General features: G+C 38.1%; 6 protein-coding genes and 1 long non-coding RNA gene across 11 annotated transcripts; 3 read left to right on the top strand and 4 right to left on the bottom strand.

Moving 5' to 3' along the window:
• The first annotated feature begins 157,200 nt into the window (after nucleotides 1–157,200).
• On the top strand, nucleotides 157,201–182,513 carry ANXA10 (annexin A10). Its single transcript, XM_032187158.1, has 12 exons — nucleotides 157,201–157,218; nucleotides 167,165–167,246; nucleotides 169,094–169,188; nucleotides 171,361–171,474; nucleotides 172,484–172,574; nucleotides 173,185–173,264; nucleotides 175,560–175,613; nucleotides 175,762–175,855; nucleotides 177,289–177,384; nucleotides 178,004–178,062; nucleotides 180,225–180,347; nucleotides 182,445–182,513. The coding sequence occupies exons 1-12, from the start codon at nucleotides 157,201–157,203 to the stop codon at nucleotides 182,511–182,513; spliced, it is 975 nt and encodes a 324-aa protein (XP_032043049.1).
• A 2,405-nt stretch (nucleotides 182,514–184,918) lies between these two features.
• LOC116488907 (serine-rich adhesin for platelets-like) lies at nucleotides 184,919–194,101 on the top strand. Of its 2 annotated transcripts, XM_032186905.1 has the most exons (9): nucleotides 184,919–185,090; nucleotides 186,639–186,725; nucleotides 186,953–187,186; nucleotides 188,841–188,863; nucleotides 189,753–189,898; nucleotides 190,756–190,841; nucleotides 190,956–191,057; nucleotides 191,842–192,926; nucleotides 193,044–194,101. In XM_032186905.1, the coding sequence occupies exons 1-9, from the start codon at nucleotides 184,992–184,994 to the stop codon at nucleotides 193,627–193,629; spliced, it is 2,448 nt and encodes an 815-aa protein (XP_032042796.1). In that variant the 5' UTR covers nucleotides 184,919–184,991; the 3' UTR covers nucleotides 193,630–194,101. The 2 variants fall into 2 exon arrangements, with proteins under 2 accessions (XP_032042796.1, XP_032042794.1); XM_032186903.1 differs by having other exon boundaries at nucleotides 191,842–194,101.
• Nucleotides 194,102–195,782: 1,681 nt separating this feature from the next.
• Nucleotides 195,783–237,142, bottom strand: DDX60 (DExD/H-box helicase 60). Its single transcript, XM_032186986.1, has 37 exons — nucleotides 236,770–237,142; nucleotides 236,574–236,643; nucleotides 235,842–236,019; nucleotides 234,626–234,967; nucleotides 233,870–233,977; nucleotides 232,498–232,659; nucleotides 231,603–231,761; nucleotides 230,949–231,090; nucleotides 229,636–229,797; nucleotides 228,571–228,673; nucleotides 227,683–227,798; nucleotides 226,008–226,168; nucleotides 224,672–224,924; nucleotides 223,655–223,818; nucleotides 221,397–221,552; nucleotides 220,224–220,373; nucleotides 219,110–219,229; nucleotides 216,568–216,663; nucleotides 215,804–215,919; nucleotides 215,135–215,280; nucleotides 214,852–214,961; nucleotides 214,647–214,751; nucleotides 214,434–214,562; nucleotides 213,489–213,616; nucleotides 210,702–210,860; nucleotides 209,493–209,637; nucleotides 207,753–207,905; nucleotides 207,051–207,155; nucleotides 205,588–205,788; nucleotides 204,357–204,461; nucleotides 202,876–203,014; nucleotides 202,222–202,343; nucleotides 200,947–201,094; nucleotides 198,559–198,701; nucleotides 197,396–197,547; nucleotides 195,978–196,040; nucleotides 195,783–195,882 (listed from the first exon to the last, which is right to left on the bottom strand). Exons 1-37 carry the CDS (start codon nucleotides 237,140–237,142, stop codon nucleotides 195,783–195,785), a joined length of 5,484 nt encoding a protein of 1,827 aa, XP_032042877.1.
• Nucleotides 237,143–302,830: 65,688 nt separating this feature from the next.
• PALLD (palladin, cytoskeletal associated protein) lies at nucleotides 302,831–452,329 on the top strand. 3 transcript variants are annotated; one of them, XM_032186774.1, is made up of 21 exons: nucleotides 302,831–302,943; nucleotides 322,142–322,320; nucleotides 324,660–324,726; nucleotides 325,352–325,457; nucleotides 326,334–326,408; nucleotides 328,433–328,574; nucleotides 328,963–328,986; nucleotides 336,756–336,875; nucleotides 338,365–338,707; nucleotides 415,645–416,340; nucleotides 428,255–428,390; nucleotides 430,695–430,796; nucleotides 431,369–431,419; nucleotides 432,927–433,148; nucleotides 438,628–438,777; nucleotides 442,172–442,266; nucleotides 446,148–446,280; nucleotides 447,237–447,444; nucleotides 448,160–448,325; nucleotides 449,802–449,935; nucleotides 450,949–452,329. In XM_032186774.1, exons 3-21 carry the CDS (start codon nucleotides 324,719–324,721, stop codon nucleotides 451,119–451,121), a joined length of 3,084 nt encoding a protein of 1,027 aa, XP_032042665.1. In that variant the 5' UTR covers nucleotides 302,831–302,943; nucleotides 322,142–322,320; nucleotides 324,660–324,718; the 3' UTR covers nucleotides 451,122–452,329. The 3 variants fall into 3 exon arrangements, with proteins under 3 accessions (XP_032042665.1, XP_032042666.1, XP_032042667.1); XM_032186775.1 differs by lacking the exon at nucleotides 431,369–431,419; XM_032186776.1 differs by lacking the exons at nucleotides 302,831–302,943; nucleotides 322,142–322,320; nucleotides 324,660–324,726; ... (4 more) ...; nucleotides 336,756–336,875; nucleotides 338,365–338,707 and adding an exon at nucleotides 385,052–385,071.
• Nucleotides 447,347–451,045, bottom strand: LOC116488836. The gene is made up of 3 exons (XR_004253221.1): nucleotides 450,819–451,045; nucleotides 449,448–449,554; nucleotides 447,347–447,465 (listed from the first exon to the last, which is right to left on the bottom strand). It is a non-coding gene; the product is annotated as an uncharacterized LOC116488836 (long non-coding RNA).
• Nucleotides 452,330–463,634: 11,305 nt separating the features above from the next.
• On the bottom strand, nucleotides 463,635–483,045 carry CBR4 (carbonyl reductase 4). Of its 2 annotated transcripts, none has more exons than XM_032186587.1 (6): nucleotides 482,994–483,045; nucleotides 467,921–468,062; nucleotides 467,260–467,380; nucleotides 466,851–466,987; nucleotides 466,115–466,249; nucleotides 463,635–464,806 (listed from the first exon to the last, which is right to left on the bottom strand). In XM_032186587.1, the coding sequence occupies exons 2-6, from the start codon at nucleotides 468,060–468,062 to the stop codon at nucleotides 464,628–464,630; spliced, it is 714 nt and encodes a 237-aa protein (XP_032042478.1). In that variant the 5' UTR covers nucleotides 482,994–483,045; the 3' UTR covers nucleotides 463,635–464,627. The 2 variants fall into 2 exon arrangements, with proteins under 2 accessions (XP_032042478.1, XP_032042477.1); XM_032186586.1 differs by lacking the exon at nucleotides 482,994–483,045 and adding an exon at nucleotides 470,613–470,657.
• A 3,639-nt stretch (nucleotides 483,046–486,684) lies between these two features.
• On the bottom strand, nucleotides 486,685–571,917 carry SH3RF1 (SH3 domain containing ring finger 1). The gene is made up of 12 exons (XM_032187079.1): nucleotides 571,823–571,917; nucleotides 570,717–571,206; nucleotides 524,383–524,658; nucleotides 522,948–523,043; nucleotides 512,143–512,445; nucleotides 511,164–511,274; nucleotides 503,434–503,588; nucleotides 500,887–501,057; nucleotides 500,482–500,741; nucleotides 496,153–496,511; nucleotides 493,648–493,982; nucleotides 486,685–487,856 (listed from the first exon to the last, which is right to left on the bottom strand). Exons 2-12 carry the CDS (start codon nucleotides 571,101–571,103, stop codon nucleotides 487,688–487,690), a joined length of 2,622 nt encoding a protein of 873 aa, XP_032042970.1. The 5' UTR covers nucleotides 571,104–571,206; nucleotides 571,823–571,917; the 3' UTR covers nucleotides 486,685–487,687.
• Between the last annotated feature and the right edge of the window lie 4,799 nt (nucleotides 571,918–576,716).

The following is a 576,716-nucleotide window of genomic DNA, read 5'->3' as shown; positions in this document are numbered from 1 at the left end:
CTACAGATGCAACTTTTTTCAGCATAAACATCATTCCTTCTTAACTTTCTTTCCCTTTTTGTCACATGCAGCCAAGCAACAGTCATGGTGAGCAACGGATGTAAGACTAGTTTGTTAAGACTTCAAAATGTCTTCTGTTGGAACTATGCAAATGACCAAAGAAGACAGCATTGTATTCTTTTGCTTAGGGGTGCCTAGAAAATAATCCTCTGTTTCTTCATCCATATTTTTTTACGGCAAGACCTTGTACAGAGGTCAACATCTTCAGCATCAAATCATCAGAATTACAGTTTATAGGTGATTTGGGTATTAAAATTATGTTAATTGGCATCTTCACTAGTAATACTACTGAGAATGCCTGAAGTAAGTTTTGATAACTACTTCTCACTTCCAGCACTGACACAGATGACTGAAGACATGAGCAAACCACACCACCCTTGGTTAAGTTCCAAACTCTTGATGGTGTGAAGCCTGTAGGTACCTTTCTGTTTATGTGACATAACAGAGAACACTGATCTCTGGAAAACAGACTTATGTTTGGGATGGTTTCAAAAAATCCTCAGGACAGTTCTGTTTTTATCTTTCACTCACTTGATAAAGTGAAAAAATAGTTGAGCATATTAAAACAGAAGGTACAAAAATATTTTCTGACTAGATTATGCTAGTCTACAAAGAAAGGAAAGAACGAGAAAGACAAGTAGAGAAAAAAGCAAACAAATCTACAAAAAAAAAAAAAAAAAAAAAAAAAAAAAAAAAAAAAAACGATAATGCCATAAATATTTAAGAAATCTCTCTCTTTGTTATTTTTTTCATTACTTTTTTCTGCACAAAGAATCTCTCTGACATTCTGGACTCTCTCTCAAGCAAGAAGCACCACAGCACGTCTCAGTATTTAAACTGATGATGCAGCTTTGCTGTGTGTACTAAGCTGTATCTTCCCTCATGGACCCATCAGACTGGTAAAGGAGTATGTAAGGATCATAGGCTAGCTATTATTCCAGGTGAACTAACATATTACATGATTCATAAAGTGCTTCTGAAGCAAGAATGAAAAGAATTGTAAATGTGTTTTCTATATCATAATATACATCTCAATTTATTTGTGTGCAGAAGTTTTCTGCTCTGAGAGTTTGGTCCTACAATGTTCATGATACTGTAGTCATAAACTACAAACTGTTTTTTGCTGAAAACTCCAGTAGGATTTAACACCAGTTCACCTCTATCAAAGTGCAGGGCTATGCTTGTTAACAGAGCCCTGGTCAGTCAAGACCCTTGGTCTAAGGAAGAAACAGAGAGAAATAAAGATAACATAGTGGTGTAAACTGTCACTTTAGTCTCATTCTCATCTGCTCCATGACACGATCCAGACCTTAGTGAAGCCAGCAGGGATGTTGTTTCTCGACAGACCAGAACCAGACACTTGGCTATGCCTACGTGGTTGCAGGAGCCATGGACGAGGTGCTGGGTGTGCACCCCATGCTAGCACAGGCCGTGGGTGTGCCTGTGTGTCTGGCTGCTTGGGCAGAGTCCATGCAACTGTGTTCACAGAGCCTCTCCTTCATGCTGGCGTTCTCTCTGAAAAGCCGCTGGGTCACCGTGCAGACAGTTGTTGCTTTTCTATGGGGTTGGCAGACTGCAGGATTGGTCCAGACTACAACCCTAACTGAAATATTTCCATACTTAAGATTAAATACATATATATGAATGCCTTTTTCAATGGGGTTATAAAACACTATACATCGTAGGACTAAACCCCACTCCCAGGATATTGGTTTTCAAACACACTTTGTGCATTCTGAACAATCCAATAATAATATGCTGTTAGTGACACCAGATATATATAATTCATTATTTCTGTTTCAACCTTATTTCATAAAAACATTTTTATGAAGCTCATCCTTCTAACCCCACAACTCCAAGTCACATTTAATGTTTTTGCTGATGTGAAATAGAAGAAAACTGTCTTATGGTCTGAAGAAATATCTGTTTTATAACAGCTACACAGGGATATTTCTTAACAAATTTGCTTCTAAATGCCCACTGAAATGAAACAGACCTATACAAGTACCCAGATTCTTGTCAATGGTGTCAGTTAGAGCATTTACAGCTATTCCGTAAAGAAGGAGATAGAGTAGCTCCTCAACTTCAGTCTACAAAAGATACATTTTTATCCACACGTTTTACTCTAAAAAGGAGCCATCATTTAATTGGCAGTACTGATAGGATGACTTCACTGTGTGATTATTCAATAGGCAAGTAAAGCATTCTTAAAAGGCTTTTCTTGTTTAAAAAGTACATCCCTTCAGACAAATGCATATAAAGTTTTGAAAAATAAAAGGTAAGAGTAAACTTAGCTTTTAGGTTCTAATTCCAGTGAAACTAGAATCCCAAAGCTACATGACAGCTAGTCTCCTATATGATAGCTATAAAACAGATAACAGAATTCTTAATCTTTTTTTTTTTTTTTTTTTTTTCAGTATACATCACACATACTGTGAGTAAATGAGCTTGTATTTTCTCTAAGCCCATTGAGAAACATGGGCTAATTCATCAGTTACGTAAATTAATAAGCATATTGTCTCAAATGGTTGTGAAAATGAGGAATATATACCATTCACAGACCATTTTTTTAAATCTGATAAATCAGCTGAGGAATGAAAGTCAAGAAAGTTAACAGTTTCAGTTAATTATTACATAAATTAGGATCAGCTCAAAAACAGCACAAGAGGGACAATTTTTCACGAATATAAAATTATCTGGTTGTTCCATGTGTAATAACTAATGATCATACATAGAGATGGCCATATATTATATGTAAGAAAGTCTGAGAAAAATAAGAAAATTTTACTCATATGGTAAATAATGTCCTATAAGACAAATGTACGTAGCAAAAATGCATAATGCTTCTTAGCAAGAGGATCATTCATATTTTTTAAAGGGGAAATATTTCCACCTTATCTGTTCAGAAAAGCTAACAAATTGTTTGGCATGTTTGCAAAATAGTTTTTGAGGTTTTCATCCTAATTTGTTATAACAAAGACCACCATAGTTTGCTTTGTAAATAGCATAACATGAGATGCAAAAAAAAAAAAAAAAAAAAAAAAAAACCCTAAAAGTATAAAATAACAGAATAGCCTTTTGTGATGTTTTTTTTTTTTTTTTTTTTCTTAAAGAGCATGTTTTCAAGTTAAATGGTACATTCATAAGCAAGTGAGCATTTAGCCATCTTAATCCATTTGCATTCTGTTGAGATAAGTTATCAGTAGTACAGTAATTGAATTTCTTTCTAATTCATATGAAGTCTGCCTGCAGGGGACACATTAACTGCTAGGCCCAAAATTACATAAACTTTATAACGTTCCACTAGAAATCAAATAACAGAAAGCCAAAACAAACACATACACCAGAGCTCTGAGACAACCAAATTTTAAAGCTTTTTTAGGGCGGGGGAGGGGGATGAGCTGAAAGTTTATTCCTGAGATTAAACTTACCCAGCTTACTCAACTGTGCTAAAAACTGTTTAAAATCTATCGGTATGAAATGACGCTGCCAGTACTCTAAATCAGGGGTAATTACAAAGCAGACCAGCATAACATGGGGACTTTAATGGGGCTGTGGGTCTGGAACAGCACCCTTCCAGTCATACATTGCTTGGCTACGTACCAGACATCAAGCATCTTGCATGCTGTATGGATGTAAAACTGCACCAGTCAATGCTATTTGTGGATCCTGACTTCTGAGGAAACCATCAGTGGAAGTGTAAAAGAAATATCAGTCCAACCCCTTTTCTCTTCCTCTCTACACCCACACTGAGCACCCTCCCAGCAGCACGCCGCACCAAGGAGAAGCTGTCACGTTAACATCTATATCCAAAAGCTGTGACTTCCGGCTTAATTGTGTGATCATCAGATATCCTCACACTACAAGAGATTCAACTGACTTTATTCCTCCAGTGATGGCAATTCAACTTGTTTGACCTTGGGCACAAGATGTTGCTGATGATGATTTTGCTCCCATGTTAATGCATGTGAAAGCTTGTTGCTAAATACCTCTATGAAGATGGTCCCACTAGGATGGTACTCAGCAGTTATCAAAGCTGATTTGGATCCATACTGTAACTAGAAAGGTAACTCCCAATGCCTTATTGCTGGTATTTATTGTTGTTTTTAAGATTTAGTGAGCTAAAGCCCTGAATTTATGTTCACCAACCTAAAACTAGGAACAACTAGAGGAAAATGTAGAAGGAAGATTAATTAAAGTGTTCTACAAACTGAAGAGGCAGAAGAGAAAGCAGAGAGGTTACTGTCCCCCTTTCACAGCTCCTTCAAGCCCACCAAGTGCAAAGCAAGAAGGGGTGGAGAGCTCGTGACCTTAACGCATCTTGTAGATGAAATTTGACTGGACCTGATCAGTACTTTCCCAGCAATAAGCTTTACTGCTTCCAGCAGAACAAGGCAGCTATACTTAAATACATGGTACTGTCAGAATTTAAATGTTACAGGTGACACGTCACCCTGGGTTCATACCAAGACGACCTGTCAACTTCAGTTTTCCTCATCACCAGTTGTCTGATGAGAAATACCCACTCCTACTGTTCTCTGAAAATCACTGGCTGTGGTGCCTGGGAGTCATTCTCAGCTGTGTTTCTGATGAACAGCGATGGGATGCAGGCAGTGTATGTATACATCCAGGCACCTGCTGCAAAAGGGCTTAGGGACTTAGAGACACAGATCTCCTAATAATAAAGCTTCTTTCTCCATGCTTTCTCTGCCATACCAAACAGTTTTGTTATATATAACAAAACCAGGTTTATTTCTTGTAACAAAAGCATCGTGAAGTTTTGCCTTTGCAAAAGCTCTAGTGTATCACACCTGTTTTTCCTTTTATTATCCCAGGAAATATTTGCAAGTGAGGAATGCCAGCGATCTGGTTCCTTAACTTTCTTCAAAGAAAAACAGGTCATAAGCACAGATTCTTTAGATGTCAAATGCTGGCTTTTATGAAAAGGTTGTTATTGCTTATCCTTGTAATGTCCCCAGCAAATACTATTGAATGGACAAGCCTCTGAATCAGTAAGCTAAGCTAAAAAGGAAGGCAAAGGGGATATGAAAAGCTGCAACAGTAATGAACATAATGCACTAAAGAAGAATGCTTTTGAATCTTGAAGTGTGTGGTGCCTGTGAACATCTTCCCTAGAATATAAATCTCATTTTCTCACTTCTGTTGAAAACCAGAGCTGGAACCCACAGAGTCTCAAGTTTCTAAGACAACAGTGCTATCTGTCCCTGAACCTAAATTGAAAACAAATGCTTCTCTATAAATGTTTTTTCCATCTACAGTGTAAATAGGCTGGTCGTTTGACCCTTCTGCAATATTTTAACTAAGTACTTGATGTTTACGGTTTAATTTCTCCAGCTCACTGTAACACAAACTAAACAGTACATGAAGAAAAGAAAGGTGAAAGGTACCCTTAAGAGTAGCAAAGGTTGTAGAAGAGCCCCAGTATTAATCATTGTAGCAGCAGCAATGTGAGATGTGAGTTGCCGTACAGGAAAGAGAAGCCTACTGAGATACGACAAATAAGCAAACCAAATTAAAGCTGTTAAGTAGATATTGATGAGCTGGTTTATCAGTTATTGCTGCAGTACTAGGGGTAAAGAATCACTGAATAAGTTGCTATATTTGAGAGTGAGAAAATAAAGCTTTTTCTTTTCTTTTTTTTTTTTTTTTATTGCCACTGATACAAATTTAGTTGTTTACAATTGATAAATTACTCTGATTTGTTCTTTATATTTTCCATAGTGACAAAGTCCATACATAACTCAGACTAATTCATTTAAATGAATGGATTCTGCATGACTACAAAGGACATTAATTTATTTTTTTTTTAAGACTGATGGCCTGAACATTACTCATTATACTTGTTTGTTCAGTGCAGCTTTGTTTTTCACTTCACTTGAATTACCATTCACTTAAATTGCTGCTAGAGTTAATCTACTGCATATAGCAGGTTGTAGATCTATTTGAAACAATTACTCATCTATTTCTAGCCTTGCTATTTTCATATGAATTCCTTTAAAAAGAAGAGATTGAGATAGTGACAGAGAAAGAGAGATCATAATTTCAGTTCTCTTTTTTAGGCCAAATAAAGTCAGAGACTAAGTGATTTGGATCACTGTGACAGTGACTGGAATACTAGTACTGAATTTCTTCTCATTTACATTGACAATGCCAGAAAGACTGCAAAACTGGCAAGAGAAAAGGTTAAATTCTTAATTTTATAGAGGACTTGGGATCATTTCTAGGAAAGTAAAGAGATGGGGATTGACATAAGAAGCAATCTGCCAATAAGAACAAGGCATAATATCACCCAGAAAAATGTGTAACTGGTAAAGATTCTCAAATTGTGCTGGGTGGTACAACAAAAACAACAGTATGAAATATGGCTGTGCATTAGCTGTACAGTCTTTGTGGTTGGAAGCTTAGCTAAGCCAGGAGTTCTCAGTGGTGTGATGGAATCCAAAACAGGAGTATATGCACAGCACAGCTTTGCAAGAAGCTATGTATAAACATCTCTCCAAATTAAAATATCTACACAATTCTATTGCAGACATTAAGCAGAAAAATTATGCAATTATCAGTCTTTGGCTTGGAAGGTATTAATGAGTGAGTGGCAAAGGATACAGAGAAAAACCAAAATACGGATCTCATCAGTAAATAAGATCACTGGGAGGAAAAAGAACACAAAATAAAAGATTAATTTCATGCAAAATTTGAAAATGGACTTTTCCAAATTTAAATTCTCAAAACTATATCATGGAAGTTTTCCATATGGACTTAAGTCATGGCAGAGTAAAGGAATAGGTATGGAAATGAACAGTGAATGCTTTCACAGTGTAACCAACAACAGGAAATTTAGATTAATTAATTTAATCATATATGAAGGCACTGTGAAGAACACAACATAAACATGCATAATTGGACACTTACATGCAAGTTCACCAATCAGCTTAACCATACCCTAATTAGTTCAAGGCACATGAGAAATGTCCAAAATTATCCTGTCAGAATCTAAAAAGACATAATCCTAGCTGCAATTAATCTCCTACAAGAGCAACAACATGTGTATGTGTTTCTGTAAGACCTGTTACATGACAGAGCTGAGTGAAATAGGTGAACCACAGATAGAAAACAAAACAAAAAAAAAAAAGGCCAAAAAAAAGCCAAAAAAGACTGCCCTTCACTGTTTTGGGAGAATGTTAATACCAAGTGGGGAGGATCAGAGACTCAAAGGTGAGATAATCTGACTAACTCTGACTATAAACAGCTAGACATTTCTTGATTGTAGGGAAGCAATTAAGAAACAACATGCAGAAGGACAGCATGCCTTCTGTGCCAAGTCTTTTGATGGAGAACAAAATTGTGAAGAAATCCAAAAACTAATCTCAACCCTTAGGATCTCAAAAGCAGGTATTGACAAGTTTTTCAGGTAATTATTCAGAAAGATGGGGATAAGCAGAGTGAAAATCTTTTTACAAACTACCATTAATTTAGAGCTTCAGATGAACTCCCAGTCATGATAGAAGGACATCCTACATCTGCTTTCAAGAAAAAGGGAGCAAAACAAAATGTAACTGTGATGAAGTATCTCATTTCCCCACGTTCTTCCCAGTTTCAAACTTTCATTTTTAAGGATTTATTCCTTCCTCAGCTATCTTGGGAGAGCATCAGTTTGATTCCAGGCAAAAAGCCTACCTGGGATCAAATATTTTCAGTTCCACAGTTACCTGGTAGAATATGTTAAGCGGCTTGAATATTAAAAAGTCTTGGTATCTGGTAACTACTTAAAAAGAGAGAAAACAACTAATGGATATAAATCAATTTTTTACTTCCTTTGTAAGTAAAAGTTATTTTCTCTGAAGATTAGTTTTTTATCTACAACTGCTGAGAAAATCTAACTTCAGATATAAAACATCATTTTGTTTTACGATGGCATAAGAATGGGGAAGTTATTAAAAAGGAAAAAAGTACCTGAAATGTTTATGAAAATGAAATATTAAGAAGAAATTTATAGTAAAAGATAGTTATGTCTGGACAAGAAAGACATACCATAAATACACGTGGAAGAATTTCAGTAGGAGAGGTATGCACATAGGAAAATAAATACATAAGGGAAAGACACTTTTAGACAAAATGGAACCTAATAGCTCAGAATGTGAGCTGGTGTAAACAACAGTGAAAACTGTATTAAGGTAAATTAAGGCAAGCTAGCCACAACATTTTCTGTTAAGATTTTATCAACACGCACCTATTATAAAATTGCAGTCAGTATCCTAGCTAGCCAGGTTACATGTTGATTAAGATATCCCTCTATTAATTAAAACAAAATAATCGCAATGAAAACTACTCAGTTATCTAAAAACAAAACCAAAAAAAAAAAAAAAAACACCCTCAAAAGTCAAAAACATATTGTAACCAAGGAAGCAAAAGCAAAATGATACCACTAGCATTACCACTATTAGACATATAGTAACAACACATAGTCAAGGTATTAATGCACACATATACATGCACACACCTAAGAGATTATTTCTCTGCAGAGTGAACTGAGAGTGATTGCAGTATGCTGGCAGAAGCCTTGAACGTGCAAGCTCTAGTTGACACCAGAGGGGCTGGGACTATAAACAGAGATGGCTGCTTACTGATCAATCTGAATGCAGCCCGGGAAGGAAGTGTTTTAGAGCACAAGGGAAGCAATACACATGGCTCAGCTGTGCTGACGAAGCCATTAGAAGGCTCTCAGAAAGGTGTATCTCTTGAAAGGTGGTGAAAGAAAACAGGAATCCCTGGATAAAGGAAATTATCTATTTTGAAGGATGGTGAGGGAAAGCAGGAACTTTCTGTTAAATCCTCTGTCAACAACCATGCAGGGATCACTTAATGACATACAGAAAATCCTATCAGTCTATGAGATCTGCCCAGAAAAGATTGTTTGTGTGAGCCTGCAATAAAAACCACTGCTTGTTCTGGCTTCATACTTCAGAAACAGGTATCCAGAGCAGATCACTCCAACAATCTGCAACATGCTGCTACATATGTAAGTGTTGTCTTACTATCATTACAGGGAATTACATTTTAGAGTTTGTTCTAAGGTCTTGCTGATTGTGTTTGACTTGTCTGGTTCCCTGCCTTAGAGGATTAGCTGTTGAATGTGGATGCACCAGACAGGCTGTAATTTCTTTTTCTATTTTTCAGGTGCTCCAATATATACTGAAAGTATTGCAAGATTGAAAAATCCAACCTGCGATTTCACAGGAAATAAGAAATTACTGCATAACATTGTTTGGTAAAAATTGTATTAAGACAATACAAGAATAGTTTCCAACACTAATGTTGAAGTGTGTATTGTATTATAAGCTCAACTGTACCTTCTTCTTAAAAGTCTCATTAAAAAGGTTATTTCTGCTTCAGATATTGCATGCTTGAACTGTGACAGCAAAATTTACTTTTCCCCACATTTGAAGTGATTTGGAAAAGCTATTTTTGACACAGAGTCCTCAAAAAAAGGTGTTGCTCATCTTGTTCCAAATTTGCTCTAAAACTTTCTTAAACTGGTCTATCTCAAAAGCAGCTTATCTTAAAAACTGAAAAGGGAGGGTATTTGAAAAATTGTGTTGAGGTTTAGCATAAAGGGACATTCTTCAGAGGAAGGAAAGTTTGTGTAAGGAGTTATTTACTAGTAAACCAGAAATGTCAGAATAAACTATCAGACACCAACACAACATATCAATATTTGAACTTCCAAATTCAAAGCAAAAAGGCAATGTGTGCAGAGCAATGCCTCGGTTCTCACTGTGAGCCATGTCTAATCCCTCTGGCATTTTAGAAAGCTGATTTATTTGATTACCTACATTATATACACATTTTGCACTACGAAGTGCTGGTTCATTATGAACCCATTAAGAAAGGTACTCAAGACCCTACAGTAAGTTTCCCTTAAAATGACATTTATTAGAGCGAAGAGTATAAAGAAAAATCAGATATTACCCTACATCCCTCCAGACAGTGGAATTCCTGAGCTACGCAGCACTGAGCAAGCCTCCAACCAGGGGGGTATGCTATACCCCATCCATGGAAAGGCTACCTCATTCATGAAAGGCAGGTCCTGCTTCACGAACTTGATCTCCTTCTATGACAAAGAGACGCGCTTGGTGGATGAGGGAAAGGCTGTGGATGTGGTCTACCTTGACTTCAGCAAGGCCTTTGACACTGTTTCCCACAGCATTCTCCTCAAGAAACTGTCTGCTCGTGGCTTGGACTGGCATTCGTTGGGTTAAAAACTGGCTGGATAGCCGGGCCCAAAGAGTCGTGGTGAATGGAGACAAATCCAGGTGGAGGCCGGTCACTACTGGCATTCCTCAGGGCTCAGTACTGCAGCCGGTCCTCTTTTATATCTTTATCGATGATCTGGATGAGGGGATCGAGTGCACCCTCAGTAAGTTTGCAGATGACACCAAGTTAGGTGCGTGTGTTGATCTGCTCAAGGGTAGGAAGGCTCTGCAGGAGGATCTGGATAGGCTGGAATGATGGGCTGAGGTCAACTGCATGAAGTTCAGAAAGGTGCAATAACCCCAAGCAGAGCTACGGACTGTGAGATGAATGGTTGGAAAGCTGCCAGGTAGAGGAGGACCTGGGAGTATTGGTGGATAGTTGGCTGAATATGAGCCAGCAGTGTGCTCAGGTGGCCAAGAAGGCCAACAGCATCCTGGCTTGCATAAGAAGCAGTGTGGCCAGCAGGCCTAGGGAAGTGATTGTCCCCCTGTACTCGGCTCTGGTGAGGCTGCACCTCGAGTACTGTGTTCAGTTTTGGGCCCCTCACTACAAGAAGGACATCGAGTGCTTGAGAGAGTCCAGAGAAGGGCAACAAAGCTGGTGAGGGGCCTGGAGAACAAGTCCTACGAGGAGCGGCTGAGGGAGCTGGGCTTGTTCAGCCTGGAGAAGAGGAGGCTCAGGGGCAACCTTATCGCTCTTTATAAGTACATTAAAGGAAGCTGTAGAGAGGTGGGGGTTGGTCTATTCTCCCACATGCCTGGTGACAGGACGAGGGGGAACGGGCTAAAGTTGTTCCAGGGGTGTTTTAGGTTGGATCTTAGGAAGAACTTCTTTACTGAGAGGGTTGTGAGGCATTGGAATGGGCTGCCCAGGGAAATGGTGGAGTCACCATCCCTGGAGGTCTTTAAAAGACATTTAGATGTTGAACTTAGCGATATGGTTTAGTGGAGGACTTGTTAGTGTTGGGTCAGAGGTTGGATTCGATGATCTTGAGGTCTCTTCCAACCTAGACAATTCTGCAATTCTGTGAAATCTATGGCTAGAACCCCAGTTCCCATTTCACAGAACAGAGCAGCACTAGAAATTTTTGCACTTACTTAAGCAACAGAGTGACATTTAACTTGAGGGAAATTATATTTTCAGAGGTGCGTAATAAACTAAAAAACAACTTTGTCCTAAAAAGAAAGCTCCGGAGTGCTTAGCTTATCTTCTTTAAAATCTTTTTACCTTACTCAAGTTGATTCACATTTAGTTATCAGAACTTAAATAGGAACACAATACAGCATGGGCAGTTACCAGCAGAAAATTCCCCTTTCCATTTATTTCAGTACTATCTGATAATTCAAAAGAACAGAAAAAGACTCACGAAAGCAGTTTTTCTACAACTTTATACGTAGTTTCCATGAAAATTTATCTTCAGGTATTTTGATGAAATGTCATATACTTGGGCAGGTGGATGTTATGAGGTTCTGGTTTGGTTACGTTGGTTCATTAAGTCATGTGATACTGAATAATCCTCTCTATCCTAAGATGGTCCAAATCATTGATTTTAGAGACAGACACACTCTTCAGCTATGCAACATTGACATTAAAAGTGTCTCGATGATTTTCTTGCTAAGACATATTTGTGGTAGAGACTTTCTACAGCTCTGCAGTTTATGAATTACTGCACTGTTTCCATGGATACTTCTCCTCTCAATACAGACACAAGTAGTATCATTAAAGTTAAAGTTGAAATTTCCCAACAGTATCACAACTAAACATTTCCATACTTCAACACCCCTATGATTAAATTCAAATAAGCTCCCTGAAATGGAAAGGAAGTTTCCAGAACGTTAAATTAAAGCAGATAAAAAAAGCTACCCTTCTTCCCACCTCCAAAAAAATAATTTGCTTTAGCTTATGGCCTATAGCAATCTTTAAACCATGGTCCTACTAGGAATGGTGATTCACTAAAGTGTAGCACTGTGTTATTGTGCCTTTCTCTTTTTTTCATTGTCTACCCAGTAACTTTGCATTATTTGGCATTAGCTACATAATAGCAAGCACACAGAACAGCAAAGCTGAACATTTCCCCAGTTTAGAGAAATTCTTTGCTGCTGTGAAATCCCCCTCTGCAGCCCTCGGTGCCAGGAAGGCGTGCAGCCAGAAGACCTTTTAAAAGCCCAATGCAATCTGCTGATCTCCCACGTTGCAGAGCCATTCTGACCGGCGCCATTCAGGGTGGCCTTTCAAAGCTGTCGAGGGTATAAATATCTTGGACTCTTGTTCTCCTGCCTCCCAACAGAAGCTATTCATGCATGAGAAGGACGTAGTACATCTAGAGGTGTGTGTGGGGAGGGGGCAGGCCAGTCCTGCACTCCCACCCCACACCTAGAAAATCAGCCCGTTTTTACCTCTTCCAATGCCTACAATGTGCAGCCCATGTTTTGCAGACACATGTATACAAATCCTATATTGTCATGATACATGAATATTTCTATTGTCAGCTGCAAGTTTTCATGGAGGAAAGACACTGGAGCACAATAAAGAATTGTGAGTGCACATTAACACAACACTGAGCTGGCCTGAAAATTATGAGGCATAACTGTTGCGACTCAAGTGATGGGTACTTAAGAGGCTGATAGATAAAGCATTGCATAATAGACTAATGAGCAACGTGTGTATTATCCGGCAGTGAATTAGCAAAAATCCACATAAAGATGCCAGTTGTATTGTGCAATGAGAATGTGCATGATGGAAAACATCTATTTATATGGCATTTGAAGACGTTTCACAAGGAACTTAATGCCAGAGTGCTGCTACAACTGAAAGCCTGAGTATCTCTTTGACTTTTGGCTAAATCAATTTATAAATCAATAAAAGCATAAAAGTTGCATAGCAGAAGATAACCTTTAGGAAATAAATGGTACAACATACAAAGACCTGTTAAACGTAACTGATTAAAGATGCATAGGTGCAAGGAACCCATGGGTTCATCCCTTTGAGCTTGGAGTGCTGCAAAGCTGGACCTTCGTGGTGGTTTTGTGCTGCTAGGCAGCTGAACTCCACCACAACCACTCTCTCACTCCCCCTCCTCAAAGGAGAAGGGGGACAAAATACAGTGGAAAGGTCTCAAAGGTTGAGATACAGACAGGGAGATCACTCAACAATTATTGTCAAGGGCAAAACAGACTCAGCATAGGAAGATTAATGAAATTTATTGCCTATTGCTAACACACTAGAGCAGGGAGAAACTAAAAGAACAATAGAAACACCTTCCCCCCCCCAAAGCAGCACAGGGGAACAGGCAATGGGGGCTGCAGTCAGTCCCTGACGCTTTCTCTCTGCTGCTCCTTCACGGTCACTCTCTGCCCCTGCTCCACATGGGGTCCCTTCCACAGGATGCCGTCCTTCCCAAACTGAGCCTGCGGGGGCAGTCCACAGGCAGCAGCTCCTCAAGAACTGCTCCCACACGGCTCCGTACCACAGGTCCCCCACGGCTGGGCGGCAGCTCCCCCCAGCCCCCCTGCTCCTGCGGGGGCTCCTCTCCACAGGCTGCAGCTCCGGCCCGGGACCTGCTCCTGCGGGGGCTCTCCATGGGCTGTAGCCTCCTCCAGGCCACATCCACCTGCTCCACCGGGGGCTCCTCCACAGGCTGCAGCGTGGAGATCTGCTCCGTGTGGGACCCATGGGCTGCAGGGGGACAGCCTGCTCCACCAGGGGCCTCTCCACAGGCTGCAGGGGAATTTCTGCTGTTGCGTGCCTGGAGCACCTCCTGCCCTCCTGCTGCTCTGCCCTTGGGGCCTGCAGGGCTGCTTCTCACCCCCCTCTCCCAGCTGCTGTGGTGCAGCAGGGGTTTTTTGTTTGTTTGTTTTTTCTCCCAGAGGTCCAACCAGCATCATTCCCTGGCTCAGCTCTGGCCAGCAGTGGGTCCCTTTTGGAGCTGGCTGGAGTCTGGTGCTGGCTCTGATCTGACATGGGGCAGCTGCTGGGCTCTGCTCACAGAGGCCACCCCTGCAGCCTCCCTGCTACCAAAACCTTGCCACATAAACCCAGAACAACCTTACCAAATGTTCTTTTGTCCCGGTATGCAGTGTTTTGCATTGCTTACCATTATGGCCTGAATAAAAAAGGATGCATAAAAAATTCAATCTTGAGTTGTAGTCCCTACAATACCCAGACAGAATAATAAATTCAGGATACACAAGATCTGTTTAGAGTAATGCAGTATATTCTAGAGGAAATTATAGAATACTTCCCAAATGAAAGCTGTACTGGAAAAGGGCTTTGTTTGGCTTGGTTTTGGGGGAGAGGGTTTTGTTTTGTTTTGTTTTTGTTTGTTTAGTTGGGATTTCATCTTTGATTTTACTTCTTTTTGTTCTCTTCCATATCAACCAAGTTTGAAAATTACTCCAGAATCTCAGGCTGGACTGTCAACGATTCAAATATGTATCTTCACTGCTGTCTTGATCCATCAGCCTCTCCTTTTTTTGTTTGTTTGTTTGTTTGTTTGTTTTTGTTTGTTTGTTTGTTTTGGTTTGTTTGTTTGTGTGTGTGTGTTTGTTTGTTTGTTTGTTTTTTGTTGTTTTTTTCCAAGTCTCCTTAAACTGAAAGCAGACTGACTCCCTTTCTCTAGCATGAGGTAATGTGTCAGAGCAGTCTTCAGGCACTTACCCCTGCACATGCTAGTTCATGCTAGCTCAGATATTCATAAAACTGCCTAGTTATATTGACTTCCATAGCACCATACTGACCTGCTTTAACACTGTCTCACTGTCTCACTGGAGATAAGTATGTAAGCTTCATTCTCCATGGGGTCAGTTGAAGGTGAAATAGTAAAACATTTGTTTGATTTGAGCTGTTCTAGCAAGCACACGACTGATATTCTGCCTGACACTGCTGTGACCATAATCTTTAATTCTTAGTGGTACATCACCTCCCTAAAACTAACAGGACTGGCTAACTTGACACGACAAGGCACTCTCAAAGAGTGACTCTTGCATCACAGAATAAATAAGATCTAGCTGACTCATACACAGTATTTGAGAGAGGTGATTGTCTTTTCCTTGAGAAAGTTATCAGTAAAAAGAATCTAAGGGGAAAAAAAGAATAAACAATACTCTGCTGCCTAACACTCTTCTTGCCCTTTCTATTAACAGATTAAAATCTTAATTATCTTTTCTGATGTATTCCCAGTTCTACCTCTACAGTATTTCCTGTAACCTCTAATGCAATTTTAAATCTCTTCCAAGTTTTCTTCCTTGCATTGTTTCTTTGTCACTTTTTCAGATCCTTTGTGTCCTGAGCAGCAGGCTGGCCGGGCACCTATTGAACATCTCCTCCCTCCCACAAAGCAGAGAGCCACAGCTGTTCTGTTCCCAGGTGTTTTCAATACTCCATAATTTATCAGTTACAAATTCAAACAAAAGCTATTCTAAACTAAATTGGTCCCCCAAAAAGGACTGGGTACACAGCTGGAAGCTCTGAGAATGTCCTTTTCTGTCTCATTCAGATTTCTGTCATTTTCTGAGAGACAGGCAAAAATTTGAAAAATCAAATTCAAAAAGAAACAGTACAAGAAACAATTATAGATGAATTTTGTATCAGATGTCACTGGCATGTACTTGCTTTGTTAATGTGTTATGTCACTGGTCAGGGACTTGGCATCACAAGTTGAAAACAATTTCACCTGAGGATCCAGACTGAGAGCCATGGATTCTTACTCAGAGATGCTGTTTCTAGATATTCCATGTCTTTTTGTGCATCTGTACATAAGAGCTGCTGAAGGCTTTGTTTGTTGAGGTTTACAAATAGGGAAAACTAGATCTTCTGCACCACTGGTTCTTTTGCTTCTGGCTTTAATATAAAGACTGTCAGTCACATAGACCTTAGAGTTGCAGGAGTTTAATAAGCTCAGCTTACCTATTCCTACTTTCAACAAAATGCAAATAGTACATAATATAAAATAAAGTCAGATCTCTCAGTGAATGAAACATCAAGAGACCGTATTACCTCCTGAAATGGTACTCCTGTTGCATTCAGGACAGCCTCGTCTGAAGAATCCTCATTTCAACAGAAACAGTCTGTATTTCAAAGCACCAAAATCATAGAATAACAGAATGGTTCAGGTTGGAAGGGACCTTAAAGATCATCCAGTTCCAACCCCACCTCTTACTAGACCAGGCTGCCCAAAGCCCCATCCAACCTGACCTTGAACACCTCCAAGGATGGGACATCCACAGCTTCTCTGGGCAACCTGTGCCAGTGCCTCACCACCATCAGAGTTAACAATTTCTTCCTAACATCTAATCTAAATCTTCCTTCTTCTAGTTTAAAACGGATCCCCCCTTGTCCTATCATTATGTGCCCATGTAAAAAGTCACTCTCCAAAATACTGAATGAGGACTGTGATTTTCAGAGGATCATGTGTAGACCTGCAGTACAACATTGATTCAAGTGTCTTTTTGCAGTTTAAGAAAATCCCATCCTAAATATTCTAGGAAGCCTTCTGACAGCTCCACTTCACCAGGGCCCCACTTTTCCCATCAAGGTTCATACAAAACCAAGCAAGTGCCAGTGTTCTCTCTCAGAAATTTAAAGGAACTATAATTAATAGTAATAATGCTTCTGCAATTTTAATAGTTCAAGAAGGTTGATCAGAACTGAATTTACAATGTTTACTTCATCTTTGTTATAACCATAACATCTGTAAATAATAATTAAGCACTGAGTTTAAACCTGAGTATTGCATTATATTTCTTTGTGACTTAACTGTGTAATTATATTCTAATGTATGTATTATATTCTAATTGTCCTCTTATTTAGGGTATACATGTATTTCTACAGTTGATAAAGTGATGATACATTAATACAATCTTCTCCATTAAGCCACCCCTCTTAAAATGGAGAGGCTTGAAAGCATCAGGCCTCAACTACAGACATTCACAAACCAGATTTCTCTCCTCTTTTCAAGCCTCATCTCAGAGGTCAGGCTTCTGCTTCAGCTAAATTGAATGTTTTTCCACTGCTATCAGCAGCATCATTTTTCCAGACACTATCAATGGGTGCAAGAAAATGTTCCATATATTCTTATGCCTTTAAAATATGATGTTTCCAAGGTAACTGTACCCAGGAGATCTACTAATAGCAAAAAGTGGAAAATAATGTAACTTCTATTTTAAAATTACTTTTCTGAAGGGAAGAGGAATTGCATTCCCACAAACTTTTTCCTTCATAACTCTGTCACTCTCTTTAACAAAATCAAAGAATTCAAAATTCAACACTGAGGCTTTATATATAATCGTGTTGGCAACAGATAGAGAGGATGTATTGGGATGTATTGTCTTATACTGTCGAGCGTTAGCTCAAAGGAAGGAAATTGGATAAAACTTAGCTCTGTTTTATGTATGGTCAAACTGTTTCAGATAAAATAGGATCCAGCAGAAACTTCTGCCCAACTGTCAAACCAAACCTGCACACACATTTATTTAAGTTTAATTTTTTTGAGAGATGGTTTTAAAAGTCCTGGAGAATATTTCAGTGAAACGCTGAAAACCAAGCGATCATGATTTAAAACTCTATCACGGTACCTTGCAAGGGTTTGTATTAAGACTGCCTCATGAGAGCTCAAGACCATCACGTAGGCCAAGATTTCCTGCAGGGTTAACTCTTCTTTGGTACCTAAAGGCACATACAAACTGAGCAAATGCAAATGCAATTACTTATGCAAACATTTACTCAATTGCTTTAGGGAAATATGACTTTCTATGCATACAAACACAGTGCTCATCACATACCACAAGTCTTTAAACACAGCCTGCTGCTAATTCTTATGTTCTGGTAAAATGATATTTTACCATTTTAGTTTTGGCCTATACTAGTATCCAGCTTAACTTAATGATACATAAAATGATCACACTATTTACTGAAATACTAACAGAGAATTAAAATAGGCATTACATGTGAGTAAAATAAGGCATGGACCGCAAAATCAATGCTTTTTAAAAGTTATTTTGCCAATAACTGACAGAAAATAAATAAATAAATAAATAGATAAATAAAAAGATAGGTTAAAAGTTACAATTGTGTGCAAAATGAAGGTAGTAGAAATCTAGCAGCTGAACCATTAGATGTAGAATTAACTAAACTTTTTGCACATGCTAGAATCAGGACCACAGAGACATTGGCAGAAGGAGGAAAATTATCTACTGGACATTTGTGTTTACCTGCGATGTCTGATTCTCTTGAGATGTCTGATTTTAAATAGTTATATTAAAAATGTAATATTTTAGTTGCTAGATATTCATCCAGTTGCTGTTTGAAATATCAGTCTGAAGCTGGTAATAGCTAGTAAAAAATTGGATTCAGCTTTCAATTTCAAGCAGAAACATGAAAACAGCCTTAGAGCTATAGGAGCCTGTAAATACCTACGGTGTAATAAGAAGACACATTGTGCCATTAAAGGAAATATTTAACAGCTAAGAAGATGCTATGTTTTAGTTTTCCTCATTTCCACTTCAGTCTGGTTCAGTGCTATTTACTATGTTTGCCTAAAAAACAACTTTCCTACAGAGATCTTTATGACAGGCAAAGATGAGCTAAGAACCAGCCAGTGTCAGGCGGTCTGATGGCCCACCGCAGTTCACACTTCACTGTAACACAGAGGAGGAAAACAAGCCACACTTTGGTGTCTGCCCCTGTCATCCAGCTCTACCGTGACAGGAGGGTATGCTGACTCACTCAGCACTGTTAAATTAAATGTGGTGCAGTAGGTCTGTCATTTAAATACAGGAACAAACTGCTGTGTCTAAGCCACTGTGCAAGCAGAATTAAATTTTTCAACTGAGATATTACACTTAACAGCCTAAACAGCAACTATGGAGAAAAAATGATGCTTTATAAAGCATGTTCTACAAAAGGAGTTGAAATACACGCTGTTTTTGGCTTGGAAAGATCATTTTTGCTAGACTTCATTTTATTACTCATCTTGACATCCTGGAGTCTGATCCAGGCCTTTCCAAGAGTATGCGATAAAAGCAGTACAACAAAAGTTGAAAAAAATAGGTAGTAGTAATTTTTGAACCATGGAGTCTTTCAAAGCATAAAAACCCTAAGAAAACAACACATTCAGACAGACATGATACACAGGGGAGGAAACTACAATTGTACATAAAATGGCTGTATCCCAGATACCGAGGAATTGCAAATACAACATACAAGAGCACCCTGAGGCGATCAGACCAGTGGTGAGTAGGAGGGCTGTCATGGTCTACAGAGACAACCATGTGATTTACATTAGCATCATAGGCTAGCGGGAGAATGAAACCCTTTTCTAAATATCAAAAAGGCATAAATAACAAAAGGCAGTAGCAGAGGCATGAATTTACTGATAAATTGTATTTATAGGCATAAGACAAAAATAAATTTAAACAGAAGACAGGTGAGAAAAAGGAAGAAGGAGAGGAAGGAGAGCAAGGAGAGCAAGGAGAGCAAGGAGAGGAAAACCAACTGGCAAGGTTTGAGCTGCAACTTTAAATATCCATCCACCAAAGAGAAATGTTTGGGCACAGGGAGTGAAGTGATGCATACCAAATACAGACTACAGACTACTAGCTAGAAGATCCTCAGAGCGTACCTCATCCAGAACTCCAAGTCTCCTTGATGAGGATGCTCCATAATCAGGATGTCACTACTGCAGCTGCCAATCAACTCCACAGGTAACTAATGCATCATAAAAATTCATTTGCTAATTTCAAGTGTGCAGCCATTCTCCTTGTTCCTAGGCTAGGGAAAACTAGAGCTTGTGCTGTAAACCATACATTACTTTATTCACTCTGTCATGTTCTCTCCTCCCTTCAAAGCCTGACTCCAAAACAGAACAGCGTCTCAACAACTCACTTCTGGATTTTGTTGCCAAACTATGATGTCCTTGTGTGCATACATAATTTCACTGGAAGTCCATGATGTTTGAGATGAATGTACCAGTGAATCACATAATGAGGCAGTAACATCATTTTATTGTATTATTTAAACATCATGATATTTAGTTTCCCTTCTCATTGTAAATCAAAGGTATAAAAGTTTACAGTCCTTTATCTGTACTGATTCTTACCATTTTCTTCCTGAGTTGCTGCATTTAATCTTGAGCCCAGCAGAGTTTCTAAGTAATTCCTATCACTTTTTACAATGCACTTCACCATAAAAATCCATCTACTTCTTGTTCATTTCTCTACTTCCACCCTCCCTGAAATCCTTCATGATCTTCCCTAATCCTAACAATTAGTAGCTATTACCAATTCTGTCACCACTCAGTTAATGTACTTTCCAGATAATTAGTAATGAAAACGTGTAGGTGCTTTGAACCTACCTGATTTTTGTTAGTCAAAATCTTGTCAAAGGGGAAATGGAGCACACTCCTAACCCCCTAAATCCCAATAATCTCTAACAATAGGGCTATACGCAAATAGCTGAATTTACCGTAGCCATCAGACTCATCAGCTTCATACGCAAGAAATGGGATCAGCAGGAAAATCATAACTGTTCGAAGATTTTTCTGTATTATCCTTTGAGCTTAAAATCCAAGTAAAACAATACAGTGTTATAAAAAAAAAAAAAAAAAAAAAAAAAAAACACTGAAAGAAACACAACAAGCTATTTAAAATTTCTTTGTACCTGCTTTCCACACTTCTTTCAGCTCTTTCACCCAACACCCTACTTGAAAGTGCCCTACTGCTGGTAGTGCTCAGACCCTCCACCAAATCAGCAAGGGTGGCAGCAGCAGCACTGGCATAGAGTAAGGCATGGCCATGAGTCTCCTTCCTTAGAGAAGCGCTCAGAATAAAAAGTCCTTTGGCATAGCCCTTCCTACCATCCTGTGAACACTTCAGATGATGGGAAAAAAAAAAACAAACGCCCGTTGCTGAAATCCAGTGTTGTTACTCTATATGCAGTGTATATATATATATATACACACACACACACTATATATATAGTATTTGAAGAGTGTTTTCACCAGTAGTTACCGGTCTTTATCAGGGAGTTGACATAAAGTTTTTCCCTATGCCCATAAAAGATGGGGTTGTAGTGACATTACATTATAAAGTAGATACATATTGATATACAGTTTCCCTATTGTCAAGTAACTAAAGCATCCTTATAGATATCAGGGCTGACACTCATTTTGTTGTTGCTCATAAGAGTATGGATAGATGTTTGGCTTTAATCAAACTGAGGTTTTTTAACTACTTGATATCAAGTATCAATAAAATCTCTAAGAGATCCTTAGCTTCTAGATAAGAGTTTGGGCAAGTCTCCAGAGACATTATCCTTAGACCAAAACCAGAAATTCAGCTGACCTAACACAAGAGGGAACATTTATTTATTTAAATTGCAGATTTTTTGAGTTATTTCCCCTGCTACATGGCATCAGCAACCTGACAGCTAGCCTATCTATGCTTCAGTAAGCAAATGGACAACAACAACAAAAAGATTTGGCATTGAGAAAGTTAAGCATCATTTGAAACCACCTATTTTGTAAAGCAGAAGCACTATAACATACAAATAATGTATAAAATTACTGATTTACTTTGTAACTGCTGGAATAAAGCATGATTCAATAGTTCTTCAGCAGGTCATCGTAATAAATAGTAACTGTTTCACTCTTCAACCATTTTAAAACAAAGCTTTTCCACACTATCATGTTAATGGGAGATCCCTGGAAACATCACTTACTCATTGATGAAGACAATAGCATTTTGCAAACTGGTCCTTAATCCAAAAAGCAACCTCCAGAATTTTGAAAGAGTAACCCTGAAAGCATATGGATGAACATATGCACGTGCTATTAAAAGAAAAACATATAATTCTACTGGTACTCTAAAACTGCAAATAGCAAAGATCTCCTGCAGAGATGCTTGTCCAGAACTATGACAAATAGAGCTAACAGGGACCTCAGGAGGCTATCTAGTCCATTCTGTTGCTCTCTGTCTTTTGCATGCTCAAAACACTCCTCTTGTGTTTCCTTTTTTTTTTTTTTTTTTTTTTTTTTACCCCCCCTTGGTTAAATCACTCCATCTCTTTCACTCTGTGCACATGCTGATTATTGTTTATTCTCTCTTTGGTGGGCTGCTTCATACTGTGGAGGCTCTACTCTTAATGACGTCTCACCAAACTGAATATATAAACAAACAAACAAACAAACCTCTTCTTTCATGTTACAGGCGTCCCTTTGGCTACATTTGTTGCTTATTGCAATGGCACGATGCTTCTGGCTTATAGTCAGACTATGGTAGTTGTAAACTCCATGTCCTGTCCCACAAACTTTTTACTGGTTCTCCAAAAAGAACTTTTGCAGTTGATTACCACTGCTTAAATGCAAGATTGAATTTATCTGTATTACATTAAGCCAGTATCATCAAATCTTTGTTTTACAATTTTCCAAGAATATTTCAAATTCAAGTCCTGTCCTCTAATATGTTTATACCCCTAGCAGGCACATTGCATTTTCCACTATTTATGTCTTTCTTATGGTCCTAAACACGAGCCTCATAGAATGCACTGAAGATATATATATATGTATGTATGTATGTATGTACGTATGTATGTTTCGGCAGTGAACTGCTGATCCCTTTGAGTACAGTTAATCAATGAGTTTTGCATTTACCTTCTAATAGTTTCATCTAGACTACATCCCGTCAGGCAGGACAGCTGAGGGTTTGGATTTTTTACTGTACAATGAAAAAATTTTACTGCAGTAGTTTTTGCACTTCCACGTGAAAGGCTGGAGTAAAAAGGAGGTCAATAGCCCTCTGGAGTGCAGAGAAAGGCAGAGCTGTCCAGGCACAGAATAGTTAAACCTAATATGCTGAGACATAATCCTGAGGTTGACAGGGACCTTATAGTGCTTTCCACCATCCTGAGTGAGACCAGCCCATCCACCCTCCACCTCCATGAACTTCACCACCACCACCTCCCAATTCTTTGTTCTCCATAGTTATGAGTGGAGGAAGCAAGTCATATCATGACCGGAGGCTTGGTAAAGTAGAACCATTGGTCATACCTTGGAAACTCTTGCACCAGAGCCTAAAGTCAGATACTTGGCCCTTGGAGTTAAAGTTATATGGCCTGACACATCAGCAACATTTAGAAAGTTTTATTTAAAGAAAAAAATGCCAAGCCTAGAAAATCCACAGTGACAAAGCTATTACCACATTATAATATTAGAAATTCTGTTTAAAGCATTTAGTATATACATGGAAAATTTAAAAGCAATGTCAGAATTGAGGTTCAGTTTCCAAGGAATATTGGATTTGACATGGTGTTCAGAGTAATCACTGAGGCCTGCCTGTATGGAAAAGATTATGCAAATACTACAACACCAATTTTTCTTTGAATCATTTACGGTAACTTTGAATGCATACACTATTAGTATTCACTATTAGTTTACTTACAGAGTTAGTTATAATCTCTGTTTACTATTTGTTCTTGATATTTGATGTTTGTGGATCATGGTGTATGAGTGGCCCTTTAAGACCTATTGATTTTCGTCCCTGAGTGGATGACTGAAACTCATAAACAGAATCTTTTAACTTTAAAAAACAACAACAACAAAACACAATCTTTTACAATTAAATAAATAAATAAATAAATAACCAGACAGGTCACACTACTTTAGATTGTTCTTGTCTTTTCACTGTTGCTGCAATTCAAAAATAAAATATAGCACAACTGCATTAACATGAAGAAGTAGAAATTAGAGATGTTTACTAGTTTAAATAAATAAATAAATAAATAATAATAATAATAATAATAATAATAATAATAATAATAAAGTCACTTACAGTTACCTGGCTGCTTCTAGTGGCACTCTCACACTCCTGAGACACGTAGTAAATGAAGGAATATACATCTTGGCATTACATGTGTACAGACTTTATGAATGTATTTGGGGATCTCAGAGAGCTAATTTCATAAGCAGAGGGATAAAAAAAATCAGAAAAAAAAAAAAAAAGTATTTCTTGCACATCAGATTGTATCTTGATTTCTACTAAGACTGAGTATCAAATCAAAAACTTAACACCACCAGCAAGACATTGTGTATTTCATTATTGTCCAGAACTTTATAGGAGTATGGGTAGTGCCTTTTAACTTTCACACACTTATCTAAAACTGTATATAAAATGACTTATCTACAAACTTATTTTCAAAAGAGCTTTCTAATAAAACCAGAAGAGAAAAACCTATTGAGTTTTCTACATTACTGTTACATCTACCTTCCCTTTATATCTTCTTTAGATACCATATAAATTAAGAGGCCTGTAATTCCAACATTTCCATCTGTAGATAGTGGAAAGTAATTTCAACATTTACACACATTCTGTTTCAGAACTTAAGCACCAGTGAAGTTAGAATGATTTGTTCCTGCTAAGATTCTTGTTTAATATATTATATGTATAACACAAAATCAAACCCACATAATATGATTGCTGGAGGGACTGGATTGAAGGCAGCGTCCTGTCATGAGTTATAAAAAGGGCTGAGTGTGACAATAAAGTAGGAGAGGAAAAAAAGACAGAAAATAGAAAGCGAACATTATTATTACTGCAAGATCTGGAGAGTACTGGAAGATTTGGAAGGTACTTTCTAGGACCTGTTAAATCACTCCATATAAAAAAGAAAAGGAGAAGGGCATACTTGTTAACCTGTTAGCTAAGCATATTATTGTGGTGAAGGAACAATAAATGAAACTTGTCTGAATTATTCTTTCAGATCCCACTGAGGAACAAACAGCCCCAAAGGTAATACAGAGTATGGTAAAGATGGTTTCCAGCAGTATATTGCAGTTACAGATCATACCACTGTCATTTAGAATGAAAGCCTTAAAAGTCTATACTTTAAAATGCTACACTGCCTGTAAAATACATAACTTGCCTCTTCTACAAACAGCACAGATACTTTTCATTCTTTCATAATACATAGCACTGGCTTCACACAGGTTAATTACAGCTATTGAGGATAGATAGAAAACAGTTTATTTAAAATATTACAGTAATCTTCTCTACTTGCCACGTAGCTTACCCATCAGCTGCAAAGCTGCTTTATTTTCTAAGGAATTCATTCAAGCCATATTGAAGTCAAAAGTCAGACTGGCAATGGGAACTAGCTTGGGCTCTTAATAACTTTTTGACTCTTGGCAGCACCCCAGTTGATGATGGCTCTCAAGACCCTAGACATCTTAACATTGATTTCATTTTCCCCTCCTTTGAAAGAAGTGGGCTGGTAAAAGGTATTTTTTCATGTTTGCAGAAAATACGAGGACTACAGCTGACAGCCCCATTCCTGAAGTACAAGGGCACACCTTAACCATAGGAATAAAGCCTGCCTGCATGTGACTTATCTTCTGCCAGCCTGAGGACAAGAAATTAACTTCTACGAGACCCAAGAACTGCCTCTAATTTTGCCAGCCTCCATCTTTCAAAAGAAAGACATTCTTCTAGAGACTTTCCTCTGGGAACATGTGCAGAAATGCATACATTAAAAACCCAGGCCCCGTGAAAACAAAGAATTATCCCCAAAACAAAGCTGGCCCAGTCTAAAGATGCCACCTGGGTGAAGATGGATAGAATGAGCCATTAGTAGAAAACGTCAGATTAATCACTAACTGCAGCAGAGGGGTGAGCTCAGAAATGTATGCAATGGAAGTAGACTGAAAGGCCACAAAGCATAACAAAACACCTCCCCAAGAATTAAACCACAAGCTTTGGAAAATGGGGCATCCCCGTAAAGTATGAAATGTTGACATAATACAAAACTAGACTTCCAGGCTGCTTGCAGGTGAGCGTCTGTGGGGTAAAGATTTGGAGGTCATCAACCCTATCCTAAATTTGTGTTTGTCTTTCAGTTCCTGAATCAATCTGGAAGCAAATGGATCAGATGTTGTTCACCAACACAGGCACTGCCGATTTATCTCACAATATGCTTCTGCATCTTTGACATTTTTCTCTACTATAATTTTTTCTACAATAATTAGTCAATGAAATGCCAAGCCAAATAGTCACGTATACATTTAGGAAGTTTCAAACTTGCCCAACTCTGATTTAACTCATCTCAACAGAATTGCACTGTACACCCACTTTCATCTTCGCCTCAGCCATTGGTCTGATTTGGCTGTCTCTTGGTTGTCTCTCAGAGTCAGGGTGGAAATTTTCAGACAGGACCTTGCTGCTTGTGGAGCATTATGGTGGATTTATTTATTTATTTTTGGTAGGAACCTGCTGATGGTGAGTCTGTACTGCACATGCATTGATTTGTATTAGGATGGCTTATCTTCAGGATGCAGTACAGAAACCAGGGAAACATGACACTCGTGTAGTGCAAATAAAAAGCTGATGCAATCTCCATAAATTCAAGAGACGGTGACCACACTGATAGAAAAATCTGGTCTTGAACTATAACATCTATTATACAGGGAGTTTTTCTCTAGCCAGAGCAGATGGAGCACAAGCGCCACTTTGTTTACTTCCCAAATTAATCACAAGATTTATTTCACTAGATGGTTGAATTATCAAACAAAATCATTTAATTCTTAGCAATTATATTAAGTTCAGGAGAAATCTAGACTTTGTCTAGGCTAAATGAGGTGAAATGCAACACACTTGAAAAAGTTACAGTGAAAATGAAGTAAAAACTATATTTTCATGACCTCTGACAGTATGCTTTCTCTTTTGCTTTGACTGAACAAGAAGAAACCAAATAATGAGGCTCTATTATGCCTAAATTACATTTTCTTCCTTGAAGAGGGGGAGGTTTGGAAGTGGGAAGGAGAAGCAGAATATTCAGTTGAGGAACAGAGAAAATGAGGGGCAGAAGAGACGTGTCCTGTTTGGGAGAAATGGGGTGAGTAGGTGTGGAGGGCAGGAGGAAAGAAGTGCAGAGCTGAGGAAGACTGGGATGATTGGTGCTGTAGCATTACAGAAATCTTCGGGTGAGGAGTGCAGTTTTGGAACAGGGTGGCTGCAAGAATGTTAAAAGGCAAATAATGTATTCAGAATGCTAGAGAAAAGTGACACACAATCTGTTACAAGGATTTAGCGAATTGGCTACAGAAAAACTTACATTATGCATCCAACTTAGACAATTACTAAACTGTCTATAACAATATGCAAATTAATAAAATAAGTAAAAAGAGCTGAAAAGAACAAGAAAGCTAAAATTGGCTTCAAGTAATAGCTTCCATAATGCAAAATCCTTCAATATCCCAAACTCCATTAACTGTTCAGCTAAGTGATATCATAACAAAATGCTATGTCAGTATTCAAGTAGTTATTCATACCTTAGTGAACGGGCTAGACAGTTTAACACAATGCCTAAAACGTGTTAAGAAGTTTGCCATTCCTTTTTAGATGAAACCACAGGAGAGGAAAGGGACAAATGCCTAGAACCTCATAAGAGGTAATGAAGTGACTATTAGATTGTGAAATTAAATATAAGAATATTTTTACAAATCTTTTATTTAAGAGTGCCATACCAAATAACAAGTATCAGTGAAATAGACATCAGACCTGAAATTACAACTTATGAAGAGTGAGAAAGCAAAGTTGAAAATCCCTCTTAATATAAAAGTCAACAAAGCAACTGAAAAGTCCTTTCCTCTTTGCCATTAATAGGCTGTAATCAGGGCAAATGCATGCTGTGTAGAGGAAGTACAAAATGTCTTATGGCACAATGTTTGAAAGACGTTTGGTTTTCATTCAGCAGGATACCCATTCACAAAAAGGCCATTTCCACTAAAAGGAGAGAGAGAATTTTGTTTCACAAACTGAGGCACAATTCTTCAAACACGGAAATGACTTTAACATCATTTACCTATTTTCTTCCTTCAAAATATAGGCTGAGTAACTGTTGTATAAACTAAATATGTAAATATGAAACAGTTCAAATGCTAATTCATACCGAGTCATATCAGCCTGAAATAAAACAATTCTCCTACTGCTTCTTTCAGCAAGCAGAGAGAAAAAATAAAAACCATTCTTTTTTCTCTCCATTAAAGGGTCCCTAGGGGTAATAAAAATACTCAGGGGTGGAAGAATTGTTTGTTTGTTTGTTTTTAATAGTACTAAATACAGTAAACCAGCTTTACTCACAGATACAAAAAAAAATCCTTAATAAAATGTTAGCACTTCCAGCTAGCTCTGAAGTGTCATTTCCATAATCAGCCAAAATATTCCATGCAATCCAGTAGGAACTATTCATGCAATCGGAGAAATCTCCTCCAATTGCAAGATGGATGAGCCTAATAGTGAGATTTGTAAGATAAATTTAATAAGGGAATAATTTGGAAGTTTGTCCAAAGACTATCAAAACTTACTGAAAAAGATACTGGACTTCTATTGAGTGCAAGGAGATACCACAAGCATATAAATTCAGACATGAAAACAGAAGATGCGCAGACTGTATACCAACAGCAACACAATTGAAGACTGTATGTCAGTAACTATAGGTAGGTTCTTGCCTCTCAAAATGTCAAGTATATATGTATTACATTCTCTATCATGGCCAGGTGAAGAGTGTGGGTTTTTTAAATGGCTTCAGCTGTATAGAATATAAAAGCACTGTAAAATGTACTACTTCTAATCACGATTCCAGATTTTACATATAAATAATTCCTATGTGGCATTAACCACAGAACCCCCAAACCAAACTTCAAATGGTGAAAAGGACATTGTGTTTAAATGCCCATAAAGGATTGTGAACAAACACAGTTTATAAACATTGATCTGGTGAACTTTGTGACACCTTGATCAAATATATACAAAATTCAGGCTTGTACAATTCAAGTATTTCTCTCTAGTCTACCTCTAAAAGAAGTAAGACTAAGTACAAACTGGTTTGGGAAAAATATGAGCCTACAGGATTCTCCACCTGTTCTCAGAGCTGAGCTTCAGTGGAATCACTTTTGAAGATAAGAAGTGTGGTTCTTACTGCTCATTTCCAGCTGAGCCAAGACAATACCTGCAGCAACATCAGGAGACAGTTGTTTTCAAAATATTTCCAGGTCATATTTGAAAGAAAAAAAAAGCAAAAATTCTCCTAGCTCTTCTTTTGTAGACAACTATCAGTATTCCTGATTTCTAAATAAGAAATAGAATAGTAATAAGCCTGGTCCAAAACCTGCCAAAATCAGTGAAGCTATTGAGACTAAGGTAGTCTGATTTGCCCTGCAACAGAGATGTAGGATACTGACAATTGTGTCTGTGGCTCCAGACATAGAAAAAAAAAATCTCTCTCTATCATGGAACCAGCTTCTTATCCCTACAACAGAAAAACATTGCATATTTTACTTCTGACAAAATAGCATCTACTCAACAGACTGTGACTAGGCCCTGAGGCATCACTTCTGTTAATAACAGGTACATGAAGACATAACAGACTTGGATTACTTTTGAGTATATAGGTTTGAAATTAAAACAAATTCTTTATGTGATTGTTTTCCCATCTAATCCTAGCTACAGAAGGTTTAAGCAGAAAAATTATGAAAGCAGCAATTCAGGCTACTTGATATATTAATAGCTGATCTATTAAATCCTAGTCAATGCACTTTCATCATTAAACCACAAAGGTTTATCCCTGAAATTGCTTCAGAGAAATCATTCAGAGAGCTATCTGATGTAATACAGTGAGTTAAAATTATATTCTTAAGCACCGATATGATTTGGGAAGCTTACCAGAGACCTATATAAGTAATCTGAAATGCAGGACATGACAAGGAAAAACTACTGAGTGCAGTCACAGAATAAAAACTCGATCATCAGTATCAGTGAGTCCCTGTCAGTCATGCTTGTCTCCGATTCCGGCAGGAGAGAGAATATTTACTCAGATTCTCGTATTTATGTGCCAGTCGTGCTTGTTTTGATACCCACCTGACAATCTGCACAGAATGACTGGCACAGGCAAGTGCTGAGGAGTGTCAGGGCTGAGATGAGATGACGACTGACTGTATTACCATTTTAAATGGTCTGTCTGCTGAGTGCTGTGATTTCCTTCCTCCCTTACCTGTCACGCTTCATTACCCAGCTCCCACCGCAGCCCCATGCTGCTGAAAGCGGTGCTCAGCCCGTCGCTTTGCATGACAGCTGCACCTCCCTCCTCTTACAGCAGCAGGCTCCTTCCTTCCTTCCCTCTGCATGCCCTAAACTGAGGGCACACATGCCTGAGTGCGTGCAAAGGTGTGTACAGGTACTGCCATACATCGCACCACCAAACGTGCCTGGGCTGTGGGAGGCTGCTTGCTGTTTTCAACCTGTTAAACCAGACAGCACCCAGCGCTTGGAGAACAGCTCCTGGGCAAGCGCACTGGAGAGAAGCACGCTGTTTCTCGCTGTGCCTTCAAAGATGTCTCTGAGGAAAGAGAGCCAGGTCACACCACATCCAGCCCAGCAGTCGCATCGGGGTTTAGACAGCAAGTGTGCCATATCCAAACACTGCCTGCAGCAAGAGCAAAGACGTTCTCTCTCATTGCATTTATAATTTATATAATGACAGAAAAATTAAACAGCACTGTAAAACAGGTAATAGAAAACCTGATAGCCCAGCTACGTGGGGAATTGATTTGTTTGTTTGTTTTCAGTTTAACATTCAGTAGTGGGAATAGCTTCTCCAAAGGACAAGCAATTCTCTGAGACACGTAAAGCCAAGGCCTGGTTGTGGAGGGTGCCATTCAGACAAGCAGCAATGTTTCATTTCTAGATGAACATTTACAAATTCTTCACCTAATGCCTTGCCTAAAATAAGAGCAAATATTTAGTTTTCCAGGTCTTGTGTACCATAATCTTATTCTTTTATTAATACTTGGTGAGTTCAAGCCAGCTGGCCATTTGGGAAAGGGTGGGCAGGCCAAGTGAGGCACTGATTTCTGAGTCACCCTCTCTCCCCTAATGCAATGCCAAAAATTAGGAATAAACTCAGAAGAGCATGTAACTTCATGACTGAAATAACAGCACATTTTGGAGAGAATATTAATAATTGTCTGAAATTATATAGGTTGTTTTACCCAACAGCAGGGAATAGATGTTTTCTTACATTCCTTTTTTTTTTAAAAAAAAAAAAAAAAAAATCCCCCCAGACAGCATGTAAACACCACAAGTGTCAATTAGTAGCAGTTGGAAGAGGTAACTGCAGTCCTGTAGCAGGAACTGTTTCCACCTCTATGAAAATCCTTATGTGACAATTTTTTAAAGGGTACCTAAATATATTTTAGCCGCTGTCGGTAACACCTTCTTCCAAGCTTCAAATGTTTGAATTTGTTCTAATTTGGTTAATAAACCCTTACCCCAGTGCAGTGACACCACTGAGCATCAAGAAATACATCTGAGGAAAATGAGGATATAGAAATTTTAGAATGTTTTAAAACATCTGGTAAAAATTAACAGTTAATCTACAACTGTGCACTCCCTTCCCTGGACTTGGTTTATGGAAGTTTTACAGTGTTACGAGGTTGATTCAATAAAGGAGCTACCTTAAAGAGCCTATATTCCCTTCTCCATTTGCCTGCCTTTGACTCAGTTCCCCGGGTACCCACATGAGAATAAGACTTTTAAGAAAATGACAATATACAAATGTCATTTGTTTATATTTATTAATTCAGCTCTTCTGACTGATAAACAGCATCGCAAAAAGTGGGGATTCCTAAACCTATGAGAAATCTGTACTTTCTCTGTTTTGTCAGCTTTGTAACTGCTTCACACTAATAATCAGTAGAAAAAATGTGAAGCATCCTTTTGAATAAGGACTAAACATTAACCTATACTTTCTTAAAAATGAGTTTAAAAGTACCTGGAACATTGCTTATATATCAAACGTATGGACAGAGGATGGTACACAATGCACTATGAAAAATCATAGAAAAAACAACACGTACGCTTTCTGATTACTCAACCTGGCCCTACACAGACTCCTTTCCATGATTATGGTCTTCATTAATTCCTTTGCTGCAGCTGTACATATTTATGCACCAACACAGTTTTCCAGAGGGAGCTGATTTAAATAGGAGGAAAAGTGGAACATAATGGAAAGATACAGGTACTTCATTCAGGCTCATAGAGTTAATATGAAATTCAGAGATGCTGCTTGATACAGTGCCACAAATATCTGCTATAATGGCTCTGCATAATGATGGTCCCTTCGATAAATATGAGATGCACTGTAACATTTACACCATAAAGAATGTTTTAGCCTTTGCCTTTCTATAGTTTATGAGTACCATCCTTTAAGATCAAATAAGTTACTGACGCTGAGTGGATTAAGGCTTAAGCTTTTTTCAATATGAATGATAAAAGCCTCATTTTTTTCTTCTACAGTGAAATGTTAAAATTCTGGTAAAAGCATAAATTATATTAAAATAGAACATTCTGTGAATAACTTAACAGCATCACAAAAAGGCAAGAAAATAATGCATTCATTCTCTCATTCACTTATAAAATCTATAAACTATAGACCTCTTCAGGGAGCGCTAGATATCATTTACAGTATGAAAAGGAACGGCTTTCAGATAAGAAAGTTAATCAGCAGGTGTTTTGTGATCTGTTAACTACTGATAATAATTATTGAATGTTCTTTACGTCCAGAAATCAATAACCCGCATCCACTCTCCCTCTGTGACCTCACCAGACATTGTAGGACATAGCAGGGCTCTCTTAAATTAGAATTCGTGTCTTTGTAAAAAGTGACACTACAAAGATCTGTTCAATAAGAAAGGTTCAAATTTAAATTTTACTACCAAATTTGAACCAAATGTGATTTATGTGATATATTTTTGAAACCCTACAGCAAAACAAAACCACCTCCTCAAACTTCCAGCCCCTGCATCTGTTGAGACAAATGAATATTCTTAGCCCTAAGAGCAGAACGTGAGTCTTACTGCTCAGCTTTCAGGCACTAACACACCTGCCTCCGCATGCATCTGTGCTGGGGCTGGGGATCCCACAGACAGCAGGATCTTGTGGTGGGGTGACCACAAAGACCCTCAAGTCCTCGGCACCAGGTTTCACAAAACACACAGCTGCCTCTCACCTGGGCACCCCACAGTTTCAAGGTCTCCAGCTCTGGAAGATACTGCTGACAGGCCAGACGGTGAAAGCAGGACACCAGAGTTTCTACAGTCTCCTCTCCAGAGTCACATCCAAACAGTTTCAAAGCTTTCAATCACATTTTCTAGCATCTCTGCCATAGGACATGCATGAAGGAAGCCCTTGCACTCTACCACCTGGATATTGAATCAGTAACTCAGGCTATGGACTCGTGCACCTCATTCTGAGTGATCTCACTCATTTTTATTCCCCAAATGACTCACTTTTCACACAAATGTACTGCCCTGTCACTTCAGTCACTTGAAATTATTGATTATCTCTACAACTGGAATTATAAAATACAGTCATTCACCCTAAAGGACTAAAATTCATTGCATTTTAAGCAAGAATGAGATCCATTCTCCTCATTTTGAGTCTCTTTCACACATTATGTTCGACATTGGGCCTTGGCAGGATGAGATATGTCTGTTCTGCTGGAGATGCTGTCTTTCAGATAATAAGACATAAGGCCAAAACTGTCACTTACGTCATTCAAATACCTCATAGCATTTCTTTAGATGCTATTCCAGGACATAACAAGATCTAATAAAGAATGATGCCATGCAGAGAGAAAGAAAACAAACAAACAGTGTTTAAAATGTAAAATTATTCGTACTAGCCTGCAATAGTGGAAAACAACAAAGATCATATAAACACTAACTTGAATATCTCCAAGAAAAGACAAGGCTCTGAAACAAAAAGTGAAGAAAGGAGTTTTGATTTTCAGAGGCTTTCACAGTAAAAACACTGGATGGATTTTTGGGCAAATTTTTATCAGACATAAATTCATTTCTCAAAGGCAAAGCCATCTCTCATGGGTTAGCCAAATGCATCCCTAAGTAGGGTCTGATTTAAAAGTAACCAGAGACCCAGAATGAGTACTTGTGATACACTGACAAAGCTGTTAAGGTAACTTCTCAAGATTCCCCAGCAGATAAAGTATTAATCTATAAGATTAACAGATCACAGAAGTAACAGATCACAAATCAGAGAAATGCCAACCAAAAGGCACAGCCACTAAGACAAAGATAACCGCACAGCATTTTTGTCCCTAACAGATCTGGCATCTAATTTAGGAGCTTTATTGATATGGGGCAGCTTTGCCTACAGCAGCCAGAAGGTTGTCAGCAGCCAACAGAACTCAAATTAGGTGTTCCAGCTGCACAATCTTTCTCAATGCTCCCATCAGTTTTCCCAGTGTGACTGCTCTTGGGTACAGGAGCTATCTAGAAGGAAAAGGTCTCTCTTCTCCACTTAAAAAGGACCTATGGCAGTATGACTCTGGACTGTCATTCCAAAGAGCAGCAATGGCAGTGGAATACAAAAATAAATATTAAAAACAACACGATTACCACAAAAGGATAGTTAGCTGTATGCTATCCGAAAAGACATTTAGAAAATCTTACTGCCTTTGCTTTAAAAACCACTCATGCTCCAGCTCTCTGTAGTTTTTTTATGTTTGTTAATAACTGCAGGTTATGGTGATGCATTAATCTTGTCTGTACTATTTGCTCACATTGCCTCCTAATAGAAGCAATCCTCTCCTTGAGTCAAAAAAGTATACTAAGCACTTCATTCTGTGACAGTACAAAGTCTTAACAACAGTTAATCACACAAACAAGTCAAGCATTGCATGCCTGAATTAATACAGGATGATGAACATGAATATTTCTAAATATTCTTTCAGATGCACCGACAGTCTGGCAGGTTTCTCTGAATAACATGTGATGCTACTAGAAATGCCTTCTTGACAAGACAATAAAAACGACACAATCGTGTAACTACACATTGCAGTGACTACCACATAAAATCACCAGTTGCTGTAAACCAGCAAGATTTCACAGAGTTCCTACAGGGTTACATCACCATAGAGCAGCTGAAGTACCCGACCAACAATTTTCTTTGTTACATTTATGATAGCAAACACCAATAGAAATTTTCCCTGTGATAAACTGTTCAAGCTAAGAGAAGCAAGTATGAAGTCCTTAACTGCAAGATCTGAACCTCTGCTGATTTAACACAGAAAACACACGTTGTAGCATTCTCTCCATTTTCTAGAATGTCCACATTGGGAAATTGGAATTCACACAATGCTTGCTGTGCTCCTACAACAGGCATGGAGCTAACAGAAAACAGATGAGCTTCTTTAGAAAGAAACCTAGATGAAAATTCTAAAATATACTTGAGATAGCCTAGAACATTTTCCCTGAGTGGAAAAATATTATTATTCCTAACAGGTAGCATTACTCTGTGAAACCTCGCTGTCCCTTCCTGCATCTGAACATTCAGTGCAGTTCTCGCAGCTGGGAGAACTGCACCGTCACTAGGAATAGCAGTAATACCCTATAAAATCCTTCTCTGACAGAAGGCCCCAACTGAAGAAATGGGTTTCCTGTCAGCTTGTCTGGCTAGCATAAGCTCAAAGCAACTAGGTAGTAAAGTCAAGCGTGCTATTGACAACCCTACCTACATGGAAAGTACAGACAGACATGCACAATCTAAAGTCTTCAGCAAGGCTTTTGAAAACATGTACTCCCAAAACAATTGCAGAAAGTCTGTGGACTTCATATATTTTCTTTATATTTCATATATTATATTTGCTTTCTATTTCATATATTTGCTTTAGATTTCCAGATATTTCTCAGAGCATTAACAGAGGCTCCAGCCAGCAAGGTTTGTTTTCCAATCAACAGAGAATTTATTTTCTTATTCCACACCAAGACAGTTCCTTAGTTACCTCAAATTCTTATAACACATTTAAAGTCAGGCATACATGACAATCTGGATATGTGGAGTGCACCACAGATCTGTCATAACCACAACAGATCCAAAACATCTTTGAATTTGCTCTATTATTTTTACCTAGATGTCCTACGTGGCAGCCAAATAGCCAACTGGTTTAGTAGGCTATTTCTTATTTTGTAATTCACACAGCTAAGCAATCAATATCTGAGAGTGTGCCCTTTTAATCTGCCTATTAATTCTAGACATTTTTCCAGCAAGGAATCCTTGACCACCAAAAAGGCCAAGGCACTTGAGAGGCTGGCTGATAGGAGTGCTGGAGACACCCGCAGATACTGCTGGGGAAATGAATCTTTCCACAGCCTTCCCTGAAGATGTGCTGTGGCTGGTGTACGTGGAACTGCAGATTAACCTGTGGCACTGATGCTTGCCGAGAGGCTTAGCTATTCCAGCTCTGAGATACAAACACTCTGATGATCTGGGAAATGAGATGATGACTGAGCATAAAATTAGCATCACAGTGACAATAGAATGCTTCAAAAATGTTTCAGAAGTCACTGAAGTTGCTAATTTGTGCTAACATATCTCCATTTGTTATTCAACCAGAAAAAAAAATAATAAAGATTAGCATTTGAAAATTCATATTTGTTTCGGAAAGGAGAGGTATGAGCTCTAATCTTAGTATTTGTGTTGTAGCTGATAGATCCCAGTAAAACTGTGCAATTGACAATGTTGTAATTTCGTTGTTTCTCATGAAAGCATACAGCACGCCACTATCTTTGCAGACAGTTCTTTATTTCTTGCCTTCTTACTCACTCTTTATCATCACTGCTACATATTTCTGAAAATTGGTACAACAGTGTCCAATTAACATGCATGGTTTTCTAGTAAAGAGGACCAACTGTACCGAGTTTAATAGAAAACAGAAAGTTCAACACAAAGCTGTTCTACACTGTTAGTTAATAACAAGGTTCAGGCACAACTTCTTTGTGCATCAGTCTTCATCCTTTAGCAGTCCCAACAAAGTCACTAGGGCTACATATGAAAGTGAGACGCTATCAATCCAAGGAAAGATGTGAGAAAAGGAACACATTTCCAAAGCTTATTCCATCACCAATCTCAATGGAAATAACTGTCAAATTTGACTATACTGGGGGAGCCATTTTTAACGTGGGAGCAGGCGGCACATGACAGATGGCAAGGTGTAAGAGCATCTTTCAGTGAGAGACAGTGTCTGAGTAAGGACAGATTCTGCGACTGAATGTGCTGTGAGGAACAGCCGGCTTGAGCAGTCAGCGTGAGGGAAGGGCTCTGTGTTTTGCCTGCTAAGAGTCTAATTGCCTTTTCTTTTCTTCCACCTTTATTTTTTAATATATCTCAGCCAAATAAAGATCCAAAGTACATAGAGGGTGAGAAAGAACATTCTGACTACCTGATCCACCATGGAGGATTCTGGATATGTAAATTATTTAACTGCTACTGAAAAACAATTATGCTTCCTAGGGTAAACAGGCCAGTTCTTTATGTGACATAAAGTACTTAACAGCATCAATGAAGCTGTATTGATTTAACATAAATGCACATATGGATTTTTTCTACTTGGGACTCGATGACTTATTTTTGATTTTTTATCAGTTAAAAGCATGAAGCCCCAGATGACAGGGCAACATTACAACTGCAATATTCGCAACCAATTAATTAATCCTTTAAATTTCAATGTGTAAAAGGGTCCATTTTTTGTTTATAATTTGTTAGCTATATGAATAGCAACTGACCTCCAGTAGTGACCTCTAGGAAACACATTCCTATTCAGAGAATGACCAGAAAGGTTACAGCCTCTGCATTATATTGAGGTTTTGTTTTATTAGATGGCCATCATCTTCCAAAGTTGGCAGCTTTTGCCTATTACACTTGTATCTATCTACCCTGAAACAATTTTCTCCCCACACTACACAGACACCAAACCTTCATAAATGCAATTTGTGATGGATTTACAGAAATATATAATCATTGTCCTCACAACCCACATCAAGGTATGCCAGAACTTGCTACCTGTGAATAAATCAGGACTCAGCTGAAACCCCCAGCACCACGAAATTTATTTCCAGTGGAAAGATGGATGTTAAGCATAACTCATGATGTATAAATCTGTGCATCATTACAACCTTTATTTAACTTGTTCCTTCAAAGCATCATCCGTGAGAGTGCTCAACAGCAAGGTGAAGGACCATCTGCAGACTTAAATCCTTTGAAAAACCACACATGTATGGTTAGAACTGAAACTATTCATGAGAGTGACAACAGTTTTGTCTTGTTCCGTTTTCCACATCCTCTGTGATTTGTATCTAAAACAGGCCTACTTTTAAATAAAATCTGAGCACTCAATTTAACTACGCATAGTCTTCCTATCTTTGGTTTGTGTTCTGTGACTAAATGTTGCTGCCACTCTAGCAAATAATGTCTCTTCTAATGACAGGATTTCTCCCCCCAGTCCTGATTTGTCAGAATTCCCAGTAATTTCAGGGGAATTTTGACTGAACAAAGACTACAGGCCATGTTGAAATTTGTAGAAATTTGGCCACTTTCCATTTCTTGCAGTATTTACAAAGCATTTTGTTAAACAGTATGTTTTCTGATTCTTAATTAAATGATTTGATATGTTGTTTGGTTTTAAACACTCAGCCTGAATGAATACATATAAATATTTTGTGTATGTGACATGCAAGTATTCCTTATGTGAAATTCAGACAACAAATTACAGATCTCTTGAAAAATACACTTTTCATGTACTTCTTCCTCTCAAAATGTTATGCATTGAAAAAGAACAGATTATATCACACTGTGTGGATTGCTAGTAAGAGAAAATACAACAAAGAAACATAATTGATTATTCCTATTTTGTTTTATACTATTTATAACAGTTGTCCATACACACATACTCAGAATTGCCAATGCTATTTCACAAGAACTTGGTCAAACACCAGTGTCAGAATAGTCCAGTTGGTGCATATCACTACAGGCCTACATTTTTTCATATCACTACATTTTTCTCTGCTCTTACTCTTATTTTGTTGACAAGAATCTAAATAATATTCATGTAGGATGTCAGAGCAGCTCCAAGTTTTCACAATTCCTCTCTTTTTGCATCATTCAAATGGATTTTCTTCCATGCTTCTCCCTGTTAACTGCTCGTTAGCTATGTCATTAACAGTACATCAGACTGCTTTAATTTGCTACTACTATCTTTCATAAGATGCCTATGGGGTCCTGTAAGCTATGTCTTCCAGAGAGTGTCTCTGGCCAACACAGCAGCCTGAGGATCTGATAGCTGCAATACAGCATTACATTAGGTGATCTACAAAAAGTATTAGGATATAGATTGACACCTGATGTTACAGAAATGTTGGGGTTAACTTGAAGGTATAATGCAGAGGTTAGAAGTCTCTGTTTAAAACACATAAAAAATCACATTATATAGGTTTTCACTGTTAAGAGAGCAAAGGTTTTTATTCTTAGAACTGCTCAACAGAACTTACAGTTGGAGTTTACCCTTAAAGTATGAACAATTTTAGAGAGATAAGGAATCAAAACTGTGTTGCTATCAGATATGGCACAGAAGAGAAATGAACAGAAGATATCATCAATCAAAGGTAAAACACTTGTCATATAAATGCATAGATTCTCAATTAATGAGTCAGTTAGTGGCATCCAAGAAAAAAAGCCTGAAAGTTACTCTTCCTCATCAGCAATTAAACTATTCTGGCAATCTCATTTGACATAAGGACTAAATACGATCTGTTCATTTTACTTAATCAAAAGAAAAAAAAGTCTTCTTTGATTTTGTCCTGATAAACATTATTTCCTGATCATAGTCCTCAAATCTGCAGTGACTCCAGCTACAGCTGAGCACTTAATAGGGTTTTAAAAAGCAAGACTCCTATCATTAAACCTATCTAGCAGTTCTCTGCACTGTACAGCTCCCATATCAGTACGTTCCCCACATCTGTTCCTTCCCATTTTCTCCATTATAGCTACTTTACCTTCTTAATCTCAGTTGTCACTGGACTCTTCATCTCTTCTCTCCTTCCAAGGCTAGGTAGGGAGAAGTTGTCATGGGTTTGTCACCCACCTACCCTCTTTTCAGTCCTCCTTGGAAAAGGAAAGGAACTGAGCAGAGGAGGTGCTCTTCACCTCAAATGGAGAGACAGGCAGAGGGACTGGAGGAAAATAGAAGGAAAAAGAGTTACCTCAGTTGGTCCACTCCTTGCTTCCTAAGTACAGGACATAGAGAAATAAAAATTTTGCCTCCTACAGCAGCAGTTATGAGCTACTCAAAGGGTGTGTCAGATGGGACAATCAGCCTTTCAGGAAGGGTTTTCATCCTGGAAGCACGCATTACTTTGCCCACCTACATGCTTTTAATATGTATTATTTTTCATCCTGAAACCCGGCATGTACCTGAGCACTGGTAATGCCTTTCAGAGTCATTTTTTTCCCCCCCCTGCAAAGGAGAAGATAAAGAAGGGGGAAAAATAAAAAATGAAAAGCAAAGACACCTGCTGCAGCTTAGCAAACTGCTGGTTATTTAAGTCATTAGGCGTGAATAGAAAAAAAATATCTCAAGTCAATACTCATTAGTACCAGTAAATATGTTATTCGGTATTATTTTCCAAGTAAACTGAAGTGAAATCTGCATAATAAAAGGCTAATTGACAGAGGTGTAGATGTACAAAGTAAGCAAGCTCAGAGAAGAGCTTGCTGAAGAGGCTAAATGCCATTGATGTGGCTGTTCAGAGCAGGCATCTGCTACCGAGTGTTTCACGTTTGCTCCAAGGACCTGCTTTTGTTCTGTCATGCTCCCAAAGCTCAATCTGAAGTCAGGAGGCACTGAGGGCAGGCCAAACGCACAGAAGCTATCACAGGCAGCATACTCGCTGCCAGCTGTCTCCTGAGGAAAGTCACACAGGGCCCGCAGAGGAGACCAGGCAGCCACACAGGACAAGGTGCCATGCCCTGCGCTGAGCTGGCCTCTCTGCCATGATGTGGGGGGGGTGCTGTGCTGAAGGGCATCCAAAGGCAATAGCAGGCACAGGTGGCTCAGCTGAACCACCTTTCTGCGCCCTGCCTAGGTGTTTTCATATTCCTCAAACTGGAGGAGTCCTGTCCAGTGTCCTGGCGTGTCGAAGGGACACAGGTGTGTGGTGTGTGGAGGGGCTTCTTAAAAAAATAAAAATAAAAAATACTAATACAAGTAAAAATACAAATAAAACAAATCTGAGGCATATGATGACCTCCAGAGGTCCCTTCCAACCTTAACCATTCTGTGATATACACAGGTTGAGTCTATGCATTAAAGGTACAGGGAATTTGTGTTTTCTGGAAGATAAGAGACAGTTCTCTCTTGCTCAAGGGACAGGCCCCACTGGCCCTTCCCTTAAGGCAGAGTTGTCTTGCAGAAGTGGAGAGCTTTCATGGTGAAAGACAAGCTTAGAGGGCATGCAAAGGATCCTCCTGAAACCAGGGTGCTAAATCCTACTTAAAGTGCAGACAGCAAGAGCAGAGAGAGAGTGCTGAAGATGATCTGAGTCCCCAGATTAGAGAAGTGAAGAGTCAACTGTGCTTTCACCTGCCCTACAGGAGTGCCACAGGAGCCATGGTTTTGGTCCCAGTTCCTTGGACTCTGGGGTCTCAAACAGTCTGAAGATGCTGAATGGATCTGTCAGGAGCTGCCATCTGGTAGCCCTATGCTAAGTTACAGAAAAATATCTACTAAATCATAGACTATTTCTTTATCAAAAGACAGCAAAATTCTTCTGAATATCAAAAGAATTCATTATAACATGTCACTTACTATATATATATTTTTTGTTTGTTTGTTTGTTTTACCATAAAGGACATGAAAATAGAAACAAAAATGCTAATTTCATGTACTTCACAATGCTTTATAATTCAAAAAGGAATTGCAAATGTGATGTAATTTAACATAATTGTCACAAATTGCACTGTAAATGCTTTAAAATTAAATAATCACTGCTAAATGTCATATGATTACATACATTTCTCATATACCCAATTTATACCATATTTCTTAAGCATCTATCCTATTATACTAACTTAGGAATATATATTTAAACTCAAATATCTAACTATTCACTTTGATTTACCTTCTGGTTTAAAATTAAGTCAAGTAAAAATAAATATTAGGCATTGGAATAACAATTGCAAAGGGCACAAGTGACTCTGAAGCCAATGTGATATTTTCAGAGCTTAAATCCAGAACGCCAAACACACAAACTGAAATATCTTTGTAAAATGGTCATGAAGATAAGGTAAAAAATATTCCCTTTGCAAACTTGTTGGAAATCTACATTAGAATGGGAGAGTACCAATACATTTAATAAAATTCAAATTTTGCTGAGTACAAAGCAGATGTAATCACAAAACAGACCTTGCAAACTCAGAAGGAATGTAGACAATCACAGCAAGAGGGATCATGGCCATTACACGCACTGCTATATAAACCATGGCACAATCCATCCTGCCTATATCAGGTGAGCTGTTGAAAATACAGACTCTTATTTTATAAGTACTGTATTGCATTTTACTAACTGTACCGTGTAGTTCATTTTGTACATTATATGCAATTGAATGAAAATTAATCTGTTTTTCTGTGTTTATGAATCAGATTGACATTTCTGTCAACACCCACTAAAAGTCATGCAAAACATCTCACAAATTTTTGTCTTTCATTCAAAACTCATCTTCACTGGAAGATATGTGTAAAAATAAAAGGAGAAAAACGGAAGAAAAAAGATAATCCTGATACAGTGATATAGTGCCTTGCTACAAACATGCACATCATTCAAAATGGACTTTTCTGCCCGATTCTATGCAGTGCTGTGATATAAAAAGACAAGCTGTAAATGCAATGTCTGTACACAGCACGTATGTCTATTCATCCTGCCAGCAGGCAGTGTGTCAGGAGGGACTAGGGCAGTGAGGCCCTCTTTTGCTCATGTAGAACCTGTCTCATGAAGGAGCAAACTTTAAATATGCGTTCAACAGGAAATACATGTACATGTATGTTTAAGAACATACTGAATCATGATTATCTCCATAGTTTAGCAGCATCTATAATTCAAACTACTAGAAGTTTAGCATATACAAGTGGCTCATTTGAAAAGTTTGGCTTTAAATTTGGAGTTTTTCTTGGTTTGGTTGGATACTCCACGCAGATAAGAGAAGCCATATACACCAGTACAATACTTAAGCAAATGCATAACTTTAAAAATTTGAATAGTACTGTTGGGACGCCTCACTGATTGAACTTAGCAGACTGATACATCTTCATTTTGGATCCTGATCTTTCACCAGCCTTAGGCTGATGTCAAGAATGCTGAAGTAAATTCAGCACTTTTATGTTTCAGAAGAATCTTTTATTTCACATTCCTTGTAAAAAGATAGATGGTGCAGAGAATACTGTTTAGAGCATCTAACTTATAGATAGATTTACTAAGGCAGCAAAAATAAGTTTAATAATGTTCTGGTTTTACAACTTTCATCAGAACATTATTAAATAACAAAATATAATGCTGAAGAGTCTGGCAGAATCAAAAAGAAACATCAAGAACAGGTGAATTAATTACCTCCCCATGTACGTATATGCATGTAAATACACGCATATTCTTTACACTATTCACAAGATTAATAAGAAATATAAGAAATACAGTGCACATGAATGTGTATGTAATAACAGCACTGTCAAAGGGAAAGAACTGATTACATTTGTAGAAACTGAAATCCAAGGACAATTTTTTTTGTAATATCACAAAGATATGAGCATCCTGAGGTCTTCTCTGGCTTGCATATAAAATATCAAATATCAAAAATAAAACTCTTACTGTACTAAATATAGCACTTAAGATCCAGAAAAGTTGGAGCAATTTAAATACATATGCTATTAAAGTTAATCCTTCAAAAAAAGAAGACATTAATAACTCTTTAAATGATCATATAGGTTATATGCTAACCATAATCATTACACAGGTCTAATCCAGTTTTTAGACCAGTTTTCCAAGTTATCCTGACACCCTTCCTTCCACCACGTACCTCCCTACTTTGCCATGTCATTGATTATTGATTGCTGGCTGTGCTAGCTCACCCTGCTACCCCTCTTCCAAGGAGTAGTGGCATTTAGCCCTTCTGACCTAATCACTCCCTGTTATATCACTAAATTACATGTTTATTTTGTTACAAATCTACCTTCTAATTTTCGTTTTGATTCCACAGCAAAAGTTCAAGGACAAGTCTCCTTACAGCTTACTAGAAATGCCATAGCACAATCTAGGGACAAAGGAACAGACATTACCAAACAGATGCCACGTTGCTGCAAGCAATGACATCTCTGCATCAGACCCTGTCCTGAGTGTCGGTGACTCACTGTCCATGGTCGGGAAGAGGCCAGGAGAGAAAGGCAGAGCACAACAGGACTCTGCTCCTTCTGCTTTGTTTCCCAGCCTGGGCTGGAGGGAGAGAAGAGTCTGGGCCTGCCTGGCTCCTGTCCTGAAGGATATCCCCAGACCAGTAAGCCTGCTCATGCTGTAGCTACTGCCTGCTCTCAGCACTGCTTTCGCTGATGCCCCACATGAAGAAGCTTTTCTTGTTCATAGCCATGTGCCAGCAGTTTTGTTGACCAGTCTCACTCCGCAACCTAGCTGTGCCTGTGACTTTTCTGAGCCGTTTATGTTGGGTGATCCACCAGATACACTTTTTCATCCAAGTCCTACCAGCAAGCCCAACTAAAGAAAAAAAAATGCCCACAGAGCCTTGTTAGAACTCTGATAATACCCATCTCTTCACCTTTACCAACAATATCTAGCTTCTGCTGCATGTATCTTGAGTTTCAACTTACTCACTGAATGGCTTTATGAAAGGAATGTAAAAACACAAGTATGAAGCAGGAGAAATTTCATAAGGAGGGTTTCAAATGTAATCCTTTCTCCTTAACAAGGACTTTCAGAAAAATCTAACAGTTGTTCATCATATAACCAATTATTTTATAAAGAACTAATACAGCAAACAGAGCAAGCTTATCATGGTCACAACGGTTCTGGCTCAAGCTGAGACACTACTGCATTTTGCATGAACCATAATGCACAATAAAACTTCTCCAGTAAGCCCTACCAGGAACTGCACAATCTGTCTTCATAGTCAAAAGGAAATATACTGCTGTTTGCAAGGTCATGACTGGATAAATAAAGACAGACAGTGCAAAACATAGAACTGGAAGAAATTATTTTCATTCACAGCCCACCTGATGAAGACTACAGAAAATTAAGGTAAGTTTATTAGCTTTCTTCACAGTATCTCTATGTGCTATCAGCCTTGAAAAGAACCTTTAACCAAGCAATGTACCGCAGTGCATCATGAGATGAAGACTAGGCAGCTCTGAAAAACAGAACTATAAATACAGTTCAAAAAGGGGAAGGTTTAGGGAAAGTTAGCAACCCCACATATACCACAGTAACTGTTTTCATTCATAAGCTTAATGGCAATACTCTGCATAGTAATTGAAAGCCTGGGTTTCCAAAGCAGGCATGTGTCCGGACCAAGGCAGATTTCTTGGACAGAAGTTCTCAAATGCATAGGCTACATTTTGAGTTTTCATAAAATTTCTAATGATTACCTCCTTTAAATTTCTAATGATTACCTCCTTTACATTAAATGCTTTAATGTAGCATTTAGAGTCATAGTCTACAAATGAAATGAAAATACTACCCTTGCTCCAAACATGACAGTCAACAGACATTTCTTGAAATGCCTGAGCTAGTTGCAGAAGGGTTGCTGTTTCCTGCACCACACATATATGGCATTTTGTTATTTCAATTGCTCCTTCAGTATAAAAGATTTCTTGCCAAATTTCTCTAAAAAGGCAGCACTTTCTAACAGATAATTTTGAGGTCAAGTGTTGGTTCTCGGAGTAGAAGTATGACTATCACCACATCTCAAGAGTTATTTGACACCTCCTGAGTGAAATTTTTAATAGGACATTAATACTAGCCTCATATTGCAGAGTAGACTTGTGTAGAGTTGTATAAAAAACAGAAAGTCCAGAGTTGGGCCAACCTTGTGGAACACCAGCTGGTACCCAGACTTGCACAGCTCTGAAATAAACAATACCTCAACCTAGTTTGTGCATTTGGCTTGTCACTCACCAGTTAACAAATCCAAATGTTTTATTGGACAACAGAAGCACAACATACTTAACTCAAGCTCCTTTCTAATTGATTAAGCTCACCCCAAATTGTGCAAGAATGAGAGCCTGTTCATTCTGGCCTGCAAAGATGAAGTGCAAAACCAGAACTGCAAGTTCTCAGCTTAATCTGCTGACATCTGATGGGCTCTCCCTCTATGAGAATCAGGCTTTGCAGATGAGAAAAGCTGGGAGGAGGGAAATCCACATATGCCTCCTCCTCCCTTGAATTCTCTGAATGCAGGAGCAGTGCTGGATCAGCTGCAAGCAGATGCAGGCAAAGATAAGAAAGTCTACCTGCAGCATATTCTGTCTGCAGCATAAAACCTGCCTTTGGGGGGGGGGGATTTTGAGAGGCTGTAGAAGCCTTGAACGAGTTTAGATTTTTGTTCAGGAAAGCACTTGAGCATATACTAACTGTCACTGAATTCAGCACAATATTTTGCCGAGCCTTTCAAAGATTTGGGTGGGGTCCAGAATGTGCTCAAAATTAAGTATGCAGCTTAAGTACATCAATGCAACAAGGCCTTAATTTTTGTGAAAAGCTACCTACACTCCAAAAATACCAACAATCCCTAAAACGTTTACTCTGAATATTAAAAGGTTTCATAGTACCAGATTAAAAAATAAATCCGCATTAATTATTTGTTTCTGATTTTAAAGTATTCATAAACTACTGTAGCCGCCCACCTAAGCAATAAGAATTCTCTATGTAAATAATTTAATTTTTAGAAATTGTTATAAGATGTGTGATGACTTGTTTGTGTGAAATCTGATGAGGGATCATTGTTAAGAGGGCATAACTGACAGCCATTACCTACACAGGGAAAACAGCTATTTGACCAGTTTCACATACTCACAATCTGGAAGAAGTTCAGATGTTACGTCCCCATACTCAGGTGTCATTTATCCCCATCTGCATACATATAAAAGCACACATATATATCTACAAATAAACACATAACTCTGTATAACTGTGCAGGCAGGCCAGTTTGCCTATTAGCACATTTTGACATGATGGATACTCTGAATCACTGGTAATATTGTCCTCCTTGATACAAGATTCACTTGGATATTGAATCTCTTGCCTGTTATTTTCTTTAATTTCCAAAACATATCTGTTGTGAATCCCTTCAGGATATACTTTTGAACTTCCTCTGTAAATGTGGAAAGAACTTCAAAGTTCTGTTAGTAATTTATGTATAGCATGATGGACTGGGGTCAGTTCACAACTGAATTCCCAAGGCAAGAAGATTAGATGATGGAAAAGACAATTTAATATAAAATGCCTCCTTGCTCAAAAGTTCACACAGAGGCATGTCCTGCATGCCTTGTTCACGCAGGCAGTCCTCTTTGAAATCAGAGCCCTTATTGCCTTGTGGTTTTTATAGTCATTCACACCAAAGTGGATAAATGTTAAAGATGCCAGACCTCTAACCTAGCAGCAATTTATCACAGTGCACTCGCTGAACCTCTGATCAGACATGGTTCAACGGAGACAGTTTCCAGTTATAATGAGACAGTAGTTAGTGTAAGAGCAGCCCCAAAGCTAAGTTTGCCAGATGCCTGTGCAGTGTAACTACTGAAACATACTCTGTCTCTAGATCTGGGGTGATGTAGCAGCTGATGCACCACAGGGAGCGCCTCCCACACCAGGCTCTATTTATCCATGGCACGGATTTACCCCCTGCAAATCTGGCCTGTCCATTCAATCTCTTGCAGCCAAATTGCATGACAGACCACTGAGAAAACAAGACAGAAAGGTTTCCGTAGCAAAAGGTCCTGTTGTTGTCTGAGGCAAGTGCAGAGCAGACCTGCTGGCATGGTGAATTCAGGCTGTCCATAAAGAGAATGCAGTTTGGGCTCTGTAATGCTCTGGTCTGCTGGTCACCCCGGAACCAATCATCTCAGGCAAGGGTAAGTTTTGCCCGTGAATAGGTAGTGGCATCTTTAGATTTTGCACTTTAAGACCTAAAAACAGTCATTTGGTAAGGCATATTTGTGGATTAAACTTGATACAGCATGTCATAGCTGATTTACCTGGCTCCAACTGCTATCCTGATGAAAATGTACTGTATGACATACACAGGTGTGCTGTCCTCTGCAACCACCTTCAGCTTCATCAGAAATATTTTTGGAGCTATACTAAAATTTTGATGAAATTTTTAATTACATTCCTAAAAGTATATTAAGATATCTAAATTGACTTGACAGAACTGAAAACCAGGCCAACTATTTAAAGTGTTAAATAAATTATTCAGAGAGAACACCTTCAAAATTGTAACCTGTTTCTTGTTTCCTACCTTCTGTTTTCAAGTATCCCTCCCACCAATATTTTTTGACTCCTTTTCTACCTTTATGTTTGTAAAACACCTAGCCAGTATTAACAGAAAAGGAGTCTACTCTGGAGCAGTACAAAAATTTTAATATCAGTCATATGTAAGATGCTTGCCCTGGGATAAGAACTATGTACAAATTTTAACACTGGCCCACACAAGCCGTTGAATTGGCTGAGTACAATGCAAGATACTACAGATGTAGGCAAAGAGGCATATATATATACTTGCCTATACACAGTGGCTGTAATATGTTTGAAAATTTGGTATAAAGAGTCTGATTTTGTCTAGAAGAACATCCTGTTACTAGTCATTTTCTTGAATTATCAAGATGATCATCAATGATGATTTTCTAACAATAATCACAGAATCATAGAATCATTAGGGTTGGAAAAGACCACGGTAAAAACATAGTGATTTAGTTATATAAAACTCGGATTTAATGCTGTAAATACTTCTTTCTCTGTGTCATAATAGGCAGATAGGTAAGAGCATGTTAGTCTCTCATGCCATAATACAAGCCATGGAAATACTAACAGGCAAAATAACTTTAAAGAGAGAATTATTAAAACTCATCCATAAATTTCATGTCTTCTATGGGCTTAAGACCTATCCTCTTAGATTTACTTAGCTTTCTCTGATCTGCACTGTTTCTAACTGGAAGTGTCTCCAGCTTATTATTCAAAAAGATATTTGTGTGGAGTATAGAATGGGAAGAACAATTAGAAAACAGCTGCTGTTTAGCATTTGCTATAAAACTTCAAGATTCCTGGTAGGTGTTCTTTAGAAAAAGTCAATTAGTAATTTAGAGCAGAACAGAGCTCATCACAATTTCTGTCCTCAGTAGCACCAGGGGAGTTCTCCTTTGATTAGAATACTTGCAGTGGGGGCTTCCTTTGTATCTTTCATAATGGAGTTTACGTTAGAAAGGCACTTATTTAAAACACTACAAAACTCAGAGTGCCAATAGACAGCACTGTGTCTCTCATCTTTATCTCAAATGACACAGATAAAGTCTGTTGTTAAATTAGTCAGTGAGGAGGGAAGATAATCCCTAGCAGAGTGCCTGTTAGGCAGATCAAGGATGAAAGGATGTCTAAACACAGAGCTCACCTATGTAATTAATTATGCTCATGCAGAAGCGAGAAACCACCAGTGCAGTCCCTCCAGCCCAGAGTATTGATCTGTAGGAAACAAACTATATCCCATCTGGCAATCATCCAGAGATGATTCTTAGTGTCTTAGCTGGGCATCCAGGGGACCTGAAAAGTACAGTGAATATATACTGAATATATCCACAGACACTGCAGAGAGCAGTCCCCACTGGTGCCACCAGCACTGAATTTGTTTGGATTGCAAGCCCTAGGACAGGCTCAATGGGCTGCCACTTGCTTTCAGATGAGATACGTTTGAAGGCACTTGCCATCCCCTATGTATTCCTCATACTTTATCAGGAAAAATCTAAGAATAAAACTCTGATTACACACTGTTGCTTGAGCAGCAGAGCAGAGTAATGCAACAACATGAAGGCTGACCTATATGGGCACTTTTTTAAGCGAACAATCAAGATTTGTAGGCAAAAGATACTAGGCACACTGTGCTCCGAATTAGAGGCTGATAGAAAACAATACTAATTACAATCAATATTATTATATTAATCACTTAAAAGGGCTGCTTCCATACATGTTAAAGACTACAGATTGTTTCATTTGTACTGATGTAAGTACAGCCAGAGATGCTCTTCTAATTTCTTTTTGCTTTAAACAAAAATTGTGTTTAAATATGTGCAAAGGTATGATATATTACAGCTCCTCCATGATTTAACACAGCGACAGTATGCACTCATGTTCAGAATATCTGTATTATCATACATCACAAGCTATTTCTGATTTTAAGATACTCAAATTCATCACAGTTGATCTCACCAAACTATTCCTGACTACAAGCTGTGATTTAAATCTTCCCACAGTTTCCTGTTGCAGCTTTATCAAGCTGATAAAACAGCAACACAGAATAGGACTGAGAGGCCTAGTGCAAAGCTGAGAGATTGCCCTGAAATTAAGGACACATGTTGTAGAGAAGACTCACCACCACACTGGTTGCCTGTCCCAGGTGCCAGACACAGCAAGGATGTCTCTGCTGGTGCCCTCAGAAGAGATGGCTGTGCTCAGCACTATGGGTAATGACCAGGCTCTTCCACAAATGCCTTACATCACCTCAGTGGTCTTTTGCACTGTTAGTTGTAAAGCCATGATATCACAAATGGCTCCTAGATGGGATCCAATGAGTCATCTTAAGCTAGTGCCTTTTATTCATCTTAGGAAAGACAACAGAGGCTTACCTTCTTTGGTAACAGGTACTTATCTTCTTTGAGGTGCTTAATGTCCCACTGAAGCTATTTCAATCTTTTTCACTTTCCTGTTCAACACATCATGTGAAGCTGTAAGAGAAAATCATGAACTGACTTGGTATGCAATTAAATAACAGCTTTAATAAAATAGAGAGTGTTTAATTCCCAGTAGTTGTTACAGTGAATGTGGCATGAATTTTATTTGAGTTGTTGAATTTTTATTATTATAGATATGATATTGAAACAATAATTTGCTGTTGAATTTTGAGAGAGTGCTGGTATAACTATTATACTTGCAAATAAATTTATTTCTTACCACATTTAAAAGATACATTGAATAAGGTGTAGCCTATGGACTTTTAATTTGTTAGCTGTGCATACGTAAGTAGGAATATAACTGAAATGAAACATCTAAATAGCAAAGTTGTTCTTTTAGTTATTTAAAAGGCACTACTTATTTGTGCCTCGGATTTCATTTGCAAAGATATAATGGGGCAAATATAAATACTGACTGCCAGCTCTTCAGAAGATTGTTTGATATGAATGTATAATGTAAGGATTTGGCAATATCTGTCCATAGGATCTTTAAGGCACAATGAACCTTGGATGTTTTCTTTTGTTTGTAGCCTGAAGCTCCAACATTTTAAATGCTTAATTAGCAGCAATCAGGCATCAGTACAGCTTCAATCTAATTGAGGGGATGGGACAGCTCTCCAGTTTGGTAGCCACTGCCAAAAGCAGGAGAATGTGCTTCTCTAATACTCAGCAATTCATCTTTTTCTTCTATCAGAATTTTCATTGAAAATTGGACAAGTATTATCAGCTGAATAAAGTAACAGTTTGATACTTTGAGAAACTGGGAATTAACTAGTAGTCTTTATAAAATTACGTCATAGAAAACACTTAATATATCGTTCCTAACCTTGTAACGCTTTGGAAATGTTTCCATGCCACAGCACAAAATTGTTTTGCATGACTTAACTCCTGAAGATTAAAAAGAACCATGTTAACCATACTTCAGAAACGAATGAATATAGACTTCAGGAAAACAAGCTTGCCATGTTTTTTGATCTTCTCAGATTTAGGTTGCTTTCTAGTATCTCAACAATATTTTCCCCAGACAACATATAATTTTGCTTGTGAAGGAAATAAAAAGTCAAATTAGAAGTATGAATGGAAGGGATTATGTTTTCAGCTGCGTATCTTCTGATGTTTTTATATGCATTGCATTATTTCCATAGTTGGAGAAAGAGAATGCAGTAGCAGGAAACATAGATTTAATGAGAAGTGTCTGCATTGTGAAGAAAACTCACCAGTACTTCATCTTGATGAGGTGTAATTTCTTCATTTGTCATAGCTACTGGACACAAAGGCTAATACTGGTAGAAAAAGCTGAAAAAATGCATGCATCTTCAGGTAGAAATAGTCACCACTGAAGCAAACCGGTGAGTTCTACAACCATAAAAAAACAGCATGAGTCTGAATTCCCTTGGACTGTAAAGTGCTATAAATTTATCTCCAGTAACATAGCATGTTCAAAAAATGCTAGCCACGTTATTCCAAAAATGTGTTTTCTTCCTCTGCTAAAATAAATGTTTTTTGTTTTTTGTTTTTTGTTTTTTTGGTTGTTGTTGTTGTTATTTCTTTTTTTTTTCTTTCATTGTTCTTCCATTCAGAAACCCCATAATAATTTACCTGTTGGAAAATATTTTAGTAAACTACTGTTGGGGGCTAAGGTAATTGCAGATTTCTTTCAAAACAAAATGTAAAACAGGAGATTTAAAGGGAATTACAAAGCAGGCTTTTAGTAATTTACAAACTTTACATGGCTCTGCCCAGAAAATAAAACTGTCGTTTAGATTTTTGTACCAGTCATCAGTTCTAAACATACAAGAAGTGCTTCAAGAGAGTGTCTTCATTTAACTGACCATTATAAAAATTTATGGCAGCAGTGTCACATGTGAGATTTCCACTGATTAAGAAAATTTTATAGCAGCATAACCAGAGAAAAATGGAACTGTATAAGCTGTATTCATAAATGTTGTCAGGACTGACGATCTTTTCAAGACTACTGGTTAAGTAAAATACCATTTTTCGTACAGACTACTATTCTATCCCAAAGCCTTATGACTCTCACTCAACACCCAACACATACAGTTGTCAACTTATGGTATTATTGCTCTGGCTAAAATTCTTCTTTCCTTTCTCTGTTCTGATTTTTTTTTTTTTCCACCACAGGAGGTGGTGGTGGATAGATTTGCTTTGAATGATGGAAGAATCTTAGTAAATTTCCCCCATTGGAAAATGAAAAGAAAATAAAAAAAATCTGAAAAACATTGACTATTCCATCCTGTAATTCTTCCAAGTGCAGTTATGACAGGACTTTGTCTCCCTTTTTGTTTAAAACCAACCACACAAAGTAAAATCTGCCATGCAACAATCCAGAAGTACCTAATGGTGGTCTCAGGTTTAGAAAATATGTTATGTTATATAGTTTTATTTATACCATGAAGTGTTTGGGTTGTGAACAATCAATGCAGAGAAGGTATTTCTGGTAAATATCTCTAGCAAATTGTATAATTCTACTATAAAATATTATTTGTTTCACATCATTTTTTGCCGTGTTTATGATGCATCTCACAGCTGCTTGTACTTCATTATGTCATTTTCAGATTTTGCTGCTGTATATTGATGTGTGATTTGATACTAAGTACTGTAAAATAGGAGGCTGTAAAGTAAATTACATGAATATCAAATAAGAAGTAAGACATTAAAAAACACATTTATTGCCTCATCATGTGCTACGATATCCCAAAGAAGTACACCCAACCTTGATGCTTGTCCTGCTTACTTTTCAGCATGCCTCTAAGCAAATTTCTATTAACACAAGTTTTTTCAGTAACCAAATGTTAATTACTTCTCAGCCACCTGTGAAACTGTCTTTTTTTCTTAAATGCATCACATTAAAATTACATTAAGGCAGATGTACTAGCTCTTAAAGTTACAATGGCCATGTTGAAGTATGGGCAGGACATAAAGCCCATCATTTAAAAAAAAAAAAAAAAGCTTTCAGAAATAAGATCACAATTCACTTTACCCAAGCACAAAATGTAGAAAGATGCTTAACCCAGTTTTTGAGCCTCTCTTTGTCCAACATAAACTAATCCTCTGAAATGAGAAAGCCTTGTAGTAGTACTGCCATTCAGCTTGCTGCATAAACTCAGTAGTCCAAACATGTCACCAATTGCCCCAGCACATTGCTCCAAAGGAATCCCACCTACAAACATGCTCAATTAAGGAGCTTAGATGAGTGAACCAGCACCTATTCCATATTTATGTGGGGTTACACTATCACCTCTTGTCATACAAGGAATGGAACTGGTAGGGCATACTGGCTTCTGCAACTTTTTGCCTCAAGCATGATACACTCAGGAGAACACAAGGAGCAATGTAGCCTGCTTTATGGCTATCACAACCTGGATAACTTTTCAAATCAACTTGCAAGTTGATTAAAAAAAATAAGTTGTGTACAATAATCAGTTCTTTGAAGGGTTTGAATTCATATGAAAAATATATGAAGAACAAACTGAGAGTGAACATAAGCAAAGAAACTGCTTGCTGAGTGAAAACATTATCTTTGAATTAGCTCAAGATGGCTATGACTTTAATTTCATCTGTGACCTCTTTGTTTAATTTCCATTGCTCTGAAAGTGAGACAATGTAATTTTCTCATAATTTGGTTATTTAGGACCACTTCAGTGTCCACACAAGAAGGTAAGTAGTAATAAAAACTTGCTTTTAGTACATCTTAGATACAGAAATTATTGGGAGAGTGTTGCAAAGATGAACAATTTTGGAAGAATGATGACTCCACCAGCAAGATGGCCAGAAAGATTCCCTGTTCGTACTGGAATGTAGTTAGTCATGATTGCCTTCAACTCACATGGAAATAAGGAGAGCTATGGCTTTCTGCAACAAAACTCCCTCCCACAAAAATTCATACAGTCACCTAGGATTTGGCTTAAGCTTTTAGAAATTTATGAAGATGACAACATGCTGTAACAGACTTAGAGGTAAAGAGAGGAATAAAAATAAGCATTTTTATAAAGGTCAATTCTTCACGAAAGATATATATATAATTGTATTTTTATATTAGAATGCTGCATCTAACTTTCTCAGCAAAGTTTTGTAAGATCCCTCAGACTCCTCCTTTCTGTCATGCCCATACTTCAGAATGAAAGATTATTTTTTTTTTTGGAAGCTAAGTGAAAGAAGAGAGAGAAATTGTTTACAGACTAGGTGAAGGAAGAGCAGTGTAAGAAATACCTACCAAGTATACCCCAAGCTGTGGGCTATTTGTGCTTGAAGGCAACTTAACTATTTTTGTCCTTTCTGGGAGGCTCCATCTCACAAATGCATTCAGAGCATACGACCAAGTAGCCAAAAGGCTAAAATGTGTTTGTCTTTTTCTATATAGAAGCAACAAACACAGCAAGAGCCAACTTTAGAAGCCAAGTACTTATCTAAAACAATGAACAATGTGGTAAACAAAGCAGTCCTTGAAGAGGTGGAAGAGAATTGTGTCCAAATGTTCCAAAGCACACACAAACGTAACACTGGATTTTTCTCTCCAAGAGCTGTCTCCAATGTTTTGCTGGAGTTTATACAAAGAATAAATAAATACAAATTTTGTTACACTTGAGCAAGTAAAGTTGTACAAGATGGGAAATTAAGCAAATGAAAGAAATTTTATTCAAAAGCTGAAATTTCTGTTCAGCTTGCCTTTCTTGCATCTTTTGTTTCCTTCTTATTCCCCAGCTCAGATGGGCAGGCAAGAATTGCTTAGACACACAGCACAGATTGAAATGGCAAACTGCCACATTCTTCAGCACAGAGGCCGAGTACTATAATCCTACCAGGCCTAAATTGAATATTAGGCCAGTTTAGAGGATAACAAGAGAGGGGCGAAACCAAAATCTTTTTGTCCACTAAGCTTACGTGTTGCACCAAGAGCTAGTAGCTATCTTGCAAAGGACCGAAGGTCTTTGTCCTTTACACAAAGTTCACCCATCTGGAGCCCTCTTGAGAGACACCTCCTGATTCAGTGGTGACTCACAGGCTTGCTCTCCTTGAATTCACCTCTGCTGCATCTCCATACCAGCTCTCACCTCCTCAACCCTTCTTCAAGTAAGCCACAACAGTATAATTTTTATCCTGATGCTATTAAAAGAGCCAACATAGCTAGCCCTGGCCAATCTAGCTGATGTTGTTACCACAGAAGACTATTTTTCTCCAAATCCCTATCTTCAAGGCTAACTTACATGAGGACTAGTAAATGAATCCCAAATGAAAGTCTAAGTCAACGGCTTCATTTCTCCTTTCCAACAGGAGGGGGGCAGCAATGAGTTTCAATAAATCACTGGCTCTGAGGTCAGAATTCATTAGTTTTAGTGATAACTCAAACAGCACTATAACTTAAAGCTCCATTCCTTACCCAGGGCTGCAATAAAAGAGAGAAATTGTCATATTATGAAGGTCTGCAACACCTTTTTCAAATATTTCTCTGCCAAGAATAAAAGACTACTAGAAAAGGTGTAAAAGTGATATGTACATGGGGCTGCAATGTCTGATACAGTGCAGATTGCTGAAACTGATGTTGTTTTCTAGAAGACAGCTTTAAAAAAGCTACAGAAACACTGTGATTGTCTTTGAGTGAGGTGAGTGAACTGAAAGAAATGGTAAGTATTGGTAGACAAGTCTATGTTGGAGATTGTTAGTGCCTACTTAGGCATTATCAAGGATGGCAAATTAAGTTTCTACATTCATTTTCTACAGTAAATGTCATCTCCTAATAGAAAAAAAAAGCATCTGATTCTTTATAGAAAACTTTTCAGTGGAATAATTCTGTCCAGTATCTTTTTAAAATTTTCTCCCTGTTTATACTACAAGTGACATTCATATGGAAATAGAATTGGTGTCGTGACAATTACTATGCTTCATCTGTTTGTTCCCCACTTGAAGATGCAGTTATTTCTATACATATCAAATACATTGTCACCCAGGAACTGGTCCAAAGGTCAGTAATATGCTTTCCATTCATTCTGTGGGCATGAGGTGATAAACACTCTAAGGCTGCAAAGAAAACAAATGTCTCACAAATAGATTTTTTTTAAATGTATTTTACCTAGTAACAATTTTATGAATGATGAAGAAAGAAAAATATTTCTTAAATTATAAGTATGATGAATTATTTTTAAATATTTTGTTAAGAAACCTGACCTGTTCTCGCAAATTAATAAAGTTTCAAATAAAGTATTGTGTTTCAAACCCTAGAATTCTTAGGGCTAGTTAAGGGTCTCCTTGTAAAAATAAGACAGAGAGAAAATAAATATTTTTATAAAATTTATAAATTATTATTTTATAATTAATATATATATATATATAAAAGCTTATACAAATAAAAGAGGCAGAGAAAAAAGTGAAAAAGAAAGAGGGGAATAAAAGATATGAAAGTTGGAAAATAAGATTTAAGCTCACCTTACTGAAAACTTGCTTTAAGACAAATTTGAAAGATGATGCGATGATGTGTTGTAACAACTCAAAAATCAAAATGAATTCTGGCAAGTGGGGCACAAGGCAACTAAGAACAGGTTCACTGGATATAATCTACTGCTAGACAAATCCAGCTGGGAAATACATGCAGTTTTCTCTTAGGGAGAATGATCAAAATAGTCCTTTGCTAAACAGAGACTCATGATTGCTGATCATCTTCAAGATGAAATCGTCTTACTAAAATATATTCCTGATCCAGCTTTTGGTGTAAATTCTTTGCCCTATGGTGGGTGAAAGAAGGGCTGGGAAGGATCTGCAGTGATTCTTTCAGTCTCAGAATTCATAAATTGAGGTCCTTCCATTCCTCTTCCTTCATAGATCTATATAAGAAAATAATTGCTTGGATGGGCATTAGTACAGTCATAATGTTTGCAGCTTTGAATAAAAACAATGATTAAACTCTGATTCGAGGCCTCAGGTCTTCTGCTAGTCACTCTTTTCACTTAAAAGTTGATTTTCCCCCTCATTGCCTCCTTGAGTACTCCTACTCTACTCTAATATATCAGCAATACACCATGGCTAGAGTCTGCAGGCTGAGAAATAGATCATTCTCTACAAAAATCCTGCCCAGTAGTCACTGCTCAGATACGCAGTGTCAGACTGTGAGAGTTTTGGTCAGGAAGAACAGATCCTCCAATGAAACTAAGGGAGATATGGGGAATATTCTTTGTATGCAGATGGAGGAACTATTGGATATATATTGCCTGGAAGAACCTCTTACATTGTAGACATCTCAGGCAATAACAAATTTATGTCTATATTAATGGCATATATTTTAAAACTAGTTTGAATGCTGGCCTAAAATCTTCAGTCTGAGTGTGACGCAGCCTGTAACACCCCTGTACTCAGCTCTGGTGAGGCCGCACCTCGAGTACTGTGTTCAGTTTTGGGCCCCTCACTACAAGAAGGACATCAAGGTGCTTGAGCGAGTCCAGAGAAGGGCAACAAAGCTGGTGAGGGGCCTGGAAAACAAGTCCTACAAGGAGCAGCTGAGGGAGCTGGGCTTGTTCAGCCTGGAGAAGAGGAGGCTCAGGGGCGACCTTATTGCTCTCTATAGGTACATTAAAGGAGGCTGTAGAGAGGTGGGGGTTGGCCTGTTCTCCCACATGCCTGGTGACAGGACGAGGGGGTATGGGCTAAAGTTGCGCCAGGGGAGTTTTAGGTTAGATGTTAGGAAGAACTTCTTTACTGAAAGGGTTGTTAGACACTGAAACAGGCTGCCCAGGGAAGTGGTGGAGTCACCATCCCTGGAAGTCTTTAAAAGACGTTTAGATGTAGAGCTTAGGGATATGGTTTAGTGGGGACTGTTAGTGTTAGGTCAGAGGTTGGACTCGATGATTTTGAGGTGTCTTCCAACCTAGAAATTCTGTGATTCTGTGACTGAAAAGTTGGGTTAAAGGATCACATGCACCTTCATGGTCATGATTTCTGTGAAACACTTGTCTTCACTTGATCTGCTATCTCCTTTTCTCCGATATTTTGCTCCTTCTTTATTTAAGCATCTAAAAATTTCAACCTATCTGCAAACCCTAGTGCTGAATAGAACTCTGCTAGGGAGTCTTTAAATCCACAGAAGCTAAAAGGAAATAAGCACACATTTCATTCCACATTCTTGTAGGCTATTACTTTTCAGAGACAACTAACCCACACTGTAGCTTAGAAACTGCTACTTTTAACAAACCTGAGCCCAGGATTGTCACCCTTCTTTACAGCGAGTAGCAAAACCATGAGTTAACACAGTTCACAGTCCATAAATTACAGAAATGAACTATGAGATTTCACTGATAATGAGCACAGCATTCCTTGTAACGGGTTCTCAAATTGTAACTGCTTTGTAACCATCTTGTGTCCCTCCAACATAAATCACATTATAATACAATTGCCCATGCAGCAGTATTGACCCTCTTCTCAATCTTGAAGGGATAAAAAGAAGAAAAAATAATAATTCTATTCTTTTACAGAACTTTTTAAACCAAAGCAGACTTAGTTGCAGCATTTTTGGCAACACTTGCATTATATGAGCTGAAAATAATCCTGCAGTTATTGATTTCCCTACGAAGAGATAGCACTACAATACCAACACAGTTCTGCTGAGTATTGGAGCCTGCTTGTTCTGTATACTGTTTATGGATAGCTGCCATTTATTTACTGAATAATTAGCCAAATAAATGAAGCTGTTCTAGGTCCTCCAGCCTTTCAGATCAAAAGCGGTGGTTCTGTTCTTGTGGATCTTCTCTCTGTATAGTCTTGGACTGCAACAATACAAACCCTTTCTATGTGATATTACGTAGTGATAATTATTATTTTCTTTACACAGGAATGAGAGTATATCCATACCATGCCTGTACATGCTCATTAAGTCAAAGAAGTCCTCAAAAAGGCAAATGCTGCATCTGTTGTCAACTGCATGATTCTCTTAACTTGTCTCTTTTCATTACTTTGCTGAGAATGAAAAATAACTCCGAATGGCAAGATGGATGAGGTGATACAGTGCTTGTGGATGCTTATGTTCCAGAAATTGAAGCTGACATTTTATTCTCCACTATGCTAACCATAAAACATTATTGTTTATCCTAACTGCAGTCCAATGTCAGGCAGCAACACCTTTGGCTGCTGGGTAACAACCTTGAACATTTATGCAGAGGTAGGAAAAAAAAAAAAAAAAGTGATGGTGTTTGGGAACTAATTTGACAGCCTAAAATCAAGCAGCATTCTGGGAAAGGAGCAGGTAGTCAAAGTGACACCTTTGATGTGGTCAGCTCGTGCACATCAGTGTCTCAGTCTAAAGTCAGTCATTTCGGTTCTATCTGAATCTGTTCTGATAAATAAATAATAAATCAATAGTCAATGTATGACTCAATAATTAACTAGTACCCGAACACCTCATTAGTTCCTCCTCTCTTGCATTATGAGAAACAGTGAGATATTTTTTTCCCCTTTTCCATAAACGCCGTAATTTTGTATACTCAAATACCCTTCTTTATTTATTTTTTTTTTCCCAGGCTGATAAGCCTTGTGCAATTTATCTTCTGCATATAGAGAATCTACCTCGAACACTGATAATCCTCTGCTTGGTGATACCATTAAGTTTGGGAAATCTCGATTTGAGTCTTTTCTTTTATAAGAGAAAGCCAGTAGTGGAATGGCATAACTTTTGTTTCTTAAATGAATATATCAATAATTTGTTTCTGAATTAAATGATAGATATGTGCATGTTCTTTACAAATTCATTCCAAACCAAACCAGGTCTCACCCACATTTAAGTGTTAGGCACGAGCTGTGGCATACAGCATTTCAACACCTTCAGATTTGGGTTATGGAGCAGACAGGCAGCAGGGAGCTGGTGTTAGACAGCAGAAGACTGGGCAACTGGAGATTTCAATACAGGCTAAATCTGTCTTTTCTAATGATGTGTGCTGTCCTTGGCTAATGGGTTACTCTTTGACTAAACAGATAGGGTCCCAGCAGTTCTATCTCCAGAAAAAAAAAAAAAAAAAAAAAAAAAAAAAAAAAAAAAAAAAGCATGTCTAAAGGTGGAAAAATGACACTCTATTCAGCACATACTCTACTTGCAAACTCACATCCAGGCAAATTAAGTGAGACACTACTTTGAATTATCCATATTGTACAACTGCAGGCAGACAAGTAGCGGCTGAAAGAGATTATCATTAACTTATTTGTACTTATTAATTCCTCAAAATTCAAAACTCACTCAGATTTTGTCCATACAAAGGAAAACAAAAGAAAAGTGGTACACATTGTTTACATATTCCTGCAGAGAACTTGAATAGTAGCAGATATGGGCACTGCAAAGATGTGCTTCTCTCTAAGCTCCAGCATCACAGCAAACATACAAACGCCGACATCGTGAATGTTTGTGGGGTCAGCTCAGCTTTAAAACTCCACTTCTGCTGCACCAAAGAGAATCATAGAAAACCTGATGCTGGAGCTCTGGAGGGCATCTAGTCTAACCTCTGAACACAAAATGAGGAACTCAACAGATAATCAGTTTGCCCAGGATCTTACCAGGCCACATTTTAAAAATCCTTTAAGAAAGAGATTCCAGTTTCTTGGGCAAGCTGTTTCAGTGCTTCACTCTCTCATACCTCCCAGCACTTCTGTGAAATGATGTTCATACCTACAATTTACGTGAAAAATAGTTGGGCATTTCATTTGTGCCTACAAGTATTTTGATCTCAGCCACAACATGGCCACAACATTATAAATCATACATAAATCAGTTACAATAATGCAGTAAGAATAGGAAGCCAGTTATGAAAAAACATTTTTGTCACATACTTTAATTCTGCATCATATCTTAAGGATCAGATTTCTTACAGAAGAGGATGCTTACTCTCTGCCATTCCTTTTTGATCTGTTGCCTAAAGCCCTGCATACACAGTAGTAGAATAATCCTATAGGCTCCACATAAATAACTGCTTTCCTAATATGTTTCTGAAATACACTAATAAAATCTGTTTAGAGAAGCTGGAATTTGCTATAAAGGCTTTTGAGTCTCTGCTTGACAATTAACATTCTGAACACTATCACCATTATGAATAGAATAAAATGCATGCTTATTCCTACATGCAAGGGTTAGTACCTAAACTGTCCTTTTTGCATGGCATCTCCTAATTGCAGAAAGCAGGACACCAAATTCCTAAATATCGCAAGTCAGGCAGGCGGGGCAGGAGGCCGGCGTGGCTGACCAGGAACGTTCTAATGGAGATTAGGCGGAAACAGAGTGTTTCGCTACTGGAAGGAGGGCCAGGTGTCATGGAAAGAATACAGGGATGCTGTTCGTGTTTGTAAGGAGAAAGTTCGAGTGGCCAAAGCACAGCTAGAGTTGAAGTTGGCTGTGTCTGTGAGAGAAAATAAAAAGGGTTTTTTTAGATATGTGAATGGAAAAAGGAGAACTAAAGAATACATAGGGCCGCTCCTTGATAGGGAAGGTCTCCTCACAGACGATGACGTAGGCAAAGCAGAGACGCTTAACGCCTTCTTTGCCTCTGACTTCAATGCCGATGATGGGCTTCAGGACCCAGGGTGCCCTGAGCTGGAGGACCAGGACAGTGGGGATGACAAACTCCCAACTGACCCTGAACGTGTGCGGGATTTGCTACTCCACCTCGATCCCTACAAGTCCATGGGTCCGGATGGGATTCATCCCCGGGTGCTGAAAGAGCTGGCAGACGTCATCGCGGAACCTCTTTCAATTATTTTTCAACGATCCTGGGAATTTGGAGAGGTCCCGGTAGACTGGAAGCTGGCAAATGTTGTGCCGATTTTCAAGAAGGGTCAGAAAGAAGACCCTAGCAATTACAGGCCTGTCAGTCTCACGTCAGTGCCTGGTAAAATCATGGAGAAGTTGGTTCTCGGTCTTATTGAGGCACACCTGGGGGACAAAGCAGTCATTGGTCCCAGCCAGCATGGGTTTGTGAAGGGTAGGTCCTGCCTAACTAACCTGATTTCCTTTTATGATAAGATCACCCGTATGGTGGACCAAGGGAAACCAGCTGATGTGATTTTTTTGGACTTCAGCAAGGCTTTTGACACGGTTTCCCATAGGATCCTACTGGACAAAATGTCCACCATACAGCTAAATAAAAACATTATACGATGGGTGAGCAATTGGCTAACGGGCAGGGCCCAAAGGGTTATGGTAAATGGGGCTGCGTCAGGCTGGCGGGCGGTCACCAGTGGGGTCCCTCAAGGCTCCATTTTAGGGCCGGTACTTTTCAATATTTTTATAAACGATCTGGATGTTAGATCCAGATCTGTTAACATTAAATCAAAAACTAAAATTTAAGACCAAATTTAGCAGAGTTTGCTTTTTAAAAGCTCAATTCAATACCCATTACCATTCCAAAACATTATTTTTTTTCCTCTTCATATTTACTGACATGGTATTTTTTTTTTTACCCTATCTTACCATTGCAGACCTGTAATTATTGTCTCATAATTACCATATATTTCTTGAGCCCTAATCTTGAACTACAATCCCATCATGTCAGACTTTCTAGTAATATTCAACAGATGGTCATGAAGGTACTCATTGCTGACTAATTTTGGTCCACAGAGTTGATGTAGCACCAATTTAATTCTGATGACAAGACTTCACAGGACTGAACAAGAAGTCCATCCCATGTTGCCAAACCCATTATTTTCAAAGCTCTTTATAATGCCCTTAGACGCTGTAATGAGGATGTGGATCTGTTAGATCTGGATCTGTTCTGATCTATCTATCTATCTGGATCTATCCAGATCTGATAGAAGGTATTTTGAGCAAGTTTGCTGATGACACCAAACTTGGAGGAGTTGTGGACTCGAATGAGGGCGTAAAGGCCTTGCAGAGGGATCTGGACAGGTTGGAGAGCTGGGCGATCACCAACCGCATGAAGTTCAATAAGAGCAAGTGCCGGGTCCTGCACCTGGGACGGGGAAACCCTGGCTGCATGTACAGCCTGGGCGATGAGACGCTGGAGAGCAGCCTAGAAGAGAGGGATCTGGGGGTCGTGGTAGACAGCAAGTTGAATATGAGCCAGCAGTGTGCCCTGGCAGCCAGGAGGGCCAATCGTGTCCTGGGGTGCATCAAGCACAGCATCGCTAGTAGGTCAAGGGAGGTGATTGTCCCGCTCTACTCTGCGCTGGTGCGGCCTCACCTCGAGTACTGTGTGCAGTTCTGGGCACCACAGTATAAAAAGGACATGAAACTGTTGGAGAGTGTCCAGAGGAGGGCTACGAAGATGGTGAAAGGCCTGGAGGGGAAGACGTACGAAGAACGGCTGAGGTCACTGGGCCTGTTCAGCCTGGAGAAGAGGAGGCTGAGGGGAGACCTCATCACAGTCTACAACTTCCTCATAAGGGGGTGTCGAGAGGCAGGAGACCTTTTCTCCATTAACACTAGTGACAGGACCCGCGGGAACGGGGTTAAGCTGAGGCAGGGGAAATTTAGGCTGGACGTCAGGAGGGGGTTCTTCACAGAGAGGGTGGTTGCACACTGGAACAGGCTCCCCAGGGAAGTGGTCACTGCACCGAGCCTGTCTGAATTTAAGAAGAGATTGGACTGTGCACTTAGGCACATGGTCTGAACTTTTGGGTAGACCTGTGCGGTGTCAAGAGTTGGACTTGATGATCCTTAAGGGTCCCTTCCAACTCAGGATATTCTATGATTCTATGATTCTAAATTGACTGGCATTATTTAAACACTGTGCTGTTCTCTGAGATGAAGATACTAGGATTGGTCCTTATGCCTTTGTTTTGTTTTACTCTTTTTCCAAAATTGATTATAAAACTCCTTCTAGCATTTCAGTTTTCATTAACTTGTTTTTGAACATTTGCACGTTGTCTGGTCCAGTATAACAGCAAATTGTTATAATGGCAGGGTTACAAATACTGGAGAATAAAAATAACCCTTGCTATCAGGACCAAATATTTGTGTATTATTTATAACATAACAATGCTGAACAGCCTTACTACAGGTTTGCAAATACATCACGTACCCCATATTCAGAAAAATCACTTGCTCCAAAGACCTTATTTTTTAAGTCTAGAACATTAAATCAAAAACTAAAATTTAAGACCAAATTTAGCAGAGTTTGCTTTTTAAAAGCTCAATTCAATACCCATTACCATTCCAAAACATTATTTTTTTTCCTCTTCATATTTACTGACATGGTATTTTTTTTTTTACCCTATCTTACCATTGCAGACCTGTAATTATTGTCTCATAATTACCATATATTTCTTGAGCCCTAATCTTGAACTACAATCCCATCATGTCAGACTTTCTAGTAATATTCAACAGATGGTCATGAAGGTACTCATTGCTGACTAATTTTGGTCCACAGAGTTGATGTAGCACCAATTTAATTCTGATGACAAGACTTCACAGGACTGAACAAGAAGTCCATCCCATGTTGCCAAACCCATTATTTTCAAAGCTCTTTATAATGCCCTTAGACGCTGTAATGAGGATGTGGATCTGGACTGGGGAGTCTGAGTTTCTCATAAATCCAGAGACTTTTTCCTGATGTTAACCAATAGCAAGTTACAAAAACCCTTTACCCTCCATATCTATTTTCACATGATGGCTCAGCCCCACAGTTGTCCTTACTCCCGTCTGTTTTGAGATACGAGGACAGATCATTACATAATGTTCAAATCACCTTTCTCCTCTGAATCTTAGTATGAAGAAGTATCCAGCTTGGAGACCAGATCAAAGTTGGGGGCTCACTTGTTATGTACTTATTCATATTTATAATGAAAATAAATGTGCTCACAGGCATTTCCCACATTTCAATGAATGCCCATCATGATTTCCCAAAGTGACCTTCACTTCATGACACAAACTCTTTTGGCTGGAGGGCTCCCTCTTTCTGTCAGTATCTCTCACTTTCAGCCTTGCTTGGAGCACTGACACTGATAAGCTCATACTATCACATATTAAACAAATTTATGATTGAATGGAATTAGTGTTTAGGAGCAAAGAAAGTAAAAGCAATAAAACAAAATAAAATTTAAAAACGATACAATGCAATACTCTGGATTGAGTATCTTTGGCATGTAAGTATTATTTGTACAGTTAACCTTTTACAATGTAACAGAATTGAGAACAGATGAAGTCTGTGGGTTTTCCAAGCATGCTTTTGGAGATTCACATTGTTGCTTCAGAGACATAACTTTGTCCATCTCCTTGGAAGTTCGCGCAATATCCCATGATCATTAGAGGTTATGATTTACTTTTGTGGTGGAGAAAAGCTAATGAGTTTACATTGCACTATGGTACAGAGAACCTTCAGGAACTGGTGTAATAACCAAGATAAGGGGTTTGTTATTTCTGTTATTTACATTTCTATTAATACTTACATCAGTGCTTAAATGGGTATTTATTTGATACTGAATTCCCATCTTTCACTGAAAGGAACAGGAAAAAGAGGTGCTTTAGTTGAAAGGAGGATGGACTGATTTGAAAATGTTGGGCCTTTGGTCATTATTGTGGAGGGATATGAACTGCATTCATTAAAACAGGGTGCTGTTAATACATACTATAAATCTGGAAGTGGGTTGGCCCTGAGAGCTGCAGCAGGTCTGAGGAGGGATTTTACATATAAAGAAAAGAACTGACAATAAAAGGAGTGACAATATTACTTTTTACAACATACAGCAGGAGGAGATCTTTCTTTAGAAAACTAAAGACAAAAGCTTTCTTCTTTATAGCATATATGCACCTAGATTTAGAAATACCTGCATTTCAAACATTATCAAAGAAAGCAAGCATCGGTAATCAGATAATGTAGTTTGATTATAGTGAAAATATGGCAAGAGAGAAAAGTACAGAAACAATTGCTAAGAATATGAAAGACAAAAAGGGGTAACTTTCAGAAATAATCCTTATTATATATGAAAACTGAATAATCTGAGCCTATCTTGTATGAAATGAAGGCTAAAATTGAAAGCTTATTGCAGATCCACTTACAAGGTATTCTCTTCTTGATTTAGCATTGTGTGGTGCTATTAGGAGAGTTGCAAAGCAAAACCTCTTTCAAAAGTTCATCCTGAAGGTGAGCATGAAGTTTCAAGTGGACAAACTCACATTTTCATCTAGACTGAAGGGATAACTGAGTGTTACATCAGAAGCCACTGGAGACCTAACTGAGATGAAAAAGGGGACAAGCCTCTGTGCTGGTACGCATCAGGGGGTGTAGAGCTGGTGCTGTAGGTAGAGCTGTAGTTGGATGCAGAGCAGCTTTTGCTGCACAGAATGAAGCTTTAAAACCTTTCTAATGTATGGGGAGGGGAACCACAGGAGTGCACAAAATTAAGAAGAAAGAAAAAGGGAAGAACTGAAAGTATAGCAAAGGAGGTCGTAATTCAAAAGGGATGTGGTATCCAGATGAGCATTTTTGCTGTCATTGGCAGAAAAGGGAGGAAAGCACTGAAGAGAAGGAGGGAGATTCCAATTAGCATGTTGGTTTTGACAAAACAGTCTAGCATCTTAAAGAATATGTTTCTCTCTAATTTTATTATTTTTTTTCACAGCTTCAAAACTGAAAAGAAAGTGTGGAGGAAAATAAAATACCACTTTGGTAAAGACAGGAACAGGAAACAACAGATGAAACAAAACAGCTATTCCATATGCTGCATTCAGGTTTAAATCTTTTAGAAATAATCAATAGTTATTTTAACAGCCTCCATAACTGCTAATCACATACCTTAAAGAATTCCAGTAACGATGCTGATAGTAATTGCAGTAGCACTGCAGATGGACATAATGGAGGGGGTGTCTTTACTGATTCTATTGTAATGCAAAGTAACACCTGCCGTTGCTGTTCAGCAGAATCAATCCCATCGGAGACTCTTTGTTCCTCTTAGCAGAACATTATATAGTCATAATCATTTTACAAACACTAAATATCAAAGCTTATTATTAAAAAAAAAAATACCAGCATTGGCAAAACTATTCCGGATGAAGTCCAGAAAGGACAAAATAGTATCCAACTGCCAGCATATTACAAGATCAAGTCATTCCATCTTGGATCATTTCAATGTTTTGATTATTTAACTACATGGTAATTGTTGATGACAAGAATTATTGTGTTCCTCCAAATTTGGCAGTAATATTACTATGACTTTTTAAATTATCCTAAACAGTTATTTTGCTAGTAGATGCTTTGGAATACATGCAAACCCGAGTTGCATGGTAGTAGGATGACCCAATTGTTGCTCTTCAGAACATGCAAGAAAAACTACACAACCATTACTTTTTCACCTTTTTGTAGCCCTGCTGACAATGTAGCCAGTATAAATATTTCTGCTCAGTTGTTATTCAGTTTTCACCTTCCCTCTAAAACAGTCTGGAAGTGTATTATCTGTTGAAGGCAAAAGAAGAATGAGAATTTCTTGTTGTTAAGGTTATAAGAATCAAGGTGCCCCAAGGGTCACGACCAAGTTTCATGGTCAAATTGGAATCTATGGAGAATAACATGAAAGATGGAGAAAAAGAGTTCTCAAGAGAGGAGCCATTCAAGCAAAATTCATTCAGCTAGATACAAGAAATCACCCAATTAAATTAAGCTTCTCAAGTTCTTTTTTAATTTTGTTTGCAACCTCTTGGTTGTTGTTTTTTGTTGTTGGTGTTGGGCTGTGGTTTTTTTTGGTACAAATATTAGATCTGGCAATATCTGCATGGATCTGCTCCTCTGGCACACTGCTGATCACTGGGTGTTTACCTGTGGCAGGAAGAGGTGATGCAAACATCTTGACAAAAGCACCAAGACTGAAGACCTACGCAGGCTCCGGCACTTCTGTTCAGGAGCTGCGATACACCCCAGGTACAGCAGACCAGCTTCCTGTTCTGCACATACTTTTGCTGTCCCACAAGATGTCTATTATTCAATGCTCCTGCAAACTGCACTTCACAGTTCTACATACAGTCTCAGAGGGAAGCGATATTGACTGTTCACTGCTGTAAACAGACATACAGCAAAGAAAGGAACTTGCAAAGACAATAAAGAGCCAAGTTGTGAGTTCCTTCTTCTGGGAAAAAGACTACATGGAAATCTGCATCTATAAAAAGCGTTCTAGTTTCATGATATATTACTTTCCACAGAAGTAAATACATAAAGGTGCTGAGCAATACTTGCATTAAAACCAGCTAAACACATGGGTTCGTTTGGAAAGTATGTGCAAACATGTAGATTCTTAGGAAAAAAAGAAAGAAAAAATACAGTATCTGGGACTACCCAGAATAAATCTAATCTGCTATCAAAAAAGAACTGACCAAAGTAATCGAATGCCATAGTTTTTCCTAATTTAAGATATTTATAGTGAAAAGTCTATATTCAAACTACAGCAAAAGAAATCATACTTGAAAATGGCAGCCTTTTTTCTAACATTTTTAATGATGAAAGCATAGTTCAGTGAGGAGAACCCAAGCAGACTGCAAGCACAGGTCATTACTTATATACTCAGCCCTGAAATTTTGCATCTCATGAATCCATTCACAGACCATAGTTCTGAAAAATGCTTCAAGTGGGAAACATGGAGAGGGGCCAAGCCAGCAAAATTTGAAGGAAGCACACTTCCAGAAAGCTAGTTTGTGAAATTTGTGGGTTGCCTCATTCAGGTTACACCTCTGTCCACCAATCAGCCTGCTCTCCACGTAATCACAGCAGTCGGTTGTATACTCCCACTCCTTTACTTAGCCAATTATTCTTTCTATTTTCTTAAGACATCTGTTCATGTCTATGTTCCCCTGTTGAAACCTACCTCTCCCTGCACAGAAAGTGGGAAGGCAACCCAAGCAGGCCAAACAGGTGCACAGGAGCATTGCTCTGGCCAGACTTTGGTATTACACATTATATACCTACACCATATTTTGTAACAGTTGATACAGTGAATCATAAAGCCTTTGCAAGGCTGCTCTCACCAGGATTTGGAGTTGTATTGCTGTTCTTTCTCTACAGAAAACTTTGTCATTTTCTCAAAGCTATATTTTTATTTTTAACTTCTACAATTGTATTTCATGTTTGATAAAGAAATATGTAGTTGAAATTTAGCTAATGAAAGAAAAACAGATATAAAATACTGTCAGAGGGTAAAAGGTCCCCACTCTGCCTGACAGCAAAGAGAGGCTGTACTTAGCATCAATTTCAAAATGTTTCTAAAAGAAATCATTTAATTAAAAAGAATGTAAAATACTCACTGCTCTATTTTCATTTGCAGATTTATTTGGGAAAACAACAAAAAAAAAGAAAACTTAAATTTCTCTGTGATTAAAAATATTTGCCATTGTGTCAATATGCACATTTCCCAAGTGCAGCTGAACGCAAAGCATTCCTTCCCCAGCAGTGCTAAGCTTGACACAAAGTACATCCATTAACCCAGTGGCTGAGAATATTTGCAACTTCTTTTGTTCCTGTTGACAGCTTCTTATCAGTTTTTATGTCAGAGATTCTTTGCAAAGTACTGTTTGTTCTGCTCAGTTTTGATTTTGTCTTTAGACTCTAACATTATTGCTTTCCTGACAGCTGATCTCCATTTCCATTTAAGCACAAGGAACCATCTATTTGCTGTCAGGGAACGATCCTCCACAGCTTGTTACGCTTTCCCACTTAGCATCTTCTAATACACACATTGTCATATTAAAATTTTAACTTCTGTGTATTTAATTGTGTGCATTTAATTTATTTCTTAACATATTTTTAACCATTACCCTTTACCTAAGATTTGGACATCTTTCATAGAGCGGTGAGCCATCACGGAGATCTGGCTCACACCCCGATGCAGTGGCCCCATCAGCATTCCCTTTGTACCCACCACATATCCTGGCATAGCAAAGGGAGGAACTCCCACCCTTCTGTGTACTGGGGCACCCGCCAAGTAGCTTGGCAAGTACACATGAAGGTGACTTTTACCCTGCAGACAGGTTAACCGACCTGCAGAGTTGCAGGTGCCACAGGTGAGGCAATCAAAAATGATAAAAAGACAAAAGCAGAACTAGGGATACAAAACAAATTTTTGAAACTCAAGTTCACTTTTCTTGCTCCTCACAAACATTTCTCCTTTGCATTTCCCTATATGGGACTGTTCATGTACTCCTGCACAGAGTCTCTAGAAAGGACTCTGAGACAACAAACATTAGTGCTTTGCTGAGCTGATGGAACCATGGGCACAGACAAAGAAGTTATTCTTTAAGGGGTGGGAGCACAACAACTGTAATTTGTATTCACAGTGAAACAATACAACATTGGAAATGCTCTCTCAGTAGCACACCAGGCCATTTGCTGACTCTGGCCTGCCTGTGAATCTCACTGTGCTTGTTAAAACCACAGCACTGAAGCAAGCGTGCTGCGCTTTTACCATCTGGCTCTGTAGCAGGAAGGCCATGTTAGCACACCCTGCCTTTCCATCCCAGGATTTCAATTGGAGGTAGCCTGCTGATTTCTTCAAAACTCATAATGCCTGTCTTTTGTCAAGCATTTTGTATCCTTGTAATTCTAACTGCATACACACACAAATTGCTATCAAGCCCTTCATAACATTTGCTATCTATCTTTGTCGATAATTTCATCTATGCTATGCTCATGTTGTCCAGTCTTTGCAGCCAAAATAATAAATGACTGATCACAGATCTTTAGTTATTTTTTTTGGCCAGTGTTATATAATGATGGTGATGCTGATGGTTTGTTTAGCAAAATGATACAATTTGCTTATTGCTATTCTTGCTATTTAATAACTTTCTGGTTTTGAAGATATTTCTGCTACCTAGTGTTTCAAACAATTGTTTCATTACACATCTGTTAATGCAAGAATAAGTGTGGAATATTAACATTAACAAATACTTTGAGCTGAAGTTTCCATAGTAACTCTCATCTATTGCCTTGTGTGCTTATGTGCTCTAATTTATGCAATCTTAACATCCTCTGTCTGCTATTTTATCTACTGGCAGCAAGTAAATAAAAAGAGAAAAATTGTTATCATTTCTATAGTCAGGCACTCCAAAATATGGTAGGAAAGCCAAATACCCATATACACATATCTTTAGATAAACAGAATTTCTCATTATGATCATACATACTCAGTATGCAACATTAAAATAAACTATTTTGCTTAAAGCCAGATTAAGACAATGGTTTCTGTCATTGCTGGCACAAAGTCTTATTGCAGCTGTAGGTCCTTAAAAGGGTAGAGAAATTTCCCCTTATCATCATTCAGCAGAACTGCCATGTAACCCTATAGGGGCCATGCCATGCTTTCTCTTCTTTGCTCTGAGGAACAGGAGGGTAGAGAGGCAAAGGATATGCCATATGGCTCATGATTCACAAAGAGGCACGGGCAAGGCTTCCTGGGGTTTTCAGGCTACTTTGGTATCCAAAGGGCCAGCGAGCTTTCATCCCACATGAGTATTTAAGACTGAAGATTTTTTCTGAGGTCCTGGGAAAAAGCAAACTTATGCAAATGGAAAACTGCAATGGGATTAATCTAATGTTAAGGATCCGCATAGGACAGTGAAGGACCAAGACTTCTAGTATAAGAGAGGAAATGATTTTCACTTGTGCTTACACAGTGCCAGTGCAGTGGGACTCCAATCCTGATTTTCTGAATTTCCCCACCATAAAAATTGATATGTTTCTACTAATCAGCTAACACTCAACTGAGTATTAAGTAAGGAATGTCAAAGATCTGCCTGTTTTCTAAAAAAAAAAAAAAAAAAAAAAAAAAAAAAAAAAAAAAAAAAAACACCTGCATATCTTATATCTTCAATCAAATGAACCTGACAGAATAAACAGAAAACAAAAACAAACTACATAAACAAAATTAATAAATCAACATGCTATCTGTATTTCTAAGAGTGCTGAGGTGATTTTATACCGAAACAAGTAATACTATTTTTAGATCTTGGAAATGAAAGTCTTTTCACTGTTGTCACCTAACTTGTATAGAATCACAGAATCATTAAGGTTGGAGAAGACCTCCAAGATTATCTGCTCCAAACATCCTCCATGTACATTTTTATGTACTTTTAAAGCTTTTTAATACAACAATTGCCAGAACAGAGTTGGAGAGACTAAGATTTTTTTCTAGTTACAATTGTGGTAGAAAACCAACAAATGATTAGAAGAGCTATTTAAGAAAAAAAAAAAAAAAAAAGCAAAGGCCACAACTATATCATTATAGATTGATCATAAATAAGGCTGGGCTTGAAAGTAGAATAAGTAACTCTTGAGAGCGAAGTTCTAGAACAAAATTTTAAAAGAGCTTTTTGTAGCTCTATGTGCTAGTTGCACAACAAGCAGTAATTTCCAACTTTTTTTCAAAATAACTTTAAAGAGTAGCAGAAAAAAAAAAAAGGCAATTTGAAGCATGGGGAGTTAATTTCTTAAACCAAAATTGTTCTCTCCAGCAAACATCTAGAAAAACAAAGAAATAGAATTTGAATTTCCAGAATACTGTAATAATGGCTAGCACCACTGATTGACCCTGATTTGATGTTCCACCCATTTCTAGTGACTGTAATGAAAATGAACATATGCCTTTCATATACAGGAATTCCAGGAGAACATTTTATGATTATTTGGTGCAAAAGGTTCCTCATTAAATGCCCCAGTGAACTAAATTTTGTTGACAATCCAATACATAGTGCATTTCTTTAATGATAGTGTTCTGTGATTGCATTTACAGCCTGCAAAAATGGAAAAAAAAGGAAGTTACAGCATGATGTATATGCCTATACTTCTCTTTCTAGCCTTCTTTATTACTATCAATGCACACTTGAACAGCCTGTTCTTTGTTGTAATAAATTGTCTAAATTTTTAAGACTGGATCTACTGAATCTGAATTGTTACACTTATCTTCAGAAAAAAGGGATAAGGGGAACAGCAATAAATTAATTCTGAATGGTATACTCAAGGTCTGCAACAAAGAAGCATGCTCCTTCACACTGTTTTGAATTGCATAGTTGATATACAGCCAAATCTTCTTCAATCAGAAAGATGTTAATTTTGTAGAGGGGCACACAGATGAGCTCATGAGTGAAGAGGTATCAGGCACCATTTTCAATCAAGCACTGATGAGGGCAATCCAGCCCACAAACTTCCTGTTGCAAACTTTCTATTACTTTTTAGACAGTTTTCTGAAAAATGAATATCTCATCATTGAGGATGTGATTCACAGCAGGTGCATTATTAACAGGGAGGTGCATTTCCAATTCAGTGCATTACAGGCATGATGACACACAAAGTTGTATGCCATTGATGAAGGAAGGCAAAAGTAATGACGCCTAGATAGAGAACATACCTTAGGTGAAGCAAAAGTGCAAAATTTAGCATTAATCCTATAAATCATTCCTGTCAGGCAGTTATGTTCAGGACAGAACCCTAAATGGTAGTTACAAATTGCTGTTTTTATACCAGACTAATAAACTCATACAAAATGAATTTGAAAAGACTATAGACTAGGAGAACCTTCAGCTAAGCAGATTATCTCTAAATTTTTGCACATAGAATTGAACACTACAGAAATAACATTAGATTTTCTTCAAAGAAACAGAATTGTCTGTTAATAGTAAGGGTTAAACAATGAATCCTTGTGTCTATGTATTTTTCAAAGTATTTCTTCAGCAAAAGGTTTTGAAAGGGCCTGTTTGGAGAAGCATCTTCTGGCACAAATGACTTCAGCAAAAGAGCTTGTCAAAACAGAAAAGATAGGCATTTCCAAAAAGATGCATAGATTTGGTAAGTAAACTCTGAATGTGCAGAGAAACATTGGTACTAATTTCCACATTGTTCAGTTCCAAAATGTCTTAACTTGCATTACAAGGAAGCAAGGAAAACAATATTATTCTTCTCTTCACAAATCTGTGGTGTAGGGTGGGGGGGAAGCAAACTATTTTCCCTGTTGCTTTCAAAGGCCATATACCTTTTTGCGTAATACCAATCATTATGTCTGAGACTGCTGATCACATGAAAGCATCTTTCCTCCTGCCAAGCATTTTTATCTTTCAGAACTGTCACTTGATTCTGTGCTCAATTTAAAGCACTCAACAAATATTTGCTGAACTTCCCCATAGCTTTCTATCTCCACACTGATCACACAAAAACAGTTTGCTTCCAACAACCCCATGAAAGCAGTCTTATCATGAAGTTCCTAAACAAATATATTGAACAAATTCCAGTATTTTCCCCCCAACAATGCTACAGTTTGCATATCATGTATTCATAGCTAAGTGCTACAGATAAAAAAAAAAAAAGAGCTCTGCTGATGTACATGAGCCAGTTTGTTGCAACAATAAATCCCTTTCAAAAATATTTAATAAAAAACTCTTACTAAGACTTACTGCAAGCAAAGAATAATACTATTTACAGACAAAATGCAAAACATTTAGTTGGAGATCTGTTCCAGAAAGATTACTTGTGAACAACATATTTTCATGATTTTACATAATTAAAAGTGTATGAAAAATTTAAACAGCAATGTAATCATAAATTGGCATATTTTGACCTTGAGTACATGACCTTATACATATGCACTCCTTACACATAACATAAAAAACAACTTGCTTTAACACATTCTAGTGCAAACAGTAGGAAATATCTCATTATATACAAATTTCATTGTTCCAAGGTTAGCTGCCCTGCAGGGTAAGATGATGATGATAACAAGGATGCACGTATGAACAATGGTGCAATCTCAGAAAAGCACGAGACCAGGAGATAGTTTTTCATAGGTGTCATTATCTCTTTGTCCTTGTTGGTATTCAGTGGTCACAATGATGCATAGAATCATTAAAGTTGGAAAAGACCTCCAAAATCATCTGGCCCAACCATTGCTTTACCGCCTCAGACTTGAAGTTAGGTCTATGAGTAAATCTGCTGAATGGCCTTCGTACCGTATATTTGCTTGAATTCACTTGTAATTTTCTTTACTCTATCTCACAGTAGACAGAAAGTGGTCTTAAACTAGAGACTTGTCACGTTTGTTGACAGACTTTTTTGAAGAAGCACTTATAAACAGCTTACAGAAGTTTAATGAAGCATTAATCTTTAAGAGTGCAGATCCTCAAACACTATGGATTGTTGCATAGGCTACCAGGTCAATAGGTTGCTTGCTACAGGAAGTATTTTTGTAACAGGACAGTCAGAATGTCATAACACAGCATGAGATACATTTGATATGCATTAGGTTCTCTGTTAGTATAAAATTAGCCCTGCTTGTTTCTTGTAGTAGTGTAACTCCTCTGTGCTCCTCATATGGTAAACCAACCATGCAGTAATTTAATCTGTAAGGAGATGCCTATACAGCACAAAGTATAATCCTGCAGAAGGAGCCAAATTTCAGAAGATCTGCTCAGCTTGGCCTTCTGCCAGGGTTTATCAGCAATATAAGGAGCCCAGGAGAAATGCTGCTATACAGTTACTAGCACTCAAATTACTCATTCATATTAAATCCCACTAACCCTTTAGGAACTTTATTAACATGTTCCTAATATAAACGAACAGACTAGGTGGCTGTTTAATACCACTGCATTTTGAATGGTGTGAGGAAGGCTAGGAAACTCATATGCTACGCAGTGCCGTTTGCTCACTTGCTTTTTGAGTTCTTCATTTGACATCACAAGCTTCCTTGAAAATATTGAGATACTGATGCTTTCAGGGTATGAAAGGTCATGGGGTCACCAATGCATTATCTCACACAAACACGATACAAGCTATGCAAAATATAGAAACCCTACCTGCAGCTCTGCTAGAGAACAGCCATTAGGGAAAAAAAAAAAAAAAAAAAAAAAAAAAAAAAAAAAAAAAAAAAAAGATACAGACTTTTAATATAACCTTAACATACAGTATATTTTAACTTCAAGTGGTATCTTGTATAGGTTATTTACTGCAGATGTGGGAGTAAGATTCTGCTTTGGTTGGTTAGAGGTGCAGTTCAGCTCAGCCTGAACTATGCAAAGAGCAGTTTTGTGGCATTTCTTGCCCAGAGCACATGATAAATCTGCAAGCTGCAAGGCTGGGACTTCAACAAGAAATGCAGGTCCACAGAAAATTCCCCACTGAATCTTGAGGATAATGCATTGGTGGAAAGCTTTTATCACAGTAGTCAGGGAAGGCAGATGTGTTTTCAGCCAGGAAAAAAAATAAATCTAACCTACACCAAAATACTGCGGATCACTCTTGAACGCTGAGAGCCCTCAGGGAATGTATCACAATGCTTCCAATCTTTCATCCTTTTTCATAGCACAAAAATGTAGAAGAACAAATTATGTTCATAAGCTAGTGAACCAACAAAATCAGAAGAAATGAGGAAAGAGGACTGGAAGATTATTTTGGCAGCAAGCTGACTCCTTCAGAGCTGTTTTTTGTGCTGTACTGAGTCTAAAGAGAAAACTCGCTGATTTGTTGTAAGATGCAGTTCTGTATACACTAGAATTTTATGCAAATTTTAGAAATCCCCAGGGAAAAGCTATCTGCCAATTCAGAAAGCACTTCTAATTAATTAAAAAGCTTTTGTTTCTATGTTCTTAATGCATTTTCTGTAGCATTTTCATGCTAAGGTTTATTCAATTATATTTGAAAACCATTATTCAAAAGAAACTTTGATGAAAATTTTCAATACAAGACTTTCACGTTTCGGCTGTGATGTCTCCATTCAGACAGCCAAACAAGTAGCTTCAATTTGTCAAAAGTGCAGAGCACCAAGTTTCAAATGACCTCATAAGAATACCTTACTAAAGCCAGACTGAAGGTCCGTCTAGCCCTGCAGGCTGCTGTAGCAGATGCTGAATAAAACGTGAGGAAGTTACAGCACAGGCATACATGGATCCTGTCCTGAGTACCCCACCAGCTATCCAGCAGCTGTCGCTCAAGGGCCATCAGGAAACAGGTTCCCCCAAAAGATTGGATCTTGTTTTATTGGGTCTCAAAGTGATAAGAGAAAGTCTAAAGGGATGAGGCCTTGGAAGACCATGTGTCATAAACACTTCCATGCATGCATCTCCTCTATTGTTATATACACATCCTTTTTTTCTCAGCTTTCTTAAAGACTTACTTCCAGTTTATAAGCATTATATGGAACCTCCTCTTTTCACTTGCTAAATGGATTGAAGAACAATAATCCTTTTTTAACCATCCCCATAGCATAGACAATCAAAGTCCCATCCCCAACAATGAAATAATGCCAGTAAAGGGTATATTACGTAAAATAAGCTAGGTATAAGCACATCCTGACTCAAACAACAAGCTCACCTAAGCACTAAATAATTCAAAAAATATATATATATTAAAGAAAACATTGAATGTTTTTAATGCTACAGTCATGTCTAAGATAAAATGGCAACCTGAGATGTGGTGAAGTCCACAATAATATTGCCAAACTACTCCATTATCAAAGAGGAAAGATTACTTTAAGCCAAGAGAATTACAAAACAGGACTGACAGACGGAGTGAGAATTCATACTTCATGTTTCCACTCATAACTTCCCAAATTAATATGCTACGGGAAAAATATAATACAAGAGGGAAGAAGCTAGTTGTTTATCAGTCTAGGGTTTCTGTAGTTACTTATTTATTTCTCCTTCACTCCCTTTCACTGCCTCCTCAGAAACAGTCCTGAATCTTTAGTTGCTTTAGTTGCAAAGATGAGCTAGAATACTAAAACAAAAACAAAACAAAAAACAACCAAACAAACAAAACAACCTTGCACGTTTCTGGAGCTGTTCCCTGGCTACATTCACATTCCTCCACTGTAATGAAAGAAAATGGGTGAAATATAATAGGAATTATTTTATGATAAGTATGTGAAACAATGAGGGTCAAGAGAACAAATCTTTGAGTTCTGCTTCACGATTCAGATCCATTGTAGCTTCAAAAACATTCAGGAATCTCATGGGTATTTTTACAATGCTGTAAAGATTAAAATACTGTTTAGAAGTAAGGATCATGAGTACTGAAACTGTATCAGTGAACCCTAGGGGGTACTATATATCATGTACCACTGTGGCCCACATGTAAAATCTAGTTCAGGAAAAGCCCCCTGGATTAAGCTCAATAAATTCTCTCTTCTGTCATAGCAAACATGTTTTCTAAAAGAACAGACTTTAATTAATTTCTTAGAGGATTTTCAAACACTGAAAACAACTAGTTTCAGAAGTGCAACAGATATTAAGACAATAATAAAATATTCAAAACAAGTAAAACCTGCTTTGTACTCCTCACCCACCAGCATCCATCCTACAGCACTGTGTGTTAGCATCCATCCTGAACTGAAGCTGTGAGCTCTCAAGATAACCTGGGTTATAGTGTGAAAGGGTAACAACCATAAGAACATTATTCTATATTTTAAAACATGTTTGGTCACTAGTCTGAAGATGGCTGTGGTTGTTATTTGATCAGAAGGTCTGGGTAGCTGTTTTCATTGTTTTAATAATATGAATTGTTCTTCCCTATTTAATCATTTGTATACAAAAATGTACTATAACAAAATACAAGAAGAGCTTCTCCATAGTTACTTTGTTCTGCAATCCATTACATTTAAATTGAATGTTTTTCAAACATTCTGGTTTTCAAACAGCTGGTTCAAAACCAAGCAGCTCAGTGGAAGTGACATCACACTGCTTCATTATAGTGACTGTAACATTTCATGCGTCTTGGTCTCACTTCCATGAAACACCCATTAAACGTTCTAACATCCCCTTCTTGAAAGTTGTACGGTATAGGTATGGGAATTTGTGGTTAAGTTTCATACGAGAGGAAATAGGGGAACTTATTTTATTGAATATACCAAGAATATGGAAAACTAAATACTGGATTTAATGAAACACATGGATGTTACATCAAAATAAGGTAGATAACTTGTTAGCTGAAATGTATTATAGAACTTCTGAATTATAGAACTTGTGAATTGCCAACATATACAACACAAGCTTTAAACAGGGACTTTTTTATACAGACAGTAAATTTATTCCACGGAAGTCTTTCAGAAACCAACTACTCCCAATCTACTTAAACCGGAGTTGTATTTGGCAGTAGAGGATATCTTAGCACAGTGATCAAGGATGTAGGTTTGTCAAGCAAGCAATTTCCATTCTAGTTACAACCATTTAAACAGCTTAATCTTTGTAGAACAAAGTGACTAAAACTTCATGTATTCATTTTGACTTAAAATGAAGACATGTCACTGGGAGAGACTTTGCAGAAATTCCTTAGATTTTTATTTTTTCAAAATAAGAGGTAGCTGGAATTCCTTAATAGGAATTTAAAAAAATAAATAAATACAGACATCTCCATTGATTCTGTAGGTAAGTACACACATACAAGATGGATGCCTTTGTGACTTCTGTATTGCTGGATTCATTTAAGCTTAGAAGGAGTCTTGCCCAGTGCTTTCACACATGAATCTGCAGAACCCAAGGCATGCAGGTATCAGTACCTCTATTAAAAATTAAGGAAGCTGAGAGGAGATATCTTAAAAGGATTTCTCAAGGTCACACAGTCAGAAACAGCCTGCTAGCAGACTGCCTACCAAGCCCAGAAAGAAAGGCAACACACAGACATGCATACACATCCATACATGCAAGTTCTCAAAACGACTTCACACATATGTATTTCTTTTAATTCCAGAACAATATGACATTTGCAAGCATGATGCTAAAGATAAAGAACCGGTTTTCATACTAACGATCAAATTGGGGTTGAATGCTGAACTCACAAAGGACTTGGGAAAAGTGCACAACCAACCCGGCAGATGCGTTCGGTCCCCAAAATGCGCAGTCCAGTGTACTGCATAGTGTGCTCCATAGGTACTGACACTGATACAGAAAGAACATTTCACTTCAAACCCCATCCTCCACACAGCTAATAAAAAATGACAGATAGAATCTTGAATTTTCCACCATCTACATGTATTTCCAACAGTCAAACAGCTTAGGAGGAAGCTACTATGGGAAGTCCATAAGTCAAGTATTTTATTTGCCTTTTACAAACAAAAAGCAAGTTAAAAGGATAATTCTTTAAGTATGAAATACACTGCAAGTTAACATTAATTACTAATATAAAAGCATATTCTTAAGACACAGGACATGATTGAGGTCACACATTATAATGATTAATGACTGTTTTCCACAAAGCATCCACTTTGCTTGTAAAATTATGTTCATCTGTGAATTAATTAATCTAAAAGCTTTATGAAAACATAAATGGACAATAATCAGGAAATCAGGTTAGCAGTTTACTCTAATTTGTTCAAAGATAATTTGTATGACTGATTAGTTTGAGAGCAATTACTGAGCTGGCAAAGCCTTCAAACAAGAACCAGCTTAAGAATGGCATATTTGTAATTGGTTTGTATTCATCTTCCCAGCAAATTTATTCGCAAAATATTAGCCAAAATTGCTGTTCAATTTTCTAGTATATGAAGAAAACAATTTATATTATGCACATGCAAAAATATGTGCTCTGAATACTCCCTACTGTCAGACTATGGCTTCAACTACATCACTTAAACCAACTTGCACTCCAGCTTAGTTTGGGGGCAGCCTGAAAAAGGCCCGAGACAACACTGTACATCAACCCACTTTGTCTCAGAAATCATTCTAGGACTTCCAGAGGTAACTTGCAGGAGGATTTTGGTGGTGTTTACTTTTTCTTCCAGGAGTTGCGGCGATAACCAAGATGTTATCAGAACAAATGCTCATTAGAACCTTGAAAACAGCTATGCCTTCTGAGGATGCCAAATTGGTGATTGTGCCCAAAGTATGGCATGCACTACACAGAGGCAAGGACAGTGGACGATACCTCCTTCCCATCAATATATGCTAAAGACTCTTACCCACTTTAAAACCCCTTCTAGAGACTCTTCCGTCTCCCTGCACTTCCCTACCAAGCAAAGTAATCAGTGCCACCAGTGAAATCATACTTGCAAGCTGGCAGTCTGTTGGGAATGCAGGTGGATCTCATTCCCATCCCCTCATACCCATGCCCTCCCCAGGGATCTCTAGCTGCTCAAATCATTTATATCAAGAATGTTTTTATTTGCATTATAAAAGCAGAGATACACCCCACTAAAATACTTGCAATTGAATTCACAACAGTGATGCCTTCTATCTGTGGGAGGCTGGAAAGTAAATTTACCTTAGTGGGCCATGTGTGGCCGGCAGCATCACAGATGGGAATTTACCTAGCAAGGCAAGGATTGGAGTAGCATGAGATTTCAGAGACTTTTGCCATTCTTACCTCTGGTCATGAACACTTAAAATCTCACTTCATACAGCTTGTCACATCTGCACATCACCTTCCCTATCCTACTGAAGGGGGAAAAAAATGCAGGTCTGCTCTGCTAAACAGTCTTGAGACATGATTCAAATGTGGTCTCAGTCATTAACACCACTCAGCAACTACCCATACTCACTCCCCACAGAAGAGAATACCTTCTACCCAGACTTTGTGACATTCTGTCCCTCCATCTCATCAAATGTTTTGCATTTGTGATATTAAATACAGAACGCTATTTCTCTGATGTAAGCACTTACATGCATACAGGCATTCCCGGGTGCTGAAAGAGCTGGCGGATGTCATCGCGGAACCTCTTTCAATTATTTTTCAACGATCCTGGGAATTTGGAGAGGTCCCGGTAGACTGGAAGCTGGCAAATGTTGTGCCGATTTTCAAGAAGGGTCAGAAAGAAGACCCTAGCAATTACAGGCCTGTCAGTCTCACGTCAGTGCCTGGTAAAATCATGGAGAAGTTGGTTCTTGGACTTATTGAGGCGCACCTGGGGGACAAAGCAGTCATTGGTCCCAGCCAGCATGGGTTTGTGAAGGGTAGGTCCTGCCTAACTAACCTGATTTCCTTTTATGATAAGATCACCCGTATGGTGGACCAAGGGAAACCAGCTGATGTGATTTTTTTGGACTTCAGCAAGGCTTTTGACACGGTTTCCCATAGGATCCTACTGGACAAAATGTCCACCATACAGCTAAATAAAAACATCATACGATGGGTGAGCAATTGGCTAACGGGCAGGGCCCAAAGGGTTATGGTAAATGGGGCTGCGTCAGGCTGGCGGGCGGTCACCAGTGGGGTCCCTCAAGGCTCCATTTTAGGGCCGGTACTTTTCAATATTTTTATAAACGATCTGGATGTAGGAATAGAGGGTATTTTGAGCAAGTTTGCTGATGACACCAAACTTGGAGGAGTTGTGGACTCGAATGAGGGCGTAAAGGCCTTGCAGAGGGATCTGGATAGGTTGGAGAGCTGGGCGATCACCAACCGCATGAAGTTCAATAAGAGCAAGTGCCGGGTCCTGCACCTGGGACGGGGAAACCCTGGCTGCATGTACAGCCTGGGCGATGAGACGCTGGAGAGCAGCCTAGAAGAGAGGGATCTGGGGGTCGTGGTAGACAGCAAGTTGAATATGAGCCAGCAGTGTGCCCTGGCAGCCAGGAGGGCCAACCGTGTCCTGGGGTGCATCAAGCACAGCATCGCTAGTAGGTCAAGGGAGGTGATTGTCCCGCTCTACTCTGCGCTGGTGCGGCCTCACCTCGAGTACTGTGTGCAGTTCTGGGCACCACAGTATAAAAAGGACATGAAACTGTTGGAGAGTGTCCAGAGGAGGGCTACGAAGATGGTGAAAGGCCTGGAGGGGAAGACGTACGAAGAACGGCTGAGGTCACTGGGCCTGTTCAGCCTGGAGAAGAGGAGGCTGAGGGGAGACCTCATCACAGTCTACAACTTCCTCGTAAGGGGGTGTCGAGAGGCAGGAGACCTTTTCTCCATTAACACTAGTGACAGGACCCGCGGGAACGGGGTTAAGCTGAGGCAGGGGAAATTTAGGCTGGACGTCAGGAGGGGGTTCTTCACAGAGAGGGTGGTTGCACACTGGAACAGGCTCCCCAGGGAAGTGGTCACTGCACCGAGCCTGTCTGAATTTAAGAAGAGACTGGACTGTGCACTTAGGCACATGGTCTGAACTTTTGGGTAGACCTGTGCGGTGTCAAGAGTTGGACTTGATGATCCTTAAGGGTCCCTTCCAACTCAGGATATTCTATATTCTATGATTCTATATCTCACCTTCTGTATTGCAGAAAGAGCTAGAGATGATCAAAACTGGAGTGAGATTTAATGAAAATGCAAAAACCTCAAAAAATGAGGTAGGAAAATATTTAAATTCAAGATGTTACTTTAAGGTTACTTTTTAAAGTAACTAATTTTACTAATTTAAATTTTACTAATTTAAGGTTACTGTCATAATGGAGCAAAGATATCAGAATATTCAGAACACAAAAAGTACCAAAGGCAGAATTGTTCAGTCATAGTCCATGAATATTAAGTCCTCTAGGTGTATCAGCAAACCTCACAACTCAAACTGACAAAGGACTTGCATATAAGTGATGTGACCTCTGACCAGCAGCACGAGAACATTACTATCTAGGAACTTGAAGAGTCAGGAAGTTCAGGGTCAGTCCTAATCACATTTCAATATCTTTTAGCTGCTGGTGCATGCTTACATTTAAGCTTGAATACACAGCTTTTCTGAATCAGGAGCTGGTATGATTTACCAATATCAAGCAGAGATATAGGTGAAAAGAGAGAAGTTAATTTCTTTGGGGAAATTTCTTTTGGCATGAGACAAAACACAAAATTATCAAATGTGAGGCAATACACAGTAAACAAAATAATATGAACTACTCAATCATGCTGCTTAAGTTGTATTACATCAGGCTCAAAACATGGAAAAACATTTTGGTGCAGACAACTGAGAACATTGTCAAGTGACCAGTGTTAGGGAAGACAGCAAAGAAAGGTAGCATACACAGTTAATGAAAAAGGTCAGTCAATTGGAGGAGGAATTTTACAAGAAGCAAACTCATTCAGAGGAAGACAATACAAGAGACAACATCCAAAACAAATGGATGAATTGGAAAAAGTATCAGTGAAGAAGCCTGGGAAGATGAACATAGTTGTGGTTTTTTTTTAATGGTTAATGGGAAAAGACTACTAACAAGAAATCATCAATATACATAGCCACGGAGGATAGGAACAGAAAAGAGCTGTACTGGTTCTGGCTGGCAGGAAGTTAGCTTCCTTCATAGAAGCCCATTTGGCTCCTGTGTGAGATTAAGTAACAGTGGTAACACCAGTGCTATTGCTGCAAGTACAGCAAGGAGGCTGGGGGTGGCAGGAACCTGGGGGGCACAACCAGGACAGCTGACAAATTGACCAAATGGGAATTTCCCATGGTATAATGACATGCTCAGCAATAAAGTGTTTATTTGGGGTGGAGAGACTGGCAGGGCATCGGTCTGCTTGGGGAGGTGGTGAGTGACTGCCTCTGCATTACTTAACAGCAGGGTGGCTAAAAGTAAGACAATCTGAAAATACAGCCAGGCTAAAGGAGTGAAAGTGTATCTTACACTGGAAACTGCTATAAGGAATCTTTTTATTTATATAGGTAGGTGCTTTTTGTTTTGTTTTGTTTGTTTGTTTTGTTTTGTTTTTACACTGTGATAGCAGCACAAAATATCTATAAACTGGCAATAAACATACATTTACTGAGCAAAACAATGAATCCGTTTTTTTTTTGTTTTGTTTTGTTTTTACCTTTTTTTTTCCTGCCCCATGTGACTAACATTACTTCTTATTTCTGAAGGCCAAAATCCCATTAAGGCACAGGCAGGCACTTTTCCTCCCCCTGTTTGCACAGACTGATACATCACATCATACTACAGAATCCTCAAGGGTCAGATACAAAGACTGGAGGAAAAAATGTGTTTAAAAAGGCTTTGGAACAAACTATGATTTTGATTAGCAATTGGAAATGCAAATTTTAAGATGCACTTCATTTTTCTCTCACATGACTGATAGTTATTTTGGGTCTGGTAAAACTGATTAAGTAATGACCCATGAGAGCCACTAACTGGCCGCCATCTGTAACTTTTCTGACATATTTGAGGATATTTTAAGTAGCATTACCATGAAAACAGGGGCTAAGAGATATATACATATACACATTTAAATATATTTATACACATGCATATATAACAGACACATACACATATTGATGTGTGTATGAATACTGTTGTTTGTGGTTTTGTCATTACCTAGAATAAAATATCATCCAAATGCCAAATGGCCATCAGTGAATCTCCTATCAAGTTCTGGCTTGTCTTCATATATTTTCATTTTTGTTCATCAGAATGAGATGCCTTTTTTTTTTGGACTGTGCTTGTAAGTTTTCTAAACCTGAGTGTTAACCTGAACACTTCGACTTTGGCCTGACCATTCCAGTTATAGCAGTGCTGCAGTGACTCAGTTCAGACTAAATTTGACCCTTATTACTTACAATCACTGCATTACTCTAGTTGAAAACACAACAAAAGCAGCAAACAAAAAACACCACCCAAATGAAACAAGAAATACTCCTGCAAGTAACTCTGTAAATAATATTCTATGTCCAGATGCACCTGGATACTGCCATGAAGAACACAAGTTCAGAATACTCTGATGTCAATAGAGTCATTCTGCAGTTCAGCAGTTGGGGGAGTTGGATTTTTTTTTTTGGCATTTGTTTTGCCCAGTGATGAGAAATTGGATAAGTGTCACCTTTAAGACAACCTTAAGGATCCCAAGCTTTACACAATCGATGCCAATTTTCCTTGAGCTTACAGTCCTAAATTTGAGAGCAATGTTCCCTCTTGTTTACCCTTCATCAGTTTCATAAATAAATCAGTACAAGGCTTGGAAACTTTTGAACCTGTCGAAGCCTAGTTCTATATTACATTTCTCAAACAGTGTTATCACATTTTGACATATATCCTCCTATGTTTTTTATAATTTATAAGTCACATATCCTAAAAAGTCTAAAAGGTGATTTCCAATATCATTTCCTATCATATAGTTCATTCAAAATGGTCTCCAGAACTGTTGGCTGTTCTTCCAAATAAGAAAAAAAAATACACACAAATAATAGCAAAAGACTTTCTCAGGATTTTTCAGATCAGTCTTCTCCACTGACACTACAATTATCCTTTGTTAGAGCCTGTGGAAAAGGGAAAGATTTAGTTTTTAGGAAAAATATCTTTCCTTCCTCTTTTTCAGTTTTCTTGGATACAGGCATTTAGTTCATAGGACTGATACCACATTGTAAGGTGAAGAAACAGATCCAGTTCTGTGCCCATTACTACAGACAAATACATAATGTGTATTTAGAAGTCCTAACTCTACTGGCTTGTTCATTTTGCAAGCAAATCAATGATAAACAAAAAATATACCGCCTCTAAACCACTCTAAAGTATTCCTAGAATTTTAAACATTCCATGGAACTGTCTTCTTAAGAAATGTTTTCTGCATAAGGAAAAACTCACTCAAGAAAATTATTTTATCTATTAAAATTTTAAACTAACAGTGGACAAGATGCTGAGAGGAAGGATGGCCTACCTGCCAAGGGAACTGGTGCCAGGAGACCAACACAGCACAATATTATTTCTGAATACAGGGAAAGAAACCATCAAAAGAAACTTAGGTTGAAATCTCAAGACAAAAGTGAGAAAGGGATCATTTATCCATTATTTTGCAAACACATGACAGACGCATTAAACCAACATGGGCAGTTGCGCTGAACACATTTATACAGAACATATATAACAGAAAAGATAACGCACAGCCCGAAGATGCTGAATAATAGTCTAGATGATTCATTCACTGACATCTCATTTATTATTAATAAAAATGAAATTCTGTAGCAGAGCCAGCCTATGAAACTTTAACTCCTCCACAATTCAATATCCATTGGGGCTGAAGAGACATGAAGAGATCTGGCCAAGTTTTGATTATTGCTGTTGTTCTGGTTCTTGAACTAGTTTTTAGAATTCCTTAATTCAAGGAAAAATGTTATATAAAAGTTTCCCCATTAACTTAGTTATTTTTTGTTCAGAACTTCTGGCAATTCCAAGGTCAGTTCTGTGTAACATACACTGCAGCTCTTCCCACATTGCTGCAGGTCACGGCTGACAGTTTGTGGTAGCATACACAATACATTTATTGTTATTTTATCACCCTGAGTATTTATAATTAAGTCTTTTGGAAAGAAGATGAAGTCACACTTTTTTCACACCTTGTTTACTGCAACAGGATATGTACCTAGCCTAATAATTGCTACAAGTTGTTCCATATTTCACCACAAATTGATTTATTTTTTTTTTTAATTTTAAGAAAATATGGTGGTGGTTTTTGTGTTGCTGTTATTTAACTAGTATATCTTTGGATGTATTTAATCAAATTTAATTTTAGAAGCTGAGAGAATGAGAGAAACTCCTGAAATAAGCAAGCTTGTTACATTTGAGATCAGATGTATGTAATTACATAATTCTGAACAACACATTAAGATCAGGAGACAGAAAGCAAATATCTGTTAAAACACACCAACTATATATAGCTTTCATGTTATATCTTATTCATCACTATCATCTTTCAAAACACATGGTAAATATTCTCAGATCTTTTCCAAGACAGGAGCCCATTATTGTGCAGATAAGAAAGCCAAGTTAGAAATAGCTTACAAACAAGACTCGCATCAGAAGTTTTGTTAGAAAACTTGAAGAACTTAGAACTCCTGAATTGTAGCCACTTAACAGTAAAACTCCTCTTCTGTCTGGTTTTATTCTGAAGAGTCATTCCAAACACTGCATTTGACTATGTGTTTTTGTATGCCAGAAGCTACTAAACAAATTCTATCAGGTTTCTGTAGATGAAAGACACTGAGATAAAACAGCCTCTCACACACAATTTGGTCTCTTTGATTACATTTACAGGCCCTTCAGTCACTCTAAAACCCCACCAGTCTTTTACTACACCTTTCAAGCTGTGACAATTTAGATAAGTGACATGTTAAATAGCTCATTATAAATCCACTTCTGCACCATAGGAATTGATGGCAGTATCACCAGAGACTTCAGTGATGGCTGGATTAAAGTTCAAAACGAATCATGTATACATTCATCAGAAAAAAAATTCACACTTTAAAAACTTCTCCAAATCAGCTCATGCTGAACCAACCTTGCTATAAATCAGGAAGAGGTGGCTGGCCAGTTTTGTATGATATTACAAAAAAGCCATTGAAATGCTTCTTTTTTCATTCTGCCATTTTCATCCAAATCTCTTGTTGTGACTTATGTGACAAGCAATCATAAAAGAGTGAGAAGCCATTTCCAAGAAACATAACAGACTAAAAGGACTGGGGGACAAACAAGCTTCAAAAATGCTTTCTAAGACTGGCAAAATATTTATCTGTTAGAAACTGATCCTACTATGAAGCAGAAACCAGAATGCACACAATTTAATTTTCCTGCTTTGGTAATTTAGTGTACAAGATGATAATCCTGTACAGTTAGAATGCATGCTTCAAGTCAGTATGCATTTCGTTTTCCCTTCTTACATGGGGCCAAAGGCCCAAAGTGTAGCCAACCTTCCAGAGGTTATATTCTGCAGACCATTGATGTTGTCCAGGCAACAAGAATTCTGCAAATAAATCTGTGATAAGAATTAATACTATCTAAAAAAGTATTCAAAATGAGATTACCTTCTATCTTAATTCACTGTCTGTGACAAATACAAACACATTCGTCTACTCGCTTATCGTAGTGTCTATTAGGCAGGGGGTCAAAGCCCAAAGCCTTAACAACCTTCCCACAAGTCTTGCTGACATCACTTTCATGATTCAATATATTTAAAGTTCCATTAAAAAGGTATGAATAAAATATAACAGCAAAATAGGAGCATCTCTCCATTCCTCAGCTTTCCATACAGAACACTGAACATCATGCTCACAATACAAGCAAACAGGTAATTCCACAGAGACTCAGTTCAAGAAGAAACCTCTCTTCCTCGCAAATCCCATTGGTGAACAGAACAGAGAAAGGTACTCAGAAAGTTCTCTGCAGAGAATGACACAAACAAGGCTTAGAGATCTGACTTAACTCTTTTCCTAAAAAAAATGTAGCAGAGAAGACAAGAACATTATAAGCATGTTCATTTTTTCTATAAAGTGAAGTTTGCATTTTAATCTTTCCTCTGTTGCTACAGATCTTTGTTATGCTGATAGTGTGCTGTCATGGTAGAAAAAGCTAACATTTTCTAGACAACTCTTTTATTACTCTCTTCTATTACTGTAACTTAGTCATCTTTAATTCAGAACTACTTCTCCCACACACTAGGAAGTATTTGGAAGGTTGGGAATGAGCATTATGGGACCATATATTTCTTTCTTTTTTGGACTGTGGGTTTTGTTGTTTGTTTGGTGTTTTTTTTGTATCCATTGGCTTTTTCCCTGCTGTGCATGCTATAGCATAGGTTAGCAGCTCTGGTGTAAGTTAAAGAGGGTAGTTTACTACGTTCAGCAGATTGTCTCCATTTAACTCTCCCCGGTGATATGTAGAGCTCAGCTACCTTAGAGATATAACTTCCTCTAGGTGACAAAAAGGAGTTACCACAAAATAACGTGCCTAGAGAGCTGAAAATTGCAGCTATGTCTTAACATCATGGTACAACTGCTTTTAAGAAATTGCACTTCAGCTATCTGAGGTCTTAATACATCCTCTTGCTCCACTTCAGAATATCCTCATTTAGAGGTCATTTGTTCGAACATACATAATGGAAGAGTATTCTTTTAGTGATACATGACAGTGATTAAATAATCAATTTAAATGTTGGCTTTCTTTTAAAATGTATAGCCTTAATGAGTCAAACATCAGCTACTTCTTCACAATTATGCTTTTGCAAGTCCCCTTGTAATACAACACTCCATTCACTATACAGAGCATCATTATACAGAGTAGATCTTATGTGCATCATATAAAGCTATGTATAAAACCCATGTACATTGTTGTATAAGCAGCCATTGAATAAGTACCAACTCTTTGAATAAGCCTCTGAATCTAATATTGCCATTGTACAGGAACAGTGTTGGCTGTCCCCTACACATTCACAAATTACACCTAGGATATTCTCATAGATAGTGGGTACTTGCTCACATCACCTCAACTAGCTGAAAGGAGTTAAGGTTGAACAGTAATGGCTATAACTTCAGGCCTTTTCTTTCTAATTTCTATATAATTTGATTATTTTTTTTTCTTTTTTCAAATGTGTATTAGCCTAACAAAGGCAGTACATTTTAAAAATAAAAGTACATTGCATACCTAAAATTCTGATCAGTAGTTTGCAAAAGTGTTCTATTTCTTGAAAGAAATACAGCCAAGAAACTCAGGTTACTCCTCCACTGCACATGACTATGACCATGACTTGTGGTTTCCAGCCACTGTTGGAATCCTACTCAAAACCTTTAGTTGTGGTGTTGATAAGAACCATTCCTATGACATTCTAGGTACTCATAACCATCCTCCTCCACCAAACTGCTATCACTTGATTCTTTTTTTTAAAAAAAAAAAATACTCAAGGTATCATTTTATATTAAGTTTGTTCATGAAAGCTTTGAGTATAACAATATTTTCGGTGGTTAGAGCCTGGAAATGAAGGGGAATTAAACCTACATTCACAGCTGTCTGTACTTATGAGAGAAAGTATTTACTTTATACAAACAAGTATAATTTGTTTTATACTCACATTTGGCCACCAATATGATCTGTTTCATAGAATTATTAAGTACACATTGGGATTTTTATCTGAGATCTAATCAGCTACTGTTCTCACTGACAGAAAGGCTATTTTTCCTCCAGCCAAAAAGCAGTTCCCAAAACAAAAGTAACTATTTTTCCTCATTCAGAATACAGCCTTACAACAGCAAAACATGCAGTGTTTCTTTTAAATATTAATTCAAATGATCTTCAGAATGTATTACTTCATTTAGAAACAGTTCGTACAAAATCCATGTGTAGGTGTGAAATTCTGACATTTGTTTTTCAGCTCTTGCTGCATATGGGGCTACAAAAGCAAAGGTTACAGGTCAGGCAACATTTGATCAGACCAAGGGTGCTTACCGTATGAAGTCAGTGGATGAAACAGCGGTAGGAGAGGAATAACAATTCTGACTCCTGTCAATTTAATTTTGGAAGTGATGCTAAGACATCGCTTCAAGAGTTAGAATTAACTCTTGAAAAGATACAAACAAACAACAAAAAACAAAGCTATAGCTGGCTATTTGCATCAAAATATACAGGGAAAGCTGATTTTAAGCATTCAGTGGAAGATATTGCCATTCTCAGCAGTACAATGATGTCAGATATAATTTGTCTTTCACTCTCAATTTAAAATTGAAATCTAAAACCTCAAATCCAACATTTCCTAGTATAAATACATAGTCCCGCTTTGAGTCCCTGTGAAGTTTCAGAATGTAAGGGCATCAAGATGCTCAGAACTTGGTGTAATTTGTATTCACCCTATGATGTTGTAGCCCTCTAGTGGCTAGCCCTCTACTTGTTGTTGCCCTCTAGTTACACGTACTTCAAGATTTCAGGGTTTCACGCCACAGTAGGGTCAAGGTACATATCTAGACTTACAGACAGTGTAAAATGATCGGTTAAATATGCAACATATCTAGTGTTACTACTTTCAAGTTACTACATAAAAGTTGCATGTTTGCAGTGCACAAAAAGGCTTTGGAAGTACAAACCCAATAGACAAGCAATCTGTGCTAGCAAACAGGAGAGTCGTAAGACATCTGACCTCTCTACTTATAGGTCCTCTTAAAAAAGAGCAGAGGAATCAATCATACTGTGAGACAACTCATGGGGGTTAGCCCATCTGCAGAATTCACTCCAGAATCTTACTAATATTAAAGTCAGTGTTCCTCTTCACCTCACGGCACACAGGTTAAGTAATATGAACAGTTGACTTGTAAAATACGGAATAAACCTGGGAATAACCTAATTTCCACAACAATATTTAAACTAAAGATGCTATCATTGAACTCTACAATTTGGACTGTTATGCAAGTTAAAAAGAAAAGTACATGGGAAAGTCCTCAGCTAATTCAAGGCAGAGTAAGAGAGTCTGAGATAACCTACATAACAGATGGCTATAAACTTTGTCTTCCAGAGACTTGTAATCTTCTCTAGTATTTCCCAGGAGAGAAGATGGAGATGTAATAACAGCCATGCAATTACTGCTACTTTGATGTTCACCATCTCACCTTAATCAGCGTAAAATAGGACCACAATAAACAGATCCTAGGAAAACAAAACACTTCCAAAGAAACCTCCTGTACCACTGGTGTATGTGCAACAGCTCACCTACCTGCCTAGAAGGTCCTGTCTAAGGCCTTAATTTCAGATACCTCTCACTATACCTTACATCCCACATATGTGAGAAAACTGTTTGCTAATGTTTGTGAGGATTAATAGTGTCATTGCCAACATGAAATGAAGGCCACTGTCAAATTCACAAAAAATATGAAAAGCTTGTGAAAAAAAGAAATATGACCACTTATGCAGTTAAGGCAACTGACAAGAATTCCTTTAGTATTCTAGGAAACAGCAGCTCTGTACAAGTTTTTCCCCTAATCTGCTAACTCTTATAAGAGCATTTATATTAAGTGAGCTGGAATCGGTTCTATAAAAGAATTTTGCAGCTGAGACAAGAGCACTTGGAAAGCAAGCCATGGAAGAAGCACAGTTTCAAGAGAAAACATTAGACAAATACACTTTCCTTCACTTGGCCTGAAACTGTAAGGATACAGCCAGTATCAGAATCTCTCTTGAGACACTACTACAGTGCTTTTGCTGTTTAAATAAAATTTAATATTACAGTTTGCTTTTAACATTCTTTGACATATCTGCTATATATTCTAAGGCCAAAGATGGATTTTTTGTAATATTCATAGGTAAGGCTCAGACATTATTTTGAAGGCTGTCAAACATCTTGTTTGCTCGTGCAAAAAGAAAAATGCACTATTTTTAAACCTTGAGCTTTACTGGTTATGTCTGAGCTTCAGCACTGATGTGCATATGCTGACCACAGCCCAGCTGCATGTCAGGATAAGGTATGAACATGTACTTCAGTTGTCTACAGCAGAAAACCCAGACATATGGCAAAGCAGCTGTGCATGTGTTTTCTGTGCTTCTTCCTCTTCAGGTTAGGTGGGGAACAAGGGCTGAGAGCTACTGTGCTGACTGCACCTGTCCTGAAGTATAGACACAGCCACTTCTACACATTGCCTGAAGCCAAGTCAGAGAAAACAAAACTCTTATGAGCTGCTTTTAGGGCACTTCAAAACTGAATCTGTACCTGATGCAACAAGATGCTGATTCACAAGATGTACACTCTCATGGCAGGGGAGTTGGAACTGGATGACCTTTAAGGTCCCTTCCAACTCAAATATAGCACTGGTTTTAGCTTCTGCTCAAGTTATAAGCAAGAATTCCAGAAATTGTTACAGTAGATAACATGCATTTTGAAAAACCTCAGAAGCCTTCTGGTCTTGAAATGTTGAATATATTTTGTTTATATAATTTCTGGTTTAAAGTCTTGCAATTAATTTAGTTTAACCAACATTTTCAGTAAAGAAAGTGACACAGCATCTTATTTCTTATAGATGTACAGGCAGTTCACTTCAGTGGAAGGACAAAGGTGTATTATGAAGTATACCTTCAAAAACAAAATCCTTTTGGGCAGTAAAAATGCCAATTCATAATGGACAAAAATAAATGAAGCTTTTATGTATACACGTGCATATATGTGTAGAGATTTATAAAAAAAAAAAAGACTAAAGTTGAGGCAAGCATTAAGGTATTTTGTTATATCCAGATACCAGTTTACCATTTTCAAGGCTAGCGACCATTCATGTATCATGTTTCATGAAATCTCTAAGGACTTGAGAATTCTGCACAGCCCAAGTTGTATTTTAAGCATTTCATATATTAAAGCCATAGTTAACTTTATGGAATCTGCCAGTGCAAGAAGTATGAACCTTGAACCGAATGTTCTGCAGTTTGGATGATTTCAGAATTTTCACAACAGCAAAACTCTGAGGTCAAATAAGCTGTTACAGCCATTTTATGATGATGCGAGTTCACTAATTTCCTCTGTCAATGGAAGCTGATTCAGGCACCTCATGCTTGAAAAGATAAGACATTCCCATAGATACAAGAATGCTGTATGGCTGTTCCAGGATTGTCCCATTGTGACAAGCCTGTGAAGTGAAAACAATTAATAAAAAGTTTTTGATTTTTCTGCCAAACACAACAATTAATCTTCTTTGACTACGTCTAATAGAGCATGTGCCATTTGGCATATTGTTGTAAATGGCAATGAACCATGCCTGTAGAAATTCATTCTTTCCAAAGTCCCCAAAATAGATTTGAAGCTTGACAGATATGATTCCATGATGATAAACAATTTATCAAATTGAAATGCAGTCACCTCTAGGGTGAACAGCAATATTAATATTTTCTCCTGTGAATGCATTGCTGTACTCCGTACAGATTAGCATTATCTGATTGGAGCTCTGCTATAAAATCACTTCAAGATCTTTTTCAACAACTAGAAAAAACTTTTCTGATTTATGATGGCTAAAAATGAAGGTATTAATGTTGCTTTCAATCTGAAGAGATAATACTGCATGGGAGATAATGCAGATTTTCAGCGTAACAGTATAGCAATAAGAAGGTAACTGCGTCTGGAAGACAAGGTCACGTCAATTAATTACAAATTTAATATCGAGAAAGCTGTCCAATCAATATCAGTAGATCTTACATGAACTTTTAATCTTTAAATCTGGTTAGATGAACCTTTAAATTACTTTGTCTCATCTTCAAGAAAATTTGAGGATCTCTTGGCTGTAGAAGCTGTAGACAGGTTTTCCTTTGCATGTCTATTAAATTTTATTTTCCCTGTCCATTGCATGCAGTACTTTTTGTACTTACAGTCTTGTGAGGTTTAAAGAAGTTCTGTAGGAAACTGGGAAAAGAATTCCCACTGCTCAATTTCTTACTATTAGAAAAAGTTTAAAAAACACCTTCATTTCTTCTAGGAGCACTTCATAGCATAAAACATGACTTTCAGCATATCACTTCAAAAAGAGAGATGTACCTCACCCCATGGGACCTGATAAGTAAAGGGCAGACTTCACATGATAAGTAAAAAAAGGTAAAAATAAATCTCAATAATAAATATTTTTCTTAGAAAAAATAGCTTTTTGAAGCACTGATATTAGAGGGGATATTTTGGTTTTTAAGGTACTTAAAGAGTTTGGGATGTTGATTACTTCATCTTTTAGATAAAGAAATGCACACTTGTAAGAGCAATAAACTGTTCATCAATTCATGGAGATTCAAACTTTCTTTTTGCTGTTTCTTCCTGAGAATATTTCAGCCGGATGAAGTTGTTTTTTTTTATTGTACTTGCACTCCTTTTGTTTAGGAACAGGAACTATATTTAAGTCTAGATGATGCTCTAAGACCTAAAAACAGTAAAACAAAGCTAGCAACTTTACACTAAAACATTTGTGCACATTGCTCATTTTAACTCATGACTGCTCATCCCTGTGCTGACACACGACTATGGGAGAATGGATGACATGGAGAACATCACAGCTTCCTCCCAGTAGACATCTCTTGCCATTTCCCTTTTGGCCCAGGAGCCTCTTTAACATAATCCAAGTTTTAAAATAATTCAAATACAAAATTAACTGAGAATTAGACAGACCCTTCGATTGCCTTGCTACCATCAGCCGCAGCCTATTGAAAAAATCTAAATTACTAGTATTAATGCAATGACACTATTTAATAGCCATGCCTTCAAGGCACGATCAGGGTGCGGTGGTTTTACCACGTTAGGCAGCTAAACACCACAACCACTCTCTCACTCCCCCTCTTTAGATGAGGAGGGGAAGAAGTGCAGTGAACAACTCATGGGTTGAGATAAGGATAATTTAACTAAAGGGAAAAAATTATTAAGGAAAGATTATTATTAACTAAATAACTCAAAGAAAAAAAAAAATAAAGGCTATGTGAAAGTGCAGAGGGAAGAAATTACCCTCTACTTCCCACAAATGAGCGATGCTTGACCACGTCCTTGAAGCAGGGCCTCAACACACATAGCTGGTGTTTGGGAGGAGGACCAATGTTTCCACAATGAGAACCCACCCCTCCCCTCGTCTTCCCTTTTCCACTTTTTGTTGCTGAGTGTGACACCACATGGTATGGAATATCCCTTTGGTTGGTTTAGGTCAGCTGCCCTGGTGATGTTTCTCTTCTCACTATTTTGCCCACCCCCTAGGAGGGTTAGAGAGAGTCCCGATGCTGTGCCAGCACTGCTCAGCAGTAGACACAACACTGGTGTGATACCACTGCTGTTCCAGCTACAAGTGCAGAGCACAGCACTGTATGGGCTGCTGCAGGGAAAGTTAACATCCCAGCCAGACCCAGCACACAGGGTTAGTGCTAGATGCTGTAGAGAATGAATGGTAGAATGACATGCTTTTTCCTGTAAAGAGCAGTTTGTTTTCTCTCTCACCATTAACATTTCACCAGAAGTTGCTAATAACCTTATGCAGTTAATTATGTTCTTGCTATGCACAAATAACTGATATTTTGCATATTTTATTGCTTTCTACATAATTAGTATGCAAAAATTTGTGATATCAATATAAGCATAATACACAAACCAACGTCCCCACATATTCAGTAAGAACCAAAATAAGAATCACAACTCATTTCCCTCCTGAGATGTGGCACTCATTGCTCAAAACTAGGTAATTACAAAGTTCAGGTATAGATTTTTTTCTGCCTCAAATTCATAAATTCATTTGACCTAAAATAAAGCCTTATTTTTTGAAAGCACTCCAACTACTGCAGACATTCCCTCAAGCCCATAAAATTAGAGTAATATCAGCATCAGAGATATTAAAATATGAACACAAAAGTGGAACACTGAAAGGATTCAGGTTGTTTAGGTTCACGTTATAAACTCCACAAGTGTAATTTCAACTGCTTACTTTATAGCAGCATTACTGCACTGGATATCCCTCCTTAGAAACAGAGTCAATTTTCATTCAGCTTTGCTGTGAACATTAATGCTGTAATTTCTTACCCCTTTGCAGCTTTGAAGGATGACAAATGAAATACAGAGGCAATTATTTCAGTTTTTATTGGAATACCACTTTTGTGGATTTTTTTTTTAATGTTCATCTTCAAAATTCTGGTGTGATATAACCAGGAAGAGTTTCTTCTCCACTCTTTATAGTGTCAATGCTAACCACACACTTTTCAGTGATAGCTTTTTGTGTGCACACAACAAATGTGTTCTAAGTACTATGCTGAAGGAACTACCTACTAAAGGCTTAGGTTGTGTCTCCTCCATATATTCCTCTAATTTTCCCCCCTGCTTCAATCCTACCATGTCTGGTCAAAAGTGATTTGGTGACACAAAACCCACTGCCAGTATAAAGACAATTTAAGGGTCTTCTCTTTCAATATCTGTTATACCTGAAAAGATTCATTTTATTATTCACTTTCCGCACATTTTTGGGGAAATAATCAAGCAGTGAACATCTGCTCAGTCTCCAGAGATTTGTATAAATCATTCTGACAGAAATACATGCCTCTCTTCCTGAGGGTACCATACTGAACCAAACAACTACACACATGACAAACACACAGCTCATTTGTGCCTCCTCATATACTTCTGGAGGTGCATGAAAAGCTTTTGGTGCAAACTTTACAACAAATTGAACCAGTGGCACACAAGGTCTAGAGGTTGTCTTCCTGAAGAAGGACTCTCACCAATGCTTTTAGTGTCAAAGCTGATCAAAGCAAAAAGCCAAGTAGGAATAAGGCAGTGTAAGCCTCCTGCCCTGAACAGAGGTGAACACAGATGCTGACATCCACTTTCCTTTAATAAGATGGAAGAGGTGGAACAGTCACTGCCTTCCTCACTGCACCACTCTCCAGTTGAGAGTGTCCAATTTGAAGAGCTGAGAAGAGTTCTTCTCTGTGCACTAAAACACATCCAATACTGTGTCATTTATTTACATGGTATCACTGTGTTGCCTAGCAAGGGTTAAGAAATTGGTGGGGAAAAAAGTAAACAAGTGTTTTGTTTTCGTCCTTCTTCATGGAGTGATAGAATTTCCTTTAGCAATTGAAAGATAATGTTAATGTGACCCCATTATCTTTGTAACCTCTTGGTTCAGCTGCTGTGAGATAGCCCTCCTTGTTTGACAGGAGTAGTGGGCAAGGGTGGCAGCTCCTCTGTGAATTTTGTATAGGACTGTTTAACATGCAGAAAGGTTCGGCTCTACGAATTTCTGTGTATTCCTATCTGATAACTGTTTTTATTTTCATCCTGCCTTCTCTTTTCTTATTCCCCTTGCTCAGTGTCACACAGAATTGCCATCAGTGCAGTTTCTGCAATTTTGTTCTGTTTTGTCTCCCTCCCCCCCTTCTCTTCCTGCTGAATAGACTTGTACTGTTATCTTAGTTCTGGCTTTTTAATTCACTTACTCATTGCCTTTTACCCTCCACTGCCTTTCTCCATTTTATTTCAAGGCTATTAAGATTAGATTTAATTTCTGATGATTTCCTTCTTTTGTTTGATCTGTGAAGTTTATCAGGTCCAAACCTTTTTCCTCAGTACTTCTGCAACTACATTTTACAGATTGCCACCAATTTGTCCATCTCCTACCTAAATTTCTAACAATGCTATCATTACTTTAAAAAATAAGAAAACTTGTTATCTGCCTGTCTTGTTCCCTCAAAATGCCAACCAACAGTTTCTTCTTCATTTCCATTCTTTCTTTATAAGCCAACTGAACATTTGCAGAAAGGTGAGTATTTCAGGCAATTCTTCAGCAGTTCCAGATTTTATCTAAGTGTACTCATTACATGAAAAGTACCTTGCATGCTCTGGTTCTGACTTTTCCTTTTTTTGAATTCGGACAAGTTTGTAATTCAGGTTTCACTTATCAAATTTGTTCCAAACTAAATCCATGCTGGCTGCATTATACTATACCTTTTATTCTGGCACAGGTGAAAATCCAATTATCTCCTGATGGTCCTTCTCTATAGATCTACTATTTCTGTGACAGCATTTAAAAGTGAATAAATAGCATAACTTTATTAATCATTTTATTGTTGTTCAGAGTTCTTCAGGCTTCTACATACACCCCAAGTACGTGTCTACTCTTTTCTCCTCATCTTTTCTTTCACTTCTAAAAAGACAGATAAATTCTTCACTTTGTTTACTCCAAGTCTTGGCTCCATGAATCAAAGAAAATGCTTTGTACAAAGACACACAGCAACATTGTCCTTTGTTCCATTCACCAATACTACCAAGGCTGTATCACCTACCAAGCTGACACATCACAGCATCATCTGTAGTGAGCAGCTTTGAGAAAGAGCATTACCATAAAACAACCAAAAGTAGCAACTATATTCCTTTTCCTTGACTGCTAGATGAACTATGCATTTTGATTCAAGTTGCATTAAAGAAACGTTAACTGTTGTGAAGCTTTAGCCACTAAGCTTTATGCTGTAGAAATAGTCCCCATTTCCTGAATGACAGCCAAAACAATCTAACATTCAGCTGTCAGTTTGGAACAGTCTCTTTAAGCCAAGTGGGAAACAACCACAACCCACATCTCTTAAGCGTGGAACCTTCAAAAAAAACTGCCAATATATAGTTGGGAACAGGTGGAGTAGGACCAAAGCATGATCTACAGATATTTTCTGAATATATAAAAAAAGCAAACAAAAGTTCCAGTAGATAAGACATGCTCCTGAAAATTTCTGCCCTATGCTTTCATCTCCTCTTATGCCTAGTTCAATGTTCAAGCATAGCCCTTTCATCTTTGAAAGATCAGGCTACAGCTTTTATACCCAGGCAGGTTTAATAAAAAAGACTCAATATAAGTTCTGTGTAGCCAGCACCATCACAACATTAACGATTGCCCTAACAGTGAACAAAAGTTAGGTTAGATGATCAGTCTGTCCTTGGGAAAACTGGATTCACAGTTCTTTTTCTTCCATGCTCCTTCAAGATGCTATTCAGACCACAGTTTCACAATAGTGAAAAATGCTCTACTCCTGTCAATAAACGTGTTTCAAAGTGACGTACATTTCCATTTTAAACACCCTTGTGTTGTCTAAGCACAGACTCCTACATGTATAAGGGTGATACTCTGAACCATGTTCCAAATAATCACCCCCTTCAGGAAAAAAAAAAAAAATGGTTCTTGAAACCTCTTTCAAGGCGTACTACAGGGAAGCTATCCACACACTCTATTCCAAATTACTTCCAGAGAAACTTGAGAAATAGAGGCTTTCAAGTAGAGCAAGCACAATGGAAATGGTACAAATAAGCAACTTGATGGCAAGTATTTAAAATCCCATACTACTTAAGGCTGGCTTTAAGTGAGGATCTATTAAATATGCATATCAAGAGCTCCTGGCATACTCTTAATGAAAAGGTCACCAGCATTTCAGGTTGACCTTGTTTGTGTAGATCTCTATAGCAGCCAAGGTAAGTGACTGGAAGAACCTGACCAGATACCCTGTTTCAGGACCTAAATCTATCACCTACTCACCAAACTTACCTAAAGAACTGCTGGGAGTCTAGCAATGCCCACAAGAAGTTAAAACTAGAAAGTACCTGAACTGCTCTGATAGCCAGTTGACCTGAAAACACCTGAGCTCACTGTTGAGATCCCTTCTCAGCCAACTATTAATTATTCTCTGGTACTGGGCCAATTTACATTTATAACTTCTATTTAGAACCACTGACAATTGCATATTTCTTTGAGTTCACGCTCACTTGGTATGAATAGCTCATCATGCTACCAGCCCATCTTCCATGTCTGTGCCTAGAGGTCACAGAAGAACCACACAAGTGTGTCCCGTCCCCCCCACCCCCGCCAAGGTCTCTTTCCAAAAGTTCCCACTCAACTGACTGCTGGGCTCTTTCACTCTGCCCATGAGACTACCCTGCCCCAGGTGTTTGTACATGAATGCTGTGCAGTTCTAGATGCTGGTCACCTTACCCATGTTTGATTTCATCTCCTTGCACAACACCTTGGAATTTAATTAAGATCAACAGTAAATGATATCGCATGTTGCAGAAGGTAGGCTGAAAGATCTTGAGGAAAAAAAAAAAAAACTATAGAAATTAAAAAGCAAGCATCATGTTTCTTGTTTCGGTTGTCTTGTTTTGACAGTACCTCCAGCATTTGCAGGTTTAATTTCTCTTTCAAGCTAGAGGCATAAAGCAAAGTGACAAAGAAAACGATTTTGTCCAGTCTCAGCTAGTCATTTTGAGGTAATTACAGCACTGAATGTTCAGTCTGAAGTTTTCCAGATAATTAGAGGTTTAGGTTAGCTGCCTTTCTCTAGTACATATTTCAATTCCAACTTATCTCCATTAAAATAACCCCCAAACCACACAGAATGACACTCTCTAGATTATGGCAACAGATTTTGTCATATAGGCTAGTACTTCCACAGCTTTCCTAGAAATCTAGGTAAATAAACAAGGTATTCTAGGTTATCTCCTGGTCTCCATCCACATTTTTATTTTCTGTGACTTAGATATAGCAAGTTAGATGTATGGCTATAAGGAACTATCCCCATAAGTAATGAAAGCAAAGCAACAGGACGAACACATACAGGCTGGGGCAGGACTGAGAAAAGTTTAGTTGTTTCCAACAAAATTGTTCATTCAGCATAATCCTCTTGCTCAACCAAAATACTCTTAGGTTTTGAGTTCTTACAAATACTTTAAATAGTACTGAACATTGAAATAAAGACTAGATGACAAATCTTTCATTTTACAAAAACTATATTCATGGCTGAATATTTGATAGTGATACAGGTGAACAGGCAAACTCCCAGACTGCTTCAGATTACTCTTATTTAGGTCTAGGTGAAAATTTCTTGTAGACCTCTCAAAGGAGAAGTTCATTTGAGTAATGTCAAAACGCACATGGCTCCCATACAATAAGTATACACACCCCTGAGTTAATGGAATCAAACCCATAATTTTAGAAATTCAATATCCTTTGTGAATAAATACAAAAAGCCTGTCACTAGAAGTCACTAATATTTACTATATATCTTGAACACTGAGAAGACCAAAAAAAAATTAACCACCAGCAATTGTCAAATCTAGATATTAGCCATGGATTAATTCTGGAGTGCTCTGTGGCTTAAAGGATTAATTTTTGCACTTTGTTGAAATATGCAACTCACTTCCAAATTATCACCATTGTAACCAGTAGCAGAGAGTAACAAAAGCTGTAGTACAGCAGCAAACTTGTTCTAAGAATCTTTTTTTATCAAATTAAGAGCCCAGTGCTGCACCACTGATTTAATGAATACTTTTGTCTCTTAAGTTAATGGCATCATTTCAACTCTCTGAAGAAACAATAATATATTATGGATTCACAATCAAGAAATGCATTGTGACTGCAAATTCTATTTCTTATATCCCTCTGTATATAATTAAGATTTAAATTCCTTGCACTGTACTCGAGCCATAAGCAATCCTCTGAGAGTTTTTAAATGAGCTTTAATGATCACTCCACAGGAGGATTTTGAATACTAACATTATCAATAAAAACAGCTCTATAAATATGCTAGCTCCACAGATCTGTTTTTCATCACGGAATGTTATTGGTGCCATTGTGGGTAGCTACATCATCCTATGGACTTTAGGAGGTCAGATAGCATCCACTATAAAAAGCAAACATATTAAGAAGAAAATTGCAAGGCTCATCTGTATTTCTTGCTGATATACCTCTACAGCTAGAGTCTAGCAGCCGTTCCTTACTTGCTTTGTCTTCAGAACATTGACCTAAGTGATGGATATCAACTACCACTGAATATCCAAAGATCATTTGCAAAGTATTCTAGTCTGATTGTGGTCAAGGACATCTCTTCCCTTTCCATCATCCACGTACATCAGCTCCTTACGGTTTCATGATCAGCTTCTGTAACATGCTTCTTCTTTCTTTCTCCCACAAGAGTAAAGGGCAGAACTTAGTAATACTTATTTTTTCCACTAGCTTGAAACTCTGGGTTTTATCACAAAGACCACAACCAATACAGGGAACCTGTTTGATATAAAATGATATCCAAAAACATGCTGTTTTATAAAAGCTATTTTTATAAATCTTGAAGAAAACAACAGAAGCACATTGCTTTGAATAAAGCATACTGTCGTACGTTTAAATTATTACAGGACTTGCCTAATAACACACAGAAAGAAGTTGTTTTTAAACCAAAACTACGCTAAGTGCCCATTTAAATATGTAGCCATATATTATAAAGAAATCTTTGCTTCAGTAGGAAGGAGATTGTTGCCTGAAAGCACACAGGATGAAAAGATGTAATCACATCAATTTAAATCGCGTTCCTTATAGGTTTTGTACCTCTCCTAGATCATTTCACTTTGTCACATTTCCCTCATTACACTTCATATGCTAGCCATCAAACACATTAAAAATGGGAAAAAATATGGGAAGTCTTGGATAAATTTAAATTGATGAAGGCCTTCAAAGTCAACACAAATTAACACTCCAAGGAAGAGCCAACCCCTCCTCTTCAATTTTGCATGCAAAATTCTTAACCATCACTGACCAAAAGTAAATTTAGTATATCCTGCACACTGAGCTGGCTGGACAGCACATTTTGAAGAACCACCACTGCTGTCATGATGCACTGCACACCAGAGAGGCAGTGCACGGACACAGTACAGCATGGTGAGAGCCATTTTTTGAAACTTGGTTATACTGAAAACCCTGAAACACATCAGTATCTGAAACTTTCTCCACAATAACACACTATCACTGATTTTATAGCTCTCTATACCATGTATTCTTCTTCAGAAAATAGATTTTCTTCTGAGGACACTTGCTTCCAAACCGGAGTCTATTTTTCACATAATCCATATTGAAGTGTAGTAAATGCAACACTCCCATAAAAATCAATATTCAGCGTAGCTTTACACTGGGTTGAATGTACACTTGGTCAGCTCTTATCACATCTCGCAAGTTCACAGGAATATAAGTCTGCCTGAACAGACTTAATGAACTTCAGCACACTTAAAAGCAGCATTGTTTTGACTAAACAAGTACTTTTAAAGTATTTTAGACAGTACTAGAAAGTATTCTTTATTTAGAAGGTGACATTATTAAACACATTTGTCTTCACACGTTGCATTATACTAAAAAATTAATGTCGACATCTTTGAACTTTTTCCTGCTTAATAAATGCAACATTTCTCTTTTGCTTATTCCAGAAAAAAAGTTCTTCACAAAAGACATTTAATTTCCCCAGTAAGTTATTTTACAGCATCTCAGATACAGAATCCAACCTGCAGGATCCAGTCCAGAAGGCAATGTCGGAAGCTATAATGCTTATTCTTTTTTTTCCATATAATGACAATCTTCAGTTTGCTACACTGAAACACAGATAAATTCCAGACTGTTCCTGTTTGCTCAGTAGGGTGCAAAGTCTCCAGCAGCAAGGAAAATGGAAGCAGCAGCTTAAGTAGCATTCAAAGTGGTGACAACAAGACTTTCTGGGCAATTAAACTGATGCCAGCCTCCTCTGTACTCAGAATTAGCAGTGTTCTCTGTGGGGTGGGGGGTGGGTGCGACTTCACTGAGAAATTAATGGGATTTACAAAACTCTGTATGACATAGTACATGGTTTTCTGCAAAGGAGTAGGTAGAAAGATGCTACAGATTTATGAAGGCTTCTGTCTAAAAGTCAGTTAAGACTTCTTCCTCCCACTCTAGTCAAAGTTTATTGAATAATCTTTTCTCTGATACCTAGAATCTCTCTCTTAATTTGCAGCCTAAATGAGCCCATGGTCTGCCCATACAAATTTGTCCTGACTGTCCACTTCCCTCTTCTCCTCCTTTTGTTAATACACAGCAAGGTTAAGTAAAGAGCAATTGCATGCCTGCACCTGCTCAGTTTTGCAAGGTTTGGCAAAAGTCAAAGCCTCTGGGTCTTCTTCAGATAGCTTCAACGATGGAGGATGAAAAAGAGCTTTGACTTCTATGACAAAGTGATGCCCTGGTTGGACGAGGGAAAGGCTGTGGATGTGGTCTACCTTGACTTCAGCAAGGCTTTTGACACTGTCTCCCACAGCATTCTCCTCAAGAAACTGGCTGCTCGTGGCTTGGACTGGCGCACGCTTCGTTGGGTTAGAAACTGGCTGGATAGCCGCGCCCAAAGAGTCGTGGTGAATGGAGTCAAGTCCAGTTGGAGGCCAGTCACTAGTGGCGTCCCCCAGGGCTCGGTGCTGGGGCCGGTCCTCTTTAATATCTTCATCAATGATCTGGACGAGGGCATTAAGCGCACCCTCAGTAAGTTCGCAGATGACACCAAGTTAGGTGCGTGTGTCGATCTGCTTGAGGGTAGGAAAGCTCTGCAGGAGGATCTGGATAGGCTGCACCGATGGGCTGAGGTCAACTGCATGAAGTTCAACAAGGCCAAGTGCCAGGTCCTGCACCTGGGGTGCAATAACCCCAAGCAGAGCTACAGGCTGGGAGAGGAATGGTTGGAGAGCTGCCATGCAGAGAAGGACCTGGGAGTGATGGTGGATAGTCGGCTGAATATGAGCCAGCAGTGTGTTCAGGTGGCCAAGAAGGCCAACGGCATCCTGGCTTGTATCAGAAACAGTGTGGCCAGCAGGGCGAGGGAGGTGATCATCCCCCTGTACTCAGCTCTGGTGAGGCCGCACCTCGAGTACTGTGTTCAGTTTTGGGCCCCTCGCTACAAGAAGGACATCGAGGTGCTTGAGCGAGTCCAGAGAAGGGTGACGAAGCTGGTGTGGGGCCTGGAGAACAAGTCCTACAAGGAGCAGCTGAGGGAGCTGGGCTTGTTCAGCCTGGAGAAGAGGAGGCTCAGGGGCGACCTTATTGTTGTCTACAGATACCTCAAATGAGGCTGTAGCGAGGTGGGGGTTGGTCTGTTCTCCCACATGCCTGGTGACAGGACGAGGGGGAATGAGCTTAAGTTGAGCCAGGGGAGTTTTAGGTTGGATCTTAGGAAGAACTTCTTTACCAAAAGAGTTGTGAGGCATTGGAACAGGCTGCCCAGGGAAGTGGTGGAGTCACCATCCCTGGAAGTCTTCAAAAGATGTTTAGATGTAGAGCTTAGGGATATGGTTTAGTGGGGACTGTTAGCATTAGGTCAGAGGTTGGACTCGATGGTCTTGAGGTCTCTTCCAACCTAGAAGTTCTGTGACTGTGACTTTGCTATTTCAACAGTATACATGTTATTGCAAAAACTTCACCTTTTGTGCTAGCATTAGTATTTCAACCTATCCTGCCAAGCTTCTGCAAAGTCTCCGATGTTAGGGATAAATACTTTTCCTATGATTTACCAATGAAACAAGATGAAAAACCATGTTTCACAGCAAAAAAGCTTCCTTATTATTCCTAGGAGAATTACTTTACACTCTGTACTATTAGATTTCACCTGGCTCTACTAACATTGTGCTTTTTCTAAATTCTAGTGTTCTGTGAAACCAAGAGCTTGTCTTGAGACCAACAGCTTTGTATTAGCAGTAAATGCCATGATACCACCACATTTTTGGGCCACATATTAAAAACAGGCGAGGCAAAAAAAAAAAAAAAAAAATAGCAATAGTGGCAGAACAGAGTCAATTTTCAGGCCTCCCTGGACTTGCTTTGCATCTTTCCATGCTGGCTTTCAGATTATCCAGAAGACTTGTCATATTTGTCAAGAATTAGACTGAAGCATTAAATGTTTCCCAACATTACTGATTTTTAATAAGCAATCCAAGAATGATTTTTTGTGGTTCTTCTAAAACCCCAGGGCGAAGTCTATTATCTCAAATGGATTTTTCACAGTAACACTAAATTGAGCATCCCAAATCTGTAGTACACTAATTTAGCTCAATTTGATAAGCATTTTTGATCAGCAAGCCTTAAAGTATTTGAACAGGAGAAACATGAGTGTATTCAACATAAGTTTAATTGCATAGGCTTCAAATTTGGAGAAAAATATATGAATGGGTATTCTCCTGTAAATGTTATGCAAGAACAGACATCACTAATAGTGGCGAAGGGAAGGTGAAAGCTTATCCAGACCAAACCACAAATACCCCTGCTCTGGAGTACTGGGGACAAGCTGGTTGTCAGCACAAAGCCCAAAAGTTAATATTTCACACCCCGACTTCTCGTTTGTCATCTGAGAGCACTGGAAGTTGAAACCAAATATGAAATTTAGGTATTCTTAAGTCTAATAAGAATACTGACTATTTAATTATCTAAACAAAAAAATATAAATAATATATATATATATATATATGAAGAACAAAGTATATTTTATCCAAAATGTTTGTGACCAGACTCAAAGTGCTACATGCATTTTTCCCTACACAGAAAAACAGGGGAGCTGACCAGGGTTTAAACTAGTCATCCCCATGGGCCCCTCCCAACCTAAAACAAGTATGAGTTATCATCAAGGGTTAAGTAACATTCTATTAGCAGCTTACTTAAAAAAAGGCAGATTCAAAAGCACTTGGAGCCCTGATTTCAGCTGGAGCCTTTTGCACCAATTGCTCTTTAAAAGAATAAATACAAAAATACTACAAGTCCTTTCTGTGCAGATCACTACCCCCTGGTTACTTGGGAAGTCTGTGCATTCAGTCTGAGTTTCTCACAAGCAGTTGCTCTAGCTCCAAAACATTACTACTCTCTACTGCTTTTTGAGGTGACCCGATGTTCCAGAAGGGTATTTTGAATGCAGAAAGGTGCTATCTGTGTGAACTCCTTAGAGGTCACACCCGCCAGTGCTGCTTTCAGAATCAGATTCACCTGTTGAGAGCCATATTTTACTATGCACCTGCTGTGTTAACCAAACAAGGAGTATGAAATTAAATCACAGAATTTGAAGCAAAGTCTTTCTAAAATCTGTAGTCTGAACCAACTGATATCAGTCTTGAAGAACCTTTCAGTCTCTACGCTAGAAATAATAAATGCACAAGATGTTATGGCCAGCTTGAACAAGGGAAGAATTGTGCTGCCAGCCATTATGACTGGATTCCCTAAGTAAATCAGATGTCTCCATGAGGTCCTTCTTCACAGCGACCTTCAGCATTAGAGTACAACTAGAGTATCTCTAGTTGAACAGGGGATTTGGGGCAATGTGTTTTAAATACACACAAGCCTGCAGTCCCGTATCTCATACATAGGTATCCACAGACTTACTATGTGTACTATTCTAAATAACCATTGGCATTTTTCCTCTACATTTTTCTGTAATTACTTTTCTCCATACCTTCATCTTTGTGGAATGATGAATTCTTCCCTGATGTTGCCTATGAATAGGATAAGAGCAAGCATTTACTACTTAACTGTGAATCAGATAAATCCAAAACATCACAATTCATGTGTTAGCTAACATGGCTATTTCCTTTTCAAACACTAAGAAAACAATCCTACTTGCAGTCAGTATAAAAACTGTTGTAATAAACAGTTCTGCTGTGCCAGAGGGTCACACAACCCCACTGGTTCCTTTCACTAGCATTAGACATTATGCTCAGTAAAATAAGCTTATTCTACAATTATTTGGCAGTGGTAGCATTCTGGACTTATATCCACTTTCCTCCCTAGAAATGTATGCACAGAATAGTATATAATAAAGATCAGCATTTGTTTACAGCACAATGAAGCACAGGAGGGGTTTTGTTGTTCGCACAGTGACACTTCTGAAAGTAGCAAGAAAGTACTTTTCCAAGCCTTTGACTTGCTTTCATTGTCAAAAAGGCTACTGAGCCCAAGAGCAGGGGGTTACTCAAAACAGCCAAGAGCTTTGGGATGTGCAGCTATTAAAGCCCATGAATCCTAAGGACAGCTGCATCAGCCAACATGCAACCCAGGCTTGTCAGTATTCATTATGCTGTTCCCACAGTAGAAAAGAGCTTAAATGCTCATTAAATCTGGAACTCTTCCAGACATTAAAGCAGTATGCTGGCTTTCTTAGCCTTTCAGATATGCCAGCATCATACCACCCCCTGTTTTTTATGATCATATCACCACCTACACCAAGAATGCCCACTTCTAGGCCACTTCTTTAATTCTTCAAAAGTAATGAAATCTATGCTGTTGCTAGTTATGGCTAGTCACACAAATATATGGGACATATTATGAAAATTAAGCAATCGTTATGATAGCACTGCTTGATCATTTAAACACAGATGTTCTCAGATGACGGTTCTTCATACTGACTGATCTTATGATACTAGCTCACAATAATTTCCAGCAGCTAAATTGCAGGGGAAGACAGCTTAAATTTGTTCAGTACTTTCCTAATATTCCTTAACCACATAAGCAATTGCTGTTTTACCCTTGCCACCCAGTGTGACAGTAAACGAAAGGAGACTGCCATCAGATTCTCCAATCTGCTCCTGCCACACCACACCAATGCACTGCAGCTTACCCCGGCACGCTGCCGAGGCAGAGTTTTTCTCACTGGCAGTGCTGCTCCTCACTTTAGAGGTTACTTTTTCCTCCTTGAATTGCTGCATTCAATAAAATAAAATAATAATACAAAAAAAAAAAAAACAGCAAATAACCCTGCACTTCATCTCATTCAGAGCTTATTTCTCAAAAATGGCACAACAAAACCCACTGACTGTAATTTGTCTTCCCATGTTTTGTGTTACCTTCTGATGGACATTATTTACAAATAACAGGCAGACTACTAAAGCCAAAGAGCATACACAGGAGAAGATTTCCTAAATCAATATTTGATTGCTGAATCAGAGTATCTTGCAAAACTTATAGGACTCACAGGAGCAGCTCTCAGCAACTTAGTCTGAGTTATTAGCCTATATACATGGAATGGAACTACACAGCCCCAAGTGAAGCTTACAGCAAGAGAAAAACGCATAACGGAGAGAAATATCCCTCCAAAATAAAATTAAAATCACTACCTACCTAGGGCCTTTGAATCACCATACACAAAAAAAAAAAAAAATCAAAAAGAAAACCTCACAGCACCACCCATATCTTTTTTCCCCCACATCCTTTTATAAATTTTAGCAAACAAGCACCTGGCAGTCAGCTGAGATAATTAGTCCTACTGCCACCCCATTAAGCATTGCAATAGCTTCTTCTGTCCTTTTTAACCTTTCCTGCAACACCTGGTTTGTCTTGAGCCTGTCCTGGAGATTAACCCTCGGCTCTCCAAGCTTTTGATTTGTATCACACATGATTTTGAATTAACAGAATTACATTCTGAAAATGTAACAAAAAATACAGTTTTGTAAGGGATGATTCCAAGTTCAGATGGCTTATCTTGGAGAAAATATAGCATGACCATGCACTAAAACACAGAAATAATATTGAGAAGCCCTTGGTTTGCATCTTTTGTTAGTTTCATTGCATTTACAATCAATAATAAAGTTTAAAAAGTATGCAGGAAAATGTCACAAAACAGTACATTGAATGCAAAGAATAATAATGATCAGTGAGGCATGGCAAGCTCTGGTCATGTTTTCAGCCTAGAGTGGCTCTGTCAGTCAGGTGACTGGGCCAGAAACAACAGCTTCAGTAACAGTCAGATGAACTTATTATAGAAAATTGAAGATCCCTCACACACATACAAATTGAGCTTGAAGTCACAGAAATACCCATACATATGTGCCAACATGCACTCAAAGTCATAATCGTAACTCTTAAACAATACTTGCCTATTTTTTAAAAAAAGGCTGAGGAGAATATCTACAGAAGATTAAAGACTCAAAATTGAAAAACACGGAGTTGCTAAATAAACCATGTTTCTTCTGTTATAAAACACTGAAAACAACAACAACAACAAAATGAATACATATTATATGGTCCTTCTACATTTTAGAGAACAAGTCCTACAAGGAGTGACTGAGGGAACTGGGGTTGTTTAGCCTAGAGAAAAAGAGTCTCAGGGGAGACCTTATCATTCTCCTACCTTGAAGAAGGTTTTAGTGAGGTGGGGGTCAGTTTCTTTTCCTAATCAAAAAGCAATACAAAAAGAGGAAATGGCCTCAAGTTGCACCAGGGGAGGTTTCTGTTGTATATTAGGAAAAAATTTCACTGAAAAGGTTGTGAAGCATTGAAACAAGGCTGCCCAGGGAAGTGGTTGAGTCACTATCCCTGGAGGTCCTCAAAAATGTGCAGCTGCAGAGCTTAGTGACATGGTTTAGTGATGGACTTGGAAGTGCTAGGTTAAAGATTGGATTTGATGATCTCAGAGGTCATTCCCAACCAAAATTATTCTATGATTACAGAAACTATGAATATGTAATAGCAGCTATCAGAATTGGTAGTCAATCGAAAGAGAAATAAATTGCCAGTATTTCCACATTACGTCCTAGAGTAGCCTGTCAGAACTTTGCAACTGGTGTTTGTTGTTTTCTTCCTTTGCTTAGTAATTTCTTTACTTTTTCTATCTCTACTATAAATAAAATAAATAAATAAAATCCCTTGTGTTGGTTGTTCTCTTTTTAAAAGTCATATTGTGCAAACAAACCACAAATTAAACAGACATCACTCAATGTCTATTCATGTGGGTTAGCAAAATGAAAGCCTATGCACTTGCACTGTATGTTACACACCTTTATAGGACAGTTTCCCCACCATGGCTTGGTAGACAAAGGAACCAGCGTAAAATGAGAGCCACAGCTATGGGGCTCCATTTCCCTGCATGAAGTGGAAATGGGTCAGTCCTCAACCGCTCTGTGGCAGACTGTAAATTTGCCGCTAACCTTTACAGAGACATGATACCAGCATGTTTGAAAGGGAACATCATGAAATTTTCCTGAGCTACAGACACTTAGGAAGCATATAAAGCCCAGCAATTGAGTATCAGACAGTTCTTTTCCCAGTATATTCCCCAAACAGTTTAGAAGGTAGAAGAATAGAAGGTTTTTATTTTCCATTATTGTTCATTTCTAATGAGACATGGTATTAGCATCAAAAAACTCACATTAGACATTCATGTCAGACATATTGAATGCTGTTATTTGTCAAATTCTACAGAACTAAATCATTTTCTCTTGGGTCTATTATCAATATCACAAAGTTCTCGAGTTCCTGGCCAGCTGTAGCTTCCCAAACTTTTGTGTTTGTGTTGTACCTATGAAGTATGTGGACTATCAGAACAACATTTTACCCTGTGTCAGTGATTTGGGCTAATGTGCATCTTTTCATGAGTGAATTATATCAAAATAATAATAATTAAATAAATTTAGAAAAAAGAAAAAAAAAAAAAAAAAAAAAGAGCAAAACCAGTGAACTCTTGCATAGAAAGGCAATCTCCACCCTCAATTTTTTGAGTTTCTCTGTGTAGAAACACCCTCAATTTTTTGAGTTTCTTTGTGTGGATGGAGTCTCCTAGATGCCCAAGAGTCAGAGAAAAGGCAAAAAAAAAAAAAAAAAAAAAAAAAAAAACAGCTTTCTCAGCAACATGCTTTCTCTTTATAAAGCAAGAGATTTTCTAGTTGTGAAATAACCTCCTACAACCATGCCTGACCATTCACATACAATCCCTTCCATTAGAATACTTCATGCAGAGTGAATTTTAAGGAAAAGGAAAATTGTAAACAACTCCTATGGTGTTTGGGAATTATCCCTCAGATATAATAGGTCACCAGATATATCTAAGGACAGTAATGAGATTAACGTATCTCTGTAGCAACTACATTTATTAAAAAAAAAAAAAAAAAAAAAAAAAAAAAAAAAAAAAAAAAAAAAAAGTAAGAAAGACTTTTTTGCATCAAAATCAGTAGTGATGTCTTTCTCGGGAAATTTAGAAGTCTTTTTTCTTGGCTGCTGCACGTACATAGGTGCCGTTTCTTTAAAGCCAGTGTTTGTATGCTCTGAGTACTAAGAAAAACTGTGTCTACAGAGGCACATGAAGATTTTGTGCTGGTCTGCAGTCATTAGTGATGTTTCTGCAAGATGCAAGAGGAGTGTCATTTAAATGTCATTTAGAAAACAGGTCTTCATAGGTGAAAAACAGGCATCTGCACAAATATAGCAGCACCCGTGTAAATCAGACTGATTCTTGTGCTTTCCTAGCTGACTGTGAATAGTGGAAGATTTCTTATCTGAAGCTTTATTTTTTACAACCAAACCTTCACTTTAATAGTGCTGTGTGTTTTCCTGTTTCACACTGACCTAAATTTGGGCACACCTTCTTGGAGGTAACTGGCCCAAAACTGTATCTATGCTAACAAAAATAATATGTAGATCTTGTAGTGATGAAGCCAGGATGTTTCCAGAACTTCACCACACTTAAAATGAGTTTTATATTCTACCACTGTCCACTGTGTAGACATATCCTAAACTGGAAAGACCAGGGATAAAGCAGCAACATAAATGTCAAATTACAGCTCTGCAGAAAAGTATTTGGGGTATAGAATGTCTTCCAGTTCTTCTGTGGAGATGTTTCTGTCACTGTGAAAACCCTAAAACTTGGCATACTTAACAGATTCACCATGAAAAATTAGAAGCAGTTTTGAAAAAATGATTGAACTTTTGTTGCCACTGGGAAGAGGGAGAAGGGATGAAAGGCAGGCACAGTGAGAGAACAGCCTGAAATGAGAACAGAATCAGACTGCCTGGACAGGCAGTGGCAGTAGAAATGGCAATGTGGAAAGATACCAAACCTGAACTGAGCTGAGGGCTGAATTGCCTGGGAAGTGCTGCACCAGCGCGAGATAGGAACAACACACAAATCTCAACTGAGCAACACTCAGGGCAGATCAATATACGATAGGACCTGCAGATCAAAAACTGTTTTCCCTCCATGTCAGCCACTAGCAGAAATCTTTGAACAGAAACAGAGAAGGAAACTAGAAGTGCTAATAAAGTTGTGAGAGAGAAACAAAAGATTTCAGTCATGAGATTTAGTGTCGGATGCTCAGACTAGGATGTATACATCAGTACAGGGGTGGTTCACAGAAGAAAAAGGGCACATTTTAAAGAAAAGCTTATTTTTTAAGAAGCCTGGATCATACAGCCGTGTCTACCACAGAGACTGCTGAGGAGGCTCAGCTCTCCTGCATGGGCTTGACAACCTGAAACTGAGCTGGCTGAAGCAAGAGATTACCACCAGTGGCAGTGAGGGGCATGATGTGCTTTGATTCATTCATGTTATGATTTGGAGAGAAAAGTACTTTCAAAACTATCCCTGATGGGGCAATTCTCACACACCCATGTCCCAACCCCTATCTCTCTCCCCACCCCCTTTCTTTTTTTTTTTTACATTCACATAACAGTTTTGAAAGGTATCCATCTCAATGATTTTTTGTCGGCAATCATAGTTGTCCCCAACTATCATGCCATTTGCCACTTCACTGCAACAAACAAGGAGAAATTTGATCCAGGACAGAAGATAATCTATTTCAAACAGTATTCATTAGCAACACCCTTTAATGAATTTTAGAATTAGAACAAAAGATATTTCCAAGCATTTACAGCATATATAACTACTTTGACCTAATTAATTGAAAATAACTTTGCCTTAGCATATTGCAATACAGGAATATACAGTACTTTAAGAACAGATTTCAAATAGAAATACCCAGAGTATTAAACTAGTGCAGGTGCAGCTTGCAAAGTATCTGCATTAGCTGAGCCCATCACAGCCTCATAACTCAAATATTTATTCAACTTCTGTAAGTTTTGAAGTCCATACCAAACTCTTTTGTGATAACATTCCTGTGAAATTAGCTAGGTTAAAATAGGTCTGCATGAGCCTAGCTAGAAGTGTCTTTTGTCTCTAACAGCCACTCTGACTCATAAAGACCCATAAAAAGCACAAGTAGATTTGTTGTGGTTCACTTGTATTGCTCTACAAAATTTCAGGGATAGAGAGGCATTTAAATGAACTACTGTGTAATGAACCTAGATGACTGTTCGATTCATTGATCAAAGTGTTTGTAACTCACATTTTGAATCAAGCAAAGTAGAAATAGCTATTGAACAAATAAATTTCACCTGTCAGAGTCTGAGAAATCACTTAAGTTCTTGAAAAAATGTATTTTTAAGTGAAAAAAAAAAAAAATAAAGCTTTGGTCACCTGTCAATATAACTAAACAGCAGCTTATTTTTGTATGTTTTCAGATCTGCAAGAAATATGGAAGGAATACAAGCAGCATATTTACAGACTAAACAGAATGAGATAAAAAGAAACTGTAGATTGATTATTTGCATTTAGTCAAGTATTTTTATCTTGTCAATAAAATTAATAGCCTCAAATAGCCTTGTCTGAAGAACAAACATTCTTACTTATTGCTTTCATCTCCCCTACTTTTTGGAGTTCAGGCATCCCTCAAGAGGTTTTTTTCTTTGGCATGAGGTCTCTTTTTTTTACTTAAAAATATTTTCATAATGTGTTTCATCGTAGAATAAAACATTTCTCTCTAGCAACACCGATGGTTTGCGAGGGGTACCCTATAGTTAACTTAGTCCTAAACTGCACCAAATGCTCTTTTCAGACTTCAGACTGATGCTTCCAATAATTAGCAATAAAATTCTTTTTTAGCATCATTCTTTCTGTGGCCCTGAAAGCAATAAAGAGCATAAAGCTGCAAAAGACAAAAATTAACAGCACCAAAAACTAATTTAAAAAATTAAATTAAAAACAAAAAATTAAATATTGGAAAAGGTAAGACAATGAACACTGATATCAACCAAGATTTCTGGTTATTTCTAAGGAACACGGTAATAGAAGAACAGGAAATAGCTGATTAGGCTGCTAAAGGCACTCCAATTTTCTTCTATTTATTCCCAAAAAGCGGGGTTTTGTGGAAGGAAGTTAGTTCCAGCACTTACTCCCTTTCACAGCTGGTACTCCTATTCCACCCATTTTCTTCAAATTGTTTCATTCAAAGACTTCACTCATTAAAAAAAAAAAATAAATAAATAAATAAAAAATCACACAGCAACAGAAGCCCACTTCCCAAGCAGAAGAATTATGAGCAGGAAACCTAATTCATCTTTCCATTGTATAATGATTTATACACACATCTAGTTATTTTAGTCAAAGCCACTAGGAATCATGGTTGCAGGATACTTATTTGGAGGAAAAAGCTGTATTTGCTAAAAGAAACCTATTCACAATTCTTTAAGAAAATTCTTTATATTTATTTGTTGAACCTACAGCATGTACTACCCCATCAATGAGTTGTATGTCTAATTACCATCTCAGTCAGATTCATTTACATACATTCTGTAGTTTGTTTAGTTTTCCTATACCTTGCAGCTCAAGATCAAGAGTGAATATTAAGATTAAGTACAGCAAAAGAAAAAAAAAAAATGCAGTTTGGTCTCTCATCAGCTATTAAGCTTACAACAGCTATCAGAAAGGGCGTACAGATAAGATCACCAGTATGTTTTTCCAAGCAACTGAATTAGCAGAAAAACAACTAAAACAAACTCATTACACAAATTTAGCCAGTGTCTTTGCCTTATGTTGTTGAGCTTTCTCTCTCTGAAAAAGCAAGCAAAAAAAATAAATATATATTTTCCTCATTTAAATACTGGTGGTTTCCTAAGAAGCACAACATTGACCCTACTTGAGGCACATGCAGTCTGTTTGGCCACACCTAACCCCAAGGTATTCCTAGTACTCATGGGGACCACATTCCTTTGGAGTGCCTCTGTTCAGGAGCTCTTCAGCTCCTGCTTCTGCTTCTCCAGGGTACACTGCCACATACACAGCTCTACCTACTTACCTACTGCATGCTCATCAGAGCATCTGGCCCTTTGCTCCATCACCTAGAAAAACATTTAATCACGCGCCATAGCGTCTCCTCTGTTCACCTGAGCTCCATGGGTTTATGTTACTGACTGGAGGCCCCTATTGATTTAGCAATTACTAAACAAAAGAGCATTGAAACACTCCCCTCTTTAGCCTGGAGGGAAAGACAACTGCTCCAAGGAGTCTACACCAAAACTAGAGCTGTAGTCAGCTTAAAAGGGAATCAACTTCATGAGTTTAGAAATCAAGATGATGGGAAGAAGCAAAATGTGGGGCTAATCTTGGATGTCAGTACTTTTTTTGACATGTTACTCAGTGATTGTAAGAGAAAGGCAGAAGGCAGGATGCTTAGATTGCAGAAAACTCAAGAAAGTAGTTATATGCTGGTAATGGAACCAAATTATGGTCTAGAAAAAATATTTTGATTGTTGCAACTTTTCTACAGAATAATTTTCTTCTAGCAAATATTCATGTATGCCTGCATCAGTGTACAGAGTTACTTAGAGGGCAGAAGAGCACAGTTATTGGCAGCATAGATACTTGTCACAGAGATAGGTATGTGGCAAAAATAATAGCACCAAGCAGGGAGAAGACTGCAGCAAAACTACATAAATAGCAACATGAGTGACAGAAGTAGAGAGTTTTGCTCATCTTTCACTGTAAAAGTAGGCATTAGCCTCTTGGTGGGCAATTTAATCCCAATTTCTTCAGATTTTCACCTTTTAGTGCACCTTGTCAGATAACTGAGGGGGGTGAGAGAGAACTACATCAATAATCTATTTTCAGCTACTTATCAGTGAGTAGCCTATTACATCTCTCTGCTGTGACTGACTACTGTCTGCCAATATCATAAACCCTACATCCACAAAAAGACTGGGTAAAATTGCATACATATAATAATATATAAATGTGTAATTTAATTAATGCAATTTCTTTTTTGCATCAGTCACAACACCCATTTTATATTTCCCACCAGTGATAAATAATACAATTAACTTACTTGCAAGACTGTTCCAGCACTCCACTGTCTTTCCCTTCCTCCTACACTTGCACATGTTTGAAGTGAACTGAAAACATGTTATATAGAAGACTGTTTTTGAAATTGAAATGTGACTGCATATGCACAACAGGTATGCACACTAGCAAAATGTTCAGAGACAGAAGGATCATATTCATCTCTCTAACAGGAACTAAAATACACTATCTGATTTATGTAGCTCATCTGAGCTCATTCAGTTTAAAATATTCATACTAACTCTCCATAGACAGTTAAAATCTGGAAACATTTACAGAAATATTTTGTTAACTCCTAATTCTAAAAATATAGAAAGATGAAGAGGAAAGAACCAAAAAAGAATACATTGCTTACCAGCAATTCCATCACATGTAATTACAACTACACAACAATGGCTATGCAAGATATGATCATTCTTTTTATCCCTTAATCCCCTCTGTTTTATTAGTCCTTCCTCCTTCAGAGTTTTAGTGCTCCTGAAAGCAATACTTGACCTCCGCAAGGAGGACCTTAATGCTGTTTCTACAGAGCTGGATTTTTGTACAAACTGTTTGGCTAATCCTACCTTTCTCCCATTTAGGAAAGAGCAAACAGTAAAACAGAAATACTTAGTATTACCGATCCTACTTTCTGCCAACTCTTTTCAAATACTGAGCTCTTTTTAATGATTTATTTTAATAATAACCATATGCAACACAGATGCACATAGGTAGATACAGCAGACATATAAATTGTGAACCTATTTTTGAGTAAATAAGGTTTTAATCAAGTCATATTTATTTTATTACTTGCAAGAATATTTTAGTTCAAATCAGTGCAGAAAATACCATACAAAATTTTACAGGATAGAAGAAAATCCCAGTAAGAAAGTACTATTGCCATCCAGAATAGCTGTAATCATTTCCTAGTATATATAAGTTGCATATAAAACTGTGCTTCAGGCTTGCTACTCAAATGAGGTCAAGAATTAGTATTCTAAGCTCATAATAATATTACATATAGTGCCAGTATTAAAAGTCTTTATACTACATACATGTTTTCTATGATAAATTATGTAAATATTTGTTTTACATAGCTATATATTATAAAATAGTAGACAGCACAATTATATGAGGTAATTTTCTTATTTTTAAGAACTTTCAGCTTCGTAAAATTTCTGGTAACATTTTCCTTTTCAACAGGCCATTTGGAAAAAAAAAAAAAAAAATAACGTGGCTCTTTCTTGGTCCTTTTTTTTTTATTTATTTATTCTTGTTTAATGCTAAGATCCTTCCAAAAAAACTAAACTTTAAGAAAACAGTGACAACTCCGAGGCAATTGGCTCCGGGGCAGATGCATTCTGCAGAGGAGTGGGGGATCGGGCAGGCAGAGCTGATTTTTCCAGCACCGAGCCCACTCAAGGGAGCTGCCAGGACCCGGCAGCCCTCGCGAGGGAGGTGAACGAGGCAAGAACGAGGCATAGGCAGAGCCAGTAGAGCTTCCTCCCCAGCCGTTCATAAGCTGCCCCTAGGGAGCGCTAGTGACCAGGACGGGCAAACAGGGCGTGGCGCGGCAGTTAGGGTGTGGTGCAGCAGTTAGGGCATGGCATGTCAGAAGGGAGTGGCGCGGCAGTTAGCACGGCAGTTGGCAGTTCACGCAGGAAGGGCAGAGCGTTCAAGCCCCCGCCAACACAAACACCTCCTCTAACGGCGGTCTACCTCTAGCTCAGCTGCAATGGTGTACACCAGGCACAGTGTGCTCTCCAGGACGTCTGTACACACCCAGACCGACTGCCCGCTCAAAACTGCGGCAGTTCAGGTCTCCGGGTGCAGGGAGTGCCTGAGCCTGTTGCTACCACCTGCGGGGGGCAAAGAGACTGTGTGCGTGAGGTGCAAGTAGGTGGATGACCTGGTCCGCCTCGTGGCAGAACTCAAGGAGGAGGACTGCCTCCACCAGGACAGAAAGAAGGGTGATTGTTGTGGGTGACTCCCTTCTCAGGGGAACAGAGGGCCCTATTTGTCGGCCTGACCCTACCCGTAGGGAAGTCTGCTGCCTCCCTGGGGCCAGGGTCAGGGACATTGCCAGAAAGCTTCCCAACCTGGTTCGCCCCTCTGACTATTACCCTCTTTTAATAGTCCAGGCTGGCAGTGATGACACTGAAGAGAGAAGCCTGAAGACCATCAAATAGGACTTTAGGGGACTGGGATGGTTAGTGGATGGAGCGGGAGTACAGGTGGTGTTTTCGTCCATCCCTACAGTGGCAGGGAGGGGTACAGAGAGGACACGGAAAGCCCACCTGATTAACACGTGGCTCACAGGCTGGTGCCAACACAGAAATTTTGGATTTTCTGACCATGGGGCGCTTTACTCAGCACCTGGCCTGATGGCCACAGACGAGTCCCTATCTCTAAGGGGAAAACGGATCCTGGGCCAGGAGCTGGCAGGGCTCATTGAGAGGGCTTTAAACTAGGTGTGAAGAGGGACGGGGCTGAAACAGGGCTTGTTAGAGCTGTGCTAGGGGGAACAATGGCAAGGCTGGGAGAGAAGGCAATGGCCCAACTGAAGTGCATCTACACTAATGCACACAGCATGGGTAACAAACAGGAGGAGCTGGAAGCCATCATGCGGCAGGCAGGCTACGACTTGGTTGCCATCACGGAGATGTGGTGGGACCACTCTCATGACTGGAGTGCTGCAGTGTCTGGCTATAGGCTCTTCAGAAGGGACAGGCAGCATGGAAGGGGTGGTGGTGTGGCTCTCTATATCAGAGAGAGTTTTGATGTTGCGGAACTTGAGGCTGGGAATGATAAGGTTGAGTCCCTATGGGTTAGGATCGGCGGGAAGGCCAACAAGGGAAGCATCCTGGTGGGGGTCTGTAATAGACCGCCAAACCAGGATGAGGAGACTGATGAGGAGTTCTACAGGCAGCTGACAAAAGTTGCAAAATCATCAGCGCTTGTTCTCGTGGGGGACTTCAACTTCCTAGATATATCCTGGAAGCACAGCCCAGAGAAAGCAGTCTAGGAGGTTTCTGGAGAGCGTGGAAGATAGCTTCCTGACGCAGCTGGTTAGCGAGCCTACCAGGGGAGGTGCCCCGCTAGACCTTCTCTTCACAAGAAGAGAAGGACTGGTGGGAGATGTGGTGGTTGGAAACTGTCTTGGGCAGAGTGACCATGAAATGGTAGAGTTCTCCATTCTTGGAGAAGCCGGGAAGGGGACCAGTAAAACCACCGTCTTGGATTTATGGAGGGCTGACTTTGAACTGTCCAGGACACTGGTTGGTAGAGTCCCTTGGGAGGCGGTTCTGAAAGGCAGAGGAGTCCAGAAAGGCTGGGCATTGTTCAAGAAGGAAATCTTAATGGCACAGGAGCAGTCTGTCCCCACATGCCCAAAGACGAGCCGGCGTGGAAGAAGACCAGCCTGGCTCAATGGAGAGTTGCAGCTTGAGCTTAGCAGGAAAAATAGGGTTTACAATCTTTGGAAAAGAGGGTGAGCCACTTGGGAGGACTATAAGGATGTTGCGAGGCAATGCAGGGACAAAATTAGAAAGGCCAAAGCTCATCTGGAGCTCAATCTGGCTAATGCCGTTGAAGACAACAAAAAATGTTTTTACAAATACATTAATGCAAAACGGAGGACTAAGGAGAATCATCCAGCCCTGGATGTGGGGGGAACTTAGTTATGAAAGATGAGGAAAAGGTGGAGGTGCTTAATGCCTTCTTTGCCTCAGTCTTTAGCGGCAAAACTAGTTTTTCTCTGGATACCCAGTACACTGAACTGGTGGAAGGGGATGGAGAGCAGAATGTGGCCCTCACTATCCATGAAGAAATGGTTGGTGACCTGCTATGGCACTTGCATGTACGCAAGTCGATGGGGCCAGATGGGATCCACCCAAGGATACTGAGAGAACTGGCAGAGGAGCTGGCCAAGCCGCTTTCCATCATTTATCAACAGTCCTGGCTATTGGGGGAGGTCCCAGTTGACTGGCAGCTAGCAAATGTGACGCCCTTCTACAAGAAGGGTTGGAGGGCAGACCCAGGAAACTATAGGCCTATCAGTTTGACCTCAGTGCCAGGGAAACTCATGGAGCAGATTGAGTGTCATAACACGGCAGTTACAGGGCAACCAGGTGATGAGGCCCAGTCAGTATGGGTTTAGGAAAGGCAGGTCCTGCTTGACAAACCTGATCTCCTTCTATGACAAAGTGACACGCTTGGTGGATGAGGGCAAGGCTGTGGATGTGGTCTACCTTGACTTCAGCAAGGCTTTTGACACTGTTTCCCACAGCATTCTCCTCAAGAAACTGGCTGCTCGTGGCTTGGACTGGCGCACGCTTCGTTGGGTTAGAAACTGGCTGGATAGCCGCGCCCAAAGAGTCGTGGTGAATGGAGTCAAGTCCAGTTGGAGGCCAGTCACTAGTGGCGTCCTCCAGGGCTTGGTGCTGGGGCCGGTCCTCTTTAATATCTTCATTGATGATCTGGACGAGGGTATCGAGTGCACCCTCAGTAAGTTCGCAGATGACACCAAGTTAGGTGCGTGTGTCGATCTGCTCGAGGGTAGGAAGGCTCTGCAGGAGGATCTGGATAGGCTGCACCGATGGGCTGAGGTCAACTGCATGAAGTTCAACAAGGCCAAGTGCCGGGTCCTGCACCTGGGGTGCAATAACCCCAAGCAGAGCTACAGGCTGGGAGAGGAATGGTTGGAGAGCTGCCAGGCAGAGAAGGACCTGGGAGTATTGGTGGATAGTCGGCTGAATATGAGCCAGCAGTGTGTTCAGGTGGCCAAGAAGGCCAACGGCATCCTGGCTTGCATAAGAAGCAGTGTGGCCAGCAGGGCGAGGGAGGTGATTGTCCCCCTGTACTCGGCTCTGGTGAGGCCACACCTCAAGTACTGTGTTCAGTTTTGGGCCCCTCGCTACAAGAAGAACATCGAGGTACTTGAGCGGGTCCAGAGAAGGGCGATGAAGCTGGTGAGGGGCCTGGAGAACAAGTCCTACGAGGAGCGGCTGAGGGAGCTGGGCTTGTTCAGCCTGGAGAAGAGGAGGCTCAGGGGCGACCTTATCGCTCTTTATAAGTACATTAAACGAGGCTGTACTGAGTTGGGGGTTGGTCTGTTCTCCCACGTGCCTGGTGACAGAAGGAGGGGGAATGGGCTAAAGTTGCGCCAGGGGTGTTTTAGGTTGGATCTTAGGAATAACTTCTTTACTGAAAGGGTTGTGAGGCATTGGAATGGTCTGCCCGGGGAAGTGGTGGAGTCACCATCCCTGGAGGTCTTTAAAAGACAATTAGATGTTACATATGGTTTAGATGTAGCGATATGGTTTAGTGGAGGACTAGTTAGTGTTCGTCAGAGGTTGGACTCGATGATCTTGAGGTCTCTTCCAACCTAGACAATTCTGTGATTCTGTGAGCTCATTTTATACTCTACTCCTTATCTGTTGAGTAAATTCATTAATATTTCATCCAAAGTTGCCTTTTCTGTATAGCAACAACATCTTCCAAAAGTTACCTTACAATATTTCCACTGCCAGAAATTTAAGACAGATGATTTATTTCATATCTTTTTTTTTTCTTTTCTTTTTTTTAAGAAGAAAAAACTGTCTGCACTTTCTCTCTCTCTCTCTCTCTCTCTCTCTCTCTCTCTTTTTTTTTTTTTTTTTTACTGGAGGATGTTTGCCTACTATTCACAAATTCAATTACCCTTCCTTGATATGGAACAGCCTTTTACATTACTTTATTTTGCAGTTCCAAGTTTTCTTCCTGCTGTTTTTTGCTTTGCTTGCTAATTTAAGTCTACCTGCCATCTTTTGATGATGTGTCAGCAGGTCCTATCATGGGAGAAACAAACAACAACCAAGAAGTAAAAAGCAGTTTCAGTTCACACTTTGAATCAAGTTAAGGTGCAGATTTGTTCTCCTGCCAAGATTAAACCTGTGTAGTAGCAGATGAAGCAGAAGTGACTTGTCCCTCACTTTACATGCCACCTCTAGCTGATTTTAGATCTTCCCCCAACCTGTTCAGCTGATCTGGGAGAAAATAAGCCACAAAGACGAGATATATTTCCTCTATAATTTTAAAAAATATGCTTTTCTGAAGCCACATGAGTGAATTTTTGCATCATTAACCATACATGCATCCTGTATTTTGGCCTGGCTGGTGCTTGGCACCTACAGGTTTCACTGCTTTGAGCAAGAACCATCAGCACTTCATGTTCCTCCCAGCAGCACAGCTGCCTCTCACTTGGCAGCTACTCACCAGAAGTTTAATTGCAGGCCCTTTGGGCAGCACAATTTCCGGAAACATTTCTCCCAAGTTCAAACTCTCATAGCCACAGCTGTTCACGCCTCAGTTTTATCTGCCCCCCTCCAACCCTTCAGCAGCACTAGCAGTTATGCGTATTTACACATCTACAATAACCTGATCAAGAAACTGAACACGGCATAAGCCACAAGTTACTGTTATCCTGCTTGTCATTGTATGGAAATGACCAGTGTGGACAATCAGCCATTTGTAACATGGATGCTTTTCAGACTGTCTAAAAATAACACAGCACTGACTCCATGTATGCAGCAGGCCTATGCATTTCAGCTCCCAAGCAATTCACACAGTTTGCAGCAATATTTAGACCTGCCCTCCAAAATCCCAGGTGTTCTCTTGCCCTCCATCACCACCTATGATCTCAAGCTCTCCTCTTTCTCCCAGTCAAAGACTATACTGACAGAAGACATCCACTGGATTACAAATCCTTCTTGACAGTTGTCATTTCTGCTGCACACATTTTTGTCACAGCACAAGGTGCGTTTCTTTTCTGTTTCTTATTTCCCAGACTGCCCTTCTTCTACTCTCGGTTCTCATTTTGCTTGGTAACAAAGCCAGGAATATGGATTAGGCAAAGTCTCCTGTGTGAGGCTTCATCTGACCTGGAAGCACTGACTTTCACCAGATGTTGTCCTCAATGATCTGTTGCACAGTGATGTCTATCCCTTCTTCTGAAGATATTGTATAAACACTCCTAAGTAGTGTTTATACAAATTCATCTGAGACCCCCCATGCTGCCAATTCTTTGCCATGCCAATGGAAATATGGAGATGCACTTTTTGTAAGTGACAAACAGAAAGAGGCACTGTCATTCAGTCAGTACCTTGCTAACAGAAAACTCAACTTTCACAGATGCCATTGTCCACTAAGCATATGCCTCCCTCTGCTATAGTGTTGGGAGAGTTTAACAAAGGGTGAATTTCTTCTCTCCAAATGTTGATGGGGAAAAAAAAGAAAAAGACCAAAAAAAATATTAAAAAATGATCAAGAAACAAAACAAAGGATATATGTCTATTGTAGATGTATTGTCTAGGACATATTGTCTATTTCGATAGTAAATACACATCTACATCATTATGTAAATACTTTATGTATTAGTAGATACATAATGTATTAGTAAATACATAATGTATGTATGTATTACATTAGATAGTAAATACACATCTACATCAATACACATCTACAAATTATCATCCAATAACATAATTGAAGCTACAGAAAATAGTGAAATTTATGTGCTGCTACCCAAGTGGGTGCGGTACAGCAACTAAATCAGTTCCTGTGACTTTTAATGGAAAATTTATAAGGGTGATTATGAGTCATTTCTCCAGAAGAGTCTTTCCATTCATGATATGTGGCTCTAGCTCCCCCCCATCTCCCTCTTTTTTTTATTAACGTATATATACACAAGTGGGACAAGGGCTGCATAGCAATGACTTGGAGCAGAGTACAGAGACTCCTCACACAGAAAAAGTAACTGTTGTAAAGCAAACTTTACAGTCCAAAGAAATTCCCTACCACAGGGTTAACACTTCCCTTCCTTGGGGTTTGGCACAGAATAGAGGAGATTTTTAACCAAGTATTTTATAACAGGCTTCTGCAAGTTGTTCAGTGGAGGCAGAAATATCATTCTGTGAATTCAGTACTTGACATACCCAATTCAAATACCTTGGTGAGTAAGAAGGTAATAGTATGAGGATCTGTGATTGTCCAAGTTTACTAATCTGACCACCAGCATTCTGATGAGGGTTTTCCTGTATTTCTGAGAGAATTAGCCTTTCTGCACACAACTCACAGGCCACAACTGTTTCAGTGTATGTCTGTATCATTATTTGGGTTACTGTATCTCTGTCATACATTTTTAGCCAATGCTTACAAAGCATATTTCGAAGAAGTAGCAAGGTACTAGAAGATGAAAAAGGATTATGAAGCACTGAGAGGTTTCCAAAGAGATTCTACTGTCTTTCTAATTTCAGGCTTCACCTTCTATTTGATTACTCCTTGCGTAAAGCCAAATTAACAAAGAAAAATAATGGTATGCATTCAGAGTCAGTTAATATATTCTGAGATATAGAAGATGTCACTATCATTTAGAGGAGCAGTACAATTTAGGTCTAAGTGGACTTACTAATGGGTGACTAAGTACCTCCTAGCTTATCGTATTATAGACATAGTTCCATTTTTCTGATGGTTGTTAAAGGTGACAAGTAAAATGACTTTTGGCAGTTGCACTCAATTCCCTGAAAAATGAGAGTCAAATTCAGAATACATGCCATAACAGAATGTTGCATAAAAGTACTGCTGAGTTTGACAGGTTCAAACAGTCTCACTGAGATAGCAAGGACAGACTGAAGCAAATCAGGTCCCATAAAGGTTCCGAAGTGTTTGAGGATTATATTATTCAAGAGGCAGATGTGATGGAGAATTAACATACTGCTTCCTTATAGTGAAACTAGTTCCGTCAATTTGATTTTAGCCATCATGCATCTTTTCTTGTTGGTTTGGTTTGGTTGTATTGTTTCACAGCTAGTAACAACTTGGATAAAGACCTTGCTGTAACATGAAGTCCTATATGCAGGGTAAAGAGGGCGTAACTGTGTCACCCTGTAATAACAGGCTTTGTACTGAATTTGCAAGGCCTCAGGACAAAGGCTCAGCTGGCTTGGTCTGCCTGGCCTCTTCTTAACCTTCCTGCAACTTCCCTTCACTTTGTTTATCTCTTACAGCATTTTTTTGCCTAATTGACCAGTTTCTATGGCTAATTTGTTTTATTCAATTCCTATAGTATGATCATGGTTTATACAGCTAGCAGTAACAAGCCATTATTCTATGCAGAATGAGATATTTGTGGCTAACATAACAGCACACAATAGCATCATACAGGTCTGATATAAAAGCAGAGACCTTGAGAAGTGGAGAAAAGGATGCAGCATGGAGGAGTACAGGCATAGAAAGATAAGGTGAGATGGGGCACTGGCCTGGTACTGCATACCCTGCTGCTGTAAACAACTCACTAATGGTCACTAAAGGAAATGTGGGATGACAGCAGTTTTATGTGTGAGAAAGAACAAAGCAATAGCATCCAACACATGTGAAAGCACCAGATTTAGATGTAGCTGCAGACCAATAAAGAATGAAAAACAATGTAAAAAGAGCAAAGGCATAGAAGTGGGGTAGCACGCATAATTAATGGCCCCACACAGATCCCTGAGTGATGGAGATGAAGCTATCAACATGAACAGAGTGTTCTTCCTGGCAGAGGAGTCCATACACTGACAAACCACCGCAACACCTGCACCACCACCAGGAAGGCACTTTATGTCCCAGAGAATAAGCCTACCAGTTTCTGACCCTTTCCCTGATAGCAAGTATGTGAGTAATGATTTTAACTATGTTCTCATTGCTATTCAACTTTTTTGGCATAGATTTATTCTTTCACTTTCTGTAGTAATTACAGTTGGACTATTAATGGTTCTTGGATTAACCTATTAAGTTTTCAATTACAGTAGCAATAAATTCTTGGCCTTTTTCAGTTTTGTCCATAAACAAGATTTTGGGTATAGCAATGGCTGGCAGTTCTGACTACACAGAATTTCATAAGATGAAACTTTGGATTTACTAAGGAAAGGTGATCTTCTGCAGAGTAGTTTTATTCCTGTATACAACTTAATTATTCAACAATAATTAATAAAAAAGAATAAAAGGTTATTCAAAAATTTTGCTTACTATCCCAAATACTTCTGCAATGGTGTTGTCTACAACTGAGACTATCTGTAATTTTGCAAACATAGACTTCCATTCTCCTTCATTTTGTTTTCATACAAATTAATAAGAACATAAGATTAGAAAGTTCCTCAGAGGCCAAAATGTCCATTGCTAGTATGTCATTCCAGAAAAAAAAAAAAAAAAAAAAAATCCTAAAAATATTTATGTACCATTTTTTCTTATTTGATCTTTTTTATTTGCCAACACTATTTGCTACCTAAAAATGACGTGTGCTGTTCATGATGTTTATCATCCTAAATATTCACTGACCATTATCATACTCCTCAGTCTTTATTTTGCCAGTCTGTTTTTTTTTTTTATTTATTGTCCCATTGAGACAAACTCTTATTTTCCTTTAACACTGTTAAGCCCTCTTTTCACTCATTTCTGTTAAATTCCATTTCTCCTGAATATGAACAAATGAATATGATAGTCTTACTAATGCTTACTATTAATCCTTAAGTGCTTGCCTTGTCCTTTGTACTATTAGATTTACTGTTAAATTACTTGGCACTTAGTTACTTTTGTTCTCTGGTATGCAGTTCCTTTTGTTCTTGTTCTCCATGTTTTCTGGATGTTCTGTCAGCACTTTGCAAATGTACATTAAACGGTGCATTTAAAAAGTACACTTTCTGTGCCTCAGTCACTTATGAAATTGTTAAACATGATCAGTCCCAAGCCCAAGCTCAGAGAAGCACCACTTTAAATCTCCTTTTAGTTTAGTAATTCCCCTCTAAGTGTTACTCACTTTTTGCTTAGCCTTTTCCATGCATAACTCCCACATTTTATCTCAGTCCCCATCTTAATTTGCCTACAGCTTTCCCATGTGGCTTCATTTTCAGTTTCTTTTTACTGGCTAGTCATCCCTCCAGTCAAAGAAAAATAGCAGGTCAGATGTCACTATGGAAAAAAAAAAATCACAGTTGGACTGTTATCTTAGCCTGTTTTCCAGCTTCTTCTACTAATTCAAACGAATTAGCTTCCTGCAGCTGAAGATCATGCATCCCACTGACCACAAAGCAAACAATTTCAAAGGACAATATTTGACTTGTCTTCCTATATTGTTACATGCTGAACAGAAAATGATCACAGTTTATATGTCAGCATCTGTAATTGAAGATCTACAGGATTCTCTACCAAATCTCTAACCTGTTTGATTCTATAAATAGCTTTTCAACATTGGGGGTTTTAAGGAACACGTGAAAGACAAGAACAGATAAGATAAACAGTTATTTAATGGCTATTCCCATTAACAACCTCTGCACTAGAGGAGGGTCTGTCTGTAGATCTAGTTGCCATTTCAGCATTACAGCACCCTTCTCATCTCACCTTTTATCAGGGTAACTTACAGCACTACTAAATACTTTGAAAACTTCAGGTGAAGTATTTTCTCAAACACTTGGATGATTTTCCAAACACTCAAGTGTTTCATGTATAACTGCTTTGTTTTCTTGGTCTCTATGCAACTATGCTGTCCGTGACCCAGGAAACCTGAGAAGCACTGAATGCCTGTCTATAACTATAAAATAAAAACAGCCCAAACCATTCCTGTTTATCTTCTAAACTGTTAAACGGCTACAGCATTAAATAGCAATCTTCAAAATGATTCCTGGCCTGGGAACAGTTCAGGTGTGAGCACTGGGCAAGGACCATTACAAAATGTGCAGTTTTCTAGCAGTTGGTAGCTTCCTGTTTTGAAGGGTAAAAGGTTTAAAAGTACCAGCGCAGGCTATCCCCTGCTATTTAGTTGACTTCAGCGCTTGCAAACATTCCTGAGCATTTTTAACTTACTAGGGTTAGTACAGCAGCCTACACTTACATCTGCTGAAGAAATCTTGAAGTGCACATTAAAAACAGATATAAACAATTCCTATAACCCTTAATATACACAGAATAAAAAATCAGTTTGTAACTATGTCTTCCTTTTCCAAACCCAGTGATTGAAAAGACTGAACAAGGAGGAATTATTCTGTGTCATACCAAATTCTAGCTAGAAAACATAATCCCATATGCTTTCCTCATCTACAGATGTGATCCAGCAAACTTTTCCACAGAATGATGACCTGGCATTTTCTAAACAGCACATTTCTTTTCGGTTTTAATTAAGAGGCAGCTTGATTAAGAATCAAACAGCCCAGTCACTAAGAGGCTACAAAGGCCTTGACCAGTATTTTTCTGGTGCCTGTTTGCCTTCCACAGACCCAGGAGCCCCACTCCGGCTCAGCTGAGGTGGTCAGTCCCTGCCCAAGCCACACCTGAGCAGCACCAGGCTGCAGCTCAGCCACAGCCCGGCCCTGCCTGCATGTGCACCCCACAGATGGTGTGGTGTGTGGTTTGGTCTACACAGACCCTGGCCTTGTGGACTGACTTCCCAGCTTGACTTTGGGCCTGCACCATCACCACCAACTTGCTGGGCAGCCTCCACTGCTGCTTGAACATGACTGAGATCTCGAGGCACAGCACACTGCAGTCAGGGCAAGGTGCTGACCCTGCTGGGCCCTCAGCATGGTCAGCTTCCCACCCCTCAGGAAGCAGCCAGCCCCAGCTGAAAGCGTGTGTCAGCAGTGTAGCCCTCGATAAAGGAGAGATTTCACTCTTTTTGCAGTATTTCTTTTGAAGCTCTATGATGTACATACTAGCCCTATTCTGTGGGCAAGGTCGAGGTGGTTAAATACAGACACATCAATCAGGTGTGCTGAAGTGCAGATTGGCAGCCTAGAAGAGCGTTGCCAATGGAGCTCCTGATGGATTGGCTTAGGGAACGATCTTATTTAATATTTCCTCTAATGGTCTTGGCTCAAAGATAGAAATGTACTGAAGTTTGCTAATGACAAGCAGTTGACAGGAATGCAAATGAAAGCAAGAGTATGCTGGGGAAAAATAATAAAGATGACCTGGAAAACGGAACTAATTCAAACTGAATGTGATGTAACGCTATCAAGTGCAAGTACAGGAACGTAGCAACTTCTGACAGGAACTTCCACTTAAAGCATAAATATCATCAGTTTAAAATGACAAAGGAGAGACCTCAGTGGACTCATTCAATGTCTAGTGACTGCACACCAACTCTGTGAAGTGACTTTTTAGAAGAAAAATGTGAACCGAGGCAGGAAAGATGAAATATTACCAGTAAAGATGAGAACTAACTGCAGTCCTATTGCACAAGGAGTTTGTGGGGCCTCATCCAATATACTGAGCTATTCTTGTTCTTCCACAATGAAGAACATAATGGAAGAAAGAGAAGGGGCCAGAGGAAAGCAAAGCCTGTTTTATCAATAATGGCTGAGGCTGACTACTGTTTTATCACAACCACAGAAGGGACATATAAACACCAGAAAATGAGGATTTTTTAACACAACTTTGGTCCAAAACAGGTGTGTATAAAGAGAAAAGTTTCCAAAGAAAAATTTCTGGAAATGCATTGCATTGCAATCGCAGGAGGAAAACTAATCTGTTCCAGACAGAACTCCACCAGCTGATGATAGGGATCTCTGATGCAATTGTGTGTGCTGGTGGGGAAATAGATTCAGCGACTCAGAAGATGCCTGGGTGATGTACTAATGCATCCGGCTCAGGGCTCCTGGCCCTGTTCCTTCCCTCTTCCTGCAACAGGGAAGAGGGAATTAATTTTGGTCTTCCTGCTACAAGCAAGACCAAAATTAACTCATGAGAAAGGACCACAGTTGCGTAGCTTTTCTCAGGATGGAAAAAGCATACAGGTATGTCATGGCTGGAAGTATGCAACTTTACAGGGGCACACCTGTACGGTGCACAGCTTAGGGCACCTATTGGCCCCTACTCAAGGCTCACCAGTTAGTATCAACAAAGCAGGTTTAACTTTCCCTCTGAACTGAACTGGACACACACACAGGTCAGCCACTGACACCATGTATTGTGTGAACATCCATATTACTACAGGGAAACACAAGCCAGGTCTGCACTAGCCAGCAGAGTAGCCCAACAGGAGCAAATCTATCCAGCAAAATAGTTGGTGCTGAGAAGCTGACATCCACACTGAAAATATTTCAGGGAGTTTTCCCTTTGTGCTAACTCTATTTCAATTCTGTTGTGACCAGGGTGCATTAGATGCATTCCTGGAACACATTTCCAGTTAAGCTTTGTCTGAAATCAGTCCAGTTCATGATCTGGGAAACTGCTCCATTATTAAAAAAAAAAAAAAAAAAAAAAAGCAGTAAGAGGAGACGATCAAGAAACTTGCTTCGAAAGCTCCTTCTGGATCTGAGATCTGAGCTAGAACACTACTACAATACTTTCTTACCCACTGGCATTCTGAAACTAGTAAGAGACTGCTGTTATTACAGCACTGTAATGACACGGCCCCTTATTACAGCCCTTAAGCTGCATGCAGTTTGAGATGGACACTGGCTACCTTCCCTGAAGTTGCTCTACAAAAATTTCAGCAGACATGCCCAGCCCTCTTTTTGCTGTGAGGAAAACACTTGGCCCATTCCCTCTCACTGATTTCAAGAGAGCACTACCCAGCCTAGTCAAAACCACAGTTGAAGCACATCCTCTACTACCAGGCATCATTGTGTCTTATTTGAGAAACGCAAAGCTAAACTCTTTTCTGTCCTGTCCTATGCTCATTAAATACAGGTTTAAAAAACAAAGTTTCAAGGCTACACTGAATTCATTTGTGTTTTCTGGTCTAGGTTTTTCCTTTTTTTTTTTTTTTTTTTTCTCCTTTCCTTTAGACCATCAATAAAACATTAGCTATGAATGGCTGATTTGTTCCTGTTCCAGCAGGTACACTCCAGGCTTACTGCAAGGCTTTTCATTTTGAAACCGTTTTTGACATAACATTGCTATGTTACCATCTGCCTGAGTGACAAATCCCAGATAAACAGCTTTATTGGGACACCCTCTGTCCCTTAACACACAATCTATACTAAACTTCCAGGGGCAGTTTTAAATATCTTAAGTCTAAAAACAAACACTGCAACTTGCAGTGTATGAAATACATTGAAAGGTTGTACCAGAATATACAGTGTGAGAGGCCCATACAAAGGCAAGTGAAAAATATGTACTGTATTTATTATTTATTAAGAATGAAAAAAAAAAAAAACCTGCAATCCAAGCCATGTTGTTTTTCCATCTCATGATGTATGTCATAATGAGCTGCAAGGAAGGAACGGGAATGGTAGAAGGGAGTTCTGTCCTCCAGAGTTGGAGTAGGAGTCTGAGAGCTTTCTGTACTTCATATCATATGCTGAAAGAGCAAAGGTCCTTTACTGCCATCACCTGGAATAAATGAAACCAACAAAAGAAACCTCCTCTTCAAGCAATACAGGCAAAACTCATTAAGTTGCATGCTGTTATGCAGATACAATGACAACATAGGCTTAGTTCCTCATGAGGGTAGTCAGAGAAGCAGTGAAATTAGAAAATGGTATCTCTCAGGAGATATGGATATATCTTCATCCAACATCTGCAAAGTGAAACCAAGCATGCTCTCTGCAAAACACAGATACTGAACTCCATTCTACATCTAGCATGGACAGGACTTTCACACCTCAGTGCTTAAAGAAGGACCTGCAGAGTCAAGCCAGCGTAAGAAAGTAAAACAAGACTCCAAAACTTTTAAGAGAAACTACAACAGTATAAAATAGAATAATCAGGTGTATGAGAAAGGTAGTAGGGCTCTCAAATCTCAACTTGTTGACTATGATAAAATTTAACTAACGATTATCAACACTAAAATACAAAAACACTAAAAATAAAGATTATTAACACTAAAATACATGCAGATGATGTTTGGAGAGAAACATGTTTGCTTTTCAGTAGATTCGACATGGAAAAATACCATGCAGCTTGATGTGACAGACATTGCAATGGCTGAAACCAACAAAGGAGCACATGAGACAGAGATCACTGAATGGTCCTCATTCTCCATGCATAATCATTCAGAGGTAGACTGATCCAGTAAATACTGCATTAGCCTTACACTGAGAAACTAATAAGAGCTTCCCTACTTAGGGTCAAAACCAAAGATGAATACAGCAGCTTTGAATCACTTCTCAGAGATTTTTCATCCACATTTTCAATTCACTGCAATAATTTAGCTCTAAAATGTACTCAAATGGTATGTGGAGTGGCTTTATGTTGTCTGCTGTTCACATATATCATTAAATTTTAGGACTCTCAAAATAATACAGGAAGAAGCATCTATAATTCTTTCAATGAAGTCTGTGCTGTCACAGGAAAAAGCCTTCCATAAGCTTCATATTCAATAAATTGTCTTTTCTTCAATAAGGTAAAGAAAAGTGACATTAAAAATGCTGATGCTGCATTTCAAAGTCTGAAAATATGAGATTTCAGAACTCCTGAAAATTCAAAAAGTAGAAAACTCAAAACACTGCATAAAACACTTCTCCATTTCCCTAAGTATGCATTGACTTAATAAGGGGGAAAAGACTCCCAGTAACTGGAACTTTGATGGTTCTCCATACCTTGTAAAAACTGTCAGATTTAGGTTTGATTTGGGTAAGCACCAAACAGGTTAGAGATCTGCATTCACCTACATTTTATGGATGCAATGCTGTAGCTAAAAATAAGGCTTAAAATCTCTCAGCTACTATAGATACTTACGGCTTTTACAGATGCGAGATATTTTCTTAATGTTTCATTATGTCCTTTTTCAAATCAGTTAAGAAATAAAACTGTAGTGAAGAGGAAAATGAAAATCGAATTAAAATGTATGTATGTTCAAGTTTTAATTAAGTCCTTGTGTCCACCTACTTTTTCACAAATGGTGCTTAGCTGGAGCCACCTATCCCAGTTCACAAGCAAGGAGCATCATAGACAGAAAACCTAGCTTATCGAATATATTTTATATATAGAAATGAGAAAGGATATCTTAAGAATCGAAAAGTTCTGTGGGACAGAAGTGTGAAGGGTGTGTGTTCCACAGGAAGAGGCCAGCTTTTGGCTGTGGACCTGAAAGAGCAGTCTTGTAAGGAGATGTGCTACACTACAAACTCTCTGCTGGCACACAGGAGTATTTTGAACTGCTCTTCACTTGACAAAGGCTTTTTATATTTGTTTCTGTGATGAACTATGAAGTACAGCAATTTGTCCCAAAAGAGAACCCACAGTGAAAACACATTTCTAACATAAAGTAAAATGCCAACACTGACTATGAAAACCAGCAAAAACAAAACCATAACCATTAATTCAAGTTTGGCACACATTTCTTTAGCTTTAATAAACAGAAAGCACTTTAAGGCAGGATTTCAAAAACTGTTAAAGATTTTAGAAGCCAGTATCCCACTGGTCACAGATGTAAAGGAGGTTATTATGATCATAATACATTATATATTGGTCAAGGCCCTGTAGGACCAGCAGGAAAAAAAAGAAAAAAAAAGAAAAAAAAAAAAAAAAAGAGATTTAAAGATCAATTTTGGAATATTGTGGAATATTCAAAACTATAAGAGAAACTTGAATCACCTGCTTTACAAAGTTCTACCATACCTTACCATTTTTTAAAAAAGATAATAAAAGGTTCTTGAAAGGAAATGACCACTGCCTTGCTTTTGCACAGCACACTGTTAGGGCCAAAAAGCTTGTAAAAGGGATGGAGGACATGTACTGTTCCATTTCCCCTACTGTTACATTTCCCTTTCCTTTTTCCTTTTCCTTTCCTTCCCATAAACCAATCCAGACTTCATAGGTAATTGTTTCTCCCAGAGAGTGATCCTCCCTCGATTCAGGTACAGCTGCTGAGTGCCAAACAACAACTTTGTTCTAAAACATTTCCTCAGAAATTTTCTTTGTATAAAGTTAATGGCCCTAAGTCTTGCCTCGGGCCATCAACTCTCTCAATCAGTCATTAATCCCCAGAAATTGCCCAGGGCCTCACTTGTTATTACTTAAACACACTAAATTAGGTTTTGAACAAACAGAACAAATGAAGGTCAATATCAGGAAACAGATCTCAGTGAAAACTGAAGAATATTCTTTGAAGTACATAATAGGTCTGAACCAGTTCAAGGGGTACAGGGACTTGATCACAAGGTCTTCTGAGTTCACTGGGGACACGACCAGATATGCAGGGAGTTTGCCTCTGACTTAGTGGGCTTTAGGGCAAATGCTTAATGCTCTAAACTCTCACCTCTGGTTCAGGGTCAGGTCAGAAGAGGTGCCCATAATGTCAAAACACCAAAAATAAATTATAGTTACACAGTATTTTTAGTTATCCTCAGGGAGGCATTTCAATTATCATCTGTCACAAGACTCTACAGATAACTGAAAACACTTCTTTCTAGACTTTCCAAGGAGAAAAAGCACTCGGGACCTACCTTTATGATAGTTTGTTTGGTTCTCCCCTCCCCATCCTGCTATAAGAGCATACTGATCTTTAATGTTACAAACTATATGCACATTTCCTTGTAAAATTTGCAGTCTCCTTTCACCTCTTCATTCCCCTAGCCACATTAAATTAGTCATTCGTGTTGCTAGTAAGCACTTCTAATCAAGACTCCTAATCAAGACACCAGAACTTTATTTGCCAGCTTCCTTGAACTGAGCTTCTTTTCCAGCTGGCTATAACTGGCCTGTAGAGCACTTCTCCTGCAAAAGAATCCTGTGAATCCTTCTACAACAGCAGCTGAGGTTGTACCACTAACACCATCTTCCCCCTCAGCTCTTGGGGAACTCATATGTGACTGTACACAGGACCAGCATAAGGGCTCACAAGGTTTAGTGGAGCAGAATCAGACCATCAGCTGTGCTAGCATCTAACAACAAGGAAGAAAAAGCTGTGCAAAACATTCATAAGCTTAAACCCAACAACTCTTTCCTAGTTACAGGTTTTATTATACACCCATGGAGCTCTTACAGACAGTAGTGGAGTAGAAGTGCAGCAATTCAGTAGCTGTTAGCATTGATAAAAAAATTATATTGTAGTACAAAACGCATCATGCAATATCTACAGAAAATGTCAATGTCGTTATTTTATAGTCCATAAAGTAACCAATGAAACATGCAAGTTAGTTAGCACCAAACAACTAAGTAAGCAGAACTTAACGGTGACTTAGGTTTGTCACTTCGGTCCATAGAGGGTAACTAACTGGACAAAGAGGATGGATGCTAACAGACGTTCAGTATTTTCCAAGTATTTTGGAGATGCTGTACAAATAAGCCTTCTCCATCTTGTTCTCGCACAGTCGCTCCTAGAGCTCCTACACGTTACAGCATGCAAGATCCTCTGACCACTCCCAGCTCCCTTTCCATACCGAGCATTCCCTTTCACCAGCAATCTCCAGCAGTCCCCCATGACCCACTGCCCAGTTCGCACATCACTTCTGAGCTGCACCGATCCCCTTGTGTTCTTCCTACAGTCCTTGTGGGAACACCTATAAACCTCTTTAAAGTCCTCCCAAAACTTCCCCTGACCCCCAGCTCCATATTTACCTTTCTGGGAACCCTCTCTGCTCCTGCCAGACCTAACCTCACCAAAGCCTCCCAATACATCTACTGAAATATTGCATGCTTCCACAGAGAACTGGATGCACAAGCTACCTAAATACAGAAACACATATGTGTTTTTTTTCATTCTTTTTTTTTTTTTTTTTTTTTTTCCCCAGGCCATAATGGTTGATGTCAAAAAACAGTACAGGAGAAAGAAAAAAAAAAAAAAAAAAAAAAAAAAAAGGAAAGAAAGAAATCCATCAAGAATCTGTCAAGAACAAGCTTGCTGTATCCTTGCCATATTGTTACAATCTTTTCTAAGCAGCTACTATTGGCCTCTTTCAGAGTCTCTGAAACTGTCTTAGCCATACAATTGGTCTGACAATGCTCCTAATGTCATGGTCAAAACCAGGTTGTTGTTTATGAAAATCTTTATAGCCACTCATCTTTCATTTAAAAAGTAATAATAATAATAAAAGCTTTCTATCTGTCCTTGTTTTGCCTGACACTGTAAGAACTACTAGTCCTGTACATTTGACTTTCAAGGTAGTTGTCATGGAAATTAAAGTGATCTTGCAAACTGTAAACATGATTTCCCTCTAAGAGCATATAGGGAGAGAAACAAGGGGCCTTGCTTGAAAGTGAAACAATAAATCCTGTTTTCAGCTAGACTCTCACATTTTACTCAATGATACACAGTAAGAGTTAGACCACCAGCCAGCAGAAGTCATTACAGCTCTACGTTTACTTAGGCTAAGACTACATCCTCCCTCCTCTCTCCTTCCCTGAATATGTTGCAGTAATCTTAAAATCAGTTTGGAATTGCATCAGCAACTATTCATAGGCATTGATTTCTGCTTATTTCAAAAGTGTCGCTGTAGTAAATAAAAATGAGTCTAAACTCACCTGCCACACATTCCAAAACTGCAGTAAGCAATGAGAAATTTCAGTTTTAATCAAGTTAGAAGTACACAAGTGACAAACCAAATAAAAATGATTTATAATTCCAATGCAGACAGCTTCTGGCAGAAAACTTCTTTTAAAATAATGTTGCCTTCAGTAACGTACTTGATTAAAATAGAAGGAAGTACTTTGAGCAGTTTTCACTCACTTATTCCTAAGTGGCATCCCTTTCTTCAATATTTGTATAGAGCTGGGTTTTATGAAGTTAGAATGTGATTACTTTGCTGTCTGGTCTAAATCATAACACTTAAATTACAAACGTATTTTTGAAAAGAGACTGCTCTCTGGCCTGTTCACTGGAAGTTTCAAAGAGAAAAATGTGCCTTTAACTTGTGTTCTCTTGGCCAAGACAAAGACAGGGTCTTTCAGCATCCCCTCTTTAGAGGAACATTTTCTCCTCTGCATTCATACTGACACCAGACACAGAAGACACAGAATTGGTGCAGCTGAATAGCTGATCTGTGTTGGGGACTGACAGTATTTTTGTATTGAACCCAAGATGAATTTGATGATAAGACCAAAGAAAGCAGTATTCAACCTAAGATATGGGGCAGAGACTGTATAATGTAAATATGAGAAATTCATGTAAGGTACTTATTTGGGAACTGTAGATGTATATGCTATAGATGAAAACCAAAAATAAAACAATTACGTGAAACTGAGTACCTAAATTAATTCCCGAAGAAGCGGTATGTACAGTTCTGTAAGTGCTTACTTGAAATAATTGGCATCAAGCTTTGTCTTTTGTTTAGACCCAGATAAAAAAGAGAAGCTGTTGATTAAATAAACCCATGACAGAGGATCTCAATTCTCTTGATGGCCTTCTCTTGAAAAACTTTCTACCAGTTTGAAAGCTCCCATTATTTTACAGTTCTTCCACTCTACATGCAGAAAATACTTCAAACTGACAACTTCCAAATTAAAACACTGCAAGGGCAGCCACTATTTATACCTCATCACTCAATAGAGTTTTAAAGCAGTTTGTGAATAGCTGCAGTATCCCCCCATACCCACTTGGTTCTGCATTTATTGACTTCTCTTTCTTCTAACTCCTGATTAACTAGAGGCATCAGAAGATTGTGTCACCTCACTGCTGCTCAGATGAGAGACTAATCAGAATTCTACCTACTACATCTATAGCAACCCTGCTTAACGTTTTAGCTGCTTAAGATTATTTATTGTTAGATTCTCAGCTCAATGGCATCTCATCATACTTGCAAGACATTTCTATCTTACAAAAGTTCAACTCAAACTCTACTTGTGATAGAAAACAAAAGCCTGTGCTTTCAGAATGACTGCTTGCATTTTTTTTCCTTTGTTTATCCATATTTTTGCTTTGCTTTGTATTTTAAGCTTCAAAACCTGTTAGCTACAGTGTCAAAACTGCTCTTATGTGCAGCTTTAAGGGCTTTTGTATGCTTTATTTTTAAACAAGTAATTAATTACTGGTAGCGAAGTTTCAAAAAGAGTGGTTCATCTTTATTTGTGTCACTAGCAATGCCAGGATTTGAGGGCAGATGCTAGAAGCAGAGCAACCTTCAAAATCAGGATACATAATAGCATGAAATCAGGATGTGATTGAGAACCACATTTTGAGCATTTCAGTTCTGAAATTTCAGAAACATGATCCAGTAATATATCATCAAATTTACTCAACACCAAAGTTCTGCTCTTGTGATAAAGTGGTTTTTATGAGATTTCCAGAATTATTTGCTTAGTGTCCGTAAATAACAATGGAGAAAAAAAAAAAAAAAAAAAAAAAACAGGATTTTAAATTTATGATTAGATCCACTGTTTGAACTACTCTGACTTCAAAATTTTAGGTCATTCATGCCTAGAACTCTGGCTTAGTTTATCCAGCAAGGTTTCAAGGTGCATACCTCAATATGGAAAGTGAGCATATGAGCCGTGGATGCTGAAATCTATTGTTGTTTCTTTATCTACACACCACTGAAAATGTTTATGTATATGCAATGTCTGTTGGCCCCAAGTATTTTCCTTTTCAGCCTAACCAGAAAGTGCAGAGACATGAAATTTCCCTTTCACTTCCTTCCCTTCCAATTACATGTATATAATTAATTGTTGAAAGTACCCCAAATGTGGAGAGAAAAAAGAAGGAAAACAAAACCAACAAAGATTATCTGCTAGCCCCTGTTTCTGGAATTTTTCTTTGTTCCTTTCCCTTTCCGTCTTTTCAGTACTGGAAATCCACAGAGCATATAGCTGTAGGCAAGGACGAAGTCATGGGAGTTTAAGCCTGTAGTGTCATTTCCCCTCAAGATAGTTAAACATTTGGTTCAGTTGCCTACACTTTTCTCTTCCTGTACTAAAAAGAAGTGGGATGTTAACAGAATAGTGAAGTACTTTTATCCTCCTTTTAAATACACAGTGTTCATAATTACATAGCTGTGGGAGGACTGAGACAATACTTGTCACATGTACTCTGTCCTTCAACAACTCAGTAGCTTCCCTTTACCCTTTTTGAATTCATAAGCATTGCCAGAAAAAAAAACCCAATGCACTACTGCACATTAGCTAGTAAAATGTGTGTAATTATCTAATAATTAGGCTGATGGATCGTTTTTCTTTAAAGCACTGCCCAGATCATCACAAAGTGCAAATGATTATAAAAGCAGTTTAACTTCATAGACAGTATATGTCACTTTAAAAATTTAGGCAGATTTTCACAGCAGTATTAACAGAGATTAACAGCATTAACAGCAAATCCAAACCCTGCATTTTTAGCAAGCAGTTGAACTGCACCCAATACAGCATGTGTTTCTACACAGCTGCATAACCACACTGGTTTGGAAGCTGCTACTCCGCAAGTACATGCTATTTAGGTGTATATTTTTCTCCAATTGGTTCTGCTCCAAAGCCAGCAAAGTGATGGCCTTCCTGAGGTTAAACAAATTTAAGCTAATCCATATTCATCAAAATCAGGTTGGCAAGAGTTGAAAATAATTCTTCAGAACAATTAAAAAAAATAGAAGTTAAACTGTAGAAAAGCTGTGTTAAACATGCTACTTTCTTAATTTCTGAATTTAGTAAAACCTAAACAAAGCAGTATGTCATGAAAAATATTTAGGTATATTATAGTGCTATATTTTCCTAAGATCTGACAACATATCCAAGTCCCCTGAATTGTAACACGTTAATTTTTGTTTTTAAATGGTTAAGGTGGCAGTACCCTCACAGCTAAGATCAAATCAGTATTTCTCCCAGGTCTTCTCTCCCAAACTGTAAGAATCCTTCCATCACAGAAGCCAAGGATCTATAAGTAATTATGAAATTTAGAGGAAAGTTCATGGATTTCTTCAATTCTGCTATTCTAAATGCTGCTCAGCTTCTTCAAGATAAGCCTAGTCAGAACAGCCAATATGATGCTCGGTTGTAATGTTATTTATCACAAACATGTAGATATGGTTTCACAACTGTTGCAGCTTGGGTTCAATTTCCAAGTCACTGTGCACTAGTTCTCATAAGGAGCATTCATGGTAAGTCTGTCAGCAGCGCATGCCAGGGCACTAACAACAGCATCAGTAGGTAAGGGAAGTGAGAAGTCCTTTGGGAAAGAAATAAAATTTCATTCTGTGCCATGCTATTTCTACACTAATGAAACAGTGCTGGCTGCTTATACTGGGTGGGTTTGTACTGCACTCCTGGGACAACTGGTAGCAGCTGAAAAATTTTAGGATGAGAGGGGAGATCCATAGGAAGCTCACGGTGCAGCAGCTGAGCTATCCCATCCCAGAAAGCATGAGCTATCAACACTGCCGACTGCTAGCAGCCAGCAGCTAAGTAGTGTGTTGTGGATGGTGGCTGTCCCCAACCAGAAAAGGCACTGAGCAACTGGCTGTAACTGTAACTGGTCTAATCTTGCTTACACATTCCTTTAAAATAACACCATAGCTCTCAGATCTTGATCTGTCCCCTGAGAGTAAGATCCTGGCTGCAAGTGATCTAACAAGGCAAAAAACATTGCTAGGTTTCTGATAATGAGCATCTGTTACCATGACAGGGGCCTCGGAAAGGACCTGAGTAAAGTTAATTGTACGTGGATGTAAACACCGTCTTTCCCTGTTCAATCATCTGTGGTAGCATGTTTGTCTTTTTAAGAAGCTTACAGAAGAATAAATGAGTCTAATAAGATGATTATGAAGTTTTACCATTGTATCTTCAGAGAGTCATGACAGAAGAAGCCAGGCAAGCTGAAATATGAGTGCTAATTGAGACAAAGCAGAAGAGTTAATTAAGAAGATTTCAGGGGGAGAGGAGGAACTAATGACTGAACGGTAAACTTCTGTTATCCTGTCATTTCCCATTTCCTAATCATTGGAGGAGTGGGGGAATCCTTTAAAGGACTGGAAAGGAAGATCTTGTTTTCCAGACTGACCAAAAAAATAACAAAATTCACAAAGCCTTGTTTTCTTGGCATTTCTCACACCCTGACAGCTAAAGGGAGCAGAGGATCAGCAGAAGTGCTTTGGCAATAGAAGCAGGGAGGATAAGGAGAACTGCACAGGCAGTGTCAGCCTTGGGGTACAATAGCATATTTAAATTGCTGGCCTCCTGAAAACACTGAAGCAACTAAAGAACACCTTGTATGAAAAATATATTATAAAATATGTTTGTGTGTGCTCTCCTTCCATACCCATTTCCATCACAGAAATGTTTGAATTTTTATATGAATAAACTGAGGGCTTACAAGGGTCTGTGCTGTAACCTCTCCTCTGCAATCCCTGCTGTAAGCTCCCTACCACCTCTCAACCTGGTGTGTAGCTGCCTGTCTGCCAAATTCAACACCTAGCACTTACAAAATGCAGCTGCATGACCTCGACTCAGGCTGCTTTATACACTTTTAAGCTGCATATATCCCTCTCACTGAGTTTTTTTCATCAGCTGGAGACACTCAAACACAACACTCCAAAAGGGGAGCCCTAGCAGTGCAAAGTTCTGGCTGAAGGCAAACAACTCTTGCTGCAAGTTTTTGAAAAAATCCTCTCCTAGCAAGAGAGAGGGAGGGAAGGAGGGAGGAAGAGCCCACATGAACCCAAGTCAATGCTACATCAGTCTCCAGAGAACTTACTACACCAAAAAGCAGAAGCATTAACAAATACAGGTATTTCTGCAAACAAGGTAACTTAGGAGCTGTGCCAGGCAGCCCCAGGTCACTTCAACAGCGCCAAGCAAGCTTAGCACCAATTGGTCTGCTATTGACTACCTTCTGTGATGTTTGTATAAACAATTTTTTCTTCTGAAGATCTGATGTGATAAAGATGCCCATCAACATACCTTCTTGAAAACTCTGTGCATCATTACTGAAAGAGGAATGATTCCTCAGATGTTACCTTTTTACCCTAATAACCTGCCTTCAGGTTGGTGACGAGACTGTCATCTCTAACTCCTGCCCATAGCCTTGCATAAAAGGAAGCAGAAGTGATTCTCTGTTAAGCAGTTTTGAAACCTGAGCTTGCTGAGAGGAAATATGTATTCAGAACCAAGAGAACAGATGTTAGACTGAATCAGAAATCAGCAGAAGAATCAGCAGTTTTTAGATCTGACTTAGAGGAAAGGTAATGGATTCTCTATGACAGAAGAACGTCAACAAAACTGATTTTCAACCAGAGCTTGTTTTATAGAATTCCTAATATCTTTAGTTAATTTTATTATACCTGTCACCTTATTAACTGAGGAGTCATAAGGAGCCATAGTGCCTATTACAAGCATTCAGAAGATCAAATCCACTACACTGGTAGGTAAGCATCAAATGTAAATCCTTAATATTAAGATCATCATTTTTCTATTAGTTTGCTCATAGGATTTTTAATGTTTGTGATGGCAGTATCTAAAAATATTCAGAAATATCATTACATAAAATGATGACTGATGTGCTGGCTTAGCAGGACAAAAATTAATGCATTTTTACATGCAGTGCATTGATTTTTGGATCTAATACCCAGGTCTATTTCAGTTACTATGTAAGTGTGAATTGAAATGTAATTGCCCACACTGCATTTTCTCTTCACAGTGTCTTCTTCCCAAATTACTTTCTCTGCCTTTCTACCTGTTCTGCTGTGTTTCTGCTGCCATCTTAGGCTAAGGCACACACCCCAATAGCAATATTACTCATTCAAATTTTTACTATAGTTCCAAATCTCATTCTTCTCATATGTTACAGGAACAGCCAAACTCAAGATGAGCATTAGATTGTTTTTTGTTGGTGGTGATTTTGATTTTAATCTAACAATATTTATACCAGGTGTATGTTTCTGGATGCTCCTGTTTGGCAGTACTGTAGCAGATTCATTCAGCCAGCAGCACTCCCTTGTCCAAACTCCTTGCTTACACCTCCAGCCATAGATTTAGCCACTTGCACAATGGTGTCTTTTTACAAGTTTGTTCCATCATCACCAGAAAGACCAATCCCACTGTATCGTGAAAAGTAAGAGTATTCTCAGAGGATACATACCCACTTCTTTGTGTCCTGCCTGGCTTTATTACTTCAACAAAGTTAATGCGTGACTCTTACATATGTTGGGGCCAGAGAACCATGCAGATATCTGCAATCAAAGTTTTGGGTAGTTAAGGTTCAAAGATAAACAGCTACCAATGAGTGTATACACAAGGCTGTATTCAAATTATAGCCTTTTCTGTGAAAGTTTCAGTCAATCAGTCAGTGATGAGGAAAATATCAGGGCATGGATATGGAACGAAGAAATAGATTAGAGTAAGTATTATTCAAGGCAAATGGCAAAAAATAGCCTGCAATGTTTACATGAGTCATCAGCACAACATTTTGAAGCATGTAAGCAACAGAAAGGAGAAAAAAAGTAGATTGGGGAAAAAGATTCACTGACTGTGGTTTTCATGACAAAGATTTTACAGAACTTGGACCAAATGCTACTGAGTTTTCTGATGGGAACATTAATTAGAGATTTTGCAGAAGACCAACAAAAGGCACAGACGGTGCTACTGGGTAAGTTTCTGTCTATAGGCAAACAAAAGGATTCACGTATTTAACGAAAAATCCTTTAAAAGGGGACAAAAGAGAGTGATTGTAAAGGAATAATGATAAAATACAGATGGCGTAGAAAAGACTGACAAATGGGTTTGCCAGCATCATGCAGTAATGGCTACACTGTGTGGAGAAATATTCATTTGAATTCCTAAATAGTTCAGGAACATATAGGCCATTTTGGTAAAAGTAATGGGCTCAAAAAGAATGAAAAGGAAGTGCAAAGTTGCACAAGTTTCTACATGATGAAAAATCTGTAATGGGTGTATACATCCTCAGGCTCAAAAATAAGATTCTGCATACAGAGGACAATAAAAATTGTGCTTGGGTGTACATACATTTTGCAGACTGGAGGTTACCTCACCTTTGAACATGAGTGGAAATTAATGGTGATCCTTTAATATGAAGATAAGATCTATCATAAATGGAGTTTTCATTTGCCTCTCAACCATAAAAGAAACACAACTCCTACTCTTCTTGCAATGGAGATATGGGAAATAGATCTCACACTGTTTGTTTTCAGCCTAACATAGTCTTTCGTTCCTCTTTCTCAGCAAGTTATTTATATTCACAGGATAATACACTGCATACCAGATAAAGCCATATGCCTGTATGAGTTCTTACATAATGCTTTTCATGAACAGCATCTAAGTACCTTTATAAAAAGGTATCATTATCCCCACTTCTCCAGGGAAGATGGAAGCACAGAGAGGTATGTTAACTTTCCCATGGGGCCTTAGCCCATTAAGTGCATGTCTGGGAGCACAACTCAGGCATCCTCAAGTCCACTTTGTGGTTTTATCCACTCTTTCTCACAGTGCCGAAAATCATGACTAAAATATAGAAATCCTAAACTCAAATTACCACAGAAAAGAGCTCTGTTTTCAACACCACGGGGTTTTAAGATGACTCTGACTTTTTCATGCTAACTTTGGAAAGTTACACTTACGTTATTGGCTATATCTCTGTGCTTTCTTCCTTCAGCATAGTATATATAAATAATATTATTTTTTTCAGACAAAAGTGCATATGCTAGTGCTAACCTTATTCCAGTTACTAGGGCAACAAAGAGAATACACAAACACACAAAACCCACAAGCCAGATAAAATCAACTCCTGTTTATGCATGAGTTGTGACTATCAGCATTGGCAAAGATTTTCAAAACCAGACGACTGGAGCTAGGTTATTAAAAAGGCAGCATGAATTTTACTCTTTCTTCTGCTGCATTCACCAATTTTCATCATATTTCACTTATGCCCTTTTGAGATCACTCCCAAGCAGAAAATTGTTCTACCTTAAGTATGGAAGTTATTATCATTCCTTCCTTAGATTCAGGCATCCAAATAAATGAAATTTCAACAGTGCTTAGCATCAAGCAGCTTCCAGGCTTTAAGGCCCGTGGAACTGCAGAGGATTAGAAGTGGTAAGAACAGGCTTAACTGCCTGGAATAATGTTGGCAAAATGTAATGTCACTTTTATGTGAAGTAATTTGACAGTGAAACAATAATATTGAGCCTAACATGGTACCTAATCAACGCTAAGTTATAGCATCATATCAAGCCTTTATTAAACTCATCTTCGGAAAACAATTCTCACAGAAGTTGATTCACTCTATCAATAACACTTTAGTCACAGCAGTAGCAGCTCTGCAGTAAACAACTTGCTAATTGTCTTTCTCAGTCTTTATGGTGGGAGATACGCTAACGGATTCAAGCAAGTCATTACAACAGAAAAGTTCCTCACAAACAAGCTCTGGTCTCCAGAAAAATCCTAGTTGTCCCTCATATACAGCCGCAGCCACTTCTTTCTGAGAGCTTGCACGTGAGATGAGCAACATCCATTACCAACACGAGCACGCGGCAGAGGATTGTTCCATCCTCAGCAAGATCAAGTGCCTGCATAATGGAAACGGCCCTGTCAGTTGGCAGCTTTGCATCCAAGAAATCAAACCTTCATTACATTTTCTATAGGAGTCTGTGTAAATCAGTGATCTATAACCACCAATTCTTTGTGTATGCTGGTTTTGGTATAACTCACAACATGTGACAAGCTTTGTGTATTTAAACCAGGTGTCGATGTAGGAAGTTACAGCTACATCTTCCAAACACAGTTGGGTTTAACAAATTGTTTAAATTCACGGTATTTCATACTTTATTTATACACATTTCATTAAAAAAGTAACATGCTGTCTATGGGAGTGTAGTGGCCATTTCATTATACAAATAAAGCAATCCTTAAATGTTCTTCATTAAATGTATCACAATCTTGAGGTGCTTGAAGAAAATTGTATGTGCATAATATATAATTTATAAATTATATATTATATTATATAAATTATAAATTATAATTTCCCCTGATAGCCTCACTGAGATATACTTCAGTCAACCCCTCACCATGTAAGCTTGTTTTCACCAGGCACAGTATGCCTCACCACGTCTGGAAATGAGACAGTTTGCTGATGAGTTTTCTGTCCCTGGGGTTATTCTGCTAGAAGCCAATCATTCCAAATTGAGTGGTTTGGCAAAAAGTGGTGTCAAAAAAGGACCTGTAACAACATCTGAAGTCATCGGATTCCAGTACCTGTTCAGGACACACAAATTACCGAACTGCAGCACTGAAGAAACACACGCTGACACTAAAGAGAGTCCTGAAGTGGCCCAAATCACAAATGTTCTTTCCATAGTCACAGTTATTCACAGAGCACTGTAATTCTCCAGAACAACTTGGGCAGAGAGTCTGGCAAGGAGGGAACTGAGGAAAAGCTGACTTCATATCACAGAATGTACATAATACCTGAACCCAAGTCAGTGATAACTGACCAGACTGAGACTGAATCCACATGCAAGTGAGAACGACAAGCCAGCACTGCCCATCTGTGACAGGTGTGAAAAAGGCAGAGCACCTTGAAGCTTCTGAAGAATAACTGATGGCAGAAAAAAGATGGAGAAGAAAATACCAGAAAAGGAGGACCTGACAAAATTATCCAGTAACAGCATTCAGACCAAGAACCACAAGACACCTCCCACCAGACCAGGTTGCCCAAAGCCCCATCCAACCTGGCCTTAAACACCTCCAGGGATGGGGCATCCACAGCTTCTCTGGGCAACCTGTGCCAGCACCTCACCACCCTCACAGTAAATAACTTCTTCCTAACATCTAATCTTTTTTAGTTTAAAATGTCCCCTTGTCTAGTAAATGTTACTAGTAAAACTGTCAGGCACTGAGCCATCAAAGCAGATTTTGAAAATTCCACTCCTGAACTTCTTATGATTCTTAAAAATCATAAAAATCTCCTCTGAGGAATCTTCTGTATATCTGAGTCTAAGAAGTGAGTTTTGAAGTCTTGAAAACATATTCATCATTCTGTACTTGCTATGGATTGCAGAATCAAACAATAAAAAACTGATAACACAAACTATCAGTATTTGCAAATGTAGGGAAGAAAAAAAAAAACAAAACAAAACAAAACAAAAACAAAAAAAAAACACATAATTGAGAAGTTCTTCCTCTGTAACATAGCAATTTGAGAGTTGTTATGAGATTTGAACTAAGTTCAACTGTTTTATAAGTGGGTTTACCAAATTCACTTACTGGTCAAAAAACTAAAGCTATATTACATTTCACTTATAAGTACATAGCCAAGAAGAAAAGAAAGTCAAACTTCATGGTCCAGTGAAACACCATTTCTGAGAGTCTTCTTGTAAATGGGAAGTGTTCTGTGAATAATCGTGGCTTGTAAAGAACGTTTGTGACGTTAAAAATAATCACAGAGCATAAAGTGCTATAGGCATGAACTGGTAGTATGCATTTTTCTGAAGCAAGACATTGATAGGAAAGGGAAAGTATGAAGTTTTTATACAAGCAAAAGCTCATTTAAGCTTCATATTCAACACAGCCTGAAGTTGGTAAAAACTTTCCCAAATTTCAGGGTAATTTACTAAGCAGTGCTAAATATGCAGAATAGAGCTCAGCATAAGATAGAAGCTGTAAATAACTACGGTTGTGAAAAGACCTTGCCTTTAGTTTGCTCGTTTGAATGCCTGTCCTTTTAACTCATTAATCTTTTGCTCAGTTTTACTATAATCTTGGGAAATACAATAGTTCAGAGATAAACAAGGGAGATGGGATTAGACATAAAATACCAAATTCAAAAAAAAAAAAAAAAAAAAAAAAAGCCAATTCCAAAATAAATGAGTAATAAATCAGACAAAGCAGAATGGTTTTATCGTATACTCAACCTTTGAGGAAATAATAAGTGCTATTCTTTTGTTTGACAAATGTGTATTCTATTTAAAGTCATAAAAACAATTACAATGACATTTCCCTCCATCTGTATTGCACAGCTTACTGTGCTATTCATGATTAAACATTTTAAACTAACTTCCATAAACAAAACATCTTCTGTGAACAAGGACAAAAATCAGTTCAGTTTGTAAGTGAAATAATTCTTAATACCAATTATCAGTTGCCATGGCAATAACAGATTCAAGAAGTATGTATTTTGCTTGTTTGGCATAGACAATCTGCTTCCCAGATAGAAGCACTGCAGAGAAAGTTAAATGTCTGTAGCAAGACAATACCAAGGTCAGATATTCATCCCACTGACATTTGCACATTACCATTAAAGTTACAAGTTAACACTATTAATTATGCTTCACTGCCTCCTTTTTTTTTTTTAAAGCAAATAATTGGGAAGTATTATTGTAGTGAAAATTCCTTCCATGGTAGTTACAGAGAAATATTTTGAAAGAATGTGATTTTCCTTGCAGTATTAGGTTAGTCACTGTCATTGTTAAACTATTTTTATTCATCCCAATAATATAGTTAAATTGTGAAACTTAAATAAATAAATAAATGCATCCATGGTGATTCAAATACAAATGTTCCAAAAGTGTCAGAAGTTCTGCTGAAATACTTTTGTACAGATTTAATAGGTTCTTAATGAAAAGTATTTCTTGGCTGGAAATACAAGGTTATGTTCCATTTCACTACCAAGCTTTGAGTATGTAAATTGCAGAGTCCTTCATTAACACAGGTGTTAGAAATATCCCATGCACACAGATGTTTCTGTAGTGAAGGCTTCTTGAACCCTTTTAAGGTTCAAGAAAAAAATACAGGAAATTTAGAAATACTGACAAACGTGTCAGCAGAAATGAGGTCCAGAGAGCAAAAAAAACTTCCTTTAAATGGATTCATATCAACTGCTTGCATTCCCAAATACCAGTTTATAGAAACAGTTTTCATGCCCTCGAAGCATGCCAGTTACCCATAAACACTACAACTGTACCACGAAAAAATAACCTTATACAAAAACACAGCATCAAATTAGATAAGCATATCTAAATAATGAATGAAATAAAACAGTTATATATTCTTCCGTGGGAAGAAGCCAAGACTTTTTGGTGAGAAGAGCATGCTCCAACCAGTTCCCCAAAACAAGTGATCAGAACCCTAGGAAACCCAGTGGCAAATATCTGTCATTATTTTAAACATAACCTAACCAGGTTAAACATGAAACAGCTATAAAAAGGCTGTAAAAGTATGCAATTACAGAGGCAGAGTCTATAGTGTAAGATAAAAATCACAAAGGAAATTTCCATATTCATCCATCAACAACAAAATCACTACCCAGAAACAGTTTAAGTTGCAAATACAATGACCATTGTATATATCCATGTTCACTCTCCCTTGCCTAACAGCAGATTAAATGAAGCCTGCACATTTGAGAGGAGTAGATAGAAAGAAAACACTCAAGGGAACAACTGTGGGATTTTTTTGTGACGCAGCAGAGCTGAAGGAGAATCTCATATTATCCATCAGAATTGCAGTCTACTATGCACAGACTGCCAGAAGCCACCAATCCATTCAACACAATCAACAAGTTTTTGACCTCTTTAATTGCTTCTCATAGACAGAAGGGTTTTTGTGTGTGAAATCTCTTTACGTTACTATTCTTCATTAATTTTACTACCTTGTCTTAAATCAGAGATCTGTGCTTTTGATGTGCTGGAAAATTGTTCTTTCAGACAAACTATACTTGTCCCAGTCACCTAGATCTTCTCTGGTTTTACAGATCATAAAAATCTGGAATCTCTTTTCAGTTCCTTAACTTCCCTTCAGTTCCTTTCCCAAGGAATGGTGGAAAGAGGACAGAGACAGGCTGTATTCAGTGGTGCCCAGTGCCAACCCAGGAGGCTGTGGGCACAAACAAGAACACGAGGGGTTCTGTCTGAACATCAGGGAGCACTTCTGTACTGTGTAGGAGACCTGGCACAGACCGCTCAGAAAGGTTATGGAGTCTCCTCCTTGGAGATCTTCAGAAGCCACCTGGACATGGTCCTGGGCAGCCTGCTTTGGATGGCCCTGCTTGAGCAGGGGTTCGACCCAATGGATTCAGAAGGGTCCTGCCATCCTCAGCCATCCTGTGATACTGTGAAGCAAGTTTAGTGGGCAGGAAATTCAGGCCTATGAGTAGAAATGTAGAAGCAGGGACATGTCTTTCTAAACACATGCCTGGCAAGGATGTGTGACCAGAGATGCTAGAGAGCACATCTGCCCCAGAGAATAAATACTGCCTCAGCTGCTGATGGTGCAATCTGTAACTCCTTCCAAATGAAGCATCCCCTTAGCATGTCGCCTGAGGTTCAAGAAGAGCTGAACACACTCACTGGCCTTTTGTCTGTATTGGCACAGCAAATTGGGAAGACAGAAGAGGGAAGATCCACTGGGCCTCTGCTTTCAAGGGCTCTCTCTAGGTGCTGACACCACAAATGGTAGTTGCAACAGGACTGGCTTAACCTGCCCATTTGGGAGACTTGGAGCTGCCTTATGGCTTGTGGAGGCATGAAAGAAAGGCACAAGATGCGCACTGTAGGACTCTATGCTTTGTATTGTGGAGAAACCATCACTCTGGTTGTTCCTAGTCTGCCACAACAGGTTTTTGTTTTCCTTTCTTTTTTGTTCTTTATTTTATTGTGCAGATTGAAATCAAAACAGTGCTAAAAAGGCTGTCCATGCTATGCAAGACACTTTTTTGTGATACTGGCTGCAAGATAGTAAGCCATCACTCCATGACTGATTGCAAGCAAAGGCAAGCCTCTGCAAATGGCAGCTGCTGTTGCCCTTCTCAGGCAGTTTGCCAGCCCCAAAGTCATCACAGTACTCAGTATTGCCTCCAGTGTACACATACTGTGCTCAGAGCTCTGCTCAGAAAGAAGGCAGAGCTTGGCCCTGGCAGTCCTAAAAGGAATTAACAGGTAGATAAGTGCCCAAGGTTTCTTTTGTAATATAAATACAGACTTGGGAGTTGCAAAAGTTGAGTTTGACTTAACAGATCCTACAATGATTGATTGTGTGAAAACATTTACCAGCATATACTTCATTTAATCATCATGAGTCAGATTCTACACATGCATATAAGCTCCCACAGTGAGTTTAACTGGAATTGCACACACTGCCACATTTTCCAAATGCCCTAGACTGCTATTATTACACTAGAAATAAAGATTACTTTTCCACCATTTCGTTTTGACCTCTGTCATGTGCTCATGTATTCTCCACTCTGGTGATGGGCTACCAACTCCACTGGCTCAGATTATATTCTGATTTTCTTCCCACCACACAAGCTCAGTAGCACAGAGTTAGAAGTCCCATGTTTATAGCACATTACAGCTTGCTTGCTCAGCAGCAAATATTGGACAAAAACAGCAGTACAAATGCATTTATTAGCCTCCACATCTCAATTATATGAACAGACTCCAGAGCAATACCTGAAGCTTATTACAGCAATAATGTGATTTTTGTTTTTAATTAATATAGAACTTTAATTAATACAGAACCTCATTTTCAGGAAAAATGAATAGAGTAATTTCATATTAAATCATCTCTATTTCTAATTTTAATTGAATCATTCTTTTTTTTTTTCTTTTTTTTTAAAGAAGTATATGGATCTGAATTGGAAATTAATTACATCTCTTTGTTTTTATTCACAATTTCCATTTGAACAGCATTTTCCATGCTATCAGTGGCAATGTCTAAGCTTAAACACATCAGTGAGCAGGCCAAGGGAAATTTGAGGAAGAACCTTTAGCACAGGCAAGAAATTTCTCTGGTTGGAAGGACATGAAGAAGAGGAACAGACCCCTCCTCACCTCTACAGAAAATAAGTATTTCCAAAAAGGAAGAACAGGTAATAAAGGGAGAGAGGAGGAAATTAAGAAGGAACAGAAACAGAAAACTTTTTAGCAAGAAACAGCAAGAAATAGAGGAAGGAAAGCAACCAGGTGCCCAAAAGAGCAACAAAATTCTCACCATATAATTGGTAAAGTATAGTGGGAAAAAGAGAAAAAGAGAATGCAGAGCCTTTTACCTGTCCAGTCCACATGATGACATTATTTTTTTTCACTTGCCCTTGCAACAGCTTTTTTTTTTTTTTCAACTTTCAACTTCTCCTTCATTTTTCCTTTCTACGGTCTAAACAAACCCAGTGTTTTCTGTCTTTCTGCGTAAGTCATTATTTCTGCTCTCTTCTGCAGTGTCTCCAAGTAGCCAAAGTATTTTTTAAAAGTGAAATGACTAAACTGCTTGCAACACAACTTCTTGGTTTTTCCCTAGAAGACAGGATTAGTTCCTCCCCTAGAAATGATTCACATCTCTGACCTACTGGCTCTTGAAGCAAATGTAAAGGTGAAATTAGGTTCAGTACGTTCACTCCAGTACACAAACACTGGATCACTTTTGCTGAGCATTATGTGGACAAATGCATTTTGCATTTCTTTGTTGTAAGCTTGTAAGCCCTGCCTCTTGCCTTAGAGGAAGGGTTGTGGAAAGAAAGGACAACCAAAGGGCATTCATGGGGAAAAGGAGGCTGAAATCTCCTCTTCTGTTGAACACTTTATCTCAAGACCCTGTCATGGCTTCTCTCAGAATCATTCATTAAAGCCAAAATCCAGTTCTGTAAGTGGCTAAATGGTTTCCTCATATTATATGCTAAGTGTTAGTATTTCACAGAACAACTTTTTATCTACTTGTTTAAGCCCTATGGTTCCTAACCAGTGCAGGTTTTGACACACAGACAAAAACATTGTAATCCTGTAAACTTAATCCATTCTGCATTGTACTGAAGATTAATAGTATTACATTTTAATCACAGCAAGGAAATGCATGTAAAATTAGAGTTTGAAAAAGAGAAGCTTAAAATGTTCTCATATTCTTATCACCATTTAAAACTATGTATCATCAGGAGACTAGATCTCACTCCAGGTATCACCTTCAGTACCTTGCATGTGCAGTCTTCCAGGCAGCTAGATCAGACTCTTCACAGATCATTTAGCCTAGCTGCACAGTGGGACTGTACTCCCCAGCCATCCTTGTACAGCGCTTGAAATACAGAAATTAAAGCAAGTTGTATGATTAGACTAAAGAAAAAGATCTACCACAGCCTTAATGAAAAAGCAGATGTGCCATTCTGAAGACCATGTTTCACATGCATACACTTCTCTATGAAACTCTTCAACCTATACATAAGGACTGACATTTAATCCTTACAGCACACACTGACACGCAGAAGCTTGTATTCAAATCAATACTGCAGAATACACAGAAGCTGAGATAAAGTTCTGAATGATTAGAAGGGTTGTTAAGATACTGAGGCTAAGAAATAATTGATTTTTTTCATTCTTTCCAAAAGAAATTTCTAAATTATAAGAAAAAAAAAAAAAAAAGGAAAAAAAATAAAAAAAAAAGAAAAAAAAAAAAAACAGCTTTTAATGAGTGCTACAAAGCATTTCATGGATAGTAACAACACCAAGAAAATTGGAATTCATTTAATTCAGATTTTGAGCTACAATTTCTGTCCAATTATTGCAGAAGAATTAACTCTCTATACTGATAAGAAATCAGGTTAATGGTAGCTTATGCCTTTTGTGCTAGAGGACATACAGACTGTTTCTGTACCTCTATTTTATATTCCTGGTTTTTTGTGTTTTTTTTTTTTTTTCTGAGGAAACTGTATTTTCTCAATGCCTTATCACAGTAATAATTGTCATTACCAGGGGAAAACAAAAGTAGCAGGTATAAAAAATGTATTTTTGCTGTCATTTGGGTGGTTTGGATTCAGTGTAACTCTTCAAACACAGCAATGTTATAGAATTTTTGATCATCTCTTGCAGGATTTTACAAATTGTAACTTGTATGAAAACATCAAGGGAGATCTTCATCTACATGGTTCTACTGAGGCTCAAGGATCTATGCTCATTACTCCGGAAAACGCATAATGGCTATAAAGCATCCTCTTATGTGCGCCAGGTAGAAATATTTATTAGAATAAGTAATGAGCTCAGTGATTTCAGCACAAGAAAAAAAAGGAGCTAAACCAGATCCAATCTGAAAAGTAAATCATTAACACAAGGCCTTTCTGCAAGTGAACATTTCATTCTGTGACTAGCTGAATTCTGATTCTTAAAATCAACACAGCAGAACAGAGGGTGTTGTGCTAATGACTCTGTTTACTTACCTTACAATCATATTTACTCACATATGATTAATGACTAAGTATACAGTGAATCTATAAAACCTGAGGACATACAGTACCAAGCGGTGTTCCTGCTCCATTGTACTTGGTGTCAGTGTGATTGGATGGTTTCTCTCAATTCTCTAAAACAGAATGAGATAACTATTCCAACTTTGTTCACTAAACGGTTAGCTTTATTTTAGGGAAGTTACTGTTTTGATCTCAACAGAACTTGAAGACTTGCATCAAAATGTATTGTGGAGATTATGTGAGTATAATGATCTGTTCTCTGAAATCTCTAAATTCTTCATTGCTTCTGAATTGTTAACATGTGCTGAGACCCATTTCCCTCCACTGGTAGAAATTAATATCATGTGAAGTTCATTTATTTGAGATTTATGTCTAATTCTGGGGTTACCGACAGTATATATGAAGTGTCTAAAATGAAGTGTAGAGAATACAGAATTATCAGTTCCTGCTACTTGTTTGTGAGTTTGTGGGTTTTCTTTACTTGCACTAAGCTGTTGAATGAGACACAAAGTTGCATACAACCACCAAATCACATTAAACATTAAAATATGAGTTGTTCAGATGATACCACTAAAAAAAATAAAACCACCAGTATTTTGGTGGGTTTCTATTTTCAAAGCCTGCATAACTGCATAAAGTAACTATACACTTTTATCACTCACAAGCATTTGTTTTTGTTCACATTGTGAAAAAATATTTTAAACTAAAAAGTGGTACCTGTAAAAGCACTATAACACAGGAAAAGCTATTGATTATTGTTCCTAACTAATAAATTGTAGAAATATACTAGATGCTTCCATATGATCTCTTCAAGAAAATGAAAGTTCATACTGCAATTTTAATTCCCCATTCTGAAAACTACTGTTAGTTATTATTTTTTGACAGCAAAATATGAAATCGCTTTCTGCACCTGGCAAACTGATAATTATGTTCACTAAGGATTTTCATGTACTTTAATTAATTACTAATAGGAATAATGAGTCATTCCTCTTAAAGGTGTTTTGCATGTGCATTCCCAATAAATTTATGGATCAATGTAGAATTCTTTAAAGAGTAGACAAGTTTTTTGTTACTTACTTACTTTGTCTAAAACCATAATTGCACTAATTGTTTGAATCTCTTCAGTAAAATATTTCTTCCTATAGCATTATATATATATATATATATTTTTTTTTTTTTTTTTTTTCCTAGAGAACTAGATCTTGAATGGCTTTTACCAATGTGTCTGGTTTTCTACAGTTTGGGATCTTACATTCTTTACTAGACCAGTTAGTAACTGAAAAGGGATTTTCTTCATTTCCTATTTTCTCTTTTAATTAATAACAACTAACCTCTTCCTGATAACTAAAGCAAGAGAAGAACTACTCCACCTAATAAACCTAGTAGATGCATTTCAGCTGAAGAACTCAAAAAGTTCAGTTTATTTTCATCTACTGATTTACCAAGACCAATTGTATTTAAATCATTGACACTGCGTCTTCAAGTGATATGTTGCCTGGTATAAAGGGTAGTAAATTATAAGAAATTAAAGGATAAATTATTTCACTTTTAAGTCATTAAAATTAGTAAATTATATTTGTAAGATAACAATATTGCAGTAGGTTGGTAGCATTATCAGAAAAACCTGATAGATTATATACTGATTCTTCACTGAGGGAGATGATTATGCCAGCTATTTTAGGCTTCATTTAATGTAATCATTCTGCATTAATCAGCCCCTAAGACTGACTTAAGCAAAGGGGACTTTAGATCCTAACTTGATCCTCTCAATTGCACCAAAATACTGCAAATTAAATGTTGGTGTGAATATCGTCTCTCCATTCCCCCTCCTTTAAAACATGTAAAGAGACTCTGATTAGCCCTTTGTTTTTCTCAATTATAGAAGTAAAAGAGCAGAAAAATGAATGTAGACAATGTAGACTCTGCCTCATGAAGGACATCAAGATCTGATTACAGACTTTCTCTGAAAAAGTATCTTTGTGGATTCTCGGGCTGGGTAAATTTTTACTCTTTAATTCCATTTCCTCCATGTGATGTGGGCTGGTAAGGGAGAGAAATTAAAGGAGGTTTGTATCAACTAGCTCAGTGGCTCCTAACCCGTGGAAAGGACTTCCCAGCTGAGGAGAAAGAACGGGCGAGTATAATGTAGAGCACATGCAAACATCCTCTCCTGGATGTCTGCTGGTTCCTCAACATAGAGTCCATTATGGAGCAATGGCATTTTTCTCACATGGGACTTGGCAACAAAACAGCAGAAAATCACTCTTCTAAGAGCACTAGCAAATCACAAGCAAGAAAGCAGGACTCATGTAGGATGGAGTTGTGAGTCACATTAATTTATTGCCTACTCTCATTAAACACAACCTTAGATTGAGGACAAATCTTAAGAGCATGCTTTAGATCTAAATGCCATTTTGAAGAAATCTCAATAGACTAATATACTATTGATCTAGAACTTTAAGAAACAGGAAAAAGGAATTAGAAATAGTGTTTTTCGTGTTTTGTTTTGTTTTTCTCTAAATTTAGTTGATTCTTTAAGGTTATCTTCTTTATGTTTTAAATATTAGTATTTGCATATGTTATATAAAAACTGAATAGGATGGAGCCAACCAAGATTAAGAGTGAGATGTAGGAAGTATTCACAGCAGTAGTTCTGACAGATTCAGCAACACTGTGCAACTTCATTAGCAGAGATTACATACAGGAAATGGCTTCCCACAGTACGTACAGAGGTAAAACTACTAGCAACCAAATAAGAAGACATCTGTACCCTCTCTGAAATACACATATAGGGAAAGATGGAAGATTTTGGACAAAGACTGAATTTTCTATGTTTAAATGTTTCTCTCCCATTACTGTCTCATATATTATCCAAATGAAGTATAAAACATACAATAAACTCTCACAGTGAACTAAAATTACTCGTGAACATATATTGTTTTTTAATAATAAAGTTGCACACAGAGGATATCTTTGCAAAAGTACAGCTATCACATAGCATGTAGTTAGCTGTTAAAGCAAGCATTTTATTTTAGTAGATATTCCTTATGGGAAACATTCAGACTAAGGAATCTGACTTTGATGGTTTGTTATCAGCAGAATGACTTACTGAACAAATATTATTAGAAGGTTGTTCATACTTGAGATTGCTGTTTCCATCACAAGACTGAATTGCTTGAACTTTGTGTATCGTGAATTGATAAAAGCAGCCTCAGCTTTTACAGATACTTTTGTTGAACTGCTTATGACTTTGGTCAGGAAAAGGTATAACTTCCTTGCACTTGTACAGAAGGCAGGTAGGGTGCAAGTATAGTTCTTCAGACTTACCAAAATTGTATAGTCTCTTTCTAGTCTCTATCTTCATTTTTATTCATTCCATCGTCTCCACAGAAAGCTGCTCTGTTAGCATTGCCATTTTGGAATCAGTTCTTTTCAAGAGTTAAACTCACATGTGCAAGCAAACGCAGATATGTATAAACTGGAGGTCCCAACAGCACCACTTCTATGGAAATAAATCTGTTTTTATAAATACTTGTATGGGTGAGTCCAGAGCATTGTATTTTGAGAAATGAAATTCAGTGAAAGTAGCTCTAACTTCTCCTCATCACGAAAACTGCAATACAACTTTCACCACTGCAGATTGAACTTTGCCATGAAATACAATTTTTGTTCCCAGGAAATAACAACATAATACTAATTTTAAGTGTGAAATTCAGGATCACAAAGTTGGTGTAGCATGAATTTTAGATCTTTTTTTTTTTTTTTTTTTTTTTTAATGTCCCATGTTTTGCCCTCTTCCTGACTTTAGCAGTTTTGTATTTCAGCACCTATGTTGATTAGTTCTTTTGTACTCCAGTGAACCTCTGAGTCACTTCTATTTGAAGACAGCAGCCACATAGCATACTTGGTTTTAGTCTGGAGACATAATACTTCCTTGAACTTTAGTGTAAGTATACAGTAGCTGATTACAAATACATAATTAAACTGGGATTTTCCTACAGAGAGAAACTCAGATATATTAAACCCAGAGTTGGAGAAAGCACTAAGAGCCTGGTCTGCATTCCTTCGAGATAATGGAAATAGCCCTAGATGCTTTAATATCTGGTTTGAATCTTGAAATGACTTAATGATTAAGGACATACAAGAGCATTTGTGTATGTTACCAGATTTTCCTCTTCTAAAATTTCACTGATAAAGCCAATTTCAGCAAATTAAAGCTGAACTAACATTACAGTAATGACCAGAAAAATTAAACTTGGGAAGAGCCTACTTTTAACAAAACAAATTTATTCAGCCTGTAGCTGAAAAGCTAGAATCTAGTTTTTAGCATTATAAATTATAACCTAGAAGTGCTGAACTAGAAACTATAACACCTTTGTCAAACTATTTCTTAAGAAAAGGAAAGGTGTTATCAGCATAAGCATAGCCTTTTGTGTGTGTGTGTGTCTTAATCCACCGTTCAGCCGATCCTGTTCGCCTCTGAATTCATCTTTATAACAACCCAGTGCTCAAGATCCACAACATGCTTTCTAGTCATTTTTGCTGAGGGTTAATACTGCTGTTCCTGGGCGCATCAGTAATTTTTTACCTTGCTTCTATCTAGGAGGGCTTCTGATAAAAGCACAGATTGTTTATTTGTTTTGGTTTGTCTTTTTTTTTAGGTGATCAGCCACAGTAATTCTTGATGCTCTGTCTCACAGTAGTTGCCACCTCATGTTTTTTATTTTGCAGAGGGAGCTGTAGTGACATTCATTTGATTTATGATGTGCTCTCTGCTCCTGTAAAATATTTTCAACTAATCTGCAGAAGGAGTTATTGTAATGTGATTGTTGCCTCAAAGCTGCTGGAATCTGATGATGGTACCAGTGCTCTGTCCCTCGTAATAATTCATCCTGATCAATGGGGAGCTGTTCCTTGAATTACTCTGAACCTGCTGGACGTTTCATTCACTGGAAGGCATTTAAGGTTTATTTTTTCTGTACGTAGGTAGACTTCTCTCTTTCAAATAAGTTTCACTAGATGTTTAGGATCTTCTCATAGACTTTTGGAAGAATTAAGCGCATTTTAAAAAACAAGCATTAAGTGAGAAAAACTCAAGAGGGGAATAACTCAACATACCTGTAGTAACCATCTTAAGGTATACACAAGAAAAATAATGAGATCATATTATTAATTTCCCCATGCTTTTCAGAAGTTACAGAAAAAAAAGAGACATGCAAACATAACAGAAATGGCCATAGACTCAAAACTTCCTGTCAGAGTCCAACAGCTTCCAACCATCTTTCTTCAGATATTCCACACATGGAGAGTACAACATTTAGTATCAACCTACCTATTCAATGATAATTGATGTTACACAGGAGTTTTAATTTAGAACTATACAAAACATACTGAAAACAATACAAATGGAAGCAACATTTAGCAAAACACAGCAATTGCACTACACGGTTCAATACCCACATGATTCCTATTACCAGTCCCTAACACTCCCTGCTACAAACACTAAGCTTCATAAGCACATCACTCATACCTAGCTCTACTGAGCCTTCTTCCATTACAGGGGTTTATTGGTCAGTCACATCTGACTTCAATAAAAATGACTGAAGTGAAACAGCAGCACATGCAACTACACTCAGGTGTTTAATCAACCCTAAAAATGGCCTACTGCAAAACAGGACAGTAGAAATTCTCTAACCAAAGGTAATGGAAATGGACAATTTGCTGCCCCGTGGTTGTCTGCTCTCTGAACAACATTCAATCTGTACTAATTTAATCCAGAAACCAAATGCCTCTATTGATCTGCCCTGTCAGTTTGTGCAGTGATGAACACCGCAGTTATACATGCGTTTCCTAGGCACACTTAGACATGCAAACCTTGGGCCCGAGACTATGGAACCTGGGCCCTAGATTATGGGAACAGAGCCCCAGCTTTGCCAAGGTGATCACTGTTTTGGTGTATTTTTTCATTTTATTCAGGAATGTTGAGCAAAAGAATGTTGTAACTACATGCACTTCTAAACAACTACAAGATTGTAGCAAACCTTTACAAAACACAGTGCCTGCCTCAACCTCCTATCTTCTCTCTCAGTACAGAAGATTACTGTGATCATTCAGTCTTGCTCAACAACTTGAAATTATACCATCTCTTCCATGCTTACACTTTCCCCATAACACTGCACCAGAGGACATTAGAAGAGCCAGTTTCTCAGAAAAGCAACCTCTTGGATTTCTGTGTTACTTTTGAAGCAAGTTGTTTTTTACCTTCTCACCTGCCATGTAGCATCTTGTCCCCACATGATAGTACTGCCACTATTGCCTCTGCACTACTTGGCTATGCCCTGTCCTCTCTGACAAGGGTACAGATGGTCTGTGCAGGATTTACTTCAGACAGGTCTGTATGGTTGAAGAAGCAATCCCTGTCTCTACTGAACTGTCTACTAGTAAATTTCCTAGGCTCTGCCCTCCATGGTAAATATCACACAGATCCCTGGAATTCTTTGCTACAGCACAGAAAACAAATGGTTGCAGCACACAGTATGTGGTAGGCTTTCACTGCCAAATCATACTGAACTCAGACCCCAAATCAACAAAGTTTGCTGTAAAGGTTTGGCTCTGACCTGCTGGTGACCTTACATCAAAAATTCAACGAAAACAGGTGGAATCAAGTTTATGAAGTGATATACTCCTGAAGGTTGTGCAACTAAATGCATAAAATGAACCAGGAACAACTCCACAGGCTTGTCAAAGACTGAAATTATGAAAGTGGTTGCAGGATAGAACTGACATAGGTTGTGATGGAATAAATCTTCCTAAAGGTTAGATTGGGTATACACCACAAAATACCAGGGTACTTTCATAAAGGTACATTGCAGCAGTAATTCTGTGAGCTGCACCTACAAGAAGATATCAATTAGTAATGCAGAAATTCCTCCCAAGGATCCTGTGCATATGATGTAAAACCTAGAGCTCACTTCAGAGAACTGTTACATATTGACAGAGTGCTGAGCCTGCTGAGAAACCACTCAGAAAATCCAAATCCAAGGGACACTGGAAATCCTCATCAAAAATAACACTGGCACAAATGTCTTGTGGGGTATGAATGACAAAGCCAATTACAATGTGTACACTACAGGAAAATTTTAATTCAATTTTAATTTGTTTAAAAGTAAATAAAAGGATGAAGGTTCTTCCCCTCAAAGGGAACCTTCATATTTAATTTGATTCTACTTAAAAGCATTATGTCATTAATTAGATCCTTGCTAGATCTAATATAAGGAGTTTACTAGATTGTGTTGTATCTGCTGATGGTGAATGAGGTGGTGAATACTTTCTAAAAGAAGTGTTCAGCAGCCCCACTGAGCCATGAGGGAACTGAGCCCATTCAAGTATCCATTATTTTGCCTGAAAGATAAATTGCAAGAGCTGTGTTTATTTCTTTGGTCAAAAACTTCCAAGTCTGCAAATCTGTGTATTCAAAACTGGTTTTGCTTTTGCTATGATGAATCCCTTCATTATATTCTTGCAAATACTCATTCATGCAAGGCCTTTTTGTTGTTTTTGACTGCTTCATGAATAAAGATACATATTCAAAATGTTAGTTCCAAGGACTATGCAGGAATCCACAGTTAAAGCATCCATATAGTAGATTATTTGTGATTCTAGTGCAAATATTGTAAGTGCTGTAAAGACTAAAAGTGACTTAGTTGTTCACTTTGTGAAACCACAAACCTGAAATTGTGAAAGGAAATACTTTGAGATAACTAATCATTCTGGGAATGGAACCTGTTCATAGCTGTTGCAGAGATGAAGAGCCAGCATTGCTACTTTAAATTCAATTTGATTAAATATGTACATCCCCAAGATTTTCTCTCCCCACCATCCTTCTGACTAGCAAGGGCCGTGACAGGTTCATAGAGCACTAAACTGAATGCCAGATACTCTTACACTTTCTATCTTTGGTTTAAAGTCTATCCTAAAAGTCTTTGAGTCTTGTATGTATAACTCGAGATCCATTTACATCCTATCGTTCTCTATTATTATTCCCATCAAAACATTTTCTGTTTTGGCAACTCTAACATAATATTTTATAACAGTTTGGTTTTGGACTTATTTTGTTTTCCCTCTCAAGATTGATGAGCTATTTTAGTAGCTCAGACATTTTGAAAGGCATGAATTACAGAGGCAGAAAGCTAAATTTCATTTTCCTATCTCAGAGCATACATCAATATACATTTTTGATCCTGCATTCTAACAGTATCTTCCAGCACTTCTTTCCATAGCGATTTTGTTTATCAGTAAGCTTCAGGGTGGCTTGTCCAGCTACCTGACTATCAGCCACAGAGTTCATGCATTTCTGTCTCCTGGAACAGCGATCTTTGATGCTCTGCACTATTTGGCATGCTAGCAAGGAAAGGGGAGAAATAATCACAACTAGCACCTCGTACCATCTGGCCAAACAGAACTTAAATTACACACTGCTGCCAGTGGCACGTGCCTCAGAGACTTCTGGTGAACAACATCTGAAGAGCAAGCATGTGTACTATAAGAAAATAGGAAGTCGTGAGGACATAAATACTCAATTGCTGAGGCTAATCACAACCAACGGATATGTTACATGACCAGTGAGGCTCAGGACACACAGACAATTCCCACATTGAAAGGGGAAGATGGGGTGGAAGATAGCTTGTGGATGAGTCTGCAATTCAATTTAGGTGATACATTATGTATCACCTAATAAAAATTGGCATGGTCTCATTGTCATCTCTGTGGTCAGTGTTTCTCTCCCTATCTGCAAAGAATCTTCTCTCATATTTTCCTGATAGTTTTTAATGAGTAAAATGGTAGTATGTATTTTATGTTCAGTTATAAAAGTAGAGCCTTGTACCTAAAATGATAACCAAACTGCAGAAAGGTATTTTTGTCAGCAAATACTTTCTTTTTTTGTGTGTAAAGTAACTCCTTTAAAAATCTTAAATTTCTGACCATACATTCTTTTTCTCACTTAGTCACTGACAATTTGCTTGCCCCTACTTTTGCTTGGTAGGTCTGAAGTAATCATCAAACAGATCAAAACATGTTATCTTCCTTCTCTTCAAACATACCTACTTCTTGCTTGTTTCTTTTAAATTCCTTTCCTAAAATTGCAAGCCAGAAAAGCACATCATTAGTGGCCATACACAAAACCAGTATGTGTATGTCATTACTACTGAAGGCACCATATACAAAAGGCTTTCAAGTGTATGTAGAGCAAACAAAACAAAACAAAACAAAAAAATAATTAACGTAATTAGTGTTCCTCCCAATTCCAGGTATTTGTATAAAAATACCATTTGCATTTGTAAATTATATCCCATTCTCCACTTAAATGGAAATTTCTAGTTAAAAGGGTTATTTTAATCAGGTGTACTGACTGAGAACTGGAATCATCATAAAAGATAACCTTCATACCAGATAAATCTGAAAAGGCAGGTAGTGTCCTCAGATGAACTAAAGAGGTTAACAGAGGGACAGAGCTAAGCAGCTTTCAACCTCAGTTATTTTCATCTGTATACTCCTAGATCTGTGATTCTATCAAAATGAGTACATCAGTTCCATTTACTATTCATGAATTTCATAAAAAGAATAAGAATGTATGAAACAAAGTATCACTGAGAATGAACTGAAGATAATTTAATCAGTTAAAAAGCAACTAGAAAAATGGTGTTGCCTTCTATGTGGCAAACCAGAAAGATCTCACACTTAGCAGTAACATAATTTCTTTTAAAAATTACTACCTTTTTAAGCAACCTAACATCTCACAACATCTCATTCATTATTTTCCCATTAGTCCTTTCAAATTAGAAATATCAAGAGAAATAGATATTAAAGACTGTCAGGGATATAACAAATTAACTTTGAAAGATAAAAGAATATTTTCAGAAAAAGGTTAGGAAATAGAGAAACACAACATTGCTGTTACATCTTAATGAGAAAAATACATTATATTAAAACCTTATTTTTTCATGCCTAACTTACACAGCCTTCCTAGGGTTTACTGCAAATTCCGTTTCATAAATTTAAACCTTAGCATACTCTTCCACATAAAGCAAAGATTGCTTAACCTTATGATTGTTGGTTTTTACCAGAATTATATTCAGTTAAAGATGTAAAACACCTCAACTAAAGGCTTCTTTCTCCTTTAGCAGACACAAGGAACAATTTTTCCTGCTCCAAATTTTAACCCTATTATGGATGCTCAGGTGCTAGGAGGAGCCCTACAGGGAATTAGTAAGTATCTTCACTGATTCTAACATGTTTGTTATTTCAGAATAAGGCAAATAGATAGATAGATAGATAGATAGATAGATAGATAGATAGATAGATAGATACTTGTAATATTAAAAGTATCACCACGTATGTATTGATTCTTAAAGGTATCACAGTAAGACTCACTGGTGATGTCCAAGTAACTTATGTATTTGCAGGAACTCAGATATGATTAAGATTAAACTAAAACATATACCAACACTTATAGTAGTGAATGCTTTCCTTGAGAAAAATAGAAGTTTATGTTATGTCACTACAGTGAAGGACTAAACCAGAAATTTTTAATTGTAACTTCAACAATTAACTATTAACAGAAACTGTTGTGCCTTTTAAATAGTAGTAACCAAGAAATAAAAAGAAACGGAGAAGACATTTTTAAAGTATTGACTACCTTTTCCTCTGGAGGAATTTTTGCTTTCAGTCTATGGATGAAAAAGAAGTGTTGTTCACTGCTATTCCTCTACATTTTCCTTTGTTCCTTTCTTCTGATTTTTTCTGGTTTCCTGTTGAACAAAGTTGGTATTGCTGAGGATCTGAAAGATGATTTTTTTTCACTATCATGTAAAACATATTCCTCAAATGAAGATTTTGCATGTGTCACAGTTTTTATATCTCTCGGGATTTTCACAAGGTAGTACAGCACCAAATCTTGCATTCTGTTTGCAATTTGTTTAAAGGAAAACTGAGGGATTCAGTCTTAACGTCTAATGAAACACTGTAATGGATATTACTAAGAACAACAAGAAGTAGCTTTTTTTGCTTAAGTTCACTACAGGTGAAGTTTTACTTAAACATTTTGCTAGACTTTAAATAGCACTTTTAATGCAATGTTGCTAACATGACAGTATAAAGATGATACTCGTCATTTCCTATTGTAAATACATATGCATTAACCCTACCTTAATTTACCTAGCAAAGTACATAGAACAAAGTTCTAGTTTCAAAGAGAACTGACAAAATATGAAGTTCAGCTTACAACAGTTTAAGTGTCCATAGTCTTTACAAGCACTGACACCTTTGGCCCCAGGTTTTGCACACAACATTCATTCTTGTAAAGAGGATTAGTCACATGTTATTCCACTGATGCCAGTGGTGTTAGAAAAATGAGTAAAGTTATTTAGGCATTTAAATATCCATAACAAAATGACAAAATAATTTTCAGAATATGTTAATCATTATCTTCTTTTTCCTAAGTAGCTGATACTGATGAGTTATGGAAGTTTAGCTCTAAACTATCGTGACCAAGCAAAAAAAGCATAGGTAACCTTCAACAAAATGCACTCCGAAATTGATTTTTAAAATAAATTATTCCTTAAAACTTCATCATTTATCTTTTATAGTTCCTCTGAACATAAGTATCTTCCAGTTTTTCAACAAATGGCCTTAATTTGTCATTCCCATTAAAGAGGTCCCTAATCCTAAAATGACAATTTAATCAATATCAAGAGGGCATAAAAGCATGACTTCCAGGTTCAGCCACAAATTCTTCTCATACGCCTAGTTCTGAACAGATGAAAGCTGCTATCTGTTTTATTGATGCTTTCAAATCCATTTCGCTTGAGAGAGATGGCGATACATCTCATAATAACATACACTTCACTATTTGCTGGTATTATGCCAGCAAGTGAAAGGTACATAAGCAAAGCAAATATCATTGATTTGGTAAATACCAGTGGGATATTAATCTGTTGGTCTGTTTTTTTTCAAGAAATTAGGTTAACGTTCTTGAACAAAACATGAACAATCACAAGCCTAAGTAAATAACAACATTTTGTTAATTTAGAGTCTGTGTCATGTTTCTCTTTCAGGTTGTGAAAAAGATGTGTTGATTGACATCCTGACGCAGCGCTGCAATTCACAGCGGCTTATGATTGCTGAGGCATACAGAGACATGTATGGCAGGGTATGACAGGTCCACTCTGTACTTTCCTTACTTCTGTCTCCAGTGCAGTCGGTCAGTCCTTCTCTCAGGTCAGTCATTGGAGTCAAAAACCTGGTGGACAACTGGCTGGCACCAACAGACTGGCACACAGTTCCCCTCCCCTTACTCTCACTACCTCTGAAGTTTTCAAAATGTCATTTATACAGCAGAATTTCTGCCACACTATTAGAAAAAAAAAAAAAAAAAAAAAAAAAAAAGGATATGCAAAGTTCCTTCTATAGCTCATCCTGTTCCTTTGATGACAAAGCAAGATTTTTTGGAAAGACTTAATTCTTCCTCTAGTGTGGGGGAAACATAACATGTTGTGGGAGAACATCTTTTCTGCAATACTTTTTCCAAGTCTTTAGAAATATAATAAAAGAGTATTCTATTTGGGTTGAAACACCAAAAAACCACCATACCATCAATTACAAGGAGCTGAATTCTTACTCAGTCACTGATTAATGTTCTCAACTCAAGCATGGACATTCTCAGACCTTACGCCATGCAACCCTACCCAGACAGTAAGCATAGTACTTGTCTGAGCCACTTAATGTTAAACCTATGATTCTTTGAAAGGTGTTTCAAAATTTTTAATGTATTTTATCTAAATTTATCATATCTAAAACAAGGTCTTTTTTAATGTTTGGACTACTGAACAGTTAAAGGTTTGTGTTATTAAAACATAAAAAAAGCCCATCAGAAGAACAATGCAAGTTCTCAAATGTATAAAAAGAGATAGATACCTTGATCCCATTTCCAGATCTATTATCGGTAACTAAATGATTATCACTGACTACAGAAGATACCTTGTAAAAAACACAGAACCAGTTCCATGACTCAGACATACACAGCCTTTAAAATTTAGTGAAGACAATTAGGAAATATTGATAATGACAACTTAGAGTTGTCTTTTCTTATTTTTTATACTTAACTTTCCTTAGTTCTGATTGCAGGGGTACTTTTTAATTAGTACCCATTTGTATTATTAACCCATTTTCCCACAGGCATGTTGTCATAAGTGAAATATCTTAATGAATTAATTTCTATTCCATGTGTGATTTAGTGGTTGTCAAATGCATCTAATGTGCATTCAGTGAAGACTGTGTGTTTCTTCATCATAAAACTATTTTTTAATGTGTAAGCATCCTCCTTCACTGCTACTCTAGCTACTAATTTCATAACATGCAGATATATATCAAAAACAATGTACACACCTGAAAAAGGTACCTCTCCTGTACAATAACAGTTTATATCATAGAAACCATTTCTGATACTCCTTTAATTTCAGACTTAGGTCAGAGCCTATCTGAGAGCTGCCCAGTGGGGGGAAAAAAATAAAAATAAAATAAGAAAGAGAAAAAACTCTGCATGAGGTTAATCAGAAGCAGCAATTGTATAATAATCAGGCTTTTGTCATTCTCAGTGTTTTGAAGGAGGCTACTGGGAAAGGGGACAGTGGGAAGGAAACTCTCATCATTAGTCAACTTACTGGCAAGTGAGTACTGAGACACAGCTGGGGGAAGAGGAGAGTTTCCTTTTTATTAATCCAGCATCTGCCAGAAGTTGTGAATTCCTTTTGAATAAAATATATACATAAATTGAAGCACAGAACCTTTCAGTAAGTAATCCAAAGCAGAAGTTTTTATGCACTGGGAGCAATAATTTCTTAAATTAATTGCATAGTGAATAACCCTGAAAAAAAAAAAAAAAAAAAAAAAAAGTAAAAGAAACTGCCTGCGTGTTATGGGATTTGACTTCCATGGGCTTAGCTCCCACAGATTCACACAGGGACTATGCCACGGGAAGCTGCAGATGCTCTGCTGCAGTACTCAGGTTTCCAAGCCATTAAATAGTAGTTGCACTTTAACCCCTGAATTTTCTTCTGTATTCTAATAAAGCAAAAATCAACAAGCCTACGTGGTCTCCCTGCTTGTGTATCTATTGCCATCTCACATGTACTAAAAGGAGTAGGAACTATTTTTAAAAATATCTTTGTTACATAATTTTCTCTAGAACTCATCTCGGACAGTTCACCTTCATTCATCTTGGACAATTCATTCATTTACAAAGAAAAGTGCTAATATTTTTAAGCTGTCTTTGTGAAGCGTCACTGTTGAAATAATCCTGTCTATGCATTTTTGTCTTTTCAAGGATTTGATAACAGACCTAAAAGAGAATCTCTCTCATCACTTCAAAGAAGTCATGGTTGGCCTGATGTATCCACCTGCCTCCTATGACGCCCACGAGCTCTGGCATGCCTTGAAGGTACATCTCTAATTAAGAATTACTCAGGAACATGGTCACCAATTATATTACTGAACATATGTTTAATTGATGTTTTATATATTTAAATGGTTGATAAACATCTGGAAAGGTACTTCACAGTACACTAGGATATGAGAGCTAGGGGAAGTTTATTTATTTATTGGTATGCTGAAAACTGCAAAAATTATATCCTAGTCATGCAACAAATACACCTGTGGTAAACTGGGTAACTAAAGATATAGTTTTACAGGGAAATGTAAGGCCCTGATCTTGCAAGCATTCTTGTATGTTACGTACAGAATTAATTTGAACAGCTGCATTAAATACTGGTTATGAACTTTTTCCACATAGAGGTTCCTGTCTTTTATTTGAGTGGGTATTCTGGGAAAGGACAAGGTAGCAGCAACCACCAGTTTTATCCCACGTCCTGGTCCCAGTGCCATAAACTAAGGCTTTACCTCTGCAGAGATCAATACTTCCTTGGCATAGCGTGTACATAAATAAACACTTAAAACTACCCTGTGACAAGTCAATGACCACTCCACTCAAACTGAACCAATTGCACATTTTCAAGAAAAATAAAATAAATAAATAAATAAAAATAATCCTTTTCTTCCCAGTGTTCCTGGCTTAGAAGCAGCCAGAAGCACCACACAGTACTGGTGTTCATATTCACTTCAGCTTGCCTGAATGCTTGCTGGGCATGTATGCTCAGTCTTTGCGTCTCATTTTTTTTTCAGCAAATCCTGAATTCTTAGTCAAGCTCTAAAATTCTTCCCATTATGTTTCTGTCAACAATTCAGAGTAAGTAGGAGTATATTTGCAGTACAAGGTTCTACTATTAATTTAAAGTCAATTTCTATTTAAACAGGTAGAGTATGCAAAGGTGCACCATACACTGCTCCAGCAGGGACTGCTATTCTTTTATTACATCTAATATATGCCTTGCTGTCTTCTGAAAGCTGTGGTTTCTAATGAGATCTTTTCATATTTACTTCTTTCTACATAGGGAGTAGACACAGAAGAAAACTGTCTGATTGACATATTAGCCTCAAGATCAAATATGGAGATATTCCAGATGAAAGAAGCCTACTTAATGCGTAACGTATTTCACAAGTGTAGAGTAGCAGCTGTAATATGTGTATTAGCCTGGATATATTAGCATGAGGGAAGGAACTGAACTACAAGAACTTTTCAATGCTAACTGGTTTCCTTCTTCCCCCCCCCTCCTCATAACTATATTTTAAAAGGTAAAGCAAAATGTTTAAAATTTAAAATATGACACAGCATTTTTGAGATTTATTGCTGCCTATTGCATTTGAAATACCTGGCAGCCACATTTGGAGATGTTCAGAAACTTTGGGCACACTTTTTCAAAAGAAAAACATGAACAGTTTTTCTCAGAAAGTGCTTTCTCAGGCTGAACTCTCAATTCACCTTCTCTAGAGGGTTCTTTCCAAGTACCCTGCCATCAGACAGCAGCAGCAGTGGCAGGGCTGCCAGGTTAGTGGCTGAGGCCCCCAGGCAGGGCAGAGCCCCTCTGTGGTTAGGTCCATGCGGAATCCACAAGGGTTCTTGTTCAATTATCACCTTAGAAAATGGGCATGTATTTGCAGCCCAGTTATTTGTCCTGTGTTTGCTAATCTTCATTAGTAATATTCAGAGCATGTTCATTTTTGATTTAGATTACATGCTTTTGTTTTAACCTAGAATATAATAACGATCTTCAACAAGATATCGATTCTGAGACTTCAGGTCACTTCAGAGACACGCTTATGAACCTTGCTCAGGTACTGTAAAAACAAACAGTATGGCGTATTTATTAAAAATCAGAGCAACTGTTGATACTATTTGAGAATACTTAAATACTAAAGTGACTGCAGCTCAGGTTAGCTCAACAGGGATACACTTCTGAAAAAGAGAGGGGAAAGAGCAGATGAGGAAGAGAGCTGGCATTACTTCATTTACTTCAACTTTGACTTTGGTTTTCAGATGGAGACAAAAGTCAACAGCGTATTTTATTAGTAAGTCCCTGGATATTCAGCTGCTGACCCTCCGGTCAATCTGTCTCATCTCAGAAGGAGTCTACTTTCATATACAAAAGAGATTTTCATTTTTAAAGCTGTGTTTTCTCTGTTGTCGGACTATAAGGCTCATCATCCAGCCTAGGCATTTTGCAAAACTGGAGATATATCCACACTGGACTGTGAAAGAATGCATTATGCAGTTCCCTGTTTTAACCATTACGTTCTTTGTACTACTGCACATGCTAAATCACAGTACGTGTGCATGCCGGCACAAGAATTCCCACTATCACACACCGACTTTTGCGGTATTACCAGTTTGCAGTTTTATGCTGCAAAGTTGTTGATCCTTGTGAGATTGTGATCTGTTCTCATTGAAGTCACCATGCTCAGTATCTTTAAAATGTATTGTAAACCAGAATAACAAATAATGGCAAAACGAATGTCAGCAGATAATAGCATACATAAGGTATATCTGTATTTCTCTGTGTGTTTGTTTGGGGAGAATATTTCTTACTACGACTTGAAATGACAGTAAGCTTCACTGAGGTACAGAGATAAAAAGCTGATGTTTCAAAGGTGGAAGCTAAAAACAGGCAATATTGGAGTACTAACATTGTTAGTACTCCAATATTGGAGTACTAACATTGGAGTACTTTTCCCTCTAATAATGAAAACTCTTCCATGCTTAAGAAATGAAGAGCTACAGATTAGGCAACCTCACTTCTCACCTTTACTAAAACCATGGGAAATTTTTACTTGTCAAGAGAATAAATTTAAAATAAATTATCTCAGTCTAAATTATTAGTCTTTGTTAAACCACGGATAGTCATGAAGAGGCCTGATATCAGCAACTTTGTAGATAAGATCTAACGGTTATTTGTTTCAAGATAAAGAACAGTTGCAGGAAATTAGAGCTTTACTAATCTATACTGTGTATGTTATCTTTATTAATTGAATCATCCATGTCTGGATATGGTTTTATATTAAAAGTCAGTGATATTTCACTGGAGAATATCCTTTTTCATTCTAGTTCTATCCAGCTCAGAGAAGATTATTCTATAGCAACTTTTCCAATGCATTGTTTTCTTTCCAAAGCCCTTTGCTTTGATTTCTGTTAAATCCTGAGACTGATGACACACACATCTAATTGCAAACAGAAGTCAATATGCTTCACACATCGAGAGCAAACTACTCAACTGCTATAGTGTAGTAATTACAGTTTTGATATCCACACTGAGGCACATCAGAATTTACAGAAATCAGCCATCAGTCAGTGTATTGCAGCAAAATCCTCCGGAAGGAAATGGTTCTGGAATAGTCAGTTCTTCCTAAACAAATTGTATGTAACTTTATGCAGTCATTCCGGCATGATCTCCTTCAAGTAATTTATCCCGTTACTAGGAATTCCACTCTTTGCTGTGTGAAATTGTTACAATTTCATTAAAATACAAATTATTTTTTTTAACAGGAAAGAACAACAAATCAGTCATTCTACAAGTTTCCAAACAATTTTCTAATCTTACTTTTAGACAATTATTATAAGCAGGCAAAAATTGCCATTGTTTGATGTGTTTGCTCCTACAGTTTGTGCAGGAAGAAAAAAAAATGAGAAAGGATTCTTCTGGCAATATGCCTATTGATAAGAAATAAGCAGTGAATGGCAATTTTTATACTTGTTTTCCCCTCGCAGTTACATATTATTGTAAGCAATGTAACATTCATAGCATTGGCATGGTGGCAGTAAGGTAAAGTCTTACTTAAAATCAAACTAAAAATGGGATATTTATGGGGCCAGTTTATCCACTTCCATGTTTTTTTCCTCTCATAAGACTGTCATTCCAGAGTTCCTCTGCTTACAAGAAATTAATACATAAAATGACAACTTGAAGATATTTTCTATGGTTGCGAATTTAACTCTTTAATGCACTGACCCAGTGTAAAACTCTGTGTGTGGTATCTCAAGAATCACAACACAGCATCATATAGAGAAAATGTCATCTTCCTACATTTAGGATTAAACTTTTGAATAAAGTTATTTTATATATTTTTTTTCCCAAGGGAACAAGGATGGAAGGATATGCAGATCCTTCTTCAGCTGCTCAGGATGCAATGGTAAATAAAGTCACATGTGGGCTTCTCAGACATTAAAAAAAAAAAAAAAAAAAAAAAAAAAAAGCAAATGCAAATGTTGAAAAGTGATTAAAGTGATTTAGGACTGACTTAAAATCTTCTGTGTTTTTTTCTTTTTCTGGCATAATAGATTCTATGGGAAGCATGTCAGCGGAAAACAGGCGAACACAAAGACATGCTGCAAATGATTCTCTGCAACAAGAGTTACCAGCAGTTGTGGATGGGTAATCCAGCGGTTCAGCTGCTTGAACATACAGTGGAAAGGAAAAATCTCACTTGCTAATAAAAGCATGGTTTACATACCAGGAAGCTCAGTGTGCAGCAGAGTATTAGCCTGAAACCTAAGTTTGAACTTTTGGAGCTCTCAGAATCCCGCTGATGTTAATGGGATTTTGGAAGTAATGCAAAGTTGAACTTTCCTGATGCCTACAGACAGCTGTAGATACAACAGCTAGATGTCAGAAGGCCTAATAAAAGAGTAAAGAATGCATGGCCAAAGAAAGATAATAGGGTAGGGCTGCACTCAGTGTGTACACAACACAACATGACAAGGCAGATTTTTCCTAATCTATTTTTCTTGTTTTTCCTAAGTAGCTCTTAGCTATGAGTGAAAACACTTTGGGAGAGCCACCTTGAGAGAGGCAGTCAGAGTATTCCCAAAAAATGTTTGTATGTCAAAACACATTGCGGTGTTGAAGCATCTCCACAGAAGTTTCGAAGAAGTTTTTGATGGGTGAATTTGCAAGGTCCACATCTGCTCTCCTAATGAATATACACAAACACAGGAACATATTGGAAAATTTTATTTAAAACTACATAGTCAGACGTAATTACAGATTGAAAAAAAAAAAAACTTCCGTTATAGAAAAGAGACATCTGTTTGGTGACAAGAGACATCTTTTGTTCTGCAGTGGAAAAAAGTCCACTTGGTGACAAGTTTGTTGTTGTGCACCTAGCCCTATTTCTTATGCCAGCTTACTACAGCAGCTTAGAACTACTTTGCTGTCATGCAGCAAACAAAGAATTCCTCTATCATGACTTCTGTAAGGCTGGTGATGGTGGGATTAACGCAACATAACATTCCTGGTTATGCTCTGTGTCCAAAAGATTTGAGGATGTAGTTCTCCTTAAGTTCTGTAGTGGGCAGTGAGCTGAAAATTCTCCTGCTCTCCTAAAGCTCATGTAGGCATGCCCTGTATATTTGTCTCTGAAAGTCCACATGCTTGCATTATCCAAAGAGTGTACATGTCTGGATACTGACATGTTCTATGTATCACATGCTTCTCATAATCTTCGAACCTTTGGCCAGTTTTAGCCAAGCTGAGTGTGGAAGATATCTTACTGACACAAAATTCTTACAGGTTTCGTAAGCACAGGTTGGTAGAGAATTTATTAAAGCTCCCTGTTGAAAAATAGGGTTTGGTGAGCATCCATTTTAAATCCTATCTGGAGAATCTAAGGAGAGAGTGTCCTGGAAGCCAGGTTTCAGGCTACTCATTTAGATTGCCTTACTTGGGGTATATAAACTTAATGAAGCATTGAAAAGAAATGGAGAGGAAAAATAAAGTCAAGAGTTATAATACTGGGGTGAAGGAGGAAAAAAAGGAAGTTGATCATTGATAATGAACAATAATAAAGGAAGATTCTTTTCCCCAAGTTTTTCAGGAGTTCCAAAATATCTCCGGGCAAGACTTGGTAGATGCCATTAATGAATGTTACGATGGATATTTTCAAGAATTGCTGGTTGCAATAGGTAACATAAAAATATTATTTTATAATAGCAGTGATCTCTTAATAAATATCTAATATGATATATCAGATAGAACAATACTTTTTCCGATTTTTTTCTCCACTTTATTCTCCTATGCTGTGTAATTAGAAGTTTTGGAGATAACTAGAAAAGGGTTTTTGAACAGAATTACTGTTCCACGTTTGTGTAAAACTAAAAATGCAGCATGAGATTCTGACTGAGCAGAACTAATAGCTGTTCTTGATTTGATAATAAATTTTGTGTGATCAATGATAGATGCACATACATTAAATCAGTGGTGAAATTTGTCAGGAGTTTCACTGGTATACAAACAAGCATTAAGCTTTATGTGCCTTTGTTTTCCATTTATAGAATAAGGTTCATAATATTTCTATGCCAATATCATAAGAGAGTATCCACTGGTATTTAATAGGCCTTCCTATGCAAAAGTAATGAGTACCCATGCAAAATAGGTACCAGACTTTGATTTAACCGATAAATGTGATCATGTTTTTGAAAACTCGTAGCATAAATTCAAGCTGAGTCATGGGTAGCACTACCCAGGCCAACAGAAATGATTTTATAATAATCTTATGTTTACCTGTTGTAACTTCTCTCATAGTTCTCTGTGTTCGTGACAAGCCTTCCTACTTTGCTTACAGGCTTTACAATGCAATTCACGTAAGTAGTCCTCCATGTATCATAAAAAGCAGCTTCCCTATTTTTTGTTCACTTGTTTACTCTTAAACAAGTACTTACAAGTCAATCTGTTCAATCTTTATGGTGTGATGGTGTGTTTTGAAACTTTTGATACCTAAATAAATTTCGTAGCAGTACTGCCTACACAACAGTTAGGATTTACCAGTAACAGTAGTAGGTTAAATATTTAGATGTTTTTACAGATATGTCTGGTAAATGCCTTTTTCTTTTCCTCTTTTCTTTTTTTTTTTTTTTTTTTTTTTAAACTGAAAGCTTTTATTTTCTCTGGACTGTATCTCCACCTGCTGTGCAGAACTGGATATGCACTTTTCATACTATGATATTTTTGGCTCTAGAGATTTAATAAGTATCACAAGTAATTAAATTACAAATTACTGTTACAAGAAAACAAATTGCCATATTTTCTTGTGGGCCTCTATGTATACATGCAGGTTCCTCTACCTTTGTGCGTAAGTACTAACACACTAAGCCAAATGAGTGCCATGGTGAAACGTAGGCCAGTGCAAAGAAAAACCTATAAACAATTCCTACAAGAGGTCACTGAAAATATTTCCATTTGGTTTTCATTCATTAGTGAAAATAATGAGGCAGTAATTAGTGGAAATAATTAGAAATTATGTTATATAAAAAATAAAATATAACCTTTTAAGCATAATCTTTTAAACATGATCTTCAGAGGATGGTGATAAAAGCAGGCCATGGATAAAATGTTACGAATCGTTTTAGAATGTGGATGGCAAAGATGGGATTCAAGCCAGTACCATTGAGCAAAACTATTCAGCAACACTTCAACAGGGCCCCAAGTACCCTCTTCCAGATGCTGCTGCTACTGCTGTAAGCTCTTTTAATCAGACCTGTGGCAGCAAAGAACCAAGGAAAATCCTGCAGGCAGAGAGGAAGAGGCTGTATTTTGAGTGATCAAAAGAGGGTTCTGGCACATGCCAAGAAGCGTTGCCAAAAGTACCAGGAAATACCAGCTAACAGAAAAAGTAATGTTTCTCAAAGGTCCTGTATCAAGAATACTTTTCAGATTAAAATCTCATTTTAAAATTTAAAAAATATCATGCAGATAGTTTTCTTCAGTATTATATTCAGATAATGTGTGTAATGCATTCAGATAACTTCAAAAAGTTTTGAAGGACTAAGAATAAACATCTGCATCTTGTTTTAATTAGTATCTTTTCTCTGTTTTCACAAACTGTTTTAATGAACACGGATAATTCTTGGAAGAAATGCAAGAATTTCAAATTGTGTCTGGTTTTGTAATCAAGCTATGCCCAGATTACACCAAAAGCTTTTTACACACCCATTACAATACAACATAAAAAAAAAAAAAAAAAAAAAAAAAAAAAAAAAAAAAAAAAAAACCACAGGATTCTAATGCTTGAAATCACAGTCCATAGTGGTTTATAGGAAAGATTTTAATCTAGCCAGCAAGCGTGTATCAAATTCTCCATATGCAGCTATTTTAACATCACTTATTACTTGCCTTTTGGGGAACAAGATTTCAATACAAATAGCTAGACAATAAAAGTACCCATTTGGCTCTATACAATCTAAATTGGTAATCAGGACCCACAAATCTATTTTGATTACTTTTATTGCCACTAGATGTCTCCATTCTCCATATGATCACAATGTGAAAATTTGTTTAGAAACAATTAAAATAAAACACTGCTGAATACAAGCTATCTAAGTTCTAAATCAGTGGTTAAAAATCTCACTGAATTCACACTGGGGAGCAGCTGTTGTGAAACAGATTATTGGCTTTAATACAGGTTGACTGGACTCCATAATGAAGTCACAACAGCTAACTACAAAACCCATTACCTATGACAACTGGCTAAAGTTCATGTTTTTTCTCTTTAAAAGGCTCAGTGCATGTTAAGACACACTTTTATGTGGGGAATCTCAGTTATTCACTAATATGAATTCTATTATTCAAGCATGTGAACTCTGCAGAACAAATCCTTTCAAAGCCTAAACTCCTTTAAAATCTAGAATATTTTTATGGGTGCTCTAAGTCATCAGCTTATGCATTAAAAAGTTATATTATCACGTACAGACAGGCAAACACATACTGTCCAATTGCCAAGTTTCCTCACGTCTTCTTTTCTTTTCAGGAGTTTGGATTCCACAATAAAACAGTCATAAGGATTCTCATTGCCAGGAGTGAAATTGACTTGATGAATATACGCCAACGATACAAAGAGAGATATGGCAAATCACTCTTTCATGATATTAAAGTAAGTTTTTACACACTTTGCATATATTCAGCACAGGCAGCATGTGCAGAGCCCTGCTGGAAAAGTACTGAGGGCTAATCTCTATTCACTCCAATAGATTAAAAAATAAATAAATAATAATTAAAAAAAAAAAAAAAAGGTAATGTTTAATATCCATAACATATCTTTTCAGTGCCTCAGGCTGACCTTGGTAAATAAGCAGTGGATTCTCAACTCACCCTCATCCTGTGTGATTTTGTCCCTCCCCAGCAGTAGCAAGAGGGGGAATAAAAAAAGGGCAGAATATTCTGAGGAATATGTTGCATGAAAAGTTTCTTACACTAATTATACCATCTTCTTTTGCACTGTCCTGCAAGGTTTAGCACTTGCAGGGCAAGCAGGCGATCAGGCCCAGTCAGCATGGGTTTATGAAAGGCAGATCCTGCTTGACGAACCTGATCTCCTTCTATGACAAAGTGAAGCGCTGGGTGGATGAGGGAAAGGCTGTGGATGTGGTCTACCTTGACTTCAGCAAGGCTTTGGACACCGTCTCCCACAGCATTCTCCTCAAGAAACTGTCTGCTCGTGGCTTGGACTGGCGCACGCTTCGTTGGGTTAGAAACTGGCTGGATAGCCGGGCCCAAAGAGTCGTGGTGAATGGAGTCAAGTCCAGTTGGAGGCCAGTCACTAGTGGCGTCCCCCAGGGCTCGGTGCTGGGGCCGGTCCTCTTTAATATCTTCATTGATGATCTGGACGAGGGCATCGAGTGCACCCTCAGTAAGTTTGCAGATGACACCAAGTTAGGTGCGTGTGTCAATCTGCTTGAGGGTAGGAAAGCTCTGCAGGAGGATCTGGATAGGCTGCACCGATGGGCTGAGGTCAACTGCATGAAGTTCAACAAGGCCAAGTGCCGGGTCCTGCACCTGGGGCGCAATAACCCCAAGCAGAGCTACAGGCTGGGAGAGGAATGGTTGGAGAGCTGCCAGGCAGAGAAGGACCTGGGAGTGATGGTTTATAGTCGGCTGAATATGAGCCAGCAGTGTGCTCAGGTGGCCAAGAAGGCCAACGGCATCCTGGCTTGTATCAGGAACAGTGTGACCAGCAGGGCTAGGGAGGTGATCGTCCCCCTGTACTCAGCTCTGGTGAGGCCGCACCTCGAGTACTGTGTTCAGTTTCGGGCCCCTCGCTACAAGAAGGACATCGAGGTGCTTGAGCGGGTGCAGAGAAGGGCGACGAAGCTGGTGAGGGGCCTGGAGAACAAGTCCTAAGAGGAGAGGCTGAGGGAGCTGGGCTTGTTCAGCCTGGAGAAGAGGAGGCTCAGGGGCGACCTTATCGCTCTCTACAGGTACCTCAAGGGAGGCTGTAGCGAGGTGGGGGTTGGCCTGTTCTCCCACATGCCTGGTGACAGGACGAGGGGGAATGGGCTTAAGTTGAGCCAGGGGAGTTTTAGGTTAGATGTTAGGAAGAACTTCTTTACTGAAAGGGTTGTGAGGCATTGGAACAGGCTGCCCAGGGAAGTGGTGGAGTCACCATCCCTGGAAGTCTTCAAAAGACGTTTAGATGTAGAGCTTAGGGATATGGTTTAGTGGGGACTGCTAGCGTTAGGTCAGAGGTTGGACTCGATGATCTTGAGGTCTCTTCCAACCTAGAAATTCTGTTATACTAATACCAGACTGCTGTTACCCTTGTCTGGTCTTATCCTGGAAGTTCAGGTGTCAACCTTCATAAAAACTTTCCCTCTTGTACTCTTGCTCCATATGTTAAATCATACCTTTAGGACTGCTGAATTGTACAAAAATGACTCTTTCTAAGACCCTTTGCATTTTGCTTGTTGCTAAACTCCAACTGTAAGATATGCAGCAGCTGTAAGAAGTTGCTCGTGATTTTTTGGTATTGAACTCAAGAAGCATTACACTGAATTAATTGGACTTTTCAAAGGTGGATTGCTTGTAGGTCCCCAAGTAACCAAAACCTGAGTTATGTGAAATTAAAAAATCTTGGCCCAGAATCCTTATAAAAACACTAATATTTTAGAAAACATGATAACTTCACTCTAGTCTTTGTCACACACAAACAGAAGAAAAAATAAGTACAGTCACAGAATTTTTTCTCTTGCAGCATTTTGCTTCAGGTCACTATGAGAGAGCTTTACTTGCTATCTGTGCCGGCGATGCTGAAGATTATTAATGAAGAATATGATGGATTTTGAAGCCTGTATAAATCTATTTTAAATGGAAATTGAACCTGTACACAACACACTGTAAGAGATACCTAATCTACATAATATAATTGAAAAATCAGTGCTATACATTTCTTAATTTTAAATCTTTCTTGAGATGGAAAAAATATGTAAACAAACATTGTCAGAAACAGAGCTTTCTCTCTATTTCTGCCTAATATTTCTGTTAGTATAATTAAAAGTAAATTAATGGAAGAACTAGTAAAACAACTTTATGTAAGCATATATTTATCATTTAGACTTGCAATGTCCCAAACCTTAGACAATAGATGCAGAAGAACCTATTCACTTCTATTTAGGAGAGAAAAAACATTTTATTTATTTTTAGCAGACAGATTTCCTCCTTTAAATGTTTTTTCCCCTCTTCTTAAAGTTCAGATTTTATGCTCTGAAACAGTAGCTTTATTACGTTCAAGTTAAGCATCTGTCCCAGTCTATTACCAGTCACTCACTGAAGAATACTCTTGTATTCTTTTTCATTTAGCACACCTACTTAATACATTTCCCTTTTTCTGTTTGAAACTAAAGAAAAACAGAACTAAGTACTGATTTAGTGCCATGCGCTGAAAATCACAGGACGAGGAAACATGGCATGGCCTTCTGCAAACTGACCCAGCCTGCCCAACAGTTCCATTTTGAAATTCCACTGTCATTTCAATCATTAACTGAATATGGATATTCTGGGTGCTGAGGTATTCCTAGGGTGTCTCTTATGGTGTAATTTGTGAGCTGGCTAATAATGGGTAACACTTCACCACCAAATGAGGTTCAAAGAGACAGTGCTCCTGAAGCCCAGCACACGTAGTTTGAGAACATTTTGTGACAACTCATACTGAAGCGAATAAAGGTGGCAGAACCCTGCCTCAGGTCATCATCCCGAAGGAAAACGTAACACTTCCTAAAACATTTTGAGCCTATTCAGTCTATCAACTGTACCCTCTAGCCTATTTGTATCTCCTGTCAGCCCCTTATGTAAGGGATTTAAAAGCAAGCATAAATGAGGTAATATTACACTAAAGTCATTGTTCTGTTTTATTTTTTTGCCTGCGTTTCAAAGTTTCCAGCTTGACATAAACCTTTGATTGAAAATAGGTAGTGACTTTCTGCCAGTCTGGCTCAGTATGACTGAATAAAGCACTGCTGTTAAAGTATATAAATATGTTTGTTTTCATGCTGTTTGCACCTACGTCTTCCCCATCTGAAAACAATGTATTTTTAGTGTACCTTGCTTTTCACAAATACTGACCTTAGGCTACAAAACTGCCGATCTGCAATAAATTTGAAATTTCACTTGGGTCCCTCTTGTGCTGATAGACCTCAGAATGTTTGAAGTAGAAAATTATTGATCGAGAGCTCTAGGTGGAAAGGACCTAGGAGGAAAGTTCACGAAGCCCTAGCACAAGGCAGAGCTGTACACTATGCCTGCATGTTATCGCTCCAAGCTCAGACTATGGTGCTGCCCTAAACTTCAGTTACACTTCGGTTTTGGACCTGTAGCTGCAGGTAACGGCCGTATTTCACGGCTAGGGAGCTGTAACAGGGCTTTAGCCCCGCACGCTGCAGGGAGGAGCAGCAGCACCTCAGAGGTGCCCGCCCCACGCGGCTCGCCCCGCACCGCCCCCTCCCCTCAGCGCCCACAGGCGGGGCTCCGCTCAGGACAGCGCCCACAAAATGGCGGCGGCGGCGCTAGGGCCCGCCAGGCGCCCCGGCTCTCTCCGCCCCGCCCACGGCCAACCCCTAGCAGCCGTTCCCCGTTCTGATTGGAAGACAGTCTTGTCAATCTCTCTCGCCCATCAACCGTGACCGCGTCTCTCAGTGCCCCGCCCCCCCGCCGCTGCCGGGTTCCATTTTCTGGCCGGTTGGAGGCAGCGGCTGGTGCGGGGCAGGGGGGAGCGGGGCGGGCTCGTGGCGGCGGAGCCCCGGAGCCCTGTCCTCCTGCCGCCCCGATGGAGGCCAGCCTGACGTGCGCCGTGTGCCTGTCCCTCTTCGAGGAGCCGGTGACGCTGCCGCTCTGCTCGCACAACTTCTGCCGGGGCTGCGTGCTCGAGTGCCTGGCCTCGGCGCAGCACCAGCAGCGGGGGCCGGGGCCGGGCCAGGGCCAGGGCCAGGCGCGGCTCTCCCGGGGCGGGCCGGGGCCGGGGCCGGGTCTGGGTCCGGGTCCGGGTCCGGGCCCGGGCGGGGGCCGGGTGCCGTGCCCGCTGTGCAGGAAGCTCAGCCCCCTGCCCCGCGGCGGCGCGGCCGCGCTGCCCGTCAACACCACGCTGGCGGAGGTGGTGAAGCTCTACCGCTCCGGCGCGGCCGGGGAGCCCGGGGAGCAGGGCCAGGGCTCGGGGCCGGGGCCGGGGCTGGGGCCGGGGCAGGGCCCGCTGGCGCTGAGGGACACCTGCCAGAAGCACCCGGGCCGCCTGGTGCAGCTCTACTGCCGCATGTGCCGCCGCGCCGGCTGCGGGCAGTGCGTGTCCGAGGAGCACCAGGGCATCTTCCACTCCGTCAACCTGCTGGACACGGTGTTCCAGGAGGAGAAAGTAAGCGCTCGGCTCCGCGCGGGGCACCGCCGGCTCCCTCGCTTTGGTGCTTGGGACTCTTGTGTGCGTGCTGACAGGCTGTGCCGGAAAAAAACACGCTCATGCCGAGAGCTTGTGGCATGCCTGGGTCCGGTTTTACAGGCTTCTGCGAGATGCTAGCTCTGTTCAAAGAAAACAAAACTCACGCCCACAGATACTTCCTTCACAGGCTCTCTGAGCTGACCTGCCTATTTGGGGTAATAGGTAATAATGACACACACAGAAATAGATGGTTTAGGTAACCAATAATAAAAGTAAAAACCAAAATGCGCTTCTGTTTACGTGAAAACAACTGCCTGGCCTGTTCGTTTGTAGTGGCAGCAATAGTTGTGATTTTTGCCAAGGTACCCAGCATTATGGTAGGGTGAGCCATCGTTGCTGTATGCGGGTTGGGTAACTGAGACAGAACCTCAGGACGGTGGTGAAGAGGGCTGTCGTGGCTTGGAAAATATACCCCACGTTATATGAGTTAATTTGAAGCCACTGCTGTTTGTTTTTGTTTTTTGTTTTTTTTTTTGTCTTCAACTTAATTCTTTACTGGCCAGGGCTAGAACTGGAAAAGAATAGCTTACGTTTTCAAGAAAGGTAGGAAGTTAATGTGCCTTGTTGAGGCATTGCTTCATATAGAGGTAATGAACTAATTGGAAACAATGGTGTGGAAGATGGTGTAGAACATGTAGGACTTACTGTCCACTAACTAGAGACTTCAAGGTAGTAGTGCAGTAGATTTTTCTGTTTGCTGTTAATAATTACTTTCCCAGAAACACTTCTCAGTTTTAGGAAGCTTATGTTTTCAGGGAGACCATATCAGTGGAAAGGGATGGTTTGGTTGTTAGAAGCTGAAGAACAGCACTGACTGTCCATTAAGCTATGAGTTGTTTTTGGCACTGAGTTCCTTCCTGTTCCTCTTTCCAATCACTAATTGCCTGTCATTCAGGAAACAAGGGAAAAAGAGTCTTTGCACAATAGTTTTTGTGTAAAATTTAGTGATAATGTGGTGCGGTAAGGAAGGAAAAAACAGTGGTAATACTGGTTAAAACAAGAATAACTTTGTTATGGTTAGCTTTCTATTTGTTTATTAAAAACACTTTTTTTTTTTTTTTTGAGACATTTAAAAAGTGTATCATACACATGCTTATCAAGCAGGAACAAATGCAGCATTCAAACAAATTGTGATAGATATGTGTGTTGTGTTTTTTTTTTTTTTTTTTTTAAAAAAAAAAAAAAAGGAAAAAAATCTGAGGAAAACTGTGTTTTAGCTATAAAGTAACCCTATAGCCGTTGTAGTATTTGTATTGTGGATGAGCCTAAAGCCATTACTTTGAGAGAGATATATCAAAAGCAAGTTTGTCTGCTGTTCCAGGGAAGCGTTGAATGTTATCAAATGTTTTGAATGACTGCTTTTGTTGATATGTTGTACCCCATGATGTGGTTCTAGACAACCACTGAAATGTATTAACTTTATGGAGTTATTCTAAGCATTTCAATTGTATTTCAATTGTCTTACAGTTAACCTTCTTCAGTAGTCTGAAAAAAATGAGAATAATAAACGAGAAGCTGATGAATGAAGTCTCAAGTCATCCAAATGACACTGATGTGAGTTACACATGCTGACTTTTTAAAATCTATCTATATAGAGAGTTATAAAAAGCTTGATAACACCAACTTGGTTCTCTTCTCATAATAGGTTAATTACAACAATAGAGTACGCTGGTACTTTGTATGGTGCAGACGTGTCCTGAACTTGGTTTAAAAAAATAAAAAAGTCTATGTAGACACTGCTGCTTGCATTGTCATCTGTTTTTGTATTCTCATGCTTCTAGATGGTGGTGAATAGTGAAGCAGACATAATTGCACTGGAATTTGGAGAAATTTTCAGAACTCTGGAAATGAAAAAGCAGCAATTGATAGAAGATCTTGAAAATCAAAGAAGTAAAAAAGAAAAGGAGTTTCAGATTTGGAAGAAGATGAAGGAAACTCACAAGAAAACCATTGAGAATTTTTTGAAGGACTGTGAAAAGCTTGTACATGAATGTGACCCTCAGCGTTTCCTAGAGGTAATGGCCCTTCTGTTACTGTTTGAGTTGTACAGTGAAGCTCTGATGTCATACAGAGCCTGATACTTCATTCAGTGTGATAATGAATGGATTGTGAAAAACAAATTCAACAAATGGAAAAATAAGACCTAAAATTACTTGTCACTTTACCCTCTTTTAAAACAGGGCTTTTCATTTTAGAGAAGCCTGACAATCTTTCTTTACGGCTTAGATATTTAATGAATTCAGTAGACACTGTTTTGTTCACATGATTAAAGCTGCTGAAATTAATATTGGCTGTTTAGCTGTTGATGTAACACTTACTGTTTTATGCTAATAGCTATGAAAGTCAGCTGCCTTGATGCTGGATAGAGAGTTATTTGTTAGTACTGCCACCAACCTTCTCTCATGTTTATATGTTTTTTTCATGTTTATTTTGAAGCGCTCTGTATATTAAGCACTTTAATTGCATCTGTAAATTTGAAGATAACAAAAAAAGCTTTTTGGTTAGAGGTTAGAGCCAGATCTGGTAAGCTATCTGAGCTGCATGGTTGGGATACCTGAGGTAAAAGATGACTGTAGATTCTAAAACCTGCTGTAATCTTTGCACGGAGCTGTGCAGCCTATTGCAAGATACCTCAAGTACTTCTGATACAGTCCTGATATACACTATATATTGGCCAGTATATATGTTTCTATAAAAGATGCTGTAAGTCTTCCTCATAGTGTTTAAGGGAACTGGAGAGGAAAAATTGAGAGCAATGATAGAGGAGCACAAGATACAAGCTTACATCCTCACTTTTACCTAAGGTAGCAGAGACCTTTTCATCTAGTTTTAAACTAGCTGGTTGATTTACGTCCAGTGCTGTGCTGCAACTGAATGGAATTTTTAAGAAGTACTTTGTTTAATTAAGTTTCTGCTAACTACTAGTTAAGGAAAACCTAACTTTTGGATAGAAGCCACCCCTGCTTATGGAAGAAATATTCTGACTCCAGCAATTAGTAGGCTTTAAGCATAACACCTTTCTTACTGTCCTCTATAGCAGTACACAGCTGATTTCAGTAAGGTTGTTTTTGTTGTTGTTTTCAACAACATTACTCTAATGTCACCAAATGTTTATATGGAAGCAGCTAGTTTATAATCCAGTCAGTTTTTTCATTACACGTTCTCTGGGAACTGTCACTTGAGTCCAACTCGGTGGATTTCATATTGCTATGATATGACTGCTTTAAAACAAAAACATAAATTTCTTTAATCTTAGTGGGATAATATCTTAATAGCAGAGGTTCATCTCACCAGGCAGAAAATATTCTCTTACCTGAGTATTCACAAGTATCTGAAATGGATTAGATAATCACATAGGTCATGATTTGTTTTATTGGAATACTTCAATTTGGCTCAAATAATTTTTTCTTCGTTAACACACAGTTTAGAATAAATCTTGGGCCCAGACTTACCTTTGTCATGTATTTTGTTTGGCTGCTCTTTTTTTTGTTATGGTTTTTGATTTTTCATAGGCCTATCTCCTGTGGTTCGGTGAAACTAAGACAGGGAGTTTGATCTCTGAAGTATTTTGGTAAAGTGGTGATCTTTTTTTTGAGAGAGTTGGAGGAAAGGTCTACAAATGTACTTCCAAATACATACATATCTTACGAATTCTTGTTTTATTTATAGGTGGCCTGTGGCTTGAATGCAAGGTATGTGTATTTCTTTTCATGCTTTAATAGTTCTCGTGTGTAATTTTAAGATTTAAAAACTAAGAAAATAGTTACTTTGTATATGGTCAATTATATCAACTTAAAGTAGTGTTTAGTAATAAGCTAAAATCCTTTCAGATTTTTGGATGCTCTGTGTTCCAGATTTTAGGAAGTGTGTCTATTTCAGTGAAGGATTAGCTGTGATTAGAGATAAACCAGTCTTTTGAATTGGCTCTCTGACAAAAACTGAGTATAGGAATTCAACATGTGGTAATTGTGTATTTTTTCAGTATCTTATTTAAACTCAGAGCACTGAAGCATATCTGGAACTTTCACAGTTTTCCTGTATAGCTCTTTAAGAGTGTCTGTGGAGATGCTGCAGTGTCTTCATTTTGTGTTTGCAGTGCACATACCCTGAATATTTCTCTAAAGATTCTCAATTACGCTTACTGTTTATGTGATGACTTTTTAAGCAGAAGTTAAGCAGGAGTGTTGAACTGGAGTTCTTGAAAATATTTTGTGTCTCACACTAACATTAGCAATGTTCTCTGAAAAGTGAGTATAACTTAGGTTCAGGTGTAATATATTAATATGTTTGTAATCTTTTTGCTGAACAACTTTTTCCAGCTTTTTTTTTTCTTTTCAGAAAAAGCAGCACTCCTTTTTCAGTTTTCATTGTGCATGAAACCTAATTCAAATTATTTGTCAAGTAGTAAGTTTTAAGAAAAGTCTAGGAAACTCAGCATTTTACTGAAGACTTAACTTTTTCTAATTTCTGTTTTACTATTTTTTTGTTTGCTTTTGCGTTAAGCAGCTGTAATTTTGTTGTTGGCTTGTAAGCCTTAAGAGAAAGGTGTTGAGGCGTTCATTGTTTCTTTTCTTTTTCAAGGATGAAGACTCAGCTTGACCTGATGAGTATAGCATCCAGCTATGAAAAACCGCCAGAGTATACTCAGAAGAAAATGGATATTAAACCTGTGGTTAATGAAATCTTGGCTTTGAAGCTAGTGCCAGTTAACGTAGACATAGCTAAAGGTAGGGAAAAAGGACTTAAGGGACAAGATTCAGGATGTTTGTCATTCTAGTAACCTGCAACTTGTGGTACTGATTGCTCATAAGCACTCAGTATAGCAAGAGTATCCAAAAGTTCAGAAAGCTTATGAGTAAACTAATGCAAGATAAATTCATCAAGGACTACATTTTGCAAATGTGCTTTTTCCAGAAAGTCCCTTGTCTATGGTTTTGGAAGCTGAGGGAAGTATTATTTTCCTTTTTGCAACCAGTATGGCCAATGTTAGAAACACAAATTTCTAGGTTGTTGAACTAGAAGATTGAATGCTGTGATTAAATGCTTTTACACACACACACGCTTTTACCCCATGTATGTTTTAAATGAGGGCAGGTGTCTTCAGGCATTTAGAAAAGCTTGTAAGCAGGCCTCTTGCTTTATATCACGTAAGTTTAGCCAAATACTGTGTCCTACTTAGGACAATATTCTTTTGTTCTTAATTGGAGTCTATATTTAGATTCAAAGGAAATTTTCAGGAAGTAAACACAGGAATAAAATAATCATATGGATCATCGTAGCACAGGTTTCATGGCTTTTTGGTGGGATTTTTTTTTTTTTTTTATTGTAATATAAGTCCACTAATAAGTGCCTGTAGTACCCTTCAGGAATGTGCCTGCAGCCTACATTTCATTTTCTGTTATTCCTTAAGTTTTGAGAATATTTATTTTAACAGCATAATGTTCATATTAAAGCAGTATTTTGTTGATTTAGAAAAACTGATTTTTTTTTTAAGTTGTAACCATTTTATCTTGAAAATGATTACGTTATTTCCCATACATAATACGCTCTCCAACGGTTTTCTTTTTTCTTGTCTTTCCAATAGACCTACCTTCTGGAGGAAATCAGAACTCAACAAAAAATACTATAAAGCAATGGCAGGACCAGAAGAATATGCCCAAAATGTTTATTGTAAGTTGTTGACTGTGTAGCTACAACTCTGCATTTTTTGTTGTTGCTGTTTTGTCCTATCAAAAAAAAAAAAAAAAAAAAGGAATAAAATGTCTGCTGCAAAACATTTTTCAGCCAGTAGCAGGACAAGAGGAAGCACTGACAGACGGTGGCAGGATCTGTACTCGCTTAATGTCAATATCAGAAATGTCAGCGTTTCAGAATATGAGTCATGAGGTATGATTGAGTATCTGTTTTAAGTATGACTTAAGTTACTATTTGTTATGACACAACTTTCTACATATGCTTTTATACTGTCTTATTTAGGTGTTTTGGTATGTTTTGTTTTTTTTCTAGTAGACAGGTACCTATTTCTGGAATGCAAATCTGACTATGCTAGTAAAGTTGCCATTTTTCTCACTTAAAAGCAGTTACGTGTGGTGGGTGGCTGAGTGAATATTGTTCTTTGCAGGAAGAATCTTGTTATGGTTAGTGAAGCATGGCTGGCAGTGAATCACATAATGTATGTTGTGAGAATGCTGATGGCAGATGGTTAAGTAGTTTAGGTCCTTGGAATATAGAAGTATTTCTGTTATTTTGGAGAATGTTACCTAGTGCCATTGCAAACACAACTTACAAGGTTAAGTATAACCAGTGAAATACTAAATTAGTTTTGAAAGGTTCTTTTTTGTAACAATTTGAGAATTTTTCAATGTCAAGGCTAGTGTATTTAGCTATTCCTTGTTTTGTCAGTCACTGTAAATACAGCTTTTCCCATTTGCTAGTACTGCAATGCATGCTTTGTCATCAGGACTCTATATGTGTCTCATTCAATTGTTTTTAAAGAATTTATTCTATAACTTGCTCTTTTGCCTTTTATCTAGCAGCAAAAGAAAAATACAACATAAATGCATATTATAGAATATACAATAAATTTGCTTTAATTGTAAGAGTTTTATAACCTCTGAATTCACAAATGCTCTATCTGGCTTAATAACTAGATTCTTTCCTATAATTGTAGGAGCTACGTTATAAATACTACATGGAACGTCAGAAACTTGCTGATGAGTTCAAGACAGAAACTTTACCTGCAAATAAGAAACATAAATTTGTGGCTGCTGAGGCTTTGAAGGATAAGTCCTCAGGAATTCCTTCTGTATCTTTACCTACCACAGCAAATAACACAAATAGAGTGAATATGGGAATCCTGCAAAAAGAAGGTGGTTTTGATGAGTTAAACTTTTTTGGAACCGGTAATCATAGGATCCCATACACCGCTACTAACTTTTCTGAAAAAAATGGTAACTTAAGCTTAGTTCATGAGAGAGGTTCTGAGGAAACAACCACTCCAGCCTTATCAGAAAACACTAAAGATTTATTAATGAGAGAAAAAATGCCAGTGCAGTCATCAGCAGTTACTGTTTCAAATGGAGTGGACACAAATTCTAGCATTTTGGGAGGCGTAAAACCAGCAGCCTCAGTAGCTGTTACTGTTTCAAATTCAGAATTTTTAGATGTTTCTGCAGAAAGACCTTCTTCACCGTTTGCTTTTGGTGCATGTAGCAACTCACTACCCAAAGTTACTAAAGATGCAGCTACATTTTCTTTTAAAAAGGAAGCCAGTAAATATGTTTTCCCTAAATTTTATCTAGGGAAATGTGATCGTGAAGCTAAAGCAGTTAACCAGGGTGGAAACAAATTCGGAAAACATAGTTCTGTAACTAAAACCACAGTTTCTGATGCTTCAAACAGTTGTAATGTAGAATTAGCAGAAAGTGAGAAAACTTGTTTTTCATTTCCCTTTGGCAATTCAGAAAGAGATTGTTCTGCAGTATCAGGAGTCAGCAATTCATCCAAGATTTTACCATTATCCTCATTTTCTAACCAATCAGAGAAGCCAGCTGACCAAAATACATTATCTCACATGGTAGAAAATGCATTTTCTCCAAAGAAAACTGTAGAAAATGATACGCTGAAACCACCTGTCTCAGTGGAGCAAAAAGCTAATGCATCAGAATCCATCACAACAGCACCTTGCAGTACTTCAGAAACTGGCATTGCAGCTGGGGTGGATGATGTCTCAGAGTCTTCCCTTCTCCCCAGCACGTGTGTATTTTCCTTCAAAAATAACTGTTTTCAGTTGCCATCACCAGTGTTTTCATTTGGAAGTATTGTTAAAAATACAACTGATTCACTGACTTCCTCCTCCATTTTTTTGTCTAGCAATGGTACTGAAAAAAGTGAACAAGAGAAGATGAAACCTCTTGACAAAACACCTCTAAATCTAGTAAAGTCTGCATCTCCAGAGTGTGCAGAGACTGCATCTAGACACAGTCACCCAAAAGATGAAGGTTCTTTTCCAATGGGCTCATCTAAGAAAATAGAAAGTGCAGGAATACTTGCTGATAGTAATTCTTCTTGTAGTCCACTTTTATGTTCAGCTGTCCTTCCTGCTAAAGATGAGAATGCATCATCCGATCACCTGACCATTACTTCAACACAACGGGAAGTAAAGGTAAAAGATCAAGGAAGTATTGCTGAAAACAACTGCTCTGTTCCTGGGAGGGAAGATGAACTTAAGTCCAGAATGCTTCAGAATGCAGTTTGTTCTGCTCCAGGCATGTGCAATGATTCAATTTCAAGAGCTTCTGTACTTACAGTAAACGAGTCCGGAGGAATGCTGAGTGACAGTGATTCTGACACTGAAGCGCTAAGTCAAACGTCTGTGTCTAGTGATACCAGCAGTGTATCAGAATATTTTTCTGTTGCAGAAGACAAGATACCTACTAGAAGAAAATCAGAGGCATGAAGAGAGTGTGAAATGGAACACAGCTATGTTTAAGACAGAATTAAATAAACACTACAGCGCAGATACTTGTGATTTTACAACTTTGTCCTGTGTGAATCTTGCGATTTAAGGTATCCGATAAAAACGTACTGGATTATCAGCAAGTACCATATACTAAAGTATTTTTTGTAGCACAATCCAAACTGAAAATGAAGTCTTTAACAAGACATTTTCAGTTAAATATGACCACACATCTTACATTATTAAGAATGAAGACCTTCCAGGAAGTGCTACTGGTGTATGTGTGGGTAGTATGGGTTTAAGGTGTCCCAGAAGGCAGGCACAGTGAAGCCTCAGCAACACGAAGCAGAATGTTGCTGCTTTAGTACAACAGCACTTGCACTAGGGTTGTGTTAGTAAGGGAGTATCAACAAAATTGTTCTGGTAAGCATGGAAGATGAGCCATGGTGAAAATAAAGGACATTACTGAAAATCTTCTTTGAGCTCCCTTTGACTGTATTCTTTTTCTCTGCTGTATTTAATGGATATTTAAGTTACAACTCCTAGTTTAGTTTCTTTTACACACTGGAAATTGAAAATGACAGCAATGTTCTTGGTATACAGGGTGTAAGGGTATCGGCTACACTTGTGAAATGCTATATTTACAAAAAGTAACTCAGTTATAAAAGGAATGAGGTGCTTCTTACATACACAATTAAAAGTGAAATGAATGTCATTGAATATCACACAATGAATTGTGTGGTAACTAGAAAGACTACTCCACCGGGAAGCATGAACATGGTAAGGTCTAAGTAAGGTTACTTCTATACTAGTTGTGCAAGATGGGTGTCTATAGACTTAACATCTATATAGGCATGATTTGCCAGATAGTAAAGAACAAACGGAGTAAATTTTATTCTCCACACAGAGTTAAAACAGTATCTTCTACCACTATGTTCTATTTTAATCCTAACTTTATTTCACACATTTAAAAAAAGTTCAATCTGTTGATGTTAGCTTGGCAGCCCTACCTAACTACACGTGCTTTTTTTTTTTTTTTTTTTCACTGCATCTCTCAGCAACACATTGTACTTAGTAGTTTAATGCTGTTTACAGAGATCACAAGTCAAAAAAATTCATCTGTGATCAGCTGATGAGCACCAGAGCTAATTCAAAGCAAGGGAATTCTGCATTGACTTTAATGCATGTTTTACTTACTATCAATAGAAAATAACTTTTCCCCACTTTCTTGATTGTCATAAAGTTGTGTTTGGCAATGAGGGATGCTGTCAAAGCCCAATTTTCCTGGGTTGTCTAAGCATTATGTTTGTGTATATTTAGACTAAAAGTAGACAAATGTGTGGTTAGACTGAAGAATTGTCAATGTATGAAAATACTACTATTTTACTTTTTCAGAAGAAAAAACAAGGAAATAGAAAACATTCTAGTCGGTGTTGCAAGGAATTTTGACAAGTACTACACTAAGGTGTAGCCTTTGGTCTTCCTAATTCAAGGCTACAACAGGTGAAAAATGAGGCAATTCTATGTATGGTTGCAAAATTTTATTAAGCAAACTTCATTTTTATACAAACCTCCTTTACACGTCAAGTTTTGTAGGCTAAAACTGCAGAATGAGTTAAGAGCTTTCATAAAAGTTCATGAAGGTGCTACATTATAAAACAGCAACCTTTCAAAAATATTTAGAACAATTAACTTTAATTGCTGAAGTAAGGCGTTGAAAGTTTCCAATGTTGTCCTATATGCAATTAGTCCCTGAGATTATCTTTGAATATATTTACTAAGTATATTTGAGAACTGTCTTAACAGAAATCACTTCTTGGAAAAAAAAAAAAAATCTAAAATAGAAAAATATACAATTATCTACTTTCACAGTCTATTAAAAACAATAAGTTTATCTTACAACAGCTAAAATATCAACATATCAAGATTTTGTATAGTAAACTTTGTATTACTAAAACTGGATATTACTGAGGTTTTATTTTGAAACATATTTGAGAACTCAGTCACTTCCTAATGTAAAAGGCAGTTAATCATAGGTGTGGTAAGAGTATTATGTACTGCTGGCTTTCAGGTCTGTGGGCTTGATTGTTTTTGGTGGTGGTGTCTTGTTTTTCAGTTAACATACTCTTGATTATCCAGATTACCCAGAAGAACTAGACCGCAGCCAGTTTTTTATCGTAGTTTTCTCCTAGTTTTTGAAATGCCAGTAGAACGTTATCATTTGGATCATCACATAGTTCACTCAGTGATACTCTGTTAAAAAAAAAATAATAATAATTAAAAAAAAGCATTATTTCATTATATTTCTTAAATATATTGAATATTTAAAAAGCAGATGTTGATCATACCCTATAGACTTAATGACGAGTAAAAAATCCTTGAGCAGGTAGTAAGCTTCTCCTTCATTTAACCTAAAAAATAATAAATAAATAAAAAATGTTATGGTACTGTTTAACTGTTAAAGCTTGCCATGTAGGCTATGTAAGGATTCAAAGAGCATATTCTATGGCCTCAAACTCTGATACAACTAGGGATTACTGTAGAATAACTAAAAGCTTAGAATGCAATTAATAATACTATGGAGATACATGTTTCTGTAATTATGTTAAACTTACATGACTCATGATTTGTATTTGGAAAAGAAATGTGTTAATACTGCTAACATGTTTCAGCTCTTTGAATAACTAAGCTAAACGGTAAGGCTGTGCTTCAGATGAAATTGCTGGCTAAATGGAGTAGGAGACATAGGAGGGTAGTTTTCTACAGCTAGCTAAGATCCTGTACTTTGCAAAGACAATGGGTAATTAGTGGGCTGCAGCTTAATAAATCTCAATTCCAAATCATTAAGAATACCACTAATTTTTAAGACATAAAATTGTAGTCAGTATTGTATTACAAATAAGGAGCATATTTCCTTGTGTCTTGACAATGCAGCATTCATGCCAAACTTTGCTATTTCACTAAGAACTACTACCTGCTCTAGAAAACCTGCTTTGGCAGGGGAGTTGGACACGATGATCTCTTGAGGTCCCTTCTAACCCTTACAGTTCTGTGATTCTGTGAACAGTTCATGGAATGTATGTTCTAACTGTTTATACCAGATTCTTCTTTGAAGAGCTTACAAAAAAGCAGATATAAAATTGTCCCATCTACCTCGGGGAGCAGAAAGAGATGGTATTTTGTTATTCACATATAAAAGTGCTGAGGATGAAGGTAAAACAAAGATACTTGATAGAGTAGTGGGGAGAGTGAGCTTGTGACTGATCTTTTGGTAGCTGAGGTTGGGAATAAAACTCTTGTGAATGACTTGATTAAGGCCAAGCTAAAAGTTTTATAAAGAGAAGAGACAAAATTAATGGACAAGATAATGCAAAGAGATGCACCTGCCAAGTGAGATGTGTTGTCATTGTTACTTTTTTTTTTTCCTGAGTTTATATTTTTGAAGCAGTAAGCAACAAGAAGTAGTTTGGTCAAACTTTGGCACAATCTCAAAATAATCTGTGACTAAAGTCAAGACTTCACATTTACAGTACTGTTTTGAAAATCCAGCTAATGCTTTATAGCCATTGCCACAGGACGTTAATGCAGTATATGTTTTGTACTCATTATGACATTCCATTTTAATCATATTTAACATATGGTTAATTCAGTCCCTACATTCTGGAGGGAGAAAGCTTTAAAGACAAAAAGATGTGCTGATGTACCATCATGTACCATATGGAAAACAACACTACTATTTAGCTTTACTGAAGCTGGTAGTCCGTACCAGTTATCAGTTGTCAAGGCAGTCAAGGAACCATGCTTATAAAAGTCCAGGGCATATGCATTGAGTGGCAGGCGTCGTCCTTGATTATCATACTTCTTCAAGTAAAGCAGAGGGCAGTTTTTGACATTAATTCCAAGGGAACGTAACACTGCCTAAACAGAAAAAGGAGAAAAAAAGTGCTAAGTAACTGTTGTGTTTTTGTTGCTACATCTGTTGTGTTAAAACTTGCAGCTTCAGCCACACAGCTGACAAGTTCCATACTTCTAATACTGGGCCACTCAAAAACTCTGCACAAGTAGAGGTAGGCTGTAGACACGAGATAATTTGCTGAAGTGGCTTTTGCTGCTCTAGGATGCTCCTAATTACAATAAATAATAAAAATATAAAAATATAAAAAATAAAATAAATATAATTTAACTAGGCCACTTGTTTACTCATGAGTATTAGACAAAGACTTTGCCGTATGTACAGGTCATGTATTCACACCCTCCTGCTGATACTTTGAATGTATCAAGCTTATGCATAGCACATTTTAAGAGTGAAGCTGAATTTCAAATTCCCAGTTTCGATAACTTGATTTTTCTAATTTTGATCCTAATTATTCGTTATGTGGTAATGCCCTAATGCTACAAAACCCATGTAGAAGGTAACAGCAAAATGCAAGCTAATAGTAAACATACCAATTTGTATTACAGCTTACCTAATTCATGTTAGATAACAATCACTGAACTCCTAGTAAAGGTGGAAATTATCAATGCAATAATGCATACCTTTAGTAGGATCCCTGAGACTACTGTGTGATTGACTTAAACAAAAAAAAAAAAAAAAAAAAGTGAAGAAAAGCAATCTGTGAAGCTAAGTAGCTTCAAATTAATAATTCAAATAATTTTAGAGCAATTTACCTGAGAGCCAAAAGGAACCAGGCTCTTGCAAGAAAGCAAACTATTTGTGGATTTTTTTTCTACAGCTACCTATTCCATGTTTTGCACTGTGATAATTTGGTGCTAATCACTGTTCACTCTTTTTTGAGACTTTTCAATTTGTTTCTCCTAAAGAGAAACACTTGAGTATACTGCCTACATGTCAGACAGAGGCAAGAAGATTGTAGTAACTATTTTTATTAGACTGTAATAAATTTCTACCCCTCATTAAAAGTAACTTACTTTATTAACATTCTCTGCATGAAATAGATCATCGTCAACCATTCCAGATAAACACGCAAAGGGTGAGATAGCAGATATGCGTTTGGTGTTGTCCATCAAATAAGATGCTAGTTCAGAGCCATGCCATTTTTTATTTGTAAAATCTAGATGGGAAGATTGAAATACAACATAAGCTATAATACAGACACATCCTGCCTTCCCGCAATGAATTTTAGAAGAGATTTTCAGTGTGGTTAGACTATCGTCTAACCACACTGAAAATTAGCTGTGAAATACAGCTAATCTAAACTTAAATCCTTCATGACAGATTTCTTTCTTCTGTTAAGAGCTTCTAAGTGACTGATCATAATATGCAGGAAAAAGCTTACTAGTGGTGAGTGTAATGAAATCTAAACATCTTTGTGACTTAAACTGTTCTCCTCAACTCATCCATAGGCAAAATAGCTAACACCATACAGCTGTGCCAAAAACAATGGAATGTTAGTATCAGAAGACTTATTTTATATCCTGCATTGAAGAACAGTTTTTTCAACTTGTATTCACAGGTCTTAATAGAGACCCATAATAGATTTAACTGCTATCTTCTGGATTACCAGCCAATATTTTCCATGAAGCATGGTGATCTAAAGAATATGTACTCAACTGAGGCCACATTCGGGCTTAACAAGAACTCTGCTTTATGCAACTCCGTACAAATTTGTGTTTACAACAGCATGGCATTTCAGATGACTTGTGGTCTGCCTATAATAGCAATTGATAGCAGAAGATCTGGCTGGGTTTTTTGTTGTTTTGTTTTGATTTTTTTTGTGTTGTTTTGTTTTTGTTTGTTTTTAATGTAGTTCTAGGTGGTTTTGTTTGTTTGTTTTCCTAAGTAAAAACTTTTTCTTTCTTTCAAAGTTGTTAGCAATACTTTTAATCCTTACACTTCAACAATTTCTGTTTTGTGTAATGGTAAGTATGCTGTAGCTACACTCTGTGATTCATAGAAAACCACAGCAATTTTACATGTTTTTTCACAGCCTCACCCCAAAGTTGGTGCAAGTCCAAATGTCTTTACCACCATTTCTTTGATCTTGCATTACTTTTTCTGTGAATCTAATGCAATGTATTTGTTTCTTTCAAAACAGTTTTAAAAAATGAGGAGAATACAACCCAGCCTGAATGTTATGTCTTTCATATTAATAAGAAACTTTACCATTAAATTAGAGGAGGAAATTCAGTTTCTATGGTTCACATCCTGGATAAAATTAGCACTTGTAATACGAACATATATAAAGGAATTTGTCTCCTGAAAATGCAAGGCAGTCCATGTACTTATGCTTTCCTCTTGATTTGGAACACCATCATTCTGTGATTTACAGTTTTTAATTTCCTTTTTGTTCAGATAATGTATCAAGGTGTGGGGTCTCTCTATTGTTAAAAAAAGCAATCTTAAATCAAAAATGAAAAAGCAAGGTTTTGCTATAGTGTTGCTTACATGATACCATCATGCAGCACTTACTAGTGCTGTCTATTGGAGTACAAAGCACAAAAATGGAAAACTGTTATTTACCACCCAAGCTACATAGTACTCAATCTTCTATATAGTACTCTGTCTTGTTTTGGATTTACCTTGTTTATGTGGTAGCTTGTAAGATAACTGCTTTTTTTTTTATTATTTTTTGCGCACTAAATAAATAACTGTACCAAGGTAGGAAAAAATGAGGAATAAATAGAGTTATCTGATATATTTTAAATGCTTCCTTACTGAAAAAATATGTTTGAAGTTGTGTTGTTTTTAGAGGATGTAGGCAATAGTGGTACATTGCATTGCTTTTACATCTTCTGTCCAGGAAGTAACTATACATAATAGTTACATATTTTTCTCCCAGTTAAAATTCATGTCACTTGGTAATTTTATACTAATGTCTTCTCATACTGCTCTGGTCGCTGGACAGCATCTATTGGCATAAGTAATTTAATTTATTTAACACATGGTACAATGTTCTTTAACTGTTAATTCAATCTTAGGGCTGTTCAGATACTGAAAATCTAACGTTTTTAAGACTGAAAGCAATTCACATATCACAGGCATCTACAAATGTCTTCATAATTATATTTAAAAAGGCTTTTAATAAAAAAAAAATTTAAAACTTCAAATTCTTTAAATATAATTCCCCTTATTTCCACTATAAATTCATAAAAAATACCAACTAAAGTGATCCTTTTCCTGTACGCAACTTCTATATTATATACAACATTTGTAAAACAAAAGTAAAATAGAAACTGTATCTCTTTATTAACATATCTGAATTCACTTTTTCTCCTTTACCAAAAAAACACCTTTCCTAATATACTCAATGTCATAAATGACAACTATGCTACCCCTCCCCCCCCCGAACTTCCTACCTGTCTTTGACAGTGGAAGTCTGTATTCTTGTTCCATATCTGCCAGTTTGGCAGTTGTCAGAAGAAAATGAGCAAAATTTTCCTCAACTTTGGTGTTGTACTCATTTACAGCATCTGCAAAGTCTTCTGGCAGATCTTCTAGGAAGACCTGAAATAACATGCTGTTTATTGTTTAATTTGGGTAATTTCTCCAGAAGTGTAAGTTCTACAGGGGTGCATACATAAGGTACACAGACAGGGCAGTAGTTGACAGAGGACTACAGCTCCAAATTTAACCCAATTTGTCAGACTGTTTGACTGAATTCTGATTCATGGATCTTAAAGACATACAAACATCAATTTCATGCAGAAAAGACATGGAGAAAGTATAAAATTCCTAGAGTTGCAGAGTACTCAGCTTTATTATTTAATGATTAGTTAACTAAAAGGGAACTTTTGGAGTGTTGCCTTTCCCAGCTCTCATTTTGCATATCTCAGTGTTGAAAAGGTTCCCTGCCAACATGACAGACCCTGGTATTTTGCTGCCATTAGCCACAGCAGTCCAGTAATCCCTCTTATGTGACTGGCCACTTTTCAGAAATTAGTGATATTTTTTCTTCAAATGCTTCCTGGAAACTGGACAAAAAAAGCATCTTCAGATGGAAAAAAGAAATTCCTTTGTTCTTCACAGCTGTGTCTAACAAAGCTTTAAGTGTTTGCATGAAAGAGACAATAGGAATATGTTACAAGCGGTTCACTTTCAGCTCATACCCATGGTGGGTTAACTTAGTGCATAGCTAATATTAATGCTCATCTTAGCAATACTATCCTGCTGTTGGAATATGATAGCCCTAAGCCTACGGTGCCATGCACTGCAGAGCATGTTGGTGTCCTTACGAATCTTTGGTACCTGGCAGAAAAAGCTACAGCTCCTTAGAAAAAGACAAAATTATATTAGAGTGAGGAGAATAAAGTAAATTCCCATATGGCAAAAAATATAGTTGGGTTGTATTGTATAAAGAGACAGTGTGTTGTCCATAACTTTAGATTTTGAAATATGACAGTAACACAACATCTTTAAATAATTCTTGAATAATTCAGTACTTTTCATTTAACATGACACACAATTGCTACTTCTATGGTTGTATCAAGGCACCTTTGCCCTAATCCAGAAAGTATGGCTAGCTGCTCACCCACCAGACATCCACAGTGAAAACACACTAGCCAACAAATTGAAACATGTTCATTGAGGCAGTACACAACATAAGCTACAATAAAGACCAATCATTTATCTACCTTGGATTGGTAAAATTTGTGTCTCAATGTCATTGAGCGGGCCGGAAGATACTTCTGCCCAAACAGATTTGCTAGAATAAGCACTAGCTTTTCCAGGACATCATCTGAAAAGTCATTTGAGCCTGTCAAAACAGTAGGCACATGGGTTAAATATGAAAATTTACCAAAAGCATTTTGCTTAAAATAACTTCCAGCTGCTATTGTCAGGAGAGATTATAACAACACTATCCAACATAGTTTTGCATTTGTTTATGTACTTCAGTTTATCTGCACAAAATGGATTTTACTCATGTAATATGACAGTAGTAGTAGTACTTTTGTTAACTTGTTGATATTCAGAGTAGTCATCCATCTTATTTACTACATGGCATTCAAGTCTTGCTCTGGAGTCATAATTATTAGTTTTTCCAGATCAAATGGACTTTTCTATTTACAGCATTCTTTTTATCTCATAACTTTTCATAAACAGTACATTTAGGTTCATGGTATTAGTATTGCCATGTGCGTGTTGGTTTTCTCAGACAAAACACAAGCACTTGAAGAGTGTGTATAGGCACAGACCAACGAGATGGGGATGAAGGCTAGCAGAGAATTTTAGAACCATTGGGGTTACAGAGGCTGCCACAGACTTAGGATGCATGGCATATTATTTACCTTTAATTGGCTGGCACAATTTGTGGAATAAACCTTTCACAAGAAAACTCACTAAGACAAAATTTGAAGGTTCATGATAGTGTAAGTGAGTCACAAGTCCAGCAAATCCTATGGGGTTACCTTCTTGATCCAAGTAGCCCTATTTAATTGAAAAGCAAAATAAGCTTAGTTGTGAAAGATGAACTTGCATTTGACAAAAATATAAAATAGTGGCAACTCAAAGGAATAGTCCTTCAACCCAATGCATAGGTACCTACTCAGTTCCCCATGAAAGCCAAAACTTTGTCAATACTGAAAAAAGAAGTCACCAACTATTTGAGAATTTCCATGGGAAATCTTCATCTCCTGGTGCAAAGCATAATTACTGACTTCATAGTTTTAGTGCCCATTTAGACTATGTTGCAAATCACAATGCATACAGTTACCAAAGAAAGATTTGATACAACTTTCATTCAAAAACAGAAAATCCAAATGTTCAATGGGATAAAAGCACACAAACTCAGCGAATAAAACCCTATCAAAGGCTATAAATTCCATGACATCCATGACACCTGTCCTGGCAGAGAACACTCTGCATCACACCCTGGAAGAAAGTAGGGAGTACCAAGATAACCATCACTCTCTATAGTTGCTTTTTTTAATGCTCTTCCTTAAGAAAGATATTAGAGACAGCACATAAGGTACATCAGCCTGTTTTGACCAGTTCTTAAACTAACTGTAACTTTTTGGAATTATCACTAATCTCACCCTTAAACTGTCTTGAAGATGGGATTTCTCTTCAATGGGATTGTTCAGGTTTCACACATAGGAGACACTCATCAGAGGCAGGGCAGAACCACTGGGCTCCTAACTGGAAGCAATGCTGGGAAAACTAGACTCAGATGATTCACAAATGTAATCACATTATTTATGCCTCTTCCTGTCTGTAGGCCTGGCCTATAAACTAAAAAGGATGTTACGCACCAAAAAAAAAAAAAAAAAAAAAATCCAAAATGGTATCCGTTAAATTGGAATTATTACAATGGAGAGATACACAATAAATTTTCAATTTTCCCTAGGAGCTATTTCCTAAATTTTTGTTAGAGGTATAATTTCCTCCCAGCATTTTGGAAATTATGTTATTCGTAGTATATTTTAAACCTCTAACATTTCACATCCATGTATATTTCAAATATCTGTATAAGCAATATAAATGCACAACTCTTATTCTCCTGATCAATGTGCGATCATATAAACCATACCATGAGACTTTCCCAATTTATCGCATAAGCAGCTCAGAATTAACCCTGGACTTAAAGCACCTTAATTTAATCTGTTTTGTTGTTTCCAGCAGAAATAGCCTATTTCTATGTAATACAAAATACATGGTTCTTAAGTGAAAGAGCACTAACACAAACAGGAGTTCTTAACATGTTTTCAGAATCTGCGCATAAGCAAACCTGTATTTACAGACAAACATTCCGAATGAGTTAAAAACATACCTCTTTGATTAGAAACTGCAAGGAAAACATAAAATAAATTTTTAATATTTCAGCATGTCTTTCATTTTTGAAAGTCATCAGTGAGTGCTTCAACACTGACAATGCCTGACGAAACAAACAAACAAATAAAAAAAAAGATTAGAAATGCAAGGGAACGTCTGTATTGGAACAAGCAAACAAATTCAAAATTCAGCTTCTATGCTTTATTTGATCAATCACTTTTCAGGCTAAAAATGTCAGGTTGGAGGTACTGTTGGATTTGTGTTATTTATTTATTTAAATTGAATGCCTAATTCTTGGAAGTGCTTGTGAAAATGGACATTCTCTGTCTGTCAAGTATATGTTAATTTTCTAAACTTATGCTGAGGTTTGTAAAGATGATTACATGAAATTCATATACAGATCTATAGGAAAAGGATTTAAATATAAGTTTGCATCATTAAATTAAAACCATTAAATTTGCATAATTAAACTAACCATTAAATGATTCCTTACACTTTAATACCATTTTAAATATTTAACACAGTTTACCAATTTACTTTATTATCTTAAAAAGTTGACCGCATTTATGTCTGAATTCCTTGAGTCCTTAAAAATGTCTATATGCTGGAATGGATCTAGAGAAACAGATCAGCTGGATGTAAGTTTCTGAACAATTACAAGAGGAGATCCCTGAGAAGTTTGTAATCATAATCATGGACTGTTTACTTAAGTCACTATATTAAGTGGCAAGAATAACAATTTTTGATTCCAGAGATGATGGATTTCATGCTGATGGATTGTGTGCTGATTTCAACAAGCGAGTAATATGTGGCATTTTCACTTTGTTTCAGTTGAGATAGGAATTCATAGCTCCCTCTTCCCTACAGAAAGATATGTTCACATCTTTTTCTCAAATAAAGCTGAAATTTTAAATAAATTTAAGTTTTAAGATTTTGTGATTCTCCAAGTTAATGCAAAAATTGTATACAAGAGTCAGAGTAAAAATACCTTCCTGATAGTAGCATTCTGTTGGATAATAATATTTATTGCAAAGAATAAATGCATGAAAATGGACAGGGCAATACATTAGAGAAGATGTTACAGGTACTAGATACTGTATAGGAGCATATGAGATTTCATTTGGAGACAGATTGCTTAGTATTGAAATGCATAACTCATGTTAAGGAGATATTGTTCAATTAAACCAAGTAAGAATTAATTAAATTATACTACAAAAAAAATATTAAACCTTTGCACTGGCATCTGCTTTGTCATCAGCCTTCGCAGCCAACAGCATGAGTCTCAATATTAAGGTAATAGTCAGAGGGAACTGGCCTTTCAGTTGAGGTACGTTTGATTTGATAAGTCTTTCAATTTTGGGCAGTGGTATATCATAGAAGAACACATTTCCAATCATATCATGTCCCCGTCTTCCAGCACGTCCTGACATCTAAGAATAAAATCTTCGTGTTATTATTTAAATAACAACATTATTAAAATTTTTGATAAAATACACTTAAGTTGTATATACTGCTACCATCTACACAATCTTAATAAGGTATTTATACAACATTATTCAAGTAATGTGCGCAAAAACGTGCTGTATTTAGCTGATATAGCTGGTTTGAAGTTTTTTGTTTGTTTGTTTTCCTTTTACCTTATTTTCATGAACTTGTGTATTTGTTACAGGACCTAAACATTGGAAAGGATACTTACGGTCTCACACATCTGTTTAACATTTGTATTTCTTCAAGGTAATTTATACCTTATTTAAAACCTATATATCAGCTTCATTTTCAAGTTACATTTAGCTTTGAATTATTTCTAGGGCAGAGGGAGCTTCAGCATGAATGCAGAGGAGAGAATATGAGTAAGAGCACAGGGAAGTTACCTAAAGGTACATGTCCTCGCTTGGATCATCCCTTCTTCATCAGGTCCATTGTGCCAGACCTGTACTGGTACTTTCCCCTTGTACCAGACAATGTGACAAAGCTGCAATCATATCATTTATGTACAGTAGAAGGGAGATGCACATAGGTCTGTTTGCTGCACAAATCCACTTGCTCTCTGACTTTGAGAGCTACCTGCCAGGTGATGCTATTAGCAACATCTGGCTGACACGGTCCTGAGCCAGAGGCAAACTTGCAGTACTTTATTAAAATACAGGTTTGAAAAGAAGCAGAAAAGCAGGAAACAGGCTAATGAAGAGTAACGTTTCTCAGCCTACCCAGTAAATTGTCACATGACTTGAGGCGTTCTGTGTTACTATGTTTGCACACAGTACTGCGTGGCATTCCACAACAGAATTAACTCAAAGGTCCTAATTAATCTAGTCAGCAATCTTTCTTCTCTTTGCTACATCCCCACTGAATTTTCTTACAGCATATTTTTCACATGTGCAAAAAATATCTAGAAGAACTTCTCTCTAATGACTCTCATAACTGAAAACCAAGTCTATGCCACTAACTCAGTGAGCAATTGCAATACTTTCAATGCTGAAACAGGTCTTTTGGCTATGCACATTGTTCATGTGTTGTCAGTTCTGAAACATTAGTAAAATCACACTAGCTAAAATTATTATTGTCACCAGAGTAAACAGATAAAACTCTGAACATATCCAGAAGTATATGTAAAAGACATTTTTTTCTGAATTTTTGTGATACCAGCTACTTTCTACTTGTAATAGAAACTGCAACTGTTCTATTTCCATACCTGTCTGTAGCTCAGTGCATCCAAAAAGACAGAATCATCAGCAAAGACAACAGATTTACACGGCATGTTGATTCCTAGAGCAAGTGTTGAAGTAGCTGTGACGACCTATAAAGTATCGAACATGGATATTTGTATGAGAAATGGTAATACCAGATTTAAAAAAAAACAAATCCATCTTATATCAACAGAAATTTTACTATTATTTTTCATATAACTAAAGTTTAATCTGATTAATTTAACAGAGCTATGAAAATACATTAATTTCACTGTTTAAATGTAGATTAAGTGTAAATTATATACACATATAAACAGTTATAAGCTTTAATATCTTGGAAGTTTATACCTCATTTTATGAAGAACAAATAGAAATAACATTCCACCAAAAGAGTACAAAGTATCATGGTTCTATATAGTTTAATTCACTAAAACACTTCTAGTTGTTTTAGGTCAACATCTTTTAACTGTTCAGATGCTAATCTGAAGGACAGTAACTCTTAGTTAAAAATTAAGTTCTACAGCTATCAATTCACTTAGTTCATTTTATTAATTTGGAAACTGTTATGTCAACATTTCAAGAATGAACTTGATAAAGTTAATCCAATATATTCTACCACTGATGAAAGGTACACTAGACATTTTTAATTACATGTATAGAGAAAATAAAAGAAAAAAAAAAAGAAGAACCGATCCTGATTTATCAACCTTGATATATCCCAGTCTGAAAAGCATCTCCACTGCTTGTCTCTGCTTTACGGACATAGATCCATGATGATATCCAATGCCCCTCCGTGCCAGCATTTGCTGAAGATAACCCTTTCTTTCAAACCTAAGTCGATAAAAAATCTTCCTCAAAGTCTACAAATAAAAAGAATAAGTACAAATACAAATAAAATACAAATAAGTACAAATACAAATAAAAGTATTAACCACAACCAGGTATTGCCAATGAAAACAGAATAAAAGTTCCAAGTGCTACAAAGAAACATACCTGTTTAAGATCTTCAGTAAACTTGAAGCTCAAAGTATATAACTAGGTGTAAACCATCAGTAGCTTCATTATGTCCAGAAATTCAGGCACTTCGGTATATTTTTATACACTATCACTTTTTTTCACTATTGCAACAAATGCCATTACACAGTCCCAATCTTCAAACCATGCAGCTAGTTGCAACCAGACACGGCAAATCTTCATGTCCTTAATTTTTCAACTCAACATATGGCTTTATGACCACATACACCATGCCACTACCTCTGAACAAATTCCAAAGTAACTATGCAAAGATTATATTGTTTTGCTCTTGTTTATAATCCCCCCTTGGTACCATTTCACATAGTTATGAGCTTCCCTTTCCCAAATTCAGAAATAGCACTAAATTAAGCTTCTTCAGTGTTTTCTGAACTTCACCCTTTACCTAAATGCCATCTGTTCCAAAAATCCAAATATTTCTTCACTGTTTTTACCCATGTGCACCTGTGGGAAAGCAATACTCTTTTGATGCTGGCTGACAGAAGTCTAAAAATGCCATTGGGATCCCAGGTTCCCATGATAGGAATCATGAGAATTTTCGCATTTGCTCCCAATATGCAACATTTACCTCTCCTTCTAGAGATGTAACAATAAGCACAAAGCATTACCAAGACACTTCAAAAAAAATTCTCTTAATTAAAAAGTATGTATCACAATTAGATTTTTATTTTTTTTTAATTTAAACAAAAGTCATGGAGAGACAGCTTTGTGAACCAGAGTCATTTCTCAGGAACTTTAGATCAAGGCCCATTCACCCACTATTGATGGAAACTACATCATATAAATCTCCTTCATAAATTATTCCTTAATTATTTTGTATACAAATATTGGTGACATTATATTTTTGTATATACTTAATATTGGTTGTATACATTAATATTGGTGATAGACACCTGCAGACTTTCAGTGCTTTTCTGAGCTTTTCCTTCCTTAGCGTGCGTAAACATGCTTAAGAACATGGACGATTTTGCTTTGTGGAGACTAGAACTTTTAGGGCCTAAAATAATTTATTTGTTATTTTCATATGATATAAACAGTTCAGAAAGGTCTAGATAGACCTTTCACACAGAGAGGTGATATATAGCCTATGTTAATGATTCAGAAAATATGAGTCTGAAACCTGAATCGACAAGTAACAGAAGTGCACTGCTACTATTTCATGGAAATTAATTAGTTGTCATGTATATCCCACAAGAACAAGTCTGTATCTTTTTATTTGTCAGAATGAAAGTTCTCTGTACATCTTAAAAACAAGGTTATTTAAGACTGAGATCTGGAATCGAATTCAGAATGCTTCACTAAGTCAGTGAATACAAACGCATTGCATATTGATGTCTTATGAAATTTTGCACAAATTCAAGCATTTTAGACATACAAAACCAAAAACATGTTGGAAGTACTACTGAGTTACTTACATCTTCATCTACTGCTTTAGGATCAGCATAAGTACACGCAGAAGGTATCACACTAAGCTTTTTAAGTCTTTTCTCTAGCTCTTTTTTCATAGTGCAAAGCTGTATTATGCTTTCCGCTTTACTGGTTTTCAACTTTTTGGTATCACTGTATAAAATATACAATAAAAAATATTAGTTCTGTAATTAGCATATATTTCTCTATTTCAATATATTCTTTGGGTTCTAAAAGTTGCAGATGCATTCCCTTTTAAATTGTAGGCTCAAACGTGTAGATAGATCTGTTGATGTGTAGATAGATCTGTTGAAACAGATTTACTCATAATGCTAACAGCTTAATTTTATCTTGGCTTGCATGCAAAATAAATAATTCTGGATGAAGTACAATTGAGTAATTGTGGTGACAAGGAAAACTGAAGGAAGATGAGGGCAGCAACCATTAATACCACTGTTCAGCAAATTAGTAAGCTAACAGTATTGCACAGCAGAAAAAAATCAACACAAAAGAGAAATGTGATCCACTTACTACCAATAATGACATTGACTTTAAGGATTTAGTGAAGGATTTGAAGAAAAGGAAGAGAAAATATTTAGAAGCAGATTTTCATGCTATTTCAATGTACACATGTGTGTACAAATTGTTACTGGATTTTCAAATTCTCACTTAGTACCATTAAAGTCAGCCAAGTTCATTCCTTCACGATATTATGCTTGAGGAATACAATGCAATTTGCCACAATTAGGAGGGCAAAACAATGGTGCTTTGTGTTCCTGACAAACCTAGGAACTATATCCATATTTAATTCCTAAATGCCTTTAAAAATCTACACCCTATGATCACAAAAATCAAGAAAGTTCAAGGCTAAGGGGGAAACAAATACCTCAATATCACCTCATTACTGGATTATTCCAAGCTGACCAATCTCACATACTCAAATTTCTCTCTGATCCTCATTCTGTAGTGCTAGCACTTTACACAGTGTCAGCCATGCTGGTATCTCTCTGCTGCCTAACTATGCACTAGGTATTGCTGATTGCTACCCACCATGCAGCTGCTCCTACTCTGTGGGTTGCTGGAGCATGCAGAACAACCCGGACTACTGTATTACAACTGGATGCTGCTGTAAGGTACATGCCCAAGAAATAACTTACCACAAGACCGCTCTGTCATAATATATAAGCTTTTTCACAATACACAGTTACAATACTTACTTTGGCTTGCATTTCATTAGTGATTTATCCACTTTTCTTAGTTTGTCCTTTATGTCCTCTATTTCCCTCTTGGCTTTAGGGTCTTGTTCATTTTTTTGTTTTTCCGTCAAATGAAAGAATACATTAGTAGCTGCACGCTCCACTGAATCTAAGCCAAATCTTGAAGTAAATAATATGTGATATAGATCAGTTAGGTGAATGCTAATATAAATTATTATTTATACGTGTATGTAATGCTTCTACAATAATGCTCAGCCTTATTACTTGACTGCAGTAAATTATAATAATTAGAAGTGCATCATTGCTATTTCATCCCAAAGTCATAGGCTGTGTTCACTTTCAAGCTACAATTATTTCAAAACTGAGTGGTAACATGTAAAATGGTTCTGCCAGTTAATTATCTACAGAAAACAGTCCTATCTTTCCCTAAGTGGGCACATGAATATACATATAAAATAGATTGTACCTTAAATCATTTAATCCTTCTCAACTAGCCTGTTGAAAAGGAATGACTGTTTCTCTTGTTATTCTACACAGCTGTTCTTTCTCATAACTTTTTCAATACTGGAATGTTAGCTTAGCTTGGACTCTTCCAGCTTCTCAGTCAGAAAAAAAAAAAAAAAAATTCTTATTGTAGTGGGAAGAGACTGTTAGCTGTCACCATACAAGGGTTGGCAACACCTGGCATGAAGTTGCATCCTAGTCCATCAGAATGCTTACAAGTCATTTAGATCTGGCAGTCATCAAGAACAGGAGCAAATGGAAGGACTTTATTCTCGTGAAGGCCAAACACGGGTCTTAAGACTCAAAGGTAACTTCTTAATTCAAGCTTTTCACTTCTTCACAGGTAACAGAGCTCAATTGCAATCATTTTCCATTTACTTCTCATCTCTTTGAAGCCCACACTGGGTGATTTAAACTTCTCTATCACAGAGTTTATTCAGCCATTTAAGTACAAATATGGTGCCAGTGTACTTCTTTCCCTGGTGGCTTTAAGAAAAGAAAAGGTACTGTTTTCCCTACCACCAATAGCTGCAATAGCAACTTGGTTTCTACAGCTCTGATACCTGCTCTCTCAGGAGTCTTTACTAACTCCACGTTGACAAAATACCACAATGGGTGACAGCTTTCCAACCTCATGCATCAATAAAGACTTAAGGAAAAAAAGCTTGCCAGCACCAATCTGTTACTCCTTGTCAGTATTTACTTCTTGTGAGGGCTCCTCATCCCCTTCATCTCCATCACAAATTCTCAGGATTTGGACATGTAACTAGAATTTTTTATTTTTATTTTTTTGAAATTCCTTCTGATGCTTGTTCCTTGTCTGACTACAACACCACTGGGGAGCTCTATGAAGTGCAATCACAGTACACCTATGCCTTAAAACATAAGATAACAGATTTCTCAGGCTCACACCCTAACTTCATATCTACATTATGCATCCATGTTCACCGGTCTATGATGTGTTCTTTTCCCAGCATGATCATTTATCAGTTGTCTATTACAAAGAGAACGCATACTCTACACACAGCCCCTTGTAAGAGCCATTTGTCACCAGAAACTTATAATGACTCATCATTCCAGTGTAGATGAGAGTAACTTAGTGATCTGTCTCTCCTGAGGAGAAGCGCCTTTAACATCGTATTAAGTGCCTCAAAAGGACAATGCAGTTAATACTGCAGCTCTAAAATCACTCATGTGAAGGAATTAAAAATATTTAAGACTGCTTTTGAAATCTCTTGGCTTCAGCTGGAAATAAGCCATAGCATTGATTTAGAACCAGACTGCTGGAAATCAGCCATAGAATTTATTTGCAACTAGACTGCCACTCGAAATATAAAAAGAGAGAACTTATTAGCAATTAGAGTCATTTGAGATGCACCATTGACCTGTATATTCACTTTTTTGCTTCTTTCTTTCTAGAGTTCTTTCAGAAATGCCTTTTTTTAAAAAAAAAAAAAAAAAAAAAAAAGCACAAACACATAAGAACTGAAATGCTAAATAACATCATTCTCCCCCTAATTATTCAAAGCATTCAAAGGAAAGGAAAGGCTTCATACTGAGATGAGAAAACTGATATTTATGTAACACATGTATGTGATTGTTCCTACATGTTATTACAATAAGAATATGCACTGGACAACTGTTTAATGGTAAGTATTTTCTTTTCATTATTAGGACAAGCATCGAGGTAATATGCCCACTTTACTAATATTAGCAATATCGTTGACAATAACGGTATTATCAGTAGGTTATGCATATTTCATGTTTTGTGAAAATACATCTCAGATACATGCAGAAGTTTCACTCATGCATTTTACTGGATATAAAATAATGTTGTGAGAGGCTTTGTACTAAAACCATGTTAAATGACATATTCATAGAACCTCATTCTGCCCTTTTCCCTAGCAAATCTGCCCCCAACATACACTGTTTGCACTTCTAATTAAACAGCATAATTTTTACTTATTACACTGGGGCAAAGCAACAGAGATTCCAACTCTTATTTTAATGTGATTCAGATTATAATTTTCCTCAGGTATCATGCATGGATTCTAACCATTCCACACAATAATCAATCACTCCTAGTTTTACTTCAGCTAAACCTTCAGTCCCATAAAGATACACAGATTGATAGAGCTTGTAAGCCTTTACTTCACAAACTTTAGAATAAAGATAAGAAAAGGACATAAATGGAATTTGCTAAGCCATATCAATATTTATCTCTAATACCATTTTTCTGAATCTAGTCAACACACACATAACACATGGAATATAAATACTTACATAAAAATTATGGCAGGCAATTTATCCATCTCATGCAATTTTTCAACAAAGCATGCAAATTGTATCCATTTTTCCTGATCTGAGCAATCCACAGGTTGGGGCTTAAAGTGATCCAGAAGCTCACATACCTGACCAAAATATTATTGAGGAGATTTTAATGGCAGCAACTTCCAGCTGAAGGCAAAGTTTCCTTTAACAGCTTCTATCAGCTCAGATTTCTTAAGTCATGCAGAACTACAATGGCTTCGTACAGTTTACAGACTTAAAAGGTCTGCAGAACACAATGACTTCAGTAAGAATTCAAAATGCAAATCACTGTAGCATTCATGTCTACCTTCACAGTGGAAATAATAAAGCACTACTAACATACCAATTATGATATATTTTCACATTCAAGCGTCACATTTCAAGAACCTTGTGTTTTTTTTCCCCAAATATTCTATATTGTATCCTTGTTTTTTATTCACCACCTCCTCATACACCTATTTATGATATAGGAATATATGGCCTCTAATCAAAGACTTGATCTTCCAATTTAAAGTCCATTACTTAAATTTCTGTCTTTTACATAGGAACATACCTTCTGTCCTTGGTTACACAGAAGGTTTCAAATGATCAGTAAAAGAAAAAGAAGTAGGCTAAAGAAGCAGAATTGTGGTACAGTATTGTCACTACTTGTAGGAGGTACACTACAAGAATCAGAAATCAGAATCTCGCAGCAGTACTAGAAGTCTGATTCCCAGAGAAGCTTGTGAAAACAACCTTGAAAATGCTTACTGAAATGCCACAAATATTAGTGCTTATCTTTCAGCACAGCAGCAGCTAATACTTATAGATAATAATTAGGGAGGAGAAGCTCCCATAATTGTCTAGTTATATTACTGTATAATCATTACGTTACAGCTGTACAGAGTCTTAAAAACACACCCCTCTAACAACTGTTACCTTCTGTCTTTGGCCAAGTTCAATCCATTTGCTTAGCTCTTTCTTCAGTTCCTGTTCATATTTCCTCACATCCATCTTTTTTATTACTACTTTATTCTTGAAAGAGACAAACTCCTCAGGATCTAGCTCCTTGAAAGCAACAATATAAAACACTGAATTACTTCATTATCTATTTACTTTTTATATGTTCTGTGCACAGACCTGTATACCCACCTGTGCCCTTGGCCACTCCTTCCAGACTTCTACCATTGTGTCATACAGCTGAACACTCTCTTTTGGAGACAGAGAAAGATCTGCAGGAATACCATAGTTCTCAATCTGGAAGGAGTTTAAAAAAAAGAAAATAATTATTTTGATGGAATCCATATTACTTAATGTAACCGTTGATAAATACTTTTTACACCAGTGCTATGCTTACATGATTGACTGTTAATGCAGCACATGGGTGATAATGTTCAAAGAGAAAATCACCACCCGTTGAAGAACACACATACTTTTCCAAATCATTGTATCTTTCTCCATACAGGACTGCAAAGAGACAAAAATGTCATGATACATTGTTGGTTTTAAAAAGCAAGTATTTTGATTTGACTTTATTTAAAAACCATACACATGCTTAAGTTCACACAGAGCGATTAAAGTGTTTACAAGAAGGACACTACAATTTACTTATTATTATTATAAAACATTCTGATACACACCTAGTCTAACACGATATGGTTTTTTTTGTTCTTTTACTTTAGATTTCACTTTAAGTTTTCTTGTAGAATTCTTTTCAGAGTTGGTAGAGTTTTCTTCTATCGTGTTCTCAGCACATTGCCAATACCTTTTCACACTTTGTAACCACCTACAGTTCAAGAATAAAATAAAGCCAAGCCATAAAAAAAATTCTTTTTGAAAACTGATACAACTATAATAGATGAAGTACTACATTCTGCTCTGTTTCTCCTATAAAATTTCCGTCCCCCCTCTCACCATTTTCAGTGCAATTTTCTCCAGCTTATCCCAGGGTGCAATTCGTAAATGTGAAATCACATCATCATTATACATACAGAGACAGGTGTCTTCCTTGACTGATGATGGGTAAGTATGCTTATCAGGTTTTGGCAAATCAAATAGATGCAAAAAAAAAAAAAAAAAACCTCTGCCCAGCTCTCTCAGAGGGTCTGAAAGAATAGGAATGAATGCCTGTTCTCACTACAGAGAGCTAAAAGTTACAGAATTGTTTGGTGTCAATTATACGTATATAATACATAAAACAGTATGAATCTGTTGCCTCTCAATCGTAATTGTTCATACCCATTGGTTCGTATCAATAGTTCATATCCAATTTAAATATGCTCTTTTGAATGAGAAAATTCTAAGCGTACTCAGTTAGGTGTTCTGGGTTACTGATAGTAGCAGAGAGAGCCAAAAACGGACACCGAATTGTTACCAGAAGATGCTCCCAAACCTCTGCTCCAATTTCGCTACCAAGACAATGGACCTATATGTTTGGGAAAGAGGATAAAAAAAAAGTAAGAAACCTACCTTATCAAAGTACACACAAAACAGGAGCTGTTTTATGTTTTGCTAAATTCAAAAAGGTTACAAGATCATTACTGAATAATTCTTACATTGCAAATTCACTGGATAGTGAATTAGACTATACTAACTTCAATACTACATTCATTGTACCTTAGATATTCACTGACATCCATTAAGTTGATATACAAGAAAGAATCCAGTGCAAATATTAAATTTAGCAATATTAAACACTGGTTTTGCCCTCAAAAGACTGACAAATATCTACATATATGTCTACAACTCAAACCCGGAATACCTCCGGGCTTCATTTTTAACCACTAAGACTACAGTGGTGGCCTTTAGTTTTCCAGTTGACTGGCTTGAAAGAAATAAGAGAAATTCCTGGTAGCTCGACTGAACTGTACGTCTTCTCCAGGACTATCAGAGTTTTAAGTTCTTGCACTGGAACATATTAAGACTATTAGCTAACATGAAAAAGCAAGCAAGTCTGAAGTAATAGTTCTCAAAGCAATAATGCATGTAGTGAAAAAAATAATTATTGATAGTTTTCCTCTGCCGTTTTTCCCCCATAAACTTATTAAATTGATTATTACTGAAAGATGCATACCTCATCAAATATAACATATTGTATCCGTTTGACCCATTTCTGGCAACGAGGAGACAGCATCAAGATTTCTAAACATTGAGGCACAGTCACTAATATCTAAGAAAAAAGGTTTGTAAAGCATTATTTTCAAATAAATTGGCTGATCAGACGTAACAGAATAGATTCTATATTGAAAAAGCATTTAAAATATGTATTTGATTTCAAGATGAGCAAAAATTAATTTCTCACTTCCACCTTCAAGAAGGGTAAGAAGAAGGACACAGCCTGAGCTAACAGACTGGTAATCTTTGCTTTGATCCCTGGGACAGTGATGGAGCAACTAATCCTGGAAACCATTTCCAGGTACATGAAGGACGAGGAAGTCATCAGGAGTTTTTAGCATGGATTGACCAAGAGGAAGTCATGCTTAACCACCCTGATAAACTTCTGTGATGAAATGACCGGCTGGTAGATGAGGAGGGAGCAGTGAATATTGTCTGCCTAGCGTTCAATAAGGTTTGTGACGCTGTCTCCCATAAGATGCTCATAGACAAGCTGTTGAAGTGTAGGCCAGATGAGCAGATTGGCTAAATAACCAGTCCCAGAGAAATCAGTAGTACCAAGTGTAGTTGGAAGCCAGTAGCTACCAGTGTACCCCAGGGAACAGCATTGGGTCCAGTCCTGTTTAACATCTTAGTTAATGATCCAGATGATGGATGGAGTACACCCTCAGCAAGTTTGCAGATGACTCAAAACTGTGAGGAGTGGCTGATAAACCAGAGGGTGATGCTGCCATCCAGAAGAATCTCAACAGGCTAGAGGAATGCGCTGGCAGAAATCCCATGAAGTTAAACAAGGGGAGGTGCAAAGCCCTGCACCCGGGAAGGAACAACCCCAGGCACCAGCACTTGCTGATGGCCACCCAAATGGAAAGCAGCTTTGTAGGAAGTGACTTAGGAGTCCTGGTGGATGCCAAGTTGAACACGAGTCAGCCTCATGCCCTTCCAGCAAAGCAGGCAAACAGTATGGGCTGCATTAAGCAAAGTATTACCAGCAGGGCACAGGAGGTGATCCTTTGCATCTGAGGCCACACTTGGACTGATGGGCCTAGTTCTGGGCTCCCCAGTACAGGAAAATCATGCATATACTCAAGGGAGTCCGACAAAGAGACACTAAGATGATTAACAGACTGGAGCATCTCCTGTGAGGAAAGGCTGAGAGAGCTGGGACTGTCTAGCCTAAAGAGAAGGCTCAGGGAAGATCTCAATGTATATAAATATGAAGAGAGGGTATAAAAAATACAGATCTCTTTTCAGTGGTGTCTAGTGACAAGACAAGAGGCAATGGACAAAAATTAAAACACTGGAGGCTCTGTCTGAACATAAGGACACTTTTTTCGCTGTGAGGGTGACTGAGCACTGGAACAGGTTGCCCAGAGAGCTGGTGGAGTCTTCATCCTTGCCAATATTCAAAAACCACCTGGACATGATCCTGGAGAACTAGCTTTAGGCAGTCCTGCTTGAGAAGGAGGGTTGGACACAATGATCTCCAGAGGTCACTACTTCCAACCTTAATCATTTTATGATTCTATGAATAACCTAGGTTGATTCACCTTGCAACAGAAGTTACAGTCACAATGAACAAGAGTGGCTGCTAGGAGCCAAACTCTACCCACCTGTATGAGTTCATGATTTTCAGTAGAGGTATTAACAGGCAAGATTGTCTAGAATATTCTTAAAATCAGTAAGCAAGTTGTACTTATTTTATTAACTTTTAAGTGATACTACTTAAGAATGAAAGAATGCTGACCAGAGAAGCAACGCATGAAAGGAAACAGCATGGACAACAATGCTGAGGGATTAACAAAGGTTCATTTGCAGTTTATCTTTTACCAACAAAGCTTATAAAAGGTTAATGGCTTACAGAAGTGTCATACCGTACCTATTATATATATATATAATATATATATTTAGCTTACTTCTATCTATATCAGGATTTTACACTATCATCTGATTGTCTGAAATCACACTATTTTCCAACTCTGAGATGGTCAACCTAATTTATTTCCAAGATTTACCTACATTTCAGTTTGAAGTCTAGGACATAACTAAGACACATCAAGAGCTCAAGTGATTTTGAACCCTGGTGGTTAGTGAAAACAGATCTTTAAAGATCAACAAGAAAATCCATCAGACAGTACTACTTTACAATCAGTCGATGTCATCAACGTTTATATATAATAGTAAATGTCAGACACTCAAGAAAAGAACGGGGAAAAAAAAAAAGGAGCACCTCTTTCATTTATCTGCATTTACATCTGCTGTATGTTTATGACCAAAGGAATTAAATGTTTCTTCTTCTAACCAGAGCAAGTAATCAAAAGATGAATATTTAAGGTTGTACGCCACAGACTGAAAATTTTTCTGGTAAGCAGTACATAGATTTTAACTCAACTTTCTATTTAGTAATGGCACAATTGTTATAATCAAAATTAACATTTTCAGAGGCCAGATGAAGTACAGAAGTCATAACTTTTAAGTGTTAAAACATTCAAAAAATATACCTGAGAATTCATGACATCATTACGATAATCTCGTGTGAAGACTCCGCACACCACCAATCCATCTGGAAGTGTCTTGGTGAACCGACTATATATAGTTCCCACCACTTGGTTTACAAGGGCCTTAAGTAAAGCAGATCATTACCAAAACTATGCAGTGGATGTCTAAACGCATACAATGTTCTGAGGCATACAAATGTATTCATTTTTGGCACTGATTTTAATGTACTAGACTGCAATATACTATTGCCGCACTTTTATTAAATCTGGATCATCAATGTTAACTTTGAACAGAAATGGTACCTGATGTTCAATTATACTCAAATGTTTTCAAAGAAATCTAGTGTCCTGTGAAGTGGGTTATATAGTATTAACTCTGTATTTTAATTATTTCATAGTATTCTGCTATATCTACAAACACTTTAATGACATCAGATTCCTGAGGCCTGCAGGTATAAAATATATTTGTGCACCCAGACTCTGATATTCAAATGAAAGTATGAATTTGATGCCCATTTTGTTATGCCATATCAAAAAAACAAACAAACAAACAAACAAACAAAAAACTTATAGAAAAGAATCCAAAGAAATTACTCAATAATAGCACATGTAATTCCATATTCAAATTTCGTATTACTTAAAACAAGTTTTGGAAGAAATCAAAACATTGGTTTAGCTCTTAAGTCCATTTCTAACTAAAAAGAAGGATAAAACACTCATTAAAAAATATCCCAAAGATACTTAGAGTTTCACAAGTTCTCTTGAAGCATCTAATGGTGAACTCAATTGGAAAATATGTTTCTTGTTCTGTTTTTAACATTACTTTCACCAAGTCTGTAGGCTTTTGGCACTGTCACCATTTACCTAACACTACTTCTAGCACTTTTCTATGTATTAATGTTTCTGACCTTAAAATAGCTATATAAACAGTCAAAAAACTGTACATGAACTTAAGTATTTTGCAGATCTTTTGTAAGCATGCTTAAATACGTGTTTCTAATAAAAAAAGACATATATCAACTAAATCTGTACAATAAGTTACCCCAAATGTTTTCACAATCATGTTGAAAAATATCTTAGACAGACAGACAGAATATGTAGTAGGATGTAGCCTTACCTTTGTAGGAGCAACATACACAACTACTCCGTCATCACTCGTTTTCAGAACTTTCTCCATGCAATAATATGATGCATATGTTTTTCCCGATGAAGTAGGAGCAACTATCACTGCAGACTCATTGTTATCAACAGCATCAAGAAGTTCTCGCTAAGGGAAGAGCAAAACCTCTTGTTAAGAAGTTCTCATAAAGTGAACTGGCTCTTCCTGTGAAAATGTCTCTATTTTTGCTCTTAATTTTTGCTGATTTTAGACTATGGGAAGTCATTGTTAACCTAGAATTTTAAGACCGTATTCTTTTCTCAAACTGTTAGTGGGAAAAAATGGAACTACAATTTTACACTTGTTTCAATTATTTGGCCTGAGATTTTGATACCAGAATACTTACGGTCTGAAACTGGACATTTTCAAAATAAAAACCAGTTAACTCAGCAGTGTACAATTTAGATACAAGAACTTCATTGTTTTATACATTACAGTAATTTTTCTTGAATTGTTATAGCAATACTGTCCAAATTTCTCTTCTGCTCTTAGCATACACTAATAAATTTGTTTTCTTCCTATTACTGTCTTCCTCCATGCTTCCTCTCACTTTAAATAGGTCTGTAGAAGGAGCGGAGGGGGAATGGTAGAAGAAGTGAGAAATAAATAGCATGAACACTATATTTCTATATTAGCATATATGCTGAGTTCAAACGTGCTTCTCAAGCAAGTATCTGTTTTGCAGATGTGGTCACACAAAATAGAAAATTCAGCTGGTCTCCCCAGTCCAATAACAGACAGACCTGAGTTAGACCTACTGTGCTTTAAACAGAAAATTTATTATCAATTCATAGTATGCTTCACTCTTTAGGCAGCAATAAGTAGAAGATGATTAGAGGTTAGGTAATCAGAGATTACCTAAATGGGAGGCTATCACCATCAAATATTATGATGAACAGTGAAATCCCATGGATTTGACATTTCTTATGTTGAATTCCTTGGGCCAAGCTCTCAGTAGAAAAACTGTCATGTTAGAAAGAACATGGAATACCATCCACAATGATCTTCTGAATTTGTTCACTTTAGTGAAACACTATTTTTAGCAAGAAGTAGAATCACATGTATTTTAAAACAAAGAAAAAAAAAGTCATTTCCAGTATCTTTACATACAAATGGTTTGTGTCTCATTACCTGCCACGTGTCTGGTATGAAATTTTCCACTCGGGGATCTGGATCATTTCTCTCTTCTCGGAGCAAGTAATAGTCCATGTATTGTAGCTGGAAGCGAACCGGTCCCACCTCAATAGCATATCTACTTGTATTCTCACCATCACTTTTTTCTCTAACCTATAAGGTCACAATACATTTCAAGTTGGTTTGCAAACTAGCAAGAGATTCAGAAAATGGCACCTCTTCTGCTCTGGAACTCTGAAAGCTTTAAAAAATATATGAAAGTGCAGGTGATTTTTAAATACATTTTCTCTTATATAGCTTTGTATAAGCTTTTATCTGTTCAAAGGAGACTACTATAGCCTATAAACAATATGTCTCCAGTAACCCTCATTGTTGATGGTTTTGTTGTCAGAAGAGCTTACGAAACTGACTAGAAGGTAGAACTTGGCTTCTCTGAGCTATCACCTGCTAGAGTCTTCTCATCCTATATTTTTGTTTTCTTGGGCCTGCCCTGACACTTTATGCAATGAATCAAAGGTGTGAAAAGAAACTCAATATGAAGATTGTGATCCCAATTTTTGCAAAGTATTATATTTTTACGCAGCACCTGTATACCCTAAGACATAACAAACTTCAATGTTTGTGTACATGTTTGGTTACACCATCTGATCTTGAAAGTTGTGTAGCAAAGCCTTCCATGTTACAACATATACTAGAATGTCAGAAAATCACATTATAATTTAAGTTGGGAGGGATATCTGAATGTCAGTTAATCCAACTCCCTGCTAAAAGTAGGTGCAAACAGATCAGGTCACTCAGGGCTGCGTTCAGCCTGGGCTTCTGGGGGATCTCATTAACATGTAGAAATACCTGGAGGAAGCATGCAAAGAGGATGGAGCCAGGCTCTTTTTAGTGGTGCCCATTGCCTCTTGTCCTGACCCTGGACACAAACTGGAACACAAGAGGTCCTGTCTAAACAACAGGAAGCAGACACTTCTGTACTGTGCAGCTGTAGTGGGTCTCGCTGGAATGGAGTTAGCTTTCCTGTAACAGCACATACAGTGCTAGAAGTGCTAGAACTGTAGCTAGAACAGCTCTGATACCACACCAAGGTTTTGGCTATTGCTGAGGGGGGCTGGCACAGCACCAAGACTGCCTCCAAAACACCCAAAGCCAGCAGGCTGGGCAAGAGGTGGGGAGGGGTTATCCCCAGGGCAGCTGACCCAAACTGACCAAAGGGATGTCCCATACCATGTGGTGTCCCATGCAGCAACAAAAGGTGGAAAAGGAGAGGAGGGGCTCTTGTTATGAAGATGTCCATCCTCCCTCATCTCTTAGTCCCAAACCTCAAAGAAGGACAATAAAAGATTTCCAGAATTGAGCTTCCAAAAAATTCCTAACACTGTTGCACATGAAAAAATGAGATACAGAAATCATACTGGTTTTATGATTCATTGTAATCCTTTCATTTTGCTACTGACTTCATATTCTGCAGACTGTTAGTTATATCCCCCCTTCTTCCACCTGACAACCACTTTAGCATCCCCTCTCCCTGGTAACATCACATCTACAGAACTGCTTTTAAATCAGCCAGGGGAAAGGTTGCAAGCAGAAAAGCACAAGTCCGGTCTTTAGAAAAATGACTTCAGAGCCAAATTCAGAGTAGCTATCTGGCGGTCTCAGCTGTGTTAGTGAAGACAAGCAATTCAGTGTCAGTTTCCCTCAGAGGTGATCATCATAGCTCAGTAACAGGGCAGAGTAATACCATAAAAACAAACAGAATATGATTTTCATCTCAAAGATTTCCTCTATACAGTAGCATGTTTAGGCCTGTTAATGAACATTTTGAATTGATTGTTTTTCATAAAATAATAAAAAATAATAAAAAATATAAATATTTTCATAAAATAAGCATGAATGCTTATTTTTGACATGCAGAGTTCAGCTGATGTGATGAGTGGAACAACAGGTACCTCTTAGAGATGTAGACATCTCTTAACATTTTTCACAGGTTGTCTTTCACAGCCATATATAGTTCCACTTAATAAAGGGGAATTGGCCTATTGTGTCAACTCTCTTTCACATCAAGCAAAGAAATATATCCATGGAACTAAGGAAGATTACTCATTAATTTCTGAAGCATGAATAGACAGTTAAACTTAAGGCACAATATAATTACAGTAAGCTCAATATAGATTTTCTACACACTTACATGCTTATGTTTATATCAATTAGAGATCCAGTTACAATAGAATCATCACAGTCTATAAAGTTACCTGGCCAGACAGTGAACATGCCAAATTCTCAAATCCAAGAAGCCGTAGACATTGGGTCAGTTTTTGTAGATGTGATTTCTCCAAGAGATCTTGATATTTTTCAAGGAGGATATGAATTCTCCTCATGAGTTGGACAGCTTTGCTTAAATCTTTAGATTTAGTATCTTTCAAAAAAAAAAAAAAAAAAAAAAAAAAGCCAATTCTATCACTGGAAGCATTTTTAAATTAGGTATGTTTTAAATAGACCTTACTCATCCAACAACATTTATGGAAATTTAAAAGTGCATTTTAATCAAAGACGACCAGAATACAACCCACACTTCTGTGAGCTCTACAAGGTGCAACAATGAAGACCAGGCACCAAAACAATTCTATCTGCCTCTGCAAGCTCAACAATAAAAGAAAGTCATACTTCTCACATCTATACAATAACTGAGCTCCCCCATTTCATTTTCCTGACTCACATATTTGTTACTCAATCTTATTAGCTACATACTTCACACTAACATGTACAGGTCTCCCCAGCATGTTTCCAACAGAGTTGTTTGGATCCTTCTGACCAAAAGCATAGATTGAATAAGTTAATTCTGGTGAAACTGGAGACCTCTAACCATGGTGGTATAAATTTCTGTGCAAGTCAGCATTATTCTGACTGTGAGTCAACTCGGCTAATCAAACAATTCACCTCTGTATAGGTATATTTTACTGTTAATGATGCATGATCATTAAATATGTATAAAATAAAACAAATTACCTATGCATACAATGTTTACAATGTTTACAAGGTGAAACAGGAAAATATTTATGATCTAATTTTAGCAGATTCTTTGTCTCACTCAGAGAATACTGAAATTGCAAATGAGGACCAGTCTGTTAACACTTAAAAGTACCATTAGTACTCCCAAAACAGAAGCGTTTTAACATGTCTTTACTCCTGTAGAGAACGTCTAAAGTAAATCACTTTCTTGGTTAAAGGAAGTGCAAGTCAAATACTGAACATGCATTTGGTTATCATACCTTGTTTTTTGCAGTGTTCCTTCCATACTTCTAAACAGGCAGACAGTCCTGACAATTCTATGCTGAACTTCACAGATTTACTTTTAAGATTCTTGAGAAACTTCTCCAATTTGTTTATTCCAACAGTCAGATTTGCTTTTATTTCCTTTTCAGTTGATATCTGCAAGGTTTTCCATTGCTCCTGTTCTTTCATTTCTTCTTTAATTTTTAGTCGCTTGTTGTTTTCCTCTGCAATTATTTCTGCTTTACTTTTCTACATAAAATGAATATATTCAGAAACAACCATCATTTTTTGCCAAGCATCATCTGAAAAAAACTAATCCATAAACTCAAGATACATTATAGTTTTCAATTCTGTGTGGTACATAGTATCTTAAGTAGGATTTTTTAAAATAGCACTTCACTCTGAAGGAGACAATCTATGAATCCCAGTATTTACTTCTCAAAAGCTTATCTAATCTGTATTTTAAAAGTCAAAAGCTTCTTCACAAGTGGTATAAAAATGCACAGATGTGGAAAAAATTGAACAGCAGTTGAAGTTAAATTTAAAGCTTTTATTTCATCCATAGGTAACAATAATTCAAATACCATTGAGGTGTTATTATATAAATTAAATAAAATAAAGGGTTCAATCTTACTTAAGTTAAGAAGATTCCATATTTTAGGAATATATTATGGAATATATTATATTATATTCCATATTTAGGACTTCTATAGGCTATTCAACAGGCCATAATCTATAAAGCATACCAGTATAAAGATAGTATAGTTTATTATGAAATGTTACTCAAATTATTATTGCTGAGTACTGTTCATTAGTACACAAGTATATGTTACATATCATGTGATGTCTGAAAATGTTCATATAGAATTAATAGCACTATTTCCAAGATCTTCCATGGAGAATATTTCCAAATAATGCAGGGAAATAAATAACCAAATAGTGGATTTTACCTTATTTGTCAGTAGTTTCTTAAACGTAAAATTAAATTGAACTACAGTTTCCTTCACCTCACACACTATTACGGGCCATGAACCAAATCTCAGCAGCCTTTACAGATCTGATATTATTGTTTATCTTTTTTTAAAAAATTTCCTTGTCAGTTAAAACATTCATCATATTAAAATATTCATCAATATTTCCAAATAGAAAAACCTTTGTTTTTCTTTCCCAAATAGTAAATTAAATTTGAACTACAAAGATAATGCTTTTTTCTTCAACTAAAGCTACTAGCGCATTCAAACTATAATATTTAATACGTGTGATTCATATAGTAGAAATGTTTTTCTGGATAGTAAAAAGTAGACTTGGAAAGATCAACTTGCATATACTCACTTGCATTTTTTTCTTTTTGACGGGATTATTAGCACTCCCTGGTGCATTCTTCTGGCATACAACAAACTTTGAAGTGCCCTCTTGCAATGTGCTTCCATAAAAACGATAAAAAGTCTGTAACTTTTGAATTTGTTTTCTTTCATTTGGATCTTTGGATTTTGCTGCAAATAAACACAATTGATTCAAAAACACACTGACAGAATCCCCTCACCCCCACCCCCCAAAAAAAGATACCCGGATAAAGGATAAATTTAACTTAAAGGCTAAAATCACATTTCAAAAGATACTTTCTACTGAGACTCATTGAAATTCAACAGTCCTTTGAACTATCTGAGAGATATGTCAGACTCAAATTCAGAATTTAGGCACACAAGAATATTATTGGATAACTTAACAGACAGGACACCTGGAAAGAAATTAGAACTGCTTGAGAAAAACGCCTAGGCTTCTCACACAATCAACGAAAATAAGAAAGTGTCTTCAGAAGTCAATTCAGATCATCAGAAAGAGACCTCTTCCCCATGAATACAAGACTCTGTCATCACAACTTAAGTAATATGGAAGAACACTTATGTGACCAAATGGAAGGTATCGCGCACGTGGATATTTCTGCACTTAAACTTAGCTATTTCTCTCTGTTTTACACAAAAAAGACTGAGATAATACAGGCCAGTGTTAAGAGAACTTGTGCAAGACATGGAATAGAGAGGGCTCTCTCTTCAGTAGGAGTGGACATAAACTCCAACATTATGGAGGATGCTCTAGCTACTACTCTTGTGCAGGTATGCTCAGACTGACTGCTCTCCACATTTCCTGTTGAAATCACAGTGCAAAAAAGAATGCAAAAAATTGTCCAGTCAGAAAGATAAGCAGATGGAACACTTTTCATAGGTCAAGTTATGCAAATGCCCATTCAGAAAACAATTTTTCTATTCACTGAATGAAAACCCTAAATGAAAGGAAGCACCAATAGTAATGCATGACTTCCCACCTCCTGAGAGAGAGTTTAATCCACTGTGTGATGCAACAATAATGGAAACATCTTTGAGAAAAAGAGCTATGTATACATGCTGGTACACACAGTATCATATACTTCATTTCATGTAAATATGCAAGTTCAAGATCAAAATTAAGTCCATGTTTTGTTTTTGTTAGTACCTCAAAGTTGAGAGACAAACACAAAACTATGATGTGTAACATTAATACAAACACCTTTTGTTTACTTTTTTACTTATTTTAATTTTTGTTCTCAAAAGATTTGACTGGCTATGCATGTGCTGGACAAACATCTGAGTAGATTTTGCACATATACGAATTTGCTTAGTAAGCATTACTCAAAGTATAGATTTAAACATGAAATTGCACATGTACTTTATATATAGAGAGAGATTTGTGAGGCATTTTGCAAGCACAACAGAAAGCATCATGAACAGCTGACAAGAAATGCTCCCTTATACTTGTTAGAACTATTAAGTTAACGCATAACACACAATACGTAGCTGATGAATTTCTGCAGCATGTGCAAGTATAATTTAGCTATTGCAATAGCTCTTTTTTGGCAATGTTTACGCAGTTGCAAATAGTTTCTGAACTGAGAAGTCCTTCTCTAAAACGTTAACCTTTACAGTATTTTTCTAGCCAACAAAGACAAGTGGGTTTTGTTAGCTCTTCTTACCATCAGCATTGCAGTGTACACGTTCATACTCCTCAGTCAATGGTCTGCCAGAATGCCAGTGACGAAGCTCATCAAATTCCTTGTATTTAGTAAGTGAAGAAACTGCAGGATCATTGCTGAAAGATACAAACATTAAACAGAGCAACAATTAAAAAGGTTATCTGTTGTCTCTAATAAAACATTTAAAACATATAAGAAAACCTGAATATTTATCAAAACACTTTACGTTGGCAGACAACCAATGTAGGGATTAATTTTACTCCAAATATAGTTTGTCAAGATAGCCTCAGCTTTTCAGAAAAAAAAAATAATAAATTAAAAATGCGTTTTCCCACTTTCATATAGTTCAATCATAGAACGCAATGTGACTACATAACTCACAGAAATATCCTTTAAAAGATGAGTCTTTGTTTTCCCAAAATGGCTAAAAGTAATCATTGTCCAGCACACAACCCACCTTCACAAGCAGGGCAAATGTAAAAAAAAAAAATAATAATCTATTCTCAACTTTTATTCAGTACTGTTACTCAGTATTTTCCTTTTCCTGAAATCAACCTGAGCTTTGTAATTTAAGATGAGGCCTTTCAATTACAAATTGTGCATTCAGAATAATTGTTTCAGAACATAGAATAAGAATCACCGAAGACTAATACAAACAAATAATTGAATGAGAAAATAAGATACTGACTCTTACGCATTCCTCTTCAGAATTTTCTGATAATATTTACAGAGTATTTTATCAGTACACATAAATGTGAAACCTTCCCTAGTCACAGCAAAAGCATTTCTAAACTCACACAAATTGAGCATAATATGGTTGTAAACAACAGGGCAGTAGTAAACAAACCCATAGTCTTATAACATCTTAATAAAACTCTAAGTACATACTCATCTAAAACAGGTAGGTCTTTCAAAATATCTCCAGCATACTCTTTAACAAGATCAGATTTCACTGGGAATAGTCCTACAGCAGGAATTTTGTCTTCATACACTGTACAGCATTAAAAAAAAAAAAAAAAAGAAAAGAAAAAAACAGGGTTGATTAAAAATATGTATGATTTCATCGTATACTTAAAATTCTGTCAAGTTATTTACTGGAAATTCATTTTTAATGTAAAATATGCAAAAAAAGAAGCAGCAGTTCACCAGTTCCTCTGTTCCTTTTTCTTCTCAAGCACAGGAAGAAGAGGAACAAAGCAGATAATTTTTCTTCTGAGTAGGTAATCTTACAATCTATTTTAGACACCTACATTACTTCTATGAATGCTACAACCTACTCCATCTCACAGGCACATATTTCCTGCACTACTTACAGAAGTAAGCAGTAGCAGTACTGTGCTAGAAGGTGCCTTAATAGCCTATATAGTAACAAAGAAGTCCACTAGAGCCCACTTTGCCCGCTTGACATCTGTTGATACTAGCTGAAAAACACCATATAATTAAGTAGAATTTTGCTCCCATTCTTAACTAATTTCTTGCAAACTGCCCCTTCTTAATAAAGTTTAGAATGTTTTAAGCAAAACACATGTAACAAAATAGGTTCTCAAGAAATGTCAGACACTAGTGGGTTGAAAGGAAGGAGAGTATAAATCACAGAATCACACAGAATCACAGAATTTCTCGGTTGGAAGAGACATCAAAATCATCCAGTCCAACCTCTGACCTAACGCTAACAGTCCCCACTAAACCATATCCCTAAGCTCTACATCTAAACGTCTTTTGAAGACTTCCAGGGATGGTGACTCCACCACTTCCCTGGGCAGCCTGTTCCAATGCCTCACAACCCTTTCGGTAAAGAAGTTCTTCCTAAGATCCAACCTAAAACTCCCCTGGCGCAACTGAAGCATGGATTAGATTTGTGACCAGGATAAAAATCAGATCACTACTCTCAAAACATTTTGTGACAGTAATGAAGACCATGCTTCTAACTCTAATTCTTGGGGTTGTCAATACCTCTAGATGATGTCTGTTCCTGATCAAGGAACACTTGGGAAGTAGTTCGTATTGGGAAAGCATCTCCAAAACCATATTTCACAGTCAATTTGGTTACAGCATCCCATAAACTTAGATATTCATCCTCCATTTCTTTCCCCAGTTCCTTTTGGAATTCTAATCCTGCACAAAAGAAAAAAAAAAAAGGGGGGGGGGGGAGGGGGAATTAGGAGCTTTATGATTACAGCTTCCTTGAACAGAACCTACCTATTCACCTATGCAGCATCAGACACAAAGAGCTCAATCCTACACAAGGTCTCTGGACATTGGAATAAATTAGGATATGCTGCCATACATTCAGTGTTTAGTAGTCCAGGGTATAAATTACTAATTATGCTGACAAAATTTATTTTGTAAAGAATACCAGACTTATACTGTCTGTGGAAGTTCAAATTCCACAGCTACAGAAGGGTTTCTCTCACCTTCACCTTCTTCAGGGTAAGATCTTTAATTCAGTATTTTATTTTGGTGCCTAATAAACAATAAGAATCATTAAAAAAAAATCTGTCTCCTATTTCTAATTTATATTTTGTTTAAAAAAAATCTCGACACTTCTCTACAGGACATCTTGTGACTTGATTTATACAGAAAAAGTTGTATTTTACTATCAGACAGACCAGCTGCCAGTGCTCACCACAGGATGTCAGGTGAACAGAATTACTCTGAAATAAATTTTGGTATAAATCATTTTCCATACTCTCTTGCTCTGTCAGCTTTTGTAGCTTTCCTTTGAATCTTAACATATACAATGATGTTCTTGAAGTTCCAGCTCTCAACTTCATGTGTTTACAAGATAATATCAGATTTTGTCTGAACCAATTTTATCTCAATCTAAAATAAAAATATGTCAAAAAAAAAAAAAAAAAACACATAGATCTCTGATGTCAGTGATATTAGGGATAGAATCTAGTCTCCATTCTGACTATGCTGAACTAAGACAAAATGAATTGGATAGAAAATGGGCTAAAAACCAAACAGTTGAGAATACCCAATAACAGTGACCCAGAGCTCGTACTACCTATGCTTCCTCTGCATAAGTATATCAAAGATATGACATGGTAAAGTATTGTGAATGACTACTGGTGAGAGACAGTTGAGTGTGTGATTTTCTAGACTTGCATGTGAAAAAAAATCCCTATTGTTCGACAAAATTATTATACAAGTAATAAATCAATACAAGTTGATTTATGCTTGTACACAAATTCTCATTTTTACTCTGCAGCTTAATAAAACTAGAAATATAAGAAAGCAAAGTGTTCAACAAAGACAAATACCTTCAGTGTATTCAATCTGATAGTAATGTGCAAGATTTTTGAGCAGTGACTCATCATTTAGGTCAGGTAGATATGTTAAATCCAGTTTCCAATCATTTTTATCACTTAGCTCTTTCAGAACAAAATGCGCACACAACTGTTGCTGTTAAAACAGAGCAAACAATTAATTCTCATGCAGCACCTTTTCATGTGGAGGGACCAAAGCATCTCCAGAATAAGGTTAACTACCTCAGTTTTTATAGGCATGAAAATCAGCATGCTGTTATTTCTCTGTGATCACGAAACAGTTAAGTAGCACACTTCTAGATCTTCTTCACTGCAATAATTGACTTCAAATAATACGAAGGTCTGGCATCAGACTTCCCATACTGGATAAGACCACAAGGTCCATCTAAGCCCAGAATCCTAATACTGACATTGGCCTAAAATTAGGTAAAAGCCTAAAAATAGGTCAACTATACAGAGATATTACCCCAAACATTCTCTTAGTCCCACTGATTTTTGGCTCACATGATTCCAGAACCAGATGAAGTTTCTTTCCACCAAGTACACTTGATTCTTTGATCTGAGACTACTAAAGCAATTCACCAAGAAAAACTAAAACTGAAATGATAATTGTACCAGATGACAGAAGTAAGACAGTGTTATACACACCATTTTCATTATTGGTAAAACTTGCTTAGTCCAGCAGGATTTCATAACCCTAATCTGAGCTCTCTGAGAAAGAGGCATATGAAGAAGAAAAACCACTGTAAGACATTGCATTCTACAGAGGTCAGCTGCTGCTTCTGGAGATAGTGGTTTACTTCTTCCCTGTTGAGAGATGACAGAAGAAAAGTTGATCACATCCTTCAGTAAAATATTGTGTTCACCTCTACATAATTCTGTGATTTTCACTTTGTTAAAGCAGCTAATAATTATGATTTATTTAAATAATTTGTGCATTGTAATTACTTCTGTGCACACATTTCAAAATGAACTCTCTTGTAGTGCTGGTAGCTGCAGATCACTTATACTGTAAAAAATCTCTTTTCTGAAAAGAATATGACTTAAAAATCAAGAAATCTTAAAAATAGTTTCCTGTGCCTTTCTACAAAAGTTACTGATATACTGATTCTGTGTTAACTTGAGGTAAATAAAAGACTTGTAGAACAGTCACAAAAATTATATCATGACTCTCTTCATCTAGAAGGAACCCCGTCTTGCTAATTTGAGGAAAAGTGTATTCTACTGTAAAGCCATAGGATAAGGAAAAGAAAAATAAAGAGCATAACAATCTTCTAAGGTAAAACTTCCCATGGAACTAGTCACTTGTAAGAAGAAACTTTCCCCAGGAACAGCGACTGCTGCAGGGATGATAGTGCCACTCAGACACACCACACTACTTTGGAGAATCTGTGGCCCCACAAATTATCTGAACCAGTCCCTTTACAGGTGAAATCAAATGAAGCATCTGACCCTCTCTTCAGCTTGGGATCTGGAAGAAGCATCTCTTCTGTTAGCAAAATGTTTAAAGTCACTGTGCTGAAAAGATATATAGCATTCTTACTTTTTCTGATTTCTCTGTCTTTGTTCCCATGGAAGCATGTGCATTTGTCAGCATATCACTGTATATTTTTAACCCCACTGCACAAGCAAGAACACAGACTACACGCCGAATGTCAGATCCTTCAGGCCACAGCTGTTTCAACAGAGGGATAGTCCGGCAAACCTGCAATCACAACATTATTAATAGCACAAATTACTGCTATAATAACAGTTACCAAATGAAGGACATGTTTTATTCCTTAAAGAGTAACATCACAGAATGGGAAAAAAAAAAAAAAAAAAAAAAAAAAGATTTGGAAACTCAAAAGTAAAAGTGTGTATAGTCATTAGTAAATATAGCCTCCCTAGGGCCGGGTTCATGAGGGGCACCAACAGCCAGCCCTGACTGCCTCTGGGCCTCCCCGTACCCTGCTCAGAACCCAGGTCCCCATGGGCTGTCAGTCCCTATCCCAGCAACAGCACAGCAGGGTGGCAGGGCCTGTCTCCAGGTCCCCAAAGCCTCAAAGACCCACATCCTGGCCCAGCCTCAGCCTGTCCCTTTCCCCAGAGGGAAGCCCGATGCCTGGGCCTGGAGCTACCCGGCTCCTGGCTTGGGCACTGGGATGGGCCCTGGCTGTGGGGCACTGACCCACCACCCCTGAGGGAACCTCCATGACCACCCAACTGCAGGGAGCAGCTGCCTGCCCTCACTGTGCAGTGAAGGGTTCCTGCTCCCAGTGTATCTCATTACTGAGCTGGCCTCTGGAAAGATAATTATAATAAAACGAAATAGCAGCAGCAGCTGCCAGGCAGCTGTGTTTCTACTGACTTTAAAATGCTTTACGAGCAGCAGCATTTTTATCTGGACCGAAAATTCAGCTTGCTGGACCAGCACCAATCCCTTTAAAGTCCAAGGAAGCCAACAGCTCCTATCATTCTCAGCGGAAGCAGACATGGAGTCACAACATGCTCAGGAAACTGGTACGGGTATATTATTGCATGTTATGCACTAAAGGTGATAATGATTCCATGTGAACACTTATTTTTTTTCAGGTTACAGTTTTGTAGAACAAGATTAAAGAATAAGCTAGTTCCCATCTTCTACAAGACAAAAGCAGTCACTAAGGTGAAAATATCTGACACAATAGATCCCACCAGCCTCCAGGTGGAGCATCCTACCTTAATGAACTTACATAAATGAACCTCAAAGGAAGAGCAAGCTTCAAGCTGCTGTGAAGAGTGGGCACAGAGGGAACCTCCCTGTTCTCAGGGTGTCACTTCAGGATAAGTGAAAGAGCCCCCAGTTCTGGCTAGGACAGAGTTTCAGTTAAAGGAATAGAGAGAGACAGTTGATCTGAGAAGAAAACAGAAAAGGATGCAAGGGGTAAAATTACCTCTTCTTGTACACTTTTCAGGCTTAGCTTGAGATGTCCATACAGACACAGGGATGGTGCTTTGTACCTGACTATGGCTTCACAGACACATCGCAGATCTTTTTCATACTAAGAAGTGCAGAAGGCAAATCATATGCAAAAGTCAACAAATAAAATGCCTCAGGGACTACTAGCCACAGACACTGACAGAAACCATTCTCATATATATATGTATATATCTACACACACACACATATACACAGACCCACCAAAAAAACACCTCAGCATCCAATAAACATTCATTCTAAATTAAACTCCTTTAAACGCCAGTCTACTGCACTAAATTAAAAGTCAATTAAGGCTTAAAAATGTGTACCAATCACAGTATTTTCCTGTTAAAACTTTCAAGATCATTGGATGAATCATAGAATCATTCAGGTCGGAAAAGACCTCTAAGACCATCTAGTCCAACCTCTAACCTAGTACTGACCATCCACCACTAAACCACACTACTAAGTTCTACATCTACATGTTTCTTAGACCATCAGATATGTTTCCTGGAGCATCATCAGATGAGCCATGTATCAGTGTCTTATGATTTTAATATATATAATATATATATATTACATATGTATGTTTTATATATATACATATATATATTATGTATAACATATATATATATATAATATTCACACAGATATTTTAATTAAATCCACTAAGTAGAACTAACACCAAAAAGAAGTTGTTTGAAAACCAAAAAGAAGTTGTGAAATTTACCTTTTGAAAAAATAACCTGTGTTTCCCCATACTCTGAAGATGATACCCATAAACTCTAAGAGTATCACATTCCTGTCCTGAAGCAAGTACAATAGTGATTTTCTTTGACAATGAATGAGCAATAAAAATAGTCAAATAGTTGGTTTGGAGAGAGGTCAATCCTATGTCAGATACAATGATGAAATAAGGATAGCTTTTCTTCAGGAAAATCTCCCATGCTGGTGATAAACAATTGGAAAATTCTGTATGAACAGTAGTGCGTGTGTTGTGCTTCAGGTGTTCTATTAATGCAGTACGTAAGAAAAGAAAATGAGGATAGGGAAAGTACATCTGCTCTGCATCCTGTAGCAAATGAGAACAATGAAAGTATTCAGTTACATTCCAGCAAGTCGTATTCAAATTCAGACTGCATAAATACTATGCAAGTATAGTATTTATATATTTGAATTCTATTTACAGAGTTTCTGAACATCATGTTATTTTATATCACATCATTGCAATTCCTTTGTACATTGTTAGCAATTTTGCTCTAGTCAAGTCAAGCAAATTCAACCAAAAATTATTTTCAGGTATATAAATGCAATTGATATAGCTGGCTATATATAGGCATACAATATATATAGGTATGTAAATAAATGTAAAACTATGTCAAAAAAAAAAAAAAAAAAAAAAAAACACTGAGGTAGTATGATCAGACCTCAAACGCTGAGAAATTAACAATTAAGATGTCTTGTTAAAATCTAATTTGACTATTTGTTAAAAGTATACCACATTTGCAAAGTATGATTACTACCCAGTTTTATTTTTCCCTGTATGCTTCATCGCAGATCTACTTTTTTTGGTTTCTAGAGAGCTTTCCCTCTTTCCAAAGGTTTTTTCATGTCAGGAAAAAAAAATGCAAAGCCATTAAAATAATTATAAATAACTTCGTAGGATTCCAGCTTTGAATGAATCAAGAAAATCATGGTTAAAATCTCCTACAGGTCAATATAGGTACCTGCCATTTTTTGTACATTTAATGGCAAGTTGTGCAGCAAAAAATTGTATGAGTTATAATGCTACTGAATTTCTAAAACTTTTCCAGAGAAGGTGAATGTCACAAATCTCCTTATTTGTTGACATACTGAAGTTTCCTGAATCTGATTAGAATCAAGCATTTGCTTTTAAAGGTGTAACAGTGTAAACAAAAAAACAAATAATGTTAGTTGTTCATTACCTTGAAGAAAACAACAATATATTTTGCTCCTCTTTGAGTGAAGTCTTGCAAGAAGCATTCAATTAGGTAGAATAAGTTTAGATACTGTACTTCCTCATTTAACAACATAAGAATTAAGGAATCCCCATCTATCACAAAGAATTCAGACTCAACGAAGTCTTTTAACAAACTGACATACCTGAAAAAAAAAGTAGTGTGTACATAATGTTACTCCAAGACAGTTGGGAACATGAGACAGAGAAGCTTGTTTTGTTTTCTGATAGTTTATAAAATAACTTGCTTAATAAATGTTTTTATTAATTAAATCAACTATACATTAAATATATGAATTAAATCAATAGAAAGCCATCTTTCTCAGATCTAAGTTCAGAGCCAAATAGCTTGTAATCCTTTCAGTTACTGGATGTATAAGCAATAGTCTCCTTTACAATTCTCAATACTTTTTTAGCATCTGAGGTTTCTATCGCATGACACCCTTCATTCATTTCTGCACTTACGTAGAAGCTGGGGTTTGTTCTATGAGAAATACTGCCCAAGAGAGAACTGCAAACTTCACGTTCTTGGGGAAATACTAAATCCTAAATATGCTTATGTCTCCAGGTATTCCACAAGCCTAGGTGACAAGAATATAGCTGCACTAAAAAATAATACCCTTTGATGTGCATTTGGTTCATAGAAACTGTTTTTGCTACCTTTTATTCTATTTCTTTCAGTGAACCCTGCTGTACTTACCGAGCTCTTGATAGGGACGGCCAAACGTGTAGCTTCAAAATCTTCAGAAATTCAAGATGCTTTCTTATTTCTAAAAGAACCACACATACACTTATTGATAAAACCATAACCCACTGGTTAATTATAAAAGAATCAAAAGGTCAGACTCTGCAATAAAATACTTGGACAAAAAAATAAGATGACAGCAGCTCCTCACCAGGGCTTTTGGAATCCCACTCATTCTGAAGAACTCTGAAATCTTCGCCTTCAGTTTGTGATTCCTTCTGTGCCACTTCTTCAGTGGTCAGGATATTATAAACTTTACCATAATCTGGGTCTTCAACTTCTTTTTCTCTGTCTTCCTTTTCTTTAAGCATCTGCACAACAGCTGCTTCTGCCTTGTCACTGGTCTCATCCCCCTCATCATGGTCACTTGTACTCCCACCCTCTTTGTTTTTCTTTGTTGAAATGAAGCCTATTTCCTCACTGTCGATAACGTCACTATCCATATCATCACTATCATCCTTACTCGTACTTCCATTTGTGGTGTCACGAACAACCTTCTTGAAATGATCTTCTGCAGAATCCATCACAGATCTTGATTCTGTATCCAAAAAAGAAAACTAAGTAATCAAGAGACAAATTTCAGGAAATATGGCATGCTCTGTGGCTTGAACCACTAAATTATCTACTACATATTCAGACTGGAATAAAACTTGAGGAAAAATCAGAAAGCATTTTGTGAGCATTCCCATGGTACATTTTTGCTTTTAAATAAATATTTTTTTTTTTTTTATAAATTATAAGGAAAACATCAGCTTTTGTCATTGCTAAAATTTACCAAAGACTATCAAGACCATTACATATTTGGTTTATGCTTTGCATGATAGCAGGGATTATGATTAACCCCCCAAATATGCCACCCAAGGTGTCTGGGGCCATGGTGCAGGCAGGAGCAACTGGCTGGCTCAGACACCCTCCCCTTGCTCTTTTGCCTCGTCCCTGATGTTCCTCATATGCTGTCAAACCATCTCGTCTAGTCCAACGCACAACTCCAACTGTAACCCTAATGCAAACACCAGCAACAGCTCCAGCACCTTGCCTAAACTCAGTCCCTGCTCCAGAACTAAACCAAACCCTAGTCCTAGCCCCAGTCCCATTCTCAGCCCCAAAACTAACTGTGAGCCCAGACCCAGCCTTACCTCCTGCCCCAGCTGTGACCCTACACGCAGCCTCTAAGACAGCCGACAGCCCTGCTGGGCTGGGATATGCAGCAGAGCCCTGCTCACCACTGCACCTACTGGCACACCTCTTTTAAGGCACTGCCACCGCCCATCCCATCTGCTTTCAGTTTCTGTTCTCTAAGTGTCCCCACTGCTAGTTTCTCCTTTCGTTTCTGAGGTGCCGGAAATTTGTGTCCTTGAACACAGCACTGCGAAGCAGTATTCATATCTCACTACTTCAGCTTGCAGCAAAATTAGGCTTCTCAGATCCTAGCAGCTTTGGATAAGGGTGCAAGAGCTGTTACCGTGTTACTTATGAAAATTGTTTATAAGCTTTGCAAAGTACAGTGCAGAACATACTAATTCCTGTTTCTCACCCCTTAGTCACCACAATCTACTCTTCTACCAGTAGGAAATTCCACATAAAGAACTCTTTTAGCAGGAGCAGCACTAGATCCCTAATCCAACGCTTAAAATAGTGAAGCCTCAATTCATGAGAGAACTTGGGTACCTAGGCACTGCTGAAGAAAACATTTCAGAAATTGGAATCTGTGCATCAGATTGTCTGGGCACGAGGCAGGAAGCCCAGGCTGCCTTTAGGTCAGATGCTCGCCCAGAATACAGCACAGAAAACCCTTTCAGTTACACATGCATAAGTAGTCTCCTTCTCGATTCAGGCAATTTTGGGACAGCCTCCCTGGAAGACAGCTGACACGTAACACTTGCCATAAAAATGGGTTAAAGGTCTTTTCTACACCTCACATTTCCTTTGAGACCCGTCCACACACAAAAAAAAAAACAGGAACACAGGAGAAAATTTTCATTTTCAGTACACTGGAGCACTGGAGACGTGCTACTGTAATGTCATAATTACGCTGTTTAGCTTGGCAAGATAAGCCCCGGCTCCTTCTCCTGAGCGTACTTTTTTTCTTTTGTAGGTAAGAAATGTAGGTACATAATTGGTAATATTTCCTTGCCCAAATTATATGGGAAATCATTTATCAACAGGTTTGAAACCATTTGGATGATGCATTTTGGTTGAGAAAAGTGTATTTTAGATCTTCTGCTTCTCACCCTACAGAAAGGCAGAACAGGCATTAATTTCCTAGGAAGTCGGTGCCACCTCTCTGAAAATATGCTTAAGAAAGGGCAAAAACTCCACACAGAGTGAGGAATAAAAACAAAACAAAAAACAAAACAAAACAAAACAAAACAAAAAAGCAAGCACTAGTACAAACACCAAGACTAGCTCTACCCACAGACAACCCTATGCTAGAGCAGGTGGATATGCCCTGAAAGAACTGTGGCTTATAGAGAGCCCATGCTGGAGCAACTTTTATCCTGAAAAACTGCAGCCTATGGAGAGGGTTCACACTGAAGAATGTGTAGAGTGTGAAGAGGGAGGAGTGGCAGAGAAAGTGTCATTTTCTTTGCTATATCCTGGCTTTAACCACTACCGTGCCCTATACACCACTCAGGGGCTCAGGAGGGGTAGAGGAGTCAGGAGTAAAAGAGTAAAGTTGGAAAAAAAAAAAAAAAAAAAAAAGGAAGGGTGGAGTGGAAGGTGAGGGGTGTTGTTTTCCACTAGCCAAATCTTAAATTGATGATAAATTACATTACTTTTTCTCAGGTTGAGTCTGTTTTGTCTGTAATGGTAACTGGTAAGCAGACACTCTGTCTGTCTTGACCTTTGCTTTTCCATCCAATTTTCACTCCTCTCCTGTTGATAAGGGGGAGTGAGAGCAGCTGAGTGAACAACTCACAGCTGGTCAAGATTAACTCGCCAGTGTCTTCTAGATTTTTGTACATAATGCATGAGGCAGAAAGAAGGAGCAGAGAGAGGTGCTTGAGAAGAGGAACTGGGACAGCTATTCATTCAGGTCTGAATCAGAGTGCCTAAAGTCCTCAAGTAGTTTGGCAGTAACCATCTAGTATACAAAAACAGCTGCTTAAAAAACAAAACAAAACAAAAAATCTTGATACACCTTATAAAAGGGAAAATTCAAACTGTAACTGCTCAGCAATGGCAATTCACAACAGAGCAATGACATGACCTGGCAGCAGGTAGGCCTAACTCCAGACTAAGGTTAAACAACAGATGCAGAACACCAGAGGTACAACCTTATGTGAGGGAGCATAGATTTCCATGCTGATTAGAAATGCCACAGTATTGCCTTCTACCAATCCAATTGCTACTGGCACAAGTGTATATAAAGAATCTGCTTACGCCGCATCTTTGTAGACTCCCTGTAGAACCACTTACGGCACCAAGACTCTGTCCAATGCGTTGCCTATTAAATCTCCTTATACTTAACCACAAACATTGTTAATTTGCCTCAAGGGGTACAATAAAAATTCCTTAACACTTCCTTGAAGCCGTCAGGAACCACCTATGTAAACTTAAGCTCAGTTCTCTCCTTAAAATAAATGCATAAGCCCAAATACTGTGTAAGTCGTGCGTCAGCTGCCTTGGAACCTAGCCGTAGATTCACTACATGCAGTAGAAAGACTAGTGCATATCTGAATAGAAATAATTCTTGTCCTGAAGGCTGTAATGAAAATACATTACAAGTATAAGTTAAGCTTAACAAAAATATAGCAACTGCAATACACATTTCAGTTACAATACCAGTCTCAATAATACACTCACTGACATGACATGAGGTATCCTCTGTTGGGTTGAAACCAGCTCAAGCCCATTTTTTCTTTCTGAAATTCTTTCTCTAGTTTAGTGTTTAATACTCTACTGAGCCATGGATTCCCTCCCTTCCTCCAAAACTGATGTGGCTAACTCCGGGCCACATTCACTCTCTTCTCATGAACCAGAGGAGAAATATTTAAAGCACTCAACTGTTGATAGCTGTTTATCTGCAACAAAAGCTACCCTCACAAAGGTCCCCTATGTGTTGAGGGAAGTCAGATTCTTAGCAGCAGCTGTGGCCTGTCACACCTGCATTAGCCTGTGAGCTTTGTGGGCATGTTTTGCCCATCTTCACTGAGCCTTCTTCCATTGAAGGGGTTTAGGTTTAATTCAGTGAGTCACAATCCACACTTCAGGGTTTAGTCAGTCACAATTTAATGAAATCACCACAGTCCTGATCCATGTAAATGAATTTAAGCTTAAAATTACTTTAATGGAGTAATACAAGTATTTGACTAATACTAAACACTTAAGTGATTCATTTTTTTTTTTAAGTCCAAAGTATATTTTACTATGCCCAAAGCCATCTATCCAGTAACTGCCAAACTATCTTAATCCACACAGAACATGATTCAGATAAAAATAATTAAAAGGCATGACTGATTTTTAAGATTTCTGTGATTTCTTGTGGTACTTGAGTTACTTCAAAATTCTCTGAAAATAATGTATTTGCTTTCATGCTATAAATACATGCTTTAAAATCCAGTGAGAAGTAGAAGTGACAGTTCTGGTATGTTGCAAATCATTCTGGATTCTTTTTATATTTAGCATTAGACCTTTTTCAGCTTTTCTGAGAAATTCTGCCATGGTTGATTAAATGCCTACACAACACAGTCCTCTTCGGCCTCAGACTTCGCTTAGAGAAACACTGGAAAATGAAAGGAAAAATTAAGTATACAAATGCTTTTACATAGGAGAAAAATTATTTGTTTAGTTAGTGTTGAGACACTATGACTATGAACAAACTACAGTTTTAAAGTAGAAACTACTCAGAGTTACCCAATGATTTTATTAGTATGTTTTCTGTGTTTTCTCACTCAACTTCATCAACAGTGAAACTGGTCATGCTTTTACTGAAACTAATTATCCTAGATGTCTTTTCAATATCCAATATTTCAGCCCCATTTTTTAGGATCAACTACATTTTGATATATTTCTATTTTGTTTATAGGAATAACAAATTGTTCTCTCCCAGTCTCTAGCAACTTTGATCTGCTCATAATGATTTACCAATTCAAATGGGATTTTGGAAGTTGGTTTGTAGCACATTCTGCCAGGACAAATTACTCTGCTTTCTAGCAGAATATGTGAGGCACTAGAAGAGGATCTCAGTGGTTTTGTGGAAGAGGGAGAGACCGAAGTGGTGGGAAGCAGAACATTTCAGTCTTGATTATCAAGTCTCTGAGCGAAGTATAAGAATATTTGTAGTTTTAACATCAGCTGTGTGGTGCATGGCCTGAGGAAACAGCTTACCATATTCTGAAACTCTTGTATTCTGACTGTTGCACTTAATTATTACCTGATTGTTACAAGCTCATGTAAAGCATTTTTAAGTTTCAAATGATTGAATAATATTGTTATATCACATTACTCAAAAAATTATACTTACCAAAAGGTTGTAACATAGATTGTAAACAGTTTTGTAATGTTACATCTCCACATGTAACACAAAGTATTCTGCACTAGTGGGTAGTCCACCAAAAACATGAACTTGATGCTACACATGGACATTTTTTATTCAAAGGAATTTAAGGTCCAAAATACCATTGTCAATAATAATCTATTTTGGTTGTGTTCTATGCTGTAGTACATAAAGGTGAGTTAGGAATAAAGTAACAAAAGATTTAAAGTTAGAAATTATATACCAGGCAAAGAGTTTCATCATCTGTAATTTACAAAAGCCTTGTCTTTTCTCCATTTTTTCGCCCATCACAGCAAATGGGTCCTCAGTAACCCCTTCCAAATAGGGGTTAGTTTATCCCATGCTTCATAGAAGGCACCAATTCCATGTTGACAGGAACTCCTCTTACATTAGCACAATCACATAGTTCTGAAGATTGGTTTAAACAATACTAGTTGGTGGACAATGCTCTCTTCTCCCAAGGGTATCACTGTGCTCCAGCGTCTTTGTCTCTGCTTTACCTGGTGAGCTCCTTTACAACAGCTGCAGGAACATAATACCTCTCCACATTATCAAAACTTGGCCAAAATTGCCTAATACACTCAAATTCACTGTAGCAAGATAGCAGCAGAGACACACAAAAAAGCCACATACTTCTCATTTTCCTTAAAAAGTCAAACATCTGGTCAATAAGCAGCCTTAAGTAATTATTTTTATTCTATAATGAATAATTTTAGCTATTCTCTATATATACTTTGTGTATCCCAATATGCATCAAATGTACAGACTAAGTGCACTGAGTCTGCTTTACTTTTCTTTCAATCTCATTATCATCACAGAAAAAAAAATCTGTCAAAGGGTTGCAAACACAGGAATAACAGCAAATATTCATTAGTGCACTGGGCAGGGACACAATAAGTAAACAGGTTTTGATTACAGAAAGAATAACCACGATAAGAGAATGAGGGCACATCAAGCCTGATATAACACCGAATTTCATTTTTCCCCACACAAGCACACAAAAGGTCCTCCAAATCTTCCCGTAATTCATATGGCAGTTTCCTGGAGCTACACAGACTGTTTCCTTATAAAATTATTTACTTACCAACTTATGAAGGGGTAAAGTGAATATTCTTCTTTCATATCAGCCATTCCAGAACCAATCAATATGAACTGGCCAAAGTTCCCCTCTACCTTACTGTTGCACTCATTTAATGGTACAGCAAAGTCTTCTGGAACATCATCAAGAATTACCCACAGAAAAACATAATTTACAGTTATGTTTCAGGAGTTTCTGAGCAGCTAGAAAAAAATGTGAAATACCCTAATCAAATCAAGTACAATAATTGAAATTCACTGGAATACAGACACAGCAATCAGTCTGAGGAGTAAGAACAGCAGCATAGGTGGCCAGGGCAGCAGCGCCAGGCAGGCTGACGTGACACATTGCAACATGCCACAGGCCAGGCAGTAACCTCACCAGTGTAATATCAATACAAAACAGCCAAGCAATAGCTTAGAAGCTAAGATCAGCTAAGGATCTGACTAAGGACTAAGATCAGCTAGGTGCAAGACACTGAAGCTTAAATGGAACCTCCTGCTTGTGGGAGGTGTGCAGGGAGTAGTGGTAGAGGAAAGGTCTAGACACTGGGTGAGGCTGGTCAGGACAATTAAAGCCTATCAGTGTACTCAGGTCCCTCACAGTATCTGAGGTTAGGCTGAACCGCCCTTCAAACAAATTTCAGTAACTCCTTATTAACTTCAAAACTTACTATCTGGTATGCAGAATTCCTAACCTCCAAAGGAAATATAACATTAACCTTATCCTTATTTCACAAATATGTAAACTAAAGCATGTAAAATATAAAAAGAAAGCATTAATCATTACACATTTAATCTCTTTTCACCATTCAGCATTTTTTATGTACGTGCACAGTGAAGTACATAGCAAATTCAGGGCCTGAACAGCAGAGCTGGAAAGCTTAGGGACAGTAAAAGCAGTAACAACCAGTACAGCTAGTTACTAAGTGCTAAACCTAAATGGCATAATATATTTGAAAACCCATTGACCCTGAAAGTAATTTTGCATAGATATATATTTGTGCCCCAATATGATGTTGTGGCCACAAGAGTTTAAATACAGAAATAATCTATTTGGTTACAGAAAAAAATTCAACAGATCTACCTCTGATAAAAAATTGCCCAGAAAATAAAAAGTAGAGTTTTAACATCTCTAAGGCTTTTAGCTGTTTGAAGGACATAAATGAATGCTTCACTGCTGACAAAACCTTTGAGAGAAAAATACCTTAGATAAACAATCTCTAAAAATTCTAACCGGATCATTTGCTAGTAAATAGCTAGTAGCTGTACAGTAATGATTTAGAGGTGTCTGGGGAAAAGTGAAGTAAAAGATTAGGAAAGAGTGTCTTTTTCCCCCCATCTTCTCTTCCCTTTTGGGACAAACATTTTCTTGCAAATATAAAGAGAAATGAGAAATGAAAAAGAGATAAAGGTGCAGCTATAAAAAGTCATATACTTTTGTTCTTCTGCAGTATAAAGTATTTTATTCTTAGCACTACATCTTTCTTTCTTTCATCTTTCTGAACAAGTACTGGAAGTTATTTCTCCTGATTAGAGAACCCTATGAGCACTCTAAGTAACTCATAGAAAGAAAACAGACATATTACACTGTCTAGTAGTTCTAGACAGTCAACACCACATAACACTGGCTCTTACAATCCTGAGAGGATGAGAAGTGGAAAAATCAGTTGGAGCATTATTTACACAGGCTGCAGAGCTTAATGTTTTTATACAGCCTACCTGAGCCAAACAGGGAACATCCAGAAACCTCCCTTTACGTTTTCTGGATGTTTACATGCTGGACTAGGATTTCTTGCGGGTGACCAGGCAATTATACATAAGAAAACATGTTGATTTATAATTGTGTGCAGTATACACATGTACATATATATGAATTTCAAATGTTCAGTATAAATGTTGATTATGTACATGTATTTCCATACCTGTCCCTAGTTTGGTGCGTCCAAGTAAATAGAGTTCTCTAAAAAGAGAATGGATTTACATGGTAGGTTGATTCCTAAAGCCAGCATCCTAGTTGTTCTAACCACCTTCTAAAAGAAGAAAAAAAAAAAAAGTGAAAATTCATGTTTTTAATCATAAATTTCTATTTGGAAAACCAAAACTGCTGAATCACAAAATTTTCAAAATCAAACATCTCTTTTCCTGAATTATTTAAGGTACAGGTGAAACACACAACAAATGCTTTACCACTAAAACAAAAGACTTGTAGTAGAGATCAGATATTCCACAATCAAAGTGTTTGTTCTGTTTAAATGTTGAACTTCACAGGCAAATTGCTAAAAATCTACCTGTCTTTTAATTACACTTTGGTGTGACAGTTACATTGTGGGTTTCGGGTTTCATATTTCTGGGCAATTGAACAAAGGATTCTACAGGTACTCTTGGAGATTTAGCCTGCTCAGTACCTATGCTTCATTGTTCTATGATGTAAGTAAAGCTGAAAATACTATCACTGAAAAAAAAAAAAAAAAAAAAAAAAAAAAAAGCTTAAAAAACATAACGGTTAGTGCTGCAAACATAGGAAGAACAGTAGCCCAAGGGTTTTACTACTCTTTCTCAAATAGAAGTTCTTATTCATTGTGAAGAGTAATTCAGGAAAAAAGTCACAGGACAATCAAGTACGAAAATTAATTTTACATGCAAATGGCTATCAGGTGGAAAAGGGTTATGGAACGGAGTAGAGATGAAAATATAGCAGAATATTTAGCCATTCTGAAATGTTATTGATTTGTCAAATTGTGCAGATATACCATTAACATATGAATTTATATCAGCATACTTCTGTATTAACACATTTAATGTATTTAATATTATTTTTAGAAGGAACTGTGCACATGCCTATACTTATCTAAGGGGAATAGGCAAATAGGCATTTCACAACAGTCAGGTGAGTTGTAAGGTCAAAGGCTATTCGGAAGCAAGCCAGCAGTTCTGAGATAACAGCAGAGAGAGCATGCGAGTTGACTGAGAGACTAATGTAATACTGGCAAAAACAAGCTGAAGCACCATACAAATAAGTATTCTAATCTTCATCTGTTATTTGTACTGCTTTTCCAATAGCGCAGTCAGCTTTATCAGCTATTTTGGCAGAATAAACATTTGTACGTACTTTATTTGAGGACAACAAAACAATCATTCTAGCTTTGAGTGTCATTTTCATTTTTCCAGCATTAGTAGATTTATTTAAAAACAACAAAAAAAAAAAAAAAAAAAAAAAAGAGAGAGAGACATATTTGTTCCATGTTAGTAAAGGTTACCAGGATACCTTCCCCCTCAATAATAATCTCTTTTTGGCAGCTAATAAACCCTGCCAATCAGCAGTTAGGAAAAAGAGGATGTAAGACAGTAAGAAGTTGTTTCTGTTTGCGCAAAATCTTTGAAAAGTAAGACCGGTACAAATCCTTTTCTGAACAGCATCTCCACTAACTGTCTTCCTTTGTGATCCATATGAACATGCTGATGCCCAGTTCCTTTCCACACAACTGTTGTGAGTTTTTTTGTTACACTGACTTTGTTTGATCATTCAACTTCTACAAAGTCTAAGATAAATAATAATAAAAACAAATTATTTATTGTAATATTCTCCATTATGGCAATGTCAAATAAAATGCCTGGGTTTTGAAAGAATCCAGGCTCCCAGTCACACATTTCAATCCCAGAATTCTCAGATTAAACATTTTAGTGGAGCTCTATATCATGGAATTTAGCCATAAGTATTCCAGTTAATTTTAGAATTTACTCCACTGGAGCAAGAGCACGATAATTTTCACAGTGAGCATTACCGTAAGAGCTTTCTGGTAAGAGCTTTTTAAGAAAACAAAAATTAAAAATGATGAAGAAATATGGTCTGTCATCCTTATTCACATTATGTGGTTCCTTTGCTCCAGCAAATCTAATCATCATGAATATCAGCTTGATTTTAGGAATTACTTAATCTGTAGAAGGAGAACATATAAATCCTTGGATGAAGGTCAGGTTCTACAGAACCTGATAAAGGATTTGGTTGTGGTATAAGAAATGTATATGCATTAATTTGTACTTATTTTGTTTTATTTTTGAAAATGCTGTGACTATGAGCCAAAAATGAAAACAGATCAAGAGATGTTATTAGGTATTACACACATCTTCTTTTATGTTAATTATAATACGTAACTCCTTTAAATAAAGATAAATAGATCATCTTTGGTAGAGACCTCATCTGTAGGTGATACCCAGTGGGTCCCCAGATCGCCAATAACGTAAATTAGCAATGCACAAAATAGTCAATGTTACAGAAAGCATAGAATGTGTCACAGCAGGGGCTACATCATGCTTTCTCTGCTTCCTCTTCCTTGTTCCAACTTCCCACAGAATGTTAAGTCAAATGCAAGATCTTTCTCTTCTTCCACATGACATTTCCAAATTCACTAATAAAATATTAAAATTATCTTTTAATAGCCTTAAGTAAGGCAGACAGTCTTCTGACAATTTTTAAAATCATTTTCATATTTTCTTGCATACACTTTTTGATTAATGGATTATTTTTAAAACAGCTAAATTCCTCACGATTTAGTTCTTTAAAAATGAATGGAAAATGTGAACATGAAAATTTCATTACAAAACATTTGCTTCAGCAAACAGTAGAAATAAGACCAATGTGTACCTACATGGGCTCTTGGCCAGTTTGGACACATTTTTGCCATAGTGTCATATAATAAAATTTATTTCTTTTTTGAGGTGATGAAGCAAGCTCTGAAAGGAAACCATATTTTCCAATTATTCCAAGGGAAACAACAATAACAAAAAAAAAAGAAATCACAGAATGGCCAAGGCTGGAAAGAACCTCTGAAGATCATCTGGTCCAACCTCCCTGCCGAGCAGGATCACCTAGAGCATGTTGTGCAGGATGGCATCCAAGCAGGTTTAGAATATCTCCAGAGAAGGAGAGTCCACAGCCTCTCTGGGCAACCTGTCCCAGTGCTCTGTCACCCTCACAGTAAAGAACTTTTCAATTTCAATGACCCCTCATATTCAACCAGAACCTCGTGTGCTTCAGTTTGTGCCCACTGCCTCTCATCCTGTCACTGAACACAACTGAAAAGAGACCAGCTTCATCCTCTTGACACTCTCCCCTCAGATTAATGAGGTCTCCCCTCAGTCTTCTCTTTTCCAGGCTAAACAGGCCCAACTCTCTCAGCTGGTCCTCATACAACAGGTGCTCCAGTCTTCTAATCACCTTAGTAGCCCTCCTCTGAACTTGCTCTAGTAGTTCTATGAAATGGTTTACTGCTGTGATTTTTTCCTTCTTATGCCAGTCATAAGAATTTTTTTCTACTGATATTGATTCTTTTGGTTTTGATGCCTGTATTTCAGCATGCATTTTAGGATAGTAAAGACTGAAAAATTCTATTTTATAGTATCCACTAAAATATTCCAAATTTCAACTGTGCTCCAAAGTGATACAGGAATACTCATCATCAAGAATTTTAATTATTGCTTACATAACAGTCCTGCATCTGATGATCTAAACAGCTCCTAAACAATAAACATATTTTCTAATCTTATTTTTAGTTTTACTATTGAATTTACATGGTTCACAGTTAATGCAGCACATGGATGGATGGATGACAAAATCACCAAGGAGCATACATACATGTATCTTTCTAAATCATTGTATCTCTCTTCATAGAGTACTGTAAACACATTTAGGGTTTTTAATCAGATTATTATAAAAAAGCCATGATCTGAATATAGGTATGCTGAAAGCTATTATCACCTTCTCAGTAATGCCTTGAAAGTACATCTTGAGTTCTGTTCTGACCTGGATCACGGAGCCAATGCAAGGTTAAATATAGGCAGTCCAAAGAAGAGAATTATCTTCAACATGGGTAATGTCTGTGATCCCCACATTGTATGCTACAGCCCTACAGTCTTGTGCTGATACAAATATGGTACAAGTCTAGTCATACTGGCAGCTGCTGAGGAAAAACTGAGCAGGAGAAGGAGGGAAAGTTTCAAGTTATCTTCTCCACTGTACACAATGTATTTTGCAGTGAAGCATGAGTTAGTGTGACAGGTGAGCTGACAGTTCTTTGCAGTTGCTGGGAATACTTCCTTCTCATAATGGCAATCCATCAGCTCCTCCCTTTCACTCCTTTGCCACCCATCACTCACTCTCAACCACACAGCCTCGTCACTTCCCTGGTTTTGTTTCTGTCACCCATTTTACCCTTCAGTGAGCTGATTGTGCTCACTAAATTGACGGAAAACAATTTGATGCTTTCTTTGAGACATGGTAGGGTTATGTATCTAGGACAGGAGAGAGACAAGAGAGTGAACAAGGGAAGGAGTAAAACTAGGGTTGCCTTTTTTTTTTTTTTTTTTTGCCTCAGCAAACTTTCGCATTGTGTTAGCTCTGTGGCACTGTTGATAAATCTCCATATTTGGAAATGTTCCCATTTATGTCAGTGGTAGTTGTAGGTACTAAGGATGCAGACCCACCACCCAATTCTAAATACATTATTGAGTGGCTAAACTGAGATTACTATGTTTTAAAACTTTTAACTGTATTTTAAAAGAGAGAGACTAATCTTTGAATTAAAATTATTTTAATTTCCCCTGCTTACCCAGCTTAACACTGTTTTATTTACTGTCTTGGTGGTGTTCTGTTTTCTTCTTCCTTTCTTGGAAGTTGTCAACAAACTGGAGCTTTCTTGTTTGCTTTCAGCATGTTGCCAGTATTTCTTTATATCTTGTAACCATCTAAACAAAAAATAATGCAATACAGTGTATTACTTTTCTAGCAAAAGCAATACAGCTATGCAAACATGGCAAACTTCTCAAAACAGCAATAGTAAGCTTCTCAGAATTACAGCAGAATCCACAGGTAAAAAGGTTCAATTTTGTTCCTAAGGGACACATTTATTTATTTATTTATTTTTATCAATTTGTCTAACAGCCATCAGGTGGCAGACCATGAACAGGATGTAAATGACCTGCTGAGGGCCTAAGAGGTTTCTTCATTTGTGCCATTCACGCCTGCGACCAGCAGGAGATAAAACAAACAGGTCCATCAACCCCTTGATACAACAGTATCTGAGCAGTGTTTTTACATAGAGACCATAGATACAATCCCTCATCTTTTTTAATACAATCACAATGCGAACTTGTTTTATTTTACACGTTTTCTCCCTGGGATTTTACATGATAGGCACATTCTGACAGTTGTTTTTTTTTTTCTGGAATAAGTAGGTGAAAATGGTAAGGCCTTAAAAATACACTCACATAATACAGTGAGCTCAAACAAATTAAGGTAACAAAAACTCATGACAATGGAACTACCAATTTCTAAGGAAAGACTTACTGAGCACTTGGTAAGGGCCACACTTGGTGTGTTATCAAGAGAGCTGATAAAACTGGCTAGCAGTCAGAACTCAGTATCTTTAAGCTACTGCCTGCCAGAACCTTCAAATTTTATGCCTTTATCTTTCATTTCTGGCCTGCCCCAGCAAAAACATACAAGGGCTGTTTCAGAAAAATCATGGGGAAAAAATATTCAGAGAAACGTACATGCAGGAAAATGTATCAGGTGGAAGAAGTGGGGCTTTTTAAAAGAAGTTAAACTCATTTTTACCTTTGATGTTAATTTGAAGACACTTTAAAGTTCCAGCACCAGTCAAGGAAAAATTAAAATTTTACCTCATCACATACAAAAAATAATAATTTTTTTGGTTTGTATCTAGCGGTGAGGTGAAATCATCAAGATTTCAAAGTACTGAGGCACTGTCAGTAGCATCTAAAATACTTTGTCAGATCATTAATGTGAAATGACATACTTAAATTTTAAAATATTATTTTATTTCATTTTTTGTAATGAGCATTTTAAGATCATTAATATTTCTAAAATAAGGCAAAAAACAAGTAGTGGTCTGCATCTCAAAAATTTCAAGATCTTAATATAGCACAGATAGTTATTGAAAAGTTTCAAATATGCCAACAAAAAATAAACCAAACTGCCAAAATTCTAATTCATTTATTCTCAGTTCTCATCTTCTTTAAGATTTATTTCCCCTATGGTGTCAGACTCAACAACAAAAGGTGGGAAAAGGGAAGGAGAGGGGGGCTCTCATTATGAAGACATCTGTCCTCCCAGAAACTGTTACATGTATATTGAGACCCTGCTTTGACATGGCCAAACATCACTCATTGATGGGAAGCAGAGAATACTTGTTTCCCCCGCCCCCTTTGCTGTCACGCAGCCTCTGCTTATTTTTTTCTTTCTTCCTCCTGCCCTTTCTCTTTTATCTTTAATAAAATTATCCTTATCTCAATCCATGAGACTCTTTCTTTCCATCATGCTTTCTCCAGAATTTTTCCTGAAATAAGCAATACATTGATTGTTTTGGAGAACACATGAATGATAAATATACCATTTATTATGACAATTATGCCCTCTCTTACAATAAGGAAATACTTTGAATAAAACCTCTGTGATAGACTTCCAAAAACAAAAAATTATGGATTAAAGTAACTTCCTCAAGCCATAGGTGTGATAAATACAAAAACTTCTCACCCCTGCAATCTTTTTTGTCAAACTCATTGACTCTTGATATTTGTTGTATTTGCTCTCTCCAAGAAAATATATTTGGAAAAAAAAAAAAAAAAAAAAAAAAACACGTTTCTTTCAAAACTACATTCTCACTCCTTTGTTGGTACAAATGCCCAGAAAACTGAAGAGCATCAAAGCTGGCTATAAAAGAAACCCTCTGGGCTTCACTGTTTGCTGGAATATTACAATAGCATTCCTTCAGCTTGCAGAAAAAGGACAAGAGTTCCTGGTCAAATATGTTTAGATGCCTGCAAAAGAGAATGTTGTTGGGTTTTTTTTCCCCCTCCAGGAATTATCACTGTTTAGAAAAAGGAAAAGGCTTATTGCTTAAATGCTTAAATGGAGAAAATGTTGAACAGTTTTACTTAAAAATCTTGGACCTCCCTTTTCCCAGTCTATCACTGGGACAGTAGCAAGACCGTACCCAACAATGTTTAGTCATTGGCTCTGATCTGTAATGCCTGAAGAGAGGTGCACTTACTATACATACAACATCAACATCCTGCCAAAATTCTAACTCTTGCTCTTGATTAAAAAAAAAAAAAAAAGAGAGTGAATCCAATCAGGGGCCCCACACTCACAAAACTGACTGCAAAATGGGGGAACACAAGGATGTATAGAACCACCACACAAGTTTTCATTGCCACTGAGAAGGTCCTGCTTTTCCCCAAGATTTGAGGCCTCCTTTATGTCATTCTAAGAGTATCTGTTTTCAAAAATAACTTGTTCACTATATGATTTATCTCTAGAAGTTAATGTTTAATTTAAAACAATAAGTTCCTATGTGAATGACTTGGGCACTTTAAGCATAGAACTGATGTATTTGTAAATCAGAAGTATGCAGAACACTTCATCCTAGAAGAAATAATACATAGTTTTTGTTTTAAGGCATTAAATAATTGCTATGGAACACTATATCACTCCCAGATTGTAAACACAGGTTATTGCGTTTTCTACTACTGCCATCACTTTGTGTTTACTTGGTCTGAACTTTTTTGTTTCACATCACAAAGAGAGAAAGGAGAAATTCTGATATATTTGTACATAATACAGCCTATCATAAAACAAAAAGTAAGCTGACATTGCTTGTCTATGTGTCGTTCACCATGTCTGGAATATTTCTGCCACCACCTTTTTCAGCACCTGTCTGTTGGCCAATCAGAAAAAAGTAAAGGGCCTGAAGTCCCTCCAACTCCATGGAAACTCTTTCCAAAAATACTCCCAAGCTAAGTGTCTCCCTAATAGAAGCTACTGATTGACAAATCCCTCAGCAGTTCCTTCTAAATAGCCAGCTGTATTGTATTATTATATATATATATATATATATATATATATATATATATATATAAATTTAGTCCTACTGAGGTTAACAGCGGAAGTAATCAGCTGTTCCCTGTTCCTCCTTCAGCATTCATTCCTCTTTCCAGAAGTATGGATGTCACATTCTTGCACATTTGTCTTTGTTTAGCACTATGACTTCTGACAGCAATACACAGCTGTCTACCCTTATCTTGCATCAGACATGATTTTAGGTGGCAGGCTCAGCCTTCCTACGAACACATTTAGCATAATCAAAAAACAGTTTGCAATAGCTGCTAAAAAGGTAAGGTAATGTGAAGCTGTATTATGATAAGAGGAAAAAAAAAAGTAAATATTTATTTTCCTAGAGATCAGCATTTCACAGTTTGTTGAAAGAGGCACATTCCTGTTTCAGAGTTAATCCCCTTGTAAAGAAAGGGGCTTTAATCTGCTATTGAACTTCAGCAGTGTCTGTGGCTGCTCAGATCAAACACATTTCACATGCTAAGAAGGAATTTGAGCACATGACTGTCTGTAAATATACACATGTAAAATACGCACTACAGGCTGGCAGCTAAAATTAATTTAATGGGGATCATTTTCCTAATGAAGAGGAAAGCCTAACTGAACTGCACTGACAGAGGCTTAGTACATATAACAGAAAAAGACGCCTTATGATGCAATAAAGCACTCATTTTGCTCACTATGCAGCCATGAGAATTTTATAACATGCATAACTTCAAAAAAAAGACTTTATTAAGTAAATCAGATTTGTTTGAAATATTTTTCACAGGGGTATATACATGTAGGTAAAAGCTAATGGGAGTGGCACTGAAGCACATGAAGTTAAACTGGAGTTCAACACTACACAGGGCATAGAGGGTTGGAAAACTTTTCAGGTAATTGTACAGAGTATGATAAAAAGTGTAATTAATTTACTAACTAAAAGAAATGGAAAAGCCAGATGAATGTGACCAATATTCACAGAACACTGGATAATAACCAACTTAGAGAAGAATAATAGTTGAACTTTTTAAATTAAGTTACACAGAGCTTAAACATTAAGAAAAAAGCATTCTTTATCATATAATCTGAAATCTTTACATATGAGACTATCCAATCTCAATTACACTATCATGTGCTACACTGCCAGATTTTATCCTTGGCTTCTCTACTCTTGTAAGAGTTCATCAGTCTTGTCCCCTAATACTTTCACTCCTTTCACACATGTTTCTTAATTCACCAATTTTAATTTTACTCAATTGAATATTTATATCTATATTCAATTTAATTTTTATTTTTTTATTTATTGAATTATATAAATTGAATTTATTTTATTTATTTATTTTTGGTTTAACACCAGCTGTATTAGGGGCTTGCTTGAATTCTTATTTCCAATTGCTAAAACATGGAATGGCCTTTCTACTTGACCATTGGAAACTGTTGTAACTTAGTACAGTAAATGAGCCAAACCTATTAACATGTTTGGCACCTTTTTCTAAACCAGGTTTACTAAATTACCTTGTTTGTTGCCACCTCATTTCTTCTCCATCACTATGCTGTAAAATGCCTTAAATATTTTAATGGAATTAGGCAGTGAAAAGCCGTTATAAGTGAAGAGGCCTTCTGTATAGATGTGAGCCTAGTCTATATGGATTTTTAAGGACTATTAAAAAATATCCGTACCTGTAAATCAGATCATCTGTGCAAGTTCTCAGAGCCAGGGAAGCATCTCCATGAAAAATTGTGCAGGTGGGCCCTGGACAACCAGCCCACACACAGCTCCCGACTGCTGACACCACCACAGCTGAGCTTGGCCTGAGTGGGGAGGGAAGGAGGAAAGGATTTCCAGAAACCAGCAAAATCCTGGGCATCAAAAGGACAAGATCATTCCCTTTAAAATGTGTATTTGGACATTACAATTTCAGTATCAAATGCCATCTTCAGTAACTGCTAGAAGTAAAATTGAACATCCGCCATTTTGTCTCCTTTTACCTCACGTCCCCTCATGAGTTGAGGGATGCACAAATGTGTGGTGATTTCTTAATAGTACTTCAGTGATTTTAAGTGAGTTGAATTTAAAAAGTTCTATCAAAATCAGGAGGGGGTTCTTCACAGACAGGGTGGTTGCACACTGGAACAGGCTCCCCAGGGAAGTGGTCACTGCACTGAGCCTGTCTGAATTTAAGAAGAGATTGGACTGTGCACTTAGTCACATGGTCTGAACTTTTGGGTAGACCTGTGCGGTGTCAAGAGTTGGACTTGATGATCCTTAAGGGTCCCCTCCAACTCAGGATATTCTATGATTCTATGAAAATACATAGTGGTATTCCACCTGGATAAAAGCAATAATACAACAGTGAGGATCTGCTAAGTACTCACTTCACCTGCTTTTACAGAAAGCCAGCTGCGGAAGCTCCCACACAGGAAGCCTACACAGTGCTTCAGGTGCCCCTTGGCCGTTCCCGAGCTGTGCTGGAGGACACAGACAGGCAGTACTGAGGTGAGAAAGCCAAAGGTGAGCACAGAAAGCTCAGGGCTGCCTGGGCCACAATGCCCACCCTGCTGCCACAACTAGAGCACCTGTGGTGCCTTCCCCCTCACCCTGGGGGCTCACCACAACATGCCTCCATAGGGCTCCCAAGGCAGCCCCTATCACAGGGGACTCCTGCACCACCAGCCGTGGGCACCCTCCTCACTTCTCCCAGCACCAACAGCCATGAGGTGAACAACCTTCACCCACAGCCCTAAGCGCCCTTCTCCTTTATGGACATCTCCCTTGAGGCCTTGGGGCTGGGCGGGCATTGCCTGAGGCACAGCTGCCGCCTGTAGGGTGTACCTGGGCAGTGGTGGGCAGCACCTGCAGGCCCAGGCCTGTGTCCATAACCTAGTCAAGGACATCTCCGCCCCCCAGGCACAGGATCTTCATAGGGGCTGCTAGTAAGGACAGACAGAGTAGTTTTGCTCTACCTTTCTACACTGAAGCATTAAATCCTCTGAGGTTGTGGTGTGTTAGTAGCCCTAGATGCAAAAGCATATTAATCACAATTTCTTACAAAATCCTTTGAGGTTTCAGGGGATGATGATGCTCTTCAATAGTGTGATAATTTGTTCATGAGTTTCATTTTTACTTGTTTGGCTAGTGGTATACTGAAAGATAATGCGTCTTGAGAGAGAATAATACTACAAGTTTTCTAGTAGTACAGACATACAGAAAGCTGAAGGACACATTTCTTTCTGGGGTATGTTGCCTTACTAAAACCTTTGTTATGGTAGAACTTGGATTGAAAAACCCTTATCTTTTCCCTAGTTTAAAAAACAGTATTAGTTCTTTGTGAGTTGCTTGCTAGCTTACCTTTCTGATGTATGATTTCCCTTCCTACTCATAACTGTGGTAATTCTGCCAAATTGATGTTTTTAAGCCTACTGAACTGTTGTTACTGTAAACTGTTAATCACGTATTTTGTTGATAAATTATCCTGTAAAAGAAGGATGTGAGTTATTATTACTGTTCTTTTTAACAGTTTAGTTTTAACAACTATTGTATTTGTTGTAGATCAACTTCCTCTACTACTGCAAAACTGCATGAAGCTTTCAATTACACTACTATATTTTTGTCATAGGAAACTCCTCAGAGAAACTCTTCTAGAAACATGGAAAAATGGTATTTGAGTACCCTCAAACTATTTCTGTTTGACACCTTCATATGCCTACAACGGGTAGGTATTCCTGGTGTGCTCTATAAAAAACACAGGTTAGTTCTAGATATGTGATAGGTTTATTCACAAATATATTTACAAGGAAAACTGAATATGTTTGCATTACTATGCATACTGAGGGAAAAATAAACACGTATGGCATCAAACTACAGTAAGGCAGTGACCCAGTATGCTTAAGTGCAGGCAATCCAATATATACATATTTTTAGGTTTCAGAGGTGGTGTGATTCAAATAGAATTAAAGAAGAAAAGTCTGTTAGAGACTGAAAATCACTAGATGATTCTGTGGCAACTAGTGAACGACTTCCTATCTTCAAAGACCTTGGAGAGAAGATTGCCTATTTACTTGTATTTTATCCTGTCACTATTTCGAGTAAGATACAATGGTTATGGTTCTTGAGATTTTTTTTGCTTTCCCAAATAAATGCACGAATACTAGTCTAAAGAGCTGTGCTTGTTATTATATTTTCTTTTTAGCCCAATTAAAAATATTTTGCAGTGTAATAATTTCATCAGGTTGAATGGAAAGCTTGTATGCCCAGAGTAGCTTTACAGTTTGTGACATGAGGCTTTGACTAGTATGACTAGTATTAGAAAATATTAATAAAGCTTCAGGAAACTGGTCTAGATCTGCTCCACCAAACCAATAGTGAAAAACGTTGTCTTTTTGGAGCTCAATTCATCAGCTGAATATGCCACAATACTGCAACAGGAATGGAGTGAGCATATAATGGGTAATATCCTTCATTCTGATTGTATGTTATTATTAATTTTTACATTTTACATGAAAATATTAAACTATATCGTTGAAACTTATTACACATGTTTATCTTTCAAAATGTGTAATTTTTCCAAAGTTTTAATCCCACTGACATTTGCTAATAGTATTTTACCACTGTCTATTATTTTTGTAAAGGAGCACACATTGTACTTGCAATAAAAGTGGAAGGTCTTGATCAAAAATTAAGTAAGTTTCTAAAATATTCAGCATAGGTCAAAGGATATTAGCATTCCTAAATCTTAGTAGAATGGCATTGGGAAAACGTGTTCTTGGCTTAATACAATTGTATGAAACCTTACCCTAACTAGTTTGCAAGTTATAACCACTATTTCATTAACACTTGAAGGCATTAGAAATAAAATGATCACAGATCTTTCACTTTCTGGGCAAGTGTTAATATCATTATGCTGTACAGAAAATAATAGGCAAACCTCATTTATACAAATCACCAGTGCAATTGTATTTATAAAAGCTCAATTCCTTTAGAAATTATTTCTGCAAGTGTCTCCAGGCAGATAAATTTTCTTCCCAGAAGTGAAAATTTGAACACACAGTTCCAAGAACCGAGATTTTATCGGGTCCCTCCCTGTAAAAAATACTGAAGATAGCCCAAGGCAGTTTGTTGCTGTTTATATGCTGGCTATTTTTGACTCCCATTCCAAGGTGCCTAACTGTTATTCATTTAGGGGAGAAGCTAAGTGCCAGGACCTGGATTCCACTCTGCAGGGTGGGTGCTTAAAAATTAGGCATACAATAGTGAACTGCTAGATGACCAGCTCCTTTTTTTTGTGTAGAGTTTTTAGCCTGAAATTTTTAGAATGTAGATTCTGCTCTTACTTCACACAACAAAATTACTGTAAAATGACCTGTAATAAAGTCCTTTTTATTAATTTCATGTTAACGTGGCAAAGATCCCATGACATACGAATGGGGTCCATATACATTGTGAAGTAAGTATTCCTAATCCAACAGTGAATCTGCTAAAGTTCTGGTTAGAGGACAGGAACTACCTATATATATATATTACAAAAGATAGTATAGTAACCACTGGAATAGAATATGTGATAACTTTTTACACTTAAAGATGGTCTGGGACCAATGGGGAGCTATGGGTCTCTTGGGCATTTCCATCACAACAGTGGATCCACTGCAGGACAATACTGAGCTAAAGAGAGTGGACTTTGGCAGAAGGGACAGAGACCTATACCATATGTTTGGTGCTTTTGGCTCTATTTGACTTCTGATAGACTGCGATCTGGTGGAAACAATCCTACTCACCTATTGCTTTTATTTTTGGAAATTATGTGATAAAGTCTGCAGAGTTCTTTGTTTGACTGAGTATTAAAGGAAATGATGTGCCTAAAAAGGCACAAGTGTACTTTTGGACAGAACATTTTTCCTCCCTGAAGCACAGCTTACAGGAGTCCTTAATGAGGTGATGGTACTTCTTTGGCAAGGATCATAAGGGAGAGTTGACTGTGACTACTCATTACATGCTAAAAGGCTAGAAAGGCTAGAAAGCAGAAATGCATTTTGATTGTTTCCGTGGGGTCTTTTTAAGGTGTATGTGTTTTACAGGGACTTTTTGTGTCACTTCTGAGGGAGGTGATTATTTTCTGATGATAGGATTAGCTCATCTAAAAAGTTAAAATTTAGTGGGTAAAATTTATAATGTAATATAACAATTAAAGCTTATAATGTAATGTAATAATTAAAATTTAAAATTTATGATTACAGATTAATAATTATCTATTATTACAAAAAGGTTTACCAATTCTGCTAATAAATCAATTTATTTTTCTTTTATAGAAGTTTTAAAGGTATACCAGGAAATACTAGTTTTAAACTATTTTTAGTAGAAAAAGGCACTTATTTTATTAATAGTCATAAAAAATAATTTTCTTTAAAATAATCTGTTAAAACAATGTAGAAAATTTATTTTTTCCACAATTAGTTTTTCCACACTGTGTTTTCTATTCTCTGTGGAAGTAGCACTTTAATAATGAGAAAAATCACATCCTAACACTTCAGAGTAATATTTTAAAACGGTCTAAATGGCTATGTTAAATGCAACAGAACTTGTTCATTTAAATGATTAAGTTCTCTGAATCTCTGAGTAGTAAGTGCACAGAACTTTGTGTCTCTTCCAGGCACAATGTTGCTTCTACTGGAATTCCAGATAGTGGCAGTCTGCTGAAACATGAGTTCAGTTACCAAATATAGATGAGTGGGGTAAGAATTACATAGTCACAGAGGACAGATGTAACGCACAGGCCACAGTCTTCTTGATGTTTACTGAGGACCAAGCAATCTTTAGTGAAAAGCTGGAGCAACTTTAAGCGTACCTAGATAAAGAAGGAAAAAAGCAACTTTACCTGCTTCTAATTATACTTGAGACTCCTCAGATTAGCCTGTTCATTGTAAGGTCTGTTTCATATTTTCAACTAAATTTAATTTATTGTACTTTGGAGACTAATTGTGCAGGATTTAAAAAGCTAGAGGAAAAATACGTTTTTTCTCATTTAAAATTCTTTCTAGATGCATTTCTTCCTTGGCGTTGCTCTATTGAACATATTGGTTTGGGATTGTATTTTATTATTTTTTGTTTAGGTAATTATTTTTCTTTGCAGAGCATCCCCTAATTCAGGATGTTTACACTTATGTTGAAATGAGCCCTTTGATTTTCTGTGGTTTCCTGTATTTCATTATTTATCTCTTGGATACGTTGATTTGATGAAATATTTAAATGTTTTCTGAGATGACTGTAATCTAGTACATTTTGAGTTGACTGTTTACCATATTATACCTTACAGCATCTACATTATTTTGTGAAGAAATATTTAAATAGCATGATATTAAAATATGTGTTTACTTGTGAGCAGTTTTTTAGTATATAGCAGATAGGACCACATAAATACTTCATATGTAATAATGCTGGAGCTATAGCTAAACTCCTTGATCTGCTTACAACATTGTTTTTTGTTTGTGTCTTTAAATGATACAGTATATGGCTTCAGACATTACTTAATGAGTTGTGATGATGAAAAGTGTTATAAATATGTTGTAGGCTGACTTGGGGAAGCTAGAAATAGCATTAGGTATTTCTAATTATGATCTTAAATGCTACTTGATAGGATTTGCAGTATCACCTCCAGTTTGCTGCAGTTACAAGTTGCTATAAAAGACTAGTGGGGTTCTGTTAGCATTTGACTGACAAGAAGTCTTTATACTCAAAGCTTTAGGCAGCTGAATGTGCATGCGTATATATACACATATAAATCCATTTTGGGGCACCAGAACTTTGTCACCAAGGACACTAATCAGCACTGTTAATTGCTAATAATGAGCACATGTTTCAATTAATCAACTTTATCTAAATAGCCAGCTACAGATTGATTTACCTAATTTTCAAAGCTCAATGTCTAAATTTATTACCTATGTATCTAGTAAGTTTTTCTAATGAATGAAAATACAGCATAAAACTGAGGAGGAGATACAGTAGTTCCTAACAGATTCATTTCAGTCATCGTGTCCTGGTGGCTAGCAACAGGTGAAGCTTTCCATTGACCCGTAACACATTGAAACAACAGAGCAGCTCAGGGCTGGAAGTCAGAGAAGTTTATCTGAATGTGTAACATAACACTTCAAGCTGGGAGCAAGCTAGGAAGTAGTACGAATCAGATTTAAATAAAGAGATCATTTAAGCACAGATATTTACAACAAGTTACCTAAAGAGAAAACTAGTGTCATTGTTCATGTGAATACAAAGTTTTAAAAACTAAGGTTGGGGAGACAGGCACTCTCCAGTTTTAACCCTTGGTTCCCTGGCATTCATTAAGCTTATGTCTTAACAGCTGAGCTTCTAGACCAACTGTTTGCTTGGCTTCTCAGATTCATTCTTCAAAGCTGCTGTGTGGTAGTCAGTTATACTGTATATACCTTTTTAGATTTTGTTAACAGCAGATTGGAATGGTTGCTAAATTTGTTGAGCTGTAAATACAGATAAAAAGAAAGAAAGATGTAATCCCATCAAAGAGTAAGCCTATCAGCATATTCTATAAAAATACGTTTCAAATCCCAAAATAGTTTGGTTTCCTTGTACTTCTCTTTTATGTGTCAAGTTGTAATCTGTTGGCAAGACAAGCAGAGATATCAAGAGATGCATTTGCCAGGCCAAGAATTCCAATAATCTATCAGTCAGTTAATGACTACATGCCGGGTAAGCCCCAGGGAAGTGACTAAAGGTAATTGGAGCTTACACAAGCTGATGTAAAATGCATCTGGGTGAATCTCATGACTGTCAAGCCACCTATATTTCACTGCAGAAATACTTTGGAGCATTAAGAGGAAAAAAAAAAAAAAAAAAGTCTTTAAAAAATCTTGTGTAGAATTTATTTCATAGAAATCATCAGAAGAGAATAATTGTCAAGGGTAATTAAAAACATTGATGTTCAATTTAATTCAATACTTTGCAAAAGCATCAATTACTTTTAAGATCAGGTCATCCACAGTCTAGTCACCGGCAGGACAAATAAATTTCAGTAAATGGAGTTTCAGGCAGATCCTTGTCTTGGGGTTTGAGAGATTTCTTTGATGTCTCATCTTGCTGGCTTTACAGAGTTAGGGAATATTCATCCTCACTGTAAAATTTTGGAAAAACTGAAGATGCATAGATGCTTCTGTACTTTATCAAACTGTTGCAGAGTACATATTATATACTCCTATGTTGCAGGATGACCAAGGCTGTGAAATGTGTTTTCTTAGTGTTGTACTCTTAGCATGTGGTAGTTTTGATATTCCACTTCAGTGGCTAGAGAACTGCTACTAAGTTGTATTAAAAGCTACCAAATTTAGAAACATTAACACAAGAAGTACAACAGTATTAAACATATCATCAGTGTTGATAAGAAAGGATAACTTGGAAATTCTGATCCAAACATCCTTGGCACTTGTAAATGTGTAAATTTTTATAATGGTTTCACATTGTTTTCTCTCAGAATGTGATGATTTAGTGTCTAATTATCTGGAAGGCAATCCCGTGTGAAAAAGAAAAGTAAATATATTCCCCGAATCATCACGACTGTAAATAGTGGTCAAGTGTAATGGTATTGCTGTGAAATGATAAATTGCTCGGATTGGTCCAGCAGAATTAAGCTAGTGCTAGGCAATAGAAAGGAAGGAAGTCTTTCAAGTAACAACAGAAGATGAATTAGAAAAATGACTTCTGAGAGCTCTAATTTCCGTCTAGCCAATTTTTAGTTCTGGTTTGTTTGAAGTTTTGAAATACAAACTAAGGTATGCACCACACGGCTTTGCTCTTCTCCCAGTTTGATGTCCAATTTACAGGAACCAGGATATAGCAGTGTTTTGTTTTTGCTTTAGTTCTTAATTTTGTTGTTGTTAAGGAGTTGCATTTGTGTCTTCCAGCATGCAAGACAGAAACTGTGGCCAATCATTGCCTCTTTCTTTAATGCTGAAGGAGGCTTACAGTGCAGAGAGAGGCACCAATAAGGGATATCCTGGGAACATGTCAGATGCTTCATCTTGCCATGACTTTTTCTGTGATTCCCTATCAGACATGCAGAATGGAGAATTTGCAAGTGAACTTTCTGCCTTCCTTACCCAGGAGGAGATATGTAAGAGCCTTGATATAGCTCGGGAAGCAATTGCCAGTTCTGTGAAGGAGAATCAGAATGCAGCAGCAGAGTTCACTCATTTCAACACCTCTCTTTCTAGTGCTTCAGAGCACACTTCTTTCTGGGATACCAAATTGCATGAGCAAGATACTTTACAGAGGCCTCAAACAAGCAGTCTGACTTCTGCTGCAAGTCACATTCCCTCGACGAGTCCAAAAGAGCAGTTCGCCTCACCTCAAACAACGAGTTGTTTTGCCACAGTCTCCAGGAAGCAAGCAGGCACCTCACCTTTGCTAGCTGCTAGTCCCAGCTTTATTAGAAGCCTGAAACATTCAGAGCAGCATGGTCCAGGTGTACCCAAGACATGCCCAAATTCTGAATTAGCATCCCAGGGAGAAGTTCCTTTCAGGAATAAGCTGTGTGACAAAGCTGCCACATTCATTGAGGAGCTGTCATCTATATTTAGAGAGGCAGCAAAGACAAGAGGCCGAAGTCCTGATGGGGACTCTTCTTCTCCAGACAGTGGATACCTCTCTCCTAAGAAGAAACAATCAACTCTAAGTACCTCAAGGAACCAGGACTTTGATAAGCTACATCAAGAAACTGAGCCCGGGGCAAAATTATCTGGGGTTCATCTCAATGGAGAGCACTTTTCTGAAAAGGAGAGCATCACTCAGAGTGAAACGGTCCTTTGCCACCCGTTCATCAATCAGGCTTCACCACCTCAGTTCACTCAGAAGCTCCGGAGCCAGGAAGTTGCTGAAGGAAACAAAGTGTTGCTGGAGTGCAGAGTTGCTGGCAACCCGATCCCTGATGTCAGGTAAGTGCATGTGCTTTAGCAAAGTCACTAGATATCATCATCTCCTGATTGGGAAGACAACTGAGGAAAGGTATCAGTGGACCTGCTTAGAAGTAATAAGTCACATAAGAACTGTGTGTCATAAGCACATGGTTCATAAGCACATGGAATAAGAGATTCAGATCTCTTTAGCACTCTGGTCTTCCATGGCTTGGGAAATGAGGTTCTCCTTGATTCAAGAATCACATGGCTAAGTTAGAAACAGAAATGGCATTCTGTGTATCTTACCTCATTAATATAAGTGAAAGAATTCTCATTTACCCCTGAAGGGAATGTATGAAGCTTACAGGTATTTTTTTACTGCCAATGAATTAGAATGTTTCCACGACCCATACCAATGGAATTTGGAGTCTTTATTATGAGATGATGCTTGGCTAGATTTATGAAATTTTCACATTATCTTCAGTAAGATGTTTCCAGAAGAGGGTAAGATGGTCCCCATTTCAAAACTTTTTTACTGCTTTGTAGTGAAATTTATGTGGACATGGTTCTGTTAGATGACAATACACATACAAAAGTAGTTGCAGCATACCTTTTATTATTGTATTAGATTATTTGTTAATGTGTTTATAACAATTGTAACAGCTACATTTGCAGTACCATTGAGGGCTGAGTAATTCATAATACTTGCCCCCTTCCTTTGCTTCTAAAACTAATGGGAACCAGCACTGCACAGGCAGTATTTGTAGCTTTCCATGTCTGAGCCTTAATGCTAATGTAATTGCTTAGCACATCCACAGGTAGACTATATGTCTGATTTAATAGTTCCTCACAACCTATTTTGGTTTAAAGTCATTTGAGCATATTTAATAGTCCTAAGGGAAAAATTTGTACAAAAAAAATCCTGTTTAGACAGGAGAGAGTTTGTAGTTCCTCATGCAAACTTTCTGAAAGGTTCTTTAGTTACATCTGAACATAATTTTTTTGAAAGTTTTTGACGTTTCCTTAACAGAACATAGCAATCACTTTCCTGTAACACTGTGTTTTCAAGCTAAAAACTTAGATCATCCTACAAACAGAAGTCAGCTGATCCCAAACAAGTAAAACGGTGGATCTAGGTACAATTATGAAAGGCAGTGTTTTACTAGACACTGCTCACTTGTTCGCTGTTTACTGTTCACTTGACTGTTACCATGATCAGTCTATTATGCTTTTACATATACTTAGTATGTGATTTTAAAAATCAAGCATGCTGTAGTCTCATCAGTATCAATTAATTTACAACTCTGTTTATTTCCATTTTTGGAACCTGTAATCCTGCTATCTTCATAGCCTGCAGGTCGCATCATTGCTGACTTGTAGCAAATATGCTTCATTCCAACCTCTCCATCCATTGTAAAGCTCCTTGATTGCCCGTTTAATACACTTTCATGGTTCACCCTCGAATTGCTTTTATTTAATAATCATTAATAATTTTCCATCTGGCAGCAGCACACAAATTTGTGAATACACTTAAAGATGACATATTTACTACCAAAAAAAAAAAAAAAAAAAAAAAAAGAATTGCTTTTTGTGATCTCTCACTAAAAATACACTTTCCTTTAGTCTTAATCTCGTCGTGACTGTCGAAGGGAGGAGAGACGGGGCAGCTGAAGTACAGCTGCCCCCGCTGGTCCTTTCGGCAGAGATAACATCGCTGCCACCCTGCTTGGGGCCGGGCTGGAGAGGGCGCTGCGACAGCACGGGACGGCTGAGCCGAGCCGAGCCGGGCAGGGATCCCGGCAGGGCAGGGATTATGTCATGCTCAGGAGACCGTGCTGACCTGCACAGCAAATCCTTGCGTGCAGTTTGGGTTAAATGAAGTCCTAACTCTTGGGGGAAGAGAGGATTCATTATTTTAAAAGATAAACAAACAAACAAGTGTGTTTGGTTTCATTTGATTTCTTAAAGACATTCTAGATTATAATTAAATCGTAATGTTAAAATTACTAGGAACATGGTTACGCTATATCATGTATGCAATCTGTTTCCCCTCTTTCCATAGCTTAAAGTTTTATGGTATATAGCATAAAACCCCCAAGCCCTTCTCAAAAAAAATAATAAAATAAAATTAAAAACATAAAAGCCAGGGCCTTAGCCAATCCAATCTAGTGGGTGGCATCCCTGCCTACAGCAGGGATTTTGGAGTTAGATGATTTAGATGGTACCTTCCAACCTGAGTCATTCCATGATCCTGAATATCCCCTAAATAGTCAATATTGCAGTGGAGAAAGACAAGTCCATTTAAAGCTGCTGATGCATTGCAGAATGACTGAAGAATACTTGCTGCTAATGCTACTTTCTGGAACATCTCTGTAAATTTCAATTTTGTATCATTTAAAAAAAAAAAAAAAAGGCAAGAAAAATCAGAAATGGGTATTAATATTCTTTTTTTTTCTTTCTTTCTTTTCTCTTTTTTTTAAAAAAAAAAAAAAGAATATTAATACCCATTTAAATTAAAATAAATAAATAAATAAATAAATAAATTTAAATTAAAAAAAAAAAAAGGTATTAATGTTCTTGCAAATAGAACAAGCTGAACAGTTACCTGTTCTGTGAGACCTCATAGCCAGCCACATAGCAGATGCCAAACTAGCTGATCAGATGTAGGGGCATGGGCCAGGATTATCATCATCTCTTTATTTGAAGATGGATGTTATAAAAGATGGATGTTAAATTGTGTAAAAACAATGAGATAATTGTTGAAACTAGGACTGTTCTTTCAAATTGCATTTAGGAAGATTCCAGCTTAGTTACTTTATTGTTTTCTGTTTGAATGGCAATATCTCTGCTTTGGTGTATTTCTGATTATGTTACTGAGAGTTTAAAAGAATCTCAGTTAGCTTCTTTATTCTTTGGTCTGCTTCTCATCAAAAGAATGAAGATCTGAAGTTCCTTGCTAATGCTCCACAAATAAATCACTTAATAACTAGTATTTATAAAAAGACTCAAAGATTAGAAGAAAATGTTATCGAAGTGTGTTTTAAACTGATTCTACACTTGAAGCAACTGTGAAAAGCTTAGAATTAAATTACAGAAAAATACTCTTCTAAAATGAGTACAATGGTGCTGTTATCTGCAGAATGAACATATATATATAAAAGAAGTTTTGACTCTTACTTACATAGGAACTGAACGAGACTTGTATGAATGCTAAAATAACAAGGCGCCATATGTCTTCAGAAAGCTCTTTCACTGTACTAGCTTTGTCCATATTAAATGTTTTCAGTAAAAAAAAAAAAAAAAAAAAAAAGCCTAATTGAAGTAGTTTTAAAATCAGAATTCCAACAGAAGTGGCACTAAAATAGTGCCGAAGGCAGTATTCCAAGAAGCTGCTTTTACTTCATATTTCAGCATTTATTTTTATAAATTGTATATATTGTCTCTGGGCCTTTCCATTATTGTGCAAAGCATCAACAGCCACGAAGTCTGACAGTGAGGAAATACATTAACAATCTGCTTGTCACGGACTGATTGAAAGCACTGATCTGTGAAAACAAAAACTAAATTTGGAGACTGGGTAGAATAGAGGTGGGAATTAATCCACATATTTAAGGAGTGGAGTTTTTTTTTTCTTTTGTATGAAATATGAAGGGAAATGGAGTAGTGAGACTTTACATAAGGCAAAGTGTTTGGAGTCAGTACTTTTGGTATCATTACTTATGAACGTTCAACAGGTATGCAGTGCTATACCTAATCCTATTTAAATAATTATGCTTAATATTCTTTGACATGTTTGCTCTTTTGCCTAAAGGCAATACCACATCTTGGATTGTTTAAGCTGCTTAAAGTTAATTACAGCAGTTTAAGAACATTACTTAAACAGGACATACTTTTGTAAGATACAATATGTTGCTTTATAAATGTAAATGAAGTAAATACAGTTATCACTTTGAAACTTGATGCTTTAAGAATTCTTTCATAATGCAAAGCTGACATGTCTGGAGCAAGCTTGCTAAGTGCATTCTTGACAATATGAAAGCTAACTTTAGAGATCTGGATGATGACATTGAGCAAATAAGACTTCTGAAAATGTGCATAGCTGATGACTGCAAGCATTATACCTCGTTCAATTAAGGCTGACAGGACCTTGAGGGAGGTAGAAAAGGCTTTTGGTCAAGAGCTTTTAATAGACCAAACATAGAAGAAATATTGTTAAACAGTAGTGAAAAATGTGCTTATTTTATTAGTTCTAGAATTCATCTGGAAAGTGTGTTCTTTCTAATGAGTTTTACAGTTTACAGTACACTTAAGAGAACTCTATTAAATGTGAATCATTTAATAGGCTATGGGCTTGTCTATTAAGCCCATACAAAGGTGAAGGAAGGAGTAAAAGAAAATCCCTTACCCACCTATTCCCTGTCACATAAAAATAAGAGAGCAAGTCCTTCCCATAACATCTTTATTTCCTACCCGGAACACGGAGGTGGAAAGTGAGCAGGAATGTTGAAGTTGAGGTGTTTGGTGCAAGAACAGTAGTAAATAGACCTGTTAGTTCTGTGAACCCCACTGAAGATCTCTCTTTCAGTGAAACCCATTACTCTGATCAACAGTGAGTTTGGCAGAAAGAGACTAAAATCCTGGGAAGCTTTTTGCAGTATGCAGTAGACATATTCAAAGGGTATAATGATGAAAGAAGTCTGTTGTTCCTGTTTAGGCAGACCTTTGCAAACCTCTGAAGATGCATTATATGCAGAACAACTATTTTGTTTATATCTGAGGCGTGCTAAAGATTTCTCACCATGTTATTTATGCACAAAACATTTTCTGTTGTCAGAAGTCTTCACATTCCTTGTTCTTTAGGAATGAAATGCAGATAAATTTTTTGTTGTTGTTGCCATTTTTAGTTTGTTTTGTTTGTTTTGTATGCTTTTAGATATTGAAAGGAAAATAGTCCACAGTGATGGATGGAGGAGATAACAATACGAACAGAATTTCGAAGTTCAGCTTTCTATAGAATAAACCTTCACGAAGGTGGTGTCCCACTAGATTTTTCTATGTGCTTTTTAGCTTTTGTCCTCCAGAAAACTTTTGTATGGATTAATGGAAGTAATGGACTTTATTGCTATTTTGTGCCCTGTCAGCTCTCTTGCCTGAGATGATACAAAAGAGAATTGGTCGGTAGCAATAGTGAGTAATTACAAGGAACCGCAATAGTAAGGGACTTGCTTAAGTATCGGAAACTTGAACAAGTATTCATGACACGTTCCTGTAAATTAGAAAATGAGAAGACTTCTTGAATATATGCCTAGGAAATCTGGTTAGAGAAGAGGTAATCCAACTAGACAATTTCACTTTTACATACAAAAATGCCTGTTAGTTGCAAAGGGGTCTATAAAATGGTCTATATGGAAGCATCTTATTTGATGTACCAAAGTACTGTATATTGAAGTGTTTACCGTGGACTGCACACCAAGAACCTTCTTTTCCTTAAGTCATATGCTATGGTTAGTGTGATACTACTCAGTGTAAATGAGTACAAAACTCAAGAATAATAGCAGTGTGAACTCAAATAGCTTAGACTTCCTGTGGGAAAGGGTAATAAGTTAAAAACACTTGGGAATTGGAGATAATTAGCAGGTAGAATCACTCATAAAATACTGCTTCCCCACCCCCCTCCAGCTACCTGCAGATGAAAGCAAGTAGAGGACCAAAATTTTTGTGCAACAAGTCCCTCAGGAAGATGTTTCTTTTAGTCTAACACTAACATGCTGCTTCAAATCAAAGTGATTTTTATTGTTCCGTTATATTAATAATGTATACTCGCAGTGCATGTGTGCATTAATTTCATAAAACATAATGAATACTTTGTATTTATGCAGTGCCTTTCATCTGAGTATTTCAGTGCTTTATAAAGAACCCGTATAATGTATGAGCAACTTTAGTTTATCTCCTCTAATTATATAAAGATGTGCTTTTCAGATGGCCAAGGGAAAGAGATTAGACACAGAATCCATCTCTTGTTTATGTTACAACTGACAGGTGACACAGCCAGATGAATTCTTTAAATATCACAAACAATTTAGCCACAAAGATAACACATGGCCCAGCAGTAAATCATTGCTTATGTGAAGATCACTTAAATGCTTGTCCTGTGAGTAGCCTAAGCAGGCATTTAACTGAACTAACCTGAAATGGGGGCCTCCTACTCCTGTAAAGTAGTCTTGACAAGTATAAGCTGGTAAAAAACTTCATAGAAAACTGCTTAACATTTGGCCACAATCTAGCATCCTTAGTCTTTTTTTTTTTTTCCCTGTGGCATTGCACTTTAACCATTCCACTAATAATGCACTGATAATCAGGGGCCAGGTATAGTATCAGATGCTGTCAGAACCTGTTATCCTTGACAGCCAGTTCTGAAGGGAATCTTGGTCTCCTCAGTCAAGTGTGACCCTCTGTGTTATGACAGCTTTGCTTTCAAGAGGCAGGAATAAAAAAATACCCTAGGATTTGAAGCACAGTTCTTCTTGCAGGAGAAAACTGTGTTCAAATCAACTTCCCTAAGGGTGCCAAGTGCTGTACTTACACAGTTTACTCCTGGGAATAAGAGAGTGAAGTGGAACCACGTCCAAAAAAACTATAAATTGCGATGATTAGTTTAACAGGCACGTTTGCTTGAACAAAATACAGCCAGTAACAATGCAGTGGCACTCTGAAATATCTGCAAAATCAGTAATGAAAATTCTTTTTCTCTTTTGTATGTTGACATGTGTTCCTGTTGATTGTCAAGTTAGAGAACATTGCAAAAATAAGTGTTGATGTTATCAGTCAGATAAATAAATGCCTTCAGTGTCTAAGACAAGTGATCATTGTATGATCTGTAGAAGGAAGAAAAGGAGTTGTTTTATTCTTGTTGTGGTGGTTTTTTTTGTTGTTGTTGTTTTGTTTTATGAAGGTAGAAGTGTTTTTAATAACTCACTGCTGTAGTTATTTATTCTAGATGTCCTATGTTGGATAGTAAATGCCATGATGATTCGGCCCAGAGATATTATTTGTGATATTATACTTAAGCCCAGAGATCAAGGAGAAACGCGGATCTTATAATGACAATTATCTATATTTAAAGATTTGAATTCAGTTTGCTTAAATAATTTGTTTTGTTTTATTTTGTTTTTGCCTTTGGAATGAAATGGTAACTAAGATTACATGTTTGCTTATTTTTAAGTAAGTAGTAAGATGATTATTTTCAACTTAAGCATTGTTCTGGAAAACAATAAGTAATGCAATACACATTTGAGTTATGTAAGTTAGTTTGAGTTATGTAAGTTAGTTTTTGTAAATTTTAAGGTGTTTGAATAGTGAACATCTGTTATTTTCCAGTATAGGCTGATTAAAAAGGGTGCTGGCTAGTATCAGTTATCCCCACTTGGTAGAAAGGGAAGTCATAAAAACTTTTTCTGATCTGCTTCTCTCTTCCTGGAAGTGTGTTCCTCTGCTAGCTGACTAACAATACTAGCTGAACCAATTAGTTCAGAAAATAACAGGAATGAAACTTTGTAGATAACTAAACTAACTAATGTAAAGTAATGAATAACAGTGGCTTTTTATTTTTCTAATTCTAAATATGTAAAATCAGCTTCTTCATTTTAAATACTTTTATAGGTTAAAGTCATTGTTAGTTCCAGTTATATCCCTTCAGAAATTTCTGCTTTTTAAACTGTAAAGAGTTATATTAAAATAGCTGCCATAGCTACTAATCAATAGCCAATCTACCAGCTGTGCAAACCAAACACTTTTAATATCTGCAGTGACCAATTGAGCTGTCTCAATCGGATAAAGAAAAGCTAGTGAGTGTATGTTTTGGTGTTTTTTTAAAAAATGGCAAAAATCTTCCAGGGAAGTTCTTACACAAAATTAAAGGTATGACTAAAAAGTGGGGAAAGAGAATGTTTTTCAGGATCTGCCTTAATTCTGAATGGCTGGTCCATAGAAAATGTAATTCTCATAATTGCCCTGTGGAGAGTCCTCAGAAAAATGAATTCCATAATCTATGAATGAGATTTACATTACTAAATTCCTTGAGTTCTCTCATGCACTAAACTGAGACATCTCATTTTAATAATAGCTATAATATAACATAGTAGAAGACTAGTATCTTATTCCAAACTGATTTTAAAAATAATAATAATAAATAAAAAGGTATAGTCTCTCAATTTCCACTTCTGCACATTAACAGCTTTTTAAATTTAATATGGATTTTGCGTCTCCTAAACTACAATTATATTTAATCAATCATCAGTGAAGCAAATGTGGAAAGGATAAAAACTCAGAAGGGAAAATACTCCTTAGGTCTGCTTTGGTTAGCTTCCTTAAGAATGCTTGGGAATCCCTGCTACTAGAAGATATTCTTCTGTGATTCTGTGGTTCTAACATCTCCAGAATATCCTGCGTTGGAAGGACTCACCAGGATCATTGAGTCCAGCTCCTGGCTCCACCTAGGACCACCCAAAAATCAGACCCTGTGTCTGAGAGCACTGTCTAAACGCTTCTTTGAACTCCATCAGGCTTGGTGCTGTGACCACCGTCCTGGGGAGCCTGTCCCAGTGCCCGACCACCCTCTGGGTGCAGAACCTTTCCCTAACCCCCAGCCTGACCCTCCCCTGTCCCAGCTCCATGCCGTTCCCTCGGGTCCTGTCGCTGTCCCCAGAGAGCAGAGCTCAGCTCCTGCCCCTCCACTGCTCTTGTGAGGGAGCTGCAGGCCGCCATGAGGCCTCCCCTCAGCCTGCTCTGCTCTGGGCTGAACACACCAAGGGACCTCAGACACTCCTCATACATCTTGCCCTCCAGACCCTTCACCATCTATGTAGCCTTTGTTTAGACACCCTCTGATAGTTTTATGTCCTTCTTATACTGTGATGCCCAAAACTGCACACATTACTTGAGGTGAGGCAGCAGCAGTGCAGAGCAGGACAATCCCATCACCAGCTAGCAGTGCTGGGCCTAATGCACCCCAGGATGTGGTTGGCCCTCCTGGCTTCCAGGACACACTGTTGATTTAGGCAGAGCTTAAATTGTAGTTACGGAGCAGTATAATATAATCCAAACAGGAATGTGGAACTCTACTTTTTTTCCCACATACTGCACACAGCGTATGTATCTTGCTGTCTTTATTGACAGTTAATATCGGCAGGATCTAAAGACTTGACTGTATTCTCCTCTAGGACAAGAGAGATGTGCAGCTTAATTCTCAGTTTATGATTTGCTGGGGATGTTGGTACAGAGAGTCTCTCGTGTAGTAAAGTGTGAAGGAAAATATTTGCAGCATTACAGAGGTAAATGTTACTGTATGGTTTCCACCTTTTTTTCCAAAGCAGTATTGCCGCTGGTGATGGCTTTCAAGTTTAATTACGGAGGGTTGGGACAGAGGAAGACTTGATTCTATCTGAGCTTCCTTAGGCTTGCCATATGGCCAGAAGGAATCTATAAAAGCCTGTTTTCCACAAATCCTGTGAGATGTAATTTTGGGGGACTTCACCTATAAAGGAAGTAGGTGGGGATAGCGATTTGCAGTTAGCTGGAGAATTATTACAGATGCCAAGTGCAATTCTAGAACATACTACTGACTGCAAATTCAGAGGCTGGTGATTCAGTGCTTCAGCCTAGAATCCCTCTTTGTTCTCAGAGGATTTCTAAATCATTCACTAAAGCACCCCTCTACACTCCTTTTCTTTTTTTTTTAATAACTAAAACACAAACTAAATGAGATCAAGTAAATCTCTTGTTGGATAGAAGAAACACCACTCTTGCCATAACTCAGGTAAGTGGCAACCTGAATATTGGCTGTATGTGAGTTTACATAGTATGATATTACAGCCAAAGTCACAGCAGAACCCAGGAGTGGTATAAGACCCATGGCAAATTCCTGTATAAACTGATGCAGAAATTGGCTTTAAATGAAGGCCTTTCCTAATTTAACAGTTATAGCAGGCTCACCTTATTATATTCCTACACTACTGTTGTCTTTAGGACAGTTCTTCAGGTGTATGACACGAGGATAGAAATATCATCCTTTGAATTGAGAAGGTAGATGCACTATTAAAGTTTCCCTGTCTGGATGGTGTTGGTAGGTAACTTTCGAATCAGTACTGCTCTCTGTTAAAGCAGACTTTCATACTCTGCCTCCTGCCTATTGGAAAGATGGCACTAGTACCTCAGCCTTCAGCACAAAGTTGGCATGCCCTTCAATACGTTGCATTCTACACACCACTCAACTTCATTAATTATTGCTTCAATTAACCATATAGTCTACTTTGCTAACTTTAGTGTTGTGCAGTTTGACTGGCTAAAAGACATTGCAGGATTTTGTGGGTAACCCCTACTATTATAAGTGTGAGTATTTTACTTGGTACTATGTATTTTAAGGCTGCTTTGTTATGTGATGGTTAGAAACTTCAAACTGCAGGAAAAGCACCACATGCCTCAGTGACCATGCCGATTCCCAAGGATGATCCTAACTTATGCATAGTGTGACAACTGCGTTCACCTTTCTCTTGTTCTGGCATTCTCAAAGGTTCACTAGGCCAAGATAAAAATTGCTTTTTGGTACAGAACAAGAAAGGATGTGGACATCCTTTCCAAGTGTCTCTTTCCATGTGGACATCCACCAAGTGTCTCTAGACTGAATTTTTGTAGTGCTGTCCTCAGGTCTTCTGCTTCCTGAAAGAGAATTGTGGTGTAGTCATAGAATCACAGAATGGTTTGGGTTGGAAGGAACCTTTAAGATCATCTGTTTCCAACCCCCCTGCTTCTTGAACTCCATCAGCAGGGATATCTTCTACTAGATCATGTTATCGGGTTTCCCTTATACACAAGATTAAATTTTAGACCCTTTGGAAAATCAGGTGGTACATATTGTAACTACCCCTCAGTTCAGGGGGGTTGTTCATACTTAATTAAGAATCCAAAGCTAGTGTGTGGGGCTCATTGTGCAAATGAAAATGCTGACTTTCACAGATGGAGGGCTTGGAAATTTGCTACTTTAATTTAGTTCTCTATCTGATTTTGTTTTATGAATGTGTGATTAAGAAAATTCAGTGCTTTGCACGTGATACAGCAAAGAAAATAGCTAGAAGAATATAGAAGAATATTGTTGCTGTTCTTTGTCGTCTTGTGTCTCTCTGCCCTCCTCCACCACTTTTTTTTTCTTTCTTTTTTTTTTTTTTTAATCTGGTATTTCAGGATTTAGGAATCTAATCTGGTATTTCACTTTAGGAAAGTATTAATTCCTCACCTTTTTGTGGAAAAGGGAGAAATCAGCACTGTCTAACTGTGGATTAGTACTGAAGTTATAGGATGAATATCCAAAATGATAGAGGATCATAATAAATGGGAAACAGTACAGGAAGGACATTGCCAAAGAGCTTCTTTGGCAAAGAGCTCTTTGTCTTGAATATGTTAATAGAACTAAAGTGCTTTTAATCTAAGAGGTTATTTTTTGTTCCTAGAGCAAGTTACTCAATCTAAAGTACTGATTCTCATTTTTCAAGTGAGAGGGAGAAAATTTATACTAATCTTTCTGAAAACAAAATTCAACTGTTCTTCAGAGAAGGCCCTTATTCAGGTAATCCTTATCACGTGTGCTATGAATCTCCTGTGAACTTCAATGAAGTCTGTTATCAGACTGAAACATGTTGCCTGGCAAAGTTCTTCTTGTCTCTAGTTTGTCCAGGGCATTGACAGCTCCCTTTATTCTGCACCAGCCGTGAAACTGTCTGTTTCATCATCTAAATGGACCAAAAAATTCCATTTTACTTAAGAAGATACAATCTTAACACTCGGAGCAGAGATTATTACAGCCTGAAACTTTACTCAGTGTTGCAATAGGGTTTATACACCAAAACCAAGGGTGGATTGAAGGAAGACATGGTGGGCTAGATGTAGACGTCCTCACTGAAGTTCTGTATACATCCTGTTTATGTGATGCTTTATTAAGGATGCTTTTGCAAATAGCCTGGCTTTTGCTTCCAGCTAATCTTTTAAAAACTGTTGCTCTTCTGGATATAATCTATTTTTATTTTACTGCCTTAAGAACTGCATGGGGTATTTCCAAGGTGCATAGATGAGAATGATGTATCAAATTTACCACAATTCAAAGTGAAGTGTCCCCTTTTAATATTTACTGAAATTTGTGTAGTAGTTGCTGTTTGTGCTGTAGCTGTATTTTTGACAGCGTATCTGTGTTTTCCCATGAAGAGTACAGTACTGCAACAGCTTCCTTAGCTAAGGAATGTCAGTGGTGAAATAAGCAGTCCCTGATGCCTTAGAAAGGCTCTCCTGACACACCTAATAAAGCTTCTTGGAATGCAAATGTCTGATAGAGGGAGACATGAGGAACCACTGACCCTTTGCATGGATCTTCCCATATATGCCTAAGGCATTCCGTGAATTAGCAGTACAAGAAAACTACGGTACATGCAAACATACTATTTATGGGTAAAATAAAAGAACTGAAGAAACAGACGCTACATAGGAATGTTAGAGATGCCTTAGGCACTGCCCTTATTTGTTTAATTATTTATTTCCAGTTCAATCTCTTTTTGACATCTCTTTAAGGACTCCCACTGCTGTAGACAAAATCTTATTATCTCATGCTCATAAGTGATGGTGCAGAGCTTCCCAGAGCCAGGTTTAGATGGAATACCACAACCTGATAGCCTTTTTTGCCAACCACATGCTTATGTATTTTCTTTCAACCAACAGATCCTTGTATCCCGTAATTAAAATACAGGTAGAACACTGTAAAGACCAACAAATAAAACAGAAGATATAAAGTTCCCAGTTTTTTATGTTTTTGTTTTACAAATGAGGAATTCTGTTTTAGAAATTGTTTTTAATAATTCACCGGAAAAAATCAAGTGATAATTTTTTGGGGGAGGGGAAGAACATTTAACTCTGCTGTCTGTGCCCGTCCAATTTTCATAAAACCTACGTTTCAAGGAACAGAGACCTTTTTTCATAGAAGAGCAAGTATCTCTGAAAAATCAAGTGACTTTGTCAGTTAACCCTTTATATCTGTTTTTAAGGATTCTTCTTTCCTTCTCTTCCTTCCTACTTTGTCCTTTAATTATTCAGAAAGCTTCCTCTTTCTCATCATAAGACAATGGTCTGTTATCCCACTCATGCACAACATCCAGAATGCAATTCTAGGGTTGTCTCTACCCTCTGCCTCAGGTTCAACCTGGTTTTCAAATAAAACTTGCAGATCAGAGCAGGCTGTGGAAACTGAGCTGCAGGATTGTCAATTAGACCAGGGAAGTTTTTCAATATGTTGCCAGGTATTTCACCCAGCTGTTTATTCTTCTTCCACTACAACATGAGCAGGAGTTTTGGTTAATTGTACCTCTTCTTTATACTCTTGCTGTCGTTTTTTAATATTAAAAGCAACTATCTCGGCTGAGCTGAGCTATTTTGTTTAGTTGTATCTGCATTAGTCAGTAGTTCACTTCCATAAAACTATACTGATTTTCGTGCCTTCCCATGAAGTTCTGAATACATGAAAGGTGCTTTATATTTTATCAAATCGCTGTTCTGTTGTTCATTAGAATACCTTTGTTTCTTTTTATTGTTAATTATGCTTTCAACCTTTGAGTTCTTTCTTGAGTACTGTTTAGTGAATGGTACTGCATACTTCTCATTTGATTTTCACTTTCCATATTATATTGAATCTATTTTCTTGTTTGTTCGTTTCATACTTGTGCTGTACGACAACAAAAAATCTATTTCTTAGTACTTTTTTTCCTGTACTCAAAGCTGAAATCATTAAGTTGCTCTATTAGGTTTCTTCTGTGAATCCTGTGAGAAAACTGAACCTTTCCTCCACTCACTGAAGAATGGAATGCCACAATGTTTCGGATTGACCATTTTTGCTGAAGGGAGATTCATTTCTGACAGATGCAACCTTTCTACAAAATAGCTCTGGGAACACATTAGGTTAGTCTTAATGTCACTGTCTTGTGGGGGGGAGAGGAAACATTGTTTTAGTAACCACACAAGGTAAGTTGTTATACTAAAGAGTTCAATTAAACTCAAGGTCCTGAATAAATAGGCACAATAGATTTTAATATATTAACAATAATTATAATTATAATTATTATTATATTAAGATGATGGTAATCCCATAGTCATATTTTGATGTTGCTTGCAAGTGTCATCCAATTTTCATTTGATAGTTGAGTGAAGCAAAAAGAGGTTGCATGATAAGTTGGCTTTGAAGCATATCACTATTTAAGGAGAATGAGCCAGGGACAGGAAGGCTCCTGAGTGTTATCTAAGGATTCTAACAGTTTGTTCAGATGTCTGAGCTTCAAGCAAGCAAACATGTTGCAAAACCTGTTCCCATTTCAAAATAACCTTTTATCAAAAGGAGGTGCAGTAAACAGGAAACTAGAAGACTCATTTCGGGAGTCTGAGAGATTAATGTAACTTGTCACGTACTTCTCTTAAACCCTTGTATTTAAACTCAGGCATCAGTGTGAAACAACGGAGAGGCAGAACAACCTACTGGATAGAAAAGATCTTGGCCTTCTGTCTGATGTAACCAGGTTACAGCACTAAAGAAATATTTAGGACAATGGTTCTTAGGAGATCTTTTGGTAACTTACTCTTCTCATACACAGGAATAACCTAGGATGCAACCAAGCCAGGGATTCAAGTCCAAGGCATAGCTGACTGGATGGAGCTGGGTGCAAGTTACAAATATGATCTTTCCCACCCCCATCTTGTGGGAGTTTTGCAGTCTTCATTGGATTTCAATTTTACTGTTTTGTAGCTCCACTGCATCCCGACTGTAGTCACCTCTCAGTTGTGGCATAGACTTTCATGAAGTCACACAGTCATAGAGAATGACTGTGACAAGTCTGTACTTAGCTGCAGTGTTTATAACCAGGGCATTATACCCCATTGCAGAGCTACCATCAGAGTCCAAAACTCCTCACTCCTTTATTCTGCTTTATTCTAGCAAATACGTGTGTAGCTGCTGAAATATGCCCTGTACACACAAACATATATGCATTCAAAAAAGGCGAGTCTGCAGTGTTTCACAGTTCAAAATATATTCCATGCAAAACCCTTAGTTAGCAGTGGGATGATTTAAAAAAAAAAAAATTTCTTCCAGAATGACAATTTATATATGCACTGTGTAACTTCAGTAAGGCCACCAAATCCTGTAGAGATTTTCTTGTCTTGTTTTGAATGGAACTTGGAATAGATTTTCTTGGTTTTCCACAGTAATAAGGAGAGGAATTTAAAGTGAGAGAAACAAAGGTTGTAATTGTTGTAAGTTTTAAAAAATAAGTCTTAATATTTTTTTATTTATTTTTATTATTTTTCTGTATATTTTTTCTTTTTATTATTATTAATATGTTTATATTATGTTTATATTATTCCTATTTATAGCTCTTATAGTATGCCTCTTTTGGGCTGAGAAAAACAAAATGATCGTTTTGCCTAGTATTTGAATCCTTTTCACTCCTCCAATTTTATGCTTGGTGAAACCTTATAGCCCAAGAACCCTTTGAGGGTAGTCATCACAGATCTAACAGAATACTTTTGATTTTTATCACAGCATGAAGGCAACATCAAGAGATGCTGAGATTCAATGATGCTTTTCTTCAGAGTAGCTACTTTAAAAAATACCAGTGGAAAAAATGTTGCCCTGTTTTAGGGCCAAATATTGTCTAAAAAGGAAGTATTTTGATTACATTGTAATAGTATGAAATATAACCTAGATAATGAAAGGCAAGAGGATATGGCCTCTTACTATGTAATCTTTTTGGCCATCAGCCAAAGCAGGAAATTTTCTCTGGGAGAGTGAAGGTATCAAGTAACTTGAAAAGTAATGTATTTTTAGAGACACTAGCTTCATTTCACACTGCTTTCTGGAATTAGATTGTCACCTCAGAGAGCAGACTTCTTGTTTGAAAAGTAGTCTGCACTTTTTTTTTTTTTTTTCTTCTTAAATATGCCTTAACTGGATGAGGGGAGAGATGGAAAAGCTAGAAAATACAGTTGTTTGAGGAAGGACTTATTACTCATATACAAAGGTATACTGGAGTATGTACTAAAGAACAGCGTACTCGGTTCATGACTATGCTACGAATGTGTAATCCTAAATGTGCACACTAAAATAACAGATTTGTGTTATTTCACTGACTCTCAGCACAGCCCAGAACAGGAATAAGTGCTCAAAAGTATAGTGATGGGTCCTGCAATTATCATCTGCTTCTACTGTTTGTTGCACCATGTGTGTCTGTTCGTTTTTGAAGTCTGTGTGGAGAGACCATGGCACGTGTCCATGTAGCACCAGGGGGCATGGGGAGGGCAGGCTGTGGATGTTTGAAGGGATTAGAAATCTTTTCAGCTTGAAAGCATTTTGGTCACTTACGGAGCTTTAAAAATAACTTTACTTATTGTACAGGAAAAGGTATACTGCTGAAAATGAAACAGTGAAATAACTATGTTCTTACTCAATACGATTACAATTTGCTGACCACCATTCTATTTACGGGGCCCAAGTCATCATGGTATGGAATTAAGTGCTGAGTAACGTCTGTATCAGAAAGTATATAAGGCTTGTGAAACGTCGTTGCCTGTACCACACCTACCATATTGTCTTATGATAGTGATGCTTCTTGTCTAAGTGAATGATTCAGTTATCACAAATACTCTCAAAACTTAAAAAGGCAACAGTAGGATTCAGCAGGGTGGGGGGCAACAAAGACTCAGGCCCACAACTATTCTGTTCCATCAAGCCAGTCTGATCTCACCTCCTGCTGGAGTTGGATAGATGTTGCAACAGAAGGTTTTGTTGGAGGGGTTGTGGGATTCCGTCCTTCTGCCAGAGCCCTACCATGGGTAGCATGGGAGAATCAGCACGTTAGTACCAAATGCATTCTGATTCATGATGCCAGATACTGTAATGAGATCATATTATACATTATTTCTTTGGGGGCGTCCACACCTCCCTTAATTGTTCCTATCCTTTGAAGACATGCTGACTACAGCTGTGTTATTCCTTAACTTCAAAAGTTTCAACGAATTAAAAGGTTTTGGGAAGGATTTTGTGACAGCTAAGGGTGTGGTGGTTTATTTTTCCTCTTTTTTCTTTTCTTCTTTTCTTTATTTTTTTTTTTTTTAAGAGAGGAATGGGCAGAAAATTAGGTGTTTGGTTTGCCTAAATTCAAAGAAAATGCTGCCCAGTAATAGATGTATTATCCTGCCAGTTCTTTAGGGCATATTTTGAAATTTGATACAGGGCAACCTTTGTGCTAGAGATGTGCTTTTTGCCACACCTATGAAAATCCACCCAGAGCTGGCCAAGTTGTAACCTGCAGTTCTTCCTGGGTTTATATGTGGTTCCATGATTGAGGAATTTTGCCCTAAAGCAAAGATGATGTTTTTCAGCTGCAACTGAGAGCACTAGAAATGCTGCCTTAAGTATGTAAAGACTGTATTCTCCAAGAAAATATTTTCTAAATATTTCAAATTGTATATTACAATCCTGTTTTCAAGGCAGTGATGACACCTTTTGTCTCGCTGTTAACTCTGAAGTTACTTGTGAAATATTCATGCAAAGGAAACAAGGAAATTAAAAGGCCCTGAGACATGAATAATTCTTTTAAGTAGGTAGGCATGGTATGGTAAAGAAGTCTGAATGTTGTTTGATAAAGCTGAGGCTCTGGAAGAGATGGAGCGGGAGTGGATATAGCAAGTTGAAGACAAATGAAGGGAGAACAGCCCCTTTCAAACTCTCAGATCTTTACTCTGGCCCTTCCTGTGGCATTCGTAAATGTGGTGAAACCAAGTAGCAGTCCCATCCTTTCTTCTCCCAAACATGGTTACCATCTCAGTGAATTCTCTCAAGAGTAAGCAGTTGCTGTTTGACATTTCCTAACGTCTGAGTGCTTAACTTCTTAGCAACGCTCTTTAGTGTGCTGGGCTTATATGTAATGTCCTTTCTTTCCAAATATAACACCAAAAGATCAGACCCCTCAATCGTTATTCATGAGATGCAGTGAGATGCATGAGATGCATGCAAGTCAGCTTGCCAGACATACAGCTCCTCCAGCTGACTTTACAAAATAAATAAAATGTTTAACAATTTGATTTATTTGAGAGTGATTGTTTAACCTGTGGGTTGAAATTATTAAAATACTTAAATTATTTGTACCCTTTGAAATACATGAGAAATTGTTCTCCCAAATCTACCAAAAAACAAGACTGACAAAGATAATATGCAAATAAAAATTGCCCTTAAATGAATGGTTGCAAAGGATGAGTTTGATATTCTTCAGCCACATAAAAACTATCAGTTTTACCTGTGGGGATTATTTTATCAGCACATTTTATTCAAACAATAACCTTTCTTATCAAGCAGGACCAGGTTCAGTCTTGTTAATGGGATGAATTGGCAATGACTTCTGTCCTCATAGCAACCAGCAAATATTGTTCCAGTAGTCCAGAGAGGCCAAGGAGCGGCTGGGCACGCTGGGGCAGCTTTGCTCACGCCAACAGCACTGTACTGCAGTTCCTTCTCCTAACAACCCCCTCCCCTTTTCACTGACGTTAACGTTTTTAGAGTATGATCTCATCTGCGAATTGTAAATACTTGGCACTTTTATGACAGGAAAGTATTGCAAAGTGCTGAGGCTTGCTTTGTGAAGAATTTAGGTAGGAAGCATTTTTAATTTTACCATTATTGATGACATACATATTTGCAAAGAATTCTATTCTTAATTAGGCTAACTTATACTTAATTTCAGTGAGAACTCGTGTATGCAGTATTTGGTATTTCATTTGAAGCCCTCACTGTCATTAGGGCTATCAGTGGAACTGCACTCAGTGGTCATTTACTGTTCATAAATAAGGAGTGAGTGAGCAGAAAGGAGGAGGAAGGTGTGTAGCAACACAACTCACGACTCTTTGCTATGTTTATAAGCTTTTAATATATGCCACCTAATAATGCCTCTTTTAAATCTTCTTCAATTTGTTGCCAAAGTGCCTTTAATTCACTCTGGACAGAAGAATAAAGAGTGGGAAGAGTGGGATATTACATTGTCTGTTTTTTAATTTTATTTTTTTAACATAAAAATTACTTAGAAGGTCCAAGGAGATGAACCATAAAAATACAAGTCAGAGAGTGTGTTAATATTTGGAATATTAAATATATTTTAATGGGTGTCTTTATTGTTTAATGGTATATTCTAGGAAAGTACAATTTCTAGTAGAGAATCTTCCCTCTTTGTTTCAGCTTAAACCCAGTATAATAAATTCTGAGTAAATGCTGTAATATGTTCATATTCACTATTTTGAATCTAAAGACCTACTAAAAGTTACAAATTTTTACAATATATTAAAATTTTTGGGATATGCTATCATACCACCATTCAGTGTAGCTGCTTGACTTTAAATTCATGAAACAAAGATGCCGCTTTTAATATATAGATTAAAACCAGTAGAACCATCTTTTGGAAAGTTGCAGACTGTAAACCACTTAGCAACAATACTGTGAAGGTAGATTTAGTCAGATCTAGTATCTTGAAGTCAGAATGAATAGTTGATCAAATGTGCATTGTTCATACAAAAAAAAATGTTGATACAAAAAATGTTAATACAAAAACATTTATTATACCATAAACTGTTGAATTGTATATAGAGTATGTTCTTACTCTGATTCCTGCTGATCATGCAGCTCTCATAATGATTTCAGTAGGTCACTTAAAATAATCTGTTAACTTCATCTGAAGAACAGAAAGGTCAGGGATATAATGGTTTCTACAGACGGTCCTTAAAGGTGAGCTGTAAAGTTAAACTTAAATCTGGACGGGATCCAAAAGTTTAAAGCTCCAGTGCCCACACAGTCCTGCTGACAAAGAATATTAAACAGATTTTTTCAGTAAAACATAAATGCTCATAAACATGGGGATATATATGTCGCTTTTATTTGTATCTCTTCTTGTCTCAGATGAATGCTTCCCTCAAGTTTTATCTTTGTTTGTGTTGGGCTTGTTGCCCTTGTTCTGTTTTGCATGTTTTTAGAGAACATGAAAGTGGCATAAAATTTTAGGTGCTTAAGCTCTAACATGTCTAATTCCTATTCATAACAATTCAGTCATTAGGCATTAATTCACTTCCCTGAGTTTCTCCATAATGATCCTGGCTGTGCGGAGACCAATGAGTGAAATGTGTTTAAAGACCAGGAAAATTACAAATATAGAAAATGATGCAGAAAGCTTCCTTGCAGGTAGAATAAAAGAACTGGTTATAAAGCACTTTGTTCTTTTATATTGTCTCCTGGAGTACCCTTGTGAAGATCAGCGTGCTGCTGTTATTTGTACCACAATTGTGGAAATGTGGCCGTATGACACAGAACTTTGAAATAACACCAGTTAAGTTAGAAAACACATTTATTCTGTATAAATGCAAGATATCCAGTGTTTCCTTCCGTATAGAACGCGTGTCTTCTTACAGCAGTAATTCTCCACCACTTCACTATGGATACACAGAAATGATATCAGCGTGTATTGCATCTGTACATGTTTGATCTTGACCTTTCCACAGAACACTTAGAGACATTTAAGCACTGAACTTCACGGCTTCCTTGGGATCCAAATTGAATTGTGTCATTTTAATTAACATTTATGGTCTCAGATTTCCACATCTTGATGACAGATTAACATACCAGCAGAGTGATAAAATGAGATTAAAAGGTAGGCGAACTTCTGTTTTTATTAAGCCTTGATATTACAGAAGAAGAAAGGAATTTGATCATGGAATGTTCCTATGCTAGGGATCTCATTAACAAACTTCCATGGTATTTCTTTTTAAGTTATTCATTATTACCTTGTATTATTGACTTGCTACAAGCCGTGAGTTTGTAAACCTAAAGCTCCGGTGCCACTGAAACCTAAAACTGCAGGTGTCTTTGCATACCTGTACATTTTCTACTAAAGCCTTTTCTTCTCTTTAGTGAAAACATTCTTGTTTGCTTTTCTTAAATTCCAAAGGCAAAAATATAGCTTGAATGACTGCATCATAAAAATTGAGAGTTGATTCACTCTCTGAATGATTAGCTATCTGTTATAAATTATCATCTCTTCGAAGCACATCAGTCACTTCCAACAACTTAACTCATGGAAAAGATGTACCTTGTTGTACATCATTGTACAAACTTTGATGTTTCCTTGGAAAAGATAATTACATAGTAGGTTGCTTTTTAATGTTGGTTTTTACTTCTTTGATTTAAACTGTCTTTATTACATGAAGTAGCATCAGATTAACTGTTTAAAATCTCTTAAACTAGTTCAGCCAAACTAATTTTAGTGCAGAAACTCTGCAAATTTGAAGCAAACCTTGTCTTTTGGATATGTGGGTGTTTCGGTAACTTCAGCATATCTCATTCTGCTGTATTTGAAAATACAGAGCAAGCAGTGTTTGAACTTGAAATGGAATTGATAGATAGCTCAATTATTTCTGAATATCCCCTCTTGGTAACAGTAGTAGCAGGTGCTAGTGAGCTCCAATGATCTTATTCCTAGAAGGGCCCACATTCATGGGAGGGGGGGCTGAAACACAGTCTCGCTGCTTATGTTGGCTAGAAGAAGTAAAATACTACTGTTTAATATTGGGATGTGGGTATTTATTGATTCAGATTTAGAAACAAGCAAACAAAAGCCTTTCTGTGGGGAATTGTGAGTAAACCTGTAAAATAACCTGAAAGCCAGATGAATATGAGATATTGTGGTTGAACAGGCATTGCATGTTATCAACATTTTCACTATTTAAATTCTTTTTTATTCCTATTTGGAGTTAAAATATTTTTTATGGTCTTTATTTTATTTTTTTCTGCTGAAGGCAAAGCAGCAGAAATTCCAGTGTTAGGATAAGGCCACTTTATAGGATGAAGTCCATGACACAAGAGGGATGTAAGGCTTCAGGTGGAATGGTAATGCTGTTAGCTGCTCTGGAGGATATTAGCTTCTGGTTTTGTGTCTTATATAGGAACTTTGTGAAAGCCCTTATTCAGTAAATTTACTATTTTAACAGGTAACTCACGCTTGATGCTTCTGCCATTGTGCCTTTTGCCTTTTGAGCATGTGTTATATTTTTAAAGACAAATATCTGTTATTTCTACTAAATATGTAAGAATTATATCTTTTCTAGTTACCTTTTTCAAACGAACAATGTGCATTCCCTAAATACAGCCCTATCTTTTCCAGAGGGATTTGAAAGTTCCACTGCCTAGTCGGGTCTGAGGGACTGTTTAAAGCTTGACTAATATCTGTAGGACCTAGAGCTACCACACAAAATTTGCTTTCAGAAAGGCATTGAGTAGGAAAAGCTATGTCAAGCTGTGTGGGAATACAGGGAGTAAAGGACAGCGTTGAGTAGGTAAGTAGGTATTGGCCAGCACTTACTTACTTTGGCATAATGTATTAGTAATAAACTGGATGCTCCACTGCATGGTGTAAGTGTAGTTTTGACTAGTGAGTGGCTTTATAGCACAGTAAATTGTTTGTCAGATTGAATGGCTGTTATTACCTGTGTATGACCAGGAACATACATGCTGGAAGTGTTTTCAAAACAGACTGGTCCAGACTGGCTGAGAAAGTATCAGTCAGCACTAACTATGCTGATAAGATTTTGGAAACGGGTTTCGGTGTTTTTTTGTTTTGTTTTGTTTTTGTGTGTGTTTTTTTTATCAATCTTACTCTTAATCTTAACAAAGCTCTGTGCAGTATAGGAATGGGATCTTCTCAGTGTGTAAGTGCTGGTGGGGAAGTGGAATTACCAGCTATGGAAATAACTCCAGTAGAGCATTGTAACAAATTTGAAGACTGTTATGGATGAAGCATGAATGGAAATGTGCGTGTAAGCACCAGAAGAAATAGCAGCATAAGAGTTAACATAATGGCCTGAAATGATAGCGGTGAACATAATTCCCAGTTAATCAAATTAAAGACTTCTGTAAAACCCAAAAGGCAAGCACGTTAGTAGGATCACAGCATCATGTTAGTGGAATACTGTTTATTCTGACAATGTTCATTTGATGCACTTCCTTCTGCAGGCATACTCTTTATATTGTAAAGAAGAAAACCAAAGTACCACCAATGCCATGTTGCACACCCAGATCACTGCAGCAAGGGAAAGCAAACACTATTCAGTTTTTAGAATGGTTATTTTTTGAAGACTTTGGGGTAAGATACATCAATGAATACAGTTAATATTAGAAGCGTTGGGTAACCAAATCTTGCAGTCACAGAGCAGAATATGTGACCTTGTGTCTCACCCAACTCTTACATTATGGGAATGTATCTGATATTTCACTGAAACATCTCATATGCTACAGCAAGGCACTGCAGGAATAAACAGTTTTGCATAATTTGTGAATTAGTGAAGAACGTGTTCATCAATATTCAAATTTATTTGTGTAATAATAGGAAAGAAAATTAATAAACAAGAATGTAGAAGAAAGTTGTACTGGATAGACTGTATAAAAATCCATATTGATAAAACTGACAGGTCCAGGTCAGGCAAAATGTGTTTGAATTAGCACTTTTTTTTATGTGGCTACTGTCTTGATTGTCATTTCTGACACTTCTCACGAGAGTATTTGAAGGCGGAAGGTATCTCAAAATCATCACAATTTTTTAATTTAAGATAAATATTCTTTTCTATGAGAATATTTTAACTTGGGTAACTTAAAGTGGCATTATACTGTAGTAAATTTAGGAAGCCTCTTCTTCTTCCCTCCTTGAGTGAGCCAGAAAAGTGTATGTTGGGAGTATTTGCGATTAAATATTGAAATAATTTACAGATCAAAGACTATTAAACAGATACACACTTGTGAATAATTTTTGTTGTCAAAATCTCCAATTAGTGTGTCAGAAGAAAATTAACATTATTGTGTTGAGACCTGCTGTTAAATAATTGATGTTAAATGTAGGGTGCTTGTTGCATCTTCTTGCACAATTTATTTTGTTTTTCTCAGAATAATCAAGAGCATCTATCCAAAGTGACATCAGCATAAATGAAGTGTGATTTGATTATATACAAGAACTGCTTAATGACTGTGGAGTTCCCTCATGTGATACAAAGTCAAGCTTAACTGTCAAGGTTACCCTTCTGTAACCACTTCTTACTCTCCACTTGGCTAGAACTGTCCTGTGCATTCATTATTCAGCCAAAGTGAGCCTGTTTCCTCTGTGAGAGCTGAGGAGGCAGTTCCCATTTCTCTTGTGCAAGTAGTCTGCAGCTGGAGAAGGTGCCATTAGTCCTTCACCCTCCACTTATTTCCCAAGGGCTGAGATTTATTATTATTTTTTTTTTCTTTCAGGTATCCTTAGTACTTGAAGGTGATATCTTAGAGAATCTCATTTTACAATGAAAACTTATATTGGGGCAAATCCGCTCGCTGTGGAGTTTAGCATTTATGGTGCAAGAAAAGTACATAACTTGTGTTGCATTCTGATTTAGTGCCAAATATTTTATATATGTCTATCCCACCAGTGGCATTTTTGGTTGATTATATATAAACATTAACAAGCCCTAAATTGCTATTCGTTCCTAAACACAAGTATGCCCATTTCAGGGATTACTTCAAAGATGCTAAGGGAAACTGTTTAGTCCACATGTTAAAACAAAACTTGTCAATATACTAATTAATATATGTAGGTTCCACCACGTTGTATGTGGGGGGAAAAAAGGCATTACATACAGTTTTGTCTCACATCATTTTGTTTCTAGCTGATGTAGTACCAGCCTATTTTCTCCCTGGTAGTCACTGGTAAATAGTCCTCTAATCCTTAGGTATATCACTGCAATTTACCCATACTGTGAGCAATGCACATACCAGGTGACATCTCCTGGAAATGAAAGCTGTAACCAGGTGTACTGAGTTTAGTTCAATTTTCACTTTCATCCCCCTGTGTTTGTATTCTTTTGTCCAAGCATATCTCAGCTTGGATGTTTATGGAGGAAAATGTTCAGCAGAGAGTTTCTCAGCCCTTTATAGCTTGCTTATGCTCCTTTTAGCCTTGATTTTATGTATCTGCAGACGTACTGATTATCTGTAGACATACTGATGTTTATACCTAACCTTTTTTTCTATTTCCTTTTTTTTTAATTTCACTGGATGCCAATAAAATCCACCACTGCCCACTTAACTGTTCTCCACTTCTAGGGACTTGTCAGGGACCTGCTGATACCGTTTTGCCAGGTTGAAGGACCTGAGATGAAGCACCTTTTGTACATACTGTCCATATTCAGCAGGATAGATACTAGCTCAAACGCCTCTGTACTGCACTCTAGTGTATGGTCTGCAGAGTTCCCCCTCCCTACTCTGCAGAAAGTCCTTCTAAAATTATGATGATTTTTTATTTCTTTTTCTTTTATATATTTAAATGGAAAATGTCATAGAAAAAAAATATAAAATTATTTGTTTTGTTTCTTCATTTGAAATTCACTCTGCATTGAAAGGAGGTTTTAGTGGCTCTGTCTGTGTTAATATCTGGAACTTCAATCTGCTGTTTTCAACTGTATGCTGATACTTTAGTGAACCTAAACAGAATTAGGCATATGGAAGATGAGTTCTAGATTTACCTGTTCAGCTTTGAGCTAATGTTTGTCTGAACTGAGGTGCTGGACCTAAGCACCGAGTAGTTAGGTAGTTAGGTAATGGATCTGACATTTGGGTATCTTATCTTTACATGTCCTTGTCTGGGGAGTGGCCAGCTGTACTGCTACATGCTTTGCAGTGATGTCAAGCAGGGTTATCCAGAACAGTTGCATAAGGATGCATATTACAAAAAGGGTGCAAAATCCAATAGGAGAGTGTGATTTCTGATGGAGGCAGGCTTACACGTGCCTACAGTCTGTATTAATCAGTCAGGCTCCTGTGCTTGTTATCAAAATCTATCTAGAATGTAAATAGCTGTCTTAAAAATGAAACTAAATCCAAATTAATCCTGTCTTTTCTCTAGTACTGTAGATACTGCAGAACATTTTTCAAGATAACAAAAAGTGGGATTACAAAAGCAAAAAATTGAAGCTCTGTATCAGCAGAAAAAGTGTGCTGTTCCTGATAAACAATGTGAACAGAAAGCCAACAGCTTCTATTCCATATGAATACTTAAATCTTACATGCAATTTCACAAAGCTTCCACATGTTTAAAGAAATCTCTCCCTTTAAAAAGGAATACAGCATTAACTATGAGTTGCTACCAAGCATCCATTTTGCAGTTCCATTTTCCTCTTGCAGAACAAATGGCAGTTGTAGCCCTAACATAAAATAAGTTAATGAGCCTCTGACTTCACAATGCTAGTTTAATAATGCATGTGGACTATCTGACCATCTTACCTGTTTGTTGGCATCTGTCCTTGTTTTCATTTTCTCTCTTTTCTGTTCTGAAGAATACGAAAGGAAACCATAAATGCTGTGAGGTGTGTGTGTGTGTGTTTGAATGTATATTTACAGGGAAGGCAAGGAATATCTTAGTACACAGATAGGATGATGCTTGCAAAATTGATGGTGCAATTTGAGATACTTAACATGGATCATGCCATTAGGTCTAAGTAGTTCAAAGGCTTTGCAGTCTTTTCTCCAGTGCTTCAATTGTACAGGTATCTATAATGCATGTTGAAATGCATACATTTTAATACAAATATGCTTTTTGCTATGTACTAGCAATTTTTGTAAAAATATTGTTGTTGACACTTGTGTATATTGACCTATTTGCTCTTTAAATTAGAATACAATTTCACATCCCCAGTAATTTGCATTTCTAGCATCTTTCAGTTGTCTTTCCATGTCACTCAGCAGTTTGCTGCTCTTCTGAAGAGTAATACGAGTAATGTAAGAGGAAATACAAACTGCATGTCTAGAAACCATCTAGCTTATCCCCTCTTCCCACACTAGAAGTGTGAATGCGATTCAGCAAGCTACATGCTTGACAGACAGTAGGTGTCTTTACAATAGGCAGACTTCCTTCTGCAGACGCTTCTGTTGAAAGTTCCTGTGCAAGTCCTCCTACAGATATCTCACAAAGCAAGACGTGTAGTGTTTGCAAAAGGATGCCCTCGGAACTGGAAAGCTGTGCATGGAACTGGGGTGGTCCAGACAGATTTAACCCAGATTATGTAGGCTTTTGGTTTTGTTTTGGCTACTTTACAAAGCAGGCAAACTGCCGGTAGAAAATGGAGCACTATTACCTAACAAGCTTTAATTTCTTTGTGAGGCTACAGCATAGCAATAGCTTGCTGCCTCCACCAAACCTAGGGCCCTGGTGTTTGGAATTGTATAAATATAGAGTAAATAAGTAAGTTTATTTCTATTTCCCAAGTGCAGAGATCACTGCAACAAGTAGTAATAAATTGATATTAATCATATCTAATTTAGGAGTAGGCAGAGGCTAAGGGAAGGGAGAGGAAAGATAAGTTTTTCTTCATTTGCTACACACTTAAAATGTCTTCCATTTTAAAGAAGGAGCTGGCATTTCCAGGCGGTGTCCAAAAGGGAGGCTGTGAACAAACTTTGGCAAACACAGATGCTCTGTCCATGTCCTGGGAGCCCTGACTGGCATGTGGCAGTGAGATGTTCCTTCTGGCACCGTGTGCCTTGATGATCTGCTGAGTCCCTGGCATAGCAATCTGTGTAGCAAAGATCTGTGAAGACATCAAGGACTTGGCAGCATTGTATGCAACTTAGCAATACAAGCCTCAATTTGCCAACAGGTATTGCTGCATGAGTTCATTCACTGAACGAAGAAACAAAAGCCAGCTTTTCACTGAGTGAGAGGGAAAGAGAACTTCTTGCCAGCTGCATTACTCATTAGTCCTCTTAACCTAGCTTAACCCTTTTGTGCACAGCAAAGCTGTGAAGAAGCAAGGAGTGTTTGAATGCTTTGTGGATGCTTTCTGCATTTGTTCATCAACTGTTAGAAAGCAGCTGGCCATGCTGCAAGAGTGAAACTTTAGGAATGTGTTTCCAGATCTGCTTGGGCAGCTTGCCCTCCAGTTTGTGAGGCTATAGTTGAAGGTATGCAAAGATCAGAGATACTGCACTGGAGAGCAGCAGGATGTCTGCTTAAGACATTTGGGATAGCGTATGCATGGAGTATCCATTTTTCACCGTAAATCCTGTTTGCCATGCAATTAGCTCAGAGCTCTCTTTGCAGAGTGATGTGAAATGTGATCAGCTTTTGCTCTGAAACACACATGCAATCGCTCCGCTTTTGTTTTCGTATAGCAGTTACTGCTGCTCATGCTATACTGAGATATTTTGACATATGGACATGGTGCGACTTCTCTCTTAAATAAAATAAGTCTGAAGGAAGACAACAGGTCAATAGCACTTCCTCCCCTAATGCAAGCTGAAAGGGGTATGAAGTATGTAGGTTACAGGGAGTCACAGAGCAGACGGCAGCCTCAAGGAGGGTACCTCAATTCCTGCTGCATGGCTCTCAGGGCTCCTGCCCCAGCTGCCAGTAGTGCTATAGCTCTCTGGCTGTCTACAAGGACTGAGGAGAAATTTTTAGGCCAGCAGCATTACCTACTGATTACTTAAGACCACCCAAGTGAGGCAGCATCTCACTGGCAAGTGAATGTGAGCAGGCAAGAAGGGCTCAGAGCTCTCACGTTTCTGAGGGCCATGCGCTCTGCCAGGAGGAGTGCAGAGGAAGAGGCAGAGGGAAGGTACGTGCTGCAGGAATAATGCTCTTGGGGTAAGGTGCCCCAGCTTCTCCCACCTAACGGCCTCCTGTCTAACCCTTGCAATATCTGGGGCTGACCTGTAACACTGCACCTAAGGAAAGGCCTGCTGTGGGAGAAGACAGCCCTCATTTAAAAGCTGCAATTCAAAAAGCTCATTTGCTGCGCTGTATTAATTGCCCAGACACCTGTACGTGACAACTTCACCTAGTCTTTTCCAGGTGCCCTTAAGCTTTCTTCTATGTGAAACTTTGCAAATTCAGCTTCATCACAGAAATCTTTTACATGAGATGAAATTAGGAAAGTTTTTTTCTATAACAAGACTTGTCTGACATTGTTACTGTTTCACTGATTTTGTTTGTTTGTTGTTCTTTCATCTTGCCATCACCAAAAACAAACAAACCCAAGTGAAAAGCCTTGGTTAAAAGAGCATGGGATTTCCAAGGGCTGCGGGGGGGACAAGAAAACCACCAGCTACACGCTAGCTCACTGTAAGAAAAGCAGTGGGCTAGGTGGCCTTTTGTGTAGGCCCTGCTCTTAGAGTATCCCAAACTTCACGAAAACTTGCCTTCTGGATGCAGCTCCACAGCACTTGCCCCAGCTCTCCTTGTTGTGACCACACTCAAATCTTGCCTTCCCTTCAGCTGGATATTTCTGCCTCCTTCTAGCATAATAACCTTTGAGCTGGAGGTCAATTTCAAACAGAATTTTTCAGAAGTAGAGATTTCAAAGTTAGCTAGTCCAAAGCTCTGTTAAAATAAGAAACCCAGCTTAATTTACCTGCTGAGCTTAGGGCTCCTTTGTTCGCACAACTCATTATGCAAAATTATTATTTTGTTTCCCCAGCTGCTGATGAGTCAGCTTCTAGATACCAGACCAGAAGTATCGATGTCAACACAGCATACATTGTTTGGAAGCTAGGGGGCATAGAAAGAATTGCAAGGTGCAAATTTGAGGGTTGACAATGATGCTCTTAAGGGGAAGAGAAAGCAATTTGTGGAACACAGAGAGCTTTGTAAAATATCAAGGTGGAGAAAACCTAGATCCTGCTTATCTATAAGAAATCATCCCTGAAGAATAGCCTGAGTTTTATTGCATGTAAAATTAAAAAGTTGTATGCATTAGATTGATTAGATAGAGGTAACAAAACAAAAACAAAAAAAAAATCACTCCTTGAATTGGCCCAAACTTACTGGCAGCGTTTAGGGGAAATTTATATGAAATAGTCTGCTGTGCCCTAGCAAGCAAAGTGAATCTGAAGGGAAACTGTATCCAGGCTTCAGGATGACTGAGGTTTGCAGAGGGGCAAACCTTCATATGTGGGAGGTCTGAAAAGAAAAAATCTCCAGCCATTAGTATCTCAGGGGTAGGGGTCATACTTTATGAGCACAAACAGGGCTACGATTACTGCTAACTGTGTGCTCCTTGAGAAAGGCAGCATGGGCTTGAAGAAGGGGCAGTTCGGATACATTTCCTTCAGCTGCACATTAGGTGTTTTTTGAGACAGTGGCTTGCAAATCAGATACAAGTTTTAAATGGCAAAAATAATCTGCTACAAAAATAGCTGGTTTGGACATTCCACCCAATAAATGATTTGGTTCCCCAATCCCCCCAGTGAAAGCTGGCTGGATCAGTTAGTAAAGCAGAAATGTTGAGGAGTAAGGTAACAAGAAATAGCCTGTGCATTGGAATATATAAAACCAAAACACAGTAATGCAGTGTATTGCTTTGTAAATTTGCTAAGTGCTTTAGTAAAAGACTGATTTTCCAAAGTGGCTGAATATTTTAAAATATTTCAAAAAAGTATTGTTTTGGTGAGCAGAACCAGCTCTGTACGTACTAATATAAAACATCTGAGAGTCTACAGAAAAATTGCAATTTTAAAATCACATTAAGGACAAAAAAAAGTCTTGGTTACAGCTTCAGACGCTACTGGCCACAAACACTGCCAGACACATATATCAGCATGCAGCCCTGCTCTCCCCCACCCCTCTCCTTCAAGATTTCAGCAATGCATTAGAAAGGGAATGGCGCTTTCTGTTAAGCATAACATGTTGGTTTTTTTCCTTAATTTTATTTTATTATATTTGTGTTTTTTATTTTTTAATCTACCCATGAGCTAATTTCCTGAAGTGATTTTCTTCCATACTCAGGCATAGAAATATGTGGTTTACCTCAAGTTACTTTTGAAGAATTACTGCTGCACAGTTAATCCGCCTGAATAGCATTTTTAAGATTTTTTCAAATGATGAAAGGGGATTTGTCCCAGAAGTAGGTGAAGCAGGCATCCTGGTAAAACTCAGCCTCCACTCCACAGCTATCCAAACAGCCAAAGCAAGCTTGCTTTTATATAAAAAGCATTGATTGATGTTCAAGGGAGGCCCATTGCAGGCGGTGCGTGAACTGGGACCCCCTAATGGTCCAGTCAGCAGTCTCTGCTGGGTGATCTATTGGGAACTTTCCCCTGCCCGACCTAATCCTCAGTGTTTGTGCCAAAAATATGTTTTCTGGAAATGATGCTTAGAGACATCGCATAGTTTATTTTTAAAATAAAAATAAAATTCTGTGTTGACTCCAAAGTAAGAAGGTGTAAATGAGTAGGATTTCATCAAAAACCTTTCAAGAATTAGATATGCTTCTGACAGATTTAGGCCTACTTTTATTTCATTTTCTGATGATAACAATAAATTCTCTGACAAGCGTTAATTCCTAAGTTATTTCTAGTTCCTACCCTCTATATCCAAATGTAATCTTTTTTCTCTGTCATTGATCATGAAAAATATTTTTTACTTTCCCAAAAAATCCCTTTTTTGTTTAATATAGTATCCCTCACAGTTTAATGTTATAGAAGTTTGAGAAAGAAAACTTGCTAGCTTTGTAACTTGTTTACAGAGGGTAAACACCAAGTGATAGAGAGGATCTCTTTTTGTGTAAGTAGACATGCATAAATGTTTGTCATCTCAGACATGAATTTGGTTTTACATTTTGAAATACTACCCCCATCTAGCAGAAAGCATGTGTGCCAGCGATTTATATTCTGCACTAGTAGTAAATCAAGAATCATAGTGGTGGTTGTTTTTGTTTTTTGCTTGTTTGCTTAAATTAAAAACAAAGTCTTGTTATCATGGCTATAAGAATTTCTTGGGTAGTAGAAATCCAATACGAAGGGCTTGTTTCTTCAATTTAGCTCCTTTCTTTATGAGATTTTATAAATGTTGGCTAGCTATCAACTCTGCTGAATGCTTCTATTGCTTAGCAAACATGTCTTGAAAAAAATGCAGTGTTTTTTCACTTTGCTTAAACTAATCACTGTGTTTCTTTAAAAGGAGGTTGTTCTTCCCATTTTAAAGCTTTGTGGTTGCTGGTTGTTCTCAATCTGCTGCTGGCTGAGAATAGGAGAATTTGTGGTACATTGAGGACAGAATGGTTAGATTTTCCATGTTTTTGTTGTAAACAATGCAACTTATTTTTTAATAACTGTTGTGTGACTTTCAAAGGATGGCAGTTGCCTTACTGTTAGCTGAAAACTTGGCTAGTGTTCGAGAAGTAAAGCTTCAGGACATGATAAAGAAAACTGGGGGGGGTCCATCCCAGTTTAGGGATCATAGGTTCAGCCATTTTTTTGCAAAATATTTGTTGTTTCAAACTTATAATATGTTTTTATGTAAACAGAAATGCTGGATTGCTTTTTTAAAACTATCACTGATAGAGACTGCAGAACCATACTTCTTCACCCTTAAAATTGTTCTTTAAACGCTCGATTAAAAAAGGGATAAGTGAATTTTAAAACAAAACTCCTTCAGAATATGTCTGGTATTCTGATTTGTATGAGAGCAGAAGGGTTTTGTTGCACCTACAGGACAGAGGCCATGCAGACCCCTTCTTATATTGCTCCATTTTATAAATAAACTCCTGCTAGTTATTAGAGTATAGCATAATGATTTTGATAGTGTTCGTATTAACAAAATACGTAAACTAAGCTAAGAATTAAGTTCATCAACTGTGTTCTTCACAGGTTCTTAGAATTGCAACTAAATTTAAAAATATGTATTGTATGGGATTTCGTGGTTTATTTTGTTGCTTTCCAGAAACCACACAAAGAAAATGGTTTATGAGCTTCTTCTAACATGGCTCTCTCATTCCTTGTTTCTTGGCTAAGAAGGCAGCAGTGTCACCTGCAGACTTCCTGGACCTTTGTTTGCATAGAGAAGGAGGTGGTGGTAATGAAGGAAAGCCTGTTTCAAGTAGCATTGCTACCAGTCTGGTCAGGAGTCCCAGAGTTTTGCCTTGTTTCCTTGGAAAGGGAAGTCACTAAAAAACTGTGGCTTCTGCTGCATTAGTAAGGTGACCAAGGTGCTGTATTCAAGCTACATCTTCTCAAGGCACTTCTCAAGGATTTTCTGTAGTAATTGATGTAGATAAGGACTTGAAAAAAAAATAAATAAAAAGGGGGGAAAAAATGAAAAGGGTAGAATAGGGGCAGAACTGGGTGGCTTTCACTGAAAATTGTTTTACAAGAGTGGCAACAATTTTTAGGTGTAGTCTGTTATTTTTATACAACCAAAGCTGACATCTTTCTCTAGCACTATACTGGATTTATACTTTTTTAATGAAAGGAGCATAATTTTCTTTAATAGATTTCAAAGGACAAGTTTATTTGTGGAAATCTTTAACTCTGACCGAGAATATGTGCACATTTTGGAAGGGACTATTTGGATTTGTACTTGGTGACAGCAGGTGATAGGGAATCATTAACTGTTTGCACACTCTGGGCTTGTATGTTCCATTAATATGTGAATAAAAGTGAGCTAAATCCACACGTACATAGAAAGATCAGAAAAAGGACAAGATTCTCAGATTCACTGTCTATTAAGATTAGTTCCTATGAGCTATGGCCTCAAGCAGAATATCCCCAGTGCACGAATCATGTGGACAGTAAATGAATTAAATAAGTGAATGTGTTGGGTTGTAGAAACTGGCTACCCTCATGTCCACTCTAGTTTCTGCATCCTTTTAAGATGCTTTTACCTCTAATCACTCAGGAACTTAAATGAAACCCATTTCAGGACTGTTTATTATATACTTATCCTGAGATTACAAGGGATTTTAAATGACAGCGAAAGAAATAGGTGATTCTTTAACTTAAACAAAATACTTCAGCCATTTGACTTGTTTGGGCTTGGGGTGCCTGCATGTAACTCCAAAAAGTAAACAAATTTTCATTGAAATCAGATGTAGTAACTGGTCTGGAAAGTAATAGTTATTGTTCTTGCATATTTGGGTCTTTGGAGAATTTCTTCTGGCATCTAAATCAAAGAGATGTGTACTCAACAGCATTCCTATATTTGATTGACTTTCCGGCTTAAGTGCAGATTATGAGAATTTTTATTGGTGTAATTGTAACAAATACATATTTCTAACAGTTAATGGTACAATGCAGCAATAAAACATTTGGAAAATCAAACTTGCCTGAATGCATGCTGTCAGTGGGAGACAGATACTGCCCCCGGGGCATCCTGCTTGAGGCTGTAGCTTGTAGTTACCATTCATTTTCATAGGCACAGGATTTGAGAAGTTAGCGATTTCTTTGAAACTTCAGTTGAGGTATGATATAAATTCTGCCCTTGGGTTGTGTGGAAGAAATCTCATTAATTATCATAGTATGAGATATTTGTACACATCACTTTATGTACACAGCCTGTATGGCTGTTTCTAATACCTTGTTCTTGTGCACCTCTACTTCTTACCTCTAAGAGAATTAACAAAGCTTGTAAACAGAACATCAGAGACCCCAAAGGTAGAATAGTGTATGTTCTTTTCTCTATCTACACAGAAAATTTTGATGCAAGGCAAGTGTTACGGAAATCTTGATTTCCTCTGATTTAGAGCATATTTTTTCTAAACATTTATTTAAATTCAAACATATTGGGGGGGGGGGGGGGGGGGGAGGATTGTATTTCTCTTAAATACTAACTTATATTATTCCGATAGGAGAAGACTTTGGAACTACACAGTGAAATCTAACTTTCAAAAATGTCTAAGTGCTCTTTAGCCCCATTAAGAATGAAATTTTGACATCTAAATAACTTCAGAGAATGCAAATACTTCATGCTTTATCTTTGTGAAGAAAAAAACTCCTCTCTAAGTATCTACCACAGAAATAGTTCTGCGTTTTAAAAGAATACAAATCTTTGAGAGCAGTGAGGAAGGTGATAGAGGTCAGGGGAAATCATGCTTTGGGTCTATAGTGACAGAAATCATGATTAGAAGTTGGAGGGCTGTATGGATAGGAAAAAAAAAATAATAATAAAATAAAAGAAAAAGAAAGAAAAAACAAAACCTTTAAATATTTTCCTACCTAATCAAATGTACACTCAAAACAGCTCATCATTTGAACAATTAAAGTATGTAGCTTTCTAAAAAGAAAATGTGTGAGGAACACGTAGGCTGTCTGACCTCAGCTTCCTACCTTTTTTGCATTTTTCACCAGTCTTGCTTCTTTTCTTAGCTTATAGCCCTGGTCACGCAAGTGTTCCCTACATTCAAACACTGTGTGACCTTTACTGCTGAATGTCAGATTTACATATGCTATATTGGGAACACATTTGTGCGTACAAAGTATGAGACACTCAAGTTGTTAAATGGCCCAGTTCACCAGAGCTTGTGTCTACGAAGTGGTGAGAAGAAGTGAGTCAAATTTATTTTTTCTCCTTAATACATGGATGTTATTATATTGCACTATTATTCTCAGGAGAGAAAAAATGAAAAGTAGTGGCTTCTTCATGCCAACAGTCCCAGAGAGTCTGCCACAACTTTTCTCACTGGGTCTTACCATATAGCAGCAAGAGAAAACGTTGCTTTTCAGAAGCTACTACTAGCCAATTCTGCCATCGGTTAGAACCCTTGGTCACCCTTAAGGAATCTGTTGAATTTGCATTATAGTTTGCTTCTTATAATTTCTTATCCATGCGTCTAATGCTTCAGAAATTGCTGTAGCCACCTGGTCCAAGGAGCAACCAGTTTATGGTGACTATATCTTACTAGACAAAGCTTTACTCCCGCCTTTCTCATTTCTGCCTGTAGTGAGAATTAACTTTCAATGAAAGAAGGTGTAATATATCCTTTTCTTTTCCTTCCTTCCTTAACTAGAGTTGAGGATAGTTGGAAAGCAAACTGAAATAGGCGAAATGTTCATCAGAAATTGAAACTTGCAGCTGAAATGTTTGTAGTCAAGAAATAAGATGGTACTTGGTGCAAATCAGCTGCAAATTGGCAAATGGACAGTTGTAATTTTCTTAAATGTGATAGGGTTACACTCTATTGGAGATAAATAACCATGATGTTAGTGGAGTAGCGTTTTTTAGTTCACTAATTATACAATAACAAGTACTTGTAGGTATTTTTTTGTGCTGTATGCATTTGTTATCCGTGTAGACTTCCGACAGTGACAAAAATCCTAGTACTGAGTAGTTTGATGGATAAATGTTGTGGAACATCGGCCACTGAGCTACTCAGCCTTAGTTTATCACATTTTATTTGGTTGTCAGGGTTCCAAATTCTCTAGAAACCACTTGATGATTTTGCGTCTCTGCTTATGATAGGGCAGAGGAAAGTGGATGACAGGTTTTTTTGTTTGTTTGTTTTGTTTTCCACTTGCTTTTTCATGTTTATGTTGTCATTTTATACTTTCTCTGAATTCATATTCTTCCAGTCCCTTGCTTTTCCAATAACATTGAGCAGAACAAATTCAAATGTCTGGAGCAAGGTTTTGGACAAATCTCTTTCTTCTGGAGACTAAATTGCAATGAAACTAGATACAGGCTTATTGTTGTCCACTGAAAGCATATGGTTTTTCAAGTTAAAACCGTAATTAGCCAGGTCAGCAAATTCAGTGCAGCTGATATTCAAGATGAGATGAGGTGTGGACTAAAAGCCCTCAGGTAATCTTATCTGTTCTTGATCTTTTCTTGCATGTGAAGTTTGTCAGGTAGAATTTGGGCTGGCAAACCTTGAGATAGGAAAGGAAGCCAAGCTTTGTAATGCTTACCAAGGAGTAAAGTACCAGGAGAAAAGTACATCACAGTAGGGCTCAGGGAACTTCCTGATACAGAACTTGGATTTACTGGAACTTTTTATGGCCTTGAAATATATTGAAATTCAGTCTCTAGTGAATATGCAGGAAGGCAAACTTAAATCATCATAACTTACTTTCATTCCAGATGGTTTCTATAGGCTTCTGAGACTTACCTACAACACAGAGTGTATTTGTAATTCTTAAATTTATCATAACAATTTTTTGCTACTAGCTTTGGAAAAGTGCTGAAATTTCTTTAATGTAAGTGGAATGTAGGGAGCGGTATTATATGGGTTCTATAAAACCTAGGCTCCTTATCCAAAGACCCATTAGTCTTACTAATGGATTAAAAAATAAATAAATAAATGAGTAAGTCCAGAAAAAGCATTGACTCTGGATGCAGAAATCTTAATGTCTGAGCTATACTGTCTTCCATATTAAGGAACAAACTCTTGTGTAAACTGGTAGCTGTTTCTTCCTATCATTCTCAAAACTGGCACACTGCAGTTCAATGCTTTTCTTCTTTCTTTCCCATTTTTATTTCTATTGTTAGAATTGTTATTTCAGAACTATTCATTGCTGAAAGTGACCAGATTTCTTTTTCTAAAGCACCTAGTACCATGTCAGGTACCTGAGGATCTTGGGGTAAATTGTTCTACAGGAGATTAAATTAAATCCAAGATTGCTTTGCCCGTTCTTCATATTGTTGTGTTTTATTAAAGCCTTTTAAAAAGGAATGCTGTTTACTTCTCAGAAAGTAGTATGATAAAAGAATAAAATATAATGTGTTAGTTTGTAATATCTTGAGGACATTTGCTTGAAATTCAAGCCAGACTTGATATAATAAACAATCTTCAGAAATTGTCATTAGAGGCTGCTTCTGGGCATAGAAGTAGCTTTAGTGACCCTCAAATTTATTTGACAGAGTCCGGATTAAATGAAGCAATTAAAAGGCAAGGCTATCGCTAATGGTTTGTTATTCTTCCTTAAATTTGTTGTTCACTTGTTAATGACCATTTTTATGATTTTAAGAAGCCCAGAATTATTATTTAAACCAATATTCTAAAGCTTTTTACTGCTGACAATAGTTACATTGCAGCTTTGTGACTACCTAGGAAAGAAGTCCTCATTTATTTTTCTGTGGGGTTTTCTTTTTTTGTTGTTTGGTTGGTTGCTTGTAGTTGTTGTTTTGATAAAAGTGTTTTCCTGACTGTGGAAATCCTTTAGGAAAAAATAAACTATTTAAAGATATTTTATATCCCTATTTCTTCATTATACTGTACATTTGCAACATTTTCTACTTTAACAATCACCATTTAGAAATACCTAGGAGCGGAATTTAGGAACTTCTGGAAAGGCAACTGTGGTACTATTTTTTCAGACACATAGTAAACTTAAAAATAGCCTTTGTTTTTTTCTTTCCAGTTTGCAAACAAACGAATGCATACAGCATGAAATGCACTCTGGCTTCAGTGTTACTGAGTAGACTGCTACTAAATCATGCTTTTTCTGACATGTCCTTGTAAGTGTAGAGCTCCTCAGTTCCAGTTTAATAGCACAATCAAGCGAGCTGCAAGTCACACAGGAATTTTTTCTCTACCTACTTTTGAGATCAGAATCTTAACGTAGAGATACTCTGCACATGTGATAAGGGGAGAGACTGGGGGGGAGACGGATCGCCACATTACTTCCTTCATGTTATTTTTGGATATGACTAGCATTCCTCCCCTTACACACACCCTCTTTTTCTCCCCAGCCCCCATCTCTTCCATGCATTACAAGCTCATACAAACACTCTCACGTACGCTGAAGCAAAAGCGAGAGCAACAGCTGGACTGAAGCCACAGGACTTAAACTCTGCTTCCTCATTGCCAGCAGGCTTTGTTCTTTGGAATCACTCAGAACCGGGGAGAACGTCTTCATTGCTGACCGTGAGTGGCTGGAATTTTGGCAACTCGGCTCTCTATTAATTTCTTCTCTGCTCTTCTGCAAACTAGGCTGAATTTAGAGCAGCAAGGCTCAAAGCTGGGAATAGGCGAGAAATAAAGGATCCAGAGACGATCAGCCATCAGCTTCTTTGGGGGGGTGGGGGTCCATCTGTTCCCCAACGGTAAGTGCCAGCATTAAATATGTGTAAAGATGCAAGAAAGAATAAGGTGCTTTAGCTGTTTTACTACAATAGGGGAGGGGAAAGAAGTGCATGAGTGAATCATACAGCGCGTCTTCAGTAACAGTGGTCTCCAAACAGCGCCTAGCAGTGAAATTTTCCTCATTTCTCATTTTCCAAAATGCGCTGCAAGAATGTATATATTTTAGCCACATTCCTAAGTACCTGTGCAATTCTGGAAAGCTTTCCAAATGGCTTCAGTATTGGTTTTTCTGCAGATCTTCTTTGTTTTGAATCGTGTAGAACAGAGTGGCTTTAACTTGCAGAGTAACCCATTTCTTTTAAGTGCAAGAGCTGAACCTGGGCACTGAAGATTTCCCTTGCAGACGATACCTATAAAGCTAAAGTTCAGGGAGGGTGGGGGAGTGAAAAGGGATGAGATGCTTCCTAAGACTGTTTATCTTTAGCAACCAAAAATAGACTGGTTTTAAATGATTGGCATTCATTCAGAGGTCGTCCCCCCTTGCCCCCTGTAACCCCTCCTACCCCTCTTACCTTCCCCCCTCCCTTCCCTCCAGCCTTAGGGGCCAAGCGAATCTGTTTTTAAAAAACAAAAAGATCGGAGGGCCTTCTGTTTTAGTGCCTGCAAGTGAAAGCTAATGTACAGTAGAAGAGAAGGATGTGCTTGGATAAATGACTATCTTAGAGGGGACAAGAGCTGCATAAAGAAACTTGGTTGTCTTCCAATAAGCAAAGTGATTTAGCTGGTCTTGCTTTATTTAAAAGCTGACTGCTGTCAGAAGACTGCCGTCTTCTAAGTTTGCTAGCAGAATAAATTGCTTTGTAACAAAGATCTTTTTTTTTCCCTCTCCCTATCTTGTCTTTCAGAAAAGTTTTATAAAAATCAACATAGCGGCAGGTTAATCCAAATGCCCTGCTTTCTGAAATGGCACCTAGCTGTCAAAAGAAATTCACTCTAGGGACCTATTTGTTTTAAAGCTAGTGATAAGCACTGCTATCAGCATGCTGTTATGTCTTGCTACATGGCTTATCTTTAAGTGATAAATAAGAAACCCTTGAAATCCAAACGTTCAAGTAAGTAGTGATTGTAGGGAAGGAAAGAAGACTAGATCATTGAATGCATTTATGTACTTGCTGGGGAAAGGTTACTAGGACAATAGACCTGAAAAGAGGAAAGCTTTCCTTTCTCATCTCTTAATTCTGGCTTAATTAACTACTTCAAGTAGTTACTTCAGTGTTTTATGTGGACTGGCATGCAGCACCTTTCCTCTACTGCCTTATTTTCTGTTGGTTTATCAGAGGTTTGTGAAGGTAAATCTAGTCACATGAAAAATATGCTGAATGTGCAAATGGGTGATTGTGCAAAGTATAGCAGGCACTGTCAATAACCTGTTTGTTCTGAGGTCTGCAACTTTTGTTTTTTTTTTTCTAGTTCAGAAATATGTAACCAAAACTCGCCCTTTCTGACCTTCACCATTCATTTGGAAGAGCAGTCTGCTTGGTGTGCTAAATGGTAATAAATAAATAAATGAATCTGCTAAATTCTTTTACTTTGGAAAAATTGCAAAATGGTGCTCAGCAGGATAGCTTGCAATGTGTTAGGATGTAGGTGATGTTTAGTGCACGTTTTGTTTGCAGTGGACTAAGGCACTTCTTTCTATGGCAGTTCCTAACTCTATTTATGGCAAGTTATTCACTGAACTGGAATTGCACACGAGAACTAGCAAAGATTCTTTTTCGGAGCTAAAAATGGAATGGTGTTTTCCAGAGTTGGGCTCCCCCCTGCCGATGGCACTATGTCAGGTTTTCTCAGAAGTTGCTTTCAGTTTCACAATTTACATGGGTGCTATAATGACTTCTTTTTTTTTTTTTTTTTCTTTTTTTTTTTTTTTTTCGTTGATGTGGTGGAAAAATCTGACATCTTTATGCTGTTTTTCCTGCTTTGATATGTTAAATCATATTTTCTACTGACTGTGAGGTTTGGCACTGAGTGAGTTCAGAGATGGGCCTTAACCAAAACCCCTGGATTCCAACATCCCTGAAGTAGGAGAAGGCTAATACCTGGATCCAAACGTCTTGGCTCTGGCCTGTTCCTGTTTTAAATGCACATCACTTTGGCTACATGTTTCAATTGTTTTTGAGGTGATTAAGACCGAAAGAAATCTTTCAGGCTGCAGACAGATTTTAAAGAGTAAGTGACATAAGAATCTTACAGTTAGTTAAGTGAAGCTTGCTTATTTGCTGCTTAAATTCGACTTTTAGGAGCCCCCAGGGAATTACATTCCCCTTCCTCTACTATAACTGCAGAAGTAAGTCATGCTTTGGAACTTCTTCTGAGATGTCCTGAGAAAGCTAAGGTGCTTAGTGCCTACAGTTCCTGCTTACTCCAGTGGAGTGGCGGCGGAGGCCAGCAGCATTTATCCAGGTGATACAAGTACTTCACAGGCGTTGGCTGATCCTGAGCAATCAGCCTACAAGCTTTTAATGAAGGGCCACATAAATTCTTATTTGTGCCAAAAAAATGTGGCCGCCCACGGCAAGCAGAGCTGTAGTGCTTTATAAAGGGATGTGCAGATTGTTACTGAAATCATGGTGGTTCTGCTTTTTTAATTGATCGACTTCTCCGAGCCTGGCTAGCTTAATGAATTCAATAGCTCTCTGTGAATACAATTACACATGGATCTGCCAGCTGCTTGTGGTGTCTCTGCTTCAGCAAAAAAAAGCTGTTCTTTGGCTGTGTTGGCTCACTGTGGTTTGTGGCACACAGCACTGATTTATTAGGCAGTAGTTGCATTTTTTCCTTTTTCCCTTGAATGATTGAACTGTGATGTCACTTTTTGTCTTGGCTTTAGTTTTTTTTTTTTTTTAGCCTTTTTTTTTTTTATTTCCCTGCAGACTATTCTCTTAACACTAGGGAAGTGGGAAATGTCCCAACGTCCATTGCAGAGCAACTCTGTCTACCCAGCACATTCCAGGGCCACCGAATCATTTGTGGTGAGAGTGATTCAGATCTGGTTAAGATGATTTAAAAGGGAGGTTATGGGCATACTGCAGTTGTGCATTTAAGAACATACAGAGAGTTTTTTACTGCCTGATTGAGACCACATGGCTCCAACTTAAACTTTTTTTTTTTTTTTTACATGGAAATTGTTGGCTGGATATACTCAAACGATTTATTTTTTTTTTTAATTGCCTGGAGGCTGAGTTGGGATCATGGCATTTAATGGTAAGGTCAGGGTTAAAACACATAGCTGTTAATGTTCCTTTGACTAAAAGGAGAGATGGCTTCTTTGAATATTTTGCATGGAATACAAACATTCCTCTCTCTTACATGACAGTAAATGTATCCCAGGAATTCTTTTGGATGTTAGAGGGGAACTGGTGGCCTGATTTTAGAGCGAGAGAGGGAGAGGGACAGATATGAGGGAAGATCTCCCTGTCATAAATCACACTAAATAAGTTCAGTTCCAAATAAATTCTGCAATGTAAGAAAAGTAGAAACAGAGGACAATGACCTTTTTGTTTGTACATGGTTTAATTGCTTGCTTACAAAACCAACACTTTGGGCTGCTCTGACGAGGAGTGAGAAGTCTATATATTTAAACACTTAAATGTAAATTAAAATTAATATAATTTAATTTAATAAATATAATTTATAATTTATATATGATACATATAATACACTAGAGAGAAATTAATGTAAGCCTGATGTTCAAGAGAAGGTGTTTTTATTGTGGCTAAGGATGACCTGAATTTACTGAAAGTTCTACTTAACTTCTTAGATGGAATCAATGGTGCTTCTAAAATCCATTCTTTGTCCTCAAGGTTCTGTTCATCCTGAACTTGAACACCAGCTCATTTTGTATCGTTCACTAGTGTATCAGTCTTGCTTTAATTCTAAACAAAGACCTTTCCTATGTCTTAACTCCAAATTTACCATTCTGATTACATGGGTATTGTAAGGAAAATTCTGACATAGAATGGTATCTGTTGTAATTATCTAAAATACAGCATATCCCTAATCTGGAGGATTAAATTGTAGTAATCTATTCTGTAAACACTTTATAATACTATTTTTTTTTATGTATATTGTTTATTCTGAAATAGTCTTAAGCCAGTCTTGTTCATCCCTCAATACTCTTGTTGTCCTTTCTTCTCCCTTATATCCTTCTTCCCATAAACTGATGTACAGCACTTGATAGAAGGCTTTCATTGTCCACGGAGGCCCGTGGACAGACTGGCATTGCTTTCAAAGCCCCTACATTGAATGATCTCTGCCCTTGAGGCACTGCTAAATTCCACCACATCTGGCTGTTGTACTCTACCGACAGAGCCACTGCTCTGCTGAGTCTTCCCTGCAACCTTCCTGTCACTGTGGCTGTTGCACATTGGATGTGCCACCCTTAGGATGTGACTCTTAGATGGTGATTGCATTTTTATATATAAATAGGAAAACAAATCCATGGAGTTTCATATTTAGAAAAAAAAAAAAAAGGAAAAAAAAAGATTAAAAGTTCTAACATTGAAAAATCCTCTGGTTGGAAGATGAAGCAAATATGAAGAACAGTTCTTACAGTAGTGCTGTAAGAGTTTTCTAGGAATTGTACACATGTATTGTTCTGTAACAGCAAATACAATAACCAATAACCCTTTTACTGTCTTTACTTACTTAATATTAAGTAGTTAATTTATCTTGATGAAACTGGGGAAAAAATGAGAATAATAATTCATACCGCTGTGTACATCCTTTTGAGATAGTGTCCTGTAATTTAGAGAGAGAAACACATTTAAGCAAGAAACTAACTTTTTTCTTAACTGCTTTTATAAATTAAAAAAAAAATGATAAAAACTAAAACAACCAAACAAAAACCCTTTAGCCAGTGTTCATGAACCACTGTGTAGTTCATTTCTGCCTCACATAAACTGCAATTTAAATATTTAAAACTTTCTTGCAGTTTTTTTTGTTTGTAACCTTGAAGTGTGCAATGCAGATGGGAAAGCTATTAGTATTTTTGAATAATGGTTGTGACAATTAATCAGAGGCCAAAATGTAGACTACAGCACCCTGAAATCTCTATCCCTTATGTCTTATTGTGTTCTGTCATTGTTCAGTTTTGCTGTATTAACATTCATGAAATACTTAAAACCAACCTGAATTGTTTTCACACAGTACAATATTAATTGTAGTGTGGATAAAACAATACAACACCCTGGTTTTCTACCGGGGGAGGTGGAAAGGAAGCACGGCCCTGACAGTGCCTGGTCTTAAACGGGGCATCTTCTGCCTGAAGCCTTTGACAAATTCCAGGTACCTCGGTGCTTCACAAATACAGCGAAGCAGAGGTGGTAGGACTCTGCTGCATAGTATAGCCAGGTGTTTCCATACAACGGCTGAATTATTCAGTTCTTTGGGACATCTCTAAGGCCAGCTTTGATAGGGCTGTTAAGGGCATATGGGTATTAATCTGTACCTAGACTGACATTTGTCATTCTTGCCAAAGTTAATGACCGCTTACTTAATGACCAGGCTTTACTGATTGTAACGCTGGCACCATCTGCGTTGCACAGCTCATGTGTAAAATAGATCCCCTCTCTCTGGTCAGTTTTTTAAACAGTGGAGAGGGGCAAGATGGAAAAGGGCTGGAAACAAGGATCAAGGAGTTCTAAGATTTCTGTGATCCAATGAAAACACATATATAAATTCCAGTCAATACAGAAATGAATATACGTTAAAGCAGATTTGAGCAGTGACACTTGACCTGTTGGCTTCCTATGGAATTTTCAATTTTCCAGTGAAAACTGATTTTGATAACGTTTCATGTTTCTGTTTTCATAATGGTTATGAAAAATGCACATGGTACGCCTTGAGACATGGCTGGCTTTGAGACACGTGTTGGCAGGTGGGAGGAATCTTGGAAGAGATTAATGTTTGGAGCCAGTAGGCACTGGCCATAGCTACACAGATGGTGACACAAGGATGTGGCACTGGTAGGTGTGTGCTTCAGGACCGTGCCATTTTGGCAGCTGTCAAACATGGATATAAGCTTGTTTGTGAGGCTGGAACCGAAGTGCTGGGTGAGAGCCCTGCTGTGTCTTGCAGCTAGTGAGAGCATGTAAAGTGCCTTAACTCAGTACTCAGTAGGTGCTGAACATCATTAATATCAGTTAATCACTATTAGTTAGGGGATGAATGTAGGTGGTGAATGTAGCCCTCCCCCAAAGAGTCTTTGAGTTTTGAAGTGCACAGTACTGCAGGGGTTAACCCTGAGGACAGGTATCTGTTTGCATAAGCCAAGTAAGCTGGTCACATTTTGCCTGGGCTATGTAATTTTGGTAAAAGGATGCTGTGTGTAAGGAAGGATGCTGAGGAAATGGTGGCATAGGGTTTGCTGCCTTTGGAAGAACTGAAGCTCCAAAGACAGTTGGTTTTCCTTCCCCACCCTTTCCTTCCTCTGATCTGCTCTTTCAGCTGGACCCTTTCATTTGGCACACGCTGTATTTGTCCTAGAACACCACAGATGTTATCTGGGAATCCAACGTTTTGAATCCTACTTTAGCTCTTGTAATGGGTGACTTTTTACCATGCCTGTTGTTGTACCTACCTCTGAGATAGAATAGAAGGAAATTGCATATCCAAGGAAAGCACAGTTGTGAAGATGACTGCTGCTACATAGAGACCAAGCCTTTTCACCAGGAACTGGGAAAAATGTCTTTCATAACAATATATTATGAATCAGAACAGGTCTAATTACTCTTGCTGGTGTACTGTTGTGCTAGTTAATGGTGGAAATTGAATTCAGAAAGCTTCTAGTTTCAGTCCACACCAGCAGGGTTAGAAATTAGTTGTGATGTTACAAATGCAGGTTTGCAGTGTCTAAACTTCCCTGACTCTTCTAGATACTGATCTGTTAATGAGAGAAAGTTAATTTCTAGGTTATTTACTGTAATACTATGATTATATAAGTGACCTTAACTCCAGCTTTAATAGTTTCTTTTCTCAATTTCTCTTCAAGCAGTTTTCTCAAAAAAATCTGTCTGTCCTTATATGAAGAAAGTAGACAATGCAATATAGTAGACAAGTATATGCAATATAGCAGGATTTATCTGTGTAGGAATATGTGCAATATAACAGGATTTATCTGTGTAGGTGAAGGAAACCAGCATATTTGGGAAAGATTGCATCCATAAGTTGAGAACAAAATTTGACAAAAATGTTAACCATTTAAAAATAGTGCAAATGAGCTGTATTGTTGCTGGGCCTTGACTAGTTAGTTCCTGTTGGTTTCTGGGTTAGTAAGCAAATATGAAAAATAAAGGAAAAAGTTGAAAATAAATAAAACTTTTAAAAACACTGTATAGAAAGATAAATATCTTAAATTAAAATTGAAACTAAGAACCAAAGTATAAATAGTCGCTAGTGGATTTTTTGCATACACCAAGGCATTAGGATTTTTTTCTGAGATGTTGTTTGTATACATTGTTAGGTGCCTCACACAAACCCACAGAAAAAACATTTTGGTTTTCTTGGTAGTCTCAAGAGCACTTGAATGAGGACTTTGATTTAAGTGCAGGAGATGAAAATTGTGGCGATCATTAGCAGAAATTGTTACATAGAGCTTTAAGTCACACGCCAGCAAGTTCAGCCAAACCATCTGTTCTAATTGTGTGATTGCTGCTTTTGTGATCTGTAAATACATGAAACAGACTCAGTCATGCTTTGACTGCATAGTTACAGTCAAGAGATGGGTAAATAGATCAGTGTTACCTCTTGTGTCTGTATTCATTAGTGTATAGCATTCTGTGTGAACTATCATCAGCATCCCTGCAGCAGTCCGTGAATACAGATCATCATAATCTCAAATGCTTCAGTGACAGAAGTCCCCTCCCTTGGCAGCCTGAGACGTGCTGCTACTGTTGAAAATCACCGTCAGAGGAGTGCTGAGGTGCTTGTTCTCTGCAGCCTGGGTTGCTCTGCAGGGCGATGCCCATCTCTGCAGCCTGAGCCTCGCTAAGTCGATTTGACTGCTGTCAGGCTTAATGCAAGGCACTGACAAAACCGCTGACAGCTTTCTGCCTTTGATCTTAGCTTCTACATTACTGCCCTGACCTGCATGAATTAAGTATTTTATCTTCTAATCAACAGAGTTGTATTCACAGACTCTGGCTGGGAAGTTACACAGAAAAAGAGAAATGATGGTAGGAACAGCACCCGTGGAAGAACGAAACAGTTTTGTATTGGACACGTAGGGTCTCACTTTTTATCTGGTATAATTTAGTTAATGTTGCAGATGGGAATAAAAGGGCCTAGCTATTCAGCTCCAATAAAGTAGGTAATTGTCTTTTGTAGGGATCATTTAGCTGTGCCTATAAAAAGCACAGGGACTGCAATACACCTAATAGTTGGTATGACAATTTTCTACCCTTCATAACTCCAGCAAGATGTCTGCCAGTTCTGAAGGAAAGCCTGCAAGCTCTGCAGTTGCCACTTCTATGTTTTCAGTATGAATTAGACTATGTACACTGGATAAAGGTTTCTTTTTGCTTACTGTTGATCTGCAAATCAATAAGGTTTCCTTATGCAGTGGTTTGTTGTTGCTCTTGTGTTGTTGTTTTCTTCTCCTGTGAACTCCTGGGTGTCTGTGTTGCCAGCCGTGAATTCAGCACTAAGTCACCACAATTGTATTAAATGTGATGTACCTTATGTATGGAATTTAAACTGTGCAAATGCAATTTTCTCCTCGTAACTTTCTATCTTTTTCTTTACTCTTTAACTCTTTATAGTCCTTCCCTCCAAGTCCAAAATATTATTCCACTGGAAAGTTATTATACCTAGCAGTTCTCTAAGAGGTTCCCTTATACACATGGTAAAATAATTATAGTATTCTAGTTCAAAATCTTTTTCTGGTCTAGGAAGTATACAAAGAGCAGCATTTCAGTTATAGACAATATGCATTCCAGTTCAGCTAGACAGGCAATTGTGTTAATCCTACAAGCCCCAACAGTTCTTGGGGTCTAAAAAATGTTTGGCATTTTACATGTGATTATTCAGTATTTATTTTTTCTAACCCACTGTAACATCACTGCTTCTAGTTTTCTTTCTTTTCTTTCCTTCTGAGATCACGTTAATCTCCTTTCAGGTACTAGAAGTGGTAACTTGATGTAAGCCTAGGTGTACGTAAGCCAAGGGAAGCTACCTGCCATTTGTGTGAATGTAGCTGCAGTTATTTGGTGTGCACGCTGAAGATTTATGTGTGTAACTGCCTTCAGCATTAAGGGAAATCAGCCATATCAAGCCCTTCCTCAACAACAGGCAAACAGACTCCTAAGAATTAAGCTCCAATATTGAATAATTTCCAAGCGTTGCCATGCAGTGCTGTGTAATAATTTACATCAGCCTGCTCATTCTAATCTGATCAATTATTTAAAAGGCTGAATAGTAATTTTATGGCTTTACATCTGGTAATGCCAGGTCTGAATTTATTCTTATTCTAGAGACCTAGTCAGCACCTGGAAGGTGGTCTTAAAGTTCAGGCAGTGGAAACTAGGTTCTGACCTGGCTCTTGCATATCACGGGTGACCATGGACCAAGTGCTTAACCTCTGTTTCTCAGTAATAAAACATATCTAATTACCTCATGCTCCATTACTGTTGCAGTGCTCAAAGTCCTGTTGGCAGAGCTTTCCTTTAGAGGAGCATTTTATTGGGCAGCCTCAGGAAGACAGAGCATTCATTGCACAACTGCCGACATGCATAAGTGAGAGGGAACCATTGCTCTGAACCGTCAGATCCCATCTAGACTGCTGTTACCAGGTGCTCCAGTGCTCGTATGCGGTAAGATAGGTGCCACATGCTAGACACTCTGGGAAATTGTGGGGAATGAATGGTCTTAGTGAAAATACACGAGGGTATGTCTGACTTAACACGATGGCAAGATCCAATGAGGGGAAGGAAGGGTGGAATAAAATGAGGTGTTATATGCTGTTGTTGTTGGCTTTTCCAGCACACTCAGAGGCCGAGAATAGACTGCTATGGAAGTGGGATGTTATCTCTAATGCCACATGCTCATGTGTTTCTTCTGATGAACTGAACTGTAACTCTGTTCTGACATGCTTCCTCCACCTTTAGCTCTTCATACAGGGCTGGTTCCATTTGAAGACTGCATTTTAAAATGTGTGAGAGATCTTGCTATAACTTCTTTTAAACAAATGTTTGAGGAAGCTCAATAGAAAACAAAACTGGCAGAGCTTTCTGGATTATCCTTGGAATCCATTTTGGAGAGAATTTTTTTTTTATATTTCCTGCATTGTTGCAAGTAGTAATGTGGCAAAGGGTTCCTTTAGCCAGAGGGTGAAAAATATGGAGCAGCATCTCTACTTTGGAAATCTTATATTCTGATTTTTTGGAAAGAGATGATAATCTTTTCATGAAACAAAACAGCAAGTAAATCAATTTCTATTGGCACAACTACAGACACCAGATGAAGTGGGCTGCTTGACATACTGACAAATGAATTAGTGGAACAATCTGAAATGCAGATAATGTCTACCACTCTTTGATTTCAGGGTAAGATATTCCAGGCCCAAGAAGGAAGTTGTACAAAAACGTTCACTTCAATTACCTGTCAGAAAGAAAGAAATTATTGCTCAGTATCTGGAATTCCATGCCCTAAAACTATAGGGCTTCCTTATACATTAACTAGTTAAATGCAAATGCTGTGTGTTTCATGTGCTGGGTATTTTCTGTTGTTCAGTGATGAATTCTGTATAGAGAATTTCACAGTTCTGTGGTAATCATCTGAGAGTATAAAACTCTAAAAGAGTGGAAAATTAATGGTTGTAAATGATAATCATTTAAACCTAGATTATATTTTTTAAAAAAATATAAGCATCTACAATAATACTAGGGGCAGAACTGTACAGTCAGCTATTGTCAGACTTCAGGAGTGCAGTTACTCATTCTTGAACCATTCTGTCTTTGTGCTTTGATACATGGAAGTAGCTTCCATGTTTATTTGGGTTGGAAGCATGCTATTGCCTATATTGCAGTGAACATAAAAATGTATAAAAACATATAACTTTTTTCAAAGAAAAAAAAATCTGAGAGAAATATGAAACCTAGAAAGAAAAAAATAGAAAGTTGTGTAAAATGTAAAGAAATTAAAATGTCCATTTTTATCCGCATGTACACTGCCTGTTTTAATTTGTAATAATAGTTTAATTCTTCATCTCACTGCTCATAGAACCTATGGATTTTAGCCTAAAATATTCTGAAATCTAGATATATACACAACAAAACTACTGTATGAACATTCCTTTTCTGTATCTCCTGCCCTGCTTTTTGGCTTTTGTTTTATTTTTATTAAAGCATTATGGAGAATTGCATTTATAGATGAGTCAGAATGCCAAAGAATTTTCCTCTTTAATACATTTTAAACAATTTTACAAATGGAAGACTCAGATTACAATCCATTTTTTAATTTTTATTTTTTGATTTAACTCTGAAACCCAGAGGGTTTGCAGATGTTTTTATTGATGTATTTATGAAAAAAGCAATTGTTTTCCAAATCTTTTTCCAAAACTAAGTATGTCGTGTAATTTGGTGGCTAAGAACAAGTGGGAATGTGCAACTGTTCAGTTATTTTGCAGTACCTCATATTTAATGAAAATGAGAAAACATATATGTGTTCTTAAACATTAATCTTAAAGATTTTTCGGTCTTGACCTTTAACAACTTGGCCTCTTGAAGTTCCAGGTATTTTGCTGTGAGGCAGTATTGGCTTTTTTTCTGAAGTAAGTTTATTTCAATGACACCATGTAAAAAAGCCTTGAAAAAATTACATGTTCTCAAGCACAACGATTCAAGTAATTGAGCGAGTGTTTTCATTACTGTAGTTGTGGTGTAGTTGTACAAAGCTGTAGCTGTGGTGGAGCTATAGCTTAAGAGTTCTTTTGACTCTTCAATTGAACAAGGTGCCCTACTCTGACTTCTGATGAGGAATGCAGTTCTTCTCCCTTTGACTCTTTCAACTGATCATTCCACAACTCAGCTAACTTCTGAGACAGCTGAACTATTTCTTAAGTTTGTGTGAAAACGCTCTAGCCATTTCTTCACAGACAACACTTCATCTCAAAAGCCACTTCAGGAGAGTTTTAGGAATTCCTAAATCGTGGCTTTGTTCTGAAATTCCTGTCTTCAATGTGATAATGCACCTTGCATACTTTGAAAGCAGGTCCACCAGCAATGATGCCCATTTTCAATAGGACTTATTTCTCAGATGTATAGTTGAGTTGTTAAGAACTCATTCTCAGTCACACTAAAGATTATATAATACATCTTTCCACAGAGCTGAAGCTTCCAAAACCAAAATAATGTTTCAGAAAATAGCAAAGTGTCAAGGAACTGTCTAACATAAAATGATGGAGGGAAATTTTTACCTTAAATATTGTTAATCACCCATTCTACAGTAAGGTAGAACTGAAGGAAATTACTGTTATAAAGAATCTCATTAAATTAACCTACAGTAGAGTACCACTTATCTGATGAGCAAACAGTTCTCCAAAATGTCCATCTTATAGATAAAAGCAAGAAAACCTTAGTACCTTAAATTGTCTATAAATTATTCTTGGTTTTAATATCTGCAAGGTTGTTGTCTTCCTTTTCAAGCACTTATTCATGCATTTTATTTATATATATGAACACACAAAAATTGAGTTTATATCGGTATGAATTCACTAGTTATAGAAGTTACTCAATGAAATGAGAAGGATTTGTTATTTTTAAATAACTATCTGCATGAGTGGTAAATAATCAACATGCTTGTAGTAAAAGGTCTGCTGTTTGCTTTACATAATTGGTAACTAAATTGCACAGTATTTTCTCTCTTCCTTGATCTGATGATTAACCACATCTAGAAGGAGATCAATTATTTATCCACACGTGTTTGTCAGTTAAATTGCTGCTTCTGAAAGGAACATATCACTAACTTGTGCTCAAATACAGAAAAGAAAGTTCTGTGTAAGGTTTCTGAAACTGTGAAGTCTATGGTTTATACCTACACGTGGCCAAGACTTTTGTTTTGAAAAAAAAACATGCAGCTAAAGATAGAGAGTAATAAGCCACTCTGTGTTTTGGTGATGGGCAAAAATAAGGAAAAAAGATAAATCTTTTGGGGCAAAGGGCAAAGATAAAATATGATGTGAGGTAAGATTTAAACTTTGGACTTCAGGAACGGAATAGGAGTAATTCAGCATACAGTTCAACATTCTGTTATTTTCTACATGAAGGCTGACTGCAGAATACACAATAAGTTTTAGAAGAAGTTGGTGTATAAACATAAGATATTTGTTAATTCTGGTTAGAGAAGAAAACCTAAAAGCTTTTTCTTCAATATTGACTGTTTTTGTTTTTGTTTTGTTGTTGTTGTTTTCTTTTTGGCCTGTGAAAGATTATCTCCTTGCAACTTTATTTATTCAGTAAGAACAGCATAGATACCTTTGTTCTGCATGATGAAGCAGGATTAGCTGAAATATGATATCTCATTTGGATACTACTGAATGCATTTGTGAAATACCGTTTGCCCTGGCACCAGAATACCATGGATGACACGCGTCGCTTCCCTTGATTCTTTGCATTATGTCATAAATGTATTTACTAGGCTTTAAAGCCAGTTCAACAAGAAAGTTGTTAGATAATTTTCATTGGCTTTCTGTTAAACATTTAAATATTTTCCTTATAATCACAGAATTTAACATGAAATGAATTAAAAAAAAAAGTCTACATACCCATTTTTTAAAAAAAAAAAAAACTTCTTCTTGCAAGGAGTAGCCAGAAGTGAACAGAACATTACCATAACCTCTTGCACAGCCTCCTATAGCAGAAAAGTTTATTAATCACAAAGAAATAGCTTTGGATTACATGTCCAAATAAAGCTATTTTCATTATGGTATAGTATCTCTGGCTTCAATGAAGAAAAAAGTAGTATTAAACTCGTTCATGGTAGACAAGAAATATAACTCAGTTTTGTTCTTTAATCTCCCTGGTTTTTCCTTTACATTCAGTTATTCCATTACTGTATTGTATCATGCATATCTTCTAGGTTTTTATAAGAATGCAGGTTTAATACAGAGACATTCAATCTATCAGTTAATTTTTACTGAGTTAGAATAGTTTCGTATCTTTAACTCATTCTCTGTAGTTTTCTGTAGTAGAGTCAAATTATTATAAATATTAAAAAAAAAGTTTATCTTTTTAAATTACTGTTTATTGTTCTCCAACATTAAGGCCCCATCTTTAAGACTTCCAATAAGAAAATAAATGTATGAATCTAAGTAGGACTGCTGTAACAATTCCTTTAAAAATTAAAAAAGGAGCAAAAAAGATTGGTATTCCCAGAGAATTTTGTCCTGAACCTTAAATTGAGTGCAGAATTACCAAGAGATGTAGTCATAGTTCCAAATATCTTCACTCAAATAATTTATATTATTAATATATTCACAATTGTTTTGGATAGGGTGCTCCATTACAAATAACTTGTTCCAAAAAGGCATAAAAATACTGTTTTACAAATATTTAAAAAAAAAAAAAAAAAAAAAAAAAAAAAGCTGTGTGTAAATAACAAGCATCTGAAATTATCTGTTTACTGGACTCTAAATCTTATGACAAATATGATTTTTTAAAAAATATTATAATGATTCTTTAAGTAGTGATGTTTTACAGTCAGGAATTATTGGGCAGTTTAACTTGAATGGAGACTTCACAAAATGGAAGTTCCATGGGGTAGCGATGGGAATGCTGATTCTGCCAGTTCTGCAATGTTAACACATTTTAGTTTAACTTCTCTTGCTGGACATACTTAACACCACTAAGGATAAAATTACTTTTTAATTCACAACTTATCTCTCTCCACTTTTTGTAGTGGTCAGAGTTCACTATTATAATTCTTCCCTAAGGCTATATCTTAAAGTTTCACTTCAGCTGCCATTTTAAATTAACTTTTAAGAGTGTGCAGAAAAGAAAACCTCTCTATTCCTCAGTGACTCTCCAAAAACACAAGTTCCAGCAGGATTATGCATTAGAGAGAACCCTGAACTGTTTTTCTTAAGGCCCTGGTGCTCACTCAGTCAGTGTACTGTTCAGCTCTGTTTATATTTTGTTCACAGTCATTAAAATCCCAGACACACGTGCTTGTATGTATTTCCATACATGGAGGTTGTGAGGGCATAAAGAAAAGAAGAGTGAAAACGGAAGACATATTTTGTGAATTGCTACCTGATGTTAGTGTGCATGAACTGCCTCTCACCTGGCAGCTAACTGGTTTTTACTGTCATCCCATAATGTAACCAATGGAAAAGCTAAATAGAGTTTGAGTTGGGAAAAGCAAGTCTCTTAACCATTGCTCCCCCACTACCAACATAGCTCTGATTTGCTTCCCTGGAGAATTGACTTTCCAGTCTAGTGATTGTGTTTCAGTGCCTGCATTAAATACTTAATTGCTATCATATTAATGTACAGGAGATACAGCATAGGTCAGAACTAAGCATAGCTGCAGAACAGGAAAGGCAGAGAGTAGTACAGAGCAAATGCAGACAGGAAGAGAAATGGAGGAAAGAGAATGAAGAAGAAAGAAGTAAAGATCAGAGAAATTCGGTGTAATTTGAAATTTCCCAAGTGTTAATGACTGGTACAGTAAATTCCAGTTACAGAAAATGTGTGTTCCTTTTATTTGATCTTTTTGTCTTCTTCTGGCATCATTACAGTACTTACTGATCTTTTTTTCAAGGGGACAGTTCTCCAAGTTTGCATGAGTGCTAACATGGTCTACAGGAACGAACCTAGGATGCAAGCTCGAGTCCTTATTCTGTGATGTACACGTGTATACAAAAATATCTCTGCCTGTTTCATTTCTGTCTGCAGACTTTGTTGTAGGTTCTCAAAGGCATAAAAAATAGATCACTTCTGTACTTTGCTAGCCAGAACCTGTGATATAGACATATCTTTAAGCCAATGTCCTCTATACAGAGAATTCTCTTTTTTGCAAAGCATGGGCAGTGGATTTATTCCTGTGTTACTTCCAGTGTCTTTTGGTTTTGGTTTGGACTGGGGCTTTTTGGCTCTCCAGAAGCAATATTATCATCTTCTCACACCTCGATAGTAATCCTCCTATCCCCTCAAGGTTCAGTAGGCTGGAATATTCTGAACATGAGTTAATTAGTTAGTCCCGGTTAGCATTTTCCTGTCAGACTTGCTTAGTGGCTGTTTTTCTGTGTTTAGCCATGAGTCCTTCAGGTTTCTTTGGCTCACTCTCTCTTTGATAGTGATTTGTTGCTTGCTTTGGTGATCCCTCTCCAGAAAGAGAAAATGCTTCAAATATTTGTCTTTGAACCCTTTTCAGTCTTGAGGAAATCTTCTTACCATGACTATTCCAAATGTGATGGCAGTAAGGCTGATGAGGCCTGTAGATAACAACTTGGTGCTTTATATATAAGATGGAAAATTAAAATTTAGTCAGCGTTTTGCCAAAAAATACTTCATTTAGGTTTCTTAGCTAGCTCTTTTTTCTTTCATAAGCTGTGGTGAACTGAACTGGCAACTAGCAAGTTCTTGCAGGATATTTCAGTTGAGTATTTTCTTGCTCACTTAATTTTGATATAATCTCCAAAAGCAACTTGCAATAATTAATCTTCTCCTTCTATCAACTTGTAGATAAACAAGAAAAAAAATTACAATTGGAGAGGGAAAGAGAATATAGCTAAACCTATTCCAGTATTCCTCATTTCAACACATCCACGTTAAGAATGCGAGTGGTTCTTTCCACCATGAGCAGTGCAGTCAAACGTTGGGCCTGCTTTCCGATCCTCAGGCATCACGTTAACGATGGCTGAGATAATTTTGTATGGCATGGCATAGTTAACGTGTTAGTCTAACGTGTGGCAGGCAGCATGATGTAGCAGGCCGGGGCTTGCTGTTGGTGGGATGTCACCGGTGTGCTGCAGTGAGGCTCAGTCCAACAAGAGCTGAGGAACAGGGCCTGCTGCTTGAGGCTAGCTGCAGACATGCATGAAGTGAGGAAGCGTGAAGGACTTGCCCTCTAGAGAAAGCAGCTTGCTTGTTAAACATCACCTGACAAAAATGTGTACATGGGCTTTTTATTTTAGGGTTAAGTGCTTATCACAGCTTCTTCAACATTTTGTGAGGGTGGAATTTGGGAGAGAGTGGAAAGCTGCCCAAGTTACATGAAACTAAGATGGGATCGATCTGAGAAAATAATTAAGCGCGGAGGAGAGGGTTTCCTTTGCAGGATGTTTCTGGGAAGGAAAGAAAAATAGAACCAATGGTTAAGTAGAGCCTTATATTACAGGCTCTTGTCTGTGATTGTCTAGAAATTGAATTAACCTCTCTCTTGTGCATATCGTTTAAACTGTAACTTAGGCAAGGCTTCCCGGAGGTTAGGCCTCTGAAGGTCTAGTGAGTAGAAATAGTAGCAGAGGTCCTCGCACTGGGAGAGGGAGGGCTTGTGACGAGGAGAGGAAAGGATGGGGAGGAGGGGGGAGAGAAATGTTAATTTTGGCAGTTGAGCTGACAGAATAAATTGGTCTCCAAGCCCAACAGTTGTAAAAGTAGGCCAAAGGGGTCTGCTGAGTAAACAAATGGAAGTTTGTTAGTTCCTTCCAAAAATGATACTCCGTGTGCACTTTCTGGGCACAATAAGAGGCAGAAAAGGAACTTGCTGGGCTTTTAATTACAGAAGAGAATTACATATGGTTTTAATGTCACTATCAACATTTCTGTTATTTATTTTTTTTTTTCAGCCTTCAGGAATGAAAGGCCTATTGTTCATAAACACAGAGGGCTTGCCCACAGTTCTGAGTCATTAAGGGGAATTGTCTTACGTGCAAATCTGTTAGGTTTCTTAACTCTGCATTCTGAAATAAACACGAATTTTCAAGTTTTACAGTCTACTGTTTTCAGAATAGAGTTTTATGAAAAGTTTTCTGTCAGTTCTGCATACTTCACTAGAAAGAAAAAGAAAAAAAAAAATAAGGAGCAACAAAAGTAAGGCAGCTCATTTCTCAAGGCTGCTCGCTGATTGCTGTTACATGCTGTCATCCTGTAGCATTGCAAGCTTTTCCTAAATAGGTATGGGACAGTTCTGTAACTCCTTGGGGTTACTTTGTTTAATTTGTTTTCAGGATGCAGGGAAAGTTTGAAAATGGCAGGAAGGCAGTTCCCGAACTATTTTCCTTCAGTGACTTACTGATCTACCAGCCCTCACAAAAATGCAAGGCAGCCCTTTTAAAAAAAAGAGCCACCCAATGCTAAAAAGACCTGTCTACTTCTCATACTTGCTGGGCTTCAGGGGATATGGGTTAAGCAGGGAGCAGCCTATGAGAACAGGAGTAGCTGATGTGAGAGAATCAAACAGCAAAAGATGGGAGCTAGTACCTTCATGGCAGCAGCGCAGGCTGAGGACAGGGACTAGCTCTCCAGGCAGGATCCGTTGGCAAACTCTTTATTGTTCCAACACAAACAATGCAGGCTGTGCTTTTATGTAGCAGTAAATCATCCTAGATATGTATTTATTTTCGCCTGTACCTGAAACCAGCATTTTTGCTGGAGTATACCCTTTTTTATAGGGGAGCATGTGTTATGTATATATAAAAATCCAGGCCTAGGAAAACAGTTTACTCTCCTACTCTGAGGCAGGATTAAATCTGTTTAAAGTTTAGCAAGATGGAATCTGTACCATGTGATTATATTAGGTTGACTGGGCATGATAGACAAAAATCAAACATCCTCTGTGGAGAATCAGTCAGTATTAGAATGAAAGATGAAGCAAGTTAATTTGAAATGGATTAGAGTGCAGTCAAAGCAGGCCGGTACATGGGATATGGAGAAAGCATTGATTCTACCTGAATAGAACAGGGAATAGTTCTAATTTGTAGGTGTGTACAATTCACTTACACTCAGAAATGTCTCACTGCCTCTTTAAGAAATTTGAAGCCAGCAAGTTATTTCTTTGCAAATGCCATTAAAGACTTCAAAGCACCATGTGCTGCTTTCAATAGCAATTTAGATTTTTGCAGCAGTGTAGTGTCTTCTTGTGTGATGAGCCTGAACCAATCTTTAATGTTCCTTTTTTTTTTTTTTTTCCTTTGTCTTTCTAAATGTGTGTGGGCTACAGATGGTTCTGTGAAGGAAAAGAACTCCAGAATTCTCCTGACATTCAAATCCATTCTGGAAGTGGAGGACTTCATTCACTGATTATAGCAGAAGCCTTTGAAGACGATACTGGACGTTATACTTGTCTCGCTTCAAATCCCCTTGGTTCAGATAGTACATCAGCTGAAATATTCATTGAAGGTAAGAAGTGAAATAAAAAGATACTCAACACATACATGAAACAATAACAAAGCTGAAGTTTACTTCTGATAGTGGTTCTGCATGTTAAGATTGCATTTGCTTTAGTGGTATTTGTACGGTGTTTCCCAGCCTTCCTTTAATGCAATATGTTTTGAACACCACATCATATTAATTCAGATATGTCAATGGATGTTCCAAGCATCAGTGGGTAGATTACTGATATTTGGTGTAAAAGGAAAATTAAAAATGGAAAAGTAAGAACAAGCAGAGCTTTTACTATAAGGTAGCTTTTAAATAGCCTCTATAAATAAGAGATTTGACTAGTTCTACTGATTATGATTTTCAGGATAACAGTAATTCCGTTGTCAGTTCTGAACTTCCTCCAAATGCAATTAAATGTGACAGTCCCAAATGAGTCCTTCTCAGTCATGGGTGAATGTGCTGTAATTCTTCATATTCAGCACACTGACTTAAAGTCAGATTATAAATCAGTCATACTAGTTTTGTCCAGAATCAAATGCTAGTAGTTGTCCAAATCTTTCTTGACTTCAGAACTAGTCATAATGCAAGATTTGTTTTTTTCTGAAAAAAGTTAGTCTCAGCCACAAGTAAAATTCTTTTTTTTTTTTTTTTTTTTTTTTTTTTGGTATGTGAATAATTGTATTATGTCATGATTATATTAACTGAAATCTGACTTTTATTTCAGTTGATATATCTTCAGATGTTTTGGTATTAGTAATGTCTATTCTTTTACCATTTTTGTAACTACTTAAAATTCATTAAGGAATTAATTGAAAAGATAAATTCATGTAACAAATATGTGTAGCAAATCTGAATGATACAATTACAAAATGATTTAATTGCTTTTGATTAATAAAGCTTTTTTTTTTTTTTTCTCTATAATTGAGCTGAAAGTGACAAAAGTGATAGGGATTATAGGGATTCCTTCCTTTTGTTCTCTTATGCTCAGAACTGTGTTCTGTGATAATAATAGCAAAATTTCCAAGACTTTTTCAGAAGTTTATGGATTCTAGTAAGATACTTTCTTCAAAGAGGGAATGTTGATTACAGAAATACTCAGATACAGTAGCAGCACTACTTCTGGAAGCAGCACTATAGACACGATAGCTAGGAAGAGAGATATGGTGAAGAAAAAATCATTTTTTGAGATCTGGCTGTTTTACTGTGTGGAAGAGCTGTCTTGAAGATTTATTAGATTTAACTTTGAAAGAGAGAATTAATTGTGCAAGCTGTTAGGCTCCTCCCCTATGATCTTTAAGGGAAGCAGATTGTCATTCAAACAATGTATTGTATGTTAATAATCTTGATGACTTTGATGCCTCACGCCTTCATCTATACAGGAACCCTAACCACACAAGACTTGTTTATCCTTTGCTCATGAGAAATACTTTCACACAGATTTACCTTGCTCACTTGACATTGCTTCTCTTTTATTACCTTTTCTGTGGTACTTATTGCTTTGATTTTTGTAGCCTAAACTTTGTAACTAATGGGATACTTGAGTCCCTGAGTTCAAGCTCTGTTTCACTGTAAGTCAATCTATGCTATGCTGCACTGTGCTATGCTATGCCAGCTATGCTGTGCTATGCATATTGTATATGATTTGTATTACAAATATAGTTATGCATATTTATGCACAAATCCTTCGAGGAATGATATGTACTGCATAAATGTCTAGAATAAATATTGCTCGAAGTCCCAGTTGTTACTAAAAAAATTAAGACAATGGGCACAAATGGTTTCTTATCTTTTCTTCAAGTGAGTTCAAGATATTTCCAAACACATACATTGTATCAAGACTTCCACTGGCAAGGAACACCAGTATGTAAATGTTATGCATAGATCAATGTAAATAGTCTGAACTGTGGAAATAGTGGATAGCAAGTTTAGTCTGGAAATGTCTTTCTATACTTAGTACTCTTAATTAAGGTTGAAGATTTATTATCTGTATATAAGCCATATGTTTTCTTAAGCTTAAAGTATACATTCAAATAAATAAAATTGTACATTTCCAGTAGAGTAGTTTTTTCATCATATATATTTTTTTTATTTCAAGGAATACAGCTAAAAGCCTAGGAAAATGGGGTTTGCAATTGACATGGACGTGATTTCTGTAACTGTCTGAAGTACATAGTTACAATGTTTTATCAGATAAAAACTGCATTAATTTATTACAGAGAATTCTCAACAATATATTACAAGGTCTTTACTTATGGTGTGTAGTACATGTCATTTGAAGTGAAATGCACAGTTTTTCCTTTGGAATATAAACATCAAAGACATCAGTAAAAGATTATTGAATATATTTTCTTTTCCAGGTGCCAGTTCCACAGATTCAGAGAGTGAAAGTTTAGTTTTCAAATCAAAATCTGGAGCTATGCCACAGTAAGTGTGCAAAGTAAAACCAATGCTGTTCAAATTTTCTTACTGAGGGGCACTGGAAAATCTTTGGTAGTTTTACATCTGAATAAGCATCTGGAGTGTATTTGTGTATGTCTTGTCTTTTCTAATCTCATGTGATATGAGACTTTATTAATGTGCTTATTCTCTGAGAAGTCTACCCTTACGGACAACTCCTGTAGATAATCAACTTTTCATATTTAGAAGTAATTTCTGTTAATCAAATCTTTGTTTGGAACCACCTAGCCATGTGCCACCAGAGAAATATGCAGAGGTCTAGAATCAAAGAAACAAAATATATTTAAGTTTTTATCTTTTAAGAGTACTTTTTACTATGAAAGCATAAATTAGCCCAAGATTGTGTTCTACTCAAGCTTTCTCTAGTGCTGATCTTTTCACAGATAATCAGATATATAACTGCCTTATAGTCAAAATAAAAATGTAAGACGGTTACACAGATATGATTTAAATCAGCACCAGTTTGAATAAAAGTATTGAACATGCAGAAAATACAAGTTGGCTTAGTAGTCACTAAGTAACATATTCTACAATTTCATATTTACAAAGTTGTCTGATGTTGTTTATTTGTTTGTTTGTTTGTTTTCTGCAGGGCCCAAAAGAAAACCACTTCTGTTTCTTTGACAATAGGACCTTCTTCACCAAAGTCTGGAGTCACCACAGCTGTAATTCAACCTATCTCTGTGCCCAGTCAGCAGGTATTTTTAGACACATTTTTTTTTTTAATTAGAAATATTTAAAAATTTATTGCAAAATTTGTAAGTCCTGAAAAACTCTGTCAATTCAATGAATGATACCACTGAACTGTAAACTTATGTTATTCTCTTAAGAATTATGATTTTTAAAAGTCAGATAGTTGTCTTGTGAATGCGGCATAAAAGTAAATATACATATGGACTGTTATGCAGCATGTATCACCACAGAATGTGAGCAGCTGACATCTGGTGATGATGAAAATTACAGAGGATATCACTTAATAGTGACTCATTTAAATTGCAAATGAATGTAACTTGATTATTAAATTAAATACTACTATCATTTCTCTGTGCCTTTTAGAGAAGAAATTGGAAAATACATGTTCTTTAGTTTATGGTATGTTTTAATGATACTGTGGATGACCTAGAGGTTTACATGTAAATCAGTAAATGCAAATAAAATTAAAATCACTGTTAGACTGCACATGTTAAAATTACTTTCTGTTTCTTTGGTTAAACTAGATAAGGTTTTAGGTACCCTGATTTATTTATTACAACATCAGTTGAGGGATGTAATAACAGAAGATGCAAAAACATTTTGGTGCAAAGGACTTATATGAATGATATTAAGAAGAATCAAACGCACAAAATACTTCAAGGCGAAGACACTTGGGTACAAAGTTCTCATTGGAAATACAGAAACATATTGATATCAGAAATATCAAGAGAGAAACAGTGATGTCATTCAAGTGTGCTATAATAAAAACACCATAATAAGACTGTGCATTTGAGAATTTTTTATTATTGCATAAGTATATGCAGGTCATATTATTCAAAGCATCATTCTTTGCATTCTTATAGTATTGCATTTCTTTGCAGGTCCAAAGTCCTACTTCATACCTGCATCATCTGGATGGATCTAAGCCTATCAATTCTGCACCTATATTTACAAAGGTATTTTTTTTCCATCGTGATTTTTATATCATACTCGTATAGTCCAGAAGGAAATATCAAAAACTATATCCTAAAACAGGAGTCTTTGCTCACGTTAAATTTTTGTACAATTTTCAATAGGTGGGTCCTTTTTGGTATTAATGACTCCCTAAAAAATACATTTCTGCTGCCACAATGAAGTTTGTATGCCTCTACCCTGTTAAAATCACTATAAGAATTACATGAATATTCTGTATGGGTTTGCCTTATGCCCATGACTGTTCTCCATTGAGAAATCTTTATAAAGTCAAATGAGGTAGTTACCAGTTGCACATCATAATCATGATATAGCGTCATTCACAACAATTATTTAGCTGACAGAACAAATAATGAAGACAATTACTTTTCTTTGTTTTAAGTAAAAAAAATCCACCCAGTTATGTTAATCAAAAAATAAATAAATCAGATATTCTTCATTGGGGTATCTTGTAAAATATAAAGCTAGCTAGATGGGAATTTTTTATTCAGTAATTCTTAAGTAATTATTTAAGTCAATATTTATTTTCACATTCATCCTGAATCAAACTTTAGAATTAGGAATTGGGTAGGAAAACATAACAACAAAAAGATCAGTTTATTTCCCTGATCTCTAAGATGCAACTTCAATCGAAAACAGGCTTTTAATTGTACCCTTAGACCATCCTTTCCACAGCAGGAACTATTTGTTAAAGTTGAAATTAAAAAAAAAAAAAAAATCTCTGTTTATTACTTCATAAAAACAATTTGACTGAAAGTTAATGTGGAACAGCAATTATTTTGCCTAAAATAAATATAAGCCCTGTTCCAAACTGTCCATCTTGGTTCCATCATATCCTTTTCTCATAGCAGGAAAGGTCTGATTCTATTCCTTGGAATTCTGCACACATAACTGCAGTTACCTCAAGAGAGTGAATAAAGGAGGTGCAAGGAATTAGAGAATGTGGTTGCTGCAAGGTCAGCAGGCAGGCAACATCTTAGTAAGAGTAGGAAATAGGAGAAGCCTAGCCCACACTCAGAAACTACCAAAAACTCCACTCTTGCCTCCTAGTCCTCAGCTCTCTTGTCTCTGAAATCCAATATTAACTGGTTTAAACCAAAATCACTTTTCTTACGGAAGGAAAAAACATAAGTAAACAACAAAAAATACACTCATCCAGCTTCCTGACACAAATTTCTTTCTTTATAAATTTCAGGGAACAACTCAAAAAAATTAGTTGTCCACATTACAAAATTCTTATGAATTTGATTAAATAGAGATCTATGAATAGTAACTAGCAATAATTCTGAGGTTAGACCAAAGTTCAAATGCTTTGCTGCATCAAGACCTAAAACTTTATTAATAAACTAGAAAGGGAGTAAGACAGACTGCTTTGTAATCTTCGGATAGATAACAAAGGCAAAAATAGTGACTGTCTCCCATCAACTCTGTTACTTAAAATAGTGGTTCTCCTTTCTCACTGTGATCTCCATTATAGATCTGCATTTTCCTTCATACATATGTAAGAATTTATTACAGCCATAATTTTGCTTCAGAAGGTGCACATACACATGCTAATATATCCTAATCTTATTTGTGTCATTAGATTTTGCTTGGATGGCTATAAATGGCTCAAAAGAAAAGCAATTCTTTTCTAGAGGCTGACCTGAAAGCAGCAAAGCTGCTTTCTCATAGCAAGTCAATCAATGTGTGCATTGATTAGCTGCAGAATTTTATTTATTTATTTATTTATTTATTTTGTGGATAAAGAATGAAAGATGAGACCATAACTGCCTGCTTCTTGTGGTATGAGGAATTAAATACTTATGCACCTTCTCCATCTTTAGTCATGTTAAGAATGTATTTGAAAATAACTTATTTAGTCAAATGTAATCAGAGTGAAAGCAATTCTCATAGTACTATTGCAAAAGTAAAATGAGAAATAAAGTTGAAATACAAAGGGAAGAAAATATTTTTATTTAATGTAAAATACTGCTGGTTCATTTGAATTATGATTGTTTTATTTCAGGAGCTACAAAACTCCACAGCCTCTGAAGGACAGGTAGTGGTGTTGGAATGCAGGGTCAGAGGACCCCCTCCCATTCATGTTAAGTGGTTTCGACAGGGCATTGAAATTCAAGATTCTCCAGACTTCAGAATTCTCCAAAAAAGTAAGACAATAATCTGAGGGGGCTACTTTTAATATGAGGCAGGTTTAGGGGGGTGGAATTATCATGAAATTAGTCTATCAGGACTGAGTTTTGGATAGAGTCCTCTGTTCCTCACATTATAATGGTTAATGGCTAGTAGTAATAATTGAACTATTGCTACCAGCAGACCATTTAGTCATACTTATTTTGAAATGTGTCTGCAAAGGTTCTGTACTTGCTTACAAGATTTTAGTATATGTTCATCCACTAAATTGGATGTTGGATGTTATAATAATATGTTGTATCCAACATATTGGATGTTGGATGTTATAATAATATGTTGTTTATTAGTGTAATTTCTAACTCCATTTTTCTTGTTTGTTTCCCCTTCTTGTGATGTGATATGCAGAGCCACGATCTGCAACTGAACCTGGTAAGAGTCATATGAAAAAATAATCTCTTGATTCACTAGGTCTTAGAGTTTGTATTCAAGCTGTAAATAGAAAAATGTTTCTGCTGAGCACTGGTAATATGAAACCCCCTTAAAGACAATGTTTCTTTATCACACCTTCCATACTCTACACTGTGCTTTACAGCAATTCCTTTATTAGTTAAACAGTAAATTCCTTTTAGACCAGCCAGGAGAGCCCCACAGCCTAAACTTTGAAGCAAACTTTATTCTTAGAAAATGAGCAATTTGCATGCTACTGAGGAGGGAAAAAAATCCCACAAAATTCCATTACCCAAATTGTACTCAGAAGAGTTTCATAACACCCAACCACTAAATGCTAGTTTTGCCAATCTAGCTTTACAGAAATGAGCTGTCTTAGATGCAAGTAAAATCTGACCCTCCAAAAGAAAGGCACATTGATTTTTTGAAGCCAATTTGCAAGATAACTCCTATATTTCAGCAAACAAAAAGTCTTCTTCCAACTACAGGTTTTCTCTGGCTGCTGTTTGCCCTTATGTGCTGTCTTAGTTTCTTTAATAATAAGTGGATGCTGAAAGGCTGAGAATGCTTGATCTTTGCATTAATGTTTCTAAGTCAGTCAACAGGTGGAAGGAAGGCAGTGGTAGGGTCTGAGCCTGGCTTTAAGAGGGTGGCTAGTTGTGCTTGAATATGCTTGGATTTAGAAAGAGATTTTATCATGGAAAAGAAAGATAAAACAGAAAAGTTCTCTGAGATCTGGGTATTCCCAAAGAGTGTCATTGAACTGAAGGACCTTTGCAATGTTGGCATGACCTGAACTTTGAGGAGCTGCAATGACAGTCTTTGACTGCAGGGCTTAGCAGCAGAATATTTTGTAAAGCAGCAGTGCGACTGTGAGATATGGACTAAGGAACAGCAGTGAAGGGTTAATCCTAGAAGAAATGTAGTTTTCTCTTAGTTTTCGTGGAATGGAGAGAAGGGAGAGGAAGAGGGAATCTTCTGCTTTTCTTTCTCAGTTATTCACTAATTTTCTTACCGTTTCACGAAATTATTTCCCTGTAGTACGTATTTTATTTGATGGCCATAATACATATATACAAATATGCATGCACGTGTGCACATGCATGCTTTATTCTGAGTTAATAGTACAAATTGTGATGTGTAGTATCACCCCCACTGGTAACAGCTGATGCCCAGAATACATGTGTCTGAATCATTTGATTTTATGGAGGCTTGAAATGTGAGCCATCCGAAGGACAAAGTGCTGGAAAATCAAATTAACTTCTAATGAGGAATTAAAACATGTCTGAGTGTTAACAGACATAGACTGTTGGTAGTTTATAGTCATAGCCCAAACTTTAACGCTAAAAATTAAGGCTAAGTTACAGTGCAAAACTGTTTTAGGAGAGTTTCAAAATCATATCAAGCCTTTAGATATGAAAAGTAACAAGGACAATAGATTTGTGTTACTGTATGTTCAATTCTGTATCACTCCTGGAACGTTCTCTGAGAATATATGTCAGGACATAAGCCTCCCAAGTTAGCTGTTTTCTTAAATTTTTTTAAAAATATATATAATTGGGTTGATTCTTTTCCCCTTCCCAGAGAAACATATTTCCTGTTCAAGTAATGGCATCTTTAAGATCTGCTTTTCTAGATTTAATCTGCTACTGTTACGAGAATAGTACCTGGTACATCTCACTCACTGCTACAAGGAGCTTCTTTTCTGTAGAATCACATGGACTACATACACACTCTCCTCTAACATGACAGAAAGTATGAAGTCTGCAATTTACTAGTTTGTTGTTTTTCTTTTTGTTGCTGTTTGTTTTTTATTTTTTCCTTGTAATATCTAATCTGAAACTCTTTTGGCAGACTTTGGTTTGGTGTTCTGTTCTCTCTGAATTCATTGAACTAAGTGCTATCTCTGTTGGACTTGCTGTGCACTGTGTACTGTGTGTATACTAGTAAACTCTTTTTTTTTTTTTTTTTTCCTTCTGTGCTGAGACGGTTCCTACTAAGCCCCATTAAATAATGTGCAATGTCTTACTTGCCCCTAATATCATTGACAGTGCACTCGTCAGCTTATGTGTGTAGAAATTGACTCAGTGCATGCAATGGTAATGTAAATTAATAAAGTTTGGGCAAAATGTAAATATTTCCTTATGATGTAAATGACAAGCATTGTTTTGTATTGTAAGCAATTTACAGTGTTTTTTAGAATGTCATGAAGAGTCTTGGAATTTCTACAACAGGAAGCTGGGTGGGTTTCAGCAGATAGGTACAGCACTGGTTTATGATACAATTCACATTCTAAGAAGCCAGACAAAACAATACCTGCAGAGGAAATCTCCCATTAACAGACACACTACTGCTTCTTACTGCAGATGTGAGAATGTGTGTAAGATTAAGAAGGGAAAACAACATGCCTATACTAGAAAAGTATTGATAATTTTGAGAGATAGACATAATTTCTAAAATTATTTCCAAGTGCACATCTGTGGAATTTTACATAAATTGTAACAAGTCATCATGGAACTTTAATTGCTGGTTGTGAACTAAATGCTAGCTGTCAATACACATTTTACAGCAGTCAGAAACATTGGTTATCCTTTGTTAGGTTGATATTAATAATTTAAAAGAAAAATGTTCCATGAACTCTCACAGATAAGAAAATAAGAAGCAAGAGGGGTTTTTCTTGCTACTTTTTTTTTTTTTTGGTACATTCTATCTACCCTAATGTGTTTTGCACTCCTCTTTCTGTCTAGACAGAAATCAGTTTGCATCACAAATCTCTCCAGACTGGTTCATGAATTAATAGTTAGTCAGATGACTTAAAGCCAGCATCACAGATTGTAGCATTACCTGCTCTGTACTTCTTTCTTTGACATTTTGACTCCATCCTGACTGAATCCTTCGGAGAACAGACTGCCTGAGAATGAAAAATCCTATGGAGTCATTTGCCAGCTGTTGATATTTGGACCATTACTCAGCTGTCTGGAGTCAGCCACAAACTGTCTTGAATTACATTAAAACAATTGTCTGATGGCATGTAAGAAGAAAACTATATGAAGTAATTTTTCTTAAATTGCCAGGGAATTGCCACATATACATGCTTTTTTTTTTTTTTTTTTTTTCCCTTCCCTAAACACAGTCCTGTGTATGTTCACCAAAAACATCTCAGTAATCATCACTTCTCTTGGGTTGTGCTTTCTTGTTGTGCTGTCTGGCTGCTGTATCCCAAGGTTCCAACTCTAATAACTCAGTCTCTTTCCTTCTGCATAATGTTTAAAACTGAAAATATATGGGGAAATCGTTACTGTACCCTCCCCTCCCCCCCCCCCCCTAAGAAAATGAGCTTTCTGATAGATGACAAAATTTTAAATACAAGAGCTTCAGCAGGTCAGGGTGTTTGTAGGATCCCTGCATACTTTAGTGAAAATGACGGAGCTGTGACTCGGAATCTGGTTGCCTCTTTTACTGCTGAGGACCAAAGAAGCACTTGAAGATAGCAATCTCACGGTTGTAAGTAAGGTACAAATCGAGGTTCCAAATGAAGAGAAAAACTGAAAATAATCCACAGTTATCCTTCTTGAAAGGTGAACGGTCTGATCAACTGATGTGCTGTTGTTTATCAAGTATATTTTCAATTGTACTCTGCTCTCACAAGGTATCTACAGAATCCCGTCAGCGATCCCATCTTCAGTCTGACTGCCCCAGCTGCTCTTGCTTTTTGGTACTTCCAAATCCGAAGTAACCCCCTGATGTTTTTTGTACTATGCAATTTAAAAACAATTTCTGCTGTGCCTCTTGAATTGTAAATCTGTAAGGCTTATTGGGGTGCTTTCATTTTCACAGTTCTGTTGCTAGATGCATTCATTTCAGTATCTATCTGACAACTTCAAATGAGGTGGCTTAAGTATCTACAGCAACGTATCTGACTTTGTATAAGCTTTAGCATAAACTTATCCTTGACACTTACTTGTACACTGGCTTCATTTCTCCTCAGCCCTGAACACTGACTTAGAGACTGAAGTCCATGGTGCCAATAGCAGTATTCGACTTTATTGTACCTGAATTAGCTAGGTAACAGCCATCATTGGTATTGACTACATAAGCTGTAACCTAGGTTCTCTGCCCTAAAACTACATTGATTTGCTCGCCATCACAGTTGCTGTTGTTCAGGTTTTTTTCTTAGCATTTTATAAGTGCAGTTTGAGAGATCTTCAAATATAGTCAGATTTGTGCAGTAGATTTATATATCTTTCAAAAATTTGGCCTTCCACTTCATGAGTGGCATAAAGTATGTTAAATAAGCCAGAACTGCTGCCTGGCCAATGTAATGTTATGGGCAATAGTGATCATCAGAAATAGGTAACTTTTTCATTGTTTGTGTTGTTAAAAGTTAAGGGTGTCTTCAGGGCTGAGATACCACCCTCTGATATGCTACTCCACATGTTCAGTTCTTCTCTGTTTCCACATCTCCATTCTCTATATCTTTAAGATGCACAGACACCTAAAAAGAGTTAACTGATAGGCATATTGCTTTGCAGTTAGACATCTGATGGCTGGAGAAAAAGAGGGAGAATTAGAGACAGGTTTTCTACAAGATAAGATGGCCAGGCTTGGTTGGATTTCTAAGAGAAAACCACCACTGTGACAACCCACTGTCTTTACAGAAGGAAACTCAGGGATTTGAACCTGTATGGACAGAAACAGCTCTGTTCATTGCACCATAATACACAGCTACTAGTAAAAGACCCTACTTGTTTCCCAGGACTATATATAGACTAATAGGAAGCTAATGATCACAATTGGAGATGAAGGTGCAGATATGAGAAATACTCTACCTTTCATATGATACACAGAAACATTCTGAAATAAACACATCGTCAGTGATGAAATCTGTTCAAATGCAACAGGTTTCTGGAGTTTGGTCTTAGCAAAGATTCTTCTTCCTAATGGATTCATGAACCATAAAGGGAAGGGATTACTTGGTAAAATGTAATCTTTCTTTCTAAATAACTGACAAAATAGTCAAGTACTTGCATGCCTAAGCATTTTACATGTTTCAGTGAACAGAGTGCTTTTGTATTCATTTAGTCAAGTGTTAAATATGTTTTAAGGCCCTGAGAACAGCATTTCAGAGCTGCTTTCTGGAACACATTTTTGAGATGAAATTATTTGTCAGCTGATGATTACCGGGAAGTAGAACAGACATTATTTACTTCAGATCATCAGATTCTACTCAGCACAGCAACAGAAAGAAAACTAATTACATAAGTCAGGATCTAGAACTGGAAAAACACTCAGAGCATTATGCATCCACATAATGTTATGGAACTTTTTAAAGAATATTTATTTTGTCAAACTAGTGCTTTATGTCTACATTTTCCACAGTGGTAAGCCTTTTAGCAAGGACCTGGAGGTCAGCGATTCTTGATTTGGGGATGGAGGCAAAGTGTCTAAAGACAATGGCGTTGTGTTGCTCTTACATGCTTTTAGCCTAAGCTACCTCTTGATTAGTTGTTCCCCCTCCCCCTCCCTAATGTTTCATTTTAGCTGGTTTTCTCATCATTGATCACAAATGTGTTTTAGCTTGCTCATTCAGCTAGGAAGACTGAGTTTTAAGTTTTCGTTATTTTCATTACCAATTTAATGTCAGTTTCCCTCACAAGTATTACTGCAGTTTACCGTGTATAATTCTCAAATATACTGCTTTGGAAAACAAACCATTGGAATTCTTTCATCACTGAAGACCAGCTCTTCTCATGTGGTCATAACTGCAAAACTGAAGTAACAGTATGAATTAATTTGGCTGTGCAGAAAATAGAAATTCCATTGGTTATTATATTTTGTAGTACCTTTGCCCTCATTCAAATAGCAGTTCTCAGCATGGTGGGAATTATTTTCTTTTGCAGACCTGAAATACCCAGCTTTCAGATTTCTGCTGCTCATTTAACAGGAAACCAGAATGTTGCACGGATCAGATTGCATCCCCAGAGCCACTTCAGTCCAGGAGTACACACGTGTGCTTAACAATATAGCCTAAACTGCTTACGACACACCAAGACTAAAAAAAGCTGATCTCAGTAGTTCAAAAACTAGCTTGTGCTACCCATTACTTTCCTGATAAGACCTTTCATGAGTCATTAATCTTCATCTGGGTCAGATAAGATCCAACGTGCTACATTATTACCAGACATGCCTCTTACAGCTACACAGAAACACAGAATGACTGCTCCATGTTGCCAAAAAAAAAAAAAAAAAAGCCAAAAAAAGCATGTTCTGCAGTCTGAAAATCATTTTTAGCCCATTTCCAGCACACTAAGTTCTTGGATACATTGTCAAAAACATTGGAAAAAATCCATAATTTTTTTGTTAACTGTCTAAATGAGACACTGGTTTGTCCTTCCACAATGAAAAATAGGAAAGAAAACAACAACAACAACAAAAAGCTACTAGAAAATATTTTCATTGTTTGATCTAAAATAAATGAGGCTAGTCTTACTGAGCATTTTCATATGAAAGTTAGTCATATGAGTCTCAAATATTTTACTGCACTTCTCAATTTGCTTTTATTAGCTATAGTCCACTGAATTTTTTGTAATATTTGGGATTCTATGTGAATGTCCAATATGTCCTTAATGTAAATTTTTCTTAACTAAATAGAAGTCTGTTCAACTTTGAAATATATTTTATAATCTTTGTTTTTATAATCTTCTATAATCACTTTTATGTGATTGGTTTTGAGGGTTGAAAATGAATTTAATTGAAAGAAACTCCTGGTTAGTTAAGGAAAGCTATAATGTAACAATGTCCAGGAGTAAGATTGTCTATGTATGTTGTGTAAATACTAACATTATTTAGATTAACTATATTTTGAACCTTTAAAAAAGTTAGAATACACTTACAATTAAAGATAAAACAAAGTGACTTCTCTGAAGAATCTGGAAAAATTATACCTAGATAATTAAATATGTCTATAATAAATGAATGGAATGGACTTAGAAAATATTACTGTGAGACCTGACCCAAAATGTGAACCGCCCAGCTTTCATAGAAGTTTTTAGACTGGGGCAGGCATCATATAGGATGGCACTTCAGAGGAAAATGAAGAGATTTCAAACAGCTGCAGAATGTCTTTATCATGGAATTGTGAAGAATTTCAGGGGATGCTGTCTTGTCCTAAGTTTTCCCATTCCCGTTTAGAGACAGAAATCATCTTCCCAAACTTCATAGAAGGGACATACTTGGTGCATCCAGAGCTTTTAATTCTGGTCAGTTTCCTTAAAAAAAGTTATTTGCAAGTGATGACAAAATACTTCCTGGCCTTACGAGGAATGGGATTTGAACTAAATTGTTCATTAAATACAAAAAATTCAAAGGAAAGAAGCAATGATATGATATTCATATTGGTGGCATTTACATAGATTCAAGAAGAGCTTGCAAGTATTAATTGTATGTGAAAACCAGTAAGTTGATTTGTACAAATAAGTAATTTTCCTGCATAAAAATGAAGATACTGTATGTGTAAAATGACTGTGCAGACTTGGGATTGCAAAATTATTGTTCAAGACAGGTCCCTTTTGAAGACTGAGTAAATTTACTTGATTCAGATACAAAGTGATTTACACTGAAGCCATGTCCTTTGGAAGGCCATTTCTTTTTCTAAGGAGCACTATAACGTGTCCTTCTAACATGCGATGCAAAAACATTACATAGTTCTTTAAGTAGTTTATAATGTGGCTTATTTTTCTGTTTATTTCCAGAAGAGATATGTACCCTTGTAATTGCAGAAACTTTTCCTGAAGATTCAGGACTTTTCACATGCACAGCAACGAATGAACACGGTTCAGTAACAAGCAGTGCGCAACTAACCGTCTGCTCAGGTTTGTGACAAAAGGAAAGAGGAGGTTTTAATTATAGAGCTCAGATAATTAATTTATTTGTGAAGTTATTGGACTGCTTCTTTTGCAGAAAAGAGTCTCCATAAGACAGGAGTCCCTTTGGTAGATTTCCTTTTTAGTCTCCGAATCTTTCTACATTCCCCACAACATTGACTGTTATAATCTGAATATAAAAGTTGTTGCTGGGTGGGGGATGGGTGAATGTGATTTTGCTTATCCTCAGATAACATGAGATTAATTCCTGGAGGTCTATTTCAAAAGTCCAACTACTAACAGAGAGAGTGAAGCACCTTCTCAGGCAGTAACAGCTGAATCAGCGTTACTTCTTACTAGAGGATAGGGTTCCTCTAAAAAGAATACATGAAGAAAATAAATTAGCAAACACAAAGGTTGTTAGTCAAGCAGCTAGCATTTTGCTAATAAGATTAAAACACTGCCTCCATTAAAAAAAAGTAATACATTGGGGGGAGGGGAGATGGACAGAAAGAAATTACCATATAATAACTGTAGCAAATAAATTGAAACCTTTAGGAAATTCATGAAACTAATTTTATGTGTATCTATTCCAGGCTTGTTACTCAGAAAATATGTATCTTGAGATACCTTAACTGAATTCTGTTTGAGTCAAGGGATTATAGAGCTAAAAACTTGGCTTCTCCCAGTGCTACCATTGACACGTACTGTCATCCTAGGATAGTCTCTGACATCTCTTTCTAACTTACATCATTGTAAAATGGGAGAGTGAGCTACCTGTCAATATTTATATCAATATTTATAGATCATACTGTCAACCACAGATTGTCCATCTAAAACAAACTGAATGTTTTTATTGGTTCACTTTCTAGTTTAATATTTTTATTTGTATAAAATATATATTTTAAAGTGTCTGCCACAAACCTGGCAGATTTTTAAGCATTAGGCTTCTGGGACTAGATGGCAGCAAAGGCAAAATGAAAACAAATGAAATTATGCTACCAAATGTGGCATATGCGTTTTGTAAAATAGAAAACTCTGTTTGTGCTATGTTTAGTTTTGTAGTGTGTTTACATACAGACTGTTGTGCAATGCATTACCGCAGCTGCCATTGTAAACACGCTATATATACATACATATTTCAGTGTTTTAGAATGATTTATTTTTAAATGATGCTACAACTCCAGGAAGAGGAAATACTGTTTCAGCTGCTGTCGCCCCATAGTACTTGGCCATGCCATCTCAGTTAGTGACTGTACTTCTGGAATAGTATGAGAGATATCCATAAGGTTCTGTGTTGTGCATTTTGCATGAGGCAAAGCCAGCAAACAAATAGCCAGTCATGTATCTAATTCAGCATAAATCAACAACAGGTCTAGAAAAATATCTCCACAGAAGCAAAGCGATCTCACTTTTAACAGCCTTAAAGTACAGCATGTCTGTGCCCTGTGCTTTATTTATGATTTGTCAGAGAGACATTGTTTTTGATTTCTTTTAGCCAACTCAGAAAGCTCCAGTCATGAATTGTTGACAAGGGAATCCAACAGTGATGATTTCCACCATTTTCCACCACTTCCTCCAGCTGAAGTTAGCTCTCTTGAGCTTCCTCCTAAGAAACACACAGAGAACCACCAAGCAAATAATACTGAACTGAGATCTGGTGTGGCAGCCCTTCAGCTAGAGCTCAGTTCGTCTGAGGAAAAAACAAATGGTATCCATCCCATTCATGGAGTAAATGGAGTGATCAACAGCAAGCCAAATGGTGATAAATCGGTTTCACCTCCAGCTGTCTTGCTTTCACCAGCAAAGGAGCCACCACCTGTGCTTGCCAAACCAAAACTGTGAGTATTTTGTTTTGTTTCATTTCTCTATAAACTTTTTATCTGTTGGAAGTAAATTTTTGCCTACACTAATTTACTGTTAGGCCAGTAATGGGCAAACTCTTGAACAATCTCCTTAATGCTTCTTATTGCTTTTATATCCCAAAGATTTGAATCCATAGTTCTTTCTCAGTGCTATATGAAAGGGAAGTGTATTACATATACCAAATTGTATAGAAGGTTTTAAGGTAAAATCAAAAAAAGCAATAAGTATTACTGACTGTTGTTCTGTGCTTTTTGTCTTGGTCACTTTATCTAAATGTCATAGTGGCCTGAGATTCTTGTATGCTGTTCCATTTTCAACACTGGTTAGCCTTTTTTATTCTCACTACTCTTAGTTTTTATTTTTATTTTTGTAGTCAGTAGATATTCAGCTGTGTAATGGTTGTATTATTTCTTATTTTTACATGTAACATGTAACTCACTCTGCTGTCAGCTATTTTACAGTCATTCTTTTATAACTGAAAACCTGAAAATGAAAAGCCTCAAGGAAGGAATAAATATGTGGGGGAAAAAATCAGTAATATATTTACCTTATGGTAGTAATGACACCCTACTTATACAAGAGTGATTTTTATGCTTTTAATTTATAGCTTGATATTAGCACTGGGCAGATTCCACTTTTCCATCTCCCTCAAAGGCTTCTGCGGTGTGTGACAAAGGAATTGAAATTATATTTTATTTCACTTGCATTGATAATCAAAAGGGATCATTAATTATATTAAAAAAATAACAATAATGAAATAAGGTCCTCAGGCTTAGCAAGGTCACTTGCTGAATTATATGATTTCACACGATAACTTACAAAATACAAAAATACTGTTCTTTTAGCAACCATATACTAGATCTTCTAATCTTAAGCCCACAAAAATACATGCCTGAGGGAGCAAGCTGTCAGTGCTCCCTTTCTGCATTTATCACCTTTTTCTTTCTGTTGGCCTTTGTCACTGTAAGTAGTCATCACTGCAGAAGAGAAGGAGGAGGAGGAGTGGTAGAAATATAACGAGTGATGGGAGAATAGTATATGGTGGTGATTACGTGTCTGGGAGGGAGGCTGCTGAGCAAGGCAACTTGCAGATGATAGTACGTGATGTGGAGTGAGCCAGATGGTCCTTTGACCCTTGCATCTGTTGCAAGACCCACTTGTGAAGGAAGGAGATAGCAGCTCCAGCAAAAGCAAGCTTCACCCCAGAGCTTTCCTTCTCAGAAGTAAGGTCACCCTGGAAAAAGGAAAGAAAGCTGTGTAACAGACTTCCCATTATATAGCATTCACTGCTACTTATGCAAAATTTGTTTTGTTTTTAAAAATACAGTGAAAATCACTGTCTAATGACTCACCAAAGGTAACATATTGACTTAATCTAGTAAATGAAAGCAAGAACAACTGATACGGTATCAACCAGAAGTAGATAGCCATTACTTTAACTAAGTTGGAAATACTTCCAATTAGAACTGGTGATAAAAAAGTTTCTTGGTTCTTGAAGAACATAATCTTTATCTGAAAGAAGACAAAGCAGTTAGCGGTTTTAAAGGGACTAAGTGTGGTGTAGATGCTTAGTTTTTAGACTGATACCATGACTTCTTCGTGCCAAACTTGCAACTTCCATGGGACATTCAGGTGCAAGAGAACCTGGATTTTTGCTTCCAGTTAGTCATTAAATCTTCTGTGGCTTTTTACTGTTCAAGAGGAGATGTTGGAATGGCTAAGAAGGTAGATTCTGAAATTCTGATAGGTGATATAAACACCAGCTTGATTAATTTTTGCAAGTCTAGTGAAATATTGCTGTCAGATAGGATACCCCTCTTTCAACTCGTGATGTTACAATTTTCATTTATCTTGTGCTATCCTTTAGAAAGTGTAACATGAAATATATGACGAAGTATAACTAGAAGAGGTTATGTTATGTTAGAAGATTACAGTCTTAGTTTGCGTGAGCATTGAATGTGCACTTAGGAAGAACAAAATCTATTCTAGAGCAAATTTTGTAAACCAGGTATCCTTTGCAAAAAATGTAAAGGGGAAAACTGCAGCACTGGGCTTTTACCTTTGCCTTGCCTTCACCTGAGCTTGGACCTGGAGCAGGTGTGTCCCAACCCTTTATCAGCAGTTCACTTAGTTAAACAGAAGACTGTAATTCAGCCACATTAGTTCATTGCTAATGGAAGACTATGGACCAAACCTAGGAAGTTTATAATTTATCATGACATTGTGGTTTATTCTGGAGGAGCAGATTAGTTTTTTGGTCTCTGCTGAGCTACAGCACTGCATGAGATTAAATTCATCTTTATTGACGGAAGTTCAAAGCACTAACTTGGTGAAAATAGTTTAATTTGGTGAACCAAAGCTTGTAGAGAGTCAGTTAATAGATTCACTAGTGTAAGAGGAGACTTGAACTATTCTTTCAAAATCCAGATATATCAATATTGTATGAATATTTGCTGGTCTGTTATAATCTGCATGAAATTCTGTGTTCTGCTTCTAGAGTAGCAAAAGCAAAGCTCAGTTGTCTTTGTTGAACACTTTCACTTTGTGGTTTTTAAGCTCAGCATGCTTCTGGCATGGAATGAATCGCAGTCTAATCCAGGGGCTTGTGCAATTTCTTCTATCAGCTTCTCCCTGACTACTTGGAGTCCACAGTTCCACTTGCATGTGTTTAGGAATGATGGGTTGGGCTTGGTTTAGATTTTTATTATTATTGGTTTAGTTTAACAAGAAGAGACTGAATATCTTCTTGAAATACAAAATACATTTGACCCTCTTCAACGTTGCTGTAACCAACAGCTATAAATAATAATGATTTACCACAATGGAAAAATTGTCATGCTGTAGAAAGTTACTGTAGTTCATTTCAGGCATGAAAAATATTTTAAAAGCCCTAAAAAAATGCCATGTTTGTGGTTACAGACACTGAAGTTAAGTAATTCTATGAGCCATAGTACTAATTGCTACCTTGGTCTTGTGCTGTGAATGTTTAAAACAGAGTTTAATGTGATAATGTCTAGAATTTACTACTCGTTACTGCAAAAACAGGCAATACTGAGTATTTCACTAATATGGAATCTAAAAGACAATAGTGTTAAATATTGTTAAAAGGCACAATAGTTTATCACATCTTGCTTGAACTTTTAGTTCATGTAGGGAAAAGAGACTTGGTGAACTGAGACCAACAAACCCCAGATTTCTTCGGCTTTGGTCTCTGCTGCTGTGACCTGTCTGAGAAGATTGAGCTATCAGTGTGCATTGGACTTTGCCTGGTAATAGCAGTGTAATGCATAGATGGGCTTTCAGAAATGTCCCCAGAATCCCTGAATTCTGTCTCACACAGCTCTCTTGGACAATATTTCTGCAAGGAAAATGAAAGGCAGGTATTAATTTTGTAAAAATGAATACCTGTTAAAAGTGGAAAGAAGTAAGATAGAATTTCTGACAGCTTTTGAATTTGTTATAATTAATATTTTCTTCAGCAGACATGGCTGTTTGCTGTTTTTTTCCTGAGATTTTTTTATTTTTAAAAATGTATTCAAAAGCCTTTTAAAAAAAATGCACAGAAAAAAATAAACATATTATTAAAAGATTTCAAGCAATTTGTGTAACATCAGTGATGAAATGCTGAGACTACAATTAAGAATATTTCTTGAAAATAAGGATTTAATCTGGTCAGTATGCATCAAAGTCACGGCTGTATGAGTTGATAGAATTTCCTTGATTAAAAGCACTTGCGTTCACAATGGTTGTGAAAGTAATACTATTTCCTGAGCTGAATTATTTGTCACTTTAGTCTCTGTGCCTCAGCAGCTGAGTTTTGTCTTCCATGATTTCTTCCATTTTGTAAGTAATGCCTCAGATGTTTTTCAAGCAGATGTTAGTTCTATCGCTTCTAGAATGTCCTTATGCCCTTTGTTGAAATGTTTGTTTCACTATTTTTCACTCTTTACTGAAATTATCCTGAACTTGATCTTCTTGATAGCCATTTGCTTAATTTGGAGTTTACTCATGCTTCTAGTCATGATCATTCTGTGATGTTTGGGCTTTAAGAAAGGATACTGTAAGAAATTATTATATCCTTAATAATTGTTTGATACATGCAAGTAATAAATCACCATTTAGACTATATCAGATAAAGGTTAAAAAAACAATAATAATAATAATAATAGCCAACAATTCAGCAGTTACAGCCTTGGAACATACAGAAATCAGGCACAAGTCTTTGGTCAGCCTAAGAGAGATTGGGATGTTGAAGCTCAGAGAACAGATACTTATTCTGGTAGCTTTGAGAGCTTCAAGTTTGTTTTTATTTAGAAGAGCAATGTTTTGGAAATGGTGAGAAGATGGGAAGACTGTTTTCTCTTCACTAATGTATATATGAATGTGATTTGCTTTAGCAGAAATGCTCAACTTGAAAGTTAGGCACTGATTTCTGTACTTTTTTCTTTAAAGCTATTGCATCTTCTGATGAAAACATGCATAGAAAATGGTTCTTGTGTAGTTTGAAAGACATATAGAGCAGAGCTCTGGTGCCATTATTTGTATGGAACTAAAAGTAACAGAGTCTTTCCCAATTACAGGAAAGATATTCCGCGCCTCTTGTATGTGATTTAAAACTGAACTGTGTCCTGGTGGGTTTTCCGTACCTCTCCAAAAGTTGTTTAAAAGCCAAAAAAGAGGTTACTCTATAAGGCTGAACAAAACTCAAAGTTGTAAACATTCATGGCATTTTACTTGGAAACGAACAAGACAATGTTCATCTGTTGAGGAGAATTGTGACATGCTTGTTTTTTACGGGGAAGTAATAATCACAATAAACAAGTAACTTTGCATTTGTGAGCAAAGGTCCGTACAGGGCCACTTCAGTTTCATCTGCTGGGCTCTTTCAAGACTGTAGATCCTTTAGATCCCTACTCTGCTAATGAAGTCTATCCACAACAAACCTTTGATCTAAATCTGTGTCCTACTGAAGTACAAATAACTAATGTTAATACAGAGGAAGAAAGAACAAAGAGCACTTCTGAAAGGATGACTCTTTCCTAGAGAACTGCAGACAACTGAAGCACATTTTCTCTCATGAGAAATTTTTATTTTTATCTAATTTAGCACAATTTCTCAATTTCTCTGAGAAAGTTAAATTGCCTATGCTTAACACATTAAAATATATACATAAAAATATATAAATATATCATCCACGTTAAAATGCCATACCTGAATTGTATCAAACTAAATCAACTGTAACAGAACAGCATGAACTCATGAGATAAAACTATTTCAGTGCCTCCTGAAAATAGAGCTTCCCATTCTGTATTGATCAGACAGATCAAATGTGTAGTGATAAGCCATTTGTTAAGATGATTCTAAATTCAGTTTTTTTGAGACAGTTGGTACTGCTGGTACGGGCAGCCTGGTCAGGCACTAAAATGTCACTTTTGTTCCAGTTCCTGGAGGTGGCTTTAATGAAAACTAAGAACATAATAGTGACTTAAAAATGAAATTGTAAATAAAAATTACTAATCTGTTTTTTGTGCTGCTTCCACTTTCAGTTGCTTTAATTGCCTCTTTCAGGCTAAGGAATAGCATGATCCAAAAACGTTAGCAGTTACTGCTGATAAATTTCCTTTTTACTAATGCCTTTATTAACAGTGTTAAAGAGGGTACATAAATGAACTTTAAGCCATTTAAAATTTGCAGCAATAGACATCTGAAACTCATTGTAACAATTGATATCTCCAACAAGAAAGGTTAAAGGTAGATGAGAAATACATTTTTAAGTTTTTTTCCTTTTTTTTTTTCTCCTGCATTGATGTTTCCTGACCTTTAGTAAATGGCGAGAACTAGCTGCACATCCTGCTTACATAAAAGCTAATCAGTATTTTTACAGGAAGAGTCAAACATCCTTAAGAAAGTTATAAAATATGCGTGTTTAGTGTATACTCTTCCAAAACTGCAGCAGTGTGTGTGCTGCCAGCAAAATTTTCACACAGGACTTCTGTGCTTTTTCAGGTTTTTATTTTAACATTGAAAATAATGAGGGTCATAGGATAAGCAGGGAAATGAACACAGGTTCAGCCAATAGTTTGTGTGTATGTAATTTAAGTTTTTAGTTAAACACATGGTATAAGCTTGTTATATCATCAGTGCCTCCAAAAGAGTGGCCTCCCTTTCTCTTCTGCATGGCTGTTGCTTCATTGCTATGTTGCCTCTCTCATACCTTTGTTGCCAAACTAGTTACCCCCAGTTTCTCCCGAGATAAGAAGAGAAGGCTTTTCTCCTAAGAAGCACTTAATCTGGGCTGCTGATTTCTAAGTGCTAAGGGCCTTCTGCCTTTTCAGTTGGTGCTGGAAGTGTATGGAATCCTGTAGATGCAAACTAATCAGATGCTGTTGCAGAATAAAGATGGCAAAGGTCAGGGAGCACGGATTGTGCAGTTGGGGTTGTTTGCTTTTTTTCTGTAACAAGGTTTAGAACAGTATGCCAGCGGTTTATGATGCACCTTTGAACTAGAAAATGCAGGAAGAAACATACCATCCATCTGCAAAAACAGCTTATGGTAGTCTTACGATAGTCGTGGACTAAAAGCTTTGAAAAGACACGTTTTGACTTTTGATACTTTTCTGTTGTTTTTTATTTCTTTGCTTCTAGCTGAAACAACTGGATGAATTTAATATTTGGAAATGATCAAGCAAAACAAATCCAAGCTCTCCTAATGTAACATTTTCTTAGAGGTTCTCAGTGTGGTTTGAGTAGGAAGTTTGTACAGAAGTGTTTGTGGATTCTCTCTGTATCACAGGGTTGATTTTTCAAACAATCTCATGAAACACTTGCCAGCATGCTAACCCTTACAGATTTAATATCATATGTACCTACTCCATATTTACATGGCTTTGAAAATGGTGTGCAGCTATATTTGCCTTGGTATCGTTATATCCCTGACCCCCAATTATCCGTAGTTATCCACTTTTGAAAATGTAAAAATATCTTTTGCTGGGGAAAAAGAGGAAGGAAGGCGAGAAAAGGTTTTGTTTGTCTCACACTGCCTTTGTTTTGTTCTGCCTCAGTATAGAAAAATTCATCTTCCAGGGCTGCTCGCTTTGGCTGTGGCAGCTAGATGCTTCAAAACTGAACCAGGCTATGCTCACCATCTTGTGTTTGGCTTGCAGGAAAAAGAGGAAAAATTGATTTTAAAATTTCAATAATAATACGTCCATGATCCTTACATTTTGAATGACTTCCTAGAGAAAGGTCTTCTGGTTTGGGCTAAGAGCTTCTAATTAATAGGACATAAGATCCCTCTGCCACTGCTGGTGCCCAGGTCTGTGAAGAAATAAAAAAGCTTCTGCATTCAGCACTTATATTGTAATCAAAAATGTGAAACTGGAATTCCTTATTCAATCAAGCCATGACAGAGTTGATTAATATTAGAAAATGCTTCAGGAGGATTTGCCTTTTGGAGGGAAAAAAAAAAGTGTATACCTTTTGCACAGGCTTTGGTGGTATTTTTTTCTCAGATTCTTTGAGTATAAAATTGATCAAGAATCAACTGAAATGAAAGAATAGCCAATTTAAATTTAAGAGGCTGAGAAAGCTTTCAGGAGAGCCAAGTTATGGAATTTACAGGCACGCTAAATCAAATGTGAGTGTCACTGCTCAGGATGTGTCTGACAAGTGAAACCGTCTCCTGAAACTGGCATTGTAATTCTACTTTCACTGTGCATGTGATAATGTGATGATTCTGTGGAAGTGGCATAGAAATAAAAAGAATGTGATCAAGAAGCTAGGGATTTATTTTTAAATTACAAAGAATTTTGACAAAGTTAGGCGAGTTACACACTCATGGGTATGTGCGTGTGCAGGGGGAAATGACACAGATGCTCACAGAGTAACAGAGCAAAGAAGACAACTATGTCATTTTCCTGTGCAAATTTTGAAGGAATGGAAAGCAAAAGAGGCATTTTAGTATACTTTCCTTCAAGAAACAAACAAATAATAATAATAATAATAATAATAATAATAATAATAATAATAATAATAATAATAATAATAATAATATGAAGACTTCTTTAACAAAGGTAATTTCTGGATAGCTTATTTTATGCTTACTTTTTTTGAACATGTATTACACAATAAAGTAGTAAAGCAGATTACATGTTTAAACACTGGCTACTCTGAGAGTCCCAGTAGCTACTGTTAGGGTGTCATCTTTGTTTAATAAACTTGTTGCTGGAACTTGTCATATTGCAGAAACATCCAACCACCTGCAATTGGTACTACCTATCTAGCTGCAGTTGGTCTTGCCTGTGCTTTAGAACCTCTGCAAAACTAGGAGCTTTCACTTGGGCAAGGAGAATTGCTGGACAGGATGCTACAGCTTATGAAGTTTAATCATAAACTTACATAGTTACACAGCTACTTGTTTTATTATTCCTCTGTTCCCTCCTGATATATGCCTTTTTTTTTTTTTTTTATTGAAGTGATATAATTGGCTGATGTTTTCCAAGCTGTTTCCAACTCTGATTATATTGCAGAGCTTGTCTAGTATGTTGTTTCAGGCTTGGTTCCTTGCCCTCAGGTTTATCTTCCATTCTTTTTTGCATTTAATTCCCTTGTGTTTTCGTTTTCTGCCCCACATCAAGAAATGTTTTCTGACGAAAAAAATGGGGGGTTAGAACTCAGTGGCATCCATTTCTGTCTCATTCATTATGCTTGCTGTAAATCTTTGGAATAAGAATTTTATTGTTTTAAGTTTTTGTCTTATGTGGAGTCATTGGAGGTGCCAAGATTTTAAAGATACTGACAAGTCAGTCAGTTAAAGCCAGATTCCTAGTTTATCTACTCAAGCAAGTGCCCCAACTAAACTGATTAGAGAAGACCTAAGAACTGAGCAAGTGCTGCAGGTCCTGCTCTGCCAGCCTTATTAATGCTTTTTCTTGCTATAAATGAAAATTAATGCTTTTTTCTTGCTATAAATAGCCTGATTGCTGTCCCAGAGACAAAAAGAGAGACAAAGAACAGAAAAGGCTTATCCAGTGGAGGGAGCTGTGTTGCTTGGGTAGATAGATGATCACAGAGTTCGCAGATAGAGATCTGTGAACTTTGAAAACTCCTGCCTGTTAGCTTGTGTCAGGCCTTATGTATCCTCACCAAATGCAGTGGTGTATTTAGTCAGAAAAATAATGAGCATATCTGAAGCTAATGCAATCAGCACCCTAGTAAATGCCTCAAATTTTTGCTTCTAGGATGCTTCTAGGCAACACTCTTTAATGACCTCTTTAAGGCACTGTATTTTTGTTTCTTTCAAGTACTTCCTTGTTATTACTCAATGCAGATTTATTAAAGCTGATCTGTGCGAATTTGGGTAACACATACTGTATAAAATATCTTTTCTCAAAAATGCAAAGCATCAACTCACTGCAACTTAAAATATGTTTTTATCCTTACCACACTTGCCTTTACATGGGAAAATTACTAGTTTGTTGCATGTTCATTGAGATTTGTGTTTTATACCTTGTGTTTTTTAAGTCTGATTATGTTTTGTTTTCATCTGCTAAGATCAAAACCCCTGGACTTCAGACTCCGCAATAATAAATTGGATAGTACAGAGGTGTGGAAGATACAGGTTTTAGGTCTGTGTTTCATCCTAGTGAAGGTGTTGGATTAGTTCCAGCTGTGCTTGTAAAGATCATCAGCTGCTCTCCTACTACTCCACTTCTAGTTCTGGTACCCCTAGTCACAGCTAATCAACCTGAAATGGTCTTCCAGGACCACCAAAATAAGATTAATCCACAAATTATGTAATCGCTTTCCCATAAAGACTTTTCAATGGGTTTCTTAGTGATACATTATATATGGACTAAACTTTTGCCAGAGGCACTGAGGCTCATGCTGTGTCAAGAACTAGTCAAAACTTTGCTCTGTAATGCTTTCTATGAATCTTGTATTTTTTCATGTTATACTCTGACGACATGACAAAAGCAATTGGTTCATGGTTTTTCTTCACATGTATTTGTGTACCGCATCCTATTTGCTCTCTTGGTTTTCCCTACTTAGCTACATCACAATACTTGAACATCACAAAGTCCTTTCCACCCACTTCCATGGATCTGCTCACTTATTCCTCTTTATTACTGCTGTGTGGATTATGAGTTTAATAAATCATGGATTGGAAGTATGAGGTATTTTTTTTTGGTTGGTTTGTTTGTTTAATTAGCATTTGTCTTTGCAAATGTTATTCTGAGAATGAGTCTAATTTTTGGTAATTACTTGATATTTCTCCTCTTTGCTACAGGCGTAATTGTCTGACTCTTACATTTCTTAAACATTCCTTTTGCAATTACACTTAAATAAATTTATACTATTTGGTGTTAACTTTTCAAGACATCATTTTCTAAATCCCAAGCATTATTCCTTCTAGTACTCTACTTCTATTCCACTGCCTTCATCCAACCTTTCTGTATTTACCTCCGTTGTCTTGTCTTTTGCAAATTGTCCTCCTTTTCTGGTGTCTTCCACATTCTTACTGTTCTGACTATTAGATCTTCAGTCAGCCTTGTTAACAATAAGCAGAATATACCGGTTGTCATATATTAGTTCAAGTTGAGCCTACGTTCTAGCTCTGATTTTTCTGTCTCTAAACTGATTTCTGGCTCACTGTAATCTACATATTAACTTTGTTAGTTACTAACAGCAGTATTGTCAGCTGAAGACTAAATTTAAAACTGCATCTTTAGTTATTGGCCATGAAAAGGTACAGAAATCATGGTCACTTTGCCAAGAAGGGAGAGTTTCTTAGACCTTACAAATACTTGGAACACAAAGAAATAATATGTTTGTACAAATGTATGTTTTTAGTGACGGAATAACTGAAGTCATATTGATCAGACCTACAGGCAACCATGGCCCATGTGCTGTGTGCACTGAACTCTATAGGCATGGTTTGGAAGTCATAGGGCCCCAAATTTGTAAAAATACCTGGCAAAGACATGTCACAAAATAGTTTTACATCAATTTATTTGGTGTTTTCATCATCTGTCAGGATTCATAATAAAATTGAAGACTGTCTATAAAATTATAGCCTTTGAAATGATGTGAAATGCAATAAGGAAAATAAAAATCAGATGAGAAAAATGTTTGCAAATGAAAGTATGCTCAAAATGACCTTTGATCTGTTGACTACTTAGCCTCCAATTCTCTATTAGACTGAGTGCCTGTGTTTTTGCCTATTTTATACAGCTGATAAATATCAATCCATTACAAGAATGCTGGTTTGACATCCAGAAAATGATAGCAGCAGCTGAAAAATGTATTTAAGAAAATGGGTAGAATGTCATTAAAATCTGTTTAACAATTTCAGTTAAAGAAAAACAAATATTTAAGACTGAGTGAAGAACCTTAGTCAGTCATAATTGCTTGATGAAGTTCACAACAGTTTAAATTTGTAGTAGTTTTAGTATATTAGTACTTAAAACTTACAAATATTTAGTATTTTATCTTAGTGACATTAATTTTGGTAAAGTAAATTCAGTCCAAGGGGTAGTTTACTCAAATACTGCTGTAGTTGACTTATGCAGCAAAAAATGGAGATGGGGAGACAGTAGTAGGAAATAAGCAAAATTTTCTCTTGCTTAAATTACATTATGGAAAGCTTTTGGCTTAAGAATTTAAAGAATGCAATTAAGGGAAGTGTTTAGTTACATTTCTCTGTTTTAAGGCACTTTTGTTAAAATAATTGTCATAGGAAAAAAAGTTTAAATAACTAGAGCTTGACGTTGCTTTTCCTTCACTCGCTTTCCCTCACTCTCATTCTTTCTCTCATTGTGATGGAAAGCCCTCACAATTCAGACAGATGATCCATGATCTGCACAAGGTTCATCCAGTTGCACCAGGGGAGGTTCAGATTAGAAATGAGGAGACATTTCTTCTCAGAAAGAGCAGTCAGGCACTGGAACGTGTTGCCCAGGGAGGTGGTGGCACCACCATCCTTGCGGGTGTTCAATGAAAGGTGGGACTTGGCTTAGTGACATGGGAGGATGGTTGGGCCACATGATCTTAGAGGTCTTTCCCAGCCTTTATGATTCTATGATTCCTTCAGTCTAAGGACTGTTTTGTCTTAACTGCACTTTCGCGTTGTCATGAGACCTCAAAGGCTTCCTAGTCAATTCAGAGAAAAACCTCACAGTACATCTTCCATTTCAAATAGAGTAACGTAACAGTTGCTGTAGAAACTCCTTTTCTTGTTTGTGAGTTCAGGTTTATAATTTAGCTGTTGCATTTCATTTTCCTGCTTGAAGGAATTAAATATTTGGATGATCCTGACAGATGTGTAAAATACAGATCAAAATATTTAAGTTCTCAGTGAGCGAAATCTTGAAGGGAGAAGGTAAACATTTGACTTTTTAATTCAAAAATTCGTAGGAAATTTCATTGAAGACACTGTGGAAAATGCTTTTAGTGAACCAATGAGTTCATTGCAATATTAAATGGTTATACTGGATGGCTTTAATGTTATTAACATTACAAGGCCAGGTATTCTAGAGATGATTTAACATACTTTGAGTTTGAATTTTATTGCTGATCTGAGTGGAGGATGTGTAATGTTTCTCTATTAATCACACTTACAGTGTTCTTTCTTCCTTAATCAGGTTTTGTTCTGATGTTTTCAGTTTCCATGATACCCCTATATCTTAATATTATCCATTATGTCTGTGAAGCAGTTAATGTGTTGGCCTTCTAAAAGTATCTGTACTTTTAGCTTCAAAATTGCTTATGTTCTGTTACAAATTCCTAATTTTTTAAAAAATAAAATAAAATAAAATAAACATTCATATAGCCTTTATAAATTCTGCCTTCTTGGGATTGCCATATATTGGTTTAGACTTTGGTTAATTCAGATCTTTCTCCAAACTTCATGCAGAACTGGATATGATCTCATTGTAAGTACAGAAAAGCATACCAGTAATTCTTGTTTCACTGGAAATCAAATGAGATACTCTCTTGATGATAGTATCATTGTTTTACCTGAGGATCTGCCATGCAAATGGCAAGCTGATAATTTTTGAATGTAGATGTTCTAGATCCCAAACCTCTATTCTTGTTTTATATATAAGTAGAATAGAGATATAACAATATTAGAAACATATCTGATCCTGTGAGTGATTTGTGGGATAATCAAAAAATCGTACTCTGATTTCAGAAAGGTACTTTCTTGTCTTGTAATTTTCTGATTATTCTGTGTACTGAATTTTGGCATGGACTCTGGAAGGAAATAGTCTTCTACAATCCTGTATGTTTGCAGTGTACTTGCCAAACATTAACAGGTAGTGTTCCTACAGTAATTTTTCTGGGTTTATCTCATGGCCTTTCAGAAAGTGCCTTTCCAGTGAATGCATTGTGCGACTCCATTGGAATTTTTTCCTTTCCTATCTCTACCTGTTTTCCTTTTGCATTTCCATCTGTAGCTGATTTCTTAAACTAAGGATTGCTTTAGCCTTTATTTTTGTTGGCAACTACATTCCAATGTTATTATTTTTTCATTTAGAAGAGAATGGCGGAAGCAAACAAACTTTGCTAGGCTTAAAGACTCTACAGCCCTAATGAGGACCTGCATTCAGAGTGCTTGAATGCTCCTTCTTCATAGTTCAGCTGCTGTGGTGGGAATTGGGTTACGCAGACCTCCTATCTTTGCAGAATCTTCTCAGCTGATCGAGAATAGGTAGAGTCATGCCAGTGGTGATCTGGCAGACGAGCTCAACTTTGTGGTTCAGTAGTGTATTTCTCACCGGTAGCTGCATAAATTAGAGAGCATCAACAGCACATGCTGTCCCCAAAAGCAAAGTAGAATCTCATGGATTGCTGCTGGTTTAGGTTAGGAGAAGTTTAATGAATATCAGATGGCATACTTATTCTGAGAATGTGATACAATAATTGAATACTCTCAGAGAGAAAGCTCAACCAACCTCAAATGGCAACAGTTTTGCTGCAGCAATTTGTTTCCATTTTTACCTAAAGGATGGAGGTATTTTTATTTCCTGCATTCTTTAATTCAGTGCTACTAACTTCTGTTGTTGCACTTGGGAAAGGGAGTGGGGTGGAAGGGGAGCTTTTAAATGTATTATTAAGTATTCAAAACCTACAATACTGACATTGCAAACATTATTAGAAAAGTCTGGTTTTATTTTCCAACAGTTGATTGCTCCAAATATGCATATTAGTTACATCTTTACAGTTCAGTAAATTTTCATAATTGCTTACGGGATAAAATTGTCATTGGAGATTACACTGGTGAGAAGTCCTCTGAAGTGCTTCATTTTATCATATTCTTTTTGATTAATTTATGTGGTATTTTAAAGACGGGGAACTAGTTGTCATATTGGCTTAGATGTTATTGGTTTGCTGAAATTGCTTAAAGAATTGAGTTGGATACACTTGAACTTCTGTTTACTTTTATAATGCTCGCTGGGAATTGAACTCTTCCTCCTTATATTAATATAAGATAAACAGTGTTTTCTGTCAGAAACAGAAATTCACAACTACCCTTTTGGCCCCTTACTAATCATGGTTACATAACTCTCAACACAGTCTAAAATGTACTTCAGTGACATTTGCAGACTTCGTTATCTAGTAAACGCATGTCTGAGTGGAACCGCCAAGTCGGGCTCAGAAGGCAGAAATGCGTGCCGTAACCTTCCATTAAAACACATAAACATGGTGCTGGTTATCAGTAAACACCACAGAAAAGTACAGCATAAATACTCCATCAGCATAAACATTCTATCCATGGCCACAGCCATTGACATGGTGTTAGAAGCCTCTTTCCGGCTTTATCATAGTCACAGAACATTTTGACCCTGTGACGCAGCAGAGGTCTGTTTGTCATGCATCTAAAACACCTGTCTCAAAACAAACATTCACAGTATGAAACTAGGGGGCAAAAAGACAACTTACAGATGTCCAGTATTACAAATGTCTCAACTGACTGTTGCTGTAGGATAGGTAATATATACCTTCTTTTTTCTTTCCTGATGCATGTGTTTGTGTAGGTGAGATGGAAAATTGCTCGCAATTAAAGATGGTATTTTGTTTATTATATTATAGATGCTTAAGTCACTGAGACAAAAGCCTGGAATTCTAATGCTGATGTGCGCAGTTTTTCCTCTGTGCAATTTACTTTTCCTCCATGAATGCTTCTTCCTGACAGTAGAGAGATAAGAGACATGAAGGAGAGCTCTTTCTGTCGTTGTTTCATGGGATTTCACAATTGACTGTAGTTGTGGTAATGTGTATCAAGAGAAAAAGCTGCAATTATGGCACTTGGAATTTGATTTTATTGCTCAATCATAATGTATAATTTCAATACATTATGAAGCACAAAATATCATTCACAGGCTATTCCCAGTCTGAAGAAAAATGAAGGTGAAAATCAAACAAACAAACAAAAAAAGCAATGTGATTCTGTTCCTGAACCAATGTGTTTCTGTTTAAACGCCAGGAAGTTAATTTTCAGAATTCTCACTCAACGTATCCAAAATAGCTTGGTAAAAATAACAGGCTTTCAGGTGTGCAGATGTTCCCCGTAACACCTTTCTCTCAAGAAATGCACAGAATAGGGCAAGTCATTATAGTAAATGAGTGTTGCACATTGCATTGTTATATTTGATGATTAGATTAGTTAAAACTGGCTTTGGTTGCATGCTGTTTCTTATAGTACTATTGCTGGGTGTTTTGAATCAGTTCTGTATTTCAGGAAGACAAAGCAGGCTGTCACCTCTGTTCTTTGTCGCTGTAGAACCAGATAGAACAGCTTGCTAGAGATACTGCTGAAGAAGCATCAGTTAATTAAGGTGTTTAAGAATGCCATGGCTAATGTAAATATTTGAATTCTAATGACAATGTGTTTCATTAAGGAAAAAAAAATGTAAAGCAACAGATATTTCTGCCTTTACTTGCACTCAGAATATTGCCATAGCCATCTCTCACAGCTTTTTTGAACAAGCATGTTAGCCATTCAAGTTTTCACGTTCCTTACTGTCACATTTGTTGTAGGCAGTGTCTGGCAGCCCTTTCCATTCTTTGGCAGAGTCCTCTTACCAGCAGGGTTGTTAACACCCTGTTTAAGGCTCTCCTCTGTTAGCTGCATAGAGAAAACAGTTGTTAAGAAACTGTAGGAGCATTTTAGGCAAGTCACTGTTTGTCCTTGATATGCTCTAATTTCCAACAAGCAATGAGCACAAATCATTCTACATCAGGTTGACTTAGTGGGAAACAAACTCAGCTGCGAATTTCAGGAAAGCATTGGAGTTTAACCTGAGTCCGTCATAGTAGATACCCAACATGGGGTGATACTCTGTGCTGACTGGTACACTTAGCTTGCCTGTTCTCTGCTAGTATTAGAAAAAAGCCATTGGAGGAGGCTGCAAATAGGCTCGCCACATACTGTTCTACTGCCAGAAAGAAAAGTGAGTTTAATACTAGCAAGTTACTGACACAAAAACATGGAAGAAAGAATTAAATCATCTTCATTTAGGGCATCTAGCTGATTTTCATAGATTTTGTTAAACTGGGACTTGGTAGGTTTGAAATTTTGGATTTAAGTCATGCTTTTGAAAATGAGCACAGGAACTCAAAAAAGTATATAGATAGGTGTTGTGCTGGCTTACTGCCTGTTCAATCTGCAAGTAACGTTGTGGGACATAAGGTATAGTTCATCAAAAGTAGCCAAAGAACAAGGAAAGGTGATGGTTTTGTTTTTAAAGAAAAAAAAAAAAAAAAAAAAGGCTAAATATACAAGTGGATAAGCTTCCCAGGCTTTGATGGAACAGGCTTTTTATATTAGGTTTGTTCTGCCATTTCTGAGCAGAAGAGAGAGCGTGCATGTCAAACCCTTTTCCAAACAAACCTCTCTGATTTCTGCCAGAGAACCAGTCTTACTAAAAGAAGCTGAAGTTAACCCTGATTTAAGAAAACAGCTTTATGTAACCTGAGGGAAGCAATGACACTGTAGCTCACTAAAGTGATACTTCTGACAATTGATGTAGATTTAGTTCATTAAATAAATGATGCCATAGATTCCAAAATGAGATAAGATCAATTCAAAACAGACTTTCTGGTCACCAATTTCAGCAGCTGTCACTTTCCTTTTATATATACATATATAAACAAAATACGTCAATGAAATTTTAATAAAGTTAATGAAATAACTTGTTAACAAAACAATAACTTATTAATAAAGTAAGTTAATGAAATTTGTAAGCTGGAGAAAAAAAAAATTTGGTAAAATGTACATTACATAACACATTGTATTATATTTTACTAAACTACAATTAATACCAATACAAATAATGGCATAAACAGTAAAACTTAGAAAATGTTTGCCTCTGTTATAAATAGCTATTGGTACAGTATGTTATGTGATTTCTTACGGCAAAATTCAGAACAAAAGAACAGCTTGGAAAGATAAAATGTGATCCTTCTAAAAAGGCATACACACATTAAACCCCCTTGCTGAAGCCACGTGTAATATCCCAGTTTATCCTCCAACAAGGAAAGAGCAAGCCCTGGACTGCCAGGCCTGAGCAGGCGATATTTGGATCCAAGCATTTAGAATCAATGCTCAGGATAATGATATTCTGCAACGTTTTACAGATCGATGTTAAAATGTAGCAACAGATGAGTAGCAGTACGATTTTAGTGTCTCATGAAACCAATGACTGGGGATTTGGACAAGATAAATATAACTTCTTAAAAGAAATATTGAGGATAGGAAGTAGCTGTTTGTATTCAGCTTGTGTACCACTCGTACATCTCGTGTTTACACACCCCTGGAATGTCTCAGAAAAAAAAAAAAAAAAAAAAAAAAAAAACCATTGGGAAACTACATCAGCTTTTTGCCAATGAAAAATGCAGTACAGCATATTTAAAGACAGAATAACATTTTTAAGAGTCTAGCTTTCAGACAGTCAATTTATTAGCTCTGCATGTTGGCTGTTGATTTTGGTTGTTGACCTTGCTGAAAATATGTACCAAATTCTTTTAGATCTCTGTATCCATTTGCTTCTGCTTGTATGGGAATCCATATGCTTTTAAACATTGAGACCGACTCTTATTACTGCTTTTATACCATCTACTATTCTCCATAAATCAGAATTTATTATTAGATCTGGTCAAAGGATTTGGCATAAACTGTCAGAAAACACTGTTTGTTGACATCTGAAGTATTTTACTTCTTTAATTTGTGGTTAGAAGAAAGGTCATTTTTCTTTCCCAGTAGAGGGAGAAATGCTTAATAAACTTCAGAAAAAGTGAATGAGAGAGAAGGATTCCCTCTAAAATGAGAACAAAGTATTACAAACATAAAATATTGAGTATTTTAGCTTTGGTGAAAACGCAAAAACAATCTCAGAAAACAAAGATATTTTTCTAAGTGTTTTTTTAGTAATCAATTTCAAAAATATCCAGAACATAAACTTTCAGATCCCCATTTTCATTTGTAGTGACCTGACTCAGATTTTCTTTGGCTTTACAGGAATATCCACTTAATTCCCTATGTGTACGTAGCTTCTTGGAAACATTTTTTAAAACAGCAGTACTGTAGCCTACTTTAGCCAGAAATTCAAATGGATTTCATTCTCTGTTTGATACCACTAAATCCTTTTCTTTTTCAGGTTAGAAAGGGATAGGCTTTTATAAGACCCTTTGAAATGAGCTATATATGTCAACACAAAAGTAAGGAGAAAAGGCTTTTCAGAAACTAATCATTTCATCTCTTCTGAATGTTTGCAGACAATAGTAATCATTTTTCTGTGAGTTCCGGAAAGATCCTTTGGTCTTGTGCTGGTTGGGGTAGAACCCAGACACATTCCTCACCAGTCCTCAGAGCAGTGATGTTACACAGATCTTCCAGAATGTGGAAGTTGTAGGGTTATTACATCCTTTCTTTTATTAACAAAAGTTATCTCAAATGGAAGCTGACTAGGTCTGCGGTTATGATAATGAATAAGAGCGTATCCACATATGTGTATGGATTCCTACAGTAATACTCTTAAAAGATGCCCTCACTTAAAGATTGTTTTAAGCACTCAGGAGGAAACCTCAATCTTACCAGCTCAGAAATGATGTGAGGTAGACATTGCACTATGCATCTAATGTGCTGAATGGGAGTTGAGTTTGGATTTTGTGGTATTTCCTTGAAAAGGACTTTTGCTGATGTTCTGGTTTGTTAATTTTTTTTGGTCATTGTTGCTCATTTCTGTTTGTATGATTATTTTTTTGTTCTTATTTGATAATATTTGAATATACATCCCTGAAACTGGTTCCAGGTTTATTCATGGACTAGATATAGCACGCTGCTATTTCAAGAGCGTTAGGATGTTGTGTGTCTCTAATTCTTCACAGATTCAAAATTATTGACACTTCACAGAATCATAGAACTGTAGGGGTTGGAAGGGACCTTGAAAGATCATCGGGTCCAACCCAAACCCAACTTGACCTTTCTCTCTTGGTGCTGATCACTAAGAGCTGTGTTTATGACTTCTGACGCTGTTGGTGTTGACGCATATAGTCCCCATTGGCTCCTTTGTCATAGAGGGTTGCTCAGAGCTCTGCAAGGCTTCTGCAGTGAGTTGATTGGGATCACTGCTGGCCCTCAGGCAGACTGAAGAAGCCTGGGGATCGAGTTTGCAATCTGTATGAGCAATTCTCAACTTCCTCACAGAATACTCTTGTGCAATGAAGATAATTTCCTTACAGAGGTTTCAATGGAGAAAGCATCTTCATGAGGCTTTTGCAGTTGACTTAAGCAGATCAGAAAGATTAAGTGATCAAATGATCTTCGGTATGTTTTGCACATGGGTCTCACTGGTAAGGCTGGTTTCACACAGTCTGCTAGAGGTCAGGCTTCAATCTCTTACAAGACAGCTTGTAGCCGTCTAATCTAAGCTTGCTGGACTGGATTCAACTGCTGGATTGTTGGTTGTTTCTTGTTTTTGTTGTTGTTTTTTTTGTGTGTGTTTGTATGCGTCTTTTTTCCAGGCATTGTTTACAGCACAATAACGCTGCAGGAGCAGCAAGATGAAGAGCTGCGATGGTGCATTTGTAGTTTCTGCTGTGAGCCTACGTTGTGCTGACTTTTTCATGGCACATGGTTGCAATGTCGCTGTGGTATGAGAATATTCTTAAGCAAAACAGAACTCTATAGCTCTAGATGCAAACTAAATATGCTTGTTGTCTGCATGGTGACAAGAACACTTCTGTTTTAACAAACTGCCAAATGCCGTTTCAGGTGGAGTAAAGCCATGCCTTTAAAACTGGTTAGTTCAGCCCAGGCGATTTCAGACAACCTGCCTGAGCACGGCAGGTCACTCCAAAAATCCCTGTAAACGTGCTTTGGGAAGGCGAAAAGGCAGTGTTTGTTTCTTGACCAATTAATTACACACTTGCAGTTATTATTTTTAGTGGGTGGTTGTAATAACCCGATGACCCACAAATACCCCACGGAAAGCTTAGAAAACTATTCAGTTTCAAGGAAGTTTTTACTGTACACTGTACAGCTTTGTTCTTTCAGAGAATTTTTAATGCTAAGAATAATTTGAGGACAAGAGATCCCAAACATAGCAAGGGGAGGAGGTGGTTTTAAACCAGCTGTTAGCAACCCACTTTTCGTAGCTGGTTGGCAGCAGATGACTGCAGAAATGCTGGCACCAGGGTGAGGGCAGCAAGCAGTAGCTGGAGGTTGCTGGGACAGCTTCTTGTAGCAGTAATGCCAACTTAAAATATCTGCGTGCGTAGCTGTGGCATCAGGAGTCCTGCAGTGGCTATGGAGGTGCCTCCTGCTCCATAGCTCCACTGCGAGAAATGGGTTTGTTGCTTTCATGTTTTTGTTTATGACACCGCAGTATAAATGGGTTTTAGTTTAACAGAAAGGACTTTTGGCCCGGGTTCTTTGTCCAAGAGTTCATTTGCTCCTTCTATTGCTGTTGCTTATTTCTTATCTTGAATTTACAGTCCCTTGGGGTCTCATAACCAAGAAGATGAAGCAGCTATAATAAGTATTGTATAACATCAGACTCCAAAGAAACACTTTCAATTGATTTATACTCTGTTAGTGGGTTTCACCCCATTCTTCAGAAAAATATGAGGAAATCTGGAGAGGAGAAGAATCCTCAGGGACTGAGCAATGCAGTAGCACTAGAAAGCACTGTTGCTTTCTGCCTTCTTTGTTGTCCTGTGTTGTGCATTTTCCTGTCCATCCCCTGTCCTGTCCTCCTCGCCTCAGTTCTTGTTTCTTCAAACATACTAGCCTCTCCCTGAATTCTTTTCATTTTTCCACTGTTTAGTCAAAGCCAGACAAACCCCCCTGTCAATAAAAATTAACAGATTCAGGTCTCCTTCAGGGTGACTTTATCTTTCTTTCTTTTATGCGGTGATAGTGCTGTTGGGAGTCTTGCACTGTGTAATTTTAGTACTAGTTCTTCATTTCAAAATTTCCCTAACGTAACTGTGAATCTCGCTTCAAGGGTTAGCTAGTAGCTGATTTAGGAGAGAAGAACAAATCTGTGTGCCTCTACAGTGACAGAAATAAATCATTATCACTTAACAGAATTATTATTTTTGTCACCTGAGAGTCTAATCGCACAAAGAATTGTATTGGCACAGCAGAGAGGTGGGAAACTCTAGCACTGATGCTTAGAGGGATAAAGAAGTAACTAAAGAGGAAAGGAAAAGACAAATTCCTAAAATACTGATGGAAAATGTTTCTGTTCCACTTACTCACAGTTTCCATTCTCTATCCCCAGCCACGCGATCTTCTCTCTCAGGTTGTGCAAGATCAATTGTTTGTGTGTGTCTCAGACACAGAAACCTCTTTAAAATGTAATGAATATCATTTCAGTGTGAACACAATGCATGATAATTCATATAGAATTATGAGGATTTCAGTACCATACAGGCATTTTACAACATTGATCAGTATTTTCAATAAAGGCAAATCAATCCTGAAAAAAAAAAAAAAAAAAAAAAAAAAAAAAAAAAAAAAAGTAATTAAAAACTATGGCAAATGCTTTTTTCCTCATAAGTTTATAACTCTGTTTTAAGCCTATTGTTTACCTCTGATATTATGGTTCTTTTTCAACAACCTATTACTTGCAGTTGAGTGTTTTTCTAAAAATTAGGGAAAGGAAATGAGACCGAATAAAATAAGAAGAGTCATCCCAGCCTATTGCAATTGCAAAAAATATTTACAATTTTTGTTTTTAGCTGTCAAAGTTTCATCATCAAGGGATCTTTTGGCTCTAAGGTATGTCTTAATGGTTCTGTCTAACCCCAGTACAATATCCAGAGCAGTTGAGACCAGTATCACAAATTAATCTTTATCTGCTTTTTCTGATCATAGCTCTGATTTTGGAAACAAAGTGCCACCTTTTAAAAAATCGTGTATGCACAATTGTTATATGCAGTGTTTATGTTAGCACTTAGTCTAAACATCCATAAGAATGGTTGTGGGGTATCTGTGTTTGGATGTTTGTGGGTGGCTGCAGCATGGCCCCATGTGCAGTAATACTAACCATACACCACAGCTGTTTTTTCTCATTTTAAAGATTTGACCCTAATGCTGTTTGTTTACACATAGCAAAAAAGTATGACTAAAAGTGCTTCCACAATGGCTTTCTTTTACTGAAGTGGCAATGTGAAAAAGGATTTTCTTGGGCAGATGTAAAACCCTGGGTGCTCCAGACAGGACAATCAAGCGTTTCAGAATGAATCATACTAACTTGCTGAACCAGACTCCTCTCCCTGTGGGCATGTATCTGTTTGCATATATTTATCAGTCTGCTTGGAAACAGAATGAGGAACATTCATGCATTGCCTTTTAGAGAAGAATCTGAATGGATGTTTTTTTATCGTATTAGGAAAAAAAAGTATCTCAGGGAAGACTGTAGCCACTTACTGTAAACTAGAAAGAGGCTTTAAATGCTTTTCTTCCCACTGATTTCCACATACCATGAGTTGTTAGTTCTTTTTTCCTTTAGATAATTCCAAGCTCCTGCTTAACAGTGAAGAATGCTGTAATTCCCTGCCTCCTAGTTTAATCTCCCTAAGGGAGGTAATTCAGGAAGCCCATATTTTCTTGTAATTTCTTGATTGTCAGGCTTTTTTTTTTTTTACTCGTGACCACCCATGAAGCACTTTAAACTTAATCTGATTGTTGAAGTCCTAGCAGTAAGGACAAATGCTTCCAGAGCTAAGCAGTTCTCCAGGTAATGGGTCACTCGCTGCATTTAATACTACACTTATTAGCTGAGGGCTCATGAAAAATGTACTGCTTTGTTAAAGCTATCGCCTTGTGGCCTCAAAATCAGGCACAGTCTGATTTAATTTAATGATGGTAGTGTGGTCTAGCTAGCAATCACCACTCAGAGCAATTACAGCTACTGGCCAACTACTTGAATTCATTTCGTGATGGTTCCTTGTCTAGCAATAATTGTACCAGCATTTGATATTAAGCAAATGTTTACGAGTCACAGTAAAAGTGGTTGCTTGCAAAGAAATATGGGTTGCTCATATTGTTTAATGCACACACACAAAAAAGCCATATCAGGAGGGTGCTTGTGCATCATCTCTTATGTGGTTTGTAAGAGGGAGAACTTTTACAGGGGTGGTTTCAGATTATTGGGCTGCAGAACCTGGAAGGACTTCAAAGTCCAGGTGCCCCATCAAATTACATTATGATTTCATTTCATGAGAAACCCCAGGATCCACCATCTCCTCTTTTAAAAACTGATTTTCACATCAAGAAAACCTGAATTTCCTCATTTTTCTCAGTTTTTCATTTTCTTTTATGTCTTTGAAAACCAATGCTATTGGTCGTCTCCTAATTTCTCAGCTAGGTTGCTTATAGTGCCTACACTGAGAACTCTGTAATGAAGAACAAAATACCAATGCAGGTAACTTTAGCGTACATCCCTCTTTCAAATAGTATATTGAGGATCTAGGAGTATGCCTTCCTTTCTCTACATGAAAAATATATTAAGCAGCTACCAGTTGCTACACTGCCAGCAACTGGCAGTTGTACTGTTTTTACTGTGTTATGTTCAAGACTTACTTTCTCATTAATCTGACACAGCCTATACATTCCAAATCAAGCTGGTGCCAGTCTTGTTTTATTGTGAATGTTTGCACATATCTTCAAAGCATAAAGATTTGAAGTTAGGCTGCTTACTTTCTGTTGATATTAAAATATATTGGCAGGGGTTTGAAAGTCATGGGAATGATCTGAACAATCTGTACCAGCCTCTTTTCAGGGAAAGCAAACGTCCACTTTCACCCACTATCTATCAGATTATAAAAGCTGGTAGAAGTTTTTAATGAGGATCAATGCTGAACTACTAATTGGTGGAATCAGGTAACTAGGGAATAATACACTTCTTAAAACCCATTTTGATGTAGTAACACTTTACAGACCATAATGTGCAAGTTTCTGTTACACAGAAATTGTAGATTTTTATTACAAATGGCATTTGTAACCATAACATGCCATGCTGTTTTCCCTCTCTGTGCTTTGGCTGTTCATTTTCAGGGCCACAGCAGTTTCAGTACCATAACCCGTGCAGCATTTGATTTATTTTCATGTACTTCCCTTTCAGTTTTTCCCCAGACTTGTTCTCTACTCAGGATCAAGAAATGTCTCAGGCTGAAAAATATTAATCTGAGTTCCAGAGAAGTCCAAAGATGAGTTTTTGTTTCAAGCTTATCTTAGTCATATGTAATAATGATTAAAATCTCCTTCAGTTCTTCATTGTTAAAAAAAAAAAAAAAAATCCTAACATTTGAATTCATGTGGTTTAACCAGGAGGTGGGAGGAGAGGAGAGCTTCAGCTTACCTCAGACAGACAACAACCGAAAGTTAAGAGTCGATGCTCCCAAAGGAAGTGTTTAAACAAGACAAGTGTTTGACAGTGTCCTGCAGAATATCATGACTGACATCACACTGATCTGTGTTCTGGACTGAGTATAAAGTAATATCCCTGAAATTTATGTGTGGTCAGTATTACACTCTTGAACTGGCCCAGCATCATAGTTCAGACTCAGTATATCCCAAAGTGTTCTTTGCCAAGTGGTTGGAAAGGCTTGGCGAAATTCTTGAAAGCCTTTTAAGATAGCTTCCCTTTCTCCCCTCTCTTGCAGTGAGACACAACCTGTCTCATGGAAACTCAGCCAAACAGGCTGCCTCCTGGATCTCTCAGTCCAGGGACATGAAGCTGGAATAAGCGTGCTTTAGATTGATAGCAGTTGCACCCAAATGAGCTTATTTGTATGGCTGAGTGATATTTTTTGAGTTGAGATGAGTATATAGAAATACTCTTCAGACAGATCTTCCTGATGCCTTAAGCAACTGACGTTCCCAAATCTTGCAGTGGGACTGCAGAGTGCGAGCTGGTGGTGTGGGTGGGTAGGATGGCAAGCCTGGATGTTGGGAGGTTTCTCTCTACCAGTATAGCTAGCAATGCACTCCCAAAGCGAAGGTCACTGCCAATGAGGAAAGTTTGTTCAAGTAGGTGGGGCAGTGCAAATGACTGCTGCCTGCAGCAGCAGCAAAGCAGAAACCAGGCTGTTTTGCCAAGTAGGAATCTGGTTCTCCTCCTTGGACTCCTAGTTGGAGGATTAAAGAGGGAATAGGGCCATTGTGCTGCCCGCTTTTTTAAAATCCCACTGATGTCTTGTAAAAACAACCCAACAATGTAGTATTTGATAATATTATGGCCCTTTTTTCAGTATTCATACAAAGGGAAAAATTGAAAGGTACTGCTTATTGTTGTGGCAGTCATCCATGTTAATGCACGTGAGAAGGAGTTTACAGAAAAGGGTATTGCTTAAATTCATATCCATCTTCAAAGGTGTATATCTGTGCTGTTGTAATCTTGACATGCTCTGTTGTCTTCACATGTTCTTCTGAATTCTCACCAACATCAACATTCATGTAAACATCTGAAAAAGATTATACACCTCTCTGGTTTTGATTTGTGAATCCAATATATGATTAGTAACCTCTACTGTTTATTAAGTAAACCATTCTATACCGTTTGCAGTGGGACTACAAGATCTAATGGAGCATGTGTGCTCTTGCTGTCAGAAGGGCTTTTTGTAACTTAGCAAAGTAGAAACAGAGGGAACATACATCAATACAGAGAGAAAAAAAAATAAAAATGAGAGAAGCATGCTCTGATTCAGAAATGAGGTGTCTCTCTGGAGCTGAGCTCTGTCCTCTCAGTGAAATACCTGTGACCTGCCACTCACTTTGCTGTCCCATTGAGTTTCAGAGATTACTCTAAAGAACATTTGGGGTATTCTCATTTGTCCAGTCTTTTTAAGTATGAAATTACCTGATTCTTGACTCTCCACCTGCAATCTCGGCTACCATATATATCCTAAGGAGTTAGGCAGTAGAACATAGTACCTTCATTCACTGCCTCATGCCACACCAAAGGCCACTTTTTGCACTAAAAAGAAAAAAAGCTTCCTTGACCCCTATCTTACCACCTCTACCTCTGTGAAGGCACTAGCAATCATGCAGCCACTTGGCCAGTTGAATTAGGAAGCTGGTATGGTTGAAAAATAAGTCAAAAAAATTTTTTTTTTATTCAACCAGATCATTACCCCTTTTTTTAACCCAGATTTAGATTAGCTTTTAAACAGTGAAACTGTGTCCTTAGTGTGGAAGATGTTTTCAGTACACCTTTACTAAAAATCTTTTGAATGTTACTTTTGGTGCAGAGTATTTTAGAAAAGGGTTGGTTGCAATATAAGCCTTGGCAAGATATAATTGACTGTCCTGTGCAGTGGTACACAAGGGAACTTTCTTGTAAGAATGGCTTACTAACAGTACTTCACGGTAACATTTATTGTGTTGGTTCTGACATGACTCCCTGCAGGATACAATTCCGACGTTGATGAATGTCTTGAAAGCTTTCCAGGTATCCTTTAAAGTTTTCACAGTACAAGAAGTTGAGAATTTAATGAAAATATATACTGGGAGAAAAGCAATGAGAAAAGAACCAGCTTAGAATTTCCTGTTCTGTGTTGGGCGATTGTTTTATTGATCTTCATTAGCAAGTCCATTTAGACTTTCTATGCTAACTTCATTGAACTGACCAGAAACACTACACCAGAATTTCAGATCTGCACCATCTGTTTCCTGTAGTATGGCTATGTCGAACTTCTTCTGTTCTTTTTGTAAAGCACTTTCATACTTGGAGAATATTTTTTGAAGCTACACCATCAGTATAGATCCACAGAATTCTTTCTTTTCATTTCCAGCTGCTCTATAATAAATTCCATCTGTGTTTTATCTATATTTGTATTGATTTTTCAGCTATTCCAGCTTATGTCTGTCCTCTGCCTTATTGACCCTAAAGTCAACCAAAGTTACGGGCGGACAGCCAATTTCAGATGGCATTTGGTTAGTTTACTCCCTTTTAAAGTAGTTTAGGAAATGTAACTCAAATATTTCGGTTATTTGACAAGCCTGTTTAACTTTTCCAATTTCACCCCCTTTACTCTGAATTTCCTCCTCCTTCCTTAAAGCTTTCCAGTTTTAGAGAAAGGGATTTGAATTGTACCTCGACTTCAGCTTTTCCATTGTACTTTTCTTTTTAAACTTTTGTGGTTTTTTTGCCCAGCTATGGATTTCTTTTCCCTGATCCCAGGTTTATACATACTTTTGCTTTGTGCTACTGTACATTTGTTTTCTAAGACACAATTATATAATCCTGGCATGCAGCCTAAACTCATAATTACTTTAAAGGGAATTTGGGTGTGCAAGGAATGCAAGATAAGGCATTTGGAAAATGGTCCAGTGGAGTAGCTTCCCCCCTGCACATCTCAAACAATTTTCATGACTCCTGGAAACTTATTTCACTTCTCAGCTAATATGTGTTCCATTAGCGTTTTTTGGCCTGAAGCCACTTGATTCCTTCAGGCTTTGTTAAGTGTGGGTTGCTTTTTCGGTTTTGTATTTTTGTTTTTCTTTTCCCAGTTTTCTGCCTGAAATGATTCAGCTTTGATTTAGTGGCTATTGTTTGTGATGTGGGGTTTTGGTGTTTAAAAAATGCTCCCAGATCAGTGAGTAGAATTGCACTTACTTGTTTCAAAAGTCCAAAGTCCTTTATTTATATGCTGTTTTATTACAGAATGTATGGGATACTGTCCAGGCACTATCTGATTAAAGGAGGATAAGAAAGTACACTTTGTGAGCAGATTTATCAGACTTATTTTATTTTTTGAGAATCACATTCCAAACAATGCATGAAAGCATACTGCCACTCATACTATTCTGCCGTTGATATCATTTAAAGCATGTTTTTCTCACAGCTTTCTGGGGAACTAAAAAAATAAAAATAAAAATACCTGCATTGCCTTTTCATGTATATGTGGGGCTATTTCCTCACCTTGCTGTGTATTGTGTTCTCTTGAACGTGCACATAAGTAACAAAGCCACACAGTATTTGTTAAAAGAACAAAGCAGGAAATAATCATGCAAATAAATGAAATGTGCAGATTTTTGAAGGTGCTAAGAGTAAGTGATCTAGTATAACTATCTAGCTGACTGGATCCAAAAAAGAATTGCATATTTTTCCCTAGGGTGGGCTGAGTGCCTTAAAGTGTAAGACAGAGTGTTCAAGGAAAAGAAAGTAACCTATGACAGTAAAGAGATTCTGACTTCCAGGTGTGTCAAAGGATAAGGCCAGCAATAAGCTGAGGTTGTGAGTAGCAACTAGTGCAGAGGTAGATGGCCATGCTAGACTTCTCTCCTTTTTTCATGGAAAAGGTGAGACACGCTTTGGTGGTGTTTGTTTTCTGGTTTTGGAGTTGTTTAAACATGTTTCTTGATTTAGTGCAATGCTCTTAAGTACTATGACATAAAACACACTTCGTTGTGAAGAAACAAATGTGTGTTACGACCAGCTTCTGAATTAGTCACAGGTGACACCTGTAGTAGTCTGAGCAGCAGAGTATGGAGTATCAAACTGTGAAATTTCCAGCTCAAAGAGTTAAAGGCCCGAGGAGTTGCTCTCCTTGGGATACGCCTTCTGGGATCCTGAGATGGGTACAAACAGTCAAATGGCCATGGCAGAGGCATCCTTTAGTAGAAATTTGTTCATGTTTGTGCATGGTTTAGCCTAAATTGATTCCAGTTGTTCCATTTTTAAAGACACTGAAATACTGCTTAAAACTGGTTCTGCAGAAATTAACTGGGGGAATTTAGCCTCATGCGTCATCAAACTTTGAGATGTGTTATGTCTGGATTGCTGCTTGGTTATGTTACAGCAGCGTATTCCTCACTAATAAAGATTACATGTACTCAGTGAAGATTTAAAAAATGCTTCTTGCATTATTTTAATAAAATAAAATTCCTAATTATTATTATATCACTTTATATACCATTGTTGATGATGTTTAACCAAACAAAATATATTTCCAAAGTTATTTACATGACTGATACCATTTTTATCCGTAGAACTTTCTCAGGTGACCTTTTCCATCTAGTTTTGTAGTTATTGTGCATTCACCTTCCCCTCACACATAGATGAGATCCTCGACGTGGCTTTGTTGCTGCTTGAAACAATAGAAGCCTTTTCTGGCAAACCCGAATATTGGGTCTTTCTCCCCAGAGCACCCTGGGCTTGAAACATGAGCTCTCTTTTTCTATTCTTCCTCCCAGCCGCAGTTCCATATGGCCAGGGAAGGGCTGCTGAAGTAAAACCTGCTGCCACCGTGATTTTTCTCTGAATCTTCCAGCATGCCCATCTTTAGGGGTGTCAGAGACTTGGCATCAGCTGGGAACTTTTCCCTGTGCAGCTAGAACAGTACTGGGGGCCTATAATGAAGTGACTGAGCCATCTGTAAAGTATTTGCCCAGCTACCTATAAATGAATATGGCTAAACTTTTTCCCCCATTGTTACTTATTTATTTATTAATTACTTAACTGCAGAGGGATTACTTACTTATTATTACTTAATTATTATTACTTATTATTATTACTTAATTCTGCAGAGGGTGGTTATTTTACAGCCATTGGATGACCGAAGGGACTTGAGTTGTTTTATATTTAAAGTACGAAACATTTGCAAAATATTTCTAAAACAAAATATGTCAAGAATTTATAGGACTCGCAGTAAATATAATGAGAGGGGTCTTATGCAAAAAAAAAAAAAAAATCTCATTACAGCTATAGAAAACTTAGTGGGAATGCCTTTTGTTTTTATATGTCTGTAAACATTCAGTGAGAGATGCTAACAGTTAGGTATGGTACCTTGAACAGTTAATGATAATGAACTTTATTTAGAATTTTCCACAGAAGGAAGATTGATTGAATTTAGAGACAGTGGTGTTTTCCTGGGCCCACACACTCACAGATAGCGGTCTTGACAGTATACCTATCATGTGATGAAGTATTTTCTTTAAGTGCAAGTGCTGGTTTCAGTATGTTAAACAATTTATTTTTGCAAAGTCTTCTAACATAAACATCCTATAGCAAAATCCTGTAAACATCCTACAGTAAAATCCTAAATATAAAACACTTTCAACTAACATAGTGGGTTATCTCATGGAGAATTAGATTCCACCCCATCCCCCCTTTTCCTCCTAATAAGCTTTCCTCCTAAGAAAGCATAGATTTTACAGAACAGCAGAGTGTAAAGCTGTAAAAGGAGCACAGTAGTCCTTTCAGAACAGACTCTCCATAAACTGAACGGGCCTAGCAGCAAAATAAACAGTGTTCCATTATGCAGGATACCTATAGGGAGTTCTCATTATGCCAAACACAGCAAAAGATTTACTTTGGGTTTGGCAAAGAAGTAATCCAAGAATATGTTTGGCAAGGAGTATATTGGAGGACTATCTTACTCATCCTCACCTTCACTCCCTACACTCTCCACCCTCCTTACTGAATTCCTAGGGTTCTTTTTTTTCCCAAAAAATAAAAGAAGATTCTGCAACTTCTTGAAGTTTAAGGCAGCCACAATAAAATTTTGTAAGTCAGCATATGTTTGTGTATTTTAATCATAAGGTCTGTGTTTTAACAAAAGGTGTTATGTTTCTCCAAATACGAACCATACGTGTTAGACAGTACTGTAGCAAAAGCCATGCTGCAAGTATATTATGTTTTTAGTTTAATCAAAATAATAGAATTTTGAGGGAAAATATACAATTGTCAGTCAATCTTTACTGGCACCCACCCTATTGCTGGAAAAAAAATAAATAAATAAATAAGAGGCCAGACGTTCTTAAAAGTCCATTTTAGTGAGTAAGTATCGGTTTACTGATAGCAATCTTTTTTCCAGCCAGAAACGTATACACATATTGTTGTTATGATATGGAAAAATCTTCATTTGCTATGGGTTTGGGGGCTATTTGGGGGAGTGGAATGGGGAGGCATTGTTTTGTTCTGTGTTTTTTCCCCCTTTTGATCATGCTATATGTAGCAAGCGACTCTGAAGTGCTTTTAAAATAACTCTTCTGGATGAGTGCATTTGTTGGGCTAGAAGGTAAACTCATTTTAAGAAATTTAAAAGACTTTCCAGTTATCTTTCCTAATTGGAATAGACAACAGTGTTGATATCAGTCAAATTAGTGAATATGCCAAATGATCAGTCACCAACATAGTTAGCAAAACAATGAATTAAACCTGCCTAAGAACCACCATCTGCTGCTGTTGCACTTCCTCTCATGACACATGCTTGGAGAAGTCCATGAAACTTTCGGCATCCCGTAGATTGGTGCCCAGACACCAGCCTGCAGCACTGCTCCCTTGGCATATTCTCTCAAAGGTACTTTTGCTGTTAAAAGTTCTGGTTAAGATGCAGCATCCCTGACCATGAAGGACCATTCCTCAACCAACGCTTCACTTAACAGTCCCTGTGATGCTTCTGTAATTCAAAGGGTAGGGTGCGTGGTGCTGTGTTCTGTCAGGACAGGCCTTCTGGTGGCCTAGGTGAAACCATAAAAGGGAAAGCAGCAAAGGTCGATAGCACCTACATATCATCAGTTGGTAGATGTTATCTGTCGACTCCACCCATGTACTTTAAGTCCGCTATTTTTTTAAAGCCTAGCTACTAATTCAGTTAGGACCTTAAAAACAGATACAGCTATGTGAAACAAAATGCTGTTCGTAAAAATTTGTATAAAATAGTGGGGAAAAAAGTGATTTTGGAGGATTTCCATGGTTCTCTTCAACCATCAAAACTGCATACTTTTTAAGTTGCTGTAATTAATGAAAATCTATATTGTTACATAGAATTTCAGTGCTTTTAAGAAAGTCCATATATCTGCTGCTTCACAGACTTTGCAGAATATTTTACCACTGACCACTCCGTGAAAGTCATTAAGATTCATTTTTAAAGAGACTTCCAATTTTGTTTTTACTTAATCTTCATTTTTAATGATCAGAAAACATTTTTAAGAGAAAAATAATTAACTGGAAGATATTTCAGAATCTTTGGGCTTTCTGTGGTATTCCTGTCCTACAACAGAAGTGTGGACATTTTATTACATGTTTGAAGTGAGCTAAAAGTGAAAAACACTGTCGTCATTAACAGAATTCCATAGGGAGAGGGAAAATGTTTTAAACAGAATTCAAGATGAAACAGTAGAGGTTTTGTTGTAAGGTATGTGTTTTGTTTTGTTTTGTTTTCACCTGTCCCTGTCCAGGTATTACAGCATTTGCTGGAAATTAGATAGCCAGCCAAAATGTAGGGATAGCTGTGAAGTGATTTAGAGTAAGAAGTCATATATATTTTAAGAATGCATCAAAACTTGACTTGCAGTCTTATATTATACTTCAGAGATTTTCAGGGGAAAAAAAAAAAGTTCCAATAATCCTGCATGAATGAAACATGTATCATTTTAATATTCAGGCTTACTGCAGTATAATCAAATTTGTCTTAACAGTACTTTCTTTCTCTCTGGAAATGCACTTTTATGGTTCCTTATTCCTTTATGGCTTATTTTCATCTCAGCTGAATAGCTGATATATACAAAACTTGATAGTTCTCAAAAATACTGGTAAGAAGCCAAAATCAGATGTTTGGTTCAAACTCAAAGGATTTTTGTGGAAGTTTAGCTTGTAAGAATGGATGAAAATTGAAGTTAAATACAAATTTGGACAAGTTTATTCATCGTTTTTTATCCATACATGTAATTAAAAAAATAAAATAAAAAATTGTGAAGTCAAGTACATGAGGTTAATTTATAATCTCCTATGATGCCCTTTAATCTCTACTCTCACTTTCACAAAGAATCTCATCCAGTTGCCCTGTCACCCCGTGAGCAAATGTTGGGAACACAGGCAAGCTGAACTCTTTGCTTTCAGTTCTCATGCCTCGTATCTGTGATTCAGAAAGTTTTCTGTGACAATGCTGCTACACCAGCCCAGAGGTCTATCACAGCCCATTCCCTGTGTAAGAACCATGGATTTCTGCCCTACTGATAAAAATCTGGCTAATAAGTTCTAGTATCGTACTGAGCATGTGTAAAGTTGAATTTTTGTTCGGAAGGGTTTTTTTGGGTTTATTTTTAAATAAAAGAGCTCATGAACTGGCCAAATATAGGCATGGTTCAGTGCAGAGAAAAAGAGACATTTCTGGCACTAGCAAAATCCTCTGCCACATAAATTCATTCTCTAGAGAAGTGTTCACATGCTGGAACATCCTTAAGATGTAAGAAGCACGTTTTCTTTTTATTAATTTCACCTTCAAAATTTTAATCTCAAAGCCACCTAAAACTTATTTGGCCAAACGGCTGGTATAGAAAGGAAGCACAAGTAGAAGATTTTGCAAAGCTGTAAGCTGGTCGTTGCCGTTCCTTTTAGCAATGTGCTGTGGACATCTTCAATGAAAGATGATGCTGCGTTTTGAAGCAGCATATTGCTACTCATCAACAAAGTGTCTAAATGCTTTGTTTTCTCCTGTAATGACGGAAAATGTCCTTATGGGTTTCACACCAACACCTTTGGCATAGGTGAGGGACGTGCTGGCTGTCTGTTGGACTCCCATATGGAGAGAGGACTTGCTGATCGAAGAAGCTGTAGTCTGTAAACAAAGTACCATACAATGGTGAAAGAGTTCTCTGAAAAGCATTTTGATGCAGTATACAGTGCTGGAATGGTTCATGATCTGCTAAGTAAGGAGAAGCGCCAGTCAACATCTTTTCTGTATATTTTAGAACAATTGCATTCCTTTTTCTAAGCCAAAACACAGCCATCACCATTATATAAATGTACGTCTTTCTTGAGAAGTCTGGTTCTCTTCCCTCATTTCCTGTAGCATGTTAGCTGCAGATTATTTCAGACTGTTTTCTTTTAAGCTCCCAGAAAATGTAAATAGAGCATAAAAATCTTGTCTACAAGTCTTCACACTAAGTCATTCTGAACTCCCAATAGGAGTACATTAACTATAAGATCAGCTATTGCAAATTAGTGTTGAAGTAAGTCCTTTTGTCCTTTTATTTATATATGTATGCTGTACTGTAATATCTAAGGAGAAGAAACTTGGTTTCTAAGGGACAAAATTAATGTGCTTTGTCAGTCCTGGACTTTGCAATGGAAGCCTTTTTTTTGTATACATTATAGTGGAGTTTGCTTGCTCAAATGTTCTGTTCTTATTCTGAGCACCCAGTAAGTATGAGTCTTACATAGGAAGATCACACTTGTACAGTGGACTGCGAGAGCTAGCATAAAAATGTTTTTGCATCACTAAGTTAATTTTATTACAGCACTGTCTGATCCATGGATCTTCTGTTTCGCTCAACAGCCTGAGATAAATACTGTGAGCACTATGGAATAGCATTGTCAAGCTTTTTTCATAGCCAGCTTCAGTTTGTCATTTCTTAGCTTCATCCTGCCACTCCTCACTTTAATCTGTGCTTATTTATGGTTTACCACTTACAACTATCACTAGTTCTCACTTGACAAAGTTGTGCAGCATATTATTTCTCTCTGGAAAGTGGTCGTCTACTTGCAATTAACTGTAATTTCTGCTACCATGCAGTGCATTTCCTCCATTTCAATAATAATATATTGGAAGATGTTTTCCAGATCTCAGTACAATTCAATGGGGCATGTCAACTATGCATATGGAGAATAGTGCTTCCTATTCCCATGAATGTGTGCCCAACTCTCTATTACATGAGCATTGTCCTTGGCTGCTGCTGTAATGTAAGTCAAATGTATGACTTTTTCCCACTCATAACTGCATTATATTTCAGAGTAGCTTTTATCCAGGTTTCCCCCAGGATATGTTTTAGTACTTCTGCAATGAAGGCTCTGGCAATACTATTTTGATACGAAAGCACATGGTTTTCATTCAGATGCCTAATGTTAATGTTGCTCACATGGATTTGGAATCAGAAAAGCATGTTTTAAGATTAAATGAGAATTCATTTCAAGTAATAAATTGATCTGTGGTACTGAAATATTATTGACCAAAGTCTTGATGTTAAGGGAATGTTTTTTGGTTTCAGTAAGGAAAAAAAAAAAAAAAAAAAAAGATATTTCTTTTAGAGTCCCACTTACATATTTAGATGACAAAACTCTATGATACTCAAAAAAAAAAATATGTATTTTAAAAAATGTTATGGTTATGGCATCATGAAAAACTTTTCTACATAGTCATGTGTAAATATTTAATGCTATGCTGTGAGTTCAGGCATGTAGTGCATGATGCAGACATTTTTTTTACTATTAAGTGTTTTGCTTATGGCGAAAATGTTGAGATGAAAATGTTTGGCCCCATCTTTCTTGTAATTCCATGAAAATATCTTAATGATTAGCTGAACTGCATAGATTAATCTTAAAATAGGAAATACTTTTCTTGGTCTGCATTTACATGGCTGCATATGGATACCTATACGCTTGCATCTATCTTTCTGTCAAAGTCCTTGGAGAAGCTTGTGGAAAGGAACAGTTAGCAAGCAGTCCTTGATTACATTGTCTTGGTTTCAATGTGAACATGTGTTTCTTTCCTGAGTATCTAAAAATCTCTAGAAAAGGAAAAATGTGTTAAAACTACAGACTATATACATGGGCCAACAACTTGGGAAGAGACTTTTTAGCTAATACACTGAAGGTGGTGAATATAGCCCCAGTTTTAAAAAGTGTTCAGGGACTTCCAGGGGACTCTTGACTGATGACCAAGTATCCAAAACAGTAGATAATACAGAAATAATGGTATGATCTAAAATAAATTAAAATGTGACAAAAATGGGGGAAACCAAAATAAAACAGAGGTAACACCTCACAATCTCTCAAACTGTATGAAGGAATCAACAAGAACCATGAGGATAAGTGAAATCTAGTTGATACAGTCCACTAGATTTCCAAAGACTTTCAACCCATTCCATTTTGAAAGGCTTCTGAAGAATCTAAGCCACCAAAGAAGGAAAGCTTGACAAAACACACCTTCTTGCACCAATAAAAATAAGTGTTTGAAAGAAAGAAACCAAAAATAGAAGTAACTTGTCAATTCTCAAAAGACCAGTAAGAAGCCAGTTGAATTTCACATAGAACTGTGCTGAATCTGGTACCGCTCATCATGTGTTCCTCTACACATCCTGAATATAGCAAGATGTTAAGTCTGAAAAATATGATTATATGTCGATTATGCTTTACAATATTACCATTTTTTTAAAATATTTATGTTATAGTTCCCTTCTTATTTTTTTCCAGGTTGAATACTAACATAGAAAGTTAGTTTTACTGACAAAACAGTGATTTTTTTATTTATTGTTTCCACAATTGCTTTAATAACATCATGTGTTCGGTGTTCCCAGTAGCAGGTTGAACCAGTTGTAGCTGGTACTCCGCATTTGATTGAAGGCTGAGCTCCAGTACCTAGCATCCTCATGTTCAGATGATAAAACTATTCAGGCCCAGCAAGTTAACAATGTGATCTCTGGCATGTATCTATTCCATGGTTCCTAAAGAGCCTTAATTTTTTTTAACTGCATAAAACTGCCATAGCATTTATGTCATGCTGGCCTGTCAGAGCACACCCCAGCTGAGGCACAGGTGGGCCAGCGATGCAGTTCAGTTTTCCAAGGGCAGCATTCCAAGCCCTCGGGGAAGCTGTTGCCACATCTCAGTCTAGCTGCACCTGGTGATTTACTGTGTGCAGCGGAGTAGTTTACAAGAGTGGGTTCACTGGGGGGAGAAGGAAAGACTAGGTTGTGCGTGCACAAATTGGCAGCTACCAGGATGAGAAGATGGCATGGGGGAACACATGCGCTCTACTGGCTGGAACATTGCCACTGAGGCAAATCATAGTAATCTAACTACACAGAGTATTTAGAGAGAAAACCTGTACCTTGAAACCTGTTTGATGATGAGATTGAGAGGGGTCTGGAATTGTCACTGAAAATAACTTGAATAACTCCTAGACAGCTGGGAGATCATCCTTTTCATCTTCAAGAGCAGAGGCCTAAGCTTTTGTATGCATTTATTGTAGTTCCTATATCGCTTTCTCAAGGGCATCACCAGTTCCTCATTCAGCAGAGACATAATTTTGTTGTTTGCACAAGTGAAATGTATCATGAGCAAAAGAACAAACATAGAACAGCACCTCAGAGGTCAGAGGATGTGTCCTTCTGCCCTGACCATATCCATTCTGGTGTCATTTGTTCCATTCACAAGAACTGATGTCAGATGACAGGGAGTGGACAATAAATTGTTTGCAGAATCAGCAGCGAGTTATTTGTCAGCAGCCCGAACACCTGCTGGAAATGATGGAGTTGGTCGGAAATAAACCAGTGCTACTATAGCCTTCAGGAACAGAGGGGATGAGTTTAGGAGTCATTCCATTTTGGTTGGTTGTTTGACAATTGTATGTCCTTATGACTTTTGCTTAACTTATTATTTTTATTATAATTATTATTGATATTACTTTTTTATTTTATTTTAATGCTAGCATTTTTTGTAATTTATGAATGTTTAAACTAAATTCATCTAGAAACAACTTGAAACTAGGAGATTTGGCTGGATAGTTCTGTTAAGTTGTTCCTTTTCTTTGTAGGCTCTATATTTATTTTTCTTTAAGGTGGTGTTTTGTTGTTGTTTTTGAGCTGAATTTTAGCATGGCAGTTTATGTAATGTAAATATGATATGGTCAATATATTTCGTATTCTGCTATTCTTATGAAGCTGCTTCCTTAAATTTTTCTAGCTTGAGAGTTTCTCACAAGCAAACAAGCTTGTCCAGGCCTCTATTTAGGGCAAGAATGCAATATAAAAATACCAGAGTCGGTTTTCTGTGGAGCGGAAAACATAACTAGCTCAATGTGTTGGGTGCAGCTGAAGGAGTGTTACAGGAAAGTGGTTATAATTGTACCTTTGTACTCTCCCTAATTATTTTTTCAGGCACTTGTGCCCAGGAGCAGTCACTGTTGCCCTGTACATCAGTGACTTAATGCAGTCTCTCTCTGATCCTGTCTGCTCCTTGTTTTCTGCTTCACCCAAACATCCATGGGAGCCTGCAGTAGTGCAAGAACAGTCAGCATTGCTTAAGGATGTCTTTTCCCATCTTAATACTGAGGAATCTCACTGAGAAGTATGGGCACGCTTCCAGACTCCCAAACAGAATTGGGAAGTCAGAAGTTTAGCTGCTACTTCTTCAATTTGTTGCAAAATACTGTTTCTTGTCATGCTGCCTGAGAGAGGGCTCACAAGACTTTTACTAATTTTGAATCATTACTGGTGGAGGGTATTCCTTTTAAGGAGTCACAGCTCAATAATTTGCTGGGGCAGAAATATCTCTGCATATTCATTTTATTTCAGTTGTCACTGTAGACATATTCAGTAAACGTTCTCCTGAAACGTTATCATTTTCATGTTTCCATGTAAAGAAAGTAAGCACTTCATGGGAGATTCCTTGGTATTTATTTCTTTAAAAAAAGACTATCACAGAAATGTCCACGATATCCTACTTGAACAAGATTAAATCTAGATGATGTGAATAAAACGCACAGTGAATAGTATGGCACTTTTAAAGTGTACTAGTCTGTGATTCCTTGCTTGCAGTTGGCCTGGTGTGCACATGGACAGCGGGACTGTAAATTCCTTCTGGTGAACCTGATGTGCTGCTAGGTGCCAAGCAGTGGAAATGTAGTGAGTTTACACGTACTCCCAGCAGATAAGCTGTTCTTTATAATACAGCTCAACAGAGCTTAGGTGTATTCTGAGAGGAGATCTAGTCCTGTTTGCTTTCTTTCAACAAAAACTGAAAGAAAAGCAGGCAGCGCTGTTCGGGGATCCCCCCCTCTCCGCAGCAAGCAGCAGGGAACGGCGTGCTGGAGCCTGTCCCGGGGCACAGGGAGAAGCACGACGACTTCTCGCTCCCATCTCGCCGCCGGGGGCTGGGGCAGCTCCCGGAGCACCCCGGGGCTCGCTGAGGGCCGCAGCGGGGGCCCCGGGGGCGGCCCTGAGGGCCCGGCCCGGCGGGGCAGCGGCGCCTTACATGGGCATGGCGGCGGCCAACGCGGCCCGGGCGGGGAGGCGGCTGGAGCCGGGCCGCGGCCCAGCCGGGGGCGGCGCGGCCCGGGGGGGGCTGAGGCGGACAAAGAGCGGTCCCCGGCGCCAAATATGGCAGCGGGAGCCGGAGGGTTTCACAATAGCAGCGGGAGGGAGGCGGGCTGGGAGCTGCGGGAGCCGATCCGGAGCCAAGGGGTAAGCGCGGGGGAGCGAGGCTCGAGGCTCCTGTCATCCCCTGCCAGCAAAGCTGAGGGGCTCGGGCGGTGTGGGACTTGTGCGCTCGTCTTTCTGAAAGAGCTTTACCGAGTGCTGTTTGTGGAGGAGGGCTCTTCGGCAGCCCCCTCGTGCAGCAGCCTGGAGATAAGTGAGTCCTCTGCCGGAGTTAGGAAAAAAAAAAAACGACAAACTTGTGGTGAGTTTTTGTCTAGTACAGTGTTGAACGCTTACAGATTCATCTGGAAAGGTACCTGTGCATCCCTGAGACACTGACAGGTTTCGTAGTTGAGATCAGTAGTAAGAAAAAGAAAAGGTAGAAAATGAGAACACACACACACACACACACACACACACACAAACAATATAGACAGTTCTGACAGAAAATAACTTTCATAGCAAAATGACCGGATGGAAAATGTTCTGGAATGTCAGAAATGCAAGCAGGCTACCATTTTGTGCATAGGTGTGGAATCCACACCCTGTGATCCTAATCCCCTCTGTTTTGGGACTTTTTTTTTTTTTTCTCCTACTTATATGGGCTGAATTTAAAAGGCCTTAGTCCCAGAAGGAAAAAAAGACAGCACGCCATTTCACTTCAGACTTACTAAGGGCAGGAAGAATGAACACAACAGAAGCATTCAGTAGATGAAGGTGCAGCTGTGATCTCGGCTGGCTGTGTGAAAGCTACAGCAGAGGAAACCAAATAGCTGTGGGCACAGACCTGAGCTGTACTGTTTAACATGCTGGCCCGCTTTGCTCTGTTTTCAAAATGTTTGCAGTAGAATGTCTTAAATTCACAGCCTCTACAGCAAACAATTGTAGCGCTATGAGCATGACACCCTGATGAAAGGAGGTAAATTATGCCTAGATCTTGAAATTGTGACTAGATCAGCTCCTAAACTGCTACTGAAAAGTGTTTTAAATATTGTGGGTGAAGCCTGACTCTGAAGAAACAGCTTTTTTATCTTTCCTGACAGGCCTCCCAATTACAGCAGCTGTAAGTTACTGCAGTGTGACTAATGGAAAGATACAACACTCAATATTACCATATCAGGACTATTAAAGAAGAGAATGTGGTGCTGAGGTCTGAGTTGGGAACTGGGAATTAGACGTCCGGGTGATGTTCATGTCTCTTTAAACACCTGTGACTTTCTATAAGCTTGTAAGTGTCCTAATGGTCTGTCTGACGTGTAGGTAGACCAGTCAGAGATCCACAGTGGTGCTTGCAAATATGACATTAGTATCCCAGATGAAGTGTGTTATGCCAAATTTACCAAGAACTAAAGAAGAAATCATAAAGGCAATACTAAAGAAACCACAGAGGGTAAGCCTGAGGCAAGGTTATTTAGTTTTTGATCCCAATATGCTGATTGAAACAGAAGAATATATTACAATTTTCTTCATGAATTAAAAATAGAGAATCTGAAAAGCATAGCAGAGTGAAGGAGGATGAAAGTACAAGCAAAAGCTGAAAGGTGGGAGCAAACACTGAGCAGAATCAGCTGCATAGCTTGGGAGAGAAAAGAAACTGGACAGAACCTTACCAAGTGGTTCTCCTTTGCAGGGTTAGTGAAGCTGGCACCTTAACACAGACACAGATCCTTGTGAGTTTGAGGAGTGAGTTGTTTTCCAGCTTGTATTTTGTTATCAGTAGTTATTTCCAGAGTTCATCAGCGTGCTCTACCCATAGTTGTGTAGGCCAGGAAACTCTTCAGGATTACTCACAGTCAAAGAAGACTGAAAGCTGGGGTACCTCAGTTGTCTCGGTACCTGAAGGAAGCCATTGGGATGCTTGGCTTCTCTATGCACGTGTTCAGTCATCACTGCTCTGGGTCCTTGCTAGCTAGCACCTGTGTAGTAGACCCAGCATTTTCTTCATGCTGTCATTGGGGTTGCACAGTAAGTCTAATCAATATCATCTAAACAATTCTTTGCCCTGAAGGCCTTCGCTGATTTAGTCCAAAAGATGAAGTAATCCATATTATAACAAAGAAGCCTTATGCATGAGTCAATTCATCACCATGTATCTATGCATGTGTGTATGTTTATGTCCATCAGAGTGATAACTGCCTTCTTGTGAAAAGTGTCTCTGCAACAGAAATGTTTAATTTTTGTTTTCCTCTAAGTATATTTAGAAGTTGAGGAAAAGGCCCTCTCTAGTTTTGGTTGAATCATGTTTTATTAGATCCAAGACTGCAGTATTACTTACTTTTGAAAGTAGGCTCTGGCTATAGTCTCCTTTCTGTAAAACACAACTTTGATGGCATGTATCTGCAGAGTTGAAAATGATGGAAAATGTTTGCTCAGGTAATCTTTCTTCTAACACACAGTTATGTTTTGTTTTCTAGCAGTGCTAAGAAAAACAAAAGCTGCAAACAACTTGGTGTTTCTAGTTCAGGCACTGCAAATTTCAGCAACAGGAAATAGCACCAAGCAAAGCACTTCGGTTACCACCTCAGTGTCTGCCAACGCCAGAAAGGTTAGCAAGTCCAGGATGTTTGTAATGTAGGATTGAGGAGACTTTTGAAATAGTGCTAAATAGTTTGGACTGGTACATGTAATAAATTGCCATTTCAGAGGTATAGTTGGTTCTTTTTGTATTTAGGAAAGCATAACTTTGCATTCTGATCTTCTAAAGATATCACAAAATCTAATGCATTCAGGGAAAAAAAAAAAAAAGGTGTCCTGCTCATGTTTTAGTAGTCCCCGTGCAAAGTTTTTAAATGTTGTCAAGGACAGTATGGGAGGAAATGTAATTTTATTGGGAAGTTTTGTGGTTTGTTTTTGTTTGGTTGTTTTTTAATAAAAGGTTGAAAATTCACAACAGTTGGCATGTCAGGGCTTATTTTGCATGGCTAGTGTAAATGGGATGCAGTTCCTTTATGTAAGAAAAACAAGGAGATTGCTGAATTGGCTACATAAATCACTGAAATCAGTCAGCTGCATATGAATCAGTTGAATGCTTGTGAACTCTTCCACTTCCCTCTTCTAGTCCTTCAGAGTCTGTTACTGCCATTTGCATTTGAGCTTAACAACATCTGAACTGTAATATGATGCAAAACTCCACTGTGGCTAGCTGAATACTCCTTGGGTTGATTTACAGGCATGTCTATATTCTTGAATTAATTTCCACTTTTTAAGACTGAAGGAATCTTGTGCCATGCATCTCCCCCATGTAGAAAATACCATTTGAATCTCACTCATAATTTCTTCCTACACCTCAGAATTGTTGTTATATTTTGTTTTCTTTTTGAAAACATCCTGTCTTGATTTAAAATATCTGAGATCTGTTCTTAACTGGCCTGATTAGAAAGTGCACTCTCCAGGGTAGCTTTTAACACGTCTTTATTAAACAGCTAAGATGTTAAAATGTTTGCATGTCACCATGAAGAAAGAACAAGTAGGCAAACAGAAAAAAAAATAATTAAATTATGTAATTATTTGTAGTGTAGTGTCCTGGAAACTAGCTGTTGTGAATGACAGTTTATATACATGGTTTAAAAATGTACTTCTTTCACTGAAGATAAAGGGCAAGCAAAAAGATTACATTTAAATACCATGTATTATTCTGTAGTATTCTTCTCTTGAGAAGTCCACTGAAATGTTTTATCTTCATTTGTCTTCTCTCAGATTGCTGGATGTAATTACTTTGTGTAAGGCTTTTTTTTTTTTTTTTCCTGAAGTCATCCTTTCTAGTTTTCATGCTTTAAGCAACACTATTTCCATTTGGTCTAAAAGGGGGTATAAAAACTGTCTCCCCACTTAATGTTTTTCTCAACCTATTTCAAAAAGAAAAATAAGTTCAGCAAAAAGAAAAAGTGATTTAACTCAGAATGAGCTTGAGTTTCCCGTGCAGAAAACACTATATCTACGTGAAAAATAGTTGTTTAAATAACTTGGCTTTCCTGCAGATCAAACTTCAATAGTACTTAATATAGATCATTACACAGTAAGTACTCAACCAGCAATGTCATAACTTCATGTGAAATTGAGTCAGTTATATCAATCTGCTTTTTCATGGAATTGTGTAAACTGACATCTTTATTTTGTGAGGATCCTCAAGGTTTGAATCAATGTTGAAAAAAATAAATAAATAAAAAAACCTTCGGTCAGTTTGGGGTTTACCTGTTTTCCCTGTTTTACTAATGGCATTTACCATTACCTCCATTCGTTCATAGAAATTAGTTATCGTTTCTTTTGATTTTATTGCATTTTTTTCAAAAATTGTTTGTTTTAATGTTTCATTTAAATATCAGGACTTCATTAGAGTTGTATGCAATCATCTTTCATGTGTAAATTAATTCCCTCATTTTAGTTTGCAAGACATTCTCTACAGATTTTGGAAACTTCTTAAACTAGAAGCAAATGTTCATGGAATTGGAATGATAGGCAAAGTTGTTTACAAGAAGGAAACACAGATCATATTAAGTTTTAAGTTAAGCATATGTTTTTGTTTCCTTTCTCTTTGGATCTTTATCTCCCATTGTGCCTCATGCTTGGTTCCCAGAAAGTTGAGCTTCATTCGTACTTTCCATGCCCAGTTATGCTTGTGGAGTCACAGCAGAGCAAGTGTCTCAAGCTAAGCTGATGTGCACAAGCTGTCTTTTTGCTTTCATCTTCCAGCCCCATGAAGTGAACATGAGCATATATGCATAGACATAGAATTCTTTTCCCAAATTCTTGCAACAGATGTGCAAAATATGTGCAACGTAAGAGCTCTGACAGAAGAAAGAATATTGGAGAGCTCAGTTATTTTAATATCAACTCAGTTATAAGCAAATACAAAGGAGAAGGGGCAGTAAAGAGATATGAAGTCCAGTTACTCTTTTTCTATGCTATGCTTTTCCTACGGTATGTCAGTCAGTTCTTTGTTATGTGTGTTAGATTATCTACAGCCATGATTGGCTGAATTGTGTTCTGCTTGCTAGATAAAATGCTGTCTGTAGGCAGTATGCTTACCCCAAATCATATAAAGACCTGACTAGTGATGAGTGATACTCTTTTTACCTTTATGCTATCTTAAAACTATATGTATGAGTTACCATGCTTCTTCCCCTAACCAGAACTAGAAACAGAGTACTAGCGTAGTGCCAGTTTTGTCACTGCCAGGATCTGGCCTGTCACCTTTTGCTCTAGCAGCTGCAAGATGCTTTATTCACCCTCCCCTTTTCCTAGTTGGCAGCATTCCTCTGCTGCATGCTAGAGTGGTCAAGTGAGGTGCAGTGAGTTGTGAGCCCTAAAGAGTTCTGGGTAAAGGGGTTTCAGCAAGCAAGAGCAGTTTCGGTGCCACCTTCTGCATCATCCACCATAGAGTGAAATGTCATGGGTGTCAGTCTTGCTTATCTTGTGGGTTTGTTCCAGAAGGAGAACAATAGTTATGATGATGCTCTTGTGTAAATCCAACAGGTTCTGGGCATCTGGAGTTGGACTACAATACACACTGTTTGGAAAGTGGAGCTGAAAAAAGAGGAGCACCCTTGCTTTCAACTGCCCTAAGTCTTTTAAGCATTGTCCAAGGTCTTTAATACGTTCCTGTTTGTACACTTTTTTTGCTGTCCATATTGGGGAAAATTCAGGTGATATCACCGATCACCTCTGTGGATTAAGAGTGGATTTGAGTATATAAGTTTTTTAGATCTATCTTTGAGCTTGTCTGTTTTGCTTCACGTACATCTTCAAGTAGATCTTGCTGATGATTTGTTGTGTTCTTTGCTCCCTTATAAAACTGGTGTTGCCATGTAATCAGAAAGCAGTGGATCCTGCCCAAGTGGATTCTAATGGGAAGGGTGTGAACCAGCAAGAGAAATCTGTTCTTTGGTCTTCATATGCTTATAGGGGGGGGAAACGCACCGAGGTATCTGTCTCTAACAGACGTGTTTAGTGGAGCACACAGTAGTAATCAATGTGTTTAAAGTCTGTGTTTGGCATTAGGGGTGGATTTGTGTAATTAGACTGCGAAGTGGCATGCTTTTGTAGCACATAGTGAATGCCTTCGGAGCTCTGGTGCTGCTCCCTGACTGACAAGGAGGCTTGGGGGCTGTTTGCAAAGTAGGTGTCTGAGGGTGATACGCGTTTTCTGAGGAAAAAAGTTTTGAATTCAGCTTAACATGAAAGCCCCAGGCCGTGAGGAGGGGTGGTGTGAGCATTACCGTGCCAGAGCAGCAAGCACTGAAAAGCTTTAAGGCCAATTTGAGCCCCAGCTGCCCACCGGGCCGTGCCGGCACCCCCTTCCCTCACGGCGCCACAGGCGAGGCGGGAACCGCGGGGACTTCCCCTGCGCCCCGAAGCGGGAGCCCTGAGGCGAGCCCCGGGCCCGCTGGGGGACAAGGGGCCGGAAAGCCCCGAGGCGGGGGGGGGCTCTGCCGGCCGCAAGGGCAGGGCTGGGGCTGGGGCTGCCGCCGGCGGCCGGGTCCCGCCTCCCTCCCGCCCCGGGACTCTTAACGTGAAGCGGCCGCCGCGGAGCTGGGGCCGAGGCTCCGCTCGGCGCCGGGCCCGCCCTATTTAGCGCCCCTACCTGCCCGCTGCCCGCCCAGCCGCGCCGAGCCGAGCCGAGCCGAGCCGAGCCCAGCCGCGCCGGGCCGGGCCGGGCCATGCCAGGCGAGCCCCGGGCGCCCCGAGGTAAGGACGGGACGGGACGGGATGGGACGGGGCGGGAGGCGTCGCCGCGGCTGCCCGGAGCCGCCGAGCCGGGCTTTGTGTGGCGGCGCTGGGCAGCGCGGAGCCACCTCGGGTGCCAGCCCCTGAGGGAGCCGCGGGGAGCTCCGGCAGCAGCCCCGGTGCTGCCCCCAGCCCGGATTTCGCCCAAAGCCAAGGAAACGCTGAGGGGGCTCCCTGCGGCGCTCACGGGGAGAGAGAGGCGTGTTGGTGACCCGGGACGGGCTGTGGGCAGATGGTTGTAGCTGGGCGCGGGGAGGGACCCGGCGTCAGCTGGTGACTGAGGGGCTTAGAGCTGGAACTGCAGAGCACATCTTGTGGTGTTTGTTTTTTTTCTTTTCCAAGTCCATACCAGACAGTTGTTTAAATTTTAGTAGCGAAGACCGAAAAAAAAAAGGCGAAAGTTTCCTGGCAGCAGGAGCATAATTAGAAAGAAGGCTGGGAAAAGTAAGACTGGCCTTCCTTATAATGATGTGTTTACAGAAACTTGGAAAGCAGAGATATGCGTTGGCTATCAAGGAGAAACCAACGTCTGCTGCTGGAACATTTGGATCAGCCTTATATGAAGGAATATGGCACTGCAGAGCATACAGCTAAAAATAGGAGCGGATGCATCTTACGTTGCATTAGGCTTTGAGGTCAAGAAACCGTTTTTCCACGATATTCTGTGGCTGTATTGAACTGAAACCACAGTTCTTGGGACCAAACCCTAGATTTGTGAAATTAACTCCGTAGGATGCATTATTTATTATATGGAAAGTTTTGTGTCCACTTGCAAGTCTGTGTGCACCAAAATCCACTGGAGTGCTGGGGTGAGGAAAGTTTTGGGGATGTTCTTCAGGAAGCCCAGCAGTTTCCAGGCATCCTGTGATTCACAATGCATACCAGACATACAAGGATTAAGATATATAACTGATAACGAGAGCATGGAAAAAACATATACAGAGTGAAGTGGCTCTCAGCCCTTGTCCGCTGATTGCATCTAAACCGCTTCACTATGAAAAAGGGGCAAATACTTGTAAGGACAGAATTAGAAGAGAGACTCTGTTGCATCCTGTTTTTGGATGGGGAACAAAACCTGGAAGAACTGTCTGTAAAATAATATTCTGGTACTAATTTTCCTGGCCAGACAGAGAAACCCTTTGGGAAAAGGTGGGGGCAATGTGTCTGACTAAAAGAAACTGGCAAGATGGGGTAGGATGTGTACAGATGTTCTTACAGAGTTTGAAACTCTTAAAAATACGCAGGTAGGATTTTGTTGGAATTAGAAGTGTCTCATTTGGATAAAAACCGTTTCTCTCGTCTTTGAGATAGAAGAAAGCATAGATCACATAGTCAGAATTTGCCAAGAGTCACCATATACTGCAGTCTGCCATAAAAGATTTCCTAAAATCAGGATGATGGATGTGTGGTAATGGTTTCTTGGCAGTATGAATGCCAAGAAGGTGGTTTTTTTTGTTGTTGTTGTTTTTTTTTTTGTTTTGTTTTGTTTTGTTTTCTTTTTCCCCTCAGTGAAAAACTGTTCTGCAAGTTTAAAGTGTGTTTTAAGTAACAATAAGTAACCCGACCAGTCAAGATACCATTATAAAGCACTGCGGTAGATGCGTGTTTTTGTGTTCCTCTACTTAATGAAGTCCTAGAAAATTCTCTAGGATCTTGAAACTGTTTTTTATTTCTCTTTCTTTGTGAGAGTCGGACAGTTACGTATGTCCTGGTCAAGCTCATCCTGCTGGTCACTCATGCGCCTGTTACCGTGGACTGATTAATTGTGACTAGCCCAGGACTGTGGCTGTCTCTTCGCAGAGACTGTGATGATTGGAACACACAAATATTTTCAAAATGTTATTCTAAAGCAATTATTATCTAGTTTAGGCAGCATTGGACAGATCTACAGTTCTAGGCAGAAGAAAAGCAGCTCAGTATTCTCTGCTCTGCACTGAAGAATGTATTGAGCTTGCATGGTGGCTGTGTAGGGCAGGAGAAACCAACCTCTCCACAAATAGGAGCAGGGTTGCAGCTTTGTGATCCGCTTTGTGGTCAGAATGACTAAAGCAGCCATTTCTAAGAGCTATGTTAGCTATGTTAGAACAGCATGCCTCCATTTCTGTAAGGACGCAGTGGTAAATTCGATGAGTAATGTTCAGCTGTTGGGCTCTGAGCACTGGAAGAAAGAGGGAGCAGTCTAGCTGGAACAGACCTGTGGGATGGGATGCTGGCTGTCCCACTTAAATGGGGAATTGTTTCTTTCTGTCCTGTAAAAAAAATTTTTCTATTGCTGTGCTTCAAAACAATTGGTGAGAGACTCGCCTCGCCTGATTCTCAGCTGGGCAAAGTAAACTGATGTGGTTTGTGAAAACCATTCACTTGATGGGAAATTATTGCACTCTTCAAACAGCAAATGACTTCCTCGGCCAACTTTGTCCTAAGTAGCTGCCTTGTGATTTTATTCGTGCCAACGTTAATGCAAACCCCTGTGCCTGCGAGCAGAGTAGATGTCAAGCAGTGTGATGTCCTGTATATAGGTGTTCTCTGTGCGTATAGCACCATTTCCCGTAGACACAGAAGACACAAAGATTAAAAACCTGTGTTTTGGAGAGCCAAATATCTAGGATGAAAATGTGTAGATAAGGGAAATACATGGGGTGTAGTGAGAAGAAACTGTCTGAAACATGAAGATAACCTTATGTATTACTAGTTACATAATTGCCATACAAATTGCCTTCTGTTACTGTCATATGCCTTTCCATTTGCTGTTCACTCTCCAAGAAAGAAGTGTTCTAATACTTGGGTGTCTACTGGACCTTTTCTGACCTTAGAAGAGTTGGTGACCCTAAGATGCTTATTTTCCCAATAAAAATGTCAGAGTAATGTAAAACATATTAACTAACTGTTAGTCCCATGTATTCTTGGTAACATAATCTTTGGCTGGAAATCTTTTATCCTGGGAATATTCTTTAATCAAAATATGCCTATGGAATTTGTTATTCATCCATCATTGTCCATCTTGGAAATATTCCCATAGTCTTAATGGATAGCATTTCAGTGCTAGATTATGTAATAATCATCACCCGTTGGAGTGAAGCTCCCATTCTGCAATACTGAGCACGGAGTTCTCAGCGCTGAGAACGCATCGTAGCGGTAACACGCACATTTGGAAGAAGTAGCAAGAATATACAGCCTAATGACTAGACGAGTCATAGTATGCCTGGAAGACTCATTTTAACCTCTCATTCCGCACAAAACGAAGAGGACAGTCTTTTGTGACCGCGAGTATCAGAACTTCCTGGAGCTTTACAGATAGTTTAACATCTCAGACTTAATATAATTTAAAAAAAAAAAGAAAAAGAATGCTCTCTGTGTATTGTAGAAGGATGTGTAATGTAATGTGTATTGTAGAAGGATAACCTATAATGAATGCAGTTCTTTTTACATATCTGAGCTATACTTTCTGGATAAGCACGCGTAGGAAACTTAGGAAATATTTTTCCTTCACATTACTGTCTAGACACTTAACACGGTCATTCTCACACCTGCTCAAGACATTCAAGTGTTTGCCAAGACGGGAAGTTTGTATTTCCTTTATTGAAGCAGAAAGTGATTGTAATTGATGTATTGTGTATGGCACTCCCCAGCACTTTCCCCTTCCACAGAGGGAAGGAGTTTAAGATAAACAGTGTTTGTTTAAATAAACAAATAAAAATGCAGTGGGCTCAGTTTACTGCTAGGCCTTTTTCTGCATGGTGCATCTGCATGAGATGAGCCAAATAGTGTGCACATCCAGGGATGGTTTGAGTAAGAAATCTATGATTAAATTAGATCAACTTGTAGAACATGGCATTGTCCTAAAACCGTCCTTTGGTAGCAATTATTTAGGCTTCATTCCAGTCCTTCCCAGTGCATTCTTCTGAGTCTGGGAATTTTATTCCTTCCTGCCTCCAAAGAATGCTTCTCTCCCCTCGCCCCCTGGAAATGGATGTAGGATTTTGGTTGTTACCAGTTTCAGAAGGTAATCCGTATTATATGTGCTGTCCTAAGACACAGAAGGAGAAGAAACCAACTACCAAAGGTTGGGTTCTTTCTGAAGAACCCAACCTTACATCGCATCATGGTTCACCACTGAATGTTTCAGGCAGGAAGCAGCAATGTGAACTTGAGTTCATACTTCAGCCTGAAAAATATGGAAGAGTTATTTGCTTGAAGAGTTGAGTCTGTGTGTCAGGAGCTGCTATTCTGCATAGCCAGAGTATCCAAATTTTGGTACCTGTTCATAAGGTGGCACGTTTCATTTGTCCCAGTGGTTTTCTGTGAAGCAAGGGCTTTCTAGAGAAAGACACTTACTTGCAGACATGATGTGTCAGCCAGCAGAAATGTAGAGGAAAAGATATTTTTGGTTTTCATTGGCAGCATGATTACATTTATTTTCCAGGCTGAAATGTAAAAATAGATTAACACACAAAAATCTGTTTTAGTGATGTCAACTTTTTTTTTTCCAACTAACCAAATCCATCAAATTCAGAGTGGAAGATGATGTTCTTTCTTGGTATGCTGCTGTACACATGAGCAGAACACAGTACCTGAGGCATGCATGTGAATAACGGGACAACACACGGAATTAAGTTTACAACATCAGCGTTTAACTCCTTGCTTCTACTGTCTCAGGCAGGATTGGTTTAATTTTTGCATTTCCAAGAAAGCGACTGAACTTTGCTTTGAAAGCATTGAATTCAGATGAAGATTCTGACAGCTGGATTTAATTTTTTTAATTGAAATTTAAAAAGAATTCCTCTCCTATGATGAAGAAGAATCCGCTTTGGAGAGCAAGAAACGCATGCACACAATATCTGCTGGTCTGGAGAAACTTCATCATGAGCTCCTGCCTAGGCTATAGTGAATAGAAGAAGATTATGGAATACTTTGCTTTTTTGTTATTCTTAGAATTGAATTGTTCTGTTGGAAGGAATCTTCAGAGATCATCTAGTCCAACTACAACTCTTCTGCCACAGAACCATTTGAGAAGCATGACCCCAGTTCTCCGGCTGCACCAAATGCAGAAATCTGATTTAAATCAAGACCTGCACATGTTACAGCAACTTTTCTCAGGAGAGCCAACCTGCTGTATTTAAGCCAGGCTTTACGTTGGGCTTGCTCCTACCCATCTTTGCACCTTACTCACGACTTGGAAGACTTTTTCTTAAAAACGATCATCATGTTCTTTTTGTAGTTGGATTTCATTGCCTTTTGTAATTTCTAATCCTCGGCTCAATTCATTATTCTGTGCAGGCTGAATCACAGGACAGAAGTAGTCCCTAGAAACAGAGTTGTTTCTTTCAGCTCTGTTTCAAAGATGATGTGTGTTTGTACGTACAGATGTATGTAAAATGCATGCTTCTGACTTCAAACAACAGGTAATGAAGATCCTTTTTCTGATGGGAGATGATGAAAATCTGTTTCTGTGTGCACATCTGTGTAACGGTGCATGAATATATATACGTGTGTGTGTCCCCATACACAGCATGAGTACAAACCTGTGTCTGACTCATGAGGATGACTTGTTTAATGCAGATATTAAAGTGCAAAACAATTTTAATAAGTCCAGCTCTGGCTAGCAGAGCAGGTTCACCAAGGCAACGTAGAAAGTTTTGCACAAATTAAAGGAGAGTTTCCTTGCACAGAAACCCAGTGGTGCTGTATTTCTTCCAGCCCACCTCATTGTACTTAATTCGGCTCTGCGTATAAAGCTTTTCTTGTCAGTGTTTGAAGGTTTCTGAAGAGCACCCTGATTTGTGGCTGCAGTGACCAAAGATCTAGTGATCTTTTGTAGTCTAAGTGAAGTTCTGAAAGTCTTGCAGGTGGTCACAATATTGTGTGGATTGGGCATTTCCATGCACTATCCATTTGTGTGTAATCTGCGTTTCCTGATAAAACTTTCAGGGATTTTAATGAAAGCATGAGCTACTCGGTATTGTGTTACTGATTGTGAGTCTGTTGCAAGGGGATGCCATTTGCTTTTGTGCAAATCTGAGGTGCTTAAAACCATAAGTACATAAAGAAACTGTAGAGGAAGTATTGATATCCACACTGACAGAAGTGTTGGTGCACAGCTACAGATGTCTGAGAAATTACTCAACCAACAAGGCAACATTTTGCTCTGTGAACCGGTGACTGTTTTCAGTGAGGAGTTGGAGACTTCTTTGTATTGTTTTTCACAAAAGTTTCCTCATCTGACATGGCCAAAATCAATGTTTTGTTTTGTTTTGTTTTGTTTTTTATTCCAGTTTCTAAAGCTACCTTGTAATTTTCATATATCTGTCACAATTCTGATATGCCTAGGTTCAACGTCTTTGCCGGATCACGTTTACTCTTTCATGTATAACCCTTGTGGCCTGTTTTTTCAGGCACTAAATAGTTTGCCATACTGTTTGGCTGTGTTCTAGGGAGGAAGTCTTGACTTCCTATAAATGTTCAGGGTTTTTGTATCATTATAAAAATCTGGAGATCTGCGTGTAATGTGAAAAAGAGAGACACCTCTTCTATCAGCTTCTACAGACATGAAATCCAATTTATAAAGTGAGACTACGGAAGTTCAAACTATATTGAAAGTACATTATACTGTCTTATGAGTCTCTAGGATGTTGCATGTGGTTTCCATTCTTTTATCTTTAGCAGCTTTTGGAGTTTCTGCTAGAGATTTTGAGGCTATTAACTGTTTAGCATTTTCTTAAGTTGTTCATCAGGAATTTCTGGAAAATGATTGCTTCCATTTTCTGCTTTATGTTAAAACACCCTTTAAACCCCTTCTAAAAAGAAGGTGGGGGAAGAGAAAGGAAAAACTGTAAGTTGTGTTTCAGGAACTTTTTTATGCTCATAGAACACAGCTTTCAGAAGAAGAAAAAGGGGGGGAAGAAAAAGCTTAGTTCATGTATATACAACTGAATTAGATGAGCGTTGTATGCATTTTTGCCCACATAGAAGAAGAGACAAAGCGTGCACATTAACACAAAACCAAAATGGTATGTCAAGCTTTTCTCAAGGAATGAACTTCCAGCTGCTGACTCTGAGGTTAGTTCTGTGGTTGTCAGTTGCCCAGAAACACAGCATCTTGAAGAGTTTTAGAGATTTTAGAAAACTACTGCATCTAAAACTCTAGGTTCCTGTGTTCCCATCCCTTCAAAATTTAGCAGTCAAGCTCAGAGGTAAAAAGAGAGCAAGAGCGTAAGCCACGTAATGTCCTGAAAAGTAATTACATTGAGCTGACTCCTATGAAATACCCAGAAAAACGGGCAGAAGTCTCAGAAATCAGGGTCTCTTTGCCATGTTGCCCTTGCACTTTCCTGAGTTGTATGACTGCCTTCAGCAGCCAGTTGTAAGCAACAAGTGAGCCTTCTCTGCAGCCCTTGATGGACCGTGGTGCAGGAATCTAGCCTTATGTCAAGGGCACGTCCAGTGGCGTGCAGATCAGTGTTGGGGGGAACCACTCCCAGGACGGTCAGGTTCAGCCCTGACCACATGCACTGCAGTTAGCCCTGGATCATGGACCTGATTTCAACTCTTGAGAAGTCTTTTAAGGAGAGAAGCAATGCTTTCTGGAGCTTGAGCTGTCATTTTGAAGGACCAGGGCCCTGTAATTGCCTGTCTGAGCTTCAGGGTATCCAGCTGGTCTCTGATACCTCACTGGGAATCTCCTGATCACAAACCATCTCTGGGATTCTTGCAGGTCTCCAGAAGTATTAAGAAATATAGACCCCAGAAACACACGCACCAGTAGTGGGTGTTCTGTCTGTTACAGACCTCAGTAATAGTTCAGGGCAGTTATCAAACTGTTATAAATTAGTTTAATATTCTTTTGTTATGCGAGTATTGAGATGCAGCAAGCCATTCCGACACTTCTTACAAAGATCTGATTATTATCTATAGGCTTGGCTCTTTGCGGTCAAATGTATGACTTAGAAAAAGCGTTGATATTTTTAATGCTAGATTTAGTGTGCTATTTTACTAGAAGGCAGTAAAGTACTTCTGTTTGCATCGTCTTCTAACTGCAGGCTGCTCCTCCTACAAACTGCCGGGGAAGGCTATTTCATTTTCACTTTGGACGTTCTTGAAGTTTGTTTTACGATACTTCTGTAACTTCAGAAGGTTAACATTCCTGTCGGGTACAAACTTCAGACGTTTGTGGTGGTAGATCGTAACTAGAAAAGAGAGGTCACCTAGGGGCACTTAATTATAATGATTTACAAAAGAGCTCTGTCTGCCAGTAAGGCTAATTATCAGCTTGCAACTAAGACACTGTGCTCACGTTATGTCCTTTTTTGGATTAAGGAGATAGATGTTTGTGCTTTGAGCATTAAAGCCTACCAATGCAAAAGACAGGCCCTGTTTACTGAGTGAATTCTTGTGTGTGTGAGGAACTAGAGGAACTGTTTGCACTGCTAATATTTACAGTAACAAGCTCATTGATAAAGAGCAGAATAGAATTGGAATGCATTTAAGCAGGAAACTGACCTATAGTAGATGAAAGTTTGGTGCAGAGATTGAGTGAATTATTAGGAACATCAAACATTTTTACTAAGTATCCTCCCTTTGTCCAGAAATGTTTGGTGTGTCTGTAAAGTCTCCAGTACTGGCAGAGCAACGTTGGTTGTAGAGAGTAATGGAGGACCGTCTAATTAGCGTGAAGCTGTGATGTTTGGGAAACATTTGTGAAACATGTGAACTGTACCTTTTTAGTCAGTGGAAATGTTTAGAAATGCTGGGGCTTTATACAGTGAGTGATATGAGGCAGAAGCAGCTTGTCTTAGACATTACATTCTTTACAAAGCCATAATTGAATAATACATAATGTGCTTATGATTAAGAGAAATTGTCTCGATGTGATCACTGATGGTCTTTATGATAGAGGAAGAATCATAGAAATCTGCTGTCAAACTTCCCGAACTACTGATATTAATCTTTGCGGTTGGTTGTTGAGCTTATTCTCAGATGCTTCCTCTACTTAACTTTATCTCCGATTCCTCAAGATTTTGATTATAGGTTGTCCACTGTTTTGCACAAAATTTAAAATGTCTTTGACAAGAGTCACTTAAAAAGGAAGGAAGTTATCAATGTGATGCATTCATTTCTCAATTAATTGCTCTTAGTATTGGAAAATTCTGGGTTTTCTAAAACCACTGACGAGTGGCAGAGTTTGTGGAGTAATTTAACCATTCATATGTGTTTCATGGTTAGTTGGTAGAGGTTGCTGCAGCGTGTTGCATGAAGAACAGGGAGGTGATAAAAAGCAGTTTTATATTAAGGGCTTTTTGGAAGATGCAGGACACATGAGAAATTTGTGAAAAACATTTCCGTTGTCAGTGTGAGGAGCAGCTCAATGTTTTGGAGTTTTCCTTGAGAGCTCTTGGACCTATACATACAGGTGGGAATTAGCTGGCTGTCCAGTGAATTGCTGACCACATGATATTCCTGTTAGCTGGTATCAGGTCATCCATAGTCAAACCCAACTCATCCCTTTGCTGCTAGTTTCCTAGTCCAAAACAAAGGAAAAGGCAGCAAATATTTCCAGACAATTGTAATGTAGGCTAAAACTCCTGCAGAAAATTAGAGCAAGTGTTTGTTAAGCCACAACTTATTAAATGGTACTTGGTTGGTTCTGAAGGAGATACCTTCTGGGTTACAGCATATTTCTAGCCATTTTAAACTTTCACTCACCTGATAGTGGTACAGTTTTTCTTGAGGCCTTACTGTGTAAACTTTCTCAAGATTTCATTTATTTTTGGCTTGCAGTCGTCTTGTGTTAGTTTTGCAATGTGAAATTTGTACCTTAATCTAAAATTATTAATTCTTCTACGGTTCTGTGTACTGGGAAGAGTTGCTACCTTTGCTTTTCTGCAGCTCAGGCAGTCAAATTATTAGAGATCAGGAATAAAACTAGCGGTTCGGAGACTGTGAGCAAGACAAGATGCTAAATATGTTTAGTAGTACCTGAAACCTGAAGTATTATAAGCATTCATGGACCTTTGCAAGTTGCATGTCAGTGCCTTTTCCATAGCTGTATAGTGAAAGAAGTTATCCAGTGGGAGAACCGTCAGTTTTCCCTCTTAATGAATTAAGCTAAATACTATGAAATTTCCAAGTTTTTAGGAGAAAACTTGGCTATATGCCAACACTTCTCATTCAGAAGCCGGGCTGTGAGCAAATTCTACTGATGTTACGAGATCCTCTCGTACGTGAACATCTGACGTCTCTGCTGGTGCCTTGGCTATGTAGCACAAATGTGCTGTGGAGTGTAGCCCACAGTGCTGAGTCTCAAGGGCTGGTAGATGTTGAAACAAGACTGGAATGCCTCGTTTGTGCAGGTTTTGTTTGAGAGAAATCCCAAACACGTGAGCTGGAAGAGCTATGGCATGTGCTGATGGATTCCCCAGGCTACGTGGCTGGAGGGCCAGGCTGCAATATATGTGGTCAGATACACAAGAAATGTGGCGAGTGTGTGGCTTAGGAAAAACAAATGTAGCAATGTTAAGTTTTTGTTCCATAGATAATGAAGCTGTATCTTTGGTAGTTGAAGTGATTTTAGCTGGTTTGCCCTTAGAATCTCTTTTTTAATTTTTATTTTTTTTCCTCTCCCTTCTCTCCCCTTCATACAGAACAGTGCAAGTACAGAGAGTAAACGTGAGAAATGCTGTCTAGGTATCTTCCACAACATTGGTAGGATTTTGTGTATTCCAGTGCAAAGACACTTTGTCAAGAATAAAGAGAGTTTTCTGTTTTGTTCATAGCTAAAAACTTTAATTGAAGACAGCAGGAGTTCCACCATACCTTTCAATAAGAAGGTTTTTCTATTGCAATTTTTGAAGTCAATGATGCCATTCATCACTGTTGTTTAAATTATCTGGATTTATATGTCGTATGATAAGCGTTGCCTGTGATCTGAATATTTAAAACTTTTAAAAGACTCCAGTGTGACACCAGGGTCACGGAGTTAATATCTGCACGCTCTCTTGCATACAGTGACATCTTCCATGCATGAAAGTTTCCGTGTTTCCAGTGCTTACATCTGCTGCATTTAGAAGAAAAGGTAGTATATTTAGATTTTATGACGTCTTTTCTGGGAATAGAATGGAGATTGACTTATTTCAGTCATGCTATCAAATTCTAATCAGATATTTTTCATTTTCATCACTACTGATTGGACTGAATGGGGGATCTGGATATAAAACCTTTGCGTCTCCAGGTATCTCTGTGACATTTAGAGGCAAATCACTGGGATACTTAATTCACCTTAAAAATTATTCCCAATTATAATATACGTGGATGAACTCCTAAATGTAGATTTACAGATTTGTTTGAATGAATTGAAAGTCACACAAAAGTTACCTGCTTTGCAGAGCTTCCCGTTGCCATTGCTCCCATCAGTTTCAGTGGAATGTCTGTGTGCCTGAACAAACAGGTTACCTGTTTGAATTCCTGAACCCATTTACACAAGTTTGGAAAGCCATTGCAGCTTGTTTTTTCTGTGATAAAACATAAATGTAGTAGATATGAGTGTACATGCCCAGTTAGCATATCAGGTCCTCTTGTGGCTGCTATATATAGTAGGTAAACTTGCATAATAATAGTGTTGGATAGATGAGCAAAAGAAATGTGGTTGAATTTTTTCCATTACAGCTCATTTTGGCAGATGTTTTCTCTGTTTCCAAAATGACAATGCAACAGAGTACAATAGCTGAAACTTAACTGAGAATTACAACAGTTTATTTAGCAGGAACAGTGGCATCTAATCAGTAGGTTTTAGTGAAGTCTTATCATAACTTAGATGTGATTAATGTTAGATAAATATAGCTGTCAAAGCATTTCAAGTTGTGTTTTGAGTCTAACTTAATTCCTCTGCTTTCCCTTTTCGTGAAAAGTAGGCATAAGCTGGTAAAATGGTATTTTAGAAAATGAGCATTGGCTGATGCTAGTGATTCTGCATATAATTTTTAGAATAAAGAAAATTGAATTGTTTAGTAAGGATCCAATTAAATGACCAATAAAGGTACAGCAAAGATGCAACTGGTCAGGTGAATATTGTTATTATAACTTTGTCATTCAGACAGTTGAGTCTTAAGTTCATAGAATGGTTTGGGTTGGAAGGGACCTTAAAGCCCACCCAGTTCCAACCCCCTGCCATGGGCAGGGACACCTCCCACCAGCCCAGGTTGCCCAAAGCCCCATCCAGCCTGGCCTTGAGCACCTCCAGGGATGGGGCATCCGCAGCTTCTCTGGGCAACCTCTTCCAGTGCCTTGCCACCCTCTGAGTAAAGAATTTCTTTCTAATATCTAAATAAATCTACCCTTTTTTAGTTGAAAACCATTACTCCTTGTCCTGTCAACCAGGGCTGCTCTCAATTTGTTTTTTTTTGTTTGTTTGTTTGTTTGTATTAAAGACTTAATTGATTTTAGGGCAGTTGCATTACAAGTGATTGTGTGAATTAAAGATCTTGTTTGAATGCTGTCATTCAGAAGTGAAGTGGACTTGGAAGTTCATTCCTGTTCTTCGTGATTACATACTGAAGGTATGGCTTCACAAACCCGCTTTTGGGAGGGAATTCCTCATCAGCAGCGTGAGCCACGGGAGGTCTGGCTGTCAGCTGCTTGTTCCTGGACAGGCAGAACCCTATGTGTGGCTGCTCTTTAACCTGAAGCAGAGAACAGATTCACATTTCAAACAAACAAAAGCAATCAAGTGAAAACCAACCCACCCACTTCTCCTGTAAGGATTCCAAACCTTTGTGCCATCACTAATGGATTTGAAATGATGGAAAAGTACACAGGCATACTTGGGGATGTCTTTATGAGTAAAGGGGATTTAGTGCCCCTTGTATCTTAAGACCACTTGTTTCCTGAATGAGAGCAGTGGTATTCAATGTATTCTATTTTACATATATTTACTGCATACCTTTACTTGATCAGCTTTTTCTTTTTTGTGTCATTGATGTCAACACAGCAACATTTACTGCGAGTTTTCAAGGGCTGTATGCTGCTCAGCTGCCACTAAAGTCTCTAGGAACCACTCAGTGAATTCCTCTCAAATGTTTCTGGAAAATACAGAGGATAGAATGACGTACCCTGACTTTTTGTACTGTGGTAAATACATTTTTATGTGTGTGACAGTGCCTAAATAAATTATGCTCTCAATAAAATTCCATGCCAACAAATCCTGCATGCAGGCTTGAGGCGGGATTTGGATTATTGCTCAGCAATTGCACATTTGAAATACAATAGCTGGAATTTATGTTTACATTAATTACAGCATGAACATAAATTCCTCTGGGTGCTTTCATTCTTCGTATACGATGTTGTCTGCTAGACTTTATTGTTTGTGTTATATGCTGAGAGATGGAAACCATTCTCAGTAATGGCTGCAAACATTTGAGTGCAAGAACCATCGTTTCTCAGAAAATCCTTGTAGATCCAGGGGCTTTTACTCCATATTTATTTTTTTATTTTTATTGTGTACAATCAAGGAGAATTGTTGTTTGTGGTAAAATAGTCAACGTATAGATGGGAGGCAAAATCAGGCTGTTGGTAAATGAACATCATACAGTATTTTACATTAATTAACTAATTTCTTCAGAACAAAGTTGTACTAGAGATGAGGGATGGTATTGATGGTAGCATAAAATAGCTTCTCTTTTTCAGGATCACAGAGAATAAACAGTACATAAAATATGGGAGATGCTTGTAACTTTTCCTGACTTTGGACCAGGGAATGAGGCTTGCCTTTTTCACTTGCAGCTTTCTAAGGTTACTAGAGAAAATCCTGAGCCTGTTGAAGTAAAGTTGCAGGAATTAGAACTTGATTCCTTGCTTTTTACTAGAATTTCACACGCATCTTTTGTTGCCGTGCAGTTGGTGACAACTTAAAGGCGGTCTTCATTAGAGGTCCTCTTTTCAGCATTGCACCGAGAGCCCCAGCTGTATATTCTAGTCCTTTTCCAGCCAACTGCTGGCCTTATATGATGATCCTCGCTGAAGACTTTGTGGACACTTCTGAGTGTTTAAAGCAAGATGTTAAGTTGCAGAGAGGTTTCCTATTAAGGCAAAGTGATGTAATGTCCGTGGAACACCGCCAGCTTCTCTCCGCTTGTTTTATTTATATTAGCTGCATACCAGAGAAAATGCCCCCATAAAACATGAGTGCTCCTTGCTATATTTAGCCAAGCTAATTTACTAATACCAGGATATTATGTTTATATGCAATGGAAATAATTATAGAAAGATTTGGGGGCATCTTATTGAAATAAAACAGGTTGGACTTGGGAAAAGTAAATACCAAGTTTGCTGCTGGTGCATAGCAAGACTCTAGGGTGTCTTTTAGCATTTATATCTGCAGCATATGCATTTCTGTGCTGCAAAGCATTGCTTAACAATCAGCAACACAGTTGAATTAAAATGTTTAAAGAATTCAAAGTACAGAAAGGTTATTTACACTGATCCGAATCTTTTTTGTCTTAGCAGTGCAGATATCCTCACACTTAACCTATGTGACTAAAACCAATCCAGACATACACATTCCAGTCCGATCTTCTAGCCTGAAGTATCTGCATTCTTCTTCCTATGGAATATAGAGCAATACTGTGCTTTTTTGGTGATGTTTATTAAAACCACTCTGGCATATCTTGTGGTGATTACCTTACCTTCTTTGACTTTTCTTTAGCACTACTGAAGTCTCTTTTTTATTGAGGTAGGGTTTTTTGTTTTGTTTTGCCTGGTTTCTGTTCAAATCTTTGTTCTACAGCTGATGGTGCTGATAAATAATCACCAAATTTCTTCCTGCCTCCAACAATGTTACTTCATAATGCTGTTGAACAATTTGACCTTTTCTGTTAATTTTCCTCCTACATGGTGACCCTAGCTGGGTGTGGTGGTGTTGGAACTATGGATCCTCCCTGATACTAAGTCTGCCTGAAAGAGTATTCCCCAGCAAAAGTAGCTGAGTACATTTGTTAGCTGCTGAGAATAAATTAAATGTTAACCTTTGCGAGCGAGCCCATTGTGATTGTGGAACAGTGTGATGTATTGTGGGGTCTGCAGTTGACTCATGAGCTGTTAAGCTATGGACAAGGGAAAGAATTGTTGGATAGCGTTATTTTTATCTGCACCAGTGAGGGTGTGTTGGACATCTTGTATGTTTTCCGCCTGGATCTGATTCGCCTGTCTTCGTTTCCAAGCATGTGCTTTATTGAGATGACTTCTGAGGATGCTTCTTTTAAGAGGGTATTCATGCGTTCTGACATTTAGCATCTAATTTACACGCTCTGAACTGCACTCTGGAGGCTTCCCTGACTATCTGGGAGGCTGTACTACTCGTGTAAGTGAGATACCAAAGAAGGGATGAGAACATTCCCCTACATGTCTCCTTTCAACTAGAAGAATTAGAGCAATATGACAGCAAACTAAAGTGCTGCAAGGCCAGAAAGAAAAGGTAAATGATCTTCTAGGCCTATCACAAATCAAGAGTAATTCTTCTACACATCTGGAGCTTGTTTTGAAAATACAAAGCTATTTAATATATAGGGGATTTCAGAATGATTGCAAGATTCTGTTGCTATTTCCAAGAATGTGAATCTTTTCTCATTCATTCTGAATGATTCATTAGGGAAGTAGATCATGCTGTTAAATAATCATGAGAAAAAATTTTGAGTCAACTAAGGGTCAAAAAACATTTCCTGCAATTATGAAGTATGTTAATCAAGCCGGACCTTTTGCCTCACAGATTCCACTTAATTTCAAATATCAGATTTTGAACATAAGACAAACTTAAACAAAACAATAAGCCTTGGATCATGAGATGCCATTTCTAGTATTGGGCTCTTGAGGACAAAAGTTCTCCCTTGTGTAGAAGATCAGACATAACTAATGTGTGAAGTATTGCCTGGACTGTGTACAGCAAGAATTGTGTGCTATCAATTCTTGCTTAGCAAAGTTTATTTCTCCATTTTTAAAGCTAAGGCCTTGCAGATTGGTTATTATTCAAGTAACTTTAATATTGAAGTCTTGAAATCCATTTGGAAAACTGCAGTCTCTGAAGGTTTATGAAATGACCTAAAAATGTGCAGCTTCAGACAACATTGCCTTTAGGGCGTGAGAATGCAATTAATGTGGTAAGTCAAAGTGCAAGGGCTCATTAGAGTCTTGGCATGCAGAAGAGGATGACTGTAGGGAACTGCACTTCTGTTCTTCCAAACAACAATACTGAGCAGCTCAGTCTTTCTGCAGAGCTGGGTACCCACTCTTCATGATACACTGCACAACTGGTTAGAGACCTTAAAATCTTTGCCTTATTTTTAATATTGCCCAATGTGGCAAAAACTGCAATACTTCAGTATGCTGTCTGGTCTCTCTGGCCTGTGATGATTCCTCATTCTACAAAGAATTACCATATGGCATACGAGGTGAAGTACAGTGTGAAGTCACAGGCCTACTGTCTTACACCTAGGTAGCACTTCTGGAGGTTGCAGAAGGGTGGTGAAGAAGTGGTGGTAGCCCAAGAGAAGAGGCAGGGAGACAGATGAGAAGACTGTAACTAGAGAAAGGGAGGTCAGTGAGCAGAAAAAGTTAAGGCAGACCAGCCCTATACTGAGATCCAAGTGCTGAGAGAACAGAGGATTGCGTGGAATCTCGGAGTTCGTGCAGGAAGAACATTATGAGCCACGCTGATGCTAACTGTGCTGCTACCAAGTTTGGTGTTGTCAAAATTCCTCTCTTTGAAGTAACTTACTCCAAAATTACATTTTCATTATGGAGCTGTAGGTTGTTTATTAAAGCATAGAGAAAATAAAAATCTCAGCTACTTGTGAGGTAGGGCCCAAGCTGTGATATTTAAAGAGGAAAAGACTCATGTATGTAGTGTTGACTTCAGTAAGAAAGATGTGTATTACTACTTTTACATGTTTGCAGAATCAAAGCACCATTTTTTTTCTTATTCCATTTTAACTCACTGATTTACCAGTAGTTTCCAGATATAATCTAAGAACTCTAGTTACATTAAGGAAACAAAACAAATAATTGTGCACACTGAAAATATTATGCTACTAAATATTCAATGTAAAAACCCTTTTTGGCAAGGGTAAAACATAAAATTATGGTGATCAAGGTAAAATAGATTGATTTTCACTCTAGGAATTGACGAACCTTTTTATCAATTTTTCAATTTTTCAATTTATCAATTGAAAATTTGATAAATTTTTCTCATGATCCATTTCTGAGTATTTGTTTTAACATAAAACTCAAGGCGTATTTAATAAATATGGGACACTCAATCAGACAAGCTGTGCATCTAGGCCAGTATTTCTCCCTGAGTGATCAGTTCTGGTCTAAGAAGGTGCAAGAGTGATCAGAATAACGAGTCCATAGAGAGAATCATCCTTCACACTTGTGAGACATATTGGGGTTAAACCTTGAAGAATACGTAGTACCTAGCTTTTCTTAGTACCTAGCTTTTTACATACTACCCTGTGATCAAACTGAAGATGAACAAGACACGTTTGTTGCATCTTGGAGGTTTTTACTGCAGAACAGATGAAGGAGTGGAACTAATTGAATTCTGGAGGTCATCTGCAGGCAAACAAATAGTAGAATTTGTAGTGTGGTGTATAGAGTAGTAAAATCAATGTCTAGGATACATTGACTCTGAATGTGTAAATACTACATAGTATGCATTGTACCCTATTTTAAAATATACTATGCATCAGTATTTTTATACACTTAGACTTTTTTTTTTTTTTTTCAAGAAAACCAATAAATTAAATGCAGAGATTGATTAGAGAAACACGTATTTGACCTTCCAGAAATGGAGACTTACACAAAATGTAAAGCCAGAGCCTAGCCTGTTGTGGTCAGCATACTTGCTTTTAAATGCCTTCTAGATTGCGTGACTTAGATTGATACCTCATGCTAGTTTGTACATCTGCTATATAGCTATATGTGTCAGCTATATGGCTATATGTCAGCTACATATATATAGCTGACCTGCCATTCAGCATCGCTAACGTAGTATTTGGCCACAATAGATGTTTATTACCACACAGTTTACCTGTACAATTCCTTCTTTTGTATGGAATTATGTAATGCACAGCTTACTTCAGGGAAGAAGTCCATGCTGCATAAGCCTTCCATAAACAATGTTACTTGATAAACTGAGAAATGATTTGCCTCTGATATGAATCTTCTTTATGGAATGTATTCTCACTCAAATGCTCAAAAGCAATTACGTGCCCTGTCATTTATCTGTAAAGTATTCCTTTTAAGCATTTTACCAGAATACGCTGTACAGCTAGCAGTTGAAGAAGAAATTAAATTTGCACTGTAAAATCAATTAATATATTTACCAGGAAAATATTACTTAAAACTTTAAAAATTACTTATTACTTAAACCAGCACAAGAAGTTAATTCAACTTGAGCATCTGTGTCCAAATGTGTGTTATTTCAAGATGGTCACTCTGCTTTGTGATAATAGATAAAGGGAGTAATCCTGGTCAGGTCTGCTCAATCTGGTTAGGAGCAGAGGAAATTCGGAATATTTTAAAATAGATTTTAACTGCAGTGGCATCTGTGTACTGTGCAAGGTCTTTGCTCAGTAATTCTGCTGGTAGGTGTTTGCTTTTTGTTTTGTAACAAGCAGTGAGGAAGTTACAGTGAGGTGCAGAGCTCAGTCAAGGAGTAAGCCTGCAAGTCTACTTTCTCATTAGGATTTGCTGAAGACATCTTAATTAAGTTTATCAAGCAATTGTAATAAGCACCAGGTGATTTTGCAACTTTTTGGGACTTGGCATTTTTTAAATCTCTATTATAGACTGGGGAAAATGCCTCTAAAAATGAACAGAATACCTCACACCCCTGAAAGGGCACATCTGGACAGGTAAGAGTGACAGCACCCTGTACACTGTATTTTATTTTCAAAGGTAATCCATCGAGTTGGCTGAATATCCATATCTTAAAAGATTGCTCCTGCTGCAAAATAGGTCAGAGAAGTGTTCATCAGGCAAGTATCACTGAAGCTGATGCAAGTTGCTGATAGGAATAAAAAAAAGGTGATAAACCAAAAAGATGTTTTTAGTCTACAGTAGCAGATGGAAGTTATGCATGCTGTTGTAGCCAAGACTACAAAGAGTTCTGTCTTCCAACTGCTACAGCTGTCCTAAGGTCCATCTTGCCACACTTGCAAGTGTTTTCATTTTGCTGAGATACCCTGTTGCTGCTCGTTTGCCAGTCTGGGCTGGCGTTTTCCTTCTCTGTGACTGCTGCGGCCCACAAGGAATCTGTTGGGCATGAATAGACTGAGCAGTTGCCAACTCCTCACGGAAATGTTTGTGTGCAAACACTGAGGACACTTGCGGTATTTTTTATATATTTTTTTCCCAATAAAGTGAATAATTCACTTAACCAAGGCTTTGCATTTCAACTGGCCTGTTTGTGGAAGACAGGTCAGGCAGGTTGTCCGTGCCTGAACAAGCTCGTAGCTCCAGCAGGAGCCGAGCAGCTAGGTAAGGTGTGAGGCCAGCAACCTGGTGCCTGTTTCAGGTGCCAGAGAATGATGGCAGTGGAAGTCTGCTGTTTCTAGAGTTAGTGGATGGGATATCCTTCACCAGGGCTTTTAAAAAGGCTGTCTAAGAAGGCACCTGTGAGGAAACATTCTTGCAATAGATGTCCAAATGTCTCTAGATGATACCAATCCCTAACACAGCAGTAAATTCAGATTCACTGGGAGGTGTGCAGCATGTCAAATGACTACACGATTGTTCATCCTTTTAAGTATATCCTTGTTTTTTGTTTTTTTTTTTTTTTTTTTCGTTGCCATAACTTTCATTAAGATTAGCAACCTAGGTTGCATGACAGGGACATAGAGCCCTTCCCTGGGTCTTGCATAAGAAATGACTGCATTAGGATTACATTGATTGACTAAATGAAGCAGAAGTTGTGAGTAATATTGTAGAGTTATTGTGGACCAGGCTGAATGATTATCGCTGTCTTCAGCACTTGTTACTTCTGCCATAAAAGCCGGTGTGTGTTGGTTATGGGTTATTTCTGTGCATATGGAAGGAACTGAGCAAGAACGGTATAACAGCAGAACTTTGTGATATGAAGATGGTGCTGACACCCAAAAGGCCTTATATTGTCATGGTGGGAGAATCTCAAAATTACATATTTATTTCACATTAAAAACATACCAGTTTTTATGCATTGCTTTTTCTTTCCAATGGTTCCTCTATATGTGGTATTTTACGGGTGCAATACCTTCAGTGAATTCCAGTAAAACAGAATACTGATGCATCAGCTGCTCGTGTCTGAGATGTACATGAAGCAGTGACCTGCTCGCATGTCAGAACTGTTTTTCTTTGTGAATACAAAATAGCTGGGAAAAGGCCCTGGAATGTAGGCTGTAAAATGACCTTTATTTCTTCAAGTAGTTTTAAAGTGTAGTTTTCATTTTTCCAAAGACACAATTGACAGCGTGTGTGTGCTCTTGTAATATCACACATCTTTTTTTTTTTTTTCCTACCTTTTTTCTTTCCTTTTTTTTTCTTTTAAAAAACATGCTCTTTCTGACTCCCCAAAGTAGCTATTTTAATACTACGGACCAGTTGTCTTTCCGTGGAACCCAAGGAACAGATAATTGACAGGTATTGAAAGGATGGAGGTTCAGTTTTGAACCTGCTGTAACTTGGGGCTGGGCATAAAAAGAAACTAACTTCCCAACTTTGGTGGCCAATACTCATAATTTGTAAAGTATCTTGTTAATCAAAAGTATAAAAAATAAAAATAAAAAAAAAGAATGTGCTGTGCAGCACTGAAAAAATGTATCGTACTGCATCTAGAAGAGGAGGAATGGCTGTCAGTCTTCTTCAGTTCATTTCGAGTTTTAGGCTGCTGCAGTTTTTGAAAGCTGAAGTTTATGTTATTTTTTGCATACTTGCTTTGGATATATCCCAGCAAGCACGGAATGTAACCTTCCATGTGGTCTGGCACAATTAGAGCCAGAGACCTGTTTGTGCATTCGCAGGCTAATTCGTTGCTGCATTTCAAGTCATGATTTCCTACAGTTTGGGTAAACTGAGCTGCAATCTGGGACTTGTGCTGCTATTAATCCCTCATTACTAATTTATGTCTTAATAACAGACTTTCTGCTTCCTTTACCAGACCAATTCTTGTGGTGTAACCCTAACGCAGATATGAAGTTTAGCTTTCTTACTGAAGCTGTATTGTGTCTTTATGACTTTTTGGAACAATAAGTGTGCACAAGAGCACAATTTCCTCTCTTTCTGTACCCAGGGTAAATGCGTTATCTTACTGGTGCATGTTTTGAAAAATGTCCCTGCAGTGTTACAGAGATATGGAAAAGGTTCCTGTCTCCAGAAGAATTGCTTGGAGCCGCCTTGTGTTCACTAACTACTGGCAGTATCCCTGCTGTTAGTTTCCTTAGTACAGAAATTACCTTGATGTCTTTGACAGATAATCAAACAATAATGGAAAATGGGCACAGCTACAACTGCCACTTGTTAGGATAGACAGGCTTTTAACAGCCAAATTACAGCAGGATTTCCTTAAAGGTGAGTTCACAAACAATGCAGGCATGATGCAGACATTTTACATTTATCGTCTGCATGTACAAAGCTTCTCCAATGAAAAGTCAGGCTTAGTTTCAGAGAATGCTCATAAATGGTACCTGTGTCAGCCCTAAAACCAGGCTGATCATCCTCAGAGTACATTAGGGTACAGTGAAATAAGATAACTATAAACACTGCTGTATAGTGACATGAAACAAGGAAAAATTCCAGTTCTTGTGAATCTGCATTGTCAATTTGTTAAGCTTTGAAGGGTAAGCAATAAAAATGTTAAAAGGTTGCAGCTGCTGGAGATGGTTCCTAGTTACAGCTCTCTAGATATTCAGCACAAAGATTAAATTGTAATAACATCTCTGCAGCCTCCCTGAAATCTCTCATCGTAGACAAAAAGTATCTTGGCATGTTTGCAGGGCAGGGCCCAAACTGGTGCTGTTTTTGGTTTTCCTCCTCTCCCCTTCCTCTGGCCTTCCTCAGTTTTTGTTTTAACAGGTATTTCCACTCTTATATAAATGTGAACCCTTGCAGGTTGTAAAACAGTCTGTGTTTGTTTCTCATATTTATAAGGGATCAGCATCAAGGAGCTTAATGCTTGGGTAAATATATTTGTATAAGACAGCATGAGGGCTGCCTGTGTCCTGAACGCCTGGCAGGTGTTGTTTTTTGTTTATTTTTGTTGTTTAAAAAAGCACTTTTAACATTTCTGAAGTCGAATAAGTATTCAGTGGACACAGTTGCAGTTGGAATTACCTTTGTATTCTGAGTATTTCTTTTCAGTGCAGCTGTTAATTCATTCGCTACTAGCTTAGGTTGATATTTTCGTTTTTAATAACTCTCAATCATTGATATATCTGGTGGAAAAGTTTATATTAGCAATTTTATCAGGGAAAAAATCCAGATATTAATAACTATTGTCAAATTTTGCATGAGCCTCCCCAAAGCATTCAGTGCATTTCAATCTCCAAAACAGTAATCATCAGAAGTTTAGCAAATCATTCACTTCCAACAGTACCATTTATACCAGTAAGGCACAAAATGTGGTTGTAGAAAACAAGTTAATCGGTGTGTTCAAGAGGTGGCTTAACCTGGTGAGTCTGCCATGCCACCTGCCGAGCAGCCACAGATGCAGAAGCCCTGGGAGCACGATGTAGGAAGGGAACCACAGCGGCTCCCAGCACTTCCAGTTCTCCGTTTCTTCACTGCCTGCCAGCTGCCCAGCTGGGCTGCCAAGGAGCTTGAGTGGCCTAACTGCATCTTAGAGCGTTCTCATGCTAATAAATCATAATGGAAAGTATTCCGTCCTAGATTTTATAAATATCTATATCTATATATATGTATACCCCTCGAATACTGTGTTCAGTTTGGGGCCCCTCGCTACACGAAGGACATGGAGGTGCTGGAGCACGTCCAGAGACGGGCAGCGAAGCTGATGAAGGGTCTGGAGCACAAGTCTTATGAGGACTGGCTGAGGGAACTGGGGTTGTTTAGCCGAGAGAAAAGGAGGCTGAGGGAAGACCCCATGGTAATGTACAATTACCTTAAAGCAGTCTATAAGAAGATGGGGATTGGGCTCTTCTCCCAAGCACCAAGTGGTAAGACGGGGGGTCTTAAGTTGTACCAGGGGGAGTTAGGTTGAAAATTAGGAGAAATTCCTTCACTGAAAGGGTTGTACAACATTGGAACAGGCTGCCCAGGAAAATGGTGGAGTCAGCATCCCTGGAGGTCCTCAAGAAACGTGTAGATGTAGAATTTAGTGTCATGGTTTAGTGGTGGACTTGGCAGCGCTAGGTTAAAGGTTGGACTAGCTGATCTTAGAGGTCACTTCCAACCTGAACGATTCTGTGAGTCTGTGATACCTACATACATGAAGAAATATATCTGAACGTAGATGTTGAGTGGCATGGAAGTCAGTGGTACCTGAGAACAGCTTTGCCTCTCGATACAGCGTGATGGTGTCTTAAAGAAGCAAGCACACAGACTGATGCTCTTGTAGAGCTCTGGCACAATTATGTGACGCTTGAGTTAGAAGCTACACGTAGAGCTTCATTGGAATGTAGGTTTCGTGGAGATGAGCAGTTGTTATTCCAAAATACAACGTTTTTCTGGCATTAGTTTCAAATCTTAATTTAGAAAACTAGCTCAAGCTATTAAAGTTGTGGTTAATTCTGATTATTTTCATTCAAAGTCTCCCTGTACTTTCAGAGGTATGTCTAGTGTATTTCTGTTGAACTGCACCATCTGCTCCTCAAAGGGCAGGTTACTGGAAGGACATGAAGGGGTCAGTCTGCTTTCACTCAAAGTGAGCCCATTGTTCTCCCATACGTGATATGTAGGAACCTTTCTTTCAAACAAAAATTACTTTTCTTCATCTGCTTTTCATTTGCCCCTTTCTTTTGTGAAGATGATGAGGGAGGACCAAGGAGGGCCCAAATCAGGAAATATAAAAAGTTATAATATAGAGAAAATGTGTTTAGCCTTGGTTCTTTACCTGTGGTGGTTGGTTTCAATCTATTTCACATACTGTGTTGTAAAACACTGAAGAAACATGGATGCACTTTGTGGTAGACACTACCTGGAGAGAGTTCACTGTGTGCAGGGCTGATTGCTGTCAGGGCCTGGGCAGCAGGCACCACCCTGGGAGAAACCTTCCCCCAAGACAGGCAGTCTGGGTGGGAGTGGCTTTCTTAAGAGTTTTTGCATTTAAAAGGTACAGGGAGCAGGTTGTACCTCTGGATCACTTTGGATGCCAGGACTGGGTGGAACAAGCAGCATCAAGCCGCTGTTCTCTAGCAGTAGCATGAACCGCGGGCTTAGTGAGAAGGCCAAAGCCAGCACCACCAAGTTCAGTCAGCTCAGTTCAGCTGCTTGCCATTATCTTTCCTTAGCACAGACAGCACTGTCCACCTAGGCAGAGAAAAACCTCTTGCTTCAAGATATAAAAAACCATACAGATCTGTAAGGAGCTGATGGTTGCACTGCAAACACTAGGCTGCTTCCCAGAGGACGTTTTGGGCTTTTTTCCTCCAAGAATCATAATGTTTTTCACATACACAGAGATGTAAGACAATCATAAAGCTGGTACATATCCTCATACTGGGAACCTGGGAATAAGCCTGCTGGAGACCTTGCAATATGAAGGATTCCTTCCACCCTGAAAATGTCATCTGCTGTCATGTACTCTGCAACCCACTGGTCAGTTCCTCCTGAGCCTTTTTCAGAGATACTCAACCATCTCTGCCTATCTCTTGCACCTCCCCTGTTTCATAGCTCTACATCCAAGCCCTTGGCCTGGCCTTGGATTACAGTTCCCAATAGTGGTTGTTGCCTGTTAAGTTCTCAAAGGACAGCTCTATTAATTGTAAAAATAACGTGGTAGAAAAAGGTATCAGGAAGAAAACAAAAATTAAAATGGGTTAAAAAGACAAATCCACCTATTGTATTCCAACCAAGTGCATACCTCAGAATATGAATCCTCGAGTAACTGTTACCCTTAAAATATGCCATCTTTACCAGCATCATCAGAGAATATTCTGATATCTGTTTGCTCTTCTTCCATGCAATCAGTGTTTTGCTTTTGAAAACACAGTATTCTGTAGTGAACCACCAAAAAAATGAATGTGTCTAGTCTTCCCTTTGAGTGTCTGTTTTCAAACGTGAATATTTAGCTCACTCCTTTCATTGTTTAGCACTTAGTTTTTTGACTTAGCTGTGAAGAATTAAAAAAGAAGGGGGACACAGAGCCAGACTGCTGCCGTGGAATAAAAGAGGACTGGAAATGAAGCAAGGTGCAGTGGGCAGGCACTGACAAGTGACGCTTGCCCCTTCCACTTCTGTCAGAGCGTGGTCCCCTCAGCAGTCATCATCTCCCTGCACATGGCAAACCTTTCACTGGCACCAAGAGCGAGCATGATTTGCCAGTGCTGTGACCCAAGTGAGAGCATGGCCAGTTTCTGCTTCTGGCAGTCTGTTAACGCTAACCTTGAGGCATTTTTGCATAAGGTTAATGCTGGCAGTGAACGTCATATACGTGATCTGGCAGCTGGGGAGAATGGCACATCGGAGAGAGCAGTGCTAAGGGACTGTTTCTTCAGGATACTGTTGTCACTGTGGATTGTGACCCTACAGTGCCAAATCTCTAGGAAGCACGGCCTTTACAGACAGTACTGTTCAAAAACATTCTTACATGTATCTGCACCACTGTGAGCAATAGTTTAAATGAATTTTTAATACGACATTTTTTCCTGTGGTGAGCTTAAAGTCCAGCCAGCCAGAACTTCTATTTGCATTAGCAGGTAGAGCACTTTGCCACATGGCACCTGTGGGTCAGTAATAACAATGTTAGCAGTGAGCTGCTAGCAGTAGATATCCAGGTGTCTAATAACAGGATCATAAAGTTCATATAACTCATTTGACTATGGAAGCTAAGGTCCAGTTGGAAAAGTGACTTGCAGGATCAAATCAACTCAGGCCTCCTTATTTTTACTCTCTCTCCTTGGTCTGAAATATTTCCTTTCTAGTGCTAATTTGTAGTGTACTGCAGATTTTAAATTGGAGCCTAGCTTCCTACAATTAAAAAAAAAAATAGATCTTACTTTTTATGATACCTGATGCTCCTTGCTCTTTTGTCTTTGCTGCTGCAGTTGTGTTGGCTTTGAGGAAACGCATAAATCACTGACAGCAGTAGCAAGCCTCCTGCCGTGCTTGGAGGTTGCTGTGAATATTGTTGACACAATAAGAGGAGACTCACTGCCTTCTCTAATGGCAAGGGAAATTCTGACTTTCCTGATGGATTTTATATTCTAGTTTTCAATTCCCTAAAATTTAGCAAGCGTGAATTTCCACGAAGTTAGCCAATTGATGAATTAAAAAAATATTAGTTGCTGTATCTTCGTTTAGTTGTTAGTTTCTAAGAGAAGTTAGAGAGGAAAACGAGGTTACAGAAATACTTGGGAAAGTGTAATGTTGCATCTTGCAAGTCATCTTCACGGTAAGTAGAGGCAGTATGGAAATACCCCAAATTGATTCTAGGTATTCAATATTTAGTATCATAAAGAAAAGGAAGACTGACACTGTGTAGACAAGCACTGCTCCAAGAGTATCTTCATTTACTGTCATGTCTTGTTGCACCAGATGTTGCTAGTGATGCACACACAAATCCTCGTTCTTAACTGCTGAACAAATTGGATCATTCTCAGTCACCAACTTCTTTTCACAGTTAGAAATCTATAGTAAGTGGAAAACAAAGTGACACAAGCATATAAGTGAAGGTGCAAGGGCTGTGCCTTCCCATTCTAGGAGCTGATAAGAAAAGATTAAGTGTTGTGAACAGTAAATCTATACATGTTTGGACCGTGAATCATAACTGCATAAATGCTATTTTTCCTTCTGTTGCAACTAGTGTCTGCTTCAGCTAAAATATTACTACTCTACTTTTTGCATTTCTTTAACTGTTTTAAAACATCTGTTAGAATGTCTGAAATGTCGTATGAAAATCTTGGGTAAGAATACTTGGTACTGAAGAAAGTATTCACAGCTATGGAAGCAGGCCTCTTAACAATATTTATCTACTGCTTGGTCTGCTTTGCCGTGACTTCCTGAAAGTTCTCGGTATTTGCTTTACCCTAGTTAGGATTTTTTGTTATTTTCTTCTGCCATTAACTGATCAAATTTTACAAAAAAAAAAAAAATAAATAAAATAAATTAACTGCTCATTCTTATGTTGTTATAATTACTTGGTAAAATTGAAAGATCCACATGAGAAAATGAGTTTTATTCACTGTTGTTTAAACAAGCTTGGTGTGTTCCCTTAGAGCATGTGTGCCCTTTAAAACACTTGGATTACAAAACATATTTTAGCTAATTGGAAAGAGGATGTAATTACAATTAAACTAATTTTTCCTGTAATCTCATCCAAAACTGAGCTTTTTTTTTTTTTTTTTTTTTTTTAAATTATCTTTGTTTCACTACTGATGAGGGCAACACAACAGACAGATTGCATTGCACAGTGTTGACTGCTGGGACGCTTTATACCCATGGCACAGCAGAGTTTCAGTGACTGACCTGTGCAAAGCTTCCCCTGCTGTTAGTGTCATTGCAAGGTGACACTTGTGAATTGATTAATCTCTTTTTTCTCTTTTCTTTTTTTTTTTTTCCTTCTTCATAGTGACACATCCCTAGGGTACATCTGCTCAAGAAATTAATAAGCACAGGGCAGCATCTGCTGTTAAAGAGTAGCTTCTGAGGTGGAGAACATCCCTTTACAAACAAGGATCATGTGTTTCTACAGGAAAACTTGCTTTAAGATCTTTTTTTTTTTTTTTGCTACATGGATTGATGTGATAACGCTTATGTCTGCATGTTATTTTTGAAGCAGATTTGCGCCTGCTTTGTCTGGACCCTAAGCCGATAGAAGGCTTTGCAAATGGAATTAGTGTTGTCCCGAGCTAATAAACCCTGACTCACAGACACGCATATTCTTGTGGCCTCAAGTTGAGCTTAGTGTGAGAGCAGAGGAACCTCATGTTTGCCTGCCGACCTTTTGTAGTCATACTCTGGATCTGGTCTTTGCTGCTGCCCGGATTGGTACAGCAGCGCTTCGGTGGCAGGCGCTGTAGTAGTGTGCTTACTTACCATTGACAGGGCCATAGATGGTCATTTGTGTTGTGCTGTTGGCTGGGCACGCAGCCATGTGACTTGGCAATGAAAATAAAAAAAGTCCCAAGACAAGACACTCTGACTTGCTTTTAGCATATGTTGGGTAAACAGGAGCGTTGGAGACAGCTAGCTTTTTTCTATATTCAACACAGCGTTTACAATACTAAATTTCCCTCTTTTTTTTTTTTTTTTTTTTAAACCTTAACCTCTCTGTAATGAATAAAAAAATTATGGGGGGTGGGAGTGTTATGATGGAAGAGAAAGTATTTTAAAATAATTTTAGAGGCATTGGACAGTAGGTCTGCAAAGAGTCAGACTAAAGAAACAGCAGGAGCTGAAAGTAGCAGTGTTACAGGACTTTCCTCAATCAGAGGTGACACCAAGTATTTCTGTCATCAGCCAAGAGAATCAAATGATGATGGGAACTGAAAGAAAAAACACTATTGCTTTAGCCCACGTAGGGAAAGGAGGTTCTTACATAGTTCTGTAAAAACTGGAGACTAAGGTCCCACCCATGCCCCGTGGAGTGATGGATTTCGAGTTGGCTATTGTCAAAAAATGAAGTATAAAAGTCTGCAATTGAACTGCGTTTGTACTGACATCGTTGACTCAATTAAAAAGAATCAGAAAAGTTTTATCTCCTTTTAAGTACTGAAATATGTATTGTTGGTGAGGTAACTTCTGTAGCTAGATGATTTATCTTTAGTCCAAGAAAGTGGTAAAAAGCAACTGTTAAAGGACTGTTTTTTCAGTTTTCTGTCCCAAACAACCTTACTCCCCTGTTTTATCTAGAATATCTCCTTTGGCCTAAGATCATAAGCAGAATTATTGTCAGAAGACATTTTCTGGGAAATGTGGATGGTTGGAATATCAAAATTAATCTTAGAATGGAAAATATGATAGTAGCATTTCCAATGTTGTTGCTACCAACAACAGTATACTGTTGTGCTAGAATCATACATTCATATGCCATGCATTAAGCAGACAGCTTCTAAAATTTCTGCTTAAAAGACCTAAATTATACATAAACAATGACACACTTGTATATAATAAAGTATTTATGTATGAAATACACAGAAAAGGTATATGTGCACATGCTGAAGCTTCGTAGACATCTGGAGTATTGAGATAAAGTTATGCTTTCCAGCTGGAATGTGACAGGTTTTAAGCAAGTCAGTCTGATGAATTTTAAGTTGAGAGACCACACAGTTAAACTTGATCTCCGTTTTCATAGGGCCCTTACTTACAGTGCACTCCTGTTTGTTCAGCAGAACAGCAGTTAGAAGAGACTGCTGCAGTGTCTTTAAACCAAGAGACAGGAGCACTATAAAGGAGCAGTGAATAGAAAGGTCACAATGTCATTCAAACTAATGTTTTGTGGTCGGAAAGTCAATGCATGCTCTCGTTTGCTTCATTGCTGAACATAATGCCTTTTTTGTCTTAATTAACAATTTTGGATGCTTCTGTGTGTGTTTTTTTTTATTATTATTATTATTATTCTTTACAGTTCTGCTAGAGAATGTCTGCATTTTTAAAGGAAAGTCTCATTTCCATTTGAGCTGATAGTATTGCAATTAGGAAATCCTTAGGGCTGTAGTCAGTACCTATTAAGATACACCTCAGAACATACAATTAAGAACAAAACCTGAAAAAAAAAGAAGTAAAAAAGTGGGGCTAGATACGTATGGAAGCTCAGTTCACCATCTCCTTAGGTTACATTTTTTTCCTGGAAATGTTCTTTGCCCATCTACAGGTACATGGATGGTTCTAACAAAGAAGTTAGCTCATTTTCTCCAAGTAGCTCATTAAAAGTGTGGCAGTAATTAGGCTTGTCTGATCTGCACAAGTAGGCTACAGCGAAAATCAAAGCTGAAGCTGTCACTGGGTAAATATGTGAGGCGTATTATGGGAACTTGGCCATCAAATGAAATAGGCAAGAAATGAAATGAAACTTCTAAGATCATCAACATTACTTGCATTAACTGGATCGCTCTTTTAAAATATGCTAAATGTTTTCAAATTGTCTTATAGTGTACCATTTTTAAGCAGTGAAAGTTTTGTTGACTTCTGTTTTACACACACTTCCCCCTTTTTGAACTGAAAAAAAAGGACTTTTGTAACAGTGTTTTAGCTCTGAAAAAATAGGGGTATTCAAGATATGCAAATGCTTTGAACTTTCCCTGGCTTCTGACTCTCCTAGACCACAGCTGAGTGGAATTTTTACCTCCTCGCAGCCAGCACTGCATGTCTGATCATCTTTTTGTCTATTTTTCCTTCCTACAGGGATCCTATAAAAATACAGCAGCTGCAGAACCAAATTCGTCTGGAGCAAGAAAGTGGCCAGTGGTATCGTCACCAGCAGCAACCTGAGCACCATCAGCACCCTCCCTCATCTCCTTCCTTTCCTCCTCCCCCCTCCTTCCAGGAGCTTGAGTCCAGCCAGTCTGTTATTTCTCCTGTGCCAATGAGTATTCTCAACTCTCATACTTCCCCAACCATGCAGTCTTCCAGCTCCTTCAACTACGCTCGACCTAAGCAGTTCATTGCTGCTCAGAACATCAGCCCTGCTTCAGGTTACGTGACTCCTTCTTCAGGATCATCTACATCCAGCCTGCCTTCTCCTATGTCTCCAACTGCTTCCCAGAAACAGTTTGGGAGAGTGCCTGTTCCGCCTTTCTCTCAGCAGTTTGCTCCAGAAGGGGAGTACGGATGGTCTCCTTCTTCTCCATCCCCTCCTCCCCCGCCTCCGCCTGTCTTTAGTCCAAGCGCAACATATCCGGCGTGTGATTCCTTTCCACTTCCACCTCCTCCACCTCCTCCTCTTCCTTCACTTTCTTCACCTTCCCACAGCCTGTCTCCAACTCCCAGATTTCCTAATTCCGGCCAGTCTCCAGCAGCTTTTCTCAGCTCCATGCTGCCATCCCAGCCACCACCCATTTCTGTCAACGCATTAGGCCTCCCGAAAGGAGTGACACCTCCGTAAGTATTAGCTAATGAGCTCCTTGAGTTTGACTGTACTGAAGATTGTACTGAAGATTATTGTACTTGCTTCATTTTATACTTTTCTAGGGCCCCTTGCTGTTACCTGCAAGCTGAGAGAGAGATGTTAATTGTTTGCAAATGGCTCTGTGCTGGAGATTAGATACGGTTTTCTAACTATCACAGAAAAGAGATTCTGAAGGAGTATTACAGTAGGAGTAACAGAGGAAAATCTAAGGTTTTACACTGGAGTTGATGAATTTGTGAAAGCAGCAGCAAAAGGTTCTGCGTGCCCAGAAAAGTGGAAGGAGATCCAAGAAAACCCTTCCCATGACCCAGCTCTCTTAAAGTCACGTATTCAGTGATATTCGTGATCTATGTTCCCATTGCATCAGTGCATAGAGAAAGTAAAGGGAGCATTTTTCAAAAGTCCCTATAGCTTTGCAATACTTGAAGTATAAGGTATTAAAGCGTGCATCTGACAACAAAGTGGTCATAATGATGTATTGACTCTTGCCTAGGGTTTTTGTTTTGTTGTTTGTTTGTTTGTTTTTTCCTTCTTTCCCCTAAGGAAGTTTGGAAAAGGGTTTAGGGGGGGATTTTGAAAAGAAGTGCATAAAAGCAAACAGAACCCCTCCTCCTAACAACTCCACATACTTGTTTTCCCCTTTTGTCTTCCTTAAAGGCCAAAATAGTATTTTGGAGCATGTCAGCTCCCGTCATAGATCAGTTTGTCTTTCCACTGGCACTAGATTCTCATTCCATCCTTAGAGAACAAAGAGACATGCTGAAGAACAAAAATGAGAATAGCTGTATCCAAGGCTTATTTATAACTTTGTCTAGAAGTTTGTCTAAACATATCTACAGTATCTAGGTGACTTGCTCAGTTACATACCGTTGTGGTGGGAACTTCTGTTATTTCAGTCCAAGATATGCAAAGGAAGAGAAGGAGGAAGGTGGACAGATATCAGAGTAATAAATCATATCTATGCTTTAATAAGCATTTCTTTATCTTGATTTCTGTCATATGGCTCATTATGGAATCTGGCCATAAAACAGAATTGGGAGAAAAATGAATAAATAGTACAGTTTGCTCTTGCACTCGTAATAGTTATGATTTTCTGTCTTACTGTGTCCTTTGCACTGGCTGAGTTTCTCTGCTGAAAGTTGCACGATTGATTTACTGACAGCTTGGCAGGGAAGCACAGCCACAGAAAGCCCGAAATTGCCCCTGATTTGACACATAGCTGCATAGCTTTGTGGGCACGTGCTGTTGTGCTGCTTAGGGCAATCCACTGTAGGCAACCATGAGGACTGGGTTCTTTTTTGATTTCCTTTCTGTGTGCTGTGGTGGTGACAGCAACAGCTCAGGCCTCCACTGTGTTCCAGTAATGTGGAGAGCAGCTTCTCTATGCTTCTCTTCTGTCCTTCTCTATAGGAAGGACATCAAGGTGCTGGAGTTTGCCCAAAGAAGGGCAATGAAGCTGGTGAAGGGACTAGAGAACAAGTCTTATGTGGAGCAGCTGAGGGAACTGGGGTTGTTTAGCCTAGAGAAAAGGAGGCTGAGGGGAGACCTTGTCTTGTTGTACAAGTACCTTTAAGGAGTCTATAACAAGATGGGGATTGGGCTCTTCTCCAAGCACCAAGTGATAAGACAAGGAGAAGTGGTCTCAGGTTGCTCCAGGGAAGGTTTTGGTTGGGTAATAGGAGAAATTTCTTCACTGAAAGGGTTGTACAACATTGGAACAGGCTGCTCAGGGAAGTGGTGGAGTCACCATCCCTGGAGGTCTTCAAGAAATGTGTAGATGTAGAATTTAGCACCATGGTTCAGTGGTGGACTTGGCAGTGCTAGGTTAAAGGTTGGACTAACTGATATTAGAGGTCATTTCCAACCTGAACCGATTCTATGATTCTTTCCCTATTATGCTACATTCAGGCGTATGTTTTTACTTGAGGCATTCAGCTGTGCGCCTCATTTCCTTTTATCTTTGGACACAGAGGCTGCACTCTGCAAGGATGCTTCCCCAAAACTAGCAGCTACCAGCCTGGGTGTGCGTGTGACAGGGTGTGCATGTGTCTCTCCCCCCAAGACAAGACAGCAGCCTCAGGTTCACAGCTGGGCCCGATAAGGTGGTTGAGGCTGTTTGGCCTGCCATTCCCTCAGGAAATGTAATGCAGATGGGAGCTGGGTCATGTTAACCATGCTGAGTGTATGTGTGTATGATTTATACATCTGTATATATATTTACAATGAGCATTTGTCATCTTAATTATAACATTAAAACATGGTAAAGGGTGTACTTCTTGATGCAGAAAAAAAATATGTTGTTATATATCTTATATATCTTTGTCTGTTTTTCTCTGGCTTCACCCCTTTCATTTTACATTCACTAGAGGCTACTAATGCCTGTGTCTTTGGACTTGCTGGGTAAATAAGCAAGTCATTTGGTTTTCTCTGCTTTGTGCTTCAATTTCAGTTCTTCTGTATTTGCTGTTTTCACACCTTCCCTTTTGCTTCATCTTTCCCCTTGACTTTTTCTCTACCCTCACAAATCCTCATTCCTTGAACATATGTATATTTTCGAGATGCTCTAGTTTTTGAGCACTCACAGTATTCTATATCCTAAACCTATATTCTTACCGTGTCCTCCATACATCTCTGAGATCCACTGATTGCAAAGGATGATACTGTTACCTGGCAGCGTGCTGTAACAGACTGTACTGGGTGCACGGAATTAATTAAGGTATTCGGTTTTGCTTCAGTACAGCATCTAAAAAGCTAGTCAAGCCATTTAGCTTTGTCTCTACTTTCAAATCTGTCATGTAGTGGTGATATCGAGAATACGATTGCGTTGTTGAAAGTGAACCAGCTACTGCTTGAAATACCCTTCATGGAAAGGAGATGCATGTTTGACTAGAGACTCCAGTTACAGTGTTTGAAGTGGTAGGATTTCTTCTTTAGAAGATAACTTTATTATTTGTTTCTATAGTTTAACTTCAATGGAAGTAGAATTGGATCTGTCATTGCATTTAGATACTTACACAATTTTGTACCAAGTGCCTCTAAGAGAAAAATGCTCTTAACGCAGTTTTCCTGTCTGCCTTCAGTATTTTCATAGCTCCTTTCTCTTGTCATTTTTCCTGTGTCTGTATATTTCAGGGTTGGTAATTCACTCCTAATATTTTGATTATATGGTCTTTTTACCATTGTTGTTTATTTTTGTTTGGTTGGTTTGTTTTGTTGTTTTTTTCTCACTCAGGCATGAGTACCTCGACAATCATAATCAAATGTCTGAAAGAAAACAATAATTATTTAGCTTTGTCAGTCTCCTGTAATTACCAAAAAAACATTATTTGTCAGAATAAGAAATCCTGTAGACTACTTTTATGTGTCTTGATATACTGTAGAATTTATTGAATAATTATTTTTCATACATTTCAGTGTTTTTTCATGACTAAATCTTTTTTTAAAAAAATCAGTAGTAAGTATGCAACATTCTTACTTTCTTCTGATTGTTTTTGTAGTTGGAGCAGAATATAGGTAAATAATAACCATTGCAGTGCTAACATTTTAGCTAAGAGTTGAATTTTTCCTTGGTTTTTCCCCTTAGACTCTGTAGATCATGTGCCATTATTGAAACCAGTTTGATACAATGCATATTCTTTCCAGTTGATAGATAGATGTTGTGCATGTTGTTGGGTTGTTGTTTTTTTTTTTTGCTTGCTTTTTTTCCTCCCAGCATGTAGACTTACAGCCTTGTCTGAATCATGGGAACAGCTACTTAGGAATTTTCTCTATTTCATTTGGACATCTGAAACATGGACAGCAGCTTTGTATAGTTAGTACCTACTGATTCACCTCTAAATAGTCTAAACATTTATTTGCAACAGTTTTATGGTAAATGTTTCAGTTGAATAAAATATATCTCATTTTTTTCAGTAAGCTGTAGCCACTTTGTTGTTAGCCACAGCTTGAAAACGAGGGTGTGTTGTAGCAATGTTAGCTGAACAAGCTTTAGGAACCACCACTTCTTGTGATGGGGCCGATATGATAAACTCGTATCTTGCCAGAGCGTTGTGTTATTAAGCAAGACAAGAAGTGCTGGTGGAGCTCCATAGCTAATTAAATACTTAAGGGAATTATGAACACTCATCAGTTGTTTCTGAGGTAAAACTTGGCTGCAGTGATGTTGTTGGATACTGTTGGTAAAAATCTTGGCTCTTTGTTCCTTTACCTAAAGAAAGAAACCTTGGTTGGGTAAATGTATTGGTCTCAGGTTAGCTTTCGGTTACAAAAAACGTGCAGGAAACAGACTTGGTGTGACAGAAACCTAGAGTTGAAGTGTTTTGTCCGCATGTAAATCTTTTTAAGCTAGAATCTGGTCTTTACCGTTCATAGCAAAAATGAATGATATCTATATCAAAATAGATATACATTTTTTAATGATCAGAAAAGACAAATTCTGGGTAAGAGCATAAAATAAAATAAATAAAATAATGAAATAAAAAGAATATAAATCCTGCTATACAGAAAGGTGTGGAGCCATCCAACCTGGGTCCCTTTATATTTTCTAAGTATAAAAACATGTGTTGTCAGCTATACATACATCCTTTTGAAAAGAACTTAAAAATTTGTATTTTTTTCTTAAGGTAGATGCTTTTTCTTCAAGTAAATATCTTCAAAAATATCACCATAGGCACAAACAGGAGACAAAATCTGCCCGAGCAGAGCAGGCCAAGGGGAGGCCTCATGGCGGCCTGCAGCTCCCTCACGAGTGAAGCAGAGGGGCAGGCGCTGAGCTCTGCTCTCTGGGGACAGCGACAGGACCCGAGGGAACAGCATGGAGCTGGGACAGGGAAGGGTCAGGCTGGGGGTTAGGGAAAAGTTCTGCACCCAGAAGTTGGTCTGCACTGGGACAGGCTCTCCAGGGACGTGGTCAGGGCCCCAAGCCTGACAGAGTTCAAGAAGCATTTAGACAGTGCTCTCAGACACAGGGTCTGATTTTTGGGTGGTCCTGTGTGGAGCCAGGAGCTGGATTCAATGATCTTGTGGGTCCCTTCCAATTCAGGATATTCTGTGATTCACTGATTCAAAATCATAATAGGGATTCTGTGGGAATCATGAGAATAGCAACATCAGAGAGATCTGCACATTTTTTCCCCTTTGAATCAGAGCTGATGGTCTGTTCTTGCAGCTATGTACAGTGACTTGTGCATTGAATTCTGTCTCAAATAGCACCAAGAGACAAATATTTTAGTAACCCTTTTGTTCCTTGAGTCAGTGGTGATGGTGACCACTGTGAGGAAAAGCTACATTTCTCCATGTTCATATCTAACAGCTTTCAACAGTCTGTCAGTACAAACGTCAGCTTTCATTTTAGAGTAAAACATATTGCTCTCCTATGTAGACCAGACATTTACTTTTCCCATTTCTGTAACTTGTGTTTCTCACAACTGTAAAACAATTGAGGTTACCTACAGTATGGCTGATGAGAAATTAGTGATATGTAGGAAGGGATTCATTAATTCCTGATGAAGAATTCCACCACAAGACAGAGAACAGTCAGGGTGTCTTCCTGCTTCTGAGGGAGCTCACCTCATTTCTCTCTGCTGCTCATTCCTAGAGTTATCCCTGGGGCTCAGGAAACTGTATCTGAAAACAAGTGTTTCTGTCATTGGAAAAATTCCAGCAAATGTTAGGATTTACTTTCATTCCCAACCTCCAATTTTCTGAAGCTGTTGTTCCTGTCCATTAGAATGTTTTTATTTAAAGCTTCATCATTTATTGTGTTGTACCTCCTTTCCCCATGGCTTGGATCTTACTTGTGGCTATTAGACCAGCACCTGTGTGGTTTATCTCTGGTACCAGATCACTTCTTGTTGGTTGTGCTAAGGAACAACTCATATTGGGGTTTTTGTTTTGGCAGTGTAACACCTTTTTATTATGTACATGCAGGTGATTATTGTAAAATGAATATCCATGTCAGCTTTTTTGAAATATTATGAATGCATATTTGTTCCGTTTGAAGTTCAAAAGCCTGGTGGTGCCCCAGATCTAATCTATTCAAGTTGCTTAAAAGTAGAGATAAAGAGTTTAATGCAGACACTCACAGACAGTAGCCAAAATAACTGTCCTCCTGACAATCATTAGATCTGGAAGACTTAATTTTCCAGACGGTTTTTATCTAGTTCTTTTTCTACATGATAGTTATAGATGCTTAAGAATGTGGCAAGATGACAAATGAACTTAACTAAGGGAACTAGTACATATACCTTTCTGCTGAAAAGATGTGGAGGCTATTTGTACCCGTTCATTTATTTCAATGCAAATTGCACTGTTGCTTATAGCTTGTTTTGGTCCGCAGATTTTTCCTTCTGAGGATTTAATTTTATAACTTTCTTATTTCACGTAGATTTGGATGCTACAGAAATGTCTGTGAATCTAAAAACCAGGTACAGTGCTTGACACTAGTGGAGATCTTAACCAGTAGCATTTCATCATGTACCATTATAGTTAATATTTTTGATGTATTGCCTTTTCTCAGACCAGTGTATGTTTTACTTCTCATTCTTCTGGCAGTTACCTTTCTCTTCTCAAGAGTTCAGGACTATAAGAACTGTGCCAGCCTTTCTACTTTCAAGAGCAGTCAGTGCTTCTGTGATTTCTCCTTGACCCTTGGTTCTAGCTATAGAACCAAGGGTCAAGGAGAAATCACAAAAGCACGCTGCTAGCAATACAAAAGGCAGAGGAGATTACCAGTCACAAAATAGGTAGTATTTTTTCAATTGATATAAAATATGTGGACATCTTTTGAAAAGCAAACAGCACTTGCGTATCTGTGGTAATCAGTGCAGTATGAAGCAGAGTAATTTGCTCAGCTGGGGAAGGAACTGAATAGGAGAATGAAAAAACTGTAATTCTTTGCATGAGCAAAAGTGCATTTTTAAAGATAAGACCTAGAAAAATAAATTTTGGGTGGTAGGCGTGCACTTTGTAGGTGATTTGTTCTGTGTGTTGTCTAATCAAGCCCTAAAGAGGGATCAGACTATCAGACTTGCTTAGGATTATATATTGTTCACGTCAGTCTTGATCCTATCCAGTGCTGAAGCATGATTTTTTTTTTTTTTTTTTTTTTTTTTTTTTTGATAGTTTCATAACTTGTTCTTGGGTGGTAGAAATAATTGAACTTTGTTACCTTTGTTTCATTTTGTACAAATCATCCTTAGTCAGGACTCTGCCTCAGGCATTCCCTTGATTTGGGTGCATTTAATGTCACATTACCAAACAGAGCTGTATATATGACAAGATCAGACTAAAACAATTTTAATATGCAGCTGCTACTTCAAAGTTCGTGGCCTGTTACAATGCTCATAGTAACTTTGTTCTTACAGTAAGTGAAAAAATGTGTTAAATGGTTACAGGAATTAGCTGTATTTTTGGAAGACTGTAGTTTTAAAGGAGAAGTCAAGTTACTGTTCATTACCCCAGTACCAGAGAATTGATTTAGGTTTCTGTGAAACTGAGCCATGTTGGCTGCAAACAGGAATTTGTTCTTGGAAGGATAACAACAGCCAGCCTGTTGCCCTTGTTTACATTTAAAAGGTACATAGGAAAAGAGAGGGAATCGAGTCCAGTATGCACTCTGTGTAATTAAAACATGAAAAGTACTGCTGGTTTGGCCTTCTTTCTAAACAAATGTTAGGGCAAACACTCAAAACGAAGAAGTGCCAAGCCAAGGTTGCAAAAATCTTTGCTGTCAAAAATCTCTGTGTGTGAGTTAAGTTTGCCTAAGTTTTAGCAACTTCCTTGCTCCCTTTCTGACCAAAAGAATTCAGACTTGCATGCTTTTATCTATGCCTCTATTCAGGCACTCAGTAACTTCAATGATGCCCATTTTAGAGGTGCTTAAAATCGACATGAATTTCAGCCCAGTACTCAAAAGCTGATCATTTCTTTGCGCATTTGTGGTTGCTGTTGTGTCGATGTCTTTAAATATGCCTTTTCCAACTATATTAATGCTTCCGATAGTCTCTGAAAATTGCATCAGGCAAAAAACAAACATACAAATACACAAATGAATTGACAGAACTTTGTTTGAAATCCTTGCCGAGGAGAGATGAAAAGAAAGCATGAGGGTAACCAAGGAAGACATGCTTCTGAAGGCATTTGAAGGCATTTTGGCTGATATTCATTTTTATAGTTACATTTTTAAACTGACTGCTTCTTGCTTAAATACTTGCTTCTTAATGTAAGTAAAGAGATGAGAATCTATTTTTCAGACAAGTTGCTTTGACCAGGCCTTGGATAGCGCTTCCAGCCCCGCTGTGCGAAGCTCGGGATGTTCTGGCACATCCACAGAGATCTGGGAGGTTGTTAGGGAGTCTGCCTCTCATGTTAAATGCTACCGGGGATCCCCAGGCCATCACTGAAATATTTGCTTACCTTGTTCTTCAGAAAAAATTCCTTAGCTTCCCTACATAACTTATTCCAGTGTTTTACTACCATTGTTGGAGGGTGAAGGAAAGGAGAGAGGAGAGTTGTGCATTGCTTTTGTCAAAGCGAGCTCTGTCTGTCTTCAAATAAAGTTCTCTACTTGTCCTCAGCAGCCGTGGAGAATCACTGAATGCCAGCAATTTTCTGATGTTTTATGTTTGATTCACCTCTCTCATCTTAATTCTCCTCATTTCCTGACTAAATAAGCAGGATTTTCCCAACATTTTTATAGGGACTTTGTTACAGATGGTTTTAAAACCATCTTACGGTTTTCTTGTTTTTCAAGTTCTTCAATTTGTTTTTATTTTTCTTGAAGTGCTGTGGTAAAACTGGACTCCGTGTCCAACAAGAAGGATAAAAGGAAACGATGAACTTTATTGTCTTATGCCATTGTGTCCCAGAATTGTACTCATCTTCCTTTTGAAATAATTGCATTGGTGTCCAGGTTTTAAGCTCAGATTCTTCTGTGAGATGATTAATGCGCTAGTGTTAATTTTGCATTTGTATTGCTGTCAGGCTTTGAACATTTTTCCAGAGTTTCATCATCATTAGATCACCTCCAGACTAATTATGAGGATTATTGTAAATGACAGTTGTGTTACCTGCAAGTGAGTTGCAGTTCAAGTTGAGTGTCATCAGCCAAGTTGAGAAATGTGCTTTTTTCCACTATTGTGATAGTGAAGGTTGAAATACTAAGTATGGAACTAAGTATAGCCCTTTGACAGACTATCTCCGTTCTTCTGGTTTGATTTAAAAAAAAAAAAAAAAAAGATACTCTGAATAGTATTTTAAGACAGTTCTGCAGCCATATGATAGAAATTTCAGCCAGGCTGTTTTCCCTGATTTGCTAGGGAACTACTGGCTCTCCTGAAGGCTTACTCAGAAAACAAACTGAAGTGTATCAAAGCTACTTCTTCTTGCTTGTCTCTATGCCTGCCAGCCCCACAGAGAGAGAAATTAATGAGGTTTGATAAACGCGATTTGCATTGCCTTACTATTCTGCTTTGTTTTGAAACTGACTGTAGCATTGTTTCCTTGTGCTTGGTACGGACATTGAACCTACGGACCTGCGATCTCCTGGTATGCCTTCCCCTTTTAGAAGTAGGTGTGCTTGCTTAGGGACTTAATGTTTTCTGAGATAACGCCACAGAATGCTTTCACTTGTGACTTGAAATCCACTCCAGTGCACCTAGCCCAGCCCCTTCTTTTGCTGCAGTGGTGTGACTTTCTTGAGTAAATTGTAAATTTTACCTTTCCAGCCTACTGAGTGCCGAGCAGGTGGTTGTCTTTTTTTGTTTTTGTTTTTCCTGCTAAGTCTCCTACTGCTTTTATCACCTGAGTATGAAATGTGTAAGAATGTGAAATGAAAACTGTATTTGTTAACGTATTTTTTTGTTGTTTTTTTGGGGCCTTATCCAAGGAATGGCAAAATTCAGTTCCGTGGCAGTGTTGCTCTGGGTGGCTTAAGATGCTGGATGGTGAAAGGAAAGACTGTGAGGGGAGAAACAGGGGGCTCTACAGGTGCCACCTTTCCCCTAGCCTTCCAGCAGTTGTCCAGGCTTCCTGAGGGACGTTACCTTCAGATCCCCACATCCCACCTTATCCAGTCCATTTTCCTTTGGTATCTTCCTTTGTTTACTGTCCCCCAATTTCTTGAGTTACTGAGGCATCCTTGGAGACCTTGCCCCCTCCTCTTAGCATCCTCCTGCCTCCCTGTAGATGGGATACTTTTCCTGACTTTTTCCCCAAAGCAGAGTGAGGGAGAGTTTGTAACTTGTGACTGAGAACATCCCCAGACAAATGCCAAAGGAAATTCTGCTTGGGGGCTGAAAAGATCTCCAGCTAATGGCTGAATATTTCTAGGGTGAGGGATGTTGTTCTCTGGCATTCTGAAACATTAGGCGCATGTCTGCTCTTCTCCTGTGATTTGATAAGAAAATGAAACTCTTTTCACAAGGACTTCACCATTTTCCAGTAATTTTAAATTTCCTTTCAGTAACAGAGTATGAAATGTTTTAGGAATTTATGCAGAAATGTTTCCAATTATTGTCTTCTTCATCTAGTCACTTGATTCCTTTGTGGCTTTTGATAGCTTTTGATGTATTGCTTCATTTTAAGTAATGGTAAAGATGACCATTGAAAACAGTTTCTGAAGAATAAGTTTTATCTGACCGTGAACCATGTTACAGAAACGTAATACCAAGCAATATGCAAGGAAATTTGTTATCTCCATATGATTGTAGTTTAACATTTTGGTGCTGGTAATCGTATTATCCGGTTGCATGTTGGAAAGAAGTTTACCCCTAGCATGCTGGTTTATTTTTTTTCCATCTCTACCACCCTGTGAGTTTGGCAATTTAGCTGATTGGATTTTGTGTTTTTCATAAGTCATTCCCTTGTAATGGGCTGAGCCCCATTTAACCACTGAAGTTTAAACAAAAACTAACAGTGAGTAAGCATTGATGTTTTAAATGATGTTGTGCAGCTTAACCAGAGAAATCTGGGGTGCTACAAGCTTAAAAAACTGATAGCCATGTTTATTTCTTCAATGTGAACTGGTGTACTAACAGCTCATCTCCAGTAGAAGAAACTTCTGGGTATTTCCAGCAATACCCAACATAATCACAACATTACTGAAAAGTATTTAGTGCTAGCACAGACTGGAAACAAATATTTCCTGTGCCATTCCAGAAATTGGTAGTGAGACATCCTGAACGTATAATCATGACTTGTAGACAGGTTATGAGGAAGGGCTTTGCCCTGTGAATGCAAACTGCTACATGGTCACCATCTGGCAGCCAACCCTGAAAAATGCTTTACAGGCCTGATTTTAATTTTTGCCAGTGTAACCTGGACCCTGTGAATGGCCATTCTTTCAGAAATAACATGTTGCCTTCCGGGTGTGTGTTCACAGAGATACGAAGAATAAACATCAAGTTATGCATTGTGTATAGAAAAGCTGAACCAAGGAATTAGTTAATAAATAATATAGGAAATTAATAATTAACTGCCTTGTTGTACTTCGTTATGATCTTCACCCATCTGGTACTTAATAGGACCCTAGTTTATCTTCTGTCCCCACTTATCTAGTCATGCTTTCTCTTTCATGTTTCCTCTCATGTTGCTTTATTGCCATCACTCATCAGTTTGCTCTTTGAGCAGATGATGTTTACAGCCACAGCTATGCTACCCTGAGCCCTATTTTAACTAATGCTTAAAGCATAATTTCAACTTTGTCCTTAAACTAACCATTAAATCAGTGATGTGAGTTAGAAGGAACAGCATAGTAAGCAAGATGCCAGACATCTAATCTCAAAGAAACAATGTCATTTTCTTCACTAATGGCAGGATTTCATCCAGTAATTCCTAAATACCAATGATTTCAGGAAAGCTCATGAATTTTCCTGTACTGTTTTGCAGGGGATTTCCCAAGAAAACAGGCAGAACTGCTAGAATAGCTTCAGATGAAGAGATTCAAGGGTCAAAAGATGCTGTAATTCAGGATCTGGAAAGAAAACTTCGCTTCAAGGAAGACCTTTTGAACAACGGGCAACCGGTATAAAAACATAAAATACCATGGGGGAAGGGCGTGGGCATCAAGGGTAGTTTCTCAGATAATCTGCCTATGAAATAATTCTGTGTAAAGTATTTTTATATTTTACGTATTCATTCTTTTAATTGCATTTCCAAAGCTGCATTTCTGTAAGGAATGATACTGTACATTTTGGTCTGTAGTTCCCTCTCCTGCTGGGCAACTTTACTTGGACTTAACAAAGCAATAGAGGCTCAAGGATTATGAATTCCCATAAGAATCCATCACAGTCTGTACCTCAAGGGCATTTTCAGCCTCCAAGACCATTTTCTTTAATTGTTCATTACTATTGAATGGCTGGACAGACAGTGTATGCATAGCATTTTATCAGCCCAGGTCCACTCTACCTTTTGCCTAGTTGTTGGACAACAGAGGGGGAAGAATAGATGATAGCTGGACATCAAAGGGGCACAAGGTAGTTCATCATGAGAAATGAACCTATTTAGGAATCAGGCATCATTAGATCGTGCAGTTGCGGGACTTTTTTTTTTGATCAAAAGGGTATGAACTACTCTATAGTAATAATTTACAGGCTTTATCAAGCATTAACAATCTGGAGAGACAAGAAATGAGGTAAAATGGGCAAACATAACAAACAATTGAAATAAACAGCTGCAAAGTTCTCCTAGGAGTTGATTAAGGCATTGATTCAAGCATCTTTGAAACAGGGATTTCTTTTAAGAAGAAGGTAATATAAAAAATGTAGACTGTCATCCCTATTTTGTCAGTGAAATATTTTCAAAAGCATAGGAATGACTTGGGGATAGCTTTGTGTCACTGAAAGATACTATGCTTTAGGTTTCTCAGGACCGTACTCAGAAGTTGGCTATAGTGTCTGGGATATGGACAATGGTATTTAAGTTCCAGATACCCCATTGAGTCCAACTGGCTGTTCCACAGCTGCCAGATGCCAAATCTCAATAAAGTCAATGGAGTGAAGTAGGGAAAGCATTCAGTGAGCGACTAGTGCAGGTGTGCTTACTTTTCTCCATTGACTGCAGAGGGTTTGGTAGTTTCCTTAGTAGTTAGGCAGAATCACTCTCATAGTTTATAGGTTCATGTTTTTTCAAAGGAGGTGGGCTGACCGTGACTGTCAGGCCTATTTTGGAAAGTGAGAGAGATGTTGGGCCTGGACAAATGAATGGAATGTCCTGAAGAAGCCCACATGGCCCAAGGAAAAGAAAACAGAAATCTGTGATCAGATGATGTGAGAGCTTAAACCAATATACTCAGTTTTTGCACCTGCCTTGAGGCTTTTGCCTTGCAGATTCCTGTCTTGAGTGATTCTGTTTGTGTAATCATGGCTGTGGACACTTGGAGTGATCACAAAAGAAACTAAAGTAAAGAAAAGTTTGTGACTTGTTCAGATGCTTGTAACGTAGCCAAGATTAGTACCTAGTTTTCACGACCCTCAGCTTGCTGCTTTAGCAACAATGTCACATCTTTTAAAAATTAATTTAAATGAGCTTTTTAAAAATGAAAGCATTAAGGAGATGCAATGTTTTACAGTTTCCATTCTTCTTTCACTTTTTTTTTTAAATGAGACATTTAACTGTGTAGTTAGTTTGCCTTTCATTCACTGACATATTTTTGCAGTGCTGCTTTGTAAGCGTGTATCTTAAGTGCATGAAGTGTTCTTTTGAACGCAGAAGGAAGAATATTGGAAAACTTGAATTGTACACTTAGTTTTCTTTTAACTTGTGTTATCTTCTGAGTGCAAATTGCCACCGTCTTTTATAAGCTGTCTTATAAAAGCTGTCTGTAAGAAGAAATAAAAATTTTAAAGTATTTTTTCTATAAAACTATCATTTTATATTTGACAGAATAATGAAGTAGTAGAGCAGTATATCCTTGGCATTTTGGCAGCGTTTTCTACCGTGTGGTTCTAATGTAAAAGTTGAGCAGAACAGCTCGGAATAAGATTTGGGATGATTTGACATGCACTTTTTTGATGGCCATGCTGATTTAAGCAGTTCCTATTGCTCATTCCTGCCCAAGTTCCTGGCAAGAGGATGGAAACAAATGGCACAGTCAGGGCAAGGGTTGCTTAAGCCAGAAGAGCCACTTGTAATGCAAAAAAAATGCATTACAAACTGTGGTAGAAAATTTCTGTTAAAAACATATTGCTGCTCTTTTTTATACTACGTAAAGCATTGCTTAGTGTCTCACTGCTTGTAGTTCTTAATGAGTAACAAAAACCTTTCTCTGCTTTTCCCTCATTCTTACTCCCCTCCCTTTTTGTTTTGTTTTTGTTTTGTTTCTGTTCAGAGGTTAACATACGAGGAAAAAATGGCCCGTCGATTGCTGGGAGCAGACAGTGCTGCAACTGTCTTCAATATCCAGGAACCAGAAGAGGAGCCTGCAATACAGGTGCTGCATAACTCTGCAAGTTCATAGGAAAAGAAAAAATTTCTTTCAAATTTCTTTTTAACGGGCTGATTCTTTTATTTTAAAAAAGACCTACATTAGACAAAAAAATATACACAAGATAGGATGGTTTTGATTACAGAACTCATATGTTATATATCAGTGAAGTAAACTGGAGAACCACATGCCTATTGCTCAGTTTTTCCATACTGAATAAGGTTGTGAGAGTTCTCAAATGTCTTCTGTCTGCTTTAAACTCTTCCGTTTATCCTATGCTGTCCTGCCCTTTAAGTCTCTCAAGGCAAAAATACATCTACTATCTTGAAAGCATCTTGTCTTTATGTGTGTAATCTGCACTTTTTGGATGCAGACCAAAAACACAACAGAAAGTCTGCTTGGAAGACCAGGTACACATTCTCCATTGTTCAGATGCCAGAGTTGCTATTCGGAAATGTGTAGCATTCATTTGCTTATGTTACCACATAAAGTACCTTCTCCAGATAAACACTGAGAAACTGTCATGGATGCTTCTCTGTCTTCTTTCTGCCTCTTGATCTTTTTTTCTGTCCTTACAGGAAGCTCGCTCTGTTGATGCTTCTGTAGTGAGTCCTGTGGATGTTCAAAAGGTTAACATTTGCTCCATTTTCTTTCTTGTTCTTTTTTTTTTCCCCCCGTATTTTACTTTTTTTTTTTTTTTTTTCCCTCCCCTGTCATCTTTGCCCTTTCCATTTTACTGTTCTTTTGGTTAATAACAAGAGGTCACCGACATCAATAACCGGGGAGACTGGGGATGCATTCCCTTCATAGTGTTAAAGTTGGTCTGTTACTCAGTTGGTCTGAAGGTGGTCTGAGTGCAGGCAGCTTAACTGCAGTAATGGTGTGCTCCAGTACCTTTCTGCTGTAATGCTAACCTATACTAATTGCCTTGCATCTAAATCAGCTGCTCTTTATGTATACCACATATAATTTTATGATATGATCTTATATGATCTACTTTTATGAGAAACTTTCAGGGAACAAATAAATAAACAAACACATCTGCAGTTTACAAAGATTTCTCTCTTCTTCCATTTACTGAGGGTGATGGTTAGTTCAGCAAGCAGCCAGCAGAAAGGCTACATGTAATTTCCAGGCTGAAGTCAATGACAGAGGATGGGTATGTGAAAGGAGATTCCATATGAGATGTGTTTTCTACCTTAAATAAAGTAAGGGCAGAGACAATAGTTAGAGGTCATCTGCAAGAGTACCTAAATATCTGCAGACTGAGAAGGGCATTGCCTTGTAAAGATTTTCTCCTGCTTTTGAATTTCTTTGAATTCTGGCTTTATCTTGGCTATCAGTAAGATTCAAAGTAGGACTTTTGTACAGCAAAGTAGATAGAAGGAACAGTTCAAGAAGGCAAGTTATTGTGTGTGTGTGTGTCACAGTAACATTTCCCAGTATCTGAATAGCAATTTTAAACAAGAAGCAGTATTTTACACCAGATGAAACTTTCCGCTCTTCTTTCTAAGTCTTGAATACTCTCATAACAAATTTTCTTTCTAAGGAAGAAGTGTGATACTTTTGGCCAGACAAAGGGGACCATGGTAACAGGAGTGAAGGGAGGCAAATATCATGGACAGTGCTGCCATTTTCTCATTTTTACAGGCAACTGTAAACAAAATCATTTTAGCCTTCTGGTTCAGCCTCCAGTACAATTCTATGCAAATAGCAGATGTGAACCATATGGTCTTATGGCCATCTGGAAACAAAACCCACCCTAAATCTGCCTGTACCCTGAAGGAAATATTAGAGTGTTTCTTTCGTCTTTATGAACTGCTTCAGAATACTTTTATAAGCTTTTTTAAAAAATGGAAACCAATGACTTTCCTTCCCCTTATAAATTAGACCTTAAGATAACATGAAATACAATTGTTGCCTCATACCAGATGTCTTCGTTGTTTCATAGGGAAGTTATTGGAGGCATGGATTATAGTGTTTTTCTTCAACAAGATACAGTTTCCTTTTATATGTAAAACCTTAATGGATTGTCAGAGATCAGTAGAATAACAACAACAAGAAAAAAGTAGAAAAATAACTTGCTAAGTAATGTGTTGAAGCTACACACTAATACATACCTTTCTTGTTTGACAGGAATATAAAGTCTCCAGCTTTGAGCAAAGATTGATCAGTGAAATTGAATACAGGCTGGAGAGATCTCCTGTGGAGGAATCAGATGATGAGGTGCAACATGGAGATGAACCTACTGATAACAATATGTCACCGTATTTTGAGATAAAGCTGAAGCATTACAAAATCTTTGAGGGAATGCCAGTCACATTTACATGCAAAGTGGCAGGAAATCCAAAGCCAAAGGTAAGAAAAGAGAGTGAACGGTTCTAGATACACTCTGAAGAGCTGTGTATTGGTACCTTACAGTGAGCCCCTAGACCCCATGGACCGTGTCTTACAGGAATAGCAGATGTTCTCTCTTGACAAGAAAGATCCCTAGCTGGTCTAAAATGACAAATCACTTTTGTTATCACTGGATGTATTTAAATTTATAGCAGGCAAAAATCTACTGTGAGACTTCAGCTCTTAATCTTTCCCTCCTGAGATTTCATCTCAATTATTTTACCTAGAAGTAATACTTCTGTCATTTGAAGATACACCTTCCGGGTGTATCTGCACCACAGTATGCAGTGCAATGCTAGAAATTCCCATGTGGGCTGGCACAGTGGTTCCAAAAGCAGTCACACCAGGTTAACGTGGATAAATTAGCTGAAGTACAGCAACATGCTAATGCAAAGATACATTGCTTTTGGTTCAGGAACCAGTGTGGTGCCTCTGCATTCTTCAGCACTGCAGAGTTTATATCTACACGCTCTAACAAGATTTAATTTTGTTGAAGGTTAGAGGAAGGCAGACTCAAATACCGTAAGCTCCCATATATCCCAATAGCAAGATGAGACATGATGGTGAGTTTTGTAATGATGAGCTTCTGAGGGAGTGTTGGGCTTGGGAAGCATTTCCTTTTAGCAAATGCACAAGTACCAGCTGCATGATGTCAGTAGTCTGGAATAATGCCTTTCTTTGGTAGGTGGTATTTAATCATTTCAAAAATTGCCTGGCAGTCAACGACTCATTAGGTAGCAAGCAAACAGCAGCAGCGTCCTACTCCTTGTCAAAGCCAGCGTGTTCCCTTTGAGGTCCTTGCAGTTCTTACAGTGACCCCTTGTGGCTAGGGCCTCTTTTTACCTCCTACACAGGAGCGAATGTGAAAATCTCTGGTATAAGTTGTACAGGTATTGAGGATTTTGAACGGATTTTACGTGTCCGATGCTCTAAGTGTATGTTATTGCACAAACTGTAAATAGGAGAAATGGATTTTGTCAGGTAGCAGAAAAAGGGGCAGACCAGGAGGAGCAAATCTGTAGAATGAGCTCTCTGTCCCTGCATGCATTTCAGGAGGTTTCACTGCAGGATGGCTCTCATCTCATCCCACAGAGTGCAGCAGATGCAGCACATTAGATGTGTTCTTGGAGCACATTTTCTGGCTCAGTTTCATCTGAAAGGGGTCCAATTCTGTGCTCCAAGACCACTTCACAATGCGAACCACTGCAGTGTAAGTGGGGGTGATCAGGATACTCGTATCAAAAAAAGCATTCCTGCTTCAAGCTGGAGCTAGTGTAGACACGCTGAGAAGCCCGAGTGATACCAACCCTTTGGTGTCCAGCATTACTTTGGGGATGACCGTAAGGAAAAGCCTGTTGCACTGAATAAGGGCGGAAGGCAGATCACCGCGTTGCTGTTAGAGGTGTAGTGTGCTCTTTTTGCCTGGAGCTTATGACTAAGTTGCTGAACGACCTATTATGAGTCAGCCTTAGTCAACTGTAGCCATTCCCTTCTTTTCACAGTTTTCAATTAAGGTGTAGTTTCACAGTCACTTTAATCTGATTTAAGACAGATGAAAGAGGATGTCTCTTCTTCCTTCCCTTGCTCTCCTTGTTTTGGTATTAGCAGCTGCATGGCCAGGAGACCACATTGTTAATGCTTTCTTTAAAGGATCGCACTATAAAGGAGTAGCTGCCGTGAACACGCTCAGGACTCTGTTTTTGTGCAGTGTCAAAGCATGCATGTTAAGTGATTTGCTCTTGCACCTGGGATTATGGCCCTTTATTCCATTCACTTGCAGATGCTTGATGTGATTTCTCAAGGTGCTTGGGACAGAACTAATTTCAGGACCGTTGGATAGCTACCTGTTAGCTGGATACTCAAAGGCTCTATCATCCCCTCACCTTGAGCATGCCAAGATAGCAGTTTTGTAATGTTCGATGGTTGAGGGCTGTCCTGCTGTCATTTGTTGAAGCTGGAAGTCTTGCCCCCGAATAAATTCTTTACTTTGGCAAATGAAAAGCTGGAAATAATTTACTAACTCAAAGCTCCTCCCTTCTAAGTATTCTGTCAGCTCTGCCAAGGAATGGCTTTGGGAAGGACTGTAGTGTTTCTAAAATCTGGCATTGATTACGGGGGGTTTTTCTAAAGCAGGGTTATTGGCTTGATTATTTTTTCCCCCTGAACATGCCATGTAAATTGAATACTGATGTGCAAATTCTGTCTTCATAAATATGACTTTTTAAATCTGAGTGTACTTTTGTTGTAACCTTCAGCATAATGTAAAACTATTTTCTCATTAAAATGAGAACCTGTGGTAATACAAGAGGGATTGTGGAATACTTCTTTTTAAGGGATATTTCTCTTTAGAATTAGGAAAATGCCATATGAAAGGTTAATTGAGACTTGAATGTTGCACAGAGCTTGTACCGATCTCTGTTCACATGGCTGAATATAATTCACAGTGATTAAAAACGACTGTTCTACCCAAGATCAAAAACCCTTTCTTACTGTGTATTCCGTTGTATTTCTAGTCATTACACATTGGTTTCTGAAAATCTGGTACAAATAAAAGCAATCCAGATGCAGTGCTTGGTGCTTACATAGTTTAATCGTACATTTATTAAAAGGTGTCCTAGAAAGAAAATACTTTCCTGCAAGGGCCATTGTCTCCAACAGTGGTAGCGTTTTACTTATTAACTCCATGTCAGATAAAGGCAACATTAAGAATCTACCACACGTAAGTAAAACCAATCAATGTCAATTGTTTTGAACCTAGTGGAAATGAGTATTGGACAACATATGTATGATGTTTGGATAGCTGGTTCAGTTAATATTTGTGTGTATTTCCATGTAATAATTCCTGGCATGTCTCTCGATATTTCTGATAAGTGCATTGTTATTGAATAATTGCTACTTAATGCAGTAGATTTCCAAGCAGCATTATGACACATGTAAAGCATGCAAGTTAAAACTCATTTTTTGCAGCTATGTTGTTACCAACATCCATTAGCATGTGTATATAAGCGATCAAATATCTCTTGCATCTCCAGTAAGTGCTCTGTCAGCAGACGAGAAGACATTACCAAATCTTTTGTTAGCACCGCAGAGTCTCTGCAAGCCTGCTGACAGACAAAATGGGAAACAAGTATAACCAGCTATTGAGGAAATGAAATCATTTCTAGTTACACACAATGCTTGTTAATATAAAAACCATACATGGTAATTAATTTTTAAGGGAAATTTCCATTCATTCTCTCCCAAACGTTTTCTACTGTATTTTAGTGCAATTTAAAAGTAGACCCTTAACTCTTCCCACACGTGAATGAATTTAGAGCTTTGAAATGTTGGCAAATGCGAAGAACGTACTCTGTATAATGCTAGCAAATGAAATTCTATTAGGAATTGTGCTTTGCTTCATTTTTACTGGAAAACAGGCACCCTCTCCTCACTACAAGACCTAAATTCCCACTTCAGGAGTTGCTATGAGGAAAACTTTTTGGTTTTCCTCCTGCAAGCAGTCTGCCAGCAATGCAGCCAGGACAAATACAGTTACCTTTGTAGCATGGTAAAAGCCAGACCTGTCATCTGTTGTGTTAGTAATTGATCCTGCTTGTCAGAGAGGGACTTGTTCTTCTCCCTCCTTTGGCAGTTGTGGTGAGTCAGAAACACGTTGTATTTGGATGTTCCTTTGCCTGTCCCATCAGAGAAATGACTTCACAAGTGGTACCTTCAAAGTCCTGGATGAGGGGAGCGCGTACAGCAACTCCGTCTTCTCCTGCCCCCCGCAGGCCTTTCTGGCCAGCAGGAGCATGCAGGCACTCCCCTGCTGGAGGGACAGGTGTCAGCCCCCGGGGGGCTTGGCTGGGCCACCATGAGGGGCTCGCTGGCCACCAGAGGGGGGCTCGGCTGGGGCACAGCCCCGGCATTCCCCCAGCAACACCTCTTCAATTGCACCAGCAGCCTCCCAGGGATATGCCCGCCAGCAAAGGCGGAGCACAGCACCAGGGGGTGAATTTAAGATAATTTGGGAGCCTAAAACCACCAGAATAACTGTTTACAGGGCAGCAGGGTGTGTGTGCACTCGCAGGTGATCTGAGGATTTACCACAAAACCACCTCCTGCAGGAGCCGGCTTCACAACCCGCCTCCTGCCCTCTCGTGCCTCCGTGCTGTGCTCCATGCATCAGCCACTTGGGAATGCGTTTTCAGCTAAGGCTGTTTTAAAGAGAAGTAAGGGCTAGGGGTAAAGCTCTGTGCCTGAAGGAGGTTAGCTGAGCTTTAGGAGTAATGCACACTTCAGAAATGACAAGAAAATGATGGTTTGGGGAGCTGACTATAGCCTGCTGTAATATTTTCACATGTTTCCATGTCTGCTTTCTTGCTTTCATGTTTCTTTCTTGTTTTCAGCAGAATGCAGATTGGGGTTTGATCTTATTTTTAAAAGGAAAAAAAAAAAAACAAAAACCCACCCAACCCCAAAGTCAAAATATTTGAATCTTTTTTTTGCCTCAAGTCTAAGGCATTTAAAACACATATGTGGTGAGTGTGTGTAATTTATGGATTACTGTAAGATATTATTCTACATACATCATTTTTTGGCTCATCAAAAGTAGATCTTGGGTCAGCCAGAGAGTAAAATTGTGTATCAAAAGTAATGGAAAAGTCCCCTGTTTGATAGATAATTTAACTGGTCTGTACAACTTGGAACTCCACTGTTGTTGGCACGCAGCTGTTAAAGGCTGTCTTAACGCCGCCTTACTTTGAAGTGCTTCCTGTTGCTACGTGAAGCTGTCGGTGTCCGTAGGTACCTGTCACGGCTGGGTGATGCTGAGGGTTTCAGTCGTGCTGTTACGCTGGGCTGGCCCCGTGCGTACGGCACAGCTCGCTGCCAGCGAGCGCCCGAGTCCCTTCTGGCTTCTTGGCCTGGCCAGCCAGTGTAAAGGATATGCCGCAGATCTGGTGTTTCGACAGTGAGGTCATTAGTTCTGCTTAATTGATCATTGAACAAATTATTCTGATAATTACCCTGGTTTAGGTTTTTGTTTTCTGACAAGAGAGCCATAGCTTTCTTAAGTTCTTTCTCCAGCTTCTTCATGTTTAAGGGAGACAAAAATCTGATCTGGAACGTTTCTCTGTAATGACATTTATTTGCAATTCTTGAAATGTTCAGCTGCTGCTCTGCCTTTGGGATCTGCACGGCCTTTCGCACATCTACGTTTGTTACATAAATGCTCGTGCTCCGGTCTTTCTCCCCGAACCACTGCTCTTCTCTAGCTTGGCTTTTATTGAGAGCGGCTCATGGAGCGTGGTTCTGCGCTTCTACTAGTTGATCAAACCAGATTTCTTTCATTGCTTACCAGAGAAGTTTTCAGCAGTGAATGTTTGTTAGCCCTTTGAATTGAGAAACGATGACAGTGAGCACCTACCTCTTCTCAGCCATGCCCTGTTTTCTCCCGCAGATTTATTGGTTTAAAGATGGGAAGCAAATTTCTAAAAGAAGCGATCACTACCGAATTCAAAGAGAACCTGATGGAACTTGCTCGCTGCATACTACAGCCTCCACCCTGGATGATGATGGGAATTACACTATTATGGCTGCTAACCCACAGGTAAATGAAGGTTTTGCTCCAGAGCAAACATGCTTCTGAACATGAATCTTCAGAAAACTATCTCATCTTACATATGCATAATTTAATTAACTGATGAAGTCACCATCATGTATATAAGGTTAGATTTCTGTTTTCACCTTGCATCAGGAGGGTGGGGCCTTTCTATCTTCAAGAGATTAGCAACTCAACAGCTTTTTCTTTTTTCCTAGGGCTTGAGGTTTCAGAGGGGATGGATGTTGTTTTTTAATCACTGTTCCACCATTTGTTTTAGCCGATAACATCTCAGTACCCTGAGTATGGATGGCATATGTGTTATACGAGGGGGAAAAATCAAGCAGAAGTAACCCAGTCAGGCTCATCAGCTCTTCCATTTTTTTTCTGTTGACACCATTTTCTGACTGAGGCCAACTTTTTGAAGCGAGTGGGAGTGTATCACACCTCCACGTGCTTACATGAGGCAGTGATTGTGGCTCTGTCAGACCAAAAAAAAAAAAAAAGAATCAGGCCCCTATTATATTGGGGGATGGTCTCATGGTCTTCCATGTTGATCCCAAAGTCTTAACCAATGTTCTGAAATACGGTGTTACTGCTTCGTAGTGTTATTTCTATTTCACAGATCCAATGCAAGAGCATCCTAGTGAAGTAACTTTTTCAATCCACTTTTTCCTACAGCAGAGCAAACCCAGGGAAATTATTTTTGCACATGAGAAACCGAGGCAGTAACATAACTTAGGGATATAACGAATTACTTTCTTCTGTAGCACCAAATAGCTTGCCAAGACCAGGGCTGCAAGTAGAATTACACTGTAAAATAACAAACTCTATCACTGAGACAGAGTTTAATCTAAACAGGAGTGTTGTGCTCTGTTATGAATGTTGCTAGGTTACTTAACATGACACTTCCATTTGTGCCGTGCTCTTTTACTGTCAATCCCGCTCGTGTTGCAGCGTGTGAATGTATGGATGGGACTGTGCACAGGCAACGTGGAAAGAGCAGTTGTAGTCTAGCCCCGATTCTACAAATTGCAGTGCTTAAATCTAGGTTGTTTAAACCTATGCTATTCCTCCATATACAAATAACAGAATAAAGAAATAGCAAAAGGCCGAGGGAATTCTTCAAGCTGGGAACTTTTACACATGGAAAGAAGAGCGTTGTGTTACGACACTTGGTAGTTAAATTAACTTAAATTGAGCAAGTTAACAGCGGGTTTAAAAATGATTTAAAAAATGCACAGATATGCAAGTTAGGATGCAAATCCTGTTCATATTCCTATGAAAGTTGTTTTAGTGCATGTGCAGCATCTTCCTATGTAGTGTTACTGTAGGATCCAAAATCTTAGATAACTTGATGAATAAACTGCCTTTGAATCTGGGTGCTGACATCTGTCCCTGAGTAACTCATTTGAGCATGTTTAGGGCTTGCTTTTGAACATTTGTTATTCTGAGTAAAGCTCATTTGATGACACAACAGCGAATTAGTCTAGATTATTAGCTCTTGTTGTTGATGACACTAGTTTGTTAATGGTTTTTTAAATGTACTGAAATGAGGTGTTTTTGCACTGTTCCTAGTTTGGGGATTGAAAAAGTAGTTTTGTTAAATGATAAAATTCTGTCTCTGTGCTTTTTTTCCTCTTTGGAGAAAAAACAGAAGCATCCTTCTCTGGCTCCCCTAAACAAAACATCTGTCTGTTTCACCAAGCCCGTTACATTCTTCCTTCACAGTCTGATTCCCAAGCAAAGATACTCTTCTGCTATTAGCTTGCTTTTACTATGCATTTAACAGTACAGTGGAGGCAAAGACGGGCTGTGAGTTAATGTACTAGCCTTTCACACTAAAAGATCTGGATTCCAATTCTTTTAAGTCATCCCGAGTGGAAATAATTTTGGCATAGCTTCCTAAATCCTAATGGAAAGTTGTCCACATCTCAAAGCTATCACAAAGTTAGGCAAATTTGGCAACCTTTCCTTAAGAAAAGCAAAATACGTGGATATTGGGGAGCTCCCATCAGGGTTCTGATGGACTGGCAGATACTTGCTAGACAGTTGCTGGGTTTTGGTCATTGCTATTAGGACCATCAAACTACAAAGCAAAAAGGCATGTTTGTGGCTGTTAGAAATCGATTTATTTCATTAAAGCAAAGGATTCTGATCATTAAAGTCCTGCCAGTTGATGCTGTCTCATTATCTGGACTAATACTAAGGAATTTATGTGTGTAAAACGACTTGTTGACACACCTTGGAAATGATCTGTGGTGGTTAATGCTGCACCATTGCCTACAGTGTGAAGTGCAGTGATCTGGAATTAAACTTCTACCACCACTGGGGTTTGCAGTAAAATTTGCCATATAACTTAATCCAGAGCAAACTGACCCCTGACCTAGAAAAACATAAAATCTTGCCTGGTTTAGGCCTTTACTTACGGGCTACATCCCTTAACTGATCTCTTGCCATTAGCTCTAAGTATGGCCTCAAGCTGGGTCCTTATTTTCTTTGCTTTTATCTCATTCTCTCCACTTTGCAATAGGCACCCACAAGTCTGGATTTCCCTTACTTTCTAGGCCATCTTCTCACGAATCACTTCCCGCATTCATCACTTCCTTCCCATTCATCCCATAACTTTTCCAAATCTTTGGCTCCCAGCTGGTTCTTCCCTATCCAAATTCCTTAGTCCTTTGTGTAGCCTTCATGTATTGAGAGACAGAGATGAGCCCAAATTGTGAGAATTCATCACCTGCCAGAAAAAAGATGAATATGCAGTGGGCCCAAAATAGAAATTCACTCGTTCCAGATGGTTTTAATGGTCTTGTAACACAAAAAAGCTTTTGCTTAAGAAATTGCTGTAGGTCATGTGCAATGGCTTATTTTAACACCATTGTTTTTCTTGTGGACTAAACGGGTCATGGGAATAAAAGTGGGACACAGACTTCATTTCTACCAGTCCAGCAGTAACAACAAGGCCATTGCCTTTTGAAGGCTGCTTGTGTCCCCGGTGAAATTGTTTTCCATGTGCCATACACAGAGAACCTGCCCAAGTGCCCCCACATCAGTAACTTAGTCAATGTACTGTAAGACTTAATTGCTGGTGGAACTACTGCTGAGGGTTTTGTTTTGTTTTTAATGAAAAAACCTCTGGGATAAAAAGTAGATGGTAGAACATTTTAACTTTATTACAGTCACAGTTATTTCAGTCTGTTTGGTGTTAGATTGCAAGCTGATACAATAGTTTAATATCTGAAGGTATCTTGACAAATAATTTTAAATAACTTTGTGAAAGAAGGGATAGTGTTGCAGACCCGGTAACAGGTGGGCAACAAAGAAGAGATAAGGTTGAACATTTATTAATATTACATGCTTTAAGTATTTTAATTTTCCTCCTCTCCATCATCATTAACAGGGCAGAATAAGTTGCACGGGAAGGCTGATGGTTCAGGCTGTAAATCAAAGAGGCCGCAGCCCTTGGACATCTCCTGGCCAGCCTCATATCAGAAGGTACTTTGTGTGTTTTTTTTCTTCTTTCAATAATATCTGTTTTGAAAAATTGCTATGATGAAGAACTTGATTTAAGAAGGTAAGGTAGCCATATGGCATACAATAAGAAACCTCACCTCTGCTAAAAAATATTTCAAAATGTGCACACTAAGAATTACAAGCACCCTCTGAAATGCCATGACTTTAAAGTATCTTTTATTCTGCCTGCCTCCTCCTCTCTTGGTGGTGTTCACTAACTACTCTCACGTCTCTCACGTTATACTGCAAGCTGTTAAGAAAGACATTGTCGCTTGCGTATTTTTTAAAACATCTCACCTGGCTAGGATTCTCTTGGGACCCTATACTTTCTGCAGCTTTTAGTAAGCATTCGTTTAAAGAAACAGCAGAAATAACTGCAAGCCACGTCGTTTATTAGAGTTGCATTTGAAATGTTTTAGTATTTTGGTGATTTCAGTTTAGGTTCTTACAAGGAATTATGAGTCGGATATAAAATATTAAACTTATCTTTGGTGAGGTTTACAATTATTCATATACAGAGCTTTGGTTTATGTTTTTGGACCATATAAGGGAATTTTCCCTTCGAATACTTCTTTATTTTTCATTTCCCAAAGCATTTATGAGGCCATTAAGCACAGCCTAGACATCTTCAGACGATACAAAAAATTCATTTTGGTTACCCAAACAGAACTGCTTTCAACAGAGTATAGGGGCTCTGGTTCAGTTGCCATAACGAGGCATGTGTTTTGCTTAATGGTCACGCAGGCCAGAGAAGCTCAATGTTGCCTAATTATGACACGTAGAATAGGTGTAACTCCTTTACATCTGTGTGCAGCAAAGAAACTCACATTGCTCATGCAGTAGTGGTAGTAGTTATGTGCTGGAGAACTGTACGTAGAAGAACCTGGTAACTAGGAAGTGTCTGGATTTTAAAGATCTCATCAATCTTCTGTCCTGACCAAACGGGGCTTCCCACAGCCTTGAAAGTGCTTCCCAGCACCTCCTGGGGAGGCGTTCCACCAGCCCCCTCCCGTGCCTCAGGTCTGGGCCTGTTGAGCTCAAAGCGCTTGCTGGGGCAGGAGGGAATTTCCTGCCACCGCTGCGTTGTGAGAACAGCCCAAAAAAGCTACGTCTGGTTGGCGTGGCCTGTCCGGTAAATAAGACACACTACACCTGCAAATAATAGGTAAAAATGAAAAGTCTCTGATAATCCATGAAGGAAAAAAATGCCACGAAGAGTCAGGTTTCAGCGGAATTAGTCAATGCATGGTGGTGAGAAAGGGGAAACGACTTTAAAAATGGGGAATGGAGAAAGGAAAATAGGTAAGGGCAAGGCAACACTGAGCAGCGACACTTCTCCTTTCTGGAGGATAAAGTGCAGATGGATCTCTTTCGGCAACAGGCAAAACCCAGGGGTAATAATGGGGAAGGCTCCTTTTGCAGTCTTGCTAAATGCAATTGAAATCCAAGGCCACTTACAGCTGGTATTTTGCTTTTTAATTGCTGCAAGCACTCAGGTGCCACTAGAGCTTTAGACGGGTGTCCAGTAAAGTAATGAATTATAAACCGGAGATTTCCATACAGCAGTTTAATTAAAATTAGGGCAATTACTGGGAATTCTTATTTCCTGTACAGGAGGTCTGTTTCTGCTAAGCATTCAGCACAGTGCTATTTCTGTTCAGCAGCTTTTCCCACTACTCCCATCGCCCCGTTCTCCCCGAGACTGATGAAATTCGAGCATGTAACACATTCCTATGACAGACTCCCACCATCAGCTTCTCTCCTGTAGCATACCACAGTGCTGCGCTCCCCCCTATGCTGTATGATTTGTCACGCATATTTCTATACACTTTTGATAAGTAATACTCCTGTGGCCTTACAGTGTTTTTTTTCTGTAAGCTTTTTTTGCTTCACGGCAACAAAAACGTTTTTACAAGTGTAATTATTATCTTAATGAACTTTATGACGTGTTACACTGTTGACAGGCTTTTTCCTGAGGTATTGTTAATCTCCTACTGAACGTGTTCTGGCAGAAGAGCTCTCTGGTTTTGTTGTCTTCACTACTTTGCAGCCGTTTTAGACCATTTAGAACTTTCTAGTTGTCTTTTTGTTTTTAATGTCATATTTTTCTGAAATTTGCTTAGCTTGCAAAAATGACCTTCTTAGCATTCTTCTGGGGATGAGGTTTTGAATTACCTGAGGTGTACCAAGCTTGGTAGACATCATGGTGCTCAACACTGCAGCACCCAAGTGGTGTTGAGTGCTCTTGCAAGAGCACTGCAGCCACAGCCCCAAACAAATCATTTTAAAATGCATGGGATTCAAGGAAGATTGAAAAAAAAAATGCATTCCTATTGCCCCTGCTCTCAATTAGAGCATTGATTTAAACTTGATCTCCTTTATCCCAAATTTGTGATGATTATCACGTGGTCTGTCATGAAGTGTTCCCCAGCTTGCTAGTGTGCACTGTGCCACACCACCCTGCAGAGTCTCCCCGGACACATTTAGACCATGATGTCAGCACTGCTGCAAGTTGCTGCACAGTTTAATGCCCACATTGCAATTCTTACTGAACCTGCAGCTAATCCAAGGGTATTCCTGCCTATTGCGCTTCGTCATTCCTAGACATCTCAAGTACTTGGCTCTTTTCATTTCTTTTCCTTTATTTTTTTTTTTTAACCACAACAGGTTTTAGAATAAAAGTAAATGGTTTCACCTCTCAAGGTTAAGGCTTAAAAGCCATCTGCAATTTTAGGGGTAAATTTATAAAGAGGCAAGAAGAAATGCATTCTTAATTTCTGACACTAGACCAAATAGCATGCTGATTTAGCTTTCCTTTCAAATCTGTACTTTAAAAAACCTAGTTAAGATTCAAGAAAATACTATCATTAAAAAACTGCTTTAATGACAAACACTTAGCCTCTTTATTTTCCACTTCATCTGGTGTAATTTTTTCCCCCCTGCTTTGATCAATGCTGCCATTTTGCAGCTGCAGCAGTGAGGCGGTGGTTTTCAGAAGTACTTTCACGCTTCTATGGTGCTAGTTAACCTACTTGGCTCAGCCTCACAAGGCACTGAGAAACACTCGTCACTTGGACCTTTAAGTAAGTTGTCCTCTTAAAAGCAGTACCTAACCTTGAGTAGCTTGCACTTGACTAGATACCATCATTTCTAGCAGGTCTTACAGAACTAATTACCAAAAGATATGAACATAGCTTTTTTTAAAAAAAATTACCCATCCATCTTTCAGCCCAGCTGCATGCGTATGAGGTATGTGTATTGGCAAAAATGGTTAGGGACTCGCCAACTAGAACAAAACATTGCTTGTGAGCTGCAAAGCAGGAGCTATTGAAGGAGCTGTGGGCATGCCCAATGGCAAAAAAGTGAGGTGCTTCAGAGCTGGCTTTAGACATCTGAAAAGCTACGTAAGCATTAAATGGGGAAAAACTATCCAGAGCGTTACATTTTAATACACAGAATTTGCTATACAGCCTTTGGTGGTGCAGAACAAGAGAAGATGAAAAATAACCAAGTGTGATGTGAAGAGGCTCTTCTCCACTGAGATGAGTTAGCTTTTAGCTGCTGTTGTTTTCTGAAAGGTAAACATAATTAACAAACAGCACACGCATCGTCTGCTGTAATCAGCAACAGTGAAGGGTTTAAACGCACAAGACGCTAGAAATGAGGAACTGAAGCTGTGCGCTAAGGTTTGCCAGCTTCTTTTATTTGTATTGCAGTGATTTAAAGACTAAACAAAATGTACTCTCGTGTATAAATATATGATTATTACAAGTATTCTGTAGCAAGATTGCTGTCTAGATGTTTCTAGATACTTCTGATTTAGTGAAAAAAAATAATTTACCTTTATTTCGTGTTATTTCAAGACCACGATCTCGATCAAGGGACAGTGGTGATGAAAATGAACCAATTCAGGAACGATTCTTCCGGCCTCATTTTCTGCAGGCTCCTGGCGACATGACTGTTCAAGAAGGAAAACTGTGCCGAATGGACTGCAAGGTAAGCGTCAAGCAAAGGACAGCAGCTACCTTTCCATAACCTTGGCTGAGTCAAAAAAAACAAGTTAGATAAGATTTTTTTTTAATGCTATTTTACCTATTTGCAGTATCAATGGGATAATTAATCTTGCTGCTTATCAGCAAAAGTTGACAATAAAAACTTGCTCCAATGAAATGGCTGCAGGCAAATCTTACAGCTAACAGAAAGCTGATTTTTAGAGTTGAGCTATGTTGGGGTGGGGGGGGAAGCAGCAAACACCATAAAGACAGTGCTTTTCCATTTTAAGTCCTTTTACCACTTCAGTTTCGATCCCCTGTTAGTTTCAGACAGTCTAATCTTGATTTATGACTTTGCCTTGCGGAATTAATTAAGGCTTGGACTTCTTCTGTTTGCTTTCTGCTGATACATCTGGGAGAAGCTGTTTGTTTTTGAGCAGTACCCCCAGCAAGTGGCATGGCTTTCAGCAGTGCCGGACTCGTTCACACAGTCCAAGCATAAACTAGTGCAGGCAGTGCTGTCACTAGGTTATACCTCAGTGCAATGGAATTTAGAGTTCAATAAGTAGTCAGCTAACGTCTTTTTGTCTGCAAGTTTTCCACAAGAAATTAATTCAGAAAGGAGTATCTTTTTATTCCACATGAAGAGCAAACAATGAAAAATGACAAAAGGTGTCACCCTGCCTTTTGTTTTGCAATGTATTATTATTTAGATTCTAGTGTATCTAAACACCGATCTGTTTTCAGTCACACCCATAAGACATCACGGAATTCAGGGAGTTGGCCAGAAAGTAAGTAAATTAATACAACCGAGTCAATGTGTAATGCAGGGTGGAATTAGTAAATCTTGTGGTACACCTGCACTAGCAAACAATCCCCAGCTCCTCTGAGGTAACAAGTCAGGACTCCTCCAGTGCTCTGCATGGCTAACAGTTTCCCACTGTTCTGTTCACACCAAAGGTTAGCGGGTTACCAACTCCCGATTTAAGCTGGCAACTTAATGGAAGGCCCATTCGTCCCGATAGCTCACACAAGATGCTGGTGCGTGAGAACGGCGTGCACTCCTTGATCATAGAGCCCGTCACGGCTAGAGATGCTGGGATCTACACGTGCGTTGCCAGCAATCGAGCTGGTGAAAACACATTCAGCCTGGAGCTCGTCGTTGCAGGTAATGCCTTCGTGCTGAGCGCTGCAAGAGGAAAAGCGAAGTGCTGTCAGATGATGTGGCTGAGGGGCAGGGAGCTAAGGCGGGGGAAGCGTGCAGTAACGGGACTGCAGCACACGTCTGGGCGGCACGGTTACGTTCCGTGTTGGCCAGGGCTGGCTGGCACGTAACCTTCGGGCACGCATGTAGTGACGAACAGAGGGCTGTGAGCCTGAGGGACAGCTGAGGCCACAAACCAGACTTCACCCCAATGTGCTTCTTATTGGCAGTTTGTGCAGAGCTGTATCTACCTCTGGGTTGCTAGCATGATGTGATTTGTGTATTTCACAGGATGTGAGATTAATGCCATTCCATCCTTCTGGCAGAGCACTTCCTTCTATAATTAAAGGCTCATCCTTTTATGGAGTATGAACGCGCACTGTTTAACAAGCACGGTGCAGCCAATTAATCTCGTCTTCATGCTCCACAAAGGTTCTCCTGGGGGCCGGGGCGGGGGAGGAAAACACTCAGCTCTATTAGAGCTCACTTCTCCTTTATTAAAATACTGGTGTGGCTGTTGTCTTCAGAGGAATCAGGGTTGGACTTTGTGATTAATGAAGACAACACTTAAGTTTCCTGCCACTTACGTTTTTCATTACTGTTCTTTAGCATGTTGCTGAAAGAAAAGCTCACGTTTTAAAGACTAGTGTCAACATTTCTGCGATTTTTATTTCCACAGCTAAGGAAGTACACAAAGCACCTGTGTTTATAGAGAAACTACAAAACACAGGCGTGACTGAGGGATTTCCAGTGCGACTGGAGTGTCGAATCTCGGGGGAGCCATCGCCTCAGATATTTTGGAAGAAAGAGAATGAGTCACTCACACACAGCACTGACCGAGTGAGGTTAGTATGATTTACAGTAATCTCATCATGCATCACTTCAATAATGGTTGATCCTGTAATGCAACCGAAAAACTAGAAGATAAGAGTGCTTTGGGTGAACAGCAGGTCATAAATATTAACTAGTTATTGTAATACCGTTTGACATTTATTCAAACTTGTAGCCAGCATGGTGGCTGAGCTAGAATTAAAATGTTAGCTTTGTTTTCCAGCCTGGGACTTGAACAGCTATCTTTGCACTTAAAGCACTGTGTAGTGGTCTCTTCTCTCTTAGAACTAAGACTTAGCTTTACTTACAAGCCCAGGTTCTCTGCAGTAAAATTTCTCTATCTGCTGCTTAGCAGAAACATTGATACTTAACTCTGCTGTGTATTAAGCAAAAGAGCTTTCCTGAAGGACAGTACTGGGATAGCTAAATATCCATACCAGTGCAAAATCGTAAGACAGAAGTAGTGGAGACACTAACGCTCCATCTCTTCCTTCTCCCCGCTCAGTATCCTGACTGGTGGGAGCTGATGTGTGCTCCGTGTGGCCCAAAGTTTATTTATGCCCACTCAAGTGGATCTAACTCCATGAGACAACTGAGGGTTTTAAAATTTTACAAGAGGTAAATGCTTTATGCAGGGCTTTATGCAGACTTTTCTCCAGCATGTAGTAAATGCTAGTTCAAGCAGAGTAATTGTGCAGCATCTCACTTCTGCCTCCTTCATTCTTCAGCACGCCATTTTCCCATGCTCCCTCTGGGAACCAAGGCAGCTAAATGCTGAACCCAACTCTGCTACTACAGCATGTGCGTGTCTCTGAATCCAGCTATGAGTTAGTGCTGGCCCTTAAATCCCCAAAATCATCTTTATGTAGAAATACTATAAGGACAGTGGGAAAAATGTCATTATATAACTTTTTTTGGATTGTAAAATCTTTAAGTTTGTCACCAGCATTTGATTGCATTTTGTAAAAACACTGAAGAACAATTTTAATATAAACGTTTTAATATAAACATTGTAATATAAAAACTTTGATATAGTATTTAATATAATACTTAAAATTAATATAAAAAGGAACTCATTACTGATATGACACTAATAAATTCTTGGGTCTTCAAAGTAACTACAAATATTTCAGTACCTCGTTCCTCATGTGAAATCTGTCGTCCTTTCCCCACAACAAAGTCTGGGTAAGTTCTGACATCCCCACTACGTCGATGTGACTTCCAGATGTTGTAACCTGTAATTCTGAAAGAGAAATTGCTGCATGTGGTTTTGCTTTTTAGTTTTTCAATACAGGATATTAAACTGCCAAATTGTGGAGCACATTCAAGGTTTTATTTCCAACTTGCTAATTTCAGAGGAAGTTTTATATTAATTAGAAGTGGACTACAATTAATTATAACTAGGATTGGGTCTGTGTACAAGGACATTTAAAAACAGTCTACGCAGGTTTGCAATTCAAATTGTAATTTTCTACTTTTCTTTTGTTTAGCATGCACCAGGATAACTATGGCTACATCTGCCTGCTTATTCAGGGAGCTACAAAAGAGGATGCCGGGTGGTACACCGTTTCAGCTAAGAACGAGGCTGGGATTGTGTCTTGCACTGCCAGGCTGGATGTTTATAGTAAGTGGCTTCCTTTTTCATGATCATATTGATCCCCCAAAAGCAATAGTTCTCCAAGTTTTGGTTTGTTCGCAGAATGGTTTACATGGGTCTCTTTTTCTTTTGTTTATAGTTTCTCCTCAATAATAACGATCCACATCAAGACAACAAATGCTCTGTCAAAGTACTCCCACCATCTTTCAGATATCTAAAGCAAAACGAGCATGCATGCTTTCTATTTTTGCTTAGTATATTATAGCTAATTAACAACAGATAACGGCATGATAACATTAATTTTGTGGATCATTATTACTGTTGCTCTGCTAGCACTTCCCTAACCTTTTGTATTCTTTTATCCATTAGTCTGTAATACACGGGTGACTACCAGAAGTGTAGTAGATGTAGTAGTAGTAGCCTTTCTGCTTAATTATTCAGTTTGTTCCAAAGCAGCCCCTTGTACAGTGACCATTTTCTTAAACTAAAATCCATTACCAGTCCTCATAACAAGAACAAAGGAGATGAGAAAATTGGAATAGTAAACAATAGTTTCAATGACTTGTGAATTACAAACTCCGCTCAGCATTCTTCTGCATACAAGGGGTGGCAATGATTTATTTTCCCAAACAACAACCAGATCATTTCTTTTCCTGACCAACAACCATCCCTAGAACAGGCCTGTCACTGTAATATTAGTGCACAGACATTAATACCTTGCTGTTGCCCTTATCAATCATACAAAGAAAGGTAGAAAGCAAAGCCAAAAAGGCAAAGGAACAAACAGATACTTGATTTTTACTAACGACATTTGATGGTGAAACTAGATGCTGAGAAAAAAAAAAAAACAAAAACAAACAAAAAACAAACAACAAAAAAAAAAAAACACCAAGGAATGAAACAAACTTACCTTTGATGTGATGCTTCTCAGCTGCTCAGAAATTAGTTATCTCCTTCACAAAGGGTTGATTGTGCGTCTGGTACGCTTTGTTGCAGAGGTCAAGATGTCTAATTTTTTTTTCTTTCCTTTTAATCTGTAGCTCAGTGGCAACAACAACCTCAGACAACCAAGCCAAAGAAGGTGCGGCCCTCGACCAGCCGATACGCTGCACTTTGTGACCAAGGACTAGACATCAAAGCAGCTTTCCAGCCCGAAGCAAACCCAGTCCACCTGACAATGCAGTCTGGTTTGGTAGAGAGCGATGATCTGTAGACCCGAGCTGCCATTTCCATCATTTTCTTTCAAAGCAGAAACACTGAAAGCCATTGCCTTGACCAATGATACTCCTATGTCACTTTATGCAAAGGCAGACACCTTCAAGTACGAAAGATAAACGACAAACACAATAACCATATATTCCTTTTTCATTATACCAAATTAGAAGAATAGGTAGATTATTAATAGAAATGTACACATTGCACAACAGATCACGTTCACCGATTCCTTATACCTAAGTTGCTTCAGCTCTTACGAATAACCCTTTTCATAAAGGCCAACCTGCATCAGTGAGACAGATTTTTCAGAAGAAAACACTATTTATCACTACTTGTCTTCGTAAGCCGTAAGTAGATGCTACACAACCTTAATGGTGCGAGACATTTTATTTGAGGCCATTAGATCACAAGCAAATTAGAATGTATGGTTATCTATAGCTCTGAAATGGCAATGCATTCTGATAGCTACAGTGAACAAGTGCAATATTGTAAGAAAAAACAGGAAGGGACAAGGAAAAGAAACGTAAGCAAATGTTGTAACTCTAAAACCTACTTTTTATTCTACAGTGAAAAAAAAAAAACAAAAACCTTGCCTTAAGTGCCGTTAGTATGGACAATTCTATAAAGCAACATTGATGCCATAATTTAAGTTCTTTTGTATTTTTCCTTTCTGCCACCTAGGAGGAAGCTTACGTAAAACATACAGCAAAGATTACTTAAGCGTAAGTAATTTAACTTCTTCAAGCTAATGAAGAAAAAGAGCTGACATGTCATAAGTCTACTCCAGACTATAAATCTTAGTTACTAGAGGAGAAAAAAATGCCGGCAGTACGAACCAGTGCAGTAGGTTACTGCAAGTGGTGGGAGGGGGCCAGGGCAAGAGGTTGAAACTCTGCGGATTTCCCGAGGACAGCCTGTGACCTCGTAACGCTCCCATGGAAGAGTCTGAAATTCTAAGGTGAGCTGAAAACTAGGGAACGTACGTATGGGACGTCTGACTGTTTAGAGCTTGTGTAACGCGTATGAGGATTTTAGAAATGCATAGTAAGTGAGAAATGGGTTGAGACTGCAATAGGAATTCCAATGAAAAGTATACACCATAGGTGAGAAGCTCGCATATCTGAGGAAGCAGAAAATGAAGATGGACAAAAGCACCACCACAGCGTGCGCCATTTTTTCTCCTTAACATAACACAGCATATGTCTTTGGTGGACTTTTTTTTTTTTTTTTTTTTTTTTTTATTATCCTCCCTATTGTAGGCAAACTACAGCTCTTTAAATGGGTGCAGTCTGTGCACAGTAGATGAAATGCCTTAAAGCTACTTATAGAATGCAAGGCAAATCCACATCAAACTGGAGCCCTACCTAGTCAGACCTGATAAGGTAGTTTTAAATTAGAACCAAATGAATTTTGGATGAGGGGGAGGGAGGGATGGAAGAATTACTAGACCTGACAAGAAAAATGAGCATTTGATGGTACGAGCATACTTTGCTATGAAAGGAAAACACTGTATTCCTTATATGAAGCACATATATGGTATCTTTCATTATTTATAATAAAAGCGTTGAAATCTTTTATCTCAGTTCAGTTATTCAGAAGTCCTGTACTTAGTTTTTTTTTTAATTTTGTAATTGTGTACACCATATATTGCATTACTGCTATACGTGTATTGCTTTGTAAGTACACAAAGTTTGTTTTGTTTTTAGTGACTAATAAACCTTAGCACGTAAGTTAGTACTATTCTGTGCAAGCTGGTGCAGGATATGACCAGTGCTGGGGATCGTTACTCTAAATTAATGTCATAGTCCGTCATATGGGAATAATCTGATTATATTCTAGAACAAGTATGTCATATCATTTGCCAAATTTTTCACAACTGTGACATGCTAATTTACTTTTTTTTGTTTAGCTTCACTAGCATTATTTTGCCACCTTTTATTTGTATTTATAAAAATGTACTATCATTACTTTGGATTGTTGTGCTGGTATAATGTGGGTTTAACATCAATAAATATTACACAAATAGAAAGCTTTGCTTCTGGTGAGACTATTAACTGTGTCACTACAAGATTTAGAAATTTAAATGTTATGAATACAGATGAAATGAGGGCTATACGAAACATCTACAGCTGACTACAATGTGTTTGTTTATCATAATGCTGCCCTTGTGACCCTAAATCTTGCTAAACAAAACAGGAACATGACCCTTAAATTCTGAGATACTTCTGCACAATGGAAGTACCTGAAGATGCTTTTTTCACAAGACACGACAAAAGGTGTAGTTTTAATATCTAGTAATTGCTATATGACATAACCAACAACTGATTCTAAGTAAAGGGCACCATGCAAGTGCTGTTAACTTGGTTTAAGAACAGAATTCTGAAAAGGTAGCAACAAAATTAAGCAAAAAAAGTGTTAAGACTTACATGTAAAATCCTGAATGTTAACTAGCTTCAACTTCTCTCCTTTCTGCACAGAGATATGGGGAAAGCTGTAAGATAATCAATTTTTTCTTTTAGGTTTACATTGTAAGCACTGATCACTACAAACAATTATCAGCAATTGAGTGAGTACTGATGTTAATGACCTACAACTGAAGTCTATGGAGTTGTCTGCTTACAGTAATTTTGGGTTTGGCTGAGAGTGAAAAACTCAGACTGCTCTTGTGAGCTAGTTAAGATGAGGTCATCATCACTTTTTGCCTCTGTATATATGTACACATACACACACTTATGTAGTAAATCACATCTCTAAGCAGCAAAGTTGTTTTTATGAAAACATTCAGCAGTGCTGTTACTTAGTTACTGGGACTGTTTGGGTTTACAGTTCAGAGATACAAGTGTGGCACAAGAAAAGTGACATACTTTTCAAGCCAAAAAAATTGAATTCTTGGAAGCATCAAAGTAACTTTCAGCATTTTACTCTCCCTCCACAAACTCCAAAGGCAGACAGTATTATGTGAAAGCGTACTTTTAACGCTTTATTGGGGGGGGGTTGGAATTCTAACCTTTTGTAAGACTGCAAGTTTAGCTATGGGAAGACTTCCAGTTATTTAGGAAGCTGATCAGTCTAAGGCTCGATACACCATTCTGGATGCTGACAAAAACCCCTTTCAAGCACCAAGAGTGACGTGCAAAATTCCACATGCATGAAGGGTTTTTTGTTTGTTTCCATTTCATAGCATACCTTAATACAGCATAAATGTTTATCCTGCAATTTCATGACAACAGCAACTAACACTAAAAAAAGTTTCCACCTCAGCCAACTGGAGGTTGGGGATCAAACCAAATTACAGTCCAGCATGAAGCCCCACCTGATGCACTGTACATGTAGTTTCAGTCTCTGTTACCCCTTTCAAAGGTCATTTTCATTCATTTTGTATGCTAATAAATGCCTCGATTCCCCAGATAGGGGGAACTGCACCCTGAGCTCTGCAAGCAACCCAAACAGATGTAATATATGAGTATGCCGTGAGCTCATATTACCCACCATGTAGTGGTGCTAGGATAACCAGCTATGGCTGTGTGACCCATCTGCCAAACCCACAGTTTGGAGTGTAGGTAAATTAATGCACAGTTTGGAAATGCCTCCTCAGCTTATGCATGTTTACAACATACTCATGCCTCTGCCTCACAGTTCAGCTGTACACGCAGGCACTAGAGCCTGCTCACATTTTAGCTAGTTCTCCTGACCAGGCCAAAAGCAAAAGCCCCTTCCCAGCACAGCATTTCTATTTGAACAGAACTGTAAGCACGTAAACCACATAAGTCAGATGAAAACACACCTCTGGTCCCAAGAACTTTACAATCTATTCCACACAGCACACAGTATTCTTTAATGTGTCTTAAAGCTAGGAACTGTAATACAAAATTAAGCTACAATTTGAATTTTAACATTGTTAATACATAAAATAATCCCATACTGCACTCAGTCTCTAATAAAATGTGTTGGAAACATAATGCTCAACTCACATTTACAGCAAAAAAAACAGATCACAAGAGGCAGTACCTGTACAGCCATGTCAGCAGCTATCAGGAGGAGGATGAACGATCTTAAATCCAACACTAGGGAAGAGAAATTCTTCCTTTATAAAACAACTGCACTGCAAATAGGTAAATCCTGGGGAAGGGTCAAGCCTTGCAATCGCTGTCACTCACAGTCCAGTTTTGTAGTAGCAGAAACAGGCCAGAAAACAGCTGCAGAACAAGAAAAAAAATCACTAAAAAAAAACAGCACATGGCCACTAGTCAGAATGATTACATCATTTACAGCAGGAACACAAATATCACACTGAATGGATTAGGGTGTTGTTTTTTTTTTTTTCTGTTTTTTTTTTTTTTTTAATGATTTTTTAAACCTGTAACTAAATACATTGTCAAGCTTTTTTTTTGTGATCTCTTTACCCAGAAATCATGTAGCTATTGTACAAAGATGAACCTGGGGTACAACAACGGATTGCCAAGGCCAGGACCCTTACATGTTACTGCACAAGGTGTTAAAATTATTTATTTCATATAATTATTATATAATTTCCCATACAAACAGGTAACACATCGCTATCCTGTTGGAGGTGAAGAACTAATGGATTTTGATTTTGGTGATTTTTTTTTACATGCAGTATTTGTCCAAGCAACCGCTAAAGTTATTTGTAGAAAAGTGCCTGTCTAAAAGCAAGCCTGTTTTACCACACTATTCCATAGTATAATGTACCACACTACTTCTAATTATCAACCCACTTCTTCCTACAATACTTTAGAATCAGAGTCATTGAACATTTTTTGTCAAACACAATCTACTATAGAAGTTTTACCTTTCTCAAATTCAGGATTAGCTTAAGCTGTACAATCCCTGAGCTTTTATTACTTCACATAATGTGTAATAATAAAAAAAAGCAAAATAAAATGTAATTCTAACCATACAACCGTTCGTAAAGCCAAACATCTTGAACTGTACGTGAATGCTGTCATTTGAGGTATGCAACAGCAGCAGCTTTCAAGAATTTCACTATGAAAAGCTCCAGATCCACTTTCCACTTGGAAAAAAAAAAAAAAGTGTAATTGCATAACATAGATTTCCAAATCTAAAAATAGCATTTTAATACTAAATAGGTTCAATTACTTGTTTCACTCTAGTGTGTTGTACTCAAAGAGCATAAAACAGATACAAAGCCTCAATAGAAGTAATAGAAGAAGACTTAATAGAAGCTTTCACAGAAGAATGAAGTAATTCTTAGCTTAATAAACACGTATTCCCTTCCAAGCATTTTTTTTTCGGAGCACCAAATCCATTAAACAACCAACTCTGCAAAAACAAAACAAAGCTTTAATTTATTTGATTATTAGTGTTTTCTTGCAACATACAAAAAACAGTGTAAGAAAGGGCAAAGCTACCACTACTAACTGTCAACACTATAATTGAAACAACAAATTTCTGGTCATCCTATGCATCCTAAAAATGGAGATGGGTTGATAGTGTTTCTAATCACTAATTCCTAGGACAAACACATCAGTTATCTGTCTTTGCTCAGGGCAACGACGAAACAAAAAGAACATAGCACCTTAAGTGGGGGGAAAAAACATGTTGATGACCAATGCATTTCCACAGCCCTTGCTTCAGAGTTCAGATTAGTCTGGTCTGATTTTGGCAGAAGTTAAGTCAGAATTCAGAACCAATGTTATGCTCAATGTGGAAACCTGAGGAAGCTTACACAGAGCATTACTAAGCAGTTACTACAACAGAAATCTAGTTCCTTCTTACAAAGAATAATACTGTAAGGGTAGCTCAAATGAAATGTCCTTTTTAAGAGGCAAAACTAAGTTCGCTAATTATGCAATGCAAGTAGCTGCTCCTAAATACTTCTCATTAAATAACTTCTTATGATCAGAACTCACCTCACGTTAATAATCTGGTACTTTTCGCTCTCGCTGAAATGGAAGGATGCCACCTTGATTAATCCGCGAGCAGTACGGGCACATGATAAGCATTCCTGAAAGCCAGATAGCACAGGCATGGTCATTAGAAAGAACGCACCATGGTGCTAACAGAAATGATGATTTTACAGAAAACATAGTGAACAGCTTTGCAGAAACATGCAGTAAATTGCTCACCCATCTAATATTTACTGATAAACAACACAGCTTTGCCATATAGTGGAAGGCTTAGCATGACCTTCACTCTGGTGTGCTGAAAATTATGGTGAACTATAAAACTACATGTGGGCTCCATTCCATATGCCCTCCGATAAGAGCTACAAGAATACACAAAGAATGGATGCAGTTCCAGTCTACTGCTGGCAGAGCCATCTCATGATCGAAATTCATGCTTATAGATAGACTAAATGGCCTCTACATAAAGCACATGCTGTAACTACTGTTTCTTTTTCCTAAAGCTGCAGGAAGCTTTCAGTAGAACAATACAAGCTAGCCAAAAGAAAGAAAAAAAAAAAGAAAAAAAAGGATAAAAAGTCACACAGACAACAGCAGAAAGTAAAACACATTTTAACAGGTCTTTAACATTTGGGTGGAGATGTCTTTAAAATACAGTTTCCAATGCAGAGGTAAAACATACTTCCAGTGCACTTCGAATTTGAGATACAGAGCTGTGAGATTTGTAAATCAGAATTCACAGAACATCAAACTGCTTCACTAACATACATCAGCAATACCATATAATCCCTTTGCAGTTTCCTCTAAAGCAATTGTTCCAAATGATGCAGCAACTTCAAACCCATCAGCATGATACGCATGCAAGGCCACCTAAACAGTGTCTGCCAGCAGCCTGGGAAACGGTAAGCTCCATCCCTGCAGCTCCATTGGCTCAGAGGGGTGTTGGCTCAATGACACCTGCCCCCATGGCCCACTTACATCATTCTCGCTATACATGCCCACAGATGAATTCAAACATTTCCAATTATCTCTCTTTTCCCTTTAATCAGCCTTGCCTTTCTCTTCTGAAACGTGGTCTTGTGTTCTCATGAACTCATTGTACAATTGCTATCAGTTGAAAGTTTTGTGATCTCTGTTACCAAAACTTCAAATTTTAACATATTGCTAAGACATTAATGAACAAGACTAATAGTGGTCTCTATTTAGTAGTTAATGAAATGATTTAGAATGCAAGAAATTTAACTGCATGACTGAGTAAGCTCAGTAGATGGGACGTAACAACAAAAAATACAAATACCAGCAGCCCCTGAAAACATGTCAAAAACTACTCCAGATGCTTCTTTAAGGAGTGACTTTGTATTATGAAAATGAGACACCTATTAAGCATACTGACATGCAGTGCCTAGAAGATCCAAACTTGGGTATGATGATACCAGGTAGGATTTCATGTTTTTTCACTTGTATGTGTACAGGGCTTAGCTAGCAAGGATTTAGTAGTGGGGGAGCTGCAGGGGGGCCTCTGTGAGCAGAGCCTAGCAGCTGCCCCATGTCAGATCAGAGCCAGCTCCAGCTGCTCCAAAAGGGACCTGTTGCAGGCCAGAGCCAAGCCAGGGAGCGACACTGGTTGGGCCTCTGGAAGAGCAGAGTTAAGGAAGGAATAAAGGGGAGTGAGAGAGTGGTATGGTGGAGCTGGGCTGTCCGTTGGTGTGAAACCAGCACAGTATATAGTCTCAACATGTTTGGTATTATCATATCCAAACTGGCAATTTGTAGATTTTGGCAATTTACTGGCAAGTAGCCAAAGCAACCTTAGTTTTAACAACTAAGACAGAAATATTAGTTTTTATTTCAAAATATGAGACTATGCTGGTAAAGTACACCAAGGAAAGAAGAAGAAAAAAAAATCTATCAGAATTGGATCTGATGTATTTAAAAATAGAGTGGAAAAAACAGACTGTCAGTTCCAATGTTGTATTTCCATGAAATGAACCAGAAATATCACAGACTGTAAAAGATATGAACTGTTAATATGAAAAATAAAAGCATAAAATAATGGAACAGTTGTAGTCATAGTCATGCTGATCTAAAGATGCCGGGCACAGTACAGATAATATTTGTTACTAACTCGGCTACTAACTATCTACAGCAAAAAGAAGCCTTCAGCACATGAGCATATGGGCTGAAATTAAACATGTGTGGGTGAAAAAAAAAAAACGTAAAATTGGGCTTCAGCAGAGGTCTTACTTCTGAGGCACTAAGTAGAGCCAATGCTCTTCAAAGACTTCTCTCCACCACTACATCAGCCCCACCTCTTCAAACCAATTGATTACCTGAATTAAGTGGTGCATCTGATATTGGAAAGCTCAGTTTTCATCAGCTTTTCTTAAATGAACTATATCATGCTACAAAAAAAGAGGGAAAAAAAAGGCTCATGCTACTGCAACAGGCAATAGTCACCTCAGTTTCATGCAAAACAAGCTCTCACACTATCACACAGATCAAAGGAGGAAAATTTGTCCAATAGCTATAATCACTGCAGTGCATGTTTTAACTGTACTTAATGTACTAGGTCGAAAGCAGGGATTTAGATACACACTTTCTATTCAGATTTCACTGAGCTCAATATTGAAACCTTTTCCATTTTTAAAAATCACTCCTTACATCCACAAACAGTCCCCGTTATATGGTTTTGGATTTTACACTGTTAACAGTAATGCCAGTATCAACTTTGCATCTACACAAGTAATCCACTTCCCTGGAACTACATAGAGATATTAACCAAGTCCCCATGTAATAATGCCTTAGGATAGACTGCCCTCAGGAGGCTGAAAATAGATCTCTTCATGGGAAGAACACATGAACATTACACTCAGCACATATTATATACTTCTGTTACGATAAAAGAAAGATTGCAAAAGCAGTACAGTTCCTACTTACAAGCTGCAATATTAAAACCAAACAACTAAACAAACAAACAAACCACTCTCACCAACATTATGTTTCCTGTTAGAAGCATCTACTGATGATAAGCAATTGCAATGCCAACAAGGTAGGAAAAGCTTGATGTAGTCAGTTTACTACAGCAAGTTCTAAGTCACAAATATTTTTCTTAAGAGAGAAGCAGGAGAAGTAAGGCTTCAATGACTGATCAAGGAGGAAAAAAGAACACGATTTTTGAAAAAAATAAAACAAACAAAAAAAAACAATAGAAGAGGAAAGAAATTCTTTAGGAACTATGGAATAACAGGAATTTCTAAGAGTTCATTCTATACCAACACAGTAGCAGAATGGTGGTACTTAAAAAAAAAAAAAAAAAGATTATAAAGATTATAAGAGAGTTCTAAGCAATGTAGCAGGTGGAAAACATGAGTAAGAACGCGTACCTTCATTTTCAATAGCAAGAGAGTCACAAAAATTCTGCATGTCTAATAAGAGAGTGGACTGAAGTTTTCAAAATGGAAATAAGAGACCATGGTAAGTCAGTCAAGCATAGAGTCCTATTCAAGAAATGCGCACACACAAAAAAAAAAAAAAAAAAAAAATTATAAATAGCTTGGCATAAATGCTAGAAGCACATGATGGAAAACCTGAATTTTGTTTTTAATCAAGGACAGCGATGCAACAGGCATACCAGAAACTTGATGGAAGCAAGACAAATTAGGACATGATTCAAAATTATAGGAAAGTCATCAAACCTGATATCAATATATTAACTCATCAAATCAAACAGGGATTGAATTTCCAAGCCTAACAAGGTAAACACTGTTGTTCGACTGTATTATTACCACACAAACTAAGATGATGGCAGCAGCCATGACATCCTGCAGAATATCAAGGATTCTAAGGCCAGCAATGTAACTGTAATGAAGGATGGCAATTATCAGCAGGCTGGATAAATGTCACAGCAGAGATGCCAAGATTACATTCTTTTAATGCATGGTTGTTTCGTGCAGCCAATCAGCGACCCCCAGCTCTGGCTGTGGTCCCAAGACATGATTCAAAATGCTATTTTCAAAGACTGGCTATGTGATGGTAACTGACCAAGTTTATTAATAAAGACAGCAGTCCTCTACTGCAGACTTCCAAAAAAAGGAACAACATAAAGAAATATGTTAAAATGAAACCAAAAGGACAAGTCAAAAAATAAAATGCAAAAAAAGATGCAATGCAATGCATAAAGACAACACTGAGGTTGTATGCACTGAACTCTAGTATGAAGACTTTAAATACAGAAGCTCAAATTAAACAGGGGTGGGGGAAGCTAGCATGGGTTAAAAGCTACTAGAATGTAAAAGTCACCCTTCAGAAAAACAGTAGCCTAGCTTTAGAAGTCAAATGTCATTTGTCACTGAACACAAAGTTTACAGACAGCTCGGAGTTTAAAGGAATGATTTGCAAAAGCACATAAAAACTGAGCACCTTAGGAAAAGGTTCTTAGTAAAAAAGCCCCTGACCAAAATAAAAAGCCGAGTGCTCAAAGCAGGCAAGGACACAGAGAAAAAATCCCCAATCCCTGAACAAAACCCTACGTTAGTTTCTGGTAGCATGCAGGAACTTGGGTAGAACCTCAACAGGCAACTTGTTGGAAGTTTTACCCCTCAGAGAAAAACATCAGAAAGGTCAGGGCTGGGGCCTCTCTTGGATTCTTGACCACTCTTGGATTCTACATCAAATCAAGTAACTGCAGCCTTAAACTTTTTGGTTAAAACTGATCCATTATCAAATGAGTGGAGGCTGGCAAAAATGACACCAAGCTTTTCAGAACTTCGTAGGCAGAAGGATAACTCGTTTTTAAAGAAGATATTCCAGAGGGATCTAGGGAACTACATGCTACTTACTTATTTCTGCACATAGCAAACTGCCAAAAACTGTACTAAGGCACATAAACAGCAGGATAAACACACCAAGGAAAGTCAGTGTGCCTTTTGCACAGGAAGGTCATGTTTTATAAACATTTAAGAATTATTCTGAAGACTAAAAGACCATGTGAGTACAGAGATCTAGCTTACACAGCATGCTTGAAATTCTAAAATTCACATTCTCTTGCCAAAACTATTAAAGGTGCTGTGCTGTCAAGAGAAATAGCCATATTAGTAAGTTGCTTAAGGACAGAACTAACGGTCATACTTTTCTAAGGACATGGATCACCAAAAGAATCCCACAGACACCTATGTTGGGACTAGTAAAGTACAACCTGATTTCTCAGACAGCAATTTCCGAAGCCAACTAAATACATACATATGTTTAAATATATATGTGTGTATATATATATATATATGTGTGTGTGTGTGTGTGTGTGTGTATATATGTGTATATATATATGTAGAATCACAGAATCACAGAATCACAGAATTTCTAGGTTGGAAGAGACCTCAAGATCATCGAGTCCAACCTCTGACCTAACACTAACAGTCCCCACTAAACCCCACTATATATATACACACACACTTCTCAGAGTAGTTTTACAAAGTAAACCATGAGAAGGATTATTTCTTTTAAATAGTTTTCAGTTCTCATTTCCATGTTTGAAGAAAAGAGAAAAAAAAGGTCTTTTAAAAATATTATTTTAAAGCTACAACACTTCAGTCTGGTCCTATATCATATTTAGTAACAAAAGTAAAAAAAAATAAATAATAATAATAAAATAACAGTGTGTGCATTGCAATGTTTTCAGAAAATTATTTAGCAGCACATTGTTAAATTCTTCTAAAGGTATTAATCCAGGTTTTAATCATAAATATAAACTCAGAATGTTATTGCTAATAACTTAATTAACAGTTCCCTTATTAAACAAAATAGTAACAATAATTACAGTCAGAACTCACTAATAGGGAATTATTTTTAGTCTAAGTTTGGTTTCTGGTCAAGATATGTCACACAGATTTAGCTTGTAAAATCCTAAGGAGAGGCATGGGCAGCAACCAAGTCACTGACAGATGATTGCCTGACTAGTAAAAACAGGAGTCCCAGCTGTCCTTTTTCACCTTCAGCGCCCTCTGAAAAAAAATCAGCTATTCTCTGACCAGCTCTTCCTATCAAAGAGAAACATAATTAGCAATTATAGTTTTGGTGCAAAGACACATGAGGTAACTTTTCACAGCATCTTAACACTATGTCTCATCAAAGAGGTATCAGTAGGATAAGGCCACCTGAAAGGCCTACCTTTCAGATGCCAAAGTGAGTAACACAACCCACTGTCAAACACCCTGGAAATAAAACCATTCCTTGTATTATTTCTTAATACATACCTGCAAGAAGCTTGAACATGTGCTGTTTTCTGGCACAATGACAAAATTTCTCAGCTGCACAAATGAAGAAAATGTCAGACTTTAAAGACTCAAAGTTATCGTCAGTGAGATCTCTTCTTTCTGTACTTCAGCTTGTGCCAAGACGGGAAGTAATTTCAAAAGCTGAACCAACATCTGGATCATGATGCAATGAACACTGGAGCTAAGAGAAGGTCCTAAACCGCATTCACAGTTTTCTTCAGAGAAGATAAAAACATCAATTGCCAAAAATCACTTGATCTCAGTAGAAAAGCCTGAGGTCAACCTTTTGGCAATTTTTCAGTAAGAGAGGAACACTCAAGATCATTTACACTTGAATAATTACCCTGCTTCAAAAGCCGCTTTGAATCAAATAAACAGCTATTTTATTGACTATACATACATATTAAAGAGCATCAACATAACATAGCTGAGCAGAGCACTAAGGAAGATATACAGCAGTGCGCCTTGACTTCACACTTTGGAAGTGATACTTGTTTTCTCAACACCTACTGAGTCAGTGAAAAGACTTTTATGTGGCAAGCCAACCCTGCTCTTCGCCAGTGGCCAGCCCAAGTGTCACTGAAACTCAGAATAACACAGAATTAGCAACTCTAGTGACCAATCAACACTCCCTCAATATACTCAAGTGCAACTGAATTAAATAAGTGCTGTACGTACATTTACAAGTAGAATTACACAGTTTGTTTTTATAAAAATATGTAATTTTTATATATTACATACTATGTATGCATATATAATTACATGCATATAATTAAATCTTCTAAAGGCAATTCAGGTATGACGAAGATCCAGAATCTTCTAGCTTTGTAGTTTCAGTTACAAACAAACAAAAGCCAAAGAAAACTCTTTGCCTCTTTGTAAGGCCTGACTGATAAGAATAAAAAATTATACTGTTCACAGTCTAACATCAGCCTACATGAAAAACTTGATTCAGTCATAACTGCCAACCAATATTCGTCCCTGCTCTTTATTAGTCTTTGTGTAACATGATAATTCAGAAGAGTCTCCACTCTATCCCAAATTGGAAAACATTACTTTATAAAAATATAGCCCTTTAAAAAATTATCAGGGTGTTATTTAAAAGTACCACCATATCAAAAACAGATCTTTTTAAAATTGTTACGTACACAGACTTCATACTATCAAATGGACTCTTCCACGCAGCTAAACATGCACACCTTACTTTACTCCTGATGATTTATTCCTCTGACTAAAGAGTATCAAGTTAATCACGCATGTGAATCTTTAACTAATTTCCCTCTCATTAATCAGCATATATTTATAGATTATCATCATGACATTTATATAGGTACTTATTCCAGGTAGTATTTAAGTCAGAAGCTGCAAGCCTCCATCTACAATTAAAGTACTCCCTGTAACATAAGGGGACTCTAGAAGAAATAAAACAGCGTGTGCAACTTCATGAGGGTCTCCAAATCTTCCAAGAGGAATTGCTTTCTTCAACTCTTCTTCCTCCAAATGAGCAGTCATCTCTGTGTGAACAAAGCCTAAGAGAGGAAAAGCATTTGAAGAGTTACCTAATCTCCAATTAAATTTCTCCAGTGGATTTTCCCTGAAATCTTCATTCTTCAAAGTCTCAGAACTCAATCCACATCATTTTAGAGCCACAAACAAATTTTTACCTAACCAATAAAATGTCTTCATTTTGGAAGAACTGATGTAATAATCCAAACACAGAGATCTGTAGAACTCAATGAAAACATAGAAAAGGTAACTCTAAAATTGGGCTCAAAAACCTTATTTAGTTGCACTTTTCTGAAAAACAAAATATAATGTAGGTATGAAATCTCTGGCAAGAAACACCTACAGCTTGCAAGTGTTTCCATTATGTTTTAAAACTTACTGCAGTACTTGCAGAATTTCTATTATAACCCTTATTTCAAGAATATTTCTTTACAATTTTGAAGGACAAATTTTTACAATTTCAGCTATCTGAGGCTCAATATTCCCATTGCTGCTTTTCTTTTCTTTATGAAGCTGCAGCATATGTGATCTGATCTGACCTAACTTCTACCTGCCACCCAAAATGGGAAGTCTCAGTTTTGCTTTCTACTGTACACCTCTGCCCCTTTACAATGGTTCTGGTCCCTTTTGTGAGCCATTCAACTCCCTAACCAAGAAAAAGTGTTCTCCCTGCCTAGTTCAGAAGCAGAATTGGTTATGTAGAAATCCGAAAGGCATGACAGCTAGCACAAGGTGAACAGCAGAGTACAGAGCACTGAGCAGAGAACATCAAAAAAGACAAAAGAGATTTTTCCTTAAGGGTGATATTTTCCTGGAACAGATTGACTTGTGAAATCACAGCCTCATCCTCACAGAACTTTCTATCCAGACTCTGTTTACTAAAGGGAAAGACAGGGATACTTTCATGCCAGCTTCACACGGACATTCAAGTCTCTCTAATAACAAACAAGCATTCTCTATCAGGACATGAAAGTAGTTATCTGTATATAATTAGTTCTAATCCTTCCTTCTGTAAGGATGGCAGGTTTTGAAGGAGGAACAAAGAAAAAAAAGCCATTTATTATGTAAGAGTGGATAGAGAACAGGTAGACACATGCTCCCAGATTTCTCAGTGCTCCCGTGAAAAGACTGAAGTTTTTTGTAAAAGAATATATCATACCTTATAAAGCAAACAAACAAGAACTGTACTTACAAAGGTTGATGAAAATCAAAATAATTTATCTTAGATTACATTCAGATGTAATCTTAGATTACATTAGATCAAATATCCAGCAGTCTTGATGACTACTTATTGCAACAGTTAAGAATTTAGGAACTTCCCAAAAACTAACCTGGAGCAACCACGTTGACTCGAATTTGCTTTCTTGCTACTTCTTTAGCAAGAGCGCGTGAAAATCCAACTACTCCTGCTTTGCTAGCGCTGTATACACTTTGACCGGAGTTGCCCTTAAGTCCTACAACACTTCCTAAAATAAAGGAACATCAAAGAAGATAAAAGATTAAATGACTAATTTGAATGCTTGTTTTAGTTTTAAATTTGGAATGGAAAAGGAGATTACAAGAAAAGGAGTTGAAAGTGTATTACTAAGTGAACTTTATAGCCTCTCTCTGGGATACGCAATCCCTTAATTATCTGTGATTTTTATGAGATGCGTGTATCTATGTTGAGGAATACGTACAAGGAGAGTAAACTGGAAAGCTTTTTAAAAATATATCATTGCACAGAAAACAAGAAACCACCATATTTAATTATTTTTCATAAGTAGTAGCTGGTAGATTTAGCTACTAAAAGAGCTGGTAAAGAATGGTAAAATTATTTTTTTCAGTAAACTCTTGGATGTTTATTATTGAAACATGCTGTTTAGCAACATTTAGAAGTTGCTGAAACTAGATAAAAGAGTAATAATTCATAAAGAAATTCTAAAAAAGAAATGCTAAATATAGAATACAAAGAAATACAAAGAAAATAGTCAATTGTAACAAATAACATTCAAGATGTTACACATGACAAACCTTTCTAGAAAACTTGCTCACACAGAATTCCACTGGAATAGACAAGCAACTTACCTATATTGACAATAGCACCTCCTTGTTGTTGAATCATACTTTTTACAGCAGCTTTGCATGTCAACATTGTTCCCAAAAGGTTAGTGTGAATCTGGGATACCATATCTTCAGTCTTGGTTCTCAGTAACAAGCCATCCCTGATAAACAGACCAACAAATATAATTATATACTGGGGGAAGAGGTGGGCGAAAGAAGAGTAGAGGGGGAATTCATGAGTTCAGAAAGTACGGTGAGAGCTATTATCAGCTGCTAGAATTTTACTTTCATCAGAAACACAATACAGATGAACACCTACTACTGTTTTTCTCATTAACAACACACTAATTGCAAAAGCCCTTTCCATACTCGGCACCTTACAAGATGACAGTGTGGTCTAGAATTACATATAATCTTGTAACTAATAACTAACCTGTTGATCGCAGCTGCATTAACCAAGTAGTTAATGGGACCTAAATTCCTCTGCATCTCCTCAAAAGTATTTTGGACTTCTTGTTCTTTGGATACATCACAGCTAAGAGCCAGATGTCCTGCTGTACTGAAATAAAGGCACATGATAATAACAGCAAAAGAAGGTGAATCATTCATAAATCTTCTTAAGAATTTATAAACTCAATTGAAAAAAACAGATGTGGAACTAGTTATAACACAAGGAACCCATTCCATCTTCAGAGAATTAAATAGGCACAATTTTCAAGTACTATGTTGATTGGCTACATGACAACAGCATACAGTATTTTTGCCCTCCTGAAGTCAGCATGAGCTGATTGGTCTAGGTTCTGACTTGGTCAGGAGCCATGGATGAGACTGTTCACACCAACTCCCTGTTGGGACCTTGAATATTTCCTTGAATCTTAACTATTCCACCGGCAAGATATGAATTGTAACATACTTAACTTTCCCACAGAATATTGCAAAAACAAACTTGTACTGATATAACTCCCTCCCCCTGCCAGTTTCTCAGCCTTTGTTTTCATCCAGTTAAATAAAAAGGCTTATTTAATGATTAACTACTTTCACAAGTTACCGAAGCATTCGACAGTGAAGAAATTATTACAAAGCAGCATACATACCACCAAGACTACGTGCAGTAGTTTGGGCTACTTCCAGATTTCTAGCAATAATCGCCAGGCGGCAGCCTTTCTGTGCCAATAATTCTGCAACAGCTTTTCCTATTCCTCGGGATCCTCCAAAAATGGCGCAAACCTTGCCCATCTTCAAAAATAATTCATAAATTACAAATCAAACTTGAATTTGAGGTCCAATATTGCAGAGGACAAACAATGTTATTGCCAGTATCATGACCCTTACTATTTTGCAGCATTTTTAAAGACTGCATTATAAAATTAGTGATTTAAAAAATTTTATTCACCAAAAAAATAAAAAGCTGAACTAAATTAGGTACCACGTCTACAAATGCAAGAAATTCTTAAACATTTCTGAACTAGTGATAAAAATGCACATAATCTAGTACTCTAACACTAGTGTTATGATAACTCCAATTTAGTTGAAGAAATATGTGATTTATCTATCTAAAGGCCATAATGCAACAATCAGCTGTTTATTCAAAGCCAACATACCAGTTGTAACTACATGTATATTCCTCTTGCACTATTCTGGTACTAAAGCCGTTTAGCCTTAAGGTCTCACTCCATCCTATCCATCTGTGCTAGACACCCAAACCACAACGATTACTTGCGCATGACTTGATAATGATATATTTACACCAGGTTAACACAAAGTTACGCTACTAAGTTACTAAAGCTATGCTTAACCACTAACCTTAAGTTTTGTTTGTTTGTTTGTTTTCCTTCTACTTTTGACAAAAGCAAATGCTTTTTGAGATGTGAAATGACTCTGAAATAGCTAACTCAGGTGTCTAGGCAGGACTGTAAGACAAAAGTACTCCTATAGAATGAAGTATGTTTTTTCTGCAACCTCCAGTACCCACCCAATCAGCTATTTAGGGACTTCCTGAGCCAAAGGCAGAATCTAAGTAATAGTCATGAACCTCTTTTCCATATATTTGAATAAATCCATTTTGAACCCAATCATACTTTGTCTCCATAACATCCTGAGGCAACAAGTTTCATTATTTGTGGAAAAGTACTTTGTTTTGTTCTTAAATTTCTTTCTGATTGGTGAATGCTCTGCTTTTCTCTCTTATCTTCCCCCTTCTGCTCATAACTTGAGCCTATGTACACTTCTGCATATTACCTTAATTCCTATATCCTCTTCCAGGTTTACTTAGCTACTCTTATGCACATGGAAGCCACTAACAGACTGCCCAGCTCACTAATCCTGTCACCCTACCCTTTGCCTTATTTAGTTCTATTATGCCCTTTTTGATGTGTGATAACTATAATCACACACAGTATTAAACATACATGAACACAGTCAGCTCCTACAATGGCATGATAATTTTGGTCATCTGTGACCAAAACTTGCCTGAAGGAGCTGTCAGTCCTTTTCTATAACAGAAAAGGAAAACCCAAGTGCCTGGAATCAACCCATGCATCCCCTTCCCAGCTGGCAAATTTAACTTGGCCTCCTAGGAGCAGGAAAAGGACTAATACTTGTGCCTCAGAGGGGAGCCCTTTCAAAAGAATACACACAAAAAGACCTGCTGTGCGTAGGCAATTCTTCGTCCGTCATGACGGATCTATTCTTTTGCAGAACTATCCACACAGACTCTTGCAAGTTCTTGCCTGACTGTTGCAACAATGTGGTACTAGGATTCTCTTCCTCCTCCATATTTTGTTCTTACCAGCACTGAACATATCTACTCTCTTATTTTTATTTAAAACCTGGAAAAATACAAGTTGGAAAGCATCTTTGGAAGTCATTTTGTCTAACTCCTTCCACCCACATGCACAATGTCAACTTAGGTCAAGTCGATCAGGGCCTTATCCAGTTGAGCTCTGAAGAGTAATCGTAAGTGTGAAAAAAATCACAGCAAATCTTGAGCGTTGCCTTAATCAGCGTACGGTACCTTTGCAACTCTTCAGAATCAGTTTTGGGGTTAGCTACAGTGAGCCATCGCATGCTGTTTATAAATGTTGTCAGACCTGTACGTGTGTTCCTTTTTCTGAATAGGCTTAGGTGTACAGGCCCCAAAAAGATATTGGTGCAAATGAAGGTGCCACGAATTGTTCTGTGCTGAGGAGACCGCCTCTAAAATCTATCGTTCTGCCCTTCCTGCTCTCTGTGAGAAAGGGAAAAGCCCGGTGATTCTAGTGTTTCCAGAAATACTCGGCCTCTTTGTGCATTAACCAGGTATTTACAGGGGGATCACATAAGCCTAGCTGCAACGAAACAATATACAATCTGTGATTAAAAAAAAAAAAAAAAGAAAAGAAAAAAAAAAAAAAGAAAGAAAGAAAAGCCATACATCTTCTCTGGAGTTTGACTTGGGCGAAAAACCCGCAGCGAGCTGAGTAACGCGACATTCCCTCAACGGGCAGACGGCTCTCCCCTCCCGCCGAGCCCTTTTATAAAATTTTATATTTTTTTGCTTTCACTGCGGCCGGGGAGGCGACGTCCTCCCTGCGCACCCCTCTATCGCCCCGCCCCGCGCGCCCCAACGGTCCCTAACGGCCGCCAACGGCCCCTAACGGTCACCGCCAGGGGGCGCTCGCGCGCAGCCATGCCTTCCCCAGCGCAGCGCGGCGGGCGGCAGCAGCCGGCGCCCCCCTCCCTTTTCCCTCCCTCCCGCCGGCCGCGGAGGCGCCGTGGCGGCTGCCGGGCGCCCGGCTGCGCGCTCACCTCCCCGGGGCGTGGCGGCGCGGCTGGGCGCCGGGGTAGGGCGGGGGCTCCGCGGCGCGGCTGCCGGCGCGGCTCGGGCCGGCGCTCAAGATGGAGCCCGCGGCGCGTAGGGGGCCGCCCGCCCGCCCGCCCGGGCACGCCGGGAGCTGTAGTCCCCGTGAGGCGGCGGCGGTGCCACGGTGGCAGGGCGGGACGGGGCGGCGTGAGGGGGAGGCGGTGCCCGCTCCTCCCGCTGCTTGGCTGGCCCCAGTCGCGCCCTTCAGGGAGTTGTGGCCACAGCGCCAGGGTTTTGCTCTTAGCTCATCTTTATTACTGAAGGTTTTCCTTTTCCCCGCCCCCCAGTATCCAGAATTTCCGCAGGGACTGAACACTCTCATCATGCCCAAACTGCTTAGGCGCACTTTTCCCACAAATATGTGAGCAGATTTCGCTCTTGAAAAACTTAATTCAACTTAATTCAGTGTACCTGAGTGAAAAGTTACGTCAAAAAGAAAAACAACACACCGCCCCCCTCAGGCTGGCACAGGGCTCCAGCTCCGATCCCAGGCACTGGCCCCTCCTGCAGTGGACTTTGGCCTTAAAAGATTTCCACCGCCATCTCTGTCTCTCCTGCTATCGCTCACTTCCCTCCATACACCCGACTCCTCGCGTAAGGAGTGCAGCCATGGAGGGCGCCAGTCTTTCCTTCTCCACGTATCAACACAGTCCTAACTTTCCTCATTCTTCCTTGCATACTCTCATCCCTGTTCCCATTCACTATATGTTTATATACACTGCACAATAATATCTATGGCAATAACTTCAAGAATTTATCATTTCGATAATTTATCATGCAACAGCCTCTTTGGATATTCCTCCTATTGTTGGTGAAAAGTATTTTTGATAAGTATTTCCCAGCAAATGTAACTAGGCTTTAGTTCATAAACATAAACTGCTGTCAGCATTCGGACTAAGAGCAAAAAGTTATAAACAGCCAAGATTTCCGTCATATTATGAAGTTATTCCTGCCCTAATATATCACTAACCACAATATCAGTTACTGAATGGACAGCTTTGAATTGTTGCCCACTTTGGTCCTGTGATATGGCCTTCTGGAAATTCACTGTGTCTACTCATATTTCTGTTCAGTGCACTGTATTTACTGTGTCGCCAGGTTTGTTTTGTTCGGGAAAGGAAAGAAAGTGGGATGTTGGGAGATGATGACAGGGAGAAGGGAGTGAACAGAGTCAGAAAGAAGAGGAAGGATATTAAATGTGGAAAGATTTTGCATAGTGATTTGAACTGAACTCTATGAGATAAAGATAACTAAAGATAACTAAAGCTCTAAAGGAGTAGCAACACAGTTAATAAGCAACATGACTTGATCCTTCACCTGCCTTCCCTTTATAAGCGCTAAGAAGAACTAAGAAGAACTTAAAGAAGCAACAGCTTTATTTTGTGAACACAGTAATTAGTCCTCAGACCTGAGACACATGAAAGTGAAATACTTCCATGATTCCTAATATCTACTTAGAAATATGTAACATTTGTGAATAGGAGGAGACCAAAGGCTGCTTGAAGTAGGAAACTGAAGGCATATCCACATGCATTAAGCCATTTTTATAACCTCCTATTTTAGCAGGATTGTTCATTACAGGACTATTTGCAAGGTTAACCCTAATGAGGCACAGATTTACTGAGTACAGGAATACCAGCTTAATGTGGCACATCTACTTACTGGCAGAAAACAGCAAGTCAAGGGACTGTGCAGTCATCCCGCCACAACTGCAAATAGATGTTATCCGAACCATAAGGACTTCTGGCAGAACTTCAGCTGATGATTTGCCAGCAATGAGTGTTGAACATGGTCCATAATAAATAGCAACTGTGATAGTGATAGTGACAATCACTCATATCTCATACACTGCTCACCTCCTTTATCTTCACCAGTATTATAGGAAATGTCAAAGACAATATTCTTTACAGCTGTTACCCATTTTGCAGCCCGAAACACATACAGTAACACTTGGAGCACTTTCAAGGAACTCAATTCCCAACATTCAATTTTCTCCATCAGATTGCCCTAAATAAATCTAGTTTCATATCTCATCTCCTCACAGAAATACTTTGGTGTCATTTCATCTTGCTCATGTATTACTGAGCAACTGAAGACTTCATCTCCTTGTGAGGTACAGAAGCCCATAACATTGTATTTCCTTCCGATGACTGAGCATTAGAGTAGTAAATCATAATAATACCAATCAGCTGGCTTAATGAGGTAGGAGGTAGGTTATTAAAAATGAGAAGAGGTATTTTTAGATGATTGCTAGTGCCATTTCTTAATTTATCTATCACAGTATTTTCCTTCAAAAATTAGCAGTAGCAATTAGCATTCTTGAAAAGAATTAACTATTGCTCACTCTAGACTATGTCAGATCAAGTGATGGCTGATTATATAAAACACATGCCTTATTTCAACAGTTTTAACCTGTAATCATTTTTCAAAGGTATTGATTTTCAGGAGCACAGTTTATTACAAGATTGTCCTAGCAGTCCAACATATTTTCCTAGCTCCCCAAGAGGTCCAGTAAGCACAACTGCCCAGCCACACACCGTTAGTATTACAGCAATCTAGGATGGCACAAGCTACTATCCTGAAACCTCAGAAAGAAATTTTATGAATCATATATATTTACGGTTATTCATTTTATAAAATAATTAAATATTTACTGCAAAGTGAGTGAAAAGAGCAGTTTAGAAATCGGTCTAGAAGGTGTGTCTTTTATGTGATGCAGGCTGATGCAACTGTAGGATGCTACAGGAGTCTGAGCTGTTTTTCCAGAACAGGAAAATTTCACACATATATAACTATTTTGTTTATTTTTATCCTCACCTGCCTAAACATTCTCTATAAGGTTTTGTATCATTTCTATACTGAACATACAAAATATACTACATACTACAGTGGCAGATTATCCCCAGCCTTCCGTGGACAAGCTCCCCTTTCTGCCAGAGTTCAACTTCCCTTCATCCAGTTTCTTCACATTGTGTTTACACTTGAATGCAGGACATGCAGGACATGTCCTCAGCCCATCCAAGTTCTTTCAATAGACACAAAAGTCATATACCACTGTTTGAGTAGGGTACATTTCTTCATGGAACTATAGATTTGCCCAAAAGTCATTTCTGAAGGGCACTGAATAAAAAAAAAAAAAAGAGAGAGAGAGAGAGAACTTGAAGACTTGAAGGTTAGCTTTTCAGAGAATTACTTAACTGAAACACCGAATATTCTGAGGAGATTCAAGGTAGCATTTTCTCCCCGATTGTCTCAGCTTAGCTACTAAGCCAGAGCAGATACGTAAGTGATGACAAAACATTTATCAGAGACTTTGCTATTTCTGAAAACAAGATAGCTGGCTTCTCCTTACAGCTGATTCTGTGCAGCAAGAGGGTCATTAGGCATGACTTTCTAAGATGTATTTGCAGCTCCAACCAACCTGAACTGGAATTGTGAAGTCCATTGCTTTCCATTGTTTCTTTCTTCTACGTGATTCTTCCCTTCGTGTTTTTCTCCCTTCCTGCTACACATAAGGATAAAGAATGCTTTTCTTTCTGTCTTACAGGAAGAAGTGTCATCTTTATCACCTGCAAATCATATTTTTTTCCATAATATTGCTCACAGACTGAAGATTTTCAAGCAAAATTGCCCAAATCTAGACTTCATTGACTACCACTGCATAATACAATGTTTCATCGTGCACACAGATCACGATTATTTTAGGCAACTTATACAAGTGGGAAACGTTTCTGCAGTGTGCAATGTTTACATAGCAGAACTCATTCCTGTTTACTTCATCAAATCATCATTCAATTTGAGGATGCCTTTCATAAACAATTATTCTGCTCTAATAGTAACAAGCAACACATTTGCTTTGCAGACACCTCAGTGTAGCACTCCTGTCAACATTAGTTGTCTGTCATGTGCTCTAAAGTGTTTTTTAAAAAAAAATATGGCATGCCATCTGGCTCCCAAATGCTCATTAAATGCATTGGAACATGAATGTTTAAGGAAGCTATGATCACGATGCCCACCACTTATTTATTTAGTTATTTATTTGACAATACAAGCAAGAAAAAAAATGACGTGGTTAAATTATTATTTTTTAAAAAATAATTTAACTTCTTACAATTAAGAACGTGCCAGCCATTGCAGAGCACAAAGACAGATGACAGGCCCTATTCCCAGGAGTTTGTGATCCAATTTTATTTCCCAAGGGACATGAAAAGGGAAGAAAAACTAGCAGGGGAATGGGAAACTCAGGCAATAGACTATTTAGGTTGCTAAGAGGAAGGACGTTCTTATGAACTGCAATTCAGAGGATGTGCTACAAATTTCTTTTAAGACTTGCCAAGCCACTTACAGATTTTTTCTTCTCTGAACTTGAGTTCTCCCATCTTTAATTGAGGCTAACGGTTACCAACTTCCCCTCTAGACACAGCCCCTGGAAAAGATACCACATATTCTACAATTTTTGTCTTTTTTTTTTTTTTTTTTTCCTCCTGTGGAAGCACTTCTAGCCCTTACTGTAGAAAGAGAACTACACCTGGAAAAAAATGAATTAATAGATCCAGGCCTTAGGCCCTATTTGGAGACTATAATTAATTTTTCATGGGAAACATAAATAGGTTAGGGAAGGCTAAGGAAGTGTCCAAAAAAAAATGAGCACTAAAGAAAAGTTTAATGGTAGCTCAGTATTTCCTGCAATTTTTCAAATAAGATTTATCCTTTTTACTAAACATTGCTAGACTTCCATTTTCTGGTGCTTAAAAAAGAAGAGGGGTGGTAGCAATGTATATTTAGATTTAAAAGCTGTTAAATATATGTAAATAAATTATCTGATAAATAAGTGTTAAGCAATTCTACTTATGACATATTGGTACACAGCCTTGTAACACTGATGCAAGAGAAAAGAACAAGCTGTGATCCTGCAGACAACAGCCCAGAGAGTATAGAAAAGGAGAAACCAGATAACCAAATGGGCTGAGAATGGAAAAACACTATGTCCTCATCCAGTACACAGCAGGACTACGTCTCCTGCATTACACGTGGACGAGGTGGGTAGACTCTCTGTTGTGAGAACTGGGTAACGTTGTACCGAGGCTGACCTTATCCAGCCTCTCTGCATTTTGTTCAACTCAATGCATAGCTATTTTTAGCGGCAGAACTCTGCATAATGTTTTATAACCCATTTTGGCTGTAATGCTACATGCAGTTGCGACATCCTTCGTAGCTGTAACCAATCTAGGCTGCCTATCTTGTTAAGCAGTTGGGGAAAAAAAGATACACGTGGAAATAAATAAGGCACTGAATACCCCTATTTGGATGTAAAAGGAAGCCTTTTGCTCTAAGACTTCTGTACCTGGACGCTCAGAAACTATGACAAAAACAAGTCAGTTAATGAGGGAGGTGGGGTGGGGTGGAGCTTGCAAGCAAACAGAAACGCTGCCACGCTCTTCTGTTTTGCCATCTGGAACTGCACAACACAGCAGGAGGTTCCAAAACAAGATTCTTGTAAGTTAATAAATCTGTTATGCTGACAGGAGGGTCATTCTGTTTCTGATAAGACAGACTGCTCCCCGAGGGATGAGAAAACCCATGTATGTGGAATTAGTGTGCACTGTCTGTGCCAGCAAATTTATGTGAATGAGACAAGTCAGTGCCGGGCAGCCATTCCTAATGAACAGCTCTTGCCATGTGAGGGGCAGCCATGCAGAGAGATTCATGTGATGATAGAATGGATACTCTGTAAAGAGCAGGGCACGGTAGGTATTCTACTTGTGGTAACTCAAAAAGCAGCATAAATTTGAATATCTTTACACCAGCTGAGAAATCACATCTGCCACTAATATTAACTGTTTCTGCATATTTTATCAACCCAACAAGTAAATTACCAGTTCATTTTTCTGTCAAAATAATAATAAAAAAACATACAGGATAATATTCTCCCTAACAGTGTCTGCATTCTAGGCATTTCCAAATTCACAAGAATTATACTCACGTGTGACTGAAAAATGCAAAACACAAAGCCCAGTTCTACTATCTAACTAAAGCTCACTTACAGTAACGTTAATGTTTGCATCTCCCATGCCTCTAAACATAATTGTTTCATAAGTAGGAATTTTCTAGTTTTATTTATAATATAAATGCATTATGCAAGTCATAAACAAGTAGATAAACAGTATCTAAGTAAAGCAAAGATCATCAGCCTGGATCACAGCTCCATTCTATAGCCCCGCTTTCTGAAATATAATCCATTCATTCAGCTACAGCATGATTCAGTTCTTTCAGAAGAGCACACACATTAACACGTAAATGTTGAACTAAGACAACTACAGCCATACAAATAGTAATGGCACAGCATTCATCCATGTATCTTCCTTTGGAAAACAAGGCATTGCGATGCTACAGGTCCTCATTTCTTTTTACAGCATCATTTGAAAGGCAGCTCTTTCCTTTCAGACACAGGCTACACATTCTCCTTGATTTTCACACCTTTAGCACATCCTGTATAAGCACAGGTCTTTTAGTTAATAAGGTGTGCAGCCATTCAATTTCTAGGTACAGTAATTGTCAGATTATTTCCAACCCTTCCTGCAGCTAATACCTAGCACTGATATCAGTACCAATCCCAGAATTAGTGCTCCCTTGGCTGATAATGCTTCTTTTGGAAGTCTTCCTCCCACTGTGGCCCCCAACTAGTTTGCTCGTAAGGCAAGGTGTCATTTATCTCACCCTTTCCTTTCCCAAAGCCAATCCTCTCCTTTTTAAAAAGTGCAAAGAAAGGAGAAAAAGAAAAGCACATGTACAGTGTCGCACCCTTCAGCCCTTTGGATATATTTAATGTGGCAAGCCAAGAATTATTCCTAAAACCCAGATGATAAAAGCTGCAATGAAATAAACCAGATTTTGATTACCCTGAAATTAAGGAGGTTCCCACATCTCTTTTAGTAAAAGGCCTCTCTCTCCCATCTCTGACTTTTGCATGTTCATTGTTCCAGTTATCGGCACAGATAATGCTCAACTTGCTTTTCCTCCACAGCTGGGGTAAGCAGCTCTCCCGGGTACCACAGGTGTCATCTTCCTGCCACCAAAACCAAACCTGTGCACCTACATTACACATCTGATATAATGCCTAGCTTACACCTAGCACTTCATTTCTTTTCCTCCAAAAGAAAGCATTTGCCCTCTTAATTTCTAACTCTACAACTGTAAATTTCTCATCACTGTAAATTTCTCATCACAGTTTTCCAGCACTAGTGACAGGAGACTCCACATGACTAACGTTGGACGTGCATAAACAGATTGAAATTATTGTCAGCATTGCCAGGATTTCTTGGAACAAGCCTTGATCCATGTGTTGTGCTGCCCAATTACAGCAACTGAAGGCCTTTGCTCTGAACTTGCTTTCAGTGGAGACACGCACTGCTCTCAACATGCGTGTCAGCAGACTGTTTTAAATACCCAGTTGGTGAAAGTGTCTGGGATTATTTGCTTAAGCACGGTCCAAGGCATAATTTAAGTCCCTGATTCAGCAAAACTCACAAGCACCTGAAACTGCCTCTGAAGTCAGTGTAGCTTTAGTGCATACACCAAAGGATTACACCAAAGACAGCCATGGTGACTAATGCATAACATGAGAGGAAGGGAAAGAGTATTCTGGGCCAATTCAGTCAACCATGACCATTAAATCTCAAAGTGGAAAATAGAAAACATTCCCCAAGATCTCCAAAGTGCTGTAGTTTCCCCTCATATTTAAACATTAAAGCACCCAAGAAATCAATTTTAGGATTGAAATGTCAATTGGACTTATTTTTGCTGGTTTAGAAATGTATAAATAACTTCTATTTGTATGTAACATTGCATTCATTTTCCTAGAACCAGATGCTTCACACCACTTTATTTCTGGGATGGTCCAGACAGAGAAAAACTTACTCAGTAAAACACCTCATCACACATTTAACTATCAAGACCGTGCTTAAATCCATTCCTGTTCTGTAAAGTGCTTAACGTTTTTTTGTTTGCTTTTTTGTTTAATGAGAGTCCAACGCACTTAATCCTTTCTGAAATGAAGGCCTTGGAGGTTAAATGCGAGAAAGCAGAGAAAGAGGTGGTTGGGCATAACATCAGGCTACGTTATAATTAGCCACTAGACATACTAGTTCTGGCTATAAAAAAGTAATTTGAAGTTATAAGCAAGATATTACATTCATGCCTTAGGGACCTCTTTTATACTTGGAATCACAAATTCAGCATCCAATCTCTGCTCCCAAAGCATTTGATTGTGTCACTGAATATAGCAAAAATACAGCATAGTCCAGCTATAAGCTAACATAAAGTTGTCAATACTTTCTATTTATGTCATTTCAAATGCCTGACAAACTGGCAGCTTTTAAGGAAAAAAAAACAAAACACCTTCAACCAGAAGTCGACCAGAATCTAGTATTTGCCCTTGAAGAAACTACTTAACTTTTCAACTACTTCCTAAAAAATGCTGCTTTTCATAAGATTTTAGAAGAGAAAATACACAGATACATGCAGACAGATCTTCAGGCTCACAAACAGACAACAAAGAAGAGTTACAGCCTCTGCCGGCACTATCTGACGTTCAAGTCCAAAAACCCCAAAAGCACAGGTTCGCTAGTTTTTCTCTAAGCTAACTCTTGTACTTGACAGAAGATACCTCTTGTACTGGCGGATTTAGCCATTACTCAATGCAAAGGGGGCTGTAGTGTAATTAAATCACAGATGTGCGAGTATGCTCTATTACTGTCAGCTACGAGAGTGTGATACTTCACAGTCAAAACCAAACCTGTTACACAGATCAGCAAAAGCAGTAAGAGAGCAGATGGAAAAATTCCCACATCATCCTGTTCATCAGTAACACGCTTCAGCTGAGCCTACACAACAAAGGTTTGCCAACATAAATACATCACACTGCAAAGACAGGCGCAACCTATTGATTGATCTTTTCCCACCAGCACAACCTCTGAAAAGATGCAACTGCTCTGGGAGCAGACAGCTTTCACAGCTTGGTTCAGCCATCTGAGGATGTTGAGCAGCTCCACCACCAAGTCGTGCCATGGTCCCGGACTGCACCTGCACTCAGGCAATCTGGCAACGGAGCTGTCAGCGCAGGGGCCCTGCTGGGAAGAAGAGGCCTCACAGACACGTAAGCAGTGAGGTTCTGTTGTGGTCCTCATCTCCCAGACATCCAAACACTTGGTCAGATCCAGTAACGAACCACACTGCCCTACTGTGGGAGAGGAGTACTGGCATCTTTACTAAGCGACAGCTTAGTGACAAAAACATAAAAAAGAAAAAATTGAAGCTAAACCAGACAATGTTTCACCGATCTCTAATTACAGGGCTCTTTCTCCTCCCACCCATTCCCACTGGGGCAGAGTAAAGATTGGCAAGGCATCAGTCAAAGAGAACTGCAGCAACTTTCCCATTCTCAGAAACCGATCCTGTGTTCAAGAGAACCCTTGAGAAATGTTACCCAGAGGGTTTTATATTTTAGTATTTAGATTGTCTTAGATCGTCTAAATGTAGGAGTTGGGCTTGATTCTTGGGGGCCACTTCCATATATTCTCTGTGTTCATTAATACTACACCAAATGAGAGAGATGGGTTGTGGATATTGCCTAATCTTATTTGCATTTGGCAACAAGTTAACATGCATTTCCTTATCGAGGAATTTAGATGTTACATCTAAACAGGTACAAATCAGAAGTTTTATTGACCAAACCCATTGCAGGCCTCCAGAAATCAATATGGTAGTGGCACACACAACCGGGCCAATGATAGTTGGTTAGGAACCTTTCTCTGGTTTACCTGACAGAACTCAAACACCATCTCATTCTTGATCTCCGTCTCCCAGAGACATTCTCAACAGAAGCACTCCAGCTTCCTATGAGTTATGCCTAGCAGTCTTTGGCAAAAAAATGCACTTCAGTATTAAGGAATATGCCTGTGATACAAAGGTACTGAATGCATAGGCAGGGCGATTACCCCTTTATTAAAATATTTTTAAACCGAGTTTTAGAACATTTATCTCTTTGCATGTGTTCTTATCCTTCCTGAAAATGCTGATCTTCACATAGCCCAATATTGTTTTATTTTAAAAAGTTATTAAATTTCATCCTTGTAAAAAAAGCTGTAATGCATATCAGATGTCATAAATTACTAAATGCAATGAATTTAGCCTGGAGAAAAGGAGGCTCAGGGGCGACCTTATCGCTCTTTATAAGTACATTAAAGGAGGCTGTAGAGAGGTGGGGGTTGGTCTGTTCTCTCACGTGCCTGGTGACAGGAGGGGAAACAGGCTAAAGTTGCGCCAGGGGTGTTTTAGGTTGGATGTTAGGAAGAACTTCTTTACTGAAAGGGTTGTGAGGTATTGGAATGGGCTGCCCAGGGAAGTGGTGGAGTCACCATCCCTGGAGGTCTTTAAAAGACGTTTAGATGTTGAACTTAGAGATATGGTTTAGTGGAGGATTGGTTAGTGTTAGGTCAGAGGTTGGACTCGATGATCTTGAGGTCTCTTCCAACCTAGATAATTCTGTGATTCTGTAATTTCAGTGAGATGTAGGACAATACAGTCACTTGTAAACTATAAACTTAGAAGTTGGACAGAAGCATAGAGCAAACCTTTGATAATGGAGAAAAAACACAGCAAATTTTCCTGACCTGCATGTATTCAAAAGACACACTGAGGTTTCCTAGCAAAGAGAGTAGAGAAAACTTACTTAAACTGTAAACTTTTAAGAGCTAGAATTCTTCAGCTTACTGAGAATTCAGCCAGCTGAAATAAGAAATTTGACCTAGGTCATGTCCCTCGTTGTGGAAAACAAAGTCAATGACCACTTTAAAGACATTCAGCTGCTGACTCATCTTCTCTCCCAAGCCTCCACAGATATACCATGAGAAAATACTGCAGTAACTAACCACAGAAGATTCTGGGGCTAGCAGCTGTTTCCAAACCAGACACTACTCTGCAATTATGGATTGGAAAATTTATAGGTTTGATTGAAAAGTGACCAAGTCTCCCATGCATTACAGCGCTGCTAAACAGCATCATCTTTGATCTAGTTAGAACCTTATCTATACCAGTGGAATAAACATTTTTTGAGAAAAGGATAACACAGCCCTTAAACCTCCGTATTTTCCAAATATGAAAATGAACAAGTTCAGTTTCTTTCAGATATATTCCTTCTCCAGAGAAGATATTTTCTTTCACTGTTTAACAGTAGGGGGCATATTCAGTGTATGCCAGCAAAGTTTAATGAAATCAATGAAGTAGCACTGATTTGCAGTAATTGAGAGTCCAACCATGTGTTCTAATGCCAAAGAATTTGGATCTTTTAAAGACTTCTATTGCCTTCCTTTCTAGAAAGTGTGTGTGGCAGGATGGAAGCTGGGGGAGGATCAAAGTCCATTTGTTTTGTGGAATGAGGTTCCATCTAAGACAGCAGGGACAGAAAACACCTGCACAGATATTTTAAAATCCTGACATTTTTTTTCTGCCTTTGTAATACAGTATTTTTTTCTTGCTGTGCTTGCCAAATTTCCACTCTTTGCACTCCTGCACAGGCTGTTCCCACCACTATGAAAATAAAATGTAGCTACTGTTTGGGCACATCTCCTGGATTGGTTTTGATCTAAGTAACTACTAGATGCAAACATCAGAAGGCTTTGGGTTTTGCATGCCACGTAAACAGGACCATAACATAGGGACTTAGGTTGGTTGCAGAGAACAGCTGAGTACTATTCATTTAAATGTGCTAAGAGGGATTTTTTACAAGCTAGTTTTAACGATGTATAGTTGAAATCTGGGGCTAACGTTACTGTGTTTAAATTGTCTTTAATCCATTGAGTAGGAACAGCAGTGAAGTTAAGGAATGATTTTGCCACTTCTATTTTGAGAAAAATAATACAGCTGGTAGGAAAGAGTACAGTAGAAGGAACGGATAAATAGTAATTTCTGACATCAACTAACATTATATTCAGTGTAACTGCCATGATTTGATAGACATGCATGAAATGCTCATTATGTTACATTTTGAATAGCTTTTGCATATTGCAGATTGGATACAGTGAATTCATTTATGTTTTGTTCCTTGTATCCAGCTGATTCTGATCAAATTGCTCTTCAACTGCTCAATGGATCAGCTAAGTCTCTCACCCACAGAAATCAATCTGCAGGAGACTTCTCTAGGAGAAGGATTTAGATGTTCCAGCTGTTGAGTGTATTTGGAGGCATGTGTCATCATCTATCAGAACGTATCTGCAAGTCCACTAAAACTAGTGAGCATTTACATTCAGAACGGGCTTAACATCACATACCTCACAAGAACTGGAGTTGTCAGTTTGGCAAATGAGGAAACTGAGGCTCAGAAAGCTGAGACCTCAGGTTTTCAAGAGCAGCTGCTAACTTCAAGGACCTCAACAAGTTTGTCTCCTAGAAAGTAAGAGGAATTTGGATAACACTGTGAAAAAGACTGCCTTGCATCTGTGCCATTTCCCAAAACAACCCACAAATATCAGTATACTACATAGATTATGTTGAAAATAGACACTACCACTGTTTATAAATGGCAGCCTGTAACTCCTGTTGTGGTTTTTGTTTGTTTGTTTTCTTTTAAATCAGTACTCAGTGTGATATATATTCTCAAAGCACACCCATCAGGTGCCTTTCAGGTAATTCATGAATACAGATGTCTTGTTTTGGATTTCAGGCATGTTTTGACATGAGAACAACTATGCAGCTCAGGCCAATCAGAACAGCAGTTCTAGACACAGGCAAACACAAGTTTAAGAGACTACGCAAAGATTGAGGGCTACATTTTCAGTCTTAGACATTCAAGTTCCCCTTAGGTCCTTTCATAGAGCTGGACTCTGATAACAGATCACAAATAAGTTAGGTAAGATCCATGTCACACATCCAGGTCTTCCAGCTCCTTTTCTCTTTCCCACTCTTTCCTTACCTTTAATGTCTGGGTCCTCACCTTCAACCATCACCATTCTCAGTATTTTTCTATATACAGGTATTTTGAGTACACCAGCTGATTAATAATTAAATCATTCAAATGAACAATGACACTGGTTTTGGTTAAGCCAAGCGTCAGATCTGCTGTAAGATTTACCATTAACTACTTACCACAGTGCAGGAAAAGAGCACTTGACAGTGATTTGAGAAGTGTACTTACTACAGATTTGTGGTAAGAATCCAAAGAAGATGGGTGCATTTGTATGTCCTACAATACCCAGGATACCCTACAAACCAGGGACATCACCATTGTGCAAATATATGAGACTATGCTGTTGGAGTTTTATTAATGCCAGACACAAAGCTTTTTAAATAGACGAATGGATTCTTGTGCTTCATTAAAGTCAATATGCACCTTTAAACATATTTGCTTAAAGCTACTGGAAAAGAGCAATCCAGTTGAAACATTTTGCCAGCCCTATGAAAAAGAAACAGAATGCTCAGAAGCCATGTTTTTAAACCTATGCAAAACTATCATAATTGGCATCACTGCTGTAAGGCAGAGGTAATGAAGTGAGGGTGAACAGGATTTCAAGCACCTTTGGCAATCCAAATGCTAAACATGTATTAGAATTATTCAATAATTACAATACAGGAAAACACACACACACACACACAAACAAACAAACCCCTCCAATCCAAAGAAATAGTTTTATTTCTTACCATGACATTTGTGTGTACTTTTCTTCTATGGATACACTGATGTCTGATCACAATTCTGAAAAAAAATAAAGCTGTTTTTCAATAATTTCCACTCTGCATTTCTACCACTCATGTTGCTTTTTAATTGTTAAATGTATTTTTAAAATTAAGGAAACTTAGACAAAATATCCCTTCTTTACAGAGAGGACTTGAAGCTGCATCACCCACTGCTAGCAGGATGTAGGACCAAGTCAGCCTTAACTAACAAGAAACCTACCATAGTAGCTGCAACATTTAGAACATCTAAACATTTCTACAAATACCATCAGGAATACTTTTCTACCATTTTTCCATCAGCCAGACGTATATAGTAGATGAGTGAATACATCCAAATCGAGGTCTCCTAATTAGACAAACTTCTTCGGGGCAAAGGAGTCTCTTGCCACCCAACACCTCTACCTCGGTAGATGCCCAAATCTCAGGGCTGGGAGCTCTCTCAGTACACACACAGCAGATCTATTACACAAGATACTTCCTCTAGGGAAAGCACTTTTTAACTCCTGTGTGCCTGATATAAGAAGACCTAGAGCAAACTACTCAGTTATGATCAGATTGAGAGGGAAGTTACCTATGTTTTCTGAAGTTGCTTGCAGAAATAAGCAACAGGACAAGATCAGCCAGATCCATCAGTTCTTTCTACAGTTTTTGCATAATATTCACCATTCCAAACTTCCAACGTTATGGAATCTGAAGACTTTCTCCATCAGCAGAAATATCCTCCTATAAATTCTGTAATTAATTTCTGTTTTTGTTTTGTTTTGTTTTGTTTGTTTTTACAAGTAATTTATGTTTAATGTTTGTATACACATTTTGATTTAGCTGTTTGCTAAGAAAATATTTATTAGGATTGGAAGTTTAACATAGTAAATCAAACACTTAACATTCACTGGACTTCAAACATAGATATAAAATATCTTACAAAATTTTTTATGGAATTACACAAAGCAAATGCACAGGGTTTGTCTGTTTCTACACTGAATTAATCCCAAGCCAAAACCAAAATAACCCCTAAAAGATCACCAAAAAAGGCATAATAAACTGCATTTTTGTCATTGTTGCACTGCTATGTAATAAGCCCTTTTTACAAACATTTAATATTAAAAAAATTTAAAATGTATTCCATCTAACAGAACTACTGGATTTAACAGCTGATTTTTAATTGACTTTACACCATGAAATTCTATTAATAGAGGTACCTTAGTCACTTTGTTTAAAATATGGAGAGTAGAGATAGAAAAAATTAACCTTTAGTAGTCTTTAATATAAAATGCAATAAATTTTCCAAAATAAGAATATTATGACACACTAGTGCCAATTTATGCTGACAAAAGCTGATATCAGCTTCTTTCTAACTAAAAATTCCTTTCACAAAACCTTTATATATTACATGAATATTCAAGTAAACTATTTAAAATATTTAAAAACACAAAAACTGAATTATACAGTGTTTCAGAGAGATGGTTAATTTGGGAATGATGTCATGTCCAACTACATATACTTATAGATATACTTTTTCTTATTTTTAAGACCATCATGATAACTACCTGATATGGCAAGGAATCCTTGTCGCTAATATGATATTTTTCAATGTATAACTTCAAAAAATAAAATGATAAGGATTTAACACATCACTATTCTGTATACTGTGTGACACTGAATCACACTACTGGCTTCCCTTTGTAAAGTGCTGAGTAACAGCCAAATTACATCAGATTTAACTGGAGATGATGGTGCTCAGTGTCTTGCAAAAAGTCACAATTGAACTTCTACAATCAAACAATAAAATAAAAAAAGCAAGTTCAGCTGAGTAGCGTGTGTGTTCACCAGTGTCAAATCTCTAACAAAACCCTGAAAGACTAACAACACTTTTCTTGCAGGCTGCATTCTTTATATCCATCAGCTGCAAGGACATTAAAATATTTTATTAATGATTCAAACACTGGACACCTTCTCTAGTTGAAGGTGAGTTGCTCACTAGTTTTGGTCAAGTGGCTTTTGGGAAACTTTCAGAGCAAAATAACCCAGCAACAGATAATTGGGATGGAAAATGCAAATCATGCACAGCTATATTACTGCAAGAATCGAATAACACATGCAAGACAAATAAAAGGTCAGAACATACCAAAGTAGCAATGGTTAAGAAGTTAGTAAAATTTTCACAGTGTTTCATACAGCCTTTTACTTTAACACAAGTGCATCACTTACCACCACTATTGCTCAGACATTTTTAAACATCTCTTGGCCATGCAGATCAGTTTGAGAAGAAAACAGCAAATTACACTTCTTAGGCATTTTTAAACATTAAGTACAACTTATAAATTTATTTTTGTATTAAGTCTTTTCAAACAGGTGTTTTCAAGTTATCATTGTTCTAAGTGTTGGGCTTTAACATTCCTTCCAATTTTGTTGGTTCCTGAGCGCTAAATGCCCAAAGGACTGGCCAAATTATACAAAGCTAAGCTTTGTTCAAATAGCCCAGTTATTACATAAACAGAAGGTATAGGGCATTTCTTACCAACACTTCTAAATTTCTTCCTTCCTAACCTTGAGATGATTCTAACCTTGAGATTGCCGAATTTTAATCAGTTGTTCACATACATCTTTGCCTCCTGGAAACATTGCTTGGGTGATTTATGAAGGAGTAGAACTAGACTCAGGAACACCACTGACTTTTTTTTTCTCCATCCAAAGAACTAAATACACATTTTTTCCCCACCTGGCAAATTCTATTTGACGCCACATCACCACCACTCAACATTAACTCGTAAAACAGAGACTTACTCCACTGTCAGACACAGCAGGGGAAAAATGTCCAGAGGATAAACGGGAGGCTCTTTATCAGATATAATTGCTTGTTCATAAGGAGAGAATCCAGCTTCCCCTTAGTTATTCTTTCATAAATTAATAATTTGTTAAAATCATAGTCACAAGAATTTCAGCTATTACACAAAATTCAAGTTTTAAAAAAAAAAACAAGAATAAATTAGTTACAGCCTTGTAAACAAATGTTCATTTATGTAACATAGCTGGGGGAAAAAAGTTCCTCTATATAATAAATCAGACAGTACAAGGCACACATCACACTTAAGAATCCGAAGTGATAAAACCAGCAGATGCCTTCATCTTCTTTGTTCGCTGGTGTAATTGTGCTATAGACACTGTAAAAATATGTAATATTTTTGTTTACATTACAGTCACTTGAAAATATTTCATGACTGTGCTTTTTCTGGTAAAATACTTGTGCTACTTTGCAGTATGGTATGATTTGAAGCTCTCGGAATGAATCTTCTCAAATGTTCTCTACAAAGCTGCCAGGGAAAAGGCCAGTTTTTCCATTTCGTTGCAGAGTGCCTTTGAACCAGCCATCCTCACGTTTTTTGTGTACAAAAACAATGTCACCTTCCTTAAGTTCAAGTTCTGCTTCACTCTGAGGAGGATAAGACACCACAACTCTGTACCTGTATAATTAGAGAAAAAAAAAATCCCACCTTAGTTCAGGTTCTTTTTAAAAAACAATGCTTTTAAAAATATTCTTGTGCATGTTAAAACTTATCAAAACAGGAAACTGCCTAGAACTGTTTGTTGAGTAGAACACAGCAAATTAAAAGTTAAGTATATCTTGAACAGAAAACAGTAACAGCAACATAATGAATTTAAGTCAAACATAAGCATCTCCTACCACAATTTTTTAACCAAAATCCCAGTAAAAATGCACTAAAAGGTCAAATAACAGGAGAAAACCCATAAACACATTTTTGGACATAAATTTACAGACTCTTCCAGCTGGCATGACTCAACAATATCAAAGCATTCACAGCAGTAATTGGGCATAATTTTATGACTATTTGTTTAATGTGATGTTATCCCAGGGAATGTTCTTAAGAAAAGGAATAGTATAAAAAGATGCAACTAACAAAACAGATTAATTTGCATTTGTTTTTAATTATTTGTGTTTATCTTAGAAGCTTTTCAGGAAAAGAATGCATGCCATTTTAATTAGACACAGTTGCATAATTTGTGTACTACTATATTAAAACAACATTTTAAAGAAGTGTTCAGCCCAACAATTTTCTTTAGCATCTGACTGATAAAAAAAAAAAAGTATGTTTTTCCAATTTTTCACAGTAAAATCACTTTTTGAATATGACTTCCACTACACATTAAATACAGGCTACAATCACTCTTCTATACTTATTTTCAAACACGTATAACACCACTCAACCTAATATCACAGCTTGAGTTCGCATCAACCTAAAATTTAAATGTTATAGCTCTGCAGACAATTGTGTCAACTTCTCCAAAGTTTTCTGATAATTATTATAATTGAGTTTCTAGCTACACAGCCAGTAATGCTTGCATGTTGAAATCAAATTGAATCCATGGCTGACTGTAGAATTAAAAAACTTTTAAGGTTAAGAGCCTTCAAAGTTTGCTGCCTTAAGACATAAGAAGCAAACATTTTTAATAGACCATAAGTTCTCTCAAGAATGTATACTACTTGACATAAACAACAGCCTCTACTCAGACAGGACAAGATAGTAAAAGATAAAGGACTGCAATAAAGGTATGATGAACTTCAACTATTGCAATATATGGCTGCTTTAGGGGCTGAAAATTAACCATCACACTACAGAACACACACTATATTTATCTAAAAGAAAGCCCATTAAAATTGAGTGTTAAAAAAGAATACCTGTATTACTTACCTTCCATTCTTTCAAATTGCGCCCTGTAAATATTTGTTTCACTTGAAATGCCCTCATTTCAGTTTCTAATGCTGTCCATAAGTTACCTCTGCATTCTCCTGAATTAATAGACTAGTCTATTCCTTTCCTTCTTAAGTGTTAAAACCAACAACTTTGCAAATACCCATCTTCTCTTTGCCCTCCCTAGACCACCACCAGCTTGCACAGAAATACAAAGCTTTCCATACAGATTGGAACACTCACACCCCTGCAGTAGCTTAGTACCTCTCATTAGCTTTCCAAATACTTTGACATTCATCTTGTAATCTAATGTCTAACACAAAGCACAACACTCCTGGCATTTAAGTGCTGTTTTACTATCTTCTGCGATGCTGAATCAGCAGAAAACCTACAAGAGTTTGTGCCTTGAAGATCACACCATCTCTTCTTATTATGGCAAACCAGCAAATTTCAGGTCATATTTTACAAATTATATTTGCCCAAACAGAGGTGATCCCATCCACACTCATCATAAATTCATTCAGCTGTCCATTTAGATCACCTTCTATCAACTATGGAACAAAAATTATTCTTCAATTCTTCAAACAACAGACTGTCAAAATTACCAATTTTATGCAGAGTAAAGAGCTTATGCTTCAGCTCTAAAATTCATTGCCAGGTTCCTAGAAAAAAACAACCACGTTTACTAAGTGTGAGTTATGTTTTGGAAAAACTTTTTCATTCCCATGTCTGAATCCCCAAAACACTTCCTTGTTTATCTCCCTATTCAGTATTTGCAAATGTTTTCAATGTCTGAAGGTCAAATTTGCAGATCCTTTTGGCCACGTAATCTATGAATGCTTTTTATGTGCACAGTATACTCATCAGTGACTTATAAACTACGACTTTATTTCAGTTACAACGATCCCCCATCTGCCCAGTATATTTAGATGCACAATATGTGTTTTCTTTCTATTTGCTTTGACTGTTTTACAGTATTTTTTTAAATTATGTTTCAAAACGTTATTCTTTCTAATAAGTTAGTGATCAAATATTATAAAAATAAACTTGCAACAGCTTCCCAGAAGCAACCACTACATTTGCCATGACTTTTTTCCTGATATTCCTCACGTCTGGCTGTATCCCATAGTGCTGTTGCACTTTGTGATTTATTTTATTTTGTTTTTAGGGGGGTGAAGGTGATCTGTCTTCACATTTCTCCATTTTACTCTTCATTGGTAATATTGGTATTTCTGACACTTTCCAATAACATGAAAAGGATTACATCTTTCATGTGTTTCTGTTCCTTCATCGCTTCAGTTTCACTAAATACTGATCTTCTTCCAAGCTATTTGCAGTTATTTTTAGACCGTTTTACTTGTGTTTTTCCTATTTTGTTTTATGAATCATTTGTCCAGTCACCTCGAGGATACTTTCACATATGCAAAAATAAAGTTATCTGGGGAAAGCAGACAATGGAAAGTTGGAATTACTGTTATTACACTAGTTAAGTTTATATTAAACCTTCCTTTTTTTATTTATTTTTTTAATTTTTACTTTTCACCTCATCTATATACTGCTGTTGTGCAGCTTTTGCATTTGCTGAGTAGGTGCCTTGATGCACTAATCAACCCCCTTCTAGGGGGGAATGGTTCTGAGCAGAGTTACATGCTGCCAGACCTGATAAAACCTGTTGCCCTCCTAAGCCACGAGCCTGCTCACTGGAAACAGATATTATACCAATCACTCTGTGGGGAATTAAATGGCTTGGAGCCACTTTACTGGCAGAGCAAAATTTCTGCTATCTTTCACAATAACTGGATGAAGGACTTGTTTTATAGTTTAGGTTACACAGTGATGTGCGTTTAGGTCCGATTTCAGTTTTTTAACCCCCTTGTGGGGTGCTGAAAAGTTGATTATTACAGTGCTATATATTTACTGTAAAACCTAAGGCTATTTAATCAATGCTTCCTTCTAAAAGAGAAAAGTCTTGAAAAAGATTTGGTACCACTGTAAGACAACTTGCAGCTTGGCTGAGGGACCAGAAGAATGACTGAACGCCATTGCAAAGTCTCAGGTGATCTAACGCACTCTGTGAGGAGACAAGAATTCTTCAAACTGCCCCAGACTGGAAGAGAGGCTTGGATGAAATTTGTATAACGTTTCTCCTTATCCTTTATAATGAACATATGGAAGAGCATTGTCACCATTGGGCAGTCAACCTAGCTCAAAGGAGAAGAGTACAGTAGTGGCAAGTAAACCACTGGTTTGCTACAGAGAAGTCCTGCAATATTAAGATGGAAGGGAATACCATCATCTTCCCTTCCTTTAGAGAAATGGCTACAGGTATCACAATATTTATCTGCAAATCCACACCACAAAGAATCTGTGCACTATCAAATATGCTAATCCATTTATTCTGTATAACTGGAAACAATCTCTTTAATGGTTCACCTTTTTACTTCCTATTTTCCGTAGAGCATACATCAAACACACTCTTAGAGAACCCGCAATTCTAGAGAACGGAGAAACAGTGGGATTACAATGAGAATTTACTCCTGTGTCTTTAAAGGCAGCCAGGACTCCAGGGAAAACTCAGTGTTAAACAGGAATATTTTCAAGGGCTTTTCAGAGTTGATTCAGACACTTTTGCTGCCAATTCATCCAGAATATCAGCAGAACCTGACTCCTAAATCCTTGAGTCAGATTTGTAAATAAACTTTAAACACTAATAATTATAGTCCAAAGCTGGAGTCAGAATAGAAAGAGTACCAAAACTTTTTCCAAACAGACTGTAGCCTGTGATGGCAATTGTGATATTTAAGAGCAGAACAATTTTAGCAGGAGATTTCTCTGTTCTTTTGCTTTTTGCTGAACTTATTTTTATTTTTCTCCTCAACTCCAAATTTTCACTGAAGATACTATTGTACCATCAGTACATTCCCTATATATGCCTGCTGAGAACTAGTAAGACTGATTGATGCTTCTAAGTTACTCTGAACACTTCAAGTACAAGGTGAGTTGTATGCATTATTAAGCAACAGATTTGAAGCAATTCAGCCTAAAGAAACAAACTTAACAAGAGCAAATCAGCAAGAAAAGTATTAACTCTGTCCTGAAAAGGAAAAAGAGAACCCAGATGAAATTCTATTTAAATGTGCTGACAAAAGTGTAACGATTCTATATGACTATCAGGGAAAATTATTTTGTGGTAGCAATTATCACTTAAACAAACATTATGGACACAGATTTATACTAAAAGGAATGTTTGAGTGTATATTATTATTATATCAATAAAAGTATACAGCATCATTTGCAATAAGTAGTAACAAGAAAAAAACTCCATCATGGAAATGAAAAATCCACATTTTGTGAGGATGCAAATAGCTTTATATGAATATCCACTGGTCATACCAGAATGAATTTGATATTATTGTCACATTTAAAGCACTAAAATATACTACTGTGCCAAATAAATTCGTGATGATGTGAAAATAAATTGTTAGTTTTAAAGCAAAGTCCTTCAGCTTTTATTTTCTATCTATGAATGTAATCAACTTTAGAAATTTAATATGAAATAAGACATTTCCTGCAAGAAAACTGCACAGAAACAGTAATAACCTTTTTTAAAAAATGCTAAAGGTATGACAGAAGTCAAATAAAAGTCAAAATAGAAACTTACATACTGTCCGGCTCTTAAGACACAAATGTAGCTTTAGATCAGTGGGACTCTGGAAGTGCAATGGTATGCCCACACGCCACGAGTTAATAGTATCAGAACAAAGTCTACAGTAGTCAGCATGAATCAATTTAGTCTTAGAACTGTTATACAGCAACCCTATTTTTTTCTGTATCCCACACAATCCTGTAGCTACTGCAAAAGAAATCCTACGACATTCTTCATATTGCTTGTCTACTACCAAGGGTAATAAAAAGAGACAGAAAACTGCCACTTCCTTCACAGGCTGTGCAGCCTACTGAGGACCTTGAAATTTGAAAATAATACGTGGACACAAAATAAAAGGGACAGAACTTTAAAGCAACTGCCTGTCAGCTTCAGAGATCAGACAACTGTGCGCTTTTTAGGCTTACTTGCCAGGATGCAGAGGTTGCCCTACAGGTTCCTATGTGGAGTGCACAGTAACAGGGCCTTCATGCAAAGAAAAGCCATCTCTGCAACAGTTCAAGAAATTACATAGCAAGCCTAAGCATAGATAAGTGCCTTATTCAACATATATTTGGGCTGGCAATTATGTACTGCTAATAATCCCAAAGACTAACCTGATGTTCACATACACAAGACTATAAAGTGTTCTGTTTCATCTACCTCAGTTCTCAGTGTGTTTGAGTGTCTTTTTATGCCAAAACTTTAAAGTAACACAGAAAGAAAAACAAACATTAGAGTTGGTTGATAAGCATATAAAGCAATGTTAAATGAGCAAATTCTATTTTTTCTACAAAACCTCAGCATTTTGAAGAGCTACTAACAGTTCTAATACACAACAAATATCCGTGTGCAATTTTTTCCTTGGTTTGCCTAAGTTTCATGACAGGGATAATTTACCTTTCACAGACAAGAGGCCTGGACTCATTCAGGACCGGACCCAGGGATGAGCACGGCTGCCGAGGCGGCGGCGCTATTGGAATAGCGGAATCCAGGGAACTTGTCTTCCGATGCTGCGTCTCCTGCGCCAGCCCAGAGACCTCGCAGTCAGTGGGACAGGATCCAGCTTTGCTGTGACCACCTGCTGAGGGAAGCTCTGGCCCAACTGCACCTTGCAGGGCTAACTCTGCAGCTGCTTGCTCGACCTCCAGAGTTGGTGATGCTGGAGGTGACATGCGGGGTTTGCGTTTGGTGGATGCTCCAGAAAGCAGCTTCAGCAACCCCTTTTTTTCTTTCTGTGAACAAAAAGCAGTGCTTCATTTTAGAACAAAGGCATTCCACAAAGAGTTGAACACTTCCTTCTTACAGATGTCACCTTGATCAGAGAGGACTCAAGTAAATTATGAGGAAATGCTTGACATTGTACAAATTATTACAAGAGTTAATTATGAAAATTATAAAAGAGAAAGATAATTATTAAAATTCTAAAGAGAAAAACAGTGACTCGTTTAGACCATGAATATGCTAAGCCCTTTTGCTCAGTTAAGGTAAGTTAAGGCTTACTTTAGAAAGCCAATGGCATTGGCCCAAAAGGTTGTCTAGAAAAACGAGTGAGGAGTTAGATTCCCACAAAGGGAATCTAAGAAGTAAACATTTAGTTAACAGGGAAGTTTCTAGGAAGGAATAAAGAATTATTTCAAACCAACCAGGGAGAAAAAGTCTGCCCTGGAGGCTGCTGTTTAGATAAGTGTCTTTTATTTACCCTCCCTCAGTAAGAGAAGACCTTCATGATTTAGCAGAAATTTGCCACAAGGGGAATGTATTGTGTTTTGCTGTTCTGCTAGAGGGGAGAATTGTAAACATTCTTTTTGCTTGTCCAGACAGGAATCCCTGAAGACTAAGACTTACCCTAAAGAGAATTATTTAAGTAGCTTGTGTGTTTGTCTTTTTTTTTTTAAAGGGGTGTGGCAGTGATCTTCTTACCAACCCTTTGACTAAGTGAATTTAGTGCTTATGAGAGGTGCCAGATTGTAAGCCCTGAAGACAAAAATAAGCTATTTAACCACAGAAAGAGAAAAGCTAAGCAATATGAGATTTTTATTATAGCTTGGGATGCAGTGGAATTGGTGAACTGTGAATGAAAAATAGTCTTTCTTCCAAGTCTCCAATAAATTAAAGCTATTTCAGGAAAGAACTGCTGTCTACAATATAGGAAAGAAATAGAGAAACTAAAAGTAATTAACACAGTCCGAATATGTTAGCATCTTCAACCTTAAACTCTAAATCTATTTTCTAAAAGTTCTGCCTAAAAGCACCTTGGTCTAGATTCAGTGGTTACAGCTAAAGCCATTTAAAAAACAAACAAACAAAAAAAAAAACCACCAAAGTTCTAGGTTCCTCCATTCAATAATAATCAGCAAAAATAATTAAGAAGTGGGTGAGATTACAGTTACAAACCTATGATTAAAACCTTCAAAAACGTCATTAAGGAGTGCATGTGGGTGAAAAGTAGCAAGGTAATGTCTAAAACATTTGAGATTTAAAGGAAATTGTCAAAAACAGAAAAAAAAGAGATTCCAAAGACACCACAACTGTAAAAGAAAACCACTCAGAAATTTGGAGAAATGTTTCTGCCAACAATGTAACATAATGACGTGGTTTGTTGGACAGTGAAAATGATTTCAGACAGAGAAAAGTACTTTAAATGGAAGGAAGAGAAATTGAATCACTAGAAACTCTACTGACCTCCCTTTACAAAAGATACTTATGTGATTGATACTGCAGCTTTCTTTTTTTTCTTTGTACAATAAGCACTCCTTGTAACCTTTTTCATAGTCTCTGTCTACTTAACAAGACAGATGTTATAATACTATATGTAAAGTTAATGTTTCATAATTGATTTTTTCCACTTATACAACCTAAAGGGATACTGTTTTTTTACTAAATATGAATTTCATTTTGTTAGACCAAACTTCTTATGTTCCTATAAGTTTTGGTGTTGTTGTTATTTTCTTTTTTTCTTACCTTTTTTTTTTTTTTTCCTATTACCAGGGTAGTATACTAGTTTAGAGATTCTTACTGATAACAATTACTAACCATGTAACTTTCTAAAGCACCTGGCAATCTGGTCACAGTTCCAGAAAACAAAGTATTTAAAATTCCAAGAGTCAAATAGCTCGTCTGAACTTTACCAGTTCACCTTTTTTCACCACTAGAGGCATCAATCTGCTACCCTATTTTAACCCTTCTCCAAAGTCTGCTCTGTATTTTATCCCTCCTAAATTATTATGGAATGGCCATGAATGGGCTTGCTGTAGTCACAAAATGGCTGCCTGGGATTCAGGCTCAGCCTTGCAAACTTACGGTCCTCCAAGTCCGCAAATGTAAGAAATAAATACAGATTTCTGAAAAGTTTGAATGATAAAAATTGGAGAATGCAAGGAAGTGATTTGATTCTCTACCCACCTTGCTGTCCTTGTCTGCTTTACTGACAGCAGCACTTCCACCAGCTGCTAAAGCACTCTCTGGAGATGCAGGAGCTCCAGGGTGAGTGTTTACAGTTCTCCCACTAATATCTCCCTCCAAAGATGAAGCAGCAACGCTGGGAGAATTCAAAGAAGCTGCTGCACATGCCAGAGGGATGGTTGAGCGGTTCACATTCACAGCTGTGACGTAAGCAGCAGTATTTGGAAGCTGGGGCTGGAGCTGCTGGGAGGCAACGGAGTGGTGGGGAATGATCACAGCTGCAGGAATAAGGCATGTTGGACTCTGTGCTTGTATGGGTGTGACTGCTGCTGTAGGTCTTTCTTGATTGTGTGCAGCAACTAGAACAAAAGAATAATATGCAAGAGAGTTCATCTTTTCATAAGGCACACAGAAAGAGAGGTACTGTCACTGTGTTATAACTAATCAATTACAAGAAGCTTCCTTCCTACCTGTGCCAATTCCATTTGTATTACTATAATAACAACTTACACAGCATCCAATTTATCTCAGCATAATAAAGTGGCAGCATACTCCTGGTAACCTACTTGCACCAGTATGCAACAGAAGATTAACATCACTGCAACTATTGTGGAGATAGCCAAGCTGCTAAGTAAAATGCTTCACATAAGAACAGAAATGCAAACATTACATTTTAGTTCACAAGAGCTAGTTAAATCCTGCCTGGAACTTGTTTGTTCCTTTTAATATGCTGTGTAGTTGTCAGGGCATATAAAACAATGTAGGAAGAAACACTCCTTATAGAAGCTGCTAAAAATATAATTGGATTGTTTTCCCTAAACTACTCACAAAATCACAACAGATTTAGTGGGTCTTTCAAACAATAAGTACAGTGGCAATTACTGCTGTGAGTGGTTTCTCTGAAAACGTAAGCTATTGTCTCTTGGGATGTTTAAATATAGGAACGGATTTACTCATTCCCTTGTGAAATAAAAGCAACATTTACACTGGAAGTTGGAAAACAGCATAGGGATGAATACACTAACCTGGGCTGCAGCCTAGCTGCAAAGCACAGACCTCTGCATGAACTAATTTATCCTTTCCAAGAAGCAACACTGCTGCCATAGTTATATGATCAACATTATATGCTTTAGATCATTAAAACAGGCTGAGTATTTCTGTACAATCAGGTGGCATGGAGTGCAGACATTTCACCCAAACAACACGAGGCAAGACGCCGCATTCCATTGCTGCACGGCCTCTTTCCTTCAAATACACTGAAACGGAGTATCTAGAGAGGGGTCATCTCTCTGGCTTGGTGAGCGCACTTCTCAAATATATCAATTCACTTTGATTTTTCAAATACTAATTAGAGTTGCAGTCTTCTCGTAACTGATATGCTGGCATCAAGCCTCTAGCGCTCACTCACTCTGTTCTGCTGTCTACTAATCCCCTTGGTATATTGTACCAACAGTGTATTAGAGAAGATTGACACAATTCACAAATGGGATATAACAATGCTACAGGAAGTATTATAGCCAATTATAATCTCTGAGATAAGAAACACAAGTTGTTTCCTAAAAAGAAAGCACCACAAATTGCTGTGTATATTCTGTGATATGTAAGATCTCCCACTGCAGCAGACCTTTTCTAAGCACCATGAACATTTCAAAAAGGAAGAGTGCAGGCTTGCCTAAAACCATCAGCAGCAAGCTTTTTGGTATATTAAAAAAAAAAAAAAAAAAAAAAAAAAAAAAAGCCAATTGTTAATGCTGCCTTTTGTTCCTGACATAAAGTCAGTTTTCTTACAAGTAGCTGCTACTATAATTGCAGGCAAACAGAGCACAAGTATGGAATAGCTTTCTTGTTTTGTTTCCTGATCCCTGATGAAATCCATAGAAAAAGGCTTCAAGTTCCCCTGCTTTCATTAGTTCATCTTTTAATGAAATAGGCGGAATATACACTTCTTTTCCAGCTCCTTTCAATCAAAGAATGCATACCCCTCAGTGCAGACGATGACGAGCAACATCTCACTAAGATCATTTGAAGAAGGATCCCCAAAGTCATGAGCTGAACTGAAAGCAAAGAACAGCCCTGCAAAATGCAGCATTAGCCTGCGAAGCCTTGCTGAGAGAACAACACTCAGCAAGCAAAAGCTCAAGATGATCACATTTCAGATGCTGACTACACAGTTTTATGTAACATTTGCACATAAAGCATCCATTATTGCTTCGGTTCTAGTTAAACAGGCCATTACAAGAACAGATCTGTATTTGTGACTGAGCTGTGACTGAACAGGTCACCTTTACACTGCAATCCAATGTTAAGTTCCCTGTGAAGAGAGCGCAGCCCCTTTGAATTTTCCATTTGGGACCTGAAAAGTTGGTGGAAAGCATGTTGTCATGTTTTCCAGCTGAATGGAACTGTAAGAGCTTATTCATCTTGACAGAAGTGCAGAGATGCAGAGACAGAAAAGCCTCTGGAGCCCACAGGAACCTTCTCCTTTGTGCTGTCACTTGCAAACTTTTAGACAGCTCAAAAGAAGGATTTAAAGTAGGAACCACCTGTGCCTGAGAGGCAAAAATGTACAGATGTTTTGCTTGGTTTCTCTTACCAGCTGCCAATAGCACCTGGTGTGTTTTTGTTGTTGTTGTTGTTTCTAATTTAAAGGTAAAGAACAAAGTGGTTACAAAGGACTATCGCATGTCTTCCAGCCTCAGATCAGCCTGGAGGAAGACGGGCCAATTAAAGAAACAAAGCATCTAAAGACACATGCACATATTCTACCTGCAAAATCAAACCTGGTGCTGACATCCAAGCATGCATAAGGTGTTTTAGGAGATGACCATGAAGGAAGAGTGGGCTAAATCACAGATATTGAGACCATAAAAAATAATCATCCTTAATTTGGTAACAGATTATACCATTGGAATCTCATTTCCTCTCCTGCTCTGCCAATTAGGATGTAGTGATTAAAAAAAGTTCCATTCATGATTCTTTCATCCAAGAGATCTTAGGGCCCAAATACAAGGCTGAAAGATGGAACACTGGGATAATTTGCAGTGGAGGTTTACATTGCTGTAGTATTTTTTTTTTTTTAATTATTTTTATTATTATTATTTTTCCTCCTCTTGAGGGCCTAGGAGCAACTGGAACAGATAATATTCCAGACGCATGTTATTTTTCTAGCCTGGCAAATCCACAGTGGAGTGCACAGATTTGGTAAGCAAAAACTCCTGAAAATACCACTATCAATCTTTTTGGATCTGGGGTTAAATAACAAGAAGGCATGTTTCACTATGATGTGGCCTGCCCCAGACAGTAAAGCCAGAGTTATACCTGTCAGAAATCACAGAATCATAGAATATCCTGAGTTGGAAGGGACCCTTAAGGATCATCAAGTCCAACTCTTGACACCGCACAGGTCTACCCAAAAGTTCAGACCATGTGACTAAGTTCACAGTCCAATCTCTTCTTAAATTCAGACAGGCTCGGTGCAGTGACCACTTCCCTGGGGAGCCTTTTCCAGTGTGCAACCACCCTCTCTGTGAAGAACCCCCTCCTGAATTTCCCCTGCCTTAGCTTAACCCCGTTCCCGCGGGTCCTGTCACTGGTGTTAATGGAGAAAAGGTCTCCTGCCTCTCGACACCCCCTTACGAGGAAGTTGTAGACTGTAATGAGGTCTCCCCTCAGCCTCCTCTTCTCCAGGATATAATACTGTTTTATGACATAGATGGTACGTATCTTGAAGCTAGTCTAGTCTTAATGGTTTCAGAGTCAAAGCTGGAAAAAGTTCAAGTCAAGTATAGAGAACAAACTGGAAAGCATAAAAACTAGCCCTCAGCCCTGAAAGAGAAGAATGAATGAATGCTAAAAGTCTTCAAAGATGTTAGGTTGAGAATTTAACAACGAATGGTAAATTAGAGCAATCTGTAGTTGTTATGCAGTTAGCACAAAAACATAAGCTATGACTCAGATGTTCTTATCACTTTTATTACTACATGAATTGCGTATTAGTCGGGAAGCTCAAAGAATGTCCTCATCCTGGATACTGATGGAAAAACAAAAATTTCCACCTAAAATACCTATATATAAGTTTCCAACAGTAGGAATACGTATGTACACACAATTGCTTGGAGGAGAATAATAAAAGATTTATCAATTCAGAGAGATATACTGGCATTTCAGAAAGCATTCAGCTCTATAATATAAAAATACTTTAGAAAAACAGAAACATGTATTTACACATATTCTAACTCAAGCTACCTGCCCAGACAAATCCTATAGTTTACCACAAAGATACTACTGCAAATAGAAAGCTTTTTTTTTAATTATAATTTTTTCTTTTACCTGTTCTAACTGCGTTGCGAGCCTGGTTGACTGTCATTTGTCCTGTCACGTGCATAAGGACCTTGGTTTGTGGACTAGTTTGGATATGTGCTGCAGAAACCACAGCTGTGGGTACTGTGCTGGAGTTCACTGCCACACCATTCCCCTGGAGCTTCTGAGATGTTCCACTAGCAGTGGAAGGGCTGACCATAGTTACCACTCGTCCTGTTTGGCCAGCAGTAGATATGGGAACTTTTGTTTGTGATGCACTTGTCACTGTCCTGCCAAATTGAAAACAAAACACTAAAACACAACTGAAAAACACGCTAGTTGCTGACACCTACAGATTTTCCATTATTTAGTTTAAGGATTAGGACCTGAAACTAGACACCTAGGAACTATTTAGACACCTGTATGAAAACGTACCTTGTAACTGGAGCCACATAATTGCCAGGAAAAACACCAATCTTGCTTGTGTGCATGGAAGTTCCCTTGAACCAGCCATCTTGGCAGCGTTCAAATACCAAGAACATTTCTCCCTTCCGCAGTTCCAGTTCATCCTCCTTTCGAGGAGTGTAAGGGTATATAGCAATATATCTACAAGAAAGGAAAGTAGATGTAATTGTTAAATCTAAAAGCATTACAAACATCATTTGTGTTTTCTAGCTGAGAGAATTCAGGGTCGGAGATGAGAAGTCATGGCAGAAAGGGTTGTATGGCAGTTGATCAATCACACTGTTTCAATATTAAACCAGTAAGTTATGGTAGTAACAAGGAGAACAATGACCATTAAAAGCATTGTAACATATAAATACTTCCAATAAGATTGTCCATTTCCTTTATTCAGTTAGTGACCTCTAAATAGGCGATTAATGACTCCAGATCCCATCAAAACCCACTCCTCTCTCACCACGCTTCCTTCTAATCTCTCCCACTAGGTGACATGCCAACTTTTGGGAGGAGGAAATGGAAGGGAGGGGGAGGAAATTTTCAGTTAGTTGGGAATAAAAGATCAGCGTCAGAAATACTTATCAAATTGCAAAATTGGAATCCTCCCACGCAACTGCAGTGTAAAAAAAGATACTGGAACTGGAAGTCTATGGGTAAGTTAGCTAGCAGTTGTTCACCTTTTAAAGTTTCTTCACTCTTTTTTTTTTTTTTCCTGCAAAGCAACATTAATGTATAATATAGCGCATCTGAAATCATACTGAAAACTGAGAAGCATTTTACTTTTTTTTTTTTTTTTTTTTAAATATTAGTACCAAACTGTATCTGGATTTACAGAGAAAAAATAAAAAAATAAACCTGCAACTTTTGTATTTGCATGCTGGAATATTCCTAAGGAAGTCTTCAAATAAGAATGCAGAGGGTCATATTAAAAAGTGATATATGGAGTTCTATTTTCTGCCACAATTTGAACATTAGAAAACTGTTAAAAATTTTTTTATATAAACGTTTATATAATCATGGTCCCTGATCTATAGGAAATGACGTTCTAATAAATCACATTTCTTCAAAAAGAATGTATTTTTCATAAGATGTAGCCAATCAGGGTAGATGGGTAGAACGTCCTGTTTTGGAAAAGGGTCCACAGTTACTTGCAGTTTTAGTCTTTCCCACTCCCCTTGTTACTCCAGGAGTAGAAAGGAATCTTTATATAACATTCTCTGGTCAAAATCGTCTTTTACACACAGTAACGAAAGCATTAACTGCATGCTTATCTACTTTGTACTGTATTTGTATTTTTTGTTGTCTACCCAAGAATCTTTGCATTACCTGCAAAAATGCTTTAAAGGCAATATAGGTACATAGTAAAGCAAGTTCAAAATATGCTTTAAAGGCTAGATATAACATGTTGGCAACAAAAGGCTTCACTAGCACATAATCTACAAAGCCACATGCTGAACCTCTATGGGAAAGCAACTGATGGGCCTTAATTGGTGTTCATTAACTTCCCTTTTAGTTAAATCATTACAAATTTCATTAGTATCCTCTTATAGAGCAACCCTTTGAAGATGGAGGATTGGAATAAATGAGATGGGAACTTGATTAACTGCACTAAGCACAATGATCCATAAGAAGCAGCGTTAAGATGCTCAACATTGAAGAAACAGCCCAAACCCAGATGCACCTGCTGTACAAGATGGGCGCTCTTTTGGAGTGGGAGGAAACCTGGTGGGAAGATAAAAAAAAAAAAAAGAAAGAGAGAACAAAAGCAGCCCTTGCATTATTCAAATGTGTCCAATTACGTGGTTCAACCACTCCTGATTTTTATTTTTTCTTTTCTTTCTTATTCTCCAAACTGCACACAAAGAAGCTTCCGAGAAGATGTTGTCAGAAGCACATGTTAATACACAAAATATTTTCACCCAGAAGGATGATGCACATTTGCTTGTACAAGTGTGAAGACATAATGCTAACTAGCAGCTTTCTGCCTTCATTCCAAATTGACACCCACTAATTAACTGAACTGTAGAATCCTCAGTCAAATTTCAATCGCATCTCAGACAAGCAGACTGACAATGACATGCTAATATAACAGTCTAAATGAGATACAGCATTTCTATGTTTTGGCATAAGTTATTCCATATGAGAATAGCCTTTTCATTCGATGCATAACAGAAAACATTGAATAAATTCACTCCTGTGTTCGCCACTTGCGAGTTACACAGTCCTCATCACTGACTCAACGATTCATTCATCTTCGACATGATAAACATTTTGTATTTTTGAAGTGACTGTTTCCTATACACATCAAGAGCTGATGATATCTACTTAAGGCATAAATAACCCTCAGTGCAAAAGCCATTTGAGGATATCACCTTTATGCATGCCTTGTTTTTGTTCTAAGTTGTATGCGTGGTTTCCTGGGAATTTTAGCAGAACATAGCCAGCTGGCACAAAGTATGTATAAATGAAGTTATTGAACTCGTTACATTGTTCTGATTGGCAAAAAGTTTCAATTTTACTTACACACTTGGACGAGTTTGTGGTCGTAAATGTGCCATTTGGTCAGCTGATCCTGATGTTGGCCTTTGTATTACACCTGCAGACTGAGGTCCAGAAGAAGCTGATGCAATGATTGCAGCAGACAAGAGAGGTGGTGGTGGAAGTGGGGGATTCATATTCTGATTTTTTGAGGGAAAAAAAATAGCAACAGATGATCAATATTGTTTGATGAGCTGAATCGGCTGAAAGAGAAGTATGATATGCTAAGAAAATAAACAAAAAAATCAGCTAGAGTTCAGTATTCCGTTACTTACTGGTAAAATATAACCAGAGAGTTAGGTTTGTTTGTATTTCACTTTTTGCATTTTAAACTCTTGAAGTCTTGGCAGCTAATTAAGCAAATGACAAGCAATTTCTCAGCAGAGGAAAAACAGAAAGCATTGTTTCTAATTATAAAATCTTTAAGATAGGACTCAAAAAAATGCAGAAGCCTTCCAGGAGGTAGATTTTAACATCCTACTGCTGACTGTACTTCAAAACATGATTGTTTTTGTAATCTGAAGCTGAAACAGAATGTGCCATTCAGCAGTAGTGCACCCAAAACCACCCCCTTCTGGGGAAAATTTTCTTTTGATGTATGGGTAACAAAAAGCAAGCACAATGTGAGACCATAGCCACTGAGCTATTGTTACCACTTTCGCCTATTCTTCTAGTTTAAAGAGTTAGCTTTTGAAATTCAGTATTATCGAGATTGGTAATCTTTAACAAACACCCCAGTAAAAAGGCACAGTTCTTTACAGGCAGATCCTAAGGGGGGTCCTGCCTACAGGATTCTATGCCTTTTGAGGCTCAATGGAGCAATTGTTACCTTCTGTTCTATAAAGCCTTAGACAATTCTTTAGGACTTTGCGTACCAACACTCCTGGGAAAAGTGTCTCACAAAAGGAGAACTTTTCTCCCCCCCCTTTCCAAAAATAATTATTTGTGTTACAACAAACAGGAAAAAAAAAAAGAGTAATAAAAAACTGAAACATTTTAAAATGTGAAACAGAATTCATTTCATACATGATCTTTGACTTAAAACAACCCTTTAATACTGAAGCAAAACTCTAAATAATGCCACTTTAGATCTAAAAAAACCCACATAAGTATATAAATTACCAAAATGTACTGAAGCATTGCCTGGCTCATCCAGTACAGCAGCATATAAATGCACAGCGCTACATTATTGCTTTGGAAAAATATAATTGTAAGTAATTTTAATTTCCCTCAAACAGCCTACTTCTAAAGTTTGTTGTTTTTCTAAACAAAAATCTCTTGGCAAAGGAGTTCTGCACTGTGGGATTATTACCTCACTGCATTTTGAGAGCATTAATAAAAAGATGATTCTCTGAACTAGTCTTACTTGTCAAGACACAGTAAAGTACTAAATTATTAAAAGGAACAAAATCTAGAGAAAACTGATTATCTCTTACAGCAAACATAATTTCAAACTTCTTATGCTTAATTAGATCTGAACAGCAATATAAATTACATAGTTATTTTTTATTATTTTTTTCTAATCATGCTTTTTTTTAAAAAAATCAAACAGATCAACTGTATTCAATACAAAGCAGACATGACCTGCTTGTGAAGCATAACTGTGAGCTTTCATACTAACTTAGTTATTTACAAGAACTGTATATGCATTTGCTTTATATTCTAGATCCCCATCCATTCAACAATATTTTAAAAATATCTTAAACATTCATACTGAAATACTAACATTGCTCTTTCAACTGCTTTCCAGCCAAGTTAATTCCCTCTCCCATTCAGCTTCAACAAATGCCTTGGATGAATCCAGGCTGAAAAATGTGAACACCTTTTAGACAACTGGTCTATAGAATACAGATTCAAACCGTTTTTTTTAGGAATCTAGATTTCCTTATACATAGGGAACCTGTAAATTCACATTAGAGATGGTTAGCTGGAAATCTTCAAATACTTATTCATGCCCAGTATCAAGGTGTCAATATTTCACACTTCCTGTATCTCTAAACATATATATACTGCACATTGTATTTTATTCATCTGACCACATGACATACACAGATTTTTGAGCTGCAATAAAGGCATCTTCCCAGCTCTTTTTTATTTTGCTCCATTAAGGTTCTGCTCCCCTTCCCGTGTCTATTACTATGGTAATGAAACCTGCAGTGAGCCGCAGCCCAGTTAAACGCCAGAAGACTTGGCAAGTACTTAGAAATCCAAACAAACTACCTGATAGGCTTTAGAAGACAACTGCTCCTCAGTTTGCACTGCTGCAACTTAATAAAATAGCCCCAAATGCTCTAGCTAAATTTTCAGAAAGTTTTCTGGCATGTATCCATTGTTGTAGCTATTGAGAAACACATCTACCTCTACAGCGCAAGCTCGCTTTGATGGTTTCCATATTCAACACTTGGTGAAAAAATATATGCAAACCCCTCCTGTGATTTAACAAAATATCCTTATCAAAATAAAGTATTTTTATTTCAAGCAGTTGAGTGGGAAAAAAATGAAACTTTCTGCAACTACTCTTCAGACAGCAGATGTATTTTCAGCACAAACCAGCATCTTAAACATATCTCTGAAAAGCGATGACGTTTTTTTAATTGAAAGATGAAACGTTATACTTAATTTGATACTTAATTTATGTAAAAATTTAAAATAGTACTTATAACTGTGCTCTAGAAACTCATATGTACCACTAAGCTGAAATATAATTAGCCTTCATTCCTGTATCAGTCAACTGAAGACCAATAATCAGCTCACGCAAAGAACAACAAAAGGCACAGCAGTAGGAAAAAACATTAATTAACTGTCAGTCCCACAAGGTCTAGGAAAAAATATACAACTTGCAAAATCCCCTCAGGGCTAACAAATTAAGGCTCATATTTAACAAAATTCCTAAACTATAAATATATGTTATCAAGAGCAGGCCTCTCATATAAAACCTCATCATTTCTTTCAGCTGCTTCCTCTTACCTACAAAAGTTAATTTGAATTATTGTTGGTTAAAACTCAGACAGTTCTTATTTAAACCTCCTCCTGACTTACACTATTGAATCAGCTGGAACAACATGAAAGAGAGTTAAAAGTCATCAGTATACTATAACCCTCACAGCTTGTGCCTCATTACTAATAAATCAGACTACCTCATGTACTTTAATACAGAAGGGTAATTTTTTTGTGTGTAGGCAAGAGAACAAACAGGACTAGAACAATCAGGGATTTTTTTTAATTTTTGGAACTTTCAACATGTAAGCTAATGTAAACCATCCAAATATAGACCACTTGTTTTTGCTAGTTAAGTGCACATATCATGACACCATTTCAAAGTCAACATATTCAATCTAAAGAAGTAGAAATATGGATATCTGGGTCAACTACAGTCCAAAACCTTCTTTAGAGGATGTAAAAAGCAGAAAGAAAGGATGGTAAGCTATCTGTTGGTGATGCATTCTGTTTCTCTTCTGCTGGTTTTGAATGCAACTCTAACTTTGCTGTAGTATATTTCAGCTCTGTTTCTCCCATACCACGGCTCAAATCACATACTTCCTTTAACATTTTTTTTCAGCAAAATCTATAGCAACTAGATCTCCTCCATTAGATAACTGCCTTATGAATTACATCCAAGAATTTCCTCCAATGTAAATGAGACTTAATTGTACATGCATATTTTCGCCCAACAACTATTGAACTTGACATCTGCTATTTATATTTTATAAAGAATGTCAAATATACCAAGCACCTACAAGGTTCAAAAATGCCAGTAGCCAAGAAGAGAAGACCAATTAATGCCCCCGTTAAGGGCAAAGCTATGGTTTGAAGTCCCAGAGAACACTAAATGATAGTATCACAATCAAAAGCTTCAGCTGTGAGAAGTTTGTCTCAGTTCATAGCTTCTTCGATTTCAAAGAATCAAACCTCAAAACACAAAAGAAGAATTCATGCTGCTGGCTACAGAACTTGTTTAAAGAACTGCTGCTGTAAAATAAAACTTCTAAAGAAATTATCACAGGTTTTCTCAATGCAAATAAAAATTTGTTTATGTGACACAAGCAGCAGATGGTGTATATGGCCATCTGACAAAAAACATCATCATTCCTAATTCTTATTGATTCTTCTCCCCTAATCTGAATTTGGCATGAAGTAAAAGGTAGTATTGAATGGCTTGCTCTCAAAGAACAGTTACTTTAAATAGTGTTATAAATGCCAGAACGATCGACAGGAAGAAGATCCAATTAAATCATATTCATGCTAAAGAGAAACTCTCCCCATTCCATCCCAACTCTCTTGTCATTTGCATAGTACTCAGAAATGTAGAGAAAAGCTAAAGGGATAAGCTTTGAGAAATGCGAGAGCTTTTACTTAAAAAAGCAAAAAACACAAAAGCAAAAGGGCTCAAGCTAACCACTGGTATATTGTATAATACAGCACAATTGTTCTGCGGCTTAACATTAAGGCTGAGAATGTCAGGGAGGGTATTTCTGGAGGGGAAAAAAATCTAGAGAGAAAGAACATCACCTTCACTGTTGGTTTATCAAAGCTGTTTTGCAGATTTCTAAAATTAAAATGAGTTTATGAAGCAAGTGAAAAGGGGGAATTTAAAGACACACTTCACAGTCTATGAGTACAAATTGCATCATCTAATATCATCTATAGTAAAAGAACATAGGAACCACCTAACTGTAGTCTGGGCTGCCAGCACCAGCTTGTATTTTAGTCATGCTGCAAACAAGTCAAAAAGAAACAGAACATTATGTACAGAAGGTTATTGACTTTTAAAGAGGGTGGCAGAGAATAATTCAGCTTCTCAATGGGAATTATATGCCTAATTGGAAACATAACCAAGAACCTGGTTATCACAAAAAGAAAGTATCACTCCAGGATATAGGACAATCCTGTGGCAAAGTTTCAATCCATGTTGCATTTAGCACTGTAATTTCATCCCTATGGGTACTGATGGTGAGATTGCTTTTGAACAAGCTTATGCAACTAAAGCACCCGAGGTGCTTTAACGACTTTGCACCACCAACAAAATAAAGTATTCTTCTATGCTGGCATCAAAGAAAGAACTACTGATTCTTAATAACAAGCAAAACTGTTTGTTACTAAAAGGAATAATAATAATAAAAAAAACTTCTGATAGAACTCTTGAAATTATGCTTTGAATGCTGCCTAACTCATCCTCTCCAAAACTGAGTATCTTGGCCACAAATCAAATCAATACTTGATGTTTGCAGCAAATACATTAACTAGACTTGTATTTTGCCTAACAGCACAGATGATATCAACAGTTATTTTGTTTGCTCAGTGCTTGAAGGTATTTTCTGAAGGACAGGATGAAAGAAGTCTAAAAGATTACATGAGCCAGTACGTAAGCAGCTAATTGTTTCCAGTATTAGATGTATACGTCAGATACAAGAAAAGGATTTGGGGGTCCTGGTGGACCCAAGTTGAAGATGAGTCAGAAGTGTAACCTTGCAGCAAAGAAGGCTAATGGTACCTTGGGCTGCATGAGAAGCGCTGCCTGCATGTTACAGGAGGTGATCCTGCCCCTCTGCTCAATACAGGCCACACACGGACATACTGGACAGTCCAGCAAAGGACCACAAAGATAATTAAGGGACTGGTGCATCTCTCTTATGACAAAAGGCTGAGGCAGCTGGGACCGTTCAACCTAAAGAGAAGGCTCAGGAGGGACCTTATCAGTGTATATAAGGGAGCATGCAACAAAGATGAAGCCAGGCGGTGCCCAGTGACAGGATCAGAAGCAGTAGGGACAAACTAAAACATAGAAGGCTCCATCTGAATTTCAGGAAATTTTCTTTCTCTGTGAAGGTGACTGAGCACTGGAACAGGTTGCCCAGCAAGGTTGAGGAGTCCTTGGAGATCTTCAAAATCTATCTGGACATGGTCCTGGGCAACCTGCTTGAGCAGGGAGTTTGGACCAGATGACCTCCAGAGGTCCCTTCCAAGCTCAATCATTCTGTGACATTAAAATACAAGTCTAAGCAGATTATTAATTGGATCAAGAATAACTTTAACAGGAAGATTGCACAGACGATCCACAGACTGAAGGAGTGATAAACAATAAAAGGACAAAGAATTGCTACAGCACAACCTGGATTACTCAGTAAAACAGAGCACAAACATACTGTCTGTGTACTTGTCAATAGGCTCGTCCATCTGAACATACGTGGTGAAATATATTTACTTGGATGAGAGCAATCACTGTACCACTGATGACAACAAAAAATTGTGGGATCATCATGGATATGTAGCTGAACAAAAACTTGGTGCCACACTCAGTCCATGCATGGAAATTCTCAAGATAGGAACCGTCACACTACTGGACTAAAAGTGAAAAGGTCACACTATCAATATTCTCACCACTTAAAATGATCGTGTAGTACTGTGCCTCGTTCTGGAATGCACTTACCATGCCAGAAGAAAGTACTGGAAATAATTCAGAAACTAACAGCATCGTAAGTTGAAGGACTGAGAAATGTAACTTAAGAGTTCCAAAGGAAGTGGTCAAAATGAAACCTCTCAGCTGTGACCAAGCCGCACCTAAGCCTTTAATTAAACAACAAAAAATTGATAGCAGAAGGCAGACAATTCTGCCTTTGATTTTACAGACAATTATGTAAAATTATTCAAGTGCTCAAAGTTGAAAACCAGCCTAGAGAAATTTAGTAGCAAGGCTAAGCATCACGTTTTACTTGCTTTAAAGGCTGCAAGGATAATTAGACACCTAAACAAATCAAGCCTCAAGCTTTTTTTTTTTTTTTCTTAATTTTTATTTAAAGGAGACTAACTGGAAAATTATTATTTAACCGTGGCACCCCTTAAAGGTTAAGGACACAATTTTTGGACTTGAAATAAGTATCAAATTCAGAGAATTCATATTATCAAACTAAGAATTCATGAAGTTCCCTTTAAAATCTGTGAAAACTGGTATCTACGCTCTTGACTGCAGTTAAGGTCAGTCTTTGAAAAGTGCAGTATGATATAGGACATTCCAGAGCCTGTCCACCAAAAACACAGCAAAACAAACATCCATTGTTTTTGGAATTAAATCCTGCACTTTTTGATGACAATTTCTTTGTCCAAGGAAAGTAGCAGAACAGTGTATTCCTTCCTGTAAAAGATGACCATTTGCAAGTTGTTCAGATTGATTTCAAAGAACCCAACCTAGACATGTCTGATACATCCACTATCTAACAAGGGTACACACAACTAAAATAAGCTTGTTTAAAGAAAGCACAGTTTTGAAATTTCAGAGAATCTTGCTAGTAATGAGTTAAGGAAGACAAAAATACCTGGTAACCAAGGTCTAAGTTCTTGTACTTTTTTTGGTTGTGGGTTGTTTTTTTTTGTTTGTTTGTTTGTTTTTGTTTTTCAAGGTCTTGCTTGTTTCTCCTAACCTTCCCCCAAGATAATCTCTTTCCTTCTCATGCTGAAAAGAACTACTGTTCTTGAAGGATGTATATTTCTTGTGCTTACTGCACAGAGGAAAGATGGAGAAATGGATATGGATCACAGGATTCAAGCATTATTTTATCAATAATGTTTTTTCTCTAATTGTTTATACTATTGTCTATCACACAGATGATCACCATAAACTCGTTATTTCAAATCAGTGAAAGAATCCAGTGAAATCTCTGGAATGAAAGTGACAGTACAGACCAAAGATAAAAGGATGAGTTTTCTTAAATGGTACTTACACCAAGAGCAGCTTGGTAGGTAACTTCCGATGGGAAGGTAAATGAAGACCCTGTTGTGACTGGGCTGCTAGGCGGTGGAGTCACAATTAGCCCTGTAGTACCAATATGAACCTGTCAAAACAAGAAAACAACACAACAGCAGGGTCAGTTCTGATTAGTTTGACACAGCTGTAAAGCTTCATGGTCAAAATCACTGGCATTCTACTGTCCGTAACTTTAGAAATAATTTATGGTTAGATACTCGTGCAAACAACACTGGATCATAGTGCTCACCATTTTTCAGCAAATTATTTTCTGATGTTTCAGAAACTTTGGAGATATATTGAACTACCAATGTGAAACACTTATAATCATTTTCTTTTTTCCATAAATGTCAGTTGGATCCCAAAGACATGCAAATAAAACATATTTACTAGTTCATGTATAATAATTCCACACTTCTGTCTCTATTACCATTTCTACTCCCCAAATTTAATCTTTATGTGAAACAGACAATTGTTCACTAACTCCTGAACTTTGTAATTAACAGCCTTGAAAAAACATGAGACTAACAAATAAATGAAGCCAGATAAATACTTCTACTTATCACAATCATATTAAGGCGGTACATTTCTGGAATGTATGTAATTTTCACGTTAAATTTGACTTTTATTTGCATATGCTTTATTAGTATACAGTACAATATTCAATTTACAAGAAAATGAATCAAGTCACTCTAGATTCTAAGATTTTACAATTTCTGATGTTTTGGACATTGAGAACTGTGAAAATAAGTTTACAAGATAATCACATCTGCATTTCTAAGGAGTTTTTTTTCTCCCTTAAAACACTCTCCATGTTGGAAGACGAGCTTTGTGAAAGTGTATGCTAGTATTACTTACATGTAACAAATAATTTGGGGTAAACAGGACAAGATCATAAGCCTTTATAGTTATTAAAAAATACACAGACGATTTATACTTAATTTAATGTAAATTACCTGAGAAGGGGCACTACAAGAAAGTCCCGTCAGCTCACTTATGCGGGCTGCTGCGGTTGGGTTGCTGGAGCTGATGAGGACAGGAGGACTGATTTCCATTGAGTGGCGATTCTGAGAGGACTGTGAAGACTTGTTGGACATCGTGAGGGAGGTAAAAGAGTGCCGTTTTTTGGTGTTTTTCTTTGTATCGGTGTGCTTTTGGACTGAATTGTTGTGGGCTGCCCCAGAGGTACCTTCTCCGGAGTCTACAGCAGAACCTGAGGGCTTATCCAATTCTATCAGCTGCTTGGCTGCTGTGTTAAACTACAAGAAAATATTCACACATTAATAATTAGTTTGATTTTGAGAAAATCACCCAAAGATAGCCAAAATATATTTTCCTTTTATATTTTTCATTATAGCTGAATCTAAACTATGCAATTTAAAAACGTGCCATACTGACCTACCCTAAAAATTAGTCATTACAGAGTTAAGTTTTTAACTATCAACTCAACACGCTTTGAGTCAGTTTGTGGGAGAATAGACCAACCCCCACCTCACTACAGCCTCCTTTAATGTACCTATAGAGAGCAATAAGGTCGCCCCTGAGCCTCCTCTTCTCCAGGCTGAACAAACCCAGCTCCCTCAGCCGTTCCTCGTAGGACTTGTTCTCCAGGCCCCTCACCAGCTTCGTCGCCCTTCTCTGGACTCGCTCAAGCACCTCGATGTCTTTCTTGTAGCGAGGGGCCCAAAACTGAACACAGTACTCGAGGTGCGGCCTCACCAGAGCCGAGTACAGGGGGACAATCACTTCCCTAGCCCTGCTGGCCACACTGCTTCTTATGCAAGCCAGGATGCTGTTGGCCTTCTTAGCCACCTGAGCACACTGCTGGCTCATATTCAGCCGACTATCCACCATCACTCCCAGGTCTTCCTCCGCCTGGCAGCTCTCCAACCATTCCTCTCCCAGCCTGTAGCTCTGCTTGGGGTTATTGCGCCCCAGGTGCAGGACCCGGCACTTGGCCTTGTCGAACTTCATGCAGTTGACCTCAGCCCATCGGTGCAGCCTATCCAGATCCTCCTGCAGAGCTTTCCTACCCTCGAGCAGATCGACACACGCACCTAACTTGGTGTCATCTGCGAACTTACTGAGGGTGCACTCAATCCCCTCATTCAGATCATCGATAAAGATATTAAAGAGGACTGACCCCAGTACCAAGCCCTGGGGAACACCACTAGTGACCGGCCTCCATCTGGATTTGACTCCATTCACCACGACTCTTTGGGCCCAGCTATCCAGCCAGCTTTTAACCCAATGAAGTGTACACCAGTCCAAACCAGGAGCAGACAGTTTCTTGAAGAGAATGCTGTGGGAAACAGTGTCAAAAGCCTTGCTGAAGTCAAGGTAGACCACATCCACAGCCTTTCCCTCATCCACCAAGCACGTCACTTTGTCATAGAAAGAGATCAGGTTCGTCAAGCAGGACCTGCCTTTCCTAAACCCATGCTGACTGGGCCTGATCACCTGGTTGCCCTGCAAGTGCCGCGTGATGACACTCCAGATAATCTGCTCCATGAGTTTCCCTGGCACTGAGGTCAAACTGACAGGTCTATAGTTTCCCGGGTCTGGCCTCCGGCCCTTCTTGTAGATGGGTGTCGCATTTGCTAGCTGCCAGTTGACTGGGACCTCCCCCGATAGCCAGGACTGCTGATAAATGATGTTAAGCGGCTTGGTCAGCTCCTCTGCCAGTTCTCTCAGTATCCTCGGGTGGATCCCTTCTGGCCCCATCGACGTGCATACATCCAAGTGCAGTAGCAGGTCGCCAACACTTTCCTCATGGATAGTGAGGGCCACATTCTGTTCCCCATCCCCTTCCACCATTTCAGGGTACTGGGTATCCAGAGAGCAACTGGTTTTGCCGCTAAAGACTGAGGCAAAGGCGGCATTAAGCACCTCTGCCTTTTCCTCATCTTTCGTAACTAACTTCCCTCCTGCATCCAGTAAAGGCTGGAGATTCTCCTTAGTCCTCCGTTTTGCACTGATGTATTTGTAAAAACATTTTTTGTTGTCTTTGACAGCAGTCACCATATTGAGCTCCAGATGAGCTTTGGCCTTTCTAATTTTGTCCCTGCACTGCCTCGCAACATCCTTATAGTCCTCCCGAGTGGCTCACCCTCTTTTCCAAAGATTGTAAACCCTCTTTTTCCTCCTAAGCTCAAGCCACAATTCTCTGTTCAGCCAGGCCACTCTTCTTACCTGCTGGCTCATCTTTGGGCACATGGGGACAGACCGCTCCTGCGCCATTAAGATTTCCTTCTTGAAGAGCGCCCAGCCTTCCTGGACTCCTCTGCCCTTCAGAACTGCCTCCCAAGGGACTCTACCAACCAGTGTCCCGAACAGTTCAAAGTCGGCCCTCCGGAAGTCCAATACAGCGGTTTTACTGGTCCCCTTCCTGGCTTCTCCAAGAATGGAGAACTCTACCATTTCATGGTCACTCTGCCCAAGACAGTTTCCAACCACCGCATCTCCCACCAGTCCTTCTCTGCTTGTGAAGAGAAGGTCTAGCGGGGCACCTCCCCTGGTAGGCTCACTAACCAGCTGCGTCAGGAAGCTATCTTCCACGCTCTCCAGAAACCTCCTAGACTGCTTTCTCTGGGCTGTGTTGTGCTTCCAGGATATATCTGGGAAGTTGAAGTCCCCCACGAGAACAAGCGCTGATGATTTCACAACTTTTGTCAGCTGCCTGTAGAACTCCTCATCAGTCTCCTCATCCTGGTTTGGCGGTCTATTACAGACCCCCACCAGGATGCTTCCCTTGTTGGCCTTCCCGCCAATCCTAACCCATAGGGACTCAACCTTATCATTCCCAGCCTCAAGTTCCGCGACATCAAAACTCTCTCTGCTATAGAGAGCCACACCACCACCCCTTCCATGCTGCCTGTCCCTTCTGAAGAGCCTATAGCCAGACACTGCAGCACTCCAGTCATGAGAGTTGTCCCACCACCTTTCCGTGATGGCAACCAAGTCGTAGCCTGCCTGCCGCACGATGGCTTCCAGCTCCTCCTGTTTGTTACCCCTGCTGCGTGCATTAGTGTAGATGCACTTCAGTTGGGCCATTGCCTTCTCTCCCAGCCTTGCCATTGTTACCCCTGGCACAGCCCCAACAATCCTAGCTTCAGTCCCATCCCCCTTCCTACCTAGTTTAAAGCCCTCTCAATGAGCCCTGCCAGCTCCTGGCTCAGGATCCTTTTTCCCCTAAAAGATAGGGACCTGTCTGCGGCCATCAGGCCAGGAGCTGAGTAAAGTGCCCCATGATCAAAAAAAAACAAGATTTCTGCGTTGGCACCAGCCCCGGAGCCACGTGTTAATCAGGTGGGCTTTCCGTGTCCTCTCTGAACCCCTCCCTGCCACCGTAGGGATGGATGAAAACACCACCTGCACTCCCGCTCCATCCACTAACCGACCCAGTCCCCTAAAGTCCCTTTTGATAGCCTTGAGGCTTCTCTCTTCGATGTTGTCACTGCCCGCCTGGACTATCAAAAGAGGGTAATAGTCAGAGGGGTGAACCAGGCTGGGAAGCTTTCTGGCAATGTCCCTGACCCTGGCCCCAGGGAGGCAGCAGACTTCCCTACGGGTAGGGTCAGGCCGACAAATAGGTCCCTCTGTTCCCCTGAGAAGGGAGTCGCCCACAACAATCACCCTTCTTTCTGTCCTGGTGGAGGCAGTTCTGAGGCATGGAGTTGACTTCCTCGCCCTAGGCATCCTCCTGGGAAGACTTTCTACCTCTTCCTCAGCTACCTGTCACTCAAGCTCCAGGGCCTCAAACCTGTTGCGTAAGGGCACCTGGGAAGGTGGGGCTGGTGGGGGAGTGCATCACCTGCGATGTCGAGCAGGGACCTGTCTCCATTCCTCCTCAACTCCTAGACCCCCTGCCTCTGCCCGACAACAACAGGGCTGGGGGTCCACCCCCATTTGGGGTGTCTCACCCAGGGGCCTGTCCTTCAGGCTGCGCAGGGAGTTGCTCCACAAGTCTATCTCATGCTCACACTCCCTGATATCCCTCAACCTCTCGACTTCCTCCTTGAGTTCTGCCACGAGTTGGACCAGGTCGTCCACCTGCTCACACCTCACGCACACAGTCTCTTTGCCCCCTGCAGGTGGTAGCAACAGGCTCAGGCACTCCCTGCACCCAGAGACCTGAACTGCCGCAGTTTTGAGCAGGCAGTTGGTCTGGTGTGTACAGACTTCCTGGAGAGCACACTGTGCCTGGTGTACACCACTGCAGCTGAGCTAGCGGTAGTCCGCCGTTAAGGAGGTGTTCGTATGGGCGGGGGGGAGCGCTCTGCCCTCCCCACTCACCCTGCCTGCGTGAACTGCCACGCCACGCCCTTCTGCCACGCCACGCCCTAACTGCCGCACCACACCCTAACTGCCTGTCCTGGTCACTCGTGCTCCCTAGAGGCAGCTTATGAACGGCCGGGGAGGGGGCGCTGCTGGCTCCGCCTACGCCTCGTTCTTGCCTCGTTCACCTCCCTGGCGAGGGCTGCCGGGTCCTGGTGGCTCCCTGGAGTGGGCTCGGTGCTGGAAAAAGTAGCCCTGCCTGTTCGATCCCCTGCTCCACTGCAGAACACATCTGCCCCAAAGCCGATCGCCTCAGATGTAACACCAGCACCAGTTTTCTGTACATATTAATGTGTACCAATAAATATAACCATTACTTGATAATTGCACCAATAATGAAGGGAAAAAAACTATTTTCAAGAATATTACAAAGAAAGAATGAAATTAGCAACTGTGGAAACAGTATTTCCACTCTTCAGCATGTTATTTCTTCTATTTATGTTAACTGCTTTTCCACGAGTCTTAAGACCTACTATGCTCATAAGGAATTTCAAAGAAGTATTTTAACCCAACAAAACTTTACTACACAAGTTACACATTATTAATTGTGATAGTATCTACGTCGTATTGATGTAAGTGTGTCTCATAGAAATGTCAACAGTTTATACTCATCCTCAGAAATCAGAAAATGTAACAAGTGGATAATATAAAGCAGTACAAAATATTAAAGAATACGTATATACACATAGAAAATAAATACCACTGGAGAACCATTTATTTAAATGCAGAGATCTGGAAGGAAATTGCACACACATACACACGAGAAATAGACAAACAAGGATCAAAATGGGAATTACTGAACAATGAGAAGCTGACATAAAAACCTGCTAGGACATCGAAGCAGGAAAATTTAAATTATGGAAGGCCTTAAAGAGGAAAAAGAACCTACAATACAATGCAGTGGAAGAGGGACATAAAGGAGGATATTAAAACAGATATGAAGATGAGAACACAGAAATGTTTCCTATATGTTCTTATTATTGGCCCTTTAAAATGCAACTGAAAGGAAGAATGGTAGAGGACAATGTCACAGTAGTAAATATTCCTAAGTAAAACCTAGACACTAGATTTTCCTCCCACTGGACATGAATCATACAAGCAAAATATTTTTGTACCATTTGTGTAGAACATAAGGCATCACCATGCAGTTTTCTCTAACTAATTTGCAAACCCATTATTTTGATCAAGATTAATTAAATTTTAAATTTAGAGCATACCTACTTTTGACAGACTAGTGAAAAGTCATTTCAACATAGACCACCAACAGCAAGTTGAAGGATATAAAACAAGTAGAAAATATGATCAAAAAAAGACTATTCTGCTACTTATTCTGTCAGCATCCTACCTTTCACGATGGAAGAACTGGTAGGTTTTTCAAAGACTAATCATTTTATACGTTTTGTACTTGTAGACATTTTATTTTTCTGACCGAAATTCTTCATGCCCTTCCTGAGAATTTGTACATTCCACATTGTCTTATACACTGGCCACATCCACTTCTGTTATTATCTGTCTACTCTCTAACACCAGTTTAACAGTCTGTTCACAAATTATGGAGATCACAGAAAGAAAAACAGTACTCACTTCTATGAATTACCTAATCAGAAAAGCTAAAGGATCTCCCAAGAGTGTGGAAAAAAAAAAGCCACACTACTAAGAGCACCCCAAGGTACCTGATACACCTCAATATGTTTGTTTACCTCCTGAAACTAGCAGTGCCTGCAGAATCTGACTATTCTATACAGCAAACAACATATTAGGGAAAAGTTAAGGCTTACTCATGGGATTGATTCAAATATAAGCAACATACTGAGCTTTCTTATGGAAAAAAAAAACAAGCACAGGACAGTAGCATGCAACCTAACCACAGACATGAGCTGATGACTGGCCTTTTTGCAGAAACAACTCGAGGACAGGAGTACTGAACAGTATTTTGCAGAGTGCACTTCAGCTCTTCATTAAGAAATTAAGAATTTGCACACATTTTCCAAAGAAATGGCTAGCCACCACTCCAGGTCATGATGGTAATGCTGTTCCTACTATGAAGTGTCTGAATACAGCATTTCTTTCTGCTGCAAATGTCCCTTTATCTATTTCCATATTTTCCGTGTCAGAGATTTTCCTGAAAAAACACCTCTAAATTGAAGCTTAACTTTTACCTTCACATATTTTTATTCTTTTTTTTTTTTTTTAATTAACAATTTTATTTTATTTTTTACTGTATCAGGTAGCCTGAAACCCAATTCCCCTCCACATAGAAACCCAAGAAATAGACCAACATCCCAAATGGGAACAATATGGAGTCAGCTCAGTGCTCCTTGAGGGGTCTAGGCCAACAGGCAACCTTCCGCCTGCTTGCAGCTGTCTGGAGAAATTACCAACTAGACTACCACGAAAGACCTACTTCTAAGCCCCTTATCATTGTGCTTTACTGCACTTATTTAGCAAATGCATTCTGGCATTTTTCACTCACATGGAGACAGATGGAATTCAAATATCATCACTTTCTGAAATTAAATGAAACTACTACCTCCTCCCTCAAATAATCTTTCTATTCATCTTCATCCAAAATTTTTATTTACGAAATTTTACTCCATCATCATCTGTTGAGGAGCTATTTTTCCACGTCACCAGCACTGTTATTAGTCAAATACCAATTCCTAGACTGCATTTGACTTTCACCTTTATATTTTGAAACAAAGGAGCAGATTGCAATCGGAACTTATGCAAACATTGCCCTTATCTGACATTACTGTTTCTTGCTAAGCATCATCCTGGAGGACAGGTGGTAGATAAGAAACCTAAATTCAGCTTTGCAGTTAAGGTTTCAGAACAAATATAAACCATCAGAAGAATTGTTTTGCAAAACCTGAACAGATCCTGAGCACAGCTGCATCTACATTAATTTATGAAACAAACTCAGTAGTTCAGTATTGCCATTTTTGATTGGGAAATTAATCAAAACTGTGACATTCTGAAATTGTCATTAGATGAGAACATTGATATTATGACATTCAAATATAGCGTGAATGAGACTACGATTTTTTACTCAAAACTAACAAACTGGTTTTAAGCATAATATAAAATATTCACTTTTTCCATATTTTTCTGTTTTAAAGTGTGGGCAGGCAAAAAGAAAAGTTTTCATAAAAGGCTTAATCTTATTCTTCCAAGTTGTTATTGCTACAAAAGTATTTAAAATTAGCTCACATAATCTAATACTACTGGAGTGTTGCACTCCAGTACAAATACTCCTGTTTGGTACTAGAAGAGATGCTGACAAAAAAAAAAAAACCCTGACACAGTAGGTACATAATATCTTATTTTCCCATTGATGAAAATGTAACATTAAGTGATGGATGCAGCAGCATAAACTGACAATGAACTTAAAAATCTACAATGATGAACATTCAAGATACGGAAGAAAATACTTTCCTGTATTTCTGAAAGACTGGTTGCAAATAACACTAGGGGACATGGATTAATACAAAGATGTTTCCTCGCTGTTCACATTAACTTTGAAAAACAAGAGCTGTCATTATTTTCTACTGACATTTTGATTGAAAAGTGATTTCTCTTACCTAGTCTTTCATTTTTCAATTCTAGATGTTCATATTTTTCTAATTGTTAAAAGTGCTGAACGACTTGCAATAATTCAAATAGGTTTTAGATTTTGAGTGTGTTTACTAAGTGTTAAACCACATCAAAGCGTCAAATTTGCGGTTCTAAGAAATTTATATTCTACCCCAAGCTGCATTCTATTTTAAAAAAATCTGTTTAGTTCTTATTTTTTGTTAAGAGATAAACGACTCATGAAATTAATTGTACAGTTTCTGTACTCCCTGCATTTACTTTTGTCACTGTGCAAGAACTTGGCTGACTCACTTTTAATGCAAATGTATTGAAATTCCATCAGTCAAGTCTAGTAATTTAGATAATATTAATCAGGACTTGCTCTAATAAAACTAAAAAGCTTTTTTGTTTGTTTGTTTTAGCAGTTTTCCCTCATATAAAACATTTTTTTCAATGTTTTGCATAATTTATTTTTCACTTGCAGAGAGAAGTAATTATTTCACAGTGCCATGTGTCTACAGATAAAGACATAATGGTCTGTGAGTCAGTTAACAAATTATACTCTTAATGCAATCACTATTAAGATATTTCTCAAAATGTTTTCAGTCCTAGCTTTTATTACTATCACAAATATAATAAAACAAAGTGATCTAAAATAATAGACTGGCAATCACTGCAATGATTAAATATTCTTCCAGGTAAAAAGTTGCCTTCAAACATAGTCATTTAGAATTTTTCATGGACTTCAACATACCTGAAGTTTTACTCAGTGACCTCACAGTACAAGAAACATTTTAACTATCAGACATACATATCACAGAATAAACAGAACAAGCTGTCCTCGTTTTAAAGTTAATGACTTCAGACACTAAAATCTCCAGTAAATGCAGCTACTGCCTGACATTAAAAAAACAACAACACATAAACAAAATTAGTGGACTGACATGCACAGGGCAAAGATGCAGCTGTCATTATGACAAAAACAGGTAACAGTTACAGGGTTGCAAAATATAACTAAAAATACCATACTGGAATACCTAAAAAATATGAATTACTTTAGTTGTTTGTGTCATTAGTGGTTTAATTGTTTAGTGTCTATGAATGGTTTAATTGTTTACATCAACTGTCTGCATATTTTCAAGGACAATAATTATATAATCTCAGAAAACAGACATTTCAAAATTCATTTTGTTTTTTGGTACATATCACTGCTCTTCACTACAGCAACTGTTTCCGTTCAGTATGTGCTGGGGAAAAAAAACAGAACACACTTATCTGATCTGAAGTATCCCTTTGGGTATATTTATTTCTCTAGATTTCCCACACTGTATTATTGAGGATTTGAGAATGTGTATAAAAGTGTTCATGCCTACTCTAAAAAGGTTTGTTGAAGATACATTTTCTTAGTTGATGGAATTTGTCTGAAAATTTCAACAGTGAAATACATTTTGTGACTACCATTTTAAGATAAATTGTGTGTTTTTAACAGGAAATCTCCATTTTGCAAACTTTTATATAAATGGAAACTGAGCTGTTAGCTAAATAGTTAGCCCAAATGGCAGCCCTAGGGAAGGATTTTTTCTGACTTGGCTAAATTAAGTGATTTATTTAAAAGAAGCACCAGGAAAATGCTGTACTGTCTGAATTGAAGGGGCAGTTAACTGCAAGGAGATAGGAATTAACAGCCAGAGGCAAAAACTTCATTCAGCTTTTGAAAGCTTCTTAAATTGAAGACAGAATTGGACTGAATAAGTTGAAACCTTTATGGTTTTGTGTGTGTTTTATTATTATAACTATTCTGTTTATTTTTAAGTTGTATGAAATTTTCTGTCCCCAGGTATACAGACCTTTAAGCCAACCTATAAAAATCATTACACATCATATAGAAAACAAGAGTTTTCTATACCGTTTGAAAACTTTTTATAAAAACCTCACCATCTCATCAGGGTGTTCAGGAATCGAACACCTGACTTAACACTTAGTATGGTTACACATTTCTCCTGTGACCTGAAGCAGGTATTTCTCATCCCACCTCTAATGTGAAAGTACTTCTTTTCATCTTTGTTACATTTATTTAAATAGAATCTCCTCAGTGCAAGAACTCCATCTTACCATGTGTCCATAGCATACCTAGCAGAAAAGGACAAACAGTATTCCAAGCCTCTGTATCTTTATGTAATGCCAACTACAATAACTATTGCTGCAGCTGTAGATTCTGGTCTTAATCACTTATTTCTATATAGAAGATAAATAGTTTTCGATGTGAAACCCTAAAAGGCAAGGGAAACTTTCTCAAGCACTACCTCTCACTGCAAGTTGTCATATCAGATTTGAGAAATCCAGGATTATACAGAGCATTTTATCTAACAGTCTGTTTGATGTGAAGTTTGATGCTTTACTTGCTTAACAGCCTATATTCTCTAACTTTCTAGCTATGCTCATTTGGTTTTGAGAGGCAGGTATTAGGGACAGTGCAAAAATTACTATTTCGCAGACTTACTGATGGCTTTCATTTTGTAGTTAAGCGTGGTTTGTGATTGACTGCGTGACTCACAGTACTAACAAGAAAATGCAGTGACTGTCTCCAAGTACTTTGATTCCAATTTCATTTGATGAAAATACGTATCAAATAGCTAAATAAAAATCACTTGTTCAGCAGCTGAGGTCATGAACTTTCCCTAACTAAGCACACAGATTATTCTAGGTCTAAAATTATTTATATCTCAGGTTATTTTAGAATCATCAACAGTACCATTATTTTAAAAATACTATCAAGTAACTGCAAGAGTTTCCTTTCATAAGATGAAATACACCGTGGGCACAACCTTACCAATAGCCCAACTGTACTCACCTCAACATATGAGATTGGAAATATTCCTATCTTGTCAGCCAGCATTCCTTCTGCCCAGTTTTCATCCACTCGACGTATTACAGTCAGAACATCATCCTGTGTGAACATGCAGTGATTATGTCTCCCAGCTCTAATTAAACTTCTAATTAAATTTCCCTCCATAATGCACGGGTAATCAGAGAAGGCAGTATGTGGACAAGTACCGCAGAGAAGGCACTCCGTAACACAAACATGCTGCTCTTGGGTTTGAAGTTCATTTTGTTGGAGGTCAGCTAACCATCCACAGCCAACCATAGCCATTTGACTTTGTCCTTCATAACAGACTTCTTGTCATGTTCAGCCTGTTGTACTCTATCAGCCCCACTTTTAAGTCCTGTCATTAATCAACAGAACCTCAATTTTTTTTACGTCTCAGCAGACTCTTTACCCAAACTTCCCTAGGTGTTGCTCTTCAACTTAAATAGATAAGAACACTGGTAAGTAGTATGACTTCTTTCAGATACATATTGAACTTTTGATTTTAGATACGATTTTGAGAACATTACATTTATAAAGTTTCATAGGCATATTAAACATTGCTATACTGAGTTACACATTTACTTCATAGGTAAGTTAAAGCATGTGGAAACAGATGCCCACTCAAGCAAGACTGTATATCAAAAAAAAAAAAAAAAAAGAAACAGCCAACAATCTAACCAAAACATGCAAGCCAATGCCAATTAGCTAGGTTTCATATATGCACTTGTCCTAACTTCAGGAAAGGAGATAAAACTTGTTGCTTTTAAAATTTTACCCATCCTTTCCATTTTTAATAAGTAAGTGCAAAAATGTGATTGGCTCACATTTATCTTGAAGCATTTTTATGCAATTTCATAAACTAAAGAATCACAAACCAAAAAAGGAACAGTTCCAATACTTGTTAAAACTCAGCATCATTTTGTGCTTTGCAAGATAGAAAATTAATTACAACAATGTAAGAAGAAATGTCATGTTTTCCAAAAGGCAATTAGTTATATTATGGAACAACAAAATTCAGTAGTACTTTGTATTTAGTATCTGGAGCCTAAAAATGTCACTTACTAAACACAAAGCTAAAAATTAGCACCAATTTCTGACAATTTTAAGTGAGCGTTTCTTTAGAAGATGGAACACTTAATTCATAACATAGATTATTTCTCAGAAATTAAGACTGTTATTCCTGTAATTATGAAAAACTGTATTCTCAAAAATAAAGCCTCAGAGAAACTGTATGTAACTCAGAAAGAAAAGGAAGGTGAAACTAATCTACAAGTGAGAAATACATATGGAATTATCTCCCCTTTTCATATTTGTACAGATCCATTAAAAACACAGACAAGACTACTGAAGTCTTATTATTTCATATCCAAGTGAATGAAATTATTAAAAGAAAATACTATTTTTATTCAGTTTTTACCTTTGCAAATGGTAAACAGTCTTTATCTGCTTCCTTGTCTTTTACTTCAAAGTCATAAAGTGCTTTGCACTGAGGCGGAGGTTGAGGTAAAGGTTTAATAATCTGAACAAAGTTGGTAGGAAAAAAGCCATGGATGCCATTGACTTCTCCATGATACCAATTTTCATCCACCTGTCGACGCAAAATGATGATGTCTCCTTTATTGAACTTAAGATCTCCAGGTTCTTTTCCCTCATAGTTGTACAATGCTTTGGCACATGGTAACTGAGGTACACCCTAAAGAAAAGGAAAAAAGAAAAGATTGCTAGAATTAGGTAAACATTACTAAACTGAAATTATATTGCATTATTTGGGGGACTATGCATGCTGATGTATAAGAATTCATAGTAAAATTATACATAATATAATTATTTCACTGTAGCAATTCTACTGGTTTTACCTAAACATATAGGAAGAGCTTCAGTTCTGTACAGTCTTAATTATCATTTTCCTCTAAATTTCATGATTTCCAGTAATGCTGCAATATTGAGACACCAAAGAAGCAAAATAAAAAGCATTATATTTTAACCCTTACATACAAATTCACTAACCTTATCAGTTCAATATTAAAAAGAAGCAAAAAAACAGCAACACATTACTGGGGAAAAAAAAAACAACAGACTACTGAGAAGTATTCTGACCACTTGAGAGAGCCGACAGAAGAATTCTGCAAGAAAATGCAGCATCAGAATAACAAATTTGCTGTACAACCTTTGGGGCATGTTTTCTGCCTGTCTTGCTTCCTTATTAATGAGGAGCATGAGGACATAAGGGAGGTGTTTTCCAGCCTGAAAAACAAATCTCACTTGATTAAAGGTGAGAGATTTCATCCTGGAACAACCCCTTTTATTTATTTATTCTTCAAACATGGCAAAAAGAATTACTGAATAAAACCAGTTGAAGGTTTGTATCCTTGGGTTTTCTTTTGATTCCTCTATAATAACTTAAAACTATAGGTCATTAGTGCTGCTCTTGAATGCATGTCAGAAACATTACAAAATAATACAGTGTCATCCTTCCTTAAAGAGTGAGCCTCTACAACTCCAGTATTAGGGCTTGTTCTTTCAAAACTCTTCTCTCTCCAAATTTAAGTATTTAGAGGGGAGCTCAACCCTTTAATGATGTAAACAGCAGTAACTTCCCTTACCAACACAGCTTTTCCGTAACAAAGACAACATTTATTTCAACTACAGCACAGCATTTTACATCTTTAATGCAATCCCATACAGAAAAGATAAATTGTAATGAATTTCAACATTGGCAGTGTTATTCACCATGGTCTACGCCATGATACATCTCTCCTCTCATGTTTTCTACCACAACAGATTGTAAATTGAAGTTGAACACGCAATATCTCAGGAGGTATGCAATGTAAGAAAATTCTCAGAAGGAATTACCACTTAAGAGACTGTGTCATTAGTCAGAAGGCAGAGTACTTCATAATTTATTTCATATTTACCACTTACAATTCTGTCTTTCAATATAATCCCATTTCTCTGGGTACCTTTAATTTTTGTGCATGGCTTTATAATCATAATAATTTCATGAACAAGTAAGTGATATCTTAAAGATTAGCTTATTTAATAGTTTTCTTTCTATATCAAAACGTCAAAGGAATTATACATATATTTATTCATATATATACACACATACACACACAAAGGTACAGATGAGTATGATTTACACATGAACACAGGCAAACCACAGTTCATTCTAGCGCAGCCAACATGGGCACTAAAACTATTATATTATCAGTATTCATACAAATATTCGCAAAATCTGGTGATCTTCAGACTGATTCAAACAGTACTTTTCTTCACGATCACACTTATTGGCATTGGCACACATTATAAACAGCAATGGCACACTTTATGAGCCCAGATGGGGAAAATGACTAAGATATCAACTAGAGTTTGTAGGCTCTGACTGACCACAGGGGAAATTCAGAGCCACAAAAGAAGCATGCCTCTATATAACAGAGGAAGCACCACTTGCTTATCCATTTCCCCCCCCAAATAAAAACAAACAAACACCAAGAATCCTTCTGCACTTCAACGATTACAATCCAAAGAGCTACCTGGTAGAAAGAGGGCTCCGAGCACTTACAGCTATGACAAGACAATTTCCTTTCTCTCTTGTACCGAGGTTGTCACCAGGGCTGTCCCTGGGCGCTCACCCGGTAGTCCCCAGAGAAAGCCACCTGTGTCCCTGTACCAGGGAAGAGCTTAAAGAGTAGCTCTGTATTCTGAAATATGGTCAGAAAAAAATCCCTTTTTGGAGATGCAAACAAAACCAAAACAAGACAGGAGTGTGAGTGGAACAGATCCTGTCAAAGGATCTGCACTTGTTCTCAGCCAGGTTACCAACAATTAAGGAGAAAAGGGTTAAATGACTTGGGAGAGAAAGCAGGAGAATGCCTTTTCCTTCTGCAGCAGGCAAAGGATAAAAGGGGAAGGCTGGGGTGGGTTACGGCCCACCACCGTGCCCTGTACATGCGTGGCCTGCCCGGGCAGCCCTCAGGGGCCTGGTGGTCGCAGCTCTCGGCCGCCACGCTCAGCGGCCTCTCCTCTGCCCCTCCGCCTGCTCACCAGGAGGGCAGGCCGCGACGATAACGCTGAGCCAGAGTTTACAGTTCACTCCCCGTCTCTCGCTTGGCTAAACATGAAAGGAAGGCTTTGGAAGAAAAACTTTGCAGTCTATCCTGAGGTTTGCAGCTGCCATTTACCCTGGGGCTCTTTGAGGAAGCAACCAAAGAACAGACAAAAAAAAAACAACCATTTTAGGAAATGAAAATTTAAAACCCAGAAAGACATCATGCAAAATAGGTTTCTTAAAATTATTTCCTCAGTCGTCCTCATGCAATAACAAATATTCAGATTTCTAATGCTAATGCTTAAATGCAAACTGTTTAAATTCAGTTTTAGCTAAGGCATGGATATACATCCAAAGACTCCTTTACAGAAAATAACATACAGTGACGTCAAAACCAACAGCTGAACAAGAATATCAAAAAGAGCATATGCATCCATTTATATATGAGGCTGGGATTTCTTAGATTTCCCCGTATTTCTTCTCCCCATCCAGATATTTTGTCTTAGAAACCTACAGATCTCCTGTGCAGTTCTCTTTGGATTTATACGTTCTCTTTAGTCACCTTCTTTCTAGCTTTCCTTTTACTTTTTAATGGACAACTGTATGTATGTTTCATGAGCTTAAGCCAAGAGAAACTTATGCCTGCACAGAAACACGAGATCTGATTTCCTTTTAAAAAGAAGTTTCTGTGGCAGAGGCCCAAGCATAAATGTGCTTACACTGGCATAAAACAGTGCTCGTTGCGTAACTTATTTCACTTGGACAACCAGCGCAAGCTGAAGGAGCAAAAACTACCCCCTCCCCTCCTGCTGCCACCACGGAAATGAATTCAGCAGGTAGCGGGGCAGCCGCCTCCTGGCCTCGTCCCAGCCTCCCACCGTGGCGCTGCCACTGGGCTCCGCACTCCTGCAGGCACGTCGTCCCATCCTGCTGCGGCTGCTGCTGGGACGTGCCCTGGGTTCTCCCATCAGCCAGCTGAATTCACCTGTGTTACCTGCTCAGCTTTCAGCTGTTTGAGATTCCCAGACACTGAGTGTCTTCAAGGGAGCAGGCAGGCTTTTTACTGAGCACTGGACAGACAGAAAAGCTTTCTGAAACTGCCTAGATGCAAAACCAAAGCCTATCATCCTCCACAAACACTGGCCTGCTCAGACAGCTCAGCAGCAGCTTTTATGCCCAGCCTTCCAAAATTACCTCTGCCTTTCCTTAGAGAAAGTCTAAAACTGGGAGTTACTATCATTTTGATCTGTGTTGTAAAAGGATCTTTAATAATCGTCAATTATTTGCAATTCTATTACAGGTCAAGACAGAAAAATGATTTTTCTTCTATTTTTACTTGCATTTCCATGGAGTTCCTCAACCAAACTAAGTCACTAATCACCAGCACAAGATGAGAAATCAATGATTCCTGAAAATCTCCAATTACACAGCAATTTTAAGTACAATAACTTCAGTGCTATCAAGGTGCCTTTATCAGTATAACATTTTTTGCCTTAAGAACCAGTATTGTAAGACACACTTGGTTGCCAGCACAAACTGCCTTTACATAAGAGAGGTGTTTGTTAATATGCTGCAGGAACTATAGCAGCCAGCGGGTTGGCAAGGCAGATTTGGGTCAGGCGAGCTCTCTGCATGTACCTTCTGCAGTACGTGCAGGCATACCCAAGATCTCATCTTCTGACTCCTATTCAAAAAAAAAACCTTTTCAACGACAACATATTGTCCCTTTTAATCTTCTTGTTCATTCTCCTTCATCTTGTTGATCTTCTGACTCAGATCTTTCAATCACTTTTTTTTTTTTTAAATATGTATTTTTCTTCTCTTACCTTGTTTGGCCTTTACCAAGCTGCTCAGCCCTATCTGCAGATCATCCCATGTCATACCTACATTTTTTTCATGTCTCTTTCATCTAAGCTGGCTCCAACACCTGTTTCTGAGTCTTGATTTAAAGCCACCTGATCTGTCCGGTTTGCAGAGCTATTTTCTTCGTTTCAGCCTCCTTTGTTCTTACTGTAGCTGTGCTTAAAATTTTCATGTATTGTAGGACAAAGCTTATGTGAACACTTTGCTGAAAACCTTCTTAAACTGCTTACATTAATGTTTCCTTCAGTAGGATTTCCTTCTAAGCAAAGGAAACACGCTCCCTTCTGTAAGTCATACATGTACTGCTGTCACCAGAACAAATCAGGTACTCAGTTTTACAGAACACACCAACCTAGAGGTTTAATATTTTAAACTACATCTTCCCATTTCTTTTTGTGTTCCAGAACATGAAGTGTCTCCATAACCCAAGAAGAACATTAAAAGCTGCTCCTTGCCTTTTTTGCCTTTTTTTTTTTTTTTTTTTTTTTGCTAATCTAAGGAATGATACAAACAAGGTCAGATGTGCTCCAAGAGGCTAAAGTGTAGTATTATTAACCTGCATTCAACACTAAATTAGTAATTAAATCAATTTTACATACTTTCACCATCACAACTTTCTTGGAAGATTGCAAAGGTCATGAGTACAAATGTAATAATTTCTATTTATAGAGCTTCTGAGGTACCTGCCATATGAATGATAAAAATGTGAGATTACTTCTATGAGGAGGCTCTATCAGGTTGCCAGCATGCTGTAGTAACCATAAAAACAAACCTTTGGCATCACATGATGTAAATTACTATTGCTCTCCTGAATATACTGAGACACTATCTGACAGTTCACTTTTTTCTGTGACAGCTCCTTAGATTAGGGAAGTAGGTGATGTTAATGTGGGTAAGTATATCCATTTCCACTAGCTTCTAACGATATAGCTGTACTAGATCTTCTTGTTCTTAGCATACCTACAAAATAACCACACATTTGACTTAAAACAGTAACAAGATTTGTAGTTGTTTGAAACTGGCATGTTTAAGTACAGTTAGCTGTGACTTGGTGCAGTTTTTAATTTTAGTAAAAGTTGCTCTTTTAAATAAATAACATTGAGAGAACATTAGCTGGCCAGGTTACCTCTGAAATCCACCCATGTGCAATTTATCAGCGACCTACATAACAATTTTGAAGCAAGATTACTTTTTTATCCCAGTCCCCCCCCCTTTTTTTTTTCATAAAGCACAACTGCATCAACATATTTGTTATACTTTTCAAAAAACTAAACAACTGCAATCAGGAAAAAAAACGATTCGCGGTAAATGAAGGAACTGACCAGTATTTTTACAATTATTTAATTTAACAATCAAGTTAAAATCTATTTCGTAGACTTGCAAAGCTTCACTGCTACTAGCTAACTATCAGAGATCACATTTTTTTTTATCTGTACTAATGCGAATACCTGCTAATTAACAGCAATACTACCTCTAGACGTAATAGCGTGTGACATACCAAAATACTATTAAAGTAAAAGGACTTGAACTTCCAAGTTTCAGCCAGCTAACAGCCTGGATTTGCGAGCACTCCTAGAGCCCTTTGACTACCCAAGTCTTTCCAGGCCTTTATCAGTTAACTTTGCTCTTGGCAAATTTCGGCAGAACTTCACAAGATTGGCTCAGGAAAACCCTGCATTTTGTAATAGGAGGGTTGCATTTCTCCTCACTTAATTCTTGTACGTTGTTTTGAGGTAAATTACCAGTGGCCAGCTCAAAGTGACAGAGTTGGTTTATGAAAGCCATTTTTGCTTCATCTGCCTTAACTGCTTTTAGCATACATAGAAGAAAATATTTTGGCATTTTTTATTGTCTGATGTCAAGAAATAAATACAAGGTTGTTTAATATAGGTATGAGAAACTGTCTCCCACAAAGGTGTTTTGAAATTAAAAGCTGGAATACAGGAGAATGAAAGGAATTTAAAAATCTTGCCTTAAGGCTGAAACAATCAGACTAATAACATGAAAGGTTAGAAAGGGACATTTACAAAGCTTCCCAAAGGCACTTAGCCTAGTTGCTTTCTGTGCAATACCTGTGTTCTTGAAAACTTTTAAAATGAAAAAAATCAGTGTCTTCAGAATGCCAGCTTCTCTCCTTCTCCTATCAGAAACACAATGTTCTCAGCTACTTACTTTTCCACGGACTGTTAAATAAAGTTTTAAACACTTTCCACTAAACTAAGCTCTCAAAATAAACAAAAAAGGAAGCAAAAACATAGGAAAAAAAAAAAAAAAGTAGAATGAAGAAAAGGATTATGCTCTGCACAGCATATGTCCCCAAATACATTAACCATATGCACTCAACAGGTTAAAGATTCCTTTTTCCATTGGGAGGGGGAGGCAAAAAAAAAAAAAAAAAAAAAAAAAAGAAGCACAGGGAAACCAGACGGTATACAAGTCAAACTCGGGAAGACTAAGGTAACTTTCAAGATCCAAGAAAGAATTTGGGCCTGCATTCTTACTGATTGTGAAGAGGAATGCCAAAGCATATCAGACAATTTCATTCCAAGTCTTTAAATTTTTTTGATTCATTGTTTACCACAAAACCATTTTGTTTTGAAAAAAATAGATCCTTGAAAGAATCCAAACAAAAATTTAAAGGGTACACTAAAGTAGCGCTAAGATGTCTATATAAATTGTTCTTCTCAAAAGCAAAGGCTCGCTTTAAAGATCTGCTCTTACAGCTGCTATACCAACCCTGTTGGTTAGCCTGAAAACGCTGCTAGTCCCATGGGTTTTCTCTTGGTATGTTATGACTGACTGCTGTTTGATGTCTCCATAAAACTGTTAATTTTTCTTGTCCCAATGCCATTTCAGAGTACAGCAATGTGGATTTCCTAATCTGTTTAGGGACCTCAAATTGTTCTGCAGTATAATTTTATTCCATTTCACTTAAACTCTTTCACCAACATATTTTTCAAAGCATTCTGTTCTCATGTAATATCATCTATGGCTTCTAATACCAGAAAACTGCATCCCTCAAGCAGAATAAAGAAGGAAGACACTCAGCTGTCTTGGCAAGCCTACATACAGAGGAGCAGTAAAACTGGGAGACTGTGTAGCAGGACTTAGCAGTCCCACTGCAAACTGCACTGAACTGCTGTATATCCCTGAAGAGGTCTCAGCGTGGGGTAGGAGTTCTAAAATGTATTTAGTGCTCCCCAGCCATATCCAATTTGTCAAAATTAAAACCCCTGGGGACTTCCCAAGTTACACTGGTATGTGTCAACACTAAGTGCTTTGGAAAGTTTTGCTGTTTCTACTTTCTCAACATACACTTATGAAAGTGCAAGAAACTTACCTCACAGGTATTAACTTTATGAAGAAAAAGTTAGGAAAATGATCCTTTTTAAAAAACTGTCAAGAACATCTACTTCATGTAGATGCAATAGATTAGAGATCCAAAGTTGTGAAGTTGTATTTGTATTTTTCCTGCCAGTTTGAAAAAAGTCACTTATCTTTGCAATCATAAGGCACAGACTTTTTTTTTTTTCTTTTTTTTTTTTCTTTTTTTTTCTTTTTTTTTTTTAGGAAAGAAAACTGAATCAGAAAAATGTAGAGAGAAGAAGCAAACAAAAAAATATCAGGATAATGTGCATGTAGGTGAAGAGTCTGTCAAAGAACTGGGAAGAAGATGTAAAAGACTTATAAAGATCACATCTTAAGTAGTTCTCCATGGTACCATTGAAGCTCAGAATCCAGAGCTATTCAGTTGATCAAAATGCCAAATTCCTAGACAGCATTTCTGCTTTTAGCAAGAATCCTGATTTTACCTAGTAGCTTAGTAAGTGCCTGTTATAACTATTCACTCCCCACCCAAAATCTGGGAAGTCTGATAACTTTCCTGTGCCAATAGCGATCCTTCAACACCACCTGCTTTTTTATTTGCTTATATGAAGAACTTTTGATTGTTTCCACAAGATCACCTAAGGTGCAAAAAACCCCTCTGAAAACTATCAAACTACAGACCACATCTGAGCATTACATTCTTTCCCACACAGCTATTGTGCAGCCTTCCCTTTTTACTCTTCATTTCACTTTCCACGTCACCTGGAAATTCCACATCTGTGGCACTCTTCACTGCTCTGCAAGTTCCTACTTACCCTTCTAACACAGGTATCTGGGATTTACTCTCCCTGTCAAAAGCCATACATGCAATTGTACAGACAGCTGAATAATTAATTCCCAAGGGAGATGCACGCCATTCTCAACCCCAAGTCCAGATTCAATAAAAAAATTCTCATGCAAACCCAAAGCAGTCTTCTTTCCCATCGGCTTAGTGGGAGCCAGCTAGAGATACCACCTGCTCTTGTGTGCATACCCAGAAACAAAGCATCAGAAACTGCGGCTCTCATTTGAAACCTGTCCTATTAACCCAACAGCCATCTAAGAAATGCACCTGGTAAGTTTTTATCAGTCACCAGAAGAAAAAAAAAAAAAAAAACACAAGAACAAACAAACAAAAAACTATTGATCCAACTAAACGTTTTCAAAACTGCATTGCTGTAACCTATACAGCCAGTCTAGCAGACACATTTTACACGATGAGAAGTCCTACAGTACATATGGTCGCTGAAGAAGGAAGATACAGGGACACACAGTCAGCATCATCTCAGAGAAAGGAAACATCTTGCAGTGCTAAGAAACAACCCCTTTTTCTTCTTAATACATTCTTTTTCTTCTAATTAACACAAAACCTACTGTACTGGAAGGAAGCAAGAGGCAGCTTCCATAACCCCATGGGGTACTGCTAACAGCTCAAAAAGATTACAGTATTAACATGGTATTGCCAGGCTGTGCTGGAGTAATGGTAGTAATGGTAAGAAACAAACAGAAATGTTTATGTCCTTCACCTGTCTTAATGTGACTAATCAGAATACATCTCCTCTTCCATTTTTGCATTAAACTGAAGCCACTGATATGGGCATAGTACGCATTTTTTACTGAGCACACCTCAGATTCTCTCACAAATCCAAGCTTTATAACATCCCTTTACAAAACACATTATTTGGTCACTTTTACAAAAAAGTTTCTGTTTAATGCAGAAGACTGAGGCATCTGACTTACTAACAAAGCACTGAAACACAGAAGGCTCTGTTCATGCTGGTATTTTACCACAGGTATCAAAAGCCCCGAAGGGTTTATCAAAAACGTAAAAATTTCAGAGTAATGCTCTGTATTGTTTTTGAAGGGTTTTACCCTTTGAATACAAACCTGGGCTCTGCTCGCTGAGATATGAAAATCATTCTGTTTACTTATTGCACCAAGAAAAGGAGAGGGAATTCCACACGTAAAGACAAACACACTCACGCACAGAGAATAAATGAGAAATCAGATTGCCAAGAGCAAAGTCTTACTGAGCTTTGAAGGTGAGGAGTTTGAACATGATGCAGAAGGAGCAAAGCCAGCAAATGACTCTGAACAAGGGAGTGACTTGGTGAGATCATTCTTGATGAGATCAGCATGAAGAAATGTACCTTTAATCTCTCAATACTTTGCTGCCAAAAATTGGGCAATGGAACAAAACAGTTGCAAAAGAAGAAGTTGCTGTATCCTTTTGATGAAAACCTATCACGGCTGACGTGCACGTCTTCTCATCTGAGCATGTTTTGCTTTCCATTATGTTCAAGTGTTAATGCTGCCAAAACAGCACACGGTCTAAAATTAAAACGACTCTATCAATGATACTGAAAAAAAAAAGTAACCACACGCAGCTCTCCCACCCCAATTAGAATTTTTAAAATCTGAGATAACATCTGACATTCCACTGCTTGATGAGAAGGTGTTTGGGGGTTTATTTCCTGTCATCATCATTATTTTGTAAATGTTCAGGTGTTTGTCCCATCTTTTGGATGAACATGACATTGCTGCCACACATCCTCATTTGGTGTCACACGCAAGCTTTCTGCCAGGATCTGGAAGGAGTCCTGCCAGGCTTCATGTGGAAGCAATACCATGTCTCCTTCCCCGGAGACCCCATCACTTCCTCGAGATTCTTTCGGAACCTATTTAATTTCCTTTAATGTCCTGACTTCAAACAGCCCCGTGCCTACTGTGGAAAAGCAAAGGTGCTAATTTTAGCTGTCACTGTAGAATACACGAATGTATGTATGCTGTGTATGTGCAGTAAATGACAAACTCCATTCACTATTTTTACATACCCTTTAAATTTTTCTTGCCTCAAAACTTCCTGAAATTAAATTTTTGCTTTCAAAACATTTTATGGTACTCCCCTTGAAGCAGCTGGTTGGGCTTTTGAACAGACAACTAATCCTAGCCAAATTATACATTTTTTGCAAGATAAACGTTCCTTATTGTAACAAAAAGGCTGAGCGAGCCAGAAAAGTGCTACATTAACATTTATCTCCTGCGCAGTGACAAGCTGGGCTCTGTACCTCACGGTTGCTTCAGCCAGACTGTAAAGGTAGACCAAGAGCCCAGCTACAGCCAGCCTCTGCTCAGCGCAGTCCTGCTGGAAGGGGCTTGAATCCAGCTCACAAGCTGAAACAGAGAGCACCGTACCTGGCGTTTCGCACTGCTCGCATCAACAGCATTAGCAGGGAGGTGTTAGTGTGGACCCAAAGTGACTTGCTAATACAGGTAACCTCAAAGTTTTCTCAGCCTGAAGGTTTCAGTCCTCTGACTTTCCAACATGAAACATGCCATAACAGAAAACGTTTTCTTCAAAATAATTCAGTTAGTTCTCACTTTAGCCAGGTTAATCCCACTAAAAGCTTATTCCATGAAAATTAATTCCATGGTATTCAGAGAGATTTCTGCCATAACCTGTCTTCTACGGACAGTAAAACTGCTCAGATAAAATGACTAATAACAAGAACAGACTAGATAAGAGAAAGCCCTTCCAGTAGGCTCAGACCATGCACTTCTGGAGCAATTTTAACTTCTAAACCTTTAAGGAGCCTGTAAGGTCTTACTGCATAAGCACCTCCTACCTCTGAGACTCCATAGTAAGCAAAATTAATAACCACCTACGTTCACAAGGAGGGAATGCACAGAATAATTACATTCCACAAAGAAATTCCAAAGAGCAACTCACAAGAAGTACAACTCTCTCATTTAGATAAAAAGTATTTTAATTACGTGGTTCAATCGTAACGCACTGCAATAGGAAAGCACTGCTTTGGAGCCAAGAGTTAAGAATCAGATAGGATAATGAAAGGCTGATGACTCTTTAATTCTCTCTCAACTACTCACGCTACTAAACTGGCTGAGATATGTTTGGAAAATAGATGTCATTAATGCGACCTCTGAGGTCTCTGATTCAGACTCTGGCATGGCCTGACGCAGGATGACTCCCTGAGTAGGACGCTCCAATGGACTGAAACTCCACGAGCTGTTGGGGATTTCTTGTCCCCGCTTCATTCTTGCTAGGACAGCTTGCAACTTAGGGCCCGCCGCTATCGGGGCTGGCTTTTCTCCCATCTTACATGCTATTCTACTTCACCTAGACAGAATCACACAGATCAAACACTCTTCAAAAAACAAACAATAACAACAACAACACAACCTGCAAATATGCAGTAGAAACCCTATGAATCACAACTCTATTAACACCTGGTAATTGTTTCACTTGGCACAGTTGTGTGAATTGGTGTTGATGCTGATGCAAAAATACTGTCCTGAAGAAAAAGCCTTAAAGATACACTCTTGTAGGTGCAAAACATGCACGTGGTATGACAGTACTGATGTTAGGCCAATATACATGCAGTTGTCACCTGCATTCATCTTTCATGCAAGGAAAACACTTCAACCCCTGAACTAGCTCCAAGTGAAACAACTTGTAAGCAACAAAACTCCCACATTTCTTCTAACTGCCCTCCCTATCAAGTTTTGTTGACATTCAAATTCTTCTCTTGATCACTGAACTCTGTTCTCTCTCTCTGGGTCAGCTGAGGTTTAGCATTTGATCTGGCCTTCCACAGTTTTGGAAAGCACAGTACAAAAATCCTGATGCCTGCCACGAAGCAGGCTGTCCAAAATTTGCTGCCTGTAACAGAGCTAGTTTGTAAGTCTGTCCCCACACTGCCTGAAAGCCCGCATTTAAGATTGTTCCTAAAGAGCTCATTAAACCACTTCTTCCAGAGAACTACTGGAAGACAAATAGAAAACGGTGACAGATGAACCACTTACGCCTTCCATTAGGAGGTCTCCACTGGCTTACCATGCTGCAAAGGTTCACGTGGTTCTTAATGTGCCCGTGTAATGCTCGGTAGCTCTAGCCCGTTCTTTATCATCACTCTTCTGGTTACAGAAAGTTGTAATTTGCAGTAATCATTATTCTCCCTTTCCCGCACTTGCTATATGAGACTAATTTTGCTCAATTTTTAAGTTATTTTTTCAGCTGTGGAGAAATAGCCCATTTGAGTCACCAAATACATGCATCGGGGGTTGCTTACACTGCATATAGCTTACCATCTTTCTAAGCAACCATTATTTGTCTTGAACTTCATTGTCACAGCCAAAAACGGCTGAGGTCCCAAACTAGGAATTTATATTTCAGTCATATTTTATATATTTCACTACATTCTCTAAGGGAAAATAATTAACTATATTTTTAGAAACTACAATTATATTAATGCAAGCTGCAAAAGGTCTTCAAAATAAGGCTGTTATCCTGAAGAATTTCAGTTTGATGGAATTCTTCCTTTGTATTACATTAAGTGCTTAAGGAGAAAGTAATTCTTTTCATTTTTTAAAACCTTTTTTATTATTTTTATTGCATTTAAATAGTTGACAGCTAATTACGTGTAATCTTTGCTCTCTTCTTTCTCCAAATACTATTTAAGGTCTTCTCACATTTACCAGTGGATTAACTTTCCTTAAATACAATGTTACCCTGATCATAACTCATAGTATGTATTAGTTATGAATCCTGGAACACACAGAAGCCAGGCTATAATACAGAGGGTCCACTCCCAAATGCATTCACAACCCTTACAATCCAGCAAGCTGTTGTTTACAGCTATCTGCAGGTAATTCCCATATTCTCTATATTGATAATAAAGCCTGAGAAGGTACTCAGAAACTGAGGATTTAACAAATCAGCATGGTTATATTAACGTTATTGTTATTGTCACTGGTGTAAGATCTCCTCTAAAAGATCTCTAAATAGAAGGATCAAGTCACACAAGCACAAGCTCAGCAGCATTTACACAGAAGTGGCACGTGGATAATTGCACTTGTGACTGAATTACAGAAGCACATGAAAATTGGCATGCTGTTCCAGTTTCTGTGATTTTCAGTCTTCTGATTTTAAGTATTTATTTCAAAACTGCAGGCTTTACAGTTATTTAAATATATACTCTGATGTATTCAGAAATAAATTCTTCTAGCTCAAAATAAAAAAAATAAAAAAAGGCCAGAAAGGAGTCTGCAGTTTCAAAATCTGAAAGTAGTTACCTCCGAACTTGATTTTCTCCTTTTCTTTAAACAAGAGAGTTTGGAGGACCCCCTCAGCCCCATTCTGGATGCTTTGAGTTGCTGGTAACAGAGACTAAATAGTATTTAATGTTACTTAAGAGACTGGGAGTACAGGAAAAAAACATGCAAACCACACAGCAGCAAGCACATTCAAAGCATGTTTTCTCTTGTCTGCAGGAAACTCCAGTCTTCCCTATTAACAGACTTCACTGAGTTTTCTCTGGATGGATCCCTTAACACCCTGTGTAATTAAGTAAGCAAAGACCAAAGGAATAACTTTCCTTGATAATGGTCATAAACACAGGAATCCTTATTTTCTAAAGTTGTAAGACTTTCTACATGAAACTATTTCCTTCAGTTCCCTGGATTCAATTCTCAAACTTTACAGACTGAAGAGGGGAAAAAAAAAAAAAAAATAAAGCAAGCCGTGGATTTTCTATGTCAACACAACTTAAGACCCAAAGGCAAGGCTACTACAGCTTCTTTTTTTCCCTGAAAGCATCAAATAATAGTAATAAAAAACCCTTCAGTTTCCCCATTTTTTAATAGTATGTTAGTTTTTGTCAAACTCTTGACTGGATTAAAAACTTTAATATTACAGAAGGTCTGTATAGGATAGAACTAAAATCATTTCTAAAGCATGTCTCCATTTTATATTTAAAGGGTTTGGGAAACCCCAAAAAAAGTCTCTCCTGGGACATATCAGGGCACTTTCCTTGTAACGTCTCCATTTTGTCTGGGAAGAAGCATGATTATCCTGCAGTACAAATAAAATCCTGGCCTTCAGGAACAGTGTATATAAAACTATTCTCCTCCTAGGTATTCTGCTCTTTTGCATACACACTGTTCTGCAGTCTTCAATTTATCATCCATGCATCAGACAAAACACATTGCAAATTTATTACATTGCCTAAAGGAAATCAAACCTATTGTCCCGTTACTCAAGTCTTCAAATCTAACTTCCCTGCAGTTTTAATGTCTGTGTTAGTAGCTCTTACTTTGTTTAAATTTCAGATGAACAGTAAATAATTAGTTTGACATAAAAACAGCCAAACTGGGCAAGATAGAGTCTCCAGTGCTCCTTGCATCACTATTTTTGTATTTCCCAGACATTCAATTGGGAGTGCTAAATACATTCTCTTATTTGTTTTTGCAGAGTTACACTGCTTGCTGAACAGTTTAGCAACATAAGGTTTGACAGCTGGCTTTTCCAATTATTTAAATGTTATGGTAGTTTACCAGGTCAGACATGCAGCACCGCCTCTCCTCTCCCCTGCTTGAAAAACAAGACCAAGCCCTAAAAAAAAGAAATCTCTAGGAGTTCACTTAAATAGTTTTGTGAGCACAAACACAGCTTTGGCTTAAATGGCCTCTGCAAACAGACCACTAGCTAGTTACAAGTAAAAGCCTTTCCAGATGTGTACAATGCAGTACAGTTTGGTTTCCTCAAACATCTTTGCAGCTGATGCAAGCTTGGGTGAAATCTTATTTAGTTTCAAGAAGTCATTAAAAATATTCCTTAGCAATTCAATCTACATCTGTAACATTGTCCCTAAAATTAGCTGTACATAACTCTTCTGCTCAAATTCAACATGTCTTTGATCCCAGTACAGAGGAGCTTAACATATAAACATATCCAAAGCAACCACATTTTACAAATCAGCACTGTCATCGTTACAAATCAGCATGTACTTTGAAAGCATGTTACTGATTTTCTTTTAAAATATTGAAGACAACAATAATAAATGCCACGCATGCTTTGGAAACTGGTTCTGAACAATGAGTGTTATTATTAGCATTTGCTGTAAGCACGAGCTAGAACATAAACCTTAGCAATGTGCATGGGAATCCCACGAGCTGATCACCACTTTATGAAAAATTCCAACTGGTTTGAGATGTTCCATGCTCGCTGGTGAGCCAAAGGCAATTTTGAGCTTGGTTACATTTGAAAAGGAATCCCTGCAGGCTTGGCCGGCTCTGCTCCCCTGTCTACCAGGCAGCATTAAAACAAGCAGGCACGCAGGAAGAGGGAGAGCCGCGTTCGTGTCATCCTCCCCACGGCTCTCTGTGGCTGCTGGCTCTTCAGCGAGGACGTGCACGGCTGGGCGCCAGCTACAGGACTCTCTTCTCCAGCTTGCTGGCAGGGGACACAAGAGGGACACTGGCAAACTCCAGAGAGTGTGGCAACAGCTAACAGAGAGGACACGAGAAGGCATCAGAGGTCCCCACAGTGTTGGAACAGCCCTAAACAAGCAGCTGTCTTAGCCAGAGGGGATTTAGTGTTTAAATGCCTGCCCAGAAAGCTGCACGTGCACCAAATCAGGTAGATGTTCTCTCTCCCAGACACATGGGTGGAAAAGAATAAAAACAGCACTTGTTTTTGCTTGGGTGCAGCTGTTTGACTGCTGCGGCTTATTGCTAGCTAATATTCAACATATTGAACAAGAACCAAAATCAGGAAGTGAATGGTAAATTTCTAGGAAACTTGTGGGCATGATACCACGCTAACAGCTACTGCATAACCTCAGCTTCAGCGAAGCACAAACTGAGGGACGGGGTCAGAGAAGCTCACTCGTTAATTAGCTGGGTCTCAGTAACAATCAGGGCTACCCATATCTTGCCACATAAAACCTCACTTTAACAGTTTCTGGTACAAAATACATTATATTGACTTTAGCTCAATATGTTTTCTAAAGCAACATCTGAAGACTTGAAATTTATCGGTCAGTCATCTGAAATAATTTACTGCTTCTTCTGAATTGTTACTTTCCATTACATCAACGTAGCTACACAGTCAGTGAAGCAGTTTACATCATAAAAATACCAGACAGACTGTAATGGCCTTATCTAAAGCATCATGTTTCATCATGCCAATAAACTTCAAAAACAAGCACAGAAAAAAATAGTTAAAATCATATATAGATACATCAGGTTCGTTTAAAGTCTCCTTAGAATTGACTATTTTCTCCCACTCAAAATGCCCTTTTAAATAAAGGTCTCCCATCAAAAGGAGGAAGACAAAAGGATCCTAATCTAGTTTCTTCAAAGCGGGCATCATCCATCAGGTCATCCATAACAACAACTCTGGATTTTCCAAAAAGTGCAGCGACGTGTTGGCACACAGGATGTGCTGAAGTACTGAACTACTTTATGGGAATGTAGATAATTACCCCAGCACATCTCCCCTAAAAAGATCATTTTAACGATGCTTCTTTATTTCTTTTTTTCCTGCTTAGGCACGATTTTTACACCCAAGTTAGCCTAGTCAATTAGGACACCAGACTGAATTAGGGAGCCTCGTTTTATAGTATACACAACTGAAATTGCACTAATACATCTAATGCTAATACACCTTCTCAACTTGAATCCTCTAAGATTACACCAACAAAATGGAGTCAAAAGAAAAACAAGTTGTAATATTTTTGAATACATTTGGACTGTGTAAAACAAAACAGAATGTAGATTTACCTCTCCACAGTCAGTTTATCAACTTTTTTTTTTTTTTGTATTTCCACACACACAGGATGTAATGCAAAATTATTTGCTTGTATATCAGGAGGTACCAATTGAGAAATTAAAGTCTATCTTTTAACACAAAGAATTGAAGAAATCTGCCTAACTGCATTTTTTTCGGGAGTTTTAAAACTATACAAACTATTTCAAGCAAAAAGATGCTGCTTCTACGGCTGTTGGATGTTTAGTAGATGAAAAACTGTATTCATCTGTAACTACATTTGAGTAGCTGGACGACCATCGAGAACGCAAGTACAAGCCAAACACACTCTCCTTCCTGTCTTTTCTATAATTGATTATTCCTAGCATAGTTAATTAATTTACACACTAAGGAAAGGGTTTTCTACTTCTCCTGTCTTCATTTTCATCCTCTGCTCTCCTCAGAATTAACAGCTTTTTCCAGCATCTTCTAGCAAGAACAGCTTTTCTCTATACCCCATCCCGATGAAGCTTCCAAAAAATGCAATATAATAAGAAAGGCACTATTAAATTTCTAAAGCTTTTAGCTTAACCATCTACATTTTAAGGGTGTGGATCAAGTTTTTTTTTTTTTTTTCTGTAGCACCTGCCAAACAAATTCTCAAAGCAATTAGTATATGCAGCAATTAGTTTATTCCAGCAAAGATGACAAGACAATTCTGCATCATTACCTCTCCAAACATTAGCTGAGCCCTACCGTGTTGCAATTACTGCTACCCAGGATTATTTATTTAAATGTCTTAAAACCTCACTTGTTTCCATCAGATCAAACTAAGTGCAGCACGGAAAGATTTGAGCCAAGAGGTTCCTCTGAGACTGGCACAAAAGGTCTCTGAAAAGGCTTCAATGGCACAAGTACACCATACCCAGACATGTACCTCCCAGATTAACTGAGCAACAAATCCACTCCTCGGGGAGTATGGCAATTACTCTGATAATGTGACAGACGTTCAACTGATCCCTTTCAGAAGCATCAAAAGTTCATTTTTGTTTTGTTTTGTCCAACAATGAAGAGCCACAGAAATCTGCACTATGAATAGAGAAAGGTCTATGGCGATCAACATCTTAATTTATTTGATTAAAATACCCATAAAATAAGGAATTTAATCCAGCACTTGAGTAAAGAAATGAAGGATGGGTAAGGGAATATGGAAAGTGAGAGGGTGAGCATAAAAAGGGCATTGCCCTGTGCAAGCTAGGATATCCTTCCTGAAAGTTACTGCACCATTTTTGCATCTACAAAGAACACTATAATTACGACAAAAATAAGGACGTGAATCTAAACACAACTTTTCTCATTAGTTTAAGGAAGTGCTGGTATTTTGCTTTGTTTACAGACTGAAACACAAATCATGCAAAGATATAATAGTTTTCATAAATCAGACTGGTAAGATCCCAGATCTCTGTCAGCCCCACCTCTGGGTCAAGAAGTGTCAGCTCATGGAGGATCTCAGTAGTTCTCATTTTCCCACCTGTCTTTAACCAAAGGGATTTAAAAAAAAAAAAATACAGAAAAAAAATCTATACAATGCCATGCTTAACTTCAGCCAGCCAGGCAACAATCAAAAAGTAATAACCCCAAATCTCTCTCTCTGGAGAGAGGTAAAAGCCAGCAGTACAGAGACTGTACTTCCCCTGTTGATGTCACACTGGGATCTGAAGACGAACAGGATTTCAGCAGAACAACACAGCAACCGCTCCAACAATACAGGAGAAGCAGTCTCATTAGTTCCCTACTGGAAACAGCTTACATTTAGGGACAAGGCAGCTCCTCCACTGCCCCTCCTTTTCAAATACAACCCGTGTTAAAAAACAGTAACGTGACAGAGTCAAGTCCTCACAGTCAGTGAATGCTGATCTGAGAGTGCCTGCACAGCTTCACATTAACCCTCTGAACTACCACACCATCTCTAATTACACCATCACTATTTTAACTTTTAGACAAGAGGCTGTTATATTCTTTTCTTATCATTGATCAGTTGCCTTAAGTCTCCACCTCCTACTCATTTGACCAGCCCTGAATACTAAATTTTTAGCTGACCTTACTAAGGTTTCAATTATGCTAAGCAAAATAAAGTTGTTCATAAACATTCAAAAATGCTTCACTGAGATGAGGGAGTGATGTAACTTTCATTTTACACATGGAGGCAAAAAGGTTAACAACCTAAATTCCTCATTCCTTTTGGCTGTTTTGTTCTGTTCCTTTCTCTTCTGTGTCCTGGGAAGGAGAGCTGGAAACTGTACAGTGCTTTAATGACTCATAATACAGGTACCAGCAATGCTAAAACACACAAACACTTGTCCGTATAGGAAACTATTGCACCCTATTGAATTGATTCCATGTTACTAATTAACATTGAAATTTGTTTGACGACAGAGTCTGGGGAAATGCAAGACATCATGCAACCACCACTTTAAAGAAAACACACAAAGTACTCCACAGGTTCTTAATGGACCAAATGATATTATATCTGCAGGCAAACAGGAGGAAGATTTTTCCTTTCCAAATATCCGTACACCAAAAAGCGAGGAGAGCCATATTCATCAAGAATGCTTGCGATAGCATTTTGATGGGTCCCACACCAAGCAGCGCTATCCTATCAACCTTTAAAAGTCACTGGTTGTCCATGGTGAACCAGTTGTTAGAGTCAGTCTTCTCTGATAACAGAGGCAAATGTATTGGCCTCTGTAGGAAAACAGCCTCCTTTCCTGTGTTTCTGGTTTGCAGCCTTTCCCTGGCCCTGCAGCCCGAGCAGACCAGTTAAATTACAGCTTAAACAACCTTGCAGAAAGAGAGAAGAAGGTTTACAAGCAACCATGTGATTAAAGTAACTCAAACACAAGTTTTATAACAAAGCATCATTTATATCCCATAAATGCACATAGATTATAGAATTTGGCCCTTGGTTTAAGACCTATGACATCTATTCTCTCCTAACTTAAACATTGTATTTAGTTAGCTGCAGCTAACCTCATATAAATACATCTGCCCCAGAACAAACTAGCTGCCATATTAACTTTTACCTTTTAAATACTTCTTTTTTCTTAATCTGTACCCTCCCCTCTCCCTGCCAAGATTCATTTGTCTCATGGGCAATCACATTTTTTCCTTCCTCAAAATGTACAGAGCTCCACTCCCTCACACGGGCAACTGAGACTTGACTGACATATAGGGATTAGCCTTACATGCCATTGTTACCTGTACTTGCTTAGCACAAACTCTGACGTAACCTAAACTATAAAGGCTAAGCACAAAAAGCTAAAAACTGTTTAGCTGTGGTACGCTTCCATGGTAATAAACAAAAAAAAAAAAAAAAAAAAGTGAAATATACATTTTCCCCCTCATCCTCCACATTCTATTTGAAGGCAAAGATCACTGAAAAACTATGCTCTGCAAATGGATTTCCCAATATTCAGTAGTCAAAAAAAGCCAGAAATCTACTCAGCTAATATAAAAAAGCCCTTTTAAGTGGACCATTTAAATTCATTATGCCAAATACTTTCCTATTCTGACAGAGTATTTTGAAGTCTGACTCATAGTTAGGATTACAGTATTTGAGACAGGCAGCTGAAAATGGAAAAGCTAATGCCCATCAGCCTAGCTATTTTCTATATACTCTGTGTATATTTGCATTTCAAAGGATCCATGAATTAGAAATCAGCTGTCTCCAGATGTACAGTAGGACTCCTGTTACTTAAAAAAAAAAAAAAAAAAAAAAAAAAAAAAAAAAAAAAAAAAGACAAATTATGTCAGGAAATCCAAGAAATACTAATCAGTATTCTATACTGTATTGTTCTATATTGTTCTATTGTTCTATTCTGTATTGTATAGAATATTATTCTGTATTCTATATCTATTTTAGATATTTCAATATCTAATGCAATAGTTAATGACTATACTAAGATAACTTGTAAAAGGCTTTTTAAAAATCTCAAGTGATGCCTGAAAAATGCTCACACACATTTATACTTAGGGCAATGCATACAGCCTCATCCTGGAAATTGCTTGTTATTACAATAGTAGTCAGAATCCCTGCTACAGCAATTTTTTTCATTTATTACACTACCTCTCATGCAAAAAAAAAAAAAAAAAAAAAAAAAAAAATTCTGTTTCTCAAAACATATGGGCAATGTCAGATTAGTTTAGAAGTTAGCCAGTGTTACCAGAAGTCAGACAGAACATTCATTTCTAGGGGAACGAGTGTTGGTACTCCATCACATTTTTTTTGCACAAGCTATTTCTTTAGTATCTTGACAATAAAAGCAGAACAGAAGCTTTCTGCAATAGAGACCTACTATGCTATTTGAATATGAAGCATGTTTTGGCCACAGTCAAAAAAGCGGGACTCAATCCATGAGTTAGAAGACTCACAATTCTCTACTCTGATCTCTGAAAGCCCATAGTCTGATGCATTAGAGAAACAAATTTACTCAGCTAAAATGTAACTAACTTCCTCCTGCATAGGTGTAAGTTTTGCAGCCATGTAAAGAGCCTCGAGTCCCAGAAGGAAGCACTCAGAGAATGCTGAAGGTTAGAGCGTGTTTTGTTTTCCCTGAGTGGTTATTACAGGGAATATAGGCTCTTTAGAAGAAATATGTTTTCTGTTGGCCCTCATTTTTCCCAGCATACAATGGCTGCTACTGTCCAGCGTTTAAATGACCTCTGCCCTGCCCTCCTACTTTGTTTCCCTTAGGAATGTCATTCATCCCTTTGTAACACATTGCAACTCATTATTGCCTTACTTTTTCCTGCCACTTTTGTTCAGGTCTTTAAAAGAGCACATATATACTCTCCCAGCTGAAGGGGGGGAAGGAAATCCTGGGGACCTCAGACAATGCTTCCAGACAAATTTTCACGTTGTACTACAATGTATTTGCAAAGTTTTTAACTATAAACTTACAAAAAGCAACCATAGTTAGCGACTTTATAAACTAACTGTAGACACAGTGACATATCACATTTAAATACAAAATTTAAGGCTATTCTTAAGGCTCTTGCAATATTTTTCCTCTTTGTTCCCATATTTTCATCAACATTTCATCACATATTACTTCATACAGGAAAAGGCAGTCATGTCCTCGCCAACTCTGAGTAACCTCCATGCCTTCTTCACGTAATCACACTTTTCCTTAGGAACTTGAAGCTTATTCAGTAGAGGCAATAACCTTTGCCTACACTAATAGAGTTTTCACAAAATATTTGCGCTGTTGCAATTGCTTCTTCAGACACATTGAAACCGAAGGACAGAGGCAGACCTCCCACCTCCTTCACGCACTGATGCAGCTCAGCCACTATTAGCAAAGACTGAAATTTGGTTTTGTTTTTTAAATCACAGAGGTATGTTGTTCCCTTGAAAATTTCTTTGAAGAACTACCTGAAAATAATTGTTTGTTAGAGTCAAAAATAAAAATGCCCTTCAATTTCCTCAGCCAGCATATAGTAATGGCATTTTCACAGCCTGCAGTATGGACTAACACAATTTTCCTTGACCACAGCTCTTTGCCTAAGAGTAGTGAAGATATTACCATTACAATATAAAAATATCCAAAGATTACTGGAGCACGTCAGCTGCAAAAACTCAAAATTTTAACTCCATTGACTTTCTTTGTATTAAAATATACCTTGGCAATCAAACCTAACTCTCAGAAATATGTAAAGGGATAGACGGATTAAAACCAGTTTTTGAACAAACCTTTGTAATAATAAGCATTACGTGCAAACAGTTATGAATAACTCACTGTTCCTAAAATGATACAAAAAATTATTATTAACAAGACAACAGTGTTCACATTGACAGCTATGACTAGGTTCAGTGAGAAAGGCACAGTTTAAATCTCTGCAGGAAAAAAAAGGGGGGGGAAGGGAGATTGTCTAGGGGATGTAGATGAGAAGACTCTGAATAGTCAAGATTACAACTATCTACTGTGAACCAGCAACCCTGGAGGGAAAAATGTTTCTTCTCCATTTCTTTCAGTTCAGCGGATATTTCTCCCTGAGCCTGTGTTACATGCTAGCAAGAAAAATGAAGTCTTTGTTTCTCCTTTTCCTTTTATTTGTAGTTCTACAGTTCCAAACGCCTGCAATGTCGTGCCATGAAAACTGCCAGCAGAAAGAGTAAAACAGGATGTCAGATCATACGCACAGGGATGTACTGCCATGTCGCCTCAAACTCCTTGCTGTGGAAATCAGAGAGGCCTTTCGTACAAAAGGAGAGCTGGCGTGTTGAACACGGCATTTCGTTCTTTACCCTTTTTCTTCTCTGCTTTTTGCTGTTGTCGTCTGATCCCATTTAATAACCTGGCTGATGGATCCCACAGCAGAGCCACTGCGGAGCCACACGGCCACGCTTGCCGCCTCCTGCCGAAGCTAATGGCGGCACCCAGAGCAGGCCGCACCTGCGGGCAACAACACCAGCGCCCCTCACAGGGGCCAATTCCCCTTCCTACACAAGGATCTGTACTACTGTCTCTAGGGGGAAAAAAATAATTCAAATGGCTTGCTACATAATCCCCAAATTTGACATAAGAGCAGCTTTAAGCCTTCAGATGCAGCAAGGAAAAGCTATGGCTGCTTCAGAGGAGGAAGGCCCAGAGCTGCCACCAACCTGCTCCCCTGCACGCTCTGGGTCCCCAGAGCCCTTCAGCATCTTAACACAAAACACAGAACGCAACTCACTCTCTTCGAGGGCGTTGCTTTGTTTCAGATCAATGCGAAGGGAAAAGAAGGCTGTTGGAAAATTACGGTTTTAAGCTTTATGTGTGTATGTGAACATTTGGGATTAGGTGCAGGCAGGCATGAATGCCTGGAAACCAGTATAAATTATGTGTAGGAGGAAGGCTCAGGTGGTAATTATTCCCTCTCCTCCAACTAAAGATAATTCTGCCTAGCTAGTAAAAATTAAAATGTAGTCCTTCCAGCATGGTGATTAGGGAGGACTAAGTTCCTTTTAAATAATACTGCTTTTACAAGTGGATATGGATTACATGTTGCAATTGCCCTTGATCAAAAATGGGTCTAAAGAAAAAAATATATAAATTTCTTTTCAGATCAGGGTTTGCACAATCCTACACATGAGGTAACATGCACAATCCATCAGACAAGTGGTAATACTCATCTTATTTAGCATGATTTCTTCTCACTGAACTGCCCTTATTTTTAGATTGCAAGAGCTACAAACAATATAGTTTCCTCCTGAGAGAATCATGTCCGTGGGCAGAAGTAAAAATAAACTGTATTTTGTCAGTACACTTTACAGTAATTAACACATTGAAACTTCAAATAAGAACCATAAAACCAACCTACTTCATACCTGCCTGCTAGAAGTTCCCAAGTTCCCAGCCTAAGTAACAAGTCTGCTTTTGAATGACAAGATAATATTACAAGGCACACAGATGACAAACCGCACACTTTTTCCATGTTTCAATGTAGACTAAACTGAAGAAAAAAAAATCAATTCCAGGTTTAACATTTTAAAATTCAAAAGCAAAATTTACCCAAAAGAAAAAAAAAAGGAGACAAAGTATAGCTGGAAGTTTTCACTAAATAGAAAAAAAACTTCTGATGTTGGCCATTTATAATTTTTACCTCAAGCAGCAGAGAAGCTTAAAAAACATTGCAGCTTTAAACACAGATATTGAATGCCACAGCTCATGGTTTACCTTTTCTGTATAAAAATTTGCCTAGAGCAATCCAAAACATTTGCTCCTATTCCTGTCTTCAATACTTGAAGTTACTCGTAACAGCATAAGATGCTAATAGTTACACTTCAAATAAGAATAACAAGATAACTGAATTCTCTCAGTCTCTTGTAATTCGCTGCAACAGGGCATGTTTCTTCTGCTTTTTCCGATTGCTTGTGTAAGCAAAATGTGACAGCATCTTTAACATCATACTGAAACAAAGTGCAAATACTGACTTTTAGGAAAGATTATATAATTTTTACAACTAACACAACAGTGCATGCAATAGGTCATTTCAACTCTTTCCATTCTATAGAATAAGTATTTCTGTATTTCAACTCATGATTACAGTAACTACCCCAAAATCAAGTATCCAGTTCTGTGGGTAAATCATACTGATTAAATTAAAAATATCTAGCCTTTTAAAAAAAAAAAAAAAAAAAGCCAATGAAAAAATCCTTTTTGTACACAAGCAGTAGCAAATTAGATGCTCCATGTTTGATTTTTTTTCCCTTCTATAACCTTTAAGGTAAAAAAAATACCTATCTACCACGTGTTAGGAAACACTTATTACTAAGTTGAATTTGGACAGGTAAATTCTCAAAAACTAAGAAATTAACCTGGCAGACAAGTGGAACTCCTTCGTATTATGCATTATAACATAACTAAAGCTTTATGTTGAAACTTGGGTAACTATTTTTTCATGTACATCTATATATACATCTATAAGGCACTAAATTCACTTTATGCTTCGTAGTGATTTATAGGTACTTGTCACATGACTGATTAAGGTTCTATCAATATAAAGAGAGTAAACCAAAATATATGTATATCCAAGGCTTTAAAAACCCTGCTGCAAGATGGTATAATGAAAGTCATTCAGGACTACAGGTGAATAAGGCTAAAGACAAGACTGTATGCTAGCTTTAATTATAACTTTCTGAAGCGAATGCTTAGCCACACATATAAAGTGTATATAACTGTATATAAAGTGATATACATACACCAGCTAGAGTTAGAAAGAGACCACATTCTGTTTACTGAATGTATAAAATAGTACCTAAGCATTAATAAAGTCATCCACAAACACAGCACACTATACAGTTAACCTAATTTATGCTAAAAACATCTGATTTATATTGCTATAATCTACAGGGGTTTTGTAACCAATTTTGCCAAGACTTGCACATGTTCTCTTAATACTCTGCTTGCCATTGGGAAATTTCTGTTCATTCTGTTTCATCAGTACAATGATTTCCATTTCAACAAGCATGTAGATACAATCATTAAAAACTCATTTATGAGTAAGCAACCGTAATTTCTTGTGTTACAAAGTTCAAGAGCAAGATACATCATCTGAAAAATACCACACAATATTCTAGCATAAACACCATCAATATGCAGTACTTCCACGTTTGAGATTTCTTATCTATTATACCCACAAAGAAGATCTAAAAGTGCTAGGAACAAAATGTTTTAGAAGTATACAAATTATACACGTTCATTTCATTAAAAACAGAATGAGATACGCAGGGGTTTTTGAATGGCATATTCAATAGAAAACAGATTTATTCCACTTGCTACTTGAAGAAGTATTTTAAAAACTCAAATTAGGTCTCAAAATGTAATTAGAAAAAATCACATACTGAAATACCAGTACTACCTCTGCTTGCTATTCCTAGCTACATGTATCTTGCTTTAGCAATGCAAGTCTACTATGGCAATCAGTAATTTTCAATGTCAGTAACAGCTACTTCCTTATGTAAAACTGTACTACTTCGAAGAACTTTTGGTATTGTAATAATTTCCTTATTAATTAAATATTTAGCATAAAAGAAAGCACATTTAATGTATTTAATAAATGAAATTAATTGATTTCAGCAAGCTTTCTACATAATTCAGAAATTGAGAGATTTAGCTGTACATGTATAAGCTAAAGAAAGGTACTATTTCTTTTTCACAACAGCTGGATTCTTGCTTATTACCAGGAAAAACAATAGGTCAGAAATAACCAAGTTCAGTAATCAAGACTAAAAAGTGACATCATTCCGGTACCTAAATGCAGCAGCAGATTTCTGCACACATATACACACACCCCTGCAATCTTATGTACAAAGTAAATAAGCAGTGAATAAAACTGAGCAGGAGAGAGCAAAAAGGTGTTAAATTTATTTTGCATTTGAAGAACTGAAGATTGTTTCCCTGTTTCTGGAAGACATCACTACAGCATCTGAGATGTTACTGCCTCTATTTTCTATTCTACTTTGCTGAAGATTATTGTTAATTTGACAAGGGCAACAGGGAAAGAAAAAAAAACAAACACATATGCTAGCTCATCAGCAGGCACAGTTCATAACCTGCAGATTAGCCTAAACTGACTTTGTCAGTAACCTTCAGCAGAAGGCAGGAGTGATAACAGTTTAAATTGCCTCAGATAAACCTGTCAAAGATCATGATTCAGCTCACAGAGAGACTAAGTGATTTGCCCAATGTCGTATATGCAATTTAAGAGCTGGAACTGCTAGTATCTGTGTTAGTCTTAACTACAAGATACTGTTCATTAACACATTTTACTATTGAGGGCAAAAAATGAAATTTCTGAATTCATTCTGTACTTTTCAGATTTTTATAAGTGATATTCATTATGGAAAAAGAGAAATGGGTAGCTCTGCTAAAAAAATACAAAAAGGTAGAAAACTCCACAGCTTATGTAGAATACTACCTCTTGTAAAACAGGATTTTTACCTGATTCAAATGCTGCCATATATTCGTATGTCTGGACTAGGAAGCAACCTTGACAGTATGAATCTGAATTGCAGTACTATTAGATTCACTCTAAAGATGTCATACAAGGTCATCTCGTACAGCATATTCAGTTGGAGTTGATCATTTTTCCCCAAAGCAATACATTTCTTTTGTCTTTCTTTTCAAAAATATGAGTCAATCAGCAAAGGAAAGAAAATTGAGAAAGAGAACCCAAAAAAGAAGCAATAACCTTAGCAGAAAATAATCAGAGCTAAGCTGTACAGCTACCCTGAAAGAGTTTCCAGGACACAGCAATGGCCAGAGATTGACTTTGCTTGCTATTTCTCTTTTCACCTGCCCACAAAATCAAAAATGCTTTTTTTTTTTTTTTCTGATAAACAGACCGAACTACCTTATTTCATGACATACATGTAATATTTCATGACTTGCCCCCCAGAATAAACCACATTTGTTCAATACTCGTACTTGACCTTACCACAGTAAAAGTATATTGCAGATGATGACTCATCTATATTGTTTGTCTCAAACAGGGAAAGAAGACTAGAAAAAAAGAACTGTATAAAGTTCCCAACCACTACGGAAGGATCCCACAAGTCCATAAAACCAAAGTATGGAAGAAAACCACTGAGACAGTAGGAAATAAAAGTTTGGAGGAAAGATAACATATTAAGAGGTACCTCGTATTTAACATTGGTTCAACACACAGATATACCAATATTTATGAATGTATGGATACACTGACTACTGCCTGGGACTATACTGATAGCATTGCTGTTTTGGCACATTCAGACACGCTGAAGTGAATACAGCTTTTTAATACAACCTGTCATTTGTCTGCAAGGAAATAATGGGCTTCAATCATAACTCTGAAAACACCACCTTATTTTCACAGCTTGCTATAGCTACCGCAGTTGACAGTGAGATAAACTACTCTGATAAAGTTTTAGCAGAGAAGGAAAGTTGCATACCACTTGGTTTTTAAAATGCACCCTGATTACAGGACTTGTAAATCAGATTCATTCCAATTTCCTTTGCTCCGTTCAAATACACTTGTTCACAACTAGGACTAGAAAGGAAAAATCATCAACAGGGAAAAAAATAACATGAAAAAATTGCTAGTGTTAAAAAGAAGATATATTCCTAGGTGAAACTAATAGAATTTCTTGTCCCTCTCCTCCCTGAAACTTAGCAATACTTGCAACATCCCTTTTAGAAAGAAATACATCTTACTATAATGTATCCACCAATTGAATTGCTAGTAAGAAAATAGCAATTCTTAATTGGTAATACTTTACTGTACCTTTTAAACAGTTGTATACAGTACCTGCACACTGAAAGTCTTTTTCAGTATCTTTACTCTAAAAGAAAACAGGAAATATTTGTCACAGCAGAAATTAATACTTTTCTAATCTTTACTGTTCAAGTCACACAGTTTTAAGAGACATGTAAGATGTAACAGACATGAAATCTTGATGGATCTGTTGGCTCCTTCATTTTCATACCACCTAGGACTGCAATATAATCTATGGTTTTAGGTTCGTTCATCTACATCTTAATTTATAAATGAGACTATTCCATTCAAAACTGAGAAGGCAATACACATAGTTGATCACCACCAAACCCCAGAATAATTTCAGTGCAGGAATCGCAGAATAGCTCATAATTCATTTCCCGGTAATTTTCCAAGCCATCTCCAAGTCAGAAATGTTACTAAAAAAAACACTTTCTATGCTAGGAAAATTAACTATGTTACAAAGAATCTCAAAACATAGCTATGTTTTTTGTTTGTTTTTTTTTTTTTACCTCATACTGAAAACCCCTTTGCCCCATTTGTCCAACGCTCAGCATGCAGCAGCAGTTAAAAGGTACTCATTGTTCTAAGCTAAAGACTATTTCCTCTGTCAACAGGGCATGAACAGAGATCTCTATTTCACCCAATTTTTTTTTCTTAAATGCTTCTTAAAATAAAAAGGCAGGAAAATTTCAGCACAAAGATAACCCTAGGTCTAACAGTAGCATCAAAACGCAGTGACCCCCCTATTTTTAAAACCATGATTAACAAGAACAGGAAAATCTGAGGAAATTTGTTATTTTGCTTGAAGATTTGTATTTTCCCTTCTACTTCTACTTCCCCTAAGCTCTCAAAGCTTCTGGAGCATCAGATTTTGTTTTCAAGGGATTTCTCCCTCACATGATTTGTAAGGAAGCTGAATACCAACAGTAGCATGGGGCTGCTTCTTTGCCAGTGAATACTTAATCTCACATTATATTACGTAAGATTATTACCCTGTGTGGATTTTTCTTAAAGTTTACATAAAAATACTACATTTTAGGTCAATTTTGAATACCGAAACTCAAAGTCACTGTTGAATACAGTGTCAATCAGATAATAGAAGTTACCTTACAAAATTAAGGCAGTAAGGTGATTGGAGGCAATTCTTGTTGAGTCAATCAAAATGCTGGCACCTCTTTTTCTTCCTCCTTCAATTTGAGTTAATCAGACTGATTTCCATTTGGGAAATCAGCTTGTTTTCTTAAAACAGTGTCCTCTAAAGTCATCAGCATGTTTTTAAGAAGGAAAAAAGACAAACAAATAAAAACCTTTTAAAAAACAAAGAAAAATACGTTTCTCACTGTAAATGAATACCTTAACATACAAGTGAATTGATTACATTTGACCTAATATATAGACATATACACACACACTTATAAACCTACAAAGTACTCCGCCTCCAGAGGATCTTTAGCTAAGGCTGTTCTGTGCTGTTGCACCTGATTTTAAGTTTTTCTGTTTACAAACCTCCATTTCACTTTTGAGAAACTAACTAAGAAAAGAATACCACCCCTCATGATGATTCAGAGGCATTTTTCATCAAAAAATACTAAATATATCAGGTCCTCTTGGATCAGAAATATATAGCAGCCCTCCTTTTCCAGGTAGCCCCTGTACATGTTGCTTTTGTTTGTTTGTTCTTTTACTGATCTTTTGGAATGGAATAAATGAGATTTGTTCTTTGGAGTGTGACCTAAAGAGAGGGTGGGGAGTCCTTACAACTCTCCAGCCTACAGGTAGGGGGGTAGCACCCACCCCAAGAAGCAGAAGCCAAAGAGTCTACAGCTCCTCAGATTGAAGATGAAAGATCACTGTATTCTGGGAAGTATGCAAGTCACTGAGATCCTGGGTGGGCTTCTGTTGTCGTTTGATGTGTTCAGGAACCCAGTTTGACATAGCCCACCTGAGCTCCGAGGAAAAGGCTGCACCAGCAGGTTTCTGCGGCATGGCGTGTGCGATAAACATCTGTCTGCTGCAGAGGATGCGCCTAAAATTAGTTTCAGAAAACAGCATTTAAATTAAGATCTCCCACCAATAATTCTTGTGGGAAGCGTATTGAATTTTAACAAAAGCAAGTGTGGGGCCAGGCTTACATTAATTGAGCCTTATCATTAAATCTGCTACTATTAACTCTATGCTAACAAAGGCTCTACTGCTTATTAACAGCTTTTTCTCATCTCAGCAACGTATTAGATGAAGAGAAAGATGCACAGCTTTTACTGTCAAAGTGCTAGAGGCTACATTTAGTTTTTGATAGTCACAGCAGTAGCGATATAATGTGGTGGCACGCTTCACTCGGTGTTATCTTTATGAACTGAAATATCCAGGCACTAAAACCACAGAGGAAAACATTGGTGGATCAGCTTCACTTTCAGTGCCCATTGAAGGATAACTCACTTCTGAGAAGTTTCCAGCACAAATTCACTGACAGCAAGAATTTCTCCTCCTAATTTTGGCACTCTTGGTTTAAACAGCATGTAAAGCAGAGTAGTGATGCAAGCTAGACTCCAGTGGGTTTTTTCAACACCCCCCCTCCAAAAAAATGGAGAGAACAGCCCGGGTCACATGCTGGTAATAACCTTGGCAGCACATTCCTCTGCTTCTACCACTGCCAATACTAATGAAACAAAACTAGGCACAAGAGGTTTCTTAGAAACATGGTGTTAATGCAGCCTGGCTGGAACGATCAGTAATGCTTGTACTAATTATCCCTGAGTAGATTAGACCGCAGAGTGCCAAGCCAGCCCAACAGCCTTTTCTGTGCATGCTCTGCTTGGTGACCACGCTTCTCAGTTCAGAGTGATAGGGAAAGGTTGACCCCAACACAAACAGGAACGAGTTTGGTAAGACAATCACCACTGAAGCACCTTGAAGACAAGACCGATTAAGAAAATAAGATCAAGCAATACATCAAAGCAATGTACATTAAAAGAAAAAAAAAAATCAAACAATACATAAGAAGTATGTATATAAGTAAGAGACAAACTGAAATACACCCATGAAAATCCCAATTTTGCTTTTGATTTGAAACGATGCAAATTACTCTATTGCATAGAGTAAATGAAGAATATGAAAAAGAGAACAAAAGGGATGATCTCTACACAACAGCAGTTCAGCTTTCTAGTGCCAGCCCTTTATACAGAATATTACAGTGGCTTTTATGGCCTCATATGCATGTGTAAATTAGGAGAGTTACACTTCATCTAGAGCAGAAAGATGAGTATGCACTTGTAGTTCTCAATAATACTACATTTGTACAGCCTCTGTTATTCCCTTGCCTAGGAGGTAGAAGACTGTGGTTCTATTTTGCTCTTCTAAAAGGGAAACAAAAGAATATTGTAGTATTATATTGCTCAGCGATTCATTTTAAATACAGAGTCATTACTTTGGGTTTCAAACAGTTTGCATGACAACCTAAAACTTGGAAAATTTACTTATTTTTTCTACCACCTAGAAAGAAGATACCTCACTAATTTCCCATTAAAAAAAAAATTGAATTGGAAAGAGCAAAAGGCTAGATATGCTGTGCAAGGTCGTATGAAAAACTGAGGTCCACATGTATCTCAATGCAATTTGCAGGTTATTATTTTTAAAGGAATAAAATTACACTAAAATTACTATTTTTGCTATTTTTCTTTCAAAATCAATAATCCTCATGAGATGATAGAGATGTAGCTATTCCAAGTTATATGTGCTTTTAAAACTGCCTTTTTTAAGGTGAATTAACTAGTGAAAAAAATCTTAATTTATGCTTCCATAAATATTAGTTTCTTTAAAGAAAAACATGCTTCAACATATGAAAGTTTATCGCAAGAGATACTATTTTCTCCTTAGAAACAGAAGTCAGTAACAACCTATTTTCTCCTGAATTAATCTCACCTTTACATTAGAGAGGAAAATGAGAAAAGTCTCACAGCTAAATCAACATAAACAGCAAGTGATGCATCCCCATTTGATAGTCTAAAATTAGGGGAAAATTACACCTCGAGACATACTTAATTTCATCCTTTCTAGACAAAGTGTAAAATCAGAATCATTTCATCTTCCTCCTTGCCTCCCAACCCCCCCCCCCCAAAAAAAAAAAAAAAAAGAAAAAAGAAAAAAAGCTATTTCCATACAGACTGTCATTAGTACCTGCAATACTTTCTTCTTCACCCAGGAACAAGAAGGGTTCATGCACTCACTGGGATGTGGAGACCTCAGGTTCAGCTCCTTTTCTCCCCAAGACAGTTGTACAAACTACTGTGAGCATGCATCTCACCACAGATTTCCCTTAATCTCTCTTACAGCACTGAAAGGAACAGCAAAACAATTCTCTGGCTTAATGACCCAAGCGCTCGCTTGGGATGCAGACAGTTGGGTTTTAATCCTTTTTCCAGTGGATGTTTTATTTTCTCAGAGTGGAACAACTTCAGCTGTAGAAAGAGACACTGAAAGTCCACATAATTAAGCTACTACGATCACCAGCATAAATCTTCATGGGAAGTTAAATACTGAACCGAAGATTGAATTACCTTGATTAAGGTGATTCATTTAAGGCAGATTTAATGCTTACTGACACAATGACAAAACAGAAAAAACACAGGACTTCCATATCCACTGCTGCTTTTTCCAGTGCCTTTTAAAAACGCTGTGTGGAGAGAAAAACAAAAAGCACAGAGATAAATACAAAGTATTTATTACCCCTAGCCAGTGTTTGTAGGTCCTTGCTGGCTTACCTCCAGAAGTTGTCTTAGAAAGACAAAATGAGAATGTAAAACACTTTACCAAGAACATGCATAAAATCACAGTCCCCTGAGAACAACTCGACTGATCAGCAGCACACATACCTTATACTTGCTAGGCTTAAGCAGCAAGCCCCACACTCTCTCGAGCTTTCTCTGCTACCTTTCTGGTTTATGCTCACTGCTGCTCTTTATTTTTTTTCCCCTCCTCAGATAAATCTTTTTTTTCCTCCATCAGCCACTAATCGATGATCCAGCCCCAGTATCTTTGTGGTCTGTTTTACCTGTCCTCAAAGGGTATTTTCCCCTGTTTTGGGCTTACTACGCTAATTGGCATTGCCTGAGCAGCAGCTGCTGTTGTTTCAGCTACCACAGAAGCTCTAAGACCAGTGTCCCTTTACTGAAGGGTATCTACTACGTTTGTTAATTTTTACCAGATCTTTTTTCATGGAAGCCATTAACACTCCTCTGTATTCCAACAGTATAATTTCCAATGTATATTTTAATAACAAAGTTCAATACTGCCTTTATAATTCACAAGGTCTTGTAGCTAGAGAAATAAAAATACAGCAAGTATTTATGTAAGACCACTTCGGACAGATTTCTTCTTATAAACTCGATATGCTGAATAAAAGGGGAAAAAAAGTCTGCTAAAGCTTTTTTTCCCTAAGCACTGCACAAACCAAATGCTACTTTGTTCACAGAGCGTTGCCTCTAAGACGCCCAAACTCATTTACCTTAATGAAAATCAGCTTCCTTCTCTAAAAACAAAATACAGTTTGGTAACAAGTTTGGTTCAAGTTTAGGCTTTTCAGTCAACGCAGTCACTGAAGACCAGAGTGCTCTGATACTGGCAATGCCAATTCCAAACCAACCCTGCTAAGTGAAGAATTTGGTCTGCCTCCCAGGGCAGAAAGCCCCATCCTGCTACCAGTTTAACCCACTCTGCCTCCTTCCCCTAAGTGAAAGGGTGATACAGGAGACTAAGAAAATGTGGAAGGAGGGGGAAAGAAAGTGCTACCAAATCAGAAGTCAGAAATGAGCTGGGTTTTATTTTTATTATTACTATTGAAAATCACTTTGAAAAACCTTGAAAATCTCTTGAAAAATCTCCTTGAAAATCTCTTCTAAAAACAAACAAAAAGTTCTGCTAATCCAGTCAGTTCCTAGGATACTAGTCCACCTCTTCCTGTATTCTTTCCTATAATCACTGAATGAAGGATTGCAATTTATGGTTTTATTAATCCTATAAGAACTGTGAGAACAGTTTATTAGCAATACAATTGCTATTTTTCTTAACTTTGTGAAGAATTTCAAAGTGCTTTAGAGACGTGTTAAGTAATCCTCACAGCCCTATCAATCACAGCTCGTATAGGAAGTTCTTCAACCATTTTGGAAGTGAAATATTCTAAATGTCATAGTAGATGACACAATATATCAAAATTAAGAATATATGGTATTTAAAAATTTAAATACACATATGTGAAATATAGATGACGTGAGTCAACACAATTCTTCTTGTTCTCACCTACTCAACTCTTCCATAGCAGTTTTTCTATTTTGATGCTCTTCAAAACCTTCCTTAAACGTCAGAACACCTCTTCAAACTTCTGTTCTCCAGCACTTTCTCCTCACCAGATCTCTAGTTCAATTCCAGTGAGCAAAGAGCCATTTGCTTGATCCAGTTTCCTCCTCCTTTGTTTTTCCTCAAACGTGCTGACCGTTGTATTCTCCATCTACTGCTGTGGTTTTCCTTTCATCATAATTCAATCACTATACTTGATCCTTCTGGTCTTAATCACCCATCAGCATTGAAATTTCTCCACTTACCAGTAATCTCCTCCCCAAAGCCTTCCCCCATTTTTTCAATGAGATGAGTGATTGCCTTCCTGCCTCACATTCCCTGTGTGCTTAGCTCTTCTGCTGCGCTCTCCAAGTGCAAGGTCACCCTCGTCATCTCCCAGCACTGGCTTGCACCCCACATCCATTTCCTCTGCTGCTACTTCCACGCTGGGTGAACATGTCTGGCATGGATGCTATGGTGAGGCTGACTTCTTACACTATGAACTACGTTTTTGTTTGTTTGTTTTTCCTTCCTCTGGCTCCACTGCCTCAATAATCCTGTTCAGAAGATGGGCACAGCTGAAGTTCAACATGCTTGGAAGAGCCAGAACTGAACCGAAGTAACGTGCAGGCTGGAGTGCTAGCCAATACCACAGATCTGCATTAATGCTTTTAAAAGTCTGGTCCATGGAACTGATCGTCTGAAAGATTTTCAAAGATAGCTTGTAAAACAACCACAAAGAAGGTTTCGATTTGCATATACACAAAGGCAATGAAACAAACTATTATTTTTCTTCACTCCATTCCACATTTGAAATATAACCTCATTTTATTGGGCTGTAAACCAGGAATGAAAGCACAGAAGAGAAGACTTCAGGGTTTTTTCCTCCTAACAAAATAAAAAGTGGTAATTCTTTCAACTTTTTCCTCTAATTGTAGATAACGTGGTAGTGTGCCTTATACTAAATATAAGTTCAAATCAGTATTTCCCAACACTTCAAAAACCAGTGTAGATGTCAACACTTATTTCTGGAAGACCTATATGTCTTCTGAAAGATTATCTATTCATCTACTTATTGACTATCCCTGCCCTGCTTAGACTGAAGATCTAAGAGGATTACAGAACCTGGTGGCATGGCTGAAGGCTTGTTAACTTAATAAGGCTATGGACTTAAAACTGTGTTAAATTAAACAGGTTTTGAAAATGGCTTAGCTCTGCCAGCGTGGATAAGGTTTAAGAGTCTCCTCTCAGATCTTTATCTTGCTCGTGAAAAAGATGACAACGTCAGTGCCCTGCTAGCTCACATATACAAACAAGGGAAGACCCATGACGAGTTCATTTTCTTGTAGCAAGCTCTGAGCTTCAGAATAAAAGCTTCATCTTTACTCCAAGGCATTACCAAAGCACACCGAATTCATTTTTGCTGGATTTGTTTAAAATAAGCTTCTCCAATAGCTATGACCTACGTACGCCAAGGCAGACGCATCTGATTCTCTCTCAATACTTCTCATCTCAACATTTAAATCAGTCAAAAGTGCCTCAGTTTTTCACTGATTTTTGATATAGATAAAATGTAGACTGTAAAGTAAAGAATTAAGAACATGCTCATGGAGAATAATTGAAGATACTTGTTTCAATTAATTCATTATCGATCCTCTCACACGTCTGTGCAAGTAAAACCACATTCCTTCTCTTTCATCCAGAGGCATGAAAGTTGGGTAGGAGTGGGTAATCTTAGTCTGTAACCAGAGATTTTCAAAAGCTTGTCTTGTAGAATTGCAGTTCACACAAGATAAAACAGTGCTTTAGTTCTTCAAAAAGCTTTTAATGTACACGTAGATTTTGAAAGTTCAGGTACTGAGAAAAGAAAACCAGGAGATGGAATATATACATCTTTCCTTTATAAAAATGAGAACAGAATTACCTCACCTTATTGAAATGCTCGTGATATGAACAAAACTCATTTTATTAACAAAGACACACTGCAGACTTAAAGCTGTTGGGTTTGAGTGCTTCATTTGTTATGAAATTCAACAGAACACTCACGGATGCCTACCTTTCATTTTTTAATGAAAATTTGAAGTTCTGTGCAACACTGGTGGCACTCGGCCACTTTTGAGATGAGGAGAATGATATCTGTATTAATTTTTAAGCATCATTCAAATATTTGCCTTTGATCAAAATGCATTTATGATTAATAGCATACTTCTCAGCTAGAAATTGTAAAATGATACTTTCTACATTTACTAAAAGCAAAAATGGACGGCCTATATTCAGCTCTGAAGAATCATGCCAATGTGAAAGATGAAAAACAGTTCAACCCCATCAACCCCATATCAGAACTTTTATTTCAAAAGCAAAAAAAAGAACACTACACCCACAAATTCACACCATATTTTTAATTATATGTGGAAGGCATAATATACATGTATCAGCCCTGTTTCAAACAAAATCGTTGTGCAAAAGAAACAGCAGCAAAGAGAATCGTGCACCCATTTTGAGAAGAGACACTCTCATGGGTTCCGTTACTTACACTTGGAGAGTTTAAGTGCTTACAATGTAGATGGAAAGAAAATTAATCAAGGGCTGAATGAGGTAGACATGAAGACCCAGACAAGAAATTCCATTACTTAAAATTCTAAAGGGTTCATACTATGCTACAGAAGCCTGACTTTGGATCATAAAATCACATGCTTGAGTGTCACAAGAAATGTCAAATGAGTGCCAGTCATGAGCTTCTAAGGGTACACGGGTAAATGATTTCCACAGTGGATTGCTCATTCGTGCCAAAGCTCATTTTCAGATATCTAGCAGGCTCAGATTCCTACACACTTTGGCAATGGTGTCTGTTTTTTCCCCCCATCAACTGTAGAGCTCAAACAAGTACATGTACCATGCAGACTGACTTGTGTTTCACAGGCAGAAAGTACACCTCGTGTTCATTACTAAAACCAGGAAGCCTGAGAGATGTGCTATGGACCTGTACAAACAGAAAGGAGTACAATGTCCTTAGCTCTTGCCCAGTCTTAATCCTCTCCCAGGGATATCTAATTTTTCATGGCTTAACTCACAGAAGAGATACAGCAGAAAATAAGTTAGTTTGTAAGCAAGTACCCCTAAGAAAATTGAAGCTGATTATGTGGATGCTCTAGAAGAGCATCTTCCTGAGTCCTGACAACTTCCTCTCATTTAAGAGGTTTCAGAAGTGGAAGAAAAGGCTTAATTTGCCTTTGCACTGACCAAAACCAGGTAGAGGCTTCAAGTCCAAGCTGTGTACAGCCCTGGCAATACTGATGGGATGAGGACCAAGGAAAGCAGTCGTTCAGGCACTCTCAGTGCAGCAAGGCTCTGACTTGGACCAGCCCCACTGTCCAACGATCGAACAGCTGACTGCTGCCATCTCCCCCTCCGTACCAGGATGCTGTTTGCACAGACAGCGCTGTGCCCAAGACTTCTGTCAAGACATAATCTTCTCCTGCCAGCATTGCTGGGCCAGAATTTGACAGATCAATAACCAAAAGAGAGCAAAAGAACTTCTAAAATAATATTGCTATTGCCTCCTTACCTTAAGGCTTCAGTTCTGGACCGCAGACATTGAGGTATAACTGAAGTCCACCAATTACACAGAACAGCAGCACAGCGCTCGTAAAGCAGGCACATCATCGCTAAGAAGCTATCTTTGAAGCTCCTCTGTCAGACAGGTTTTCTTTTCCCCTCTCAAATCTATAGGAAGGTGGAAATCTATAAATAACACGCTACATCGCCATTCTTCAGTATTCTGAACACATTCCAGAGCCAAGGCATCTATTAGTTTGTCAAGACACGTCAGACAGGGTGAAGTGATCTTCATGAGCTTGGAAGGTGAGGAATGAAGCAAGTGCAGAGCAGAGTACTTTCCCCGAATGAGCAATGCTCCCACTTCAGGGCTGCTTACTTCCTGAAATTAACCCAGCTCACCTCAAAGCAGGCATTCTTCGTCCAAAAAGCTGCTCTTAAAAAGATCCCATTTGGTGATATGGAGAGAAAAGCAAAGAAATTAACATAATATAACCAACCTAAGAATTCACTGCTTGTTTTCTGAGATTAAGCTTTCCTGTCTAAGAAAGAGGCACCCGATTGGAACTGAGGCACAGCAGATGCATGCTTTCCTTTGTGCACACAGGAAAAAGATGCATGGATGGACAGAGCTGACCAGGTGATATTTCAGCTTGAATTACTGAGACACGTTCTTATCCACACTACAGTGTGTATATAGTCAGTGATTTAAAGGAGGAGGAGGAAGAAGAAAAAAGTGCTTACAACCGAAGGAAGCTAACCAGTTCAGCAGTACTAACCTGTGCCTTATGCTATTCGTTCATTTAGCAGATAGTCATAAATACCATGAGTCCCTGCAGTCCAGATACTTGAACAGGGCATTTTCTTTCTTATTACTTAGTTTATTGTCCTTATGCTTGACACAGTCAAGGACAAGTTAGGCATGAGAAGGAAGCAAGATACATCTTCTTCTTGGAAGTAGTACACTATATAAGATCAGAGGAGATGACATTCGAATAAAGTCAGCGATGGAGCCAAAGGAAAGACTGATGAAGGTGCTAAGCAGATGCTAAGGAGGAGGCACTGCAAGGGGAATTCTGCTGAAAGACAAACACAACACTGAGAGTTCCCAGCCTTATTCTTACAGCTGTGGTTTCAGGCCTGCTGCTCTCTGCAGTTCCTATGTGCACGTGAAACACAGGTAAGAAGAAGAAATACCACCTGAAAGCCATTTTACTCAGGTAAATGAGGGGAAAAGAAGGATTTCCAGCTGAGCCCCATTACAATCACCCTCTGCAGCTCCTCCTACCTTACACTGCACCTGTTAAGCCACTGAACAAGTGGCTTTCCAACCACAAAAAACTGGGCACAATGCAGAGAGAAACACAGCATTAGCACGGCTGTCACTTTTTTAACCAGACCCCAGACCACCTATGTAAAGCAACTGGATTAGCATTTGATTCCTATGGTACTAGGAAAAAAAAATTATTCTCCACAAAAAAGACTGGTGCCCTTTATGAGCCCATTAAAAATCCAGGCTTTGAACCTGCTTTTTGTGCAGAAGTTTAAGTTCTTTGAATGATCAAAGCGATAACCTGTAACCCACTGGCAAACTGCAGTGGAGAAGGACACCGTTTTATTTCTATAAGCTGTTTTAAACGAATCTACAGAGATGGATGAACACTGATCTTAAACCAGGAAATGAAGGGAAATGGAGGGAGTCCCCTCTTCCTCCTGAAAACAAAGCCATTACGCAACGCTGTCTTCCATTAATATGAAAAAAATAAAAGGGCATCAAAAAACAAGTTAAAAGGATTAAGTACCACCCTTAAAAACTAGAAAACAAATTGACAGTTCTTAAGTCAACCTACTTCAACACCTTTTTTTTTTTTTTTTTTTTTTTTTTTTTAAGTAAGGGGATTACACTAGTTTCTCCCTATTTCACCAAGCAGATCACTGTTAGCTTGCAGTGAAAGATTGCTACCAAGGTTCAAGGTGCAGAATTAAGCATTTCAGTACTGCCAGCATCACTCAGATCAAAACACACTCAAATCCACACACAGGTTTTCCAGTCGGACACAAAGAAGCACGGAAAGGCAGCTTCCAGCTATTTGTAAGTGTCTGGCTTTTCTTCACTGAGGCATTTACGTGCCTGCCTATCTAACATCCAACGACAAAATGAAATCTTTTTAACAACTCAGCACTAGGCACCGGCCCATCACTGCTGCAGGAAATGGATTATGAACAGCTCTTTAGTGATCTGGAAGTCAACTATTTAAAGAGTGAACAGTGGTTATCTACTGACCTCAGCCGAGACTGTGGACCCATTGTAAAACACACTATACATACATCCAAAATCAAAAGTCAATCCATGCCCTGAAGAGTATACAGTTTAACCAGCACGTCAGACAAAGGAGGTACTATCAGTCATATCTGCAGATGGGAAGCAGGCACAAAGAGCTCTGCATGACTCTGTGCAAGGTTATAATAGAGGTCTGTGGCAGAGCCAGGAACCAAGCCCGGAAGCCCTGAATCCTACACCCATGTCTTTAGATGCAGAGACAATTCCTCCCATTGCTTAGCCTCCTCTTTACTTAATTAGCTCGCTGCCAGAGGAAACACATTAGCCATGAGAGGCAGTCTGTTTTCCTTTTATATTTATCATCACCATTAAATTTTATCTAGCTGAACATAGGATACAGGAGTGTTACAGAGGGGTGATTAAAATTGTACAAACAATTGTAGATGTAGAACCAGAATTTGTTATTTCAGAAAGTGCGAGAGGAACCAAAAGAGCATATACATCATTTAGAAATAATTCAAAACATTTTCTGATGATCGCTCCCAAATACAAACAGGTGCCTACCTCCACAATCAACATATGAAAGCTCTTAATTTGAGAAGCTGCACCTTGCTGTTCCTTACCTTTATAAGAAAGAATACATGCAGGAATGCATAATTTGAACTAAACAGACAACAATAAAATTGACTTTTTTTTTTTTAAAGAAAAAAAAAAAAAGGAAGAAGCAAGTTGTGCAAATACAGTCCTCAATATCAGGTATCATCAGGTAATGACTTTCTAACCTACAAGCACAAATACCCATCATGACACTAATGGCCCTTAGCAGCACGTTTCCACAGTTTTTTGGGAAGCAGCATACTTTATAATCTGACCTATCATCACAACGTGAGCTTCTCCTACGAGTACCTGACCAGCAGATGTTTACCAACATCCCATTTCTAGGCACCTGCTCTCGTTCAGAGCCCAGTTAAACACTTGTTTGAATCGACACCTTGGGTGCTGAGTTCCAATACCGCCGCTGGGAAAAGAGGACCTGGATCCATCTTTTTTCCTTCTTGGCATTAAAGCTGCTCCAGCAGCTCCCAAGAAACTGGACCGCAAATGACCACTGTGGCTGCAGCAGTACAAAAACAGGACTTCCCAATTTTGCTGCTACTTTCCTGGGTTGCACCAACCAGCCTGAGAATGGAAGTGTATTGTTACAATGCAATACAACACAGCTCGGCATTAGTAGAAACCCAGGGAACAAGCTTCTGTTTGTGGGTTTTCCTTTTCTCCTCAGTTTAAAAGAATTTATTGCAAACATCTGAGACATTGGTGGTTTTGAAGAGAAGATGTTTTAGGAATGCACAGAGCTAGAATTTATTAAAGCAGTGAGAAAGCTCCCACAAACATCAAAATGAGTGTCTTCTACTAGACTGTAATGTCCCTCTGCCTACTTGTTCATTTCAAGGAGACTTGCAAGTGACAAAGTCTTGGTTTTCCAGATTAGAAACAAAAAAAAAAAGCTTTAAGACTTTTCCATTGTCTGCACTGCAAGATTTCTCTGTAAGATTTCTCACTGCCATATAGTACAATACACTCAAATTACACCATCAACAATCATTCAGCATAAGCATCAACTCTAGTAGGCTTGGGCAATTTTTGAGCTATTCACACTCTTCCTGTTGGAAAGGACAAAATCTTTGAATCCTTTACTTATCTCTTCCAGCCTACGCTTGGTCCAGAAAACAGCTGAAAACATTATGGAAAACAAAAGAAAGATAAAACATTCTGAACAGCAATAAGATTTCAGACTATCTGCACAACCCCAGTCTGGATTCTGCTGAGAAGGCAGCCTTAACTTGTGAAACTACTCGGGCCATAAGGAAACTAGCAGAATCTGCATGTCTTCGGCACATACAAATTCAAGAGGGGGGAAGAAAAAATTAAATATGTATCAATTGGAACATTCTTCAACATTTCCTAATTTATGCACACCGCTAAGCTTATGACTCCTGCAATAACCATACCCTTGTGAAACTGCCAGAAGGAACTTAAGATAATACCCACTTGACATACTTTGTGGAACTGACAAGATACGTAAGAATAGGGATTGGAAAGCGAGCACCCTCAAGTTTTCATGCATTCTCTTTAAGGAAACGAGGCTCACATCATCACACAGCCCCTTCCTTAACAGAGCCCAGGAACTTGCTCCTGATGACCAGACCCTAGCAGATTTAACAGCACGCTGCAGTTCTGACAGCTCTTCCAAACTGTCAACCTAGCTGGAGGTTTTCACCCCCAAAAAATAAGTAAATAAACCAAATAGGTAGTGAATTAGCATCTACACCAAAGGGAAAGCTGCAGCATGAGCTCAGCCATTATTTGTTCTCCCAGGCAAGCTGGCTGCTCAGGACAGAGGAGCTGGGCAGGCAGCAAACAGTTTCCACCAGGTAGAGCACTATGCTGCCTTTGTCCAACTGGTAGCCAGGGAAAGGTACAGAGGGTTTTCTGCATCAAAACAGATCAGAACAGAAAGAGGTTAAGAACTTGCAGTGAGCAATTGCAGTTGTAGTGGTGAGAGACTATACAGGTTATAGAAAGAAACAGGATTACTGCAGTGGGTGAGATAAAAGGTGCAGGACACGTTAACCCTGCCAGCCCCCAGCTTCATTACTTTTAAGACACAAGGAACCATTTGTTTGTTTATTGCCACATGTCACCACATACACAGAGAGAACACAGTATAGGTAGTACCCTGAAATAACACGGCTGGCAGTCTCCTAGTCATTGATACAGTTCAGGAAATCACGCTGCAGTACATGCTGAATTAACCTTTTCTGAAAATTACGGCATCCTCTGAAAGGGCATTTATGAGTTTAGTATAACTTCAGGGTATAAGCAGAATGTTTATGACTTGACAGCCTTCATCCACATTCACTTCATTTAATGTAACAGCAACTTTCATTTATTCCCCTTCATTGTTTCCCTTCAACAAAATTAGTTTAGGAAATCTGACTCTGCCACTCATCTAGAAACAGATTTTCCTTCCCAGCTCCCAGAGAGAAACTGTATTTGAAACCATCTTTAAGGTGTAGTTAAAGAAACAAACAGGGCATTCACTTCAACGTTGCCCATTCAATTAGCATTTTGTTTTCTGAGCATGTTTTTATAAACCCTTTTCACATAGAAGAGGGAAAAATTGTTCTTATCTCTCCATTCTTATCCCTGAGAGTAGGCTCATGTTCTTCAAAATACTGCCTTCCTAGTAAAAAAAGACTCTAGACTAAGCGGACAAAAGATGAGAAGATCATCTTTCCCTGTCTCCCAAAGGAAAGAAGACAGGAGAATGCCTGTGTTACCCTACGCAACTTTGAAACCCCAGAAACAAAGATGCATTCAGACTTACTGTAAAATGCTGACATTTACCCCCAATATAGACCAAGTATCAGTTAATTGCATGAGGAATCCACATGGTCACAATTTAATGGCACGTGGTGTAACAGAGCTAATGAATGGAGGCAACATTCCATATGTTATCACTTTCCACTCTGTACAACATCTGGAAATGCAAATGTTTCACAACAGGATACTGTGGAACATTTAAAAAAAAAAAAAAAAAAAAAGAGATAATATTTCATATTCCATTTCACATTTTTTCTAATAAGACTTTGAGAAACTCCAAAGTGCACTCATTCATATATGCGGTACATTGGTACACCAGCAGCCTTTCTGGAGGAGAAGCAGTCTTTGAAAATTGACAGTTATTTACAAAGGTCTACACGATAATAAACAAGCAAGTTACATGAACATTTTGCGTTGCTTCAAATTTAAGAGCTTTTGCAAATGCAAGATACCACAGCAAACTCCTTAGGGTTCTGGAAAAGACAGAACAATTTCTGATAGCGAAGCTTCCTTACAGCATTTTTTTATGGTTTATCTTCTGGAAGAAAAGATACATTATCTCCCCCCCCCTTACCAATCAGTATACATACACAGAACAAAACTCATTAACAGGATGTAGAATGATAGCTATTTTTTTTTTTTTATTCTAGAGAAAAGAACCTAATGAGATTACCAATCAGAGAAAACAATGAAAACTTAAGACGCATATCTAAGATGTTTGAGAGAGATTCTAAACATATAAATACTTCTCAAGATGAATAAGCATAAGGTTTCCTTCATTTGATTTAGTTTACTTACCATTCAGGTATACCTTAAAATAAAGACTAGTCTTGCCAAATGCACATTTAAACCCTCTCCTTGTTCTTACAATTTCCTCCTTGTGAGGTTTAGAGAAACATCCTAAATCATTTCATAATTTTGTTTAATTTTAATTCAAAATAGGCAGGAATCCTAAAGTGGGCAGCAAGATCTTTTAGAGAAGCCAATGTACCTTGTCATTAGACAAAACAAAGAATGGTCAGCTGTCTCATAAATTGGTATTTCCTGATGAGAGGTCTGGAATAGATAATCATAAATGATTATAAAGCACAGTGGAGTCTACAGGTTGCATGGATCCCAGGAAGGAACATGAGCACAGACATAAGAATGTTTTCCTATCACAGCATGTGGATTTTCTAATCACTTCAAAAGAATCATTTTTTTTTTTTTTCTTCAAAGTAAAGGGCGAGGACTGAAAGTATAAATAAACTTTCATTGACTTCAACAAGAACAGTACTTCCTTGCTCGTGTTTAACATTCACTATATCTAGAGGAAGTTTACTGATAATTAGAATCATTACAGAAAGCGCAAGAACCAAAATAGAATATCTAATAAGAAAGTATTATCCCTAGCTTATTGGTATTTACATAGCAGTAAACCAATACTGATAAGAATACTAATGCATGTCAGCAAGACATCCACAAGTCTCCAGAGTAACTCGTTTTGCTGTACTTACTGCCTGCCCTTAGCCTGAAGCAAGGGACATCAACTGTTTTGAGCCAGCAAGGGAAGAGATGGCAACAGGACTCAGTACTCACCCGAACAGGAGGGCTCCGCGCTTGCACCCTTTGCTGCTGTCCAACTTGAGAGCTTGGCAGCTCCTTCGAGCCACAATTAGTGACAGTGGTAATCGGGACCCTTAACGCGTTTGTGCCACCCGTCCCACCGCCGGTGCCAGGTTTCCGAGGCCTCTGCTTGATGCCATCCAGTAGTCTGACAAGCAAAATATTACTGGGGAGCTCATCGACGCTGCAGTCCACCAAAGTCCTGCACTCAGGGCACCGGAGCTCGTTGCGAGAGCTGACGATGCCCAGCAGACAGCGCTTGCAGAAGGTGTGCTGGCAGGGCAGGACTTTGGCAGAAGCATCAAGGCGCTCGAGGCACACAGGGCACTCCAGCAGATCCAGCAGAGCCGATTCATCCATTTTCTTCGTATCACTCAGCCGAAAAAAACAATCTTCGCAGAATTCGGGTGTTTTGAGCGCTCCAAGGCTATCATGTTACATCCATTCCTCTCCTGGCCGTGCTCTGAAATGTTTTGAGGGAAAAAGGCATTAGGAAGCTGAGAAAAGAGTCACTGGGACTATTTCATCTGGAGATAGTCCTACAAGGCGCAAAATAAAGCGCGTCTACGTTAACTCAGCATTCAGCTTTCAACAGATGGGAAAAAGAAAAATCACGACAGCACTAAGTAATCGCCGTGATGTACGCTCACGTATCCGTTCACTTAAAGTATGGCCATAAATAAGGAGGGCTGGGGGTTTCAACCCCAAGTTCCCGAGCACTCCCACCCCCCGCAGCCGTGCCCTCAGCCCGCTCCCGCGCCGCTCCACAGGGCTGGCTCCCCGCGGCTCTCACCGCTCACATCTGCGCCCCCGGGGCGTTTAACTGCCACAACCTTTTTTTTTTTTTTTTTTTTTTAATTATTATTTTTTTTTTTTTTGCCACGAGGAAAAGGCGGAGGTCCTTAAACCACAGCTCGGGCCGAATAAAAAGAATGTATTTTTTAAAAAAAATTAGAAATTTGGATTCTTCCTCTCTTCCCCCCCCCCCCCGACCCCAGCAGCGGGGACGGCAGCCGCCCGCGTCTGTCACGGCCCCGTGGCGGGGGGCGACCCGCCGCCCCCCCGAGCCCCCGCCTCACCGTGGGGCGCCGCAGCCGGCCCCAGGGGCCCCGCTTTGTTCCCGGGAGCCGCCGCCGGTGCCTCTCCCGCCGCGGCAGCGCCGAGGCTGCCGTCCCCTCCCTCCTTCGCCTTCCCTTCCCTCCTCTCCTCTCCCTTCCCCGCCCCGCCGCGCAGGGCTGACGCGGGGGGCGGCACCGCCCCGCCGAGGCCGAGGGGAGGGCGGCGGGGAAGGGCGGCCCCCGGCCCGGCCCGGCCCGGCCCGGCACGGCTCAGCCCGGCCCGGCTCGGTGAGCGCCGCCTCCCCCCAGCCCCGCCGCCTCCCCGCCCGGGTGGGGCCGCGCCGTGATGGCCGCCCCCTCGGGCCCGCCAGGTGCGGCCTCGGCTGGGGCCCGCGGCTGTGAGGAGGAGGAGGAGGAGGAGGAGGAGGAGGAGGAAGAGGAGGAAGGGGGGGTCCCTTGTCTGCGGGTGGCACCCCCTGAGCCGCCGAGTGGGGGCAGAAAGTGCCCGCACAGCCCCCGCTGAGGTTGTCCCTCGTGAGGCTGGGCTGTGGGGCGGCTCCTAAGTCACGCCGTGAGCCCGCAGGCGGGCGGGAGCTGGCGGTGCGGCGGCCGAAAGGAGTTGTCAGCAGCGGCTCTGAGCCTGCTGCGGGACAGGCTGCGGTCAAACATCGCCTCTGCCGCAGCTCGGGGGGGAGATGGGCAGCAAGCCCCCCCCGTGTGTCGTGCTGAGCGGCTCAGGTTGGCCATTCGAGCTTCGTGTCAGTCCTGAGAGCTAAGTGCACACAAAAAGCTTTTTTTTGTTAGGTCGTGAAGGTTCGTGTCAGTAGGTTATGTGGTAGGCTTAGCTGTCTTGTTTGTTAGCTGGGCTGTGCCCTGCAGCAGTGATACTCTGCAAATGTTAGGATTTCCAAATATATGCGCGCAGGCCAAGTACGTCTTTAACTGCTTTTTATTAGTAGGAATAGTAGAAGTTATAAATATCTACGGTTCATTAAGGAATAAGGCCTCCTCCCCCACAAATGCTGGAGTTCAGGAAAACTGATGCAGATGGGGCTCTGGTCTATGTCTGCGACTGTCGTAACATAAATAGAGGAGAAGGGTATAAACATCTGATGCTCGGGAATATCCCCGTGTCTCGCAGTATTCCTCTCTTGTCGTGCAGGCATTGCTGCCCCAGCAGGAATGAGCAGTACGCCTGAGCTACTCACTTGTTGAATCTAAGCAGAAATGCTGCTCACAGTCACACGTCACTTCTGGCCATAGCTTCTCAAGCTCTCGTCACGTTTGCAGGGCAATGGTTTACCAGCCTTTATAGCATGATTATACCAGTGTGATTTTGTAAGTGACACAATTATTGTTGTCTGAACTCAATTTGTTGCCTAAGGAATGTAAAATATCTACTCAAACAGTGAAGGCATTTTCATTACAGGTGGTGGACCAGGGAAGCGAGATGAAAGTTCAGGGAAGCAGGATAAAAAGATTAGCCCTTTATCAAGGTTAGTCTCTGAGAATGTTTTCTGTAAAGTCTGTAAAATATTAAATATGTTTTAGTATACTAGCCCGAGCAGTAAACATTCCAAAGAGTGTCAGATAAATATGTTACTTCCTGAGCAGCAGCAGTAGTTAATTTTCAAACAAGCATAATCTGTGTAAAAAATCGCGGGTGTGCATGCCGATGTACGCCACTGCCCTCTTACGGATGAAGTGTTTGACTCTGCGTGGCTGTGCTAAGCTGACGCCAGGGCTGAAAGGAACAGAATTCCTGTTACATTTAAGCTTTTATTCATTCCTGCTCCAGCCACAAGCAGGGCACTGCACGCTTTGCAGTTTTACACAGGGAGACCTTCCTTCTTGAAACCCTTCCGTTGTTACGTGCAGTTCATTACGTAGTACCAGTAGTGCGGGGACCTAGCTGATGCGAAGGAGAGGCTGCGCGGGGCGGAGGACCATTAAAAACACAGATCTGTGGTATGAGGACCTCCAGTTACTTGATTGCTAGATTTCTACGATTATGATTTTAGTTACTTTTGGTTGGCTTTTGTGAAAACATTTTACATGTTTTTGTGTACTCTGGAAGTTAGTTTTCAGGTACAATCTTCTTTTTCTCTCCAGTGTACGCTGTTTCTCTTCATCGGTCAGCCATTGGATAAAGGAGAACGTGAAGGGCAACAGGCAGAAGAGAACAGCAAAAGACAAAGCGTCAGTAGCACAACCAGTAAACCTGATTTCTTATGAACCTGTGTTCTCTGTCCAGCACCCTTGGGACAGTAAACCCACTATGTCCTCTGTGAGTCCTCCCTTCTGCTAATACTTTCTTGTTTTTCAGTAGGCCAACCACCCTACAGGCCTTTCCACATCTTCAGCCCTCTCTGCCATCACAATCATATTTTTTATTCCCCTACACCCTACTGCAGTAATTAATTTTTCTGTCACATTTCCAAGTCTCCTTAGTTCTTCCTCTGTCTTAAAATGCTAGACAGCATATGCTGTGCCTGGCTCTGAGCAACATTTGACTAGTTGGGAAGTTGGCAGGCCAACAAGAAGAGATAACGACCTCTGCTGCACCTTCTTCTGCAGTTGGGGCATTTGATTTTGCTTGTTTCTGGGTATGATCACTGCTTTCCATAAAAACCTATAGAATCTTAATATCTTTACAAATGTTCTGTCAGGTTTTGCTAATGAATTGCAAACAATTGGGAAGAGAGGCTGACAGATGCACTCTGTGATCATTTGCATGTAGTTTCTTGGGAAATTTGACTAAGAAATAGTATGAGATGTTTCAGAATAGGATTCCACTCATTAGCTTGCAAATCTTTTGAAATGTGCAGACGTTTGTAAACTAATACACTACCAAGCAAAAGCACTAAATGCACTGAAGTACTGGAGTAACTGCAGGCTGAGTAGGGGATGCTCTGGCCTGAGGGAATAAACATATGAATATATTTATTTGTGGATTACATCCTCAAAATCCTTGAGATGACTGCAAATGACATAATACCAAGGTAATAAGAATCACGGAACAGGGGTGTTACAGCCTACCAAAAAGAAGTGTTACAGAAGACTGTTCTGAGGGAGTCATAGGCTGGATTTTTATTTTTTTTTTTGTAGGTTCAAGAATGAATGTTAACCATATTATTTCTACTGATAAGTACAAGCATGCTTTTGTTTCAAGGTCCACTTCTTCATACTAAACTGTTTTTATAGCTATTTTTTCAGAAAGGTTGATGTTTCCCCATTTGTAACTTCCAGATTAGCCTATTTTTCCCCTGTCACATTGATCTCAAGCACAGACCAGAAAGGTTAATCTTATTTCCTCAAAAAATGACCCCTGGAGATGCAGTGGAGATTTCTTTTCAAAGGCAAAGCAAAACTCCCAGTGACATCAATTTAGTAAGAGTTTACCATTGATGCCCATGCTGATGTTGCTGTGTTGCTGCCTTTTGCAGTAGCACGTACAACACACAGTGAAGCATGGCCAGCTTTCTTCAGTCTCTGGTGGCAATGGGCAAGGATGTTCTTTGATGACTCTATTCCCTTTTCATGTATTTTTGGTTGGTTTTGTTTTGACAACAAGATGGCTGTGCTGCAATTAGTGCCAGCTTTAAATTGCCTTGGTTACTGTTAGTGTGATTCTGACAGCAGGGAGCTTAGCGTGGTTAATATCGATCCAGGCTGTTTGCTTGCAAACTGGGTTCTGTGCTGCCCCTGCTGCACTTCAGGTGTTGTGAACTAGTCGTAACTAGATCAATGACTTATGTTTGCGAGGAGGCAGGAGAAATTTGTTGGTGTGCTTTCAGTACATTTTGGCTTCTAATTTTACAGCTTTATTCAGTATTCAGCTAGGCACTTAGCGGAGAGCACAGACAATAGCTGCCTGGCTGCATCTCAGACCTGACAAGACAGAGATGACATTTGAATTTTGATTACTTTTTAGTTTCCTGTTTCCTTGAGCAGGATGTCCTTTGTGTACGAATTGTGTTAGCTCTCTGTGACAAAGTGAAGCTGGGATCATACCTTTGCACATATTTGCTATTTGATGCTTTTACCATTACTTTTAAGTCACAACTTGGCAATATACAAAAGAAAAAGTGGATGTGACATTAAAGAATAAACATATTACAGGTTCTCAGTGTTCAGGTGAGCTCTGTTATCTCACAGCGTTTTTCCCCGGTTTAGTCATTGGAAGATACCTACTGGGCTTGTGGGTTTATGATCTGCATAGCCTAGCTGCAGCATCCACTGCTGCATCTGCAGGAGAAATTCCTGTGAGGACAGAGTGTGCCAGATTCTCTGCTCAGCCCTTTCCTAGGTATCTCCCAATCTGATTCAGATCTCCTCTCCCGAAGATTCATACATGAATCAGGATGCAGTTGAAGAACTACTGACTGACCTAAACTTTCTGGAACACTTGCATGCTGCTTTAGTAGTTTGCTAGATTGTTAGCAAATTTTAAGTTATTAAAAAGCTAGTAATGTCCCACTTGCATACAAGTCACAGGCTAAAACTTCTCAATGAGCTGACACCCATGTTTCAGATAGATGAGTAAACTGACAACCATATAAATGTTTAAGTAGAATTCTTGTGTTACTGACTCTAGACTGAGATCAGGCAGAACTATAATCAAACACCTTGAGTAATAACATGTTGGAGTGAGTAAACTCCAGTTTTACCTTTGAGGAACATTGTGACAAATATTTGGAGCATTCAAAGCACAAACAGATTAGATGAGTTGCAGGACCCACACTTTTTTTTTTTTTTTTTCTTTCTAAATAGGTAAAAACATAATATGATAAAGGATATTCAATGTTCATGAAAGTTTACTTAGTCTCCATTACCACACCTTATTACATCATTACTATAGCATCTGAAAGAAGCTGAATGTCTGGAAACTGGATGCTTGGCATGTGAATGACTT

Source organism: Aythya fuligula, chromosome 4, assembly GCF_009819795.1.
Source record: "Aythya fuligula isolate bAytFul2 chromosome 4, bAytFul2.pri, whole genome shotgun sequence".
In the NCBI taxonomy this organism is placed as follows: Eukaryota; Metazoa; Chordata; class Aves; order Anseriformes; family Anatidae; genus Aythya; species Aythya fuligula.
This window is presented reverse-complemented; position numbering and strand designations above follow the sequence as displayed.

Excerpts from the sequence above, each read along its gene's own strand:
- PALLD (XM_032186774.1), top strand. Across the intron at positions 416,341-428,254 it reads CCGAAAGGAGTGACACCTCC|GGGATTTCCCAAGAAAACAG; the intron begins GTAAGTATTAGC and ends ACTGTTTTGCAG. Across the intron at positions 448,326-449,801 it reads CACAGCACTGACCGAGTGAG|CATGCACCAGGATAACTATG; the intron begins GTTAGTATGATT and ends TCTTTTGTTTAG.
- CBR4 (XM_032186587.1), bottom strand. The coding sequence starts at position 468,062 with ATGGGCAAGGTTTGCGCCATTTTTGGAGGATCCCGAGGAATAGGAAAA. Across the intron at positions 466,988-467,259 it reads AATGCAGCTGCGATCAACAG|GGATGGCTTGTTACTGAGAA; the intron begins GTTAGTTATTAG and ends TCTGTTTATCAG. Across the intron at positions 466,250-466,850 it reads AGGTGCTATTGTCAATATAG|GAAGTGTTGTAGGACTTAAG; the intron begins GTAAGTTGCTTG and ends CCTTTATTTTAG.
- SH3RF1 (XM_032187079.1), bottom strand. The coding sequence starts at position 571,103 with ATGGATGAATCGGCTCTGCTGGATCTGCTGGAGTGCCCTGTGTGCCTC. Across the intron at positions 524,659-570,716 it reads CGCGGAGCCCTCCTGTTCGG|GGTGTACCTCAGTTACCATG; the intron begins GTGAGTACTGAG and ends CCTTTTCTTTAG. Across the intron at positions 511,275-512,142 it reads CTTGTAGTGCCCCTTCTCAG|GTTCATATTGGTACTACAGG; the intron begins GTAATTTACATT and ends TTGTTTTGACAG.
- ANXA10 (XM_032187158.1), top strand. Across the intron at positions 169,189-171,360 it reads ACAGAGACATGTATGGCAGG|GATTTGATAACAGACCTAAA; the intron begins GTATGACAGGTC and ends TGTCTTTTCAAG. Across the intron at positions 175,614-175,761 it reads CAGCTGCTCAGGATGCAATG|ATTCTATGGGAAGCATGTCA; the intron begins GTAAATAAAGTC and ends CTGGCATAATAG.
- DDX60 (XM_032186986.1), bottom strand. The coding sequence starts at position 237,142 with ATGGATTCTGCAGAAGATCATTTCAAGAAGGTTGTTCGTGACACCACA. Across the intron at positions 231,762-232,497 it reads AGACAGAGAAATCAGAAAAA|GGAAGAAGTAAACCACTATC; the intron begins GTAAGAATGCTA and ends ATCTCTCAACAG. Across the intron at positions 195,883-195,977 it reads CTCGTCATTAAGTCTATAGG|AGTATCACTGAGTGAACTAT; the intron begins GTATGATCAACA and ends TTTTTTTAACAG.
- LOC116488907 (XM_032186903.1), top strand. The coding sequence starts at position 184,992 with ATGTGCCGCCGCGCCGGCTGCGGGCAGTGCGTGTCCGAGGAGCACCAG. Across the intron at positions 189,899-190,755 it reads TAACGTAGACATAGCTAAAG|ACCTACCTTCTGGAGGAAAT; the intron begins GTAGGGAAAAAG and ends TCTTTCCAATAG. Across the intron at positions 191,058-191,841 it reads TTCAGAATATGAGTCATGAG|GAGCTACGTTATAAATACTA; the intron begins GTATGATTGAGT and ends CTATAATTGTAG.